The sequence below is a fragment of the Heloderma suspectum genome, chromosome 3 (assembly GCF_057233095.1).
Source record: "Heloderma suspectum isolate Gila_16-S chromosome 3, 16-S_ref, whole genome shotgun sequence".
NCBI lineage: Eukaryota > Metazoa > Chordata > Lepidosauria > Squamata > Helodermatidae > Heloderma > Heloderma suspectum.
Genome location: NC_139460.1, coordinates 229,232,665 through 229,809,380, shown reverse-complemented (window position 1 = coordinate 229,809,380; position 576,716 = coordinate 229,232,665). Strand labels below are relative to the sequence as shown.

Sequence of the window (576,716 nt, the reverse complement as noted above, 5' to 3'; positions counted from 1 at the left end):
CTTCACAGCCTTAATTTCTCCTCAAGCCACAAAACTGTCACTGCGAACAGCTGTGGCCATCAGTTCATTTAGGGGCTGTTGAGCACAACACTTGTGCCACACCATTAACTCAAAGAAAAATCACAGGCAACATAAACAGCCCCATTTGTCACTACTTCATTCCAGGCTGGCTCTCCTGGAGATGCCTGACAGCTTAATTATTATCAATCAATTCCAGGCGGCAAAGTAAAGCAGAGTAAATAAGAATGGATGGGATGTGAGTCCTTCTGGACACTATTGTAGCATTAACAATGCTCAAACAAGGAATAGGCACTTGCACGTGGGAGGCAGGTGGAAAAGTGAAGTTGCAGGCTGTTGTGATGGGCTGACAAACAGAAGGATCCAGAGAGAACACAACTTTTTGTGCAGATGTTTAAAAATGCTCAGCAGCAAAAGCAAATCTCAATCTATAAAATGGCAGAGATTTCACACCAGAGACCCTAGCACAGGAGTGGGCTACATGCGGCTCTTGGTCTATCTTCTTCTTCTTCTTCTTCTTCTTCTTCTTCTTCTTCTTCTTCTCCTTCATCATCGCATTTATATCCTGCCTTTTTTCCTCCTTAAGGAACCCAAGGCAGCTTACATTATCCTCCTCCTCTCCATTTTATCCTCACAACAACAACCCTGTGAGGTAGGTAGGGCTGAGAGTCTGTGACTGGCCCAAAGTCACCCAGTGAGCTGCCATGGCCGAGTGGGGACTAGGGGTGGACGAAAGTCACTTACCTTTCGTTGAAGCTTGTTCGCGGTGGGGAGGAGGCGCTTCGCTGCTCCCCCCGCGAAGTTCAGGCCGGGGGGGAGGCTTCCCGCCTCGCCCCGGCCGAAATTCAGGCCGGGGGGGAGGCTTCCCGCCTCGCCCGGCCGAAATTCAGGCCGGGGAGGAGGCTTCCCGCCTCGCCCGGCCGCGAACTCAAAAGTTTTTTTTTAAAAAAAAACACGCCCCCATGATAGGCTACGTGATGATTAACGTAGCCTATCACGGCTAGATCTGCAAAGTCAGCCATGATAGGCTACGTAAATCGTCACGTAGCCTATCACGGGTGACTTTAAAAAAAAAAAAAGCGCGTACGCTAATGGCAGCCCCCATAGGGAGCCGCCATTCGCGTTCCTTATTTGGTCGCTGTAGTCTACGTAAATCTTTACGTAGACTACAGCGACCAAATAAGGAACGGGAATGGCGGCTCCCTATGGGGGCTGCCATTATCCGTACGCGTTTTTTTTTTTTACGTCACCCGTGATAGGCTACGTGACGATTTACGTAGCCTATCACGGCTGACTTTGCAAATCTAGCCGTGATAGGCTACGTTAATCGTCACGTAGCCTATCACGGGGGCGTTTTTTTTTTTCTTTTATTGCAATGGCGGCAGCGACAGCCGGTCAAAAGACCGGCTGCCGCTCCCGCCCCGCACGAACACCCGCCGAACCGCCGGCCGGACCCGCCGCCGGGAGGGACATTCGGCGAAGGTAAGTCCCATCCCGGGGGGGGGGGGTGCGGGGTGCGGGGGGGTGCGGAGGATTTCTCCCCGAAACTTGTTCGGGGGGCCGAACACGTTGGCGCTCGGCCCCCTGAAGTTTTGGGGAGAAATTCTCCGCCATCCCTAGTGGGGACTAAAACCCAGATCTCCCAGCTCCCAGTCCAACACTCTCGCCACTACACCACAATGGCTCTCTCACACCACACTGGCTCTTGTCCTGAGATTCATGCAGCCCTCAGCCTACTTTCAAAAGCTCTCTGCATGTGTTCAGTTCAGACCTCTAGCAAGAGTGATCTGCCTCTTCCCTGGCAGCCTACTGGGTTACTTGCTTGACCTTCAGATGTTCATTACTCATGAAAGATTAATGATAAAAGAGTTAATGATAAAACAGAGATGAAACCAGGCTTGTACAGCACTTGGTACACGAAAACTTTCTATAGAAATGGTATATAACAGTGAAGGTGATGCTATGAGAGGAATCAAATCTGTGCTAGATTCTGAGTAAGCAGTTCTCACCTTTACCGTTCACATTAGAGGACATGCTGTCTAGATGTAAAACAATCCATTGATCTGGATAATAGTCTCTTTCATTCATCAGTTTTTGCATTATGTTCTCAAGAATGTGGGATTCATGTACTCCGAAAGTTTTGTCTTTGGAACTACTGTTGCAAAAGATGGGGATGGTGATTTAGAGACAGGGGCGCATGCCCACCTGAGGACATTTGGCCCTTAGGAAAAACAGATGGTGTGAGCAGTTGGATATGCCTACAACATGGTTTCCAAAATGGTATTTTGGTTTGGCCCCATCACTTGGCTATGGGAGATGTGTGGATGGACGGCTAGTCTTCAGCGTTGTACAGAAAGCAAAGCTCAAAGAGATACAGATTCTTGTTCAACAGATGGGATCAAAAGATGAGCCCTGAAACACAGGCAAAGTTCTATTAGTGGTTTCTTTGCAGGTCATATTATATATTACAGTGGCTGATCTGGCACACATACTAGTAAAGGGTTTGAAAATGCTACAGCCAGATGCTGCCAACTGGAAGGCCCACTCCCTGCTGTCATCTGGCCCCCAGGGGAGGCAATATTTCCCCCACTCCTGCTCTAGTGTTTGGCATACTAATAATCAGATCGAAATGGAAGGCACTTGGGGTGGTTCACGCAACACACTAACCCACACTCAGTAGTTGAGTGTGGGTTGTTTTGAACCATGGGTTGTTTGTTGAACCCTGGGGTTAGTGTGTTTCTGAACACAGCCAGGGTGGCTTGTTAACCATGCAGTGTGGCTTATTTTTCTCGAACAAGCCATCTTGAGAACCCATGGTTTGTTGTTCGGTTGTTCATGGTGGTTAACAAGTGACACTGCGTGGTTAATAAGCCACCATTGGTGCATTCAGACAAAGCGATAACCCACTCTGTGGAAAACATGCTGCGGTCAGACAACACGCTAACCCATGGTTCAACAAACAACTCACAGTTCCAAACAACCCACACTCAACCATTGAGTGTGGGTTAGTCTGTTGTATGAACATCTCCTAGGTGTCTAGGCTGGGGAGTTCAGAGGCAGATAGGGATGTGTGGATTGTGTAAAATACAGTCTGTCTGTGTTACGCGGATTGTCAGGTACCTTTCATTCCATCATCCACCCATTGCCAGAGTCGGATTTTTTTTGTTTTTCTGAATTTGTGCAAATGCACATCTGCGCAAATCCCCCCCCCCCTTTTTGGCTGGTTTTTTTTAATGTGTATTTTTCTATGATAGAATTTGCACAAAGTTCCCGAAGGTTAGAAAAACAGTCTGCGAGTCTGTGGACTCCACCTGACAGGGGGAAAGCCGGTCTGCTGCGGAATCTGAGGATCAGATTCATGAAAATCCACACTCATTGGTTCTGTTGCGGATTTCTCCAACAGGCAGAGTACCTGCTTTGCATGCAGTACATACAGAAGATCCCAAGTGCAATCCCTGCTGTCTCCAGTTAAAAGAATCAGGTTGCAGGTGAATGAAAGATTCCTCTCCCCAAATTTTTAAGTCATCCTACTAGCTAGACTTAACCCCGCTCCCCCCAAAAAACTTACTTGAAGCAGTCTCCTAAGCTGTTTCTGGCTCTGCAAAGAGGACTCTGTGGGGTCCATCTTCATACCAGTTATTGGCAATGGCGAGTAAACATCACATGACATCATCATGCAGGCAGGCCATGTGAAAACAACAAATCAGAAAGGGGGCATAACATGGTGATGCATGATGTCATGCTGCACTATGCAATTTCAAACTACAGCTCCCAAGATGCACCTTGATACTGGGCACATGCAAAATTCGTATGTGAATTCCTATTAAAGGACAACTCTTGTCTGAGCTCACATGGAAAAATTTGTTACTTAAATAATGAATTCACTCGGGGTAAGTTTACCCATCACTAGTTGAAACTGAAAGGTGGTCCAGGGGAATCTCTAACTATGAATTAGCCCATCTGAGCCATTTACCTATAATTCCCCTAGCAGCAGATGTAGCTGGCAATTGGCATGCTCGGCCACTGACCATTATGGAACTTTAAGCAGAGCTGGCCCTATCCTTAGGCAGAGCGAGGCAGCTGACTTTGGCTGTCATGAAAGGGCAGCAAATTGTTATTTAACACCTTTTTATTGTGGTTTTTATTCCCAGGGAGGGGCGTTTGTGGGATTTTCTGCCTCAGTTGCAAAAATAACTTTACTAGCCTAAGGTACTATGTACCTTGACTTGGGAAGGAGATCCATTTGCTGTTCTGCTTCAGGCAGCAACATGTCTTTGGCCAGCCCAGACTTTAAGCAGTCATTCTGACTCCTTACCTGTCACTTGTCCAAACTGATTCCTACACACTGATCAGATATCAATCCTATAAAATACAAAGAGCCCATAACTAGGCCACCGGTCATTATGGCAGTCTGAAACTGAATGTTTTTTTTTTTTTTAACAACCACAATTTGTTATGAAGGCATGGAGAAGAAAGCAGAAACATTAACTGAACATTGTTAAACAATAGCCTGTTAGCACAACAAAGACCCAGCATGCAAACTTTGGTGTATTTATGATAGCCACAACCTAGTTTTATTCAGGCTTTGTGTAAACATCTAGCAGAGTTATTTATAACTGGTTTATCACAAGTATAATAAGAGCTGAGCACTTGATTTCCTTAACAGCCTGGAGGATGAGGCTGTATTAATGACATTCATAAATCTGGAGCCCCAGCTCTGAAAATGACACTTTAATTTATTTGGAGGGGTCGCTGCTCTGAGGCATCTTTTACATCTATCTTCTGCATGGCTTTCATGTCTGTATGATCATCTCATATCACAGATGTAGTCAAGGCATGGCCTATGGGCCACTGTGCCCACCAATTATCCCTCAGTCTATGCAGTAGTCTGCTTAATGTCTTCCAGGAAGATTAGCGGAGATTGGGGGGTGGGGGCATGGAGCAAGACTAATACCAACCTTCCCCAACCTGGTGCCGTCTGGATGTTTTGGACTTCTGTTCCCATCAGCCTCAGTCAGCATAGCCAATGGTCAGGACTGCTGGGAGTTGTAGTCCAAAATATCTAGAGGACATCAGTTTTGGGTCTGATTTATACTGCTCAGCTGCGGCATATGGATAGGGTGGCCACTTACGCATGGCCCCAAAGAGGAAACGCATCACCGGAAAACAGTACAAAAGAAGGCACCAATTTGCAGAACATCTGCTTGTGCAAATTTACATGTATGGGTGCAAATTTAGAACTAATTACTATACAATGTATCTCACCATAATGGAGAAGACTAGTTAGGTGAGCTGCATGCCTGTTCATCTGCAGAGAGAACTACTCTGTAGAAGCATCAGGGCTGGTCCAAGACATGTTGCTGCCTGAGGCAAAGAACAACATGGCACTCACCCCCCCCCCATTCCATGTACAGAAGCCGACCAGACTGGCAATTGAATGTTACTTCAGTGTTGGCTGCCATTACTGCACCTCAGGGCAGCTGGGGAGTTTAGAGGGTGCAGGGCAGGCTGCATGATACTCATCCAGCTCTTGCCGCCCCTCCCCAACTCCTCTCCGAATCTGCTGCCTGAGGTAGCAGCCTCACTTTGCCTAATAGTAGGGCCAGCCCTGAGACACATTCACCTGAAATAATGATGTGCTGTTTTCCTTCGAATGTTACAGTAGTAAATTTAAGATGAGGGTTAAATGAAAACTAAAATCTGTCATTACATATACAGCCAGACTGCTCACTTGAGGGAATTATATCAAAACTGAAGTACTTTGGCCACATAATGAGAAGACAGGATACCCTGGGGAAGATGCTAATGCTAGGGAAAGTGGAAGGCAAAAGGAAGAGGGGCCGACCAAGGGCAAGGTGGATGGATGATATTCTGGAGGTGATGGACTCGACCTTGGGGGAGCTGGGGGTGGCGACGGCTGACAGGAAGCTCTGGCGTGGGCTGGTCCATGAAGTCACAAATAGTCGGAAGCGACTGACCGAATAAACAACAACAGTAGGCATACTTAGAGCACCATCCTATCCTTTTGTAGACAGAAAAAAGTCCTACGACTCCCAGCATTCCCCCAGCCAGCATGTCTAAACATGCATAAGATTGCGCCCTTATTTGCTTATTCTTAGCTGACACTCCCTGTGAAGCAGGATGACATACCTCAATACTTCAAGAAGCATAATATAAATACTTAGATTGATGGGCAACATTTCAAACCCAGGAAACTAAAAGCAAAGGAACAGCAGATCAGCATTTACTCCTCACAGACATCTGGAAGAAAAAAGATTCCTCCCCTCCACCCAGAACGTCCCCTGAAAAGGGAAGTTTATTTCAAGTCAGCAAGGTCATTCTGCTCCTTGACATTTTAGTTGTGATTAGAAAGAAGACCAAAAGACGCGTTACGCTGAGAAGGAAAATAGAAATCACAGATGAGACTCTGAACTAGGACACGCATTTGTTCTTATCTAGCCAGGAGGATATACGCTTGAAAAAGTTGCTTCTGCACAGTTCCCCTTGCTTGATCAAAACCATGAGCACAGACTGGGTGATGATTTGTAACTGCATCATCTGCACCATCTGCATCTGCAGATCTGCAGACCGCATCACATGCTACCTATCCACCACATGATATGTACGGAGTTCATGTTAACATCTGCATTGTAATGCAATGCACATTTCCAAACCACAATCCTGAGCTGCATGTCCAAGCTATATCTGGATTTAATATTTAGGTGGCATAACAGACTAACTAGAAATCCCAGGCTGCATCCTCCACCCTAGTTTGGTTTATAGCCCAATCCTATGCTCATTTACTCGGTAGTAAGTCTCCCTGTGTTCATTGGAGCTTACTCACAGGCAAATGTACATAGGATTGCAGCCCCCAATGGGAAACCAAATAAAAACTATCCCCTTGTATCCAGTGGAGGCTGGTGGCTCCAATTGTGGTGGGGCTGTGCTTCCATTCTGGGCTCTAGTCAGAACTAGCCAAAACTCTAAAGGATCTATCCAAGGTGCTGAACCCTGTCCCCAAAATAGGTATACCCAGGTGAAGCTTCACAACTTTGAATCTTTGAAGATCATGCCTGAATTATAAAAAAAGACATCGCAGAGAAGCCCCAATTCTGAGAGGATAACGCCTTAATTAAAAAAAAAACATCCGGAGTGGGGGATAGGAGGGGGTAAAACTTAGTCTCATTTGAAGGGATAGAACAACCCCCTGCTCAGTGCAGGAAGCCTGATTCCCAGGTGGTCGCCCATCCAACTACTGACCGGGGCCGACCCCACTTAGCTTCCGAGATCAGACAAGCGCGTGCAGGAAAACAGCAGGAAAACAGCACAGCGCTTGAGTGTGAACTGAGCTCACATATTCAATGAAGCACTGCAACGGGGAAAATGGGTGAGTGCGAATAATCACGTTTTAATGTGAGAGTGTTTAACCCGATGGGACACCGATTTCATTGCAATGGCAGGCGTGAATGTATATTGGCCCTAAGTGACCATGACCATTGAATTCAACCATGTGGGCTAGAGTGTTACCGGCACTTCTGGTCACTCTAAGCGGCCATCTCGCTGGCTGCTGCAATTTATTGATCATTTATTTCTTGAGGGATGGGGGCAAGGTTTTGCTCACCTAATACAGACCTGATGCCTAGGTAGCCCTCCAGTGAATCAAAGCAGTGGAAGAGAAATAATGAACAAAGTCCAGATAACAAAGGCAACTGAAGGTCCGTGATTCTACAATCCTGTAAGTGAAGGTGAAATTACATGTGGTCTGGATCTGAAAGAGGGTGGATCAAGAAACATCTAGGGAACTCTTGCTTAATGGTTTCTACAACTGTATCTCACATTGCCAGTAACATTCGGCAGGGCAGGCTTACCCCTCAGTCCCTTCCGTGAGAATTGGCCTACTTCACATTTTAATTCCTTGGGCTGTACTTTCCACATTACAGTTTCTTCTGCACATTCTATCTGACTCACCAAAAGCTTAATAGCTTTTCGAAGTCAAAGACATTTCCACCGTATTAAAATAATAACTAAGACAACAAAAAAGAACATCCTGTACAAGGCAAGTCCGTGTAATGACACACTATCCAACTGTCTGGGGCCACAATACAATGGAGATATTTACATTTTCCCCAAACACCTGTCAATCATTATTCCATCTCTTTTTCCTAAGTGCTTAGCAGGGTCAGCCCTACTATTAGGCAGAATGAGATGGTCACTTCAGGCAGTAGATGTTGGGAGATGGCAGCACGATGCTGCAGGAGAGAGCTGTGGGCCACGCAACCTGCTCTGCACCCCCTGAGCTAGCCTGCTGCCCTCAGGTGTGATGGAGGACTCTGTCCCATCGCCATTGTTGAAGTAAGATTCAACTGCCAGTCCAGTCGGCTTTTGTACATGGAAAGGAGGGGGTGCCATCATGTTCTTTGCCTCAGGCAGCAAAATGTCTTGGGCCAGCCCTGGTGCTAAGCTATTCAGTGGTGGTTAATGGAGTAATTTAGCAGGATATTAAAAAATGTATCTTGACATAGACGGGAAAGATAAAATTTATAGTGTCTTGTTCATTAAGTGTCTGCCTTTTGACGGGGTTTCTTTCAGTGTTTACATGCTTTCAGGGGTTCACTTGCTTTTCTTCTGACTTGTGCAGTAAGACAAAGTAAGGCAGGCCAGCAGAATTGTCACTGATACGGTGCGGAGTCTGGAAGAATTTGCAGTTGAGGTGAAACAGGGCTTTTATTCTGATTACATTTATATTCCCCTCTTTCCCTCAAGGTGTGCACAGTTCCCCAGCCCACCCTGTTTTACCCTCACAGCAGCCCTGTGAGGTAAGTTAGGCTGAGAGGTGGTGACTGGCCCAAGGACACCCTGTGAGCTTCATGGCCAAGTTTGAACCTAAATATCCCCAACCCTAATCTGACACTTTTATGGCACACTGTACTATACCAACACATAACATTCTTTGCAAAAAGCAAAGAAAAAAATGTGAACATCCAGTAACCAAAACCCCTTTTCAAATATACTGGTGGATCAAAACTGTAAAAATATAATATCTTCACAAATCCTATGTGCGAAAAGATCATTCATTCTTTTCTCACACAGTGCTGCTTAAGATACAAAATTGTTTCACAGTTGAATCACTGCTTAGAATAACAATATATTAAGGACTCATTGAGCAGGGTCTGGTACATGGCAGGCATGTACTTGACAGGAAAAAGCGCAGCCAAATCCCCTTCAAAAGTGCTGCCTAAGACCTTCATATTTGTGTGTATTTCGTGGTCCTCATTCCCTCAGCCACGGGCCCTCAGAATAACCTTTAAGAAGCCAGAACACTAGTGTGAGGAATTGCACATCGACGGTGGCACTACTAAGTGTGGACTCTGAGGCTCAGGTCTGGAGCCCAGCAGCCCCTGCTCTCAGGGGTGGCCCAAACAAAGCTCCATGGCTCTCAGCAGAACCACCACTTAGAGCCATACAATCAGCTGGATTTTAAAGTATGTCTTTCCCCTTTGCCCTGTAAAATCCAGCCACACAGTTCCAAGCAACATTTTTACTGAGATCTTGGTAAGTTGGGAGCAGCCGCCACTGCTCAGGCCACTATTTTCAAAATGGAGCTGAGAGGAAGTGGGAAGGAAACTATTATATGCGATTATGTAGCATAGTTCCCTCCCCTTTTCCTGTCAGCTCCATTTTGAAAATGGTAGTAGGCAGCCACAGGTGGTGGGCCTGCCCAGCAATCCAGGCCCTGCCAGAAGAAAGGGTATCTGAAATAAGTAGGCAGGGTGGCAGCAGGGGATGCAAAGAGAAACTATGGTGGCAAGAGGGGAAAGAAAGCAGCCAGGGTGATGTGGGAGACCCCCAGAGGGTACCTTGCTGAGGCTAAGGTGCCCATGTGTCCTCTTTTACAGAGGACAGGCCCCTCTTTGAAGGTCACCTGGTCACTCTTCCACACTGTGATGAGATTTACTGTGTTTCTATTTAAATTATAATAATTATTTCCAAATTTGCATCTGTACATATAAATTAGCATATGCAAATGTTATAAAGTGTCCTCTTTTTTGGTGATGTGTTTCCTCTTTTTTGCTGATTCATAAGTGGCCCCCTGGCAACAATCCTGTACATCAGTTATGTCCACCTTGGAATCTAAGCTAACCTGACGACATTTGAACTTCCTCCTTCCTTTAGCTCCAGCCTCTCAATGCTCCCTATAAAAGAAACAGGAAGAAGAAGTTGGAAAACTGGGTTATACCAAGTAACTTAGTGAAACATAGGAAGCTGCCGTAGCCATTGGTCCACCTATGTCAGTACTGTCCACACTGACTGACAGCAACTTCCCAGGCTTTCAGCCCAGTCCCCCCCCCCCAGCCTTACCCGAATATGCCAGGATTGAACCTGGAACCTTCTGCCCACAAATTAGGGGCTCTGCTGCTGAGCTTGTGGCACCATACTACTGCCACTTCTTGTACATATGCCTAGCATGTTCTTGGTATAATTTTGTGCAGAAAGTCAGGCTTATTTTGCTTTCCTTCACTTTTCCGAAAGACATCCTGGATCTACACCACCAGATTTATGCTGAGACTTGTTGGTTTAATCTATACTTCATTTTGGAAGCTACATTCCTGCAGCCAGACTGGATTTATTTTTTTACCTGATGTTTTCAGTCATTATAAGATCTGGATACAACACAGTTCTACAAGGACAGATCTCCTTTTACCAGTACAGTTTGTCCCTACAAATTTGTGTACGTTTAAGGTCACCTAGGAGACTTCAGAAAGGCTAAGAAACACAAAGCAGGCTCTTGATTCCTACTCATCTGTTTACAGAAACAGGCTTAACTCAAAGAAAGCAATTCATCTGGGCACAACTGTATCCATATGAGGAGTTTGCTACCATGGCTGTTACTCAATGGATCTACTCTAACAATGTCAGAAACAGAAAGGAAATTGTGCATAATGGGCATGAACTAGATTGTGTTTACATCCCTTCCAGTCTTAAGAGTTCTAGGACTCAATCTACCATTAAGTTTTTGTCTGCACAAGAATCCACCAGGAAGTTCTCCTGCACACAGCTCTTGTCATATGAGAGCATTACTGAGGTGTTTTTCTGTGAAAAAGGACCCCGAGGTTCTAATCCCATCCACACTTACCTGGGATGGAGTAAGCTCCATCAAACACAGTGGGACTTGCTTCTGGGTAGGATTGTACTGTGAACCAGGAAATACCAGCTCAGAGTCAGCAGCCATGACATTTGACTTCAAGCATAGGTCAATATGTCAATATAGACACATGTATATAGAGAAGAACAGCTAATGCCTCCTTGTTCCCATGTCCTTTGAGTAGACCATCAAGAAAACATGGCCAGGTCAACCCCCTATGTGCAGGGATGGCCCTACTGTTAGGCAGAGTGAGGCAGCCGCCTCAGGTGGCAGATGCCAAGAGGCAGGTGCCAGCAGTGTGCTTTGGTCCATGCAGGGCTCCACAGGTGAGTGCACTGCACCAGCATAAGTCGCTTCACAGAACGTACTTTGGGGAGGGGGGGTAGAGTGAACATCATTGGACTGGCAACCGCACCCTGGCTCTCCCCACCCTGGCTCTCCCTGCCCGCTTTCTCCTTCTATAAAATCCCAGGAGGTTTCTCCCTGTGACAAAAGCACTCTCCTTCTCTTCCCTCCCCATTAATTATTTTGTAAAGCAACAATCATTAAATGAACACAGTGTTGATATAATGCTTAAAGAAAGGATCACACCTTCACATTAACAACTTCCTTACAGCACAAAACATTACAGAAACACAGCTATAGATCCTTCTCCCTCTGTTAAAGCTCCCAGTGCTGTGATCCAGTGAAGCTCTGCATTAACTACTCCCTTGCTGCTGGTGAAACACGTCAGAGCCTTTAGGCGACTTAACCCTGTGAATATTTGAAGCACCCTGGCTCCAACCAGCCCTTTTTTTTTTCTTGAATATATTTTTATTTATTTTAGGGTATAAATGAAATTCTTTATAAATGAAATAAACAATACGAAAATTACCAACAACCTGATCAATACTTCAATTTCCCAACAATACAATATTCTGATGAGGACACCACAATAACAAAGAGAGAAGGAAAAAGAAAAAGGAAAAGGAAAAGGGAGGAGGAAAGGAAGTGAAGAAAAAAGAAAATTCTTTCCCCTTCCCTCCCCCTCTCCTTCTCCCTCCCACTTAAAGAACTGAGTTTAAACTCCAATACCCCCTGGCCTCCGATGCCATTCTATTTTAAAAACTATATCTATAACCTTAACAATCTTAGAGTTTAGTAAACAACCTTACATTTCTATATCATCTCATCAATCTTATATCAAAGAAACAGGTCTACAATTCATTCCCAAAAACCTATATTAATAATAATAATATAGTATTATATAATAATAAAACTTAATATAAACCTTCAACAGTCAGTAATATATTTTATACTAGATATATTATCTATTTTGAAAGAAAAAATATAAAGAAAAGCAAGAAAAAAAAAGATGAAAGTAAGTAAACAAATATATATATAATCATTTGTCTTCTGAGCTGGCCTGGATCATGTAGACTAAACACAAACAGTTAACAAAGCTTGTTTAAAGATTCCAGTTTATGGGGTTGTAACAGAATTCTCACGCATTTTTATGTTCAGCCATGCCTCTGCCATTTCATGATTTAGAAACTTCTTCATCTGACCTTCAGACACAATACAAAGTGTAGCAGGATATTTTAAGTAATATTATAAGTTCATTTGTTTTGCCATATTTTTTGCTTTGGTAAATTGTCTTCTTTTATTCGCCACCTCTTTGATGTAGTCTGGAAATAACATAACCTTATCTTGTTTCCAGGAAAGGCTTCCACCCTTTCTTGCCAAACCAGGATATAATTCTTTGTGGAGACTTTTGCATATTGAGCTATGATGATGTAATCAGTCCCTTTAGCATTTGGCACACGAAATGCCTGCTCAATATCAAGTAAATAATCAGATGAAATAGGGAGTATCTCATGCAGAAGTTTATCCACAAAAATAGCCAATTTTACATCATTAGACAAATTTTTAATCCCAATAATACATACATTGGATCTCCTTGTGAAGGCCTCCAGTTGAGAAATTCTATCAGAGTTATTTTTAAAACAAAGTTGTGTCGTAGTTTCATTTCCTGCCACTTGATCTTCAAGCTCATTAATTTTCGTCTCCATTTTTTGCCATGACGCATTAATTCAATCTACAGCTCCTTGCAAGGCAGTGATGGAATTTTGAATTAAATCCAACCTTTTGACTTGCTCTGTAAATTGCGAAGATAAAGTCTTTATCAGAGTAAATAATTCCCCTAAATCTTCTCTGTTCTCGAAACTTTTGACACAGGAGGTGCGGGGGGAGTTGATGCCAGCTCCTTTCTTCTCTTCGGCGCAGACATGTTTCTCTCAAACAGATCTTACAGGTCCTCAGATGTTCTCAAATATTGTTAACATTTATTAAATCACCCCTCAGAAGTTGTTGATATTTCTTAAAGCATATATTATTATGGAACACATCAGCCCTGTTTTCTCGTATGAAATAGGAGTCTCAGTACAGCTTTTTGAGTTGGTAAAGCTCTGGGGAGATAATCCTGGAATCCAGCCCCCCCACTATCTTGTGAGGGGTACTTTTCTGCAAGATGTTATTCAGAGCTGCTTGCTTTGTCCCCCCTTTAATTCTAGGGGGGAGATGAAAAGGTTTTTCAACCTTTTAAAAAGCTGTTTGAGAAAGCTCCCACGGAGAACTCGTGGGAAGCTACCAGAGTGACATTGGTCCCAACTGGAAGTCCCAACCAGCCCTTTTTCTAATCTCCTTGAGGGATGTCAGAGGATTCCGCCATGGATCTCAGTGAGGCTGAATGCCAGTGTATTCGGCCCCCCGAAATCCATGGCGGAAAGAAGCCCTCCCCCGCCCCACCACCCCGCGAAAGGCGCACGAAACATTTCTTTCACTTTGATAAACCAATCTGTGCAGGCTGTACAGTCAAGTGAGAGAAGAAACTCTGGAATCACTTGTTTATTTTCTTTAATGTGAACCACTCATAACAGACACATTCAAGAAAATGACAGCATTTGGCAGTCAAGCTGATACTGTACACATGCTGGGAACATTTATAGTTTACTCACAAGTGATAGCAGAGTCAAGCATAAATGCCTTGAACACAAGAGCTAGTTCCTTTCCTTAAGAGCAATTTGATGACTGTTTTCCAAAGACAAAAATAATATATGCATTACTTGTTTAACATATACACATATCCATCCCAGAATTCAAATGTTAGCATTTGGATGGGCAATAAATGGCATGCAAGCCAGATGGACATGGCGTGTAGACCATTATTTGACTGCAAGAAGAATCCCAACTTTCAGTTTTTAAGAAAGTAAATGTGTGACCCCCCCCTTGAAAATGTGATGACAAAGAATTGTAATGGCTCAACGGGGGCAAGTAAAAGAGTTCCAAATTGATATGAGCATAAGAATGTAAGACCATAAGAAGGCCTGTGCTGGATCAGACCAAGATCCATCAGGTCCCGCATTCTGTTCATACAGTGGCCCACCAGTTACCTGCAGGCAACCCACAAGGAGGACGTGAGGGCAACAGCGACCTCCTACCCATGGTGGTTGGTTGGTTGGTTGGTTGGTTATTTATTTATTTATTTATGGTATTACTGGTACTTCAGTTAAAGAAATGCAACTTTTTCAGGGTAATATTTTTTAGGAGAAAAATATACAGAGCTTCTCATCCTCTATATTCATGAAAACCATATGCAATTTGTGTTGATTATGTACTTGTGTATGTCCCAGAATTTCAATGGCATTTGCATAAGAGATAATAGTGGTGGGATGTACCCAAAGCCTATAGCAGCTTTCCTGGCTGGGAATGATGGGATATGTAGTCCAGCACAACTGGAGGGCACTAGTTTGGGGAAGCCTGCCCTATAGTAATTTAAGTCAACTCACTAATCAATTTTCACACATTTCTCATGTTAAATTGGGCCATACTTCCCCATGTGGATACTTTCATGTTTAACCCCACTCCCATAGATATGGAGATCTGATCTATTCCCAAATGGGAGAGTAGCTGATCCTGCAGCCTGCAGAATTGTACCTCACAAAACCACCTCTGCACATTAGTCAGTTGCGTCTACATTTCTTGGCTGTCCACAGCAGCCAACTCATATCTGAATCTGAATTCACATTTCTCCAAGCTCATCCATTCAGTAGCAGTATCATCCATTCACTAGCTCTTCAGTGCAATACGTCTATGTGCAAGCATTAATGTGCAAGTGTGACAATGATGATCATGAAACAGTACGCACAAGTCTAATCTGTGCAAAGTACTATAAGGAATTCTCACAGTAGGGGCCAATGATAACACTATGTGATCGAAAAATGACTCTCTCAGTCTCATGCTCATGGTTATCTCATGCTCATTGTAGACAATTATGTACCCATAGCAAACAACAGCACATGCCATGTAATGCAACAATGGATCTCCAAAGCATCTGTTTCAGGTTGATCATCACTTTCTTGCAGAGATCACATTTAAAAAGGCAGCAGTCTTTAGCCTGCAGCTTTCATAGTTTCAAACTAAGTAAATAAACAGCAACAGCAATGACAACAACAACAACCACCACCACCTTCCAACTGAACTCACAACCAGCCCTTTAGAGTAAATGTTTGAAATAATAAAAGCATCATCTATGTATGAATCTGTCTCTTTTGTTTCACTTCTGTAATGGCTCCAGTTTTGCCAAGCTTACTAAAGGAAAAAAAGAAAGCTCTCCAGAAAATTCAGTCAGATACCATTACTCAGAGCAACAGAACAAATATCCTCAGTCTCATTAGCTCCAAAGAGCCATATTAATTTATAGAACATTTGGCATCCATGCATTTTAAATGTCAGTTCCCAACCCAGAAGTCCCAGTCTTACAAATAATGCAAACAATTCTACTGTTTATTTATTTCTTGATCACCATAACATGATCAAAATCACACACAAACACAAAACTGTATTCCATTGGCATGAAGCTCATCATCTCTCAAAAAAGCAGAAGTTTGCTTGCACAGGGGAAAGTGTGACATTTTCATTCCCCCCGCCCATTTAAAAAAAAAAATCATCAAAAAGTAATGCTTGCTTTCTGTCATAAGTTATCATTGCAACTGCTCTTGCCTGAAGGGTTCCCATAGTTACAGATGCTGGTTTTGATTCCATAATCTAGCACAATTGACATTTACTGCACGCTGAGAACCTCTAATTGATTTTCTGCATCAAGAAAGAAAAAAACCCTGCTCTATCATATGCATTATACAAAATAGTAGAGCTTTTGTGGCACAGTATTTAACTTTAGTAGCTATTATCTACACTCTAAATTATTGCCCAGATAAATAATTGAGCAAATCACAAGTTAATCTTACCAGCTGATAGCAATGTTTCCAAAAAATAGTCTTTAATGTAACACAGACATAAACATGAAATTGTTAGCTAACACTATGTACAAGGCATGTTGCAATTGCCAACAGGCTCTTAATTGGTCCTTTGCTTAATGGAAAGAAACTTAGAAAGCAGTTGAGAGAAAAAAAGTAGTCTGTGGTTTGGTATTATAGAAAATGTCAGCGGGTGTAAGGCACAAATTCAGAAGTGTGTCTGTATAGATGTTCTCAGCACATATGCACTTAAGAAATGGAGTGGTATAGGGTATGTTTGTGGGGGTCTAGAGTAGGGATGTACGAAAGTCACTCACGAAAGTCACCTTTTTGAAGGGTGACATTCGCGGTGGGGAGGAGGTGCTCCGTCCCTCCCCCCGAAATTTTCTGCGGCCAGCTCTGCTCCACAGCAACTCTGCGGAGCCGCCAGCTGGGGCCGCCCGCAGCCAGACATCCGGCTGCTGGGCAGCCTGCACAGGGACACAAATGGCGGCCGCTGTAGCCGCCACCATTTGCGTCCCTGTATTTTGCCATGATAAGCTACGTAAATATTTACCTAGCCTATTACGGCTAAACAGGGGAGCAAATGGCGGCCACTACGCCATTTGCACCCCTGTCTTTTGCCATAATAGGCTACGTAAATATTTACGTAGCCTATCATGGCAAACAAAAGGGAACGCAAATGGTGGCCGCTGTAGCTGCCACCAATTGCGTTCCCTTCCCCCCCCCCCATGATTACGTAGCCTATCACGGCCTCCGCAGGGACGCATATGGTGTCCCTGTGTTAGCCGTGATAGGCTACATAAGTATTTATGTAGCCTATCACGGCTATAATGAAGAAGCGAATGGTGGCCGCAGACGCAGATGCCATTCGCAAAGCAGCGCGAACAGCAGCAGGTAGGTGCTCCATTTCGCGCGCCTTTTGTGGGGTAGGGGGGCGGGGGGCTTTGATCCGCCATGGATTTCGGGGGGCCAAATGCACTGGCATTCGGCCTCACCGAGAACCGTGGCGGAATTCTCTGACATACCTAGTCTAGGGTATGTTTCTAATTTATATTTCATCACTTGCTCAGTTATTATACTTCCGATTCGAAGGCAGAACAAAAAATATGGTTGCATCTGTCTAGCTAGAGGGATCGGTCCTCCAAACTGTTGTTATGCTCTCGCATCCCAATCTTCCACACAGTGAGAACTCCAGGGGTGCAAGTGTTACTCAGGATTTGCTCCTCTGGAATGAGGTACCGGAGGCATAGGGCAGTTTTGAGATATAGGGGTTATTTATGCATATATGCAAGTTGAACATAAATGGAGATTTACAGAATTAACATTCCAACAGCTACTGCTTTCCCACTAGATTTTGGGAGGGACCACCAGCACTGCAGGGTCCTTGCTTTCTTTCTGTCTTTTTCAGTCTTGCTCCAAAGCCACAGACTTGTTGTTTGGTTTCCTGCTCACACAGAGACCTGGCTTGCCCCTTCCCTCTTCCAGTGGTGGTTGGTGCTGGTGGTGGTGCTGGAATAATGACCCATCTCCACCCATCCACTGTGCATTCTTGGGCCATCTTATTCCTATGGCGACACATTATCTGAACATTATAAGCTTTCCACAATCTTTGGCAAGTCTTAAGAGGCATTGCTTCAGGACAGCCTACCCTGATGCAGACAGCTTAGGGCCAAAACTGACAATACTTTAAAGAGGTAACTAGCAGTGATGGTTTTCTTTCATTTTTATTCTAAGGAAGGCCTAGGAGACCCAACCAGATTGGGACCCAAACATGGGGGTAGCCCCCCCCCATCACCACACACACTATGGATCTGATCTGGATAGAGGGACCTGTGCCTGCAATTTCTATTGCAAAATAGTTATCCATTTGATTTATGGAACACCATTTTGCAATACTTGAGGCCAGGGGCCCTGATCCAGATCGGGCCCATTGTACAAGGAAAGGGGTAAAGCCCCTTACCCATCTGCTGGGGTCCTGATCCAACTCAGGGTCCCTGCCCCTACTCTAGAGTAAAAATGAAAGCAAGACACATCTTCTAGCTATGTTTTTAAAGTAATGTCTGTTTTGGCCCTTAAAGTCAAGAAACACAAAGTTGGATATAATCCCAAGGGGCCATACAGACCCACCCCGCTAATGTGCCATACTACATTCACCTTAAATGTGCTGTTTTACATGAAAACATGCGCTTGTGCTCATCTAAGCAGCAGACTGGACAATATGGCAGAACAAACTGTGTGTAATGTGTATTTAGACTGATTTCATGTCTTGTCCGCACATTACAATGAGGTTGATAAGACATGCTATGATACCCTGTCAGGAATGGATAGATAGTCAATATGATGTACATAGTAGGTTTTTTGTGTATTACATTTTGTGTAACGTATTAACTAATGGCTGGCTGCGGCATGCTGGGGGTTGTAGCATTTTTTTTTTTTTTTTGCTGTCTAAACATGCATAGGATTGTGCCCTTATTTAAGCTGTTATCTAGTGATGGATATTGAGGTGGTTCATATGGGGGGGGGCGCTGTCATATTATGCCAGGTGTCTGCAGGAGCCATTTTTGCATGGTGTCTACTGGCGCCTGGCTTGCTGTGGGTTGTCATGTCATGCGAACCCAAACAGCAGGCATTATTTGAGAGTTAAACAGCCTAAAGCAACCCATGGGTTATTTGAGGGTTATCAAACCCTCAAATGACCCCTTCCACCTGGATTCACATGCCACAACAGTCCAGGGCAAGCTGGGCGCCCACGGGTGTCTGGCATGATACAACAATCTCCATGGGTAAATTAAGCCAGTGGGCTGTCATGTTGTGCAAACCAGGTCATTAGTATTACGTGTTGAGTCAGTCTAAATAACCTCTCATGGAACCTGGGTAGCCCAGAGCTTCTATGTAACGTGAGAGTGACACTTCATGCAGCTGATGAAGTGGACAGTGTCCATGAAAGCTTATGCCAGAATAACTGTGCCACTAGAAGCTTTGTTGTCGTCGCAGCAGGCTGTAGCACAGCTACCCCTCTGGAAATATGTAATTCTTGATTCTAAGATTTCTATAAGGAGAACTATCACAGCAGATGCTTGAAGCAACATCTCTTACAGACCTGACAAAGATCAAATATTGGCAAGTAACGTTCAGTTGGTGTGTTTCAATGGAGACATAGGTAATGAGCAGAGATGACTCATCTTTTCTTCTCCCACTCCCCACCAGACTATTCCAGAAGGGGGCTTATCTTTTCCCCCCCACCCTTCCCTCAGGAATGTGCTACCCGAGTCTGGGGAGAGAACCACAGAAGCAAGTGAAGTCTGTATGTGTAACAGTCAGTCTGTGCTGTAATGGGATCTGAAAAGGAGGCAGATTGCTGACTTTGCAGGAAATCCGATGGCATTATAGGGCCAAGAATCTGTTGGAGTGCTATTGCTGTGATTCCTCATCCTATGCTCAGCCTGTGTACATGTGTAAATAAACTTTACATCACAGAAACACTATAGGTCTCCAGTGACCTCCTTTTAAAGAAACTGAACCCTGAGTAAGTGCTGGAACACCTGAAACTTCTAATTGCTCAGAAATGGGGTCCATGCATGTAACAAGATCCTTATATAACAATATCTGTCTACTGGAGGACACTTTAGCCACAAACCCCTAGATTACTATCTTGGGAGATTTAACCTCTCCACAGTGTTTACAGACTTCTGTACTCAAAAGAACAACCCTTATCAGTAGGATGAACAAAACAGTCTTGGTTTTTCTTTGGAGCTAATCTCATTTTGAAATTGCTACAGCCTCAGGATGACCCCTTGATTTGAATAAACAAGCTGGAGACTGAAATCAGGGGGCTGTTATTTTACAGTAAGGGCACAGTAGGTCTTATGTGTAATATGAGAACCAATTGCAACATTCGTGCATATTTATATTACCATGGTAGACCTCGGTGTTTAACTTTTAACTCTCTCTCTTAAAAGCAGAATCAGATCTGGATTAAAAAAGGGAAGATTAGGGGTACATTTTGAGTAGGAACATTACATTGAAGCAGGGATATCAAGGTCATCTAGGCTGGAAAAATCATAGAATCAATTTTTGGAGAGGGTCAAGACTGAGCCTATCGTCCCCAGCAGGGGTGTTGCTAGGTTCTTAAAAAATCCAAGGCACAGGCCCATAACGCAAATTTGCATATATATATATATATATATATATATACACACACACACACACACACACAGATATACACACATGAGTCTAAGCACACGTCTAATATGTGTGTGTGTGTGTGTGTTTACATGTGTGTATAGATGACACACATACATAAGAAGCATACACTGACCCCCGCACCCCACTTCAACTCAGACCCCAATTCAGCATTTTGGAAAGCATCCCGCTTCTGCTCTGGCCAATTTGTAGTCACCACTTCAGCTCAGCACCAAACCTGAGTCAATGTTTGGAAAAATGAATCTTTATGCTTCCTGTTGACTACCATAATAGGAAATTAGGAAAAAAAAACTGTAACATTTTTCTCTTGGTCAGAACTGGATAATTTCAGGCATAGTAGCCCCTTGGAAGGGGATTACACTCACCCAATATCAGAAAAATAGGTGCAGGGTTTATGTTTTGATTTTCTTTTAAAGGGAACTGCCAATAACATTTTAATTCCTTGGAAGAATTGAATAAAAAATTTAGGATTCATTGCCCCATCAGAGGAGATCATGTCTGCCAAATTTCAGAATGCTAGCCACAAGGGGTTTTGTGCAAGGGTGGCCTTAACATTTTGAGGTGTCCAAAAGAGGACACACTTATTTCCCTATGTTCCTTGTGGACCATTGTTCTGAAAATTACAGACAGCCCAGAGTTGTCCCTAAGTAAGAAACCAGCACAGTTTCAGAAGGATAGGTCCAGCAGTTCATGTGGAAGGGGAGTGCTACAAGTTGGAGGAGGGAGTGATTTGCTTCCCCTTCCCTTCACCCCTCCCCAATAGTTTTGGGTAAATTTGTATGAAAATACACAGGTCATTAGAGGCGTCCCCCAGGCAAGAAACCTGCAAAGTTTCTGAAGGATATACATGCATGTCAATTTAAAATTACTAGAATTTATTTACATTTCACCAATGTTAGCAGCAGGGGAACATGGATGGGAAGGTGCTATTGCACTCATGTCCTGCTTATGGGATTCCTATGGGCATCTGGTTGGCCACTGTGTGAACAGAATACTGGAGTAGATGGATTCTCTTTAAGAATTCCCCAAGATATGCTTTGGTTGGAATAAAGAAGAGGAAGAAAGAAAGAAAGAAAGAAAGAAAGAAAGAAAGAAAGAAAGAAAGAACGAACAGGATAGGGGACGGAAGAAGAAAAGAAGGATGGTGATTGGAAATGTGCGCAGGGGTGGGGGGGTAGAGAGAATTCCCTAAGCCAAATGGCTCCTTTCAGAGAAGTAGTACTTCAGAGGAATTTAGGAGGCTGTGCCGGAATTTAGGAGGCTGTGGAGGGTTTGTTAGGATTGTACATACTTAAATGAACTTTATGAGGTGAGGTGGCTGAGGGCTTTTTCTAGCTTTTTTAAAACTGTAGAACCTATTTCAAAGCCCCAGCAGGTTCTCGATCATGACGCCACATAGTCCTAACCCATAGTCCTTAGGAGAAATTAAAGTGGAGGGGGAGAAAGAAGTTTGTGGAGGCTGATTGGATCCTTTGCTGTACTGAAGCTACTGAACTTCTGCAGAATCCGAGGGTTCCACTTTGGGGCAGTAAAATCAGGTGCTGTGTGAAGTACCAGTATTGCACATGGAGCTCTTTCTTCCCTGCCTTCTCCTTCTTCAAAATTTCATTGCAGGCAAGCTTCCAACAGTGGGCATGTAAGAGCAGAAAAGTAGGGGGAGAGAGTTTTTTTGCACCTCAAAAAAACCCTACACCAGAGATTAGGGATAGTGACCTCCTAATGGTCACCTTAAACACCTTCTGATTAGGATCCCTAATCCCCTGGGTGTCTTAACAGTTTTTTACTTTTTGTTTTAGACTTTGAGAAAAGGAAACTTTATGCATGGCTAGTGCAAAAGCCACTGGACCTAACTGTCTGATATTTGGTAGTTTCAGTCAGCTCCATAGGGCCTGCCAGGTCCCCAAATTCCATGAATTTAGGTGGAAGCACAAAAAAATACAGCTCTTTACTTTGACAGATTTTCTTGGAATAAGCAAATTTTACCCGTGGCTAGCACAAAAGCCACTGGACCTAACTGCCTGAAATTTGGCAGGCTCAGTCATCTCTATGAGGGCTGACAGGTCCCCAAATTCCATGCAGCTATGTGGAAGCCCCCCAAAATTATAGCTCTTTGCTTTGACAGATTTTCTTGAAAATAGCAAATTTTATCTGTGGCTAGCACAAAAGCCATTAGACCTAACTGACTGACAATTGGCATATTCAATTAGCTCCATGGTGGCTACTAAGCCTCCACATTTCATGTATCTATCATACAAACTAAAAATGTTATGGCCGTTTTTGTTTTCCAATGCAAGTCTATGGGAAAATGTAAAAAAAAAAGGCAAATAGGACAGTTCAAAAAGTTCCAGGGCCTGTGCAGAGGTGGGTCCTATCCTAATGATGTCCCTGCTCCCTTTCCCAGCCACCCAATACACCTGCCATACCTCAGACATCTTTGCACAGCCACAAGGATGCTTAGATTCAATTGTAGTTTGTATGCTTGAAAATCTAATGGACATAGACCAAAACCATGCAGTCAGTTACTGGGAGTGGTATTATCTGATCTCGCCCCTACATTACACACACACACACATACCAGCAGTCAGCAGTGGAATGCATGTTAAGTTTGCAAGTGTTATCAGCCGCCCGCTCACTTCTGTATCTTATCTTGCCAGCTTGATCTCCTGTCTCCTTCTGATCATGGCTCAGAGCTACGAAGGACCAGCCAGGGGGCACACCCCACCACAAGACACCTACTACCACTATGAAGCCATACGGCAGTTTGGGATGCTGCAGACCAGATATCGCCTCTGTGCCTTATGAGATTTATGAATTAAAAGCAATCTTCGCTCCACAAAATAGTATGGTAGAATAGCTTCCTTCCCTCTTCTTCCAGCAAGCTGTTGATGAACAGCTTGCTGGATTTCAACACCTGACCTTTAGATGATGCTTTCAAATCCATGTTCCCATTAATCATATGTTCTCAAGGTCTTTGCAAAGCATGCATGGACAACTGGTACAGACAATTCCTTATGTTCCCCGTGCTCAGCTCCTTGGCACTGGTTTAAGACCACCTATGTAGCTTTTATCACCAACCGCTAAAGACACAGTGCAGGCTGAGATGCCTCTTCATCCTGGCATCTCATCTTGGAAAGCTTTTATTTTCATACCTATTAAGACGTGAGGACTGAAATCCTGTGCTTAATGGTTAATTAGCTCAAACATCTGCAACAATTATTTCCTAGATGGGAAGAGAAGCATCCCTGCCATAATACTGTTATAATAATAAGATCAGCTTATTTGTCTAGACTAGCTTTCCCCAACCTAGTGCCCTCCAGATGTGTTGAACTATAACTCCCATCATCCGCAGCCTGCAAGACTTCTCTTCTATGTGTTGTTTTGCATTTGGCAATAAACATGTATCATGATACCGTCCATGGCCATTGGCCGTGCTAGCTGTAGGACGATGGGAGTTGTAGTCCAACCCATCTAGAGGGCACCAGGTTGGGGAAGGTTGCTCTAGAGAGACTAACAACTTGCCTTCCGTCTCTTCTCTTCCCTGTGTTCCCTTTGCATTCGGCAAAAAACAGGAAGCAAGATCCCATCATTGGCTTGCTCTGTATGCGGCAATGCATCATATGCATCGATTGGTTCAAAATTGGGAAAGGAGTACGACAAGGCTGCATATTGTCACCCTACTTATTTAACTTATATGCAGAGTACATCATGAGAAATGCCGGGTTGGATGAATCAGAGGTCGGAATTAAGATTGCTGGGAGAATTATCAACAACCTCCGATATGCAGACGATACCACCCTAGTGGCAGAAAACGAAGAGGATCTCAAGAGCCTCTTGTTGAGGGTGAAAGAGGAGAGTGCAAAAGCTGGTTTGAAACTCAACATTAAAAAAACTAAGATCATGGCATCTGGCCCCATCACTTCCTGGCATATAGAAGGGGAAGAAATGGAAGCAGTGACAGATTTTACTTTCTTGGGCTCCAAGATCACCGCAGACGGTGACTGTAGCCATGAAATTAAAAGACGCTTGCTCCTTGGGAGGAAAGCTATGGCCAACCTAGACAGCATAGTAAGAAGCAGAGACATCACCTTGCCGACAAAGGTCCGTCTAATCAAAGCTATGGTTTTCCCAGTAGTAATGTATGGCTGTGAGAGCTGGACTATAAGGAAGGCTGAGCGCCGAAGAATTGATGCTTTCGAACTGTGGTGCTGGAGGAGACTCTTACGAGTCCCCTGGACTGCAAGGAGGTCAAATCAGTCCATCCTAAAGGAAATCAACCCTGAGTGCTCATTGGAAGGACAGATAATGAAGCTGAAGCTCCAATATTTTGGCCACCTAATGCGAAGAGAAAACTCCCTGGAAAAGACCCTGATGCTGGGAAAGACTGAAGGCAAAAGGAGAAGGGGACGGCAGAGGATGAGATGGCTAGATAGCATCATGGATGCAATGAATATGAACTTGAGCACACTCCGGGAGAGAGCGCAGGACAGGAAGGCCTGGCGTGCTATGGTCCATGGGGTCACGAAGAGTCGGACACGACTGAACGACTGAACAACAACAACAACATCATATGCACATCTTTCATGTGGGCAGCTTAGGGTCCTCCAGATATTTTGGCCTACACCTCCCTTCAGTCCAAGCTAGCATAGCCAATCGTGAGGGATGATGGGAGTTGTAGGCCAAAACATCTGAAGCGCCACAAGTTGCTCATCCCTGGTGTAAGTGCCACTCTTCACACATGGGAGGGAGCCAATGGAAGACAGAGGTTGGCAGTAGGAAAATACGTACACTGCAGCATGTAAGTGAAGAATGTAAAAAAAAAACCAAATTGCCCCTTGGTTTCATGAATTATTTTACATTGTTGAAATTGCAGGTGAAATTGTTTTTTGTTTTTGAAAATAATGTATTTTTTTCTGAACTCACTTCTTGCAACTTCTGTGTTTTCAGAATTTCTGTTTGGAACCTCTCGTTTGCTTCTTGAATCTTCTTGTAAAGAAATCAGTGGGAAATACATATGAATAGGAGAATGGGAGTAGAGAATTTGTTTAAACCATTAATATTGTTAACTCTGTATGAATTAAAACTAAAATTCACTCTAATCTTAATTTTCACCATAATTATGAAAATGGCAAAATGAAAAACATCCATTCAAGGCAATAATTTTTGCAGGAGTTAATTAAGTATAATTTTGAAAGACATTGCATAATAAGTCATATTTCTGTAAACTATAAATATTGTCCACAAAAGGCTCTGGAATCATTTAGCTCATACTTAATCAGTGACTATAGTTAAATATTAAAACATAAGTAATCTTTCCACTTTACTGTGTACTAGTCTGACCTCAGTTGGAATATTGTGTCCCGTTCTAGGCACTGTGCTTTAAGAAGCATGTTGATAAACTGGAACAAGTTCAGAAGAGGACAATGAACATGATCAGCAGCAAAAACAAGTCCTATAGGGAAAGGTTGAAGGAACTGGGCATGTTTACCCTGGAGAAGAGAAGATGAGGGGAGACATGATAGCACTCTTCAAATACCTGGAGGTCTGTCACATGGAAGAGCTCAAATATTTGTTCTATGTTGCTCATGGGACTGGACTAGATTTAATGGGGTTAATTTACAGGAGGTTAGATTTTGACTGAACATGAGGACAAATGTCTTAAGAGTAAGAGCAATTTGACAGTAGAACCAGTTATCAAAGGGAAGGCTCTTCTTTGCTGAGACCCTTGCTTAAGCAAAGGCTGGACAGCCATATTTGGGAAGCTCTAAGGGCATTTCTACACCAGCCTAAAATCCTGCATTTAAAATGGGGCTTTCTGCTTCCGTTTTAAATGCAGGATCACCACTGACTCCCTTTACACGCGCTTCCTTCCCCCTGCCCCTTCTCCCCGTATCTGAGTCTTTCGTTATCTTTCATTGATCTCGCTCCTCTTCTTGCCGCTTTTATTCTTTTCACGGAGGAAACAGAAGTGGAACACAACAGGGTAATTTGATAGCTCATTATCTGCAATCTATTTAAAAATGGAACAAAGGGCATTTAGTGCAGGAGGGTCATGGCAGGGTCATGGCATCATGTAAAGAGCCCACAGACTTCCTAAGCCCTAAGTCTGGATTTTTTGCATTGAGCAGAAGGGTGGACTAAATGGCCTACCGTGGGGAGAGCAGGGAGACAAGGTAGATCTATCTGGATCTACTGGTAGATTCCTGGGTGGTTTTCTGTAAATCAGCAAGGGCTTCCAATTTCCCAGTAGTTTAACAATGGCAAGCAAAACTGCAAGGAGAAAAAGCATTCTCTGCCAAGGCTAATTGCTTACCAACCTCAGGGTCTTTCGCCTGTAAAACAAGGTGTATTGATTGGTCGCCTTCGACTAGGACTTTGTCCAGTTCTGCTGGCCAGTTTTAAGTTTTGTGTTAGAATCCCTGATCAGTAGTAACTCAGATGCAGAACTGTACGTCTGCAGGTGAACCCACTGCATGGCTCATGGTGTGCAGGTTAACCGGCTCCTTCCCCCTGAGCATCTGGGAATTCTGCATCTGGCTCCAGCAGTATCCACAGCCATTATTTATTCTGTACCTTGTTTCAGTTGATGGACTCAGGATTCAACTAAAAGAACTAAAGCTTGAAGTCTGCCCAGTGCTGGCTTTCAAGGCTCCATCCCACAATTCTATTATTCTGTTATTTTGATTTCAGGTGGGATTTCAATTTTATTAATACTTTGTTGTCTATGTGATGTGAAAAAGCGTTTGGAATATTTAATGAACAATGGCAAGCTGAGAGTTATAAAACCTTTGGTGAAACTACAGAGCATCCTTTAATATTAAAATTTGTCCCAAATCTCTGAGTATTATATTCTATAGCTCTTCAGCACCTTCTTGTTGAAATTTGGATTTGCCAACCATCAGTGCCCTAGTAACTGTGAATGGATAACTGTCTTGGAACCCCCATTTCTCTACTGTTTTAAGGGAAGCCTCTCAGAGCTGATACAGAATCTCAGAATCCACCAAATTCTCATATTTAGACATTTGAGCATTAAGAGCAAATTTTAATCTTGAAATTTGACATTTAAATTCTGGGAACAAAAATGTTTGATGTCTGACACCAAACATTTTAGAGAGCAATCTTATGGCCGCTAGACAGCGGCTAGAAGGCCATAGCATATCTGGTTTTCCGGAAACCAACCTTGGAGCCTGCGCTCCAAGGTCAGTTCCTGGAGAACCGACCTCTCCCCACTTCCGCGCTGCCTCGGAGGCAGTGCAGAACAGCCCTAACCTCCACACTTCCAAGAGGAGTGTGGAGCAGCCGAAAAGGGGTGTTCCGGGGGGCATTCCAGGACGGGGAGGGCAGAAATGCCTGTACAATGCAGCCAATGTATCATATGGCAGCCTCCTCCCCCGCTCAGCCTTCCCGCGGCTAGACAGCCGCAATCGGCTATCTAGCCAAAAATGCAGGGCAGGAGAAGCACAGAGGGAATGACCCCCTCCATGCTTCTCCTGCCCTGCATTGGATAGGTGGTCGCCTCCGAGTTCAGAGGTGGCTGCCTATCTGAATAGACTTGCTCCGTTAATTACGTAAATGAAGTTAATATAAAATTTTCTAAATTCTGTTGCAAGTCAGCTGTTAGATATTGATTACTACTACATGTCTGCTGTCGGCTATTGTCAAATATTTATTGCTCAGTGTTTGATATTGTCAAACGATGACTGCTGTGTCAAATGGCTGCCAGTGCATATCATTTATCAGATATATATTGTCAGTTGCTAAAGCAACATCTTTGGATCTTAAACAATGCCGAAGGGCAAATGTTTGCCAAATGTTCCAAGACTATTTGCAAATTTACAGCATAATAGAATATTTGCAATCAAAATCCACAGAATTTGGAAGAGATGCTGGGGGCATGCATGATTCACTTTAGTTCCAACATAAACATCGACTTTGTTTGCATCTTCAGCACACCAGATTATTGCTACAGGCTCCGCAGTTCCCCTTTCAGTGATAAGTTCCAGGGGCAGCACTAAACCAATTTGGCTTTCTTTTGGAGGCTAGGTCTCTGGAATTGACCAGATCACTTTGGTAATATTTGATTTATTTATAAATACGCAAACAAAGGTTAGGCGGAGGCAAGCAGCGTGAGTGCTCCTAGCTCAGGGGTAGACAACCTTTGAGGGCCCATGGGTACATTTGGCAATTTGAGAAACTGTCCTGCATAACACCACAAAATGGCTGCCATGGGAGGCATGGCCAGTCACAAAGGACAAATCACCTGCCCAAAAGACCGAGTACAAGACACAGGTGGGGTCTGAGTCCCAATACACTAAACGAATGTTGCTCCTAGCTGGCTCCCCCAGTCCCTGCTAGTTTCCTGCTGGCTTCCCTGACCCCAACTGGCTTAATGCTGCTCTCACTAGTCCCACTTTAGCTCCCCTCTTCCAGATTACCAGACAGAAGTTACAGGTGTCTCTTTTTCTTTTTTCCCTTTGCCTTGCTGGCTGGTGCAATACAGAGGAAAGCATCGTCCTGCAACCACCTGCCATCTTCATTTCCTAAGAATGTCTCTGAGCCATGTGTAGTCCAGAGGCATTCATGGGGAATGAAGATGGCAGCAGCTGGAGGCCTTCACTTTGCTTTGAAGCAATCCCAACTGCTGGTAAGAAAAAAATGTTAATTAAAAAAGTGGGAGGGCTAGGGTGTCTTAGCAGATGCCAAGGAAGGTGACTGAGGGTGCACAGGTACCTACAGGCCCCACACTGTCTACCCTTGACCTAGCAGCTAGCAGTTCTGCTACCTCGCATCTGGGAGAGACACCCAGCCGCCCAAGACGTCTTATAGCCAGCACTCTGCCTCCATGTCTATTTCGTTTCTCACAAAAGATGCTGTTTCCCCACCCCCACCCCTTAAGACCCACCTTTAGCTGGGGCATGAGGAAGGGATGAGGCTCACTCCGTAGATTATCTCTGTACATCTCATCCTTCTTAGGAGATATCAACCACCCATCATGAGCCATTCACCTCGAATTTCCCTAATACAAGAATATGGCCAGAAGTGCTTGGCTAGCATTCTTAACAATGTATTTGGGTTTCTGGAGCCAGAATTGGTATGGTGGGAATCTTATCTTTCATTTTCACAGCCAATTTCCTTATGTATCCACTGTAGTCGCAATCGTCTTAGAAAGTGAAGTGGGGCATTCAGCAACATTTCCAGTGGTCCAGCTTCATAACTTACACCAGTGCTAGGCAACCTGGTGCCCTCCAGATGTTTTGGACTATAACTCCCATCAGGCCCCCAGCCAGCATGGCCAATAGTTGCAATATGAGAGTTGTAATCAAAAACATATGGAGAGCATTGGGTTGCCTACCCCTGACCTATAGTTTCAGTTTCTAATCCCTTTATTATGGGTATTCCTGAACTTCCCACAAATCTCAACAAAGTAGGCCTTTCCCTTTTGCTATTTCTTCAGCTGCAGTTCCCATTATGGCTGATTCACAAGACCAAATCAGGCATGGAAGTATTGCTACCGTGTGATTTATCCCTCCAGTATCTTCATTCATTCTTTTATTACATGTCTATCCTGCCCAATAGCCGAAGCCCTCTGGGTAGTTTACAAAGATTAAAAACTATTATACCTAGTATAAAAAAAAATTTACATACAAACATAGAAACAGACAGCATACATACAGACACACTTATATCTACACATTTTAAAACAATCAACAATAAGAAAAATCCAGGACCTGCTTAAAACCTCATATGCTGCCAAATGCCTGAGAGGACGGTCAACCTGGCACTGAAAAGATAACAATGTTGGTGCCAGGCGGGCCTCGTTGGTAGGGATGTACGAAAGGTACTTACCTTTCGCGAATTATGTTTATGGTTGGGGGGGAGGCGTTCCGTCCCTCCCCCCGGAATCCTCGCCGGGGGGGTAGGCGCTCCGTTCCTCCCCCCCCCCGGAATCCTGTCCGGCCGGCTGTGCTCCGCAGCGATTCTGCGGAGCCGCCGGCCAGCTCCGCCAGCAGCCGGACATCCGGCCGCTGGCTAGCAGGGACACAAATGGCGGCGGCCATAGCCGCCGCCGTTTGTGTCCCTGCAGTCAGCCGTGATAGGCTACGTAAATGTTTACATAGCCTATCACGGCTGACTTAAACAAAAAACAAAAATACGCACATACGCAAATGGCGGTGGCCACGGCTGCCTCCATTTGCATACGCGCGTTTGTTTTTTTAAAGTCATCCGTGATAGGCTACGTAAACATTTACGTAGCCTATCACATTTTTTTTAAAAACCCAGCCGTGATAGGCTACGTAAATCTTTACGTAGCCTATCACGTGTTTTTTTTAAAACTGGAAATGGCGGCGGCGGCAGCCGGTCGGAAGACCGGCTGCCACAGCTGCCACCGCCAAACCACCGCCGGAGCTGCCACCGCTGCCACGAAGATCCGCCCAAGGTAAGTCTCGTCCCGGAGGGGGCGGGCCGTTCCGCCACCAATTTCAGGGGGCCGAATGCGCTGGCATTCGGCCTCCCCAAGATCCATGGCAGAACTTTCGTACATCCCTACTCGTCGGATAGAATGCTCCATAATTGGAGGGCCACCATCAAGAAGGCCCTCTTCCTTCTTGCCACCTTTTGAGCCTCCCTCAGGAGGACCTTAGATGATGTAGTGTATGGGTAGGTTCATGCTGGGAGAGGTGCTCCATCAGGTATTGCGGTCCTGAGCCGTATAAGGCTTTATAGGTTAAAACCAGCATCTTCATGGCAAAAAGGTATCCTCAGATATTTTCAGAATTGTGAGGTTGCAAAATACCACATCCTGAAAAACAGAAAGGTCAGTGCAAAGGGTTTCCAATGCCACCATTATTCTGGGGTCCTCACCAGCTTTAACATGGCCCTTGCTGGCAATCTGGCTATAGAATGACACAGGAGCAAATCAGAGAGACTGTTTTATGTCACAGAAAGTAAGGTTTTAACATGGAGGGTTAGATGGAATGCCTGAACCACAGGGCCAGTGAATTTATAGCTCAGCGCTTTATACTCTAATTGATGTTTTATTTTGAAGGAAAAGGAAAAAAAACAACCCTGTTCCATTAAGAAATCCCAATAGGGACTGCAAGTTTCAGTGTTTAAAAGGTAATCTCTTTTCTGAAGGTAAAGCACTGCTTCAGTTTTTTAAAATGTTGGATTCTTAACAGCCCATTGCCATCCTATTCCAAGTATGAATGAGAAGTGTTATGCTCCCATATCATAGCGAAATATACAGATTGCCTATAGTGTGGAGGCAATCGGTGTAACACATGTCACTCCATTTCTTCCCATTCTCAAAATGATTGCCCTATAAAGAAATATTTTGCTAAGAAAGAGGCTACATTAATCTTCCATAGATGACTGAAACCCGAGTGTACTCCACTCTAAATGCAAAGCCTTTGTGGGCTGCTTCCGGATGGAGGGGTCCTAGTGCTACAAACTAGAAAGCACTGAGCAGCAATTTTGTCTTTTTTCTCGAAGGATTTTATGTGTTAAGAAAAAGACAGAAGTGGTGGGAAAACACGATGGGGTTACAAGTGGAAAATGATGTCGTCTGGTTGCCCTATAAAATTCTGTGAATGAGACAGGACAATAGTGCGATAAAACCCTTGTCTGGAAGCACCTCCAGTTAAAACAATATATTTGGGTTTTTAAAGGTGAATTTAGGCTGTAGACATGCACAGCATCGCGATGTTAAGATGCAGATCCACAAACAGAGCTGGCATCGTTAGGCACCTGTCAAGGGTCCACAGCCCAGCAGGGGCCCACTGACAAAAGGCCCCTGGACTTGCCTCTCTTCTTCACCATTGCAACCTGCATGTTCATCTGCCTCTTGCCCTGTCCCAGCCAATGGAACTGGTGAGAAAGAGGACCAGTAGAGACCATAGAATCATAGAATAGTAGGGTTGGAAGGGGCCTATAGGACCATTGAGTCCAACCACTGCCTACTCGCTCACTGGCTTTGGAGGGGGCCCACTGAGGGTGTCTTGGCCGGGGGAGGTGGGGTTGAGCATCAAAGCCTTGGGAAAGGTACTAGTATAGGCCACATGCAACCCACAACATCTCTGCATTAGATAGAAGTGGGTGGGTTCAGTCTTTTCTGACAGTGAGATTCCCATCCATATTTGCAGTAACAAAGAAAAGAAACAACAACAGAGGTCAAACTTAAATGTATGTTGAAATAAAAGAAATAATTCTCACTGATACATAGAACAGGTAAGTGATAGTAATACTCCTGATATTATTGACAGTCCGGTTGCTATTGCTTCACAGCAGCAAAGAAGCCAGTTTCCTTCAGCTATTAACAGGGTGCACACAGAAGAAAAAAATACAATGAGCTCACAGTCCTTTTATAGTTGTTATATTTTTCTTGTGCAGGAATCTAAATCTTCATTCTTAGTTGCTTGTATCCTGAAAACAAGTAAGGCCGGCCTGTGAATAACATTGGGTCTGTGGGCCTTCCCTCTGGAGCAGCTTTCTCTTCTTGAGCAAGGCTGGACTGCTGGAATCCTCTCTTTACATACATAATTCAAATATATTTATCTAACAGTTCTTAACTATGCCTTCCAATATAGGCAGATGCATATTTTACAATATTACAAAGTTATGACTCTGCTATTAAAGTCTATATTAAGCCCACCAAAACAATGTCTAACCATTCCCACATTAATTTGGTCCTAAAAACAAGTAAAGCAGGCCTGTGAATAACACAGGGTCTGCAGGCCTTCCTTCTGGAGCAGCTTTCTCTTCTTGAGCAAGGCTGGACTGCTGGAATCTTCTCAAAGACATGAGCCCATGCAGAAAAGTACTTACTGAGCATGCTGCAATAGCTGGTTCTAGAAATGGGGGAGGGTAATAACCCCACCCAGTGCTAGCAAATGCAGGCATGATAGATTTGTTGTTGTTGTTCAGTCGTTAAGTCGTGTCTGACTCTTCGTGTCCCCATGGACCATAGCACGCCAGGCCTTCCTGTCCTCCGCTCTCTCCCGGAGTGCTCAAGTTCATATTCATTGCATTGGTGATGCTATCTAGCCATCTCATCCTCTGCCATCCCCTTCTCCTTTTGCCTTCAGTCTTTCCCAGCATCGGGGTCTTTTCCAGGGAGTTTTCTCTTCGCATTTGGTGGCCAAAATATTTGAGCTTCAGCTTCAGTATCTGTCCTTCCAATGAGCATTCAGGGTTGATTTCCTTTAGGATTGACTGATTTGACCTCCTTGCACTCCAGGGAACTCGTAAGAGTCTTCTCCAGCACCACAGTTCGAACGCAGCGATTCTTCAGCGCTCAGCCTTCCTTATAGTCCAGCTCTCACAGCCATACGTTACTACTGGGAAAACCATAGCTTTAATGACATGAACCTTTGTCAGCAAGGTGATGTCTCTGCTTCTTACTATGCTGTCTAGGTTTGCCATAGCTTTCCTCCCAAGGAGCAAGCGTCTTTTAATTTCATGGCTACAGTCACCGTCTGCGGTGATCTTGGAGCCCAAGAAAGTAAAATCTGTCACTGCTTCCATTTCTTCCCCTTCTATATGCCAGGAAGTGATGGGGCCAGATGCCATGATTTTAGTTTTTTTAATGTTGAGTTTCAAACCAGCTTTTGCAGTCTCCTCTTTCACCCTCAACAAGAGGCTGTTTAGATCCTCTTCACTTTCTGCCATTATGGTGGTATCATCTGCGTATCTGAGGTTGTTGATAATTCTCCCGGCAATCTTAATTCCGACCTGTGATTCATCCAACCCAGCGTTTCTCATGATGTACTCTGCATATAAGTTAAATAAGCAGGACGACAATATACAGCCTTGTCGTACTCCTTTCCGAATTTTGAACCAATCGGTTGTTCCATATCTGGTTCTTACGGTTGCTTCTTGACCCTCGTACAGGTTTCTCAGGAGACAGGTAAGGTGGTCTGGTACTCCCATCTCTTTAAGAATTTGCTACAATTTGTTGTGATCCGTTCTTCTAAGAATGCTAGGAGCAACAACAGAAGCATGGGTTACACAGACTCTTGCTTTTGATTCTGAATTCTCTGTGGAGAAGAGCTTGGTAAGAGGGGTGGGGAAGACAAAATGTTCTTTTGGAGAACAGCTAATCTCTAGATCAAAGAAGAAAGCAAATGAAGTGTAATGTGGGTGCTTCTCCACATTTGTCATGTTCTCATCAATTTGCAAGCATTTACTGCAGAACAAAAATGTATGCATGAAGTTCCTGTGATCAAAACAACCTGGGTGTATGTGTGTATTTACACAAAGCAGGGCCATTAGCTTGTAAAAAGAAAAAGAGCATTTTTTAAAGTGGGGACTATATATAGGTAGATGTACGGCTGCAAAATTAGTCATAACCATCATCTCACCTTTTGCAAATAAATAAATAAATCTGTGTCAGCAAAAAAGACTAAGTACTACTGACAATTATATAACATTACCAGCAAAAGGAAATGACAAGAGAGTGCCAGAGGGCTGCTACCTGGATGCTTCTAATATGGGCGCTCAGATTAGAAGATATGGAAGAGAAATCCATTACAATGCAGCTTTTCATGTTCCACATCAAAGGGTAGGGGAGATTCACAGAGCCAGGGTACGCTATTAGGAATTTTCCTATACAAAAGAACACCAAAGGAGTACAGACCTATCTGTTGCTCCTTGCAGCCTTAAAACTCAGCCACAGCAGGACTTTAGTCATCAAAAGCTGCTAGCAATCACAGTTTGTTTGTTTGTTTGTTTGTTTGTTTGTTTAAAAAAATCCAAGGCCCATGCCTGCCAATGATACAAAAACGAGAAAGGAAGGCTAACTCCATTCCAAATTTAGATGTGGAGATCCAGAGTTGAAAATGCATCTGGCTTTCTGGCCTGCCTATGGGTGAGAAGACTTCAAAGAAGCAAGATGAGAGTAGCAAGGTTTAATTTAGTATCTCCGTTACCCATCATTCCTTCTATTGACCTACAGCTATAATCTATCAAACGTATCTGCGTATTAAGAATATAGAAATATGGAATCCCACTTCTCATTAGTGCTAGTAGCTCTGGTGGCAATGCATGCTGCATAATGCATTTGCAAGTTAATAATGCATTTTGCAAGCTGCTAGGTTTTATTCTGGTGTTTACTTTTATTTTACACTGTAGTTTTAAACTTTTAACATGTTATCATGTAATTTGTGAACTGCCCAGAGAACTTCAGCTATTGGGCGCTATAGTAATAAATAAGTAAAATAATAATAATAATGTACTCCAGAACTTTACAAATCACTTAATTTTAATAATTGTTTTTTCTACATGGTGACAGTTTTCACCCATTCACTTTCGCATTGAGACAAAGATGACCCATGGGGAATCCCAGCACATGGGCAGTCGCAGAAGCAAAGCCTGCCCCCTCACATCTTTTGTCTCTTGGTTGGCCTCCTCCCCTTCCCTCCACCCAGGATTTGGAACCTCTCCAAACTCTGATTCGGAACTCTCCTCCGAAGATATGTCTGTCAATGGCTTTTGGTGATGAATGCTCCATCTTCAGAAGCAGTGCACCTCCAATAACCAGATGTTGCAGACAATGAGGGAATGGTTCTCCCTATCATTACCTGATTCTGAGTTTTCCAGAAACATTTGGCTGGCACTTTGCTGGAGAAAGAATACTGGAGTAGATGGACCTTTAGACTAAGGTGATTCTTCGAAATGGTTCTTTCCATCCTATGTGATAGTGTTTTTGTGGGTGGTTTTGTGAACTTTCATTTTGCAACGATGGACCTTTGAAGTTTGTTTCATGAGTTGCATACTTCTTGACTTGATCACCTGCTTCCCCACCTTGAATGAAGGGCTTCTGAAGGGCTGTTAGAAGAACTGCAACAGAGTTGACGCGTCAGCAGCTCTCCCTGCTGCACCAGGGATTGCAGCCCATTTTCCTTGTGCTACAGGACACAATGGCAGTCCCTGGAAATCAAGCCTGCTCCTTTCTGTGTGCTGTATATAACTTTACCTTGGGCTCCATTTACTGATGTGATGCTAGGTTGTGGTAGAACCCAGAACCTGCTTTTTTATATACATAGACTAACAAAATGCTCACCATTATGGGTAGATATGTGCTGAGAGAGGGGTTATACGCTGCAAGAACCTTTTGGGGAGAAGTGTAACCTCATATGGGAGAAGGCTGCTATACCATCCACGAGGGGTAGAGGGCAGATTTTGCCCACCCTGCAATGTTGTCTCTTAAGAATAATGCTTTATTTTTCCTTACAGGAGTGAATGGAAATTATTTGCTTCAGTGGGAGAAAGTAAGGAGTGCACCTTACTTGGGTGGTGGCTAAGCCTGTTCCCTTGTGACTCCCGCCTTTGAAGGATCAAGCCAAGTCCTATCTGCACATTCCCATCCTGGGTTCTGCCCCTTGGTTATGCTAGAATGTGACAGAATGTTGGGAGAGTATAGTAGAATGTTGGGAACTAGCTTTTGTATATACAGAAGATAGTTCTGCATTTTGTTACTTGCAGATTAAATCAATGTGTTGACTTCATCTGCTACAGAGCACTCAGCATTCCAAAAGCAAAGGTAGGATTCTTTTAAGAATTGTTTGTTTTCATTTATTTTTGTTCCACTGATCACAGACATCTAACAAAAGCAACAACATAACATTTAAAACTCTGTTGTTTGTTTGCAAACATGTTGAGTGTCTGATAATAAATTAATGTTCTGTTCAGTGCCATTCACAAACAACTGAGCCTCCCAAAATGTTCTGCATCTCATTCTTTGAGGGTGCTTCGAAACAAAGTTTTTATTGTGCAATCGCCCTTCCTCATTCACAGCATTTTATAGGAGTCCAAACATCATTTGTAACTCTCCTCTGATTTCTTGCCACTGCTTCTGTCTTCTTTCTTACCACAAAAAAAGTTAAGGAGGGAAAGATGGAATAGCTGCACAAACCCTTTTCATTGGTAACGCCAGGAGCCATCCTTCTGGAAGCACCCATAGCCTTTTCAACTAGCCAGAGCCGGTGAGAGAGCAGAAAAGTATCTGGGTATATGAACTCCCAGTGTTTTTTCAACCAGTGGATCAACATTATGAATAAAGAGTGGGCTGGATAGCGGGATCAATTCCAGGAAGACAGATGGGCAGGATATGAGCCAGAGACATAGGAAGACAGGATCTGACCAGTGCAAGGGAGCCCAAATGCAGAAACTCTTTCAGACAGTAGTGAGACTGTGAGAACTCATTGATTGTAACTGAAGGGAAATTTGTATAGAAGCAACAGAAACTCATGAGCTTTTTTGTGTTCTGGATTGAAGGGTTTTCTCAAGCAACCTGCTTGCAACAGCTGCTGAAATATTTTCTGACAGTATTTACTTTCTCACTATCAGAAAGTGACATTGAAAAAAGGAAGCTCTGTGCAGTTTCAGATGTCATAGGCCTATTTTAAAAAGAAGAAAAGAAAAAGAACTGAAAGTTGAAGATATTTGTCACATATGGTTTGATGAAATAGTAAAACTAACAATAGTAAAAACTAACAATAGTAAAACTAACAGTACCAATGCTTATGTGTTACTGTGAGTATGCCCACTGCTTGCTCAATGAGCTCTCCCCCTGCCAGTAATATGAACCAGTAAAGGGAGGAGGGTGCTTCCTGGGCATAATAGATTTGATCTGGACTTAGCTGCATTTAGTTCCCATTGAAATGAATGGGACCCAAGTCATGACTAGCTAGACGTGCAGCTCCCTTTACTAGATAAAGAGTCCTACAAGCTGAAGCATGCCCCAGCCATAGTTATAGTTTTTTCCCAGTAGATGTCAACCATTTTCCCATGTCTGATCTGTAGTACCAAGTGTAAATGAAAAGGGCAACACTGAGCAACAACTTCATATTGAAAAGCCATTTGTAAAAGGATGAAGATGTTTAAGTTAGGATTTTGCTTGCAACAGGTCAGATCCATGCTAAGTTAGTTAGGGTGCAATCCTATGCATGTTTAAACATAAATACTACTAAAAAAAACTAATGTTGACTATTTCCAGCTCCTTATCTGTGGTAACATAGCTGGAAAAGGTAACACTGAACAATAGCTTCATGCTAAAAAGTAGTTGATAGGCTGAAAAATTCAGTGTTAAGTTTCAAGGCCCTAAAAAACCCCGGAACATGCCTTGTATATTGCATTTCCTATCACCTGCTTGCTGAACGCTTGAAGACTTCTGTTTGGATATACACACTGGCTTTCTTCACATGGAGCTTTTATCCTGTGGTTGAGATTGCTCCTTCACGGAAGTTTGCGGGCTCTTTACATGATGCTGTGAAACTCCAAGGCGTCTCCTGCACTAAATGCCCTTTGTTCTGTTTTTAAGTAGATCGCAGATAATGAGCTATCAAATTACCCTGTTGTGTTCCGCTTGAGTTCCCTCCGTGAAAAAAGAAAAAGCGTCAAGAAGAGGAGCGAGATCAATGAAAGATATTGGAAGACTCAGATACGGTGAGAAGGAGGGGGAAAGGGCGGGGGGAAGGAAGCATGTGAAAAAGGGAGTCGTCATGATCCTGTATTTAAAACGGAAGCAGAAAGCCCCGTTTTAAATGCAGGATTTCAGGCTGGTGTAGAGATGCCCACTGACTCCACTGAAAAGCAGAGGATGCTTCACATGATGTGAAGCAATCTAAAGTTCTCTCTAAGGCCTTTAATCTGTGATCACACATTCAAATCATCAAATTATTGACATGCATATGTGGCCCAGTCTGTAGACAGAAGTTTTACTGAGACTGCACCTACCAGTCTTGAAACTATGAATCCCACTGTCATGCCCCTGGGACATTTGGACGAATTCCATGAACAATGAGGGCCAATAAATTAAAACCTCACACACAGAACCCCAGCCAAACAAACTAGCTGTTTAAAATTAGTAAGGCATGTGGAATAGCTTTGCTTTGCCTTGCATTTATGAGATGGGAATGCAGCTCTATGGAGTATGCAACACCCTGCACCACCGAAGAGAGGCAACTACTTCCAAAAATGGACATAAGCAGCTCTGCAGGCAGTTTAGGGATTTCCCTTCACTCCCAAGGGCAACCAAACACAAATCCTTTTGACAGAGATGAGAAAGGTGTAATATTTCCCCATACCAACAAAAAGAAGAAGCAACATCGTAGCCTTCTAGTAAGTTATTGCATTTAAAAAAATAAAATTCTGTGCAAATTATAGTGAAGGTTGGAATTAGTGCCTCTTTGCCCTTCATGATTTAACCACATTTTTTTTCTTAAATCGTCTTGGTTTGACTGTATTGTCCTGAAGTCACAAAATAAGTGACATGATGCTGGAATTCTCTTTATAAGAATGTTTCAAGAATTTGTTGCAGCTCCCTGCAACTTACAAAAGACACCCCTGACCCTAAGTGTATTTCAGGGAAGCAGTTGTCTCAAAACCAATGGCTCTCGTGTTCAAGGAAATGCTCCTAGGCTTTTGGAGTGAAAAACATCGAAAAGCCTTAGAATCTGGAAATGCTTTGACTTTTAAGGTGCTGTGGAGGAACAACTTAAAACGGGGGCACAAGGCCATTGCTCAGTGTTAGGACTTTGCATTCATACAGTCCATTGGGATCAATTCATATGGGTCTCAATCTGAAATACAGTCCATTTAAAAGGACCTCAAGTAACACAGCTATGACAACCTCTGACAGGGCCGGCCCTACCATTACGCAGAGCGAGGCAGCTGCCTCAGGCAGCTGATTATGAGTGTTGTGAAAGGCAGCACATTGTAATTTATGATTATTGTATTTCCACTACCAAGGAGGGGGAGAGGTATTTGTGGGATTTTCTGTCTAAGGTACCAAAATATCTTGAGCCAGCTCTGCTGCTGAAGACACTGGAGAAAATAATTACTTCCAGTCAGAATAACTAGTAGTGGGCTAAATGGATCAATGACTAGACTCAGTAAGGTTTATATCCTTTGGAAGTCTTTTTGTGTAGGGGTGGGGAGTGTTGGCTGGGTGATTTGAATGATCTCCTCCTCTCTGCCGTTTGTAAACTCATACTCATATCTCGGCATAAAATACACTCCAACTCAATCAGCTGAATGCATCTGTAAGGCCGTTTGGAAAGGGACTGAATTTCCATACATCACAGGTGACGGTGGTACCTTGTGACTGGTACAGACCTCACTACAAATCCTTACAGAGAGCTGAGCTCTGTAAGGTCTCACTGCCAGAACCGAACCAAGATCTCCATGCCAGAACCGTTCTCCATGAACTAGGTGTTCTGAAAACCTGGGATTCATGCATCACTTGACTAGCTTCTTATAGGCCCAGCATTTACCCATATTCCTTCAGGATTTTATTCCAGCTGGTTAGCATTACCATGCTCATGGATGAGCATGTTAGTGGGGCAGTTATGCCATTTCACTTCAAGCCCCAGATGCAGGAACCCCAAAGAGAGGCAGCCCCAAATTTATGCATTCTCAACAGTAATGTACGCATTAAGGAGAATACATAAGTTGGGTGGCCACTTACACATCACCAAAAAAGAGAAGTGCATCACCAAAAAAAGAGGACAAAAGAGGACACAGATTTGCATGAAATGTACATGTGCTTGTGTACAGATGCAAATTTAGGACTAGTTACTATAATTTAAATAGAAATAAAATACATCTCACCTTAATGGTGAAGACTGACCAGCTGATCTGTGTGCCTGCTCAAGTCTGCTGTCGAAGAATTAAATGCTGATGGACAACTTCAAGGCCCCTATCTTATGTTTCTTTAACTTTAAATCAGACTTGGACCAGGCAACCCTTCAAACAGAATATGCCTTCAAACAGAGCATCCTCTGTAATGTAGGACATATAGCCACCCTGTGAGCACGTTAGGAGAGATTGTCTAGTCAGACTCTAGAAATATCTGATCTGGATGGGAACCAGGGTCATGCATTCCAATCCAGTTGCACCAATGGGAACAATATCTACATAAGAGTGTAACAGTATGAACCATCTAAAGCTTTCTGTTCTACAGGGCCTTATTGCAGTGCATGTATTTGTGGCTTGTAGAGCACTGTGGCCTGGATTTCACACAGAACAGCCTTTCTCAACCTGGCACCCTCCAGAAGTTTTGGATTTCAACTCCCAATAGCCCTAGCCAGCATAGCCAATAGTCAGGAATGCTAGGAGTTGTTGTCCAAAACATCTGGAGGGCACCAGGTTGGGGAAGGTTGATGAAGGTCTATCAGGAGGACCATGTGTTGTGATGGGTGTTTGACGTTACCTCTGTTTAATTAATACCCTATTATTCTCTTTTTAAAAAATAATATTTACAAATCTATTCTGCCCATTTCAGAGGCAGAGTGGTTTCTTCCTCTAATTTCATCGGGGTCTTTAACTCTCTTTTGATCTATTCGCATTATAACCCAGATGATTATTCATCATAATAGCAGCCACTCAAGTGAAATGCCAACGAACAAATATTTATGTATCTACGTACATTTTGGGCTACGGTCTGCATTTCTTCCACTGAGAGATTATAAACTGTGACATTGCTAATAGCCTCTTTCCCTTGGAGAAGGTGGTGAGTGATCATTATAGAACAACCCCGCTCCCCTCTTTGCCTTTGAACTCTTACCCATCTATTTTAAGACCAGGTATTATTGTTAATTTGACGAGGGTGGGGGTTGCTGACAGAAGCTGTTTGTTTAACCGACTGGAGGTTTATTTACCATGAAAAGGAATTTTTAAAAGCTGCAGTAGACAGGATCTAGCAAACAAAGCAAATGTTAATCTTGTCCCTGACAGGTTCCATTGTCTAAACGGAGTTTTGGAATTTGTTCAGATTTTTCTAGAATGCTATCAGGCTGGGTCTAAAATAACACCCAATCTGCACGTCCCCAGCTTCAGAAAATGGCACTGAGTACCCTTCTACTGAACCCATTGGGGAGAGCATATGAGCTCATTCAGACACACATACAGATCACTTGATTGTTCCTCATGCCATGACATATCACTCAAGGGTGAGTCACACACGCATCACCATCACTCAGTATTTCTTCAGTCAGTAACTCATCGCTTAGTCGAATGGGTGAACTACTTCCATGGAAAAAGATTGTTCTTGAGGTGACTGATGTGATGGCTCTTTCCCACATCCCAGTCATCACTGGACATTGTGGTCATGAGTGGCGAACATGCCCTAAAGGGCTCATAGCTGAACTTGTGAACTGTGTCCATTCAAAAGTATTGTCTTGGAAGCAGTATGTAAGTTCTGTCTACAACCATGTTTCATATGGGCAAGACATCACTCAATGCTAGGAATGTATGGATTTTGTTAAATCTATTCCATCTGTGTTTCATAGGCTGGTCAGGAGTCTTTTGTTCCATCGTCCACTCATTGGTAGAACTGGATTTTTTCTAGGAGAATTTTGTTCGTTTGCAAACACACATTTGCACTAATGTGCACGTGTGCCATTGCGCATTTGGGCCAATGTGCATTTGCTCTTGCACAAATACACACTTGCACTAATGTGCATTCAGACTAATGTGCAAGTGTGCATTTATAAACAAGCCAAATTGTGTAAATCCCTCACAAAAGTAAAAAACCAGTCTGCAAGTTTTCCGAATCCATGTGACTCAGAAAAAGCCAGTCTGCTGCAGGTTGGATTCATAGAAATCCGAACTCTTTTGAACCTGTTGTGGATTTCTCTGACATCCCTACTCAATGCTGCCATCATTTATGAACATCAATTGACTGATGAACATTAATGGATGAACATGCATGTATGAACTCACCCTAAGGGCAGTTTTCAGAGCCAGAATTATAAGGGAAGAGGATAAGGAGGTCTTGATAAAATCAGCACCCCGGATTTCCAAATCCCAGCCCTTGACACCTCCCAGTTTTAACCAAATTGTGCCTTCTAAATAAACAGAAAGGGTAACAGAAGAAGTAAGGGAAAGCAGATCTCATCTCCCTCCCCCTTCCTGTCATTTCATCACTAGTCATAACTTACACTACTTTTTATACTCGGGTAAACAAGCCCAAGTAGAAAAAACATGAGGAATGTTGCATTTATATACCATTTCTTGCTTTTCCCTTCTGAATGCATGCAAGCTCTGGTGCCATTGCTCTTGAGTATTTGGAAAGGAAATGTGGTGCATAGTAAATAGTTGTGGTTTTTTAATAGACTAAAATTGCACCCCTGATTAATCAGGCACCATCTAAAAACAAAAGCGGCTTCTGCTGCTGCTGCTGCTGCTTCTTCTTCTTTTTCGTGAGTATTGTTCAATCCGTAGGCAATGCATGCAGATTTAACTGGTCAATCGCATAAACTAATTTGATTAACTAAGATTTTCTTTCCGGGATTTGGAAATCCAGGGTGTTGATTTTATGAAGACGCCCTTACCCTCTTCCCTTATAATTAGAGGTTCCACCTCTAGTTCTTAATCCATCAGTACATGTACGTGACCCTGGAAGGGAGCTGCATCACTCAAAGCAGAAACATAGGAAGCTGTCTTATACTCAGACTAGCGCTCCATCTTGTTTAGTATTGTCTATACTATGCTGACCAGCAGGGGCTGTGTAGGGTTTCAGACAGGATCTTTCCCAGCGCTTCCTAGAGATGCCAGGGCACCCTTCCCCAACCTGGTTCCCTCCAGATGTGCTGAGTCTCATCTCCCAATGCTAGTTGGAGATGATGGGAGTTGTAGTCCAACACACTTGGAGGGCACCAGGTTGGGGAAGTCTGTGCTAGGGATTCAGCCTGGGACTTTTCAAATGCAAAGCATGCACTCTACCACTGTGTTATGGCCCTTCTCTTAATTTACTGTAATTCCTGATTGTTGTTTTAAAGGGTTTTTTTTAATCCACCCAGACTAGGGAAAGGTGTTAAGAACTCTTCCTCTTTCAATATACCTACAAGCACATTAATATCTGCACTTAAAGCATCTTAAATTATCTTGGTATGGGCACTTGTTTTTCTATAGCTTTCCCCTAGGCTTTTATGGGCTTCTGGTAGTCATTACATCAGGGTGCGTAACGCACAGCTCATGAGCCACATGCAGCCCTCCACTGCTCTCTGTGCAGACTGCCGAGCCTGCAGGTGCCCACCCCGTTTTCCCCACATCCCAGCTGATGATTACACTGTCCTTCTGTTTTACAGTGTCTTCTGTTACGGCACTCAGTCCTGCTTGTTTTCTGCTGTGTATTTCCAATTTACTTCTTGACTCAATCTGAGGCCTTCCATTCAGCTTTTGCTGGTTTTGAATTCAAATACAGCTGATAAGCTCAGGCAGCAGGAGAGAGTTGGACTGAAACTTGAATATAAGCAGATCTGGAATTTCATAACATCCAGTCAAAAGGATTTAAGAGATAATGGACATACAGCACTAAATCTCTCAGCTTGGAAACGTGTCAATACAGTGAAAGCCTAATCAGTGGAAGGCTTTTCCCACCATATTTGTTCATTTGTTTTTCGCCCATGGTACTTTGCAAAAACCCTGGTATACATATCCCTGACTGACTCTGGGAGTTGCTGAACTCAAACGTAAAGCATTTTGGAAAGTTGTTCCATTAATTCTGATGAGAAAATGTTTAGAGAACAAGTATGCAATCGATGTTATTATTATACATAAGGGAATGTTCCTGCAATTGTCTTGTAGATTCACTGAAATATGAATTTGTTGTCATTTGAATGGTATTCCAGGAAGAGAATGATTTCCAAGAGGAATTATCAGATATGCCAGACTTGGTCATTCATAAGACTTCTGCAGTTTCAGGAAAAATACAGAGTAGGAAAAAATATTTCTGTAGGAAGTTAGATAATGTTACACACACACACACACCGCTTTTTAATTGCAAATATTTTTCAGGCAATGGTGGGTGTGTTGTTTTGTCTGTACAAAGGAGTATTTATCTAGAAAGAGATGCACTAATTGAAGTGTGAGCACCCAAACCAAACCAGAATGTTGGACTGGAGTCAGGCCACCTGCTACTGAAATGAAGTCACACCTCCAAGCATGGAGGGAAGCAATGGTGCAATATACCTCAAGGTTAAGTCCCATTCACATTAACAGCAGCAGGCAGAGATCTAGGGTATTTCTTTAATGAGGTCTAGGATTTTATCAGTTGGGTTCTAACAAGGTTTCCAGCAGCGTAGATCAAAGCTGCTCTCTTTTTCAAACTGAATTCAAGCCATCCTGTGTGGAATTCCTCAAGAGGCAGAAGAATCAGTGGGAATAACCAAGATCACATTAACTAGAGAAGAAGAATGCAGCTAATTTGGATGAGCCAAACACAGAACATCATTTGAGGAACAAATATAACGCAGGCTACCACAACATGGTGCCCTCCAGATGTCTTGGACTACAACTCCCATCACCCCCAGCTGTGGGAATTTCAGTCCAACCCATCTGGAGGGCGCCAAGGTGGGGAGTAAGGACATGTTCACCTACCCACGAAGAAGACAGACAAGCTATCCTTCTGTGTCCCTACTTTCTCCAGAATTGCTGCAGTGCGCATCGAGATATGGAAGAGCAATGACCATGTGAAGTGACAGGCCTGGGTGTTTCTCTACTGGAAATGTCAGGCTGGAGTGTTCCTTAGCCAGTTGATCTAGGCCGGGGGTGTTGAACCTCTTTCAACCCAAGGGCCAAATTCCATTTCAGAGAAGCTCTGGAGGGCCACATTCCAGTGGTGGGTGGGGCCAAAGACAAAAGGGGAGGGGCCAAAAATACCCCCTAAACCCCACCCACCAGCATATTTTAACTGAAAGCTCTTAGCGCTATTAACTAAGCCTTAGGAGACTCATGTCAACCCTTTGGCATGGGGAAAAACTGCACAAAGGCTGGGAAACCACTAAGTGATTGGTGGTTGAGGTGAAGCCAGGGGAAGGGAGCTTCTGGGGAACACCAGAGGGCCAGATGGGGGCTCTAGGCAGGCTGGATTTGGTCCCTGGGTTTGAGGTTCTGCAACCCTGATCTAGGCCAATCTCTTGCTTCATTGTCTGTGTCCTGGAAACTGTGGCCTGGAGCTTTACCTTCAAGCAAGGTAAGAACTCCTTCATGCAGGAGGTTGGGGTAGATGCATGGGTGGGGAAGAGAAGGCTCCAGCCTTGTGCTTGAAATGGGGGAAAGACTGTTTCTGCTCCCCCAGCTGGACATGCTGAAATGAATCCCAGAAATACTTATTCTCATGAGTAAATCCACTGTCAAGGAACACTTCCCAACCAAGAGGTCTAAATGCTTCCATGATGTCTGTTCATACACCTTTAGCGAAGAATTCACTGTGCCCCAAACAAATCTAGAAGTGAAGTGCTCACTACTGGCTTCCCCCAGGATTTCGTGTGAACCACATCCGCCTTTGCCCTGGAACATAGCTGGTAGGGGCACACCCTTTCTGGCCGTGTCTTCAAAATATCCCTGCAAAGGGAGGGATTAGATTAGCACATGTTGTTGCTAAAGATAACTTTGCTACTTGCAGAGCAGAGACATTGACAGCAGGAAATAGATAAGAAACTAAAAGCTCCACTGCAGAAACATGGCTAAACAATAAGAGAGGAATATCGGTCAAAGTTTATCCTTTTTGGAGAGCAATAATTTAAGCGGAGCAGAGTGTGCAGCTTCTCTCAGCTAACTACAATTGGGGTTAATGCAGAGTTTCCCGAACTTCCCAAAACTGAAGTAAACATATTTACTAGCTCTCCCACCCCCACCTATAAAACTCACTAAACATTCTTGGAGAACTCTAATTTTCGTTTTGTTTTGTTTTACACTCCCCAGGAACTGTTGGAGATTTTCACACATACACACCAGCAAAATGGCCCTCTCCCTTTTCCACTTGTGAATGGGGTGATATGATTCTACCAGAGTGCCATTAACCCGACAGGGAGACTCTCTCTCCTTGCTTCTTTTTGCCCTTCGGTTGAGCCCCTTGCAGAAGCTATTAGGAATAGTGCAGGTATTAAATTGGTCCAAATAAACAATGCCTATCACAAAGCCAGACTTTTCACTAAAGGCTAAAACCTATATCTTTCTGCACCTGGACTCTCTTTACCTCCTGTGCAACAAATAATAAAACAACAGGTTGTACCCAATGGTGGCTTTATGCAAGCAGAAAGCACTTCTACTTGCACAAGGCAACGCACCCAGTTCTTGCTCTGCCTGCTGCAGCCCTCTGTACCAAATCCCATACTATTCCAGAGGTCTCCCCACAACCTCCAGGTAGGGATGTTGGAGAAATCCGCAACAGAATCAAATTAGTTCAGATTTTCATGAATCCAACCCATGGATTCTGCAGCGGACTGGCGTTTCCTGCATCCCATCGATTCTGTGGACTTGTGGACCATTTTTTTTAGTTTCCGGAATCTTACACAAATTTAGTCATAGAAAAATACATAGAATAAAAAAAAACACTGGCTAAAAATGTGCATTTCCGCCATAGACTAAAGCATGAAAATTCACATGTGGGTTTTGCACATTTTGGAGGGGATTTATGCATTTGTCTTGTAACACACACTTCCACACCAGTGGGACTCTGCTTTTAACCTCTACTGAGTAGAGGAGCAGGCACAGGCTAGTCTAGAACAATCACAAAGCTAGACACAAAAAGGGAAAAGATGCTATGGGAGCACAAGACTCTCCAGTGGTGGTGACCTGCAAGGTGTGTGCCATGTTTGTTTTCTTGCCTGAGATCAACATGGCCTACACCTGCAACAAGTGCAAGTTGATCACGCTGCTGGAAGAAAAAGTGGACTGGAGCGGCGACTGTCGACCCGCCAGGGAATAAGAGAACACGAAGAGTTCTTGGACAGAATGGAGGAACTACAGCAGCAAAGTGAAGACCAGAAGCTTGAAGAGCAACAGCAAGATGAGGCAGAAGTGGGAAATGCTGAGGTGAAGAAAAATGGAGTAGAGGATACTCCTTGGAAAAAGGTGCCAGGAGAAGAAGAACTAGACGCCACTCTGCACCACTGGAGCTGTGGAACCGATTCCAGGTACTTGAGAATGAGACTGGAGGACAGCCTGCAGAGGAAGAATCGCAGGGGAACCTACATGAGAGTAGGGATGTACGAAAATCACTTATCTTTCGGGGATTATGCTGATGGTGCGGAGGGAGGCGTTCCGTCCCTCCCACCGGAATCCTCGCCGGGGGGGAGGCGCTCCATTCCTCCCCCCCCCTGGAATCCTGGCCAGCCGGCTGTGCTCCGCAGCGATTCTGCAGAGCCGCTGGCCGGCTCCGCCAGCAGCTGGACATCCGGCCGCTGGCTAGCAGGGACGCAAATGGCGGCAGCTGTAGCCGCCGTTTGCGTCCCTGCAGTCAGCCATGATAGGCTATGTAAATCTTTACATAGCCTATCACAGCTGATTAAAAAAAACCCCAAAAAACGCGCGTATGCAAATGGCGGCGCCCATGGGCGCCACCATTTTCGTTCCTTATTTTGGCACGTCTTAGTCTACGTCAAGATTTATGTAGACTAAGACAGCGAAAATAAGGGGAAGGCAAATAGCGTAGCATCTACTCTATTTGCGTTCCCCTTATTTTCGCCATCTTAGTCTATGTAAATATTTACGTAGACTAAGATGTGCCAAAATAAGGAACACAAATGGCAGCGGCCATGGCCACCGCCATTTGCATACACGCGTTTTTGTTTTTGTTTTTTTAAAGTCAGCCGTGATAGGCTACGTAAAGATTTACGTAGCCTATCATGGTGTTTTTTTTTAAAATCTAGCCATGATAGGCTACGTAAATCTTTACGTAGCCTATCACGTTTTTTTTAAAAAAAAAACTGGAAATGGCGGTGGCGGCGGCCAGTCAGAAGACCGGCCGCTGCCGCCGCCGAACCACTGCCGGAGCCGCCGCCGCCAGGAAGATCCACCCCAGGTAAGTCCCGTCCCGGGGGGGTGGCAGGGGGGTGGCGGGCCATTCCGCCACCGATTTTGGGGGGCTGAATGCGCTGGCATTCGGCCTCCCCGAGAGCCGTGGTGGAACTTTCGTACATCCCTACGAGAGTGAGCAAGAGGCTGAAGATCAGTCAAACAGAGGCAATGAAACCCAGGCGTGCAACAAGAAGAAGAGAAGAGCGGTAGTAGTGGGAGACTCCTTGCTGCGTGGGATCGAAACCCAAGTATGTTGCGAAGACCCGTGGACTCGCCAGGTATGTTGTCTCCCAGAAGGATGCATTAGAGACATGACTGAAAGGTTGCCTGCACTCATAAAGCCCACTGACAGGTATCCCTTTCTTCTCATCCATGTGGGAACAAATGATACCGCCAAGCGGAGCTACGAAGAAATCAAGTCAGACTTTGAAGCTTTGGGAAGGAAACTCAAGAACTTTGGGGCCCAGATAGTTTTCTCATCCATCCTTCCAGTAGTTAGAAGAGGGATAGAAAGGGAACGAAAAATACTCCGGGTGAATGACTGGCTACGAATGTGGTGCCGATGAGAGAGATTTGGATTCTGGGACCACGGGCTATACTTCCTGGAAGATGGGCTGTTGGCAAGGGACGGGTTGCACCTCACAAAGGATGGGAAGAATGTGTTTGGCCACAGCATGAAGAACTTCATCAGGAGGGCTTTAAACTGAATCTTACGGGGAAAGGAGATGTAAAGTTGGGGGTAACAATGGACGTAGGCTCATGCACTGCAACGGAGAGAACAGCTCTAATAGAGCCCCATAATAGTCTTCAGACACATGTAGGAAGAAAGCCAGACTATGAAGCACATGGTCTTCCATGTCTATATACTAATGCCCAGAGTATGGGAAACAAAAAGAACGAATTTGAACTCTTAATACAAGAGGGAAATTATGACTTGATAGGTATAACTGAGACTTGGTGGTATGACTCTCATGACTGGAATACAGCAATTGAAGGATATAACTTGTTCAAAAAGAACAGGAGGAACAGAAAGAGAGGTGGGGTTGCACTGTATGTGAAAAATACATATCTCTGCACAGAAATACAGGAGGATGAGCTTGGTAGCCCCATCGAGAGCATCTGGATCAAAATAAATGGAGCAAAGAATAAAAGGAACCTGGTGGTCGGAGTCTACTACCAGCCACCCAATCAAGGAGAAGACGAGGATGAAACTTTTGAAAAGCAAATAGCCAATGTTTCAAGGAAGCATGATGTAGTAGTAATGGGGGACTTCAATTTCCCTGATATTTGTTGGGAGACAAATTCTGCAAAACATGGTCCCTCCAGGAAATTCCTGACTTGTGTGGCAGATAACTTTCTCCTACAGAAAGTATAGGAAGGAACTAGAGGATCGGCTATCCTTGACTTGATCCTGACCAACAGAAATGACTTAGTGGATAAAGTAGCAGTTACAGGAACTCTGGGGGAAAGCGACCATCTGGTACTTGAGTTCTTGGTTCTAAGGGAAGCAGAAGCCGAGTGCAGTCAAATGTGTACCCTGGATTTTAGGAAAGCTGATTTTCATAAACTCAGAACAATGATCAGTAAGGTCCCATGGCAAGTGACGCTAACGAGAAAAGGAGTGCAAGACGGATGGGAGTTTTTAAAAAAGGAAATTCTCAAGGCACAATTACAAACAATTCCAACAAGAAGAAAAGGTGGAAGACAACAGAAGAAGCCAATGTGGCTTCACAAAAAGCTTAGGGATGACCTGAAAACAAAATGGACACACATAGGAAGTGGAAAGAAGGCCAAGTAACAAAAGAAGAGTACAGGCAGGTAGCACAGAATTGCAGGGATGGCGTCAGGAAGGCTAAAGCTGAGAACGAGCTGAGGTTAGCGAGGGATGCTAAAAACAACAAAAAGGCTTTCTTCAGCTACGTGCATAGTAAAAGGTAGAGGAAAGAAATGGTTGTTCAGCTATTAAATAAGGAGGGCAAAACGATAACAGATGACAGAGAAAAGGCAGAGGTGCTCAATTCCTACTTTGGCTCAGTCTTCTCCCAAAAGAGGGTACATGACCCCCCTGGCAAAGGTGAAGTACAGGCTGCAGGGGAAGGATTGCAGCTTGACATCGATAGGCATATGGTCAAGGAACACCTAATTACTTTGAATGAGTTCAAATCTCCAGGGCCAGATGAACTGCATCCTAGGGTAATAAAGGAACTGGCAGAAGAACTCTCAGAACCGCTGTCTATTCTCTTTGAGAAATCATGGAGGATGGGTGAAGTGCCAGATGACTGGAGGAGGGCTAATGTTGTCCCTATCTTCAAAAAGGGTAAAAAGGAGGAACCTGGGAACTACAGACCTGTCAGGGTGGACACTGAGCTCATAGAATCCCAGAGGAGTTCTGATTCTTAGGAAGAGCAGTCGCTCCTGGGAGAGGAGCACACTCCTCTTTCCCAGGACCAACAACTGACGGAGATTCCTCCCACCAGCATTCCTAGTTTAGTTAGCAGTCCAGGGAGTGCCCAAACACAGATAGCAGACTTGGTGGATGCACGACGCAGACACAGAGAGCGGCGCCAGATGGAGGGCGCGGAAAGGAGGTGAAGTGCCAGGTTGGCGCGCAAACAACGGCTGCGCCCAGAGGCTCCAAGGGAAAAGGGGATGGACTCTCCCTAGTACTTAAGTTCAGGGGTCTGCCAGTAATTCCCTTTCAAACGGGGACCAACTGTTCCAACTTAGGGCACAGGTACTGTGCTGCTCAGATCTAGTTGCAATCAGTATAGTTGTTAAGTTGTAAAAGAAGAATAAAGCTTTGAAAGGAATTCCTTTGTCTGTGTCTGGACTTGGCTACTGGTTTAGACAGAGAGAGACCTCCAAGGAGCCCTTGACAAGACCAGTCAGTCTGACATCAATCCCTGGGAACATTCTGGAGCAGATGATAAAGCAATCCATCTGGAAGCACCTGGAAAATAATGCAGTGATTACTCAAAGCCAACATGGATTTGTCAAGAACAAATCCTTCTAGACAAATCTGATCTCATTTTTTGATCAAGTAACCTCTCTTGTGGACCGTGGGAATGCTGTGGACATCCTATACCTCGACTTCAGCAAAGCTTTCGACAAAGTGCCCCATGATATCCTGATGAGCTAACTAGCTCAAAGTGGGCTAGATGAAACAACGATCCAGTGGATCCACGGTTGGCTACAGAATCGGACTCAAAGAGTGCTTATCAATGGGACCTTGGAGGAGGAGGTGCAGGGAATGCTGATCAAATTTGCAGATGACACAAAATTGGGCGGGATAGCTAATACTTTGGAAGACAGAAACAAAATTCAGAGTGATCTGGATAGACTGGAGCGCTGGGCAGAAAACAACAGAATGACATTTAATAGGGATAAATGACATGTTCTGCACCTAGTAAAAAGAAACCAAATGCACAGTTACAAGATGGGGGATACGTGGCTCAACAACACTACAAGCGAGAAGGATCTTGGAGTTGTTGTTGATCACAAGCTGAAGATGAGCCAACAATGTGATGTGGCTGCAAAAAAGGCAAATGCTCTTTTGGGCTGCATTAATAAAGCATAGCTTCCAAATCCCGGGAAGTACTAGTTCCCCTCTACTCAGCACTGGTTAGGCCTCATCTGGAGTACTGTATCCAGTTCTGGGCACCACAGTTTCAGAAGGATGCAGACAAGCTGGAGAGGTTTCAGAGGAGGGCAACAAAGATGATCAGGGGACTGGAAACAAAGCCCTATGAGGAGAGACTGAAAGAACTGGGCATGTTTAGCCTTGAGAAGAGAAGACTGAGGGGTGATATGATAGCGCTCGTCAAGTACTTGAAAGGTTGTCACAGAGAGGAAGGCCAGGATCTCTTCTCGATCATCCCAGAGTGCAGGACGCAGAATAATGGGCTCAAGTTACAGGAAGCCAGATTCCGGCTGAATATCAGGAAAAACTTCCTGACTGTTAGAGCAATATGACAGTGGAACCAATTACGTAGGGAGGTGGTGGGCTCTCCCACACTGGAGGCATTCAAGTCGAGGCTGGACAGCCATCTGTCAGGGATGCTCTGACTTGGATTCCTGTATTCAGCAGGGGGTTGGACTCGATGGCCTTGTAGGCCCCTTCCAACCCTACTCTTCTATGATTCTATGATTTTCACAATGCAAATTTGGGAAATGGGGAAAATCCTGTTCCATCAATAAGCAGACAACAGAATGAAAGGCACCTGGCTATCCATGAACTGCAAATGGATTTGTACATCCCTATCTCCAGCTGCATCTTTCTGAGGGGTTACAACCGCTACAAAGGGGCAGGCAAAAATCAGACACCCCACCTTGTGCAAGTGCTTTCTCAAAAGTGCTTTCCACTAGCACAAGGCCATCCACTGCATAAAACCCAACATGAAAGACTATCAGGCTTTGGCCTATATTAGAATAATTCAAGAATGTTAGTAGCTAACATTCCCATAGGGTCAAGAAGCAACAGTAAGAACCAGACATGGAACAACCGATTGGTTCAAAATTGGGAAAGGAGTACGACAAGGCTGCATATTGTCGCCCTGCTTATTTAACATATATGCAGAGTACATCATGAGAAACGGCAGGTTGGATGAATCACAGGTCAGAATTAAGATTGCCGGGAGAATTAACAACAACCTCAGATACGCAGACGATACCACCATAATGGCAGAAAGCGAAGAGGATCTAAAGAGCCTCTTGTTGAGGGTGAAAGAGGAGAGTGCAAAAGCTGGTTTGAAACTTAACATTAAAAAAACTGAGATCATGGCATCTGGCCCCATCCATTCCTGGCATATAGAAGGGGAAGAAATGGAAGCACTGACAGATTTTATTGTCTTGGGCACCAAGATCACCACAGACGGTGACTGTAGCCATGAAATTAAAAGACGCTTGCTCCTTGGGAGGAAAGCTATGGCAAACCTAGACAGCATAGTAAGAAGCAGAGACATCACCTTGCCGACAAAGGTCCGTATAATCAAAGCTATGGTTTTCCCAGTAGTAACGTATGGCTGTGAGAGCTGGACTATAAGGAAGGCTGAGCGCCGAAGAATTGATGCTTTCGAACTGTGGTGCTGGAGAAGACTCTTACGAGTCCCCTGGACTGCAAGGAGGTCAAATCAGTCCATACTAAAGGAAATCAACCCTGAGTGCTCATTGGAAGGACAGATACTGAAGCTGAGCCTGAAGGTCAAATATTTTGGCCACCTAATGCGAAGAGAAAAGTCACTGGAAAAGTCCCTGATGCTGGGAAGGATTGAAGGCAAAAGGAGAAGGGGATGGCAGAGGATGAGATGGCTAGATAGCATCACCGATGCAATGAATATGGACTTGAGCATGCTCCGGGAGAGAGCGGAGGACAGGAAGGCCTGGCATGCTATGGTCCATGGGGTCACCAAGAGTCGGACACGACTGAGCGACTGAACAAACATTCCCATCCAGTGAAATGATTTATCTAAGCCAATTTTCAATACTATATTTGGAAATATTTTCATGGACAACTAACAGTTAAAATATTTTAATTGCAGACATTTTGTATTTAAAATTTTTATGTTGTAAAACTCTTCAGGATATCTTTTTAGATATAAAGTGGTTTAAAACAACCACCATTACCACCACCACCACCAAATAACATACCCATAGGTGTGTGCTGATGGATATGTGTGTGTGGGGGGGTGTCCCCACCCACTTCTCTTTGACCCTATCCATTTACTGCTTTGGCCACCACTTACTTTTTATATGTTCCCTGCCCACCTCTGGCATGTGGTGCCTGGAAGATTAGCCACAAGGAGTTGTAGCCCTCAGGACGAAAATGTTCCCCACCCCTGTTCTATCCAATCAAGGGGCTGATGATTGGATAGAGCAGCAACCATATGAGAAGACCCTCAAAAAACAAAAAGGACTCCAGATTGTGAACCTGAACTCAAATGATCAAAGACCTATGCAGAACACAAGGAAGCATAATTGTGTTTATTATTACATTTATATCCTACCTTTTTTTATCATGGGATTCCCAGGTAGTCAAATAACCTTTGGCTTGAAAAAAAACTTTTTATCGGCTTGTCACTGTCAGTCAGAACTTGATGCTTTCTCATTTCACCTTTATTTTCTTTGGTTTCACATTAGCCAGTTGTACGCACTTTGGTAGTCCTTGATAAATTGGAAGTTATTTCTTGTGTGGAGAAAATGATACAAGTTGGAAGAGCATTGTGCTAATTAGCTACTGTGTTTGCTATTATGGACTTCACCTGCACTTGTATCTGATATCCACTAGAGGGTATGAGGAAATTAATCATGACCATAACTCCTAGTCTTTCAGCTGCTTTTTAAGTGCAATAAATCCAGAAAGGAAGGGCTAATGTTTCTGTTTTATTCTTGATTAATCATAGTGCCACCTAGAAACACTGTGAAACCTTCTGTTAGATGTGTAGGACCACATTGGGGAATACTCTAAATGCCATACAGTGCTGGCCCTACCATTAGGCAGAGTGAGACAGCCGCCTCTGGCACCAGATGCTGGGGGATGAGGAGCAGCAGCAAGATGCTGGAAGACAGAGCTGCCATGTAGCCTGCCCTGAGCCACTGAAGCTAAGCGGCTGCCCTCAGTTGCAATGGAGGATGCTGTCCTGTTGGCCAGGGTTGGAGTAAGATTCAGATGGAAGGCCAGTCGGCTTCTACACATGGAATGGGGAAAGGAACTATCTTCCCCTTCAGCTTAACCAACAAAATGTCTTGGGCTGCCTCTGGCTATTAGCATCCTTTACATTTCAGACATGACTAACTTAAGTCCCACTGATTTCAATCGGTCTGCTTGGAGTATGACTAAACCTGGATCTGGACCAGTAAATTCATGTCGAGAGGCAATCTGATCATGTGCTTACAGACTCTCAGGGGCACGTATTTTCTCTTACAAGTGCATCTGTAAGTCAGCATCCTAGAATAGACTAGCAAGTGGATATCACTTCCAAGCAACCCAGCTCTCAGACGCACTTTCACCATTTGACATTTCTGTATTTCATAGAAAAAGCAGATGGGTGGAAGCCACACAGTAGATGATTAAAAGCACAGTGTATGGCAGCTAGAACTGGATTGGAACGGGGGCTATCTGTAGCCTTTAGGCACACAGTAAGTTCAGCGTTATGATGCTTCCCCAGTTTGGTCAAGTTCACACAACCTAAGATGGTAACGTTGCTCCTGACCTGTACTGCTTCAGACTGCAAAGGGAGTAAACACATGATGGAATCCTCTTCCGTATTAAAAAGAAAAGCAAACAAAAGCTTCCTGTACACAGAAGGGCAGATGCTAGGAAGCAGTGTTCTACTAAGCTAGCCTTAATAGGCCAGTTTTGTATTCATAAATGCAAACTCACTCTGTTATTCTGACATGGTACAGTCCAAGAACAGGGGTGTAGTGGAGTCAGGGCTCACAGGGACACAGTCTTGGCACCTTCTTATTAGCAGGGACATAGACATCATCTGCCACCTGGCTCAGCATTTCCTGTTCCCTCTGAGATTAGCTGCAATCCTCAACACAGCTGGGGGGAAATTAATTTTCCCAGCAACGGAATACTGTTCCCTGTCGTAATGCAAAGTATTTTGGGGTGGCTTGGTCTTGATGGGCAAATAAGATCCGTCAGCTTTACGAAAGACCTGCTCCTGGTGGAGATGAAAATTGTTATCAACTGCTGTGCTGATATGGATCGACACAGCTGCCCGCAATTTTGGAGCCTCTCACAGTGAGCCCCTGGCACTTCCAAATGTACCACTACACCTCTGAAGACCACTAACATCACCTCACCTGTTGCTTGCACAAACTATGCTATTCATGGGACCTGGTCAGCAGAGGGGGCAGTAACACTGAGCTCGCTTTGTCAGAGAGGCCACCACCCTTGTCTCTGTTGCAGCCTTGAGAACTTCACCAGTGTGAGAGAGTGGAGTATGGGACAGATCTGCTGCAGGCTCTAAGAAACCTGGCTGCTATTTTCTGAACTTTCTCCTCCTGGCGTAGCTGTTGCAGTTCGTAGTGTTTATTAAAGCCTTAACGCGTAGGAAGGATTTCATTTATTGGGCTCTGGCTTACATACTACTGAAAGATAATAACTGATATTGTGTTGCAATGTTTGATTTTGCCTCTTTTGTAAGTAATCTGAAATGTTATTATGTTCGTATCGGTGAAGTGAGTTGTTTATGATTGTAATGAGGTCCTATTATAATGAGGTATTGGTATGCTTTTTTGCTGTTGTATTGCTGTTTCGTTAGGCGCTTTGGGCACTTTTTGTGGAAAAGCGGCATATTAGATGAAGATGATGATGACAACCTCCCCATGAGTTAAGCTTTTAAGAAATTACTCTGTGGTTCACAGCAATATCCCCCCCACACACACAAATTATATTCTGGTTAAATCAAGAAGAGAAGGAAAAACAAGATGGCCTTCGCGAGAGGGAGAGAGAAAATGAAGAATGTTTGAAATGAACAGCTGCAGTTGGCCAACTGCCAGCGCTTCAAGGAGAAGAGAATACCATTCTAGCATATGTTCACAAGAACACGGAGTATCTCTGTGGAGCTTCTTTCAAGTACCATACTGAATGCCTGAGCTAGGAATAACAGGAAATTTGATAAAGAAATTACGTTGTTGAAAAGCAGAGATGTTCCTCATATTGTTGTGCTATACATGAGGGCCTCAGTGGAAGAGGATGCAAATAATAACTCCGATATTTTAACTCTGGGAGAGTTGAACTGTGAGTTCAGGAGGAGACCAGGAGGATAAAGGGAGAGTTTAGACCCACACAACCCATCTTCAGCTTCACATCAGCCAATTAAATATCTCATTTAACATTACCCCAGAGGTATAAAAGTGTAACAAGAAGAAATTAAAAGGTATGAAGGCAGAAAATCAGCAGGGGAGTAGGAGCTATCTGGGGGTTGCCTGGGCAGAAATTGTGTGTGTTTCCCCACTGCAATGAATGTCAGTTGTCTTGGGGCCTTGTTTTTGCTGAAAAATGACTCATACATTTATTTTTGTTAATTAAATTAAAAAAATTATGCAGGCATGAGTTTTAGGTGGCTGACTTTGAGAAGCTGAGAGAGGCAGAGAGGTAAATAGATAGACCTTCATTGATATTGTAGCAAGGTACTGCTATAACAATAGCTCCTCAGGTGTTGAGGAAAAGATTTTTTTGTTTGTTTATTTTATAAAATTATTTCTGAGTCGCCTTTTGCCCCCAAAAGGCCCTGAAGGTGATTTACAAGTTAAAATTTTAAAATGTAAAACCCTTAATGCAGGGGTGGACAACGTGTTGTCCCCCAGATGTTGCTGCACTACAACCCCCATCATGGCTCGCCACTGGCTATGTTGGTTAGGGCTGATGGGAGTTGCAGTCCAACAGCATCTGGTAGGCCACAGGTTGCCCGCCCCTACTTTAACACAACATAACGGCAGATTAAGTGCAGGACAAAAACAATCTTTTACAGACAGAGGGTAGAGTTAATAGATTTAAAATCACTCATGAGCAATGTGGAACAAAAACTAACCAAAGGAGGGGCAAGTCTAACCTCCTTAGGGAGAGGATTCCAAAACTGTGGTGCCATCACAGAAAATATGTGGCCCCCTGTTCTCACCAACATAGCTTCTCTTGGAAGTGGGACATAGAGAAGAGCCTCTAAGACAGATCTTAAACTAAGGGCAGGTCCTTATCGGAGAAGGCAGACTTTCAGGTATTGTTTCCCCAAATTGTTTAGGGCTTTATAGGTTAAAAACCAGCTTGAATTGTACCCTGAAACAAATTGGAAGCCAGTCCACTTAATTAAAAACTGGTGTGATAAGGTCAATGTCATATTTTGCATTAGCTACAGTTTCTGAATGCTCCTCAAGATCACATAGCAGTACTCTGAACAGGAGTGATTAAGGCCTGGATCACTGTGACTAGATTTGCAAAGCCATTCCTGACCTCAGCAGCCTCCCCCCACCCCCGAACAATGCCAGTTCCAGAAGCACCCCCAAGCTGTAAATATGATCCTTCAGAGGGCGTGCAACCTCATCCATAACGGACTGTACCCTGATCCCAGATTAGGTTGCCTACTGACCAACACTATCACCGTCTTGTCTCGATTGAATCTCTTGGGGCAGGAGAACATCATAGTATGGAAGTGGGAAATCTTCTAGTCAAGCTTCTAACCTCCTGCTACTGCTTTTCACTTTTATTTTTTTTTAAAAAAGTTGGGGGAATGTTGCAGTGGATTGTGTATGATGTGTAGTTTGGCCCTAATGGATAAGTTATTACAGACTTCTCCAACCTAGGGCCTCCGAGATGTGTTGGACTACAACTCCCATCACCCCAGCCTATGGGTGCACTGGTGGGGTGGTGGGAGTTGTAGTCTAACACATCTGGAGGGCTCCAACCAGGTTGGAGAAGGCTGACCTGAACCAGATATCATTGCTGACAATGTCAAGGAAGCTATAATTCAAGGCAGGAAGGCTTCCTTTCAAAAGTGAACGACAGACTCTAGCGAAATAAATGCAAATTGATTACAAGATAAAACAGAGAAGGCATTCAAGGATCAAAGTTCTAACACCATGAAAACAAATAAGAAACATTAAGAGCAGAAAACCAGGTGCTAGAACTTCAACATGACATCGGTGTGAAAGGAGTACTAAAGAAGAGAAGGAGAGTGAAGACCGAGATACTAAATTCTTTGCATGGGTCTTCACTTTGGAAAATGAGGAGCTCCCATCTGAGCCATCATTTCCAGGGGACATATGAACAGCTGTGAAAAAATAGACATAACTAGGGTTGATGTTTTACAGCTAATTCACAAATTAACAAGTCACCATGGCCTGAGGCACTGATCCGAAAACACTTTAAGAGCTCATAGGTGAAAATGCCAAACTTTTCACCAATATTATGCAACTTATCTTTAACATTAGGCTCCTTACCAGAGTAAATTGGACAGTTTCCAATTTGATGCCAGTTTTTAAAAAGAGATGCAGGAGATCCAGAAAATTACACAGATTATTCCTTGATAAATTGGTAGAAACAGGATTATTCAATTGAGAATTGTTAAACACATAGAAGAACAAACCTTGAATGAGGATGAATCAGCATGGTTTCTCCAAAGGGAAGTGCCAACCACTGACTGATGGCAAATATTATATACGTGGACTTCCAAAAATGTTTAACCAAGTTCTTCATCAACGCATCCTGAGTAAATGTAGCAATCATAGGGTAAGAGGACAGGACCTCTTATGGATTGTAAACTGGCTAAAGAACAGGAAGGAGAAGGTAGGGATAAATGGACAATTTTTACAGTAGAGGAAGGTAAGCAGTGGAGCTTCTCAGAAACAGCATTGGGATCCATCCTATTTAATAATCAGAAATTATGTAGAATCAGGTGTGTTCAGGGATGGCCACGTTTCTAGATGACACTAGATTATTCAGGATGGTGAAATTCAAAGCAGACCATGATGAACGCTGGAAGGATCTCTCCAAGCCATGTGAAATGTCAAATGCAGCCTTCTTGAACCTGGTACCCTCCAAATGTTTTGGACTACAAGCCCTAGCATTCCTGACCATTAGCCATGCTGGCTGGGTCTGATGGAAGTTGACGTCCCAAACATTTGGAGAGCACCAAGGTCAAATGAAAATCAAAGTAACTAGATGCACAGGAATTCACTTTGGAGGAGGGAAATTATATATACTCTGGTGCAATCTGAATTGGTTGTAATAATCCAGAAAAAAGACCTTGAGGCTAGGATGGACAGCTCACTGAAAATGTCAACTCATTGTGCTGTGACAGTGACAAAGAAAAACTCAGGGTTAGAAATGATTATGAAAGGGACTGAAAATAAAACTGCTGGGATTATAATGCCTTTATTCAGATCCCTGTTTACAGTTCTTTTTGCCCTATCTTTAAAAGAACATTATAGCACTGGAAACACTACAGGAAAGAGCAACCAAATTATTAAGGGGTTGGTGCACCTTCCTTATGAGGAAAGTCTAATACATTTCAGGGCTTTCACAATGCAATCTTATACATGTCTACTCAGATGTAAGGCATTTTGAGTTCAATGGGAATTATTTCCAGGAATGTATGTCTAGGATGCAGCCTTATTGTGGGGGGGGGGGGAACCAACCCAGGGGAGTCATTATAGAGGTTTGTAAAATGATTGTGTATATCACAGTGGAGGCTGGTGGCTCCAATGTCCGTGGGGCTATAAATCTGCCCTGGGTTTCATTCAGAACCAGTCAGAACTCTAAAGGTATTGAACACTATTCGCAAAATAGCTCCTTTAGAGTTCTGACTGGTTCTGGCTGAAACCCAGAGCGGATTCACAGCCCCACGGACATCAGAACCACCAGCCTCCACTGAGATATAAAGATAGTTTTCTCCCACAATCCTATTTCTCGAACTCAGGGTCACCCAGTGAATATGTTCAAGAATATGTTTTTGCCAGGAAAGAAACTGGAAGTGCTACTTGAAGCACCACGTTATAGAAATAACTACCACAAGATGCAGTCACGGTCACTGGCTTAGGTGCCTTTAGACCAGGGTGCAGAACCTCTCTCAGCCTGAGAGCTGAATTCCATTTTGGAGAAGCTCCTGGGGGCTTCATTCCAGTGGTGGGTGGAGCCAAAGATGAAAAGGGAGGAGCCAAAGGCAAAGGAGCCCAAATACCCCAAAGACTAGCATACTTTAGCTTAAAACACTGCCAGTAACTAAGCCTTGGGAGAGGCAATTCAACCTTTTAGAATGGGGGTAAACTGCCCCCCCTCCAAAAAGCCAGGAAACTACCAAACAATTGGTGGGAAGGGGGATAGAGTGAGGGGAAGGGGGTGTGGCCATCTGGGGAATGTAATTAGATTGCGGGAAACTGTTGTTAAACATTAGAACACTTTATTTGGAGAAAGCTCAGTCAGCTTCATACTGGGATCCATTTACACCTGTGGAAAGTGCATGTGGGTGGTCAGAAGCTCTTACCTCTCCTCCCTGTACTACTGACTGTCTGTTGTTGTTCAGTCGTTAAGTCATGTCCGACTCTTCATGACCCCATGGACCATAGCACGCCAGGCCTTCCTGTCCTCCACTCTCTCCCGGAGTGTGCTCAAGTTCATATTCATTGCATTGGTGATGCTATCTAGCCATCTCATCCTCTGCCGTCCCCTTCTCCTTTTGCCTTCAATCCTTCCCAGCATCAGGGACTTTTCCAGTGACTTTTCTCTTCGCATTTGGTGGCCAAAATATCTGAGCTTCAGCTTCAGTATCTGTCCTTCCAATGAGCACTCAGGGTTGATTTTCTTTAGGATGGACTGATTTGACCTCCTTGCAGTCCAGGGGACTCGTAAGAGTCTTCTCCAGCACCACAGTTCGAAAGCATCAATTCTTCAGCACTCAGCCTTCCTTATAGTCCAGCTCTCACAGCCATACGTTGCTACTGGGAAAACCATAGCTTTGATGATACGGACCTTTGTCGGCAAGGTGATGTCTCTGCTTCTTACTATGCTGTCTAGGTGTGCCATAGCTTTCCTCCCAAGGAGCAAGCGTCTTTTAATTTCATGGCTACAGTTACTGTCTGCGGTGATCTTGGAGCCCAAGAAAATAAAATCTGTCACTGCTTCCATTTCTTCCCCTTCTGTATGCCAGGAAGTGATGGGGCCAGATGCCATGATCTCAGTTTTTTTAATGTTAAGTTTCAAACCAGCTTGTGTACTCTCCACTTTCACCCTCAACAAGAGGCTCTTTAGATCCTCTTCACTTTCTGCCATTAGGGTGGTATCATCCGCGTATCTGAGGTTGTTGATAATTCTCCTGGCAATCTTAATTCCGACCTGTGATTCATCCAACCCGGCGTTTCTCATGATGTACTCTGCATATAAGCTAAATAAGCAGGGCGACAATATGCAGCCTTGTCGTACTACTTTCCCAATTTTGAACCAATCGGTTGTTCTATGTCTGGTTCTTACTGTTGCTTGCTTCTTGACCCTTGTACAGGTTTCTCAGGAGACAGGTAAGGTGGTCTGGTACTCCCATCTCTTTAAGAATTTGCCACAGTTTGATGTGATCCACACAATCAAAGGCTTTAGCACAGTCAATGAAGCAGAAATAGATGTTTTTCTGGAATTCTCTTGCTTTCTCCATGATCCAGCGAATGTTGGTGGTTTGATCTCTAGTTCCTCTGACTCTTTGGAACCCAGCTTGTACTTCCGGTAGTTCTCGGTTCACATACTGCTGAAGCCTAGCTTGTAGGATTTTGAGCATCACCTTGCTGGCATGTGAAATGAGTGCAATTGTACGGTAGTTTGAACACTCTTTGGCATTGCCCTTCTTTGGAATTGGAAAGTAAACTGACCTTTTCCAGTCTTGTGGCACTGTGGAGTGTTCCAAATTTGTTGGCATATTGAGTGCAGCACTTTAACAGCATCATCTTTTAGGATTTTAAATAGCTCAGCTGGAATACTGTCATCTCTGCTAGCTTTGTTGTTAGTAATGCTTCCTAAGGCCCACTTGACTTCACTCTCGAGGATGTCCGGCTCAAGTTCAGTGACCGCACTATCTTGGCTATCAGGGACATTCAGATCTTTCCTGTATAGTTCTTCTGTGTATTCTGTCCACCTCTTCTTAATCTCATCTGCTTCTGTTAGGTCCCTGCCTTCTTTGTCCTTTATCGTGCCCGTCTTGGCACAAAACGTTCCCTTGATATCTCCGATTTTCTTGAAAAGATCTCTAGTCTTTCCCATTCCATTGTTTTCCTCAATTTCTTTGCATTGTTCATTTAAGAAGGCCTTCTTGTCTCTCCTTGCTATTCTCTGGAACTCTGCATTCAGTTGGATATATCTTCCCCTTTCTCCTTTGCTTTTTGCTTCCCTTCTTTCCTCAGCTACTTGTAAGGCCTCATCAGACAGCCACTTGGCTTTCTTGCATTTCTTTTTCTTTGGGATGGATTTCGTTGCTGCCTCCTGAACATTGTTATGGACCTCCGTCCATAGTTCCTCAGGCACTCTGTCTATGCGGTCTAATCCCGTAAATCTATTCCTCACCTCCACTGTATATTCATAAGGGATATGATTGAGGTCATACCTGAATGGTTTAGTGGGTTTCCCTACGTTCTTCAATTTAAGCTGAAATTTTGCAACAAGCAGCTCATGATCTGAGCCACAGTCAGCTCCAGCTCTTGTTTTTACTGACTGTATAGAGCTTCTCCATCTTTGGCTGCAAAGGACATAATCAATCTGATTTCGATATTGACCATCTGGTGATGTCCATGTGTAGAGTCGCCTCTTGTGCTGTTGGAAAAGAGTGTTTGCTATGTGTCTGCTATGATCAGCGTGTTCTCTTGACAAAACTCTATTAGCCTTTGTCCTGCTTCACCAAGGCCATGCTTGCCTGTTATCCTGGTGATTTCTTGACTTCCTACTTTAGCCTTCCAATCCCCTATGATGAAAAGGACATCTTTTTTTGGTGTTAGTTCTAGAAGGTGTTGTAGGTCTTCATAGAATCGATCAACCTCAGCTTCTTTGGCCTCAGTGGTTGGGGCATAGACTTGAATTACTGTGATGTTGAATGGTTTGCCTTGGATTCGTACGGAGATCATTCTGTCGTTTTTGAGATTGTACCCCAGTACTGCTTTTCCCACTCTTTTGTTGAGTATGAGTGCTACTCCATTTCTTCTAAGGGATTCTTGCCCACAGTAGTAGATATGATGGTCACCTGAATTAAATTCGCCCATGCTTGTCCATTTTAGTTCACTGATTCCCAAGATGTCCATGTTCAATCTTGCCATCTCATGTTTGACCACCTCCAGCTTACCTTGATTCATTGATCTTACATTCCAGGTTCCTAAACAATATTGTTCTTTACAGCATCGGACTTCCTTTTCTCCACCAGACACATCCACAGCTGAGTGCCCTTTCGGCTTTGGCCCAGCCACTTCACTCTTTCTGGCGCTACTTGGAAATTCCCTCTGCTCTTCCCCAGTAGTATATTGGACACCTTCCGACTTGAGGGGCTCATCTTCCAGCGTCATATCTTTTAGCCTTGTGATACGTTCCATGGGGTTTTCTTGGCAAGAATACTGGTTGCCATTTCCTTCTCCAGTGGACCACATTTTGTCAGAACTCTCCGCCATGACCTGTCCATCTTGGGTGGCCCTGCACGGCATAGCTTATGGCTTCACTGAGTTACGCAAGCCCCTTTGCCACAACAAGGCAGTGATCCATGAAGGGGACTGACTGTCTGTACAGTACCACAATAAATAACATATCGGGTTGTTGGAATAGGGTAGATTTTAATGTTCACTGCAAGCACAAAGATGTAAGATAGTAGACAAGAAGGTGTGGTTGAAAACGCTTGGAATTCCTCAACTGTGTAAATAAACAGCAGGTGACATTTCTTTTTTTCCTTTCCTGTTTAGTTCACCTTTTAATCTAATATTTCTAGACTTTCCTTTATCTTCAAATCCCTCCATATCTCGCTTTTGATCATGCTTTCATGAGATCACACTTTCTGATTTAGGATATCTGTAGCCATGGTAATTTTTCACTCTATTTAGGTCAAGACAAGATGAAACAACTTCTAGAAGTTTTGCCTTGAAACTGATTAACTGATTAGCATATGTATTCCAATACTTCCAAGATCCAGGCTTTGTTGCGTTTAAGGCTGCACTCCTATGCACACTTACCTGAGGATATGCCCCACTGAACACAGTGGGACTTGCTTTCGCCTAGGATTATGCTGCACCAGTGCAGTGCACACTTACTTGTCAGTAGGCCCATTGAACTTGATGTGATTTACAGCACAATCCTATACAGATTATCCCATGCAGCTGACTGGTGGGAATTTCTGGACAGATAAGGGGAAGTACTTCTTGACACAGCACATAGTTAAACTGTAGAATTCACTACAATGAGATGTAGTGAAGGCCTCCAACTTGGATGGCTTTAAACGGGGGATTAGGCATTCATGGAGCATAACGCTACCAGTGGCTACTAGTCATGATGGCTCTATATTACTTCCAGTATTGGAGGCAGTGTGCCTCTCAATACCAGTCGCAGGGGACCACTAGCGGGAGGGTCAGATTGCACTTGTGTCCTGCTTGTGGGCCTCCCACAGACATCTGGGTGGCCAGTGTGCAAATAGAATACTGAACTAGATAGGCCTTTGGCCTGATCCAGCATGGCCTTTCTTATGTTATGTCTACTCAGAAGGAAGTCTCATTGAGTTAAGTGGAGCTTACTCCCAGGTAAGCGAGTATAGGATTGCTGCCTTAACTGCTTAGTAGACATGAACAGGATTGTGGTATAAGTATGGTTTGAGAATGTAATCTTAATTCTGTCACCGCGATCTCTTCCAGAGCATGGGCTCTCAAACTATATGTTTACAAAATGTTTAATTTGGTGTTGTTGTTGTTAACACTGACAGGTTTGGGTGGGGAGGTTAGGTCTGATTTGAAAATAGGGATGTATAAATTTTTGAAAATCCGTTCTGTCTGTGTTTTGCAGACAGACGTGGGCCCGCACCACCGCACAGCTTGCCCACGATGAGCTGCACTACCTCTTCCAGCTTTCATAAACCTCTTATTGATGGAATCATATTTTTTAAACCAGGATTTAGTTCTACTTGTGCTAATTTGCATTAGTGCTAATTCACATCAACTAATCCGAATTAGCGCATTTGCATGTTAGGGCTAATGTGAATTAGGGGAAATCCCCCCAAAAGTGAAAAAACAGTCCACACATCTTGGAAAAAGCTGGCCCACTGTGGAATGCATGGTCAAATTTATAGAAATCCAAACTCATTTGAATCCATGGTGGATTACTCCAACATGGCTATTTGACAACATAAAGCACCTCTCACCAAGAATATGCTTCATGCATTTCATTAGTAATTATTAACATGGCCAACATTTCAACATTTCCAGTGGCTATGCTGGCTGGGAATTATGGGAGTTACAGTCCCAACACATCTGCAGGGCACCAGATTGGGGAAGGGCACCCTACACTAGCCGGGGGCCAAAACAGACATTACTTTAAATGTGTGTCTAGCAGCTATATCTTTCCTCCCCCTTCATTTTTATCCTAAAGTAGGCACGAGGTTCCCAGTCCAGATTGGGAGCCTAATGTGGGAGTAGGGGGGCTTTTAAGACCTGGATCAGAGGCCCTGTGCCTACTCTAGAGTTAAAATGAAAAGAAGACATAGCTGCTGCTAGACACTCATTTAAAGTAATGTTTGGCCCTCCGTGTGCTGCTCATGCTTGTGCCAAGTGCGGGGACAGGAGAAACGGATATGGGAAGCCTTCCATTTGCTGGTGCAGCACCCATGCAGGAAAGGACAGTGTCTCCTAAAAACAATTTGGTCCCTCTGATTTTTTTGACCTTATATAGGCATCATGATGAAAAAAGGGGGTGCTGAGATAATTTTCAGCTCTGTGAGACTGCAACTCTGGGGTCATTTTCGTCTGCAATACGATGATGCAGGAAAGCCATTAAAGGATGCAGTCCTATTCATAGCTATTTTGAAATAAGTCCCACTGAACTCAGGTGAACTGATCCACTGGGGAAGGGGTACAGGACCAAATCTGGCCCTCTGGGAGTCCCCATCCAGCTCTATAGGGGTCCTCAGAACTAAGGCAACACCCTTTCCTCTGGGCCCACCCCATTTTCCCCAACCACTGACCTGTTTGGTGATTTCCTGGATTTTGTGCAGATTTGGCACCCTTCTAAAAGTCTGAAATGCCTCTGCTAAGGCTCAGTTACTGGCAGTAAGGGCTTTAAGCTAGCATATGCTGGCATTTTTGGCCCCGCCCCTTTTGCCTTTGGGCCTCCCCACCACCACCACTGGAATGCAGCCCCTGAGAGCTTTTCAGAAATGGAATGTGGCCCTCCAGCTGAAAGAGGTTCTGCACCCCTGAGCTAGCTAGGAGCTATGCACTTCCAGGCACATATTCCTATCTGGAGGAGGAATTGTGTATCCAAACTGGTATAACATATGCTATTCTCAGTCTGATCCACTAGCTGGGGCAACATTCACATATTCCAGTTAGCTGCGTGGGATGGAGCGCTGCAGGATGCATTTCATCCCTCTCCTCCTCCCCATCAAATAGCTGATCAACAACATTATCACAAGTATTTGATTGGTACTATGTAAACACACAGCTCACATGAGGAGTTGGAACAGGGATCACGGTGGGAGTGGGGGTGTATGGTTACTTCCAAGTAAACATACACAAGAATTGGCTGTTAATTGCTAGAACTAGGATGCTTCTTTAACCAACGTTTCTTTTCCCCAACCAACTATATATATAAAATATATATAGCATAAAATATATTTTCCCCATAGGGCTCAATGGCTAAAAATAATTTGGGCTGGAGATAGAGGGGAAAGCCAAGGGCACCTGAAAAGTTATTTTCAAAGAGGTGGATTTCCAGTTCACTTTCCCTGAATAGTGGTGGAGAATACCTGGATGCTGTTTGAAACTTTTTTTCTTTTTCTGTTTGCAACAGATTCTAGATGCTGCATTAGCAGATGGGAATTGTTGGAGTGTTAGTCAGACTTGGTCTCTTCCAATACCTCATTCCCAAAGCCCTTACTAGCTCCAGGTTTTTGAAGGCCCTTGGGCAAGATACCCACAATGGAGCCCCTCCCTCAGTGAACTGGTTGGTGCAAACGCCGCAGCCCACTGTGGTTTATTTAAGCCATGGTGGGTTGCAGTGCATGCCGGCAGCGTTATCAGTATTCAAGTCATGGTGGGCAGTTGCCACAGCTTATCAAGATGTCTACACATGGTGAGGGTCAGTTGTTGCTGTGGTTAACAAACCACCCCCAGCCCATGGCAACAACCCACCTTGAGGTGCTAGCTGGTTGGATGATGATTGGAGTTGTAGCCCAACACATCTGGAAGTCACCAGGTTGCGGAAGGCTAGATTAGAGCAGGGGTGGGCAGAAGGTAGACATCCAGATGTTTTGGATTTCATCTCCCCGAATCCAGCATGGCCAATGATCAGCAGTGTTGGGAGTTGTAGTCCAAAACACCTGGAGATCTATTTTCTGCCCACCCCTGGGTTAGAAGCACCTTGGCTGCAAAGTGGATGAGAACACTTTCCGGCACAATTTGGGTATCATGGGAGCTTTTAGGCTCAGCTGCTTAACAAAACATGAAATGTGCATTTAATTAACAACAAACAAACACCGGACAGAAGCAGAAATCCACAGTAACTTGCATGATTATAGCAGAAGAAAGCAGCAAGGAGCAACGGCCCACTTTGTCACAAGACGGCACACGGCTTGTTACAAATGTCATGGCTCATGTCTTGTCATGGGAGGCATCTGCTCACATGCCACTTTTACAATGTAGGTGAAGTGAATTGAACAAACGATGTCTGTCTCAAAAGATCTATCTGCTCTTCCAGTATATATTCAGAACCTCTGGCTGCAGCCTGCAAGCAAGGTCTGGACATGCCTGCAGAAGGAATGCAGACAGCCTGATGTTTCCTGCTCGCATCTTCCTGCAAGGGCATCATTAAGTTGTTCCCAGCCTGCCTTTGAGATATCCTTCTCCCAGCTTAAATGACATCATTGCAACCTCTGTTATCTCTCGATAATACCCTGTTCTCATAATAAGCGTCAAGCCACTTCACTTCTATGTAGTTTCTCCTAGCCTTCCTGTTATCACTCATCAGAAGGCAAATGCCAGGGTACCAAAACATGCAAGTTGACTAAAAAAAAGAAAAATCATTCTTCCTAGCCAAGACATACTTTTGGAAGGAGAAGAAGGCAAACAGGAAGAGATTTGAGAGGGTAACAGCTGAGCAAGTTGAAGATGACATTAACATGCTGTAGATACGGAATATGGATTAGATTCATTTCTCCCCCTCAACCATCTGGTGACGCTTTTGCGGGGAATGAGAGCATCCCTTTGACTGGGCCTTCATTGAAGGGGGCAGTTGAAATGTATGTGATTTCCTGCTTTAATTGTCACAACAATATAAATATACTGTATAATAATTTTGTAGTTGTCTTGACCGTGTGGCCGTGCACAGGGTCAGAGGTTGTGAGTTCCAGTCCTGCGGTCCTACATCATCTGGCATGAACATGTGCATACATCCAGTGGTGTAGTGGAGCCAGGGCTCACAGGGAGACAGCACTAGCACTTTTAAAAATTATTATTAGAAGGGACGCTGATGTCATCTGCTACCCCACTCAGACTTCCTGTTCCCTCCAAGTTTAGCTGCAAACCTCACAGTAGCTGGGCAAAAATGAATTTCCCCAGAACAATATATTGTTCCCTGTTGTGATACTAAGTATTTTGGGGGTGGCTTGGTCTTTAAAAGCCAATTAAAATTCATGAGCTTTACAAAGGACCTGCTCCTGGTGAAGATGAAATGCTAGATGCCTACTATCAAGCCTACTCTGTGGCGGTGAGGGTGGCAAAGAGACAGTTCTTTTCCACCAGCATTGCATCTTCCCAGTATCGTCCAGCAGAGATTTTCCAAGTGCTTCGTGGCCTGTTACATTCTGGGCCAGTGTCAGGGTGGAAACTGAGCCGATAGAACCCCAGAGCAGTTCTGATTCTGAGGAGGATCAGCAATCCGTGGGAGAGGAGCCAGTTCATCCCTCACAGGCACAGCAGATGGCAGAGATTCCTCCTGACGGCATTCCTGAGATAGATAGTGACCCGGGCAGTGAGAGAGTGCGGGAGGGGGGGCTTGCTAGATGCTCGACGCAGACTCAGGGAGCGACGAGCGATGGAGGGCATGGAAAGGAGGCGTAGTGCCCATTTGGCACGCAAGCAATGGCTGCCTCCCATGGACCCAAGGGAAAGAGGGAGGATCTCTCCCTAGCCCATAAGTTCAGGGTCTTCAAGTGATTCTCCTTCAAACGGGGATCAACTGCCTACTCGGAGCATAGGCTACTCTGCTGTTCATTGCTTAGTCACTGGTGATTAGCATCTGAAAGAGTCATTAAGTTGTAAAAGGATTAAAGCCTTGAAAAGAATCCTTTCGTTTGTGTCTTGAGGTGGCTATTCGAGTGTACTGAAAGAGGCCGCTAGGGCACTCCTGACAGCTTGACCCCCGTTCCTCTTTTTCTCTCTCTCTCTCTCTTCTCCTACTGCCGACTGGAGGGTGCCAGGGACCCGGCAGTGCAAGCTCTGGTGCAAGAGAACCAGATTCTCCTTGATCAAGTGGCTCAACTGACGACTGCCATACAGAATCTGCAAGCTGCAGTTCAACCCCCACCACCTCCGATTCCCCCCCCCCCCGCCACAAGTGCCCGGTGGCTTTGTCAGAGAAGTTTTAGGGGGAGAAAGGACTTTTTCAGATTTTCCGGGCCCAATCGGAGCTGTACATGCGCCTTCAACCTGAGGATTTCCTGACAGAACAGGTTCGTGTGAGCTTCATCATTAACCTACTTTCAGGCGTGACAGCTAAATGGGCTTCGGGACTTCTGCTCGCTAATGACCCCCTGCTTGGGGACTATCAAGGTTTCATGACAGTGATGGCCAGATTTTTTTGTGACCCCCTGTGCACGCAGACAGCTTCTTGGGAGATTTGCTGCCTCAGGCAGGGCAAAGACTCAGTTTCCAGCTATGCGACAACTTTTCGCTTGCTGATGCAGGATTTACAGTGGAATGATGACACGCTGGTGGCTCAGTTTTTGGATGGTTTGAACGATGAGATCTTGGACGAGTTGGTGCACATGCCTAGCCCGCCTACCTTGGAGGACCTCATCCAGACCTGCCTCCAGATAGATAGTTGGCTGGAGGGGTGCCAGCAGAACTGGCGGGACGCCGGGGGCCGAGATTTCCCTTCTCCCATTCCCCTTGTTTCCTGCCCCCTCCCCCACCCCCTGCCCCTGCGGTGGGGGAGAGGAGACCCCGATGCAGCTGGGAGCTACCCGAGCCCCACTGCCGCCGGAGGAACTAGAGCGGCAGAGCGCTGAGCGCTGATGCTTTCGGTGTGGAAAACTGGGACATTTCTCCAAAACCTGCTGTGCTAGACCTGCAGCTCCTCTGCCTCCCCCTCCTCAACTTCCTCCTCCTCCTCCTCCTCCTCCTCGCCCCCAGGCCTGACTAGGCTGCCCCTCAAGCCTGTTGGGGGTCTCCAGTGTGGGGGTTGGTTCCACACCCAGTGGGTGCCTTCTGCAACCCCCCCATCCTCCCATCTGCTACTGCATGTTCACCTCCGCTCCTCCCAGTGGGGTGGGGTGGAGGCCCTGGCTTTAGTGGACTCAGGGGCTATGACCAGTTTCATGGATGAAACCTTCGCCCTCTTCCACAAGATTCCTACCCTGCCTCATCCTGCCCCCTTGGCAGTGGACACCATCGATGGGTATCCTCTTTCTTCGGGCGCGGTGACCCGGATTACAGCTCCGCTCACTCTGCGCATCCAGTCCCACGTTGAGCAGATACAGTTTCACTTGGCCAAGGTTCCCCAGTCCTTGGCCAAGGTTCCCCAATCGTGCTGGGAGTTTCCTGGCTCTCTAAGCATCATCCTCAGATTTCTTGGGAGCTTCAGCAAGTGGAGTTTGCATCTCCCTACTGCTGGGAGCATTGCCTCCCAGTCAAGGCGCCAGTCCCAATCCAGGCCTTAACCCTTTCCTCCCCCTCCTTGTCTGCTTCTGGCAGTTCTTCAGTTACTGTGATCCTCCCAGAGAAGTATGCAGCTTTTCAGGATGTTTTCAACAAGAAGGAGGCCGACCAGCTCCCCCCCACTGCCCATTTGACTATGCCATTAACCTCGTTCCGGGGGCGACCATCCCCGCTGGCTGACTGTATTCGATGTCGGAGCCGGAACGTGGAGCTCTGTGGGAGTTTTTGGACACAAACCTCAGACGTGGCTTCATTTGCCCCTCCTCCTCCCCTGCCTGCGCCTCTACCATCTTTGTGACCAAAAAATCTGGAGAACTCTGCCTGGTGCATGACTACAGAGCCCTCAATTTGGTCTCGATCCCTGACACTTACCCCCTCCCCCTGATCCCTGAGATGCTGGAGGGCCTGGGGGTAGCCAAGATTTTCACAAAGTTGGACCTGCGTGGCACCTACAATCTGATTCGCATCCAGGAGGGGGATGAGTGGAAGACCTGTTTCGGCACCCAGTACGGAGCGTATGAATACCTAGTGATGCCGTTTGGGCTCGCCTGCGCCCCCCCTCCACATTTTTGCGTTTTATGAATGCCATCTTCCGGGACTATTTGGACACTTTCCTCATTGTGTATCTCGATGATTTACTTATATTTTCTGAGGACCCCCACGCCCATCAGCACCATGTCTCCGCCGTCCTCCAGCGCCTCCGCGAGCACCATCTTTATGCCAAGCTGGAGAAATGTGCGTTTGACCTAACCTCTTTGGACTATCTTGGCTACATTATCTCAGCTGACGGTATCAGGATGGATCCTGCAAAGGCCCAGGCTGTCCTCTCCTGGCAGGCTCCATCCACCAAGAAGGACTTGCAACGTTTTCTGGGCTTTGCTAATTTTTACAGAAAGTTCCTGCCCAGCTTTGCTTGGCTGACATCTCCTCTCACGGACCTCCTTAAGGGCAGGAAATCTCCTTTTCATTGGACGGCATCTGCCTAACAGGCTTTCGAGGAACTTAAGAAGCTTTTTCGTTCTGAGCCGATCCTGTTACATTCCGACCCCAGGAAGCCTTTTGTGGTGCAAACTGATGTCTCTGACTTTGCGGTGGGGGCGGTGCTTTTTCAGCCAGATCGTGTGAGCGGCAGGTTGCAACCCTGTGCCTACCACTCCAGGAAGCTGAACATGTCTGAGAGGAATTATACCATCTGGGAGAAGGAACTGTTGGCCACCAAGCCCGCTTTGGAGACCTGGCTTCATCTGCTGGAGGGGGCATAGCACCCAGTTGAAGTTAGAACCAACCATCGCAACCTGGAACATCTTCAGACAGCCCGTGCCTTAAACCTGAGGCAGATTAGGTGGTCGCTTTTTTTCCCCCAGTTCCACCTTAAGATTTGCCATGTGAAGGCCTCCGACAACCTACAAGCAGATGCTCTTTCTCGTAAGCTGGACCTCCAGCCAGGGGGTGAGGGAAATCCCCCCCTCTCTGATTCTTCCCCCACAGAGCCTGGTGGCAGCTGCGGTGCTTCGCTCTTGGGAGGAGCTCCTTCACTCTGCACAGGCTCAGGATGCTTTTGTTCGCACAAAAGTGGAGGAATTGGGGCTAGCCTCTGCCCCCCCACTCTACCCCCTTCTCTTTGCGAGGTGGCCTGCTTTACCATTCCGGTCGTGTCTATGTGCCTTCTAGACCCCTCCGCGAGAAGGTCCTTCATCAGTGCCATGACTCCCCCACCGCTGGGCACTTTGGCTTTGCCAAGACCCTGCACAGAGTGACGCGGGATTTTTGGTGGGCTCGTGTTTGTCGGGACGTCACGTCCTATGTCGCCTCCTGCCCAACCTGCCAGTGGGCGAAGACCCCCTCAGGCAAACCCACAGGCTTGCTTCACCCCCTGCCTACCCCCTCAGGACCTTGGAAACTGCTTTCCCTTGACTTCATCACTGACTTGCCTCCCTCACATGGTAAGGCCACCATTCTGGTGGTGGTGGATTTGTTTTCTAAGATGGCCCATTTCATCCCCTGCTCTGGGTTGCCCACAGCCAGGGAGACAGCGGAGCTGTTTTTGGCGCATGTTTTACAGCTCCAAGGATGGCCCGAGGGTCTCATTTCAGATAGGGGGGCCCAATTCACTGCCCATTTCTGGAGGGAGCTACTTGGACTTCTCCATGTGACACTCCGTCTTTCCTCCGCCCACCATCCACAGACGGATGGTCAGACTGAGCGCACCAATGCGACTCTGGAGCAATATTTGTGCTGTTATGTCAATTACCAGCAAGATGACTGGTTTTCCTTGCTGCCTCTCACAGAATTTGCTTATAACAATGTCTGCCATGCTTCCACCCGCCAAACTCCATTTTTTGCCAGTTTTGGTTACCACCCCATAGGGATGTACGAAAGTCACTTACCTTTTCGAAGGGTGACATTAGTGGTGGGGGGAGGCGCTTCATCCCTCCCCCCGAAATTCCGGCCGGGGGGGAGGCACTCCGTCCCTCCCCCCTGAATCCTGGCTGGCCGGCTCCGCTCCGCAGGCATTCTGCGGAGCCGCCGCCTGGCTAGCAGGGACGCAAATGGCAGCAGTAGGGATGGACAAAAGTCCCTTACCTGTTCTCGAAGCTTGCTTCGCGGTGGGGGGGAGGCGCTTCAGTTCTCCCCCCGAAGTTCAGGCGAGGAGGGGGAGGCGCCCTGCCTCGCCCAGCCAAAATTCAGGCCGGGTAGGAGCGCCCCATCTACCCGGCCCGAAAAAAAAAGTAAAACAAGAAAACAACACACACACACACCTGTGATAGGCTACGTAACGATTTACATAGCCTATCACAGCTAGATTTCCAAAGTCAGCCATGATAGGCTATGTAAATCGTCATGTAGCCTATCACGGGTGACTTTGGAAAAAAAAGTGCGTACGCAAATGGCGGCTCCCATGGGGACCGCCATTTGCGTTCCTTATTTTGACATGTCTAGTCTACGTAAAACTTTAACGCAAGTAGCCTTCCCTTATTTTCGCTGTAGTCTACGTAAATGTTTATGTTGACTAGACATGCCAAAATAAGGAATGCAAATGGCGGCGCCCATGGGCCGCCGCCATTTGCGTACGCGTTTTTTTTTTCAAAGTCACCCGTCATAGGCTATGTGACGATTTACATAGCCTATCACGGCTGACTTTGGAAATCTAGCTGTGATAGGCTACGTAAATTGTTACGTAGCCTCTCATGGGTGTGTGGGGTTTTTTTTATTTACTTTTTTTTTTTTGCAATGGTGGTGGCGGCGGCAGCCGGTCAGGAGACTGGCTGCCGCCCCCGCCGAAACGCCGCCGAAACGCCGCCGCCGAGAGGGACATTTGGCCACGGTAAGTCCCATCCCGGGGGGGTGGGGGGCCGCAGAGAATTTCCCCACCAATTTCGGGGGGCCTGATGCGTTGGCATTTGGCCTCCCGAAGATTCGTGGAGAAATTCTCCACCATCCCTAGGCGGCGGCTGTAGCTGACGCCATTTGCGTCCCTGCAGTCAGCCGTGATAGGCTAAGTAAATCTTTACATAGCCTATCACAGCTGATTTAAAAGAAAAAAAAAACTCGCGTACACAAATGGCGGCGCCCATGGGCACCGTCATTTGCATTCCTTATTTTGGCACGTCTTAGTCTACGTAAACGTTTACGTAGACTAAGACGGCAAAAATAAGGGGAACGCAAATAGCGTAGTCTACGCTATTTGCGTTCCCCTTATTTTCGCTGTCTTAGTCTACGTAAATGTTTACGTAGACTAAGACGTGCCAAAATAAGGAACGCAAATGACGGTGCCCATGGGCGCCGCCATTTGTGTACGCGAGTTTGTTTTTTCTTTTAAATCAGCTGTGATAGGCTATGTAAAGATTTACGTAGCCTGTCAGGGTGTTTTTTAAAAATCTAGCCGTGATAGGCTACGTAAATCTTTACGAAGCCTATCACTCTGTTTGTCTGTTTGTTTGTTTGTTTGTTTAACTGGAAATGGCGATGGCGGCAGCCGGTCAGAAGAACCGCCACCGAACCACCACCGAACCACCACCGGAGCCGCCAGCACCAGGAAGATCCACCCAAGGTAAGTCCCGTCCCGGGGCGGGGGCAGGGGGGGCACACCGTTCCGCCACCGATTTTGGAGGGCCGAATGCGCTGCCATTCGGCCTCCCCGAGATCCGTGGCCGAATTCTCTGACATCCCTACCACCCCAAGGCTTTCCCATCCACCTTAGCTCCCTCTTTGGTGCCAGCGGTCCATGACATTTTAGAGGAAGCGAGCGGTACACCACAACTTACAGGACTCCCTCGAGCAAACCAAGACAGCCTACAAGGCCTCTGCAGACCGGCGGCGCCATCCGGGTCTGTCTCTGCAACCGGGGGACTGGGTTTGGTTGTCCACCCAATACTTCCCCTCTCACTCGCCCGCAAGGAAGCTCGCGCCTTGCCGCACGGGGCCTTTCCAGATTACGGCCCAGATTAACCCTGTTGCTTTTCGCCTGGCTCTCCCCCCCTCCATGAAGATCCATCCTGTTTTTCATCAGTCCTTGCTGTCCCCCCTGGTTTCTGGCAACCCACATTCCTCGGTCGATTCCCCCCCGCCGCCAGTGCTGGTGGAGGGGGAGGAGGAGTTTGAGGTCATGGAGATTCTGGACTCCCGCCTTTCTCGCAGCCGCCTGCAATATCTAGTGGACTGGAAGGGGTACGGGCCAGATGAGTGAACCTGGGAACCCACAGAAAATGTGCATGCTCCGTTACTGCTGAGGCGCTTCCACCAGCTGTACCCCCACAAACCCAGGGCCCCAGGGGAAGAGCACGAGGGGGGGGCCTTATGGGAGTGGGCATGATGTCACGGTGGAAACTGAGCTGATAGAACCCCAGAGCAGTTCTGATTCTGAGGAGGATCAGCAATCCATGGGAGAGGAGCCAGCTTATCCCTCACAGGCACAGCAGCTGGCAGAGATTCCTCCTGCCAGCATTCCTGAGATAGATAGTGATCCTAGCAGTGAGAAAGTGCGGGAGGGGGGCTTGCTAGATGCTCGACGCAGATGCAGGGAGCGGCGATCAATGGAGGGCATGGAAAGGAGGCATAGTGCCCGTTTGGCGCGCAAGCAATGGCCACCTCCCGTGGACCCAAAGGAAAGAGGGAGGATCTCTCCCTAGCCCATAAGTTCAGGGTCTTCAAGTGGTTCTCCTTCAAATGGGGATCAACTGCCTACTCGGAGCATAGGCTACTCTGCTGTTCATTGCTTAGTCACTGGTGATTAGCATCTGAAAGAGTCATTAAGTTGTAAAAGGATTAAAGCCTTGAAAATAATCCTGTCATCTGTGTCTTGAGTTGGCTATTGGAATGTACTGAAAGAGGCTGCTAGGGCGCTCCTGACAGCCAGGGAGAGAGACGGTGGAACCCTTGGTGGCATGCTGTGATAAGTTTGCAAGGCACTTTGAAGATAAAGTCGCTCAGATTTGTCATGAATTGGACACCACGATTAATGCACCACGATTAATGCAGGTAGAGGCTTCAGAGCACCATCTGGTCCAGTTTTATTGGATGAGTTTCAATTACTGAGGCCTGAGGATGCAGACAAGGTGCTTGGTGAAGTCCAATCAACCACTTGTGTGCTTGACTCTTGCCCTTCATGGCTTATTAAATCAAACAAGGAGGGGATGTCCGGCTGGGTCCAGGAGGTTGCAAAGTCCTCCTTGAGAGAGGGAGTGGTGCCTGCCACTTTAAAAGAGGTGGTAATTAGACCACTCCTGAAAAAGCCTAACCTGGACCCAGAGGATGTTAATAATTATAGGCAGGTGGCCAACATCCCCTTCCTGGGCAAGGTGCTTGAGCGGGTGGTTGTAGGACAGCTCCAAGCACTGTTGAATGAAACGGATTATCTAGATCTTCAGGCCTGGTTTTGGAACGGAAACTGCCATGGTAGCCTTGTGGGATGACCTCTGCTGGGAGAGGGGCGGGGGAGTGCGACCCTGTTGATTCTTCTGGACCTCTCAGCAGCTTTCGATACCATTGACCATGGTATTCTTCTGGATAGGTTGTCTGGGTTGGGAGTTGGAGGCACTACACTGCAGTGGTTCCGCTCCTACTTGGATGGCCAATTCTAGAAGGTGGTGCTGGGGGATTATTACTCTGTGCCATGGCAATTGTGCTATGGAGTTCCATAGGGCTCTATTTTATCCCCTATGCTGTTTAACATCTACATGAAACCGCTGGGGGAGGTTATCCGGAGGTGTGGGCTAAGGTGCCATCAACATGCGGATGACACCCAGCTCTACCTCTCTTTCTCATCAAACCCAGGTGAGGCAGTTGCTGTTCTGAATCAGTGCCTGGGCACGGTAATGGACTGGATGAGGGCCAATAAACTGAAACTCAATCCAGACAAGACGGAGGTACTGTTAGTGGGTGGTTCGTCTGCCTGGCTAGGTGATATTCAACCTGTTCTGGAGGGGGTTGCACTCCCCCTAAAGGATCAGGTTCGTAGTTTGGGGGTGCTCTTGGATCCAGAACTGTCACTTGAGGCTAGGGATGTACGAAACACCTACCTGGCTCTGCGCCGGGCAATCCGCAGTGGGTGGGAGGTGCTCTATCCCTCCCCCCGGAATCCTCCCCAGCCAGCTCCGCTCCGCAGCAACTCCGCGGAGCCGCTGGCCAGGGCTGCTCGCAGCCGGACATCCAGCCGCTGGGTTGCACAGGGGCGCAAATGGCAGCCGCTGTAGCTGCCGCCATTTGCATCTGTGTCTTTAGCCATGATAGGCTACGTAAATATATACATAGCGTATTACGGCTAAAGACACGGATGCAAATGGCAGCGGCTACGGCGGCCGCCATTTGCATTCCTTCCTATTGCCGTGATAGGCTATGTATATATTTACGTAGCCTATCACGGCAAAAGACACGGATGCAAATGGCGGCGGCTACACCATTTGCGTCCCTGCCCTGAGCCATGATAGGCTACGTAGATACTTACGTAGCCTAACACGGCTTGCCAAGGACACAAATGGCAGCCGGCTTAGCAGCCACCATTTGCAGCCGCAGCCCGGCAGCAGCTGGAGCTGCCGCCGAGCCACTGGAGCCGCTGCTGCCGGAGCTGCCACCACTGCCGGAACCACAGCCAGGTAGGCTCCGTTTCGCGGGGCTTACACGGGGTGGTGGGGCGGGTTGCTCCATTCCGCCATGGATTCCGGGGGGCCAAATTCACTGGAATTCGGCCTCCCTGGGATCCGTGGCAGAATTCTCTAACATCCCTACTTGAGGCACAGGTGAACTCAGTGGCACGGAGCACTTTTTATCAGCTTAGTTTATACCAACTACACCCTTATTTGGACAGAGATAGCCTAGCTACAGTTACCCATGCTCTGAGAACTGCTCATCTGGATTACTGCAGTGCATTATATGTGGGGATGCCTTTGAAAACGGTCCGGAAATTTCAGCTGGTCCAAAATAGGGCAGCAAGATTGTTAACAGGGACTGGCCAGTGAGCTCATATTACACCAGTACTTTTTCAGCTGCACTGGCTGCTAGTCCATTTCCGGGCCCGATTCAAAATGCTGGTATTAACATTTAAAGCCCTTCACGGCTTGGGGCCAGGTTACCTGAAGGATCGCCTCCTCCCATATGTGCCTGCCTGGACCTTAAGATCATGGTCAGCAGCCCTTTGCCATGAGCCCCTGCCAAAGGAAGTGAGGCAGGTGGCTACTAGGAGGAGGGCTTTTTCTGCTGTGGCACCCCGGCTCTGGAACGAGCTCCCTAATGAGGTTCACCTGGCACCTACATTGTATTCCTTTCAGTGCCAGGTGAAGACCTTTTTATTTTCCCAGGCATTTTAGAATTTTAGCTTTCTAGACTTTTATCTTTGCTGTTTTAAATCTGTATTTTAAATTCCTGCACTGCTGCTAGGTTTTATTGTTATATTGTGGTTTTAATGTTCTATATATTTTAAATTGTTTTATTGTGTGCTGTTTGGTTTTAATTTTTGTGAACCACCCAGAGAGCTTCGGCTATTGGGTGGTATAGACATGAAATGAATGAATGAATGAATGAATGAATAAATAAATAAATAAACTGGTTGTATTGATATGGATCAACACAGCAGCCTGAAATTTTGGACTCACCTTGGGAGCATGGCTATGGGTACGGTACTTCAAAAGTGACCACTATACCACTGGATACATGGTGGGTGAGCAGAGACCCATTCGTTTCCATGGAGGAAGATGATCCCCCTGCCCCGCCGCCACCGCCGCCTTCCATGAAAATAAAATAATGTACACTATGTGCATGTCTCTTCCCTTCATTGAAATGAAGTCAAAGGCATTCTGGGTGATGGATCTCTTCCATCTGGGACTGATTGTCATGGGTTTGGAATGAAGTAAGAACAAGTCAGAGATACTGAGATGTGCCTAAATGCTGTTCAGGTCAATAGGACTTTTGTATATTACCATGTATTTAAATCCCATTAATGTGAATAGGATTTAAGCATATTTACAGCACAATCTCACACATGTCTACTTAGAAGTAAGCTCCAGCGTGTTCAATGGGGCTTACTCACACAGACACACACATTAGAAGTTCACTAGGATCTTAATACATTGAATCCATTTTCATCAGGTATGTGTAACATTCTAATTATAATCATATAATTCACACTTCTTCAATTTGCTGAAGTTATTAAAAGCATTCCTTGGAGAGACTGTAGGAATGACTTGGCCTTAAATGAACAACCCATATCTTCTGGAAGAAGCAAATGCTTTAGAGGGCATATTTTTTAAAAATGATTTAGTCTAAACTTACATCATAAGCTTCACTTTCTTCACTGCTATTATCAGGGAATATAAATGCTTCATTTTCGGTGAGAGTTCAGGCTAAACCCTGCCAGAAAAGTCCTGATACCTGATCAGAGGTAGGAGGGGTTGGTCTGTGGCTCCATAGCAATGGGGAAAGGGCCCATCTTGCAAAGCCCTGGCATTAAAAATAGGCTTCAGGCCCAATCTGTGACAAACGTGAGCTACAGGTCAAGTGGAGCCCTGGTTTTATATTTCAGGAATAGTCCTGACAAATCTTTTACAATGCTAATTTGTATCAGGAAGGAGCAAGAATACAGAATAGCTTTTCCCAACTTGGTGCTTTCCAGAATATGTTATGAAGGACTGATGTGATATGAATGTGGTTCCCGTACCATTCTGTCTAAGGAAGCTGATGAGGTCATCTTTCTTCATTGGCTGGAACATTTGTCATTACTTTATCTGTGACTCTGATATAGCCATGGCTATATATTTGTTAGTCTAACTCATCTTTATCCTTGGGAATTTAGAGAAGTGCTCCCAAGCCTAGACTACTTTTTCAAATAACTAAGGGAGCAATCCTATGGCCGCCAGTCAGTGGCTAGACGGCCATAGGATATCTGGTTTTCTGGGAACTGACCATGGAGCCCGCACTATGAGGGCGGTTCCCGGAGAGCCGACCTTCCCCCACTTCCATGCTCTCTCGCAGGCAGTGCAGAAAAGCCCTGTGCTCTGCGCTCTCAAGAGGAGTGCGGAGCAGCCAAAATGGGGTGTTCCTGGGGGGCATTCCAGGGCGGGGAGGGCGGAAATGCCTGTACGACACATCCAATGTGTCGTATGGCAGCCTCCTCTCCCGCTTTGCCCTCCTGCAGCTAGACAGCCATAATTGGCTGTCTAGCTGAAAGTTCAGGGCAGGAGAAGCGTGGAGAGAACAATCCCCTCCGTGCTTCTCCTGCCTTGCATTGAATAGGCAGTTGTCTCCGAGTTCAGAGGCGGCCACCTATCTGCATAGGATTGCACCCCAAGGGCACAATCCTATGTCTGTTTAGACAGAAAAAAGTCCTACAACTGCCAGCATTCCCCCAGTCAGCATGGTTGACTTGGGAATGCCGGGAGGAGGACTTTTTTCTGTCTAAACATGCATAGGATTGCACCCTAAAATGATTTGGTAACCAATATCACTTAAGTGGGCAGTTCTCCAACAGTCTTTCAGAAACCTCAACAAAAGGTATAACTGAAGGCCAAACAGGAAAATAAAACTATCAAAAGAATGCATTATTCACCTGCTGGGAACTATGCAAATACTCTTTCCAGTCTGTTAGTTTCTGATGGATTCTGAGTAAAGTCTTTGAGCAAAGAAAAGAATCCGTGAATGACTTATTTGAGTTAATGGCTGGAAATGATTTAAGGAAGGATTATATGCGTTTGGGTACAATCCTCTAAGCATTGCTGTGTGCAGGCTCTGTGCATTTCAGTGGAATTTGTGCAGAGTTCAAGAATAAGCTCTTTGACTTTGAGACATGGCATTTTTATCTGGCCGTTTGACTTTCATATTCTGATTGGATTTATAAAGTAAACTGTGTATACCGAAACATGGCTGGCATCCAAAACAAACTCTGCTGAATTTCATTCCTAGATAAGGAAGTGCTACAGTTATCTTTTTAATCAAGTATCTTTCCATTCATAATAATCAGATTCAGTGACCTGATTACTAGCTCAAAGAGTGGAGTTAACATGCAATGGAAAGACAGTACCTTTGACATAGTAAATAAAACAAGAAAAGTCTATAGTTTTCTAACTATCTGAATATACAACCAGTCAAGCTGCTTTCTCAAGCACTAACCCAATTACTGCCCACAAAACCTTAGAACACTTCTTTTGTTCAAAGATTTCAAATTGGAGAATTGCTTTTGTTTTGTTTATTGGTTTGTTTGCTCAGAATCAGCATGATTTGATGTACTGGAATTTTTCACTAATGCAAACAATAAGACAGCTGGTAAATATTTACTGACTACTATCAAAGCTAAACTCAGTGTTCTTCATTTTGGGATTGCAGTAGTGTTCTATCTTGTTCCTTTCATTTATCCTCACAACAACCCTGTGCGGTAGGTTAGGCTGAGAGATTGTGGCTGGCCCACAGTCATCCACTGAGCTTTATGGCTGAATGGGGAGTAGTCCTAGTCCAACAGACTAACCTAGCCTTTCCCAAGCTGGTACCCTCCAGATGTTTTGAACTACAACTAGCATTCCTGACCATTGGCTATACTGGCTGGGGCTGATTGGAGTGAAAGCCCAAAACATCTGGAGGGTACCAGATTGCTCTAACTCAAGAAGGTTGCTCTAATTACTGTACCACATTGCCTGATATTCATACAGTTATGCTTGGGAATGTGAGCTTTGAAAAATAATAATAATAATAATAATAATAATAATAGAAGAAGAAGAAGAAGAAGAAGAGCAATTGCACCCATACACCCATCGGTAACCAATACTTTTGATGTGATGTGTAAGAAGGGAGACATCTCTGAGGAAATATGAACTAGCTATAGTTGTACACAGCTAGAAACAACACCTGGATCGCACGATTGTGGCTGGAGAAATAGGTCATGGTGGCTTATTTCCCCCACTGTGCATTCTGGGGAAATTAGCATAATTATCCTCAGCAGTGCAGTTTGTCATGTTGTGCAAACCCAGCCAAGGTACCTTGTTGCCATGGGTAACAAGCCACCAAGAACCTATGGGCTGTTGTAGGGTTCTGGGTGGCTTGTTACATACGGCAACAAGCCACCCTGGCAGGGTTCACATGACATGACAAGCTGCGCTGCTCAGGGTAATTATGCTTATCCCCATAGCATGTGACCCGCACACGCACGGTGGTTAACAAGCCACCGTGGCTTATTAACCACTCTGCGATTGTGCGAACTGGGCCAACCTCTTATACTTCCTAAAAAGAAATTAGGAGAAGAATTAAAGATGGCTGGTAAATATTTACATACTAGTGACTAATCAAGAAACATCCTGCTGGCTCCAAATGTTCCTTTCCTTGGATGGAGAGAGCTTCCATTGGCAGGGGAAGGCTTCCTCAATTGGAAGAAAGCTTCTTCCATTGGAGGAAGGGAACTTTTGGATTCAACCCCCTGTATTTGCTTCCTGCCATATGTTCTCCTTGGGTATGTCTATTGCATACATGCTCTACATTCAAGGTGCCTAGGGAATGAGTGTTTTCAGCTTGAAAATGCTCTGATCATGAAGAGGGGAGGATGGGACAATGGATAGGATGAGGGACATGATGAGATAGTTTTCCAAAGTTAAGCAAAGGATTTCATGGATACCCCATAAAAAGTGAGTAAACCCACCTCTAATTTAGGATTCTGTCTCTCCTGCCCCCATAAAGATCCAATATAGAACTGGATCTACTCAGAGACTCCTCTTCCATCCTTTTACAGGAATTCCCCCATTCCTTTTCCTTTAGTAGAGCCCCCTGCATGCCTTCACTTCTGCAGATCTTTTGTTTCCTAGCCAAGGGACTGGAAAGGAGGTCCTAGATACCCTATACCTCCTTCTAAGAGGCCTTCCTCATCCAGGGAAGCCATTGACAGTTCCCTCTACACCAGGGGTGAGGAACCCCTTTCAACCTGAAGGCCCTATTCAATTTTGGAGAAGCTCTGGGGGGCCACATTTCAGTGGTTGGAGGGGCAAAGGCAAAAGGGCTGAAGCCAAGCTACCAGAAAAACCAGCATATGTTAGCTTAGAGCTCTTCCTGACAGCAACAAAGGCTTAGGAGAGGCATTTGAACCACCAAATGACCAGTGGCTGAGGGGAAAGGGAGTGGGGCCTGGAGAAGGCTGTCTGGTAACTCCAGAGGTCCAGACTGAGGCAATATACAAGCCAGATTTGGCCCCTAGGCCTGAGGTTCTCCACTCTTGCTCTGCATCCTCTTCCTTGATTGAATGAGTTGGGAAGAGGAGTTGGGATGTGCTCCTGTCCTCACCGCCAATATCCTAGAGCTGGAGCCACAGTGAAACATCATCTAGGCAGCTGTTGAGATTTACAAGAGCAGGGCAAAGGTGAGGCTCAGCCCTGTGCATGGCCTCCATGAAAAAAAAAGTGAGTTAACAAGGCACAGCAGTGCTAAATGCCTAATTTGGAAGTACCTCTGCAAGAAAATGTCATGACATGAAAGGCCCAATTTGCAGTAATTTATGCTGAACTGCCCAGTCAATGCATTACATTTAGGCTGCTTATTTTGAGGTGAAGCAGAGGAGAGGAAAGAGTAACTGGCACCTTAAAAAAAAGAAAAAAGAAACAGAGAACCTCAGAGTATGGAGTTCTGTAAATAGGGGCTGAGGCTTCCAGTTACGCTTGGTTCACTTCAATTACAGGGTGCATGAATCAGTTACAGCGTCCCTTAAAAGACATGTTTTCTAATGTAAAACGAGCTGACACAAGGATTTGCATTATTAAAAAGCCATGACATTTCAGCTATAAATTAACAGCAGCAACAAAAATGTGATGCAGCACAGAGGCCAGAAACTGTTGTTCCAGCTATGGCAGGAGATAATGTCAAGAGTTATTTTTAGTTCTGGAGAAGTTCAGTTTGCATAGGGCTTTTTTGGACATGTGTAAAATATATTGTGCAACAGCAAAAGTACTGGGCGGGAGGTGGTCAGAGACATTAAAACACTTCCTTTATTAAAAATGGAGGATGCAGGAATAAAGCCTCAAAAGCTTGGGTAACCACCGACAGGTTGCCCAGAGAAAAGGGCTATGACAAGGCAAGCAAGAAGCAGGACCAGGCAGGCAACAAACCATGATCTCTAAGAATCAGCATTAAGGCTATCTCATCTTGGCTCAAGCTCCACAAAGCCAGGAAACTGGAAGCTTAGGCTGATGCCTTAACAGACGTGCCCCATGATCAGTGATGATGTTGTGCAAGGTCACAAATTGTGCTTGCTTACAAGCAACAAGCAGGCATGGGTCGACTCTAGCAATACAGTACGGTTCAGAAGCTTCATAAAACAATACGGAGCCAGGACAATATGGGGTATCTTTGCTGGTCCCAGGCACTCTATCCTCCCCATTTGGATTTGGGCCTGAAAGACCCAGAAGAAGTGTGGAAGGTGAGCGGTAATCAAGCACTTAGCACTTATATAGCACTTTCTCTTTGTTACTCAGTGGAATCCCAGTGGGACTTGTAGGCTGAATATCAGATGCCTCCAGATGAGGCTTTTATCATGCCATCCCCCTGCCTCATTTAGCCAGCCATGCTGGGGGCTTTTTTTTCTGTCTAAACATGCATAGGATTGCACCCTTACTGGATTTTATGGGAGTCTAGATGTCATCGTCCTCTACTTGTAACTTTCCTGTGTTTCTCCACTGCTTCTTTCTTTTTTTCTCTTTCTGCAAAATATCGGATAAGGAGAAAAAGATGGAATAGCACAATGCCTGCTCTTTGGCAGCACTAGGAGCTTTCCATCTGGAAGCACCCGGGGTGAGGCTGTGGGCCACATCTGGCCCACATATCACATGTTTCCCACCCCAGATGTACAGTGTCACTATCTATTTGGAGGAGAGACCACTGGATGGAGGCTTATGATATATTAAATAATAAAGTTAGTTTACAGATGTATAGTTTGAGCATGTAGAAAGTGAACACTTGTGCTGGCAGTACTAGTCCTAAAGTAGCATCTGTTCAGCAACGGAAATCATTAAAAGCTGCTTTTGTCAGCCAGAAATCTCTTAGCAAACTTTGCCAATCATCTTCAGCTCTCAAAAAAATCACTTCTTTTGCTTGGGCCAAATTCAAGCAGTGCAAACTGTCCCTTCCTGTTTCCTTTGCCAGGTTGGCTTTAGCCTTTTCCATGGCAGAAGGGCGACAGATCTTCTAAGAACTTCAGGCTGCAATCCAATAAACTCAATGGTCTTACTTCAGAGTAGACATGTATAGGATTGCACTGCACCATAGTCATCATGGCCAATTAATCAGGCCCTAATTGCATCTTGTGCCAGGGTGCATCAAAATCTTCAGAAAGGGCATAGCAGAATAACATAACAACACTAACTGCTTTCTCAATCTTCTTCATGCATCTAGTGATGTATGACTGCTCATTCCACAATAAACCAGGTAGTATCTGAGGAGCAAAGTGTTGCTTAGTCTTGCTCTAGATATCCACATAAACAGAAGAAATGAAGGTCAGTCAGTGGCTGTAAGTTCACTGGTCAGGAGGATCCAACATCCACCCTCAGGGATCCACCCTCCCTCTCAGTGTAGGGAGAGGATCTTCCTGAGCAGACCAGGGCAGATTCATAAAGGCAATCCATGCATGAATTGAGGCATATGTCTTGTTACTACAAACTATCAGGGCTCATATTTAAAAACAGACTATGATGATGCTAACGATAGTTGGGATGTAACTTGGTTGCAGCTCCCTTGTTCCATTGATTTCAGTGGGACAGTCATGATTGACTTAGCTTGATTTGTGCATGTTTTTGTTAACTGACAATGCATTTAAATGGGGAAAGAAAAGGGAGCATTGTTCAAAAGTTAAATGTGTAAATATTTCCTTTTAAGATCCTCAGCACCTGCCTGCCTGCTCTAACAGATCCCTTAGAACAGATTATTCATTTCCTACAGTTTGTAATTAAGCTGTCACAGTGTGTAAGAAAGAACATTCCATGACACATTCTCATCTTCTGATGTGTATTTAGAGTGGCATCGATGTAGAATGCATCCACGATTACTTGAATGCCATGTAGTCAACAATAGTACACCTGCATCGCCAACTGATGGACATTTAATGAAATTTAGAGCTGTTGAATATATTTGATGGCCTTATTTACTCTTTTCTCCGTAGTTATTTTTGATGGGTGGATGATTAGTTACATTCTGTTGTCTTTGTGGGGTCCCCCTCACCCATTTCTCATAACCCAGTGTCTATAAAATGAAACAAACAACTCTGTGGAAGAAACCTGCATTTCAGTGATACGTCAATGAGAATATTTTCAGGAAAAAGCAGCTTTTAACCATTTTGCATTCATCCAGCTGCAGAAGATAATCTGATGTGATTGTTTTAGGCTGTCTGTAAACAGCAATTTCTCTAAGGAGAAAAGGGTCACATAAATTTTCATTGTGAGGAGCTATACTAGATTGGTATTTCTTACTACTGAGAGGATGTATAGAAATGTGACCTAGGAATGAGTGTATTTATAGAGTTTGATTGCAGCTGTTGCTCCAACTCCTATCAGCCACAGTCAGAATGGCCAATGGTAAGAGATGATGGTGGTTGAAGTCCAACAACATCTGCAGGGCCACAGGTTCCCCTCCCCTGGTTTAGAGGCTGTTTTTTGTCAGAAGGTTCAAAAGGACAGCCCAGGAAACTAAAGCTGGGGGGGAACCTAGGCTAGTTGGGGATGATTGGACTTATAGTCCTACACACCGGGAGGGCACCAGGTTGGGGAAACCTGATCTAACTGATAAGTTCAATCTTAAATTCTTGGGGGGGGGGGTTCAACTACTGGACATTGTACCACATTTGTACAAGGTGGATACAGAAAATAATAATACTTTATACCTTGGTCCTCTGAGCAAAAATAGATACCCTTGAAAGGGTGTAGATGAACCTTAATTTTTCCCCTCAGACATTTCCATTCTCTGTCTGTCTGCCTACCTATCTGTCTAAAGGTGAGACAAAACTTTCTAACCTCCCTATTACCTTTGGGAACAAGATGATAAAATAGGCCACGTCATGTTCAGTTTCCAAGGAGAGTTAAAAATATTTCACACTTTTAAGTTTTCAAAGTGAAGGTTTTTTAAAAAAAGTAAAATAAAAGGCAAGAATTTCTCCAGTGCAAATCGCATGTAGATAGGAACATACAAATGCCTTATGCTGACCATTGATCTATCTCGCCCTGTATTGGGATGAGAGTGATTCATGCCACAAACCTGCATCAAAACAAATATATTAAGGCTTCAGTTGTAAGTACAATGATCAAGGAATATGTTCCATTCAACACAGTAGAACTTTCTTCTGAGGGCCAACCTACATGTTTGCTTAATGAACAGCATGCAGCTATACATCTGTTTCCCCCTTAATTACAGGCATAGGATGGGGGGAGCCTCAGACAAGAAGTTCCCATTGGCATCAGATCTATAAACCCGTTTAGGATCAGACTATATGGTTCTTATTTTTATCCATTTCACATCACTATTTATTTATGCACATATAATTCTGTGGACATATCTAATGAGTGTTGCCAGTGAGTGAGGGGTGTTGTATAACTTTCAATAGATGTGCTACAGATAATCTAAGGGTGCAATCCTATCCATGTTTAGACATAAAACAGTCCTACAGCTGCCAGTATGCCCTCGCCAGCATGGGAGTCGGAGGACATTTTTCTATCTAGACAGGAATAGGATTATGCCCTAAGGCACTTATTAACAAACCATAGACTGTATTAACTGAAAAACAGTTTTCCTGTTACTTAATCTTGCATTTTTATTAACAGAGTAATTGATAAATCTGTGCAATTAGGAGTTAAAAAGTTTTACGTGTGAGCAGCAGCAGGGTTTGTGTGAACCGCCCAGAGAGCTTCGGCTATTGGGCGGTATAGAAATGAAATGAAATGAAAAATGAATGAAAAATGAAAAATGAAAGTGAATTCACAGAAATAACCCATTATACGTTTCTAGTGATTCTTTCGGAAAACTGTTTTAAGTTATGGAGTCATTTAATGGTAAGAATAAAACTGACATGGAATTCAGCTAGCCTACAACAACTACATCTATATTTTAATCAGTTCCCCAACTCTTAATGCATAAATATACTTCACTTGCATTATAGGTTTTTAAGCAATTTGGAGAAATGTTTCTTACAAATAACCAAGAAAATGACAGATTGTATCTTTGATACAATCTTTCTTATGTAATTCATTTGTTCTATAATAGTACTTTAAGTAAAAATATATATACTTCTGGAAATGTTTCTGCTGTCTTTAGGATCCCTGATTGGTTGGAATCACTTCAGAAAATTGCCCTTTAAAAAAATGACACAATCAAGGAAAGATGCAGTTGTGAACAGGTAGCAAACACCACAAAAAAATGATAGCCATGGAAGGGGGTGTCTTGTGAAACTTTCTGTCCCATGAAAATTCCTGAGGGGAACAATTTGATGCAGCCTTAGTATACCTTTCAGGGTTGGCCCACAGGCAGCAGTTTAAGGTGAGCCAGGAGCTGTAAGACCGGCCAGAAGGCAGGACCAAAGAAGAAGCAAGAATATAGGAACAGACAAGAGCACAGGAAGACCTTGTTATTTAAGCAGAACTCAACTGGAACAGGAAACTCTCTTACGGCCCATCTACAAGAGCCATTTACTCTAGGGCTGCTGCAGGGATTCAAGGTCCTTCAGGACGTATGATGCAGTCGCGGCTTCGCAGCCAAACTGTGGTTTTCACCTGGAAAATGCGGATTTCCAAAGAGGAATTTTGCTGTGATGTTTTTGGTTTGCTGTGGGTTTCCTGAGGTTGCGAGCTGTCTGTCCCTTCCCTGAACCAACTTGCATTTTGTGGTGGGCGTGTGGTAGGCGTGCCTAGTGCTTGTGTCACTCTGCGATGCCTCTTGACTCCTCCCCTTTCCTTCGTGGCTGCGCAGTTACAGAGGCACAGAGAAGCGTGCTCATTTCTTCAATCACACCTTCGCAGCTTCGTATCTTCACAATGGCTGCTTTGGAGTCAGTGGCCAAGGGCCGGGGGGGGGGGTTCGGGGGAGCAGAAGGTCCAGGACCAACTTCCCTCCAACCACCATTTTGGAATGATGGGTAGGCACGTACCTCTCATGGGCACATGCCTTGGTGTGTGCAAACCATCATGAGAGTCTCGGGCTGGAGAACTGCCAACAGTTGGCATGGTAATGAAGGAGCAGACCACCCACATTTTACCTAATGAGGAACGGACAGACACAAAAGAACCCCTAAAATACCAAACGGCCACTAAAATCCAAAGTGTCACACCCCCACCCTCATGTCCCTGGGTAGCTGTGCATTTAAATGTAATGGTAAAAAAAAATAGAGCGGTGCAACTGCCGCAGTTTACTTCACTTCAATGGCCATGTGTCAGGACACAGTGGATTTCCCCGTTGGAGAAGTCTGCAGTAAATCACCCGTATAATGCAGCAGAAGCTAAACTGCAGCTGCAATGCTGTGCAGTTACAACGGAGTGAAGGTTGAAAGCTGTGTAGATGGCCCCTTATGCCCCTTCCTATCCCAGATGATCCAATGGCCGCTGCCTAAAGAAGCTGCTGCCAGCAGTTCAGCAGTGCACCACATGGGGGAGCTGCTACAGTTCGCGCAGTTACGGACAGTACCATAGAAAGTGACACCTGTAGAAGAACAGAGGTGGTAGAATCCTGGTTGAGGGCACTATGCCAGTACAGACTGCAAGGGAGGATGCCATTTTTATTGCCCTCCAATGTACAAATCTAGTACATCAAAGAGAACAGTTCTGTCCAAGTCCACTCCTTGCTGTGATATTTTCTTATCCAGGATAAAGAAGCATCCACAAATGTGATTCATCCACCCACAGTCTGAAATTATATTGTCCATTCTACCACCTTAAGACTCATCACTCATCATAGAATCATCGAATAGTAGGGTTGGAAGGGGCCAACAAGGCCATCGAGTCCAACCCCCTGCTCAATGCAGGAATCCAAGTCAGAGCATCCCTGACAGATGGCTGCCCAGCCTCATCTTGAATGTCCAGCCTCGTCTTGAAGAGTGTTCAACACACCTCTGCATGTGTTGACAAGGCCACGATTCTTCAGTATTCTATGCAGTTGATTAAGGAATTAGCGCCAATAAATAGGTAACTGGCCTGGCTCCACTCTGCTAGGATAAATGTTGATGTAGGGCAGGCAGGCTTCCCCAGCCTCAGACCCTTCAGATGTGTCGGACTACAACTGCCATGTAGTCCAATACATCTAGAAGGCACCAGGTTGGGGAAAGCTGGTGCAGACCTAAAGCAGCTAGCAGCTTCCTCTTTTTTTAGTCTAGAGTAAGAGCAGAGGTCCAATACTGATTGGGACCCTAGCATGGGGGGGGGGTGTTCAGGGGCTTTTAACCATTCCCCCCCACACACACACACACACTGCAGTCCTGATTTGGAGGGTGGGGTTCCTGCAATACATATTGCAAAGCAGAGATCCATTTGTTTGAATGGGTCACTATTTGGCAATATAACTTGCAGACATGCCCCCACACCCCCCAATGTAGTTCTGAGCAACCCATCCCATTGGGTAGCAACACAGGCTCCCTCTTTCCCCTGCCTTCTCTCTACAGTTCCTGTTTTCCTGATCCTTTATCTGATTGATCACTACTGTGCCTCCTGCCTTTGCCCCATGTGCCAGTTGCCCCATGTCCAACATGGCCCCCCAGGCAGCCTACTGCAACCTAACCCCAGGCTTGACAGCCAACCCTGTTGGTTCATGTGTGCCAACCCAGTTACTGAACCTTTATTGGCCTGACCCAGAAGCAAAGCTGAACAACTTCAATTGTAGCTGATCCTCAGCTGGAACCAACACCCCCCCCCCCCAATAAAATAAAATCTGTGCCTTGACTCCCTGGCCCTAATACATACCTGGTTAAATGCTCTTTTTCAAAATATTCATTTCCTAATCACTATCCAATCCCCTGATATTAACAGGATTTAGCTAATTAGCTACTAGCAGTGCACTTATCCTTCAGCAATGTAAAGGTTTTGCTATTTTTGTCTGACTCTGAGGGAGGGTTTTTTCCCCCTCGTTCCTAAGGGATTAAGGTCATAGGGCACATATTTGTTCACTAGAATTCTTACATCATTTTTTCCATTGCTCAGTTCAAAAGGAGGAGCTGTAACTCTGCCGTTTCGTTCTGGGTAGATTTAAGTGAGAACAAATCAGCTAAGCCCCCTCTCGCTTTTAACACAAATGTTTAAAAGTACTTAGCTGTGGATAGTGAATCAACACAGTCAAGTTCCATTTTTGTAATTCATTTTGTCAAACATTACTTTTCGGTGTCCTTTGATTCTGATGTCATTTGTACAAATTCCATTTATTTGGCATTTGCCAAATCCATAAATGTGAAGTCACCCTTTTTCAATTTGATGAAGCACTGGACAGGCAAAACTTGAAGCCAAACCACAATATAATATAAACGGCAATAGCCTGCCTTGGTAATACACCACTTCCATGACTTAGTTCAAAAGAGGATGTTGTGACTTGGCCATTTTGTTCTTGGTAGCTTAGGGTGGTCACTTATTAAACACCAAAAAAGAGGACAAAAGAGGACACCAATTTGCGTAATATTTGTATATGGGGTATGCTAATGTATATGTATAGATGCTAATTTATAAATTATAATTTAAGTAGAAATACAATATATCACACTATAGTATGGAAGATTGTGACCAGGGGCCAATCTTCACGTGCAATTCAGTGTGAAGGGGAAGCAGTTTGAGGTCGTTTGCCACAGACGATGTTGTCACCAGTCTGCAGCAACGCCACTGCTTCCCTCTGTAAACTCCACATTTTCACAAACCAGTTTTACTGTGTGTGTGTGTGTGTGTGTGTGTGTGTGTGTGTGAATGCAGCTCCCAAGTGGCTCAGCTGTAGTGTGCCTCATTCCTACAGATTAAATCCAGTCTGACGGGCATGCCAGGAGTATGTCTTTCACCTGGCTGTGATCTTGGTCAAGGGGTGGTGCCCTCCCTTTATCCACTATTATTTTGATATGCCTCCATTGTGCAGTAGCATGTGGAGGAGACAGTCTGGTTCCTTGCCCTGCAGTAGTTGTTTGCCCTCCCGGTGTTTCTGCCTCTCAGTAGTGCTCTCTGCTTTGCCATTCACTGTACTTCACTGGTCTTCTTTCTTCGGAAAATCCCAGAAAATTGCTAAATCACTAAAGCATTGTTGCAATGTACTACAATGTCAAAATTGCTCTAGTACAGCTTCTCATTGCTGGAAACTTGCAGGCTGTATTCCCCCTTTCCTTTTGCTCCTTCTTGTGGTATGTCTTTTTGGGATCAAAGCCAGTGGAGATTTCTCCTCTAGCTCTTTTCTCTGGTGTTCACTTCTGTCTTGTAATCTTTCCCAGCTGAATCCCCCGAAATCTCCTGAAGGTGCTGAATTGGTAAATCGCCATAGCGCAAGTCAAAATCACACTACTTCAGAGTCTCATTACAGTGTGGTTTGGGGGTCCTTTTTCTTTCCCACCATCTTTTCATTCCAAGGGCTTAAGAAACGGAGACCCAAAGGCAGAGAAAAATGGGAAACATTGAAGCACAACTGTACAAAATACTAAAGAAATCCTAAAGACAATGAAATTCGCAGTTCTGAAGCCCCATGATAGCAATTTCACGCATAGGGAATAGCTCTAAATCGCTACATCACTATACCAGTATAGTGCTATAGCAATATAGTGATTTAGAGCTATTCCGTATGGGCAATATTGTGGTATGGCTCTACCTAGCTGTGGAAGTCTTGTTTCTGTGCAGAAAGAAGGTAGACAAGTAGACCTCTTGGTGACACACTTACACTGGGTGGGAATGTAGGAAATTTGGGGGTCAGGATTCCCTGCTGCTTTTTCTGGATGGGGAGCAAGGGGTGTGGCAACAGTTCTGATGATTCTTTATTTTTAAACCAAAATTGGATGGGGCAGCTCTTCAAATAGAGGATGCCTTCAAATAGAGGATGGTCTTCTGGCAGCCCTTCAAAGAGGACTTTGTAAAAGAAGACACATGGCCATCCTAGCATAGATTTAAGGGAGAACAAATCAACCAGGCTACCTCTTGCTTTGAACACAACTGTTTAAACATGGTCTTGGATACTGTACTCTTGGAGCAGCTGTACAATCATTGTAGGAGGACAGAGGACCAGAAAGCTGATTGGGAAGTGGCCTCAGGAAACAGGGTGCCTAAGAGCAGGGAGGCCAGAGACAGGGTTTTCGACGGATGGGGACAGAGTAGGCACTGAACTGACGAACAGGAATCTGAGATAGAAGAAACAGGAGAAAAGAAGGGGAGAGAAGATGGATAGCTTAGAACAGGAGGGGACAATTAAACAGCCATTTTGCAAAAACCATACACTAGCCTGTACAGCCTCAGAGAAGCCAGAGTGTAGATGCAGTCAAATCCAGAATCTGTCACTTGCCCTAACGCACAAACCTTGCTGGGTACAGATCCCATAACTATTGTGGTCTTAATTCAAGACAGGATAGCAACACTGTACATTTGACTACTGTTTCTCTCTAAAATTATGTATGTATGGTGTTTAACTGTGAAGAATTTTAAAAGACTCCAGCAGACAGAAGCTGTCAGAAAAAGACATGATTATGGTGCTCTTGACTGGGGCATCCAGATGTGAGCAGGATTAATATACTGGCTTTGGTACCTGGGCAAGAAAGTAATGCTCCCAGGCTGTAAGGGCAAACAATGTATTGCTGCGATAAAGGGGGAGATCATTCAAAGTGACTCTCTTGGTGTAATTCTATACCCACCTAATTTAGTTAGATCAAAATCAGGACAATGAAGACATCTTTAGAATCCCCCCCTTTTTTTTTATATCAAGGAAGGCAGAGTTCAGGGATTTCTATGGAAATCCAGAGTGGACTATACATCTTTAAGTCTAGATTGTAAGCTTTACTTCTTATCTTGCCAGCTATAAACCTCACTATAAACTATAAGTTTCCACTTCCTGCAATCCAGCACCACCAAGTGCACTCTGGGAAAATGTTAAAAGTTGGCAGCTAGAAAAATTAATAGCAACATGATATACATTCAACATAGAGATTTTTATTTCCAATTCCAGGGTGTATTCAATCTCTTTAATGGGTTTTTCAAATTAAGCTAAAGTCTAGGGATTTGACTATAGGGCCGCATTCCATAAAAATATATCTGGGCCAGATAATACACCCTGTGTTAATTTTCTAACGTTGCAGTTGAGTAACTCAAGTTTGCAACATTATGCTGAAACCTTTGTCCACTGGTACTAATTATATATCGGAGCCACCTGTAGAGAGGCTCAGCACTCTAGACCAGTTCAGCACTGGAGCAACTTGTCGCATCCATACAAGATAGAGAGCGTCTTCCAATAGCGTGACTGAGGAAACCTAGTTTGTGCTAGGGATGTCAGAGAATTCCACCACGGATCTCAGTGAGGCCGAATGCCAGTGCATTCAGCCCCCTGAACTCCATGTCAGAATGGCCTGCCACTCCCCCGCCCCCCCGTGGTTCCTCCATGGACGAGACTTACCTGAGGCGGATCTTCTGGGCGGTGGCGGCGGCGGCTGGTCTTCCGACCGGCTGCCACCACCGCCATTTCCAGGCTTGTGAAAAAAAAAACACGTGATAGGCTAAGTAAAGATTTACATAGCCTATCATGACTGGGTTTAAAAAAAAACCAAAAACAATGACGTGATAGGCTGCGTAAATCTTTATGTAGCCTATCATGGTTGGGTGGGTTTAAAAAAAAAGTGTAACACCACCGCCATTTGCGTTCCTTCTTTTTACTGTCTTAATCTACGTAAATATTTATGTAGACTGTGACAGCGAAAATAAAGGCGAATGGAAATAGCGTAGCGGGCGCTATTTGCGTCCCCTTTTGATTTGCCGTTTTAGCCTACGTAAATATTTACGTAGGCTAAAACGGTGAATGAAAAAGGGACGCAAATAGCGCCCGCTACGCTATTTGCGTTCCCCTTTATTTTCGCCGTCATAGTCTACATAAATATTTATGTAGATTAAGACGGCCAAAAAGAAGGAACGCAAATGGCGGCGGCTGTAGCCGCCGCCATTTGCGTACGCGTTTTTTTTTTTTTTTTACCCAGAGCCCTCCGCAGCTGGAAATCCGGCTGCATATGGCTCTGGCCTGGCTGGGCCTGGCCGGCTGCTCCGCGGAGCTGCCGCGGAGCACAGCCGGCCATTCGAGGATTCCAGGGGGAGGAACGGAGCGCCTCCCCCCCCCGGCGAGGATTCTGGGGGGAGGGACGGAATGCCTCCCCCCCCCCATAAACATAATCCACGAACAGGTAAGTCACTTTCGTACATCCCTAGTTTGTGCATATCCGCTGGCAGGAGGAAGGCATTTGTAGCAACAAATGGGACTGTTAGGGTCTAATTTACATTAGCTGCTTGTTTTGTGTCCAGAAGAGGGTGTACTTTGAATCTATGGTTGCAGATAACACTGCTGGAGGTAACAAGTTAAGGCTTGTGTAGATCTGAATGACATGTTCAGTATAGTGAAGTGTTGCATTTGAACGACTTGAAAGCATATGGGGAAAATATTTTTATAACCATTTGTCTGTCTGATAAATTAGATACGATCTATATATTCAAACCTAGGTCAGATAAATTAATCGTGCCAATTAGAAGGACCAAAGGTTACTTTATAATGTGGATCAAGTACTTGATAATCAGGGAAATGCCTATTAAGCAAGCAAGGGTAGGTATAGCAACAAGAATCTTGCACTAGTTGCAAAGATCAATAACAGCTGTTTACTCAGATCCAGTCATTTTTATGCATGTTTGCTTTTGATAGTGACCATATGGACAGTTTTTGTATGAGCTCTTTAAATCCTTTAAATTTGGTAGGCTGATCTTGACTATCCACAAGGGAGAGAGCAGTGGTGCAGATGTCCTAAATAAAAATGAAATACATACATAATGAACGATGCAGGGTTTTCATTTACATCTGTATGTTATATTTTAGAATCAGTGTTTCCACCAACTAAGGATGTCTCCAGCTAAGACTAGAGGAGCATGATTAACAGCAGCTGGAACAGTGCTGATAGTTAGCCTCTTAATTCTTTACCTTTTTTAGCATTGGGTTTTATCCAGTGTTAGTTCTGCTTAGACTAATCCATTGAAATGAATGGGACTTAAGTTGAACTAACATTAGATACAGCCCCTTGGAGACCACCCACAGTGCCCCCTACTTGTACAAAACTCAACCTTCAGCCTCATTCCTTTCTTTCTCAACCCAAATAGGGTAATCATCAGTCAACCGTCACTTTCAAGTGGCTGCTTCATTTGCATTGACAGGATAACTAGAAAGTCTTCTTGGTGGAAGTTTTACCCCCTCCTATCCCCCGCTCTGGATGTTGTTGTTTTTTTTTTAATTAAGGCGTTATCCTCGCAGAATCGGGGCTTTTCTGCGATTTTTTTTTCTCTAATTGAGGCATGATCTTCGAAGCTTCCAAGATCATGCCTCAATTAGAAAAAAAAACATCGCGGAGAAGCCCCGATTCTGCGAGGATAACGCCTGAATTTTAAAAAAAAAAAATCCGGAGCAGGGGATAGGAGGGGGTAAAACTTATTCTCATTTGAAGGAATACAAACCCCCCCTGCTCAGTGCAGGAAGCCTGATTCCCAGGCCGTCGCCCATCCAACTACTGACCGGGGCTGACCAGCAGTTACCAGTAGGATGCTTAGCATCCGAGATCAGACAAGCGTGTGCAGGAAAACAGCACAGCACTCGAGTGTGAACCGAGCTTGTGCATTCGATAAAGCACTGCAACGGGGAAAATGGGTGAGTGTGAATAATCATGTTTTAATGCGAGAGCGTTTAACCTGATGGGACACCAAATTCATTGCGATGGTGGGCGCAATGTAGATCGGCCCACAGTAATGCCTAATCTAAAAGTTATACTCTATTCAAGTTTTTTTTAAAAGTCTTGGATAATCTGAGCCCTATGCTCTTTTCTCTGTATTTTATTCTACTACAATTCAGTAAACAGCCTCCTTTCATGTAGTCTCCTCCATGTTGATGGGTTTGTATTGTCACAGCTTACACATTTGATTGAGATAAGATAATGAAGACTGTTCTATGGGAGAAAAATCATAGAGCAAAGTGTATCAGAGTGTTAAGATACCTGATCAGTCATGAAACAAACTGGTAAAAGCAGAAGAGACTTAAAGGAGGCTTGATTTCAGTTTGGTTGTATTTTTCAGGCCATTTTAAAGCATGGCCACTAGATCTGAGGGAGCAGGAAGGCAGACATACTCTCTAAAATAAAATTCACTCAGAGAATAAGGAACTTCAACTGACAGAGAAAGGCTCAGTACAGCTAAGTTTTCCCTTATCTTAGTTGTTGGCACTCCACAAACAATAAATACTATTATTTTAAAATTAAAATTCTTTATTTCACTATTTGGCTGCAACCTTTACTTGTGTACCTGGACGAAAGTCCCATTGACGCCAATAGGACTTGCTACTGAGTAATGTATTCTAGTATATTCAGCATGAAAGCTAAGAGTTGGTGGAATGGGAATGTAAAGTTAAGGCTGCACAGATACCTCGGAGTGAGCCACTCTGAACACAATGAGGCTTACTTCCAAGTAGGAGTAGACAAGTTTGTCAAGTTTGGTTTCTCTCAGTTTCTCATTTTTAAATTTGGTTCATCTCAAACTTTGAGAATTATTATTTTTAGTTCACATGAAAAGTAGTATTCATTTTTGTGCCTAATATAGACATCTTTGCAAGCAATTTTCCGAATATAATGCATTTTAACAATACTTTCACTAATATATACATTTTTGTATGCACTATTCCCTAATATATGCATTGTTGTACACTTTTTTTAAAATTGCAGAACACCATTGCAAAGGCGAATTTCAAAGGAGAACTAAAGTTCATGTATTGGTTCAATGGTTAAGTAAGTTCACACTAAAATGCAAACTAAGCAAATTTCTGCCCCACCCCTACTTCCAAGTAAATATGCATAAGACTGAGATGCGCATGACCCACCACCACTCAGTAGGCATGAGAGAAATAGCTTTTTCATTGTGAGACAGACTACGCAGCTACCCACACATACTGTATAGTGGATAAACAACCTGTTCTACCTCTGCCTTGGTGTACACTAAACCAAAGAAAATCCTAGGGATTGTAGTGCATTCTCAAGAAATTGTGAGGGAAAAATGTAAACAGCTTTATCAATATGCCAGAACATACAGCTTGATACTTAAAACTCCTCATTCTCAACAATGCACCAAGTTGAGAAGCAAGGCATTCCAGAACTGTTTTTAAAGCACCAAACTAAGCTATTCAAGTGTGCTTGATCAGTTTTCTCCTGCATTCCCAAAGAGTGGGAAACAAAGCATGGATAGAGTAATTGATTTAAACCCCATAATTATAGAAAGTTCAAGAGGGAATAAGTGTGCCTTAAACACTTATAGGGCATTACCTGTTAATATGTGAAACTCACATAGACACACACGCACACACTGGTTAGAGTTGCTAGGTCCCAAAGCTGCACTAAAAGAATCTACTACAGGCAGAATTCACATTAGGGTCTAGTCTCTAGCAACCCCTTGCTTTGTTATCTCCCTCTCTTGGTCACCCACTGCCTTTTAAAGCATAAATAGATCCATAAAGCAAATGGATCACTATTTTGCAATAGGCATTGCAGGTGCAGGGGCCCTCTTCAAGATCAGGCCCATAGTGGGAAGGAAGGTTAAAGCCTGCACTAGGGGCCTGACCCACATCAAGGCCCCTGCACTTACTCTAGAGTAAAAATGAAAGCCATTCCTGCTAGCATCAACACCTTTAAAGCAATGTCTGTTTTGGCCCTTAATGCCAACAGTACACAGCCCCCATTTGTATGTACCTTTGTGAGGTTTTCCCTCAGCCTTAGTTCCTTTGTAGCTCTTCCTTCCTTTATTTGAAAATGTTATCTCCTGCTTTTCTTCAAGGAATCCAAATCATCTTCCAATAAAAATCAAACAAATTAAACAATCAATAAAAGCAATGTACAAAATGAAAAACCCCGGCAAGAAATAACAACGGCAATCAAAGAGGAGAGGCCCTACCCATCCCAGCAGCAGAGGGAATCTACAATCAGCACTCTAGAAGGCTTCTTGGGAAAGCTGGCTTTTAACCTGAGACAATACACCCTTAAGGAAGAGAGCAGGTAGAGTATCCCACATTAGTCCTCTGGCTTTCTTCAGCCTCATGTCTTCACCGCTTATTGCTTCCTTCATTTCCCACGTTTCAAGCCACTGCCTACTTTCCTCACTTCCTTCTGCCACCTCATTTCTTAACTGAGATCCCTAGTACTCCTCTCCCGCTCTGTCATACAGCCCCTCCTGACCTTAAGCACTGTTAGTTTTTGTCAGACCTCTCATAATTAGCCTCTTCTTGTCTCAGTTGTCTGCCCTCTAACCTTTCCCTCAAACGTCATTCTCCATAGGGATGTGCAGGGACCCCCTGATCTGACTTGGAAGCTGCTTTGTGGCTTTGGAGGCGGGCCCAATTCAGCTCAGGCTGATTCAGGGGGGCCCTGACCCGACTCAGCCCCACACCTGAAGCAGGATTCGGCCATCCAAATCCGACTTGCCCCCCACGACACCCCTGTGCAAACCCCCAGCTCCTTACCTGGGCTGCCAATGCTGCCTCTTCCGCCACCGCCACTGCCACTATCGCCACTGTCATCACTGCCTGCTGCTGCCAGGTCCCGAGCCCTGGTCATATGTCAGTTCTTGTTGCAGGGAGCCGCCATTTTAAAAATGGCGACTCCCACCAAAAAGAGCCAATGCGCATCTAGGGCTCAGGAGCTGGCTGCGATGGTGGCAGCATCTTCTGTCAGTCATTTCAGGTAAGGAGCTGGATGTGCCAGTGCAGCTGGGCCAGGGTGCCAATGCTCCGAAGTGCACAGAACGCTTCAGGGAACCCCTGACCTGCTTTAGGTTGCTTCATGCCCTCTCCACTTCATCTTGGAAGCAGCCTGAAGTGTCCCAAAGTGGCCCGCTTCGACTCGGGGTTCAGACCTTGGGCCAAAGCGGTGCACAGCCCTAATTCTCCACCTCCCTAATTCTGCACCAGCTCAGGCAATCAGTCTTCACTGATTGACTTCACTGCCAATATTTAGACAGCTTTTAATATTGGGAAATAGATCTACAGATTCAAATCCTGAAAAGAGAAAGAACCTTTGGGAGAGAACACGCTCTGGCTTACATCCAAAGGAGAAAAGAAAAGGGAAGGTGCAGGTAGAAACAGCCCATTTATTGATGCTGGGGAGGGGTTCACACAGGCAGTGTCAAATGTCGGCGTGTATGTTAACTTGTGTGTTCAAGATCTCTGGATAAGCTAATATTTGAAAAATTAAGATGGGTTTATTGGATGATAAAGGGCTTCAATAAACTATCATGCAGAGGCATGTATGTGTGGCACAGATAATGGGAACTACAAATATAATTTGAAATGGGAGTGCTATGCAGACTAAAGGCTGAGAAATGAATTTAGATTTACCCTGATGTTGCCTTAAAAGAAGGGCAAATAGTTGGCTGTTGGGAAAACAAATAGCAAACTGTTGCACTCAATGAAAATATATTGCTATATTTTCTATTGTATAGAAAAGGATCAAGGAGCAGAAGCAATAAGTAATTGTAATATGTAAACTGGGCATCTATAAGCACAGAGATGCATCATGGGCAGGCTTGGCTCCATGTTTGAGGGGATCCTGGGTGAGTTGCTCTCCAAGGCCCCTGTACCACCTTGGTGCTTCCACCAGGCAGTGGTGAGAACAATAGGGGAACGGTATTCCCTTTCTTTCTCTTTTTAAGACCTTTTTTAAATAGGGCAGCAGGGTCAACAATGCTTAGAAGCAAAGGACCAAGTGAGGCTTCAGCTACCTGCCATCTTCATTTCCTCATAATTTCTCTGCCCACCCCCCACCCATGACACCCCCCACCTGGCTCGATCAGGATCCCCACTTGCGTGGAAGATCTCTGCATACTTTCTGTGTCTGCATGCACATGGGCCCCCTTTTCGTGGTCACCAAATATGCAGCTAACAGGTAGAAGAGCTAGTCTCTGCATCCCCACAACCCTTTCATGCATTAGAGCATGAGACGGTTCACCTGCACCACCTGTTGTCAGTGAGGGCAAGCAGGGCTGGCCTGGCCCTACCATTAGGCAAAGTGAAGCTGTTGCCTCAGACAACAAATGCTGTGAGGTAGCAGCAAGGGGTTGGAGGACAGAATTGTGTGCTATATGGCCTGCCTTGTACCCCCTAAGCTTGTCTGCTGCCTTCATGTGTGATGGAGGATGCTGTCCCATTGTCAGGGTTGAAGAAAGATTCATCTGCCAGCCCAGTCAGCTTTCGTATATGGAATGGGAGGGGCGCCATCTTGTCCTTTGCCTCAGGTCACAAAATGTCTTGGACTGGCCCTGAGGGCAAGTGAGAGTGAAGACAATGTAAATGAATAAGGGAGGAATTGTTAAAGAAGTGCAAAAAAAAAAAAGCTGAAACAGGGAGTTGCTTTCTTAATATTGCCAAAACTGATTATGAAGAACTGTGAATACTTTCGGCTCAGCTTGGTATAAATCCCACCCAGTGCTGCCACAGGCTCTGAGAGAAATTACAAGACTCTGTTGAAGCCACAAGCTTTGGTTTTACTAAAGCTAGTTTCAATTTTCTATATGGATCCATCCAGGGCTGAAACAAAATTACTCACACATTTTAGAAAATGCTCCCCCTCTTGGCTCTTTGTTGGTACTTGTCTCAAATGTTTATTGTGAACCATTATGCATTGTGAACCCTTTCCCTCCAACTCAACAATGTCATTCTGTTAAATGTCATTATATAATGAAATTCCCATTGGCTTCATTATCTGATAGACTCTGCTGACCTACGTTATTTTTATTTGCTGGAGTTCCTTATACCATATATCAGTGCTTAATAGTATCCCATTTGCTAGGTGAGATCTGATTGGTGCTCTAGAATAATGTGATCAAATTTATGGAAGACATCACCAGCTATTGAGGCAACAGCAGTAATAGTTCCACACAAAAATTCTGGGGCAGGGATGGGGGGAGAATTGCTGCAAGTATTTTCTGAATAAATGTTTGTTTGTTTGTTTGTTTATTACAAAGCAGCTTTGCTATTGATCCAACTGGAGACAAATATGCCCCTCAAAAGTGGACATTTCCAAATTGGTTTATCCCCCTGAAAACAGTAGAAACCGCTGGAAATCAGTAACAGTTTGGTTCTTTCCTCTGAAAAGCAACAACAACCACTAAAATAATTTCAGATCGGAGACAATGCATGGTTACTAGGGTGGCCAATGCCCCACTTTACAGAGGACAGTCCTCTATTTGAGCGTCTACCAGAAAGACAGACATCTATGTGAAGGGGCCTTCTGTTTGAAGGGCTATCAAGTCCATGTCTGGCTTAAAGATAAAGAACCATCAGAAGAGAAAGCACGTGGACCTTGAACATCCCCATAGGTATCTAGCAGCTGGACAGAAGACTGGCAAAAGCTACTTGACACAGCCTTCCCCCTTACGGTGAGATGTATTGTATTTCGATTTAAATTATAGTAATGATTTCTAAATTTGCATCTCTATGTATAAATTAGCACATGCAAACCTGACTCCTCTTTTTTGATGATGCACTTCTTTTTTGGTGATGTGCAAATGGCCACCCTATGCAAGACATGCTGTTGCTGTATTTACTGCTATTTAAAGCATTTAACAAGAAGACTGTCCAAATGTGGAATTAATTAACTTTTTCTCCAGCACCATTGTGCTTCCGGCATTCAAGCCAGCAATGCCCACTATTGCCTTGTCAAGCCTGATTGCTTGTATGTCACCCAAGGAGATGGGAATTCTTCTATCACATGAAAGGGTGACAGCTTGCTTCTACTTTTACAGGACACTGCTCCATTCAGAGAGCTAAGTCTGAAGGTATCTCCCATTTACAGCCTTTGCTAGTTCGAAAGAAATGTGTGAATATACAGTGTATAAGCAGCAGCAGAAGAAGAATGTGATGGCCAAGCCACTGTTTAGAAACGTATACATAATTAGAGGGAGAAAAGAAGAATAAACTGCAATTGTCACTCAGGTGAATTCTGCCACTGTTGCTGCTCTTGTTTTAAATACTGCTTGAGAAGTTTAGGAACTGGCTCCACTCTGGGACCAGCCATAGCTAGGGAAAAGCCTGGTTATGTCACAAGCAGAAAGGGTGAGAGGGCAAGTGGCAGCAAGCATGGTCAAAGCCAGGCATAGGTAGCCATTTACACATTGCCAAAAAAGAGGACACTGATTTGCATGAAATTTTCATATGTTGATACATATATGTGTACGTTTGGAAATAATTACTATAATTTAAACAGAAATATAGAACGTCTCGCCATAGCAGGTAAGTCTGTGACCAGTTCAGTCTGCTGTCCAGGTTCTGTTGATGGACAGCTTCAAGGCCCAGCTCTTCCTTCTGATGGTTTTTTAAATCTCTAAACTGGTTTTGGACTGGACACCCTTCCAAACAGAGAACATCTTCAAATAGAGGACTGTCCTGTGACAGCCCTTCAAATGGAGGACTGAAAGACACATAGCCACCTTAGCCAGGAGGCAAGGCGAGGCAGTCTTTGGGTGGCCACTTTTAGGCACTCTTGGTCTCCAGGGTTTTAGAAGGCCTGGTGTGTGGTGAGTGCCTTGTGGAGTCAACTGACAGCATAAAAGCTGAACGATGTGTGTGTGTGCGTGGGGGGGTGACAGTTGACATTTTGCACCGTGAATGCAGCACTTGATCGATACAGTCTAGTCTGCTTGGCCTTTTGAGGCACTTAAATGCTGGCAGTGCAGTAGTTAAAGCTGCTAGAGGCCCCGGTTCAAGATCCACCCCAGCACCTTACAGAGGCATAATCCCAGCCCAAAGTAAGCACTTCAAGTCCAACTGATTTCAGTGGAAGAGTTTAAAACGTGTGCCTAACTTTGCTATTTAAATCAATGAGGCTTTGGCTGGGCCTCTTTCCCTGTGTTACTGTAAAAGACAGGACGGAAGCCCTGTGCAAATATTATTCTGTGTACTGTACACTGAACATGCATTGAAGGAAGTAGGATTGTATTGGCAAGCCCAAGCCCAACCTACACATATTCAGTGAACTACCCGCCCCATGTGCATACAAACTGTGTATGCGTAGCGTCTGTGCAGGCAGTAATCTAAAGACGCTTGGTGCAGGACTTTTTCTCCAGAATTCTAGCCTCATCTCTATCCCGCCCCCATCCCCACACATATATTCAGTGTCCACACCAGCATTAAATGTTTCACAACTTTCCCACTGGCAGACAAGTGAAATGGCAAGAAAAGGTTCTCCTAAGCCAAAATGTGTGTATGGCTATTCTATGCAAGCATGAAATCCTGAAGCAGAATAATTTTGAAAACAGGAAGCTGAATAAGCAAATTGGCAAATGCAAAACTGCCTAATTTACACAATTTATTCTTACTATAACATCTGGATTTCCTTGGAAAACAATCCACACTTATACTTTTCAGTCTTCAATGGTCTTTTTCTGGGAGCCCCTGCCAAAAGAAGGGAGGCAGGTGCCTACCAAGAAGAGAGCCTTTTTTGCTGTGGCACCCCAGTTATGGAATGAGCTTCCCAGAGAGGCTCGCCTGGCACCTATGTTGTACTCTTTTTGGTGCTTGGTGAAGACTTTCTTATTTTCCCAGGCAGTTTAGTCTTTTAGTTCTGTCTTTTTAAATCTGTCATTGTATTTTAAATCTGTGCACTGCTAAGTTTTATTTTACTTTTACTTTTACACTGTAGTTTTAAAGTTTTAAATTTTATGCTGTATTTTGTGGTTTTAATTGTTGTGAACCACCCAGAAAGCTCCGGCTATTGCGCAGTATAAAAATGTAATAAATAAATACATAAATACATAAAGGGAAAAAATATGAATTTACCCATCTGTGTTCAATCAGCTGCATTAACAGGACTGAAACTGATGTTGCATTCCATTCTCTTAACTAACCCATTGACTTAACTAGCCCTGCTAATAACAGAGTCCACAGGATGCTCTGGCACTTGATGATTAACACATCCATCAGAGGCTTTAGGGGGCTCCATAGACTCTAATGATGGGTCTTGATAGATGCCCTTCAAGCAATGCACTGCAATACTGTCACAGCAAATTAATGCCAGTCAGTCATTATTCGGAATGAATAGTCTCAGATGGAAGAGGAGGAAAAGAGAAACCCTATAGCTAGGGATGTACGAAAGTCACTTACCTTTCCATGGATTATGTTGATGGTGGGGGGGGAGGCGTTCCGTCCCTCCCCCCAGAATCCTCGACGGGGGGGGGGGGAGGCGATCCATTCCTCCCCCCTGGAATCCTCCACGGCCGGCTGTGCTCCGCGGCAGCTCCGCAGAGCAGCCGGCCAGGCCAGGCCCAGCCCAGCCCAGAGCCGTCCGCAGCTGGATTTCTGGCCGCGGAGGGCTCTGGGGGAAAAAACAAAACCGTGTAAGCAAATGGCGGCGGCTACGGCCGCCGCCATTTGCGTTCCTTATTTTTGGCCGTCTTAGTCTACGTAAATATTTACGTAGACTATGATGGCGAAAATAAAGGGGAACGCAAATAGCGTAGCGGGTGCTATTTGCGTCCCTTTTTGATTCACCGTTTTAGCCTACGTAAATCTTACGTAAATTACGTAAATCTACGTAAAATAAGGAACGCAAATGGCGGCGGCCAAAGCCACCGCCATTTGCATATGTGGGTTTGTTTGTTTTTTAACCCAGCCATGATAGGCTACGTGAAGATTTACGTAGCCTATCACGTCGTTTTTTGTTTTGTTTTTTACAAGACAAATGGCAGCAGCGGCAGCCGGTCAGAAGACCAGCCACCGCCGCCGGAGCTGCCGCTGCCCGGAAGATCCGCCCCAGGTAAGTCTCGTCCCAGGGGGGATCCGCGGGGGGGCGGGGGGCAGGCCATTACGCCACAGATTTTGGGGGGCCGAATGCACTGGCATTCGGCCTCACTGAGATCCGTGGCGGAATTCTCTGACATCCCTACCTATAGCTGGTGTTGGAACTGATGTTGTTGGACTCCAATTTCATGCAGATTGTATTAACGTCCAGCTACCTTATTCACTACAGAAGAAGATTATCAGGTTCTCAGAACTGTTTGAAGGGGAACAGGAGGTTTGTCAATAACTAGCAAAAGGCCCATCAAGTTTGACCAGGGATGGTGGTGGTGGTGGAGGTGAGGGATGGAAAAGCAATTGCCAAAAGCGGTAAGACCAACACATTTTCAAAACCTGGTCTGGATCTGTTCCATTTCCTCAGAGTGAAGATGGCCTCCAGGCCCTGACATGCTTCCCTCCATCCTACCCCAAGAAGAGCTTCATTCCCTCCTCCTCCTCCTCCTTCATTTGCATCCCAACTCCAGATATTTGTGGAGGGAATGTTGGAAATATATTGCAGCACTCGACCTGTCATCAGAAGTGAATGGAGAGGCATTACTCCGCACAGTGTTCTTCTGTGTTTCTGTGTTCCATCCATTGTCAGGATGTCCATTGTCAGGATTGTCCATTGTTAGCCCCCATGTATCATCATCATCTCCAGATGCAGCACTTCACTTTTTCCCCAAGGGAATGAATGGCAACCATTCATTTATCTAGACATGGGGAATGACTGGATGTAGGTGAAGCCAGACAAGGCTGAGGTAAGGTTGGTCAGCAGATTCATCAAATTTGGGAAAGATGGAATGCCTATTATGCGTTGTGTTCAGCCCTTCCTAATATCCTAGGAAAGTTGCAGTGGTGTCCTGTTGTGTTTTTCAGAAGCTCCATCTTGTGAAAGAACTGCAGATCTCCCTGTTCAACCAAGATCTGGCAAGTGTCTGTAGCCCCAAGATTAAATTACTGTATTGTACTCTGCATTTCCCTATTTCCACTAGCTCTCTCAGAAACATCCTGCTGGGAATCAGGCAGCATTGCAGTGATGAGGGAGAGATGCAAGCATATTCCTGAAATGTAAAATTTAGATCCGTCTTCCATACTCTCAGATCTGAGGGGGAGAGACACAGAGAGCTGCTTCCCTCTGAATCCCAAGGGGAATGTCAGTGAAGATGGGGTTGTGGCTGGGCTGAGACTAAAGTAAGGGAAACATATCTGTGCCAGAGAACTCTCTCTCCACTGCCAGGGCCAGCCCTACCATGTGACAGAGTGTGGCGACCACTTTAGGCAGCAAATGCTGAGAGCAATGGTAGCAGCCTCCTGGCGGTTGCTCCTAAACTCTGCAGCGGTTACCCCCTGTTTGAGGAGATAGCTGCGTATGCCCCCTAAACCAGCCCACTCCTCAGATGTGGCAGAAGACACTATCCCATCAGCAGTGTTGAAGTAAGATTCAACTGTCAGTCCATGAGGCATCTGTACGTGGAATGGGGAGGGGGTGCCAACTGATCCTTCTTAGACAGAGAGGTCTCCACTATCAACAGGGAAAGTGGCCATCATTCACAGTGCACAAACATGGATGTTCTAACATAACTGTTGGTGTATGTGAGGCCTAATGCTTCATCTTCATAGTTCTGCCACAACAAAAGCAAGTATTGATGAAATTTCTGAGAGAACAGAGATCTGTCAACTTCTAGCTATAAGGAAAATGCTGAAGTGAAATTTATATTTGTCTACTCAGCTGTTGTGCCATTATGAATTAAAAGCAATTAGAATTCTTTATTTCACTTTAAATTTTAAACAGGAGGCGAGAGTACACAGAATTATGATGGGCACTCTTGGCACTTTACTTAAAATCTAAACAAACTAACTAAATGGCCTTTAAAGCTGTTTGTGCTTTTCTTCAGGCCCTTGCAAGCATTAGGTCATAAGCAACTGAAAGAGGTATTAATGCTGTGGTAAAATACATTCTTTGGTGTGGATAATTAACCTATTGAACGCTTACTTGCTATCACACCTAAAAGCATATGGTGTATTCCTTCAACTGTACTTTGTGAGAATTATAGGAAAACATTCAAACATACTCTTACAGTATACATGGCTGGCTTTACTGCTTGTCTGAGGATTAAGTTTATAGGGATGAGAGAAAAAGAATCTTTTCATCTAGGTCAAGGATTAAGAGATTAATGATGGCATGAAAGAGCCCATATAAACCCAAAGGAACCATTTTCAAAAGCATTGTGCAATATGGCACTGATGTTTGCAGTACCTGGAACCAGTTCGGCTTGTTCGTTGAGAGAAGGAAAATATCACAAGCAAGAAATGTAATGTGTTGTGGTGCAGACATAACACTGCCTGATTGCTTAACCATGGTTAGGCAGTTGGAAGCACCCTGCAGGCCTTCACATTCCTCCTGGCTCCTTTTATTCTTCTCCTCTCACACAGGAATTTATCTTTCAGTTTTGGAGCAAACCATGGTTAGTGTTATGGCTGCACTAGTTTTAATGCTAGCTATAATTAGCCCAAGCTACAATTTATTATTTATTTATAGCCTTTTTATCCTGCCCTTCAGCCCCAAAGGCTCCAAGAGCAGTTTACAAAGTTAAGAAATAAGCCAGTCCCTGCCTATAGGCTTATATTCTAAAAGACACAACACAAAAAGGAAAGGGGATCGGGAGGGAGGAGGAAAAAACCAAATTCAGGCAATTCGTAAATCCACTGCTAATCATGGTTGCAAACCATGGTTTGGCTCCAGCTGTCATTAATATTGGTGCAGATGTCATGCTAACCATAGTTAGCTCCAAAACTAAAAGTGGGGTGCCAGTACAAATGGAGAGAAGGTAGTGAAAGGAGCACAACCCGGTGGAATACTCCCAAGAGCCTAATTACATTTAGGCAAACCAGGAAATATTGCATTTTCACTTAGCCAACATTAGGCAGTATCCAGAGGGGTCACTCCACGTCCACTGCTTCTGTTGCACTCATGGGACCCACCACTTGAGTAATGGGGTTTTGGCACTTCTAAAAATAACCCTGGAAACAAGCAGAAACACTCATTTCCGGATCAGGACAGGTCAGCAGAGGTCCCTTCTGTGAGCTCCACTGACCTGCCCATTCCAGAAACTAATATTTCTGCTCATCTCAAGTTATTTTTAAAGCATCAAAGCCTCGTTGCGTGAGTGGTGGGCCCCGTGAGCACACAGGCACAATAGGATGCTGCCCTAAGCTGTCAGACATTTACAAGTAAACCAGAATAACCAAACTTCTTCTGAGAAATAACCTTTCTCAGAGAGGCAATTTTTTCAGCGTGGTCAAAGAAAAGGACCTGAAGGCTCTGTCATCTGTGTTAAAGCAGCATAAAGAGTAGCATTATACTCTAATTTAAATTGCAAGCAATATATGCCAGATCAACAGAGCAATGCCTATATGAAACAGCTGCTTAAGACTCCAAAATGATTTCCCTCTGAACTATTGTAACAGCCACATCTCCTTGGAACTGACATGTTTGTTTCTTCTAATTAAAAAGAAAGAGCAGGGGAGATCTGTATCTATTTAGTTAGAATGGATCTGAAGCAAAAGGGGCAGGACATTAACTATTCACTGATACATCCTTTCTCAGTATGGGGACAGCAATGTAAAGATGTTTCATTTCTATATGGGATTGCAGGAAGGAAAAATATTTAATTAATATTTCCCCCTATTGAAATTAGGGCAGGAAGGGGACTCAGTGGAGGTCTAGCAGGCCAAAGATAGTCCACTGGGTGGAAGTTCCCCATCCATGGCTTATACTATCCAGTTCCAGTCCCTGGCAAAATGGGCTTATACCAGTATGTCCCCCTTTACACTGGACATCTTCCAGTCTTCCGTTAGGAGATTGTATTTTACTGTATGCATTCAAAATGCAACCAAGCAAGCAGTCTGGTTTCTTGTTGCAACGAGCAGCTACTTTTCTGCAAATAGATTTATGCAACATTATTTTCAAATTGATTTTCATCTCTAAGGAACAGAAACAAACCAATATTTGGTGTAACAGAAAATTTGAAACTGACTGTTTAGGGAAAAGTTTCACCCCTTTAAATATCATATTTGCCTCACTGTAGAAGCACTCTGAAGAGTCCTTGCCTAGCATATAATTGACTCTCTGCCATCCATTGATAGGCCAGGGGCAAGAGAAGAAGTACCTTCCAATCCTCTGCCAGGGAGATGGAGAGCTGTTCTGTCAATTTTACAAATGCACAGAGCAGTCCTGAGACTGCTTTCAGTTATACAGACAGCCAACTTGCCTCTAGAGATCCAAGATGTGTGAAAAGACTGTAGGAAGCCAAGCACGGTCCTGCTTCCTCAGCCCTTGGCAACTGAAGGCAGGGCACTGTAGAGGCTTTAGCTTGTAATGGAAGGTGGGATCCAACTGTATATCTACATTTATTTGTTTGTAAATGAATGATGTATGACTCAGATCTAGCAATGGTCTCTTCGGCGACCAAATGAAATATAATCCAGAACAAGCCAAGGCATTCAGGAGAGAGAATACTGGAGATTTGGTTTTGCAATATCTCTTTATTTGCAGATACACAGGTTGAGCATGGGGGAGCATACATGCACCTAATATAATCATTGGGGGAATTGCTCCAGTTCCCTCTCCTTCTGCTATTCAGAGCAAGGTGGGGAACTTTTTTCTGTCAAGGGTAATCTATTGGGGGCTGCATGCCGGTGATAGGTGGGGGCTGAAGCCAGCAGTGGTCAGGGCTACAGCCAAAAGTGGGTGGCATCTTTCTTTCTTTCTTTCTTTCTTTCTTTCTTTCTTTCTTTTCTTTCTGCCATCCCCTTTCCTCTCTCTCTCTCTCTTTTTCTCCCCACCCAACGTCTGAAGGCTAAAAAGCACCAGGGCATTAATTCAACAGCATTCCCATTTATCCCCAGCATTTGGTAACCAGACAGAGACAGAAGGTATGTGTTATGGCTGGTAGTATGAGCCCTGTATGTGTATGACAAAGAGAGAAGGCTACATATATTGTCACTTCTCAGGCTTCAGTGTTATATACCTGATCTCTAAAACAGTGATATGTTTTCTCTAGGAAATATTCTACGTGTGCAGTTTCTTCACTATTTAAGGCAGGGGTGCAGAACCTCAAGTCTGGGGGATAAATGTGCCCCCCCAGGGGTCCCAATCTGGCCCTCTGGGATTCCCCAGAAGGCCATGCCCCCTCCCCTGGCCCTCCCTCTGATCACTAACCACTGACCATTTAGTGGTTTCCCAATTTTTAAAATTGATTTTTTTTTTCAAAATACAGCAATACTCTCCCCATTCTAAAAGGTTGAAATGCCTCTCCTAAGGCTTAATTACTGTCAGGAAGAGCTTTAAGATAAAATAGGCTGATATTTTTGGTAGTTTGGCCCCACCCCCTTTGCCTTTGGCCACACCCACCACTGGAATGCAGCCCCTGAAAGCTTCTCCAAAAAAAATGGAAATTGGCCCTCAGCCTGAAATAGGTCCTGCACCCTTGTTATACGGCATATCATGTATGATATGACCTGGAGTCTGTGGCTTGGTTCACTTGAGGTTTTTGCTCTGTATGTAGGTGATTGTCTGCTTCCTGCTTGTAGCACTATAGTTTGGTCTAAATTATGTTGATCGATGGGCCAGATTCCGTGTGTGGATATAGTACTGTTTAGTATTATATAGGATTTACTAATACATCCAATAACTGCACGCTGTAAAAGAAGATAGTGTACTGAAAGGTCCTATTCAGGTTCTCTAGCAAGTGGAACGTGTTGGTCACTGTTCCTGCAAATCTACACTTACTAAAAGATCTTATCCAGGCTTTGTGTAGCAGGGCTTTTAAAAGTGAACAACCAGACACAAAATATACAGTTTCAGGAAAAGAAATGTGCGGTTCCCTTCCCAAATATTTGTGAAGTTCAAAAGTCACAACATGCAAACGTTGTATTGATTTAACTGATATAAAAAGTGAATGATTACAATGTGAAAATTAAAGTGAGTAGTTGAGGCTCTCCTAGAACCCTAGATTCAAGACAAAGACATTCCCTGCAGACTCCGGTGCTACTATCTGTAGCAGGGGTCCCCAGCCTCTTTAAACCCACGGGCACATTTGGGAGTTTGAGAAACTGCTGTGGGCACCAACACAAAATGGCTCCCATGGAGGCTGTGACTAGTCACATAATGGCTGCCGTGGAGGCCTGGCTAGTCAAAAGTGAGCTAAAGAGGGGCAGGGGAGAGAAATAGCAAGGCTAGAGGCTGAGAAGGAGACAAAGGGGCAGAGGGGAGAGAAAGAGCAAGGCTAGAGGCTAGAAAGGGAGAGAAAGAAGACTGCCCGAACATTTTCCAAGGTTTTTCTTCAAACAATGTTTTTGAAGGGGGCAGGTAGGGGAGACCTTCATAGGTGCTGTTGGAGGTCCCTGCGGGCACCATTGCACCCATAGGTGCCACACTGGGGACCTCCTGTTCTACAGAGTATTCATCAACATTTCCAAGATGGAAATCTTTCTAGAACATGGGGACCCCATTCATGACAAGTCCCTTGAAGGAGTCAATGTTATGATAAGGATAGTGATGTCAGAAAATGTCCAATATAATGACATTCTTAACAGTGATTGCTGTATTCTGTGTATCTTTCCCCACCTGTCTTGTTCTTAGTATTTTGATACCCCTTGCTCCAAATAGGTTTTGCTGGAGTTCATTATGCATCTTGTGTGGAGCTTGGATACAACACTCTTTTGTATTAGTGCTGACAAATTCCCAGTTCTGAGGATTTTCTGCCACTCTGCATAGGCTTCTTAATGTCATGGAATGTGGCACTAAGCATCAAAGCATGTGCACACATACACACACACACAAGTAAAAACTACAGATGCGTTGTAGTGGCATGCACAGTGGCTCACACTGTGCATGCAAATTCCAATCACATACCACTGTGGGAGTGGTGGACACACAGGCATGCACATTTTGTTCAAAAACAGGCTGCCCCAGAAGAATTTCCACCAAGAGAAAATTTCTGCATTCTGGTTGGGGCATGCTAGGAGTTGTAGACCTTTTTTCTGTCTAAACATGCATAGCACTGTACCTTTAACAAAGTAATGTCAACAAAATATAGGCTCATCTTCAGTTTGTTTAGTCTCATTCCTAAGGTTCAAATAGGGGAGAGATTATTGGCTAGGAATTCAGTTGATTTTGGCAAATTCAATAGAAGCATATAAACCATATCCATTGGTTTTATTTATTTATTAAATTTATTAATTGCCCATCTGGCTGGTCACCCAGCCACTCTGGGCGATGTACAACAATAAAAACAGTTCATACAATAACATTCAACATTAAAAACATCACATTTCTAAAATTACCCTAGCCCACCTCAAATGCCTGCCTGAACAACCACATTTTTAATGCGTGGTGGAAGTTCATTAAAGAGGGGGCATGGCGGAGTTCCCTAGGGAGGGAGTTCCACAGAGTGGGGGCCACCACAGAGTAGGCCCTCTCCCTCGTCCTCACCAGCCTAGCTGTCCTGGCTGATGGGACAGAGAGAAGGCCATCCGAGGCTGATCTTGTTGAGTGACCTATCTGGTGTTGTTGGAGGTGCTCCTTGAGATAGGCTGGGCTGGAACTGTATAGGGTTTTAAAGGTCAAAACCAACACCTTGAATTTGGCCCAGAAAACAACTGGTAACCAGTGCAATTCTTTCAGCATCGGAGTGGTGTGATTACGCCGGCGGCTGCCTTTAATCAGGTGAGCCTCCGCGTTCTGCACCAGCTGCAGCTTCCAAACCATCTTCAAGGGTAACCCCATGTAGAGCGCATTACAGTAGTCTAGACAAGAGGAGACCAGGGCATGTACTACTGATGGGAGCAGATGGTCGGGAAGGTAGGGGCGCAGCTGCCTTATCAGATGGAGTTGGTACAGTGCTGTCCGGCTCACAGCTGACACCTGAGCCTCCATGGACAGCTGGGAGTCCAAAATGACTCCCAGGTTGTGGACCTGGTCTTTCAAGGGTAGCTGTACCCCATTCAACACCAGGTTGACATCTGCCAACCTCCTCTTGTCTACCACCAAAAGTACCTCAGTCTTGTCAGGGTTCAGCTTCAGCTTATTCCTCTCCATCCAGCCACTCACCATCTCCAGACATTTGGACAGGGATTCTATGACCAACCTTGGTGAAGATTTGAATGAGAGGCAGAGCTGCGTGTCATCCGCATATTGATGCCACCGCACCCCAAACCTCCTGATGGTAGCACCCAGCAGTTTCACATAGATGTTAAATAGCATTGGGGAGAGGATGGAACCCTGTGACACCCCACAAGTTAGCGGCAATGGGTCCTAAACCTCCTCTCCCCGTGCTACCCTCTACTACCTGCCAGAGAGGAAGGACCGGAAGCACCGTAATATGGTGTCTCCAATGCCCAACCCCTCCTGGTGGTCCAGGAGGATACCGTGGTCAATGGTATCAAAAGCCGCTGAGAGGTCGAGAACAAAGAAGGTGCATTCACCCCTATCCAAAGCCCTCCTCATATCATCCACCAATGCAATCAAGGCCGTTTCTGTCCAATGCCTAGGCCTATTCCATAAGGAGCATGTGACAGTGAAATTCAATAAAATACCCCACCAAGAAAAAGAACGAGGAAAGAAGGAACTTTCTGAAACTCTGACTTTTTTTTAAAGTGGCTTCCTGATGGTTTTACCACAGTGGGACATGCCCCCCCCAGCATTAAATCCTGGTAGGGGTGTACGAAACTCCACTTACCTCCGTCCACTGGGGTCCACGGGAGGGGGAAGCGATCTGGTCCAGTGCGCTGGGGTCCGTGGGGGAGGGGAGGCAATCTGTCCCTCCCCCCCCGGAATCCTCCCCGGCCGCAGTTGGATGCCATTTGCGTCCCTGCCTTTTGCCGTGATAGGCTACGTAGATACTTATGTAGCCTATCACAGCTTGGCAGGGACGCAAATGGCGGCCGCTACGACAGCCGCCATTTGTGGCCGCAGCAGCCCGGTTGTAGCCAGAAGACAACCTGGAGCCGCCGCTGGAGCCACCGCCGCTGGAGCCACCACCGCCTCCAGGTAGGTCCGTTCCGGGTGGATTTTGGGGGGTGGTAGTCTGTTCCGCCACAGACTCCAGGGGGCTGGATTCTAAAGAATCCAGCTTCACTGGAGTCCGTGGCGGAATTCTCCAACATCCCTAAATCCTGGGTGTGCGTCTGGGACCTGGCAGTGATGTGGTCAAGGGGGTGGGATGCCCCATTCCCTCTTGTTTCCCCAGTGGAAGTAGTTTTTCCCATTCCCATTAAGAAAATCCCCAGGAGTGCAGCAGCAACCCCTCACATTACCACAGTAGTAGGGACAATCACCTCAGGTATCTTGCTATTATTCTTTAACATATACCCCCTTTCTGTGCATGTTTACTCAGAAGTAAGAAATACATCTCGCTCCCTTGCAGTCAAAGGGTTGAAGGCTAACTTTAGTAACTCACCCTAAAGCACGCTTTCACTTCTCTGATGCTCTCTTAAATTGCTATTGCAATGTTGTGCTTCTTTGATGTTCTGTAGTTTCTCTGTTGTTATGTAAAGTCCCTTCTCTGCTTTATCACTTTACTGCAGTAACGATCTTCGGGTTTACAGGAGGTTCTTCTTGCGAGCAGGGAGAAGGAGAAAGGGGGGAGTTGGAAGGGGAGGTTGGAAGAAATAGGCAAAAGTGCACACATGGGGAAAAATGAGGTGGGAGCAATAACTTCACAGTAGATTGCTGGGATGCGGTGAAGTTGGGGTGGGAGGACTATCAGGAGACTTCAGATGCTGCACTGGGGGATTTTGGTTTCTTCAGGGAAATCTGCACACATGGGGGAAATTAGTTGCTCTTCATAATGTAGTAGCAGTAGGGAGCCTGGACAGGGGCGGGAAACAAGCCTCTCTCATTGATTGAGCAGCCCCTGACAGTTTGATGATATGCAGTTCCACTCCGCCCACCCACCCAGAAATATGTTCCTTTCAAGCACTGAAAACGAGATTTTAAGGTTTGCTATACTCAGCTTATCTTGCCTCATGTGTCCCTGATGGACCAAAGCTGATTCCATGAAAATCCGGGTAATCCTCCAACACACTTCTCATTCTGTTGTCGTGAAGATCCCCCACCCCCCGGGTTTATTTGAGGGTTAATTTGAGAATATATCCTCTCCCCGCTCCATTTACGTTTGTGCCTATGGATTTTGAGGGGCTATTTATTGAAGGTTGGGCTTTTGTATAAGATTTCCTTATGTTTGTTAGCTCAGTTTTCCAGCAACACAAAAGTGTACCAGAGTCTGGTGTGCGCCATGTGGTGCAATCCTATGCATATCTACTTAGAAGCAAGTTCAGTGAGGCTTATTCCCAGGTAAATGTGTATGGGATTGCTGCCTTAATATGGCATACGAATAGGGAAAGGCAATGTTTGGTATCAATATACAGGATTCTGCATGTGTGTTTTTCTATGCAATATGGGAGCGATACCACACTTGCATATTCCCTCTTATTTCAAACAGCTCCTCTTTAAGAGTCTGGTTTGGTAGAAGCAGTACAAAATGAAGCAGTATAAAAACAATTAAAAACAATCATTGTAGCTGTGAAATCCATATGACACTTCACTTCACACACTGCACACTGAGACTAGAGTGTTGATTAGTACATTTCTTTCAACAGCAGATTCATGAGCAAGAGGTCTAATTTAAAATTTGGCCCCCACTAAGGAGTGTAATATGTCTTGAGGGCTGTTAACAATGTTACTGTAACAACTCGACATTATGTGCAGAACTGAAAAATGTAAAATTACATCACATTTCCTGAAATAGGTAGGATCAAAGTATTATATAAATGTTGGTTTATAGTGACAGTAAGTAAAATCAATATAGCAAGATAGTACAAGCAGTTCAATCAACAGATAAGCTAAAGAAATGAAATGCCTCTTTCTATGTTGTCGAATTCAGGAAAATAATGGGAAATTATTCCAAAGAAGTGAAGAAAGTCAGTTCTTGGAACCTAGTAGTAAATCCACTTGATCTTTCTCCAAGTGAATGCAATCTGGTTCTTACAGCCAGATACTGATTTGTTTCACTAAGAAGTAAGTGCTTAGGATGAGGCATACTAAAGGTTATAACATTTGCAGCTTTTTAACTTAGAAAAAAGCAAGTAAGGGGGCATGATAGAGGTACATAACATTATGCATGGTGTGGAGAAAGTGGGCAGGGATATGTTTTTCTCTGTTTCATGCTTCTAGAACCCAGGGTCATCCAATGAAGTTGAATGGTGAGAGATTCAGGACAGAAAAAATGGAGTTCTTCATGTAGTTAAACAATGGTATTAACTACCACAGGATGTAGGGATAGCCACCAACTTGGGTGGCTTTAAAAAAGGATTAGACAAATTTTTGGAGCATAAGGCTATCAGTGGCTACTACTTAATATTGCTATACGATATCCCTAGTATCAGAGGCAATATGAGCATCTCTGCACCAGCCTAAAATCCTGCATTTAAAATGGGGCTTTCTGCTTCCCTTTTAAATGCAGGATCACAACAGACTCCCTTTACACATGCTTCCTCCCCCCCTTTCTCCCTCCTTTTCCCTTTTATCTGAGTCTTCCATACGTTTCATCATACAGCCACTAGATGGTGCAGTGGTCCAGCTCCTCTTATTGTGGCTTTTTGTTTCTCATGAAGAACTCAAGGGTGGTAATTTGATAGCTCATTATCTTCGCTCTTTAAAAAAATGGAATAAAGGTCATTTAGTGCGGGAGACACCTTGGAGGTTAATAATATCATCTGAAGGACCCACAAACTTCTGTGAGTAACCAATCTCAATAGCAGGATAAAAGCTCCCTGTGAAGAAGCCCTATGTCTTTCAACACCAGTTGCTGGGGAACACTAGGGGCAGGGTGTCATTGCACTTATGTCCTGTTTGTGGGCTTCCCATACGCATCTGGTTGGCCACTGTGTGGACAGAATGCTGGAAAAGATGGATCTTTGGTCTGATTCAGTGTGGCTCTTATGTTCATTTGTTCTTAAGATACTGATGAAATGATGGTCAAATGAAACATTATGTCAATTTTAAGCAACCCCCCTGCAAAACCCCACATCCTTTCCAGAGCTTCCTGCTTTCAGTTTCTTTGAGGTATTAGGAAGGGCTTCTTTACATGGCAGCCACGTGGTTTGAACTTAGGGAGTACGTTCTTCTCTCTCTGGCATGTGTGCAAAGCGGGGGGGGGGGGAGTCTTGTTTTCATACCTCAACTTCTGCTGTACTCTTTTCTTGCAGCCCCCAGGAAACCTCTGACTTACTTCTGAGTAGACATAAGATCACTGTGTAAGTCTGCAATCCTGGGCACACTTACTTGGGAGTAAGCTTCATTGAACTCAATAGGGTGCTCTGAAAAAACAGAGGACGTTGCTTCTGAGCTTGAGTGGGGTGGGGGATCAGATGTGTCTCCTTTGTTGCAGGGAGGCATTTTACCCTCTTCTCCCTCCGACTGAGGAATGCAGAGGCAGGAGATGCAATCAGCAGGCGATTCTTGCCCTCGTGCCTGTCAAATCTGCTCTAGTCTCCTTCCCTGCAACCCCACTCCCATCCTCAATGCCTTCGTCATCCTGACCGCACCCCCAGCAACCAAAAACAAATTCCCACAGCAGGCACACAGAGCGGTTTGTTCTGCAATGGGAGAATTTCACATGGACGTCGTGGTGCTCCTGTTCCGTGGGCTGGGAAAAATACTACATTTTTTGTGTTTGGGGAAAACACGGGACAGGCTGGGGAAAATGGTAGAAGACACCCTGGAGGGTAATGGCATCATCTAAAGAGCCTGCAAACTTCCATGACAGAGCCATCTGAATAGCAGGATACAAGCTCTGTGTGATGAACCCCATTATGTAGCTAAGCCTTATTATTCTTTTTTAGAGTAGGATGTGTGGCTCAAATTCAGATTGGGACCACTGTGCACCATGAGGGAAGGATCAAACCTTCCTCCCATAGCCATTTGCTTCTCTAACACTCCACACACACACACACACACGCACACACAGAGGGGTTAAAAAAAAAACAGCTCAATAGATGTCAGTGGAGGCTTCCCCCCCCCACACACGCACCTACGCTGGTGTGGGGTGATTTTGAGAATCAAATGCTGTGTGGGGAAGGTTTACACATCTCCTCATGGTGCACAGTAGTCCCAATCTGAACTGCGGCCACACACACCTACTCTAGAGTAAAAGGAAAGACCAGATTCACTACATGCTACGTAACTAATGTAACATGTAGTTTGAACTTCAGACTTCCCAAAGCTGAATAAGCTAGTATGGCATGGACATTAGAATGGTGTTGCATGCAAATACACTTGTAATATTTTTACAAGTGCATACCACAGAAAGCTGAGGGAGAAAACGGAGGCATGTAGAAGGGGAAAGGGACAGTTTCATGTCCATGATGATTTCCAGTGGTGGTTCAAAACAGATAGAATGGAAACAGTGCTTCAATTAGTGTAGGTGACCATATGATCTTGTATGCAAAAGGCAGTGAGCTCAAAAAGAAAGAGTGAAGTAGGTTCTTTGGTCCATTGATGAAGAGAGGGTGGAGACTTTTCTTTCTAGTGCAGTAGCAAATATGTTTTGAATCAGAGTGATGGACTGACCACTCAGTACTCTAGTCTACACTGATGGGACTAATTGGATTGTTAATTGGGTGATTGCATATTGCATGACTGCTGTGGAATCTTCAGTTCTAAGTAAGAATTAATCACAATGATCCTTGCAGATATGTAGTCCTCTACTACTCATACTACTGTCAATCTCTAAGCAAGCACTGGAAACTAAAGTGGGTGAAAAGGGGGCAGAGATGTGCTCCCCTCACCCATCCAACTATTTATTGTTCTAATAATAGTGGAATCAGCCGCAATTAACACAAGACTAGGCTATGGTGAGTGCTGTTCTAACTTCTGCAAGCTCTTTGTTCTTTTTTCCCATCCAACATGCTCTACCCAATCTCCTAGATACAGGATGGGCATGAGCCAGCCAGAATGATTGCCTCCTGAATGTAATTCCTGGTTATTAGAGAAGCTGCAAATTATCCTAAGGTACTATAATGGCAGTCTATACACCTAGCACTCTGGTCACAAAAGCAGTGTAGTTTTGGAACAAATAAAGAGAGTCGGGGGGGGGGGAGGTTGTTGTTTTTATAATTTCTTGTTTGAGGCCATGAAGTAATATTTGCCAAAATTGTCTAGCTGAATTTCTAAATTCTGGTTCTGGACATGTTGACCTTTTACAACAGGATCTCTTAAAATATCATGAGCAATCTTATGCTTGTTCTCTTTGGAGTTTAGAATAATCCATCCTTTGTTCCTTAGGTCAGCCTTGTTTATGTCTATTATTTGTATGCCTTCATGTGAAACAACGACACCACTATATTTCTTGAATCCTATAGACCACGTTTCCTCAAACAAATATGCACAAGCCTCAATGTGCAAAAATGACGTGGCCCATTTGCCTTGCATTAAGTGTTGTGATTTATGGATAATCTAATCCTCAGTGACAAACTCTGTAAGTATTTCTGTTTCTCTTTCGCCATACCTAAGAGCCAGTAAGAGTTGTCATTTCATGGAAGCCGTTAGATTTACGAGTGTGTCTTAAGAACTGTATTGGCAGTGAAGCTGACTTGAAAGTTGCCAGGTCAAACTTTCAAAAACAAGGAACACTTGTTCTAAACCAGATGTAGTCTCTGAGAACTCTTCAAAGGCAACTCCGTGTACAGTACATTACAGTAACCCAACCTGAATTTGACTAAGGCATGAATCACTCTAGCTAGATCAGATCTATTTAAGAAAGCGCACAGCAGAAACACCAGGTTAAGGGTCAAATTATACAGTAAGTTAAATACGGAGCATGCAGCTGACTGTCTCTTTCTTACTTTCTCTAAAGTAAGTGTGTGGGGACCCAATCTGGATTGGGATCACTGTGTGTGGGTAGGGCATGTTTAAAACTCTCCTCCCACCACTACCACTTGTTTTCCAAAATTTGCCCCCATGGAAACGTTTTTGTTTTTTTAGCCCCTGCACACACACGGGGGTGGAGGTAAGGAGGATTTTAGAAAACAAGTGGCTGTGAGGGAGGGGAAGCTTAAACCTCCTCTACTTGTGCATGGTGCAATTAGAGTAAATACGAAAAAGTCAGCTACTTGCTACTTTTTTGTTATTAATGGTTTATTGGCTTTGTCTATGAGCTTTTCTACATAAGACTTTTAACCTCCACCTTTACTGAGGCTTCTGCTTCCAGATACTTTGTGGGATTAAGATCAGCTGATCCTTTAAGATCAGCTGATCCTTTAAGATCAGCTCCTGGGGGGGGGGGTGTCTTTCTCTGCCTTTTTATATGTTTCATTACTCAACCACTAGGTGGTGCTGTGGTACAGTGGAATTGCGCAAATACATGAGAGTTCCATAATGACATTCAGAAAAACACCAGACTTTCCCCATTAACAAAAAAATGTGATAATGGTTGCAAAACACAGGAGACGCTCTGGAGGATGACAACATTGTATAAAGGATCTACTGTGAGTGAGGAATCATGAGCTCACAATAAAAGCCTCATGCAGAAAGGCTCTCTGTTTCAGTATAATACAATGAATATCTTCCCTATCCCTTCATCCCTAACCCTCTCGCCTCCAGGTTTTATTTATTTATTTATTTATTTATTTATTTCTACTCTCTCTTTTAAAAATATATTTAATAGTTTATTTGCCTTTCAGTATCAAGATACTGTAAACATAAATACAATTTTTTTACACTAGCAAGTTAATGGAATAAAATATCCATCACTGAAACAATGAACAAAAATAAAATAATTTCTCAGTTACCTCCAGTGCTTCCATTCCATCAGATTGTTAAATTATTTATTGCTGCTAAATCACCTGGTCTGTATTCATTCTGAATTGGATAAATAATGACTAATTTCTCTGAAATGTCTCCATTTAGTTATTTCTCTCTCCCACGCCTCTTCATATAGTCTGAATCTGAGGAAGTAGGGAGATCCTGGATGTGAACATGAGAACTGAACAAAATTTAAATATATAAAGAAATAACAATAAAGAAGGGAAAAGAAGGAAAAAAGCAAACAAGGAGAAATTAAGGGAAAAAGAGAGAAAAATTAGTGTCATAGATATTTATTTGCAAACCTACATGATCCTGCAAACTTCCAAGGGTTTATTTGTGCCACCCTCTTTTTGGATTTTGCTCCTTGTAGCCCCTGCTGTGATGTAATGAATGGGCGAAACACTGCCACTGCTTGAACAAGATTACTGCAGCGGGACAAGGGGCAGAGGGTAGGTCAGATTAGGCACAGTAGCCTAATAAAGTATGCACAGTTGTGTGGTGGGTCATCGTGGACTATTTCAAAAATAAGCTACTGTATGTAGGTTATTAAGCCACTGTGGATTAAAGTGATGTCAGAATGCAGCCATTACCTAAACACCAATGAACATTGAAGGAATGTGGGAAATATCCACACTTCCACTACTTAACAGTGTGCAGAATAAGATGCAAAAAATAAAAGGAAGTCCGCCCCATTTCTGTACGGACTATTTTGAGTTAAACAATCATTCTATGGATTCCTCAAAATTCATATTATATCTGTATAACGAACTGCTGCATTGAAAGCCTATTGAAATCAGACCCTGAAAACTTCGATGAGTCATTCTTCAGGCCAATAAAAAGGGGTTCGGTACAATAACAGTGGACTTCTATACATATCTACTCAGAAGTAAGTCCCATTGGGTTCAATGGGACTTACTCTCAGGTAAGTGGGTATAAGATTGTAGCCTAAATCAGCATAGGTGATTTAAGATTTCTCTTGATGCATCTGGACATTTTAGCCAAAATGAAATGGCCTCTGTAAAAGTCTAATAAAATCCTTCAAATCCAAATAAAGTGATGAAAGAAAAGTCAAATATGATTATACTGGAACTGCATAATCTGAAGATTGTTTACTTTATCAGCACCTTAAAATGGCCTGGCAAATCTTTTTCCAGTAGAAGAGAAATCACCCTTACCCAAACGTTTTACTAGTCTGAACTAGAGACCCACTCTAGTCTGCACTGCAGCAACAGTTCCACATTCAACAGCTGAACATGTTCCTGTGAAAATATGTGGAAAACATGTTTTGCTAAATTTTGAAGATAAAGACAAGTGTCACGGTTTGTTTCATAATTCTGATTTATCAGTGTTCTACTACTAACGCCTTACATACGGGAGGCTTAAGAAAATATCTAGGAGGAGTTTCTGGAATGGAACTGCAGTGACAAGCATCTTGCGCCAGATCTCTCTTTTTCTCTGTCTTTCTGTCTCCCATTCTTTCTTACGCTAAAATCACGTATATGAGAAGCATTTTAACTAATTTAAAACCTAAGTGTCCATGCCTGTAATTACTGACTGCAAGACAGGAGTACTGGAAGACCCTGAGAAGTGAAACAGAGTCATGGATATGATATGATGCAGGGCTGCTTGAGGAAGAACATAAATGCTCCCCCCCCCCCAGTCAAGGAGCATAATACTCAAGGTCAATGAAGTTATTTTGGCAGCTGAGGCAGAAAATCCCACAAGCATCTCTCCCCCTCTCTGGTATCATCATCATCATCAATCAAAATCAACTGCCTGAGCTGGTCACCTCACTCTGTCTATCGGTAGGGCTGGCCTTGATATGATGATGATGAAGAAGGAATTGCTTTAGAATGTGCTCCTTTTCAAACTCTTTAACACACTGGCTCTTGGATTGACTGAATGGCACTTATGCGCTGTGAGAGCATCTAATCAGATTTTCTACTGTTAGTTGGTTATAATAGTCATTTCCTTTCTTGTTCCTTGTTAAGAACAGTTTTCCATTTCTTCACTGGGGACACCAGAGAGCCCCACTCCTTCCCCAGAGATGTCACTTCAAGCACAACAATGGTGATTTTTTTTTAGGGACTGCTAAGTAACAGATCTCGTACTCATACCAGTCAGGCTGTGTGTGTGTGTGTGTGTGTGTGTGTGCGCGCGCGCGCGCGTGCATGTTTATATAAATTTTGAAAAATAAAATTAGGCATGTGTACCAGCCTTTAAATATTTACCCCCTCATTGTGAATAAAACACTTAATCCTCAACTACAGGAACAATGATTATATTTCTTTTTTTAAAAAATGTAGTCACTAAAGTAAGAGCTGATGTATGACTCTGTAATATATTACTGAGGCCTGAGGATGCGGACAAGGTGCTTGGCCAAGTCCGATCGACCACTTGTGTGCTTGACCCTTGCCCTTCATGGCTTATTAAATCAAACAAGGAGGGGTTGTCCGGCTGGGTCCAGGAGGTTGTAAATTCCTCCTTGAGAGAGGGAGTGGTGCCTGCCACTTTAAAAGAGGCAGTAATCAGACCACTCCTGAAAAAGCCTAACCTGGACCCAGAGGATGTTAACAATTATAGGCCAGTGGCCAACATCCCCTTCCTGGGCAAGGTGCTTGAGCGGGTGGTTGTAGGACAGCTCCAGGCACTCTTGAATGAAACGGATTATCTAGATCCATTTCAGTCGGGCTTCAGGCCTGGTTTTGGAACGGAAACTGCCTTGGTCGCCCTGTGGGATGACCTCTGCCAGGAGAGGGACAGGGGGAGTGCGACCCTGTTGATTCTCCTGGACCTCTTAGCGGCTTTCGATACCATCGACCATGGTATCCTTCTGGATAGGTTGTCTGGGTTGGGAGTAGGAGGCACTGCACTACAGTGGTTCCACTTCTACTTGGATGGCCGATTCCAGAAGGTGGTGCTGGGGGATTATTGCTCTGTGCCATGGCAATTGTGCTATGTGGTTCCACAGGGCCCTATTTTATCCCCCATGCTGTTTAACATCTACATGAAACCGCTGGGGGAGGTTATCCAGAGGTGTGGGCTGAGGTGCCATCAATATGCGGATGACACCCAGCTCTACCTCTCTTTCTCATCAAAACCAGGTGAGGCAGTGGCTGTTCTGAATCAGTGCCTGGGCACAGTAATGGACTGGACGAGGGCTAATAAACTGAAACTCAATCCAGACAAGACGGAGGTACTGTTAGTGGGTGGTTCGTCTGCCCGGCTAGGTGATATTCAACCTGTTCTGGAGGGGGTTGCACTCCCCCTAAAGGATCAGGTTCGTAGTTTGGGGGTGCTCTTGGATCCAGAACTGTCACTTGAGGCACAGGTGAACTCAGTGGCACGGAGCACTTTTTATCAGCTTAGGCTGGTATACCAACTATGTCCTTATCTGGACAGAGATAGCCTAGCTACAGTTATCCATGCTCTGATAACTTCTTGTATGGATTACTGCAATGCGTTATACGTGGGGCTGCCTTTGAAAACGGTCCGGAAACTTCAGCTGGTCCAAAATAGGGCAGCAAGATTGTTAACAGGGACTGGCCTGCGAGCTCATATTACGCCAGTACTTTTCCAGCTGCACTGGCTGCCAGTCCATTTTCGGGCCTGATTCAAAGTGCTGGTGTTAACATTCAAAGCCCTTAACGGCTTGGGGCCAGGTTACCTGAAGGATCGCCTCCTCCCATATGTGCCTGCCTGGACCTTAAGATCATCATCAGCAGCCCTTCTCCGTGAGCCCCTGCCAAAGGAAGTGAGGCGAGTGGCTACTAGGAGGAGGGCGTTTTCTGCTGTGGCACCCCGGCTCTGGAATGAGCTCCCTAGTGAGGTTCGCCTGGCGCCTACATTGTATTCCTTTCGGCGCCAGGTGAAGACCTTTTTATTTTCCCAGGCATTTTAGCATTTTAGCTTTCTAAATTTTTATCTTTGCTGTTTTAAATCTGTATTTTAAACTCCTGCACTGCTGCTAGGTTTTATTGTGGTTGTATTGTTATATTGTGGTTTTAATGTTCTGTATATTTTAAATTGTTTTATTGTGTGTTGCTTGGATTTAATTTTTGTGAACTGCCTAGAGAGCTTCGGCTATTGGGCGGTATAGAAATGAAATAAATAAATAAATAAATAAATAAATGTCTTCTTCTTCCTCCTCTTCTTCTTGACTGGATAATAGAATTAGCAGTGTAAAAGAAGAGCTAAGCCTCTAGGCTACTGTTCAACAGTCCTGGGTTCTATTCTTGACCATGGTTTTCTGAAAACTCATTTGGTTACAATTAAATATTGGCTGATGCTACATTTAGGGCACAATCCTATGCATGTTTAGTCAGAGAAAATGCCTACAACTCCCAGCATTCCCCAGCCAGCCATGGCTGGCTAGGGAATGCTGGGAGTTGTAGGCCTTTTCTTTGTCTAAACATGCATAGGATTGCACCCTTAATTGCTGAATATGGCAAGGTAACCAACAATAAAATGGAAGAAAAAAGGAATCAGTCAGTAAAAATTGGGGTTGACCTCCTCTACCTAGTCAAGAGATAGACCTCTAAGAGTCCAGGTATTTCTTTTACTCTTTTGATAGGTAATTTTCTACAAAGTTTGGACTGTTTCATTCTGTTGTTGTTGTTGTTCAGTCGTGTCCGACTCTTCGTGACCCCATGGACCATAGCACGACAGGCCTTCCTGTCCTGCACTCTCTCCCGGAGTGTGCTCAAGTTCATATTCATTGCATCGGTGATGCTATCTAGCCATCTCATCCTCTGCCGTCCCCTTCTCCTTTTGCCTTCAGTCTTTCCCAGCATCAGGGTCTTTTCCAGAGAGTTTTCTCTTCGCATTAGGTGGCCAAAATATTTCAGCTTCAGCTTCAGTATCTGTCCTTCCAATGAGCAGTCAGGGTTGATTTCCTTTAGTATGGACTGATTTGACCTCCTTGCAGTCCAGGGGACTCATAAGAGTCTTCTCCAGCACCACAGTTCGAAAGCATCAATTCTTCGGCGCTCAGCCGTCCTTATAGTCCAGCTCTCACAGCCATACATTACTACTGGGAAAACCAGAGCTTTGATTAGACGGACCTTTGTCGGCAAGGTAATGTCTCTGCTTCTTACTATGCTGTCTAGGTTGGCCATAGATTTCCTCCCAAGGAGCAAGCGTCTTTTAATTTCATGGCTACAGTCACCATCTGCGGTGATCTTGGAGCCCAAGAAAGTAAAATCTGTCACTGCTTCCATTTCTTCCCCTTCTATATGCCAGGAAGTGATGGGGCCAGATGCCATGATCTTAGTTTTTTTAATGTTGAGTTTCAAACCAGCTTTTGCACTCTCCTCTTTCACCCTCAACAAGAGGCTCTTGAGATCCTCTTCGCTTTCTGCCATTAGGGTGGTATCGTCTGCATATCGGAGGTTGTTGATAATTCTCCCAGCAATCTTAATTCCGACCTCTGATTCATCCAACCTGGCATTTCTCATGATGTACTCTGCTTATAAGTTAAATAAGCAGGGTGACAATATGCAGCCTTGTCGTACTCCTTTCCCAATTTTGAACCAATCAGTTGTTCCATGTCTGGTTCTTACTGTTGCTTCTTGACCCTCATACAGGTTTCTCAGGAGACAGGTAAGGTGGTCTGGTACTCCCATCACTTTAAGAATTTGCCACAGTTTGTTGTGATCCACACAATCAAAGGCTTTAGCATAGTCAATGAAGCAGAAATAGACGTTTTTCTGGAATTCTCTTGCTTTCTCCATGATCCAGCGAATGTTGGCGATTTGATCTCTAGTTCCTCTGCCTCTTCGAAACCCAGCTTGTACTTCTGGTAGTTCTCGGTTCGCATACTGCTGAAGCCTAGCTTGTAGGATTTTGAGCATCACCTTGCTGGCATGTGAAATGAGCGCAATTGTGTGGTAGTTTGAACACTCTTTGGCATTGCCCTTCTTTGGAATTGGAATGTAAACTGACCTTTTCCAGTCTTGCGGCCATTGTTGAGTGTTCCAAATTTGTTGGCATATTGAATGCAGCACTTTAACAGCATCATCTTTTAGGATTTTAAATAGCTCAGCTGGAATACCATCATCTCCGCTAGCTTTGTTGTTAGTAATGCTTCCTAAGGCCCACTTGACTTCACTCTCGAGGATGTCCGGCTCAAGTTCAGTGACCGCATTATCATAGCTACCAGGGACATTAAGATCTTTCCTGTATAGTTCTTCTGTGTATTCTTTCCACCTCTTCTGAATCTCATCTGCTTCTGTTAGGTCCCTGCCTTCTTTGTCCTTTATCATGCCCATCTTTGCACAAAACGTTCTTTTTGGGAAGGAGATTTGGGAAGGAAACTCAAGAACTTTGGGGCCCAGACAGTTTTCTCATCCATCCTTCCAGTAGTTAGAAGAGGGACAGAAACGGAACGAAAAATATTCTGGGTGAATGACTGGCTACGAAGGTGGTGCCGACGAGAGAGATTTGGATTCTGGGACCACGGGCTATACTTCCTGGAAGATGGGCTGTTGGCAAGGGACGGGTTGCACCTCACAAAGGATGGGAAGAATGTGTTTGGCCACAGCATGAAGAACTTCATCAGGAGGGCTTTAAGCTGAATCCTACGGGGAAGGGAGATGTAATGTTGGGGGTAACAATGGACGTAGGCACATGCACTGCAACGGAGAGAACAGCTCTGATAGCGCCCAATAATAGTCTTCAGACACATGTAGGAAGAAAGCCAGGCTATGAAGCACATGGTCTTCCATGTCTATATACTAATGCCCAGAGTATGGGAAACAAACAGAACGAACTTAATACAGGAGGGAAATTATGACTTGATAGGTATAACTGAGACTTGGTGGGATGACTCTCATGACTGGAACACAGCAATTGAAGGATATAACTTGTTCAAAAAGAACAGGAGGAACAGAAAGGGAGGTGGGGTTGCACTGTATGTGAAAAATACCTATCTCTGCACAGAAATACAGGAGGATGAGCTTGGTAGCCCCATCGAGAGCATCTGGATCAAAATAAATGGAGCAAAGAATAAAAGGAACCTGGTAGTCGGAGTCTACTACCGGCCACCCAACCAAGGAGAAGACGAGGATGAAACTTTTGAAAAGTGAAAAGCCAATGTTTTACGGAAACATGATGTAGTAGTAATGGGGGACTTCACTTTCCCCAATATTTGTTGTGAGACAAATTCTGCAAAACATGGCCCTTCCAGGAAATTCCTGACTTGTGTGGCGGATAACTTCCTCCTACAGAAAGTAGACGAAGGAACTGTCAGAAAGTAGAGGAAGGAAGTGTCAGGAAGGCTAAAGCTGAGAACAAGCTGAGGTTAGTGAGGGATGCTAAAAACAACAAAAAGGCTTTCTTCAGCTACGTGCATAGTAAAAGGCAGAGGAAAGAAATGGTGGTTCAGCTATTAAATAAGGAGGGCAAAACGATAACAGATGACAAAGAAAAGGCAGAGGTGCTCAATTCCTACTTTGGCTCAGTCTTCTCCCAAAAGAGGGTCTATGACCCCCCTGGCAAAGGCGAAGTACAGGCTGAAGGGGAAGGATTGCAGCTTGAGATCGATAGGCATATGGTCAAGGAACACCTCATTACTTTGAATGAGTTCAAATCTCCAGGGCCAGATGAACTGCATCTTAGGGTAATAAAGGAACTGGCAGAAGAACTCTCAGAACCGCTGTCTATTCTCTTTGAGAAATCATGGAGGACGGGGGAAGTGCCAGATGACTGGAGGAGGGCTAATGTTGTCCCTATCTTCAAAAAGGGTAAAAAGGAAGAACCTGGGAACTACAGACCAGTCAGTCTGACATCACTCCCAGGGAAAATTCTGGAGCAGATGATAAAGCAATCCATCTGGAAGCACCTTGAAAATAATGCCATGATTACTCGAAGCCAACATGGATTTGTCAAAAACAAGTCCTGCCAGACAAATCTGATCTCATTTTTTGATCAAGTAACCTCTCTTGTGGACCGTGGGAATGCTGTGGACATCCTATACCTCGACTTCAGCAAAGCTTTCGACAAAGTGCCCCATGATATCCTGATGAGCAAACTAGCTCAAAGTGGGCTAGATGAAACAACGATCCGGTGGATCCACAGTTGGCTACAGAATCGGACTCAAAGAGTGCTTATCAATGGGACCTTCTCAAACTGGGGAGAGGTAACGAGTGGGGTACCGCAGGGCTCAGTCCTGGGCCCAGTGCTCTTCAACATTTTTATTAATGACTTGGAGGAGGAGGTACAGGGAATGCTGATCAAATTTGCAGATGACACAAAATTGGGCGGGTTAGCTGATCTGGATAGACTGGAGTGCCGGGCAGAAAACAACAGAATGACATTTAATAGGGATAAATGCCGATTTCTGCACCTAGGAAAAAGAAACCAAATGCAGAGTTCCAAGATGGGGGATACGTGGCTCAACAACACTACAAGCGAGAAAGATCTTGGAATTGTTGTCGATCACAAGCTGAATATGAGCCAACAATGTGATGTGGCTGCAAAAAAGGCAAATGCTCTTTTGGGCAGCATTAATAGAAGCATAGCTTCCAAATCCTGGGAAGTACTAGTTCCCCTCTACTCAGCACTGGTTAGGCCTCATCTGGAGTAATGTGTCCAGTTCTGGGCACCACACTTTAAGAAGGATGCAGACAAACTGGAGAGGGGTCAGAGGAGGGCAACAAAGATGATCAGAGGACTGGAAACAAAGCCCTATGAGGAGAGACTGAAAGAACTGGGCATGTTTAGCCTTGAGAAGAGAAGACTGAGGGGAAATAGGATAGCACTCTTCAAGTACTTGAAAGGTTGTCACAGAGAAGAAGGCCATGATCTCTTCTTGATCATCCCAGAGTGCAGGACACAGAATAATGGGCTCAAATTACAGGAAGCCAGATTCCGGCTGAACATCAGGAAAAACTTCCTGACTGTTAGAGCAATCCGACAATGGAACCAATTACCTAGGGAGGTGGTGGGCTCTCCCACAATGGAGGCATTCAAGACGAGGCTGGACAGCTCTGAGGTCGGTTCCCAGAAAAAAGCTTACCCTACGGCCCTCCAGACAGTGTGTAGTGGCCATAGGATTGCTCCCTCCACCAATCTCCCTGGAAAGGGCTTTTCACAGATAGGGGAGGGCACTACAGAAAAGGCTCTTTCCCTGGTAGCCATCCGTTGCACTATTATGGGCAGTGGTATCCAGAGAAAAGCCTTTGGAGAACATCTTAGCAACCGGGCAGGAACATATGGGAGAAGGCCCTCCTTCTGGTAGATCGGTCCTATTTAGGGAGCAAACCTATGCATGTTTAGACAGAAAAAAGTCCAACAACTCCCAGCATTCCCTGGCTGGGGAATGCTGGGAGTTGTAGGACTTTTTCTGTCTAAACATCCATAGGATTGTGCCCTTAGGGCTTTAAAGGTCAGGACCAACACTTTGAATTGGGCCCAGAAAATGACTGGCAACCAGTGCAGTTGACATAGCACTGCACTAATGTTTGAAATGGCCAGTCCCGGTAAGCAGCCTTGCTTCTCTATTCTGCGCCTACTGATATTTCTAGACCTTTTTCAAAAGTAGCCCCACTTATAACGCATTGCAATAATCCAGGCGGGAGGCTACTAGTGCCAGGTTACGTCTGTGCATTGTTGGCACCTTCCCATTGAAAAAATGGTTGTCATTATATGGCCATTGGATTCATATTTATTTGTTACATTTATATATGGCTTTTTTTTGTTTCAGAAGGATTATAGTTTGATAAAGATTCACTTTCTAGTATCACTTTGAGGCTTTGCCTCTTCTCTTGCTTCCTGCATTTATATCCCATCATGATATAGGAAACATACATAGCATATTGGTGGTCTCCCATTCAAGCATTGACAATTCAGATCTGCTTAGCTCCCACAGAGTTGCTACACCATGTGACTTCAAGCCATGTTACAGCATATCAGGTGTAAGTAGATTGGGATCTACTGGTAGATCTCTAGGTGATTTACATTAGATCAATGAGAGTTTCTGACTCCCAGTGGCTTACATTGAAGTTTTAAAAATGATCCACCATGGTAGAGTTTTAGAATTTGTGCTTGAATCTTTGATCTGTACTACATCAGTTGTAGATTTGCAGTTGTATAAGCAGATTTATATTACAGTGTATGGTTTGGAGATGGTGACGGTCATTGGCTCTACTACCCCAGCTGCTATTTTGCACTCGGATCTAGTTGGTGGATCTCAAGGTTCTCGTAAAAACAACAAGACGCAAAATAGATCTAACAAACCTGAAATCTGCCCGCTTGCCCCCTTCTGCCATAGCATCTCTTTATACGTCAGTGTTCCCCACACTTGTGCAAGCCAAGGCACACTTTTTCTCTGAGTTAAAACTTCACTTTTATACTCTAATTGTTACTTGTAGAATATGTAAGAGTAAGAAGTACCAATTGCAGAGGACCCCACTGCCCATGGGTATGCCGCCTGATTGGAGGAAGACAAGGCAAGAGCAATAGATCCAGAGATGCAATGGGCAGGTGTCTCTACAGGAGAGAGTACTTCTTTGCTTAGAGGAGCACTTTATTGTTCTGTTTTAAATTTCTCACTGCTCATGCCATAGCAGTTCTCTGTCCCAGGCAGTACAAAGTTTGGAAATTATTCTTCTAGTGGTACACAGGAGGTAGATGAAAATGTACTTGTAGAGCTCTGGGTGATTTGCAGTAGATTAGCAAACATTTCTAACTCTTAACAGTTTAACACTACCAAGTTTTTTTTAAAAATCTGCCATGGATGGCCTGATGTTAATCATATCTCCTGGTGTTCCTCACCTGTAAAATATGAGTACCAATTGGCTACATGTTGACCAGGGTTTTTTTGTGCAGCTCTTCTTACCAGATTTGAAATTTTCTGTTAGAATCCCTGATCTGTAGTAACTCGGTGTCAGGGTGGACACTGAGCCCATAGAATCCCAGAGTAGTTCTGATTCTGAGGAAGAGCAGTCGCTCCTGGGAGAGGAGCGTGCTCCTCTTTCCCAGGACCAACAGCTGACGGAGATTCCTCCCACCAGCATTCCTAGCTTAGATAGCAGTCCAGGGAGTGACCGAGCACAGATAGCAGACTTGGTGGATGCACGACGCAGACGCAGAGAACGGCGCCAGATGGAGGGCGCAGAAAGGAGGCGAAGTGCCAGGTTGGCGCGCAAACAACGGCTGTGCCCAGAGGCTCCAAGGGAAAAGGGGAGAGACTCTCCCTAGTCTTAGTTCAGGGGTCTGCCAGTAATTCCCTTTCAAACGGGGACCAACTGTTCCAACTTAGGGCATAGGTACTGTGCTGCTCAGATCTAGTTGCAATCGGTATAGGTGTTAAGTTGTAAAAGAAGAATAAAGCTTTGAAAGGAATCCCTTTGTCTGTGTCTGGACTTAGCTACTGGATTAGACTGAGACAGCCCTCCAAGGAGCCCTTGACAGCTTGGTCCCCATTCCTCTTTTGTTTTGTTTTTCTTTCTCTCCTCTCTCTCTCTCTCTCCGATTGCCTTATGGAGGGCGCCGGGGACCCAACGGTGCAAGCTCTGGTGCAAGAGAACCAGTTGCTCTGTGATCAGATGGCTCAACTGACGGCTGCTGTGCAGAATCTACAGGCTGTGTTTCAACCCGCCCCACCTCCGCTTCCCCCACGCCGCAAATGCCTGGCGTTTCTCTGGAGGCGTTGCCAGAGAAGTTTTCTGGTGAGAAAGGACTTTTTCAGATTTTCAGGGCCCAATCAGAGCTGTACATGCGTCTTAGGCCTGAGGATTTCCAGACGGAACAGGTTTGTGTGGGTTTCATCATTAACCTACTGTCAGGCATGGCAGCTAAATGGGCTTCGGGACTTCTTCTCGCTAATGACCCCCTGCTCGGGGACTATCAAGGTTTCATGACAGCCATGGCACTTTTTTTCGGTGACCCCCTGCGCACGCAGACGGATTCTCGGGAGATTCGCCGCCTCCGGCAGGGTAAGGACTCAGTTTCCAGCTATGCGACAACCTTTCGCTTGCTGATGCAGGATTTACAGTGGAATGATGCCGCGCTAGTGACTCAGTTTTCGGATGGTTTAAACGACGAGATTTTAGATGAGTTAGCGCGCATGCCCAGCCCGCCTACTTTGGAGGAGCTCATCCAGACCTGCCTTCAGATAGATGGTCGGCTGGAGGGGTGCCGGCAGACCCAGCAGGGCGCTGGGGGCCGGTATTTCCCTCCTCCCATTCCCCCACGTTCCCTGCCTCCTCCCCCACCCCCTGCTCCGGTGCTGGGTGTAGAGGAAACCCCGATGCAGCTGGGAGCTACTCGAGCCTCGCTGCCGCCAGGGGAGTTTGAGCGCCGCCGTGCTGAGCGCCGATGTTTTCGATGTGGAAAGCTGGGGCATTTCGCCAAGATCTGCCGAGTGAAATCCACTGCTCCGCTGCCTCCCCTCCTCCTCTCCTTCCCCCTCCTCCTCGTCCCCAGGCCTGACTAGGCTGCCCCCCAGGCTTGTTGGGGGCCTCCGTTGTGGGGGTCAGTTCCCCACCGGGTGGGTGCCTTCCCCAACCCCCCCCACCCTCCCATCTGCTGTTGCATGTTCACCTCCGCTCCTCTCGGGGGGGGGGTGGAGGCCCTAGCGTTAGTGGACTCGGGGGCGACGACCAGTTTCATGGATGAGACCTTCGCCCTTTTCCACAAGATTCCTACCCTGCCCCTTCCTGCCCCCTTGGCAGTGGAGACCATTGATGGGCGTCCTCTCTCTTCGGGCACAGTGACCCGGATTACAGTTCTGCTCACTATGTGCACCCAGTTCCACGTTAAGCAGATTCAGTTTCACTTAGCCAAGGTTCCCTTATACCCAATCGTGCTGGGTGTTTCCTGGCTCTCTAAGCACAACCCTCAGATTTCTTGGGGACTTCAGCAAGTGGAGTTTGCGTCTCCCTACTGCTGGGAGCATTGCCTCCCGGAGGAGGCACCAGTCCTAGCCCAGGCCTTAACCCTTTCCTCCTCCTCCTTGTCTGCTTCTGGCAGTCCTTCAGCGACTGTCATCCTCCCAGAGAAATATGCAGCTTTTCGGGATGTGTTTGACAAGACAGAGGCTGACTGGCTTCTGCCTCACCGTCCTTTTGACTGTGCCATTAACCTCATTCCAGGGGCGACCATCCCCGCTGGCCGGCTGTATCCGATGTCGGAGCCGGAACTTCGAGCTCTGTGGGAGTTTTTGGACACAAATCTCAAACGCGGTTTCATTCGCCCCTCCTCCCCCCCCCCCTGCGCTCCTACCTTCTTTGTGGCCAAGAGATCTGGAGAACTCAGGCCGGTGCACGATTTCAGAAGTCTAAATTTCGTTTCCATCCCTGACAAGTACCCCCTACCCCTCATACCAGAGATGCTGGAGCACCTGGGGCGAGCCAAGATTTTCACAAAGTTGGACCTGCATAACGCATATAATCTCATTCGCATCCGGGAGGGGGATGAGTGGAAGACCTGTTTCGGGACCCGGTACGGAGCGTATGAATACTTAGTAATGCCGTTTGGGCTCGCCCGCACCCCTCCCACTTTTTCGCGTTTTATGTATGCCATCTTCAGGGACTATTTGGACACTTTCCTCATTGTTTATCTCGATGATTTACTTATATTTTCTGAGGACCCCAATGCCCATCAGCTCCATGTCTCTGCCATACTCCAGTGCCTCCGCGAGAACCATCTTTATGCCAAGCTGGAGAAATGTGCGTTTGACCTAACCTCTTTGGACTTTCTTGGCTACATTATCTCAGCTGATGGTATCAACATGGATCCTGCAAAGGTCCAGGCTGTCCTCTCCTGGCAGGCTCCGTCCACCAAGAAGGACTTGCAACGTTTTCTGGGTTTTGCTAATTTTTACAGAAAGTTCCTGCCCAGTTTTGCTCGGCTCACTTCTCCTCTCATGGACCTCCTTAAGGGCAAGAAATCTCCTTTTCATTGGACGGCATCTGCCCAACAAGCTTTCGAGGAACTTAAGAGGCTTTTCAGTTCTGAGCCGATCCTGTTACATCCCGACCCGAGGAAGCCTTTTGTAGTGCGGGCTGCAACCCTGCGCCTACCACTCCAGGAAACTGACCATGTCTGAGAGGAATTATACCATCTGAGAGAAGGAACTGTTGGCCATCAAGTCCACTTTGGAGACCTGGCGTTATCTCCTGGAGGGGGCACAGCACCCAGTCGAAGTTAGAACTGACCATCGCAACCTCGAACATCTTCAGACAGCCCGTGCCTTAAACCAGAGGCAGATTAGGTGGTCGCTTTTTTTTTCTCGGTTCCACCTTAAGATTTGCCATGTGAAGGCCTCCAACAACCTACAAGTGGATGCTCTTTCTCATAAGCCTGACCTCCAGCCAGGGGTTGAGGAAACTTCCCCCCCCTCTCTGATTCTTCCCGCTCAAGGCCTGGCGGCAGCTGCAGTGCCTCATTCTTGGGACAGGCCTGATGAGCGATCCTGGGAACCCGCGGAAAATGTGCATGCTCCGTTGCTGCTGAGGCGCTTCCACTAGCTGTACCCCCACAAACCTGGGGCCCCAGGGGAGGAGCATGAGGGGGGGCCTCATGGAAGCGGGGATGATGTCAGGGTGGACACTGAGCCCATAGAATCTCAGAGTAGTTCTGATTCTGAGGAAGAGCAGTCGCTCCTGGGAGAGGAGCTCGCTCCTCTTTCCCAGGACCAACAGCTGACGGAGATTCCTCCCACCAGCATTCCTAGTTTAGTTAGCAGTCCAGGGAGTGACCAAGCACAGATAGACTTGGTGGATGCGCGACGCAGACGCAGAGAGGGGCGCCAGATGGAGGGCGCGGAAAGGAGGCGAAGTGCCAGGTTGGCGCGCAAACAACGGCTGCGCCCAGAGGCTCCAAGGGAAAAGGGGAGGGACTCTCCCTAGTCTTTAAGTTCAGGGGTCTGCCAGTAATTCCCTTTCAAATGGGGACCAACTGTTCCAACTTAGGGCATAGGTACTGTGCTGCTCAGATCTAGTTGCAAACGGTATAGTTGTTAAGTTGTAAAAGAAGAATAAAGCTTTGAAAGGAATCCCTTTGTCTGTGTCTGGACTTAGCTACTGGATTAGACTGAGACAGCCCTCCAAGGAGCCCTTGACACTCGGATACAGACTTGTATGTGCATAGGCAGATTATCCTAATATATGATGGAGTAGATAACTGGCTCCACTCATGAGCCACCATTTTGCATCTGCCTCTGCTGATTTTGCATGGTTGGTGGACCATGGTTTTTTAATAAGATGATGATGATGTAGATCCCATAAGGCTGAAGTCAGCCTAACTCTGTTCTAAATATTAATACCCTCTTTGTAAATACATCTAAAACACACATATCTTTTGGGATAATCAATTGTCACTTGTTTTGTAGTCTGAAACCTGTGAATACACCAACTGGACTATACAGAGTGGCCCAAAAGTAGGTATACAGTATAGTTTATTTGCATTTTATTACATTGTTTATTACATTTACATTTGTTTAACACTGTTTAATCTCGTAAGTGCTCGAAATGTATTCCATCAATGTTGCAACATTCCTCGAACCTGTCCAGAACACTGTGACACACAGTACAACACAAATTCCGGTCCACATCAATGTCCATAAATGCTTCCGAGATGAACTCTTTTAATTCGTCCACTGTCCCGGGATTCCTCTCAAAAACCTTATTCTTTATTGTTGTTGTTCAGTCGTTAAGTCGTATCCGACTCTTCGTGACCCCATGGACCATAACACGCCACGTGTTCCTGTCCTCCGCTCTCTCCCGGAGTGTGCTCAAGTTCATATTCATTGCAACGTTCCCTTGATATCTCCGATTTTCTTGAAAAGATCTCTAGTCTTTCCCATTCTATTGTTTTCCTCGATTTCTTTGCATTATTCATTTATTGTTGCATTGTTGCATTGTTCATTGCCTTCTCGTCCCTCCTTGCTATTCTCTGGAACTCTGCATTCAGTTGGATATATCTTCCCCTTTCTCCCTTGCTTTTCGCTTCCCTTCTTTCCTCAGCTACTTGTAAAGCCTCATCAGAGAGCCACCTTGCTTTCTTGCTTTTCTTTTTCTTTGGGATGGATTTAGTTGCTGCCTCCTGAACAATGTTACGGACCTCCGTCCATAGTTCCTCAGGCACTCTATCAGGTCTAATCCCTGAAATCTATTCCTCACCTCCACTGTATATTCATAAGGGATATGATTTGGGTCATACCTGAATGGTTTAGTGGTTTTCCCTACGTTCTTCGATTTAAGCTGAAATTTTGCAAGAAGCAGCTCATGATCTGAGCCACAGTCAGCTCCAGGTCTTGTTTTTACTGACTGTATGGAGCTTCCCCATCTTTGGCTGCAAAGTACATAATCAATCTGATTTCAATATTGACCATCTGGTGATGTCCATGTGTAGAGTCGCCTCTTGTGCTGTTGGAAAAGCGTGTTTGCTAAGATCAGCGTGTTCTCTTGACACAAAACTCTATTAGCCTTTGTCCTGCTTCATTCTGTACACCAAGGCCATGCTTGCCTGTTATCCCAGTGATTTCTTGACTTCCTACTTTAGCTTTCCAATCCCTATGATGAAGAGGACATCTTTTTTTGGTGTTAGTTCTAGAAGGTGTTATAGGTCTTCATAGAACTGATCAACCTCAGCTTCTTCGGCCTCAGTGGTTGGGGCATAGACCTGAATTACTATGATGTTGAATGGTTTGCCTTGGATTAGTACTGAGATCATTCTATCGTTTTTGAGATTGTAACCCAGGACTGCTTTTCCCACCCTTTTGTTGACTATGAGTGCTACTCCATTTCTTCTAAGGGATTCTTGCCCACAGTAGTAGATATAATGTTCACCTGAATTAAATTCGCCCATGCTTATCCATTTTAGTTCGCTGATTCCCAAGATGTCAATGTTCAATCTTGCCATCTCATGTTTGACCACCTCCAGCTTACCTTGATTCATTGATCTGACATTCCAGGTTCCTAAACAATATTGTTCTTTACAGCATCGGACTTTCTTGTCACCACCAGACACATCCACAGCTGAGTGTCCTTTCGGCTTTGACCCAGCCACTTCACTCTTTCTGGAGCTACTTGGAAATTCCCTCTGCTCTTTCCCAGTAGTATATTGGACACCTTCCGACCTGAGGGGCTCATCTTCCAGCGTCATATCTCTTAGCCTTGTGATACGTTCCATGGGGTTTTCTTGGCAAGAATATTGGAGTGGGTTGCCATTTCTTTCTCCAGTGGACTAGGGGTGGACGAAAGTCCCTTACCTGTCCTCGAAGGACGTTCGCGGTGGGGGGGAGGCGCTTCGCTGCTCCCCCCGCGAAGTTCAGGCCGGGGGGGGAGGCTTCCCGCCTCGCCCCGGCCGAAATTCAGGCCGGGGGGGAGGCTTCCCGCCTCGCCCCGGCCGCGAACGCGAAAGTTTTTTTTTTTTTTTAACGCCCCCTGATAGGCTACGTGACGATTCACGTAGCCTATCACGGCTAGATCTGCAAAGTCAGCCATGATAGGCTACGTCAATCGTCACGTAGCCTATCACGGGTGACTTTAAAAAAAACAAAAAACGCGCGTACGCTAATGGCGGCCCCCATAGGGAGCCGCTATTCGCGTTCCTTATTTAGTCGCTGTAGTCTACGTAAATAAGGGCAACGCAAATAGCGTTGCCCTTATTTTCGCCGTAGTCTACGTAAATCTTTACGTAGACTACAGCGACCAAATAAGGAACGGGAATGGGGGCTCCCTATGGGGGCCGCCATTATCCGTACACACTTTTTTTTTTTTTTTTAAAGTCATCCATGATAGGCTACATGACGATTGATGTAGCCTATCACGGCTGACTTTGCAAATCTAGCCGTGATAGGCTACGTTAATCGTTACATAGCCTATCAGGGGGCGTTTTTTTTTCTTTTATTGCAATGGCGGCGGCGGCAGCCGGTCAAAAGACCGGCTGCCGCTCCCGCCCCGCTCGAACACCCGCCGAACCGCCAGCCGGACCCGCCGCCGGGAGGGACATTCGGCGAAGGTAAGTCCCGTCCCGGGGGGGTGCGGGGGGCGGGGGGGTGCGGGGGGCGGGGGGGTTCGGAGGATTTTCCCCCGAAACTTGTTCGGGGGGCCAAACACGTTGGCGCTCGGCCCCCCGAAGTTTCGGGGAGAAATTCTCCGCCAACCCTACAGTGGACCACATTTTGTCAGAACTCTCCACCATGACCTGTCTGTCTTGGGTGTCCCTGCACGGCATAGCTTATGGCTTCACTGAGTTACGCAAGCCCCTTTGCCACAACAAGGCAGTGATCCATGGAGGGGTTATTCTTTATTACACCCCTCAAAAAGAAGTCCATTGGTGTTAAGTTGGGTGAACGTGGCAGCCATTCAATGCTGCCATGTCATCTGATCCAATGCTGTGGGAAGGTGTTGTCAAGATAGTCCCTTGCTGCAAAAGCATAATGAGGTGCCCCATCTTGTTGGAAGGGCAGTTCAGCGAAGTTAGCCCTGGTTCTGAGTTGTGGCACTACCACATCATGTAACATGTTTAGGTAATTCTTACTATCCACAGATGTATCGAAGAAAACCAGTCCTACAACACCGTCGCTGGACAGTGCACCCCACACTGTGACGCCTCTGCCCAATACACTCAGTTATGCATGTTCACGTGGCCTGACAACTTGAAAGAAGCCTCATCTGACCAGATGATCTTATCAAGAAGGTCTGGTTCGTTAGAGATTTGGTTACGCATCATTTCACAGAATTGCAACCAACGGTCTGGGTCATCCTCCAGAAGACCATGTAACAGTCTTGGACAGTACGGCTTCAATTTCAATTTACGCATTAGCATTGCAAGGACGTTCTAGGTATGGATAGCTGCTTAGACGCACGTCATGTGGACTTTTTCGGACTGTTCACAAATGTCAGAGCGACTCTCATCTCATTTTCCTCTGTCATAGATGTCCTAGGATGTCTAGATTTCGGTGCATTAGCCACTGCACCTGTTGCTTCAAATTTATCTCTAAGATGATAAATTGTCAGATGTGTTGGTGGAGGAATGTCAGATGCTTCTTGCCACGCTGTGCGCACCCCCTCGGCATTTTCAGTCTTCCAGTACTGCTTTAGAATCCACTTTCTTTGTTCTTGACTCTCTTTTGCTGCCATCATTCACAATATCAGTAAAAAAAATAACTAAACAACTGTATACCTACTTAAGGGCCTACTCCCCTCACTCTCTACACTTTAACTGAATGATTTAACTGTCACTCCCTCTTCCCAACTGTCATTCTGACTCCATCCACACATCTTCTACTCACACATTCTCTCCCTCTCCCATCAACATTCTATACAACTGTATACCTACTTTTGGGTCACCTGGTATATCTGTACTTGTGTTTTCCTTCCAAGACAGTAATATTTCCTTCATATGAATCTATTGAATATTACCTTCGGCTTCAGCCCTAATCATAAGTACCTGGGAACCTTATTGAATCTGTAGCCCTGTTCATGCATCATATGCATGTAGGGCTCCACAGGAATGTTAGGAAGCAAGACATCAATGGCCCCACACCTCTCCATTCATTTAGCATGGATATCTGCAAAGGTGCACCTATGTTTGAGTAGGTGAATGTTCATAGGTGGTTTAGATGATCAGGCCCTGATTCCCATTGTTCACATACAGCACTAATCATGCATAATGTGTGAATAGTGTGTACATTCTGTTGAACCTTGGCTCCAACACAGAAACCAATAGGACTTATTTCTAGGGTTGCAACTGGGTGCTTGGTCTGATCCAGCATGGCTCTTCTTATGTTGTTCTTAAACATACTTATGACTGAATAAACTGCACTGGACACAGTGGGACTTGCTTCCGAGTAAAATTGCATAGGACGGAGCTATTACCTTTCTGTCTATATGTGCTTCTCCTTGGCACCTAGACCTCATATTTTTCCAGGGGCACACACAAAACTGAATTATACTATTACATCCCTGAATATTCAGAATTATATCCCTGAATATTCAGAAAATATCTGCAATGATGTCATCTGTTCATGCAGAGGCAATAGGAAACCAGTTGACCCTGGATAGTTTACTGGGTGCTTTAGTCGAACCTGCATTTTCACGTTGCTTCTCGACGCTAGTAGTTTAGCACACTGAAGCCTAAGGCTGCCACCCTATACACGCTTACCTGAAAGTAAGTCCCATTGAACTCAATGGCCCTTACTTCTGAGGAGACACGCCTAGGCTTGCACCACAAGGCAATCTCAGTGCATTCATACTGAGAAAGAATGTGCTGTATTTAGTACAGCCTCGTTTCTGAAAGTGCCACGCTCTAGTTAATCATTGTCGGCGTGTTGTTGTTGTTGTTTTTACACTCTGATGCTGCGGACGCCAGTTTCACATCCCAGCTCGTTGCGTAATTCGCAGGCAGGCAGCCCCTCCGGGCGAGACAAAGCCGAAGAACGCCCTCCTCGGCGGGGTGTTTCGGCGCGCGGCGCAGCGGCCCCCGCTCGCCAAGCCCCGGTTTCCATTCGAAGCACGTTAGCGCAGCTTCCCTCGGCCCCTTTTCAGGAAGTCTGGCCGGGGGCTGCTCCGCTTGTGCGCCTCTTGGAGCGGGCCGGCGTCGCCCTTTTAAGACAAGCCGTGTCAGGCCCGTGACGTCAGGAGAGTGCAGGGATCTAGTCGCCGCCGCCGCCGCTTGTCTCTCTCTCTCTCGCTGTTACTGCAGGCAAAGGCTGGGGAGAGGAGGGGCGGCGTTGTCTCCGGCGGCATCGATCGCTCTTTGCCCGGGCTGCCCCGGGAGCTCGTCAGGGCGCTGCAAGCCGTCTCGGGCGCCGAGCCCTTCCTCCTGGCCGCGGAGAGTTTTTTTTTTATTGCTGCTTGGCCATGAACCAGGATCGCACGGGCGCAACCGCCAGCGGCAGCGGCGTCAGGAGGAACTTCCCAAGCAGGAACCTAATGGCTGCTAAGGGGGAAATCTAAGAGCGAAGTCTCCCCCGCCCGCCCCATCCCGCCAGGGAGAAGGAGGGCTGCCGAGCGAGCGCGGGGACGCCGGCCACCATGAGACGGGGGGCTCGGCGCTGATGCCTGCGCGCCTGCCCCCGGCGGGAGGATTCCGAGGCTCTCCCTCCCCAGGGGCGCCGCAAGCCGGGAGTGTGTGGCGGCGGCGGCGGCCGCAGCAGCAGGAGAGGGAAGGCAGAAAACCCTCCACCCAGCAACTCCCCAAGCAGTGCTTGGAACTTCCCGTGGACCCCTGATCGCGCCCGTCTTCGCAGATCTTTTGTTTCCAGCGAGACTTGTTCTCCCTCTTTTCCAATATTGCAGTTTTGGGGAGGCGCGTTGCAGCTGTCTCTTTAAAACAGATTTACACACACTGCACGCAACTATTTTTGGCCATTATCATGGCGATGAAAGGGGCTGCCGCAAACACCGGGGTTTTGTTAGTGACCGCCAACGTTGGATCCTTGTTCGATGATGTGAGTAGCAGGGGGCTGGAGGGGGGCTCTTATTTTCGCACGGGGAAGGCGGCGACGGCGGCTTTTGGGGCAGCCCTCTCGAAAGTGACACAGGTGGGCCCGGCTACCTGCGGATGGAGGCTGGCGGCGGCCGGGAGTTCTCGGTTGCCTGCTGTGGCGCGCGTCGCTCCGCGCCGCATCCCCTGCCGGAGCGGCTGGCGATCGGGGCCGCGCGCACCAGCCTACTTCCTTGGTGGCTCGGCTCGGCACGGGCGGGGAGAGCGGGAGGAGAGGTCGGCCGGCGTCTGTCCGGGTGGGCTTCTCCTGGTCCTAGCGCCCTGCGTGTCTCGCTTGCGCGCAGCACGGAGGTCTTGCGAGGGGCTCTCCCCTCCCCTCCATGCCGGCTGTGCTGCTCAGCCTGGCTTTAGGGCGCTCGCCGCTGCCAAATGGAGCCCGTGCCTGCGTGCCAGGTTCGGGGATTGTCGCCAGCGGCGACGCCTTGCGCGTCAGACTGGGGATTCCCTTTGGGCCGCCCCGCACGGTGCGAGAGGCGGTCCGCTTCGCCTTCAGGCGCACCTCCCCTGGCTGGCTCGCTCGCTGCGGCCAAGCCTGCCTTGCCCCCCGGGTTGTCGAAACAGCGGCCTCGGGGCTGGGGAGACAGGGCAGGCGGCCCGCCCCGTGGGCCCACCCCCATTGGCTACATTCTCCCTTTCCGAGCGCCCGCAGGACCTCTTCCGTTCACCTTTCGACCTCATCTATTTAGGTTCAACATTGAGCCTCTCCCATCCGTGCTGGGTCCAACAGCTTCTTGTGGTTTTGCTAAAAAGCAGACAAACCCTTGACTAGGGTAGGGCCGCTTCACACAACTGTTTTGCATCACATGTGAGCAGTCTGGGTCGTCCCTAGATAGGTTATTTTGGCACGAAACTTGGATCTGAGAGCACAGTGAGTGCTGTGGTAAGCCCTGCCGCTGTTCCCATTGCTGTGGTGGGTGGAGAAAGTTCTGTCATGAGCATGGGAGTTATGGGCTGTGTTGGTGGTTGACCTGTACACGTGTATGATGTTTCTCTAAGACCTGAATCACATGTGACAATGGCCACTAGGCCTGGTGGCTATATGCTACCTCCAGTATCAGAGGCAGAATGCCCATGAACACTAGTTGCTGGGGAACATGGGCAAGAGAATGCTGTTTCCCGTGGGCAGCTGGTCGGCCACTGTGTGAACAGGATACTGGACTAGATGCGCCCTTGGTCTGACTCAGCATGGCTCTTCCTATGTTCTTATGCATGCACATCACTTGATTTATGTACATATGATGAATGTCCACTTGATGACTGGCAGGTAAGCTGGTTAGCTGACTGCTGAAAAGATTGGATTTTTAAGGTAATTTGAGGTACTACAGCTCTATCTGTGGAGTTAGATCTATGACAGCTCATTTGTGCATAGACTGTTTTGATGTGCTAAACACAATGAAAATAAATAAACTTAATTTTATTTTTTTCTTTATAGAAACACATACATATAAATGAACATATAGTGCACAATAAACATAAGTGAGTGTGCTTGGACTGCTTGTTTATACTTAAGAAGCACTGAGTGAACCACCTCTTAACTAGGAACTGAGTCTCACTGTCTTGTTGAGTGGACCAGATTTATGTTTGAGTACTTGGAGAGTTAGAGAGAGATTGTGACCACAACATGTTAAATGTGTATGCAGTGAAAAGGCCCAATTTGAGGTCTGATTTTAAGGAAAAATACGTTTTTACGCTCATTTGGTGTCCTAGTGTGCTTTTTGTCTCTAAAAGGTTTTGTAATTACAATGATAAAAATTAAAGATTACTTAAGCCTATGGCTATTTCTCAGTTAAAAGAAGATTGTACTTTAAAAGTATTAATTGGAAATGTAAAAAACCCCAAGCAGGTTCTTCAGCTTTAGGTATATCTGTCTCTTTTGGTCAGAACACTTGTATTTGAAAAGAGAGAGGGCAATAAAGAAGGGATAAATCTCTTTGGCTGGATAAGTTAATCAGATTCATGGCTTCATAGGGAAGGGCTTCATAAAAGGGTATGTGTATAAATGAGAGTACATACCAGCTGCACATCCCTTAGGATTCTGTAATCATGTTGGTTTCTCTTTTTCCTGTTCTACCTTTATCTCTGTTTTTGTTTTAGCAGGGAATAGCAGGTGGAAAAGTCATATACACTTGATGTTGTGGGGTGTGTCAGTTTCTCCAGTGTACCAGCCCTGTTTATAGTAAGCTTTTCACTGCACCATGGGAATCCACAAAAACAAGGAACTCTGTACTTCTGTTGGACAAAAACATTTTAATGAGCTTCCGTCGTGCATTAAAAACGTGGTTGTTCAGGCAGGCATTTGGGGTGGGTTAGGGTATTTTAAAAAAAAATGTTTATGGTAAAATTTTATTGTTTTAAATTGTTTTATGGTGGGTTGTACATCGCCCAGAGTGGCTGGGTGACAAGTCAGATGGGCAATTAATAAATTTAATAAATAAAAAAATAAAATAAATAAATTTCCTTCATATTATATCTATTTGTGTGTTTTGCTATAATTTGAAGTAATTTATAAACCAAGCGTAATTGGGTTTTCTAGCCCTTTCAGAATGGCTTGTGTTGAGGATTTGTGGTAAAAGAGGTTCCAATGCTCCTATTTAAAAAAATGTATTCTGGTTCCTGGGCATTGTGTTAGGCATATGATGTAGCAAGCAACTTTGCTTTAGCTCAGCAAGGCTTGTCTGGTTTCTGCCTGCGTAGAGCACCTGGAAAAGCCTATGTACGCTGCTTTGAATTTCCTGATGGTAGAAAGGTGGGATATAAATGTATTAAAAGCAAACATGCATAATAAACTTTTAAAGATTTCCTGTTACTGTGAAGGTTTGTTGAGGCTATAGTGCATGACCCATATATTCTGTAGTAGTCGTATAACACTGAGCTTTGTTTTCTTGGAATAAGTAGATTGGGATCAGGCTGCACAGCCACAATCCATAAACACATTTACTTAGAAGTAAGTCCTACTTGGTTGAATTGTGTCTTTGTTCCAAATATGTGTGCATAGGATGGTAGCTTTAGTTTTTAAAGGCACAATCCTGTGCATGTTTATATGGGGAAAAAATCCTACAATTCCCAGCATTCCCCAGCCAGCCGTCAAACACCTGGAGGCACTGCTGGCCAAGCTTCTTGGGGTCCTAAGCCTCCCAACAATAATGTCACCCCCTTCAAAATTCAGAATGTCATCCCCAGGCTCAAAACGCTTTCAAGTGCTAAAGGAAGCATCCCAGAGGAAGAGGTCTCTGTGGTTCCCCTTTTGCACTTTAAAGGGTTCTGTCTTCGCCTCAGTGAACATTCACTTAGAAAAACTGAATGGCCCTATGGGACCCCTATGACAGTGGTGGTCATTGCAGCAGGAAGCTGGGAATAGTATCCAGTTTGGCTACAAAAGAGCTGCAGGACCTCTAATAGCTCCATGGCTGGTAAGCTCCAACAAAAGTAAGAGGCAGACTGAGTTGTTATATATTGGATCTAGCTAAGTTGCAGCTCTTGGATATGGAATGTTTCCTTAAGGGTGTAATCCTATGCATGCTTAGACGGGAAAAAGTCTTACAATTCCCAGCATTCCCCAGCCAAGCATGTTGGCTGGGGAATGCTGGGAGTTATAGGACCTTTTTCTGTCTAAACATGCATAGGATTTCACCTTAAATGCCATTTCTCCAGATGTGTTTCAGGCAGGGGCAGGCAGTCTAGCAGTTGTCAATTCCTGGTTTAAGTTGTGAGACTAATACTTTTTAACCTGTTTGAAAATAGGCTTTTTGGTCTTGTTTAGGTAATTTAATTAAGGCTCTGGAATTGTCTGCTTTATTATTGATGTACTCAGAGACTTCGGGCACAGTCCTATGCATGTTTAGAGAGAAAAGACTCCCAACTCCCAGCATTCCCCAGCTAGTATGGCTAGCTGGAGAATGCTGGGAGTTATAGCACTTTTTTCTGTCTAAACATGTATAGGATTGTGTCTTTAAAATACTAGCTATGGGGAGAACAGCTGCAGGGCATGAAGGCTGCTCATTGACTTCTGTGTAGCTATATGAAAGTGATGGACCTGCTTTGCTCTAGCTTATGAGGTCATGGCCTGAGGCAAATCCTACGGAGCTGCAATACTATGCACACTATGTAGTTTCCACCGTTTCAAATCTTCCCTTTTCCTCAAACTGTTGTACCATTTAGTGTGGGTTTAAAGTCAGAAGTGTCAGGAAAAAGAGCTTCCACAGCCTTAATTCTAATAGGGGGAAAAAAACTTCCTGTAGAACATTCCATTAAGCTATCTTGGAAATAGTAAAAACAATGGAGAACTGTTCTGGATCAGACCAAGGGTCCAGAATTCTGTTTCCAACAGTGGCCAACCAGATGCCTACATGCAGCTTGGGAAGCCAAAACCCCTCCGACATCATATGTCCCCAGAATCTGGTATTAAGAGGTAGACTACCTCTCAACATGGAGGCTCTGTTTAGCTATCATGGCTTCGGCTACAATCCTATATTTGCTTATCTGGATGTAAGCCGAACTGAAATGAGTAGAACATACTTCTAAGTAAACACGTATAGATCTGCAATGTGGTTGGTCTTTTAATTGCTTGTTTTTCATGAGTTTGAGTAATACTTCTTGAAGCCAACTAAGGTAGTGACCATCCCTTCACATCCTGTGGCAGTGTGTTCCATAAATATGCATTGTGTGAAATAGTACTTCCTCTCATCGGCTGCGAACATATAGCAACTCAGCTGTACTTGCTTTCTTTTAATTTCTGGGGAAATTTCCATATCACTGTGAAAAATTTTAGTCAAGTCTATTTTACATAAAAGTTACTAATATTCTTGTCAAAAATAATAGCTTTATAGGAAATAGGAAATAAATAGTTTTGGTGGAAGAAAAGAAGGGACCCAACCTGGAGAAGGTTAGTTGTTTCCAAAGAAATTGAAATCAGTGAGAGTTGCGTCAGTCATGGCTAATTTGTTATGTTGATATTTAGATTGACTAATTTTCTCTGTACGGGGCCAAGTATTATGTTAAAACGTTTTTAAATTGCGTGACTGTGATGCCGTTGATCCACAGCTCTCGTGGTAATTGCATAAATATACCAGGAGTGGCCAAAGTTTCAGACCCTTTGAGTCACAGACCACAACTTTTGAAAAGTTCAAGAGTCTCTTGACGCACACGATCTTTATGCATGTGTTACCTTCATCCCTATCCTAGCTAAGGCCTGCAGAGCATGGGTGGAAGGAAAATGCCAAGCCTCTTCAATTTATTCCTGCATGCCAGGCACTTCTCCTTTGCCCTCAGTGGCACCTGCAATGATTGCAGAAGGCAGGGATTGCCCAGTCTGTTAGTATCTTGGGGAGGATGCTGGAAACTTTAAAAAACATGGATACCTTTGTTGGCTCAAGAGCCTCAAGTGAACTCTCAAAGAGGCTCCTGTGCTACAGCTTGGCTTTAACCTCTCAAATATATCATATATGTACCAGCCTTATGATCACAGTGGGTGAATTCAGTCTTGAATTGAAATCAGCAGTTAAAAAAAAGACCTCAGTTTAACATCTTCCCCATTTTGAGCTTGGCACAGAGACCACTCTGATGTTGGGTTTGACTCAAAATGAGATTCAGCTTCACCCCTTCAGTTAGCCAGCCAGGTTTCCTTCCTTCCCAAGCAAAAAATCCGTAGCTTTGAGAATGGGGAGGGGATTACCGGCAGTGAGAGAGGCTTTCTAGAGAGTGGATAGGCCATGTTGTCCTGTCCTTAACTCCAGAGAAAACTTAGGGGCATCTGGTTGGATCCAGGCTTAGTTGTACTTAGAACAGACCCACTGAAATCAGTGGGACATAGGTTGGTCATGACTAAATTAAGTATCATTATTTTAATGGGTCATGGTGTGGCTAATTCTATATCAAATCCACAATTTCTTGTTGGGGACCATGAGATTGTAATTTCCTTTGCCTCTTGATTCAGTTTGGTGGGCAGAAGAAACTACACATCCTGTACTCCCAGACAGAAAATGATGTGCAGGAGCACCATTTCCAGTTAAAGAAAGGCCAGCAAAGTTTCTCCTCTTTCTAGTGAGCCCTCCTCACTGCTCATTCCCCCCTCCCCCTTCTTAAAGACCAGCCATTTGAAGAAGAGGTGAGGGGGATTGGCATGGGGGAGTGCTTCACCCATCTTTTATTTTTTGAGCTTCTTGTACAGAGGAGCATTCAATCATGTGATTCCTCACCTTGGGTCTGAAGTGGTACAGTTCAGTCACAGGCTTGTTATCTCCATGACAGCTAGGCCTAGATCATGTGAACATCCTGATTAAAAACTAGTTTTGTTGAAGGGCCATTTCAGAAGGGTGACCTAGACAAGATCCTTGCCCTGCACAAAACACGCTGAAGCCAAACCCAGAGCAGAAAAGGAGTGTGGATCAGCACAGTGATTGAATTGGGGTGGCATGCCTGCTCACTTTCAGCAGATGTAATTGAGTCCAGCCTAATTTTGAAATGAAGCCATTCTAATTCCTTCCCCCCTCCTACTTTAAGCACTGGGTTGGCAGGGCTTGGCAACTGGGCCTAAATTAAGCCAGTTGTCATTCCCTATAGAAATGTCTCGAAATCAGTGCCACTATGAATTTAGACTCTGTAGCTTCCAAGAGTGCCATGAAAAAGATTCTAAATAAAAAGTGCATAATTGAGAATGCAATAGTCTTGACAACAAAGGGAAATATGACTGGTCTGAGGAGTGTTCAGCTGCTTTAGTGGTGCCTTTAAATTGACTAGAAAGTTTCATTGCCCAAGTACATACTGTTCCCACCGTTATCTGCAAGCTTGGTAATTCCTGGCTTGCTGAACCCAATCTGAATGCTTCAAACCAAACAGTCCCTGCTGGCTGTTCTTAAGAGTTGCTCCTCAGTCGGTCTCTAGTAATTTAGAATGCCATTCAGAGACTTAGAACCAAACTCTACTTTTCTCCGGTGTGTAAATTGCTAGCTGCGCTAGAATGAGAGAAAACATGCTGGTTTTTTCCTATACACGCTTGGGAGTAAGTTTCCAAGTTGTGTAGTATATGTGGTGATACATGTTTATTTGGTGAAACTTCTGTCTTCTTAAAATGGGAGATTGCATATGCATGTGCAAAATATGAAAAATATATTTCACCCATGGTAGTTATATTAAGTTCACGGTGAGGAAAAGACCAAGTGGTCTAAAGAATCCTCAGTAATTTTTTTCTAGCGTGTTGCTTTTGGAATCAAGGCTGGAAACTGAGTGGTCAAAAATCTGGAATTGTGACAATAATTAAGAAATACAGTTTTACGAAATGAAATATGACTGGTTTCTAAGTTGTAAGCTCTGAGGTCTGACATGTATAAACTAGCAAATGACTGCTTTACTTGTTTCTTATTACTTGGAGGGGGGTGGGGGAGGAATTATTGTATGTTTGACCCTGAGACAATGTTAAGTAGTTGCACTTACAAATAGGGAACTGCTGTTTATTTAATTATTAAATTTATTACTTGCCCATCTGGCTGGTCACCCAGCCACTCTGGTTGATGTACAAAGCATATAATAAAACAGTTTAAAACAATAAAATTCTACAATAAAAACATTTTCTAAAATACCCTAACCCACCCCAAATGCCTGCCTGAACAACCACGTTTTTAATGCACGGCGGAAGCTCATTAGACACCGTTGGTGTATGTGAGCAAAATAATTACATTTAAAAGACATGACTCACAAGATCTTTTTCTTCTTGCTTTTGTTTACAAGATTTAGAAATCTAATTTAGAAATCTAATGTCTCGTATTTATTATAATGCTTAACCAAGAATGTGGTCTTTGTTTTGTTTTGTTTATCTCCATTGTGGATACAAACAGGCATCAAAATGGTGACCTCAAGAATGGAATGTGTGTGCCCATCTACATATGTCCTGGCCTGTTCCTCTGTGCAAACTAAAGTAACACAACTGGGTTATGAACCAGAACATGTAGCTGCTCTTTCTCATGATAGCTGTATATGAGAGAGAATGGTAAATTTGTGCTAGGAGGACACTTGCATCTACTTGTTTTGTGTAATATTCTCCAAAGTATGCTTTAGCTCATTTTGGGATCTTAATTGGGTTGTACAAGGCCTTACACATAAATGAGATTGGGGAAGTTGCATAGAAGAGCATCTCTACCTAGGGTTCTTTTTAAACAGAGGTATTTCTAAATAGATGCTTGGTCAGGGTTTATATTGCTTTGGTATTTCAGCTCATGAACAGGCACGTGTGCCGCTATTTCTTTTCTCCTTGTGCACATCACTGAAGGAAAGAATGATTGCACAGCTTTCACACAGCCTAAATGAATTCCACTGTTGGTTAATAGTGCTCCCTCTCTCTCGGATTCGCAGCTGTATGATAGCACACATACTTTGGCTCTGCCGTGGCACCAATTGCTTGTGCGTTGGTACTTCCTTACTGATCTTGCCTTGGAAATACGTTGGAAATAAAAACATAAGTTTTATTTTGATGAAGTGGATTCTAGGCTATAATAAACTTGTTAGCCTTTAAGGTGCCACAAGACTCTTCATTTCTGTTGCAACAGGCTAACACCCTTCCCCCTCTGGAAATTCTTAGAGAGGACTATGATTTTTTAAAAAATGAATGCATTGGTTATCAAATGGGAAAGAGTTGTTCTTGCCTGTGCTTTATTCTATTTATGTTCTGCTTTCCTTTCATGCTGTAACTCAAGATGGTGTATATAGGGTTCTCCGGCAGGCTCCTATCCATACGTTAATTGGACTCATTCATAGTTAGCTTTAATAAGCTTGCTGCATCCTGTGCTTTGACCAGGTCCTGGGGCCAGTTTTGCTGCTTTGGAAATGAGAAAAAATAATTTTACAGGACAATCCTATACTGGAGTTGCGGGGGCCACATCAGCACAATGGCCACTGTATCCTATGCGTTCTTAGCTGGGGAGGGGAAAACGTACCATCAGAAAATACACACACAAGGCAGACATGCCCACAGCATCCCTAGAAGCACCATCAGTGCCCATCAGTCGGGGACTGTGCTTATGACACTGTTCACACACGGAGGGAGCCAGTGAACCCATGACAATGGGGAGATGCCTTCAGTACCCCTGCATCACAGCTAGGGATGTGCAAATCAGCAAAACTTGAGCTTGCCAAAGTTCTCTGAATTCCATCTCGAAGGTCGTTCCGACTTGAGTCCATATCAGACTGCAACCTTTGCTTTTTTCTTTTTGCACAAAAATCCGTGTGTATTTTTGTGTGTATGTTTCCAAATGTCTGCATCAGTTGTGCACATTTTTGAAATGTTCACATTCTTCTCCAATTGATTAAAGCGTTTTTGTGTGCTTTTTTCAAAAGTGTGCGTTTTTTCTTGCTCACTTTTCAAATGTACACATGGTGTCGAACACATTTTTTTTGGGAGGGGGGGTGTCTGCAACTCACACTGCAAGTTCAGAAATGTGCGGACTGTGGTCGCAGATTGCATCCGAGACCGGGTTTTGTCTGGAAGGTGCGAAGTGGGTAAAATCCTGATTTTAAAAAATGACTGAAATTAATTTCTCATTCCTAATCACAACACACTTGGCAAGCAAGACAGCACCACAGCCCCCCACTCCATCAGCACCAGTAGCATAGCTAGCAAAACCACTACTGCAAGACCTCCGGCATCCCTACAGTCAGGGCTTTGAGTCCCTGTATGCACCACACAACAACTGTTTTAAGAGCACAGTACACAAGTGGGCAGAAAGAGAAGACACAAACACAGCACTCGCATAGCCTGCAAAGAGCATGCACAGCCCTCCTTGGATAAGAGTTCAAGACCCATCCAGGGAGGGAAAGACTCCTTTGCCAAGCAATCGAGGGGAGGGGCTGGGACGTACAATAAGGGGAGCCATGGACATACACTGCTATAGCAGCCCTTGATGGCTTGCTGCATAGGTCATGGGGTTGAGAAGTAGAAGATGGGGGTTCAGGCCCCACCAGGAGGAAATGGCCAATGTAGTCCTGTTCTCCTTTTGCATACCTGGCAAAACCCCTCACACCCAGTCATGTCAGGGGCAAAAGAGTGAGAAAGAGCACTCCTGGGAATTGAACTCTAAGTGCTCAGCCACAGCAGCGGACAGGAATTGGGGCATTTGTTTCCCTGCGCCCCCCCCCAGGTCATAGATGTCAGGAGCAGAGAGGTTGCAGGACTATCCCTAGCTTGGTGGAGCAGCTTACATTTTACATGCAGAAGATCCCAGGTTCGAATTCAGAGTACAACCCCACACTCAAGCACAGCTGAGCCAATCAGGAGAAGCACTTACAACCAGCCCTTTTGGCTCACCCCTCCTCCTGGCAACCTACATTACCCCCCCCCCCCTTGCTGTATCCACCATTTGGAAAACCCTCCCCTGTGCAGTTTGGGAGGCAGAAAGTGTGGCATTTTCAAGTGCCTCCTAAAAACGCACCTTTTCTCCCAGGCCTTCCCTAGGTTGTAACTGGTGTTGGGTTTTACTTCAGGTTTTACATGCTACTTTTAAACATTTAAAGTCATATTATGCGTTATCATGTTGTGTTTTATGGTTGTTGTGAACTGCCCAGAGAGCCTCGGCTGTTGAGCAGTATATAAATGTAATAAATAAATAAAATAAAATATTGTGCCCAGTAGGGCAGCTCCTAGCAGGATTCATTACCCTTTCTCCTCTTCATCCCTCCCTTTCTCACCCCAAACCAGCTGCCTCATACCCCCTTGTCATCAGTAGCGCTCATTCGCTTGTGCATCCTAAGAGGCCTTCCCTCTCACTGACGATGGATTGCACCCTTATTCTTCTTTAGGTTTAAAATATTTAGGTTTAAAATGTGGTCTTCTTGCCCACTCCAATTCTTAGCTCCTGTTTTTCCATGCTACTGCAAATACACTTTGGTCAGGAATTTAGTAATACTGATATTCTTCAGTATATAAAAGGTGTGCTCCCTTTCACTGTAAGTTGAATTGTCAAACTATTTACTCCTATACTAAAAGAGTAGTTTCAGGATTTTTACAACTTGAAAGTATATTTCCTAATAGTTGTATTATGTTTTTATGGGCGAAACCATTCAGTGATAAGCCTTTCTGTAAATGTGCTTCTTGTTTTTTTTTTTTATCATTCTGTCTCATTGCTGACAGTGATAACATGAAGAGTTCAGGTTACCCATGTGCTATTGCTGGCTTTTCCCTTTGTGTATATTTTTCCCCTTCTAGTTCTGCTGTTTACATCTTATTGAAATAGCCTACAATTGCTGTAAGTACAGATACAGAACTTTTGAGTATTTTCACATTGCTGCTATGATGCTTTTTCTCATTTTTGAGTCCCCTCTCCTGGGTAGAATGTATAGTTTCATAAAAAGATTCTTTATTAATTTGGTACCATTTTATAAGGCCTCTTTACTTCATCACACACCAGTGAAGTCAGTGTAGAATCAAAGGACAGCTATTAAGAGCTCTAAGCAGTCGTAGCCAAAATAGAACACACACTGTTGTCTTGTAGCTATATTAAGACTTTGCTCCAAATTATAATTAGGGAGATGTTGTTCAGGCTTTTGAAATGGCCTAAATCGGGGGAGGTAGAGAGGCCATTTGTTTAGTATTGACACTAACTCTGGGGCACCTTCGTATCCTCTCAGCAGTATTTATTTCTTGTTTACACTTTTACCTTGTCGTTCCTCCAAGAGTATCCATATTTTCTTTCTCATTCGTCATCACAACAACCCTGTGAGGTAGGTAGGTTAGGTTGAGGGATGGTGATGGGCCTAAAGTCATCTAGTCATGATGGCGGATGCGTCAACCTAAGTCTTCCCTGGCCATTTTTGGCATGATGCCACACAGGCTCTCTATTTGATAGCGATGTGCCTTTTCCACACACACATTCATATTTAGCAAAAGTAAGCCCTTCTCTTTGGGCCTTCGGTCATTTATTTACTTTCCTTCTCCTATGATTGGTTAGGAATTTGTATGTGGAAGGTACTATCTTGTATACTGTTATTCTTCATTCTCACCTTGCTGTGCATTTTCTTCCCAATCCAAGATTCAAAATACATTTAAAACTGAAGGAACTCCCTAAAAGTTTTATATAGTTTTCCCATTTGGGGTGAGTGCTGAATAAAAAGGAATTCCCCCCACCCCGGCTTATTTTGCTGCTTGCCTGTAAAGGTGAAGTCCAAACTTGCCTAGGTCAGTAGATGATTGGGCTTCTGGACCGTTAGCGTTAGACCTAAGTGGAAAGGGGGTGGAAGGAGAGAGGGTCAAACTTTTGTTTTTCAATTTAGAGGATTCTTAAAGGGGAAAGGCTGTGATCCTTTCTTCTGCAGATCCTAGCACTTGATCTGTTATATAGATTACTGAATTCCTATACCTGCTCTCGGCTCCACAAACTAGCTATGTTTGTGTACCTGGTCATGGATCACAAACCTTGGCATTCATTCTTTGCATTGATCTTGCCAGCTACATGATTGAGCACGTCCGTGTGTGTGTGCATGTGTGTTGTCTTAGCTGATGTGCATGGACAGTGTGTGTGGTTAAGAATGTTTGGGAAGGGCATAACATGGGGAAAGATTGTCCCTGATGACATTTAGATGTAACATCTAACTTATTATTTTCTCCCTGACTCATGAATTGCTGTTGTGAATATCCTAAGAATATTATTGTTGCATGCTTCTCAGCTCCCTGAGTGGTGAGATGTTTTAGGGGCATCATTTAACCTGGACTTGGCTTCCTTTTCAAGGGAAAGATCACTGGAGGCTGTTAATATGGTTTTTACAATACTGGTACTTGAGTTTATTTACAAATGTACAGGTAGAGCAGCATCCCCCAACCTGGTGTCCTCCAGATGTTTTGGACTACAAATCCCAGAATTCCTTACCATTGGCTTTGCTGGCTGGGGCTGATGGGAGCTAAGTCTACAACATCTGGAGGAGACTGGGCTGGGAAGGCTGAGGTAAGGTGGAGAGCTTCGGCTGTTGGGCGGTATAGAAATGTAATAAATAAACAGCTTAACTACTTCTGTAGGCAGCAAATGCACTGCCTCACATCACAACCCAGGAGAGAAGTACCACCAGGTGCCTCCCAGCCTTCTGTTCACATGCTTACTCTCTCATTTGGTGTTATTTCAAAAAACCTCTTGTGTTGTTCCTTGCATGCATGGATCTGGCTTACATCATCTTCAGCTGGAGAGAAGCAGCAAGGGGGTCAGTGGAGGAGAAGAATGAGTCACCATCTACAAATGGCTCACACATTCCAGAAGAGGCTTCAGTTATTCCCTAGGTAGCCATTCCAGTCCATTTACCTGTAACATCCCTATCAAAGAGGTGGCTGGAACAGCTTGGTCACCATTAAGGAGCATCCTAGATCAGCCTTCCCCAACCTGGTGCCCTCCAGATGGGCCACAACTCCCATCTTCCCCAGCCATGCTGGCACAGCTTAGCCAACATTTGTAGCAACATGATAGGAACCAAGTGTCTAGGTGACAGTTACATAAGGGAAAAAGCACTTTATCTGGCCCAGGCATCAGCTTTCAGGTCTGAAATGTTTGCTCTTATTTTAAGGAGATTATGCCCATCCTCAGCCATACCAACTAAGTGGGGCAGTGTGATACTTACACATATGCATCTTCATCCTGCATTTTATGACAATGGGCTGGTTAGTTGTTTTCTGTAAGGAAATGTTCTTGCTTCTCTTAGCGGGTAGTTGGATATTAAAACAGTCCTGTAAATAGCCACTTTTCCTGGTTGCTTATGGGTAAGAATTGCATCTGTGTGACCAGACAGGGTACACTTTTGCACATTTAATATGGCTGCTTCAAAGAGAATCGGACCATTGAAATTTCTAACAGAATTATCTGTGGGCAGAAGGGCTAGTAACTTTAACTAAATTAATTGCAAAACAATGAACTTTGCCATCAATTCCTTGTTCAGCCTTTGGCAAGTCAGTATCTTGGAGTTTTCATCCCTCATCTATAAAATGGATCTAAAAGTGACTTTCCTCACATGGTTTCGGGGTTGACAAGCACAATAAAGAGTGTTTCAGATTGAAAGAACGATAAGTAATGGTACTCATGTTTTGAAGACATATCCACCTTATATAGTAAGGTGCATTCTTCAACTGAGATTCTCAGAAAAAGTTGTTTCATCTTTTTTCAGTATTTCATTCCAGTTCATTTTTAACCTTTTCAGAATCAAGGATATTCCTTTCAGGTGCTGCTAATTTTCTTTTAGGCTCCTTTTGTATGTGTGTTTTAAATAGTGTCTCCCTTTAAACACCTTTCTTTAAACCCTGATACATAGCAGTGACTCTTCCTGTTGGTTACTGTTTTGCTTCCACATCCTTTTAATATATCTAGGGTTGTTGTTGTTTTTTTTTTAAAAAAAAACACCTCTCCCCTTGACCTGTTCATGAAGAAATGGAGAGAAACCTTTTCAGCTCTTGAACAGCTATGCACAACTTGAAGCCAAACTGAACCAGGCAAGCCCATCTTAACAACATCCTTGGTAAAGAGGGTTCAGGATAGCTGCAAATTTTAGTGGAAAATTGTAAAGGAAACTAGCTAGGCACATTCAGGGCTGGTTCAGACATGAATAGAAACTCCACCACCTGAAGTGTTGTTTCTCAGACTGCCTTTGTGGATGTTTCTATGGAAAACATGAAGTGTGAAATGGCTATGTATGGATATGGTTGTGGCTTTCGAGGAACAATTTCTGTGCTTGTGGCAGTTTTTGGCACTTATTCATGGAACTTGCTTCTAGGTAGGTGCAGCTGTATCCATTGTATTCTCTGGGGTCATCCATTGCATTTGCAACTGGCTCTAAGGGCATTTGTGACTCACGATGTGGAGAGGTTTTGAGCTGGCCTTTGGCGTATGAAGGCAGATGGAAACAGGAAGTGAGAGTATGGTTTTCAGAAGCTGGCAAATGTATGAGTTCCTTATGTGTTACCTCTAGATATGCTAAACATACCGATACTGAAATTCTCTCTGTCAGAACTGAAAAAATGTAAAGAGCTACTCATTTGTATTGATTTCCCCACTTCCCTCTGAAATCTAGTTAAATCATAATGCAAAAAGATGCTGACTAGCTCCATTGTATCTTGGTTATCCTTGGTTATCCAACTTATTCCATGTAATGTTACACAAACAATGACTTATTCTTCTGATTATTGCATCTTCCTGGGTGTTCCTGGCTATCTGGATGCATGAAAGCCAGCTGGGTACGTGGAAATGTTGGCCATAAACGCTGGGATGTTTTGGAAGGAATAGTATATATTTTAGAAGTCAAAGCTTCTGTAATCATCAGTTTCTCTCAAAAGTTTGTTATGCTTCATAATGATTATGACATCTGTCCAATTCCCCGTCTGTTGTACGTTTGAGTAGATAATTTCTGTGGGTCATACTTATCTATAAAAGTTGTGGCCTTCCATTTTCTGTGTCTTGTGACTGGCCCTGAGAAAGTAGATATTTAGTGTCTTCAGTGTACAGGTAGCTAACACAATCTTGTAAATAAAGCCACAAAAATTGCTAGCCTGCAAAACCCCCCACCAAAAGTACTAGCCTTCGGGGAGCTGGCAGGGGAGGGGCTCTGTCCCTCCTCCAGAAACCTCCTGACTTTAGCTACTGGGTGAGGAGGAGGGGCAAAATGTCCCATCCTTCCTTCTCCACCAGCCCACTCAGTTGTGTGCATGGAATTTCATGTGCTCAAGTTGTATGCAGTTCCTTGTTTATGACTACCAAGCAAGTGCTTAAATACAAGGCTAAGCTAAGACATCTCACACTAGAGATATATAAGGTCTCTCATTAAATGACTGCTCAGATGTGTGCAGTGTGGTGGGTTTTTTTTTTCTTAAAGGAATTCCATGTCCAGCATAGAAAGTGACATGTAGGGGTATGTCTGACCACTGGCTCTGAATTTTGGTATCCTTTTGAAATCTGTGGGTGGGATTGTGTTTTTCAGGGTCTGAATAATATGTCTAAGCAGTTCTTGCACTATCTGAAGAAATTGCCTTTAATCTGCATGCAGATGGTATTCATGATGTGTTCTCCAACAGTAATGGGTGTTTTATTGGAGCGACTTTAGGGCTTTTTGAAGATGTGTACCACCAGAGCGCATGGTTGCTCCAGCACTTAGCTGACAGTGCTGTTTGTAATGTTTGAAGGGCAATTATACAGTCTTCAATGTAGTATTCCTCTGGGCAGTGATTATTTATTTTTCCATTTGTGCATGAGAGAAATAACTATGCAACAGTCTTCATGCGTATTTTATTCAGTATATTTATATCCAAGCTTTCCCCCAAGGAGCTCAAGGTGGTACACACTGTTTTTCCTCCCCCTGTTTTTATAATCTCTCAACAATCCTGTCAGGTAGGTTAGGCTCGGAGCTCAGTTCAGTCATTCTATAGAATGAAGCTGTATTCAGGCGTTCTGAACCTGTATAGGGCAACCCTTGGTGCCCGCTACTCATGACACAATGAGGGAGAGGGGCGGGGTTGGAACATTCCTCCTCCTCTTGCATTCACATTCGGCTCAGAATGCCTGAATAGGACTTGAGTGACGGTGAAATGTGGGGACAGGGATGGGACTGCACATGCTGGCCCTGACCCCAATGTCTCCATGTGTGCTGGTCCTTGCCCAACCTGTCTGTGTTGTGGTCTGGACAGAGCACACTCTAACTCCTGTTAGATTGAACAGGGTCACCTGTTGGGAGATCCTGTTTTATCACACTGGGGTGAGGCCAGTACGAGCGGCCCTGCCCCTGCCCCTACATTTAGCCCTCATGTGTTTTGTGGACACTATGGAACACCTACAGTGACTGGTTCAAGGTCACCCAGTGAGCTTATTGGTTGTGTAGAGGCTTGAACCTGGTTCTCCCCAGTCCTACTTGGAAGACAATAACCACTGCCATCACACTGGTGAAGAAAGCTATTTTATCAGCTTTAAATTGTGCCTTTAACAGGAGCTTGATATGTAGACATTAGCAGGTGATAATGGGATGGTTCTGATGATACTTCAAAGATACGATCTGGCTCTGTGTGTGTAAGCAGCATGCAGGCCTCTTTCTGCTGTCAGGTGACAGCAGAGATGACCTGTCTGAATGGACCCTATGTTTACAGGTCCAAATTCTGCAGCCAGATCCTGAATAAATTAACTAATTAACTATGTTTTTGGCCTATATGCGTAGAATTGCTTGTGTGTGTGGGGGGAGAGTAGGCCTCGTTAAAAGGGCCAGCCCTCTGCATATGACAGAGGTGGGGCTGGCATGCTGGACCTCCCAAGTATCATTGGATGCTTATCTTCAGGCTGTGAAAAGCTTCACCAGCTGGTTCCTGCATACCAAGTTGCAGTCAAAGGAATGGGAGAAGGCCAAGTCACGTTCTTATTTTTTGGCCAGTTGGCAACCCGGGTCTTGCATCTCCGCAAACACAATGAGTTGGTTCAGTTGTTATGGGATAAACCATGGTTTGGTGTGAGCAGAAGGAGCTGTGGTGAACCTCAGACTCATGCGCTCTCCCTCCCCTTGCCACTTCTGGTTTGGGTTGCAAGAGGAGATTGGAAGATTTCACTTCCATTTGGGATTTAACTGCAGATTGGTGTTTTGTCTGAACCTGACAAGCTGTTGTTTGTTTGAAGCAAGCCAACTACAAACCATCCGTTATGATTTGTTGAAACAAGTCAGCTTCATAGTTAAGATAAATCACATTTTAGGGTTCCGGTGTTAAACTACATTGAGGTTAATCAAAAACAGAAGTCAGAGTTTCTGATCTCCTCGCAGCCATGCCAGAGCAGAATAGGGGTGGAAAGCATGCGAGCCCTAGGCTAACTGCAATTCATTCCTATCACAATAAACTGTAATTGGCCTAATGCTTTTCAGCGGGGTCAGTTTACACATTCAAGCTGGCAGCAATCAAGTGTAGAGAAATGGAGTAACAAATATTCACATGTGAATCAGGCCTAGAAGTCGTTATAACTTTCTTGGAAGGGAATTGTTGTGGTGTGAATATTTGGTTAATGCCTCCATCTCAGATTATCTGTGCATGTACAAAACTCTAGCATATGGGTGAGAAAGCACTGTGTGTATGCGTGTCCATCTGTGTCTGTGATGTATTCTGAGGTGGTGCAGTCTCCATCCCTGGCAAAGATTTGAATTGTCTCATACAGCTACTCCAGGAATTTGTCTGTAATCAAGATCAAGAATCTTTGTGGATGTTAGTTGTTGTTTTTAATATGTGGTACAGCATTTCCAGCCATGTTTGGGAACTGTAAGTGATTTGGGATAGTGAAATCTATTTTCCCCTCCCATGACCCTTGCAAATCTGGTTCTTCTATTTCATTGCAGCACGCTGCCTAATTTTAGAGATCTAGCAATCCCCATGGGAACAGCAAAACTAATTTTCCCATAGGAACGTCTGGCAAAGTAAACTTCACTTTGTATTAGAAATGGGTTCTGGGAGTTGAAAAGTTATCTGTACTGCTTGTTTGGTTGCTTCTCTCTTGCCCTGCCCTATGACCATATTTTTTTTTTTAATATCTGAAATACTTGAGAATTAATCTCTGTGCTGATTGTACATAGGACTTTATTTGCTGAAGTATCTGTTTATCCCACCTTCATTTCATTTTTGCATTCTTGTTGTGGGCTGCTTGCTTCACTGTGAAATTCAATAGTGAATACATTTTTTATGCTGTCCCTAGTTGAGAAGTTGGTAAAACTGCAGGAGCTAAAAGGAAATTAGAAGCAAATAGGCTGTGGTTTAATTGCTAAAGAAGATATGACACTTTCAAAACAGACAAAAAGTAAGGACAAATAATTAAAACCACTTTATTCTTCATGTTAAACAGAATACTTTCCATTTCTTTGGTATAATACTTTTAGTACTGTTCCATATTAGATACACTTTATAATACAATTGTTATTATGCAGTATGATAAAACTACAGAAGAACTAGGAAATGGAGAGGTTATAAGAGAAGAACTGTGACAGTGAAAGGAAGAACAAGTTAAATACACCCAATTTTTGCTTATACAGCTATCTTACAGATTGAAGAATTTGGCTTTTTACGTATACTTCTGATTGCTTAGCTCAGGATCCAAAGAACTATGAGACTAGTTCCGGATATTCAGTTCCTACAGAGGCATGCTGTTAGAAATGTACATTACATGTAATGCAAATACTTCAAAGTTGGCAGTGATTGATCAAAATTTTAGAGTTTGTTCAGATCTACTGTTTATGAGCTTTGATGGATATGCATCCCTGGAATAAACCTCTACAGTTGCTAGACATCTAATGCCAGTTTCCCCAATAAATAGAATAACCTCTGTGAAGAATTACTTGGTTTCATGTCTAAAGACCTGTGTGATTTAATGAAGCGTCCACTTAATCTTGTCTCAGGAAAAGAAACAACTCCCTCTCTACAAAATACCTAAATTGGCTAGTTGGATGTAATGTAATGGATGTAAAGAGGCAGATCTTAATTTTTTCCCTTCTCTCTTCTTTCCTTGCTTCTCCTCACACTGCATTGGCACTGCGTACTCCTGGATGTATACACAGAAAACATTTGTCTGTCTGCTTTGAAGAAAGTGTTAAGGAAGCGCTAAAAGCTTCTTCCGTTGTTTGTTGGCAAATCCCCCAAAGCTGAGTTCTTAGGCCTTTTAGCATGTTTTTTCACTCACTATGATTATCCCACTGATCCTTTGGGAAATACTTGGTTTGAGCAGTAGGAAACACCATCTGTCGGTCTCTAGGAAGCTGAAGGAGAACAGGCAAGTAACTACAGCGTATCTTCCCTTCTAGGGTTGCCCTTACCATAGGTCGATAACTGATTAGATACAACAGCTGCATTAGTAGATGTTGTTGCCTGCCTGCCCATCTTTCTCTCTACCCCCGCAGCCCCCAAAGTGGATGTGTTTCTGAAGGAACATACTGTGGTTTTATAGAGACTGTGCAACTCTTCTTTGCCTTTCCCCCCCTAAAACACACTTTCTCTTATTGAAATCTGATCTCACTTCTTTTAATAGTAAACTCAGGTGGTGAGTGCTGACGGGAATGTAGCCAAGATAAGGCCACTAGAAATAAGAGGGAGGTACCAGCATGCTCAGGGGAACCCCAAGGGTTGCTGCAGTATAAAACTCCATATTTTTTGAAAGCATAGAAGGGACAACCCCCCCCCCCCCACACACACACACTCAGACACAACCCACTGAGGCTTAAGCATGCTCAGTAGCCATGCTTTGGACAGTTGGGGGGGAAAAAACAACAGAAAATGAGGGGAGTGGGGAAGGAGCTATGGCTTGTTGGAACCCTAAACAGGAACACTCCTGACAGGAGATGACAATACACTACAACACTTTGTTGCATATTGGGAGCTATAATGTGCAAATATTTATCTTGTCACCAAGAGAGACAAATATTTTTCCTACATATAAAAATAAACAAATGTGATTATATCTGCTCTGCAGATTTTGTGACCAAAACGGGTAAGTTATAACCCTGATGTGCATAATCTGTTTTGTTCTTATTCTTGCCACACTCATATTAATCTGCTAGCAAATAGAGAATATTTAACATAATCTAGAAAGTGTGTGGTGTGTGCTCCATCTTTTGCATACACACCCTCCTCCACCCCGTCTCTCTGTATTTATTTAGTTTGATCATTTCTCTTCTGAAATAATTTCCCTACCATTTCAAAAGTGTTGTATACCACTCTTGAATCATGGGGGGCAAGAACCATAGCCTCGTCACAATACTACAGTTCTCAGGGTTCCCTGGGTGAAGGGAATGGTTATTCAAGCTAGTTATTAAGTCTGTGGCATAGATGTGGCTCAAGATTATTTTACACCACATATAAAGTAGCATTATTATCGGACTACAATCAGAATTTGCTTACAACTCCTGCCAGTTGGCAAAGGAGGCTAATAATCAAGTCACTAGTAGGATTTTTCCCACCATGCTTCCAAAGCTAAGAGCTACACGTAAGTAATCACTATACTGAAGTTGAATACAAAGTGTACACCCTAAAGTATTAAATGAACATGGATATTTCCTCTTACTCATCTCCTTAAAAGACAAAATTGCACAGATCAGAAGCCTTTTGCCATTCAAGGAAGCAAGACATTCAGAAAGTTGCTTATCTACAGGACAGTTTGGCAGGTCAGCTTTGAGTAACATTGCCTGTTGCAGTTGGGGGTGGCAGGTGGGGATGTAAATGCTACTGTGGTGGCTTTAAAAGCCATATTGTATACAGTATCAGAGGATTAATAGTATGGCAGATTAATAGGATGAGTCTACATGCTGATAATAAAGCATGTTTAGTGGGCATCATGTTTTAAGGAGTTTAGAGCAAGAGGTACAGAGAGGAATGTCCTCCTATAATGGAACATTTTTCTTTGTGCGAGTAGTTTTTATCATGATCACCAAGGAGGAAAAATGCACAAGGAAAATGCTTAATCAGGATTGGTCATCTATGTGGATTTTTCAGCATATGGTTAAAACAATACAGGATGGGTGAATCATTGCAGGTGAATCATGGCAAAATGGGCAGCAGTCTTTGTATTTTATGTCTTGTTTTGCCCAAATCCTGGGACATAACGTCTCTGCTTTTCTGCACAGTAGCTGTGCTGGTTATTGCCCACTTCTTGAACATTCACTTCCAGGTTTGTTATGCATGGCGGTTTTTGCCCTGTGCCCAAGCTGCAGTAAATGTCACTTTCTTAACATCAATGGCTACTAGTCACGATGGCTATATATTGCCTCAGGTATCAGGGACTGTATGCCTCTGTATGCTTGCTGCTGGGGAACATGAACAGGAGGCTGCTGTTGTACTCCTGTTCTGCTTGTGGGCTTGGCATGGACATCTGATTGGCCACTGTGGGAATGGACTGCTGGACTAGATAGGCCTCTTGTCTGATCCAGCGGGACTCTTCTTATGTTCTTGATAATCCCCTTCATGCATTACTCACTTGAAACAGTAAACTGTGGCCGTGCCTGTAGCCTTGCTAACAGGTGGCTCTTCCTCCCCCCCACCCAAACCCACATGTTCACATGGACATTTGAGGCAGGGAAGCCTTTGAATGTAGACGTTACTGGATCCCTGCATGATCTGGGTTCCAGAACCTGGGGAAATCTCCATGCATGGAGGTCTATGCATGAAAACCTCCCTCCCTCTGACATCCATGTGAATGTGTTGACAGCAACCCCTGTAACAGGGTTACAGGCATGGCTCTGCTGTTCCTTTCTACACACTTTGAGTAACATGGAATGGGAGCTATTGTGAGGGCAATTTTGGTTGCTAGGAAACCACTTGATTTACTTGCATGGAATGCCCAGCACAAGCTTGCCAATCAGAGCTAGGGGTTTTGTATTGATAGGTGTGAACAGAGTGCTGGACTACATGGATCCTTGGTCTGCTCCAGCATGGCTCTTCTTATGTGCATATTAAGGGTGGGCAGAAAGTAGATCTGCAGATGTTTTGTACTTCAACTCCCAGAAGCCCCTGCCAGCATGACCAATGGCCAGGAATGTTGCTAGTTGAAGTGCAAAACATCTGGAGATCTACTTTCTGCCCAAGTAATCTACTAACTTCTGATGCCTCAAAGGTAATCAAGTCTGCACGCTTGAAAACAACAGCAAAGCTGTTCTCTGCTTTTGTTCTTGGGACGGAGAGGCATTTGGTGGATCACCCGAGGTGAAAAGCTTCACGTTTCCCAAACATGCCTTTCTACTTTCCAATAGTTTCTTATTTGCAAAGATGTGCAGACCCATCGAACATTGCTAGAGAGATTTGGCCTATTCAGGGGTGTTTTGGATTGAAGTTTTAATGTGTTTTGTGACTATCAGGACTTTGCGGCATAAGAATCGATACAATCTTTACATTTACAGTAGCATAGCCCCATTGGTGTGTGTGCGTGTGTGTGTGTTTTGGGTGAGATTGCTCTGACTTTGTGTAAGAGCCTTGTTTGAAATTCTTTTGCCCATACCAGGAATGGTGACTTATGGAAAAGATTGTCCGTGTGTGTATCTCCTCTCAAGCAAAGTGTATCTCCTCTCAAGCAAACTGAACACATTTGGGGGCTGTAAGGATATTTCCTGCTATGTGTAAGTATAGTCAGATAGGGCTTCAGATGGCTAGAATAATACTAAAAATTCCAAAGGTCCAGTATCCATTTTCTTGATGCTCAGGATTTTTCTTGCCCAGTTTAGAGGTGTTAAATGTTTTAGGTTTTGGATGCTGTTTGGTCTTGCATCCAGGTTTTAAACATATTGCATGACAGGAAGTCACAAAAATGGCCATGATTTTAAAGATTTGTGTTGCACATAGAACAGATTGCTGTTGAATTTAGCACAGCCTCCTTGCCTTGTGGCAGCTGTATTAAACCTAAGACTTGGCTTGGACTATAAGGAAGAAGAACTATGCATGTAGTTTCCATAGTGCTGCTGTGTTGGAGTGCGGTTCTGTGAAGGCTGCATATGTGGAAGTTAACCCTTTTAGCTTAAAGCAAGGCAATATAAGGCTAGAAGAGAGATGGTATGAATACACCATTCATTATTATGGACAAACAAAAAAAAAGTTTTGTTAAAGAGGGTGTGCGTGTAGCTCTGTTTCTACAGCCACTTCCAGTCCTGAAACACTGAAATAGCTTTGCAGAAGCTGAGGGAAGATAGGCTGGTCTCTGGCAGTGAAACCAGAACAGGAGATGCCACCTGTCTCTTGGAGGCAAATCTACACTCCTCCAGACATTTGGCAACATACTGGGAATAAACCTAGTAAAGTTAGGTTTGCCATATACCTTAAAAGAGATACCTTTGGCTATTGGGCCTTATAGAAATGTAACACATAAATAAAAATAAAATAAAACCATTTGACTACCTGATGAGTCTGTTTTTGGAAACAGGAATGAACACTGTTGTCGGACTTGCCTGTTAGCAATAAGAGCAGAATTGTCTTAGAACCAGCAAGGGTTAATGGTTAAGTAAAGACAAGTTAATATTTTGAAGGATTAATTGCATAAATACAGACTTTGTTCCAATGGTTAGCTTCCAAATATTTATAAAGTTTAATGTTAGGTGACAGTGTTTATATGGATAACACATGGAGGTTACTTACAGACAGGACAAAGAGATCACTAACAAAAAACATGTGTCAAGTCTAAATGAATTGCAATGGTGTGATAAGTGTGTGTGTGTGTGTGTGTGTGTGTGTGTAGAACTGGCACATTTCAACTCAGAAATATTCATTTGCCTGTGATGTTTTATAAAATGCATTTAGGCATCATGCCACATTGGAAAACTATGCTTGCAGTGTTGTCACCCTTTTCTTTTGCTTTGCTTTGCTTTTTGGAAGAGTAGTTTTTAAGAATGCTTATTAAGATAATAGTTGTGAAGCAATACCAATTATAAGCAGGAGCGTTATTTTAAAATAAGAATTAAATCTGTTCTTTTCACCTATTAATATACTGTATAATCATTTAGTTTTCTAAAAGATTACCAGAAATGGAGTTTTACCCACTAAGGATTAGTGTTCAAGAAACCTGATCTGTTTATCCTCCATTTCAAGATGTTTGATGACAAAAGATTATCAAGTGTACCTTAGTATTAATTATTCTTCTTAAAATATGGTATATAAAAAACAACACAATAACCTATACTTAGAATTTTATAAATGATCATGGTTGCTGAATAAGGCAAAATGTAATCAAATGAGGCCTGGAGAGACAACCTAAGTTGCAAAAGTGGATTATAACTTATTTATTTAAAGCATCTTCACCCCAGAACAATTAACAAAATGCTCTCAGAGTAGTTTACAAATATCAAGATAGGCCCTGCCCTCAGGCTTACAATGTAAAATGACACACATGAAAAAAGAGATGGGGATGGAGGAAAAAAAAAAGCAAGCTTGTATGCTGGCTTCTTGGGGGTTGCATAACTTAACTATTGATTAAATAATAATAAATATATTATATTCTTGGTTCATTGGCTACTGCTTTTACTAGGAAGGTTGGGATTTTTATCCAATTAAATAATTGGAGATGGCCAAATCTGGAGTTTGGATATTGGTGTCATATGTATATAGATCCTCTTCATGGATCACTGCCTTGTTGTGGCGAAGGGGGATGCGTATTCAGTGAAGCCATAAGCTATGCTATGCAGGGCCACCCAAGATGGACAGGTCATGGCGGAGAGTTCTGACAAAATGTGGTCCATTGGAGAAGGAAATGGCAACCCACTCCAGTATTCTTGCCAAGAAAACCCCATGGAACGTATCACAAGGTTAAAAGATACGACGTCGGAAGACGAGCCCCTCAGGTCGGAAGGTGTCCAATATACTACCGGGGAGGAACAGAGGGTATTTCCAAGTAGCGCCAGAAAGAGTGAAGCGGCTGGGCCAAAGCCAAAAGGACACTCACCTGTGGATGTGTCTGGTGGTGAAAAGAAAATCCAATGCTGTAAAGAACAATATTGTTTAGGAACCTGGAATGTCAGATCAATGAATCAAGGTAAGCTGGAGGTGGTCAAACATGAGATGGCAAGATTGAACATGGACATCTTGGGAATCAGCGAACTCAAATGGACAAGCATGGGCGAATTTAATTCAGGTGACCATCGTATCTACTACTGTGGGCAAGAATCCCTTAGAAGAAATGGAGTAGCACTCATAGTCAATAAAAGGGTGGGAAAAGCAGTACTGGGGTACAATCTCAAAAACGATAGAATGATCTCCGTACGAATCCAAGGCAAACCATTCAACATCACAGTAATTCAAGTCTATGCCCCAACCACTGAGGCCGAAGAAGCTGAGGTTGATTGGTTCTATGAAGACTTACAACACCTTCTAGAACTAACACCAAAAAAAGGTGCCCTTTTCATCATAGGGGATTGGAAGGCTAAAGTAGGAAGTCAAGAAATCACCGGGATAACAGGCAGGCATGGTCTTGGTGTACAAAATGAAGCAGGACAAAGGCTAATCGAGTTTTGCCAAGAGAACACGCTAATCATAGCAAACACTCTTTTCCAACAGCACAAGAGGCGACTCTACACATGGACATCACCAGATGGTCAATATCGAAATCAGATTGATTATGTCCTTTGCAGCTAAAGATGGAGAAGCTCTCTACAGTCAGTAAAAACAAGACCTGGAGCTGACTGTGGCTCAGATCATGAGTTTCTTGTTGCAGAATTTCAGCTTAAATTGAAGAACGTAGGGAAAACCACTAAACCATTCAGGTGTGACCTACATTATATCCCTTATGAATATACAGTGGAGGTGAGGAATAGATTTCAGGGATTAGACCTGATAGACAGAGTGCCTGAGGCACTATGGACGGAGGTCCGTAACATTGTTCAGGAGGCAGCAATGAAATCCATCCCAAAGAAAAAGAAATGCAAGAAAGCCAAGTGGCTGTCTGATGAGGCCTTACAAGTAGCTGAGGAAAGAAGGGAAGCGAAAAGCAAGGGAGAAAGGGGAAGATACATCCAACTGAATACAGGGTTCCAGAGAATAGCAAGGAGAGACAAGAAGGCCTTCTTAAATGAACAATGCAAAGAAATCGAGGAAAACAACAGAATGGGAAAGACTAGAGATCTCTTCAAGAAAATTGGAGCTCTCAAGGAAACGTTTTGTGCAAAGACGGGCATGATAAAGGACAAAGAAGGCAGGGACCTAAAAGAAGCAGATGAGGTTAAGAAGAGGTGGAAAGAATACAAAGAAGAACTATACAGGAAAGATCTGAATGTCCCTGATAGCCATGATAGTGCAGTCACTGAACTTGAGCCAGACATCCTAGAGAGTGAAGTCAAGTGGGCCTTAGGAAGCATTAGTAACAACAAAGCTAGCGGAGATGACAATATTCCAGCTGAGTTATTTAAAATCCTAAAAGATGATGCTGTTAAAGTGCTGCACTCAATATGCCAACAAATTTGGAACACTCCACAGTGCCACAAGACTGGAAAAGGTCAGTTTACATTCCAATTCCAAAGAAGGGCAACGCCAAAGAGTGTTCAAACTACCGTACAATTGCGCTCATTTCACACGCCAGCATGGTTATGCTCAAAATCCTACAAGCTAGGCTTCAGCAGTGTGTGAACCGAGAACTACCAGAAGTACAAGCTGGGTTCCGAAGAGGCAGAGGAACTAGAGATCAAATCGCCAACATTCGCTGGATCATGGGGAAAGCAAGAGAATTCCAGAAAAACGTCTATTTCTGCTTCATTGACTACGCTAAAGCCTTTGATTGTGTGGATCACAACAAACTGTGGCAAATTCTGAAAGAGATGGGAGTACCAGACCACCTTACCTGTCTCCTGAGAAACCTATACGAGGGTCAAGAAGCAAAGTAAGAACCAAACATGGAACAACCGATTGGTTCAAAATTGGGAAAGGAGTACGACAAGGCTGCATATTGTCGCCCTGCTTATTTAACTTATATGCAGAGTAAATCATGAGAAATGCCGGGTTGGATGAATCACAGGTCGGAATTTAGATTGCCGGGAGAATTATCAACAACCTCCGATATGCAGACGATACCACCCTAATGGTAGAAAGTGAAGAAGATGTAAAGAGCCTCTTGTTGAGGGTGAAAGTGGAGAGTGCAAAAGCTGGTTTGAAACTTAACATTAAAAAAACTAAGATCATGGCATCTGGCATATAGAAGGGGAAGAAATGGAAGCAGTGAGAGATTTTATTTTCTTGGGCTCCAAGATCACCGCAGACGGTGACTGTAGCCATGAAATTAAAAGACGCTTGCTCCTTGGGAGGAAAGCTATGGCCAACCTAGACAGCATAGTAAGAAGCAGAGACATCGCCTTGCCGACAAAGGTTCATATAATCAAAGCTATGGTTTTCCCAGTAGCAACGTATGGCTGTGAGAGCTGGACTATAAGGAAGGCTGAGCGCTGAAGAATTGATGCTTTAGAACTGTGGTGCTGGAGAAGACTCTTACGAGTCCCCTGGACTGCAAGGAGGTCAAATCAGTCAATCCTAAAGGAACTCAACCCTGAGTGCTCATTGGAAGGACAGATACTGAAGCTGAAGCTGAAATATTTTGGCCATCTAATGCTAAGAGAAAACTCCCTGAAAAAGACCCTGTTGCTGGGAAAGATTGAAGGCAAAAGGAGAAGGGAATGGCAGAGGATGCGATGGCTAGATAGCATCACGGATGCAATGAATATGAACTTGAGCACACTCCGGGAGAGAGCAGAGGACAGGAAGGCCTGTCGTGCTATGGTCCATGGGGTCACGAAGAGTCGGACACGACTGAACGACTGAACAACAACAACAAAAATGTATATAGATGCTAAATAATCCATGAGCATTATTTCTGACCACTTTGATTCCCCCCCCCCCCGCAAAAAAAACGGTAGGGAATCTACCCATTGCTTATAGAATGGCAGCTACAGCTACTTTCTCATGAAAAATGAGAATTTCAGTATCTTGGGGTTTGTTTCTTAAAATAAAAATCTAAGAGCACCCTTAAAAGATTAGTAGTTTTGTCAGAAGAGATGATGCAGTAGATGGTTAATTTCCAATATTTATCCCTTAATTCTTCTTACACTCACATTATTTTTGGATATTGGTCTTATTTCTTTTCTCAAATATACATCACTCTAGCTGAGCTTCATCCATACCAACCTGCCCAGCTCTAATGAGATCAGCATTAGAGGCCTTACTTATCCCCTGGAATGTGACCACCTGGAATAGCAGTTAGGCTGTTGGGCAAAAGGGTTAGATTCCCCACAGTGGTCGTCCCCGTCCCCCCCCCGTTCGTCGACCTCTGTTGCAATTGATGTCTGTCAGACCCCATTGTTACAGGCCTTCATGTGGGCCCTGAAGACGCACCTGTTTACTTTGCCCTATAATTGAGTTAGGACTATGCTGGGGCTGTTGTGTTACTATGGTGTTACTTGGTTTAACTATAATAAATAGTTAATAGTTTTAACTATTAATTTTGATCTTCTGGTTCTGTTATGTTTTGTGGTTTAAAGTCTGTGGTATGCTCACTTGGGAGAGCTTACCATAAAATATGCTTTATAAATCTTTTAAATAAATAAAATAATTGTTATGTAATATTTGGACTCTAGATACAGACTTGATAGCTTTTCCTCCTTCACCTGAAACCATTATCCCTGTGAGGCCAGGAATGTCTATTCTGAAGATCAACCGTAACTGCACATATTGTTTGCATAACACAGGGATTAATTATGGAAGGAATATCCATCGCTGGTGTATTTCTTTTGAGATCACAGAAATTCCCTGGGCACGTATTAATAATACACTGTCCTGGAAAGTTAATCTAATAAATAGGTGGCATCTTTTTGAATATCCAGCGTGCTCTTTTTGATTTCTTGGCTGAAAACTAAGGACAGAAGAATGTATTTGGTTTAGGGAGTTCAGCTATTGAGTTGATTAAAGTTATGCAAATAATTATTCAATTAATATAGTATAGAAAATGCTCATTATTTATATTTGTGGTGGCACTGCGCTAGGGAAGAATATGTCCTACGATCCACAGAAGAGCCTGGAACCATATAACTTTGTGTCACCTGTCTTTGTTACAGCTTAAGCTATGCGCCTAATGCAAGGGTAGGCAACTTGTGGCCCTCCATATGTTTTGGCATAAAACTCCAATCGGCCCTAGCCAGCATAGCCAGTGCTGAGGGATCACAGGAGTTCGAGGTCGACACATCTAGAGAACCACAAGTTTGCCACCGCTGTCCTAATCAATAAAATATGATAACTGAAGCTTCGAGTTCATTATTCATTTTGCAAACCAACTGTAAAGTAGTTTACACGTAAGTTAGCTAACTAAAGTAAGCAAATGTAAAGTTACTGCCTATATCAGAGATGTATAAATCCAGTTCTATGCATCCGACTACCTAGTTACTGCATCACGGCCTAAAATAATATTGTTTGGGGATTAGTAATGGGCAAAATCAGTGATGGTGTTTTGTAAGCAGTTGGTAAACTATGCAGCTAGCTGTGTGTGTGTGCGCGCGCAAGCGTGCATGCTTTCATGCGGACGTTAACTCGTTTCCAGTGGAAGACCCAACACAATTTTTAATTATTCCAAACTAATCCTGTCTGTGGGTGTTAAAGGGCTTCAAACAGTTTGTGTTCAAGGCAGCAGTTTTTTAATGACTGCTATTTTTATGCACCCCCTTCATGGATCACTGCCTTGTTGTGGCGAAGGGGCTTGCGTAACTCAGTGAAGCCATAAGCTATGCCATGCAGGGCCACCCAAGACGGACAGGTCATGGCAGAGAGTTCTGACAAAATGTGGTCCACTGGAGAAGGAAATGGCAACCCACTCCAGTAGTCTTGCCAAGAAAACTCCATGGAACGTATCACAAGGCTAAAAGATATGACGCCAGAAGATGAGCCCCTTAGGTCGGAAGGTGTCCAATACACTACTGGGGAAGAGCAGAGGGAATTTCCAAGTAGCGCCAGAAAGAGTGAAGTGGCTGGGCCAAAGCCAAAAGGACACTCACCTGTGGATGTGTCTGGTGGTGAAAAGAAAATCCAATGCTGTAAAGAACAATATTGTTTAGGAACCTGGAATGTCAGATCAATGAATCAAGGTAAGCTGGGGTGGTCAAACATGAGATGGCAAGATTGAACATGGACATCTTGGGAATCAGCGAACTAAAATGGACAGGCATGGGCGAATCTAATTCAGGTGACCATCATATCTATTACTGTGGGCAAGAATCCCTTAGAAGAAATGGAGTAGCACTCATAGTCAACAAAAGGGTGGGAAAAGCAGTACTGGGGTACAATCTTAAAAACGATAGAATGATCTCCGTACGAATCCAAGGCAAACCATTCAACATCACAGTAATTCAGATCTATGCCCCAACCACTGATGTCGAAGAAGCTGAGGTTGATTGGTTCTATGAAGACCTACAACACCTTCTAGAACTAACACCAAAAAAAGATGTCCTCTTCATCATAGGGGATTGGAATGCTAAATTAGGAAGTCAAGAAATCACCGGGATAACAGGCAGGCATGGCCTTGGTGTACAAAATGAAGCAGGACAAAGGCTAATCGAGTTTTGCCAAGAGAACACGCTGATCATAGCAAACACTCTTTTCCAACAGCACAAGAGACGACTGTACACATGGACATCACCAGATGGTCAATATCGAAATCATATTGATTATGTCCTTTGCAGCCAAAGATGGAGAAGCTCTATACAGTCAGTAAAAACAAGACCTGGAGCTGACTGTGGCCCAGATCATGAGCTTCTTGTTTCAAAATTTCAGCTTAAATTGAAGAACGTAAGGAAAACCACTAAACCATTCAGGTATGACCTAAATCATATCCCTTATGTATATAAAGTGGAGGTGAGGAATAGATTCAGGGATTAGACCTGATAGACAGAGTGCCTGAGGAACTATGGACGGAGGTCCGTAACATTGTTCAGGAGGCAGCAATGAAATCCATCCCAAAGAAAAAGAAATGCAAGAAAGCCAAGTGGCTGTCTGATGAGGCCTTACAAGTAGGTGAAGAAAGAAGGGAAGCGAAAAGCGAGGGAGAAAGGGGAAGATATATCCAACTGAATGAAGAGTTCCAGAGAATAGCAAGGAGAGACAAGAAGGCCTTCTTAAATGAACAATGCAAAGAAATCGAGGAAAACAACAGAATGGGAAAGACTAGAGATCTCTTCAAGAAAATTGGAGATCTCAAGGGAACGTTTTGTGCAAAGACGGGCATGATAAAGGACAAAGAAGGCAGGGACCTAACAGAAGCAGATGAGATTAAGAAGAGGTGGAAAGAATACACAGAAGAACTATACAGGAAATATCTGAATGTCCCTGATAGCCATGATAGTGCGGTCACTGAACTTGAGCCGGACATCCTCGAGAGTGAAGTCAAGTGGGCCTTAAGAAGCATTAGTAACAACAAAGCTAACGGAGATGACAGCATTCCAGCTGAGCTATTTAAAATCCTAAAAGATGATTCTGTTAAAGTGCTGCATTCTATATGCCAACAAATCTGGAACACTCCACAGTGCCACAAGACTGGAAAAGGTCAGTTTACATTCCAATTCCAAAGAAGGGCAACGCCAAAGAGTGTTCAAACTACCGTACAATTGCGCTCATTTCACATGCCAGCAAGGTTATGCTCAAAATCCTACAAGCTAGGCTTCAGCAGTATGCGAACCGAGAACTACCGGAAGTACAAGCTGGGTTTATAAGAGGCAGAGGAACTAGAGATCAAATCGCCAACGTTCGCTGGATCATGGAGAAAGCAAGAGAATTCCAGAAAAACATCTATTTCTGCTGCCTTGACTACGCTAAAGCCTTTGATTGTGTGGATCACAACAAACTGTGGCAAATTCTTAAAGTGATGGGAGTACCAGACCACTTACCTGTCTCCTGAGAAACCTGTACGAGGGTCAAGAAGCAACAGTAAGAACCAGACATGGAACAACCGAGTGGTTCAAAATTGGGAAAGGAGTACGACAAGGCTGCATATTGTCACCCTGCTTATTTAACTTATATGCAGAGTACATCATGAGAAACGCCGGGTTGGATGAATCAGAGGTCGGAATTAAGATTGCCGGGAGAATTATCAACAATCTCCGATATGCAGACGATACCACCCTAATGGCAGAAAGCGAAGAGGATCTCAAGAGCCTCTTGTTGAGGGTGAAAGAGGAGAGTGCAAAAGCTGGTTTGAAACTCAACATTAAAAAAACTAAAATCATGGCATCTGGCCCCATCACTTCCTGGCATATAGAAGGGGAAGAAATGGAAGCAGTGACAGATTTTACTTTCTTGGGCTCCAAGATCACCGCAGACGGTGACTGTAGCCATGAAATTAAAAGACGCTTGCTCCTTGGGAGGAAAGCTATGGCCAACCTAGACAGCATAGTAAGAAGCAGAGACATCACCTTGCCGACAAAGGTCCGTCTAATCAAAGCTATGGTTTTCCCAGTAGTAATGTATGGCTGTGAGAGCTGGACTATAAGGAAGGCTGAGCGCCGAAGAATTGATGCTTTCGAACTGTGGTGCTGGAGAAGACTCTTACGAGTCCCCTGGACTGCAAGGAGGTCAAATCAGTCCATCCTAAAGGAAATAAACCCTGAGTGCTCATTGGAAGGACAGATACTGAAGCTGAAGCTCAAATATTTTGGCCACCTAATGCGAAGAGAAAACTCTCTGGAAAAGACCCTGATGCTGGGAAAGACTGAAGGCAAAAGGAGAAGGGGATGACAGAGGATGAGGTGGCTAGATAGCATCACCGATGCAATGAATATGAACTTGAGCACACTCCGGGAGAGAGCGCAGGAGAGGAAGGCCTGGCGTGCTATGGTCCGTGGGGTCACAAAGAGTCGGACATGACTGAACAACAACAACAAATTTTTATGCACAGTGAAATAGATTATCTCAGTATTGTAGCTGAACTACTTTGTTGCAAAAGCATGCAGAGGAACGACAGGTCCAATGTGCTGCGTTCTTCTGCTCTGCAACCTCTTAATGTTAGTGCTATTTGTACAAGTCTTGGATAACCCAATTCAAACGAATGGCAAATGCACAGCAGACTTGTGGGTTTGAGCTCAGAGTAAGTCAACTAAATAGCCTTTTAGGTGAAGCTGCCTTCTATTAAGTCAAGCCATGGGTCCATCTAGCCTAGTAATGTCTATTCTAAGTGCTAGTGGCTCTCCAAAGCAACTGGGAGAGGTCTTCCCCAACCCTTCCCCAAGATCCTTTTAAAAGGATTCCACTAGTTTTATTTATAACATGTTCTATCAAAGGTGCCCGAGGTGGCTAACAGGCCTTAGAGGCACAAAATGCAAAAAACGTAATTGCCTATATACAGTTGAACAAATAACATACATTAGCAGAATGAACCACAGTGGTGTAACATTCTAAAGCTCCTCCTCCGCTGAAGTGCTCTGAAACTTGAATGTTTTCACTGTTCGCTGACAGGAAAAGAGGGAGGATATCAGCCAGACTTCCCTGGGGAGTAAATTCCATAATCTTGAGGATTATGAATAGGTCATAATTCGTAATCCTCATAAAGCCACAATTGAATAGGTCCGGTCCCTAGTGGCCATCAGTCTAGTCTCAGGAGGATGCAGATCAAACAGCAAAGCCTCAGTTTGTGTCCTGAGGCAGGACTGGGAAACCTGGTGCTCACCAGTTTTCTGCTGCTGCAGGATGCCATCATGCTGGGCTGATCTGCCATCTGCTAGTTCCTCATCCACTGCCACTGCATTTGCTAAGAGCTAATATCCAGTGCACCTCCCAGCCAATCAGACTCTACTTTGCCACCATCGCTGTTTGCCTCCTGCTGCTACCCTGAGAGAGGGCAAGAGTTCATCTCATGGCATGGTGGCTGCATCAGATGTTGCAACTGTACTATGCACAAACTCAAAAGGCCCCATGCTGGCCAGGACACAAGTGTGCATGATGCATGCATGTGCAAAATAAACTGGGGAAAATTATAGTGGTAGTGGTGGTGGGGGGAAATATTTCCCCTTTTTAAAGAAAGCCTCATCTGGCAGCAGGGCTATAACAGGACAACAGGTCATGTTTATAAAAACAAATGAACTAGCCATTTGGCACTGGCCACCAATCAGAGCTTCCTGGGCCATCTTTCTGCTTATTAACAGTTGTATTAACCAGTTCCCCTCCTTGTTTTGCAGTGAAATGCCTTTGCACCAGCTACAACAAATGATTACATGAAACAGAGTTTGAATGAAGTAGTTCAAAGTATAAGATAGGGAGCAGAAAAGAAAAACAGTCAAATGCAATTTTTGGAGTATCTGGGAGTTGAAAAATCTTATCGGTTAGTGGTCAATTGTGGAATGGGCTCCCTACTCCAAATACTTATATTTCAAAGACTGTAAGGACTGTGGCTCATTCTAGAGAAATACGCACTTTTGGAAGATCTTTGGTTTTATTGTGTGTTCTTAAATCAAGAGGTCCTGGCTGTCCTTTGACCCCTTTGCTGCCAAACGTGCTATCTTTGTGTATAGTGTAATCCATTTGTTGGCTAAGCACCTTGCTGGTTGTGAGGAGTGAGGAATCCTTAAGCACCTGCCAGTTAGAAATGGAGATTAGGAAATGGGACAGCCGGTGTTACTCAATAGCAACTCAGCATTATCCTGCTGCAATTGCATGGTGCACTGTGGGCAGCATTTAATAACAAGTGACAAGTGGAGCTGTATTGCTTGTAACCATGCTCATTTCTGTTGCATCTTGGGATTGGTTCACCCAGAGTTTAGGAGCAAAAGTGGATGAAGTTACATCTGCAGGGGGAGCCCATTTGCTTTGGACAGGAGACTGCCTGTTTTGAACAATGTACCTACCTGAACCCTGAGATATCATTTGAGGTCCTTCTCTGAGTGCCACTGCCTAGTGAGATACAGTGGGTGGCTACAAGAGAGTGGGTCTTTTCAGTAATGGCCCCTGAGTTGTGGAATAACTTTCCTGGAGAGGATTGCCTGGCATCTACTTTAATATCTTTCTGTTGCCAGGCAAAGACCATGAGGCCTTGTAAATTATGTTATTGGTTTTATACTGTGTTAGCTCTGTGGATTTTATTCCTCTCCCCTTAGTTTTACATTGATTTGTTGCTGCGCGGTTTTACTTTCTGTTTTAATGTGATTTGTGAGTTATTTATTTTATACTGGTGTTGTATTAGTTGTGTTTTCTTTTTATGTAATTTTGTTTGTTTAATCTTTGTAAACTACCCAGAGAACTTCGAGTTGGTTATAGGGCAGCCTGTAAATGGTACACACACACATACTCACTCACACACACTATGCTGCATTGGGCCAAGCAACTGATTTGGTTTCAGCTGTAGGGCCAATATACGTCTCTTCTGGAACCCTGCTCTGAGTGGATTTTCGTACTTAACTAGGGGGCAGAGGTAATTTTTTTTTACCCTTGTACTGGTCTGAAACAGGCCAAAGCTTAAGTAAGTTCAGCGATTTCAGTTATTTTGACGGACAATATTAGTTTCAGGGAGAAAACATAAAAACTTCAGTTGTAAGTTGTGTGTTTGTGTTTATTATTTCAGAGTGTATTGCCTGTAAAGCCATGTGGAAGGAATGTGGCCAGATGTTCTTTCCAAGTGTGTGTCCTTTGGGTTTACTTCAGTGTTCTGGCATCTCTCTCTCTCTCTCACACGCACACACACGCACACACACACACGCCCATTGGAGTCTTCAGCACTTAATTTAGTCATTAATGATTGCAATAATAAGGGGCTTGGTGTTATTGTGTTTGAGCGTAGTTTTGGTGTGTGTGTGTATAAATTATTCTATAAACTCTAATCTCTTTAACAACTCAATAGAAAGAAATTACATTTTGCAGAGAGGATTATAAGCAGCCAAATTTGGCTTCCTTTTTTATTTACCTCAACTGTTGTATAGGGTGACTCTTCACAGTCTCAACATTTTAAGAATATATGAAAGCGTTTTGTAGAATAGACCTCAAAACATTACCTGGTGCTGCCCACTCAAAAAAGGGAGTTGACCAATGAAAACACTTTTTCCAGGTTTTGCCAAAGGTGTGGATTGTATCTATAAGGCATTCTCAGTTTTCCCAGCTGTAAAAGTAGAGCAATCAAACCATATTGCACAACGTTGAATAATACGTGATTTGAGCTGCAGTCCAAAACACATACTAGGGAAATAGCCCAATAGAGTATAGTGGAACTTAACTTCTGAGTAAAATGCATAGGATTGCATGGTTAGTCTACTCATTATAAATACATTCCACCCAAAATGATGTTTTGAATAAAGAAAGATGCTGTGTTTATTAGAATCTTAGTTCTTACAGGCCAGTAATTTTATATTCCTGGCTTTACTCAGAGGCCCATTTCATATGTCACCATTGCAGTGTCTGGTAGATTTCCACATGGGGTCTGCTCATTTGAGAGTACCTCCCCCATTCCCAAAGCATATTTCAGGTTCTTTGTTTGAATTGGCTGCTAGACAGCCAACGCCAACGCTGATTGTTCAGTTTGGTCCTTTGTGCAGCCATCTGTGCTCTGGGGACCATTTCCAGTATTAAGAGTCTATAAATATCTTTCATGTCTGTCTTGGCTCTGTGATTTGGTGTAGCTACACTGGTACTTTGGCCTTGCTTTTGTACATGATGGCAGAAAGTCAGGCATTTTGCTGTCAGCGCCTGAACTACTTAAAACAGCAGAATAAAAGATAGTCTTTTCCAAAAAGAAAGAAAAGAAAAATGACCCATGTCTTGTTTGTTATGCATAGAATTATATGAGATGGGTTTGGATGACAGCTTCTCTACACCATAAGGTGATTTATTTATTTTTTTGCAGTCATCTTAAGGGAGAACAGCTCCATTCATATGGAGAACAGCTTTATGACTAGATCCAATATGATTATTCTCTCCTGGATACTTGCTAAGTATCAAATTTGATTGTAGGTGGAGATGCCAAAGAGCATGGGATACAAAGCTTGCCCTTGATGATCTCTGTTAATTGCCAAAAGTCACCCCATGGAAAGAAAGAAGTTTGTACAAGCTGACCTATAAAATCAAGTTGGGTGGGACTGTGGATTTAGCCCAACATTCTGCAGTGACATAGGGTTTTTCAAAGCGGGTTTGTAAATGTGCTGTTAAGTCTGGCAGAACTGGAAGAAAACTCTTTTAAAAATCAGCCTTGAGGTGTGGCTGATCAAATCTAGAAATGTCAGAGGTTGCTGCCCACACATGAACAGCCCTTCTGTCTGATGGTACGCTGCTGGCCTGTCTATGGCAGAGGGGGCAATAATGGGACCAGGAGCCACAGACTCTGCTTAATGTGCCATACAAGGTATTGCATTAGTTAATGGTTGCCACACACTGTGTTGTCTTTAGTGAAAAACAGAAAGCACAAGAAGCTCCTATGCAGACTAGCTGTAAAGGCACTGGTGGCCTGAATGACTAGCCATATGAAATTGGACGGAGGTCAGTGCCCCTTCCATTTCCAAGGAGGAACTGTATGTGTCTATGTCATGGTTCAATATGGAAATCATATAATGCAACATTTATTGAGTGTTGGCACCATGCAGTGCTTTTGGAACGGCTTGGTGGCTTAGTTGAACGAAGTATCATTATTCTTACATGTATAAAGAGACAGCTTTCTTAAATGTTGGAAATCTGAAAGGGCTGCTCACCATTTCACTAAGCACCTTGTCTTCCCTTGTGGGTTTTAGCTATCAGTTGATATTTAAATTTACTCACAGTGCAATGCTGTACATGTCTATTCAGAAGTAAGCCCTGTTAAATTCAATGGGACTTCCTCCCACACAAGTAGGTATAGGACTTTAGCCTTGGAGATATATAGTGTCTCTTAGTCAACAGGAGGACTGTTAAGGGCATCCAAAATGCCATGGTGGCTGAAGATCAGGATGTCAAATTTGCTTTCTAGCCTGTGTTGGCCCTTCCTTTTAAAATGTACAGCTGTTCTCATGTTGTGTCCTGGAACAATTGGCAGCCTAACAGTTCTTGCATTGAGCCTCTGTAAGTTATTTTTGCTGTGGGTGTATTTATAAAATGTCAAACGCTGGGCCTCTTTCAGAATTATTTGGTTTGGTCTGAGATCAAGTTTAATACTGAACTAGCTGTGAAAAGTGTACAGTGTACATGGTGGGAATTTTGTTCTTTGTGTAAGGTGGCCTTCCCCAACCTGGTGCCCTCCAGATCTTCTGTACATCAAGTCCTATCATCTCCAGACAACATGGTCAATGGCCAGAAATGTTGGGAGTTGTCGTTCAAAACATCTGGAGGGCACCAGGTCAGAAAAGTCTAGTGTAAGTTGAAGATAGAATTAAGGAATGTGTTGATTTTGATAACTTCCTTTTCAGTAACAGAAATGTTATTGAAACATTTCAATAAGCTTCCAACACCAACACACAAATATAATTACTCTTTTGGGGGATGGAGAGGGGGCTACAGCTACCTCTAATGGCAGATGGAGAGCTCAAATAGAATTAAGTAATTATGGGGAAATAGTGGGTTTAAGTTTAGTTTGGAATTTTTTGTTTTCCTTAGCAGGAAAAGAGTAATTCCAGAACAATTTTAATATGTTGTGAAATGCACTTCCTCATGGAAGAGAGAAATATAGACTACCTCATTAAAAACAGGATATCTCTTAATAGCCAGGTTTAAATATACAGATTTTTCCTCATTTCCTCTTCCTTGTGCAGATAAATGCGGAAGAATATGTTTAGGCACCATTGAAGACTTGGAGCATAATCCAGCCAAGTTGAATACTTATGTCCTATTGATTTCAGGGGGAGATAATAAGGCATGTGTTGTATGAATAGAGCATTGGTGTTAGTTGAAATGTGAGCACAATTATAATTGAAACACTGAAAGCTTTCCCTATAACCAGGAATTATCTGCTTTGTGGCGCTTGCACTATAAGTTGGGGTGAGCAGAAGGCAGATCTGGATCCACTGGTAGGTCTCTTGATGATTTGCAGTAGCTCAGAAAGGATTCTGACTATAAATTGTTTAACAACAGCAGCAACAAAATGGCTCCTTTCCCTTCCCTAAATTATGCTGCTGAAATGGAGAAAGCTTGGGATAACTGGCACTCAAAACAAATTCCTGGGTTCAGAATTCTTTAATTTTAAGTGTGTGTGTAGAAGAAAATAAAGCAGGTCCTGCAAGTCTGAAGTCTGCCCACCTTTGGTGTGCATGATGTATTGTCTATCCATCTGCATCGCAGTCACTGACAGGCACAGCTGTGTTCAGACATAACGATAAGCCAGGATTGCTGAACATTTTGGCTTATTGTTATTGGGCATGCTGCCCAAATCGCCCCCACTTGGCTCCTCCTGCCGAGTTAATTTCTTGTTACCTAGAAATTAACAGGGATACAAAAGCTTTCTGTTACATCCGAATCCTGGACCCTGGCTTGTTGCTCCCATAACAAACAAAGAATGGAAAACAAACTTCAAACACTTTCAGACTTCGGCTTGTTAGAGAAGCAACAAAACGGGAGTCTGGGTTCAGATGTAACACAACGTTTTTGCTTCCTCATTGGTTTAGCGGCTCCCACTAAACAAGGAGCTAAGCAGAGGCAATTGGGTGGCATGAACTGGCACACTGCCCATGAGCAGCTGAACGTATTAAGCCAGAATTCTCAGCAATTCTGGCTTAGTACATCCAAACGTGGCTGTGTCACATGAAAAGTCCTGAACATTGTGGGGTGGGGCAAACTTGCACTCCCATCTCCATACTGCTTTTAAACAGGAAATGTCTCTTGTGCTATTGTTCTTCGTCTTTAGCCAATGTGGAAGCATAGCAGCAAGAGAGGGGGGAAAGCGGCAGGGCCAAGGCTCAGTGGGCAGACACTGTAGCTCAGTGGCAGAGCACCTGCTTTGCATGCAGAGAGTCTTGGGTTCAATCTCCAGCATCTCCAGGTAGGGCTGGAAAAACTCCTGCCTGAAACCCAGTCAGCATTGACAGTACTGGGCTTGATGGCCCACTGGACTGACTCAGTCTTAGGCTGCTTCCTATGTTTACATGCTTTGTTTGTAGAAGGTCCCTTTTTCAATTCCTGACCATCTCCAGTTCAAGGATCTCTGAACTTCTGCCTGAGATCTTGGAGAGCTTCTGCCGGTCAGAATAGACAATACTAGGTTAGATGGGCCAGTGGCCTGACATGGCGCAAGACTTGGCACCATATGTTCCAGATACACCTTCTAGTTCCTTAGAATGCATGCAGGAGCTTACCCAAGGGAAGCCTGACCCAGTCTCAGTATGTTTGTCTTGGGGCGACTGCTGAAGGCATAACCCAGTAGATGTGAGCTCTAAGGAGAGAGGCAAGTGCTTCCTTTGCTGAGGTGATGAGCAGCAGCCTAGAATGGAACGACAGGTAGGTGCCGGTTGCTGCGATGTCTCAGGTTGATGCATGAAGTTCCTAGGAAAGGAAAGCATTTCTGCCGGTCCCCAAACTCAACAGCAATAGCAGCTTTGTTGCTCGAGCATGAACGTGAGCTCCCACAAGCTCTGCTTGACTGACGTGACTGTCCTGATGTCCAAACCAAGGAGTGCAGCTGCCCATAACAAAACAGCTGTACTGAGTCTATACTGTACGTATGAGAAAGTGTGTATGAGAAAAAGAAAGCAGTGTTGGGGGGTGGGTTGAGGGAGGAGAGAGAAAGAGAGAGAACAGGGCTCTAAGGCAACTCTGGAAAATGTGCGTGAAGGTTTTCTTCACAACTATATTGAGAATAGATTACTCCACCCCTTCCAACTTGATACTATTCCCTCTTCTTCTTTTAAAGTAACTGGTTTACCTGTAGCTCTGTCATCAAGGAAATATTTTTCTGAAATGGAACAATGCAAGTAAAAATTATCTTAATACCCCATGCATAGCAATTGGAGAAGTAAACTGAAAGGTTATGCCACATTATGAATGACTCTCATGAGGCTGAAACATATTGGCCACCCTCACCCCCACCCCAGCTTCTGTTGGCATAAATCTTCATACCCTACCTTTCCTTATAAAAGTTCAAGGCATCTTACAAACAAGAATTGTAACATACAACAAAACAAAATATAATAACCGAACAGAGCAGCAGACTAAGAGATTAAAAAAAGTTAAGGCAGCAGCAATAAAATACCATAAAACCCCTTAATCCCCTCTCCCACCCTTCAAGAGGGAAATGTAAGCCCGGTGATAAAGTCAGGTATGAGGACGTAGGTTACATGCCAATGTCATGCTGTTCTGTTTGCTTTTTTTTACTTGTTGTAAGCCATCTCGAGTGCCAGGAGAAATAGTATCTAAATGTTTTAAATAAACGAAGAGGATTTGGGGCAGAAAGGCCTGGTTCAGCTATGACGCTTTCTACATGGCCTTGAATAAGTTACTAGGGCTGCAGTCCTAAACGCACTCACTTGGAAGTAAGTCCCATTAAACATAGTGGGACTTAAGTAAGCATCCATAGGATTGCAGTGCATCAATCTCTCATTTCTCACAGGTTTAGTGTTATGATAAAAATGAGTCCGCCATCTAACTTACCATGGAGTTTTTTTAGAGGACAGGTTGGAAACAAATACAGTTAACAACACAAGCCTGTGGAAATTTATTAGGAAATAAGCCCTATCGAGTTCAGTGAGACTTACTCCCAGTTGTGTATGAGATTGCAGCCTTAATAAGGCTGGCCGTGCCCAGGGATTCAGCCTTTTGTGGCAGGAGAAAACTGTGAAACAAAAAGTAAAATGCAATACTGAAATAGAGTCAACCAGGGCATTGATTTTAAACCAGTAATACCAAGAACTAAGTTTCTCCACCAAAAAGATTTGTCCAGTAAATTTAAGTTTATTGTAAAAAATAAGGGGCATGATTTATGAGAAAGAGCAAGTGGTTTTGGTGTGTTTTTGTTATTGCTGAGAGAGAGAGAGAACACACAGGGCTTCAAGGCTTCGTTGGGGAATGCAGACAGCAACTGCTTCCAGTCTGTTTGAACTTTCTCCAAGGTGTGATGTGTTGAGTTCTGTCCAGGTTTCTCATGGATGGCAGGGTTAGAAAATAATTTCAAATTTCCAGGTGCCAGGAAATGTAGGGCGAGGAATAACTCCACTTATTTAGGGCTAGAAATAATTCAACATGCCTATGTCCCAGAATCACCCTTTTAGGCTCCCAGGTAACCAAATGCTTGGGATTGTATTGGTCCTGACATTAAAAAGATCACAGATTCTCTTCTCTGTTGTGATGGGGTATAGGAAAGAAAACTTAGTTTAAGATCCATTGCATTTGTTTCACTTTGACCTGTTCTTATCTTACTATGCCAGTTTGTAATTCCTCTTAATGTTAGCCTTGAGACTCTAGCAACACAGCAGCCTCAATTAGGAACATCAGCAGAGTGATGTATAGGAGCAGTTGGCAATGATGGATGTGTCATAGATTTGTTTTTATGTAGTGTGGGAGTTCAGAACTCAGAAATTAACAGGAACAAGTGGATCGCACACAGACTATTTAAGAGTTTGCATTAGGTGGCTATTCACTGTGCTCCAGCGGTTGGGCTGTTTAATTTTATGTTTGGTTGTGAGAAAGGTGTGCTTCTCGGGGTAAGTGAATAAATAGGCTCTGTTAATAATAAGCAGGAGTGCAGTAAAATAATTCTGTAATATGTAGTTTAAAATGTTTTGGAAGCTGATACAAGGAAATTGCCAGATCAAAACTTCTAAAACTAAGGAAGCATTGGAACGATTTTCTCTGCCTTGTGGGGTCACTATCTCTTAGAGCTGTGAGACTGTGACATGAAGGGTATGTACTGTGTCCTATGGCACATTCCAGAGCTGGCCCTACCATTAGGCAGAATGAAGCTGTCACCTCAGGTGGCAGATGCTGAGGGGCGCAGAACGGATCGAGCTGCATGAGTCATGTGGCCTACTCCACACCCCCTAAGCTGCACTGCTGCTTTCAAGTGCAGTGGAGGATGTCCTGTTGTCAGTGTTGAGATAAGATTCATCTGCCAGCCTGGTTGGGTTATGTACACGGAGTAGTCAGGGAGAGCGCCATTTTGTCCTTTGCCTCAGGCAGAGAAATGTTTTGGGCCTCTCACGTTCTAAGAGAAAGCCTTTTTAAATAAGGAAAGCTTCTTAAAATAAAGATATATATTATACCAGTTTGTGGTTATTGCAGTAGCTTTAGGGCCAGAGGGCATGAGGAGGGGTAATGGGCGAATTACACTAACTTTAGAAAATGGAGCCAACTCTAGAAAAAGCAACACACAATCAGAATAAATGCATATGTTCCCTGTGAAATGCTATGATACAAAAAAAATGCCGAGTCTCCCCTGGAATGTGCAAAACTTTTACTTTGGCATTATTCCAGCAAGAACCTTTGGGATTTCATATTCACTGCAGTTTTCCAGCAAAGCATGCACCATCTGACATAGTATGTAGTTTATTTATTCATTTTAGTTTTTGTTGACCATCTAATATTTCCTTCCTTTCCAATCTATATTTAGTGTTTAAATCTACTCACTGTAGCATGCAAGTAAACAGCGTTTGTCTTTTCTATTGGAAGGAAACATATTTCTATATGGATAAGAGTGAATGTGGAGTAGGATTTCCTGGGGAAACTGATACTCCCTGTAAGCAGACAATTGCTTTGAACTTAATAGCAATAGCAGAAGCAAAATATTCCTTCCTGTGAACAGACAAGTTGTATTGAGATGTCTGGCTGTAGATGCTTTATTCTCTAACCCTCTGTACTGCAATATATGGTGTGTTGGTGTGTTTGGAGGGTAATTTTAAGCCATAATATAGTTTTAGAAAAGATGTAACAAAGATGTCACTCTTGTATCATGCTCATATCTGCCAACATTTAAACATGTGACATAGGGCCATGTGTCCCTGGATCTGACTGCTTACCCACGGCTTGTCCTGCCATTGGCTACACAGTGACTGCTGCTACTTTTTATTTTATTTATTTAATTATTAAATTTATTAATCGCCCATCTGGCTGGTCACCCAGCCACTCTGGGCGATGTACAACATACAATAAAAACAGTTTAAAACAATAAAATTCTACAATAAAAACATTTTCTAAAATACCCTAACCCACCCCAAATGCCTGCCTGAACAACAACGTTTTTAATGCACGACGGAAGCTCATTAAAGAGGGGGCATGACGGAGTTCCCTAGGGAGGGAGTTCCACAGAGTGGGGGCCACCACAGAAAAGGCCCTCTCCCTCGTCCCCACCAGTCTTGCTGTCCTGGCTGATGGGACAGAGAGAAGGCCATCCGAGGCTGATCTTGGTAAGCGGTCTGTCTGGTGCTGCTGGAGGCGCTCCTTAAGATAGGCTGGGCCGGAACCATATAGGGTTTTAAAGGTCAAAACCAACACCTTGAATTTGGCCCGGAAAACAACTGGTAACCAGTGCAACTCCTTCAGCACTGGAGTGATGTGATCTCGCCGGTGGCTGCCTTTAATCAGGTGAGCCTCCGCGTTCTGTACCAGCTGCAGTTTCCGAACCGTCTTCAAGGGTAACCCCACGTAGAGCGCATTACAGTAGTCGAAATGATAGGAGACCAGGGCATGTACTACCGATGGGAGCAGATGGTTGGGAAGGAAGGGGCGCAGCCGCCGTATCAGATGGAGTTGATACAGCGCTGTCCGGCTCACAGCTGACACCTGAGCCTCCATGGACAGCTGGGAGTCCAAAATGACCCCCAGGCTGCAGACCTGGTCTTTCAAGGGTAGCCGTACCCCATTCAACACCAGGTCAACATCCCCCAGCCTCCTCTTGTCTCCCACCAAAAGTACCTGGGTCTTGTCAGCGTTCAGCTTCAGCCTATTCCTCCCCATCCAGCCACTCACCGTCTCCAGACATTTGGACAGGGATTCTATGGCCAACCTTGGTGAAGATTTAAACGAGAGGTAGAGCTGCGTGTCATCCGCATATTGATGACACTGCACCCCAAACCTCCTGATGATAGCCCCCAGCGGCTTCACATAGATGTTAAATAGCATCGGGGAGAGGATGGAACCCTGTGGCACCCCACAAGTAAGTGGCCATGGGTCCGAAACCTCCTCTCCCAGTGCTACCCTCTGGTACCTGCCGGAGAGGAAGGACCGGAACCACCGCAATACGGTGTCCCCAATGCCCAACCCCTCCAGGCGGTCCAGGAGGATACCGTGGTCAACGGTATCGAAAGCCGCTGAGAGGTCGAGGAGAACAAGGAAGGAGCATTCACCCCTATCCAGAGCCCTCCTCATATCATCTACCAAGGCAACCAAGGCCGTTTCTGTCCCATGCCCAGGCCTGAAGCCCGACTGAAATGGGTCTAGATAATCAGTTTCTTCCAAGTGTGCCTTCAACTGCACCGCCACCACCCGCTCAATCACCTTGCTCAAAAATGGCAGATTTGAGACTGGGCAAAAGTTGTTCAAAACTTGAGGATCCAAGGAGAGCTTCTTTAAGAGCGGTCTTATCACTGCCTCCTTGAGGGCTGATGGCATCACTCCCTCCTCAAGGGAGGCATTCACCACTGCCTTGATCCCCTCACCCAGTCTCTCTCTGCAGCTCATAATGAGCCAAGATGGGCAAGGATCAAGTAAACAGGTGGTCGGCCGTACCGATGAAAGCACCTTGTCCACTTCATCAGGAGGAAGAAGCTGGAACCGATCAGGAGGAAGAAGATGGAACTTTTTGACCCTGCCAGCTCTTTAATTCCAGATGTCATATTGTGTAAAATGACTGAGTGAGCAGAATCACATCATATAAGCAAAAGAATCATGGCAGTCCCTGCATGATTGTGCACTTGTGCATTCATCCCCTGTCTGGAAATTGTGTTTATATATGGTGTTGACAACCTTTGTTTGGGTGGTTCTTAGAAGATGACTGTTGCTTTTCTTTCTTTAAAAGAGGAGTCCAGCATACTGTAGACTGGTTTTTGATCTGTTTAACATATGAAAGGAACAATAATTATTTACCATTCTATTGGTCTTCACTGTTCTACTGTAAGCATACTACTGGACCATAGAAACACATTTTATAAACATTGACTATGGTTATCTTGCTTGATTGCTTTTGCAATCATTCCACCATACAAGTACTACTTTCAGTTCTGTTTTGACAAAAGGAGAGTGAGGAGGAGAGATAGGTTTAGCAAGAATTTTTAGCTTGTTATATTACATGAAGATAATAAAACCTTCATGCTGAGTGATCAAGGAGATCTAATTTAGTCATGGGTAACTTAAATCCCATTGATTTTCTAGAACAGCTGGTGTTGAAGGGAAAATCACTTACAAAAAAACCACATTGGGTTGGATCCAGACTTATTTATTCTTAAGAGTAGATCCAATGAAATCAAGGAAATTTAATTTAATTAAGTCCCATTGATTTTCAGTGTATCTGCTCTAAGCATGACTAAGTCTGGATACACCCCATTGTTTTATTTTATTTTATATTTATTCTATTGATTGATTGATTGATTGATTGCGTTTATATCCCGCCTTTTTTCCTCTTGCAAGGAACCCAAGGTGTCTTACATTATCCTCCTCCTCTTCTCCATTTTATCTTCACAACATTGTTAGGATACTAAGGGTGTAATCCTATGCAAGTTTAGACTGAAAAAAGCCCTACAACTCCCAGCATTCCCCAACCAGTCGTGCTGGGAGTTGTAGGACTTTTTCTGTCTAAACATGCATAGGATTGCAGCCTTAAAAGACTATATTGATGAGCAATCTGTTTTTTTTAATTTTTGAAGTGTGATTTCAGCTCTTAAGTTTAAATATTAAATGAACACTGTACACTTACAGCATATTACAGTGACCCAGTGCAGACTTAATTCTGCTGATTTATTTTTTTTAAGCAGGCTGCAGGCTTGTGTTCTCACTCCTCCACACCAGTTGCCCCCTTCCCATTTAATGATAGTTAAGGGTCACTGGGTGGCAAAAACGGGTGAGCCAGGCAGAGATTAAGGAATCAGATCCTGAGAGAAGTGTATGGCTTAAACGCAGTTCCTCACTCCCTACCCCATTTTTGGACCCTGTGCCCAGCCAGTCTATGGGGAATCCTTCCCAATCTTTTGCCTCTCTGATCTTAAATGCAGTTTTTCAGGCTGCACATGCTTCCTAGCCCCCCCCCCCCCCCGATGAGAGTCTCTCAGGAATCAAAGGCACACCCCTCTTACCACGGCAACCAGGTCATGGTTTCCTTTTCTTTCTGGCTTGGGGACAACATGAACTTGTAGCCCTGTTTCCATGTTAACAGCCCCTTGCTGCTCACGTCTTTCATTTGATGTGACTCTCTGCTTCTTATAGATCAAGGGTGGGCAATAGCACACCCTATGGGCTGCATATAGTCCACCAAGGCAATTGGTGTGGCCCACACCATACCCTCCAAATTGCTGCTGTGCCAGTGAAAATTGCCACCATGCTACAGCAATTCTACTGGGGGAAAAAGGCGCGTGGGGAGCACTCACCTTGTTTCTCAGCAAAATTCCAGAGCCGCAGCCACTTCTGGAGGTGGCATGTTCACTTCTGGTGATGTCAGGGTGTGGCTCACAGAGGGTTCTGGGAGCCAATGAAGCCCTCCAACCCTCTAAAGTTGCCCACCCCTGCCATAGTTGGTGGCCTTCTGGATTGGACTGTGGAACAGCACAGTTCCTCTTGTCTTGGGGTGAGCTCTGTACAGTTATGTTTGTGCCAATCTTAATTAGGCCTAATGCTTACTATGCTCCTTCTTAACCAAGGTTTTCCCATCTGGCCTCAAACCCTGGTTATGAGGGAAACCTGGTGTAGCATTAACCACGGTGAAGGTTGGTGGAGAGGTACGATGGGGTGGTAGGCTCCTAAGAACACCAGTGAAAGGTCATCTCATTTTCTTCCTGCAGTACTGAGAGTGGACACAGTCTTTCGAGCAAAGGTGGAAGCAACCACAGGCATGGCTTCAAAATAAATTCTACCTCAGGTGCTTTTGGGAGGCATGGCGGGAATAGGATAGGAGACAGAACCTCCCTCAGTCACTCTGATGTATCCTAAGAGCCATGAGAATGCTCCCATCTCCACAGCATGATACACATTTTCACCAACAGATGGTTATAGCAAGGGAGTTGTGACCATTTTAAAGTTAAGAGGAGCAAAGTTTCATGGCTCATTTGCTTTCCATAGGGTACCTCTTTAGGTCTTGTGGACTTGGGTTTTTCTTTTTTCTTTTCTTTTTTTTGTTTAGCAGCTAAGTTAGAAGATAGGTTTAGCCTGTAAGGCCTAAACATGTTATAGCCTAAACATATTGACTTGGACGTGAATTCCTTTTGAAATAAGTGTGGCTTTTGTCCAGCACCAGTGCAGACTCTCCCCCTGCCTGAGGCGGGAAAGTACATGCGCTACTACTGGCTGTCACTGCAACCACCCCTTCCTCCCTTCCCCTCAGCCACATTTCTCTCCCTCCTCCCCCCGCCTTCCACGTTTGTCTCCCTCACCTGCCCGCTGCATCTGTTCCCCCCACATCTGTCTCCTTCCCCTCCCGTGGTCTGTCTCCCTCGTTCCTCCCCCCACCAAACCAATCAGTCTGTCTCCCTCCTCCCCCCTGCTTACCTACTGTATTGCTGACTGCTGACTTGCTGACAGGATCCGCAGAGTTGGTGGTGCCAGCAACGGGGTGGAAGACATGGCAGTAGTGGCGGCAGCAAAGGGAAGGAGCATGCCAATGGCTGGTCCTCCCGGCATGGGGGCGGGGCGTGAGTGTGCAATTCACCACTCCACCGCCTGTGGTGGGGGCTTCACCCTGCATCATGGGAAGGCCAGCCCTGCTTTCGTCCAAGTAAATGTGTGTTTGGCTTGACTTCTCACCTGGCTTGAATTCAGATGCTCTGGCTTTTAATTGGCTTGTAAATCAAGGGACAAGTCTGTTACATGTCTTGTTAAATTAAGAAGTGACCTTATAAAAAATGAAACACATAATAAATTGATTTTGTTTTGGCCTGGTCCTCCATGTGAAACTTGCATGCATTCTGGCCCTTGCAGCACTGTTTTACAAAGATGGTTTACACATGTCCCATTTCCAGTTATATCAATTTAGTCAGTGGATTCCAAAGATTATGACCTTATGTTCTTTAGAGGTGTGCTCTAAATTATCCCCTCCGCTTATCTTCCTTATCTTTGCTCTTTAGCTTTCTGTGCTTTAGGTGTGGTTGTTTGTTTTCTATTTTTTAACTTGGCCCTTGGAATTTCTTGTTCTCATTAATTTTTTTTTCTGTGCTGACACTCCTTCTGGCTTACTCTCTCTGTGCAGGGCTACATTAAACAGCAAGCTGTGTTACTCTTCTCCCCTATCTTGCGATGTTCTCAACAGTTCTGCCTCCCATGCAATTCTAAAGCAGCCTTGTGGAAGGCATAGGAATGCTGATACTCATCTGGGCTTTCTAGTGCAGGAATCCTGTAATAAGGACAGAATTATGTTTTTCTGATCTAATATAAATGCCTGTTGCCTTATTCTAGTTATCTACCTGGCCTGGTTGGTTGCAGTCAGGCAGTAATGAGGGAGGCAGAGTATATGCTCATATTGTTCCAAGACTTAGCCCTGCTGGTTTATACTTCTAGGGTAGCATTCCTAATGTACTGTTTCCCGCTCTAATTAATGGGGTAATTAAGCCCTAGCACTTCAGTGAGCCATACCATGGTCACTGAGCATGCTCAGTCCTCATTGGCCTGGTTTGGGTCCCCCTATCCCGTTTTTTTTTCTGATCTCCCATTGCACGAAGCCACGCTAAGCCTGCCTATAAGAATCTGGGCTCTGACTTAAAATGATGATCAGCATATTCTAGGGCCTGGAGTCTTCTTATACTGTACTGGCTGTAGAATGCTCAATCAGGTTATCTCAACAAGCTGTTCCCTTACACAAGACTCTGCAGAGATCATCAGTGTTTTGCTAAGCACTCCACAGCAGGTGTGAAACCTTATAGGCCCTGGCACATATCAGTTATGTCATTGGCACATGCCAGAACCTCGAGGACTAAATGTACCAGGGGATAACCAAGTGGTCATCCTGAGGAAAAAAATCTGGCAGATTGTTCAACTGGTGCCAATTATATTTGCCCATCCCATCCCATCTCATCCCTATATCTATATCTGTGGGTTTGGGTATGCGCGATTGTCATGTCATTGGAACCTGGAGAAACTCTGATTAATCTTAACTATGGTTAGTGGAAACAAACCACATTCAAACCATAGTTTATGAAGCTGGCTTGTTTTTACCAACCATAGTTACGGTTAACCAACTAAGTTTAGGGTTCAGCCAACACGCTAAACTGTGATTAATCTAAAATGGAAGGAGAAGCTTCTGATCTCCTTCTTGCATCCATGCAGGGAGATGAGAGGGGTCTTATTCTCTTAATGCTGGAATATGGTGCATGTCATATCCAAATGCAGCCAGTAAACCTTTGGGCAAGGAAGTTACCTTCTTCATCTGTGAAATGCTTAGTTTATTTTAAGCGCTACATACATTTGAAATTATTGTAAAATCATATTTGGGTTTTATTGTTTATAAAGCATATTGGACCCATCTGGTGACTCCTTGCACTGATATAATATCCATTATAAATGCCAGGATTTGAATATTACTTCAGTTATGTACTATGACTATATACATTATATTATCCAGGCTTATTCCCATGCTGATGATTTTGGTATCCCACATTTTTCCCGTGTCAAGTAAAAGGGTTATTATCACTTGTCTATGTGTCTAATCATGCACATGTACCCAAATGGACATGTGTTAGGATCTTTAATCAAAAGATGGTATACTGTGGCAAGAATTGGGGCACTCATAGTCAAGAGACAACTAGCCAGAGCTCAGAATAATCAATTCATACAGTTTATTATAGAAGTGACAAGAATAATTAACTGAAAAACATTCAAATGGGACCAGCAACTATTTCGTTAATTATGTAGAGAAGGTTGGAGACAGAGAGAAGGCAAGAGAGCTCTGATCCAGGAGTTTGTCTTTGGGACTGGGGCACCGGGCTTGTTGGGTTGTTCCTTACAAATTATGGCAGCAGTCAGTTTTGCATAAACACATCCAGAAAAATAGCTGTGATTGGTACATTCTCTTGAGCACTGTATGGCACAGAACCTAAAAGCAAAGTAGAGGAGCTGTAGCTCAGTAGCTACGGGAGGAGACATAGTTTGGTGGTAGAGCACCTGCGTTTCATGCAGAAGTCCCAGGTTCGATCCCCACATCTCCAGGCAGGGCTGGAAAAACTCCTGCCTAAAACCCTGGAGAGCTGCTGCTAGTTAGAGGGACCCATGGTCTGACTCAGTATAAAGCACTTCCTAAATGTGGATTCTCCTTGAATCCTTCAAAGAGGTGAAAACAAATGGGGGGGGGCAGGGGGAGTGGATAAGAGACTGATTAGAAATGACAAACTCATCTCCTAACTGAAAAATATTCCTTTTTAAAACCTTGACTTTCAGGAGGGTTTGTTTTTTTTCATAAGATCAAAAGATGGGTAGGGGAAATTTTAATGACACCGATGGTTTAGGTTTTTGACCATAGATGTTTAATGCAAAAGCGAAGAGTGCAAGAAGAGGGTGGGGTGGATATTTTTGGTGTAGCTCCCTAGCCTTGAGGATGAAAGCGGTTGTTAATGGGTGGCTAAGAATATACAGTGGGTTTCCCAGTGCTTCTGGTATGATGCTTTCCTTGTCAGGGCTCTATATTGCCAGTTAAAGGGATGTATCTGGATGACTTGTATGCAGTAGGAACCTGGCAGGGATTAATGCATATGCATGTTCTGGAGGCCTCAGGCCTGCTGGCCAGAGGTTGGGAGCCATTCCCATTTACTATGATAATGGAAGACAGCCAGTGTACACTGTGACTTTGCCCTGGTTCTCTAAGCCTCTGCTTACTAATTTTCTCAGGCAAAATGGAGACGTGGAGTTAAAGTGCTAGGGAGATACTAAAAATGGCAGAGAGGCTAAGCCTCCTGGTATCATGATACACTGTCATTTCACTGTTGCAAGAAATACAATCTGACTATAGAATTTATTTATTTCATTTCATTTCTATACCGCCCAATAGCCGAAGGTCTCTGGGTGGTTCACAAAAATTAAAACCAAACAACACACAATAAAACAATTTAAAATATATAGAACATTAAAACCACAATATAACAATACAACCACAATAAAACCTAGCAGCAGTGCAGGAGTTTAAAATACAGATTTAAAACAGCAAAGATAAAAATTTAGAAAGCTAAAATGCTAAAATGCCTGGGAAAATAAAAAGGTCTTCACCTGACTCTGAAAGGAATACAATGTAGGCGCCAGGCGAACCTCACTAGGGAGCTCATTCCAGAGCTGGGGTGCCACAGCAGAAAAAGCCCTTCTCCTAGTAGCCACCCGCCTCACTTCCTTTGGCAGGGGCTCATGGAGAAGGGCCGCTGATGATGACCTTAAGGTCCAGGCAGGCACATATGGGAGGAGGCGATCCTTCAGGTAACCTGGCCCCAAGCCATTAGGGGCTTTGAATGTTAACACCAGCACTTTGAATCGGGCCCGGAAATGGACTGGCAGCCAGTGCAGCTGGAAAAGTACTGGCGTAATATGAGCTCGCAGGCCAGTCCCTGTTAACAATCTTGCTGCCCTATTTTGGACCAGCTGAAGTTTCCAGACCGTTTTCAAAGGCAGCCCCACGTATAACGCATTGCAGTAATCCAGACAAGAAGTTATCAGAGCATGGATAACTGTAGCTAGGCTATCTCTGTCCAGATAAGGGCGTAGTTGGTATACCAGCCTAAGCTGATAAAAAGTGCTCCGTGCCACTGAGTTCACCTGTGCCTCAAGTGACAGTTCTGGATCCAAGAGCACCCCCAAACTACGAACCTGATCCTTTAGGGGGAGTGCAACCCCCTCCAGAACAGGTTGAATATCACCTAGCCGGGCAGACGAACCACCCACTAACAGTACCTCCGTCTTGTCTGGATTGAGTTTCAGTTAATTAGCCCTCATCCAGTCCATTACTGTGCCCAGGCACTGATTCAGAACAGCCACTGCCTCACCTGGTTTTGATGAGAAAGAGAGGTAGAGCTGGGTGTCATCCGCATATTGATGGCACCTCAGCCCACACCTCTGGATAACCTCCCCCAGCGGTTTCATGTAGATGTTAAACAGCATGGGGGATAAAATAGAGCCCTGTGGAACCCCATGGCACAATTGCCATGGCACAGAGCAATAATCCCCCAGCACCACCTTCTGGAATCGGCCATCCAAGTAGGAGCGGAACCACTGTAGTGCAGTGCCTCCAACTCCTAACCCAGACAACCTATCCAGAAGGATACCATGGTCGATGGTATCGAAAGCCGCTGAGAGGTCCAGGAGAATCAACAGGGTCGCACTCCCCCTGTCCCTCTCCCGGCAGAGGTCATCCCACAAGGCGACCAAGGCAGTTTCCGTTCCAAAACCAGGCCTGAAGCCCGATTGAAATGGATCTAGATAATCCGTTTCATTCAAGAGTGCCTGGAGCTGTCCTACAACCACCCGCTCAAGCACCTTGCCCAGGAAGGGGATGTTGGCCACTGGCCTATAATTGTTAACATCCTCTGGGTCCAGGTTAGGCTTTTTCAGGAGTGGTCTAATTACTGCCTGTTTTAAAGCGGCAGGCACCACTCCTTCTGTCAAGGAGGAATTTACAACCTCCTGTACCCAGCCGGACAACCCCTCCTTGTTTGATTTAATAAGCCATGAAGGGCAAGGGTCAAGCACACAAGTGGTCGATCGGACTTGGCCAAGCACCTTGTCCGCATCCTCAGGCCTCAGTAACTGAAACTCATCCAATAAAATTGGACCAGACGGTGCTCTGAACGCCTCTACCAATGGAACTGCATTAATGGTGGTGTCCAATTCATGACGAATCTGAGCGACTTTATCCTCAAAGTGCTGTGCAAACTTGTCACAGCGTGCTACTGAGGGTTCCACCATCTCTCTCCCTGGCCCAGAATGTAACAGGCCGCGAACCACTCAGAAAAGCTCTGCTGGATGACACTGAGAAGATGCAGTGCTGGTGGAAAAGAACTGTCTCTTTGCCACCCTCACCGCCACAGAGTAGGCTCGATAGTGGGCTCTTACCTGTGTTCGGTCAGACTCAGCACGAGTTTTCCTCCACCTGCGTTCTAGCCATCTCCCCTCTTGCTTCATTGCCCTCAGCTCAGGTGTATACCAAGGAGCTGGCCGGGCTCTGCTCAGAGGGAGAGGGCGCTTGGGCACGATCGTGTCAACCGCCCGAGTCATCTCTGCATTCCACAGAGTGACCTGGGCTTCGACAGGAGCACCAGCCATACCAGCAGGAAAATCCCCCAGAGCCCTCTGGAATCCATCGGAATCCATTAATCTCCGGGGGTGGACCATTTTAATAGGTCCCCCACCCTTGCAGAGGGGAAAGGTCGCCAGGAGTCTAAACCTCAGCAGGAAGTGATCTGACCATGACAAAGGGACAGATGTTAATTCCTCCACTTTCAGATCACCATCCTCCTGCCCAGTCAAGAAAACCAGATCAGGCAGCCCCATGGTTGTCATGGCGGCCATGAAGTCCTGAGCCGCCCCGGATACAGCGGCCTCGGCATGGAAGTTGAGATCCCCCAGGACCATCATCCTAAGGGTCCTCAACACCAAGTCCAAGACCACCTCCGTCAGCTCAGGCAGGGAGTCTGATGGGCAGCGGGGTGGGCGGTACACCAACAGAATCCCTAATCTGTCCCCGGTACCCAATACAAGGTACAAACACTCAAGAAAGATCTGCACTCAAATGAGCACGAAGCCTGGAGAGGGAGATTGAATTCCTATAGACCACGGCAACCCCCCCTCCCCGACCCTCAAGTCGGTGTTGGTGCTGCACCGAATACCCAGGAGGGCACAGCTGGGAGAGAGTGACCCCTCCCTGTTCCCCCACCCAGGTCTCAGTAATACATGCCACGTCAGCCCCCTCATCCACAGTCAAATCATGGATGAGGGAGATTTTATTTTGGGCTGACCTGGCATTCAGCAGCAGCACCACCAGACCTGAGGGCAGACTGGTAAGGCTGCCAGGAACCATCAGGTTGGGGGAAGAACCAGAAGAGGGGACAGCTGTAAGGTGTCTAGCCCTCTTCTCCTCAGCTGGCCTGTTAATCCCCCAACGCCATACCGCCCCCTGCCCGTGACCACAGTTATGGTGGCACCTCCCCGACCCCCTGAGTTGCCCAATAATCCTCCCAGGCACATATTAAAATGTTAGGATATAAAATGCACAACCGTTTAAAAGAATATAAAAGATAAAAGAGATAAAAGAGAACAGCAGCTAAGAAGGAGCAGATAAAGTCCACGTTTGCCCCTTTCCCCTTGTCTTTAAAGCTGCTGCCCTCTGCTGCAGAATGAGAAGGGGACCTAGATAAACATCTGAAAATGTAACTTTCTGTGTTATAATCAACATGACCATGATGGTGCATAAATAAATAGACATTTAGAAGAAAATAGTTCCCCTACAGACATTCTGAAAAAGAGCAGACAAGCAACTTTATTCATAGGCCTAAGTTCGTCAATAGGTTCTGCTTCTATTCTGTATATCTAACATCAATAACGATATATATGCATATATGTTGAGGGATACAATTGAAGCATTTGATTGGATGCGCTGAGACTTTATTTAGCTCCTTGCAAATGTTGAAGTAAAATGGACATGCTGAACTCCCTGGCCTTTTGGCCTGTTCAGCACGCAACACTAAATCATAGTTTAGCGTTATGTGCATGATCTTCAAGCTCAGATGATCTTCCTCCCTCTTTTTCCAGTGCAGCTGCAAGGAGTTCAGAAGCGTTTGCTTTTTCAGCTCATCGCAGTTCGTTGTTGTGTCCGCACTGAGAAGTGTTGGCTAGTGTTAACTATAGTTTATTGAAGGTGGCGTGTTTCAATAAGTCACTAGGTTTGGACGTAATGAGAAACCGCAATTAGTTGAAAGTGGAAGTTAAAGCTTCTGGTCTTCTCCTCATGCCAGAGGAGAGGAGTAGCTGTGTCAGTCTGAAGCTTGTGCACATAATCATGTAATGGTGCAAATGCAGCCAGTGCCTTCAGCTTGGCAGTTCTGTGCTTGTGTGACATGGCTAAAGTCTGGATTTCCCTGTTCTGTGTCCTTCCCACATTCTGCTTTTTAAATACTTGGGGGTTTTGGAGGCTAATATATACTTCATTTTGCAGAGCCAGGCATGGTGACTCGTGAAACAAGAGATCAAAGATTTAGATTTAATTTTGCAGCATAGTGTTTCTTGCTAATATAGAAAATATCATATTGAATTTTTGAACCCATTTTCACAAACGTTTCCCCATTCCATATTTGATCCTTGCCTGCTGTGCTATTACTTTATGATATTAAACTGGATCCCTGCACTGAACCAGGTGGTTGGACTCAGTGGCCTAAATGGCTCTGTCCAACTCTATAATTCTATTATCTATTTTAATGTAGTTCTTAACTTTTCATAATGATGAAGTTCCATTGTCATATAATTTTGTCACTTTTTTGCATATATAATTAAATATATGTTTCCATTATGCTACTTGTATATGTGATGGATAGCTTTTTGAGTTTTTTAAGGTGGCTCTTTCTGTATCATCCCGCTTTTATAAGCTCATCTTTTTGCCAGTAACTTGGAGATGCATTGCAATTTTCCATTCCTAATTATGGGGTTGAGTTTGTTTGTTTTTTTATCTTCGACTTAATGTTCTTGGCCAGAAAACTTCTTTGCCAGTAGAAGTCAGGAGGCGCTTGTGAAAATACTAATTTAGAAGCTAGAATGCAGGTGCTGTTCATGGAAAGAAAGATGGTGAAAAAAGCTGAATTTACTGTATTCTTCCTTTTAAAAATTCTTAATTGCAGTTTTACCAGAATGCTGGACCTTTTGATTTTTCTGGGTGAAATTTACCAAGCGCACAATCTGAGCCTACTGCTGCTCCAGCAGGAATCTTTTAAGCGGTTGATGAGAAGACTTGGAAACACCTCATAGATTTGAATGTTTCTTTGCTTTCCCTTCATCTTCCCCTTCCACACACTAATTGCTCCCTTTAACTTTCAAAGAAACTATAGTTAGCATTACATCTGACCGGTGTTTTCATTAACCATAGTTAGCTCCAAACCACACTTCCCAGCCGTGGTGAAGTGGGTTTGCAAACGGTTTGAACTAACCAAGCTTAGTGAAAACTCTGGTGCTTTTAATACTGCACCATGGTTATGCTAACCAGGGAAGAGAGAGTAGAATTGACCCATGCAATGGGAGGAAAAAGAAAGGGAAAGAGCATGCAAGCCCTTGGGGTAGTATGAGATTGTACTGGGTCACAGTCTTATGGTGGATTCACGTAGCCACTTTGAGGTGGAAGGTGAAGCACTGAAGTGCGCTAGATGATTTTGTTCCTCTTTAGCACAGCCTCCCCGAGCCTGGTGCCCTCCAGATGTTTTGGACCACAACTCCAAGAATTCCATGCTGGCTGTGGCAGATGGGAGTTGAAGCCCACAACATCTGGAGGGGCACCAGGTTGGAGAAGGCTGTCATAAACATTGTAGTCCAAATGCCAGCATTAGTGTTCACTTGAATACCTGAACTGAACCAGTTCTTTCAGACATTAGCATTTGAAAAAAAATGTGTTGGATCCAAAAGTTCCCTTTCTGTAATGCAGAAAGAGAGAGGTGAGTAACACATGGGCCATATGTGGGTGCCTTGTCCCCCTCAATTTCACACACTCTGCCCCAGTTAGTGACTGTCCAACCTCCTAGTCAGGGTACATGGGGAGCGTGGAGGAACCATTTTCTGGTTTGCTTCAGGGAGGGCCCTGCGTGATGTTGATGGGAATTTTGCTAATTGAACTTCAGCAGAGCTGGCATTGCATTCCTTTATTTAAAGCAGAGCCACTTCTCTTTAAGGTGCTCCCAAGCTCACTCAGTTTGCTGTTGTGTGGTGAACCATGTGCTCCAAGGCACAGGTTGTGCTGCTGCCCCTTCTAGCTCATGTTGTATCTCTTTCTGATTTGTGTAAACTTAGTGTTTGTATTCTTTGCTTTATTCCTCCTGTGTAATGATTTCTCTGTCTGCGTCTAGTTTTGTTGTCATAAATTCTGTTTCAAAGAAGTCATTGATCTTATGTGATCCACTTGATGTTTGGCCTTTTTTTTCTTTTAAACTGGAATCACTGTGGTCCGATGTGCATTTAATTTGGTAAACTGTGAAGTGGTCTTGAGTGTGCATTCCTGTTTGAGAACAGAAGAAAACGAGATCAAAGTCGACTTAGCCAAGCTTTCTTTATAAGAATCCTAGCAGGTACTAGTCCAGCCTTCTCCAACTTGGCACCCTCGAGATGTGTTGGGGATGATAGGAATTGTAGTTCAACACATCTGGAAGGTGCTAGGTTGGGGCAGGCTGCATTAGATGGTCCAGCACTGGACCATGATCTATCCAGCTGGCTTAGACGTCCTACTCTTATTCACAAAACTGAAATCTAAGTCTGAGCATATATGTGCCCAGCCGAGGGCTAGCTCTAGTCTTGAGGGGCCCTGGGTACAATGCCCTGGGGGATCCATCCTACACTGGTGAACCCTGGTAGGTTTACTTCGCCTTGATGGTGGCAGGAAGTGGCAGCAATTTTCTAGAAAGCCCCAGAGTAATGCTATGTTGATGGGATTGTGGGAAGTTAAAATAATGGCTTCAAGCAGCACAGGGATGGGACAAGGCAGAGTGGCTGGCTCCAGCATTGAAGGGCCAGACATCAGTATAGCGGGTGCCCAAGGTTGCCATGGGCTGAAGCTATGTTTGGCTAAGCCTATCCAACAGGGCTGGCCCTACCGTTAGGCAGAGTGATGCAACCGCTTCAGGTAGCAGATGCTGAGGGACGGGAAACAGACATCTGTGTGTGTCCACTGCCTGCCCCGTGCCCCCTAAGCTAGCTTCAGGTGAAGTGGAGAATGCTGCCTCGTTGCCAGTTCGGCCAGCTTTTGTACAATGAATGGAGGAGGACACCATCTTGTCCTTCGCCTCAGCAAAATTTCTTGGGTGAGCTCTGCCATCCAAGCGTGCTTTGTATATTTATCAGACTGGGATAAGAAGGTGATTAATTAACATGAGGTCCAACATTTGGCAGAGAAATTGGCACACTTGTGTGCCATCCACCCAGTGTTGGGGGATAAATACACTCACTGAAACTACTGTATATAGTATGAAACCAGCTGTATAGTAGTCTCATATTGGCCTAATCTAGGGCTTGTGCTATCTGTGTGAAAGTACCCATATGTTCAAATATCTTCAGATTGCTCTTCCATCGGCCCAGTGAGAGTTCCTGTCTGTAAAATGGGAGTACCAAGGTTCCACTTATGATCTGGATTCCTTGAGCAATCCCTTAAGGATCTCTTGCCTCTTGAGGAGTCCCACCTTCCTTCTTTTAAACTTCCCCTTCCCAGTAACATGGGATTTATGCTGTAGACATGGGGTGACTGACACTCTAGACACAGAGTTTAACCACAACAGTTTACTAGTAGATTTAAAGCAAACAAATTAAACTAAAGGTATTCACACAATAGAGCTGAGTGATACAAAAGACATTAAAAGAAAATAAAAGTTGCAAAACGCAAGTTCCTTTACCCTAGCTGTCCTTAGACTTTTCTAGGCTGCTTCTCAGACTCTGCTCTCACTTCAGGCTCTGGCTGTCTCTTTCTGCTGCTGCTGATCTTACTGGCTCTCTTTATACCCTTCTCCGCCCAGACCAAAAGTACTGCTTCAAACCTGAAGAAATGAAATTTACCAGGGGAAATGAAACACAAAGGTAACTGGAAAAATCAAACTACTCTTCTCAGGGATACTACCTCCCAGTAAAAAAACTCCAGGCCTCTAAACCGGATTATTTTTCCTTTTGCCTCTGTAGGCTCCGAACTTTCACAGGGAGCAATAGTTGATTGGGCATAGGATTTTGTGAGTGTGAGATAAAGTTCATAAAATACCCATTAGTGACAGAAATAAATAATAAAAATGGCTAATGCTACCTAGGTTGTTTGGTCTCAAGTTAAGTTGTTCTTTAAAAAAAATATTTCTAGCTAGAAGTTAAATTTCCACCTGTTCACAAAGTACATTACCCAGTAATCAGAGTCATCCCTTGAAGGAACACATCACAGCTGTATGAACATTTTGAAGTTACGCTCATGAGATTATGCTTTTAATCCTGAATAGGAGAGTTTACACATACAGCTTCAAATGTGAGTAAATTGAATGTTATCTTACTCCGGCCCAGAATAATTCCTGTTAAAGGCTGTTTCACCTCATTAGGGCCTCAGTCTTCATTCAAAGAAGTGTCATCCATTCTGTTAATACTGTAAACATATCTCTATTTCCTTTCTTTATATAACAATTTTAGAACATTTCTGAGGAGTTGATTAGCACCTTTTCTTATCCTTTATTCTGGTAGTTGATACTATTGCAAATATATATATAAAAGAAGAAAATAAACACCACCTTAGTCTTGCACGTGGACTTTGGGAAGATAAGAAGTTAGCTGTGCACTGTAAAGCACTCCTTGTTTCAATAACTTAGCAGCTCATGTGGTATCCATGTGTTTGCAAGCGTACTGCTTTATGTTCCTGACCGATGCTGTAAGCAATGTGACTGAAATAGGCTCCAATTAAAAACAAAAAACCCAGCACAAAACTTTGCATAAAATGAGCTAGCTTTGGGATTCAGAATTCCAGGAAAAGGTCAAAATGGTGTTTAATTAAAGGGAGCTGTGATGAACTGTGCACGTATCCTGTTATTTTAAGAGATTCCACATGCTTTCAGAGTTTAAAAAAGAAGCTAGCAAGAGCAATTGGAATGGGACTGAGGGCCAAAGCATATGTTAAAGACGTAGCTGCTACTACTTTTTAACTCTAGAATAGGTGGAGGGATCGTGATCTGTAATGGGACCCTATTGTGAGGGGAGGGGACCTTTAATCCTTTCTCCCACTATAATCCAGATGGGGGGTGGGGCTGCACCTGTAGTATAAATGCAAATATCTATCATCATCATCATCATCTAGCTAGCTAGCTAACAATCCATTTGCTTCAATGGATCACTATTTGGCACTATAAATTGCAGGGGTGGGAGGCCCAAGCTGGATCAGGACCACAGTGGGGGAAGTGGGGGGAAGGACCCCACTGACCCCCAGGCTAGGGTTCTGATCTAGATTGGGACCCCTGCAGATACTCTAGAGTAAAAACGAACTTGAACAATTGCGTATTGCTGGTAGCTACATCATGTGATTTGGGTCTAAGTCAGGGGTGGGCAACTTTGGGAGGTTCGGGGGCCATTTCCAGGGGCCAACCTTGGGAGGTCTGGGAGTCTTTCCATTGATGGTGCAGGATAGCAGTTGTTCAGGTGTTCTGGGAGCCCAGAATATGGGAAGATCAATAATTGTGGGCAGATTGCCCTGGAAGTCAGTGTGCCCACCTCTGTTGATTTTCTCCTGCAGTGAGCAGCTGCAGGGGACTTCTGGGGGCATGTTCTAGGCTACACTTTCAGTTTATGGGGTACCATGATGAAGCCGAATAGGGTTAATCAGCTCACTGTAACACTGCACTGAGTTCTCTGCAACACATAGAGATTCCTTGGCAGAAACATCTACGTATATGAAAAGGGCTTCATGAAAGAAAGTTTGTATACTGTCAGAACACAGGGAGCTGCCTTCGACTATAGAGGCAGTCTAAAGCAGACTTCAGACTTGTGGGATCTACTGTGTTTCCTTATTAAAACCCCAAAATCCGCCAACCTGAGCCTGGCACAAAAGACACATGCTTAGAATTGGGGAATGGTGGCCACTGCAATTAGTTTTGCATACCAGAACTGAATGGGGCTCACAGTCCTTCCACACAAAAATCCACTCCAGGTTACATTTCAGCAATATAATTGCTGATCTACTACAAAGCACACCAAGACCTACTAGTAGATCCAGATCTGTTTTCTGCCCACCGTGATCTATAGGATTCAGACAACTAAGTAATAGGTGTCAGTGAATGAATGATCAGTGGAATTACAGCCTGGTTTCCCAGAAACAGTAACCAGGTTCTCTATGAACTCGCCAGTAATTTTTCCACCACAGTTTCATTTTTTTGCAGATAGAGAAGCGACCCTTGACTCAACTGCAGGATCGTTGGAAATCTATCAGGATCCACAGTTCAGTTTGTATTTAGATCTGACATTTCAGTCCTCATTTGTTCTTCCACTATATTGTCTTCCTGCTGCCATCTGGTGAACAAATTCAGTGAAGGCAGCTGGTGGTCTGTTTTTTTTTAGTTAGTTTGGATTCTTCTCTCCAATATTAGAAAGCATAGAAATTGATATAGGCTTATATAGAGGGCCAATAACCAATAGTTGGTGTGTGGAGAAGCTAGAGAGAGAACTTGAAGAAGTAATGGGACTTTAATATTCAAATATTTAAAATATATACTAAACTCTACTCTTTTCACCTATGGTATATACCTATGATATATATCTAATGTTTAATATATCTGTGTAAATTAAAACACCATCACCTGTCAGCATTTCCCAGTGGACAGAGATTTGGACATAAATTTGGGAGATATTTTGGATTTGCCTGCTCCAATCATCCTACCTCTGCCATGGACTCAGATTTTCAGCTAGGGCAATTCACTACTCCCCACCCTCAGTTTCTTACTATAAAACTGGATACTAATGTATTTTTAATATATTCAAATCAAATGTGCTGTATAAATGATAAAATGACTTTGAAAAGTAGCATGTATTATTAGAGCAGAGGATGGAGAAAAATATCTCTTTAAACATTAGAGCAGTATGTGTTGCATGATGGCCAAATGTTGATTCACTAATCTGTGTCCAAATATAGTGTCCCTTGGAGAGTATTTCCCAGCCTCTGTCACAATTAGTAATTGGTCTTGTATCCAATATTTGTGCGTAGTTTGAGTTTCACTTATCTCATCCTTTGTGTTTTGACAGTCTCCACTGCCCTCTAAGTACAAATTCGTTTACAGAAGACCACAGAGTGATGTCCGGTACTGTGCTTTTCAGTTCCATGTTTGTCCCTTACTTTAAAGGGCAAACCCTTGTTGCAGAACATGTGAGCTCTGTCAAACATGCTGTTTTTCACCACCACCTGACTGCATGGTTCTTTGAGATTTTGCTCAGGTGTTCTTCAGCCTAGTTCACATGAAAAATGCTAAACCCTATGTAAGTGCTCCATACCTGAGCCTTGGGTTCTTGTACTCCCTCTTCCCCTCTTCTCTTCTGGTGTATCCACAATGAGGTTGGAAACCTTTGCTTCTGTTTTCAACCATCCAGTTTCAACCATTATAAACCCTGGCAAGTCTAAACCCTGACAAACTGTAGTTAGTATTAACTATGATTTATTGAAACAAGCCAACTTTAGGCCATGGTTAATGATCCTGGCTTGTTTCAGTAAACCAATTAAGATTAACCACAGCTGTGTGCTGGGATGGGGCTGTCACGGAAAGAAAAATGACTGTAGGTACAGAGGTTGGAATTTTGAAGTTTTATGTGCAGCTTCATCTCCTCTTCTCCCCGCACATCAGGCCCACATTTGCCTTCCTATGACTATGCACATGCAAAGAGAAATACCTTGTGTCTAGGGTCCCCTGGCTGCATTGACTATCTGAACAACCAATCAGTTTCTGCCCAAACCTGCAGCTGGAGAACATGACTGGGGCAACTGAAACTTTGCTGCCACAGCTACTGCTGTACAACAGAGGTACCTGTGTCTTGGAAAAAGTATCATCCGTAGTTGGTCCCACACTGATATTGCTCACACCATCCCACTGGGAAATTGCCTGTGTGTCCAGTGGGTGGCTTTGGAGATGATTTTGTAGTTTGGTAGCTTTGTTAAGAGGGAAGGACCTTGGAGGCTTCCCTCTGGTGTCTTTTTGTTGCTTGCTTGCTTTGTTGCCTGAAAGGAACAGAAAAAAGTCTAATTCCTCGGTTTTAATTGCCTTTAGGAAAATTTGGTATACTGCCAGACTTACTTATGTAAAAACATTTCAAATGGCAGTTGGCATTTGTTCATTATGCATTTCTAGGATCTGAGAAACCTGTAGCCGTGATGCACTTCCATGAGTTTTCTGCGTAATTTTCCAGAACCACTGAGCAAGAATAAAAATAAACAGTCACCAGATCAGTGCCTGGAGATGTGTGAACTGGATAACTTCTCCTCCCCTTGTGTAATGCTGGAATTATTTGGTATCTATAAAACAACTGCCATAAAGTATTTTATAGAGCAGTTATCCCTTTTCATAACACTGCTGACTGATTGCCTTGTCCATAAATTCTCCAGGGTACTCTGCTGTTCTTCACCTTTCCATGTATGTGCAGTTTTGTGAGGATTGAGTCAGTTATGTGCGACTCCTCGTTTTAGAAATGGTTGTACATCATCAGAGGCTAGTTAATCTGGCTAGTTCCAGCCCCTAAAAGCCAACTTCCCGTTTGTGTAACAAGCTCAGCCTGCTATTTTAATTCTTTAAAAGGCTTTCAGTGCTTTGAACACGATGACGGGAAGACTTGTTGTTGTTGAAAGCATCCCAAACTGATGGGACTATCTTCTGCTTGTTTTCCAAACAGAGCGTGGTGCCAAAACAATAGTTTGTGCTGTTCTCCATTTTAGAAGGATGGCTTTGACAATATAAACTGATACTTAAGTCACACTGAAAATGTAAAGTTTGAAGTCATTGCCCCGTAACAATAAAATATTTTGCTTCTCATTTGGTGACAGTTGATAAATCACTGCTTTACATAAAGTATAGCCGTTAGTTAACAAGTGGGATCTGTAAGTAAATGTTGCATTGTGGAGTGCTCTTGTTCAGGGTTCCAGCCAGCCCAGTCTTTCCCTCTTCCAGGATATTCCATTTCCCCTCCTCCTGCTTTTCCATTTTCTCTCTTTTAATAGTCAACATCCTGTGGCCATGGAGCATGTTCAGTTCTCATATCCCCCTCCTGGATCCCCCCCAGATGTTTTTATATTTCCACAAAGCTGTTGATACCTCCCTCTTGTGTGTGGATGGTGCTGTTTTGGCTACATAACGACCAGCACTCGGTGAAGTGAGAACATCCTATCCTGTCTACAGGAGTGTGTTTGTGTGGAATTTGTCCTGAGGAATTCAACCTTTTTATAAGCAGCAAGCTTCCCTCCCTTTTCAATGAGAGACTCTGGGAACGCATAACGAGTCCACACCTGAAGGGTGCCCATTCAATAAAGCACACTTAATGTGGTGTGAATGTTACAAATTTAGTGCTTTACTTGGAAATTACTTTTATTGGAACACTTGTAAATACGTTTAAGATATGACGGCTCAATAGCATACATTTCCCTTTGGAGTGGAGAACTTGTGGCCCTCCAGATGTTGTGGGACTAAAGTTCCCATCACCCTTGACCATGGGCCATGCTGGCTGGGGCTGATGGGAGTTGGAGTCCAACAACATCTGAAAGGCTACAGATTCCCTACTCATGCCTTACATTGTTTAGAGCAGCCTTCTCCCTGAGGGATTATGGGAGTTGGAGTCTAACCCATCTGCAAGGCACCAGATTGGAGAAGGCTGGTTTAGAGATTATAACCCTCACCCACCTTTTTTTTTTTTTTACATTCTCAATCTGATGTTGTGATCCAATGGAGATCATGTTAATGACTGATTTCAAAATGACTCTAGTTTAACATTAAAAACAATTGGTACCATGTTCCAGATGTAGACCAACACAGAAACTATTGGAGTATATTGGCCCCCAAAACGTTAGTTTAAATTTTTAATAAAAGATAAAGCAAAGCAAAAAAAATGCCTAGATGAAATACTGGGCTCATAGTAAATAAGGGGATGGGTCCAATGTACCCCAATAACCTAATTGGGTGGTTTGTTTTCCCCAACACTGCATATCAGTGCTGCAAATTTGCACTATGAGTGTGTTAACATCCGTGTCAAGATAAGGCCAACTTGAAGCAGAATTAACTCCATAAGGTCAAATTTACTTCTGGGGTCAAAAGGACCCTTGCAGTTCTTTATGGGCTTGTTTTGTACACATAGAATTGTACAGATTTTTTTTTTTTTTTTTTTTTTAGAAAAACAGAAAAAAGTAATCCAGTACTCACAAAGTGGTATAACTACACAAAAAAATAGATTTCATGATACAGGAAAAATATTAGTTATTTTCCCTACCCTACTTTGAGAAATTGCTGGGGATAGAATGGAGCACAATTAGCTTAGGCATTTGATAGTTTCACATTCATTTTAATAGGGGTAAATCAGACCCCTGATAGCTATGTTGTTAGTAAGTTAAACACAATTTTTCTTTTAAAAAATTGGAAAGCAATTTAGGGGGAGATGAAACAGCAGAGGACAACTGATCCTATAATTAATTGTTGACTGCATAGAGTATGAAATGGTTCAGGTTTGAAAAAAGGAAGTTTTACAAATAATTCAAAGAGGTCCTGGGTTCCACAGCACCCCCACTGGATTGGAAGAATTAAGAAAAAAAGAAAGGCACTGATGACTTAACATAGTAATTTTAGCATGTTTGAAGATCTGTGCACATAATTATATGTACTCCCTGGGGATAATCATCTGAAAGTACTTAATTACAACTTTGAGTTTGGATTGTTAATTAATTTTGTGAAACAATGTATGTTTAAAAATGGAAGACTGTCCACAGAAAAGTATATGGCACTGGAAAAAATTTCCACCCCACATTATTGCATTCAGGTGCAAGGCATTGGGTAATGTGCCATTAAGAAATGTTCATTCCTGTGTGAACTCGCACTCGCCGGATTGGTTTCCTTGTATTTGATTTGTCTGATTGAAGGTGAATACCTGCCTTCTAGTGCATCTGTTGCTTCCTGTGGACATTTGGCCTCAGGCCCTTGATCTGAGAAGAATGGCGGAGCTTGACCCTTTTCCTTCCTCCCTAAAAGTTCAAAGCCAAACACTGGGTTTTGGGAAATATGTCTGAAACATAATTGACACTCTGAATAGGGATAGTCCATCTTAGGCTTCTAAGAAAAGGCAATGATTAGTATCAGTTCATGAATTAAAGAAGGGAAGTTGAGCAAAGTGAGGGAAAAGCATTTTCATGATACTCAATTATCTTGTTTCGCAAGTCACTTTCATCCTGGAAATCTTGGCTTGAGTATACTTCTCCTTGCCCTGTACACTGTGCTCCTGATGGATGTTGGTTCTCTGGTTCTGCTTTCCATCTTTATGATACTAGGCATATATGCTTGCATGAGTGTTACAACTGAACATGACAGGTTGGACTTGAGGAGCTGGTAGACAGGGATGAAAGCACGGAGAGGTGCAAGGAGCACGGTAGTGGATGGGGGAAAAGGCGGAAACTCGGCTGGTATGGTTGGTGGGGAGGACTCAATTTCTGTCAGTTTTGACGCAACTGTAGGGCTAGGCCAGGGATGGGAAACCTCTTTCAGCCCAGGAGATGAATTCAGTTTCGGGGAAGCTCTTGTGGGTCACATTCCAGTAATGGGCAGGACTAAAGGCAAGAGGGGTGGGGCCAACAGTACAAAAAAATGCCAGCATATTGTAACTTAAAGGTCTTAACTGCCAGTTACTAAGCCTTAGGAGAGGCATTTCAGCCTTTTTCATTTCAGGCATTTCAGGGGTGGGGTGGGGTGGGGTGGGGGGAGAAAACTGCACAGAAGCCAGGACGCCACCAAATGACTGGTGGTTGGAAGAAAGGGGATGGGTCCAGCAGAAGGAGGCATAGCTCTCTGGGAAACTTTGGAGGACCAGATTTGTGCCCTGTTCCTGAGGTTCCCTACTGCTGCGCTAGGGTCTCAGTGAGGCAGTTGAATTTACAGCACTCCCAGTTCACAACTGCTACTGCTGTCAAGTCAAAATCAGGGCTGTATTAGGTATTTCTTAATTACAAGTACCTGCATAGCTACAATAATATCTATCTGTGTTACTTTGCGACCATCAAATTATTTTGCAAGCCCAGTTAGCTTCAGTGACAGTTTTCATTCCATGTTGTGAAAACACATACTGGAATCTGACAGCATCTGGGCAAGAAAAACGGTCCGTTCTGTGTATTTTCTTCATCTGATTTGGGGACGTGCATTCTAGAACACAAACCATTTTAAGGTAGAATGGTTGGAATAAATCTGAAGAGGACAAAACTTTACATTTAACCTGTAGCACAAGAGAAGACATGGGGTGTTGGTTAAAAGGATGATTATTACAGTGGTGGGTTCAGTACACCTATTGCGAGCAAGCAAAAGAACAACAACAATCACAAATGCTTGCTTTCAAGGTGGGGGGAAATAACAAAATTATGTACACAAGAACAGAAGATCTGGAGGAGTAATGCTTAGGTCTCTCTATTGCAGGTCATTGCTGAAAATAAAATAATTTATGTATCACATTTGTTCTCTTTGGAAGGATTTCAGGGCAACTTACATGGGGTCATTTCTTTTCGTTCCTAACAACCTTGTTCCTAACAACCTAACAACCTTCCTGGCTAAGTGGGAATTTGAACTTGAGTCTCCTTGATCAAAATCCAAAGTTCTAAAGAAAACCAGTGTGGTGTAGTAAATAAAATAAAATGAAGTGCTTGAGGAGAAAAGTTTACAAGACACTGGTAGTGTACTATAGCTTGAAGGAAGCTATAGCAACTTCTAGTGTGTGTGTGTGTGTGTGTGTGTGTGTACACGTGTGTGTGACAATAGCATTACATAAAGCATTGTTCTCTGTGTGATGCACGTATATGCTGAAATAGTGTTTTATCGTTAGCTTATCAAGTAAATTATTTTGGTTGTTTTTATTTCATTGCAACCCACATTTATTTATTTTATTTATTTTTCAGCCAGAAAATCTACAGAAGAATTGGCTTCGGGAATTTTATCAGGTACTATAAAAACTATTTGATATTGTGTTTATAAATGTGTTCAGGCTATCACCACCTTAACAGAAATTCAGGCTTATCGCCATCTTAAAAACCTTACCAGAAATCATGACTATCTGCAATCCTATACATGCTTACTTGGGAATAAGGCCCACTGAACTCGGTAGGGCTTACTTCTGAGTAAACATGTATAGGACTGTGTTTTAGGCTGCTATGACTAAGTGACTGAGCACACATTACTTGAAAGATGATGATGATGTTTTATTACATTTCTATACCGCCTCATAGCCGAGGCTCTCTGGGCAGTTTACAAAGCTTAAAAACCATTAAAAACCCATTTACATAAAAACACACAAACAGACAGCAGATACATAAACAACATATATCTAAAACAAGTGTAAGCAATCAACCAACTTTAAGCAGCTATGTCTTTTCTTCTTTTTGACTCTAGATAAAGCGCAGGGGGTCTGATCTATATTGGGACCTTAGCGTGATGCGTAGGGGCTTTACCTCTCCTCCCCCACTTTGGTCCCAATCTGGATCAGGAACCCTGCACCTTCAACTTATACTGCCAAATGGTGATCTATTTGCTTTAATGGATCACAGTTTGGTGATATAAATAGTAGGGGAAAGGCCCTGACCTGGACCAGGGCTATAGTGGATGGCGGGCAGAAGGCTTAAAGCCCCCCTACCCACCATTCCAGGTTCCTGATCCAGATTGAGCCCTCTGTGCTTTCTCTAGAGTCAAAAAGAAGAAAATATGTAGCTGCTTGCTACATCCGTAAAGTATAATTTGCTTTGGTCATAAGACTCTATTATAAACATGTTTATCTGGAAAGTAAGATTCAGAAATCAATAGGAGTCACTTGGGAGTAAATACTTACGATCAGGAGAGCCAGTATTTAAAAGCAAAATGAACGCCTTGTTTCAGTGCTGTTTCAAGAAGCCATGTTGCTACTTAAGAGAGTCATTTTGTTTTTCTTATGGGTTATTCTGCAAGACTTCCAGCATACAAATGTTTAGGGTGAAATTTACTGAGGACCACTCTATAGAAGTACTTCAAATTATGATGCCATTCTGGTGATACATAAAATGGCTTGAATATTTTGGCTCAAGGTATAAATTGTTCTGGAATTACAGGATTCCTCTCAATTGAAGGGCCTGTGAAATTTAACTTTTTATTTATTTTATCTATTTCTGTGCATCAAGTAGAACTTAAAAACCAATCTATTATGTTTAGTATTCATATAGATCATAGGTGGGCAACTTGAGGAGGTCTGGCAAAAAAAAAAGGTGGTTTGATGCTAACGTTCAGTGGCAAACTGCAGCGGAGGCTGAAAAGGGTAAATTTTAAAATTGTCCCCTTTAAGCCTCCATCACACTACTGATTTTTTTTTTTGTCACTGGACCACACTGACAAATTTTGGGATAGAGGCAATGGGGGCTATACTAGAGGCCAGGGGGAGCATGCAGCTTGCAGGCTGCATGTTACCTACCCCTGATAAAGATAAATTATGTTTTCTTGAATGATTGAGCTCATTTAACAGTTTTCCTGAGATGCTCTGAAGGTGTGAGGCCTACAGAAGCAAGAAAAAAGGTCAGGCTTACAGGCCTGGGGTTTTTTGTTGGGAGGAGGTATCCCTGAGAGGAGTTTCATTTCCCCAGCTAATTTTCATTTTCATTTCTCCAATTAAGTTTCATTTTTTAGATTTGAAGCAGTACTTTCAGTTCGGGGGGAGGAGGGTATAAAAAGAGAGAGTTAGAAAGACCAGAGCAGTAAAAATAGAGTCCGAGAGACCAGAAGAGGGAGCAGGAAGAAGCAGCCTGGAAATGTCTAAGTACAGCTAGGCTAAAGGAACTTGCATTTTGTAATGTTTATTTTCTCTTAATGCCTTTGTATGACTCAGCTCTATGGTGTAAAATACCTTTAATTTTAGTTGTGATTCACTTGCTTTAATTTACCAGTAAACGGTTGTGGTTAAACCTGGTGTTTGGAGTATCAGTCATCCCACGTCTACAGCCTAAACCTCGCGTTACTTGAAAGGCGAAGGTAAAAGAAGGAAAGTGGGACTCTTAGAGAGGCAAGAGATCCTTAAGGAGTTGCTCAAGGGGTCCAGGTCATAAGGGGAACCCTGACAGATGCTAACAAAGAAAACTATTAAGTGAAGCAGAATTGGGGGTCAAAGCAGTATACATTTAAAATATTAAGTCTAATTGAAAAGTCAAGTGTGAAGTCATCTTATTGTATGTCTGTACCAGAGCAAAAGGTTTAGGATTTATCATCTCAGTGTGCCTAAAATCCTCAGAGTCCTGTATTTGTGCAGGCTGCACCCCATTTAAATGGATGGAACTCTCACTACAGAGCAGCTCAACCTTAGGTCCAGATCAGATAAGACAGCTGCCCAGGCCTGCTCCAGGTTGAGGGGGAGCTCTCAGCAAGTGCTGTCTGGTGAGCAGCCCTCGTATAATACTGGACACCCTAGGGTTTGTGGTGGAGGGATTATCTTGGTGGCAATAGTGGATTCAGACAGCAGCCATTCTGCCCCCACCTAATGATGCCCCAGAAATTAAGCTGACTTCTGGGGCATTGTGATGGGGAAAAAATGGCCACTGCCCCCAAACTAAAGCAGCTGCTGTGGTCATTGTGGAAAACACAGCTGATAGCTGCCTGGAAGAGGTAGAGTGTTGTTGTTGTTTTTAAAGAAGGCCCTGAACAGGCATCAGTGATCCACCCTGCTAGGGTGCTGGGGGATGACAGCTGACAGCTGCCTGAGGATGCCATCCATTCACAGCTGGTCTGATGGTGGTCCTCTCAGTCTTACCTACCCAAGTGCTTTTATCCTCAGCCAAACTACAATACTGAAAGTGAGCACAGCTAAGAGAAAAGTGCAGGGAGGCAGAGGGAGGGAGTTAAGCTGAGAGTTTGGGGGGGGGGTTCCACTTAACTTATCTGCACACTTCTTTTGCCCCTTCCTTTTATATGTGATGTAGATTTGGATTGTAACAAGTAATCCACCATTGTCATCTTCTGTTTAACCCAGTGTAGATATGCAGCCAGTGTAGATATGCAGAAGATGAACTGGATACCAAATGAATGTGGGTGGGATTGTTTGTTTTGCAAGAGCCCCCGCATCACAATTTCCCAACATTGAGGCATTGGGCATAAGTAAGCTGGGCATAAGTAAGCTGGGCATAAGAGATGCTAAGACGCTGTGTGTTTGCTTAGGGCAGGGTTGTTGACGCTCAAGTCTATAGCCTAATCCAGCCTACCTTGGCCTACCCCTTTCCCCCAACTGCCACTCGTGTGATGTTTTCCTGGCCTTTCACTGGTTTTTTTTTTTTTTTGCATTTGAAAGGTTGAAATGCCTCACAGTGCTTAGTTACTGGCAGTAAGAACTGTGATCCCAAATATCCTAGTCCTTTTGGCATTTTGGCCTCACCCTCTTTTGCTTTCAGCCCCGCCCACCACCGAATGTGGCCCGCAAGAGCTTCTCCGAAACTGAATTCAGCCCTTGGGCTGAAAGAGGTTTAATATGCCTGGTTTAGGGCCTTGCCTAGTTGAGGCCTGTGGGGCCTGAGAAACAAGGCACAGCTCAGTCTTTCTAGACCAGGTGATTTTTTTTTTCTGTGTGAAATGAACAAATGGAAATGAATAACTTCTTGCACACAAGCCAAATGACATTTTTGCAGTAAGTTCTTTTGTTGCAGCTTCCTTCCTTCCCTTGTCTTCTTCAACTTTAATCTCCCTTCCACCTGGCAGTTCTTGCTGGCAAAATAGGCAGCAGCAGTGGTTCTGTTTCCTTTTCTAGGAGATAGCTTTTTCAATCTGTGTCTGCCTTTGTGTGCCCACAGCAAGCAAGTTCAAGTCCTGCCTCTTCTCCGCCCCCCGCCCCTGTTGGTTTTTTAAACTTTCCTTGGTGGTTATGCAGTCTTCTTTAGCACCAGAGTGTGTATCTCTTTGCAGTGTTGCAATCTAGCAAACACAGCAATCGTACTGGCTTCATTTGCCATGGTTAACATGATGAGGATAAGCTGCAGTGAGCCTCAGGCTTGTGCGCTCCTTTCTCCTCCTCTGACACAGCTGCAACGAGGAGTTTGGAAGCTTTTGTTTCAGTTTTAAACTAACAACAGATTGCCCTTACGTCTGAACGCAGACAAAGTGCAGGGATTCTTAACTATGGTTGGTGGAGACAAGCCAATTTCAAATAATCTGTTGCAAAGCTGGCTTGTTTTCACTAACCATAATTAAGAGTAACCACAGTTTAAGGTTTGGACATAATGGTAAGCCAAGAGTGCAGAACCTCAGGTCCAGAAGCCAAATCTGGCCTGCCTGGGGTCCCGGGGTTCCCCAGGAGGCCTCGCCCTCTTCCCCATGACCCACTCTTTCCTCCCCAACCACAATTGTTTAGTGGTTTCCTGGCTTTTGTGCAGTTTTTTCCCCATTCTAAAAGGTTGAAATGCCTCTCCTAGTGCTTAGTTGCTTGCAGTAAGAGCGTTAAGTTACAAGATACTGGTATTTTTGGCCACACCCTTTTGCCTTCGGCTCCACCCACCACTGGAATGTGGCCCCTGAGAGCTTCTCTGAAATGGAATTCAGCCCTTGGGCTGAAAGAGGTTCAACACCCCTGTGCTAAACTGTGGTTAATCTGAAATGGAAGTGGAAGTTTCCAATCTCCTCCTTGTTGCCACGCCAGGAGAGGGGAGAGTGTGCGAGCCCAGGGCTCGCACATGGTTTAGCGTTACATGCAAACGCAGGCCCTGGTCCAACTCTTTCACCAGATGGACAGCATATAGCACGATACACACTGTAGAAAGTTATTGCAATTGAAGTATAACGCAGGAAAAAGCCGCTTTTAATTGTCTATAAAGGTCCCTAGGTTGACAAATGTGTTCTGTTCTTACGTTAGGTAAGATCAGTGCGTGTTACATTTTAAATGGCTGTTGTTACAGATATGTCATATATTTCAATAGAGAAGAGTTGGAAAATGATTATAGATAGTTTGTTTTGTGAAGTTAAAACCGAGATAAACCGCAAACCACATTTTTTCCGTCCCTTCTGAAGAATGTAATTTGCATGTATAGTTGTGTCAACATAATTTTCATAACCTCTGCTAACTGAAAGTTGAGCATATCTTCTTTAAGTGGTGCATACACCCTTTGAAAAAGAGGAAGAGTTATTAGTAGCATTCTCGTGTATTTCTAGAAAGTATAATCTCTCATGGTTTTGATGCACATTTCTTTCTTAAAAACTACGTTGGTCTTTTGTTGTAATATTGCTGTTCACTTTCACTGTATTCTGAGGCAAGCCTTGCATTAAAGCTGTTGTTCTCACTTCTATATTTTGCTGTTTTCAACAGATTGACAAATCTAAAATATTTTAAGGCAGCCTTCCCCAATCAGATGCCCTCCAGATGTTTGGACTACAACTCCCAGCATTCCTGAGTATTGGCCATGCTGGCTGGGACTGATGGAAGCTGAAGTTCAAAAAAAACATCTGGAGGGCACCAGGTTGGGGAAAGCTGTCCTAAGGAGTTGTAGTAGTTTTTTTAAACAAATGTGCAGACTGTATTTTAATTCAACTGTAAAATTGAGGAATGTGCAGCTTGATTCTGTGCATCAATTCTTGATTCTTACTCAAATGTAAGTCCTGTTGTGTGCAGTAGGGTTTGTTCCCTGGTAAGTATGCATAGGTTTACAGCCACTGCTACTAGATCCAGAAATGCAAAAAAGGGGAAACTGTATTGGATAAAGGATGTGTTTGTATGAAAGAACCGTTACAACACAATCCTGTACATGTCTACTCAGATGTAAGTTCCATTGAGTTCAGTGGGACCTGCTTCCAGGTAAGCGTGTAGAGGATTGCACTGTTACAGAGCAGTCCTACTTTATGGGGGATGGAATCTGCAGGCAGAGCTCTATTCTGTGCCTTGCCATTTCTCTGCAGCTAGGATAGAAGATGGAGGAGGTGGCCCTTTCCTTTTTTGTTCCTGTTGATTACAATATGACAGTTTCCTATGTTCCCCAATTCCATGGGCATGTCAGGGCAACAAGGGCACTTTGGATCTGGTGCCTGCCCCGTACACACCCAGCCCCCACCACTACCATCAATGTGACATCTTTGCCAGCACAGCTTTCCACTGGCATACTGGGGACCTCTGGCAACACACTTACACCACTTCTTATGGCCGCTCAGCCGGTCTCCTGACAAAGATAAGATTGCTTTTGTAGTTGATTAATTTTATCAGTTCTGGTTTATAAATTTTCCACATGGGTAAAAATGATAGTTCTGAAGCAATAAGTTTTTAGATGATGCAAATGTTTATTACAGCAGCCATTTTCATCTTAGCCTTCATCCCTCTGTGATGAAGAAGGAGGAATGTTCCTCTTAAGATGATATTTACCAGCTGCAATATTCATAACCACTTGTAGTAAAAATAATAATTCAAAATATGTGTTGCCCAGTTAATCAGGGTACCTTTTAGTGGATTAGAGTTTTTATTTATTTTATTTTATTTCATTTCATTTCTGTGCCGCCCAATAGCCAAAGTTCTCTGGGCAGTTCACAATTTTATTTTTTTAAAAACCCTTTAAATCTGAGTAATTAAATATTTCAGCCCTAGGGGTATATAGCTAATAACCTTTTTCTTTTCAAAGTTTCAGTCACTTGACAGTAATTGCAAGCCTGTTTATAGACTTCATTTGATATGGGTTGTGTCTAGTTAATGGCTAAGGGGCTATGTCCTCACTGCTCAGAAGCATCTGAACTCAGAGGCTTCCAAGATTCCTATGCTTTGCTGGGTTGAAGCTGGCAAGGTGGGAGAAGCGGCAGAGGTGACCTTTGCCTCCCTGTCCTCCAGTCTCCTTCATTTTTGCTAGACAGGCTTTTCAACCCGTCTAATGATGGTGCTTTGGAGTGGGGGGGAAGGAGGCTGGAGGAGGCTCAGGATAAATCATATCTTGGCCTCTCCAGTCTCCTCCCCGCCCCACCCACTAGAACACCCCCCCTTTCCCCCTCTCCGAGGTCGCTTTTCCCATTGTATGATTTTAGTGGTATAAGTTACTTTGGTGGTCCTTTTGAGGGGCCCGAGAGGGAGGGATACCAGTAATGTTATAAGTAAATAAGTGCCTGTAAGAGAAGACTTCACTGAAGGAACCTGGGTGTTTGGTTCCCTTGCTACCCCCAATTTGTTTTTCTTGGTAAGCGTCCTTGTAATTTGTGCCACTAAAAATAGAGTTCAATATTTTTTTTCATGGCTGTGGCTTTTTATGTCAAGGGAGAAAAATTACATTAAGTCAAGTGTCATAATAACAATTAGTATCAAGAACACATAGATGGTTTTAAAAGGGGATTGAATAAGCTATAGAGACGTTAGAAAACATAGAGCAGCTGATGTGACATGAACTTGTGGAGGGTGGTGGTACTTTTAAATAAAGGCAGCTCCTGCACGTAGTTCCTGACATATAAAATCTGTCAAGAAACTAATCTACATTGCATGCTTATTAATAAAAAGCTTGCTGTTCTTAGAACTTTCCAGAGATGCTCTTGTGAGATAATATACGTAATGCTTTCCATTGTACAGTATTGCCTTGAAAATTAATACCTTTTGAATACACAAACATGACCTTTTTATAATCGCACATTGGACACAATTTTCACAAAGAAAGACTACAGCTTGAACGTTACTTGATATTCTCTTCAGAATTGTTCTCCGTTTTCTTTCCTTTTCAATAATTGCTGTACAGCGTCCTGTAAATGTATTTTATTTGTTTGTTTATTTATTTCATTACATTTCTATACCGCCCAATAGCCAAAGCTCTCTAGGTAGTTCACAACAAGTAAAACCATAAAATGCAACACAATAAAATACAGTATTAAAGATTAAAACTACAGGATAAAATAAAAATGAAACCTAGGAGCAGTGCAAAGATTTAAAATATAGTAGCAAATTTAAAACAACAGAAACTGAAGGACTAAAACGCCTGGGAAAATAAGGTCTTCACCTGGTGCTGAAAACAGCACAACATAGGTGTCAGGTGAGCCTCTCTGGGAAAGTCAACTACTGAAGTCTCTTTACTTTCTATAACTTTCAAGTCATCGTCAGACAGTAGCCCTGTGAGGTGTTCTGCCTGCACATGTGAGGACTAAAAGTGGGAGGGGATGGCAGTCCCTGTTCCTGTCGCCCTTGATCCTTGACCTTCCCACATTGAGCAAGGAAGTTTGAAGGCATCTTCTTCTTGGGTTCACTTGATGCCCACACAAAATTGGGAACGCTGCTTTATCAGGATTCCTGGTTGCACGGAGGTAGGGTGGCCACTTATGTATTGCAATAAAGTAGAGTAATTCTATTAAAGATTATTGTACTAGACAAAGGCCATGACAAATACAGCAAAAGAAAGGAATATACAGAGGTGCAAAAATTTCAACGTTATGAAATAATACAGATGAATTTTGAGTTATCATGGGCAAACTCAGCTTTAACTTAACATTCGGAATCTCCAAGACAGCTTATGGCAATTTTGTCTAATTCTCTCTTTCTAATCTTTTTTGCTGCCAAGGCAAAGGGAGCTGTTTTATGCGTCACATAGCAATTAGTGTCCCTCAAAAGAAAATGAACTGTTTCTACAAGAGCATTCCTACATCCATAAGTTAGCAAGGATTTCAAGAATCTCTCTCCTGGGTCCTTATACAGAGGGCAGATTAGCATGTAGTGAGTGTCTTCCACTTGATGCTGGCCACAGATACATAACCTATATTCAAATAGCACCTTGTTATAGCATCCATCCAGAACTGCAGTTGGCATAACTTGAAATCGCAGCTCAATAAAAGCATTTCTTAGGGAAAGAGGCCCCAGTTTAGACAAATAGCTGGCTCTAAAATGTTCTGTTTTCAGAAGAGGAAACCACAGGGAAAATTTAGAGCTCTTAATTAATTGCAGATCCCTCCTAGCCAGTCCCTTAGTTGCCTCTTATCCATATCAAAGGCAGAGGTCAGCTCAGGAAAGTAATAGCTACATGGAAGCTTTTGATTCATTGACTTCCAATAATGATTTTTATTCATTTCTAGGTAACACATAGCTGGCAAGCATTTGTTTGGCAAAGTAGCAATTCATTTAGAATACCTCAACTGAGCACAATCTATTCTTGTCCGAATTAATGGCCATACATATTCTATATGCAGAAAAGCCACAGGAGTTCTGGATGGAAGGGAAAAACGTTTTTGGGAAAAAATTATTCTGCACAATTTCCAGAACATTAATAGTGATGCTGTCAACCCCCCAGATTTCAGCCCCATAAAGCATTCACAGAAGGGGTTGCAGATTTGCACAAAATGTGCATATGCTAATTTAGATGTACAGGTGCATATTTTAGACTAGAATTAAAATTACATAAAATTTTTATGTATTTTGTAATTTTAGTAGAAATTCAGTGCATCTCACCATAGTTGGGAATATTGTGGCTAGGTGACGTACTCTCCCTTCTGATGATTCTTTAACTTTCAGCCAGACCTGGGTTGGACAGCCCAGGAAATAGACGATACCTTCAAACAGAGGACTGTTCTCTATATAGCAGGACACACCGCCACCCTATCTGGTGACTTCTACTTGCATTCATGCAAATAGGAAGTAGAACGCCTCTTCAGACCTTTCTCTCAACAAGAGAAGGTTGAGGACTGGGTCGGAGGGATTGGCTATTTTGGAGGCAGGACTTTTTGCACATCCACAATCCCCATCACAATTTTAGCCCTCATCTGCATCGTGTTAGGTTTTTTCCCCCCCTTTCTGCCAGCATCGACTCCCCACTGTGCCCTCCTATCTGTCTTCATGTCTCACTTTTCTCTAATGTGCGCACAACTTTTTAAAATTCTTTTACCTCATGATATTTCAGGCGTTGGTAGATAATAAGTCAGAGGAAGTGAGAATGACAAAGTTCAAGATTGATCTGAAGTCCCAAATTACTTCATAATTTTTATTTTTAAAGGTAGGTGGTACCTTGTAAATCAATTGGTTTATTGTAGTATTAGTTGCCAGAGGTCACTGTAGCTTCCCAACATGCCTCAACGGCACTACTTACCCTTTTTGCACTGTCACAAGTTAACAGGGCTTTCATTTGTGCCATGTGATTTTTCTTACAGTTGGCCAGCCATTTTCCATCAATACGATGAATTATGTGTGTTTCCCATTAACGAATAATTTGGCAGGTAAATTGTCCTAATTGAATAGTTTTCCCAACAAATTCCCACTATGCACTGGCATTTCAGTGATCATACCGCATCATTTTCAAAATTCCTGATCTCATAAATGGCACGAGTAAATATGGTGTCAAATCCTACATTTTTAGATCAAGGAAACCAATATTATCATAACTGTCAAAATGCTTGCAATCAGCAGATATAGACGTGGTGTTTCATGCCTTTGTTTCCACGTTTCATACATATCTGTAGAACGCACATACAGATGAACAAAAATTACATTGGGCAGTATCCAACCCACCGCTAGTGGAAATTCCATGGACATGCTAGATTCCATGCTAGTGGAATCTAGCATGTCCTGAAACAAGTGGAAACGAGCCAAAATGCACATTTCTGGAATGAGACGGGTCAGCAGAGGTTGCAGAAAGGAACTCTGCTGACCTGTCATATTCTGGAAATTTTTCCACTTGTTTCCAGGGTTGCCTTAAGAAATGCTAGCTTCCTGTTGTGCTTGCAGTGGTTACTGCTGGTGCAACAGGAACAGCAGAAGCGCAGCAGAAGTATTGGATACTACCCATTGAAGGAAAATGTGTTTACTGAAAATTTACATATATAATTCAAGTCAGTTGTATTGTAGAAATGTATCCACATCTTCCTCCTTAGATGCCACAGCTGTTATCTGTCTAATTGCTATCACATGAGGAGGTGCTCATGCTACAAGTGTCATCTTCAGAGAATATTTCATCTTCTTTCAGGCTCAGTTTCACAGTCATCAAGTAACAAAATGAGTTATTCAACCAGAATTAGTAGGTAGTGTAACAGTTGGTGACACTGTGTATGCTTGTCTCAGTAGAGACGTTTGGTATGAACTGAAGCACATGGGGAAATAGAGCACTGGATATAGCAAAAACTAGTTTGTCACTGGTACCATCACTAGTTTTTGATGCTAGCATCTTAAGCATCAGCGTCCGTGTGTGTGTGTGTGTGTGTGTGTGACCATGTTTTGTCCATTCTTTTCACATTTACACAGTATTTGCTTTAAACCAGTTGTGGGCATCCCAGCAGCTCTAGCCAGCATAACCAATGGTGAGGGTTGCTGGGAGTTGTAGGCCAAAACACTTCGAGGACCACAAGTTGCCCTCCTGTTTTAGAGAAACAGAACTAAGCAGGATGGTTGATTGATTGATTTATTTTTTCAGTATGAAAAAACATTGACACTTAGCTGATAGTATTTGAAAAGCTACAGGAAGGAAGATTCTCCAAGAACCATATGGACCAATTTCAGCAATTTAGCTAGGACATACAAGTAGAGTAAGTGTTAAACAGCCAAGTGATTCATTGTGAGTGTTACAAAGGATGTCTTTGAGGGAGAGGCATTTCTCTGCTGTACTTCTCTGTCTGGAATGATCCTCAAGTATCATGTATGGGCCTACAGAAGTGGACTACATAAAACAAGCTGAGTGAGTCAGAAGTGGATAGTTCATGAGTCAGATGTTTGGAGACTTACTACTACATTTGCAAGAAAGTATGTTAATCCGCTTTCGATTTAGAAAAATGAGAACGTAATACACATCACAACACGATATCAAGGTTACTTAGATTTTTCATATGTGGTAGTCATAGATAATAAATGCTGGTGAAGTAACTGCACACAAAGGAACAACTTATTTCATATTCAGTTCAATCAGTGGAGACCAATGTGGGCTTAGCTCAGAGCCACAGCATTCACAAGGCAAAAAAAAAAAGTGGGGTGGCAGAGAGAGCACACATATGTGTTCTCATATACACAGAGACACAGACAAAGAGGGTGTGCTGAACAATCCCCCGCCCCAAATAACTAGCATCTACCTGGACCTGCCTACTGCCCAATCCCCCCCCCCCGACAGATTACCCTTGATGGCATTCTGCCCCTGTCAGAAAAAAGGTGCGTCACCCTACTTTACAAGATGGCATATCAGGTACTGAAAGAGCTATGAAATATTCTATCAGACAACATGATGAAGTGTATCTCATCTATTCAACAATTTGACAATTGAACTTGTCATATATTTGTTGAGAAACATTAAAATAACAGTTAACATTTATATAGTGCTTTGAAGTGTTCAGTGTGCTTCTCATGCTTTATATAGTTGTAATCTTTAAAACAACCCTGTAGGGTATGTCAGTATTTTTATCCTCCATATTGCAAATGTGTGTGTCGGGGGGGCCACAACTAAGTCTGAGGAAAAGAGAGTGGCTTGCCTAAGGCTACCTAGTAGGTTTATGGCAGAGTCAAACCGGGGACTTACTGATTTGTAGCTCAGTCTTTCTAACCACTACTCTAACCAGCTCTCATATGTTATGGCATTCATTCACTACTGGGATTCACAGGAGAAGAGGTACTTCCAACACAAAGTTTCATATTTCTATATATGCTCCACATAGGAAGTGGTTTTATACTAAGTTGAACTATTTGTCCAGCTAGCATCTACAACTCTCCAGAGTCTCGGGAAGAGGTGTTTTCTATCACCTTCTCAGGGGTAACCAACCTCATGTCCTCTAGGTCTTTTGGACTACAACTCCCATAAGCCCCAACCAGCATAGCCAACAGCCATGGCTCATAGGAGTTGTAGTCCAAAATATCTGGAGGCCACCAGATGGCCTGCCCCTTTAAACTGGATATAGAAGGAATTGAACCAGGAAAGTGTGACAAGGTTCAGGAACAACACCCGTAACCATTACAGATCCAGATCAATGCCTTCTACCTGTATAGATTCTCAGAGGAAGTAAAGAACAATTGAATGATGTTATAGTTTGTCTAAATATTAGATGGACACTAGTGCCTTGCATCCAAGTATGATCAAACACTAGTCATTTGGAACTGGCTTATTGGAAAGCTTATATATTGAAAAACAAAGCCACTGCCAGATGTCCATACCAGTAGGCAACCCTGGATGAGGCTGACACATAAGTTTTCTTACAAGTACATCATAGTCCCAAATGAAGTGGTCTAAATCTTGCTTTAATAGTTACTGCAGAGACTGATGTCAGTGTTAAAGCATTATCTACAGAGCTGACCCAAGATACTTTGCTGTCTGAAGTGAAGGACAAGATGGCGCCCCTTCCCAAGCCATGCAGTTGAATATTACTTAAACACTGGCAGCATTGTATCTTCCACTGTACCCACAGGGCAGGCCATGTGGTACACACAGCAATGTCCTCCAGCACCTTGCTGCTGCTCCCTGCCATGGCATCAGCTTCCTGAGGCAGCTGCTTCACTCTGCCTAATAGTAGAGCTGGCCCTAATTACGCACCTATGTGGCTTTTGGAACTTGTGAAGGCATACTGTGGAAATGTAAAATATGAAAAAAATCTTTCCATGCAATCAAGGATGCTGAAGCTTAAGATGTTGGCAATCGAGGCTAGTGATGGTAGCACTGATAAATTTCTTCCACCTATGTTCAGCACTTTGCTTCCCCTTGTAAAGAGATCTTCTTGCTAAATAGTTCCGTGGAGATGAGCTTAAACAGTTTCCAATGAAAGTGAGTCTGAAGACAGTGGAAGAAGATAAAGAATTTTCTGAAGACAATTGTAGCACTGACATTTGATAGTGTTGAGATGGATACAGCAGTCACTTCATCCATACAGAGGAAGAAGTATGTGGATATATTTCTAGAATATGACTAATGCTTACTTACAAATATAAATCTTCAGGAAATCATTCCTTCAGTACTTTTTTCTCCTGAATCTGGATTTGCAGTCTGTAGTTCTGCAGAAAAGGTGGTCATTGTGTGAAATTCCCTATCAATGTCCGTTGGTTAATTAAAATAAATGTGACATTCAAGATTGGTTTCCTTAACCTCAAAAACATGGGACTGGAAACCATATTTGCTCTTGTATGTGCCATATTTAATGAGATAAGGAATTTTGAAAACGATTTTCCTGAAACTCCAAAGAGCATGGCAAGGTCCAATATGGGCGGTTTGGCACCTCTGTGGCAGTTTGACCTACCAGGGCCACTGCTAAAGTTGCTGTCAGCCTTCCACTCCTCCATCCAGGCTAGTGTGTTTACTTAATAGTGGCACTGCTCATGGAACCTCAGTCTCAGTCTTCTCCTGCTGGCAGGAGTCTGCTGCAGAGATATAATTGGCTGGAAGAAGGGAGCTCAGTACCTGCCATTTTTTATGCCCCACAACCCAATGCTGAGCATTATATTGTGGGTCATAAAAATGGTGGGTGACTGGCTCCAACAGGAGCTGAACACTGGTTTGGTGCTCCTCCAGCTAATCCTGCTGCTGTAGCAGGGCATGACACTGCTGCTGGTAAGACCACCCACCTGCCCTGAGGAGGAGGGGCGGGGGGATACTGGAATCGAGGTCCAGTCAGCACTGGGGGGCAATAGCAGTACCAGCCTGAAGGTCCACCCAAGCCTGACACTAGCCCAGAACATGGGAGTTTGTTTTGAAATCTACACCGTCAGGACGACATACCTTCCAAAAATAACCCATAGTGGGAATTCTTACACAGATAAATTGTTGGCCAACAAAACAATAAATACAATGTGAACATTTTTTCTTCTGAGCTCTGCCTGCTGAATCCAAATATCATTTACAGCAAGAGTTTAGTCTATCTTGGCCTCTTGTATCTGCAAGAGGTGGCACAAGATGGAAGAATGTAGCATTTGCTCCAGCAGGAGAGAGAGAAGAATAGACAGTATGTCTGCATGTGAAGTAAAGCACTCATGACGTAGAAGCTAACTAAAATTACCTATCATGAGAAGAGAGCAACTCCCGGAATGAAACGTGGAGGGGTGGGGGAAGGAAGAGTGAGGTAAAAGGAAAAGATAAAATCCAAGTGGATGGAAGGCATAATCAAAGGACAGTTGCTGTGCATAACATCTTAGGGGAGTGTTCTTCACTGCAAGGCCTGAGGACCAGTGGCAGCTCCCCGTCACCTCTCCCTCCCTCCAGTAGCTGTTCACTCTCAACAGGGTTTCTCTAGCTTTGCTTTGTTGTTTGCTTTAGCGGTAGGTTGGCTGCTATGATCTGGGCTGCTGGAGTGGCTTTAGGGGTGGGCAGTCAGACCTGCTGCTCGTCAGCTGTAAGGTAGCGGGATGCGGCAGAGAGGAGAATGCAGGAGCAATCAGCCAATAGCTGTGGGGGCGGGCAGCCCAAGAGACAAAGAGCAATGTGATTGGCTATCTGCAGTGGTGCTCTGCGAGGCGGTGGAGGGGGAGGGGGAAACTGAATATGTGGGTGGGAGAGCGAGAGAGAGAGAGAGCAATGTGGACCTGCACTGAGAGATTTGCAGCGTTGAACAGAGCAGAGCATACTCTCAATGATAAGTGAAAAATTCATCCCAGTTGGACAACCAAATGAGTCTGTTGAAAATTGCCTGCCTGGTGGCTTCATGACTGACTGACTGACAGGCCTTGCTTGGACAACGTGGAGGTGGATGTTGAGGAGAGTCCCCAAAAGGCCTCCTGCTGAGTCTGGTGCATAGCGTCACTACTTGGCTGAGTGTAAGGAAAGAGGAGAGGGCCCCCCCCCCATCACCTGGGAAAGGCCCCCAAATGGCCTTGGTGGTGGTGCCAGGGGACAAATTGGCTCCTGCTTGAAAAATAGTAAAGATCACTTCTTGGGGTCAAAAGGCTCCTAAGACTCACTGGTATAAAGAGAGGATTAGGTTATAGACTTTCAGTGGGTAGTGAGCTGCTGTAGATGTAATGGAAATGGCTGACTTGGCAATTTTTCTCTCGAATGTTGGTTTGCTTGTAGTAACATATACCACTAGATATAAAATACACTCTGAAATAACACTCCTTGTGGCCTGTTAGTGTTATACGAGCCTTGGTTTGATTGCTGTAATTAAGCTGCTGACTGGAGTGAAGATTAATACCTTTTTTCCTGCAGGCTTTTTTCCCCAGCTGTTGTATACCTGTGTTACATATTCTTCCCTGCCCCGAGGCTTCAGGTTTGGGCATTCTAAAAAGCAATGCCTATAAGCCAAGTTTGCGATACAATATTCTGCTGGACTTGGGCTTATTTTAAGATACAGTGATAGTTGTACCATTGTATCTGATTTTTAAATAAGCATAAAGAGAGTTTTGTATTAAAAAATAATTTGCCTTTCCTTGATTTATTTGTATAGCTTTTCCCCAGTAGTACCAATTAGGGATTGGGAAGGAATTTGTTCAGTTTGCATTTTAATGCAAATTTACCTAATTCATACTTTTGAATCGCTATGTAAACTGAAATTCAGTTATCTTCACTTACCCTTCACACTTCTCCAAATTTTGCATTAGAGTCCTCCAATTAAAATGTGTATATTGGAGAAAATAACATTAAAAACGCATTAGTGCCCCATGATATACTGATTAGCAAACTAGCTAAAAGTGGGCTAGATGAAACAACTCTCAGGTGGATCCACAGTTGGCTACAGAATTGGACTCAAAGAGTGTTTATCAATGGGATCTTCTCAAACTGGGGAGAGGTAACAAGTGGGGTACCACAGCACTAAGTCCTGGGCTCGGTGCTCTTCAACATTTTTATTAATGACTTGGATGAGAAGGTGCAGGGAATGCATATCAAATATGCAGATGACACAAAATTGGGTGGGATAGCTAATACCTGGAGGACAGAAACAAAATTCAAATTAATCTATATAGGCTGGGCTGAAAACAACAGAATGAAATTTAACAGGGATAAATGCCAAGTTCTGCACCTAGGAAAAAGAAATCAAATGCACAGTTACAAGATGGGCGATACTTGGCTCAACAATACTACGAGTGAGAAGGATCTTGGAATTGCTGTACATCACAAACTGAATATGAGCCAACAATGTGATGTGGCTGCAAAAAAGGCAAATGCTATTTTGGGCTGCATTAATAGAAGCATAGCTTCCAAATCCTGTGAAGTACTAGTTCCCCTCTACTCAGCACTGATTAGGCCTCATCTGGAGTATTGTGTCCAGTTCTGGGCACCACACTTTCAGAAGGATGCAGACAAACTGGAGAGGGTTCAGAGGAGGGCAACAAAGATGATCAGGGGCCTGGAAACAAAGCCCTGTGAGAAGAGACTGAAAGAACTGGGCATGTTTAGCCTTGAGAAGAGAAGACTGAGGGGAGATATGATAGCACTCTTCAAGTACTTGAAAGGTTGTCACAGAAAGGAAGGCCAGGATCTCTTCTCGATCATCCCAGAATGCAGGACACGGAATAATGGGCTGAAGTGACAGGAAGCCAGATTCCGGCTGAACATCAGGAAAAACGTCCTGACTGTTAGAGCAATACGACAATGGAACCAATTACGTAGGGAGGTGGTGGGCTCTCCCACACTGGAGGCATTCAAGACGAGGCTGGACAGCCATCTGTCAGGGATGCTCTGACTTGGATTCCTGCATTGAGCAGGGGGTTGGACTCAGTGGTCTTATGGGCCCCTTCCAACCCTGCTGTTCAATGATTAGATTGGGAAAATTGCTTGCCAAAAACATGCATATGTGGCAAAAGTGCATAGGTGAAATGCGCACAGAAATATTTATGAATTTTCATGCAAATGTTAAAAATATTCTCAATGTTCAGGACAGACCGAAATTGAGACTGGAGAAATTCTCAAAAGTTCAAGACAAAGTGAACTTAAGATTGGAAAAGTGGGAAAGAGAAAAATCTAATTTGACAGTTTTGTCCATCCCCAGAACCAATAGCATTGTAGAATGTGGACCACATTCAGGGCCAAGCTTTGAAAGAGAGAAGTGACTCACAAAGTCACTTTGTGTGACTCACAAAGAGGAAGTGATGGTAATATGGTTTTGATTTCTGCTTTGTCATTCTAGGTCCTTTGTAGTTTTAGGGGTTGCCCACCCCTAATGTTTAAGGTAAAATTTGTGGTAAAGATATGTCCTTGTCATCATCCTAATCAGTTCATTTGTATGCTGCTTTTCCATGGTCAACCATGCTCCAAGAGTTTACATCGGGGTGGGCAACTTGTGGCCCTCCAGATGTTTTGGCCTACAACTCCCATGATCCCTCACCATTGGCAATGCTGGCTACGGCTGATGGAAGTTGAAGGCCAACACATTTGGAGGGCCACATGTTGCCTCCTCCTGGTTTACATAACATAACATACCACGATGATTCACAAGACAAACACTTAAATACTTCTTTAATAAATATCCTCTAAGATTAAACAACCCACTAATAATCCAAATAGCAGCACAAATAATGGATCTTATCCAAGGCTAAATGTTGCCTTCAGCGACAAGCCCCTAAACTCTGGTTTCTAGCCACCTTCAGCGGCAGGAGTAGCCGTTGGATCTGGGGTTGGTCAGGGCCCTGCTCTCCCAGGCCAGGTGGAAAAGAGTCAAATGGAGGAACAGGGACTAGTGCTTGCAGGACTCAGAGCTAGATAGTCCACATCTGTAGCATTGTCGTAGAAATATCAGCAGGTTCTTCACCTTCCCATTGTGAGTCCAATTCACAGTTTAAATAACAGACCTTCACACTAGTAAATAAAACACTGACACGGGTTCAGTGAAGTGTTGCTATTATTTCAGTTTCCTTATTGAATGTGATGACACTGACCACTTTTCATAATACTTCTGCCCTACATATGGCCACATTTAAATTAGGAACCAGGTGAGCTGCTGTCGGGTCATTGAGTCTCTGAGCTCTTGTATGGAACAAGGGATGGATGAAGGATTGTTTGTGAAGTGAAGGAGGCTTGATTATAATGTGGTGAAAGTGCTCCTCAAGTTACTAATCCATACAAATTATTACTATCACACAGGAAATATTACCGCATTCCTGTATGAGTAATTTGTGACTGAAAAGTATCACCTTTCCCAAAACTTCCCTACTTAGTTGCCTACAGGTGATTTATTTACCACAGGTGACCAAGCAAATGCCTTTTTACAAGCTTGTTTTAGGAAAGAAACATGCAACCCCTTACTGAGGGGTTTGCACTATTTTAAAAAAATCACTACACCGCCCCCCCCCCAGAATATATAGTAATAGTATATATAGTATATATATATTTTAATAGCATTTTAATTGTATTGTTGTTTAATTATATTTTAACTTTCTTATATTTTCATATGTTTTAATTGTATATGTTTTAATGTTTGTAAGCCGCCTTGTGTCCCAGTACTGGGACACAAAAAGACAGGGTATAAATAAATATAAATATAATAATAATAATATAACAGAGCCTGAGCTATTTCGTACTATAGAGCACAACGAGGGGATGTTTCAGAAAGGAGGGGAATAAAAAAGGTATATTTTTTCCTTCCTCCCTATCAGAACTTTCTTACCCTTCTGTGAGCCCCAACACATTGCAAGGTTTCTGTTCCAGACAGACTAGAGCTCTGAATTGGAGCACTTCTCTTAGGGGCTGAAGTTCAGGGTTAGGTGAGCAGGAAATGATGACTCTGTTCTCAGAACCCAGCTGTTTCATACTGTTGTGCAACAGGAGGTTTATTCCCCCCTCCGCCCTGAGATTCCTCATGGCACCCAATTTATCTGATCTACAAAACAGGCTCTAATGAAAAATGTTATGCAGTGTATGAAATTAGTGTCTTAAATCTTGCTGTATCCCAAACTGCGCAACCTGAGCTGTTTACAGTGTCTAATGCAATGCACGCAGCCTGTATATCCTTTGGGTGTACAAGCTTGTATTCTCTGGTGAGTTCGTGTTTTAAGTGTGAAAGATTCATATGCTAGAGTCACCTCAGTTCAAGTGGAAAGACTTGAGCACAGGCTGACTGTTCGATGGAGGGCGGGGTATGAAGGGGAAGGGCAGAAGAGCTCAGGCTTTATCATTCTTGGGACTGCAGCCAAGTCCTCTGTGTGACATCATGGAAACTTGTGGTATCCTGTGTGTGTATAGCAGCAAGAAAATATGTACGTTGCTCACAGAGCCCTATTTTCTTAGTAGATTTTCAGCTTCTACAGTATCAATCAGCGTGACATAGCAGGCTATATTTACGAGCCCACAATGTCATTGGTGTGTTAATGCATAGTTTCTAAGGAAATAGCTCTTGAATTACTTTTTAAAATATGCACTTATGAACAACCTTGCTACTGAAGGAGAGTCTTGGAGTACAGGGTACCTCTGCAAACGCATTTCCGCCCCCTTTCTTTCACTAGAACGACTCGCAAGGGGTTGTGGTGAAGTTAGCTGAATATGATCAGCCACTTGCCTCCAGGGGCAATCTGTGTAGTTTTCTTTATGTGGAACTGCTCCCCCCACAAATACACACGCAAGACATGGGGTGGGGGTGAAGGGGAAGGATTCCTGTATCTTGTGCCTATCATGAGCCTTCATCCCTTTCCTTTTATGTTTGTATATGTGTATCTGTGTGTGAGAGACAGACAGATTCAGTGGAGGCTGGTGGTTCTGCTGTCAGTGGGGCAGTGAATCCTCTCTGGTTTCAGTCAGAATTCTAAACGAGCTGTCCAAGGTGCGGAAGCACCAGCCTCCACTGAGATAGAACCTGGTGCAGCCTTTGCCAACCGGATGCCCAAAGCGTCTGGAGGACTACAACTCCCAGGATTCCTGACCATTGACCATGCTGGCTGGAGCTGGTAGGTGTTGAAGTCCACAACATCTGGAGGCAGCAGTGGGGAAAGGTTCTCATAGGGCAAACACATACAAACCCCAGATCCAAGTTTCAAACAATGTCTCTTAATCCTTTTCTCCTTGTCCCCCAGTCTTTGGAGCAGAAAAATATTGAGGCCAGCCCTCCCCCCACCCCGCTTCCTTCACAGAAAGTAGTCTTACAGTAAAGCAATTAGTTGCTTAGATATTAATTCTGGAATACAAACAGGAATGGTAAGTCTCTCCATATTTGTGTACACACATATATCCCCTTTCTTTCCGTAAGTATTACAGCAATGCAACTCAGACCTGGATTGCTGCCAAGGTTTGCCGCTTGGAATATGGGTCATTGTTAGTTTGTGAGCCCAATCATCTTGTCTCTTCATGACTTTGGGTCTTGCTGGAGAAGCATAAGACTCTTTTTAAAAATGTTGCTGTGCATTTTGTTTTCATATTGTCAGTGGACTGATCCAATTTTAATTGTAATAAATATTTCTGCTGCTGTACCTGCAAATCCTTGCTTGTGTTACCATGTTTTGTAGCCTTGTGTTGTCGCATAAGGAGCTGTTATATGCCTAATGCCATGAGTCTTTGGTTTGGACCTTAAGGGAGGCTGCATCCCAGTATTCATTTTACAAGGCATTAGGACACTTGGTTTATATTTGGGGAGAACCTTGGATTCTTCCAGTAGTGGTTGGTGCATCTGAAAAATAAATGTGTGTGTGTGTGGTACAAGTTCTACCGAACCCAGCAAGCTGCTCTCATCACTGGATCCTGGTGGCTTCTCAGGGGTTAGAAAGTGTGGCCCACAGAAAATGCTCTGTCTAAAGCTGGGGTGGGCAACTTCTGGCCTTCCTTATGTTTGGCCTACAACTCCCATCAGCCCTAGCCAGCATAGTCAGTGGTGAGAGATCATGGGAGTTGTAGGACAAAATATGTGGAGGGCCTCAAGTTGCCCGTCACTGGTCTAAAGGGTACAATTGTTTTATTTCCCTACAGTTCCTTTCCGTCAAGCAATTGTAACCACACATGATATCAACACAAGTCAGACTACAACTGTAACTCGGTCAGAAGGCAGGAAATAATTGGTATAGACATCTCAAGAAAATGAGCATATCCACACCATGGTACACATGTTATAATCAAGGAATAAAGCATATTTGTAACATCTTCAGAGGATAGCCATGTTAGTCTATTGCAGCAAAAACAGCAAAAAAATTCTTGTAGTACCTTAAAAATTAACAAATGTATTAATGCATAAGCATTAGTGCACTGGAGTTTGATGAAAGGGCTCTAATCCAAGAAAATTTATAATACATTTGTGAGTCTTTAAGGGAGCAATCCTATGGCGGCTAGACAGCAGCTAGATGGCCATAGGATATGTTGCTTTCTGGGAACTGACATTGGAGCCCGCACTCTGAGGTCGTTTCCCAGAGAACCAACCTCCCCCCACTTCCGCGCTGCCTCGGAGGCAGCGCAGAACAGCCCCATCCTCTGCACTTGCAAGAGGAGTGCGGAGCCGCTGAAAAGGGGCATGCCTGGGGGCGTTCCAGGGTGGGGAGGACGGAAATGCCTGTACAACACACCCTGTGTGTCGTACAGCAGCCTCCTTCCCCGCTCAGCCCTCCCATAGCTAGACAGCCGCAATTGGCGATTTAGCCGAAAATGCAAGGCAGGAGGAGTGCGGAGGGAACAATCTGCTCCATGCTTCTCCTGCCCTGCTTTGGATAGTCGGCTGCCTATCTGGGTAGGATCGCGCCCTAAGGTACTATAAGACATTTTGTTGAATAAAGCATATAGAAAGCTTTCTATAGAGGGAGGGAAATACCCATTTTAGAGATAAGGAACATGACAGCCTGAGAGAGTGCACACAACACAGCCTTCTCTCCCTCTGCATACCAGATGTTATTGCTGCCCCTCTGTGCTTTGCTTGTGATATTCCCAGAAGCTTATCAAGAAGCAGATGAAGACTTTTTAAAAATTCGTCTTGCCGTTTGATGATTTGTGATGCCTGTCATTCTGATTTTTAAGTTGGTGGCCATTGGTTGTTTTAGTTATTTTTGCATAATTATATTGTATTTCTCTCTGTTTATATTACATTTTTTATCTTTGCATACCACCTAGGTATGTTTTTACAAAAAGGAGGTATAAAGTAACTAGAGAAAAGTGACTTGCCCGAGGTCATAAATTTAAATACAAAGGAGAAATAGACCAGGTTTGCATGAGATGAAGGTGGTTAATAAGCTACGGTGGCTTGGTAACCATCCCCATGTGTGCCGGTCACGTGCCATACAATTTATCCTATTACCCTCCCTGGGCGCGGTTTGCCATGATGTCCTAACTCCGCAAGGGTTGGTGGTTGGGGTGGTTAACACATGTTCTCTTCTAGGTTGCTCAAACTACTTGTTTGCTTCTGCAGCACAAGATAAATTTTACAGGAAGTAAACCAGTTAATTTCCTATCCAGGTCCCATCCCAACCCCATACCCTTTTCAATGGATCTAATTCCCTCCCCACCTCCCATTAATTCCTCCAATTATTTTCCCACTCAAAGAAAGATGTAAAAAATCCAATTTCTCTTAGTGCAGAGGTGGGCAACTTGTGGCTTTCCAGTTGTTTTTGCCTACAACTCCCATCAGCCCTAGCCAGCAGAGCCAGTGCTGAGGGATGATGGGAGTTGTAGGCCAAAACATCTGTCTTACCAGTTGTGACCATATCAATAATGCAGCCCATGCTAGCTCTCTCTTCCCTTCAGTGTAGGAACTGAGTGGACAAGGGTGGGAGATTCTTCGAGATGGGTACTGCCGCCATTTCAAAAAGGGCAGCTGGTCTATAAGCAGCCAAGTATCCAGCAGTGCCAGCAGTGGGACTGTGCCAGCCTCCACCCCCGCTCTTTCTGCATGATCTGGACCTAGAGTGCAGGCACCTTTTTGGCACCTCAAAGTCTTCTTGTAGGGGCAGCAGAATGCAAGAGAACAAACTTTACAAACCTCATTTGCACATACATGCATCAGTGCCCACTGGTGTCGCTAGAGAAAAAAAATGAGTGGAGCACAGAAGGGGCAAAGTGCGTTTTGGGGGTTATGAGCTACATCCCACATGTTCAATTCCTGAAAGAGAAATGAAAGTATCTTTCACATTAAGAGCCCCATCCTAAACATATTTTCTCTGAAACAAGACCTATTGATTTCAACAAAGTACTTTTAAGTGATATAATTTATTTTTTATTTAGCAATGTTAACCAACCAAATTCAGATTACAATAAGGAAAAGGGCTTTCAAAGAAGCTCAAGTCCCTGCACAAACATTTTCTTGATGTATCAGTGATCTGTCTGCCTAATCTGTACATTTCTTTAGAAAGCACAATTACTTTTGAACTAGTATACGTGGAACCCAGGAAACCCAAGATACATTGTTGGGTATCCAAGCTAATAGGGGGTCTGGCTGATCAGATTGATAGTCAGTAAGCGGGAAGGCAGAGGAGTAAATTGAGGAAAAGCAGTTGATCTATAGAAGCTGAATCTGCTGATTCTTATGCAGTTCTTGCAAAACGATTAACAGCTTCAAGGTGGAGGGTTTTGGAGAGACTCTTTTCTTTCACTAGCATGGCAGTGTTACTTAGCAGTTCATCACCACAGTGCTCCTCAAATAGGCCTTAATTTGGTGGAGACCTGCAAATGTTTGTTCACATCCAGCACTTGATGGTGCAATGGCACATAATCTGCGGAGTTTACTGAAAGGCATTTTCAGTTCTTCACGAAGATTGAGCACTTGGTTCTTTGTGAAAAATTTTATTTGTGCCTCTTATTCATACCTCTCTAGAACATTTGGAAATAGTCTTTAATTCAGCTTCAAATCCACACATATCACTGCTTCAGTGCCTTGCAAATGATCTGAGGTTTTCTGGATCAAGAAAGTAATTGCATTTGGAATTTTTAAAAATGTATTAACCCCATTCAAAACATTGTAGTTGTCTGTTAACCTTCTCTTATGTTCACTGATAGTGCAGTCAACAACAGGACAAAATGTAAAACCATGGTCGGGTTTTGGACACATACTTTCTGATGTGTGTAGTTCACTAACAGCTTTGAAATTGATTTGGGATGCAACAAATTCTCTTTTCTTTAGCTGGCATTTTGATGGCATTTTCTTCTGCGATAACCTTTACATCAGCCATAATCTTGATGAAATTCTTCTCCTGATCCCAATTTATTGGAGAATTAGCAGGGAAGCACACTTAAGCCACACATTACGATCTGACTTCTGCAGGTAATCTGATACCATTTTAAGTTCAAGCAGCCCTTCGATTAAGAGATTCAGATAAAATATGAAGCCATAGTCTATGGTTTAGAATGCCACGAGCCTCTACATTTCTTTCAGAATTCGATTAATTACCGAGGATATGCAGTAGTAATACAATTACAGGAAGTGTTGCTTTACCAGTTGAACATAATGCAATCTTGACACCTAACGATTGCGGTTTTTCCCCCATTCGGTTATTCCACTGCCTGTTTATGTTGCAGACTCTTTGGCTGCAATCTTATGCACACTCGGTTGAACACAGAGGGATTTACCTCCTCTGTAAACATTCATAGGCTTCCGCTGTAATCACTGAAGGCTGAAGTCATATACAAGTTTACTTGGGAGTAAGCAGTCCCTTTAAACTGTGGAGGAGAGCTGAATGTTGGTGGCTTGGAAGGCAGTGTAGCAGCAGCTACCTCCCAGTTCCAAAGTTCTCTTCTCCCAGTTCTGTCACCAAGAGAAGGAAGTGAACACATGATGCTCTGCTTTTTTATCTAAATATGTTAATAAAGAAAAGCTCTTTGAGTAGGTGAAAAGTACCTTTCCTTCAAGTAACTGGGGTACAGCAATGGTGGACAGGGTGGTGGGCTGCTATTCTGGGGGTGCATTTGCTACCCCATGCCTGCCTTCTCTGTTTGGCCCCTGGCAGAAGCAGCAGAACCCTGAGCTTCTTACCCTTTAAATTGCAGCAATGGGGGGGGGGGGGTCAATAAACATCAATGTGGAGTTTTACCGATATCATTTTTTTGTCCACCAGAGGGCAATGCGGAGCTTTCTGTGGACTCTTCTTTCCTACAGTGTCACTCCCTCCCCTTCATCCTTGTTTGCTGCTGGTGGTCTGATTTGTAAATGGCACGCCCTGGAACTATCAGAGCTAATGATCTTTCTTCAAAGTTTTATGTTAATCATATTTCTGTTTTGGATATGTGTATGCATGCATGCATTTTACTTTTTTTTTTAATGTATCTGCAAAAGTACAGTTACAGAGGTGTATCACTTGTTCACTTATACTTACATTAGATAAATATTACTATTTTAAAAATGAATTTCAGGTTTTTCCTGTTTGTATTTCATTTAATTAGATTCAAAATGCATTGAAAAGGTAGATTGGTGTGGCTTTCTAAAGCTACAGCTAAGTGAAGATTATGTTTCCAAAGAGCAATTTGTTCCATGGGACCACATTCTTTCTAGTCTTAAGGCCAAATTAAACATTCTTCAAATCATCAATAGCTCTGATTTGGCTTATTTACCTTCAGTGTACTTGCACGTGGCCCTGATTCAGATCTGGATTGTGGTGCTTCGGGAGGGGAGATGTAAGCTCTCTTCCCGCCCCTGTTTTCATCAAAAATTCCCCCAAAAATCTTGCAGGGGATAAAAAAGAAAAGAAAAAAACACGCATCTCCATTGATCCCAATGGAGACCATTGTTTTTAATGGTTAGTTTGGCCCTTATTTACCCCAGCATCTTTTCTTTTCATTTTGGGGTGGGGGTGGGGGAGGGGTGTTACAGCACTTGTCTGTATGTATAAGGAAATTTGTATCCTGCCAAACCAATAGCTGGAGTAACAGTTGTGCTGTAAAAATACATTACCTCAGTTTTCCGCCTGCAAAATCCTGTTTTATCTGATTTTATTTTCCTCTGTGGAAAAACAGTTGTTTGTACTTTCTTGGGAGTACTACACTCCTTGTATTATGTATAAGGTTCATGGATAGAGATTATTTATTTTATGGTTTAAGGAGTCTGGTAACCAAGAACATGTTGATAAAGTAAACCAAGGTTATGTGAAGAGGCAGAGCAAACAGAAAATTGTCTGAACAAGTTGGTGGTATTTACTGTTGGCGGTGTGTCAGCAATAGATTGCTGAGAATCCTGTAATACTAATGGTGAGTAGCTCAGCTCTCTGGACTCATGTAGCCTTCTTTGTATTTCTTATGTCCTGAAAACCAATAAACCGTTCTGAGGAAATATGTCTGACTTTCACTGTACCTTTCGAGTCTCTTCTAAAGTTTGAAGAGCCGTGAATATGTAAATATTGTATTCTGCTTTTGAACTATGAAGCATGTTTTACTAATTTGCTCTGTTGTTCTAAAAGTTTGCCCTAGGTCTTTTTGCTGAGTCAAAAGCTCCTGCTGCAATAATGTCTTGGTGGTTTTTTTCAACTGTGCTCTCCCCTCCCCCAATACATCCTAGACTAATTTTTTTTACAGTCCAATGGACATTTTATTATTTCTTTAAATCACAGATCCCTCATTGTTGTAAGTTTCAGTGGCAGTTGTTTTTAGGGTTTGAAATGCATTACCTACGCCGTTGTTGCCCATGTGCCTTAGGCCTTTTAAGTATTACTCCTTCTGGTATAATGGATTTATTAGTGTCTACAATGTAATGGATTAATGCCTTTACCTGAAAGGCACAAACAGCTCAATGATTCTTTTCACACTGAATTACAAGTGGGGAGGAACATAGCTCAGTGGCAGAGCACCTGCTTTGCTTGCTGAAGGTCCCAGGTGGGGGCTGGGAAGGATGCCTGTCTATTTAATGCCCGTTCGATCCCTTTTCCAGTTAAAAGGATCAGGTAGCAGGTTGACAGGAAATACAACATTGCATAAATTAGGAGAAACTGTGTACAAAAATGCATCCATTAGTGGGAAAATGCACAAAAGAGCATTATGTTAAGGAAAAATGCATGAACAGAATACATGTATTAGGCAATTTTGCATACAGCTGTGTATTTTAGGAAAAATACAGACAAAAATGCATATGAATGTTTGTATAGACTTTTTGTTCAAGTCACAACCTGATGCAAAAGCGGGATGGAACAAACCTAATATGGGAAAAATGAGAAATTGACATTAACTGATTCATCCCTCCCTACATGACATGCAATTATCTGTGAACAGTTCCCAGAAGGCTGGATGAGCATTGAAATAACTGAATCGCATAAGAGCATAAGAAGAGCCGTGTTGGATCAGACCAAGGGTCCATCTAGTCCAGCATTCTGTTCATGCAGTGGCTGACCAGCTGTCGACGGGAAACCCACAAGCAGGACCCTCCCACCCATGTTCCCCAGCAACTGGTTTACACAGACATACTGCCTCTGATACTGGAGGTAGCATGTAACCATCAGGGCTAGTAGCTATTTTCCTCCAGGAATTTGTCTAACCCTCTTAAAGCCATTCAAATTGGTGGCCATCACTATGTCTTGTGGTGGCAAATTCCATAGTTTAACTATGCACTGTGTGAAGACATACTTCCATTTATCTGTCTGGAATTTCCCACCAATAAGCTTCATGGGATGACCTTGGGTTCTAGTATTATGAGAGAGGAAGAAAAATGTCTCCCTATCCATATTCTCCACACCATGCATAATTTTATACATCTCTGTCATGTCTGCCCTTCCCCTCCTTTTTTCCAAGCTAAGCAATCCCAGCTGTTGTAACCTTCTCTCATAAAGGAGATGCTCCAGCCCCTTGATCATTTTAGTTGCCCTTTTCTGCACTTTTTCCAGCTCTACAATATCTTTTTTAAGGTGTAGTGACCAGAACTGTACACAGTATTCTAAGTGTGATTGCACCATAGATTTGCATGGAGGCAGTGATATTCTCAATTCCTTTCCTAATTATGCCTAACATGGAGTTTACCTTTTTATAGCGTCCACACACTGGGTCAACAAATTTCATCAAGCTGTCCACCACAATCCCAAGATCTCTTTCTTGGTAGGTCACCTAGCTCAGATCCTATCAGATTATACTTGATGCTGGGATTTTTTTGCCCCAAACATGCATCACTTTACACTTGCTTACATTGAACCACATTTGCCATTTGAATGCCCATTCTCCCAGTTTGGAGAGATCCTTTTGGAGCTCTTCACAATCACTTTTTGTTTTAACCACCCTAAACAATTTGGTGTCATTGGCAAACTTGGCCACTTCACTGTTCACTCCTAATTCCAGAACATTTATGAACAATTTGAAAAGCATTGGTCCAATACAGATCACTGTGCTACCCCACTATTCACATTGGGAGAATTTACCATTTATTCCCAGTCTCTGCTTTCTGTTCTTTAACCAGTTACTGATCCGTAAGAGGACCTCTCCTCTTAGTCCGTGACTGTGAAATTTTCTCAGGAGTCTTTGGTAGGGGACTTTGTCGAAAGCCTTTTGGAAGTCCAACTAAACAATGTTGACCAGATCACCCCTGGCTACATGTGTATTGTGTATCAAACCAGCCTGTAATTTCCCGGATTCCCCCGGATCCCTTTTTAAAAATTGGTGTTACATCTTCCAGGTACAGAAGTTGATCTTAGGGTCATGTTGCTTATTTTTATTAGAAGATCAGCAATTTCATATTTGATTACTTTAAGAACTCTAGGATGGATACCACCTGGTCCCGGTGGTTTATTTACATTCAATTTGTCAATAAGGTTGAGAACTTCATCTTTCGTCACCACTATTCGCCTCAGTTCCTCAGACTCTCTTCCTGAAAACATCAGTTCAGGCACAGGTATCTATCCTACATCCTCTGCAGTGAAGACAGCTGTGAATAATTTATTCAGCTTCTCTGCAATCTCTTTATCCTCCTTTAGGACTCCTTTAACTCCACTGTCATCCAACGGTCCAAATGCTTCCATAGCTGGTTTCCTGCTTCTGCTATATTTAAAGAATTCCTTGACACTGTTTGTTAACCATGCTGGTGACCTCTTGGACTTGGTATTACCTTTCCTAATCTGTGGTATACATTTTAGTTGAGCTTCTATTACGGTGGTTTGAGTAACCTCCAAGCATCCTGAAGGGATTTAACCCTCTTGACTCCCCCTTTCAACTTCATTTTCACCAGTTCCCTCATTTTAGAGAAGTTTCCTCTTTTGAAGTCAAATGTGACTGTGTTGGACTTAGCAGTTTTCCACTTAAATATACATTAAATGTGATAGCACTGTGATCACTGTTTCCAATTGGTTCAACAACAATTACATCTTATACTAGGTCCTGGGTACCACTTAGGATCAAATCCAGGTCACCTCCCCTCTGGTCAGTTCCATGACCAACTGTTCTAGGGCACAGTCATTTAAGGCAACCTCGTTGTCATGACTGGAACATGAATTTATCCAGTCAATCTGGGGGTAATTGAAGTCACTCAGTATTATAGTACTTCCTCATTTGGAGGCCTCCCTGATTTCGTTTTCTGTCTCAAGCTCACCCTGAGCCTTCTGGTCTGGGGGACAATAGCGTGTTCCTAGTACTAAATGAGTTTTGGAGCCATATATTGTGACCCACAGCACTTCGGTGGAAGAGTCTGCCCCTTTTAGGTGTTGTTCTTGTCTGCCTGACACTATGCTCTCTTTGAAGTACAGAGCAATACGTTGTCCAGTACGCCCTTCCCTGCCCTTGCTGTAGAATTTATATCTAGAGATGACAGTATGCCACTGGTTCTTTCTATTCCACCAGGTTTCCGTAATGCCCACCATATCTAGGTTCTCCTTTAAAACCAGGCATTCCAACTCTCCCATTTTGGCTCGGAAGCTTCTAGCATTTGCATAGAAACACCTGTACACGGTATCCCGTCCCAGATGTCTCTGGCCTGTGCATCTTTTGCTCTGGCACTTAGGCCTCTTTGATTAGCTATTATGTTTCACCATATGCTCATGGTCTATTTCCTCCCCTTCTACATTTGGACAATCGAAAATTTTCATTTTCATCCGCTAGGGATGATTTAACCCAAACCAGGTGCTTCCCAGCTCCTGTTGGCTTTCCCTCAGGGTTTAGTTTAAAAGCTGTTCTGCCACCTTTTTTATGTTCTTATGTTCTTGTGCGACTCTCTATGTGAGCCAGAACGCTACATTTGCAACCACTTAAAACGACATCCTTTATTATACAAACCTATTTCAAACTTCTCACTCACTGTGTCTCTCTTGTATTGTCTTCATGCTATTTGCCGACTCACTTACTGGTAGGTTTTCCCTCAGTCTGTGCCTTTCCTTTGCGTCACTGGGTTACGCTTCCTGTCTTTGCCCCAACTTTCCTACCCAGTTCCACTTACAGGCAGAGCCTGGTCACATAGGTAATTTCCTGCGGAATTGGGAGAAGAGTGCCTATTCCATGGGGAAGAAGGCCCACACACTTGAGTGACATTCATGTGGTTGGGTCATTTCAGTGTCCTCCCAGTCTCAAATTTATTTATTAAATTTCTTAATCGCCCATCTGGCTGGTCACCTAGCCACTCTGGGCGATGTATAACAGTACAATTTAAAACAGTAAAATTATACATTAAAACATTATTTAAAAATACCCTAACCCACCCCAAAATGCCTGCCTGAATAACCAAGTTTTCAGTGCGTGGCAGAAGCTCATTGAAGAGGGGGCATGGCGGAGTTCCCTAGTGAGGGAGTTCCACAGAGTGGGGGCCACCACAGAGAAGGCCCTCTCCCTCGTCCTCACCAGCCTAGCTGTCCTGGCTGATGGGACAGAGAGAAGGCCATCCAAGGCTGATCTTGTTAAACAGCCTGTCTGGTGTTGCTGGAGGCACTCCTTGAGATAGGCTGGGCCAGAAAAGTATAGGGTTTTAAATGTCAAAACCAACACCTTGAATTTGGCCCAGAAAATAACTGGTAACCAATGCAACTCCTTCAGCACTGGAGTGATGTGATCATGCCGGTGGCTGCCTTTAATCAGGTGAGCCTCCGCGTTCTGCACCAGCTGCAGCTTCCAAACCATCTTCAAGGGTAACCCCATGTAGAGCATATTACAGTAGTCTAGATGAGAGGAGACCAGGGCATGTACTACCGATGGGAGCAGATGGTCGGGAAGGTAGGGGCGCAGCCACCTTATCAGATGGAGTTGGTACAACGCTGTCCAGCTCACAGCTGACACCTGAGCCTCCATGGACAGCTGGGAGTCTAAAATGACCCCCAGGCTGCGGACCTGGTCTTTCAAGGGTAGCCGTACCCCATTCAACACCAGGTCAACATCCCCCAACCTCCTCTTGTCTCCCACCAAAAGTACCTCGGTCTTGTCAGGGTTCAGCTTCAGCTTATTCCTCCCCATCCAGCCACTCACCGTCTCCAGACATTTAGACAGGGATTTCACAGCCAACCCTGGTGAAGATTTGAATGAGAGGTAGAGCTGCGTATCATCCGTATATTGATGACACCGCACCCCAAACCTCCTGATGATAGCCCCCAGCGGCTTCACATAGATCTTAAATAGCATTGGGGTGAGGATGGAACCCTGTGGCACCCCACACGTGAGTGGCCACGGGTCTGACACCTCCTCTCCTGTGCTACCCTCTGGTACCTGCCAGAGAGGAAGGACCGGAACCACCATAACACAATGTCTCCAATGCCCATCCTCTCCAGGCAGTCCAGGAGGATACCATGGTCAATGGTATCAAAAGCCGCTGAGGGGTCAAGGAGAACAAGGAAGGCGCATTCACCCCTATCCAAAGCCCTCCTCATATCATCCACTAATGCGACCAAGGCCGTTTTTGTCCCATGCCCAGGCCTGAAGCCCAATTGAAATGGATCTATGCAGGTTTATTATTTAAAAATGGTTTAAAATGGTTTTAGATATATCTATATATTGTGTGTGTGCTAACTGTTTATATGTTTTATGTAAATGGTTTTGTGCTATGTATAATGTATTTTTAATAGGTTTTAATTTTTGTGAACCGTCCAGAGAGCTTCAGCTTTGGGATGGTATAGAAATATAACAAGTGAAATGAAATGCAGGAGCAGCTCCAGTGGTTCTGGGAGAATATCTAAAGAACACCATAATAATGAGAGATAAGATGATCATGAGAAATAATCCCATATTAACTGTTTATAGAATTCCCTTCCCAGAGATGCCTTAATAGCACATTCTCTCTCCTTTTTATTTTTTATTTATTGCATTTATTACATTTCCATACAGTCCAATAGCTGAAGCTCTCTGGGTGGTTTGGTAAACAATTTTATTGTTTATCAAAACAATAAAATTAAGACAAATCAACACGACCTTTAACGAGAAGGGAGGGTTCTACCTGCTGCCGACTGATAGAATGATAAGAACACACACACACACACAGTTAAATTATTGCTGCCTTTCTTTCTTTTCTACTGAATTTTACTGAATGCAGAATTGCTGCTTTCGTCATCTATGTTTTTTTCCCTTCAGGCAAAAAAGCTGCACATAAATATTAAATAAAATAATTTAACCAGCCCCTTTAAAGCGAAATGTAAAGAACCTCAGTAAAAAAAAAAAAAAGAGGTTGATTTGGCTGCCATAGATGGTACAAAAAATTATTTACATTTCTGTGTTTGTCTCTGGCTTGTGTTCTGCTCTTACCATTGACCTGATGTGATTGATATTGCCTGCTGTTTTAATGTGCTGCCAACCCTCTCCACACAGGTAAACAGTAGATGACTCTTGACCTGCTGCTGACTGTTTGGGGTCAGAGTCAAATACTTCATTAATGATATTACTGCAAAGGGGCATGCTTCTTGTTGCTGATAAAAATCCCCTTATTGATTCACTCATTAGGGTCTGGCTGGCACTTTGCTTTAATGAGTTTATTTCAAAGTGATGGATAACACTACCTTTCTGCATTCTTAAAATGACCAAATGGCTAGGTTGCACAGTGCATTTTACCATATATTCTGTATTGGATTGCCATTCATATGACTTGGTTTTACAGGCATGGAAAGCATGTTGGCTCTCTAATCTGTGTAGCCCAGTAGTTGTTAACTTGGAAGTGGATTTATTTTTAGCCCTTTCACACTACACCACTTCCCCCCTTCTCAAACACGCATTATACTATGTATCACACACCTAAATTTTAGTTTGGAGCTTCTAATTTTATTTTAGTGTAAGCAGCTGGCGCCTAGTCACTTCATGGCTTTATTTATTTCATTTATTGTTATTATTTTTATCCCATCCCTCCTCCAAGGAGCACATGCTAATAACAACAACAACAACAACAACATAATTTTATTTCTCTACCACCCCATAGCCAAAGCTCTCTGGGTGGTTTACAACAATTCATTAAAATATACCAGCATTACAAAATACAGCGTAATAAAAACAGTCTAAAATTTTAATTCAGAAAAATTAAAACAATGTAAACAGCTAAAAGCAGTTTAAGTAAACAATTGTATACATGCTTCTTTCCTATTCTCTTATACTTGCAACATACCTAGGTATGTCTGGGAGAAAACTGAGTGCTCCAAGACCACCCAATGAGCTTCACGGTGTGGAAATAATCCTTTAACTACACCCCTAATGTCTTATGTGTACCCCAGATTGGCTTGCGTTTAGTATGAACTAGAGTTACTCCATGTTCTTGGCATCCTAGTCTATAAGAAGCAAATTACAGCCTGTAAGCAGTTTCCCTGAGAATTGGAAGGGAGGATGAATTCCTCCCCAGACTGCAGGCTGATAACATAGTATTTTGTGCAGTAACTGAGTGTCAGTAGCTGGCAAGCGTCCACCCCGGTCCAGGGAAAGAACATTCAGCCCCTTTTCAGATAACAGACTATGTGAGACTGCCTCCAAGTAATGCGGCCACTAGAGCATGGCTAGAGTTCTTCCCTATATGTGATGTATTTCGCTGTATAAAAGCCCACCCCACTGAATACTCGGGGCTCTCTGCCCCTTTGCTGACAGAGTGCCTTGCTGGCCATGCAATGAAGGGCTTTCAGATCCAGAGTCTTACCTGTGTCTAGTGTGATCCATTGTCCGGGCAGACAAGGATCGTGTGAGCGTGTTCCGCTCCTACAACAATGGTTTAAGAGAGAGATGAACCAGGGTCTAAGACCATTGCTCTAACCAGTACACCACACTGTGGTGACTGACTCTCATATATAACTAAGGTACTTGAACACTATTTTTATTTATTTATTTATTTATTTATTTCTAAACCGCCCAATAGCCGAAGCTCTCTGGGCGGTTCACAAAAATTAAAACCAAACAACACACAATAAAACAATTTAAAATATATAGAACATTAAAACCACAATATAACAATACAACCACAATAAAATCTAGCAGCAGTACAGGAGTTTAAAATACAGATTTAAAACAGCAAAGATAAAAATTTAGAAAGCTAAAATGCTAAAATGCCTGGGAAAATAAAAAGGTCTTCACCTGGCGCCGAAAGGAGTACAATGTAGGCGCCAGGTGAACCTCACTAGGGAGCTCATTCCAGAGCCGGGGTGCCACAACAGAAAAAGCCCTCCTCCTAGTAGCCACCCGCCTCACTTCCTTTGGCAGGGGCTCACGGAGAAGGGCCGCTGATGATGATCTTAAGGTCCGGGCAGGCACATATGGGAGGAGGCGATCCTTCAGGTAACCTGGCCTCAAGCCGTTAAGGCCTTTAAATGTTAACACCAGCACTTTGAATCGGGCCCGGAAATGTGAACACTAGATAGAAAGCAGTGGCCAGGAGCACTTTTTACCAGCTTAGGCTGGTTATCTATGTTGTGGTGACATCCAGGCTGAACTACTGTAATGCACTCTATGTGCATTACAGTACTGTCTTTAAAGTCGGTTTGGAAACTTTAGCTGGTGCACAATACAGCTGCCCAGATATTGGTGGGGGCTGGGCAGTCATCTCATGTGACACTTGATCCTGTGCCAGCTGCACTGCCTGCCAGTGTGTTTCTAAGCTCATTTTAAAGGTTTTAACCTTTAAAGCGTTAAAACAGTTTGTGGTCCTTGTGTACCAGCCTGCCTGCACTTTGAAGTCATCAATGGAGGCCCTTCTCACTTACCTGCTGCCAAATGTGAATACAAGGAAGAGGGCCTGTATGGTAGTGGCTCCATGCCTCTGGAATGAGCTTCTGTTGGAGGTTCATCAGGCCTCTTGTTTCCCTGAAAGCGTTTTTCATGAAAGCTTTGAAAACCTACCTGTTTTTGTTGGTTTCCCCTTGAATTGTTTGCTTGGGCCGATGGCTTTAATTGTAATTGTTCTTTGTGTAGTAGATTTCGTTTGTTTCCTCTCTGGGAATTACTGTATTTTATTGTTTTTTACTATTTTAGTATTGCATTGTTTCTTTTATCATGTACACTGCCTTGGGAGAGTTCCATCCTTAAAGACATCCTAAAAATAATTTTAAATAAAAATAAATAACTTGAAAAGTTTGTACTCACATAATCCAAGACAGTATGATTACAAAAAAAGTCTGTAACTGGGACATTATTATGCCTTTCCTTTAAAAATGCAGCATGAAACCAATTTGACACTAGTAGCTGTGTATTCTGGCTATGTATACAGTGGAATGGACATGGTGATCCCACTTCTCATACTTGAACGAGCCTTGGACTGGTGGAAGGACTTGTCCTTGCATCCAGGAACGGATCTGTGCTTGCAGAACAGTGGAAAATGCAAAATAGCTTGTAGGAACATTCTATATTTAAACAACTGTCTCTTAATATAACCACTGAGCTCATGTTATAAGTCTTTCTTTAAAGAACGAGCATGTTAGCTTTCTGTAAAATGTGAACTTAATTATAGTTTCTTTGTGATGTCATTTGACAGCAAAAGTCCTGTAGGGAAAATCCCACATAATTGTGATGTAGCCAGTGGGCATTTGTGCTCTGAGCCTGGGGGGTTCATCACACGGAGCTTTTATCCTGCTATTGAGACGGCTCTCTCTCAGAAGTTTGTGGGCTCTTTCGATAACGCCATTACCCTCCAGGGTGTCGCCCACCATTTCCTCCAGCCTATCTCGTGTTTTCCCCAAACACAAAAAATATGGTATTTTTTCCAGCCCAGGGAACAGGAGCGCCATGACCTCCCTGTGAAATTCTCCAGTAGTGGGAGAAACCGCTGTGTCTGCCTGCTGTGAGCGTTTGTTTTCAGTTGTTGGGGGCGCAGTCACTCACAAAAAGGAGAGAACAAGCAGTTCTTCTCCAGGGTTAAGGATGTATTTGTAGAAGAAAGGAACAGTAAGCATTATCTTTGTACTATTGCTGATTTTAGCACCTTCTATATTTTTCCAAGAACAAAGATTTCTTGGGAAAAGAAATTTCAAAAGATGAAATCGTGTTTTGGATCGTGTATGTTATAATGAACTTTTCACAAGTTGAATATTATTATTTGAAGTTTAAGGTCCTAGAGATATAGGTGTATGTGTGGTATGGATTGTTGCACATGTGTATAGACACCATTTAGAGCATCTATATATACACTAGGCACACATGCACAATTTAAAATATATACAAGTGTGTGTGTGGTTTAATGATTCTATATATGTGAAAAATAACCTTCTGCTTCTTTCTGCTAAAGACAGCTTTAAAATGTAGCTTAAAATCTGGAAACCACGGGGCTGGGGGAGGGGGAATGTAGCTTAAGGTCTTCAAATCAGAAAGGAGAAAATGTTCTAAAGCTTGTATTTATGCCTGTGTTGATATTTGGGATTTTAAGGGAGAGGAGTACCTCTCCTCTATGTGGGCTGTCATATTGGGAAGGGCCCAATCTGTTTCCTGCAGCCAGAGGATGCTTTGTTCATTTCTGCCGATAAGTTGCCTTACACTTCTTTGTTGGGGGTTTGTCATCAGTATCATTTCTCATTTTACCTTGTATATTTTTCCCCCATTTGTCTTTTAATCCATATTGCTAGTGAGTACACTCAACTTTCTTTCCACCTCCTAGTCTCTATCTATTGCTATCTTAATCTGAACATTTTACCTAAGGGTGCAATCCTGTTTATTTTTAGACAGAAAAAAGTCCTACAACTTCCAGCATTCCCCAGCCAGCATGGCTGGCTAGGGCATACTGGAAGTTGTAGGACTTTTTTTCTGTCTAAAAATGCATAGTGTTGCGCCCTAAATTGTGTCTATGGTGACTTGATCTGGCTGGTTTCATGATGTGTGATAGTTCCAAAGCTTTAGTGAGCCTTATTAAAAATCCAGTAGAAATTTTCAGTGGTGGCCAACCTTTTGGGCAGTTGTGCCATGTCAAACTTCAAGTGTATGACTGTGCTGCTTTAGGAGTGCTATAGTATATCTATAGGCCCCCATGGCCTTGGTGTGGTTTCGCCTCTAGCCCACTAAGTTGGGGACCAGGCAAGAATACAAGTTTGATTCTTTTATGCCAGTGCCAGGTCATTGAATCCTGCTTCTAGTTCTCAGGTATGCCATAGACTTCCACTGCCTGTGCTACATGGCACGTGTGCTTCAGGTTTGCCATACATTCTCCATCTTTTTACTACTACAATGTTGTTGCTAGTGCTCAGGTATGCCATAGACCTCACCTGCCTGTGCTACATGGCACCTGTGCTTCAGGTTCGCCATCATGCTCCATCTATTTACTATAGTCTTGTGGGGCTATTAGCAATCAGCTTTAACGACACTTTCCTAAGTCATCCCATAGGAAACAATTTTTTTATCCTTGCTCTCGTCCATCATAAAACAGCACTCTCTGAGGTCCTGTTATCAACATATTGTCAACTCTACAATCTGTATAGGAAAAAAAGCCATTTAATCTTACTTGCTTGTCTCACTGTCTCTCTCTTTAGACTGGCTTATGTGTATTGGCTGAATCTCTACTGTTTGTATCTTATGTATTATAGCTTTTACAATTCTCGATCCTGTGTTTTAAACATCATGATGCTGATGGAGGAGAAAGTTATAGTAGTAGTTTTGCAAATATAATTTGGCATTAGTTCTTCCCATCTGTTTTCTAGTTATGGGATCAGCTCTGTGCATGATTAACTATGGGAGTATCACACAAATGTATGCAATAGGTGTGCCTTGTTTACCCACAAATCTGTATACTTTTTTTTTAACTACACAGAGATTATATTTGTGTAGGAAAAATGTAACCTATGAAGCAGCCCACCCTCAGAATCCAGAAGCCTGCAACATATTGTTCAGGAAAGCTTGTTGTGGGGTTTGACAAATTCTCACATTAAATTTTTGAGGTAAAAATGCTGGTCAGAATAATGCCGTGACTGGAAAAGTTGTTGCTTGAGCCATTGTTTTGTAGAAAATCAATGTCTGGTAATTTCACTCCATTTGTATCATTTTTAGAATTGTGGCTATGCTCACAATTTTTAGAATTTTAGCTGTGCTCATGCTTTTTTTCCTGTTTTACAGGTTGTACATGCACATAAACCACACTTCATGGCATTACACTGTCAGGAGTTTGGTGGGAAAAACTATGAAGCATCCATGTCTCACGTCGACAAGTTTGTTAAGTAAGTAACAAGAAAAACACAATCCAAAGTTAGATTATGTCTTCTGCTTAGAACTCAAATTTTACTGTCTTTATTTACAAGACATTTGATACTTCAAAATACCATTACATTCACCTCACAGATTAAGCATGTTCCCCTATAAAACTTTGGTGGTGGTGTTCGTTGTTTTTGAAAAATATGGGACATAGGAACCTACCTAATACTAGGGGCATTTCTACACCAGCCTAAAATCCTGCATTTAAAATGTGGATTCTGCTCCATTTTAAATGCAGGATCACCACTGACTCCCTTTACATGCGCTCCCCCCACCAATCTGAGTCTTCCATTATCTTTCATTGATCTCGCTCCTCTTCTTGCCGCTTTAACTCTTTTTATGGAGGAAACTGAAGTGGAACACAAAACAGGGTAATTTGATACCTCATTATCCGCGATCAGAAAACAGAACAAAGGGCATTTAGTGCAGGAGGGTCACAGCAAGGTCATGGTGTCATGTAAAGAGCCCGCAAATGCCCGGGAAGGAGCAATCTCAATCGCAGGATAAAAGCTCTGTGTGATGAAGCCCTAGGTCAAACTATTTCTCCAGCTAGCCCTCAAGGAAATCTGTGACCGTCTAGATGCTGCTATACTCCAAGTCCCATCAGCCAACAGAGAAAGAAAGTGGGGAGGGAAGAGGATAGATGAAAAGTAGTTTAGTTTTTCATATTTGGCAAGAAAAAAACAAGCCAAAAAGATTAACCTTAAATGCAAACATTTCTTCTATTAGATGAATAGATAAGGATAAACCTGTTTCAGGTGTTAAACTGTATCAGTGGAGCAGGAGTGAGTCCACATGCACAGGCTCCACCCCCAACATCCAAGTGTGCTCTGGCTCCATCCATGATCTTCCCACATTGAGCTTGCATGTGCATAGAATCTCCCCTCAGACTGTCCAGCTCAGCACGGGAAGGCCAGGGGTGGAGCTAGCACATGTCCAGGGATGTTGGGAGTGAGGCCAGTGTACCACGGCCCTGCTCCATCTCCACAGGTACAATTTAATAACATCTGAATAAAGCTATTGTATTCCATTCATTTGCTTATTAATTGCTTTTTGATAGGGGCCCCAAGGCCACTTACAATTAAATATATCCTATGATATATGGCATTGGGGGAGATTCTGGCAGAAATTCCTAGAAAAACATTTACTGAACAAAAGTGGCAAGCTTTTAAAGTTCTGTAATGCTTATAAAGCTCTTCTGTATCTTGTAATGTTGCCTCCCAATTTATATACTATTCCTGTTGCGTACCTAATGCAAAGACAATAGTAGGCAAGGGTGGAGGTAGTGTCAAGCAAGGAGAATTGGTTTTTGTTTTGTTTTTTTAAAAATCACATGGTTGGTACTGCAGTGTGAAAAGAGTTTCAGTTAGAAGAACTACCCTACAGAAGGTGTCATTTTCTTCTGTTGCTGAATCTTCAGCTCAGCTAATGAGTAAGGAAGAAGGGTCAGATGCAGCAAGCACTATCATCTCCATTGTACGTGCTTAGAATGAGATAAAATGTCAAAATAAGAGGCTAGCAAAAAACCCGTAACATCCTACCATTCAGCTGCTGGTGGTTTTGTACCTCTTATAAGGATTTTAAAAGATGCGACAGTTTCATAGTAGATTAATGAAACTGATATTTCTAAATGTAGGTCGAATGAACATCAGTTCTTTAACATGTAACAGAATATATTAACATTTTCTTTGGAACATCTTGGTATATGTATAACTTTGGTTTTTTGCTTTTTATTTGATCTCTTGCCTGTTTTATGCTTACCAGTTCATCTTAATTCTTACTCAATAATAATAAATAATAATAATACCACCCTTTGGTTTTAACATGAGATTTAAGATGCCTAGAATTCTCACTCATGCTCCCAAGCCCGTTGCAATGGTAAGTTAAGGCAAACACTTTAATGCTGTGCCATGTAAGCATAAAAACCTTTGTCCAGTGTCACATAGTGGGCTCAATTAGAAATTAGGCTCCATGTACCACACTTGGTCTTTCAGCTCATCATTGGGCTGCCCAGGCAGAAATTCAGCATGTTCAGATTCTCTAAACTCAGGCTGCTGCCTGCTGAGTGCCTGAAAGCTGAGTAAACACTTCTTCTCCTTCTCCTTTTAACAACAACAACAGAACAAACCCCAAAATGCCTCACTCAGCTTTCAGGCACTCAGTGGGCAGCAGCACTGGAAGGCCCCAAGGGGGTCCAGTTTAAGTCCTCTAGGGGGCTTTTGAGAAAGCTGAAGCAGCTGGAGAGGCTGCAAGGACAGAGTGGGACAACATGTTGTAAAATAAAGAGCACCCCACCCCCCAGCCACCTCCTTACTGAAGCCCTGCACCCTGAGAAATCTCTCTGAAATTCTCAAAATCCCTGCGAAAGAGGCAGAAAAATGGCTGCCTCTTTCGCAGGGAAACAAAGAGGTTGCGAAAGGGCAGGTGTGGTTTCTGCACATCACTAGATTGTACCACTAATGAACAGTAATGAAATATATTTAATTTCAGAGAAAATTAGGGCCCACAGATCTTTGTCTGATGTTTCATTTGCTAACAAGATGTTGTTGAAGTATTGTAATTGTCCCACTTTTTGCAGTGTGATTTCTTCACAGTCAAGTGTTCACCACATAAGCTAATATGAAATTGGTAGCTCATACCATGCTGAAAGTAGTGGAACAGTGCCCTCTACTGACTTGGATCATCAAAAAGTTGCTTGATGACTTTTTTTTGTTGTTTATTACATTATGAAAACATAGATGTCTCCTGTATGGTTTTAAAGTCTAACATGGTTGTTTGGAATGTGTTTGCAAAGATTTGGATAATGAGGGGCCACTGCAGGATTCACTTTGTGAAGGAGTGCAGATTGCAGAACCAAAATGGATCAAAGTGAGGAAAGGAGAAGTAGAATAGCAATTCATTAAATGAGGTAATTTATTCCTGATGTTCAGTTGTGGCTAATTTCCATTTTAGCCTTCTGAAATCTAATGGGCTCATAACATGTTTTTGATTTTAAACAAAATGAATAGGTATTTAGATGTCTAGAAAAATATTTACTCTGTGTCTCTTTCATTTTGTATCTTTTAGAGAATTGTTATCAAGTGATGCAATGAAAGACTACAACAGAGCTCGGGTTTATCTCGATGAGAACTTCAAGTCACAGGAACATTTTACGGTAAATATCTTTGTGCAGTTTCATTCTCAGTCCATGTCGGCAGGACACTACTTGTTCATCATCACATGGGGCTTCTTTTGAGTTCCATGGCTGGTGGTGAAGATTACACATTTAGGCTGCAATTGTATATGGGGGGTAAACTCCTCTGGATATAGTGGGACTTACATTCTAAGTAAGCCTGAGGATTGCGCCACTCATCAGTGTACTGCAAACACTTACAGCCTACGTTGATACTTGAGATAAAATGACATGATCACTGCACAATGAAGAAAGCTTTTTGTATGATCAGGTATTATGGTGGTGCTTTATGTGTATGCTCTCTTTCTTGCCTTAAAGGGTATAGGCAAGTTCTGTTTTTAATGAGTCAGTCACCAGTGATAGTGTTGCAGTGTGATAGGGCCAGAGGCAGTCTGCTACATGCTTCAGGCGAGTTTACATGGCAAAATCATAAGAAGTGTTTATCTGTCTCATGTTGCTGTGGCAATGCAGTTTTGCTTTCACCCAACAAGGTTTTATTATATTACGCTGTATTACTAATAAATAAATAGATAAATAACCCATTAATAGGGCCAATGAAGAAACCACATAATTTATTTATTCAGATATTTTTAGGCTGCCTTTTAGGATAAAAACCCTCACGAGGTGGCTTGGATAAAAGAATAAAAGTACAGTATGCACACTCATAAACTACAAATATCACAGGTTCGATAAAACAGTCAATTTGAAACAGCAGTATAACTGTCAGGAGCCCCCTAGTTGCCTCTTTAAGTCCCCTCCAATAGCCAACTCACGACACAGATGAAAGGGATTCTTTCCAAGGCTTTATTCCTTTACAACTTAATGACTCTTTCAGATGCTAATCACCAGCGACTAAGCAAGGAAATGCACTGGAGTAGTTAGCAGAGTAGCCTAAGCTCCAGGTAAGGCAGTTGGTCCCCATTTGAAGGGGAAGAGCGGGAAAACTCTGAACTTATGGGCTGTGGAGAGGTCCTCCCTCTTACCCGGGGATTCTTGGGACGCAACTGTTGTTTTAGCACCAAGCGGGCAGAGCGCCGCCTCTCAACGCCCTCCATCAGGCGCCACTCCCTCCGTCTCCGCTGAGCATCCAGCAAGATCCCATCCCCCGCTCTCTCACCACTAGAGTCACTATCTCTCTCAGGAATGCAGGCAGGAGAAATCTCTCCCTGCCACTGTGCCTGTGAGAGATAAGTGAGCTCCTCTCCCACGGGTGGTTGGTCCTCCTCAGAATCAGAACTAGTCTGGGGCTCTGTGGGCTCAGTATCCACCCTGACAATAACCTAATAGCAGTATAATCTAACATCATGCCATTTAAAGAATAGCAAGAACATCCTAAACCAGCATCTAAGTAGCAGCACCATAAACCCTTTAAGAAAATGACCCTTGAAATGAATGGCTTCTTAAAGCCCATTTCAAAGCCTCAATTAACATCTGTTAAGTCTATGAGATGGGTAGAAGGTAAGTGTCCTCAATTACTGCATGTGCCATTTTCTATACATATCAACTTCTCTATTAATTAGTTTGATTGTCCAATTTAATAGGGTGTTTCACTAGGGCATTCAGATGCCACCCCAATGAGATTGCAAGAATGTATGAGGGGGGACCCTGTGGCTCACCCCCCCCAAATTGCCTACATGTTCTGGCCCAATCAGGACCTCATCGTCTCATGGAAGAGCTCTACCTGCATGCATCGGTAGAGGCATAGAGCCCCTTCTAACAAGCACTGAGCTCTTGGACAGCATAGAACATGGCTGCTGGGCAAGCCTGGCCTGTTTGGTCCAAAACCCACCTTCATGTGTCCTTTCTTGAACACATGGAGTGTAGCATCTTAATCTCCCTGCTGTCTGAGGTTAAGCCAGACTGAAAAGAGAATGTCGGTTATCAGATGTCTGTGTGATGAAAGTTTAATGGGACTAGTTGTGAGAGAGATTACCTTTGGAGAAGAGAGAGGCAAATTCCTTCTCAACCGTTCTGTCTGTATATCATGATTGGCCCAAAAAGAAAGTGGTACTGCCTCTCCTATCCCATCCCCTGGCATGTGAGACAGATCCAGTGGTGACAGATCCAACAAGGCAGGATCACCCCTCCCTTGCCCCCTCCCCAATAGCTTTGGATTTGCTTTTTTCATTTCCCCCTCCTAAATATAATGGTAAGACTCGGCTAGGAAGCTCACTGGGTGACTTTGGGCCAGTCGCTTGACTCTCGGCCTAACCTATCTCACAGTGTTGTTGTGATTATAAAATGGAAAGGCAGAGGATCTTGTATGCCGCCTTCTACTCCCTGGAGGAAAAGGTGGTATATAAATGTAACAAATAAATAAACTAATAGTAATTATTTATTTTGCGATTATAAAGGGAGGTTTAAAATATATTTATTTCTATTACATCTCTTGGCTGATTTTGCAATTTTTAAACTTTGCTTTTTTAAAATGTGTTGTCATAATTATTTATATGGTTGTCCACAGGGCCAGTAGCCCCAAATCTGTCTTTTGAGATTAATACACACTGTGAGAGTTTTTCAAATGGTCTATACTTGATACAGTATGTAATGTCACATTTGTATAGATGTGCACTAACCCCACAGTAGCTCTGTTGTAGTCTTTCATTGCCTCACTTGATATCAGTAAAGATATAGAGGACCATGTAAATGCCGCACAATGTTTGTCCATATAGATATCATCAGGATTCTTCTAAAGGTTCAGAAACCAGATGGATGCACACATGGCTTTCAGTGGGTGGATATTAGTGCCTGGTAAATATTCTACCCTGCTATTACATGGCTTCGTGCCATATTCCCCTCCTTCCTTGACTACCAATACCCTACTGCATTTTCTCTTAAGAAAAGTGGATCCTGGCAATATAATCCATGTAGAGTTGCTCCTGAGGAGTGTGTGTAAAAGTATGTTTCTCTGTGTGTATGCACCTCCCCTCATGATTCCTTAATCATGGTTAAGAGCACATCTGTAGCGGCAGATGGTGAAATAATCTCTTCAGAAGATTTTTGCTGTATCATCCCTTTGTTTACCTTTTCTGTTGCCCGTAACAGAATTCTTCTCATCTGCTTGCATTGTGGGGAAGGGCCATAGCTCAGTGGTAGAGCACCTGCTTTTTATGCAGAAGATCCCAGGTTCAATCCAGGTAGGACAAAGTAAAACTCTTGCCTGAAACCCTGGAGAGCCTCTGCCAGTCAGTGGCAAAATACTGGGCTAGATGGACCAGTGGCTTGACTCAGTATGAGGCAGCTTCCTGGCTTCCCCTATGCACCAAACACTGGGTGTTATGCAAAATATATGAACTCAGCTGCATCAGGGGAATGTTTGTACAACTAGGAAATTCTATGATGAACATTAGTGGTTGGAGGAAGAACCACTTGAAAACTAGATTTTTAAAAAAGAATTGGCACCATGTCCATTAGTGCATTGGTGTTTTATGTTCTCCACTTATCTATGGAGTATTCGGTTCTTTGGTTATCTATTTTCTAAATTCGATGTTCCATATGCTCTAGTTCAGGGCTGGGAAACCTCAGGCCCGGCTTCCAATCCGGCCCTCCAAGCTTCCCCTTAGGGCCACACCCCCTTCTCCCAACCACCGATTGTGCAAGTCTCTCAGCTTTTGTGCAATTTTCTCCCCATTCTAAAAGGCTGAAATGCCTCTCCTAAAGCTTAGCTACTGGCATTAAGAGCTTTAAACTAAACTATGCAGGGGAGGGGGGGATTGTATTTTTGCCCCACCCCTTTTGCCTTTGGCTCCACCCTCTTTGTCTTTGGCTCCACACTGCTTTAATGCAGCCCCCAACAGCTTCTTTGAAATTGAATTCGGCCCTGGGGCTGAAAGAAGTTCCCCAAGCCTGCTCTAGTTTATATTCAATGCTTTATCTTTCATTTTATCAACTGTGGTTCTTCTGCATCTCTTTCTTTCATGCCCCACATCTGTTTTCTATCAAGCATGAAACAGTCTGACCTCTCTGTTTAAGCCACCGCCTTCTCTTCTTTAATATCTCTCATCAAAACATGTTTCTTTATTACCTTTCCAGAAAAATCGAATCTTTTACTTTGTTTACCCTTCTACAACCATCTGACTCGCTAGTTATTTATTTGACATTCGGTCACTCTGTCTTTTGTTTGAGTTCTTGTCCACTGAAATTTCCTTTCATGGAGCAAAAGGTATCTGTCTGCATATTGGCTTCCACACAGAACTTTCTCTTCTAGCGACGCAGAAAGAATTTTGGTACACGTTCACCAGCTTAGCAAGAGTGCCACAGTGTTATAGCTGCCTTGCCTATGATCAGATGACTGGGAGAAGCACCTAAAATGGCAGTTCAGTGATATTTCTGGCCCAGGAAAAACATTGCTGCAGTCAGAAGGATGAAGGGATCTAGAGGCTGCTGGGAAACATTGGGTGTAATGGTAAGGAGAGATAAGCAGGTGATCAGGGCATTCAAGAGAATAGTTATAGTGGATAACCCAAGACACTGATTTTGTTTGTCCTGGCACCACTTGGGTTTGATGTGAAGTCACCGAACCATTATATTTGTAGTAAGTACAAAACCATTGGTAAATCCAAGGCAAAAGATGTTCTTCAGTAGATCAAAGCTGTCAGTGCTTTACTTCGAAATGTAGCCTTTCAATGTGGCTCCTTGTGCAAATTTTAATTGAAGACTGAAGTTATAGCTCTAGGATCCAACTTCTATACTTTATAGTTTTGTAATTATTGTCAAGCTGTAATTACTATTTTTTGAGATGTTGAGGTTCTTCTTAAATATGTTGTAAACTGCCTGACTTTTTTAAATGGAAAGGTGAGGTACAATTGCATTGTACAAATATTTTAAATAATTAATAGTAATTTGTTTTAAATTGCCACCAAAAATGAGAGCAAGGGGGTCAGAATATTGAGGGGATATAAATGAAAGCAACCCTGTTTTCTGCAGTTCCTTCCATTCTTCCAGTTTAGTTGGTCTCTCTCTCTCTCTCTCTCTCTCTCTCTGTGTGTGTGTGTGTGTGTGTGTGTGTTTGCTTTTGTTTTTTAAATAAATTGAGCATTTATTACACTGAATAACTAAGTCAGCAACTCATCCAAAACAGTTGTTGAGTCTGTCACTCAATTAGAGAAAAATATATCCATGTGGTGACATGATTGAAGTTTATTAAACTATGCGTGGTATGGAGAAAGTGGATAGAGATAAGTTTTTCTGAGTTGCATAGTGCTAGAATTCATGGTCATACAATGAAATTGATTGGCAGTAGATTTAGGGCAGGCAGAAGGAAGTACATTGTCAACCAACATATAGAGTTGGATCCAAAGGACTCTTCCATCAGTGGTTACATCCCCTGAGCAGAGAGTTCCACATAGAATGCTTCCACTGGTGGAAAGGGAGAACCACCTTGCCACTGTTCCAAAGGATCCTGCATCCCTCCATAGCAAGTTTTGGGGGGTATAGAGCCTGGAGCATGTGGGGGGAAATAGATGAAAATTGCCTCCTCCATTCCACCTTCAGAACACCTCAGTTGAATCAGAAGTCTTCTGTGGATGGAAGGAGCCCTTCCATTCATGACAGGCGTATTCCGGATCCAAACCATAAGTACTTGAAAGGTTGTCCCAGAGAGGAAGGCCAGGATCTCTTCTCGATCATCCCAGAATGCAGGACACGGAATAATGGGCTCAAGTTACAGGAAGCCAAATGCCGGCTGAACATCGGGAAAAACTTCCTGACTGTTAGAGCAATACGACCATGGAACCAATTACCTGGGGAGGTGGTGGGCTCTCTCCCACACTGGAGGCATTCAAGACGAGGCTGGACAGCCATCTGTCGGGGATGCTCTGACTTGGATTCCTGCATTGAGCAGGGGGTTGGACTTGATGGTCTTGTAGGCCCCTTCCAACCCTACTATTCTATGATTCTATGAATTTATGGAGTTTCCTGCCTCAAGGTGTGGTAATGCCTATTAGACAAATTCATGGAAAATAGGTCTATCAATGGGTATAAGTCATGATAGCTATATGGAACCTCCAGATTAAGAGGCAATATAGTATCAAATATCAGCTGCTGAGGTAGAATGATTTTGTCTCCAAAATGTCCTGTTTGTCAGTTTCCCGTAGACATCTATCAGACTGGCAACCGCTTTGGGATTATTTTATAATGAAAACTGGGTAAGAAATTTCTTAAATAATAAATAAATATGGGACGTAGCGTGCTAGACACAATGGACCTTTGGTCTGATCCACCTGGGCTCTTATTATGTTCTGTTTAAAGTTATTAGAATTAGGTGGAATTAGGTAACTAGTTCTATACTGTATATTCTCTAACTTCGATATTCACTTTGTAAATAGCACATTTCATTCAGCAGAACAAATTACCCCCAGCAATACCTCATTGAACATTTATTGTGTTTGTTGCTGTTCAACACCGTTTTGTTCTCTTGTCCCAACACCATTTTCCTCCTTCTCTGCTCTCATAGTCTGCTGCCATTTAATTTCATTGGTTGTGGGAACCCACATTTTGTTTACAAACATATGTCACATCATCATATAAGATATAAGTTTATGATGTCATCAACAAAATAGCACCAGTTGCTGCAACCAGTAGTATTAAACAGTGCCTAATTATGAAGCATAGAGGCCAGGGACTGAGAGTAAGAAAGGAGAATAGTGACCAAAGAAACAACCACTGAAACAACATGAACATGAACCTGTTCACAACAAATGCTGAAAATCTTTCATTTTAAATATAAATGTTCTCACAGTGATACATTTCCGTACCTTGACCTAATGAAACCTTTTAACGAAGGGATAGTAACTGTGCTATAATATAGGATAACATTATTAAATAAAGAGCATTATTTTACCTTAAAATTATGTTCTCATTATTACAAAAATGGGAAAGTTAATTTTTGTTAGATTAATGATATTTGAGCAATATTTTCAGTCAAGCTTGGCTTAAATAATTGGTCATTAATTGAAAAAGGAAATTGAATTGAATTTATCTTGTACATAAATCCTATGAGAATTATTAATGGGTCTCAGAAAATATCAGTGTGTTCCCAGAAATGAATGGAACATGCTGGATCTTGTGAGCATATTAACTGTGGCAGTTAGGGAGTTTTGCTAAATATAAGAAAATGATTTAGGAAGACTGACATAATTGAATTTCTTACAGAGAGGATTCAAATACTCGATTAGCTCTGAGAGACCGTTTTGTCTCTTTAAAACACTAAAGATTATTTCCTGCCCTCGCCCCCCCTCCCCTGGACAAAATTTCACACTCTGACCAGGAGATGGAGCTAAGGTATTAGTTTTACTCAAAATTATAACTTCTTAATATACTGAATACAGAAGTCAGTGAAGAGATTAGCTGTTCAGTGTTCCTTTCCCAAATTTGGGGAGATAGTTCTAAATGTCTGTTGCATAAGAGAAGGGACAGCTCCTAAGATCTGAGTGTCTGGGAACTAAGCTAGCTACAGGGCTAATATTAAAAATCCTTGTCATCGTTGTTTTCCAACAAGGTGCCCACCGGATGTTTTGGACTACAACTCCAATCAGCCCCAGCCAGAATGGACACCGTTGGTAGAACAGATTCCCCCTGCCCCTGGGAGCCCCTTATGTATCCAATCTGCTCCAGAGGGTTGGGGACACCTCTGGAGCAGATTTGGGGGCATCTGGGGGCAGGGAGTAGAAGAGGAAGTCCTGCTGTTTGAGTGGAAGTGAACCACAGAGTGATTCCACAGTGAACCCTCCGAGGTCCCCAGAACGATCTGGTCCTTTGCCCCTTGGTATGCCACAAATGGCTTATAATATCTGTGGACGTATAAACCTTTGAACCAATAAACTTAGTAACTTTTGTAGACTGAGTTGTAAAGCTGTGGTAGAGAGATAGAGTTAGTCTTTGTGATCTGAAAACATAGGTTAAAATTCTTCTGCTCACATAGGCTTTTTTCAGGGGGCAAAACAACTTGGACATTTAGTCTTCATTCCCAAGCAGTTACCTTATTTTAATTTCTGAGCCACAAACCTCCATGGGCCAGATCAGATGATAACTTTTTCCAATAAGAGTGAGAGCATGCCTTACTTCCCCACCTACCTGGAACGCCTGCCTCACTTTGGACAGTATGGCCACAAAGTCAGGGCTATAACTTTCAAATGGGGCCTCTGTGCATACAGTTGAATGACCATCATTCCATTTCACATAGTCAGTTTCTCAGATTAAATCCAGTAATTAATGGCTAAATCTGAACCTATGCATAGGGCCCACTAGACGCTTATGCTCCCATTTGAATGAACGCTAGCATCAGAAGAGGTATGTATACCCCTGCCCCTCCTCTGATGCTCACTCCAGCTCCCTGCCATGGACATGGGAGCAATCAGTAAAGTATTATCTGATCCATCTGAGTGACCGACTGAATGAGATTTAAATGGCTAAAAAACGAAAGGATGTGGATTACTTGTTGTGGCTTACAGCATTTGACTTCAGCATGAAATACTTCAAACATGTAATACTATGCATGTACCACTGTAGCCAACTTTTTAATCAGAATATTCCTAGCTCTCCCACAACTGGATAGTGGCACTGTTTGTTTATTGTTGCTATTGTGCCTCTGAGCCATTGCAGTATCTGAAGTACGTGTCTACTAAAATATGTTTTGGTCACATCTTGGTTCTTCCATTCCTTTCCTCTCTCTGTTGTTTGTTTCCCTTGCTTCAACTTCTCTTTATTGTATCCCTGCCTTCTTTGTGGTGTCAATTATAGATTGTAATGTTTGGTGCAGAGACTTGTCCTCTTTTGCTTTTTCTTATGTTGCTCAACAAAGCATGGTAGTTGAGACTCAAAGACTTACATTAGGTATCCCCAAGGACTTCAGTATGCCCAGTAGGATTATTGACTTGTCTTCGAATAGCAGATTCAAAGATCCCATATTATAAACTGCTATTGGAAGTGCTCCATTAAGAATGGGAAAAGAACCTCTTTTTTACATGTTTAAAATGTATTTATTTATTTGAAGATTTTTCAGTTTTACAAAGGAGCAATACATTAATCTTTCATTAATCAGCATTACATAAGCACTCATTTCAAACATAACCACCAGTTTTCACTGACATATTCTCTTTCCAGAGATCAAATTGGTTGAAAGTATAACACACAGTATATTTAAAAAGCATCTCTCTCTCTCTCCCCCTGGAATATATAGGATTGAAAGAGTTTAGCAGGCCTTTTACATATTGTCTTTTTAGTGTGAACAAATGGAGTGGGAACCATTTCCCCAAGAAATCCTTGAAATTAAGGCGAAAAGCAGCCGTAATTTGCATAGATACACTGTTCGTTAGAAGCAGTTCCCATACTTTGTCAAACCATCCCTGATGGTACCTGTGGGTAATTCCATCCTGAAGCCAGTTCACATTTCGCTGCTCTTAAGAGCAACCAAAAATTCATGATATGTATTAGTCGTAATGTATTTCTCTAAGTTATCTAACAAAATGAGTGCCCTCATTTTCAAAATGGGGTTATTATATGCAAATGATGTACCTCCATGTGACAGCCAGTGGCATCAGAGGTGGGACAGGCATGTCAGATCAGGAGCTGAGTCGGGAAACACTAACGTAAAGCTGAATGTGCAGAACTAGGTGTGTTGTTCTTTCGGTCTGCCCTCTGTCCGGTGATGGACCATTATCAATAATATAATAATTGTACCATCATTGTACATGGTGTTTTATAGGTTAGCATAAATAAAAAATAGATCCCTGTCTTCATGAGTTAAAACTCTTTTTTGATAGTGGGAGTGAGATGGGGAACATTTATTATTATTTGCCAATACCTTGGCAATGCAGTTAATAAAACTAAAAGGTTTTTTTAAAATCCATTTTTATAGAGAATCATGATCACTACTATACAAACTTTATTCATTCCTGCTGATCCTAGAGACAAATTACCTTTTGGGGAATCCCTTTCTGGATTCTTATTACTATGGGGATGGTTGTACCTTCTCACTTTGGGCTATTAGATATGGTAGAGGATGTAACACCCTATTTTTCCAGATTTGAAATGGCCAGTTTAAACAATCCAAATCTGTACATACATTATTAAAATTGTTTTTAGCAACTGACATAGTCAAGTTCCATCGACCCTTTGATGTCAGCACAACTGTTTTTTGAGGATTTGAATGTAGTTTGAATAAACGTAAACCTTTTCTATTTCTACAATGCCAGCTACTGCTTCAATGCCAAATACTTGGATAAGTGTCTTCGGCTCATTTAGAAAATGAAAATAAATCATTTCTGTGATTCTAAAAAGCAAAGAACAGGAGCTGCTTCATCTGGGGTTGCATTAGGTACGGAAATCAGATATATTGAATTAGTGTATTGAATTTATCCCTGAAACAACTTTTATAATGTATTAAATCTGATAAAGTATTAATAAAGGATAAATGGAAACACAGATTGAGATGACTCAATTAAAATGTATAAATTGATTTTAAAGCATCACTGTAGCACTTCACTTCAGTCACTGGTGTATTTTGATGGTTGATGAGCAAAGATGTCCCGTCCCCCCTATTTCCTAATCACCTTGTACAACGCTGTCTGATTATGTTGTAAAACTAGCTTTGTTGGACTAGAAGAAAGACATAAAATGTCATAATGCACTACTTTCCTACCTTATTCCTTCCCTGGTTTTCTTACTTCTTGCAAAAAAAGTTAAATAAGTACTTCACATATGGAAAATGTGACACAATTGTTCGTAATCCTTTTGTGTTCTGGTATAGATATAGAAGTAATCATGTCAGCTTCCATATTTTGTGTTACTAATGGAACAACTTGGAGAAAAAGCCCAAAGAATATGGGCAGAAATGAACTTTTAGCCTATTTCACAAAGAGATTTCAAAGGTACACTTCAAGACTGCAATCATATAAGGTACTTACTTCAAAGTAAATCCCATTGAATCAGTTGAACTAATTTCCAAGGAAATATGTTTACGTTTGGGCTGCAAATGAAAAACAATTTCCATCATTGTCATGTTGGCACTATTTAAAGGACCCAGCTGAGGTTGCTAAAATAAGATAGTATAAGATAGTGACCTTATGATCCTGAAACTGGAAAACGGAAATTTAACAGTGCAATCCTATGCTTAGTTTACTTAGAAGTAAGTCCCACTGTATTCAGTTTAGGATCGCAGCATTAAAAATACAGACGAATTTTGTAGATCAGAATGGTTTTTAAGTTTGGGATTTTTCCCATGTTAAACTGGATGCTGTAAATGCATAAGTGGGTCTTTTTATTTCTGTAGGATTGTGTTATATGCAGTTGCATGGAGTGTTGTAACAATTATTATTTATTGGATTTTCATGAGACAAGAAAAATCCCTTCCTTTATGCCAGTTTTTGGCTGTAGTGTTTATGGTAGGGGTGGACAACTTGTAGCCCTCCAGATGTTTTGGCCTACAACTCCTATTAACCCTAGACAACATAACCAATGGTGAAGGATGTTGAGAGCTGTAGGACTTCTGACTAAATAAGCATAGGATTGCGCCTTAAATATTTTATTTTGCTCCCAATCAGTCAGTTGGCTCTGTGTTCCTATGACCCCAGTGCTATCAGTGAGCAGCTTTATATAAATTGGGGACTTGAGATGGCGCCTGGCAGAGTACTGATTCCTTGCTTAGAAAGTGGTGGATATGTACACATATTCTGTTTTGACATTTCTCATGAATTCACGTTTTTAACAGTTAAACTAGGAAGCCTATGAATGAAAATCACAAATGGGTTGGATTCAGACTTAATCATACTTTTTGGAATCCATGGGACTTAAATTAGTCATGACCGACTTAAGTACCATTGCTTTCTGTGGGCCTGGCTCCAGGTATGACTAAATCTCTGTCTAGCCCAATAACTGGAGGCATTTTGCTTTGCATTCTGTGCAACCTGATCCTCCCCTTCTTCTCCCCAAGAACTGCTTTGATAAATCAGGATATCTCTGTGCTTAACCCGCACATGAGGCACCACTGCAATCTGCACAATCTTCAGATTGAAGGGAACTGCTGTGGATCTGAGACTTTCCCTTTTTGTGTCTTTATAAATCTATGTGCCATAACTAAAAGGGGTGAAGGGGGGAAGAGCTGAGAGAGTGAGAGAGTCCCAGCACTGCACAGGACCCTCTGAATGTGACTGAATTAACATCCAGCAGAAATGAAGTTAATTGCCATCCGTATGCATTGTTTCCCTCTCTACTCTCCTGAAGGTTAGCACAGAGAAATGCTATGGTCACCCATCTGGAGTGTAGGCAGAAAGCCTTGTGAAGGAATAGATAATCCCAAGGCTCTCCTAGAGGAAAATATAGTAACAGGTTAAAGCGCTACGGTTCAGCAAGGGTGCAGTTCACTATGGTCTGTGACTACACAATGTCCATTGATTTCAGTGAGACTTGCATACAACAACTAATGGCATTTTTAAAGTTTGTAGATGTCGCTTGGCAGTGATTAAAGTAGGAAAAGAGCCTTTTGAAAGGCATATATTATTCTAGATGAAGTACTCTGCTTGGAACGGAGCTGCCTCTCAAAACTCTGTCTGATGGTAAAATCTGAAAATAATTGCTTGCAGAATAATAAAATGCTGTGTGAAGAAACTTGATAATACATTTGCCAGTAGACATTCAGCTAATTCATAAATAAGAGCAGCGTGACTTCTGGAGAAATAGCATGAATATTATTTAATGATATGAACTAATGGGCATATTGGAGCTTTTGAATATTGCATTTGCTATAATGAAGTATTGATGGCAGAAAAGAAAGCAGTACTTCATTTTGAAAGCTCTTTTTTATATTAGTATCATGAGATGTTCTGAAGCTGCAATGTCTTCTCAGGCGTATTTTTGTAATAGAAACCTCCACACTCCTGCATGCATTCAAAATGCCTCATTTAAAAGTAACTTGATTGATAAGTAAATATTCTAAATACTGTGCGCACACTTCCTAATATAAGTTGCTTCATTAGAATTTGTCACTAAAACATTACATTTATGATGTTTGCTTATAGGTTTATTTGCAGAGATTTCAAACCTCCCATATTTATGAATCCTAAGAGTGAGTAATTATATTATCTTTTAAAAATACACTTATAAAACAGATTCCATAGGGAAAGCTGTGTTAATCTGCAAGAAAAACTAGGGCTGCAACCCTATAAGCACTTAACTGAGAGGAAGTCCTATTGAACTCAGTAGGGCTTACTTCTGAGTAGACATGTATAGGATTGCACCCACACTCTCTTCATCTGGTGTTTGTAAAACAGCATTCATAAAAATATAAAACCTACTAGATTGCCTAGCTATTATCGAAATAATCCTATAATACTTATTTTCAGACACTGAATGCTAGCCCCAATTAAAAGTTGACAAAACTACATGCTTGTACACCATGGTCACCATAGTTAAGAGATCAAGAAGAAACCATAGCCCTTAAGTTTCCCCCTTAAGTTCAGTTACACTGACCTTAATCATGGTTAACACTAACCAGGTTTTCTTCTTAACTAGGATTTGAAAACAAGGGTTGAAGTGTATCAAGAAACTCATGCTAATGATAACTAGCACCAACTTTAACTAGTTATTTCAGGTTCTCCCTTAGCCACATTGGTTAACTGTCTTCAAACTGTTTTCACATCCTTAGTGTCCTTTAGATTTACGGCAGTAGTTTGGGATCTGTGGGTTCATTGGACAGCGCTACTCTAAATGTTTAAAGTCCGTCAGCACCTCAAGCCGTTTTCAGTTGTGCCAACCTTGGTATTTATTTATAATGAAAATATAATAGTAAGACTGGTCCTATATATCGTATATTAAACCAGGATTCTTCTGGATTAAATTAAACATAGGGCAGTGCATACATATTTGCCACAGAGACCAGATTCAAGGGCAACAATTGGGTGGTAGGTTGTGTTTGCTGGTAGATCATAAGTTGTAGGCTTTACAGTAATTACTAGAGGCACAGTTGTGCCTCCAATAGATAAGGTGATCAGTCAAAAAAGGATTCTGCCATGTTAAATGAAAATCGGGCTGGGTTATTAAAACCTTAATAAAATCGAAAGGGTTTAACCAATCTTCCTGAAAATCGCACGTGCCAGACATAAATGTTTTACATAACCCGAACATTTCAGGAAGATTGGATAAAGATTGAGGGCGAAAGGGAAGTTAACAGAAAAAATAAAATAAGTACTTGGTCATGCAGTTTTGGCACTGAAAACATGTGTTGGCAACCTCACCTCCCTTTTAGGAGAAGTGTTTGGTTCTCGCCGCCCTTTGGGGAGAAGAAGAGTCCTCTTTTCTCTTTTTGAACATGTTTTCTCTTGGCTTTGAGACTATTTTGGGCTATCTTTCCCCAAACCAGTTTCTCTGAGCTAGGCACCTGGCGCCTGAACAGCTTGGTGTAGTTTTTGCCCACTATTTTATTTCACTCAGTGCTGAAACATGGGCTTCACAACACTTTTCAGTTTAAAATACTGTCTTCACACTCTGTCTGGATTAATTTTCCCTACCTGGACTTTGCTGAGTTCTACACTCTGGATTCTAGGAGAGGTCTCTTTCAACCTTCTTCTGGGTCCACAAAAGCCTGGCCTTCAGATCTCTCCTTGGGATCTGCAGAGGTAGCTATACATTCCTTTTAATCCCTCCATCCCATCACTCCCTTCCTTTACTCTAGAAGTTTGGACCATACTGCTATATAGCTGAAAGCTTCAAACACTGCATTTAACTAATTTGGATTGGTGGAAGTTTAAGTACCACTTAGTACAATTGAAAATGCTGCTGGGCTTACTTGAGCCTACCAACATTGTTTTGGGTCAAATAACATTGGGCTACTGGGCCTACTAACATTGTGTTTTGTTTTGTTTTGTTTTGTTTTAATAAGACTTAGAAAGTGTTAAACTGTAGTGTATTTTGCATAGTGTACACATGTATTTTCTTTGTAATCATTGCATGTTTCACATTTTACTTTTGTATATGATGTTCTTCTGCATTTAATTTTCTTTATAAACCATTTATATCTTAAGACTTCTTGTGTGACATGATTTCATTTGTTCAACGATTTAAAAGGGTATTCACTGTTTTCCTGCTTAAGTTTTAAAATATATTTTCAAACATATTAAACTTGTGGATAGCTTTTTAGATAGCAGGGATCTGTATTGGGACCAGTGCTTTTCAACGTGTTCATAAAGATAGTGTGGCGTAGTGGTTAGAGTGTTGGACTGGAACCTGGGAGATCTGGGTTCTAATCCCCACTTGGCCATGAAGCTCACTGGGTGGCTTTGGGCCACTCACTGACTCTGAGCCTAACCTACCTCACATGGTTGTTGTGAGCATGAAATGGAGGAGGAGGATGCCCATGGAAGCTGCCTTGGGTTATTTGCAAGCGGAAAAGGGGCAGGATGTAAATGTAATAATAATAAATGTAATAACAATAATAATAGTAGTAGGAATAATAAATGATCTGGAACTAGGACTAAGCAGCAAGGTGACCAAGTTTGCTGATTACACCAAATTATTTAGGGTAGTTAAAACAAAGAGGTATTGCGAAGAGTTCCAAAAGGATCATTCCATAGTGGAAAAATGCACATCAAAATGGCAAATGCAGTTCTATATAAGCAAATGCAAAGTGATGAACCCCTTCATGGATCACTGCCTTGTTGTGGCGAAGGGGCTTGCGTAACTCAGTGAAGCCATAAGCTGTGCCGTGCAGGGCCACCCAAGATGGACAGGTCATGGTGGAGAGTTCTGACAAAATGTGATCCACTGGAGAAGGAAATGGCAACCCACTCCAGTATTCTTGCCAAGAAAACCCCATGGAACGTCTTCTCAGGGCAATTTCTGCAGATCTGAACAAAAAGAAAAGTGCAAACTTCCCAGTTACACAGGGTGGTTTGTACAACAGAATCAAAAGTATGTTGTATCATGCACTCAGAAATTTTAATTAATGTTTATCATAGAAGCTTCCACACTGCCAGTCATTTTTTCAAAACCACTTTTGAATGAGAGATATAGATTGAAATTGTATGAAAGCCTATTTATTTATTTATTTATTGCATTTTTTCTGCCTTTTAGCTCAAAAGTCTCCCAAGGTGACTTACAGAGATAGGAAATAAGACAGCCCCTGTCCACAGGTGTACATCCTAAAAGACATAACATGAAAGGAAAGGGGATTGGGAGTGAAGAGGAAACACAGAGCCAAGATAGAGATGCCATGTGGCGTAGCTGTTCCTCATTACACACTGCATGGTGCATACAGTAACACAATGCAAAAGGAGGATCATCAAATCAAACATGCTATAAAGGCTTTGGACATGTCAAGTTTACAACCCAACAATTCACATGCACATTGAACTCAAACAGTAAGTGAAGACAGTTCCTGCCTGCAGGCTTACAGTCTAAAAAGACGTGACACACAAGGAAAAAAGAATAGGGAGGGATGAGGGGGGGAAATAGGATGCAATTCTAGGCACATTTAGGCAGAAATAATTTCTACAACTCCCAGCGTTCCCCAGCCAGCCTTTCAGTAAGAATGGTGCTGCTTCTGACTCTCATCTCCCTCAGCACAGCCTGCTGGAATGGAATTTTTAGGCTGCCTTTAAGGGTAGAATTTATAAGGGTAGAACTTAGAGGATAAAAAGAAATAAAACTCTACAGATGGGCAATCTTTTAAAAATAAACACTTTATTTTTGAAATAGATTATCTTTTTCTACAAGAAAATGGTGCCGATTCTGAAGTCAGTGTGTTCAGCATCAGGATAGCACAAGCTAGCTCCATTTTATTTCTGCAGTCATAGTTATGATATAATTTAAGTGAGTTTAAAGTATAAAACTACACATGCCCAAAGTACTATTATTTTTTAATCAGGGTTGGCAAACAATTGTACGCCATGGATTGGTGAGACAGGGGTGTGAACTTGTTCCTGTATTCCAAAGGCTGCTTTTCTGTGTGATTCTGAGAATATCACATGATATTTTAATTTTGATCATCATCATTGATTTTATGGTTTGGGGTGTTTTTGTGTATGTGTGAAGGGCGGGGGGTTGCAAAGGGTTCCTGCTGGCTTCCAAGGGATATAATCCCCATTATCTTCATTACATACAAAGGAATGCCTATACTTTCTCCTAAGCAGTCCAGTCCTTACTTCTTACAAATAAGATATGCGTAATCTGGAGAGCTTCGGCTATTAGGTGGTACATAAATAAATAATTTTTGTGCTGTGCTGCTTCTGAATAGGCCTGCTCTGGTGGATGCTTTGTGATGGATTTTTTGATGCTTTCAAGAACAGAAGCATGGATGTCGGGAGGCTTTCAGAACTTGTCCCTATGTTCCAAAGGCTGCTTTTCTTTGTGGCTCTGAGTGGAACACATCTTATTTTAATTATTATCATTGTTATTATAGCTGTGTGGACCCTCTGCTCCCTTTCATTATCTTAAAGTCACCCGACTCTCTGTGAAATGAGAGTTATTGCTAGAACAGGAGAATGTGGATGCAAAGGAGTACTTTTGTGTGGTTATGTGATTCCCCCCCTTCTTTGCATGTTTTGTGTCTCAGTTTTCTCCTTCTGTGGTATGGGTCAGGGATTCAAAGACTGCTCCTCATCCACTGACCCCCCCTTGGCTCCACGTCTCATGAGCTCTTTGCTCTGCCTCTCATGACCCCTTGGCTATGCCTCTGCTGACCTGCACTCTGTCCCACCATTCAGACTGGCTACCAGCTTCCACTATATGATAGTGGTGTTTAAAATTATGCATGGTTAGAGAAAGTGGATAGGGAGACATTTTTCTCCCTTTCTCATAATACTAGAACCCAGGGTCATCGCATGAAGCTGATTGGTGGGAGATTCAGGATAGTTAAAGGAAATACTTCTTCACCCAGCGCATAGTTTAACTATGGAATTCGCTGTCACAAGATGTAGTGATGGTCACTAATTTGGATGGTTTTAAAGGGGCATTGGACAAATTCATGGAGGATAAGGGTATCAAGGGCTACTAGTCATGATAGCTATAGCTATCTCCAGTATCAGAGTCAGTATGCCTATTTACACCAGTTGCTGGGGAACACAGGCAGGAACATGGGCAGAGACTCATGTCCTGCTTGTGAGTTCCTCGTGGGAAGCTGGTTGGCCACCATGTGAACAGAATGCTAGACCCTTGGTCTTATCCAGCATGACTGTTCTTATATTCATATTAGAGATAGGACCTCAATGTTCAGAAGCACTGTACCTCTGATTGCAAAGACAGACAGAGAGACAGAGTGGTGTGTGTTTGTGTGTGTGTGTGTGTATACACACACACACACACACACACCCTTGGGGAGACATTTGCTTTTCAAAAACCAAGGAAATTCAATCATCAAAAAACCTGCTGGTTTAAAAGACCAGACAATAAGTGCCTGGGACCACCAAAGATGCTCCACATTGTCCTGGTCCTGTATTGCCTTATGAAGCATCTGAGCCTTACTGTATTTCTAGAGGAATCCTACTGTGAGGTGATTCACGCCTTTATTTTGTGAGTTGACCAATTTCTTTACTGGGTGAGTTTATAGTGAGAAATGGGCGTCTCCTTTAACGTAACTGGGCTGAGAGGACTACTACTGCTAATAATGGTTCGTGGTACATGTAGCTCTATTTCTTAGCAACAGTATAACTGATGATGTTGCCAGTAAGGGTGAGAAATGTCAAAGCAGGTTGGGGTGGGCGGTAGGGGGAATTGTTTCAAAGGTTATTAGGAAGTGCCAAGAAAAAGTGGAAGTTGGTAGCGTGGGGGTGGGGAACATAATGATTTTGAGCAGAAATCAGTTGCTACATTTATTAAATTGAAGTATGTTTGTAAAGCAGTGCCTTTTCCCTACTAAAAGGTGCTCACAGAGACGTACATAGAATATGAAGTTAGATAACTGAACTCACAAACCTGAACCTATACATCTTTTCTGGCGTGAAATGATATTGGGAAGATGCTGTCTGAAACAAATAAGTACTGTGCTGGAAAGGGGTATTTAAGCCTTCCAGTAATCACTTGTTTTATTCTACAACACCATACCACCACGTTGTTTTATCTTCACTGAGTATCTCAAGATCCAAAGCAACCATGGATAGGTCCTGCAGTATGCGTGCTAGTGGAAATCTCAATATGACAGAGAATAAATATTTTCCTTTCAGACTCCAAATCTATTCTGTCACAACCGAATATCTCGTATTAGAAGGCAACCCCAAAAATCTTGCACCATGCCTGCTGCTGAAAATCTCGGTGTGGTGTTGAATAATTTTTTTTGTCCCATTCAAGAAGAGGGCTCTCTCCCACTGTTCAACCCACCCTGCAAGCTACTGCTGTAAGCACCAAACACGCATGGGTCACCTCACAGTCGGATTCCTCTAGCAATTCAGTAAGGCTCAGATGCTTCATAAGGCAATACAGGACCAGGACAGCGTGGAGCATCTTTGCTGGTCCCAGGCACTCCATCCTCCCAATCTGGATTTGGGACTGAAAGACCCAGGAAAAGTGTGGGTACATGGAGGATAAGTTGTAAGTAAGCACAATTTGTGACACTGCACAACATCCTGACTGATCACGGGGCATGTCAGATAAGGCATCAGCCTTGGCTTCCAATTTCCTGGCTTTGTGGAGTTTGAAGCAACGTGAGATAGCGTTATCGTCTGGTCTTTTAAACCGGCAGGTTTTTTGATGATTGATTTTGCTATGCATCAGAGTGTAAATTATCCAAGAAGTTAGGAAAGGATTTGGTAAACAGAATTCCACTGCTGTACATGAGAAACTCTGAATCAGATCTTGTTAGGTTGGTGGATACCCAAGACACGGCCTATTCCGTAGCAGCACCATTGCTATGGAACTCCCTCCCAAATGAGGTCAGCTTGGCTCCATCCCTATTGAGTTTTAAACAGGCAGTGAAAACTCTAGTATTTTGCCAGGCCTTTGACTTTTAAAATTGTTTTGGCCTATTATAAAGAGTGTTTTGGGGTGGGTTTTTGGTATATTCTGTTTTGGTTTTATTGGATTTTATGTAATTATACATTGCTTTGAAGAGCCTGATGGGCCAAAAAGCAATTAATAGATACTTGTAATAAATAAATAAATAAATACATAAATATCTGCATATGAGTATGCATGTGTGAGTATTTAAGTGTGTGTGTGTGTGTGTGTGTGTGTGTAACACCATTTAAATGTGATCTGTGGATGGGGAGATTATTGATAACTGTTTTAAAAGCTTTGTAAATCAATATCTTGTGCAGTTTACAAGACAGTAAAAAGTACAATTTTCCATTATCAGCTAAAGTGTGGCAAGAATTCCACACCAGGCCACAAAAAGGAGAAAAGGAAATTAATGTCTATCTAAGTTCTTAAAATAGAGAACGTAATTTCTTGCTCTTTGATGGTAGTATTAAAATGCCAGAAATACTTATTTGTTCCTTTGTTAAATTTAACAATGGTAGCAATGTACAAACTCGAACTAGGTCCCTTTGGACACTGAGGAAATGTTTCTACTTAGTTGAAGAGGGCTTTCCAAGTGTCTATTGATCAGTGTTCAGAACAGCACAGAAATAATGTGTCTAATTTAACTGGCCACATGGAGGAGTATAGGAAAAGCATTACTTATCCCCTGAAAGGTTTAGAACATCAATAGGAGGACATAACATTAATGACTTTCCTATACTCCAGCCTCAAAAATGGCTAAATGAGGAAGAAATTACACATTTGTTTTCCTATAATTTCACCAGGTGTCTTGTTTTACTGCAACACTAAGGCATTAAGAGTGAAATGTCACACCAGGACTTCTTTCCTGACAATTTGTCCGACATGCAAACTATACACAGCTCCCCCCACCCCGAAAAAACCCCAAAGGTGAAAAGTCTGTAAAGAGCAGTCTGAGCCAGGGCAGTAAAGTCCTCCTACCTTAGGACTGATAGTACTGATGGGTCTTGCCCAGCAGTAGTCTCAAACCCAGCTTTGCAGGTTTCCTAATGGAGATTTTTCCCCAGATCAGCTACTAGAGATCCTATAATGTAGATGCCAGATATGAACTATGCTCTACACAAACACAGCATGTGCTTTGCTGCGGGGGGTGGAATAGATGTGATGCAGATCATTGGATCACTGTTGAAAGCCTTGTCTCCTTATAATGATCAGTAAGGAAAACCCATGATGTGACACTAACACATTTTGCATTTTCTTCCCCTGTTCCACACTTGCTGCTGCAGAGAGCAAAGTGAGGAAGAGAAGTAGATAGGGATACACACTATGTGATGGTAGTGTGCCAGGTATTTCTCTTACTAAATGTTATGAGCAGGGCCAGCCCTACCGTCAGACAGCAGATGCTTGGAAGTGGCAGCAGGGGGTTGGAGGAAAGACCTGTGTATCATGAGGCCTTGCCCTGTGTCCCTAAGCGCACCAGCTGCCGTCAAGTGTGGTGAACATGCTGTGTCAAAGAAAGATTCAACTGCCAGTCCAGTCGGCTTTTGTACATGGAATGGGAAGGGGTGCCATCTTGTCCTTCATGTCAGCAAAATGTCATGGGCTGGCCCTAGTTATGAGAAAAGAATGGGGGAGCAAAATACAAGGTGTGTGTGTGTGCGCGCACGCGCTGGCCTTACTGACCCCAAAGAGGTGTGCTCCGGAGTATTTGACCAAGGCTTGGGTGCCTGTGCTTCCTCTCCTGCTCCTTGTCTGTGGCTCCTGATGGAAGGAGGTTGTACAGCACCCTATGCTGCTCCTCCTGCTGCCTTCCCAAGTTTCCCAGCATTACTTTCGGAGCAACCTCCAGGGAGCCCTTCTAAGGCTCCTAGCCTTTACATGTCTCCTGGCGGTAACATCTTTTCCTTCCCACCCCCCTTGTGAGACTTCCAGGCTCTGGCTGACAGGGAAATTCATTGCCATTGCCCTGGCAGTGGCACTGCTGCCTTCTGCTGGCAGCAGCTGCAGATAGCTTTCAGGCCTTTCCTGTGGCTTTGGTCACTGCACGACACGGTTCTTCTCCTGCAGCCTCTTCACCGCAGGTGAGAACTTATGGCTCAGAAGGGCTTCCAGGCACATGGTTGCTGCATTATTTATGTATTTGTTTATAACTAAAATGGCACTTAAGGCAGCTAACAATCATTAAAAACATTTCTTAAAAGGTAGTTAAAAACAATAATAAAACAAATATATTAAAAAGACACCTAAAGGTATACCAAAAATTACAGAATAAAAATGTGCCATCCAGTTCAGCACTGAGTTATAGGCCCTTCCTTTCCTCTTTGTTCATGCATTTTGTAGATCATCCTTCCCCAACCTGGTGCTCTCCAGACAGAATGGATAAAAGTTGATGAATAAATAAATGGATTTTTTAATTGGATTTTTAAATTGTGTGTGTGTATATATATATATATAGTCATAAATAAAATACTAAATTTCTTTAACATGATACAATTCCTACCAGCCAATCCTGGGAGTTCCTAACCATTCTTACTACAGATTTTGTCCCCAGCAAGGTGGTTCTTAAAGTGGCTTAGCAGATAGACCACTTTTAGGGTTGCTTCTAGTGTGACATGATTAAGTATTTGTCATTCTCTTACATGCTAGTTATTTTTAAAGACACGCCTTCTCAGTAGGTCAGAATTTAGCAAGATCAGAACAATATTGTTTATTCCTGAGCACATGAAGAAGCTACAGCAGAGTGTACTCATTGGTTACATATTGGGGCTTGCTTGCTTTATTGCATGGGAGAGGAATGTGTTGCCCTCCAGATAATGTTGGATTCCAAGTCCCATGCAGCCACTATGGCCAATGGTCAGGGATTATGGGAACTATAATCCAACAAAATCTGAAGGTTCCCCACAAGTGCTTTATTTGCTCCTGGTGAGGTTTCTGATCGCTCAGTAGTGTGGACATTTCTCTAACGTTGACATTTTACTGAATGCAATTGTGCATTTAGGAGAAAAGCAGATTGTAGGAAAGCTGAAAACTCATTTAGTGTTATCTAAAGGTTGTGCTTATATAGCAATGGCTGCAAGAACTGAACACACTCTAGCAAAAGTGTCTTCTCCAAAAGCCCAGAAGCATTGAAACTCCTATTCATTTCATACATTTTCAGACACACAATGTGTGTTTTTTAAAAATATTTGTGATAGACTAAGAATTCTGTTGGTGTATTGGCCACCTCATTGCACCATGCCTCTTAAAAGTTATAGGGGATTTATTTATACAAGCTGAGGCCATGGTCCTTTGCTTTTCTCAGCAACCATAGATCTGTCCTAAATACATGTAGTAGGTGACATATTAGATCTGATGATTTTGCATTGGCTTGGTGCACTGATGACAAGGGATTTTGAGAAAACCATATCTTTTCATTGCACGGATCTCTACCAGCTTATCAGAGTGGTATACTGTCTACAACAGTTTCCTCAGATTTGCAAACACTCTGCAGATATAACTACCAGACATGATGGCTTCTCACTCTGCCCAGATTGGCTAGGGGCTATTATACTATATTACACTGATAGGCTTCTGTCCATCCATCCATCCATCCATCCATTTATTTGTTTATTGTACTTTTAGTATTCTGGGCGGTATACAAGTTCTACGGGTGGTGTATTTAAATTATTTTAACCCCACTTTTCAAATTTTGCAAAACAGCTAACATTAAAAATAAGATAAAACAATATATAAAATCACAAAATAAACAAAATCACAAAATAAAAATAAATATAACGAAAAAAATAGAAGCACATGGCAGCATGAAGAAACTAGAAAGAATGATAAAAACACCAGAAAACAATAAAGCAGCAGCCTCAGTCATTAAAATGCCTTCATAGAATCATAGAATACTGGGTTGGAAGGGGCCTACGAGACCATCGAGTCCAACCCCTTGCTCAATACAGGAATCCAAGTCAGAGCATCCCTGAGAGATGGCTGTCCAGCCTCGTCTTGAATGCCTCCAGTGTGGGAGAGCCCACCACCTCCCTAGGTAATTGGTTACATTGTCCTCTTGCTCTAACAGTCAAGACGTTTCTCCTGATGTTCAGCCGGAATCTGGCTTCCTGTAACTTGAGCCTATGATTCCGTGTCCTGCATTCTGGGATGATCGAGAAGAAATCCTGGCCTTCCTCTCTGGGACAGCCGTTCAAGTACTTGAAGAGCGCAATCCTATCTCCCCTCAGTCTTCTATTCTCAAGGCTAAACATGCCCAGTTCTTTCAGTCTCACTTCATAGGGCTTTGTTTCCAATCCTCTGATCAACTTTGTTGCCCTCCTCTGAACCCTCTCCAGCTTGTCTGCATCCTTCTTAAAGTGCGGTGACCAGAACTGGATGAGGCCTAACCAGTGCTGAGTAGAGGGGAACTAGTACTTCATGGGATTTGGAAGCTATGCTTCTATTAATGCACCCCAAAAGAGCATTTGCCTTTTTTGCAACCACATCATGTTGTTGGCTCATGTTCAGGTTGTGATCTACAACAGTTCCAAGATCCTTCTTGCTTGTAGTGCTGTTGAGCCACGTATCCCCCATCTTGTCACTGTGCGTTTGGTTTCTTTTCTCTAGGTGCAGAACTTGGCATTTATCCCTATTAAACGTCATTCTGTTGTTTTCTGCCCAGCGCTCCAGTCTATCAAGATCATTTTGAATTTTGTTTCTGTCTTCCAAAGTATTAGCTATCCCGCCCAATGTTGTGTCATCTGCAAATGTGATCAGCATTCCCTGCTTTCTGGAATCAAAAAATCTCATCCAAAAACAAGAAGAGAGGGGGCCTGTTGGACTTCCCCAGGGAGAGAATTCCAGAACTCTAATCCTACCAGCAAGAAGGCCCTATCCCTCAAACCCATGAATCAGATCTTAGCTGTCGAGATACTGAATGGAAATGAAGCTAGCTGTAATTGTCATTGGATTGTGCTCAATGTTCTTATTTTGAGCTGTTCACTCTTACTAATTATTAATGGCATTTTGAAATTTTATGTCATTGATGTTTTATTGATTAGTGGAAGCCACCTTGAGAGGATTTTCACCCTTAAAAGCAGTTTGTAATTAAAAAATAAAATAATAATAGCTAATGCAGGTTCTCTGGTGTTTATCTTAAGGCTCAGGCAGGCTCATGTAGGTGAAGACTGTTCTTAAAATAACCTGGTCCCAACAGGTTGTCTCATCAGAATACTGTAAAGTTTTGGGGTTTTTTTAATTACTGGCCATCCTTTAATTTTCAGATAAATTTAGACTAGTTGACTTTACAAAGTAAAAGAAATTGGGGTTTCTTCCCAAATGCGACATTTTTTATGTCTAAGAGAGTAAACTTCATGTCTCCTTATTCCAGAGGGAGGAAAAAAAAACCTGGTTCATTCTAACCTTGTATTTCTCCATGATATCCCTTGATGTTTTGTTAATTTTTGTGCTGGCAGTTCTGCACACCTAAATCCCGCACTGAAATACACATGCACGGATGCTATGGCTGTAAGGTTATATGGATGTCTTCTTTTGACACTTCACTTTTCAAAGTGAGCTACAGTCTAATCCCTTAGTTAATATGGTGCATGAAAACCGATGATACACTGATAGGTTTTATATATGTGTGGGGATTTTTAAAGTGTGATAGAAACAAAGCCCAGAGATAATGGGAATTATAAAGTTTCATGATCCTAAGAACACAGTTTTATGTTGTGTGTCTTATAAAAGCAATATTTTAAATTCCTACTTTATATGAAAATAGGAAACATGAAATAAATTTGTATTACATTACTCTAAAGACCAACTGATGCTAGTAATTTTGAGCATCTCAATTTTTGGAATAAGCAGTTTAAATAACCCCCAAAGAGACTTGAGAGAGCTTTCTAAAAGCCAAGTTCTTTCAAAGGTGCCTTGAATCACACACTGAATAACTGAGATACCCATGGTTACCTTTGAAAACCTGAAGCAAAAGTAGCATATTATAAATGTATTATTATGCATGTGTGGAATTGTGTGTGGAATATGGCATACAACACATATTTGACAATATTAGCTTCCTTTTTTTTAAACATTTTCAGCTTTGTAACAGAGTTACATTTGAACATATCCAAGTAGATTTGTAAAACAACAGAGTATTTAACACATGGAACATCTTCCCTATCAAGGCCTATCCGTAGACATGTTTCCTCTGGATATTTCATTATATCTTGCAGCAAAGGTTCAAGATCTTTCATCTTTTTGAAGTATTAGGTTGAAAACAAAGCATGTAAAATAAAGAACATTCTGCAAACAAAACAGAGGACGAGTATATTAATCCAAATGGACAACATTGTACATCTGACTCTTTTAAACACAGGAGATGGTTTTCTTTACTACAGAACTGGAGGATGTATTTGTTTTTTCTAGGGGGAACATCAAAGATCTTGTTGTTCAGAGGTCAATGAAAAAGTGGTGTGGATAATAGAATGTAAACTGAAATGAAAGTTCATATCACTTTCATCAGAATGAGTGCTTCCCTTTATTCTGCTGTTTTTTTAATATTGGAGGGGAGAAATATTCCCGGTGGCATCTAATAGGCCTTCATATTGTAACTCCTGTCTGCCTTAAGTATTATTCTGGTTGAAGAAAAAAACATATTGAAGACAGAGGAACAACCTTAGGTCATTTGACATGAACAGGGCTTCAATCAGGGCAAACCAATCCATGTGCTTCATTTACAGTACTGAAATGAGGGCTCAAAGGATGAATTGTAAAGGTCTTATTCCGGTTATTTCATTGCAAACCTACCCTGGTGAAAATGTAATTCAGATGCAGTTACAGTGTTAAGTGTTGATTGTGTGAAACATGCTTTGCGACTTTAACAATAAGTTGGGTAAGTGTTAGACCTCATTACTTGAAAATAAGTCTGGGTTGAAATCAACCATCCTGTTTAACAAAGCCACAGCTAGGGGGCTGTCTGCAACTGTTTCAGGCAGGACAGGTGGAAATGAATGTTTTAAACCTGATGCAGTAGATTTTGATGCGTTAAGTGGCTTAACATTTTGTGTTTTCAAAGGTAGGCATTAACATTTTACTGTTCTGTATGAAGTTTATAAATTAAGTCGTAAGTGGTAAATTTTAATTAATTTTCTGTTATCTTGAGAGGGTCCTGAAATAACCGAATTTTCATTAGAAACAAGAAGGGGAAATATATGAAAATAGAAGTGTATGAGAGTGAGACACGGAGAGAATGAATTCTTTCTGAAGTACGACTGAGTGCAGTTTTGTGTTGCTGTATGTGTGTGTGTGTGTGTGTGTGTGTTTGCAGCCATAGATTCTGAGCTGCAAACCATTCACAGATATCAACATTAAAACTTTTCCTCATCATCCTTTTTTGTTGTATTACTACTTTTTTCTCCCCCCACCCCTTGTTTTGAGGTATGCATAATTGATCTCAGCAACTCAGAGACAAACTAGGTATGATGGGAAATGCATCTTTAAGGTGCACATTTTTTAAAAATGCAAAAATCGGACAGGGGGCAGTGGTGCTTATCGAAGTTGCTGTGGGGAGGGGCATAACCATTTCCTCCCATGCTGTGATCTTGGCAAAAATAGCTCATTTGAAGCTGCTATTTGCGTTGGGAAGAAATTCCCCACTGGCACCTTACGTTATCAGATTGTCATAATCCCCTCCTCTATGGCTGCTGTTTTCATTTTGTTTTAATGTGCACATTAAATGCAAAAGCTCTTAGTGTCATATTTAGTTTGGCCCTTGATGACAGTGATGAAAGTGAATGCCTTGTAGCGCAAATGGGCTATGTCAGATCAGAACATCCATGGCTGTTTGCCTTGGCTTTTTTAGGTTCGGGTTTGCCCTCAGTGTGAAAGACAACTGGGTACAGGGAGCAAATGATGTTGTTGGGTACATGCTCAAGAGTGGGACTGGGTTCTTAGCTGGTTTTGCATTTGTATAACTGTCATCAGCAGGAAGCAATCCAACAGTGAATCAGAAGTGGAGGTAGGGAAACCATAGCTGTCTTGTTTGCAAAACATGAGACTGTGGAGTTCTTAAGGCAAAGGCAGCCAGTTCTTAGTAGAATGTTCAGGAAGTCAGAGAGACAGGCTGCAGGAAGTTTTTTATATGAGATTCTAGGCCAAAATCCAGGAAGTACTTGAAATTATGTTGGTCACAGCTTATTTGACTTGCTGAGATGGCTTTGTATTCTATGGATCTACAGGATTCTGGGGTTTGCCCTTCAGGTGTCTGAACAGAAACTTCCAGTATTGTTTTGTATTTTGTGCAGTTCTCTAACATCTGATAAAATCCAGTGAACTAGGACAGTACAAGAATATATGGGCAGTTTAACCTAGTATTGCTGCTTCAGGGCCAGATTAATGGTAATGCTAAATATGCTGTTGAGTAGAGCCCTAGACGAATTTGGTTCATCTTGTCAGAGTACTTCTGGAAATTGCACCTGCCCTCTGTACTCACTCAGCTTAGTATATGGTAGCTGTTCTCATTGCATAGAAGAGGAGCAATTATGTATTTGAGTTGTGGGGAAAACTTAAAATACTGGGAGCTTATTCAGCATGAGAAACAGGATGGTTACATATATAGTGTGGAATTAGCAGCATGGGAAAAAGGTAAGAACATGAGAACAAGAGCCCTGCTGGATCAGACCAAAAGCCGTTCTAGTCCACTATCCTTCTTCCAACGGTGGCTAACCAGATGCCTCTGAATCACAAAAGCAGGACAGTAGCAAATTCCTGCTGCTGTTCTCCAGCAACTGCTGCCTCTGAATCTGGGAGCAGCATATAGCCAGCATGACTAGCAGGTGTTTATAGCCTTGTCCCCCATGAACAATTTGAACCTTTGTGCCCTAATGTAGAATCATATGCGTAGAACAGCAGTGGAGAACCTGTGGCCCCCCAGATGTTGTTGGACTACAACTCCCATCACTCCTGACCAGTGGCCATGCTGGTTGGGGTTGATAGGCGTTGCATCCCAACAACATCTGGAGGGCCGCAGGTTTCCCACACGTAGCCGAGGCCAACAGGTGAGGCCAACAAGGTGCCTGCACCTACTGTTAGCAAGTCAGCACTACAAACTTTGATAGGCTTAGTTTTAAAACTCTCTCCTGGGAAATGTGGCTAGACCTCCATAACAGAGAATTCTCACTGCTATGCCAAAACTCTTAATTCCATGGATTCCTTTAGGAAAACAAGCAGTTAACATGGAAGTGAAACTCGTTTAAAAGTATAGTGTAAATGTCATTTTAATACCGTCCCTGGCATTGTGAGGTAGTGTGGACTGCAAAGCTGGGTAAAGTGATGGAATCTTGTTATTAGCCTACTGCAGGTTTCTACAACTTGATAGACTTCATAGTCTATCATATCTGGAGTGCACCAGGTTGGGGAAGGTTGGTCTGTTGTATTTACATGCTTCTGTGTTTGCTGGCAGACATTTGAGCACCGCCTTGTTCACCATAATTTGCTTTTCTTTATACATTCATAGATGATGAGCTCTGCTATAGCTGAGCATTATTGCTATGGGCAGTCTAGTGTCTTTCAGCCTCTTTCTGTCAGCAGGCTGATGACCTATACTAAGACTTTCCGGTATTCTCCATTCAGGATTCACTACTGTGGACTGTATGAAATACCATACTCTCCACCAGGACTTCCAGTAACCATAGCCTTTGAATCCTTTATAGTTTGGTGTGGTGAGGAGAGCAATTATTGAGAGGGGCAATTATTTAAGGTTCAGATTTGGGGGGGGCGGGGTGAGGGGGGAGAAAAATTCCCCAACTGGGCCTCCATGCAGTCAGGTACTCACACACCAGCCTTCCCCAACTGGTTCCCTCCAGTTGCTTTGGACTTCAGCTTCCAACATTCCTGATCGTTGGCCGTGCTGGCTGGGGCTGGTGGGAAATCCAAAACATCTGGAAGTCACCAGGTTGGAAAAGGCCACATTCCGTCATATGCATGCCAGAGAGCAGTGGACATGTGTGTGAGGGTGTGTGAGTTTTTATATGGTGAGAGATCAAACATTTGATCTCCCAACTTCAGTATAAAATGGTAACACCCAGGAAACAGATACCTCTTTGAAGACCTCCATTCTTTTGTTCTGTCCTTTATTTATACTTTCACTGCATCATCAGTGGCCTGTGTGCCTGAATTCTGGGTAGGGCAAACTTAGCCACAGGAACACATCCCATTCTCTGGCTCAGAAAGGAAGCAGCGCATGTTGCAGTGAAGGAGATGTCAGGGCAAGTGATCCACTGGCTGAGTTCATAACTCTCCCACCTGCCTCCTCAACCCCAGCAGCTGCGATCGATAGAGCCACTGGAGCCCGTGAATGATGATGCTTCCTTACTGTCAAAGATCCCATCCTCCACTCCCACACCCTGGCCTCTATCACTTCCCGAATAATATTTTGAGAAATGTATGAAGAATTAATTGTGGCTTTTTCAGCTGATTTTTTAGTAAAAAGGGGAAGGGAGTGAAAAAGAAGAAGAAAAGAATGAATGCATTCACGATGAGGAGCAACATCTCCTTTTTGAAACAGATGGTCTCCTTTCCCAGTTCTTTTTCTTTTCTCTCCTCTCCTCCCCCCCCCCACTCTTACTCTGGGCAAAAGACAGGCCTGATAAAGTGAGAGGAAACAAGATTGGTTTTCTAAGGGCACTAGGCCCTTCATGATCAGCTAAATCATAGGCTGTCTCACTCCCTGGCTGGGTAATGACCTGCTCCCTGCGCCATGGCACCTTCACCCCCCTGTGGGACATTATGATGTGCACCTAGGCGACTGCAGGGGGCTGCACTGAAGGTGAAGCTGTCATATCGATCTTTTTAGCTCTAAAATATGAGCCACTTTACTCCGCTCCCTGATGCTGTGATGTGAAAAATAATAACTCGGATCCAAATTAAAAATATTGATCTCTGGAAGGTGTTGAAAGTAAATAAACACCTTCCGAAGTTTTCGGGTCAGCCGAGAAATGGTATTCAGCAATAAATGTGTCGGCATGTCAGAATCCAGGGTTCTTGATCTGTTTTTCCTTTTGAATTGATTTTTCATTATTTACTTCCTAAAAGTGTTGGAATTTGGTCCTCCACCGTTAAATCCCAGTGTTCAGGCAAATTATTTCTTTGGGGCTTCTGAGGTGCTCCCTAATCCACTCGCTCATTGATTGATTGATTTTTGACTCAATAAACTTGCATTACCTTTGCTTTATTTAAGACTTCCATCATAATTTTTTGTACATTTAGGCTTGACTTTTTTATTTCCCTCTAACAGATGAGCTGACATTGGTCTATCAAACATGTGGGAAAACAATTGCCACAAGGTTAATTTTATTGCTAGCTCCATGCATTTTAAGTAGGTGCCAGGTATTTTCCACTCCCAGCTGATAAATTGCCGATGAACCACTAAAGCTTAAGAATGAATGGGAGTGCAGTAACTACAACAACAAATATCCACTTATATAAATGCATTGCAGAGTGAAAAGGGGCGAAAAGGAACATTTTATTTCAATGGTGGATTTATTTTTTTAAACATCCAAGGAAAAACTGGCCTTTTGTAATAAACCACTTAACTATAATGTTATTGATGTTGTAAAAGTCTCTAAGTGATTGATATGGTTAGGTATTATTAATTGTTGCACAAGAATTCTGCAATTTGTTTTAATAGGTGTTCTCCTCTTGCTAACAAGTCAGCCCCCCCCCCCCCATTTGAGCATTTTTCTGGGAACCAAAGCATTGAGGTATATCCTGACAAATCCATGTGACGTTGTTTTGGTGAATTGAAAATTCCTTATGGATGGTTACTGTGTGACACTTAACCCAATAGAAGTGTCTTTGGCATGATTTTTGTGCAGGTATGGAACAAGAAGTACCTTGCATTAGGATTAATTATCCATGTTGGGTTTTGTTTTGTTTTGTTTTAGAAATGATGCTTGATGAGGATTCTAGATTCTTACTAGAATGCTGTTCGTAGGACATTCCTATAAAAAAAATAATGATGGTTAATCGATTGGTATCTGTTTTTCATATCAAATATTACTTGTTTTTATTTATCATAGATATTTTTATGCTGCCCTTCCATAAACATTTCTGTATAGAAGCAAAAGCTATACGGAAAGAGATCCCTGGTGTCTGGTCTCCTCTACTGAAAATTGTGGCTAATAGAAAAATAAGCAGATGTTCTCATCAGAAAATTGGGATCTATTATGAAGGGCAGTATATACATCTTTTAAAAGAATAAATAAATCAGTGTATGTCTGAAGCATGAGTCCAAATTGGGTGTGTTCATTTTTTGTTTATAAGTCACAAAGCCAACCTCTGAAGCCTAACTTTCAAAAGCCAGTGTAGAATTTTGTATGCAACCCCAATATGAAGTGCAGGGGAGGAGAAATGAGAACAGAAAATGGGAAGTGTGAATACGATCTGTGTGAACTTGCAACCATAGAAGTGTAATGTAGGAATTACTAATGGAGTACAACTTAGTGGAATTACTCCATGGGGTAGGGATGAGGTGTGTGCATGGAGATCATATTCTCTGCACTAGTAGCACCTGAAGCAACTTACAAATGTTGAAGATTTAAAAAATTCTAAAGAATAGATTGGCTCAATTTTGCAACTGTTCATTACAATGCAATCCTATATATGTCTACCTAGAAGTAAGCCCACTTGAGTTCAATGACTCTTACTCCCAGGTAAGTGAGAATGGGATTGCAGGCTGTCTCATCAGTGTATGTATGTGGGGTGGGTGTCCTATATTGATAGGGAAAAGGATATTCCACAAGGATAGAATATCTCTGAAAATTTGAAGTGCCTTGCAATCCTACTTCCATTTTATATTTGATAGAAAGACCAACCCTATGCTGTTTAACAACTAGACTAACATCTCAACTAGACTTTCTCAGTTTATAGCTTTCCAAAACCCTTCACAGTAGTTTCTAGCCAACAGTTGGTTCATTGTTCAAAGTCACCTAATTTGAGGGAAAGGAAGAACAACAAAATCTCAGTGTGCCACAAGATGTGTACTGTTCACGGAACTGTGGGGAAATGGCTCAGAAGTAAATACGTTGAGTCCCAGAATGGCACAATCTAAAGGATGCTGGGGGCTTTGGTGACATGTAAAATTCTGCTGGTCAAGATGGCAGAAGGGTGTTGGGTAGTTGGCTCCTGTTTCCAGGACAAATTTGCCATCCAATTTCCTGCCCCATGCTTTTTGCACTTCGTAAAATACACTCCACACTTCTGCTTGCTGGCGCTATGGGGCCAAGGTCATGATATGGGGAGGTGCAAAGAAGGTCTGCTGCTGCTACCCTTCTGTGTCCCTTAAAACAGTGTGAAAAGAAATACAATCAGCAAAATAATTTGTGGTCAAATAATATAAATGGCAAGGGAACGCATTAAAGTCATTTTTGTTGCTGTCATGCATAGTGTTTAAGGTTTGGTCTAGTGTACCATGTGACAAGGGTTCTTAGCTCATCAAGACAGAGTTGGTTTTGAGCAACTCTACAAAAACTCTTCCTAAAAAAAGAAAGAATCTGTAATGATGGCAGGTAAACAAAAGCGTTGCTGGAGCACCGGGGAAAGAAAACAGTGCCAATGGTACACAAGATAATTGTTTTTTCTCCTGGTACTGGATAGTTCATTGATGTAGACTGCAGTCTAGTGAGGTGACTTGTGCTTGCTCTGTTAAGAGGATTTTTCAAATCAGATTCCTGTTTGTGATAGACATACTTCATAGAGATGTTGTGAAGGCAAAACTCAGTGAAGATTATAAAGCACCTATCAAAAGAACCATTTAAATCAATGTTGTCAAACTCAAACGGGCTGCATGACCCTCTCTACCTAGGTATGCAAAAGCTCTCACACACATCCTCCATCAGTTTGCATGAGAACCATAATCAGTTTTAATAGGACCAGCAGTTATCTTCTGAAAATTACCTTCATCATCTAACCTTGTCATGCCACCCCTTCAACAACTTGCCTGCCCAAATCCTTTAACAGTATCCTCCCTCCCCGCTAACTTGAGCATCAGTGGGAGAATACTGAACAATACATTACAAAAGCATCAAGTTTATATGTATATGTGATGTATCTAGGTCAGGGGTAGGCAACTGATTTGGGCCGTGGGCACATTTGGCAATTTGAGAAACTGTCCTGGGCACCACCACAAAATGGCTACCGTGGGAGACATAGCAAGGGCAAGTAACCTGCCCAAAAGACTGAGTGCAAGGCAGAGGTGGGGTCTGAGCCCCAACACACTAAACAACTCCTTTGAACCCACACTTTTCAGCACCAACAGGAACCAATTTCACAGCAATCCCAGCTGCTAGTAAGAAAATGTATTAATTTAGCCCCCTCCAAAAAAGTGGAAGGGGTAGGTAGGTGACCTTGGTGGTTACCAAGAAAGGTGTCTATCGCTGATATACATATTGCAAGCAGGGTCTGCTTGTATTTTCAGGTGCATATTTTATAATTGAGAACTTGATAACAGATTGTGCTTTTCCTATGAACCCTCAACAATTGCCTACCTTAAGCTAACAGTGCCCTCTGTTATGGGGGTGGGGGTGGGGTACTTTTTCTGGCTCAAGTCTGTGTTACCTGTGATCAGAATCCAGAGAGGTATGTTCAAGTATACCCAAGGTACCCAGTGGGACTTTAACTACTCTATGCCAGAGCACAGTCTGCTTTTGAAAGGCCCCTCCGTTTTAAAAACTGCCTGCCATGCAGCTTTCAGGGAGGGTGTGTGTGTGTTGCTGTTTGAGAAACAAAAACCTAACCCACCTTTAGATAGTAGTTGTGTGGTTCTTTGGCTCCCATATACATCTGTTTTGATTTTTGCATTCTATTTTTGCATTCTAGTAATTGATCTGCCTTCTAATGGAAGTGTATTTAGCACTTCAAAAGGTGGCTTAATTATGTCTGTTCCAGAAAGACAACAAATACAAATTGCCAGTATTTTTAATCTTACAAAAACCTAGAGAACTATTAAATTTTTACTCTGGCAGATAAGTGGACAATGGCAGAGAAAATCATGTTCTTATACGACACGCACAGGAATAATTATTGGGCAATTCCCATTGCTTTCACGTGATTTTACGAGTATAAATACATAGTTTACAGGTGGTTCAGCAAATTAATGTACAACCCCCACCCCCCACACACACACCTTATTATACTGGACAGATTTTCAGGTTTCTGAATTACTGTGGGATGGTTTATGACTCTAGAGAGAAGAATGAAATAATGTGGTGTATAATATAATGAGGAAGCAGTTGACCATAAATAAGGGGTCACTGAGGGAGTGTGGGAGGTGGTATTTGAGCACAGCGAACATAGTCTGGTAAAGGAGACAAACCTGCACTGACATGATGAAGCAGAATTATGTTGTATGGCCCACGTAATGGGCAGATAATTAAAGACACAGGCATTAGTGTTATATTGCAGGCCAATGTTACAGCAGTTACACCATATAATTGCTTGGTCGCAAAATGGTATGACTCAGGAAGTCTCCTGAGCTCCCAGCTGCGACAGGGAAGAACTATGGTGCCACATAATTGAAGCAATACTGTCTTGTGTGGATGTGTGGGTGGGTGGTGGTGTTATTGTCAATAATAATAAACTGAAATTCAATCCAGACAAGACCAAGATGCTGTAAGTTGGTGGTTCTTCTACTAGATAAATGGTGTTCAGGCTGAGGTAGCACTCCCCCTGAAATAGAAACTTTGTAGCTTGGGGAGCCATCACTGGTCTCCTGGAGCCATCACTGTCACTTGAAGATCAGGTGGCCTTAGTGGCACAGAGTACCTACTATTAGCTTTGGCTGATGGCCCAGCTATGCCCTATCAGGACAGAGATAATGTGACTTCACTAGTCTAACTTAATAGACTTCTCCTGGATATTTAAAATCATTTATCTCTTTTTTTAGGTGCACGTATTGGCTTGTAGAATAATAAAAAGCTAGCACTCTGATGTATTATTAATACTTAAAACATTCTAGAAGTATTTTCAATTGGCTTTTATATATTGAGGTGCATACTAAACACTGAATGCAGTTTAGTTGCCCTTAGCAGCCTTTAACCACCCTGTTATATATACGAGCAGATTAGAGACAGACCTTCCCCATCTTTGTAGTGCGTGTTTGTGGATGAAAAGGGATTCTAATGGAAGCCTTGCCCTATTCAGGAGTTATATACCTGAATAGGACAAACATGTGACAAGAGGGAGCACTCCAGCCCCACCCCTCTCCTTCATCGTGTTTGGCGCCCTCAACTTGTGGAGGGAGACTGTCTGAAGAGGAGTAACTCCTGTACCCATGGAGGCTCTCCTCACAAGGCAGAACATGGATTTTCCAGCATTCTTGCTCATGTGGGGAGCCTCCACAGATACAGGAGGCTCTCGTGTTAGGCAATCAGTTTCCACGACTACAGGGCAACAAATGTGATGGAATTGTAGGGTGGGGCTGGAGTGCTCCCTGTTATTGCATGTTTGCCTAGGGCTCCTGTGATTGTGAGTATAGAACTAGTAAGTGGAAGTTATGGTGAATAAATTAAAGCTGAATTTATTTAAAAGTGATGGTGGACTACGTTAATGTTGTATATGTGGCCTTAATGATAAAAGTCTACATCACTTTAGACAGGGGTTGGGAACCTCAGGCCTGGGGACCAAATCCAGCCCTCTGGGGTTCCCTAGAAGGTCACACCTCCTCCTAGCCCCACCCACTTTCCCCCAACCACAGATTGTTTGAAGGTTTCTTGGCTTTTCTGCAAGTTTGTTCTATTCCAAAAGGTTGAAATGCCTGTCCTAAACCTTGTTGTTGTTGTTCAGTCGTTAAGTCGTGTCTGACTCTTCGTGACCCCATGGACCATAGCACGCCAGGCCTTCCTGTCCTGCGCTCTCTCCCGGAGTGTGCTCAAGTTCATATTCATTGCATCGGTGATGCTATCTAGCCATCTCATCCTCTGCCGTCCCCTTCTCCTTTTGCCTTCAATCTTTCCCAGCATCAGGGTCTTTTCCAGGGAGCTTTCTCTTAGCATTAGGTGGCCAAAATATTTCAGCTTCAGCTTCAGTATCTGTCCTTCCAATGAGCACTCAGGGTTGATTTCCTTTCCGATTGACTGATCTGACCTCCTTGCAGTCCAGGGGACTCGTAAGAGTCTTCTCCAGCACCACAGTCCGAACGCATCAATTCTTCGGCGCTCAGCCTTCTTTATAGTCCAGCTCTCACAGCCGTACGTTACTACTGGGAAAACCATAGCTTTGATGATACGAACCTTTGTCGGCAAGGTGATGTCTCTGCTTCTTACTATGCTGTCTAGGTTTGCCATAGCTTTCCTCCCAAGGAGCAAGCGTCTTTTAATTTCATGGCTACAGTCACCGTCTGCGGTGATCTTGGAGCCCAAGAAAGTAAAATCTGTCACTGCTTCCATTTCTTCCCCTTCTATATGCCAGGAAGTGATGGGGCCAGATGCCATGATCTTCATTTTTTTAATGTTGGGTTTCAAACCCGCTTTTGCACTCTCCACTTTCACCCTCAACAACAGGCTCTTTAGATCCTCTTCACTTTCTGCCATTAGGGTGGTATCGTCTGCGTATCTGAGGTTGTTGATAATTCTCCCGGCAATCTTAATTCCGACCTGTGATTCATCCAACCCGGCGTTTCTCATGATGTACTCTGCATATAAGTTAAATAAGCAGGGCGACAATATGCAGCCTTGTCGTACTCCTTTCCCGATTTGGAACCAATCGGTTGTTCCATGTCCGGTTCTTAATGTTGCTTCTTGACCCTTGTACAGGTTTCTCAGGAGACAGGTAAGGTGGTCTGATACTCCCATCTCTTGAAGAATTTGCCAGAGTTTGTTGTGATCCACACAATCAAAGGCTTTAGCATAGTCAATGAAGCAGAAATAGACGTTTTTCTGGAATTCTCTTGCTTTCTCCATGATCCAGCGAATGTTGGCGATTTGATCTCTAGTTCCTCTGCCTCTTTGAAACCCAGCTTGTACTTCCAGTAGTTCTCGGTTCACATACTGCTGAAGCCTAGCTTGTAGGATTTTGAGCATCACCTTGCTGGCATGTGAAATGAGCGCAATTGTACGGTAGTTTGAACACTCTTTGGCATTGCCCTTCTTTGGAATTGGAATGTAAACTGACCTTTTCCAGTCTTGTGGCCACTGTTGAGTGTTCCAAATTTGTTGGCATATTGAGTGCAGCACTTTAACAGCATCATCTTTTAGGATTTTAAATAACTCAGCTGGAATACTGTCATCTCCGCTAGCTTTGTTGTTAGTAATGCTTCCTAAGGCCCACTTGACTTCACTCTCTAGGATGTCCAGCTCAAGTTCAGTGACCGCACTATCATGGCTATCAGGGTCATTCAGATGTTTCCTGTATAGTTCTTCTGTGTATTCTGTCCACCTCTTCTTAATCTCATCTGCTTCTGTTAGGTCCCTGCCTTCTTTGTCCTTTATCATGCCCGTCTTGGCACAAAACGTTCCCTTGATATCTCAGATTTTCTTGAAAAGATCTCTAGTCTTTCCCATTCTATTGTCTTCCTCGATTTCTTTGCATTGTTCATTTAAGAAGGCGTTCTTGTCTCTCCTTGCTATTCTCTGGAACTCTGCATTCAGTTGGATATATCTTCCCCTTTCTCCCTTGCTTTTCGCTTCCCTTCTTTCCTCAGCTACTTGTAAAGCCTCATCAGACAGCCACTTGGCTTTCTTGCATTTCTTTTTCTTTGGGATGGATTGAGTTGCTGCCTCCTGAACAATGTTACGGACCTCCGTCCATAGTTCCTCAGGCACTCTGTCTATCAGGTCTAATCGCTTAAATCTATTCCTCACCTCCACTGTGTATTCATAAGGGATATGATTTAGGTCATACCTGAATGGGTCCTAAACCTTAGTTCCTGTCAATAACAGCTTTAAGCTTCAACATGCTGGTATTTTTTTAAATATATGTTGGGCCTCACCCACTTTGCCTTTGGCCCTGCTATCTTAAAACAACTACATGGGAAAAATAATATAGGAAATACGTTTTGCCTCTCAATGAAAGCTCTGGATGGAGAACCCCAGTCCATCTGGGAGCTAGTTATGCATAATCAGTGCTAGTAAATTTGAGAGAATATTCATTAATCAGAAAATTGTAATGTGGGAAGTTCATCATTATATGTTTTTATTCATATTCATATTATTACTATTATTACTATTCATATTATTATTGATGTCGTGTTAAAGATGTGAAAGTCCAAGGAAAAGTTGGGAGGGAAATTTGTTTTTATTCTTTCTATTTTCTCTCAGATCTTTTTCCCTCTTACATTTTGCCCCAATTCCTTGGGGAAAAATGAGGTGGGGGAATACAGTTTTCCCCCTTTTTCCCCTTTTTCACCCCTTCAGGCTGCATATCACAATTTCAGGGTCAAAGTATTAAATTCAAGCAACATTTTCCTTTTTAAGTAGAGAGTGACTGACTAGGAGTATTTTGGTGTGGTTTTGTCAATCACTTGTAACTAGCTGTTTCACAAATAGTAAAAAAAATATGTAACTGACACATTGGTAAAAGTCTGAGCAAGCTCTGTTGTGGACACATCATATATCAGAGAACAGACAAGAATGACTGAATGCTTGTCATTACACTGTACAGGCGAAGCAAATACTATGTGAGGAATGCATTGGTGAATACACTGGTAAAAAATGTAGTGTATTTGTTTAAACAGTGTCAGATTTGTTAACGCTTCTGACAGAAAATTACAGCAGCATTGGATCTAAATAGCGCTCCTTGTTTTTTAATCTAGCTTTGTGGGGGGGGGGGATGTTGCTCCATTTTATTCCTGCAAGATCCACCTTGAGCGTTAATGTCTGTTTAAGAATTGCTGTCTACTCTTGTCTCATTTGATAATTACAAGGAAGAATACCCTTTTCAGCTTTTGAAGCCTCTGCTTTATAGCGATCATAACAAAAAATGTCCCCGTTGCTTGCAATTATATACTCTATTTTTGTGTTTCTCTCTTGCACTCTCTTGTTCAGATGAAATGGTTTTAAGATTCTCAAGTGTAGCAAAGCAGTGGAGTCAAGAACACAGATATTTAGATTTGAACTTTGGAGAGCTGGATTCAAGCCTACATCAGCCTTGGATTCACTAGGACAGGAGACCATACCCAAGTCACCCTCTGCTATCCTCAGTTAATTGTGAGAAGAATTGTTTCCTGGCTCACAGTGCTTTTCTGAAGACAAATGATGTCAAGATTTCCGTCTCTTTTCTCACCCAAGGTGTGATCCATATGCTAATTTATAACCATATAATAAAAAGTCTTTCCATTTAAAATTTCCTTATCAGCTCACACTGACCTTGTGTCAGTATGTGGAGGTGAGGGGGAGTCAGGCAAGAAGGCAGCCAGCAGGGGGAAAAGTGAGGAAACATTCTGGAAGCACCAAGGGACTGTTTTGTGGGTTCCCTGAGAGAGTGTAGCAGAATACAAGACTATATAGCAGGCAGTGGCACACGGTAGGCATCACCTCATTCCCAGGATGTGGAAGGTTCTGGTCTGTGGTATTTGTATCCTGACTGCAGTTTCCTGCTCTGACCAATGGTGCAGGACTGGGGTCTGACTTGCAGGGCTTCTGATTCAAGCCCTGTGGCACGTGACACTTTGGGGAGAGTGCCCAGTTTGGGGAGAGTGCCCAGTGCCCAAACTCTGCCCAGTTTGTTACAGTCATCTTCTAAATCGGGTGGGCAAGTTGTGGCCCTCCAGATGTTGTTGGACTGCAACTCCTATCATCCCTCAATATTGGCTAAGCTGGCTAGGGCTGATGGGAGTTGTAGGCCAACAACATCTGGAGGGCCACAACTTGCCCACCTCTGGTCTAAATCTGTTTGTCAGTTATCATTTACATACTTGCAAATGGCTTTGTGTGGATCTGCCGGCATGATCTCTAGTTAACACCAGCTTTCTGGTAGTTGCTGTTCAGAATGAACAGAAAATTGTCACACACAGTTCCTGTCTAGAGGCCTCAAATGACACTGGGTGGACAAGACTGGGATAAGTGTTTCGGGTGTGGCTTTTGTTAAAGTGTATCTTGAAGAAGTAGTTCAGGGTTAGTCCAAACATTGGTATTAGATGGGGTGCATATCATCTCACATTTCACATCAGGGGTTGTTTAAAAAAGCTGCTGCTGGAAAAGTGCCACTTCATGCCTGTGATGGTACGGTCCTGTGAGCGGATTGCACCATATCATGTCTAAGTTTGACCTAGCTCTTACAGAAGGAGGAGTAACTTGGTTGATGAATAGACTAGGAAAATTATGCAAACATAGCTAAGAGTCCCATGAAAGAGTAATTGTGTATAAGGGTCTTTATTTAGGCTACCTATTCATCTCTGAAGAAAAATGCAAAATGAGAATCAATATCGCATGCACAAGAATGTTAAATAATCCATGTATTTGCAAGGAAGTTTGAAGTTGACATAGATTAATTTGACAATTCCTGTTTTCTGGAAAATGGTATCAAAATAAATAGTTGCCTAATGTTCATGTGGAACACTTTCTCTAAATTCCAGAAGCAAAGATTTGCATTTTAAAACCCCTAATGAATAATCTGTCAGGGTAAATTTTTGTAATGATCTGCTTCTTCTTGAAGTAGTGAAGCTTGCTGATAATTAATAAGCTTTGGTAAGCAAATGCACCCTAAACATGCACTTGATGAATAGTGCTATTGTATATTGAGAAACTATTAGCCTACTGGTCCATATGGTCTGATGTCCATTAGCGTGACCTATTAACAATGCAAAGCAGAAAAAACTATAATTAGTTTTAGAAAGCTTTTAGACACCGTGGGGCCTGCTACTTGTCCACCAAGTACTCTTCCAATCAGTTCCTGCATCATAGAAAGGAAATTGTATCTTTTGGTAAAAAAAAATTTAAATTAAATAATGGTGTAAAGAACATGTTTTAGCAGTCAATCAGAATTCGATTTTTCAAAAAGATATTAATTTGGAGGAGGTGATATGTATAGCTTGAATCAACAACTGCAAGTAAGCACGAGGACAAGCTTGTTAGTAGAATTATTCACTCTAATGGGGGGGGGGGTTAAAGCACCATGCACTTGTCAAAATACTTCAGAAATCAAATACCTCTACAGATTACTAAATTGAGACAAGGGAAGATTTCAAAGGCTTGCATAGCATAATAACTGCCTGATTTTGGTAGGCATTCAATTAGTGGCAGCGCATTTATCTGGTATTTGTTGTCCTTGAAAATCTCTGCCACATTGCCAGATCTTGCTAGACATTTTTAATGGATCCTTTCATAGATGCATCACTTAATTCATCTATAGCAATTGTGTTTGTTTCTTTTTCACAATTCTCATAGCATGTTTTTCTACTCCAGCTGGAATTGTATTGGAATAACACCTAGTTACTTAGCATTTTCTTAGCCACTACCCATTATTTGTGTAATATTTCGTCTCCTTTTAGTTGCAGAATGTCAGATGTGTATTAGTTGGCTTGAAATCTTTTTTCTTTCTTTCTGTAAAGTGTTTCTAACAAGGCAAGATATATGCTTAAGAAAAATAGGACACAATTTATCAAACACTTCTCCTACATAGGCCCCACTGAAACAAATGGCAGTTAAGCAAAAGCAGGGGTTTGTGCACATAAGTTCTGATGCATTTGAAGTGGAACAGACTCTTTAAAGCCTTTAGTACCTGCTTGCACAAGCATGTTTGTATTAATACTACAAACTGATGCAATTAGAGGAAAAGATTCTTTAAAGGAATTGAACACAAGTCTGCAGAAATCTCAAGAAACCATTGCAATCAGAAATACTGTAATATATGTTGTTTATTATTCAAATAATTGCACTGCCTGTCTTGATTTCTGGAAAACAGTGAAATCGATTATAAATGAGAGTATAATGGTACAATCCTATGCATGTATATCTACTCAGAAGCCACGAGTTCAGTGGGGCTTACTCCCATGTATAGGATTGCAACAACACTGTACAGCCTTACCTGGAAGTAAGTCCCACAGAATAGACATACACAAGACAAAGGGCCCTAGTGGAACTGAGGGCTCTACGGTGTAAAGTGGCAGGATACAACAGTATGCATAAATGAACAAATGTAGAACCGCCTAGCCTTTGATGTTTATTGCATTACATGACTTTTTATGCTGTACCTTTCTTTGTCCCTGCTCAATGCCATTGGCTGCCCCTGGCAGGTGTGGGAAAATGCTCAGTATAATGATAGTCAAGACATAATGTACAATTTACTACACATTATGGAGGGGATAACTCAACAAGGGGATGGTCCGTGGCCCTTCCCCAAAGGTGGAGTGTCACCATCTTCCATTTCTACTGCCACTTCCACTGCTTCGTTCCCCTTTTATGTATACTCTACAGTGGCTCATAAGGGCACAGGGCTATTGCAACAATAGATGAACAGTTCTCCATCCTCCCCTGAGGAATGCTCAGGGAACAGGAGGGAGAGAGGTTCAAACGTTGAAGCAAAGATGAACACAAAGGGGGTTCATCTCGTATTCTTTGCTCCAGTGTTGCTTGTTCACTCTCACTGTCCATCCCTCAGTGGTTTTCTTCTGTTTTATGAAATAGTCTGGGCAGTAGAGCATCTTTAAGCAGGTGAAGGAGGGAGCCATCCTTCCTCTTCTCAGCTGTGAAGGCTTTTCTGTCTATCTTTCCAGCAATTTGAAAGAATGTGGAAGAGAATGAGAGAAAGGCACCTATCTGTCCAGCCACTGGTGTATTTTTTTTTTAACTTCGGGACATAGGAAGATAAGAAACTGCCTTATATTGAGTCAGACCATTCGTCTGTCTAGTCCAGTATTGTCCACACTCACTGGTAGCACGGCTTTCCACAGCTTCAGGCAGGAACTTTCCCAGCCCTATCAGATGCTGGAGACTGAGCTTGGGATCTTCTGAATTCAAAGCATGTGCTCTACCACTGAGCTATGGCCCTTCCCTTTGGTCCCTTGGATATCCTTCAAGGGCCCAGGACTGGCTGGGCCGGGAAGCCATTGTCATTCCCAAACCTAAAAGATTTTGAACCAAACATGTCACACTGCTACTCTATTCTGTGTAAACATTTCAGTCAGAAATGGTTGCATTGTTGGTCTGTCAGCAAAGTAAGATGTGTTTGATTGGGAGGCTCTCCCATTCATGGCTCAGAGTTGTAGTGCCAAATCCGAAATATGAGTAACACTGTCCACCGTAAATAGATAGTAGATCAGTAGAGGTCATCTTAGGATGTGTATGTGACTTTCAGGGAGCTGGATTTCTCATACAGTGAATCTAGTTCCTAAGAACAGCTCCATGCAAATGAGATTGTATATATGTTTCTTCTATTTCTTGCTCATTTAAATTAGAGAATTGTGCCTCTTGCTTTATTTTTTGGTACTTAAAATATTAAGTGGTATTTGGTTCTTAAAATATCAGTGCAATACAGAAAATGTCTGTAGAAAGTATTGCTTTTGTGCTTTCGAAGTTCTTTCTTCTTCTACGTAGGTTCAGCTTTTCAGCTACAGTCAGACTTGAAATACACACTGACCATGAGCACATAAAGTTTAAGGCATTTTTATTATCGGACTCACCCCTTGAAATAAAAAATGTCTACCGTCTGCCTGTGGCTAGGTCTAGAAAGGCCAGCATGTAGAAGAGGCCGAGATTTCATCTGAACTTAGTTGAGTTTTATAGATCTATTTATGAGATCCAATAATGTAATGATGTAATTTTACTTGTCTAATAAATGTTGCTGTACAAGCAAAGGACAGCAAACATTTTCATTGTTACCGAAATCTTTTAAATGGTAGGCTATTTCAGCCCAGAGTGGATGCTATTTAATAAATGTTGGCTATTCAGCCAACAATCACAATTATTTAAAGAGTTTTCAAAAGGAAAAGAACAAATCAAATAAAACAATTACTGTTGTATCTCATTCTGAAGTTAAGTGTATTTTTATGTGGGTCTTGTTTAGTGTCTCCTCCCAGTTTTCATCCATTATCACAATAATTGAGTTTGTAGCTGGAATTAAATTTATCAAATTGTGTTATCCTCTTTTGAAATTGGATAGGTATCCTGGCAGTAGGAGCTAGAAGTTAATCTGCTTTGCTAAAGCCTCCAGTGGCACAGTGGCAACAGGATCGAGAAGCCTCAAACATTCTCCTGTCACCCTGGACACGATGTAATTTCTCCTCAATCCCTTGTGCAAATAATGACATTTGAATCGAGCATTAACAGGCTTAATTACTTTAAAATTGTCATTTTAATTTACACTGATATAGTATTGATCATACAAGCAGAGATTAAGCTGTTCACTGGAGCAGATGATGGGGAATTAAACATTAAAGGGTCCTCGTGGGGCTGAGAGGGCCATCCAGAGTGTGCCAGAAGAGGAATGATATTTTTTCGTAATGAACTGGCAGTATGCGGGGACATGAATCTTTGGCCTACTGGAAAAAGGGAAATAAAGGGGTTTGGGAAGCATTTGCAGGCTATTCATTCGCTGCCATGCACCAATTCTCCAGTGATTCATCCACCTCACCAACATTTATTTATATAGCAAATTCAAAAGTTATGACCTTTTGCTAAGTACATTTAATATAAAACCGAGTGAAACCTTTCTGGTGTAACTTGTTAAAATAAATATTATTGTTCTTAGTTCTGCATAATGTTAAACATTATTTAATCCTCTAAATATACTTATGGCCAACTTGCTATACTTGTGATGATCATTAAGACTTTATCAAAAACAGACCAAACATGGTGGGATTGTGGGTTTCCCAAACCCTGGCCTCATCCAGGTCCATTCTGCTTTTATATTTATTTAATAAACCATAATGTCTATAATTAAAGCACATCTGTATTTGTTTCCAATGAGTCAATGTGGTGTAGTGGCTAGAGTGTTGGACTGGGAGTTGGAAGATCCAGGTTCTAGTCCCCACTCTGCCATGGAAGCTCACTGGGTGACTTTGGGCCAGTCACAGACTCTCAGCCCAACCTACCTCACAGGGTTGTTGTGAGGATAAAATGGAGAGGAAGAGCAAGACTATGTGAGCTGCCTTGGGTTCCTTGCGAGAGGAAAAAAGGTGGGATATAAATGTAATTAATTCATTAATTAAATTCCCATAATCCCAGACCATTGGCCATGTGGCTGGGGCTGATGGGATTTATAGTCCCAAACATCTTGAGCACACCACATTGCCTGCTCCTGGGCTAAAGTATAGCTTAAGTGATTTGATTAAACTATATGTAGGTCTGTGTGTGCTTAAAAAAACCCACAACCCCTATTATTTTCTACAACTCGTATTATGCACATTATGGAAAACAGCATATATTAGCCCTAGAAATTTTTAACAGAAGGGGAGTACAGAAAAGTTTCAAAATAAATAAAGTAAGTGATCTCTTTTGCTCCCACTAGTCATCTTCCCAGTCTTCTCTCTGCCTTTGTAACACCACTCTGATGTACGACTTCCCACTCGCTGGTCCCATAATTGACATTTGTGCCGAGTGTATGTTGATGTGGAAGCACTCAAACTTTTAAAGCAATTGCCGCGTAAGAAGAATATCTGGACTCCATGAACAACAATAAGACTGCATTGTGGGGAGGGTAAAGTAGCCCTTCTATGAAAGCATCTGCTGTTTCTTGAACAGAAGAAAGATGTAAAACTGATTGGGGCAGCATTTCAAAGTCATATTTTCAGCCTCAGCCATCTGTCTAGGGTATCATAAAAATGTCATTGTGTGGGGAAAGAAACGAATATATATATGGAATATATTAATATATGAATCATATTTATAGTTTATGCTTTATAGAATTTACAGATAGGGACCCGATGTAATCAATATCCATTTTATACACTTTGTTGTACCGTTTTAATGTATTGAGTACACATAATAGTAGGCATGCATTATTTATGTTATTTCTGCTGTTTGTTTTTCCTGTGTGTGTCATTTTTGCACTTGGCTTGGATACTATTTGGGAACTTCTCCTAGTATTCTAGCACAATTCCAGTTCAATTTTGATTCGCCTTATGCTGGAGACGTTCCCTGTGGATTGGACCCTCTGTGAGCAAGTATTTCGGATTAACTTTCTAGTTTGCTTAAGCTGTTCTCCTACGTACAGTTTAGACTGCTTATATTGTATTTGCTGAGATTGAAAGAGCTACTTGAACTTGGGCATGGCCAGTGGAATTTTTAACTTTTGAACAGCAGACCTATGCAATATCACTAGCGTAGAACTCAAGCAATCAACAAACTCAGTCCCCAGACCCTTTGCTTGTGCATGCAACTAGTGCACAGCCTTTTCAATCTTTCGGATTGGCTTCAATGGGATTGAACTATGCATAGGATGGCGGCTATAGAAATGTTGTGCTTTCACTTTCCAGTTTCTGTTTTACTTTTCATTTTTGTTGCTGTGACTATATTATTTTGATAATCCCACATTGTTTTGGGAGAGTGCATTGTTTATAGTTAATTTTTTAGAATTCTAAGGTGATATAATTTTGCTTTGGCCGTTTGTGAACCATTATTCACTGTTCTGCAATTCTTGTGGACCAGATTTTTAGATAATCTTAAAATAATCAGCATATCCAAACCCCAACTCTGGCAAACACGGGACTTCTACCTTAGGGTGCAATCCTATGCCTGTTTAGACAGAAAAGTTTCCATGCTGGCTGGGAAATGCTAGGAGTTCTGGGACTTTTTTTTTTTGTCTAAACAGGCATAGGATTATGCTGTTATAGTACTTTATTTGCATTTAGAAAGAGCTTAATAAGCTCTTAATGTGTCCATACCGTTTCTTAATATAATTTATATAATTTGGGGTTATTCTTGTTGTAATAATGCAACAAGAAAAAATAAATGGCTTTAGATCCAAGGTTCAGTTCTTAATCCTTTTTGTTGTTACTAAAGTAAATAAGTCATATACTTTTTTTATATTTTTAATACTATGTCAGATATTACTCTTGGCAAGATAGCTTGTATGACAAAGAAGCAGTACATCTTTGGTGCTCTAGTATATCTACATGGTCAGAGAAATAGATACATAAAATATAATTAAATGACAATAGTGTTTTAGTTGTCACAGGAAGACAAAGCATCCAGCCAGGGCATTTGACTTAAAACATATAATTAGCAAAACCCTTGTGGATTGCTTGTTTTATCATTTGCAATATAGCAAAAGATTTATTATAGTTGTGTACCTTTTGAATTTGATTAATAGAATTGTTTTGTCCATTTGATTAATCTCTTATCTCAACCGCAGAAAAATCAAATTAAACTTGGTTGCCCTGCCTCCTTTTGATTTGTTACATCCTTATTTCCATGCAGTGACTTATCAAAGGCCTTGACTATTTTGTTGGGTCAATTTTGTCATGTATTTAACTTCTGATCTCTTTTAATGTTACAAAATGTACATTAGATAAGGTGCATGTGTTTTTTATAAACTAATTTTCAGTCGTCTATAATAGACCATTTCTTCTTCTTCAACATTTTATCCAGCAAATCCACGTAAATTAAATTTACATGCAAACAGAAGACCATAGTATCATGAACCCCTAATTTTCAAAATTAAATGCAACAGTAAGAGGCCAAACTAAGAGTTAGCTTTTGTGTGATTATTATGGTTTAATTCAGTTTGCTTCATCAGATAAATGGAGCATAAGTCATTTAATTAAGCTGCTCAAAGATTAAACTGAATAGCTTTCTGTAGTCATATGCTTACTGTCTGTCAGCTGCCATCAGTGATGTTCTCTAGCCTTCCCTTTCCTTCATTTTAATGTTTTGATTTCCTTAAAGAATCACAACTCAACGTACATGATGGATTATCGGTAGGTTTTTGCCTGTTTCATCTACGGGCAGTGAGACCCAACATAGGTATAGCAATATAATTCTGCTTTTTCATTGATCTCTGTCAGGTGCTAGATAATCAGACATTAGTACACACACAAATAGGACCCTACACATTTTGGCTGGCCCTGGTAACTAGCCAGAAGTTGTGGTCACCACGAGCCCAGCCCTGACTTGAGGAACAGGCTGAAGAAAGGATTATGGGTTTGTCTCTACCATGTGCCATCACACTGAGATCTGGACGTGTGCAAAAGCCCAGCACAGGGTCAAATACGACCCCCCCCCCCGCCTTTCACTTTATGCCTTGGTTGCCAGATTAAAAAATATGATATCTACTGGAGACCACTGGTAAGCATATTCGTGGATGCCTGCCTATAGTTGTGTCCAAGGCCAAACTCTTGGTCAGATTAGTCTGTTCAAGAAGTTTTGGTAATTATCATGACCAACTGGGCATATTCAAGGATCAGTTTCTAGGCATGTGAGTCTGTAGCACAGGATAGGATAAGCTGTGATAAACAGAAGCTACACAAGGTGAATTGGAAAATAAGCTATATCCTGGCCTTTTTAATTGTGCCAGCGAAAGAAAAATTTCATTTAATGTGTGGATTCATGACATTGATAAAATTATTACACATGGGCCTGGGTTGTCGGGAATGTGCCAGTATGCTAGTGTATGCTGCCCAATTGCTCTCACTGCAACAGGTTGTTTAGAGTGATATGTGAAACAGGACTTTGTCAGGCGAGAGAAGCCAGAGTTGGAACCCAGGATTTAAATCCTGGGTTGTTGTTCCATGTGAACTGGGCCATGTAGTAACTGCTTCATACAAACAGCTTCCCCCCCCCCATCCTGGTTATATGACTGACAGTTCAGTCATATGTATGTTTAATCAGAACTAAGTCCCACTAACTCCTGTGGGATTATATGTGCATAAATTCAGAGCCTTTAGCCACTTTTGGATGTAACGCTAAGCCGTAGTTTTGTTTTAACCATAGTTTGATGAAGTCAGGATTCAGATCGCAGACATTTAAATAAATTGAGGTTTGTTTCACCTAATCCTGGTCCCCATCCCCGCCCCCCGCCACTTCTATGCAATGTCTGACTACTGTAACTAAGTCAAGGACTGGGAAGGTGTCACCACATTGCCATTTCTCTTGCCATGTGGTTGGCTGCAGAAACAGGGCAGAAAACATGAGCATTTCGCTCCTCAAAGACATTTAGCTGCTCTTGCCATAACCCCGAAAAAAACAATAGTCTTAAAGCATCCCTCCTTCCCCCATTTCTATAGTCTCCCTATGAAGGCTTATTTGACCTCATCTTTCCACCCAATCCACCCAAATAAAAGTCCTTTCCTGGCCACTTTTTCAATAATAACACACGTCATCCCCTCCCCCCCGCCACCCAGTAGTAACATATTACCAGTGAACAAGCAAAAAATCAAGTGTTAGTAATAACTTTGGTCCTCAGGGTTTAAAAGCAGGTAGATGGATATTCTAGGAACAGAGTTTAGCAGAAAGTGAGTTGTGTGCTGGCTGGGGGAGGCTTTTCAGAAATTGTCCAATTCTGTTTGTTGAACTGATGCTGTTGCTTGTGAAGAGCAAATGTGTGTGTTTAACATATATCTCTTGTTAGATATTGGGGAAAGTGACCAAGGTCTCTGCCCCCCCCCCACCTAGATAAGAAGCCTTTTGCCAGGCAGAGTGAGGAAGCATAGAGAGGTGTGAAGCACCAGCAAGAGTCTGTTAGCCATGTGAGTGGTTTCATTTTTGAGCTGCTCTTTCTCTGCACCTCTGTAACCAGGTGGACAGTAAAGGCCGAGCAAAGAAACAAACTAGGATTAAACTAAGATAGCACATTTTGATGTTACAGCAACGTTAATGGAGGTCAGGATTCACAAGCCAACTTCAAATCATGAGCTCAGATTGTGCTTTGTTAGCCCCACACAAATCAGAGTTAGTAAGCCTTATCATGTTTGGACATATAAACAAGCCAAAGTTAAGCTAAACAAATGGTTTGCCATTATGTCTGAACCAGGCCTTAGTCTGAGAGTACCTGATTTAGCTAACTGTATTGACCAAGTGCACATGTCATTTTAAGGCAGGAATCCTGACATTAAACCACAATATGCATGAGTTGTGCTGGTACACACATCCTGTTCACTCCTGCTTTGCTTTTCATGTGAGCAGGTAACAGGCCAAGTTTGAATAGCCACACCCAAACTCATGATTATGGTTTATTGTGCCCAAACAAACCAGGACGGTAAACCAGCTTTAAAACTGAATTTGTTGATGACTTATGAATACTGGCTTGTTTGGGAGCAGTAAACCATCATCACATGTTTAGACTTAACACTAAGCTATCCATGTCTGGTTTGCTTTCCCACTTGCATGAGTGGGAGGAGTAAAGCGGGAGTGGATAGACTCAATGTGCTTTAATAAGCCAGGATTCCTGGCTTAAAATGCTGTGCAAATACAACCATAGGTGGTAAAGAAAAAATACAACATATTTTGTAAAACATTATGAAAGTAGGATTATTTTTTATTGTCAGCTTCAAAATATGAATGAGAAATCGGCTCAAAATTCTCAGCATAAAAAAAGAAAAGGAAGAAAACATTTGCTGCTCCCTGTTTTTTAAAAAAATGAGCACAGTTTGTTTTAGAATTTTTATGTTATATGTAACAGTGCAAGAGCAAATTGAGTCTGTACAAGGAGCACGGATATTCTGAAAGAAAGCCATGGTCATCAGTTCCTTGGTAAACAGCAGGAATGAATCGTGTAGCTAGAATTTAAACCTTGTGATTTAGCTCTCTGTCCACCTGGGTCAAAGTTTGAGGCTACTAAAGTATTTGAGTCATTGAACTTTAAGACTGCATTCATCACAGCTTCTATACCGATATAAATTTCTTCCCATTAAGTCAATAAGGATTGGTTACATCAGACAGCAGTCTGTTCAGAAAGGGAGATTAATGGCTATCATAAAAGTGATGTAAATAGACATCTTGCTTGATTTACACATAACTGTTTTGCCTTTAAAAAAAAAACATACTCCCTAAATAAAATTGTAGCTCAAGTTGTTGTTTTCTGCCATTATATGAATTTGATCTTGCATTTTCTCAAAATTGGGTTTTCTGTACTGAAACCTCTGAATTGTTTTCACTAAAGCCATATGCTAAAAGTGATGTGGGCTGGCTTGCATCATGCAGCATTATTGATGCAGAATATTTGCAGCCTGCTATGGAGAAGACAATGGTGCTTTGAACAGTGCAGATTAGGAACATAGTTTGGCTTGGTCTAAGGCAGCTTCCTGTCTGTCCATCTAGCCCAGTATTGCTTATTCTGGCTGGTGTTGGGTCTCCAAGATCTCAGGTAGAGGACGTTCCCATCACCTGCTACTTGATCCTCTTTTTAAACTGGAGATGCCAGGGATTGAACCTGGAATCTTCTGCATGCAAAGCATGTGCGCTACCCACTGACCTGTGGTCTCTCCTTTGTTTGGGGAGATAGCACTTTGGTAGCTCCTTTTTGATGCTTAGTAACAATAGTGTTTATAGCAGTGTGTGTTAGTGGGAACCCACCCTGGTCTGCATGGCAAGTTGCTGTATGCAGACAGCTTGCTGGGTGGACGTGGTTGCCACAAGGAGCAAATTTTAAAGAGTCCCTGTAAAAGCACTCTTTTTCAGACTTGAGGGGCAAAGGTGCACCTGTGGTGATGGTAGGAGAAAAGAGTGCAAACAGTGACTGGTTTCACACAACACAGGAACCCACATTCAAAGTTAAGAATGGGTCGAACCATGGGTTGTTGTTGAACATGGGTTGTTGTGTTGTGTGAACCCAGACATGCTAACAAACCATGGGTTGTTAACCATGAACAACCCACAGTTTACAACCCAATAACAAACCATGGGTTCTCTTTGTGGGAACCCCTTGAATTTGGGTTATCTTGATTTGTGATCCCACACAATGACTGGGTTTGCACAATCATGGAGGGAAAATAAGCATCATGGTGCTTATTGTCCCTCCCCGTGTGGGGCGGTTGTGAGCTGCCTAATTAGCGTAATTGCTGTCTCCAGGCGTGGGTTGTCATGACATCCGAACCCAGCGAGGGTGGGTGCCTGGAGTGGTGTACAAACCACCCTGAAACCCTAGAACAAGCCATGAGTTTCAGGATGGTTTGTAAACCACCCCAGCCACACCCACCCTCGACAGGTTCAGATGTCACAATGACCTGCACCCTGTGAGGGTAATTATGCTAATTAGGCAGCTCACAACCAGCATGCATGGGGAGGAAAAATAAACCAATGTGGCTTACTCTCCCTCCATGATTGTGTGAACCCACCCAATGTCTTCCTGGTAATAGGCCTATAAGCAATGAAGGCCCATTGTGCTACAGCAGAGGAGTGTTATCACAGATCTCCAATTGCTGTGGGCTCAGTAACTTCACGCTGGAAATGAAGTGGCCTGGGGAAAGGAAGTGTGAAGGCACTGGGCAAGAGGGGAAGAAGTGGGACAAAGAATATTGGAGCCAGGCAAATATACCCAAATATATTTGGGAGTTTGGGGTATCTGAAGTTTGGGGAGTTGGGGGGAGTGGACTCAGTGGTCTTACAGGCCCCTTCCAACCCTCCTATTCTGTGATTCTATGAGTGCACAGCTTTGTAAAGTTTGAAAAACACTGGCTTGCATCCATTGCCAATGTTCATTTTATGCTGAGAAATAAAGGATATGTATGCCACATTAATGCAAGTGCCAAAAAGTGAAAGCAAATGAAGTGAAATCTAGATGCAGGTCACTTTTAGTAGTCAGTACAGAATAATTTACAGCATAGCCATTAATAAGGGGAACTCAGTGTAATTCTGATTTCCGGTAAAGAGTCAGAAGATAAAGATCAAGTACAAGGTGTGTTTCACATTTATATCTGCAACAGATATTCAGAAATAGACCAAGACTACCTATAGCTGGGTGCAGAATTTTTTCAGCCCTAGGGCAGATTTCTATTTCAGATAAAGTTTCAGAGGCTGTATTACAGTGGTGGGCAGGGCTGAAGGCAAAAGGGGTGGGGATAAATTACCAAAAAATATCATCGTATTTCTACTTAAAGGTCTTATTGCCAGGAACTAAGCCTTAGGAGAGGTATTTCAACCTTTTAGGGCGCAATCCTATTGAAATAGTCGGTAGCCTCTGAAATTGGAGGCTACCAACTATCCAATGCATGGAGGACAGAGAAGATCCTCTACTCTGTGCCTTGCCCATCCTACATTTGTGGCTAGACACAAATTTTCAGGGAGGGGTAGGGAAGGGGCCTTAATAACTGATAGGAAGCTGTCTAAAACAGCTTCCACGGTCCCCTCCCCGCACCCCAGGAACATCCCGTTTTTTCCCTCTCCACGCTCCATTTATGAGCTCAGAGACAGAGGCAGTGTGGAAACAACCATGCTGGCTACGAGGGGAAGGAGGCTGGGAGCACGATTTCTGGGAACCGAGGTCAGACAACCTTGGTTCCCAGAAATCGAAAAATTTTAGTGGTCTGTCTAGCGATCATAGGATTGCTCTCTTAGAATGGAGAAAAAACCCACAAAAGCCAGGAAACCTCCAAATGATCAGTGGTTGGGGGAAAGGGGGCGGGGCCAGATTGGACCCTAGGAATGCAGAATTTGGCTTCTGGACCTGAGGTTTTATACACCTGGCCATTAGAGAAGTAGACAGACAAGAGTGGCATTCTTTGATTTGATTTTTGTTAATTTTAGTGTGAGTTTGTGTGTTTGAAGGGAGTGTTCCTCCATTTAACCAGCTTAGTCCTCATTTCTGTTTCCTTTCCCATGAGGGCAGGTGTCCCTTCTTCTGTTATTTTATTTATTTATTTGATATATTCCTACCTTGCCTTTTAGAGTCAGCCCTCACAAGGTGGCTTACAATAAAAATGTTAAAACAATTGAACAAACGTAATAAAAATATCCATTTAGAAACATATATAGGGAGCCAGCTATAAGATCAATAAAAAGCGTGGTAGGATTTTTTAAAAGTATTTTAGAGACTGCTTAAAGGCCACAAGATAGGGGCCCAAGCAGTGTTCTCTGGGGCAGGAATTCTTCAGGTGGAGGGCCACCAGTGTCCCTTGTACCTGTCAACCTGATCAACCTTAATGGAAGGGCAGAGAGCAGAGCTTTTGAGCTCAATATAAATTTGTAGTTTTTAATGGGTATAGGCAGGTCTCAATTTCAGCAAGTCCCTATCAGTGGGAATAATTTACAACATAGCACATCATAAGGAGACCTCAATGTAATTCGTATTTCCGGTAAGGAGTCAGAAGATCAAGACTTGTTATAAACATTTCTAGACGTCAGTAAGCTGTGAATGTTTTAAATTAAATTATTTTCTTTTATAATTAAAATGTTAAACATTTCTCTACTGGCTGGAAATTTGGTGAGAATTACAGACAGGGCTGCACAATTAGGGCATTGACTCAAACTCTGTCCACTTTGGCACCAAAACTGAATTCTATCATTTATTGCAATCAATGTAGTGCAGCCTTTGCTACAATGGACGATGATGTAGGACCAGTTACACATATACAGACAGCATGGAGACTTACTAATCAATCTGATTACAGTCACATGCAGCCTAACCAGCAGCAGTTTTGACTGAAGTTATGTTGTGGCCCTAACATTGGAATGACTTTCTTGTATGCTGCGTGCCAAAGCCACATACATGCATCATGTTCAGGGGGAGGCAAGCTCTTCTTTTCTTTCCTTCAGTCCAATGATTTTACCTACTTTCTCCCCCGTACAAATCGCAGGTCATGAAAATAGAGATACCTTCCCTTTCCCCCACTGTAAAGTGCAATGTATCTCAAAGGTGGCAGTGAAGGTGGAAGAGGATGGTTTGATGTCAGGAAAGGTGTACTTAGCTAAAGCTGCATTTAGAGTTGTGTTAATGGGTGGTGTTTTGGGGAGGAAATGGGTGGGGGCAAGGCTTAACTCCCCCTGCTGCAGCGCTATGGCCTGATCCAAATCAGGGCTGGGTGTGCTAACATGAGAGTAGAGGAAGCAATCACACATAGGTACACTATGCACAATTAGAAGAACATTTAGTTTGGCCGATACTCTTGACAGGCTCCTCTGTAGTCCCATTTTCCACCGATTTGATGGGAGGATGGATTAATTTGTCCTAGAATTGGGGTCAGCTATCAACATCTACATGAAACAACTGGGGGAGGTTAACTGGAGATATGGACGAAGGTGTCACCAATATGCGGATGACACCCAGTTCTATCTCTCCTTTTCATCAAATCCAGGTGAGGCAGTGGGAGTTCTGAACCAGTCTTTGGGTGTGGTAATGGACTGGATGAAGGCCAATAAACTGAGACTCAATCCAGACAAGACAGAAGTACTGTTAGTGGGTGACTCATCTGCCCAGCTAAGTGATGTTCAGCCTGTTATGACGGGGTTGCACTCCCCCTAAAGGATCAGGTTCATATTTTGGGGGTGCTCTTGGATCCAGAACTGTCACTCGATGCACAGGTGGATGTGGTGGCATGAAGCACCTTTTTTCAGATTAGGCTTATATACCAACTACGCCGTTATCTGGACAGAGATAGCCTAGCTACAGTTATCCATGCTCTGATAACCTCTCGTTTGGATTACTGCAATGTGTTATACATGGGGCTGCCTTTGAAAATGGTCTAGAAACTTCAGCTGGTCCAAAACAGGACAGCAAGACTGTTAATAGGGAATGGCCAACATTATCATATTATGCCAGTACTTTTCCATCTGCACTGGCTGCCAGTCCATTTCTGGGCCCGATTCAAAGTGTTGGTACTACCATTCAAAGCCCTAAACAGCCAGGCCACCTGGATTGTCTCCTCCCATATACAGCTGCCTAGGCCCTAAGATCAGCTTCAGCAGTCCTTCTCCGGGAGCCCCTGCCAAAGGAAGTGAGATGGGTGGCTACTAAGAAGAGGGCCTTTTCTGCTGTGATACTCTGGTTGTGGAATGAGCTTCCCAAAGAGGTTTGCCTGGGACCTACATTGTGCTCATTTCAGTATCAAGTGAAGACCTTTTTATTTTCCCAGGCATTTTAGTTCTTCGGTTTGTTTTATATCTGGTATTGTATTTTAAATTTTTGTGCTGCTGCTAGCTTCTGTTTGGTTATTATTTTTATTTTGTAGTTTTAAACTTTTACATTGTATTTTATTGTCTTGTATTTTATGGTTTTAATGAATTGTGAACGGCCCAGAAAGCTTTGGCTATTGGGCGGAATAATAATGTGATAAATAAATATCAAGAATCATCTTTGAGAAAATATTTTCCAGTGGAATGTAAAAATTTGGCCCATCTGACCCCAGTGGTTGGCCCTAGATCGGCTCATTAGCCAATGTAGCTGACTTACTGTACTGGATTACACTGATTTACTGGATCGGAAATTGCTGCTAACATTTTACAGTCAGGTTGTAAAGTATAACAATGAGACAAATTTACAAAAGTATATTTTAGTTAGTATTACATCAAGCTTATTTTGCTTCTGGTAGAAGAATCGCTGTTACGGCTTTTTAATGCCATTTGCTCTTCCAGCATTTAATCATTGCCCAGAAAGTGCTATGATGATGGAATAAAGGCTTTAGAGTTTTGATGGCTTAGTGGATTAATCTTCCACCTTTTGTTAGCTTGGTTTGAATCCAGAAATCCTGATCAGAAAGAAATTATTCTGATAAAATTGCTTGAAAGGATAACTTCAAAATATGAAAGAGCTATTATCTGAACCTATTACAATTTTGTGCCACACATGAAGTGAAAGAACTGTTCATAAATCTTTGAGTTTTGTTAAGAAATTCACAAATATAATCTGAGAATGCAATTTTCCTGTACTAAGAGAAATGTGTGTGCATATTTACATCAATAAGAACAATTGTTCTGGCTATATGTAAGTACAGAATGCTAATTTTGCCTCAGTGTTAAGAGAATTTTCCTCATGATTTCTTATTTGATAATCATTACACACAGAAAAAAGAGAAAACCCAAGTAAAAGTTCTCTGGTATGATTACATTTATGCAAAGATTTCCAGAAACAGAGGGGTTTCTGGGAGTTTCTCACTGATTTGTCCACTGTTCCCTGTTGTCCTTTGTGGTTGGCGCTGCTGGGTTTGGCATTATTTTTTTCCTGGTGTTTCTCTGGCCATGCTCCATCATAGCCTGAATTGCTGTTGACCCTCGCAAGAGAATTCGCTTTTCTTTTGGCCTTGTTGAAAACCTTGGGTTGTATCCAGTGGTGTCATGCTGTTTTCATCCTTGCAGTCGTGACAAATGCAGTGGTTTGATTCCCGTTGTGGAGACACTTGCACAAGTGCTTTCACAACACATTATAACTTCAGTACACTAGCTATTTGCTTGCACTAGTTGTTCACTAGCACAGGGAGCCTCCCACCCACAGGAGATACGGCCCGAGGGGGGTTCGCCATCTGGCCTACCAGTTTCTTTCCCAGGCCCCGCTCCCTTTACAGAGGCAAAAGGTCTCATCCCTGATCAGCAGCTGATCAGAGTTGAGACCTTTTCTCTGCCCAGTACTGAGAGAGGCATCATGTATTACCATGTTTAAGATACACATTCAATTTTTTTTCTCTTTCTGTTGCACTAAAATTATATGTATCAAATAGTTTAAATGCATCACAATTCCCACTCTCTCTGTTCGTAGACCTAGATATATTTTTGGATATGGTCACTGGTATATAAATCTATTAAATATATGTTTCATTTTGCCTATTAATGTAGATAGATTAAATGTACTGAATTCTTAAAACTGAAATTTATTTATTTATTTGCTTGCTTGCTTGCTTGCTTGCTGTATTAGCCGCCCATCTGGCCAGCTACCTGGCCACTCTAGGTGGCATACAATATTACTAAGAAATTTACATAATCAACTGGGGGGAAAAAAATAACAAAACAACACTGCTGTAAAAAAAAAACCCTAACCCACCCCAAATGCCCACTTGAACAGCCAGGTTTTTAAAGCCCAGCGGAAGCTCATCAGATTCTTTTATCCTAGCTTCAAATGTATTTTACAGTAATGTTATTGGCTAGAATGCATGAGATATCTGTTTCGAAGTAAAAGAGATAATAACAAGAATTGTGAGTTAAATGCTCAGAAAGATTAAAAGAAAATATTAATGCACTTTTAATTGCAATGCAAATTTACTACATGATCTAAAGAACATGAAATATTATTGATTGAATTTTTATGCACACTAGTATAGCATAGCAGCTTCATTTTTCATAATTAGAAATCAAATTGAGAGCACTTTACTAAATTATATTTTATTAGCAGCCTGTTTATCCAAATTATAGTTTGCAAAATTTATCCTTGAATGAAAATGTACTTTTAATTGTGTACATATTGCTTGTCCTTTTAGCCAGGATGTAAACAGAAATGAATCAGAACTTGTATGATATACTTCATCTTTTAGCTTCACGGTATGTTAGTTTTTATGATTTTAGGTTTAATTTTTTATCTAATAAGTAATATAATCTTTGCTTCATCTTCAGCACATTGATAATGCATCTTGTTCTAATAGATTATAATCTATAATGTTATTTTTACTACCCCCCCCTCAAAAAAGACCTCAACCCAAAATATCAAACCATGGACATGTTGGGTTATTTCTGTTTAATCAATCTCTGTTACCACTGTACCATTTCAGGTGGGGAGATGGCATCTTTTTGAATGCTCAGTCATGTAAAAACTAGGATTGGACAAATCTATCAATTTCACGTTAGCATGGCTGGCTGGCTGGCTGGGGAATGCTGAGAGTTGTAGGGAGTTTTTTCTGGCTAAACAAACATAGCATTGCGCTCTAAGTTTGTTTTGTGCTGTTTCTGCATCAGTTTGCAAATTTATTTCTAAAAGTCTGCATGAAAATATGTACATATTCTGATGCACATTACTCCTAATATATGCATTTTACATAGTTTTGCCTAATGTGCATATTCTTGCAAGCAACTTCCCCTAATATTTGTTTTTATATGTTTTTGTATGTTACACATTTTTATGCGTACTTTCCCCTAATATACACCTATTTTATATGTTTTTGTAATTGGAGAACTTTAATTCTCCAATTATTGTAATTGTAAGTTTGATTATGTAAATTTCTTACAAGTAATTCTTACAATTCTTAAAAGTAATTGGAGAAAGTGCATATAAGTTTTACCCTTAAAGGAAGCCTAAAATAATTTGAAGTAAATTAATAAATGGAAGCATAACTGCATTTTGGTTTGCATATTGGTGTGGGAAGTGCAAATTAGGTAATTTCACGTTACATATGAGCCGAACAAATTTCTACCCATCCCTAATAAAAACCTACCTGCATTAATAAACTAGCACATTAGGCAGAGGGTTACATTTCCCCCTGGTGTCCTAGTTTGCTACATGCAGAGAGGCTTTCACATAGGGGGAGCATTCAGAAGTATGCCCCTCACACACATACACACAACCGCTCTGTAGTTTGAAGATACAGTCCATAATTCTAAGTCCCACTGTAACCCTCTTCAGGTGCTCAATTTTTTGTAAGTGTGAAGGGCCCTTGGGGGGGGGGGACACATTCTGCCCTGACTCCCTCCATCTCCACCCTCCCCTTGTTAATAAGGAAGGTTTGCAGTGGTGCTGTAACCATGTTCAGCTGAATGCGGTTACAGAGCTTGATGCAATTGGGACACCCTGATAAGACAGCATTCCTGATCAGATGGAGCCCTGTAATCACATTCAGCCGAACACAGTTACAGCACCATTTCAGACCTTCTCTGTCAACACACGGGAGTTGGAGGGGGAGGGGGCAGGGCCAGAACACGCGTCTCCATCACCCTGCACGCTTCCAAAAATTGACCACCTGACAAGGACTTGTGTATCACCTCACCCTACACAATGGGAATAAGAGAGACTGAATTCTTTTGTTATTATGTTGTTGGCATGAGAACTGCTACAGCACAGATCCTTCCAACACCACTGGGTAATGCAGAGTTTATACTGAATTCCTCCCCACATCGTTGTCAACCCTGCAGTGATGTGGGGAAGAGTATTAACATGGGCTCCTCCTATGTGGTTTTTTCATGCTACCATAGTGGTGTAGAAAGGAGTGGTGCTGTAGCAGCTTTCACAACCACCTAGATAACAGAAGAACTGGGCTAGAGTCAGGAAAAGAGTAATGTTCAGGAGGCAATCTCATCAATAGGAGAAGGACAGTGTTCAAATATGGTGAGACAGCTGTGCGCTGAATAGCCTTGGACCAGTCACCCTTTCTTAGTATAATCTTGAATTGTGGCTGTTGTGAGGATAATATGGGTAGCATCCAATGTTAGGCTTACATAAATTAAACTCATTGAAATGAATGAGACATGGAAGTCATGACTAACTTCAGTCCCATTCATTTCAGTGCCTCTACTATGTAGGACATTGGATACTACCCTATGACTCCATCTTGTTCCTGATGATAGCAACAATGAGAATACTGTTGGTAGATGTAACATTTCTTGACTAAACTTACAAATGGTGTGGTAAAATGGTGCAGAGTCTATTCAATCCAACCATGAAACCAGTAAAAGAACATTTAGAATTTTTTTAATGGTACCTCTTTGTATGCTAACATTGGATAACTGTCAATAAATGAGGGATTACTTTTCCTGCCCATTGCCTAGATCCAAAAATACAGTATTAAGTCAAGCATAAGTCAGTTGGGATTCTCTTGTTGAAATACCTGGATTATTTGTTGATAGAGTTGGTCAATAAATAATTATAGAGATATTAAAAGTAAAAAGAGCTCAGTTGCTTCCATTTGTATTTTGTGATGTTTTTAAAAGAAGGTCTCCATAGCCCAAGCATTAAATCGAAACACTAATGAACATTTAAGCAGTATATTAGAATTACAGTATTTTTTTTAAAGAGTACAACCACAATAACACTTTTCAGATTTTTTATTGCTTATTCATAATTGGTAATGGTGTTGTATCTCAGATTATACAGTGTCTTTTGCCTTATTCCTGGAACATGTGCTCTGAGTTTTTTTTTAAGAGATGAACTCTTCACAGAGCTCCAAAATTTTTCTGTAGCCTTGTGAGAAAGTGAAATTAAAATACAGACCCCTTGCAAGATCCTTTGCAAAGGGCACTTCATTTCTCTGCAGTCATATGTATTGCACCCTAACTGGGGTCCAGAAAACTCTTTCATGTGCACTCAAGGGCTTGCTCATGTCCAGTGGATTTTTTACTTTTTCCTTGTGAATTGCAGGCCACCCCGCCAAATCACAAACCACTTTTGAACATTCCCTGTTTGGAAACTCATCTTTGCCATGTCATATTGGGGTGTGGCTGCTATTCAGGAATCACAAGTCCAAGGCCCCCTTTGGCCTGCACATGTAATTTTATGGCTCTTTAGTTCTTGGCCATCCTTTCTAAACTCGCTCAGTCTTCCATGCTTCTCCAACATAGAAACCTCCAGTTGTCTGGATCCTACATATATCCTTCTCCACCCACCCCTTGCTCTCGTCCCCAGCTGCTATACTTGTCATATTATTCCCTCCAGCTTCCATCCCAACAATATGCACTCTGGACCAAAATAGACATTTACTTTAAATCTGTATCTAAGAGCTATGGCTTTTCAAAATTTTCCTCTAGGCATAGGGCCCCCAATCCAGGTCAGAACTCTAGGGGGAGGGGGGGTAGATCTGGACTAGGGCCCCTCTTCCTACTCTAGAGTAAAAATTGCTGGGGAGATGTAGCTGCTAGATATGGTCCTCTGTGTTCCCAAAGCCCTTCATCTCCGGTCTGAGGTAACTCAGCCTGTGACCACCAGAGATTCATAATCTCACATTTATAGCCTTCCCTTTCTAAATCACTTTGATTAGACCCAAGTTTTGGTTGATAAACTATTATCAATTATTAATAAGATAAATCCCCCACAGGCCATTGGTGCTTGGGGGCCCTCTCCTCTGTTATGGGCGGTTCCATATCCCAGTTGAGCAATATTGCTCTAAATATTCTGTTGAAGATGGCAGTGAAACATTGGTTCAGGGATTTGAAAAAAATCTCACATTTCTGTTTTGCATTGTGTGATTAAGAGCATTATGATAATTTGTAAAATCCACAGAGCTGATGTCCTTGCAAGAAACCATTTCTTTCGCACAAATCTTTGTCCTTTCTTTAAAGGCTGTCTTGTTACACTATAGTTCATCTTTGTTATGGAGATTTTAAAAGTTTTAACAGGTTTATTAATCCTGAAGAATATATTATTGTCAAACATGAGATATTATTAAGTTGCTGTTGTACAAAACATTTTGCCTTACTGTTGGAATGACTTGTCCTCTGCAATGGCAGACACAGAAACATGCATTTTGTTTCCTAATTAGAAAAGCTGCAACCAGAAGCTATGACAGAGTTCAGCTCCTCCATGTACAGCATGCCAGGTTCCATAGTGCAGGCTTTATAAAATTCTCCTTAATTCAGGAACAGAATATCATTAACTTTGTAAGTGGATGAATACAATGGACAAGCAATTTAATTAACTTCTAACATTGAATGTTGGATGGGAGACAAAATGAAATTATGCACCTATTTCTCATGCAGGCAGTCAACCTTGAAAGGGGCTTGATTGTGCTGGGTCAGACAGAGGGACAGCTCTGTCCAATTATTTCATGTTTAGCCTTAGAATATGAAATTTGAAATTTGGTACTTCGTAAATCAATTGTCTCTTATTTTGAGGCAGCTTACGAAGATTCTTGGAGATACAGAATAGCATCCAGTGACTGTGACATGCTAAATACACCCTTTTACCACATGCTACCCTTCCCACTGAGAGCTGACCGGATAATACCACATGAAATGAGCAATAATGTCTTCTCAACAAATTGAATTTGCCATTACTGAGTCTATTATAGAAGAAGAGACCTATGAAATACTAAATTGATTTAAAGCGTAGTGGTGTTTTAATTACAATTGTTTAATGTCAAGTGATCATTGTAAATGTGGATCAACTTTAGAATTGTTTTCTACAGAATAAGAATAGTATCATATTTAAAATATGAAGCAGTACAATTATTTAGTGTTCATAGATTAGCAGAAGTGCAAGGTGCCATTTCACTTCTCTTAAAGCTCTATTCTGAGACAGAAAAGTGTGAAAATGTTATGGATGTTCTATCTAAACCTAGAAAGGTAATTTCATAAAAAGTTCTGAGCTTTCTAACAGAAGAGCATGCTCTAAGTACCATTAGTATGCTTTCGTAGGCATGTAAAAACTTTTTTGTTCCAGCAGGCCTTTGGGGATAACTAGTCTGGACCTGTGAAAATATGACAGATGGATACTATTTTTCTTGTTGTCTTTTAATGTGTTGATATTTTTACAATTTTAATACTGATGATTTACTTATATTTTTAACTTTTGTACACTTGTATTTATATTTCCATTTATAGGTTTTAATTGTATAAATTTTAATGTTGTGAAGCCGCCTTGAGTCCCAGTATTGAGGGAAAGGCAGGATATAAATATATAATAATAATAATCCCTTGCTGCAGTCCCCATCTGGATCAGGGGGGCCAAGCCTGCAATTTACATTGCCCCCAAATGATCCATTCATAAGTAATGTGCCATTTGATCCATAGTGGATATTTTTTGAACAAGTAGGCAGTCATTCCCAGTCTTGGTATTCCGTGATCCATAATGTGTACATTGTACCCAGACAATAACTCTTGTCTCTGTTTCAGAGATGGGAAACCTCTGGCCCATGGAGGATATCTATCTGGCCTGCGTAGCCCTCTTGGATTTCTCCAGTGGGGACTTGGCCTCTAAGTCCCACCCCATGGAGGAATCCACCCTGTGAGCAAGCAAGGCACAGCGGGATTCCCACTGATCGCAGGGTTAGCGTACAAGCAAGCTTGTTCACATAATACTAAACCAGGGGTGTCACCTCTTTCAACCCAAGGGGCAAATTCAACTTTGGACAAATTCTTGGGGGCCATATTCCAGTAGAAGGTGGAGCCGAAGGCAAAAGAGATGCCTTTATTTTAGCGTAAAGCTCTTAATTTTAGCTTACATTATTTATTTTAGCTTAAATCCAGCCTTAGGAGAGGAATTTCAACCTTTCAGAATGGGGAAAATGTTCAGAAGTCAGGAAATTACCCAAAGATTGGTGATCAAGGCAAAGGAGGCATGGCTATCAGGGGAACCACCCAGGCAAGCCAAATTTGAATTGGGACCCCAGGCAAGCCAAATTTGTCCTGCAGGTCTGAAGTTCAGTGCCCCTGTGCTAAATTATGGCAGAGTATTTATTTTATGCATTTTTATCCCACTCTTCAACCCCCAAGAGGATACCTAGAGCAGTTCACAAAATAAACAGTTAAAACAACAATAAAGCCACTAATAAATGAAATAATTACGAAACAGTAGCACTGTAAAACCATATCTTAAAACCAGAGCTAGGTATGTTTTAAAGATCATTTGTTAAAACAGCATCAAAAACATGTTTTAAAACCTGGATAAAAATATAAAAGTCTTCACCTAATACCAAAAGGATAACAAAGTTGGTACCAGGCAGGTGTCCCTGGGAAGGGCATTCCAAAGGCTGGGTTTCTTCATTGAAAAGACTCTATATCTCATGTTACCAGCTTTGTCACCTCAAAAACAAGGGGAACTGGAGAAAAGGCCTTTGCACTATCCTGCAGAGTGCATTATCCTGGCAGGTTCATGCAGCTTCAGTTCATAACCACTTGAATTGTATCCGAGAGGATATCAGAAGCTGGTGTAGTTGTTTTAAAACTGGCCAATTATGTGTGAAAAGGACATTAAGGCTGCAGTCCTGTATACGCTTACTTGAGTGTAAGCCCCATTGAACTCAGTGGGTCTTACTTCTGAGGAAGCGTGCATATGATGCAATGCGGGTCATGTAACATAATGCCTTTTAATCACAGCTGTCTATCAAAACAATTTTTCACACTTCTGGTACTGTAACATATCTTTATGGTGAAGCTAAGTTGTGTGAAACGCAATGTACCAGTCTTTTAGATGTCAGAATTTTAAAAATAATTATGCTCTTCAATCCTAGTTACTTTTCTATATAGAACTGCCACATTGCAGTCAGTGAGAAATTCTGCTATTCATATTATGTGCGAACAGGTTCAAGATACATATGCCTACTTATGGGATCTTTTTGTATATCATCTGAAACTGGATGTATTTCAGTGTTTCATTCTGAAACGAGGTGTTTCTACAAAAGTAACTGAGAATGCTTAATCTATAATCCTTTTGTGGATAATTTGTTCAAAGAGCAAAATAACAAGTAATATGCGTACGATGTGACATTTTTATTGCTCTGTCCAAAGCTTCATTGATAGTGATGGTGTAAAATTCTGACAGTGATCATTTTTAGCTGATTTTGAAGTCCCAAATTATGTGGAATCAGAGTGAGAGCAGGGAGGGGGAGGGAGACCAGTTATCTGGTTGCCTTGGGAACTTAAAATATGTTATATGTATAGAGCTTTCTCTCTCCCTCCCCCCCCCCCATACACACACACACACACACTGCTTGGAATTTGCAACCCTGTTTGGAATGTATGTGCCTGCTTTTGGATACTTGAAACATACTCTGCACCTTCTGAAAACATTCAGTTAGTGTTAACTTAGTAAAGACAAGAGAAACGGAGTTAGATGGACTTTGGCACCTTGATCCTAACCATCTGTGATGCCTTAACATTCCTGCCTTAAAAATTAAACTTTTATATCCTAATGCTACAGAATTTGTATGTTGACAATATATTTGCTGGTCTTCAGATCAGGCTGTTGCATTGTTAAAGAGTTAATACAAATATTAAGATCCACTTTAAAAAATCCACTTTTAAAGTTCCAGATGCCTGCATATTGGATAGACAAGGCCTGATGTGAAAACAAATCACAATAGCAGTTTAATGCTGTGTACTTTGGCTGATAAGGCTAATGCAGAGAATGATAAATTGCTGGACACCTAATTTGTTTGTAGATAAAAAGTAATAGATTGTTTTTTAATGAGTTGATTTGTGTACACAGTCAGTTTTTCCACTTAGAATTAGACGTTCACCCCAGTTCAGGGAACCAAAAGCACTTTAATTGAGAACATAAGATTAGTAAGAAACTCCATTCCTTCCCTGGCTTCCTTTTGTCTTTGTTCCTGATCTCCAGATGCTGGAGCTGCTTTAGCACCATATTGATTGACGGATAAGAGACAGTCTGAGTTATTCTGCCATTCAGAAGTTCCCACCACTGCTATAAGAGTATGATGTCGGTTGAACTGGTGCACCTGGAGGATATGAAGCTTCATCTTCATATATTTTTAATTATAAGTAAAAACTAAATGTATTCCATTAGCATCTGAATGAAACTGTTAAGGAACACAAGGAACCCAGCCTCTGAATTAGTTTTTAAAATGGTTACGTATAATAACGATGGTCCATTTCTATTACACTACAAAAGAGCCCAATGAAATATTCTTTAAAAAAAAAAAAACTAACCAAGAAAAGAGTGGTTTTATGTAAAAATGTTGTCATGCTGTCTAGAGTTACTCCTCATTTACTGCTGCTCCTGAGACTAAAATATGGCAGCTAATAGAGTACATTTTTCTAATGGAAAAATAAGTGCTCTTGACAGTCAGGTTTATAAATATGTAAAAAAAAAACAAAACCTTTTAATTGTTTTTGGCCAAACAGGCAGGTAATCAATAATATCAGACGTGACAAACATACTGGTGACATGCACTATAGTCAAAAGGACTGGCAAGATAAGGACTTCCTGTCAGCAGTGACCTACGCTAATTAATATTCAGATGCTGTCATTTTCAGTGACAAATGTATTTCTTGAGCTATATTGATATAGTAGGTTAAACATTGAAAAAGTTAGGTTGAACTTTGACTTTAAATATTCATTCGAGCTAATTATGGATTTTATGACTACATGAATTACACTTTCTGAGTCGTCATTGGCCATTTATTTTACATTTATTTAAAGCACTCTTCATAATTGCTATATTAGCTTTAGCACATTCAATGAAGTAATGCGGTGAATGTTTACTCTGGGCGGTAATTATTTAAACATTTTATTTTAAGTACTTCCCTGTAGTTGTTAAATTTGCACAAGAGAAACGACCCCTATCTCAGCATCTAATTAACAATTAAATAGGCATAGTGGTCTGTACCCTTTATAGATACTTTCAATTTTTTATTAGAGTAACAATTTCATATTGCAATAGTCATTGCTGGTATCACTCTTAGTAGCTGTGGGTTTCTTTGTTGCATAGAATCAAAAATGCTTTTCTCAAAATCTCTTTTGATGCTAATTGAACCTCAAAATGAACAACAGATTATTGATGTGAATGCTCGGTGAAAATTACTGTTTGCAGTAACAAAACATTTCATTGCCGCTTAGAAGCATGCATGGAAATATATATTCTCTTTAATGTAAAAAATATATGTTATTGGCATAGTCCGACTTGCTCTGTTTCATCTGTCTTTGTGCACTCTTCCATGTGCACACGAAGCTATTCTCAGTATGGGCTGCTCCCTTAATTTCATTGGGGGTAGATGACCAAATGCATCTACTTCCTCCACTGATATTCTTTTGCGGGTGGTGGGGCTCTGTGGTTGCATCCAAGCTGCTCTTCCACTGGCTAGAGTGTTGGACTGGGCAAGTCAGGAGATCTGGGTTCTAGTCCCCACTCGGCCATGGAAGCTCACTGGGTGACTTTGGGCCAGTCACAGACTCTCAGCCCAACCCACCTCACAGGGTTGTTGTTGTAAGGATAAAATGGAAGAGGAGGAAGATTATGTATGCTGCCTTGGGTTCCTTAAGGAGGAAAAAAAGGCAGGATATAAATGTAATAAATAAATACACAGTTGTGGCACCTATATATTTTGAGAAATGTGATTTAAAAGAGCTACAATTCGATATCTGTCAAAGATGCTTAGAGGTCCATGGTAGCTCCCTGTAAATAAATGTGTTTAGGTCTAATGTCAAAAAACCAAAAGAGAGGAGAGACATCAAACTCTCATGAAAGACAGAAATACAGTGTGTATGCGTGTACTACAGTGGTGTGTAAATATGCCCCACACATTGCAACAATTAATCTTGTACACGGCAAAGAAATCTTATGGTGTCTTCTTCCAGTGATAACAGCTACTTATTTATTTATGTATTTATTATTTAACACATTTATATCCCACCTTATATCATTGGGATCTCAGGGTGGCATACAAATAAAATCAATTTAGACAGTATAAAACAATAACTTATTTAAACAGCTAAAAACACATTAAACCATTAAGCAAGCTAATACCAATTTCAAATCTAAAACAATAAAACAGTTAAAGCAGTGTGCTACTTTAGGGAATGCATTTAGCCCTCAAAGGCTTTGATAAAAAGTCATGTTTTAACTTGACACAGAAATGAAACCAGTGTCTGTGCCAATCGGGCCTCCAAGGGGAGGGCATTCTACAACCAGGGTGCCACAGCAGAAAAAGCCCTCTCCCATGTCTCACCATAGTGAGTATGCCTCACACTGGTGGGATGCAGAGGAGGGCTCCTCCAACAGACCTCAATCCTCAGGCAGGCATATGTAGGGGGATGTGCTCCCTCAAACAGGCTGCAATCCTGAACACACTTACTAGGGAAGTTAGCTCCATTGAATACTGGGATTTAAGCATACTTAGGATTGCTTTGTAAAATCATGTTCTAAGAGAGAGAAAAATGGCAACCAGAAATTGTGATGTGATCTGGGAAAGAATCTTCCTTCCTCACTGAACTTGGGGCGGGGGGGAGGTCTCTTTTGTTCTTTACACATTGCTGAAATCTTAGCAAGTGGATAAAATGTATCAACAACATCCTAATTATCTTAACACATGCCCTAGTTAGTTAAATACAGAATTTCCCCTGACCCTGCATAAATCAGAGATTTCAGAAAATGACCCTGAACATGAGGGATAACAACATTTTAGCCCAGGCATGAGAATACAAAACTGATTTGGTGGATTCTAACTGACATGGACTTAGCTGACACAGTTGGGAGCACCCCTAGTGTCAAGAGGGCTCTCCAAATGCTACTGCCTACATATGGATGCTGCACACCTCCTTTGTTGTTGTTCAGTCGTTCAGTCGTGTCCGACTCTTCGTGACCCCATGGACCATAGTACGCCAGGCCTTCCTGTCCTGCGCTCTCTCCTGGAGCGTGCTCAAGTTCATACACCTCCTTAGAAATAACTTATTTTCACAACATTCCAAGATGGATGCTGACTAAACCCCTCCTGTCAGTTCTTGACACCCCTTCCACTTCATTATTTCTTCAAGAAACTCACAATAGCAAATGTGAACAGAACACCGAAAGCCTTAATGAGCTTTAAGGCAGATTTTTGAGCTGAACATCTAAATCTTGTTTGATTTTGAACATCTTGAACATCTAAATGAAACTTGAACATCTAAAATCTCAAAAAAGTTCAGTAGATCATAAACTCATATGAACCTGCTTTCAAATGAAAGCATATCAGCTTGCCTATGTTTTAAGGGACAGTATCAGCTGCTGCTGCTCCACTTTTACAGTTGACATAGCGCTAGCACAGGCGACCTCTACCACTGTGCCAATAGCACAAACTGTCATGACGGGTGTCCACAGAAAACCCGTTGCACCAGTTTACACTATTGGTGTAGCGCTAGAGGCCATTACTGCAGTGCTATGTCAATAGGGTAAGCAGAGCAGCAGTGTTGGATACTGCCCAAGTTCTGCTGAGGCCCTTTTCCAAGTGCCTTCCTTATTGGAAGTGCATTAGTAATCCCAAAGGAGAGGGCCTTTTCAGTGTTGAGGCCCTGGCTTTGAAATGCCCTCCCTAAAAAGTTATGCCTGGCTGGCAGCTACTTTACAATCTTTTTGGCACAACATGAAGCCATTTTCATTTACCCAGGCATTTTAATTTGCATAATCCTTCAGTCTGCCTTATCTGCTACCTTCTATTATGGTTGTTATTGTTAGCAGTGGTTGTATTGTATCGGGTTTAAATAATTTATTATCTATATTTTTGTACACTGCCCTGGAATCTGATTTGCAGAAGGAAGGTGGTATTAGGGATGTTTGAGAATTACGTTTCAGTTCGCAAATCACTCAAAAATGCCCTGTTTGCAATCCCAAATGAGAATGGGAACAGGAATGCATTGTCTCTGAAAATGTTCACAAATCCCTGAAATTGTGTTCACATTCACAAAATGTGTACTTGAAAAATGCACAACTTCCTCAAAATGTGCAACTTTTAAATCACCCATACTTTAGGACACAGTCCTATGAAGACTCAGAAGCTGGCAACTATCCAATGCAGGGCAGCCAGAGCATGGAGGTGATCCTCGCCTCCATGTTCCAGCTGCCCTACATTTATGGCTTGACAGGCAATTTCACCCGTCTAGCCAGGGAGCTTCGGAGAGGGAGGGAGGGAGAGGCCGCACAGCACATAGGAAGCTGCGTAACATGGCTTCTGCAGTCTCCTCCCCTCCCCGCCCCTGGAACTGCCCCCTTTTCACCATCTCCGTGCTCTGTTTCCAAGCACAGAGACGTAGCCGGTGCAGAGAGAACTGTGCTGGCTGGGAGGGGGAGGGGCAAAAAGCACAGTTGCTGGGGAAAATCCTACAGCCCTCTAGACGGTATCTAGTGGCCATAGGATTGCTTCCCTTCTATGGAGAAAATTTGCCCACATTTTGGAAGTTTTTTCACAACGTTCATGCTTGAGCCATTCATTTTGCACAGTATTCCCATTTGCATAAAACAAGCAACAATCATGAACTTGAGCGCAAATTAAGGACAGATGAGCAGCGAGTGGATGTTCAGGGAAGCTTAGCAAGGTCAGTCATGGCTCATTCACCCATCCCTAGTGGTATAGGAGTGTTTTAAACAAACAAATAAATACCGGTTCAGAGCACTGGGCCATAAAGCCCAGTATTCTGACTGGCAGAAGCAGGACTGGCCCCTCTATTCAGCAGCGGGAAAGGGGAATAGATGAATGCAAGGACTGGTATCTGAATTGTACAGCAAGACCTTTTAAAGTGTTGGTCCTGGTGTGGGGGGAGGAGAACATGCCATCTGGGCTCCGCTTCAGCCAAGACAATGTCTTGGCTTCGTACTGGGCAGAAGATCTCCAAGACCTCAGGCAGCTGAAAGAACCAGCAGGGTTTTGGCAAACAAAACTATGTGAACCAGGTGTCTTGCCCTGCGGCCCCTTAGCTAGCCTTTTGTCCTTAGCTGCAGTAGAAGATGCTTCCAGGGTTGAAGAAAGATTCAAATGCTGGTCTAGTGGATTTCTGCCCATAGACGGTGGGTGGTGGAGGGAGAGAGACGTCTTGTCTTTTGTCCCAGACAGCAGAATGTCTTGGGCCACCCCTACAGCCAGGGGCCTGTCCCACTCCCTGAGCTGCCAGAGATTGGATTTAAGACTTCCTGTTTGCAGAGCATGTGCTCCTCCTTTAATCTCTTTCATTGAGGAAAACAGTGTATTAGTTTAATTATTAGTGAAAGGGGAGGAGACCAATACTATTCCAAAGGGATCATTTTGTTTTATTTTTGACTCTTAAAAAACAAACACACACCTCAGTAGTGAGAAGACAGGAACACCCTTCTGGCAGAGCAGAGTTTTGGCTCACTGATTGCTGCATTATTTATGAGAAGCTGCACATCTAGAGACTGAAAATGTGCTGATTTGTCAAAAGCACAAACATGAGGTCCTGCCCGTCTCCTTGACATATTAGTTCATCCAACGGAAAACACTGTCACACACTTTTAATTGATGAGTACACTTTCTTGTGACCCAGGCAGCTTGCTCCAGGTTTTTTTTTTTTATTGTTATTTTTTATTATGCATTTATCCATGGAGGAAGCAAATCAGCAGCGGCAGCAGCAGCAGGCATTCTTGAAGAGGACTCCAAGGTTAACCATTCTGAAGAAGAAAGATTGACAGACTTTAGAAAAAGATTTTTTTAAAAAAAGAATATTGTATAAGATAAAAATGCTGCTGCCTAATATTTAATATCGTAATATAATATCATTAGCAATTAATAAAAAGCAGATGCTTCCTTCTGGTTATATTCTAGTGATACACTGGCCTTTATCTTCCTAGGAATCACAGAGATAATTCTTAAATACCAATGCTCTTGAAGGGCTTTTGGCCGCGGTGGCTTAATGGTTAAGACGCTGAACTGCAGCCCGGAAGGTCGGCAGGACAGCAGTTCGAGACCCGAGTGTTGCGTGACGGAGTGAGCTCCCGTCTTCAGTCCCAGCTTCTGCCAACCTAGCAGTTCGAAAGCAAGAAATTGCAAGTAGATAAATAGGTACCGCTTCGGCGGGAAAGGTAACAGCGTTCCATGCACCTCGGTGTTCAGTCATGCCGGCCACATGACCACGGAAGCGTCTTCGGACAGCGCTGGCTCTTCGGCTTAGAAATGGAGATGAGCACCACACCCTAGAGTCGGACACGACTGGTTGGGGACACCTTTACCTTTTATATAATCATGCTTTCATGTAAAAAAGAAAAGAAAGAAAGAAAGAAAGAAAGAAAGAAAGAAAGAAAGAAAGGCAGGCAGGCAGGCAGGCAGGCAGGCAGGCCTGTGCTCAAGCTTGTCTATCCTGCAACTACAGAATTTGGGTTTTGATTCAGAATTTAAGCTGATACTAAAGAGGGTAGTGAAGTAATAACCTGACTCAAAGTAGCTGTACTGCCCAGTGCTGCCAAATTCTACCCAAAACAGAATTGGCAGACCAGGTGGTGAGGAGGACAGGCTGTTGCCTTGGTGGAACCCACCATAGGATTTTAGGTGGACTTGCCACACTCGACTGTGAGTTCCAGCAGGTATAGCTTGTCATGTAGTCAACATTATTTCTCCAATTAAACAGAAAACTTTCCTTGTGACGTGGATAGCTTTTGTGGGTCTGTGGAGAGTAGTTACTGGCTGGTCAGACAGTGTTGCAAAAGGTTGGAACTGGAATTTCTATGAAATCCTCTTGAAGCGTTGAACGAGCTACTCCTTAAGGATAACATTGTATTTAAACACCAAAAGAAATTAAGACTTTGTGGTTTATTGAAAAAATGTCCCTACAGCACCCAGCGTTCCCCAGACAGCATAGCTGGCTGGGGAATGCTGGGAGCTGTAGGACTTTTTTCTATCTAAACTTGCATAGGATTTGCACCCTAATTCCGTTTTCTGATGATGGACAAATGGTTCATGTTTAAAGTTTTTAAAAGCAATCTCTGTATATTCTGCTGAACTTGTGTTTTTTTTATATAGGCACTGGGAAGTTTTTACTTTCTACATGAATCCTTGAAAAACATTTACCAATTTGACTTTAAAGGTAAGTGTAAGAAATAAGTCCAACTCCAGTCCTATACACGCCTTTCTCAGAGTAAGTTCCACTGAATTCAGTGGGCTTTACTTTTCAGTAGATATTATAGAGTTTCATTGTGAATGTCACACTGTTCAATTCTGCTCATGTTAGAAGGAGCAGCCTATGTTGCTTTTTGAGGAGTGTTTTCACATGTTAATCAGGGAAAGCCTCAGTTCGCCTCTGGGTGAATGTTTGACAAGGAGCTGCAGCCAGTCAAAAGTTCTGATCAGTGTACCTGTCTGAGACCTGTGTTTGCAAACCAGGGTTCACACTTTCCATTTTTAGCTGTATGGAGGCCTAAGAAGTTTTAAGCGTACACCTCAAAATGAAATGTATGGAAGGACACAAAGAGCCTGTTTGCATGTCACAACAGCCCACCGTAGTTTAATTTACCCATGGGAGTTGCTGTGTTATGCTGGGCACCCACAGGCACCACTTTTGCATGGCGCCCACAGGTGCCTGGCTTTCCATGGCTTGTCGTGTCATGCGAACCTAAGCTGCAGGAACCTAAAACAAGCCATGGGTTATTCTAGGGTGGTCTAACCCTCAAACAACCTCTGCCACCTGAGTTTGCAAGACACAGCAAGACAGGTGCCATGCAAAAATGCAGGCCCCCAGTATGACATGACAAGCCATCACAGGTAAATTAAGCCATAGTGGGTGCTAGGTCAAAGACTTTTTGCCTCTCTGGGAGCATTGGGTAGCATCCAGTTGTGTTCCAGTGCTAGCTTCCCCCTTCTTTCACAGCAACCCCGTAAGGTTAAGAAAAAGAAACTCAAAGGACAGCTTGTTTGAGAAAGAGTAGTTTAAAGGACAGCAAAGGAAAGGAGCTATGGCTCAGTGGGCATGCAGAAGATCCCAGATGTAATCCTGCACATCTGCAGTTAAAAGGATCAGAAAGTGGGTGATGGGAAAGACATCCCCTGAAACCCTGGAGAGGCACTGGCCAAACTCTCCCTGTGAGCTTCATGGCTGAATCAAGATTTGAACCTAGGTTTCCCCAGTCCTTGTCTCACTTCAGTTCTCTAACCACTACACCACACTGCCTTCAGATATCAGTGAAGCAAATTTTAAGAAACCGTGTGATTTAATTAAATTATTTATTTATTACATTTTTTATCCCACAAAAATGGCGTTCAAGGCAGCCAACAGTAGTAATGTTTTTAATACAACTAAATGTGTTTTTTATTTTTTTTATTTTATGTATAAATTGTATGTATTTGCTTTGCTGAAGTTTGTATGAAGATTTAAAGCATGCTCTTTCCAATGTGTGGAACAACTTTGATCATTTTAAAAGTACCCCATTTCAGGTTTTGAGAAATGTCTGCTCTAATTTCATTATAAAAATTTCATAAACTTCACTTAACTTATTGAGACAGGTCACATCCATTCTACATCTTTGCACCACATTTATTTGAAACATCATTGAAATTGTAAGTGAACTAATTGTCTCAATTGTTCAGTTTCATTATTCTTGTTCTTACCCAAGATAGATTGCCCCCTTTCTTGTAATTGAAGGTGTGTGGGGGGGGTCTGTCTTCAGTGAAGGATTTGAGCAGCAGTTCTATGAGTACTGCATTTCAAGGTTTAAGTACCATAAATCCTTCTAGTCATCATCTTTTTGATGTTCAAGTAAAATCTCAGACATAATGTCAAAGACTCATCACAGCATATTTTATTCCTGAAAAAGAACAATGTAAATTGCAGCAGTGATATGCGAACTTTTTAATGAGAGATTAACTTGTCTGTCCACTCATTTTCTCCACATGTAACAGTTTAATGGTTGCTGAACAATCATAGGGGTTATTCTTAATCAAGTGAATTGTGGAGATGTCCAATACATGCACTTAAGTTTTAGTGCTAAGTCTGTGATTTTGTACCTGATTGCTTCCACCACCAAATTCAACCTTCACCCTATTCCAATTTATTTAGGGTGAAATCCCGCATTGTGCTGTTTATTTATTTATTTAGTTTATTTAGCATGAAACCCACGTTGCTGTCTGTACCCCCTGAAAAGCCTCCTCAGAGGGTCTGGGTCCTACCAAACATGGTGGGCTGTCTCTTATTGGGCTGCAGTGGGAGGGGAAAATCACCAAAATCAGGAACCTTGCATGAGTGGTACAACATTTCTCCAGCCAGCTTTTGGCAATTCCCCCCTCCTACTAAAGCCCCGCAAAACACAGCTGACAATGTTCAGTGGGTTCCCCACCATCACCACCACCACTTTTGGAGAGGCATTTGGTGCAGGGGAAGAGAGAAAGGAAAGATCCATTACGTGAACTTGTCTTCTGTTCGTGCAGTGTTGGATTTCACCCTTATTGTTTAATTATATTTGTATCCAGCTTTTCTTCCATGGAACTCAAGGAATGTAAATAGGGTTCCTAGACAATCTCCAGACTACTCAGTGACCAAACATAGTCCTGCTTAGTTTGAGCAAGGCAGTAATCAAATCCATTCATTCATTAATGCATTCATTCCTCCATTGTGCATGTTAAAACCTGGTTATGTTAACAGAGGTATTAGAAATGTTCCTTATTTCTTCCTAGCTAAGAAGTATAAAAAAGTTACGGGGAAAGAAATCTACTCAGATACATTAGAAAGTACGCCTATGCTGGAAAAAGAAAAGTTTCCACAGGATTATTTCCCAGAGGTAAGTTTAGACAATTGAGCATTCCAGAGGATAGAGGGCTTGATTGTGATCTCATTTGCACTAGTGACCTGGTGCAGTCATTCTATAAGCCTACCAGTTATAAAGGTAGAAACTATAATCCTACCAGTGGCTTATTCACTGGTTCTGACACCTCAGCGTCCAATCACAGAACACCACACTAAGTTGTGGTGACATAAGCAGGGTAGTTCTTGCAGGAACTTCTTTTTTTTTCCCCCCATCTTCCATTGAAATCACGAAGAGGGAAGTTCTTTACACTGGGTATGGGGCTGTTGTAAAGTTGTGCTGTCAATGGAGACGCATCAGAGGTGTTCCACCAGTGTATCTGCCATGGTGGCAGTGTATCTGGCATTCTCCCAAGTCCTGTTGCCCCTCATGTATAACACATGTATAGCGATGCACCCTTAAATCTCTGTACTAAGCCAATAGGTTTTATTTGCCCTGTGAATCTCAGACATTTAATTATATGCATGTTTACTTAGAAGTAAGCCTCATTGAGTTCAGTGGCACTTACTCTCAAGTAAGTGTATAGGAGTATTGCCTTCATGAACTACCGTCAGTAGCTGTGCAAACAGTGGATATTTTGTATGCTTAGTTTGCAAAATTTACATCAACTTTACATTACTGTGTGTTTACACCATCTTCTAATGTAACATTTATGTTCTTTTGGTGGGGGTGCATTTTGCCCTTAGTTTAAGACTGATTCCTTTTCTTTTTATTACTGCCGCTTAAGGATGATCTAAAAGTAATTACAATGATTGAGGCATAATGCAATTCAAAATAATTACAGCCCACTGCATATAAAAGTAACAAAACTTTCTGAACTGATTTATGGCTTCTCTTGGCTGCGCATGAATCTCAAACGATGCCTTTGGGAGCAACACTCCAGATAATGTTAGGTCATTTTTAAAAAGCAGATTTGTGTAGTCTATCAGGGCTGAGTCATTTTTCCCCCCTCCATAGTGAGAAATTGGTTGTTATCATAGATCACCGATACTGCTCAAAGCTCTTGTGAAAGATGAATTAATTTCACTAATGCTTTAATGCAAACCTTTCATGGAGAAGGCTGTATGGTGATAACCTTACTGCAGTCTCTCCTTTCTCAATAATGATTTATGTTGTCTTTTAGTAGATGAAACTGCCTGTATTCACAATCTGTCTGCTGGCTAAAGGAATCTTATTAACAGGAAAACTGGGGAGAGACTTAATATTATATAAGGTGAAAGATGCTGAACTCATTTCTTGGGGCATGAAGTTGCCATATTCTAAAATCTAGATAACACATTATAGACTATAGATAATTCTGAACAGCTTTGATATTTTGTGCTGGCTCACAAGAAGGTGTCCCGTTTTCGGAACTGCTTTGGAAGTGTGTAGTCAGAATAGGTGATCACACTTGAGTACCTTAATGGGAGAATGGGTTGGAATGGCGAACTCGGGAGTTGCGCACCCCCTCCCCTCCACTATGGCCTGATCCCATTATGATCTGAGCCCAAGCATCAACCAGAATTCAGGCTTGGCTCGTAATAGGGTCGATTCAGCACCACACACACACCCCTTTTCAACCTTTTCCTTGCGATGGGGGAGAATAGCATTAGAGGAGAGTGCCAACAGTGGAGGCTCACTCTTTAATGCATTTGTTGCCACTAGGAAACTTGAGCACTATAGTTTTCCATTCCTTTTGGGTCAGGAGGAATTGAAAACCACAGTTCCCGAGCTTCACTGCAGCAGTATGTACTTCTGAACAATGAACTGATTCAGGGGAAATATTGCCAGACTTCCCAGCAACAGCATATATGGGAATTTCCACTGATGCCAGGAAGTCAGGAAATACAAGGATGACATTCTTGCCATCTCCAGCTGTCCTTGCCATTGGTTCTCCCCCACCTGCCTTGCAAGGTAAACTTTGACAGAGGAGGGGGGAACCTAGTGATGGTGGAGGGCCTGATGACAGTAGTGGGCTGATGCTGAGCTCCCCTGCTCTTCACAGTCTTTCTGAGCAATCTTCTGGAGTTCTTTGAAGAGAGCTCAAAAAGACTGAGGGCACAGTCCTATGCAGGTTTAGATGGAAAAAAAGTCCTACAACTCCCAACATTCCCCAGCCAGCTGACTGGGGAATGTTAGGAGTTGTAGGACTTTATTTTCCATTTAAACCTGCATAGGATTGCACTCCAAGTCAATTGTGAAGTGATCCAGGGAGAACTTGATCACCACAAACTAGGGGCAAAAAACCCTCCCTTCTTCCACATAAGATATCAGTTCCTTTTTTTTTTTCAGAAATTTTTTTATGTTTGTAGGTAAAGCAACATAAGAGTTCAAAGCTTCCTTTCACTCCTGGATCTAGCACAATCTCATTGTCCTTTCCTTCAAAGCCTTCCATGGCCATGCCCATCCTTATCTATCTACTGTTTGATCCTGATACATCCCTGCCCATACTCTTCACATCCAAGGCTGCCTTCTTCCTCAAAATGGCTCTGCCCCTTGCTGCCCCTTTAGCCCAGAACTTCTTGCCAGGACACTTCTGTGATGTCACCTCTTCCTTCAACAAACACCTTTTCTATGATACGTGTGGCATGACTCCCTAGTTCTCCTGTCCTACTATAACCACAAGCCTAAGTAGGTGTAACTGAAATAAATGCATATTCTTCCCCAACTTATACCCTGGTTCCATTTTCTTCCACTTTCCCTGTTGTTTCCCATGCTAAAATTTGGATTGTGAACTTCTTAGTACAGGTCTCAAATGTTCAAAAGTACCATGCCCATTGATAACACAATATAAATAAACTAGAATACTTTAAAAGTATTTCAACTACATACAATAAACAGTCCAAACATGTATACTTATATACAATGATGTAACAATTAAATGCATTGTTAATGTTCCTATTAAGACTGTTCTGGGGATGTGAACGAAGTTGTTTAATCATTCATGGTGCTCATTTAAAGCCAGACTGGCTTGCTATTGCTTATCTCATTCCCCATTCTAAGCCCACTCCAGTTTGCTCCTGCTTATGTGACACTGTAGGGGTGGGCAACTTGTGGCCCTCCAGATGTTTTGCCCTACCACTCCCATCAGTCCTAACCAGCATGGCCAATGGTGGGGGATTATGGGAGTTGTAGGCTAAAACATCTGGAGGGCCACAAGTTGCCCACTGCTATAATAGTGGAACGATGTCCTTCCTTTCCTCCTTTTGTATAGTCTCTTGTCATTGGGCGGGAAAACTGGTTTGCTTTTAGGGGTTCAGATTTCATTAAGAAGTAAATAGTTAGCCCATCTGTAGGTCAAGGACAAGATACTGATTGCTTCTCAGTATTTCACCATATTTAGCACCTTGGGCAATATTCTTTTCAGCACTAGTGTAACGTAAATTGAACTAGTGTAAGCAATCTCTAGCTCAATGCCAATAGTGTTTGCTGGTGTGCCAGCTTTACCTGGAAAATTATATTGGTCTTGCTCTAGAAGTCACTTATACTAGCACAACGTAATCTACGTTAACTAGGATACTGCCCACTGAAATAAATTTATTCTGTAGAGTTCCTATCCTAATTTGTATCAGTTAGACATGCAGGATTAATCTTAAGTTCAATCCAGTTCAACATAGAAGCATGGCATTAGTTGTCTTACTGTTTTGTTTAATTCCCAAATATGTTGTTTGTATTGTAGAGCAGTTTGAGTCCTTTGCAGAGAAAAGTTGTTAAGAAGTATAACATATAAATATGGTGACTTCTTAATCATAGTGACTGGGTTCACATGATCACAGAAGGGGAAATAAACCACTGTGGCTTTTTTTCCATGCAGCATGTGCCGGGTGGGGTGGGGCCAGATTTCCATAATTACCCTTGCTGGAGCAGCTTACCACATCGGGTAAGCCATCAGTGGTGGCTTATTGCCGTGGTTAACAAGCCACCCAGAACCCATGGGCTGGTCTAGTATTTCAATACCATGTTCCTCTTTGTATGATGGTAAAATATCACATCCCCTTCATGGGTCACTGCCTTGTTGTGGCGAAGGGGCTTGCGTAGCTCAGTGAAGCCATAAGCTATGCCGTGCAGGGCCACCCAAGACGGACAGGTCATGGCGGAGAGTTCTGACAAAATGTGGTCCACTGGAGAAGGAAATGGCAACCCACTCCAGTATTCTTGCCAAGAAAACGTATCACAAGGCTAAAAGATATGACGCCGGAAGATGAGCCCCTCAGGTCGGAAGGTGTCCCATATACTACTGGGGAAGAGCAGAGGGCATTTCCAAGTAGCGCCAGAAACAGCGAAGCGGCTGGGCCAAAGCTGAAAGGATACTCAGCTGTGGATGTGTCTGGTGGTGAAAAGAAAGTCCGATGCTGTAAAGGACAATATTGTTTAGAAACCTGGAATGTAAGATCAGTGAATCAAGGTAAGCTGGAGGTGGTCAAACATGAGATGGCAAGATTGAACATGGACATCTTGGGAATCAGCGAACTAAAATGGACAAGCGTGGGCGAATTTAATTCAGGTGACCATCATATCTACTACTGTGGGCAAGAATCCCTTAGAAGAAATGGAGTAGCACTCATAGTCAATAAAAGGGTGGGAAAAGCAGTACTGGGGTACAATCTCAGAAATGATAGAATGATCTCCGTACGAATCCAAGGCAAACCATTCAACATCACAGTAATTCAAGTCTATGCCCCAACCACTGAGGCCAAAGAAGCTGAGGTTGATCAGTTCTATAAAGACCTACAAAACCTTCTAGAACTAACACCAAAAAAAGATGTCCTTTTCATCATAGGGGATTGGAATGCTAAAGTAGGAAGTCAAGAAATCACTCTGATAACAGGAAAGCATGACCTTGGTGTACAAAATGAAGCAGGACAAAGGCTAATAGAGTTTTGCCAAGAGAACACACTGATCATAGCAAACACTCATAGCCAACAGCACAAGAGGTGACTTTACACATGGACATCACCAGATGGTCAATATCAAAATCATATTGATTATGTCCTTTGCAGCCAAAGATGGAGAAGCTCTATACAGTCAGTAAAAACAAGACCTGGAGCTAACTGTGGCTCAGATCATGAGCTTCTTGTTGCAAAATTTCAGCTTAAATTGAAGAATGTAGGGAAAACCACTAAACCATTCAGGTATGACCTCAATCATATCCCTTATGAATATACCGTGGAGGTGAGGAATAGATTTAAGGGATTAGACCTGATAAGACAGAGTGCCTAAGGAACTATGGATGGAGGTCCATAACATTGTTCAGGAGGCAGCAACTCAATCCATCCCAAAGAAAAAGAAGTGCAAGAAAGCCAAGTGGCTGTCTGATGAGGCTTTACAAGTAGCTGAGGAAAGAAGGGAAGCGAAAAGCAAGGGAGAAAGGGGAAGATATATCCAACTGAACGCAGAGTTCCAGAGAATAGCAAGGAGAGACAAGAAGGCCTTCTTAAATGAACAATGCAAAGAAATCGAGGAAAACAATAGAATGGGAAAGACTAGAGATCTCTTTAAGGAAATCGGAGATCTCAAGGGAACGTCTTGTGCCAAGACGGGCATGATAAAGGACAAAGAAGGCAGGGACCTAACAGAAGCAGATGAGATTAAGAAGAGGTGGACAGAATACACAGAAGAACCATACAGGAATGTCCCTCATAGACTTGATAGTGCGGTCACTGAGCCTGAGCTGGACATCCTAGAGAGTGAAGTCCAGTGGGCCTTAGGAAGCAATACTAACAACAAAGCTAGTGGAGATGACAGTATTCCAGCTGAGCTATTTAAAATCCTAAAAGATGATGCTGTTAAAATGCTGCACTCAATATGTCAACAAATTTGGAACACTCAACTGTGGCCACAAGACTGGAAAAGTCAGTTTACATTCCAATTCCAAAGAAGAGCAATGCCAAAGACTGTTCAAACTACCGTACAATTGTGCTCATTTCACATGCCAGCAAGGTTTTGCTCAAAATCCTACAAGCTAGGCTTCAGCAGTATGTGAACCGAGAACTACCGGAAGTACAAGCTGGGTTTCGAAGAGGCAGAGGAACTAGAGGTCAAATCGCCAACATTCGCTGGATCATGGAGAAAGCAAGAGAATTCCAGAAAAACGTCTATTTCTGCTTCATTGACTACGCTAAAGCCTTTGATTGTGTGGATCACAACAAACTGTGGCCAATTCTGAAAGAGATGAGTGTACCAGACCACCTTACGTGTCACCTGAGAAACCTGTACAAGGGTCAAGAAGCAACAGTAAGAACCGGACATGGAACAACTGATTGGTTCAAAATTGGGAAAGGAGTACGACAAGGCTGCATATTGTCACTCTGCTTATTTAACTTATATGCAGAGTACATCATGAGAAACGCCAGGTTGGATGAATCACAGGTCAGAATTAAGATTGCTGGGAGAATTATCAACAACCTCAGATACGCAGACGATACCACCCTAATGGCAGAAAGCGAAGAGGATCTAAAGAGCCTCTTGTTAAGGGTGAAAGTGGAGAGTGCAAAAGCTGGTTTGAAACCCAACATTAAAAAAACGAAGATCATGGCATTTGGCCCCATCACTTTCTGGCATACAGAAGGGGAAGAAATGGAAGGAGTGACAGATTTTATTTTCTTGGGCTCCAAGATCACCGCAGACGGTGACTGTAGCCATGAAATTAAAAGACACTTGCTCCTTGGGAGGAAAGCTATGGCAAACCTAGACAGCATAGTAAGAAGCAGAGACATCACCTTGCCGACAAAGGTTCGTATCATCAAAGCGATGGTTTTCCCAGTAGTAACGTATGGCTGTGAGAGTTGGACTATAAGGAAGGCTGAGCGCCGAAGAATCGATGCTTTTGAACTGTGGTGCTGGAGAGTCCCTTGGACTGCAAGGAGGTCCAATCAGTCCATCCTAAAGGAAATCAACCCTGAGTGCTCATTGGAAGGACAGATACTGAAGCTGAAGCTCAAATATTTCAGCCACCTAATGAGAAGAGAAAAGTCACTGGAAAAGACCCTGATGCTGGGAAAGATTGAAGGCAAAAGGAGAAGGGGATGGCAGAGGATGAGATGGTTAGATAGCATCACCGATGCAATGAATATGAACTTGAGCACACTCCGGGAGAGTGCAGAGGACAGGAAGGCCTGGCGTGCTATGGTCCATGGGGTCACAAAGAGTTGGACGAGACTTAACGACTGAACAACAACAACAAAATATCACATAGGTATGTCTACAGAATTAAAGGGCTTCTACATGGACAGCATATTAGCCAAATGTTGTGTAGACTTGATTCAATCTATGAATAAAACATGATGGAAAATAAAATATTGAGCAATTTTTTTTTCTTAACAACATAAAAAAAGAAACTTTATTTGTTTCTTCAATCCTATTAACAGCAATGTTATGAAAGTAGATTAGCAAAATTGCAATTAAATAGAGGTTTGAGATGAGTAAAGAAATCTACAGAAAGAAAACTATGTATATGAAAGTTCTTACTGGTACTTCTGGAAAAAAGAACTTGTTTGACTCTTACGATTCTCTGAATAATTTTAAAATCAATTGTCCTGCATTTAAATCAAATGAGTAATTGACAGTCTGTGTCTCCTCCTCACCCATGATAGCATGCAGTCCCAAAGATTTCAGAATATGCATAGCATTTTCTCTTTCTCTCTCTCTCTCTTTCTCTCTGTGTTGCCAGTCCTGAATTGCCTAGGGCTTGATCCACCCCTAACATTTGTGGGCTGGAAGTGCAGGTGTTCACTGTTCCGCTTCTCCATCCCAGAACACGGAAGAGAGGATATCCCTGGATGAGGGTGGGGGACAGCCCTTACCAGAGTTGAAGGTTCTATGACTTTATGCGGTCTTACCTTGAAGAGAGCTGGAATGTACTGCGTTGACAGACAAGACATGACCACCCCAAATACATTGTCAGTCAGGGCCAGTGTATGGTTGCAGAACCCCAAGCATGTTTGTTTACTAGACCAGATCCAGCTCTGATTTGATGGAGTCCATTGGGTCTTTTTTACTAGCCACTAAAAAAGTACATGTTAAAATGCTGGAGACACTTCTCACACTCATTCACCAACTGATCCCTTTTCGACACACAGTAGCTGCATCTCCAGTGCAATACAGGTGAGAGTAGTTAAAGCATAAAATGGCAATGACAAATAGTAAGATCAATTCAGACATTACATCCTCAAAATCCTTGCCACACATGCAGTAGTGCCTATATTGCTTCAAAATGTATGTTCAGTGTATCTTGCTGTTAATATTCAGAAGAAAAGAAAACCCTTTGAAGCCTTGCTTTTCTGCAGGCTTGTGGAAAAGGCTTATTGGGGTTGTCTGGCTATATGGCCTATTTATTTTTATTGGATGGGATCTAGAGAGCTCTGTGCATGAGTATTGCGCACTTCTTCTTGTGAATGGAGGAGACGGGAATCCTCGATTTCCACCAATTTCCCCTTCCAGTGGTAGTCCCCCCGCTTCATTGCCACATCCTATACTGTTAATAGGGTCTCCTGACTCAAGAGTGGCTTTTTGATGGGCACAAGATAGTTTAGTAGGAATGAAGAGGCAGGAAAGCCCCATTGTGCAAGCACAGTTCAGCTTGTACTCCTCTGAGTCCAAGCCTTAGTGATTACTGTTATATTTATGTTTTGATGGTTTGTTGTATATCTTAGTGGTTGGAAGCCACCAGTTTACCGCAGGAGTGAGCAGACCCCCTTTCGCCTCACCCCGATCATTTGTTGATTTCCTGGCTTTGGCAGTTTTTCCCCCAGCCTAAAAGGTTGAAATGCCTCTCCTAAGGCTTGGTTGCTGGCAGTAAGAGCTTTAAGCTAAAACAAATTGATATTTTGGGGGGGTTGGCCCTGCCCCTTTTGCCTTCAGCTCCACCTCCACCACTGGAATTAAGTCCCCAAGAGTTTCAGGCTGAAAGAAGTTCTGTACTTCTAAAGAGGTCTAAAGAGCTAGGCAAGATACCTTAAAAAAAAAACCTCTTCCTAAGTGGCATCCCAAATTTCAGTGTTGTCACCACTGGAATAACTTTGTGATCACCTTTCCCAAACATGGAGAAGAATCCTTTTTCTATGCCAACGCTACAATGGCTTGTCATGAGTTGATTTGTTAGTGGAACAGAACATTTCTTCCTTTGATGAATGGAATGTCACGCTGTAGATGTCTTGGCTAGTTGCGCCCAATGGAAAAAGAATGGCCTAGCTCACTTCTGTTTTCCCAGTATAGTTGCTGCTTCATAATTTAGGAAAATTTACAATGGAGGACATTTGTTCATGATTGACAGCAATTCAGTGTGACTGTGAGATGCAATGTCATGATATATGCAAACATTATCTCAGTTTCAGATTTTTCTGCCAACAAATATAAATATTTTCTAAAGAATTACAGAAGTTTAGGTGATTAAACAAAAGCATCAGGTTGCTGTAAGGCACTTGTCCACAAGGCATTGCTTCCAACTATTTCATTTGAATAGATCATCTACAGGAACACCGCTCAGTGATTTTTACAGGAAAAAATCTGTAGGAAGGGTTAAACACCTGATTTAGTCACTGTTACGTCCCATGTGAAAATGATCAAATGGATCCTATAGTCTAGGGGTAGGCCATTTGTGGCTCTCCAGATGTTTTGGCCTACAACTCCCAATAGCCCTAGCCATCATAGCCAGTGGTGTGGGATGATGGGAGGTTGTAGGCCAATCCATCTGGATGGCCATAAGTTGCCCACACCTGCTATAGTCTAATCCTATACATGGGTAATTGAAATTAAGTCCCACTGAACACTTTGCAACGTACTCCCCAGAAAGTGTTTCTAGGATTGCAGCTAATTTAGGTGCTAGTGATTTTCAAAAGAACTTAGGGCAGAAAAACATTTTTCAAGGTGGTAACTGAGTTTTCCTCATAATACTAATACAAAGCTTGAGGGAGGAGGAATCAGTGGGTACTTAACCCTTGCTGCAGTTTCTCCTGCAAATCCCACCTCCAGCTGCTTTCTTTCCTTGGCTGGGCTCTGAGACCAGAAATAAATATGACTGTGGTGGTGGGCATTTGCAAGAGAAAATTCGTGGCTGCTTAATTCTTCTGGCACACACTGTTTCTACCCTGTAAATACAGCCCCCTGATGGTCTTTAGTGCATTCATTCTTATCCCAGATGGACTCTGAGACCAGAAATAGGCCTGACCAGGAGGAGGAAATGGCCTGTGACCATTTGCTGAGGTTAATCATTGGCTAATTAAAACTTCCTGCATCTGCTGATTCTTCCTTGTAAATCGGGGGGGGGGGGCAACATGCATCCTATGGGCCGCATGCACCACCTTTGCCATGCTGCTGAACTTTTCAGTGGCAAAAAGAAGTGATTTTTTTTAACCAAAGTGGCACTTTTAGCACCATGGAGAGGTTTACCACCGAAATTCAGTGGCAAACCACCATTGTTTCCCCTAGCAACTTGAATAGGGTATGAGGGTTCTGGAGGCAAGGTGTTCCCCAGATGTTCATTATTTCCCCAGTTGGGCTCTGAGGTCATAAAGCCTGGAGATGGGCTGTGGAAATATCCAGCGGGATGTTGTTAAGCACTGTACTCCCACTTGGCAGTTCTACCCACGCATGCTATTTCTGGCCTCACATTGACATTATCTAGGAAAATACAGGCTTGGGGAACACATTCTTGCCCAGGTAAGATTACCTGGATTACCCATAGCTTTACCTGTAATCATAACTACATCACTGTATTGAACCTTGCTGGTGTGGTAGTTTTTTTGTTTTTGTTTTCTTGCTGTTCTCAATTAAAGTGTTAAAGTATAATTTTTTCTATAACATACCAGCAGGCTCATCTCCTTCTGTTTTCCGTATTTTAATGTGCTTATATTGGGCTTTGTTTTACTTTTCAGTGTAAATGGTCCAGAAAAGGATTCATACGAACAAGGTGGTGTATTACTGACTGGTATGTACTATAGAAGTGGTTTTTTTAAATATAGATAGATAGATAGATAGATACACACACACACATTATTATTATTATTATTATTATTATTATTATTAATATTCCGCCTTTTTCCCAATACTGGGACACAAGGCGGCTTTACAGCATTAAAATGTGTACAATTAAAACCTATAAATAGAAGTATAAATAGACGTATACAAAAGTTAAAATATAATTAAATCATCAATAATATTAAAATTGTGTAAAATATCAAAACGTTAAAAGACAGCAAGGAATATAGTATCCATTCGTCCTATATATCCTATATTGTACACATATACACTATTGTGTATTGAATTGCAAACCAGCAGCCTACCTAGTGCATAGTTATTGTAGAAGTAATAAGTTATCCAACAGCTTTTGCACAATTTCATGTCACTTGCAAAATAAAGTTTATATATTATGCATTTTATTCACAAAGAATTTGAATTTGCAGATGGCATGTTTTAAATATGTGATGTACCATTTCCAGTGAATCATGAAAGTTTTATTTGCCCGTAAGGGACAGTCATCTAAGCTGTTTTACGTACTTTTTAAAAAGCTACTTTTGCATAGGAAGTAAAAGTTCAATCAGTGGATCTCAATGTCTGCAATACTTTTAATTTTTTAATTTGTGTTGCATTCATATCCTGCCTTTCTCCATCTCGCAAGAATTCCAAGGTGGCTTAAGTGGTCCTCCTCCTCTCCATTTTATCCTCACAACAACCTTGGTTAGGCTGAGAGTCAGTGACTTGCCCAACATCATCCAGTGAGCTTCATGGCCGAGTGGAGACTAGAATCCGGATCTCTCAGGTTCCTGTCCAACGCTCTAATCAGTACATCACTTATAGATATACAGTTTCGTTTTGTGCCTTATAATAGCTCATTGAAACATCAATATTTAGTCTGCCCCTCAGTGTAATGGTAAACTACAGTTAGCACAAATGGAGTTTCACGAATGAGCTTCAAACCATGGTTTCAAATCCTGGTTGCCAGCTACAAACAAACCATGTTTAGTGAGCCAGATTGGGTTTGGATGTACAAACAAACCATAGTTTTGCTAACCTAGCCAAGATTTAGTACATCCAAACTGGGTCAGTCTAAAAAAATTACCCTTTATATGCAACTTTATTTATTATTTAAGCTACTTGTGTACTGCTTGATATCCTAAGATCTCTAAGCTATTTACATTTAAAAAATACAATATAAAAGCTAATATAAAAACAGCATAAAATAATGAACACATTAAAAGTTTACATGAACAGTAAAACAGAGCAGAGCCATTACAAGTCAGGAAATGCTTGTGTAACTAGATGGACCTTCAAGAGGCTCCTAAAGCTCTCCACAGTTTCCTCCTCTTGGACCACATGTGGGAGAGTGTTCCAGAGGGTGGGTGCCATTACCAAGAAGGCCTACTTATGTACCATTACCGGATGACATGCTTTTAGTCGTGGAATGACCAAAAAGGCCTCCACAGAAGATCTCAGGTTGGGTTGGTTTATATATAGAGGGAGACGGTCACCTTGTTATCCTGGTCCTGAGTGGTTTAGGGCTTTGAATGTCAGCAACAAAACCTTAAGCACAGCTCAGCAGCTAATAGGCCGTCAATGCAGTTCTTTTGATGTGGTTGTAATATATGTATTACTAGGTGCTCCCCTGAGCATCCTAGCTGCAGCTTCCGGGCTCAAGAGCAGTCCCACTGGGCTCAAGGGCAGTCCAACATAGAGTGCATTACAGTAGTCTAATCATGAGGTTACCAGTGCATGGATCACTGTGACTAGACTACCCCTAACTAGGAACAGGTGTAGTCGGCACACCAACAGAAGTTGTCAATGGGCGCTGTGGGTCACCGGGGTCACCTAGGCCTCCAGGGACAAGGATGGATCAGGACCACACCCAAACTACATAACTGCTCCTTCAAAGGGAGTGCGACCCCATCCAGAACAGGCAAACACCCCAATTCCTGGACCTCGGAACCACCTACCCATATAGTCTCTGCCTTACCAAAAATTGAATCAGAGATGGATATTATGTTTGCTCCTTCCCCCAAATCTTGGAAACATTTGTACTCTGAGAGAGTTTGAGACAAAGGCTCCAACCAGTGTTTCAAGTATATTACATTTGACTATGTCAGAGAAAAGATGTGTGGAGGCTAAAATTCTTGAAACCATTTGTGATGTTGCATGTACTTCCTGAAACATGTGATATGCTTCAGATACTTCTAGTATTTCTGGCTCCTAAAGATTCATCCGTGTCTTTCAAATGTAACTTGAGAAGCAGCCTTTTAGATAATGATGAAATCTGTCTTATTCCCAGGATAAGGAATAAGGAAACATTAACTTACACCTTTTCCATTCCCAATGATATTTTGTTACAGATGTATTTATTGTTTCCTTTAAAAAAGGGGGTCGGGGGAACTCCTTCCTTTATAGGCGCATAAATCATTTTAGGATTTATTTCCAAATGCAATGTAATATTTGATAATGTTTGATGTTATTAAGACTGTAATACTAAATGTACAGGATTTTAAACTGATATAAAAATGGAAACGCTCCTGGAGTTCTGTATATACAGCGTGCATGTAGTCACAGAGCTGGATCCATGCTTATTTCAAGTACATTCAACACTTTTTTAACATAAGTCTTAAAAATAGATTATCCTAATCTGGGATGACTCAGATTGTTGTGATGTAAGACTGAATGCTTTCTTCATTGCTATTTATCTTTATTTTATTCTGAGTTAGTCTTTTCTTCCTTTTGTCACAGTGTCTTTGACTTGGTAAACATTCATCTTTTCCATGATGCTTCCAATTTAGTTGCTTGGGAAACAAGCCCATCGGTTTACTCAGGAATAAGGCATAAGGCCCTTGGTTATGTACTTGACAGGTAGGTAGTAGACTCTCTTAGCTTCATTTATTGACCTGCATTTTGCATTGTGTTCTGGATATGAAAAGATTATTGTTGTGATTTTTTTTAATGCAGCCAGTCTCCAAGGACTACAAGTAGAGATAATGAATTAGCACAATTAAAAAAGAAAGAGAAGCTTAAAATTGCAAACTGTAGAAATTCTAGAGATCTGGTCATATGCATAAATGAATAATCAGATGGGCCTTTTACTGTTTCCTGAAAGCCAATGAACTGAGGGACTTGTTGCTAGAAAACCCGTCATAAACAGCATATTTGTATTGTTCCTGCAATCCACTAACCCAAGGGTAGGAAACCTTTTGGGGCCATGGCCACATTTGGCAATTTGAGCACCTGTCCTGGGCATCAGCACAAAATGGCTGCCATGGGAAGCATGGTAAAGGACAGGTAACCTGTCCAAAATGCTGAGTGCAAGGCAGAGGTGGGGTCTGAGCCCCAACACACTGAACAACTCATTTGAACCCACAGTTTTTGGCACCAACAGAAACCTCTTTTACAGCAGTCTCAGCTGCTAGTAAGAAAATGATTTTTTAAAAGAAGTGAGAAGGGTAGGGCACTTTGGCGGGTGCCAAGAAAGGTGCCTGGAGGTGCATTGTTGCCCACAGCTACCGTGTTGCCTACCTCTGCTCTAATGGCTTACTCATATAATTTCCCTGGAAACCCCATTAAACGTATAGAAAACTTTCAGAAGTTGATAGATGTGGAATTAAGTCAGTATCTTGTATTATCGTAAACAGTTTCAAAATATTTTAATCTGTCTTCTGTACAACACTTCTAATAAACTAAGCACTTTCTCCTCTTTACTGTTTTAACATCACTACCCTCTACTGTTCCCATTTCATCAGAAGATGGGACTTCTGATGTGCTGAAGGCCATCGAGAGCAGCCTTCCCCAACCTATTGCCCTCCAGATGTTTTTGATGTCAACTCCTGTCATCCCAAGCCAGCATGTCCAGTGGTCAAGGATGATGGGAATTGTAGTCCCAAACATCTGGGGGGCACCAGGTTGGGGAAGGCCTGTAGTTGAACTAGTACTAAACATGTCACTTTTGCATAACTCGAAGCACAGCATTAGTGCGAATTCGGTTGTATAGCTCATAGGTTCAAATTGTATCTGATAGCCAGCTTAGAACAAGAACATATAGAATAATTGTACATTGAAACTAATGGATAACAAAGTATCTTCAGTGGAAACCCTACTCCCCACCCCCCACCCCCCACCCCCCAATGAACTTTCCTTCTAGAAAGCATAGTATTCAACGCAGACTCCTTGTTTTATTACTGGCCAGCTCTTCTTGCTTTTTCACATCCACTTTTCTTTGCTCAAAATGGAGGAGGTTGCTACTAAGCCACTCAGAGAACAAATGTGGATTTTAGAATATTGGCATCTGGCTTGGCTTGTCTGCGTAAGTTATTTAGTAGAGGGCTCTGGTGTACTCTCTTGGTTGGTATGACCCAATCTCTTCCCTCCTTGCTGGTTAAGGAGTCTACTACTAATGGTCTCTTTCCCCGCTAATCTCAATGCCAGCTTTATTGAACCAGCAATTCAATAAGTTTTTTTTTTTTAATCTAATGTAAGGGTGGTCTGACTTCAGTCTTATGTGGTCTTTTTTCTTTCTTTCTGTTTTGAATCCCTGTGGGCCACCAGTCCCTGTGGCTTACCAATGTGTGCTAAATTTACAAAGCAAGAATACTCAGGATCTCTCAACAGTTCAGGCGTAACTAATCTGTGTTAAGTGATCATGAGGGTGCACTCTTGCTTAAGAACATAAGTGCTTTGCTGGATAAGATTAGAGTCCACCTGGGCCAGCATTCTTTGCAAAAATCCTAGCAACCAGCAGGCACTAGGTGGTCTACTAGAAATTGGCCAGTGGTCCACTGGTGGACCACGACTGACCCTCTGTCCAGTCCACTCTATGGAATGTCATGTCAATAATTTGCTGATCAGCTAAGACTACTTATGTGAATTTGTTAATATTCTTCAAGGGGAAAGAATTATTTTTTGATCTGGGATTTATTTCCACCACTTCGTTGTTGTGTTCTCAGGGACCACTGTGTATTTTTTTAATATTTGCTGTGTGTTTTCTTTAGATTTTTGGGACTTTTGGATCCCTACATAAATGCCTTAGCAAGAGTAAGGAGATTGTGTGGTTGCAGTAGTGTTACTTGTAGGTCAAAGATGTCATGGTGGTATATCATTGCAATGTGACAGTGCCAAAACCAGACCCAGCTCTCCTGCCTTTTAGAAAAGAAAACCCTCAATTTTAGGTGGTGCTACCGCTGTGGGGCTTGCATTCACATAGATTGCTCATTTTGAGAAAGCAGCCAGCCACAGATCCGGACCTCCGTAGTGAAATGATGGGCTGCCCAGCACAAAAGGGGAGTTCTGTAGGAGCAGTGAATAATGGGAAACCCCTTTCATCAGCACTGCTAACCTTTTGGCAGCCACCAGCAAACTCTATTCTGATCTGCTGATTGGGGAGGACAATACACTGAAGCTCACTTTGAATGAATGCTACCACCAACAGTGCCCCCATTCAGAAGGTTTTGGGAACCATCTTAGACCATTGTCTGCCATCACTCCTTCAGACAGTAGGAAAGGGGAAAGTGAGAGCATCTATAGGAAAGAAAGTACTTCTTTTCTTGGCTTTTAATCTCTCTTTAAAGCTTCATAGATCTACATTTCCAGCTGAGCTACAGGAGCGATGCAGTGCCAGATAAACATAGAAGAGAGAAGTTTCAAGCCAAGCCTTTAAATCCCCTTATCTGCATGCCCTAATAATGCAGATTTAGTGCTGTTAAAATCAGAGGCTGATAAGTCTTTTCCTCTAAAGCCTTTAAACTGCTAAAGAGCATTTAACAGCAATGCAGTTCAAGCTTCAGGAACAATACTGAGAAGGAAAAGAGTTTAATGAGCTAAACCCTTACTGAATGAAACTGAAACATCTTTTCACAGTTGATTTAAGTCGCTGTGGGAGTAAGTGAAACAGTCCTGCCTGCTGGATGCATCTTGGCCAGTGTGAACACCAGTTAATTACAGCTATTTATGCAAGATTGAAGTGACCATGGTAGACTGCATTCTATCTTAATTATTTACAAAAAGAAATGAATGCAAATTGACTTTTTTGAAAGGACGAATTTAAGTGTGATTAAAAGAGTTGCTCTTACAAAATAATTTGCAAATTGTATAGTGCCCGAAGTGTTGCAAGTAGTCTAATATTGGGGGGGGGGGGGGTAATGTTAAAATGTTGATGACTCAAAGACTAGGATGGTGCTGAACAGAATAAAAATCGTCAAAGGGAAAAATGGAGCAAGTGTATCTAGCATGCTCTAATTATTGTTAAAAGTTATTATGAAATTGTTTCATTAGCTATTCATTACTACTGTTAAGACACATGTAGCATTTTCTTTAAGGTGATTTTTTAAAAAGCTTTACAAGATTGAAAGCAGTTTCAAAATTTTATAAAAAGAATTGCACTGATATCCAGAAGTCCCTCACAGAAACCATTTGTGTTACATCCCATACGTATACTTCTAATATAACACATAGCAAACTATTTGTTAACAAAATTTGAGAGACACATGAATTTACAAATTTTGAAATATATGGCTCACTCTTCAGTGAATTGCATAATAATTGTTTACCATTTTAACATTTTCTCTGAATCCATTACTTTGAATCATGGAGGGGGGGCAGAAACTCAACCAAGACAATTTTTTTTACCGAGCAGGAATTGAAGGATTCAGTGCTTTTTTGAACATTTGATTAAAATTATAGCAACGACCAGGATAATAAGAAATTAGGCAGAGGTTATTCTTCTTTTGCCAATCTCCGAATCCTAAATATATCCAAACTGTGCTGGGGGTCGGGTGGCGGGGGTGGGTTTCCTTCTTCTGAACGTGACAGCGTCTTCTGTTTTTCTCTTTGAAACATAGCTTGGCCTAGTTGAACAGAAACATTTTTTACATTACAACTGTGAAATCTTGGCATAAAGCCCCCCTTTGTGACCTTCATTATTTTCTCACAAATATAGTCCATTGTCACATAGCTGAAGTTAATTTGATCAACATTGGGACATTTAACTTTTATGTCCAGTCAAAGGAGCTGTTTCATGCTCATTTTCAGTATTCAAAAGAAATGATTGCCAGAAAAATAATGTTACTATGAACAATTCAAAGCAATTAGTTTTCCCAGGGTGAGGCGATGTGATGCACAGGCTCCACACAGCAATTCTTTGTCGTTTTATGGATGCTCATCAGTCAACTGTCACATCTTCTCAAAGACCCCTCCAATCTAAATGTTTCTCTTTGGGCTTTTCCCAGAACTAGCAGCTGAATGAACTGAAGAAAAGCCACTTCGTTTCTAGGCAGAGGCAAACCTTGTGTTAAAGATCTGGGTCATTTCAGCAATTTGAGGACTTGGAGTGTTTGTAAACACTTCTTTATTCTTGTTATTTATATGATTATTTTAATGAAAATTTCTATTCTAAGCAGACTCTCTTGGCAAAAAATATAAAATGTAGGCAATTGTATTTTATCTTCTAACCAAGGAGACTGAATCTACAGATATCTCTTGAATGTTAAGAAATAGATCTATTTTTCATCACATTAAATAAGATGGTAAGTTTTAATCAAATTCATTGGTCCCATTAACATTTCTCCCCTTTGCCTTTCTCCTGGTCCCTTACTTTTACAGGGGAAATACATGATCTAAAATAGATATGTTTGTACCATATGCCTCAGAGTGTAAGTCTGCGGTCTCATTATCTCGTAACTTTTAATTTTGTCAATGCCTGGTTATTTTTTGTCTCTTCCCCTCTGTTTTCGCCTTTTCTTAATTCAGCTTTATAGGTGCCTGATGCTACTGGTCAGAAAGTAATGAATGTTTGTTATTCATATAACAGAGACACACAGAACAGAATCCAGCACATAGAGAAATACAATCTAGGCCACAATTTAAAGAGCCATGGGTGTTATCCAATGTCACACAAGTGGGAAAAAGTACAAGAGGTGTTGTTCTGTTAGTGGTTGTATGTTTGCTAGTGGTTGCCTAATGCAATGAAGTAATGAGTTCCGAAAGCGCTCGTGCAATGGCTTGGATCTGACACTTGTGCAAAGATGAAAATTGGGTTTCCACAAGCAGTAGAAGTTTTACACTGAAGTTGGATACAACTTCAGGTGATTAGCTCCATGCACAGCCAGGGAATCTTCACACCCAGTTTGTAAAGCAGTGCAAAAGACAGAGATTTACTTGCATAGGTTTTCATCCACTTAAAGGGCTTGGTTGGCTGTGACCTTAATTTGAAAGTTTATGCTAGACTTTCTTGTGATCAGAAAAGATGTCTAACATTTCTTTTTCCCTAGTTCTTCCATCGCTACAGGCATAATTAAGCCATTGCTCTGAATTTATTTAATGGATTATGCACTGGGGTTTTAGAACAAAAGGGGGCATTTTTTTCCTCATTCCTGGACTGTATAGATCATACATTTATGTTTCAAGAGGTCTAGTGCAGGGCTTAGAGCCCTCAAATTACAGTTTACCTCCAAACCAGAATTAGAAACATGGTATCTAAATGGCAACTTTCAATTCTAGTTTGGTTTCCAGTAACCATAGTTAACCCAATTCAGACATAATGACAAACCATAGTCATAACAAACCAGGAAATGAAAGAGGGAATTGAAGCACATGAGGGGAAGAAGGCGGAGGGAATGTGGGAGCCCAAGGCACAGTACCAACGGCCAAACCATGATTTAGCCATGACACCTGAAGCAGGCCATTGTTGCTCAGATCCAGCAAGGAAGGGCAGAAGCAGGCTTTCCTGCACAGATACTCTTGCTAGAACAGAGTTCTGCATTCAGAGATACCTCTGGCTAGATGCCGGCTAGATCTCAGCATTGATAAGATGTATGTGTGGATGCATATCTAAAATGTACAAATTCATCAACACTACACAATGTAGATCTGTCTCTGTGATGTAGATGCAAATGCGCCCCCTCATCTACTTGCTAGGACCACTATACGTGTGTGTGTGTGTGTGCGGGTGGAGTTGGAGCATTGTGCCACCTCTCTGGAACTTCCTCCCCAGGGAGATCTGCCTAGCTCCTTTGTTTTATTCTTTCTGCCCGTAGTGTTGAACCTCTTTCAGCCCAAGGGCTGAATTCAGTCTTGGAGATGCTCTCAGGGGCTGCATTCCAGTGGTGGGTGGGGCCAAAGGCTCAAAAGGGCAGGGCCAAAAATACCAACGTATTTTAGCTTAAAGCTGTTGCTGCCTTTCAACCTTTTCGGGGGCAGAGTGCAAAAGTCAGGAAACTACCAGATGATCAGTGGTCGGAGGGAAGAGGGGCAGTGATCTGGGGAACTCCGGGCAGCTGGATTAGGACCCCAGACAGGGTGGATTTGGCCTGCAGGCCTGAGGTTTGACACCTCTGCTTTCCACCATCCTATAGAAACGAGATATTTCAAGAGGGCTTTTTTTAGGACTTGTGGAGGTTAAGAAATATTGATGACTGCATTTTGGTTTCTGTTTGTTTGGAAAGCACAGTTGCTATTCTGATAAAATATTTTGTCGGTTGGTTTAATTATTTGCACAATATTTTCAGTACTTTTTATGAAAACACACTCTTTATAACCTTAATAATAAATAATCAAAAACCAAACCACCTACATATAAACCACCACCTATCTGGACAGAGACAACCTGGTTTCAGTTGTCTATGCTCTGGTAACCTCCAAGTTAGATTACGGCAATGCGCTTTATGTGGGGCTGCCTTTGAAGACAGTTTGGAAGCTGCAACGTTTGCAAAATGCAGCGGCCAGATTGTTAACTGGGACTAGAAGGTCCACACATATGGCCCGCTTGCACTGGTTGCCTATATGCCTGTGAGCTCAATTCAAGGTGCTGGTTTTAACCTATAAAGCTCTATACAGCTTGGGATCACAATACCTGATGGCACGCTTCTCCCAAAATAAACCTACCCATACACTACGTTCAGCATCTAAGGTCCTCCTCCGAGTGCCTTCTCCAAGGGAAGCTCAGAAGGCAGCAATGAGGGAGAGGGCCTTCTCAATGGTGGCCCCCCATCTGTGGAACAAGCTCTCTGATGCGGTCCACCTGCACCAACATTATTATCTTTTCAGTGCCATTATTCTCTTTTCCCAAGCATTTGACAGCACATAATGAATTTTAAGGGCTCCCGGATGTGTCTTTAGTTATGACAGACTGTTCAAAGTTGTTTTTAGTTATATGTTGTTTGTGCATATTGTCTGTGTGCTTTTATGTAAATGGCTTTTAAACTTTTTATATTGTATTTAACGTTTTAACTTCTGTAAAACGTCCAGAGAGCTTCAGCTATGGGATGGTATAGAGATGTAATTAATAACAACAACAACAACAAAACTAAGTGTGCACCAGTTTTTTTTGCAGGTGGGTGGGTGAGGTGACTATGTTTCTGGATGGGCATCTATTTATTTTATTTTATTTTATTTTCACACTTCAGAATCCAAATCTGAGCCAAAATAGTGATCCCAGCTTTTGTAGTTTAGGACTGAACTAGATAGTATGCCTCCCACAGGCACAGAATCTGTTCAGCTTGAAACCACTGGCAGATCAGTAGTAGCAAACCTTTGCAGACCTACATTGAATCTGACCTCATGAAGACAGAATTTCCACACATTTCCTTTTGTGATTTTTTCCCCCTGCCCACTAGTAGTGGGGAATGTATTATATTTCTTGAAAGTTCAGATTTACACCTTTCTGATGGTGGTCACAAATGTGGATTTTATCAGTCTGTATGCAACCATCTGAAGCTGCAAATGGCTCCCTGGCACATTTATGCCATGTGTATAGTTGGGAAAAGGTATAGTTGTTGCATATTAATATTAAAAGCATAGTTGTTGCATGTTAATTCCTGCACCAAAGACCACTAAAAAAGTGAAGCATCAGACAGTTAATCAAGGTGTAATTATCATTATATTGCTCATCTACTTTGATTTGTTAATCCTGAGCTGGAGACATAGCATTGAAATTAATATACCACAAGTGTGCGTCTTAAAGATAGGAATAGTAGTTAACTGGCCACTAAATCCAAAGTTTCCATACCTTGCTTATCCAGTTATTTCTACTGGAGCTCCTAGTGTGGGGCCACAGAATAGTCTTAGCACACAGGTTTGTACTTTGAAATCATGGAGTCAGTCTTGTAAGTGAACCACTTCCCTACAAACCTATGAACTGCACATTTGGTTTTGAAGCCTTTGTGTAGTATAAGCATTCTATTACAGGGAAACAATTCACATTTATAGCAGCCTTACCCGTTACAATGGGAGTACTGTTTTATTGAAGCAGAATTGACAAGTACTTATATCATTATACATATCTAACGTTGCATTAGGTGAATGTCAGTGTCAGATAAGATCATGGTTTTGTCAATAGAATGGAAATACCGTTCAGACTAGAGAGAGCTATTTTTCCAGCTCTAAAAATTGATTTTTATAGCTCTTCTTGTAATCCTTTCCCTGAATTACATATATATTATTGATGTGGTCTTTCTTGCCATCTTAATATCTGCTGACATGGTAATTAATTTAAAAAATATAGCCTTTTTTTTGTTCATGTGGCACTATATTGAAATTAAAAGTGAACTCACATATTAGTTAAACAGCCCTGGCGAATACCCTGAGTATTAAGATGATTACCTAAGCCTCTTGACAACACCTTTCATCTTGTTGTTTGCTGCTTGACCTTTTGAAATGTTTTTGTGTTATTAATAGGTTTCGGCTATTATATCAAAAAGCAAGAGGTTCAAGAATATGATAAAGTTAAGCTTTTTAACGTCAGTATTACAACGTTCAAACATGCCAGTGAAAGCACTTACATTAGGCCTTTTTTGGTTTCTCTTAGACTGTCGCTAATTAATTTTTTCGCTTTAAGAAATAATTGTTTCTAGACCGTCTCCCTAATACATTATGCAGGCCATGTTTAGCAACAAGTGGAATTGCTCAAAATGACAAACAGTGCCAGTTGTTACGGGATTTTTGTAAGAAATAAAGGACATAGGAAAAAGCTCTGCTAGATCAGTCCAAAGGCCTGTCTAGTCCAGTATCCTCTTTCCCACAGTAGCCAACCAGCTACCTCTGGGATGTCCACAAGCAGGACATGAAGGCAATATCCTTCTTTCACTGATGTTTCCCCACAACTAGCATTCAGCAACTAGCCTTTGCTATCCTTATCCTCATGAATTTCACTAATACACTTTCAAAGCCATCTAAGTTGGTGGCCATCCCCATATCTTGTGGCTGTGAATGCCATAGTTCAACTGTGTGCTGTGTGAAGGAGTACTTCCTTTTGGCCTTTATATCTCTCTCACCATTCAGCAGCATTGGATCATCCTGGGTTCTGGTATTATGAGAGAGGGAGGGAAAGTTTTTCTCTCCACTTTCTCCACAATATGTGGAGTTTTATATATCTCGATCATGTCCCCCCTCTCCTACTTACTTGCCTTTGTTTCTAAACTTTAAAAGGCTTGTCATATCATCTTCTTGTAGGTGAGCTGTTCTAGCTGCTTGATATGGTTTGGTTGCCCCTTTCTGCACCTTTGCCAGCTCTACAACATCAGATGCAGTAACCAGAACTGTGCACCGTATTCCAAGTTGGATCACAATGTAGATTTATATAAAGGTCTGATCCAACATGGCTCTTCTTATTTTCTCCCAAATTCATACAATCAGTACGTGTTTCCCCACAGTCTCTGAAAGTGAGAATCTCTGAACCTCAGAAGGGATAGCATGGAGGGCATTCAGCTGTGTGAATCCACTGTATGATGAGTGGAACAACAAACACCAGCGTAACACTTCATATATAACTGAACCACATTGGGTTGTATTATGCTTTAAAAAAAAAAAAAAATTTACTAGCCAGGATCCAAAGTGTTGCTTGGGTTCATACAAGAGGGTTTTTGGTTTGATTGTTTCTTCAAATAGCAGGCCTACATGCCATACCCCAATTGTTTTGGCAAGTCCTTCAGATTCAAGAGCAGTTTGCCATGGTGGGAATGGTGAGAAGTTGCTGTTTGGGGTGGGTGGGAACCTAAAGCCCACTCAGGCTCACAGGACTAACATACGAATCTGTCTTATACTAGGCCAGGCTGTTTATCGATCTAGCATTATTGTCTACTTGGAGTTAAAGCAGCTCTCTAAGAGGGTCTTAGGCAGAAGATCACCTGCTACCTGATCCTGGATATGCCAGGGACTGAACCTGGGTCCTTTTGCATGCAAAACATGTGCTCTACCACCAAGATATGGTCCCATCCCTGAAGAATGGATTTAATGGTTCTCTAGATCCAGGCTGCTATTTATTTAACGGGCAGGTTAAAGATCTGTAAAACAGAGCAAGGATCAGTAAAACTATCAAGACACAGAAGTGTTCTATAATGTTTTCCATTCCAAAAGCCTTCACGAAAGAAAAAGCCTTCTAGATGACTAAGGATTGGGCCAGGCCAGCCTGCCAGGGGGAAGGAGTAGCACAGCTGTCTCTCTACAACAGAGGAAGCCCTGCCCTTGTAGCAGCCAATCACTCTGAAAAGTGGCAAGGTCTTGCAACGGGCTTCCCCAGAAGATCTAAGAGTGTGAGTTCATGTGGAATGAGAAGTTCCTGCAAGCATTTAACAACCTTATTTCTGTCTATACTCCACGGTATAATTCCATTAGCTCTTAATCCCCCTTGTTATTCTAAGCATTCTCTTTCCTCTGCAGCTGAAACCTCTTACTAAACATACGTTAAATATAAAACAAATATAAAATGCAAAATCTTCTATCCACTAACCTTTCTGTGACCTTCATTCTGATACCGCACTGGGAGCCCCTTTCTTGTTTCCAAGAACAGTGGGGTTTCAGTGTCCTGCATGTATGCAAACACTCCTATTGTTTCTACTTATCTGAACTGCTTTCCAAACATTTCGATGAGAGTCTAGATGGTTCTTCTTGCATGATGAGACCTACTGCCGCATTAGTTTTACTAGATTTAAATTGAAAAAGACCCTTGGTTCAAAATTTAGATTAACTTTAAGTAGAGCAAGTAGTTTAAACAAAAAAAATCCCATACAAAAATGAATACTAAAGTGATAGTTAATTTATAATGTTGATTTGTCTCCCCTCAGTGCAACAATATTGTTTGATTTAAAAGTATTTCTTAGTTTTTTCAGTGAAAAAATGTTCTATAATCGCCACTTTAAAGGCAACTTTATAGATGTCAAGGTACCTTTTATGTCAGCTGCCTTGCTAAAGTCTTCAGATTTAATGTGCAGGACAGGATCTTCAAAATGGTAAAAAAGAAGAATATCCTTTTACATTTATGTTGAGGCGATTTGAAAACTCTGCTCTGAGCTTAGCACTGTATCTCAGCATTATATTATTTGTTTGAATTTCATGTTAAATATTTGCTCAAAATTATTTTTGTTGTGCCCAGTTTTTTTTTTATAACTTCTTTCATTGTTAACAAAGAATACTCTGCACTGCCGTATAACATCACTGCTTTCATTGATATACAAGGCACATACATATTGAGATATTTTGGTGCTCAGAAAAAATAGAAAAATAAATGTAATAGTGCATCTAATATTAATCTTTAACCTCCCAAGTTTTTAATATGATTAAAAAGGTGTTTGTGCAAATTAAATACTTTTGACCTCCAAACTGTTTCTTCCCTAGAAATGTGACAATGGCCCTCCTTTTCTCTCCTTCTATTCATCCTCTTTGGCCAGAGGTTGGGATTTTTTTTGTTTTGTTTTGTTATTCATTTAAAAAAAATGGGAGAAGAACCCTTTCAGTAGTCAAGCTAGGATGAATCGGCCAGGGGAAGCATGTTTATAGACTGTGTGAAGAACTTTGTCTTTGTGTGGGAATGTTGGTGACACTGTTACTGTTTGCCTGAATGAACTGCGATGACGTGTCTAATAAGGTATCCCGCTGAGCACCACAGCAGGCCTTTCTCAGACCTCCCACTTAATTCCATTCAGCTCCAGCCCAGTGTGGCTAATTTTTCCCATTCCCTCAATTCTTTTGGCCCCCTTACAAACAGAAAAGTCAACTTTTCACACCGAAGGCGAGATAAGTGCTTTAGGAAATAATCTTGTAAACAGAACGTTACCTTCTGACCTGCAGCTGATACCTTGACTTGGGACAAAACCCGCTAGCCTATTGCATTAGACATGGCTATTAAAGGAATAATGCAGCTGATCCTCCTTACAAAGTGCCCTGAGAAATGGTTTAGCCAGATCACTGTGCCTCTTGTCACACTGAATCATGTTCAGCAGCTCCCAACACACGCGCACACGCACACACATAGCTGATATGTAACTGCTTTCCTTCTCCCCCGCCGCCCTTTCCCAGCATCCTGTCCATCTTAGTGGCAGTATGTGAAGGAATAGATGGTGAAAGCAAATGAAAGTCAATTACATCTCTCTTTGTCTTATTATTCACTTGGAACACTGAGTGAATTTGAGGACATAAAATACATATTGCAGAAAAAAACTCGTACGGATCTTAACCATCTTGTTGCAAATTTTGAATGGCATTTACTGAATACACTTTAATTATATTAAAGAATACATCTCACTTTTGCATATAAAGAAATAGGGTTTGAAAATAGGGATGAAGCATCTGTGTGCGCACTTGCATGCATCTCTTGGAAGCATGACAATGGAACCATAGAACATTCCTCCACCCCCAGATTGCCATCATCACACCCAACACAGAAAACCATATCCAAAGTGTGCCCTGCCGAATGGGTGGGGCCAGGTACCTCTTGGGGCAGACCCATGGAGGCCATGAAGACCTGACCCACTCCCGACAAGGTGGCCTCAGCATATAGGATGAAGTCCTTCAGCCCAACAAGCTGGAAAGACTCCAGCATCACCCTTGGAATTACCCTGGCTAGCTCAGGAAGAGAGACTGCTGTGTGCCCTGCAGCATCCCCCAGTACAATTGCCAGGGGGCCATGTCCTAATCCACCAGTGCTGTTCTCTGAAAACAGCCCCCTAGGTAAGACTGAAACCACCATAATAATGCCTCCAGTCCCCAACCCACAGAGATGGCCCTGGAGGATACCAGGTCGATGGCACCGAAGGCTGCCAAATGACCAAGTAAGAGGGTCACACTCCTCCTATCTCCCTTTCAATAAAGGTCTTCGACCAGGGCGACCAAGTCCAATTCCCATAATGAGATCTGAACTCAGACTGGTGTAGGTCCAGATAATCTGTTTTCCTCCAGGAGAGTCTGCAGCTGAACAGCAGCCACCCTCTTGAGCACCATGCCCCAAAGCAGGTATTCACAATTGGTTGATAGTTGTCCAAACACCTCTGGGTCCAGGGTGGGTTTCCACAGGACCAGACGCACTACCTCCTCCTTGCACAATGATACACTTACCACACTCCAGACCCGCTCAGCTAGCTCAAATGTTATATTTTATCTGTCCTTCCTCTCGCTCCTGGGTTAACAGTTAAAGTGTTATTAGCCCTTATTACCTGGAGGAAGTTAGGTTACCCATGTCAGTTTTTGTATGATGTCACAAGTGACTCGCATAACTCTGATTTACCTATGGAATTGAGGGTGTGGAAGTCTGATCTAGTTACCCAAATCAAAGGGCTTAGGTTTTAAAGGGGGAAGAACAGACCAGTGTGAAATGTGTTATTTTGTGTTCACTAGATCTGGATAGGAATAGTATGGCTTACCAGCAGCTGACTGAAAGCTGGACTACTGAGGAAAGCCCCATTTGGCAACTCTAATGTTAGACTCTTTGCAACGTGATCTCAACAACAACAAACCCGAACTACCTTATTGCCTAGCCTTAGCCAGCGATATAATAAAACCATCTTGCGTACCAGCTTATTCCCCTATGAGCCAATGAGAACCCACAATGCAGGCTGGAATAGACAGAGATGTTGGAGGCCCTCGAAGCAGCTCTTTCCCACCACCTGTGTTTGGTTTGGGATCATCGGGGAGTGCTGGAGGGGGGGAATCTCAGTTCCCGAATGGCAGCAGATGTTAATAAATAGTCCTAGCAACCAGATTTTGACTCTGGATATCCTTGCACTGAGCCTGTCTTCCCCAACCTGATGCCCTCCAGATGCCTTCAACTCACATCATTCCCAACCAGTTGGAGTCCAACACATCTGGAAGGCACTAGGTTGGGGAAGCCTGACTGGAACTGTTCATTGGGAACAAAGGGTGGGGGTGAGGCTGAAGGGTAGTGGACTCCCTTCCCCACCCAAAAAAACCCCCACCCAAAAAAACCCCCACCCTAGGAACATTGAGTTTGCTAAGCCTTCACCTTCCTTATATAAATTTGGATAAATTGGAGCATCCCAGAATGTTCAAGGGCTTGATGGATGGATGCCTTAAGATTTTTCCGTAACAGCTTATGAATGTGAATCATGAGAAATTAATGATTCTGTCAAGAAGAAAATAGAAGCCCTGTTATATGATACTGCCAAAATGTCTTGTATATATCCAGGACAAATGGAAGATGAATACTTGCATGTTGTGCAAGGCAAGCATCTCTGGCTCTTTGAAATTAATCAATATCAGCTTGCATACTTAGGGCCAGCCAAACACAGAAATCTGTGAAAATCCACGCTTCAAAATTATCATGGAACAAATGATGGTGGTGACATTCCAAAAGAGGTGGAAAAGATTAGATCGAAGTGCGGCACATCAGGGGAATAACAGCAGCAGAGTGCAAAACCCCCTCTCAATTGCCTTAGAAGCGGCCTTTAAAAATTCCCTGGAATATATAAATAATTAGACCAGTTGTTGTTGTTCAGTCATTAAGTTGTGTCTGACTCTTCGTGACCCCATGGACCATAGCACGCCAGGCCTTCCTGTCCTCCTCTCTCTCCCGGAGCGTGCTGAAGTTCATATTCATTGCATCGGTGATGCTATCTAGCCGTCTCATCCTCTGCCATTCCCTTCTCCTTTTGCCTTCAATCTTTCTCAGCATCAGGGTCTTTTCCAGGGAGTTTTCTCTTTGCATTAGGTGGCCAAAATATTTGAGCTTCAGCTTCAGTATCTGTCCTTCCAATGAGCACTCAGGGTTGATTTCCTTTAGGATGGACTGATTTGACCTCCTTGCAGTCCAGGGGACTCGTAAGAGTCTTCTCCAGCACCACAGTTCGAAAGCATCAATTCTTTGGCGCTCAGCCTTCCTTATAGTCCAGCTCTCACAGCCATACGTTACTACTGGGAAAACCATAGCTTCGATTATGCGGACCTTTGTCGGCAAGGTGATGTCTCTGCTTCTTACTATGCTGTCTAGGTTGGCCATAGCTTTCCTCCCAAGGAGCAAGCACCTTTTAATTTCATGGCTACAGTCACCCTCTGCAGTGATCTTGGAGCCCAAGAAAATAAACTCTGTCACTGCTTCCGTAAGTAAATGTAAACCTTTCCTGTCTAAAAATACAAAAAGAAGATTTCACCATGCAGCTCTAGCATTTTCCGTTCTGTGCTGAAAGAATAGGTACACTGGCCCTATAAATCTTAATTTGCCATGCTATAATCAGTGGTTGTGTAGTAGCAGATGTAACGGGTAGGGCAGTACCACACAACATTGTTTTTCTTGCCAAAGCAATATTTTAATTATGGATGGAAGATCTGAGGCACTGATGTTCTGGCTCCTGCTCAACTCAAGCAGTCCTTTCAATGCAATTTATGGGAAATCACCAGTTACTGTTGTAAATGGCCACTGTGTTTGTCACAGACTATTTTTGTTTTTGTATTTCATTGCTACTTGACCTCACTGTTTATAATCTTTTCTCTACAGCCACGTGTATATATACCTGCCAGCTGATGGTAATATTTCATGTATCTCATAAAGTGGACTTTAGTCCACAAGAACTTATGCCCTAATAAGTTGTCTAGTCTTTAAATTGCTCTTTGTTGTTGGTTTTTGCTGCAACAGCATTGACCCAGTAGTACTGTCTACTCTGACTAGCTCTCTGGAAGAGGTATTTCCCAGCCCTACTCCATAAGAAACCTTTTGTAACTGGAGATCTCAAGTATTGAACCTCATACCTTATTTATTCAGAATATGTGCTCTACTCTAGAGCCATGATCACTTCCAGCTACAATGAACTTGTGTGTGTGTTGAGAGATATCAACTGTACCCTCATTCTAGTGGTGGATCCTGTAACTTGATCAACTACTTTGGCAGCATTATAGAATTGCGTTGTAAGTCTTGTAGATACGTTACAGTATTTTTGATAATGTGATACAGACTTCAGATAAGAATTGTGTGAAAGTAGCACTAGTTCTTCCCACTGATAAACATTAAATTAATGCTGGTGACATGGCTTGGCTGCTTTCTTTTCTACACCATTGAAATTTATCACTCGATTAGGTGATTAACTGCCACCTTTTATAGGAAATGTTGATTCATGGCATGTTCAAAAGGAAATTGTAATGTAGGATTACAATAAAGCAACTTCTAAAACTCTCCAGTCTTGTTAGGGTGTGGGTGGGCCCCCTACATATATTTGATATTTGATGAGGTATAGAGATTTATAGTTGTTAACTACAAAAACCTAAAGGATATTTCGTGTCCCATTCTGGGATTCCTTGAGGCTCACAGGGAAGCTGGTAGCATCTGATGATAATCAAATAAAGGCAGAAAGAAAATAGGACCTTGGATAGCTCCAAGTAGGTCCTGCTGGCTTGAACTCTCTCCTACTAAAACAATAGGAAGATGTTGTCTCAGTGCTGACGAGATCTGTAGTGTGGTCAGTTGCACATCCTGGAGGAGCTGAATGGACTGTTAGAGGGCCCTTGCCTGATTTTTTACCATGAGATTTCTGCAAGGCTGGGGAGATGGAGTTTCTCCTGAAACAGAGGATGAGGACAGGGCTGTGTCATCTGGACAGAGGGCCCTGCATAAAGCACTGACTGTCCTACCCTCAAGGGAGAAGCCTATGGCTCATTCTCATCAGAAGGCTCTGCCGCACATTGGAAGGTCTGACAGTTGGAGGTCATGACATGTTGCTCGTTCCAACCCATTCATCTATTTGAGATCAAAGCACCACTGTAGAATGAATCAGGCACCCTCTGATGCCCCACCCTCCTTTGGGAAACTGCTTAATGCTAATTCTTTCACTAAGTAGTAGACCAGTTTTATATTCCTTTCTAGCCTTCAGGATTGTCTACTTTTTGCAACAGATAATTTTCCCATGAGAAAAGCAATATATATAGGTGAGGTCTCACTTGTTGCTGAACTGGGTTTAGAAGTAGTAAAACTGCTTTGGAAAACTTTTTCGTTCCAAAGTTGAAGAATCATAATATTGCAAGAATGAAAAGAACCTTCAAAAATAAGGATATTGGAGGCTTCCGTTTTTGTGGGGGGGTGAAGTTCGACAGATTTCTTCCAGTTTGGCCCCACAGATTTCAAGCCAGTATGCAGATTTTTGATATTTTTTTTTTCATGGTGGCAATTTGTGCATTTCTTTTCCCCCGGGTTCCGCCATTTGTGCAAATTGTAATTTGCGCACTCTTAAAAAAAAACATGGGTCTTGAAATGTGTGCAAATGTTGTCATAATTTAAAAACTTTATCGCCACTCTTGAGCAACTGAGCAGCATCGCAGGTCCGCCTGTATCCGCAATGTAGCCCTGCAGGCATGTTCCCCTCTTGTCAATATCCTTGTCAGTTTCATCCTCTCCACATTTCTTGGTCTAACCAGCAGAGCCACATTCTGTTCTTGTCAAACAAACTGTCAACCCCCCCCCCCCACTCGGGAGGTGCTGCCACAGTTACTGCAAATGGAAGCTAGGAAAAGGGGTTGCAGGTGACATCTGTGTTAAAAGCACTTACTTGAGACTCAGGCAAGGGTGCAATGGGAGTGGGCACCCCCAAGTGTCAGTTCAACACTTCAAACCTGAGGATCAGGTTGCCAAGTGGACAGTCTGCTCCCTTTTTCCTGAGCTGTCTGTGGGTGATTTGATAGCTGTCAGTGTCAAGCGGGCACAAATTTCTCAGAATGGCTTTCCCAGCGACAGACATCCCTACTCATAAATCTCATTTGAAATTTATCCCTTTCACTTTGAGGTTCATTTCTAGTAGGAATAGTAGTACATACCTATTTTTAATTATTGTTACTGCTGTTAATAATAATAATTCCCTGTATTTTTGAAGTTCAGATACGAATGTGGATTTTTATATAGCCAAAACAGCACTATCCACTCTACACTGCAACAGTTTGTTACAGGTCCCACATGTACATTTTATTATTGCTTTAATATTTTTCCAAAATAATGAAGTTCATTACCCCCTCCAAGAAACTGGGGTTTGTCTTCAACTATTAGTTTATAGTGGTTTGTTGTTAATCACTTTCTGTAATTTTTGGAGATGAGCAGAAAAGTTAACAACTGTGGCAAACATTTTTTCCGTATCACATAGTGATCCCTGCACTCACAATACATTGAGATCTACACAGAACTGAGTTGTTTGAAACCACCATCATATGATGGACTCAGAGGTCTCTACAGTTTCAGAAACCAAGAGTAGTGCTATTGCAGTTCCATCATTCATTGGAACCCTTCTGACAGCACAATTACATTTGTATGCCCTTGCACATTGACTACTAATCAGTTCACAGTGGAGAAAAGGAAAGTTATCTGAAACCACTTGAAGCCTCACTTCACACATTTTACTGCCTGATAGGCTCTACATTTGAGGCACGCTGATGACTGAAGTTATCCACATTAACGACTAGCCTTAGCTTGTTTGTTGCTTGTGGCTAAAAAGATAAGCTTGCCCTCTACAAACACACATGCCAGATATGTGCATGCGGTCATCATCCTTTTTTGACAGTGGCAGAGAAGTGTCTCCAGGATGGTTTTGTGCATGTACGATGCACAGAAGCCTCTTAGAGCAGTTATTCTAAGATAGCCTCTCCCAACCTAGTGCCTTGCAGATGTTTTAGACTCCAGCTCTCATCATCCTTGACTATAGGTCATGCTGGCTGTGGCTGATGGGAGCTGTAGTCCAAAACATTTGCAGGGCACCAGGCTGGGGAAGGTTTTTCAAAGGAGCTTGTGAGCAGTATGCATGCCCATTGCCACCTTGGAGACATCTTCCCACCACCATCCTTGGCTCATTTTTAGTGACAGATTAATGAACAATTTGTATCACATATTGTAAAGGTTATGTTATTTCACATACAGCTGAGCATACTGTATTTAATTTTTCTTTTCTTGTATGCCTTTCCAGAATTATAGATCAGCGGTTTGAGAGAGTTTCATATTTTGTCTTTGGAGATTTCAACTTTCGACTGGATGCAAAGTCAGTGGTAGAGGTAGGACTTCTCCTTTCTTTACATCTGGACCCCATTCAGGTTTCTTCATTTTTAAAAAGAATGCTTAAGGGACTTAGGTTTGTATTAAATTTGCAGAAAAATACATCCTGTAATAGAGAGATTTTTCATGACCATCAGAAATGTTCAATCTGGGTGTCCTCTCTCCCTGCTGTAATGCTACATGTCCACTTAATATCTTGTAGCTGAAGAAGACTAGCTGATAAAATGTGAGTGATCAAAAGCAAATTGCAACATTGTGTTGCTGATCCATGCTGCAGTGACAGAGAAAGAAGTTTCTTTTCTGATGCCATACAAACTCCATGAGAGCCAAAATTGGCTAGTCTGGTCAGATAAAGATGTTTAAATAACTAAAATAGCATTCATGAAGTACTGTTCAGTGGAGATGTTCTGAGTAGTGAATGTCCTGGTAAATCTGGTTTGTGTGTGCATGAAGGAAAATATGTGTTTGCCACTTACTTTTCAGACAAATCTAGCATGACCTGGGAATAGACAGTTTGGCTACAGAGTCAGAACTTGGAGCAGTATCCAGTCAGACACTAGCACTAATGTAAATTACATTGCAGCAGCATAAGAAACCTCTAGCACAACCCTAATAGCATTAGCTGGTGCGCCGAGATTCCCCAGAAAACCGGTTGCACCAGTGGCATTGCACTATCCTTACACTAGCACAAGGTGATTTATCTTAGCTGCCCTTGGTTTCAGCCTTTCTCTTTTTGTGTGTGTCAGTTGTGTGCGGCCCACCACTGCAGAATTGTTGCTGCCACACAGCCAGGGGTCCAAGTAACATATCAATCTGGCACAGCCCTGGACATGACTTTAAAACAGATGAAAACTGGACTGGGTGCCATCTGATGGTGTTACCTCAGCAAACTAGAGAGTACATGGCTGAGATGGGATTTCAGCTAGAGGCTTCCAGGTTCACAGCTCACACTTGTCTTAGTCGCTGTGCTACACCAGCTCTTGGCATATCAAATATTTCAGTCTCCCATGCTGAGTCATTCCTTCAGTAGTGCAAGCTCAAGTAAGTTCAAAATCTCAGTTTTAAAAAAGGATTTTTTCTTATAGTGTTTTTTCTAATTACCTGGCACAGAAACTGCAGTTCAGATTGTAGGCTTAAAATTATTTGTGTTTAGAAAGAAAAAAAAAAGGAAGGAAGGAAGGGCCTCCTCATCTCTTCCTTCAACCTGCAATAAATTCCAGCCAGCATGTGAATTGCACAACAAAAACCTTGTAATGGGAAATACTCATAATAACCTTCCTCAACCCAGATGTGGCTCTTTTCATTTCTAGAGTGCTTTATGAACATTAATTAAAGTTTGCTACATCCATACATCTAAGTCTTAGAGACAAAGTGCAGTTTACACATGAATCAAGTTTTTATTCTTGTCAGTTGTAACAAGCCTATAAAGAAAGATTGCAAATCCTTTACACTACCTTAACAAGAAAACAGTACATATCACCCAGTTTTGGTTTTGTGATACGTAACACTTCTGTGATAGATCCTATTATTATAATGGATAAAGAAGGGAGATTTGTTAGGGTTTTTCTGGGAACATAGATGGACAGGGTTCCATGAACCCGCTCGCATGCTTGCCAGCAGCAAGCATCCCTCCTCCATCTGCCAAGTGCCCCTAAAAAGCCTTGCTTGTGGGAGAGGCATGGCCATTCCTTTCCTCCCCCTCCTTTGTGGAGGAAAGGAGAGGTAGTTTCCCTTCCTCATGCTGCTGTATCCTGCAAAATCTCAACAGGAAGGGAGAGACACCACTCCTCCTTTCCTCTACAAAGGAAGAAGAGGGGTGAATGCTTCCACTTACTATTGGCCTTTTGTAGGACACGTCAGCGGCAGCAGCCTGGCACAAGGGCAAATCCTTTCCCCAAGGTCTTTATACATACTACTGGCTTCAGGGAACTGAGGAGTCACAAATAATGAGATCACAAATAATGAGCTAGGCTAGTAAACCAAGCCTAACATTTGTGGATCCCTTTAGCCTAGAATTCCTCATAAAATCTATGGCATTGATATCTAGTTAAATGCTCAGCTATAACAACTGAAATGCTGAACTATAAGTATGATAAGAACATGGGAGTTGCCATGCTGAAAAACAGCACTGGTATGTCTAGTTCATCATTCTGGGTACGTATACATGGACATGGATGAGGGCGTTCTTATGATGAGTTCTACTTAATGGCCACATGAGTCAGTTATTTCTCAGATGCCCCTGTGGACACTTGTGGCTATGCCAGTATGGGAGCCAGTGTAGTATAGTGGCTAGAAGCATAGACCTATATTCCAATTCCTATTCAGCCATAAAGTTCAGCCTACCCTAATTCACAAGATAGCTGTAAACATAAAACAGGAGAGGGAACCATGCCTGCTTCCCTGAGCACCTTGGAGGAACAGTGGGATACATATGGAATAAGTTGCTATCCTATTCTTCCGTTCCTCCCATGCTCTCCTACCTTTCCTGGAGTGGACTCTTGCATTACCTTCTGTGGAGTGGAGTACCATGGCAAAGCTGCTTCCTTGTGGCTGGCACCCACACTGCACTGGTGTTTGTAATCAGGGCTGGCCCTACCATTAGGCGGAGTGAAACAGCTGCCTCAGGCAACAGACTTCGGGTGTCATGAAATAGCAGAAAATTGTTAGTTATTTACTTGGTTATAATTGTATTTTTACTGCCAAGGATAGGGAGATGTGCTTGTGGTTGTTTTGTTGTTGTTCTAGTTTTGCCTCATGTGCCAAAATATCTGCAGTATGGCTCGCTTTGGCTACACTTGGGTGGATAGGGGGCACCATTTCCTGCTCTGCATCAGGTAGCAAAATGCCTTGGGCTGACCCTGTTGTAACATGTGGCTAAACCGGATCATGTTGGGACCAAGGTAGTGTCAAAGTGAGGACAAAGTGATACTGGTATTGGAAGTACCACATGATTCAGCCTATCTATGTGTTATTCATTTAGTGCTGGAGCTGACTGGAGGGGATTGGCTTCACCATGGTAACCATCTTGCAAAGTATCATAAATTAGCTCTTAACTCATTGCACATATTATATGTAACTAAATATAACACATTTTCCTCTTTTAATCTATTTGCCCCATCCATTTAAACAGATTTCCTCAGGAGTGTCATCGCATATGTAGGTAATATAAGAAATTCCAACTGAGGCAGATTTGATGCATTGAACTATTAGATCTTCCTACCTAAACAGCAGCACAAGGCAGTATATTTCCAAAGACATTCTCAGCAGAGCTACTGAAAGTGAAGATATATGGGTTTCAAAAATAGATTTTCTACGCTCATATGGAGTGACATAAATCAGCTGGCACATTATTGGCCGTATTAAATTATAATTAAGACATAATAAATCATTATTCAAGGTTTTAGGGGTAGGGGAAGATTACTTGAAAGCATTAGTACGTCTTTACTATACAATTTTGTTTCACTATCCAGGAGAGACAGTCATGGATGATCCTGGGAGGATGATGGGAGCTATAGTCCAAAACATCTGGAGGGCACCCGGCTGGGGAAGGCTGATCTAGAACTTTGCACAAGCACTGGTTTGTGCACAGAGCCCACGCACGTGTGAAAGGCGGTTTTACTTTCAGTGGAGACAGCAAAGCAAAGCATATGCAGATCTGTTCTCCATTGAAATTAAGAGCGTAGCACTTGTGGATGAAAGGGTGTTTTGTATACATTGCCACTTCTGCACATGGGTCACATGTGGATTGAGCGTCTAAATTCATCCTACAAGAGCTTGTTTATTTGCATTCACCAGAGTACCACCAGAGGACTAGATGCATACTTCTGCTAGACCATTGGAAACTACACTGCTGCTGTTAAATTACATTTCTTTAAGTACAATTCTATGCATGTTTAGACAGAAAAAGTCCTACAACTCCCAGCATTCCGGCTGGGGAATGCTTAGAGTTGTAGAACTTTTTTTAAATCTAAAAACATACATAGAATTGCACCCTTAGATGCCTTCCTCAAAACAAAACAAAACAAAACAAACCCTAAAGGTGACTTACAACAAAAATGTAAAAATCCAAACTTTAATACAGCTAAACCCTCAGTAATCATAAGCAACACACTCTATTGATATGTCATCAAATGCTGCTGAATAGAGGAGAGTCTTAAGCTGGTGCCCCCCAAAATGACAGTGTTTGTGCCAAGTGGGCCTCGCTGGGGAGAGCATTTCATCCTTGGAGCCCCCCCCCCCCCCCCGCAAAAAAAGCACCTTAAGGTATTTTGCTGATAAGGTTACAGCTGTTGTTTTTCTTTGGGCTATCTGTGGATTTTAATTAATCTGGGAACTGCTGTAACTGAAAGACATGATGTTGAATTGGGTTGATCTGCACCTCAATAACATTTTTATTCCACAAATCCAAGCATCATTCATGATCATATCCAGCTTATGACCGCATTCAAGTATAAGACACCCCCCTCAAAGAAAGAAGTATTGCATTACAATACACTTTAATGATATTTGGGACTCTGCAGACTTGTAGCATCTGTACTTGGGCAAGAAGTGATTACTGAACCAGCTGCAGTTCAGGACATAGCCTTTACAACTTCTGCCTGGCCTTCTTCTTTCACTCTCATCCAACTCCTTGGGTTTCACCCATACTTCCTGTGAGGTATTTGGAACCACAGTTCAATGTTGCTGCATAGAGCAGACCTGCACCCCAATAAAACTTTATTTGGAAGGAGATTCCAATAATTGCAAAGATGTGTTTGCACAAAATTAAAAAAAGTGGAGCGTTTGTGAGCTGCAATTCTCTGTTGAGGGCAGCACCTGAAGCACCTTACAAAGCCTTTTAAATGGCTGGCAGTAATAACACAACCCACCTGTTGCTTTTTCAGTGAGGATTCCTGGCAAAGACTTGATGTTGCTCAAATTGATGTGGGAATAATTTCCTTGGGGTTGGAGGGGGGTGGGAATGCCCTTTGTAACGCAAACATCTGCCAGATTGTTAGCTCTAGTGGCCACTGTGTTGCTGTAGCAATAAGCCACCAAAGTTTGACTTTGAGCTAAAAGCTTTCTGGTAACTCCCCAGTCTACCCCGACTACATTAACAGACCAAAGAATAAACATCACTTCATTGCTTTGCTACCCTGCACACCTAATCAATTGCTGGATTCACTGGCCCACTGTTAATTGGTATCTACTCTGTCACAGTTCAGATAATGTAGATGGAGGTTTTTTAGCTCATTATTCTTTTAATCATAGCTGTTCCAGCTGTGTTTGTTCTAGTGGGGCATAGCAGCTTGCCTTGTTTGTGCCAGTTTATGGATTGAGGGCAGAATCCCATATGCACTGCCGTGGTGCAGTCTTCATTCATTTCAGCGAGGTTCAAACATGAGTTGTGTAACAGCAACAACAGTTGGTGGATATCTCCCCAAGTTGCAGCTGTTTTTTTAGACGGCAGATGCCATAGGTCTTCTGATCGTCGCGTTTGCTACAACAGACTAACACAGATACTCTGCCATAAAACCTAAGGTTAAACCTGTGAGGTATGTCACTTTTTACTTTCAGTGTTCCTTTGATTTAAACTTCAGTTATGAGTCACATGAAGGCCTGCATAGAACCATTATCATGTGGATCTCTTTCCTTAGAACTTTTACACATAGGAAAAATAACCTGAGAAATGCCGGGGAGGGGCTTCAGTCTCTGGTCACATTGAAGAGAAGCCCCAGCACAGTCTTCCCTAATCTGATGCACTCCACATTCCCAGGATTTCTGACCATTGGCCATTCTGGCTGGGGCTGATGGGAGTTGAAGGCCAAAACATCTGGAGGGCACCAAGTTGAGGAAGGCTGCCTTAGCACATCCACTATCTAAATAGCATGTACAAATTGGATAGATGGTGCTTGGGGGTGAGAACCCTATTTTTACCAGTAACTAAAAATTGCACTTTGCTTTAAAAATGCAGATCTCTCTACAATGGATCCTATTCTCACAGTATCATTTAGATGTGTATGGGGGGGGGGGGCGGGAATACCTGGAGAATCCTTTAGTGGTGTTAAATAGTTTAAATGGCTACTGGGAAGGAAGGGTCTCTAGCATAAGGGCATCCTTGAAAATAACTTTGCTGAAGTTAAGTGTTAGCTATACACCTTTTGTTAGAACTGAGCTGTAGATGCCAGATGGGAAAATCTGTATAATTAATGCTGCAACCAGAGATTTTGTAAAAAGTCAAATGAAAAAGTAGCCACTGAAATGAATCAAATGCAACACCTCAATTTCAGCAGGCAATGGGTTCTTCTGTCAGTCTCTCTCTCTCTCTCTCTCTCTCTCTCTCTCGCTCTCGCTCTCTCTCTCTCTCTCTCTCAAACACACACACACACACACACAGTGAGAGAGCACAGTTTATCTCCACCTCCTTTTCATACCTGCTCTAGACCACTCAGAGTTTTTAATATTTTGACAGGTCAGAGTTCTGCATTTGATCACTCCTTGCTGCATTTTGTTAATCAGAACAAGGAACCAGCCTGCAGTCCTTTGGAGCCGTTTTCAAGATCGTTCCCTACAGTAAATTTGGTAGTGGAATTAGTCCCATAAATCATTCCTTTCCCCCTTAATTCACATGGATGTATGGAAGTGTTAGTGGAAGGGTCGCAACCCCTGTCTGTAAATTTGTAAGGCTGCCTACACATTGGTGTCCAGTGCTGGCTGTCATTTTGTGCTTTTAACATGCAGAGGTGCCCTTTCCCCTGCATTTGTTCGAGCAGATGTCCTTGATTGATTTGCCTGGCATGAGGGAGGGTTTTGACCTATAGGGGGTTGGCCTTTCTTCCTATAGTCCTTCAAGCAATGAAGCAGGAAACAGGGAGTTTTCCATGGAGTGGGCAGGTCCCCTCTCTTAGGAATTGCTAATCAGACTTTTCTGCATGAACTTCCACTGTAGCCTATATGCTCAGGTTAATGCCTTGTTCTACAGATGGAGACAGGGCATGGTTTTGACTTGCTCTCTCAGTTTTAGCTTCCATTCTGTTCCTTGGAAAATGGGACATTGTTTCCTCTTTTCAAAATGGGCTCAGATCTATTCAGTCCTTAATTATTCAAACCAGTGCTAAACTGTTTTCTCTGAAACTTCATTTTGTTTCACCAAAACAGAGCAAAATAAGCATTTTTACACTGAAACTCATGGTACAAATATTAATCAGCATCTATTTTTTCCTCTGGCTAACTATGCAACAACATAACTGCATATATGAAATCCTAAGATTTACTTACATAGACTACTGAAATACCACTTTCTATCTTGTGAACGTAGTACAGTTCAGGAAGGACTGTACTGACACATGCTAATTCTACATGTGTAAATGACTTCTGAGGGTGTATTTGCAGTAATTTTGTGGTACTGGGTTCCATCAGAAAGCCTGTCTACATGACTAAATCCTTCATGACATTGGTAACATAGGACCAAAACAGGCATTACTTTAATTATGTGTCTATTTTTCCATTTTTATTGTAGAGTAGGCACAAGGCCCCCAGTCTGGATGGAAAAGCCCCTCCCCACTCTTACCATGCTAGGGTCCCGATCGGAATTGGGGATCCTGTGCCTACTCTAGAGTAAAAATGGGGGGAAAGATGCAGCTGCTAGACATACATTCAAAGTTATGTCTATTCTATAGGAACGATAGTTACATCAAGTAAATAGGCCGAAAGGGTACTGCGGACACTTCCCTTGCTATCTGGTTCCCTTGACAGCTGGTTGGCCACTGTGTGAACAGAATGCTGGACTGGATGGACCCTGGGTCTGATCCACCATGGCTCTTCTTATGTTCTTAGTGTCTCTCCCCCATCAAAGCCACCGAGACAAAAGTGGGGTGTGCCTTGTGATTTGGCCAACCAACGTGATGAAAAGAAGCCTGCGCTGCTAGTACAGTGTGAGAGCCAACCACAGGAGCACAGAAATGCATGACTTCACTCTGAGAGCACAAAAAGTGGGACAGTGATGGGTGAGCTGAAATGCTGCTTGGGGAAGTGTGGGATAATGAAGCCTTGGCTGGAAGGACTGGGAGAAGTACTGAAAAGGACCCCCTAAGAGAAGACTGTAAAAGTTGTCTTACTCCCAACATCTAGTGAAAAAGATGACAACCTCTCAGGGTCCATATTCCCTTCCCCACCCTCTTAATTTTCTACCTGATCTTGAGGGAAGTCCCCTTCCCTCTTCCTTTCTCCCCATCTTCCTTGGGTGCCATGAGCCCCCTACTCGAGATCTAATATATAATGAGATATAGATGACATTCCGTATGATCGTAATTAAACGTTTATATTGAATGCTCAATTTGCATCAGTGTGATTTTTTTAAAAAAACCCATCATCAGTTTAATTACATAGTATTCAAAAAGGGCAAATGTGACTCCCCAAAGTCCAAGAATCTAATTTATTTCTTGGCAAAGTATTTTTTTTCATGAAACGCCAATCAACTGATGATAGATGCACTTACCCAGCTACAAAGTAACTAAGACATTAATTAAAAATCTTCCACAATTTTAAAAGTGCCCGCAATTTAATTAGATGCCATTTTTAAAAGGGTGTTCTCTCCCCCTTCCCCTCTCCTTTATGTGCGCATGCACGCACGCACACACATGCACACACTTCCAAATTGGTGCCTGTTACTTCTCTCCTTACCACACACATGGGCTATAGGATGGTGAAAAGGAATTAGTCACTGGCATGTAGGCTCAGATTTCTTGTGTTCTGGCTTCATTGCTAGTCTTCACCATGCCTCTTGGAGGTGTCAGCTTGGCAAAGAAAAAGAACTGTCCCACCACCAAGGCAAGACCAGGTATGCATGAATAAGTGGCTATAATGGGGGAGTAAACCCCATTGAAATCAGCAGTACTTGTTCTTTTTCTTCAGAACTATTGCTCTCATGCATATGTATATTTATGCAAATATAATAGATTCATTACTCATTCAGCTAAAGCTCATACAGTTAATCGACTAAGATTTCTTTAATCAGATGACAGCTCAAATCATGTCCCTTTTTGTAGGCCTTCGTATATAAACAAAGGCATCCTTTTTACATACACACTTTTCTTCTTGGTTACCCTTTCATTTTACATAACTAACTGCTTTGGACCATAATGTTGCCGAGTCTCTGATCATAGGAAGGTACCATCTACGTTATGCATGAGCCAGCACAAATTATTTCTGAAAGAAAGATAGATAGGTAGATATGCTCTGTTTCCCACAGTTTTTGATTAAATCTGGTCGGTATCATGTTTCATACAGTCAACAATTCAATACTATGTATCCTTCAGCAATTTGATAGATTAATGTCACTGTGTTTTTTTCATATGCAAAACCATAATAAATTGTTATATAAATATGCTAATCTAGTTCTGTGGTAATTCAATAAAATAATTTGTTGTTAAGCTTCATAGTTGAAAATTTCATATTAATCTACAAATGGAAGTGTCATTCAGTCTTGCTGTGCCGCAAAGATTAAGTGATCTAATACCTTTCTGAGTATCATTAATGTCTTTGATCCAAGTGTGGCAAACTGAAGCAAGGCCAAGAATAAATGTTAAGAAAACCATGGTCTCCTGTACCATCCTGTTAACGCTGGATATCTGACCTGGGCCCTAACAGTGGGCTGCTAATTCTAGAGGGGAAGGGGTCTACATCAGGATGATTTGAGGCAAAGACATCCTCTTTTAGCAGTAACCCCTCTCCCACTCAGGATAACACTTATGTGCTGTGGAGTACCATATTGTGCAAGACATATTGCACAAACTGTTGTAGGAGTTAAGAGTTCTCTGTCAAAAATAAATGGAGCTCCTGGTGATTTAAAGGCAGATCACATTCAGGATTGACGGGTTTACATGTTGCAGACAAAGTCTGCAGTCCTATACTCACTCATTTGAGACTCTGGAAGTAAGACTAAGGGGAGACATGATAATTGGTTTATAAAATTATGTGCGGTATGGAGAAAGTGGATAGAGAGAATGTTTTCTCTGTCTATGGTAACACACTAGAACTTCAGGCTGCCCATTGAAATTGGTGGGCAGTAGATTCAGGAGGGGAAAAGGGAAAGACATCTTCACACAAAGCATAATTAATTTGTAGAATTCACTGCCAAAAGAAGATTTATAGGCTTTAAAGGAGGATTAGACAAATCCATGGAGGACAGATGTATCTTTATGACTATTAATATTGGTGTCTATTTGGAACCTTCATATTCAGAGGTAGTATATCTCTGAATACCAGCTGCTGGGGTACAAACAGTGAGGGAGAGCTGTCATCTTCATATCCTGCTCCTGGACTTCCCAGAAACATCCCAGAGAGCCAGTCTGGTATAGCAGATAGCGTGTTGGACTGGGACTTGGGAGATCCGGGTTCTTGTCCCCATTTGGCCATGCAGTTCACTGGGTGACTCTGGGCCAAGCACTGTCTCACTGCCTAACCTGCCTCACAGTGCTGTTGTTGTGAGGATAAAGTGGAGAGGAGGAGGACCATATAAGATGGCTTGGGTCCCTTGCAAGCGGAAGAAAGATGGGATATAAATGTAATAATAAATAATAAGTTTAAAAGTCTGGCTTGCTACTGTCTGAAGAAGTTTTCTGGACTGGATGGACCTTTGGTCTGGCCCAGCAATACTTACATTCTTATGATTCGCTGCCACATTATATGCCAGCCTTCCCCTCAACCTAGTGCCCTCCAAATGTGTTGGACTGCAACTCATCATCCCAGTGGCTGTGTGGGCTGGGAGATGATGGGACTTGTAGTCTAACATATCTGGAGGGCGCCAAGTTGGGGAAGGCTGTTATATGCAGACATATGAGGAGGCTCAGAAGCAGGGTGTGAAGGGAACCTTCTCTTCTCCCACTGTTTGCTCCCTACTTATACAGGAGTACGGACATTTGCATAGTTTCTTAGAAATAATTCCCACTCTGCTCAATGCTGCTTACTCCCAAGTAAGTGTGTTTAGGATTTCCACCTTAATCTGTAACCTGGCAACTGCTGTACATGTTTATATTACCATGGATGCTTGTTCTTTCTGTTGTAGTAAAGGCCACCTTTTTAAGCAACTGTCTCTTCACTTTTGTTTGTACGTTCTTCTACAGTGGGAATCGCAGCGGGAAATTGCACAGCACCACTTTACTCAAAATTTACTAAAAAAAACAAAAACCCAGCATTTTCATAAATGGTTAATCAATATGCATGTCTGTTTTGAAGAGAAGGCAGCAATGTGAATTTAAAATGGAAGTTTTATTGGCCCATTTTCGAAGTGTTTCACATAGGCACTCTATATTGTACAGGGTGAAATACTGCATTTCAGGCTCTCAATTGTATGGCATCTAGTGCAAGTGTCATAAATCTAAAAAAAAAAACACCTTTGTTGCATGTTTCTGGAGCAGAAGTATTTTCTGGGATTTGTTTAGCCTCCAGCATGGAACAATTAATTGTAGTAAACAGAGAGAATTGACTACAGTTGACCCCTATTCAAATAGCCTTTCACACTGAACAAAAGGCACAGCCGCATGGATACTAATGTTGTCACCCAGCTCTCCTGAGGTGGTCTCCCTTCCAGCAGAAACGGTAAATTAATGGAGGCCTGACTGGTACTTGTGGTCAGCCAGGCCAAATTTACTCATATCCTATTATCTATCTGTAAGCAGTTGAAAGAGAGCCCTTCTGTTAAAATGGCACACCCTATGGGAAAGTGCCCTTTTCATTTATTCTCAGCAGCTACTTCATGACACTTGTCATTGCCTTCCATTTTCATTTTCTTGTAATCTTCTTTTGTTCCTATGGAAATTCAGTGTTCCCTCTTCCATTTGTCCCTCTCCCTGGTATGGTCTTTGCACCTCAAATAATGACCAATATATAGAACAGAGTAGACCTTCCTTCCCATCTCACTGAAGTTAAGAGAAAACATCCTTGGGAAATTAACTGCATTGTTCTTATTTTAGAAAGATCCAGTATTTCACTGAAGAGGAACCACTTAATGCTTCTCAGAGTGCATCTGTGAAGGTTTGGGGCCAACAGAGGCAAGGGAAAGAAAAAGGTCAGGCCTAGAGGCCTGGAGTTTTTTGTTGGAAGGGGTTATCCCTGAGAGGAATCGTTTCATTTCCCCGGTTAAGTTTCATTTTCATTTCCCCAGTTAAGTTTCATTTCTTCAGGTTTGAAACAGTACTTCCAGTTTTGAGGGAGGAGGGTATAAAAAGAGAGAGTCAGAAAGACCAGAGCAGCAAGAGCAGAGAGAGTGAGAGCAGAGCTTGAAGAGGAGCAGCTAGAAGCAGCCTGGAAAAGTCTAAATACAGATAGGGTAAAGGAACTTGCATTTTGCAACTTTTATTTCCTTTTAAGGCCTTTTGTATCACTCAGCTCTATTGTGTAAGTATCTTTGGTTGTGATTTGCTTGCTTTAAATTACTAGTAAACAGTTGTGGTTAAACCCTGTGTCTAGAGTGTCAATCACCCTATGTCTTCAGCCTAAACCCTACATTACTAGAAAGGGGAAGGTAAAAGAAAGAAGAGGGGACTCTTAAGGAGACAAGAGAACCTTAAAGAGTGGCTCAGGGGGTCCAGGTCATAAGGGAAACCCTGACAGCATCCTACAAACGATGTAAACAGCATTGCTCCATAGCAGCTAAAACAGCACCTGAAGCATAATGAGAGGGTCTCTGCCCTTCTTAGCATTTAGACTTTCTGGATTCCCACTAGAACACCCTGCTCTTAGAGCAAAAGCTTTCTAAATTCACCTCCTGATTAAATCTTAGGTAAGCCTTCCCCAGCCTGGTACCCTCCAGATGTTTTGGGCTACAGCTCCCAACATTCCTGACCATTGGCCATGCTGGCTGGGGCTGATGGGAGGTGAAGTGCAAAACATCTGGAAGGCACCAGGCTGGGGGAGGCTGCCCTAAGTGAATCCTTGCACTGAAATCTGAGGATAAAAAACTGTAGATCTTTGGATCCTGTGCAAGAGGACAGCATAGACTTCCCTTGTGTGCCCATGCCCCATGATTCCTTTTTGTGTGGTACAGCTGAGCATCACAAGGAGTGGATACAGACATGACATTGGAAAGGGAATGAGGATCTGATGGTCCAACAGTAGCAGAAGTTGCCTTCTGGTGTCTACTACACTGGGAACCTTAGGCCAAGAAGAGCCCTGCTGCATTAGACCAAAGCCTCACTAATCCAGCATCCTGTTTCCCACAATGGCCAACTAGATGCCTCTGTGCTCCCTCCAGTACCAGAGGCAGTATGCTTACATACAGCCGTTGCTGGAGAACATGGGCAGGAGGGTGCTCTTTCACTTGTGTCCTGCTTCTAGGTTCCTGGTGGATAGCTGGTTGGCCACTTTTTGAACGGAATGCTGGACTAGACAGACCCTTGGTCTGATCCAGCATGGCTCTTATGTTCTTATGTTCTTATCATCTTATTGCTTCTCCATACCAAAATATAAATACATCTCTGCATTTAGTTAACTAGGTGTCAGGAAGAAAGGTTCTAACCTGGCCTGTCTGACATGCCAGTTTTCTGTATACAGGGTTTTATTTTATTTTATGTATTCCATCATGTCATCCTTAATTTGTACAGCCCAGAAACAGATTTAACCCTTCATCGTCTCTTGGTGAGAATGAGGCCGTAGTGTGGCTTAAAGCACAGTAACAGGCAGATACATATATGCCTTATTATTTATTTACTAAGTTTGTATCATGCCTTTCTTCTAAGGAACTTTTCCCCCTCCTTCCATTTAATCCTCACAACAACCCTGTGAGGTAGGTTCGGCTGAAGGATATTGAACAGCCCAAGGTCACTCCATGAGCTTCAGTGCCAACAGAGTGTTTTAACCTAGTCTGACACTCTAACCACAATATACTGGTGGTTGTGTTTGCACATTAGTATCTAAAGGGAAGCACTGCTTAGATAGGAGGTGATGTTCAAACTCCAAATAAATGCTTCTAATAGTCTCTAAAGCCATCCTTATGTAATTCCTTGTAGTTGTAGTAAACCTACCATTGACACAACCAACTATCTCAGCATGCCCAGCAGGACTTTAAACTTATTTTCAAGTAGCTTACCCTATGCAGCACGACATGCTAAATGAAAGGGACTTTCAAACGTTGAGAAGAGTAGTGTTATTGGGGGGGGGGGTCCAAAGTCCTGGTGGTGATGTGCAAACTTTTGGGTGTGCCTATCAGGCTATTAAAGCACATGGGGGGGAGGCTTATAGTATGTTGTGAGCAAATTGGGTTCTGATTAATTTTGAGGTCTTCAGTTTCTCAGCTTAAAGGATCTGGTCTCCAGCTGGATGGGACTGGACATGGTCATTAGTGAGAAATTTCAGTACACAATTGTAAAAAAGCAAAGGAATAAAGCGGGTTTAAATAAAGAATGTCTTTATACATAAAAGTTGGCACTTTATTCAAAAACCATATAGGGCAAATCTCTTTTGAAATAGCATTCCAAAAGTGTGGTTAATACCACCAAGAAGGCACTGATTTGTACCATAACAGGTCTTACTTCAAAAAAGGAAGAAACAGAGCAATTCCTTCAGTGTGCAACTACAAGTTGAAGATTATACATATGGGAGGTGGTGCTTCCTAAGAAACACCTTCCTGTGCAGGTGTTTAAAGATAAGCACCAGCAATTTAAATGTTACCAGTAATTAAAACTATTATAATGCATGAGAGTGCTGATAATGCTACTGGCAGAAAAAGAATATTACCAAACTCACCACTGATCATGCAATCCTGTGCATACATGTCTACTAAAAAATGAGCCCTATTGAGTTCAGTGGGATTTACTTCTGGGTTGGTATTTGTAAGAGTGCACTGTAATCCTCTGCATACTTACTTTGGGAGTAAGTTCCATTGAACTCAGTGGGACTAATGAATAAACATTCATAGGACTGCACTGTAAGTGTTACTAGTGTTACAGCATATCTAGTATTAACTTCTATAAGGGATAATGTTCTCAACCAGCATCTTTGATTATCATTGGTGCTATGCCACCAGTGGCATTTAATGAAGTTGGAAGTCCCCTGATTGACTCTTCTGGAAGCATCTGCTATGTCGATAAAGAACAAAAGCATCCTTGCTCCTATTTCTCTGTCTCTACTAGTGGTGAGCCTGGGACATTAGATACAGGAACGTTTTAAGTAGCTTGTACGTTGCCCCCATCTTTCGAATCGCAGTAAATTGTCGTCCTGTGGTTGCAACAACTTGGTGTGAACTAAACTAACTTGTTAACACAGATCCATGTCATAAATACGGCCACGGGTGTAATGAAAATGTAATAAAAGTTTATTAAATTAAAATGTATAAACTGCACCTCTGGTAAGGACAGTTTTATAAATGAAAGCAAATTATATCCATCCATCTGAGACACCTGCTAAATGTTGAATATAAATTACTGTTGTGGATGTTGTGATGAGTTTCATATTGTAGCCAAGCTTATAAAAGACATCCAGATTGCTTTCCCAAGGGACTATATATTTACTTAACAGCATTTTTATTGTAATTATTTTCTGCTGATGGCAAATTGCTTGTCTGCATGGGGATCACATGGGTGTTGGGAGCCTCTTTAATTTTTGAATTCCTTCCATTCTTTTTGTTGACTAAGGACATTAAACCAAGATCCATAGCAAGTGTATATTATCCATGTACAATCCAATCTTTCCTCTTTGTAGAGTCCAAGGTTGTTTTTGTTTTTATCATTATTATATGATAAAAAAAAAACCTTTGGTAGGTAGAGCTGGACTCAGCTATACTGATTACCCGTCTCTTCAGCTGTTTTTTTGACACATCCAGTTCCACGTGGATGCCCTCACACTTACTGGCAAGATTCATTGGAGGTTAATTAAATCCATCTTCAAAACAACGACGGGCCAATGAGCCATATCCTCTTTGCAATAGTAAATTAAATGATGCAATTGTTTCTATCTCTATCATGGAAGGGAGGGCGGACGTCAGTGGATTGTTCCTGAGCTGCCTGCAACAGAGCCCTAGAGGGGGCCTAGTAGCATGTGGTCATAAACCTGCTTTTAATTTGTGGCTACAGGAAAAGATGACACAGTTATCAGCAGGCATGTGGGTTTCAGTTGGGCATCACGATGTGAAAGATGACACCATTTAGGAAATAAAAAGGAGTGCTTTTCCCAGCAGGAAATGACTTACAGCTCCTCCTGTGCTTCAGATGCAAATGAATACAAACTTGGTTACAGAGCAGAACAGACTACAACGATATTCTTGATCAACTTTTGGCATCGTTTGTGGCCATAATTAAAAGTGTACACAAATTAAACACAATTACTGCTTGCTTTCTAATAGGGCTGAGCGTCATTAAACTAATTAATAATGCAAGCGATGTGCTCTGTGCCGCAGCGATTGTTCCAAGTGTATGTTTTACGCCTTGCGTGGCGGCAACTGGCAGCTGGGGGACTCAGCTGGCACTGGGTGACAAAGAGTGAGAGCAGTACCAGTAGCGCTCGTCTCCGCACAGTCCGGAGTAGAGCTGGCTGCTGCCACACCTGCCATTCATCACCTAGATGACAGTGATTGTGATAGATAGATTTTTGGAAGCTCCTTCTCCTGTGTTAACAGCTGTTGGATTTGTTTTATTATTATTATTGGTTGCCATTTACTGTCAAAGATGTATTCCTCACTGGGCATATTTGAAAGAGAATGTAAAGTTTGTGAAAACAGGCTTTAGAATGATCAACAGTGATACTATGGGGAGGGGGATCATTAAGGCAAAAATAAAATTAAATCTTTTCCTTAACAAAATACATGAAGCACATTCTTCAGTGTAGCATGTTTTTAGGTCAAGGTGTCAGAATATCTCTGAAGAACAATGCACTCATGGCTGTTTGTTACAGTATCAGGAATTCTTATACCTTGTTCCTAAACACATTCCCTTGTACATTTTGCTGAAATTAGTAGAACTGTCTTCAGAGTAAACGTGTTTTATGACTAGAGTTTTAAAGTAGTTAGAACTGACTTGCATGAGGTTTATGGGAGCAGCATGCTGGTTTTGTTGTGATAAACTGTAACAATTACTCAGTAGTTTGATTGTGTGGCACTGTTATCTCACGAAGTTTCTGTCTGACAAGAGGTGGCAGGCTTAACTTGAAAAATCTATGATAGACATGTGATAATGGCTTCATGCGTTTAAACGTATGCTCACTTGGCATATCATGTATTAGAGCCAATTTATATGTTACCTCTGCAATGTGGTTGCCGCTCACCTACGGCACAGATCCCACCTCACAGTGGTTATGTATGTCTCAAGTCAAGAAATCACCTCAGACAGTACTACTACTGTACAGCCAGCGTGGACTGGTAACATCTGAATCTGGTAATCAGTGCGATCACTAGATGTTACCACAGTAATATCATCTCACCTGACTGAGACATAACTACGGTAATGTGGGATCAGTTTGCCTCTGGACTCAGGAGAAGGACTGCTTACAGATAAACAACCTGTCTTCCATTTGGTGGGCTGAATGTGTTTTTATTTAATTTAATCTTTAGTCCTGTACCCAATCCTTCTGAAATAGTGAGACTTATTTCTGAGTACACATGTATGATTGCACTGTTAGGTGTTCATTATGACATATTTGAGAGTCGTTTCTTGGTCTAATTAAATCTGATAGTTCGTAGGTATGAATCTGAGAAAAAATTGCCGTCGTCATGCCAGGTGAGTAAGTGAAAAATTACTTACTGCGACCCAGCATGATGATTCAAATACAGCGAAGGAGCAATAAATACCTGCTTTTCTGTACAGTAAGAGATGCTACTTCATTATAGGCCTATCTAAAACATGCTGGTTCACATTAATTTTATTAAAAACTTGTCGTATCCCGTGTGGTGTCTTTATTAGGAAACCGCTTCATCCCATTGTTTTCAAATGTGTATAAATATTTAAGCCTGTTGCATGTTTTTCCACTCCCAGATCAGTTTTAGCTGAGTCCTGCTTGGTTCTATCTTCTATTACTCCTCATCTGCTATAAATTTTATATAATTCTTTTTTTTAATTGCCTGTTTCCACTATTGCATACCTATCCATCAGCAAGTTATTGAACTGTCCTTTCCAGTAAAGAAAAATTATGGATTTTGTCCACCTTCACCAGTAAAACAGCTTTTTGGAAGGAAACTGTAGAGACGAAAGATCATGCTGGCACATAAGATTGTAATTCAGGCTTACAGATAAAATTATCTTTCAGTCTTAGCCTTTTAATGGTGTTTTATTAAAAAAAATAAAAAAAATCTCATGCTCATTCAATATGTACTGTGCTAAGCTGCAGAATGGAACTGCCCTTTTAGCAAACAGGCCTTGTCTCAGGGTAGCTATTTCTCACTAACCCAGAAATTGGAATGTAAAACTTTACAGAGCTCAAAACAATTACATTGATACGTAGGTTGTTTCCCTGTTCCTTGAAGAGCAATTTCACTTCTATCGACATTCTACCTAGTGTAATGCCTAAAATTAATCTCCACCTTTGCTAAGGTTTGTCTTCGTTCTTGTTCTATGCCTCACAAGGAGCCCATGTGATCTGATTAGTGCTAGAGGCAGTTCCAAATAACCACTAGTTTTATATTTTCAAAGAGAGATCAACCATTTTCCTTCATCCCAGTATGCCTTGCTGAACCCAAAATCTTTTTGCACCGAGCATGGCTTAATCTGTCTGCATAACACCTCCATTCCATCTTAAATCACTACACCATGCACACTTGGGCCTTCCACCAGGCCTGGCAACAACTCTTCCTCTTCTTGGGGTATTTTTTTTGCTTAAAATTCAGCCTGCTGAAATGTTTTTATGACTTTTTAATAAGTCCTTATAAAAGTATGATGCTAACTTTGCTTTTGGAGTTATGCAATAATGGCTGGCATCCAGCCTGAATAGCTGTTTTGGACTACCAGAGTCCTATCACAGATGTTCTTTGGAGGCCTAGACAATTCTCTGTGTGCCTGTAAAGAGCTTTTCTTGGATAATAACAATGAAGATAGCTTGTTCAGTTCAATTTCAGTTCAAATTTTCAAAACAAGGACCTTGGCTTTTCTTTGCCACAAGATGTGCTTTATCACAACTGCTTTCACCTCACTGTTTCCAGATGAAAATTTTGCAAGTGTGCCATTCAAGGTTAAGAATTAACTGTACCAGTCAGTTTGAGGTCTTTTCAGTAACCCAGTTGGTAAGGAACAAACAACACTGCTAGTGAAGTTAATCCAATATTACAACAGGCAAAACAGAGATTTCCCTATGCTGCAATGCCAGGAGGAAAGAAAAGAAAAAAGGGAGGATCAACTATGGTGGCAAACACATGTAGTACATTCACAAGTGCACTGTGCAGTTTTTAGGAACTGAGGAGATAATATCCATGAACGGAAAGCACAAAGGTCACGGTCCATGCAAAATCCGAATGGTCCTTTTTCCCCATTGTAATTTTATTGATCCAAAAATGGAAGGCTAAGGGCAGTATCCAACGCTGCCTGTGTACTTGGAGGAGCCACCACTAGCGCCGTGGGAAGCTAGCGGATCCTTAAGCAAATGGAAATGAACCAAAATGCTAGTTTATAGAATGGGGCAGGTCAGTGGAGCATACAGAAGGGAGTTCCACTGACTTGTCTTGTCCTGGAAACGAGCATTTCTGCTCATTTCTGGGGATGCTTTAGGAAATGCTAGGTAGCTTCCTGTTTGTGGTTGATCCCACGGGCATAACAGAAACAGCAGGAGCACTGCAGCAGTATAGGGTACCACCCTTATATTGGTCTGTCCATTCATTGTTTGTGTTCTATCCAATGCATTTCCTTCAAGGTAGCGTTATCTGGTGCTTGGAGGGCATAATAGCTGCATCATAGGCAAAACCCTGTCATTAATCATAGGAGGTCATCTTGTTCTAGTCATAGAAGGCTAAATTATTTTTCAAAGTGGGCAAAAATTGTAGGCAGCTGTGTTTGTCCAACTTAAAATTAAATAAATCCAAAAGCAACAGTAGAATATGAATATTTCTTCATTAGGAAGAAGTATAAAGTCACAAAGAAATTCGCGAACTTCCATGTTCTCCAAAACTCTTAATCATGCTGGATGTTAAACCAAACAAATTGAAAAAGAGAGGGTGAGAGAAACAGATATTGTTGGGCATTTTGATCAAGTGGAAAGACTAATCGTCTTAAAGCCATTTCCCAACATGCAGTAGGGAGTTAACTTTCCAGAGATCCCCTTCCATGCTACTTGGGGAAATAAAGGCCCTCTGACATACCTACTCTGACACCATGGATTGTTCAGATGGCTTCAAAAAGGACTAAAGCATAATTTCTTACAACAGTAAAGTTATTTTGGCACAGCAATACAAATTTAAAATGTTGATTTAATTGGAAAGATGACCCAGATAACCTGGGAGAAGCGTGCCTACTTCTTCTAAACTGTGTAACTTCATTTTGTTGTCTATATTTGCTAGAAATAAATTACAGCAGTAGGATAAGAATATCACATATAACTAATATGCTGTTTCTTGTAGACTTCATAACATCTATGTGAGAATGCTTTGAGAAATGTAGTAGGAATTCATTAGCATAACAAACCAAAGCTGTTAATGAGTTAAAAAGAGTGGATCTTGCAAGCAGAGATTATAGGATCTTTATCACATGTTGTTTATCGGAGCAACACTTAACAATTTAGGACAGCATTATTCCAGGAAAAAGAAGATTTGTTTCAGATACTGACATAAACATCTCCTCATAATAGTGGCTTTTCATTTACTGCATTGCAATGTACCATAAGCTTAAAAGCACAACAGATTCTTTGTGTGTCTCAATACTGCTTGTACAGCATGATGTCAGTAAATTTTTGACCTAAACAGTCTGGCGTTATTCTCAACGATTAGTAATAGATTTTTCTTGTACTCTCCCAACAGTCCAGGGGGTATGCCAATACAGTTCTTGAAAACTATTGTTTTCTTTTATGGTGTCTTCCTTTAGGAAGTAGAAGGTAATGACCCTCATGGAAATCCCAGAAGAATCCATTAATTTTCTTTTCCTGGTCTCTTCTCGCTTGTGTTTTGTTATTTCCTATTAGTTTCTGCTGGCCTACTTTGGCACATGTAGCTTGAGAACATTCATTTGCCAGCATATTTAGTCCTTCTTTTTCCTTCTCAAAATCTAGTTGCATTCAAAACCTAGAGCTGTTATCCACTTTTCCCCAGCATGTTGACTCTGCAGAAATGAGTCCTGGATTCTTCTTTTGTTCTCCCTTACTACATGTGGAATGTGACAAATAATGCCCTACATACACCAATCCATACAGTCCATTCATACACTTTTGTCGTGGATGGATTGTAAATACAGGGGGTGCAGATATATGCAAATGGACCTCAGTACAGAGCTGCCTTGATTTTTCTGATCCATGCTTTAGGCCCTACGCAGCAGAGCCCTGATGCTTGTTCCCCCCCCCCCGTCCAGTCCCCAGACCTCACCCAACCTCCCCACAGAAAGTAGGACATTTACAAAAGGTCGATAGCATCACAAGAGATACTTTTCCTGGTTGCTCTTCTCTTATCTCCTTAACTGTGTTGTTGACAATCAAATGCACAGTAAATAAACCCATCTCTGCTGTGGAGAGATCGCTATCTATTACCCCTTAGGCTGCTTATATGTAAAACAAACAATATCAAACCACATTCTAATGTTTCTTATGTATAAATATGAAAGTTGACAGCTATCTTCATTAGCTTTGGTGTGGTGAGCTTATGTAATAACTATATTTGAAACGAAGTAAGCTATGCCATACCAGGTCACATTCTTTGTCCTTCTTGCTCAGTATTGTCTTCTCTGTCAGGCAATCGCTGTCCAGGGGCTCATGCATAGGTATTTCCCATCATCTATGAGCCCGATCCTTTTAACTGAAGATCTCAAGGATCAAACCTGGGACCTTCCGCAAGCAGAGCATGTGCTCTACCACTGAGCCATGGCCCCTTCCCAAACTGGTAACATGGAACTTACTAAAGCTAGATTGAGATTTGTTTCTCTATCAGTGCCTAGTTAATATAATGTCTTGAAAGGCACTTGTGTAAAGTAACTTCTAGATTATTATTTCTGTGCACACACAGCATGCGATGCTCTCTTTATAATTAGGGAACCAGAACATTAAAAAATCACACCTTTCTGTTTTCTTTACAATGTTGGTATAATTTGGAAGAAAAGATTTTCAGAAACCCTGATTCTGTTGCAGCAGACTTGGCCAGCCTCAGTAGCTTACTCCAGGTGTTGACGCTTTGCCATGCTGTGATTTACAAGTATCATGCAAGAGGATTTTCTCAGGACGGGTGAAACCACAAGAAACATGTACATTTTCAGACATGCACTCAATAGATCCAAAATCTTTTGCGAAAGCAAATTTACAAAATGACCTTAAGGTTGAGGGAAGAACACCAAGGTCTGACCAAACCAAATTAGTGTAAGCATGGGAAGTAACGGATAGAAAGTATTTTCTCAAGCAGACTTGATTAGAAGTGGGGTTTTTTTCCAGTTTCTACATTACAAGAACATAATTGGTTCCACCCCTTGAAAAAAAAAAAGCGCTACATATTGCTTTTGAGAGTTACTGCTTAAACAAAATAGGCTTTTATACTAATAGTTGACAAAATTCTTATTTTAGCCTTTTCTCTCTGTTTGTTGTGTATGTCTGCTGTATTAGTAAGAAAACCTATGTAAATGTGAAAGGGTTCAAGTGAGGGGTACCCCTACCAGGCTTTTAAGTTATGCACCCTCCTTTGTGCTAATTTTTCAAGGATTTTTCCCCCCTGTAATGAATACATGAATTTTGTGCACTGAAGCATACTGCTGGGCCTTTTGGATAGCGTGCCCTGCAAGAAAGAGGAAGAGAGGTTTAATCACAAAAGCAGAAACTTCACTTAGAAAAGTAATTCTGCACTTTGTTCCATTTATAAATGGTGCATATCGCCTTTTGTGAAACAGAACCTGTGGCTCGATTCATGATGACGGCGCTTCGTAGAGTCTTCACATGGTCCCTTTTTTTCCTTCAGCCCAAAATAATGGAAGTGAAAAGCAAAAGAAACTGAACATAATTCGGACCTACTATTAGGTCCTTTTTCCAATCAAGATTCTCTGAGCATAACCTTTTCTGTTGGTGCTCTAAGCCTCTTTTCAGAGCTAACAGCTTTGGTTCCTGTTTCAGGACTAAACAGAGCAGTTTCAATCAATCAAAGTGCATTTGAAACTAGAACTGTTTGACAGTGAAGTTAAATTGATTTCATGATGTGTATCAAAAAGGAAACATCAGAATTGTGAAACACATAGAGAAACATAAGAAATCCCTGTCTTGGAATTCAGGATGTGTGTATGGTGGAGCTTTGTTTTTGTTTTTAAATGAGAAAGTAAAATGTGTAATTGAAATTCATGGTGGCAATTTGCTTTTATTTGAGAGATTTAGCTGTTGAAAACCCATCTACCTTCACCTAGTCTTTTATTCCAGATTCTTCAACTCATTGTCTTTAAGGTCCATTTCTTTTACAAGCCTTTTCCTTTCAACTTGCTCAGGGATCAGGTCTTCTAAACATCTGTTTGTGGCTTAAAAATCAGGCAGGCCCAGCCTGTATGTGGCCTCTCCCAACTCTGCTTTTGTTTCCACAGGCCATTGTTTCCAATTTCATGCTATCAGAGGAGCTGCATGTTTTCTTGCGTGAAGTTGTCAAAGAGATAAAAGCCCAGGAGCAGGGTCACATTTAGAGGGATGGGCATGAAAAATTGGTAAAATGTATCTTGGAGCCCACCCACCAGACTGTTGCTTAAAGCAGTTCAGAAATAGGGAACAGTAGTAATATGTTAAAGTCACATACACACTTTGGGGTGGGAAATAGTGTTGAGGAAAGACTCTAGTGATGACAAATTCCATCATTTCTCAGCTCAAACTTTAGTACTGGTAAGCTACTTTGAAATCTCTTTGTAGCTGAACTGCTGGGATATAAGTCCAAATAAATAGTGTAGCATCCGTAAATGGAAGTACTCCAATAGTAAAACTCAAAAAGCATTCAATGTGAGTTGGGTATAGTGCAATCTGGTGAGTTAGGCCCTGTGGTGTACAACTCAAGCTACTGCTGTGTTAACAACATCATCATAAATTTTAAATGTTCAAGGAACATTTCATACATTATTTCGGTAATCCTTAGAACAGCCATGTGAGCTAGATCTGACTTACTGTCCTGACATTGCAGATCAAGGGTCTGAAGTCAAGGGTTTGTGTAATTGTTACATTATGGAACGAACTCTAAACCTGGTCTGAGTCTCAGGCTGTTGTTGCCCTTTCCCTGTACTTCAAGGAGAAAGCACTGAGTGAACTGGCTTGTACTGCATATATTTTAGTGTAGTATCTTTCTGACTGCCTAATCTACCCCTAAAACAATGGGGCTTGTTGATCAGCCCATCAGGGAGATGCCACATTCAACTAAACAGAGTATAGCCCAAGCACTTGTTTTCTCCTTACGGTGAAGGCAAGAGCTGTACAAGTCATAGTGGGTTGAGAGTCCTCCCCAACATGCAACAACTGAACAGGCAGCGTGAGGAAAAATGGCATGTCTAATTTCAAATAAGTTTGTAACTGCACATGAAGTTGCGGTTGTTTTACAAAACATGGTCATGCTAAATTTTGCTATCCAAGAGTGGTCCTGTTCTCAGGTTTTCGTTTTACGGGGGAAAGTGGTATAGGAGTATGATGTGGCTCTGGGGGTTTGATAGGGCTGTAACTTGTAAATGAATGTAAGTACTGCTGGTAGAAACTGCTGGCACATTAAAAACCCACCAATATTTAACAAGCCATTTAAAATAATGTTGTTTGAATGGTAGCTAACACCCTTTAAATTGGTGTCAAGGTTAATGGCAGTTCTCACAAAAACTGGCAGTCACAGTACATTCTTAATTTGAATATAACAATGTACCTACATATTAGAATACTGGCCAAACCACAGTATCAGTCAGCACAACCAAATACAAAACTCCGTAAGCTCACATTATTGTAAGGCCTGCTATCTTGTTTAGGGTTTCCAAGCCACCATCCAGATAAAATTCTTCTAATGGCAACATAGATTAAAACATAGAAGAATATTTTGTTTAATAGCAGTTCTGCAATAATGTGTGCTGCAGACATGATGATTTTAAAATAAAGGAGAGTTGGAATTCATATAATTTCCAGGGGAGGCTGGTCCATTAGGGCAAATGCCCCAACCAAGCTCAAGCTGTCTCTGGCCAGCACCCTTCCTGCCTGCCTCCTTCTTTATAACCAGTCAGACCCCTTAGTCACTTTCTAAGCCTTGTCTCTGTAGAATTCAAACACTTCCTACAAAGAGACATAGGCAGACAGTCCGCCTGCCCCCCCCCCCCCCCGTAAAGGTACAGGAGACTCATGGGCAGAGGTCATCTCCACCTCTGAAGAAATAATTGCCGGAGGAATAACATGGGGAGGGAAGGAAAGATTGACAGGCCTAAACAATAATACCTATGGAATCCATTGACCAATCAGGTACCCAGAAGGGTGGCAGGGCCCTCCACCCTCTGGCCAATGAGCTAGCATGCTGATACCTAGGCTAGGTGTAGTTTGGCTTAGACTAACTGGCCTCCGCTGATGCTTTTGCTTTTGATTCCTGGTACCTGCACAAGGACCACCTACTTTCTACTTGAAGAGTCCAGGGGCTATATTTAAACTCTGCTGAGGATGGGAGAAGTAACATGGGCAATATTTTGCTTTTCTGTAGAGTTCAGGGCCGCAGACAGAGGGAAATCTGCCTTGAGAAGAAACTCCTTAATTATTTTGGAGAAAGAGCTAAAACATATATTGGGGGGGGGGACATTTTTAATTCCTTGGGAGAGAGAAAACAGTTTTGGATGAGGTGAAAAGGCATAGGAAAATAATTTTTAATGCCTGCACTTCAGTGAAAAAACTGGCTGCTGCCATAGAGGATCTCCAGAGCATGCTGGTAAATGTAATTTTGCTTGGGCGCAAGGACTGAGTTCATGGGTGTCCACAGGAGGGGACAGGGTAGACATCCCGCCTGCCGAATTCTAAATTTACTGAAATTATTTTATTTGACGTAAGGAAACTAGGCAGATCTAGTATGCCCACTAGCCACCAGGTAACCTAGAAAGAGCTCTCCAAGACCACTCCTAGCAAGAGAACAGCAGTGGATTTCTAGGCTGAAATTCCAGCTCCCCGACCTAGGATTTAGGGCGTCTACTTACACAGTGCCAAAAAAGAGAAACTGCATCACCAAAACAGAGGGCACCAGTTTGTGTGATATTTTCATGTGCTAATTTATATGTATAAATGCAAATGTATAAATAAATACTATGATTTAAATAGAAATACTGTACATCTCATCTTATTGACGAAGACTGACCAAATGAGCTGTGTACCTGCTAAGTCTGATTTCCAGGTGCTAAGTGTTAATGGGCAACCTCAGGGCCCCTGCTCTCACTTCTTATGGTTCCTTGGCTTTAAACCAGACTTGGACTGGGCAGCCCATCAAATAGAGTACCCCTTTAAATAGAGGCCTGTCCTGTGTAGAGTAGGACACCTGGCCATGCTCATTCTTGAATAAGGCCTCAGCCAGCATCAGCTGTGTTAGAATGCTCCCTGTTCAATGTGCTCTTACACCGCTTCTGGTTGACTCCAGTAAATCTCACATGATCTGGGCACCTGTAGATAAAAGGAAAAGAAGGTTGGATAATTACCCTGAAGCATAATCTTCTAAAATTTAGTTTCAGTGTTACCCTCATGGTAATGCACTCTCCAGATTCCCCAAGCCCTGTACCCATTCCCCCCCCCCCAGCCCAGTTTGGACCCTGTCAAATGCTCTCCCCTTCAACCTGTTCTGGCTTTGGGCCTTCCTCCATCCCTAAGCAGGGATAAGAGGAAAATCACATCAGTCATCCAGCCACCCATTTTATCTCTACTTTAGAAGCCCAGAACTGGGGAGGTCGTCAGTCCACATCAGGGGCATTGTTGTAAGAGGCCCACCTGGGCACGGGCCCCAGATCTTTTCTGAGCTGTGCCCCGGACCTTTTGAGCTGTCCTAATCGCCATTTTTTTTACATTTCCCAATGACTTGCATTGGAAAACAAACAACTATAACTTTTTTATTTTGTATGATAAATACATGAAATTTGGATACCTGGTAGCCTCCATGGAGCTGATTGAACCTTCCCAATTTCAGGTGGCTTTTGTGCTAGTCACAGGTACAATTTGCTATTTTCAAGAAAATCTGTCAATGCAAAGAGCTATATTTTTTGTATGCTTCCACATAAGTGCATAGAGTTTGGGGACCTGGCAGCCCATATATAGATGACAGAATCTGCCAAATTTCAGACAGTTAGGCCTCATTGCTTTTGTGCTAGCCACAGGTAAAAATTGCTTTTTTCAAGAAAATCTGTGGAATTTGGAATGGAATTTGGTAACCTGGCAGCCTCTATGCAGCTGACTGAACCTGCCAAATTTCAGACAGTTAGGTCCAGGGGCTTTTGTGCTAGCCATGCGTAAAGCTTCCTTTTCTCAAAGACTAAAACAATAAGTAAAAACTGCCAAGCCACACAGGGGATTAGAGATCCTAATCAGAAGGTATTTCAGGTGACCCGTGATAGGTGGCAGTATTGCAACCGAAACTCTCCCCACGACCTGAGTTCGATCCCAGCGGAAGCTGGGTCTCGGATAGCCAGCTCAGGTCGACTCAGCCTTCCATCCTTCCGAGGTCGGTAAAATGAGTACCCAGCTTGCTGGGGGAAAGGTAGTCACGACTGGAGAAGGCAATGGCAAACCACCCTGCTATAGTCTGCCATGAAAACACCAGCGCAAGCGGCGTCCCTCTAGGGGTCAGTAATGACCCAACGTTTCCTTTTCCTTTCCATCCCTAATTTCTGGTGTAGGTTTTCTTTTTGAGGTGCAAAAAACCCCTCTCCTCCTACTTGTCTGCTCTTACATGCCCACTGTTGAGAGCTTGCTTGCAATGAAATTTTGAAGAGGGAGACAGAAGAGAAGAAAGAGCTTCATGTGAAATACTGGTATTTCACACAGCACCTGATTTTACTGCCCCAAAGTGGAATGTTTGGCTTCTGCAGAAGTTTAGTAGCTTCAGGACAGCAAAGGATCCAATCAGCCTCCACAAACTTCTTTCTCCCCCTCCACTTTAATTTCTCCAAAATAGCTGTGGGACTCAAATTATTTCAAAAGGAGGATTAGGACTATGTGGCATCATGATTGTGGAACTGCTAAGGCTTTTAAACAGGTTCTATAGTTTAAAAAAAGCTAGAAAAAGCCCTCCACCACCTCACTTCATAAAGTTAATTTAAGTACTTGCAATCCTTACAAACCCTCCACAGCCTCCTAAATTCCTCTGAAGTACTACCTCTCTGAAAGGATCCACTTGGCTTAGGGAATTCTCTCTACCCCACACCCCACCCTGCATTTCCAATCACCATTCTTCTTTTCTTCTTCCCTCCCCCATCCTGCTCTTTCTTTCTCTTCTTTATTCCACCCAGAGCATATTAAAAAGAATTCTCTTTGGTGGGCAAGAACTGTATTTGACTTTATACAAACAGACAAGAGGGTTGGGTTTTCTCCTCACTCAGGTTTTTGAGAAGAGTGGGTTCACCTGGTTGCAGAGAAACAAGTCTGGGGCTGTTTTGTTTGTCAGTTGCCATTATCCAGCAATAGGAAGGGCTGTAGCTCAGTGGCAGAGCACATGCTTGGCATGCAGAAGGTCCCGAGTTCAATCCCCAGCATCTCCAGGTAGGGCTAGGAAAAAGTTCTGCCTGAAACTCTGGAGAGCCGCTGCTGCCAGTCAGTGTCAACAATACTGCACTAGAGGGACCCAGGGTCTGACTCAGTGTAAGGCAGCTTCCTATGTTCCTATAGGAGTTTGGGGTTTGTTTTTTAAGTGGAGGGAAGATAAATACTGCTCATTTATACAATCCTATGTATACCTGCTCAGAAACCCCATTATGTTTAATGAGGCTTACCTTCAGGAAAGTGTGCATAGGATTCCAGCACAGGTTACTTTTGCAGGGAGGTTTGCACCTCGATGTTCTGCATGTTTACTCAGAAATAAGTCCTGAGTTGTGAGCATGGTATTGCAGGCTTAATACAGAGCCTACCCAATTCCATCTAATGAATTGACTACCCTTTCAGCTCAGTCCTATGCATGTTTTGTCATTTGTGGTTTTTTTCATATTGCATGAACTCTAGCTTCAGTGGTGAGGGAAAGACACTTAGTACATGCTCGGAGTTTCTCCATAAGTGAGCCCTAGTTTTGAAAATAGACTCATTGGCTGAAACCTGGTGAAGTCTTGGCACAAATGAAGTTATGGGGAGGAAGATATATTGAGAGCTTGTGCATAACAAAGAGGAGGTAGAGGAGAGTTGCACAAAACAAGAGATCTGTTCTTATGAAGAGTTGCTGGAGGATGGTAGGATGAGGAGGGATGGTTGCATGGAGGGGAATAGAATTGGTAGGGGGAGAATGTAAGTGCTCAGTGGTGAAAGAAAAGCCATTCTGCATATGCTCAGAGGCACTCTCTTTTTAAGAACATAAGAAGAGCCATGCTGCATCAGACCAAAGTCCATCTAGTCCAGCATTCTGTTCACACACTGGCCAACCAGATGCCCATGGGAAACCCACAAGTTGTACAGGAGTGTAATAACACCTTCCCATCCATGTTCCCCTGCTGCTTATATTGGTGAAATGTAAATAAATTCTAGTCATTCTAAATTTGCATGCATAAATTTCCTTCAGAAACTTTGCAGGTTTTTTGCCGGGGAGACCCTTCTAATGACCTGTGCATTTTCATACAAATTTACCCCAAAACTATTGGGGAATGGGTGAAGGGAAAGCAAATCCCTCCCTCCCCCAAATTGGAGAACTCCCCTTCCACATGAACTGCTGGACCTATCCTTCTGAAACTTTGCTGGTTTCTTACTTAGGGACAACTGTAGTCTGTAATTTTCAGAACAATGGTCCACAAGGAAAATAAGGAGAGAAGTATGTCCTCTTGGAGACCTCAAAATGTCAAGGCCACCCTTGCACAAAACCCCTTGTGGCTATCATTCTGAAATTTGGAGACATGATGGGGCAATGGATTGCTGTAATGGGGCAATGAATCCTGAAATGTTTATCCAATTCTTCCAAGTAATAAAAATGTTATAGGCAGTTCCATTGAAAAGAAAATGAAAATATAAACCCTGCACCCATTTTTCTGACATTGGACAGGTGTAATCCCCTTCTAGGGGGCTTGTTGTTGTTGTTCAGTCGTTCAGTGTGTCCGACTCTTCGTGACCCCATGGACGATAGCACGCCAGGCCTTCCTGTCCTCTGCTCTCTCCCGGAGTGTGCTCAAGTCCATATTCATTGCATCAGTGATGCTATTTAGCTGTCTCATCCTCTGCCATCCCCTTCTCCTTTTGCCTTCAATCTTTCCCAGCATCAGGATCTTTTCCAGAGAGTTTTCTCTTCGCATTAGGTGGCCAAAATATTTGAGCTTCAGTATATTTGAGCACTCAGGGTTGATTTCCTTTAGGACTGACTGATTTGACCTCCTTGCAGTCCAGGGGACTCGTAAGAGTCTTCTCCAGCACCACAGTTCGAAAGCATCGATTCTTCGGCGCTCAGCCTTCCTTATAGTCCAGCTCTCACAGCCATACGTTGCTACTGGGAAAACCATAGCTTTGATTATACGAACCTTTGTTGGCAAGGTGATGTCTCTGCTTCTTACTATGCTGTCTAGGTTTGCCATAGCTTTCCTCCCAAGGAGCAAGCGTCTTTTAATTTCATGGCTACAGTCATCGTCTGCGGTGATCTTGGAGCCCAAGAAAATAAAATCTGTCACTGCTTCCATTTCTTCCCCTTCTGTATGCAAGGAAGTGATGGGGACAGATGCCATGATCTTAGTTTTTTTAATGTTGAGTTTCAAACCAGCTTTTGCTATACAAAATACACAATAATGCTTCCTAAGGCCCACTTGACTTCACTCTCTAGGATGTCCAGCTCAAGTTAGGTGACCACACTATCATGGCTATCAGGGACATTAAGATCTTTCCTGTATAATTCTTCTGTGTATTCTTTCCACCTCTTCTTAATCTCATCTGCTTCTGTTAGGTCCCTGCCTTCTTTGTCCTTTATCATGCCTGTCTTTGCACAAAACGTTCCCTTGATATCTCCAATTTTCTTGAAGAGATCTCTAGTCTTTCCCATTCTATTGTTTTCTTCGATTTCTTTGCATTGTTCATTTAAGGCCTTCTTGTCTCTCCTTGCTATTCTCTGGAAATCTGCATTCAGTTGGGTATATCTTCCCCTTTCTCCCTTGCTTTTCGCTTCCCTTCTTTCCTCAGCTACTTGTAAAGCCTCATCAGACAGCCACTTTGCTTTCTTGCATTAGGTCATACCTGAATGGTTTAGTGGTTTTCGCTACGTTCTTCAATTTAAGCCGAAATTTTGCAATAAGAAGCTCATGATCTGAGCCACAGTCAGCTCCAGGTCTTGTTTTTACTGACTGTATGGAGCTTCTCCATCTTTGGCTGCAAAGGACATAATCAATCTGATTTCGATATTGACCATCCGGTGATGTTCATGTGTAGAGTCACCTCTTGTGCTATTGGAAAAGAGTGTTTGCTATGATCAGCGTGTTCTCTTCACAAAACTCTATTAGCCTTTGTCCTACTTCATTCTGTACATGAATACTGTACCCCAGTACTGCTTTTCCCACCCTTTTGTTGACTATGAGTGCTACTCCATTTCTTCTAAGGGATTCTTGCCCACAGTAGTAGATATAATGGTCACCTGAATTAAATTCGCCCATGCTTGTCCATTTTAGTTCGCTGATTCCCAAGATGTCCATGTTCAATCTTGCCATCTCATGTTTGACCACCTCCAGCTTACCTTGATTCATTGATCTTACATTCCAGGTTCCTAAACAATATTGTTCTTTACAGCATCGCACTTTCTTTTCTCCACCAGACACATCCACAGCTGAGTGCCCTTTCGGCTTTGGCCCAGCCGCTTCACTCTTTCTGGCTCTACTTGGAAATTCCCTCTGCTCTTCCCCAGTAGTATATGGGACACCTTCCGACCTGAGGGGCTCATCTTCCGGCGTCATATCTTTTAGCCTTGTGATACGTTCCATGGGGTTTTCTTGGCAGGAATACTGGAGTGGGTTGCCATTTCCTTCTCCAGTGGACCACATTTTGTCAGAACTCTCCACCATGACCTGTCTATCTTGGGTGGCCCTGCACGGCATAGCTTATGGCTTCACTGAGTTACGCAAGCCCCTTCGCCACAACAAGGCAGTGGTCCATGAAGGGGTCTAGGGGGCTACTGTGCCTGAAATGATCATCCAGTTCTGACCAAGAGAAAAAGTTACAGGTTTTTGTTTTTTTAAAAAAAAATCAATGGTAGTCAACAGGAAGCATAAAGACTCATTTTTCCAAACCTTGACTCAGGTTGGGGCTGAGCTGAAATGGTCCGACTACAAATTGGCCCAAGCGGAAGTGGGATGTTTTCCAAAATGCTGAATCAGGGTCTGAGTTGAAGTGGGGTGGGGGGTCAGTGCACACTTCTTATGTATGTATGTAATCTATACACACACGCAAGTACACCACATGCACACACCACACACATATATATAATTAGAGGTGCGCTTAGACTCAGAGATATGTGCAAATGTCTGTTATGGGCCTGTGCCCTGGATCTTTTCAGAACCTAGCAATGCCCCTGGTCCACATCACAGAAGACTGGGAAGAGAGCAGGCAGTCAACATGCCCAGTTATAGAAGATGACTCTAGAGGCATCTCTCTCTACTTGTGTGTAGGATAGGGCATGCAGCTGTGTGATTTGAGCACGTTCCCCTAGTGCCACTGTAATCCTTAAGCCTACATTTTCTAACACTGGAATGGTGACCTAACTTGGACAATAGGGTAGCTGGAAGGGTGGTGAAGGAAACACCTTTTTTCCCAGCAAAGAATCAACTGTCATAGCACAGAAGCCTACTGAGCCACGTTAAGAGACTGTTCTTATGTTTGGTTAGATGTTAAGTGTTAACATGTTGCTGCAGTGCTTAAGTATTCTTAGTGTCAGTGCAAGGAAGGAGGATGGAGACAAAACCAGAATTAGTTGGCTTTGCCTGCCATTAGCTATGGCCCTGCCTCCTATTGGTTGCCCTTCCTTGCACCCTACCAGTCCCAGTTGGCATCAGGCACCACTGATAATTTCAACAAGTCCCTGTGTGCCTGCAGAACTGCATGTTGCCCCTTTTAAATAGACATGTTAAAATAAGAGGGCTCTTTTGCATTTCTAAATGTTAAAGCGATTAGGATATTCTCACAACCTAGCAATGTGATTTGTTTAAACTAAACACGATTTTTTAGTATAGAGAATGAAAATGAAAAGATACAAAACTCCATTTCATTGATTTATAAAAAAATGACTTTAGTATTGTGTAATGTCCAAAAGTTTTGTTTTAATTACTTATAATATAAAATAGTTTGCTAGACCAAGAGACTATCTAATAAAACACTAACAGTATTTGTAACATAAATATTCGTAACATAAATCAGGTTTATATGAAACACTGCAAAGCATTCAGAGATTTATTTTCAAAAGCATAAGTATAATTGAATTCCCATGAATTGTCAATGGCAGTTCAAGGCCAAAGAGACACTGAAAATACAACCACATCATTACTTCTGTATGTCATATGACAGTAATATGAAGCTATAAATGGTGTTGTTGCTGTTTAGGACTATTATTTTATTTGTATGTTGAAGTTGTATGTACAGGGTAGCACTCCTACCTTATTTTATCTATAAAAAAACTAGTTCTGTGTTGTGTCTCTCACTAGCATGATCAAGAAATGAAACCAAGCAGGGCAGGGCTGTGCACATAAAGATAGGTTTGTTTTCTTCTTCTTCTTCATAGTTTTTATGGGTTTTTCCATTTATATTTAGCCAATGCAAACTGCATACAGTGAGGAAAAGAGCAGTGTGGGGAAAGAACGGGAAGGGGGCATGGCATTTGAAGGGAAACAGAATATTAATGACACCTCATATTGGCTATCAATCTATAAGGCACAAATGGGTAGAAAAGAGGAAAAAGTCAGGTATACAAACCTATCTTAAAAGCCCAAATAAGTATCCATCTGCCGTTGTCGATGATAGGCCGCACATTCAAATACAGAAAGGGAAACAAGGTCCTCAGTCCATTGGATGATTGGCGGCTGGGACTTGTCCTTCCAATGCTGTAATACATCTGTATTGGCCATCATGTAGATCCCAGAGCACAGGAATGTAATTTAACAATATATACACATTTGCAAACTTCCAACATGTCTCTAGAACAAGGTTGATGATACATATAATAGACTGAGTCCACAAAGGGGCCACCACAGGACAGGACCACATCATCCTTGGGGCAGGATGCAAGATCAGTGCCACATCACCATCACCTTGCTGCTGGGGGTGGGGTGGGGGGAATAGGAACACAATGCAGTGGCTTCAGTCTGGAACACAGTTAAGAGGGGGGCGAAATCTGCCCACCACCCCCAACCCCTGGAGGGTTTAGTCATTCCAGTGGGGATCCTGAATTGCATTCTGTTAATTTGCTGCCATATTAGTGAACAGCTGCCATTTGCTCCTGTGGGGGAAAAGAGGAAAGTGCTGCACTTGAGAACACTGTTCCAGAGAGGACAAAACCTGCCTGCAGCCCTAACACAGAAGGGTGTGTCTTTTTCTGTCAGGGATCCCATGTGGGAGGTTGGACTGCAAGGAGTCACCATGTCATGGTGCACAGAGATGCACTGCAGGCTCTAGGGGTCCTTACAGTGGATGGCCTCCCCCCCCATCCACAAACAGCCAGGTCGTAAACTAGACAGCAGTCCCATGCTGCCCTCACCACTTCACTGTGTTTCCATTGCTTCCTTTCCTCCGATCTTGCCACTGCTGCTTCTGGTTAGAAGCAGGGATTACAGTTGCTACAACAGAGGCAGCGAAATGGACACAGCTTCAAGGGAAGCGGGTGGGTGGGGGAGACAGTTGTCAATTTGTTGCTTGCCCAAAATAGCATCCCTTGCTTTCCTCTGGCAATTTCATGACTGATCTAAAGATTTCCTTAAGGAAAATGGCGTTTACAAAATGTGTTACTTTTAATTTGTGACATTTGAGACATTGGGGGGGGAGGGTGTTTCCAGCTCTCAAAATGTAACACTGTTAAAAGCTATACCAAGCAAAGCTCCTCCAAACACTTCTCTTCTGCTTCTTTTCATGAGGACTGTTGACTTAATGGTTAGTTTTAACATTCAGGATAGCATTCCCTGTTCATTTTGTTCATTGGTTTCCCCAGCCCTGAATAAAGATAACAAAGATGGGAGATGGGAAATGGCCCTTTCAAATTTTGTGTCATCCACAAAAGACTGCCAGAAGTCCCTGGTCATTTGAGAGGAGCAGCTGATGATGCAGCACCATCACCTCTCTTGAGAAGTTGGGCAGCACTGACTTCGGAAGGAGCTGTTCCTGAGATCCCTGCAACATTATTCTGGCATAGCGGTGTGTATGGAAAGAGACATGTTGCAGTAGCTCCTATGCCATGAGGAAGCTTCAGAAAGGACCTTTTGTGAATTCATGGCAGATAAAAAAATTGAACCAGGGTTTTTACAACTGGGTTACAGTGTGACATGCACAAATGCTAATATGATTATTTTTATAGCTATCCTTGTTCAGTGCTGGGGGAAAAACAGCCATCTTTTTGCCTGGGTCTAGCATAGGCCTGGTACTATACAGACTGGCTCGTAAAAATCTGTCATTGATGCCTAGGAATTTGATTTCCCCCACCCCCCTGTCCAGTGCCACAGGACAATGTAAGACTGTTTTAACAAATTAAAGTAGTCCCACTCTTTAAAACTTTCACCCGTGGATTAGTCTAGCCTGGAAGTCCACTGCACTGGATTTTGCACTGCCACAACTGTTGGAAGCCTTATCCAAAGTTTGTATGAGTTTCTGCTGCAAATCTTGTAATATTGTCATAAGAGAGTGGCCTGTTTAACACCAAATAAACTTTATTCCCATTTGCACACTTACAGTTAACACTGACAAACTGATTCAGGCTCAAAATGGCCCATGATGAGTTGGCTGCATGATTTCTCAAAGGGTTCTCCAATACTGTGGCGTTTATCATCATTCCTTCATTTGCTATATCTTTGCCCTTTTTTTCCTATAAGAAAGGGAAGTACAACTCACAACGAGTATAGAACTTAAGTATGTCTGTACATGTGTCTTTATACACTTGCATACACACATGCACCTGGGAAACCCGAAAGGCCTAGGGTTACTAGACACATGGGCATGGGTGTTTATCGAGTTGTGTTTACATTATCTGTGTATGTGCTGCAGGAAACACCAGTGTAACTCTCAAGTACACACAGCAAACACATTTACTGAAAATGGAGTTCTGACTTTGCCCCCAATTGGTGAGAGAGTGTAACCAGAGCTGACTTAAGGCTATTTAAAAGTACGATATATTTTAAAATATATTTTAAAACATAAGTCGGAAAAGAGTGAATGCCCTTTAATTTATTAAATGAAAATATGCCACACGGGAAACCTTAAGATACAAATAGTTTATAGAGAAAAGTAAGTGCAAAGGAACAACACGTGCAGAAGTAAAATGTGAAACATGCAATGATTACAGAGAAAATACATTTGTGCCTATGAACTACACAGGTTATATGAAAAACTTACATCATGCAAAGTAAACTACCATTTAACTTTTGCTGATGCCAATTAGAAAACAATATTAGGAAAACTGTATTAGAACAGTTATAGCTATGACATACAAAGTTTATAGTAGGCCCAACCAGCAGTAGTTCAGATTGTTATTTAGCTGTCCTTAAACTTCCACCAGTCTAAACTGGTTAAATGTAATTCTTAAAGCATCTAACTAAATAACAGCATAGTCCAAACCTTTAGGGAAAATGAACAGGAAAATTATAGCAGCCTATCCAAAGCAGATCTGAGGAACAGGCTTTTGTGGACCCAGATGTAAATTGGAAGAGACCTCTCCCAGGTCCAAGGTGTGGGATCCAGCAAAGTCCAGACAGGAATGTTAATCCAAGTGAAAAGAACATTTTAAAATGGAAAAGCTTCACCAGTGAGTTAAATAAAGGGCAGGGAGGGATGAATCAAGCTGCTCAAGACCTAGGCATCTAGCCTTAAAAAGCTAGTTCAGAAATGATGGCTACATGCAGCCTTAAAAACTGAAGAAGGGACAGGGTAAAAGTAAGAAAGCCCCTGTTCTGTCAAAAAGAAGGCAAACATGCAATCTATGGCCCAAAAGGCCCACAAACGAACAAAAATCTGTTAGCAAAAACTAGAGCTGTACAAAAAGGCAAAAGCAAAAGAAAGAAGTGAACCAAGTCCCTCTCCTAGTACTGAGTTGCTTTTTGATTCACTGACCCCCCTAAACTTTCCTGCCTTCTGATTGGCCCTTTTCCTTCTTTCCAGTTGCCAACTAGAAATTTGGTTCTGGATTGGTGAAAGACATACTGGGTGAGCAGAAATCTGCAAAAACAGTCTTTTCCCATAGTTTTAGGCAGCTGGTGTTACCTTAGGCTTTATCGGGGTACATAAGATATTCCAGACTCATGGGGCTGCTAGCTGTGAGGAGTAACAAACATTGTAACTTATTCTTATACTGGTCCGTGATTCCACAACGTCACCATAGCTCTGTCAGCATAACTGTCTGCATCTCAGACTCCAGGCAGGAGAAACTTTCTGCCCTCAAGGAAAGACAGGCACGCTCGTGAACCAAAGTTTTATTCCCATTCCATTCCATGGCTTCTTTATAGGCTCTTTGTTCCCAGTACTTGAACCCAAAAAGGGACCTGAGTAACATTTACCATGTACATATCTGTCCTTAATTGAGGGAGAGAAGGTTCGAGTCTGTTAAGCCCTAGTTTCTCCTAATTCTCTTTTGGCTTGGGGCTGCCTTAGTTTTGGCGATATACATTATTGATTAACTTAATTACATGCCTTAATTTGGACCATATACATTTCTTCTTTGTTTTTGAAGGCCCAGTGTTTATGGGTGGTGGTGGTGGAAGGAATTAAAGTACAACTTAAAACCCATTATGGCATCCTTTCGTCTTTGGTGAAAATAAGTGAAATAAGGTATTAGAGCCTTTGCTACTCACAGAGTGGGGGTGGTGGGAGCTTTCTGTATGTTAAACAGTCTTGTGGACATCTGGCACGATTGGTTTTAATCTGCTGGCTAAAAAGTCAGGATTAAATCTTGCTTTACACCTCTTTGTACTGCAGTCAGTAAAGTGACAGAGCTGCTCTGAAACAATGACACTACTTATTCCACCCAATACGCCATGTGGTAGATCACCCCTCTTTTTTTTCCAGCACCACTTCTCCACAAAGACAATGAAGCATCTGGTGGGCTTTTCCTGTGTCCAAGATATTTTTTGTCAGTAATTTCACTCAGCCGGTCTGCTTAGTTCTCCCCTGGTGCTACTTTTTGAGACTGGGTGTGCCAAACCCATGCTAAGAGGTCAGGAGGCCAAAGTGATGAATTTTTATGTGCCTGTTCCTTGTGTTTCTGCTCAGTCATGATTCTTTGCGCGCTGTGCTGCCTCTGAAAGGGAGCCACTGTGGGCAATTTGTCCTCCTGGCCTGGAGAGAATGGGGAAGCAGATGAGTTAAAACAGCATGTATGACTTTGAACAGAGGAGCACACAAATTGTTTCTACAGTGGAACAGAATGCTTCTGTCACTGTGGAACATTGGAGGTGCCCTGAGATTTGTGGCTTCTTGGCATCCGATCAACTGTCAAATGCATTTAACAGCTCTTGAAGATATAGAGGAAAGAATAGCACTTCACTAGTGGTTATTGCTAAAATGTGCTGCAGTTAACACTGCAATCTTCATGGGGTGATTTCCCTAAGCTGTTTAATCCTATCCCGTTTCCAGCTGGTAGTGTCAGTATTTTGTTTTTCTTCCCTGCTTTCATCAGTGACATGATTTTTTCCCCCCACTGTACATATCAAACTATGAAAAGTGACACATTTTAGTGGATTCTGTGCTCCTGTCTTGTACACCAGTGGCTTGGGGAATCTCTGAGTTTGCCAGTTTGTGCATATGCTACATTATCCTTTGCCTTTTATACACTTTTTGTACACTTTTCTAGAGTGTCACTGGTCAGTCGTACCTCTGAACTCTGACTATGGGATAATTCAGGAGATGAACAGGGATCTACTAAATTGTAACCCATTTTGGCATACCTTCAGGGATAGATGGAAATAATCCAGGGATAACGTGGGTGGGCGCGGGGGGGGGGGGGGGGCAACAAAGCGTAATCCTCGAAAAACATTGCATTTGAGAGCTTGGATAAAAGGTAGTCTTTTGCTAAAGATCCTTCAGCTAAGTGTGGCACAGTTCCTACATCTCACCTTACAGAAGGAGTGCTGTGGGTATATACAAACTTCCATAATGTAATTTCCATTGCTGAGCCCAACAAAGTAGTTAAAGAACCCTCCATCATGCCCAGATACAGTTCCAGCTGAAAGCGTCCCTCCATCTGCCATTACTGAGGCCACCAGAGGGAAAAGCAGCAGCAGTTGGGCACCCTCGATCATGCCTAGACACTTCTCCAGCTGAGAGCCTGTGTCCATCTGAGGCCATCAGAGGGAGAAAAACAGGGATGGCTCTCTCGTGAGGCAGGGTGAGACCACTGCCTCAGGTGGTGGAACAGTAGGGAGTGGCAGATCAGGGCCAGGGCAGCTGCTTGCCTGCCATTTGGCTCTCATTGCCACCAGGCAATCCACCGCCCCTTCACCAGATTTGTATCACTGCCTGCTACCACCGCAACTGCTTCCACATCTCTTTGGTGACTGCTGTTGTCTGCCTGCCTGCCCCAGAATGCTGTCACTTTTTCTCCTGTGGCATTTGCTGCTGCAAGAAAGCAGCTGCTGGCAAGACTCTCTGGAGCACCCACTCCATGCCACACTGCTTGCTCTGAGAAAGGGGTCCTTCTTCAGAACAAGGCATTGTGGGTGAGGTGACCCCCAACAGAGACTACTTGCACTGCTGTCATTTTGCTGTGATGATGGCAAATACTATTCAAAGTGCCTTTTTTTGCTGCTGTCATGGCAAAGCGGCAGCAAGGCAGGCTACCTCTCCCACAGTGCCTTGCCCTGAAGAAAGACCCCTTCCTCCGAACATGGCATGGAGGGACGATATTGCTGTGGAAAGCCTGGGATGCCTGCTCTGCTGCCACTGACGCAGCAGCAAAACAATAAAAAGCCAAGCTGGGGGGGGGGAGATGTTCTTAAGCACCTCTCCTCTCCAGAGTAGTTTTTAAAGAATTATTATTATTATTATTAGCACTGCTACTACTACTACTACGACGACTACTATTTTATTTTGCTTTTTAGAAAGGGGGGGGGGGAGATACAAAGCCACACTTTAAAAGCTAAAAAAAAAGATAGTCCTCTTGAAGCATGGGGAGACAGGCAAGAAAGACTTCTGAATCAGCATTCAGTTCACTGGCTGGTACATCCGTCAAATGTGTTGCGAAGCTGAGGGGAATCTAGGCTTAAGATGTGGGAGAAAAAACTGCAGAGACTGATGACTTGCGTTACCTTGCTTACCAATGTAATTATTACCATACCATTTTTATATAGCACTTTGAGTGTTCAAAGTAGAGCTGCACTGAACTATCTGCCTCCACCCCCAGTTTGCCACCCCCATCCACAGGTGAACTGGGGAAGGAAGTCTCATATTTCCCAGGTGATCGGAGGCCCAAATTGGTTTGCCAGTTGGAGTCGGGGAGGGGAAACCTACCTTCGTGATGGGCAGCAGCATGACTGGCTCCCTCTTTTCTCTTTTTTTAAAAAAAACCTTGTTAATGACATCGCCTTTAATGTCATCACCCCCCTGGCCATGTCCCTTCCAGCACTTTAAATTAAAGCAGCAGTGGCTAGAGCTTTAAAGTTCCAGAGGGGATAATGGGGGGGGGGGAGAGAGGAAGGCTGCTACTGCCCTCACAGGTGGAATTTTTTTAAAAAAAAGAAGGTGGGGGAGAGAATCCACTGCACTGTCTCCTACTGCTCAAGTAGCTCCCCTTCTCTCATCACAACTGGCAAACCGGTGAGCCCTTATCACCTGAAATGGGCTCAGGGGGCAAAGTAGTGCTAACTCCAAAATTTAGGAGAAATATACTACCCCTAGTTCAAAGCTATGCACATACATTGTCTCAGTCATTTTTACAATATTATTCTACGGTGAGTTAGTATTAGTATCCTCAAATTGCATCTAGTGTCATAGATCAACATTCCTTTTATGCTTGCATCAGGAGAGATCCTAGGGATGCAAATCATGGCTGTCCTTTTGCAGGGTTTGAAGAGAAATATCTTCTGAGGTGTACTTGAGAAATGTCAAACTATTATGATGATTTATATAGTACTTTTCACTGTACAACAGAGTTTACAGTTGTTAATTTATTCTCGCAATGTTCATGGAAGGAAAATTAAACTTGGAGCAATCCAGTAAACTTCAGGGCTGATCTGAAACTGGGTTTTCTGTTTCCATGCCCAACACTGTGTCCACTGCTCCATGCTGATCTACAAATGCGTTATAGGTGAAAATATACTAGGCCATTGTTACAAGTGTCCAGTCAGGATTTGCAGGTAGCATTGTTTCTGTGGATGGTACTATGATTGACTCTTGCTTTAAAATTATGGAATCTCTTGGTAGTGCTCATGCACGTAACGCTAAGCATTATGTCCAAACCAGCCATTGACTTGTTTGCCATCAATGTACCCTGCAGATTGTCCTGTGGTTATCTTGCAATTACAGCTCCGAGTACAGCATGCTATTGTACAAAACTGTGAAGGTTTTGTAAGATTCCTACTTAAAATATCTAAGTTCCAGCTAATTAGGCAGAGTGAGGCAAACAGACATGACCTAATTCTGAACTTCTCAGAAACCGTTGGTTAGAAAGGCAGAGACTCTTTCATTGGTTGTTAGGTTCACAATATATGAACTATCACATGGGCTAAATAAAACAGGAGAGCTAGGGATTGGGGGAATGTCATTTAAAAATGAATCTGGAGAGACGATGAACAAAGAGAGGAAAAGGAAGAGCAACATATGGGGGAAATACATACTTCATATATTCATTTTTGAAGAAGTTTACAAGCCTAGCTGTTTTAAGACCTGCAAACACCACAAAATACAGTTGAACACACACACACTCACACGTGTATTTTGTGGTGTTTGCTGGTCTTAAAACAGCTTGATTTGTAAATATACCCAGTTGATCCTAGTAGTAGATAAGTAGCAGCAGCAGCAGTGCAGTTAACACCCAGTAAACCTTCTAGTGTTGTAGAACGCATATTTAGTGCAGAGAATAAGAAATGACTTTCAATTTCCTTTCCTGCTTTATTCTTTGTAAATAAAACTAAATATCATAAATGCAAGTATGGAAAGCATGTGTAAGCTAGTGTCTCTGGTTCAACAGAGGGAAGCACAAGTCTGTAATGTACTGAATACCCAAGATGGTGGTGCTGGGAAAATGGCTAATTGAGGTGTCTGTAAATGGCAATTAAACTTAAATGTATAAATGTAATGCCATAAAGTGAAAATATTAATAAAATGTGTACATTTAAATATAACGAAAGCTTATTTAGTGGAACAAAATGAAATAGGTTGTTTGACAACTATTTCCACTTATTTAGTGCCAACAGAAAGTGTTGGTACAATATTTCTTTATTATACCCTCTGGCACAAACCCTTCTAGTCCCCGAAGCGTAAGTATATGTAGCTGAAATAATACACTTTCTTGCCCTGTTTGCCCCGACCTCCCCTCCCCTTCCACTGTTGTCTCCCTGCATTGAATTATAGATTGTGAGCCCTCTGAGTGGGGGCCAGTCTTCTTATACTCTGTAAACTCCCTACATGTTGATCAGAACAGCTTACATGCATTCCCAGGGCTCCCCCATCCAGGCACTGATCAAGTCCACGAATGCTCAGCTTTTTAGAAAATGTTGTAAATGTTGCCATGGTAGTTCACTTCGGTTGGTGAAACATTCACCTGAAAAGTATCTTAACCTGTGGTTTATATGGTGTTTTCTCTGTAGAAATTCTATGTGCACTGGCTTCCATCACCTCATACTGGAAAATTATTTCTACACCTCCCATACCAAATAGGCTAATTAGCTTTAGTGAAACGTAACTCTTAAGTTTTTTCTAGGGTTGTCACATCTTAAAAATATACAGTGCAAACTAACCTAAATAATTAATGATCTGTTAACTGTGATGTGACTTGGATATACTTATAATGTAATTGGCCTATCATATTTGTCAACATGCAAGATAAAACTGAGATCTGCAGCAAACTGCTGCAGTGTATTCTCACCTCCTAAGGGGACTACTCCTCTTAAGTGTTTTAGCCAGCCAGCCAGGCCCTCCTCCAGGATTACCATTCAATCCCCACCCCACCCCCCAGTTTTCCCTTTTTCTTTTCGAACTGACACTCCATATTGCATGGCTATTGGACATGCTCATTTCTCATTGTTTTGTTTTTGTTTCTTTATTTTTGCATTGGGGGGCTGTTTTTTGGGGGGGGGGCTCACCTTTAGGTTTTTATACTTCTGCAAACCTCAGGCTTTCTCGGAACATGCTGATACCTCCCTCAGTGGCCCAGTTTTGGTTACAGTCCTGAGTTTGCTATGAGAAGGAGTGGTTTTAAAAACAATAACAACAAAATCAAGCCCTTAATATTAAGAATATTCCTTTTACTAGCCCTCGTGTTACTTGTGAGGTAACACTTACAATACTGTTCTAATCACGTTATATGGAAACAAATCCCAGTGATTTAAATAGAATTTTCTAGCAAAGTAGTGGATACAGTACATAGGCCTATTCAAATGACCTCTGTGTTTGGTGAGATCAGGAGCAAATCTCAGGCTCATGCACCTCTTTCCCCAATAGCTCTCTGTCCACCTACTGCCCAAACTGTACGTTTAGATACCATGTTTATTTGAATGCAGGATATCCCATACCCAACAGTCTAGAGCTCCAGGATTGTTTGGACAGGCCCCGACACTAAAATTAATGGAAGATTTGTTATTGACTTCAAATAGGAACTGCATCCAGTATGTTTAGGATCAAAGTGCCATTCTAAACTTCTCAGCATCTGAACTTCCTAACAAAGGGAATGTGGGTTATTACATCCAAAAGTTTATAGCCAGATAAATTCTATAACAATGTAGGGTGGTTTTTTTTCAAGATTGTATATTCTGTGACACAGTTCCTTATCTTTCCCATGCTATGTAAAGCTATAGCGTCAACTTTTTTTCTTCTTTTTTTGCAAAGGCAGAAATGGCAACTTTTTATAGGAAACAGCAATTCTCTTCAATTAAACAAGAAAGCCCCAGCATTTTATTCTGATTTCTTTGTCTCACTTTTTTTTCCAAAAGGTACCTTTCAAGAGATTGTAGAAGACTGAAAAGGGCAGTGTGTTTTCGTAGCATTTTAATTTTTCCCCCTTTTTAAACACCAACAAAAAATCCCTTCATAAGCAAGCTGGCTTGCCTAAAAAAAAGCGCACATGTTTCTGAAAGTTTTCTGCTTGGGTGACTACGACTTTGTAGACACTGAAAGGAGGTGGAGTGGGGAAAAGGAATGCTCCAGATTGTATAAGAAATGAACCTTTGCCTAATCACTTTTTGTTTGTGAATAAGGTAACGTTTTGTCTCTCTGAAATTGGAAAGCAATAAGGTATTTGGTCTCCTTCTCTTTATTGGTCCTCAAGGGTCTATCTGATCTTTTAATATTCTTCTTCGTTTGTAGTAGGCCTGAAGTTGTGAGATATAAAGCAATTCGGGGGGGGGGGGTGTTCCCAAGCAGATGCCTTTAAGAGACAGAAATCATGAATTTCTTGAATTGCGACCACTCTGGGGGTGGCTAGAATGACTTTTCAACAGTGACAGTAACTCTGCCTTGTCTTTTCGAGCCCTTCTTCGGCCCATTCACTCCGGAAAGCTGCTTAAACGCACTTAAGCGCATTAGCATTTGGATGCTCGGGGACCATATTGACCCTCATTTGGAAGGTTTAAATGAGTGAAAGATGGAGCGATTTGTTAGGGCTTTAGAAAACCAGCTTTAGAGAGCGGCGGGTTTTCCGCTTTGGTTTGTTCGGGTGCTTGTTCTAATCTGGTGCACTGTTTAAAGGCGACCAGACTGATTTGTGACACATGAGTCCAAAGGGCTGTGGGGGGGGGGGGGGCTTGACCTGATTAGCTAATTTGTGCTTTGAATTTCAATGGTCAGTATCAGAAGGGAGGTGCACTTTGGGAATGGCTAGCTGGTGGATTACCTCTCTGGTAACAGCATACAGACACAGATGGCAAAATGTTAATTACTTGTCAAAAGAGACAAAATGGGATCCGAGGCAAATTGTGAGGATGTGTGGAAAAAGTGATTAGCTCTGGCTTAAATGGAAGAAAATAAAAAGTGGTGACTACCCCAAGGACTTGGAGCAACCACTCCTTTGCCTCTCTTCCCTGCCTAGCCAGGAATACTTCTAGTTATGGAAACTTCCTATGTTCTAAATAACACCATCCCAGTAACTATGAGGAGTCTGCAGAAAGAAATGCTCATTTTTAAATGGCTGGTCCATGTTAAAATAGACTGGACATTGTCCTTTCGAGAAATTACTATTTTAAAACAGTCTGTCCAAATTTCCATTTGTTATTCCAAGAGCACTGTCATTTCTAGGTAATAGAAATCCAAGCCTGAAAGGGAACTTTTCACTGTGTTGTTTTGTTGTTGCAACCAGTTCCTTTTTAAACTCATAAGCCCAAGAAAAAAGAAAATGTATTTTTTGTATGACACCAAATACTGGAAAGCTGACATCGCTTGTTTTTAAAATAATTTTATTTCCATTAGAGTAGCATATAAGATCCCCTAATTGAGTCCCCTCTATTAAAGGAGTATGGAAGGCAGGCCTGGAACCTGAAATTTCCCATTTCTGTTTATTTCTCTTCCGTGGTTTCTAAAGATGTCAGTAGGTCAAGTAATTCCAATGCTCTGTCACAATTCCCTTCCTGCAGGCAGCAATAACTCTCTAACATATATTTGGTAACTCTTTGAGGAGGAATTGTAACTCTCATGCTTTGCATGCAAGAGGTCCCCGGTTCAATCGTTGGCATCTCCAGTTAAAAGGATCAGGGGGCAGATGATGGCAAAGACCTTTACCTAAAACCCTAGAAATTCAGTGTCAGAGTTAACAATACTGAGTAGATAGTTTGACGTGGTATAAGGCAGCTTTCTGTGTAGGATTGTTAGAAAAAGTATATATAAGGCACTCGATAGCACAACAAAGATGATTAAACCTCATCACAACAAGTTTCCCAAAGTTAAATGAAACAATGCTCAAGTATGCTCAGTGTCACAATCCCCAGTCAAGAGCCAAATGAAATCTGAGGGCAGCGTCAGCAGAGGAAGCATGAGTGAGTCTCATTTCCTCTTTTTATCCTTTCAGTGTAGTATCGAAAGAAGGAATTCATGCATTTCCTTAGTGAGGAGATGCAGAAGTTGTACCCTCTTTTGAAACATGCATCCTACTGTAGGAAAGATTCTCACTTTCAATTTTCTGCTAAAAGTAAGAAAAGAGAGAGTTAGCCTATGTTATGGATCTGCCTGTCCTTCATGCCTACCTTTTCAGAATCAAAGCAAAGCACTGGAAAAAATGCCTTGTATCGTTAGGAAATAATAGTACTAATATAAAAGATTACAAAGTTCTCCTAATTTAATTTTTAAGGAAAAAAGAGTAGATTAATTGAGTTGTAGGAAAAAGCGATTTTCACTATCTATAAACATGTTTTTGGATTTTCCAAAATACTGTCTGATTTTGTATAGGAGTACAGTGGACTAAAGAAGATTACTCTTTATAACTGAGTTGAAATTAGGAATCTATAACTTTGTGTTTTAGTTTATTATGTTGATTAGCTAGTATTTTACAAAAGAGGTAGAATTCTTCTGTGACTGTTATTAAAAATATGTATTTCAGCAAGCTAATCTTTCCCTCCCTGTGTGCTTTCTTTTAACAGACACTTTGTGTAAAGGCTACAATGCAGACTATCCGGGCTGCCGACACTAATGAAGTAGTCAAGCTAATATTCCGTGAATCAGATAATGACCGAAAGGTAATGTAACCAAATGCAATCCTTGTCACTGAAGAGACTGTAGATGACACTGAACATGCCCCTGCCAGCCTTCTAGATTCCAAAGAACTAAACACTTGTTGATTTCAGTGGAATGATACTGAGGAAGCAATTTAATCCAAAATGTGCACTTACAAAAATGTTTACCTACTCATGAATCCAGTGAGATATATGAGATTCATGTTCACAATGAGCCTATGACTGAAATTCCCCCAATAGTCCTCGGTTCTCAGCCTAAGATACTGATATCTGTTGAATCCACAGCAGTAACCCCTCAAGGCCTGTGCAGTCATCCCTTTGAGCATGTGGAACAGCTTGCACTATAACAAGTGGCAAAGCCCTCACAATTTGAGGGAGGAAGTCACAGGTATGCAGTGGAGCTGCCCCAAACCCAAGGAACCAAGACACCACAGTGTAAAACCTCATGTGGCAATTTTCCATAAGAGACAACCCAGTAGCCTCTTTCTGCATTTCTCAGGTGAATCTGCTAAAAGCAAAAATCATATCCAAGTGTTAACAAATATGGAACAGTCCTCTCAGTTTTGTTTCCGTACTGCTTCCTTATTCCTCCAGCCCTTCCTGAATGGCTAGAAAACACTATGAATGTTGGTAGGGAGAAAGACATTATCAGAAGCAACCTACAAAGGCCAACACACCACTAAGTACAAGCATATCACAGGAGGGAGATAGCAGAGGAGATGCCTGTAGGTTCCCAGATGTGGCAGGTAGGGGGCTTCCTCTAATAAATAAAGGGGCATGACATATAAGCCCTGTTCAGTCGTTCTCAATCTGTGTAGAGCCAGCAAGTGAGGAGATGAAGCTGTGTCTCCCAGTCCCCTCTCCTCATGCATTTCCATCGCCCTATGCTCATGTAGGGCACCAGTCTGAAGAGGAGAGCCTCCTTTATCTGAGGATGCTCTCCCCATGATTAAGAATGCTGATTTTCCAGGATTCTTAGTTGGGTGAAGAGCCTCCACAGATATAGGAGGCTCTTCAGACCATCGCCCTCCACGTGTACAGGGCAATGGAAACATGTGAGGGGGGAGCTAGAGCGCTCCCTCTCCTCACGCATTGGCTCTACACAGATTTATTTATTTATTTATTTATTGCATTTATACCCCGCCTTTTTTCTTCTTGCAAGGAACCCAAGGCGGCTTACATTATCCTCCTCCTCTCCATTTTATCCTCACAACAACCCTGTGAGGTGGGTTGGGCTGAGAGTGTGTGACTGGCCCAAAGTCACCCAGTGAGCTTCCATGGCCGAGTGGGGACTAGAACCTGGAACTCCCAGCTCCTAGTCCAACACTCTTGCCACTACACCACACTGGCTCTCTTAATTGAGAACAACTGAACAGAGCTATATATTCCCCACGGATTTGGGATTTTGATGTGGGCCCTTCCCATTCTGCTTGTTCTTTGAAATGTGCAGGCAGGGGACTGGCCCTTGGCTTAGGCAGATAAATCAGGATTTTGTTTTTCTGAAGAACATGGCCCAGCTAACTTAAGTGTCTAACTGTAACAATGGACTTACTTCCTAAGAGGTATTTTTGTAGCTCGGCTGGCATAAGAGCTGTGTAAATTCCAAGACATTATATAGCCATAGTCAGATTTAATTAGCAGTCATGCTCATTGGCTAATTAGCAGTGACTGAGGATTGCTTCTCACTTTACTAGACCTTAAGCATGGAGAAGTCAGAGACCAAGGTAGTAGATGGAAGTTCGCAGTGCATTTTCTCTCTCCTCTCCCTGAAGATGATTGCACTGGGGGGTGGAGTGAGAAGGGAAGAGTATGGAAAAGAATCAAGTTTCATGGAGCCAGTCCAAAGTGCATGAGAAAGAACTCAGTGACCTAGAAAGTCAGCTGATGTGGGGTGGGCAGAGGGATGGGCAGAAGAATTGTTGACAAGGAACATATAATATGTGAGAATGAACTTGCACTGCAGAAAGTCAGCACAATAATTAATTTTTTTCCCAGTGGGCTCAGGATCCTCTAAGTAGGCCTTCTCAGAACACATTTAAGCAAGAGAGGGCTGCATACTACTTCTTTAAGTGAGAAGCCCTGATTAAATGAAGAGCAGAAACTTAGAAATGCAAGGGCTGACTTATAATGAATGCGTAGAACTGTGCCAGGGTTTTAAAAAACATTTTTCAAGCTCTGCTGCTTCTTTTTTTCCAGGTTATGCTACAATTAGAAAAGAAACTTTTTGACTATTTTAATCAAGACGTTTTTAGAGATAACAATGGCACTGCGGTGAGTTTTCAGCTGTAAAATTACACTTTATAGATGTAACACTCTGCTCTTGGAATCCTGGTACTCCCAAGATATGTGACTGGAAAATGCTAGTATTCTCTTTATTCTTAGCAAACTTTAATTAATGTGGATTTATTTTATTGATTTGTTTTTATGTTTACGTTTGTAACCTGCCTTCTGGCTACACATGTGACCCCACCGCTCCCAAGGTAGCTGACATCATAGCAATTCAAAATATAATTAAAAGCCAAATAAGCCAAGCAGTTTTAAACAAGTAAGATTATATGACCAATAATATAATTTATTATATTATTTGGCTCATATAATTTGTCTTGTTCCCAAAGTCACACTAGCTGTTTCCCCCCAGTTAACCAAGCTCTGAACAGGGGGCGGGGGGTTGATTACTTTATTTATGAATTTATTATTTATACTTTATAATAAAGTAATATTTTCCAGCATCTTGACATATGTTTTCCCTTCGTGGAGGTATAGGGGTGCACCATGGCAAAAGCCATGCCTAGGGATGCCAGGGGCTGTGCTTAGGGGTGCCAGGGGCTGTAGCTTCACTCGGACAGGGCAGGTATACTGTGTCCAAATCTGACAGCTACGTAACTTTGCTTGAAGGCTTTGCCTGGTCAAGACACATCATTTTTAAGTCCTACTGATTTTAATAAGTGAATAGAGCACACTCTTAACTTTCTCCTGTTGAAATGACTGGAACCTAAAGGTATTGTACTGAGGCAGCAATCCAGTACACACACTTACCTGGGAGTATGTCCAGTTGAACTTGGTGGGACTTACGTCTGAGCAGACATGTATAGGATTACTCAAAGGGATGTACTGCCATGTAAGAGGGCATAGCATTGCAGCCTTAGCTGCGCTGTGCCCATGGTTAGCCAAGCTTCAAATCCCACTGAAATTATTAAGACTTAAGCACACCATGATCTTTTTCTTCATTGCACCCACTTTTTTTTTAGAAAGAAAACTTAATAATACAAGTCAGTAATTTTTTTTAGTTATCTTCTATACACACACACACACAGGATAGCCAAGCCTCCCAAATGTTTAATATTGACATCCCTCGTCTGAACTTAAAGGTAGCATGAAAATAAAATTGTGTGTGTAATTGGCATAGCTAACTGTTGAACACAGTTATAGGAGCAAGTGTTGGATATGCTATTAATTGGGTGAAAGTCTGGATATAATATAATTTTTACTAGAGTTAGCTCCCATATTTTTGCCATCAACCAAAGATATTTTTATCTGCTCACAGTTTGAGAAGTTACTCGAAGAAGCATTTTTCATTAAACTTTAGTGTAATAGAATAATAGTCTGCTCCTGCATTTTATATATATACAGTATATAGTAAAAAAAAGTAAAAAAGTAGAAGGAAGTAACAATGATATCTTGACAAGGTTTTCCACATTTGTATATCTGTGTCATAGTGCCTCCCCCCCCCCCCCGCAAACTTCAGCTGGTGCAAATTAGCAAATCTCATTGTAAGCCACAAACCTCAATAGTATCGATGTTTGGAGCAGTAAATCTGACTAATAAAGAGATCTACTGCGCAAACTAATTTCTTAGAATATTAGGCATTGTTTGGTGATGTCCATTTATTGCAATTTTGTATCAATATGAAGACAAGGATACCTGTTATACAAGCAATTCTCCTTGTAGCTTCCATTTTCTTTATAAAGTGTGGGAATTATCATGCCATAGCATTTCTGTTTTACACTTACACATTTAATGTGTATGCCATTCTTGCTTTGTTCTTAGACTGATTGTATTGGGAATGCTCCATTAAGCATGAATAACTATTGTACCCAGAATCACATTTAGGAGTTACATGCAGGGCTTAATTGGTGCCAGCCCATCATTTGTGGTAAAAGTGCCCCTGAGCAAGTAAAAGTTCATTTCATTCATCATTGGATAGCTACACAGGAGCCCTAGACCTCAGCAATTAGAGGGAGAACTTCTAAATCAAAGGATGGTACAAAGGTGGGCAACTTTTGGCCCTGTAAATTTTGGGGGCCTACAACTCCCATCAGCCCTAGCCAGCATAGCCAAAGGTAAGAGATAATGGGATTTGTAGGTCAAAACATGTGGAGGGCCAAACGTGCCCACCCCTAAGGTGGTGCTTCCACACAGACTTGAGCCCTGTCATCTCTTCTTCTAGCTTACACACATTGTTCCTCCCACATGTACATATAGCAGGAAGCTGCAATTGGCCAGTCATATACAAGATACGCATATGTGGTGAAACAGATGTGCATACCCACTGCAAGTGATGATGTACACTGTGTGCACTATATGCCTGGGGAGAAATGAAGGGGAAACTACAAGGAGGAGGTTCCTCCCTCCTTGCCAGTCCAATGACCTCCATCTAGTCCATTTCAGAATAGTCTGGCTATAGGTCTAATGAGCTGTTTATTACCTTGGGATGTAATGATTCCCATTCCTCACCACCACACACTTCATGGTTTGTAGAACCAGTACAAGACAATGTACAGGATCTGCTGATAGGAACGCCAACAACCAGCCTCGAGAAAACTCCCATTTTTAAGTGCTCTTTGATGGGAAGTTAAGCTTTTCTTTTCAAAATTGCAGCACTTTTGCCTTTTATCCTTCCTGTTCAGATATATGTAGTGTTATGTTCTGCAACAGTCACTGAAGTATGATGGGCAGGCAGGGAGCTGAAGCACCACACTTGTTTCAAAATGCTCCTTGCCACAGAGCTCTTAACTGAAGGGGGCTGTTCTACCTAGCAGGAGTTGACAGCCATATTTGAAGATGAGGAACCCATTGTCACAACCTTGCCATTATATGTGAGGACATGCACAAGTTCACAGTCCTAGGACAGTGCAGTATGAGTACCTAGGGACTTATAGGCCTAGAGTTTATAGTCTCAGCTAAATATATGAGAAAATAAAAAAGGAATTAGGGTTGGCTATCTACTTATCTAGATAATTCCCACTGCATGGAGGGAATGGATGATTCATGGACATTATGTAAAAGCTATACTTCAGCACATAATTTTTAAAGTAGTGCTATCTCACTAGAAATACAATTATCCATAAATAAACAAGAAAAAGTCAACTTTCCCTTTCAATGTAGCGTATGTGTGTTTCGATGTAGCGTATGTGTGTTTCAAGCAACTTGAAAGATTATAATTCTATTTGTCCAGTATTTCAGTACATTTTTTAAATGCTGAAGACTATCGTTCCTGTTTATGGCAATTCTTGGCACGCTAGCCGCATTTCAAGCATCAGTTGGGTTAATTTCCCATTCATACCTCTTCACACGTTTTCTTGTAAAGACACATATTCAGACAGGCTGCTTTAGAACATTATATTTCAAAATCTGTTGCCATTTCATTCACGCACTGGGAAGCAGGAAATCTTCCAGATCAAGAATGGAAGAAAAAGATAAACGATATAATGAGCCATTGGAGATAATCTAATCTTCATGGTCTAGTTAAACACGCAGCACCATGATCACTAAAAACAAACTACCTATCTAAAAGGATAAATGTCCCTGGGCCAAATTCAACCCAAAAAATCCATCGCATCCTTCATCACCCACCAGCCTTGTACCAGCCTGACAGAAATTTAATTCAAGCTGGCTCCTGAAAATAATTATTGTATTTTAAGAGTAGTAATCATTGGTCGGGACATGATTGAATGTGTCCATGCCTATTGACTTTTTCTATGATTTATAGCTTTGTTTAGTCGATATTCCCATCGAAATTGTATAATTAATTATAAGTGGGGCTGTCAGGTCTGCAGGATGGAGTGCCCTGATGAGTATTTGGGAAGATTAAATTTTCCTTAGCTATACCGATGCAAGGCTTGGGAATTTTCACAGCAGTATGGCTGTTGGATAGAGATGTTTTCTTATGTGTATAGCAACTGCTTTAGCTCAAGATCCATTGATTTTCTTCAGAGCCACCTTTTTTATCAGTGTGGTGTCTCTTCAGCAACAGCGGAATTTGTGCAGATGTGACAACACCTGACAAATATTTATTATCAACAGGCTACTTTATCATTGTCCGTACACTGTTATCTCTTCTTTTTTACATCGTAATCTAGAAGAAAAATTCCGAAGAAAGAGGGAGAAATGCTTAGCAGGCTTGTAAAAAATCTAAAATACATGCAAATGATTCATTCAACAGAAGTACTGAGCAATTTTTATTCAGGGCTGCATTTTCCTAAGGGCTGATTCTTTGTACTTTTTTGGCTTCTTGGCAATATGTACTGCAGTCACTCCAAAACTAGTAGTTCTCCATCTTTTCCAAAGCTTCTTTCTTATGTAGCCGAGAGCCCCCACCCTAAACACATTTATTTGAAAGTACTTTCCAAGTAAATGCATTTGGGACTGCAGTGCTAGCAAAATGCTAAGGCAAAAAATGAAAACATTTAAGATAAGACACCAATACAAGTTTATCATGAAGACCAATACGTTTGAAGTTAAAGAGTGGTGTTAACTAGTTAAGCATGTACAACTCCACAGTAATAATACAATGTGTATAACAGGTGTCCCCAATCTTTTTGGTCCTGTGGACACATTTGGAATTTCCATGGTGGGTGTGGCCAGTCACAAAACACCCATTTCCCAGAAGGCACACTGGACAGGCTAAAAGAAAAGTAAGTTGCCCAAGAACCTGAATACAAGAGACAGGTGAGGTATGAGCTCCAAAACACAAAACCATTCTTTTGAACCCCCAGTTTTCTGCTTCAGCATTAGAAGGCAAACTGATGAGGCTCAGAGACAAGTAATGTAGCCAAGAGACTGAGTGCAAGGCAGAGGTGAGAACATACACTCACAAAACAACCCAGGCATGAACACACACCACACACAAACAAACCAGCTAACACACTCCCCCCTCCCCCCCCCAAAATAGGCAAAACACACACACCACCCTTCCCAGCTTATCTTTTTCTTTTTTCTGGGAGTCTGAGTGCACAACAAAATGAAGGGCTGGGCTGCAGCCACCCACTATTTTTATTTTCTAAGAATGCCTCGGGCCCATGTGGAGCCCAGAGGCATTCTAGGGGGGATCTTCATGACAATGGAATGAGAAGCACATTGGAGTATTACCCGGGTTTTCATGGAATCAGCTTTGGTCTGTCAGGGGTACATGACGCAAGATAAGCTGAGTGTAGCGTATCTTTAAAATCTGGTTTTCAGGGGCCACACAGTGCTTAAAAGGAACATACTTCCAGGTGGGGTAGGGGGAGTAGAACTGAACATCAAACTGGCAGGGGCTGCTCGACCAATGAGAGTAGCTTGTTTCCCGCCCCTGTCCAGCCCCCCCCACTACTAAATTATTATGAATGGATAGCAACTAATTTCCCCCATGTGTGCAGATTTCCCTGAAGAAGCCAAAATCCCCAATTCTCTGGTGCAGCATCTGAAGGCTCCCGCTGAGAGCTTTCCCCCTACCCCAGTTTTGCCCCATTCCAGCAATCTGCCACGGAGTTATTGCTCCCATCCCATTTTTCCCCATGTGTGCACTTTGCCTGTTGCTTCCAACCTCCCTTTCTCCTTCACCCTGCTCATAATGGGACGCTCCAAAAGATTGTTACTGTGATAAAGCGATAGCAGAGAAGGGACTTCACATAACAACAGAGAAACGACTTTACATCAGAGAAACTACAGAACGTAAGAGAAGCACAACATCGCAACAGCAATTTAAGAGAGCATCAGAGAAGTGAAAGAGTGCTTTAGAGCAAGTTACTAAAGTTGGCCTTTAACCCTTTCACTGCAGGACAGTGAGATTTATTTCTGACTTCTGAGTAAACATGCACAGAAGGGGGGATATGTTAAAGGTTAAAAGCAGGCTACTTTTAGTGGGGACTGAGTGTCCCCACTACTGCGGTAATGTGAGGGGTTGCTGCTGCACTCCTGGGGATTTTCTCAATGGAAAAAACTATTTCCATTGGGGAAACAAGAGGGAATGGGGCATCCCACCCCCTTGACCACGTCACTGCCAGGTCTCAGAGGCATGTCCAGGATTTAATGCAGCGGGAACATAACACACTGAGGTAAAACTGCCAGGGAGCTGCATTCAGTAAAGAAGTCGGAGTAAAATGAGTTTCAGAAAATGCAGCTTTTCAAGAGGGCAGCAGCTGATTGGCAGCAGATTGGTGACGACGTCATCTGTCACGAAGGAACTCAAACTGCTCAAACTTCGCACTATATCACTCGTGAAGACAGCCCCCTTGGAAATGAAGGTCATGTTGGAGGCCGGAGCATCACTTTGTAGCATACCAATCTCCCAGTCTTTTAAAAAATATTTTTTTACAAAATGGGGTGGAGTTCCCAATTCTGGTTGCGTATGCAGAATCCATCTCACTATTCCAAAATCTGGAAGTCCAACTAGAATTCACGCAGGGTGGATGAAACCAAAGGGGCACTGCAGTCTTGGCGCAACTGCAGCACAGAATTTAGGAGATCCGCTCATCCCTACTTTTTGCAACTGACATTCATCTAGAATACAGGGGCTGTGGATGCACAACATCAGTTCTCTGACATTTTGTTAACACTTGTTGTATCTTCCCTCTGTCTTCTGATTCATTTGGTACACTTCTCAGTTCAAATTCCTTTTGCTGTCTTAAATTGTGGCTCTTGGAATTTTTCTTCAAAAAATATCAAGTATGAACCCAAAAGAAGATGAGGAAGTCATAAAAAAGAGGTGCCCCACACTAGACATTTGGCTAGGTTGTTACGATGTCACAGAATTCTCTGGGTGAAATGTTCAGACAGGAGGGCTTGGTAAAGAACAATGGAAAGGGATTGTGGTAAAGCAAGAAGGGCTGGATACATCCTACTTTGCAGACATTCATAACTCCTGGTGACTAGTATCACTAGAGCAGGGGTGCAGAACCCCCTGCTCACGGTACTAATCTGGCCTGCTGGGCTCCCTAGTTCAGCCTCCAGAGCCTCCTTGGGTTCCTCCAGGGGAAGGGGCTTGGCCTCCAAGCCCGACCCCTGGAGGAATCTCCCCCGCCTGAGGTTTAAGAACATAAGAGCCACTCTGGATTAGGCCAAAGGTTCATCTAGTCCAGCATTCTGTTCACACAGTGGCCAATCAGCTGACCACAGGAAACCCACAAGGAGGACATGAGCGCAACAGCACCCTCCCACCCAAGTTCCCCAGTATCAGACTCACTGCCTCTGATACTGGAGGTAGCATACAGCTATCAGGACTGGTAGCCATTGATAGCCTTCTCCTCCATTAATTTGTCCAATTCCCTTTTAAAGCCATCCAAGGTGGTGTGGGAAGCAGTGGACTTGGCTGGTGCTGGGAAGAACAGACTTTCTTCCCAGCACCAGCCAAATCTCCCTCCGTGCACTTCTTTGCTGCCCTCAGAAGGGACAGTGAGAGGCACATGGAAGAGGTCCACAACTCAACTGGCCAAGTTCCTGGGTTCACACTCTGCTCATCATCGCAGTGAGGATGGCAAGTGGTGTGTGAATGGAACTGGTTGTATGGGGAAGAGCATTATTTTTTCCCAGCACCAGCCAAGTCCCTCACCATCTGCATCCCCACCCATTGAGATGACAAATGGCACACAAACTCAGGGACTCTGCCAGTGCTGGGAGGAGGAGCTGATCCTCCTACAGCCAGCTGACTCCCTTTCTCCATGCTGAGAGAGGCACAGAGCTCTGCCCCTCCTCAGCATGGAGACAGTGAACATGGGCAGGGGGCAGGACAATGACATCCACTAACATCATCTGGCCCATAGAGGGCCTGGTGGTGGTGTGTGTGTGGGGGGGGGGGGATTCAGTCCCCCAGTGAACATTGGTTTCGTACCCCTACACTAAGAAAAAACTGGGATCTGTTTTGGAGAATGGATCCATACACACATCTTCCTTGTCAACTGGGTGAGGTGCTGAGATGTGAGGAGAGCTGATTTCAGTAGAAACACCTTTGTATATCTTTGCAGGCTTCTTCTTGGGTTGCCTGAATCACAAACAAAAGATTGGAAATATATCACACAGTGATGATATTTTCTGGCAGATTAAAAATATTTAAACACATTTTATTAAGGGAGTGATATTTTCTGCAGCATATGAATGGGCTAAAAACTTGGTTCCATTCAAAGGGACTCTTCCCATTGCCCTTTGATTATGGCTTATCTTTTATGAAATTCATGTAGTGAAGAAAAGAGATCTATAATATGGTGCAAAGTACTTTAGTTTATAAAACTTGTGTTTGCCCTATGCCATTCCAGAATTTAAAATAATTTGGTCTTAACCTTTCTTTTTCTTTTTAAAGAATTCTAAGAAGGATTTTTTTTAAAAAAAAACACAATAACAGAAATCTTACTTTAAAATCATACTAATATCTTTCAAAGTAAAGCTCAAGAAGAATGGATGAGAAGAGATAAGATAGAGGTTTCTAATCAACAAAAGACCTTTTATGAAGCTTTGATAAGCATGTGTGTGAATGGGTGCACATGAAGGTTAAGGAACTGGCATCACTGAAAATGTATTAATCAACAGACAAGATATAGCACAATGCACTCTTCCCAATGGCCTTGGCTCTGACCCTTTTAAAGATAATGGGAATACTGTCCACTAAGAACGAGATTAGGACGATCAAATGCATTTCATCAGGGTTTGACTTGAACCCTGATCCCAGAGGTGAAAAGGCAGAGGTTTATCCACTAAGCCATCCAGCCCCCGTCCAGATAAAATCTTGAATATGATGTATAAGGGGTAAATTAAGATAAGGGGAAAGAACTGATAGCTCAGCATCACGGTTGCCTAGGATTTGGGAAGTGGTGGGGGGGAGAATGCAGGGAAATGTCAGAGCTATTGGTGTGCTAGTCTTAAATTACAGCTATTGTGTGAGGAAACTATGTGCTTAAAACCAGTATTTCTTTTACATGAATTCTCTTTTCTTTTTTTAGTGTATTGGCATGAAGTATTATAGTTGTAGAGTACAGCACTGTAGCAACTAAATCCTGGGAGAACATGTTGAGATGAGTCCCTAGTTCAGCCTTTCTCAACCAGGTGCCCTCCAGATGTTTTGGACTACAACTTCTAATATCCCTAATATACGAGGTTGGCTTGGGCTGAAGGGAGTTGTAATCCAAAACATCTGGAGGGCACCAGGTTGGGGAAAGCTGCCCTAGATTATTTGTGGACTCGGATAGCGCAAACAGTAGGAATTGAGAAATGGAATAGATAACTGAATTAAGCTTAATCAGCCAGGTAGCTCAACTGATCAGAGCACCATACAGGTAATGCCAAAGCCATGGGTTCTAGTTCCATGGGGGGCAATAGAAGAATGTAGGTTCTCTTTTATAGGGGAAGGGTTGTAGCTCAGTTTTAGAGAACATGCTATGTATGCAAAAGATCCCAGCTTCAATCCCCAGTATCTCCAGGTAGGTCTGGGGAAGATCCTTGTCTGAAATCCTGTAGAGCTGTTGCGAATCAGTGCTGACAATATGGAGCTAGGTGGACAAATTGTCTGACTTCGTATAAAGCAGTTTCCTTCATTCCTAGAGCTTCTCCTACTGCTAGTGGAATCTCTAGTGGCCATGTGTTAATGCTGGAATCAAAGTTGTTTTCTCCCAACTTCCGTTCATAGATTCTATCCACTAAATTATATTACCATCCCATTCACTCACACAAAGCCATGTGGAGGCACTTGTGAAGCTCTAACACATTTGGTTTTTGTGTTATTTGAAAGCCCAATATTCAGAGGTTTGCTAAATAACAACAGTGCCCAAGCTGACACCTACATTCAATAAACTGGCCACAACCCAAAGCATATCTCAATCAAGTGATTCAGCCTCCGCACAGTATGAGTTCCCTAGGTGTAAGAACTACACCTAATGATCCTTCCTTATTATAAAGGGGAAGGTTGATCTCAGATTTCTAAACTCCAGTTCCAGCAACTTCAGATTTGGTTAATTCCTTCTCTTCCTGTAGGTTTGTTTTAGTACACTCCAGTTAACTTCAGCTTGGGAAGTAAACATAAGCTGACCTGTAAGTCTCTGAGCTCTGCCATAGCTAGTTTGCAGTAATATCACAAAAGCCCAGAAGAGGGTTGAGAAGGCATAGACACGAGGAAGACTGGAATTTGATAAGAGAACAGATAAAAGGAGGCAGGGACTTACTATTATGTGAGGATAAATGGGGAGATCTCAAGGGATTGGGGTTAGAGGAAACAGTGGATTCTAGTTAAAGGACTTGTAGGAGATGCAGGGCGGACACAGCGCATATTCAAAATACAGAATTAGCTTCCTCAAGATGTGGCGATAGCCACCAACTTGGATGTCTTTAAAAGAGAATTGGACAAATTCCTGGAGGATAAGGCTATCAATGGTTACCAGACGGCTATATGTTACCTCCAGGATTAGAAGCAGCATACCTTGGAATACTGGGGCAGAACAGCAGGAAAAGGTTCTAGCCCTCATGTCCTGTTTGTGGGCTTCCCATAGGCATCTGGTTGGCCACTGTACTATATAGGCCTTTGGTCTGTTCCAGCAGGGCTCTTGTTATGATCTTAAGCAGAGAGCCAAGGGAAGGATAAGTGGAGGAGACACAGTAAGAAAAGGGGAAGCTGGAGCATAGAAGCTGAAGGGCAGACCCCTCCCCCCAGCATAGGCAGAACCACTATATTACATCACAGAATTATGTAGGGGATCTATAGTGTCTCAATACAGAAAGGACTGTGTAAGAAGAGGTATTGAGAGGCTTTGCATGTGCCCTCTGCAGCCCATCCCACCGCACAAGGGCACCCTCTGAAACACAGCTATGCTCAGGTTTTCCTTAATGATGTTAGCCATCATCCATTTGGGAGAGTGCCCCAATGTACCAATGAGGTGCTTTTTATGAGATGCAAGAATGGCTGGATTTAGAATAAACCTCAGGCTCCTGCACTTCCTCCCCATCCTGTCCCTCCTTCCTCTGTATAGAAGATACTGTCTGAATTGTGAAATGTTGTGGTTATTTGAATGCAGCATCTTTTTTCCTTTCTTCTCTTATTGAAACCACTAGAGAGAATGGGTCAGAGAGATCTTTGTGCAAATAACTGTGGGATTTTCTGATTTGGGCATTTACTAATATGCATTGGGAGAAGGGAAGGAACAGAGAGGAAGTATGTGAGCCCTGGAGCCCACTACCAATTTGACCATGCATAGAGGAGAAAGGGGGAAATAACGTCTGTACAGCCACCATTTTTTGTCACTTATATTGGAAACAGGAAAGCCATTTTCCCCCTACATCAGGGCTCTATATTCAGTCATGGTAACATTTTGAGCCCTGAAATGGAGAGCTGCATATTTTGTTTTACCTTTATTTGAGGACTAGTTATTAGGAAGTTTACAGCAATGATGCAACTCCAGTCACTGGATATTTCCCTTTTGTTTTGAATCAAAGCAATCGAAATACATACCTTCTAATATCTGTGGATTATATGAGTGACAAAGGAGGACTCTTTGGCCCATGTTCCATTATTTTAATTCTCTAAGGTTACTTTTTGTAAGATCCTCTCTTGTAGTTTTTGAGGTGTTTTTTTTCTCCTTCCTGAAACTTCATTTCCCTTCCACAGCTGTGAATTCTCTGGTGGCTGCTGCAGATAGATTTGATAAATGCTGCTAATATCACCTCCTGATCTAACAATGCTCTGACTTTGGTCTGTAGGTCTTGATGAGTAATTGCTGTTGTTCTGCTCCAATGACTGAATTAAGTTGCCCTGTTATAAAGGGTTCATACTTCTGTGATTTTAGCCAAGGCAGCTTATACTAGTGTCCCTGTGGACCCTGATTCTTTTTTAGGGTACCTATTTTGCTTTGAGGCTAAGTAAGCAATATTTACACATCTTATTTAATTATTCAGACTATGTTCATTCTTCAACCATTTGAAATGTCAGTCTCAATTTCAAATGCAAATGTAATCATTTTGTACATTTATATTCTAGGCAAATACTCTAGTGGACCCATAGCTTGTCCTTGGTTCATAATAGTAGAAAGACTTTTAAGCAACCTGCATTCCATCCCTAAGACAGTTTTAACTTGTTAGAGTGTCAAGTGATGGAGGAGAGAATGGCAAATGTACCTGCACATTACCAAGAATCACTGTGATCTAGGCCAGTGATTCTTAAAATTTATTATGCCACAAACTACTGTTCTGATATGCTTGTTCTTTATGTGCCACCATATTTTCTTACCATTACAGAGAGAATGGTTGAATCACTTACAGTTTAAAATTCATCTGCTGTGTCCATCTTTTCCAGCCATTATTCAATGAAGATATGTGTATGCATGAGGGAGAAACTTTCAAGCAGCCACTATATTTTTTTTAAGTTTTCCTTGTAGCTGCTAAAGAAACAAGCTGCTTTTCTGTTTAAATTTTAAATTTACACTGAAAAGATTATTGCCTCACCAACATGGAAACTTCCTAGCTTTCCTTATCTCTGTTGCTGTCATGAAGGCCACCTGTAAGTAGTGCACCAAGGACTACTGGTGATCCTGGAACATAGTTTGACCACCACTAGTCTATGAGCTGAAATGTTCTACTGGAGCCTTAGGCCCTTTTGCAAAACAGACTTTCTACCTTAGTAGCTTATCCTTTACGTTTTAAAGATGTCTGCCAGAAGTCATTTTGTGTTTGCAAATACATACAGAGTCTCACCTGAGCGAATAATAGACACAACTGACTACCAGGCAGAAGTGGGACAGCCATTGATGATCACCCTATGTGATGCACACATTACTGTGCTACATTGAGGGCACTACATTAATAGCTGTTATTGCCTAGGCAATAGTTGCACAGTTGTGTCTCGATCCTGGCAGAAGATGATCCACAATCCCATTCACTGGTGTGCCAGCCCAGCATATCATAGGAGTAGGCCACTAATTTTTAAACCACAGCTAGAGACTTAACGTGTTTTAGAACGTGTTAACCACTGTGTCTTGCTTCCTTTTTCTGACTTCCTGTTTCCTACACTTCCATCATTGAGTTATTTGGAACCTTTCCAGTCTGAATTCAGGACTAGTTTTGGGACTGAAACAGCCTTGGTCACCTTGGTGGATGACCTACTCCCGGAAGTGGAGAGGGGGAGTGCATCCCTGTTGGTTCTACTGGACCTTCAGCCCCATTAGATACCATTGACCATGGTATGATTATCGGACATTTGGCTAGTAGAGGAGTTGAAGGGACAGCTTTGCAATCGCTCTAGTCCTGTCTGGCTGAAGGTTCCCAGAAGATGGTGCTGATGAATTATTGCTCAGCCCCTTGGCCATTGGTCCCTGGGAACACTGTTTTATCCCCCTTGGTATTTAACAACTACATGAACCTGCTGGGAGAGGTCATTCCAGGATTTTGGGTGCTTATGTTACTGAGCTTATGCTACCCAAGTCTACGTTTCTTTTTCATCTAATGCCAAAGAGGCTGTAGAAATCCTGAACTGCCTGGACATAGTAATTGCCTCGATGGAGTAATGAATTGGATGTGGGCTGACAAGTTGAAGCTCAATCCAACAAAGCAGAGGTCTTGATGGTCAGTAGGTAGTCTGGGATTGGGAATAATAACCTGTTCTGAATGAGGCTGTACTCTTTCTGAATAATCAGATACATGGCTTAGGATTGCCCCTGGATCCAGGTTTGCTCCTGGATGCTCAAGTGGTGGTCATGGCTGGTGCACCAGTTGTGCCTCTTCCTAGAGAAGATGACACTGGCCACAGTGATGCATGTTTCAGTAATTCCCTATTTAGATGACTGCAACATGTTCTGCATGGGGCTGCCCTTGAAAAGTATATGGAAACTGTAGCTGGTGCAAAATACTGCAGCCAGATTGCTTTCCAGTATACATTTTAGAGACCATATTACATCAGTCCAACATCAGTTGCACTGGCTTCTAATTGGTTTCCAGGCTGAATTCAAGGTGCTGGTTCTTGCCTAAAAAGACCTAGACAGCTTGGAGCCAGGATATCTTCTGTACGAACCCGTCCATACTTTATGTTATTCATCTGAGGCCCTGTTGTATGTACCACTACCAAAAGAGTCTAGATTGGTGGGAATGTGGTACAGGGACTGTGGTTGGATCCTGATTCTGGAACTTCTTCCATAGTTAAGTGAGATTAGTCCATTCATTGCTCAGCTTCGAGCAGGCAGTAAAAACATTTCTGTTCCACTTAGCATTTGTTGTTTTTAAGGGCTGATAGATGGTTTTATTTCATTTATTTTTTAGGTTTTTATTGCTCTGCTCTTAATTCTTTGTTTATTGCTTAAATTTAATGAATATTTATCCTATAAATCTCCTTGAGGGCCTTACGACTGAATAAATAAATATATTCATACATACATTACTGAATTTAAAATGCATTTGCTCAGTTATCCCTGTGCCACCTCCTGATGATCACACTTGAAAAGACAGTTTCTCAAGTAGGGTGTTAAAATGAGTGAATTAAATAGAACAATATATTGATTTTCACTTGAAAGCCATTTACTATTACTGCAATGGAAATACTCCAGTGCCAAGTGGTGTGTGATATATGAACTCATATTGTTGAGCTCCAAAGTGCTGTTTGTGGCAAGGTAAAGCATCTGTTTTCCTTTTGCAAGGTAACCCATAGCGGGCTCTTAAAACATGGTTTTACAGTATCTTGCACACTAATAACAGATGCTGATGCTTTGGTTACCAGGATCCACATACAATTGCTCCAAGATCCAGATCTGAATATAAGAAGACTCCTGCTGGATCAGACCAAGGGTCCATCTAGACCAGAATCATGCTTTCAACAGTGGCTAGCCAGATGCTTCAAGGAGGCCCATGAGCAGAACATGATGGCAACAGCCCTCCCTTATTGTTTTTCCCCAAGCAACCATTTGTGTTTCAAAGGCATCCTGCCTGTGAATATGGAGGTACCTTGGAGCCGATAGATCTATCCTCCGTGTGTTTGTCTAATCCCTTTTTAAAGCCAGTGGCCATCACTACAAACTTGTGACAGTGAATTCCATAAAAGAAGCAGGCCTCGCATGACGTAGTACTTCCAGGTTTTTTCTGTCCTGAATCTAATGCTGTTCAGTTTCCTTGGATGACCCATTTCTAGTATCATGAGAGGGAGAATTCCTTCTCCACACTATGCATAACTGAATAAACCTCTATCATAGGTGATAGAGAAAAATACAACAAAAGGCTTCAAGGCGTTGGAGCACGTTTCCTATTAAAGCTTTTTAGCTTTGAATGAAAAGGGGGGACTAAAATGCCCCCAATAATTGGTCAACACCTCGATCATACTGGTTGTCTTTTTCTACCATGTTTTTCCATGTGATCCTTTTTTAAGATAGAGCAACCAGGAGTATACAGAGTATTCCAAATATGGCAGCACCACAGATTTATATACAGTAGGAGTGGGGAACCTCTTTCAGCCTGAGGCACAAATTCAAAAACTGCCCAAGGGCCACATTCTAGTGATGGGAAAGAGAGTGGGGCCAAAAATACCAGAATATTGTAACTTCAAGCTCTCGCTGTCAGTGACTAAGCCTTGGGTGAGGCATTTTAATCTTTTAGAATGGGGGGAAATGCACAAAAGCCAGGAAACCACAGAACAATTGGTGGCTGGGGGAATGGGGGGTGGGGCTAGGAGAGGGGGCGTGGCCATCTAGGAAACCCAGAGGGCCAGATTGGAACCCCAGGAGAGCCAGATTTGGCCCCAGGGCATGAGGTTCCCCACCCCTAATATATAGCATTATGGTACTGGTCATTTTATGTTCAGTCCCTTTCCTAATAATTCCTGAGATGGACATTTCCTTTTTCTTCACTGCACACTAAGCTGACATTTTCATTGAGCTATCCACTGTGACCCCAAGAACTCTCTCCTGGTTAGCCAGTTCCTCCGTGGGCATGTGAAACTGGGATTCTTTGCCCCAGTATGCATCATTTTACACGTAGCAAAGCTGGTTAGGGAATGCTGGGAGTTGTAGGCCTTTTCTCTGTCTAAACATGCATAGGATTGTGCCCTTAATCTCTTTTGCATTTTGTTGCCCATCCATCCAGTTTGGAGAGAGCCTTTTAAAGCTTTTCACAGGCTGCTTGGGTTTTTGACATGCTCAGTCATTCATTATCATTCACAGATTTGGCCTTATTACTGCTCATCCCTAACTCCAGATCATTAATGTATAAGTTAAATAGCACTTATCTCATGCAAATATTTGAGGAACCTTGCTACATATTTTCCTCAATCATGAGAACTCTTCTGTTTACCCCTACAATGTACATTCCTGTTTTTAAACCAGTTATCAGTTTAGAAAGGGAACCACCCTTTTATGCCATGTCTACTAAGTTTGTTCATGAGACTTTGGTGAGGGACTATGTCAAGTTTCTTTGAAAGTTTGTTCTTTTGTATATTAATTCTGTCTATAATCATGCTTTTCAACAATTGACCTAAAACAGCTACTAGTTTCCTGGCTCTTCCTTGGATTCCTCCCACCCCCGGCGCCCCTTTTTTTTTGAGTTGGCTATTTCCACTCCTCCAGTAAAGAGGCTGATTTTACTGACAACTGACAAATTGCATATTTCCGTTAGCGGATGAACAATTTCACACTGAACTTCCTTAGAGCACAATCCTATGCATGTTTAGACAGAAAAAGATTCCTACAACTCCCAGCATGCCCCAGCCAGCCATTCTAGCTGGGGCATTCTGGGAGTTGTAGGATGCGTTTTCTGTCTAAACATGCATAGGATTGCGCCCTTAAAAACCTTATGCCATCCGGACCAAGTAACTGATTAATTTTTAATTTGCCAATTAGCCCAAGCGCTTTCCCCCTCTATGTGACTTAGCTCTTCAAAATGGTATTCACGCATGGGTATCTGGCCTGTAGACCACCCATTGGCCATTCCTCCTCTATAGAGAAGGTGGCTTAGGATCCTAAGGGTGCAATCCTATACATGTTTAGACAGCAACATGCATAGGATTGCCTCCTAAATCAAGGAGACTGCACAAGAATTACATGGCCACAGGCGCCCCAGAAAAAGGGTTTTCAATCTGAACTACATTGGGCTCATTACAACACTGTTCCGTAGCGCCTATTGAAATCGCCTTCACAGATTGTTCTCCATGACTTAAAAATTCTTCTTTAGTAATCAGATCACTACCTGAGCAAGTACAGGAACTCCAAAATAATAATAATAATAACAGTAACAATGTATGTAGTGCTCCTCCAGCAGCTAATGCCAGAGTTTTGTGAATGTTTTTCCTTATAGCAGCTGTAAAGTGCTTCTCAAAAACTTGGGAGGATCCAACAGCTGCCAGCACAATTGTGTTCCTGTTATCTGTCATCTGTGCCACAACAATACCAATAGGTTATCTGCAGTACACAACACATAACTAAACAAGCAATCACCCACAGTACATAAAAATGTCAGATATGTCTGCATCTGTTACTGGGAAGTAGCTGGAAGCTAAATGACTTAACAGTTTTTAACCTTATAGGCCTTGGCCCTTCTGTCAAATCCTGAATATTGTCATAACAAAACAAAAAACACACACCCAGAAACTGGATGCACACATTGTAGATATTTTGAATTCATCCAGGAAGACAATGCATCTATTTAACTTCCCTCGGTCTCTGGAATTTTCAATGAGTATTTTTTACCATTGTGTTCTATGAAGCATTGTTTGTTTATTTGGTCTTTGCATTTTTATATTTTACAAGCAACCCTGCTTTCTCCAAATGTTCTTTTGTTTGGCTGCTTAGATGGGGGTTTTAAGGCATGTTCCAAAATTTGAAAAGGCACACTAAATTATGACTTTCTCCACTATCATTGTATTGAAAGAAGATTTAGTGCCATACCCAGTGCAATCAGGCTGAAATCCTATTCTTGGGAATAAGCTCCATTGAACGCAGTGGGGCTTGCCTCTGAGGAGGCATGCCTAGGATTGCACCATTAGGCTCCATTAACAAAAGGTATGCTGGAAGTTGCGAACGTTTGCCAAGGGTTGATGTTGATTAGCCCATGAGTATGACATACATGTATGAGTGTGAATGTGTGAACACATGTGGGCACTCCACCTGTGCTGTAGAGCAGGGGTGAGGAACTTATTGGGGGGGGCTGGACAAACCCCAGCCCTCCATTGGCTGTATGACCTCAATGGGTGCGGCCACGCTCCCTGACATCATTTGGTCCCCTATCAAAGTGCTGGGTAAATCTTCCACACTGCACTTTGGCTGGGGACCAAGCTTTGCTGCACATGGGCTTTTCAGGTCACGGAAACCCCGTGGTCAGCAAAGCTGTTGTGGCCAAGGCTCTGGGTGGATGCAGTAGCTTCATACACCCTGCGCCTTCTCCCTTTGTGGGGGATGCGGGGCAGGTGAAGATGAGGCAACCCAGTCCCCTTTGCTCATTCTGTTCTTCATGAATAAAAACAAGGCAGTCCCTGTGTGTGTGCAGAGCTCTGTGTGTATGCTGGAGTTTTCACATGCATCTTTCAACCACCAGGACATGGCATATGTATGTACTGAGTAATACCTGCTCATCTGCTGTGGTCAAACAGTGCATAACGCTACAGGAATCACAGCTTATACTTAGGTAACAAATATATACAGAGATAGGCTGTGATATCAGAGGACTAGATGCAGATCTAATGTGTCATGGAATGGCCCTCTGGCCACAATGGTTTCAACTATTGCTACAACTGCTCTTGACAGAATTGCATGCTCCCTCTCCCCAGGGCCTCCCTTCCCCCGAGAATCCCCTTGCTGGGCCAGACTTCACTACAGTTTTGTGTTACATCAGCACCTTAACCCTCTTAACAAGGGGGCACCCTTAATGAATTTCCCTCTTAAAAAAGGAAGCAACCTCAGATCCTGAAATCAAAATTTCGTTAAGAGGGAAGACTGCTTAAGGCTGGCAGAAGAAATTTGAGCCAGGGGGGAGAGGAAGTATCCTGTACCACATCCTGCTCTTTTATTGACTGATCTGTTGCTTTTAAAATTGCGGTTTGTTTTTAAACTGTGGTTATTTTGTTAGTTGGTTTTGTTTGTAGCTTTTATTTTTATCTGATTTTGTACTGTGTTAATTTTATGTAAGCAGCCTTAGGTACTTTTTGTAGAAAAGGGCCGGGGAGGGTATAAATTAAACAATACTCATACATGTCACAGAGGGGCTTGCAAGCTTAGCGTGAGACCCTGCTTAGGAGGAATGATGAAGCCCAGCCCCAGCTCTGGATCCCAAGGTCCCTGTGGCCCACAAGTGTTGCATTTATTCCGTCAGGTTTTAAGCGACACCTTGCTGGGGCAAATTAGGTGAGTCGCCTCAAATCTCTGGCTGGTAACAGACCACCCTTTCATTGCTTCTAGATATAGATACTTCGCTTTAAAATTCATCACCATGTCCAGTAAGAATTTACACAAGGCGTCATAGAATTTTTCACTTTGGAAAATAACCATTTTGTTCAAACGGGGCAAGAGTTATACACACAAAAAGGGAATGGTGCTTAATGCATGCATGTTCATACACAGACCAAAATGCACTGTGATAGGTGGTTGGTAGCACTGCGGTCAGAGACTGAAGGCAAAATGGGTGTGCCACAGGGAGGTAGCTAATCAGTTGTGCAGGTGGTTCAGGTATCTGCTTTTCACACAGATAATTAATGTGTACAAGTAGCTGCTAATTGCACATTTCAGGAATGATTTATGACAGAGCAGAGGGGAAAGAAGAACACAATCTAATTTCATTCGGAACCTCTGCCATTCATACAATGGTATCAGCACAGCTGTGAGTTGGGACATGATTAATGAATGGAGGTAAACACACAGGCATTATACAGAGTACTGTTTTTGATGCCATGCTTGTCAAAACCGAAAGTGGCATTTGCAACAATAAGCCAATGGCACTACAGGTTCATTTGCACGTCGGACTCAACACCATTGGTGCTTCTGAAATAAAGCTTTTTATGTCCATCAGGGTGGCTCCTGGTTTCAAATATAGATGACTGTTAACTTTTATTAAAAGGTTTAGGCTTATGAGCCCAAGATTACACTATCTACTTTTTTTCCCTTTGTGGCTGTCTATAGGGAAACAGATTTGTCAAGGGGGAGCGCATATGTTTATTCGGTGCATTAAAGGCTGTTTAATATTTGTCCTTGGTGTTGTATCTTGGCAGCTGCCTGGAAATATTGCTTTAATATCTAGGTATAGGTATAAAAGTCAGCTCTTCCTTCTTTTGTTCTCTAACCTAGACTGCCCCAAAATAGCTGAACTGGAATATTGCTTGCTTTTATAGACAAAGAGGTCTTTTTTTGCACATCCTTGTATTTTATTGGGGAGGGGGGTAGGTAAATATAAGATGGCAGCTTTGGATCTTGCTGTCCTGTATTTATTGTACCATCTTCGCCAGACTAAAGATAGCAACAACTAAAATGTCCACCTGAGTATACTTTATAGATTAATTATCATCTTAATTTGCTATATATAAATATTTTAAACACCACATCAGTTTTACCTCAGAAAAGATAGCTAGTGCCTTTTAAAAATGTAAACTAATCCTCGAAAAGAGCATTATTTAGAGTCCTTTATTTATTTATTTATTTATTTATTTATTTATTTATTGCATTTATATCCCGCCTTTTTTCCACTTGCAAGGAACCCAAGGCGGCTTACATTATCCTCCTCCTCTCCATTTTATCCTCACAACAACAACCCTGTGAGGTAGGTTGGGCTGAGAGTGTGTGGCTGGCCCAAAGTCACCCAGTGCGCTTCCATGGCCGAGTGGGGACTAGAACCCGGATCTCCCGGCTCCCAGTCCAACACTCTAGCCACTACACCACACTGGCTCTACACACTATGGTAACACTGGTATCACAGCCAAGTTGCGCATTTTCAGAATTGTCATAGGTTTACAGAATTGTCTTTTCCATTAAAAAAACCTGCCCAAAATGGTGTACTATAAAATAATAAAACCACAAAATAACTTTACAAGACATAACATTAACAAAATCTAGAAGCCTATCACAGCATAAGTATTGTAACTTGAAATGTTCTTCAACTAGTATCGTTTTTGAACAAAACAAAAGATGTATTTATTTTAATGTTTGTGTTTGTTTGTTTTCCCTGTTAGCTTTTGGAATTTGACAAAGAGCTGTCAATCTTTAAAGACAAATTGTATGAACTGGACATTTCATTTCCTCCCAGGTAAGTTATATATACAAGTGGCTTATTGAATTAACATCCTGTCTCTAAGCACACTTGAAAATCTAGTAAATGAGAACTACAGTGTCAGTCATTGTAATGTTACCATTACTAGGGATGCGAAAAGAAGTACCTCCAATCCAAGATTTTCTGTGGATTGGAGCCATAATGTATTATAATGTGTTTATATGGGTATTGTTAAGGCTGCAATCCTATACCCACTTAACTGGGAGCAAGCCCCATTGAACTCAGTGGGACTTAATTCTGATTGGACATATAGGATTACACTGTAAAAGTCTTATAGTGCTTCTTTCTGTAACTTTGCTTACTCGTATGGATTTTGCCATATTGTGTGTACAAATTCCTAGTATTTTATGTTCAGCTACTGCTTAGAAAATATTAGATACTAATACCAAATATGTTGTGTTTAGGAGCAATACAAGAAAATAAAGCAAAAACACTCTATATTTCACCAAATCTTGAAGGGTGAACTCTAGAAGGCTCATGATGAACAGACAGAGGGCCTTTCTGGTGGTGGCACCCCTTTTGTGGAATGCCCTCCCCAGAGAGGCTTGCCTGACCACATTATGCTTTTTACAGCCCCAAGTGAAGACCTTTTTATTTTCCCAGTGACGTTTTAGTGCTTTTAGCTCTGCTGTATTAATATTTTGCTGCTGGTGGTTTTAATTCAATCCACTTTGTGATTGTTTTATTCTGTTTTGATTCCTTATGGTTTTAAATTGTATTGTTAACCACCTTGCGTGCTATTTTTTGGTAGAAAGGTGGACTACAAATCAAATAAATAAACTGCCCTGAGAATGTCAGTTATTGGGTGGTATGCAAATAATGTATGTAAGTAAGTAAATCAATAAAAAAATTGAAATGGTTGGTATTATAATTATTGCCCAATCAAGTTCATGGGAGAAGATGTAATGCTACTACTATAATATTTCAGTTTTTGCATTAGTAGTAATAGCTTAGCAATAATCCATGGGTATCGAAATAACAATTTTACCATAAGCACTTTCTGTGACCACATTTCAACCTCCCCTCCTTCCTCAAAATTTTCCTAACAACTTTTGATAAGAGGAGATTTTACCTGCAACATTTTGCCAAGACTGGTTAATTCAGTTCCTCCATAATAGATAGTTTTTCAATAGAACTGGAGTTTGCAGGAGGAAATCCATTAAAGAAGACAATATGATTTGTATGAATGACAACTTTTTTTTTTTTTATTTACCATTCATTTTTTAAAAAATTCTTCATTACAGAGTAGGATTAGTTGGCGCACAGGTTTCATATGTGCCACTAGCCTGCTGAGCTATCAGTTCCAAGTGACCATACTTAACATTGCATGGAAAGGTTATGCATTGCTCTAAAATGACTGTGTGATAGAAGTAGACCAAGAGTGGGTCTCTTTCTGAGAGCAAGTGCACTCATAATGGTCCCATCTCTTAACCATGATTTGGCAAGGAGTCCTACACACAAACTTTTCCCCTGCCAACTTTAAAGAGTTATAGCTCACATAGGCACCAACTTTAGCCTTGATTAACACTAAACCAGGATTTTCTGTTGACCAGCATTTTGAAACCAGCTTCTAATCCTTATTAATGATAAAAAAGAGTTAAAACTGGTACATTGGTGAAAGCCTTAACTATGTTTAAGGGCAGCGGGTAGGATCTGCACCGCGGAGGGGCACAATCCTGTAGCCCTGTCCCTCAGTTATTAGCAATATATTTGCTTTGGGAAAGATGAGAAGAAATGGAAATTAGATGATAACTGAAGCTCTTGGAGTCCATCCATCAGGTTTTTATTTTGCTTATTCAGAAAAATTATATCCTGTGTATAAAGATTAGTGTCCATCTATATTATGGAAGTCTCAAAGACCACTCTATTTTCCAAATGGTGCTCCAGGGGCTGTAAATGATTGGATTCATAAAATTAGTCCCATCAAGAAATAAGAACTTCCAAGATAAGGAGAATGCATACTTGGGCAAAGCAATGCATATCAATACGTGCATTTACAAATTGTACGTAAAATCCAGAAGCAAGAATGTAATATTAAAGTGTGAAATCTCTAACTCTTCACCTTCAAATCATGTTTTGATGGGGCCAATGGAAGACCAGAAAAAGAATTGTTTTCAGGGCTGCATCTGGCTTTTGGGGCACCAGCTCACAGTCCCGGATTTCTGATACGTTAACATTGTGTCATGTAGTAATTCAGCTGAACTACTTTAGTGTTTCAGTAGTTCAGTACTAGAGGTTAGTATATGCACTTTTTTACACATACAATAACATAAGATCAGCACCAATTAGCATTAGCTTTCATTGTACCTTTAGGTATATCTACCGAAAGATGAGTTTAGTATTTCTAAAGCATACGTTTGATATATACTACTAATATTACTATGGTCTTATCTCTGTTAGTGAAAACATGCAAGTTAATACATTTCAGAAAGCCATTTTCCTTTCTTTAAGCACTGTATTTTACATACTCTCTCAGAAGTAGGTCCAATGCATCAGGGACCACTTTAGGGAAGAGTATACAGGGACCCTTCTACTTTTCACAGTCAGGATAGGAGATAGGCTGCTTAACAAAACTGGTGCATCTTCCCACCCTCATACATAGAACATATACTTCTAGACAGACACATTCTAGACTCGTTGCTTCCCATGTTACAGCTCTACGACCTCCTCCTTCCCAAACTGCTGATTCCAGTAATTTTCCTACCTTTACTTACCTAGTACTAGGATTCTTGCCTCTGTATGTGTCTCCATCCCTCCATTCCTAACCTATGATTCTTATCATGCTGATTCCCAAGACACCAGCCTTCTCCAACTTGGCATCCTCTAGATGTGATGAACTACAATTCCCAACACCCCCCACCCAGCTGTGCTGGCTGGGGGATGTTGGGAGTTGTAGTCCAACACATCTGGAAGGTACCAGGTTGGGGAAGGCTGCAATACACACACAGCCTTTTTTTCATCATCAGCCTTGCAGTGAAAGAGCACCCTTAAAAATAGGAGCAAGCTAAACTGGAGGAAAGCATGTACATACTCAAGAGACAGGGTTTTCACTGTTCAGACACACCTACTGACAAATATGTACATTATTTGCTTGCTTAGAGTATTCTGACAGGAGAGGAACACAATCAGATTTCTGAGCAATAATTAAATGCTTGCATACAGCTTGATTCTGAATACAGTTGCTTGAATTTGTATATGCTTATTGTTCATGAAAAAATGAAGGCATAAACCATTTAAAGATTATCTCTGCTAATCTTTACACATATTTGCTCTTTGCCTCCAGAAACACTTTTAAATTTGAGAGCAGGACTGCTTAAAATTTGTTTGGACAGCTACCAAAGGGTTTTTAGTACAGACAGAGCCCCCAAAATATGAACCATCTATAAAAAATCATGAACAGGGGCTAATGTGTATATCATCAGTAAAAAGGGGAATTATGTACTAAACTGTAGTGAGAGAATCTAGGCTGGTAGAGGTTGTAAAATACATTTTGGGATGCAGAGGAAAGTTATGTCAAGCCCCTTGAAAGCGCAAAAAATGCTGCCATTACTCTATGTTTTAAAGGATTTATTATACAGAGACAATATGGTGTGGCTACAGGTACCACAAACAAAGCCATTTGTTTACCGTAACAGAAGGAAGACGGGGGACCTAGAGACACTTATGAGCTATAAGTGATTAATAGTTTAACATTTTAATTTAAAAAGAGATCGCAGGAGCCAAACTAAGCATATGATCTGTTACATGTTTTGGCTTTGTGTGGCTGATTTCAAGACAAAACAGATAGCTGGCACTGGGCAGGGGACAAGCTGGATTGGGACTCTGACGTTCAAGAAAGGGGCTTTTAACCTTTGTCCTACTGCGCTCCCAATTAGAATCTCCCCACCCTGTGCCTGATATTGCACCAGAAGGAGTTTTCCTTCCATTGCAAATAGCAGGTTGGGGCGGGGGGGTTGTTAAAGCCCACCTCCTCCCACACCACGGTTCTGCACTGATTTCATTATAAGAATTAAAGGGAGAACTTGCAATTCCAAATTTATTTATTTTCTTTGTATATTCATCTTTTTAATGTTCTTTTTGATTTCCTGAAACCATGGGAATTCTCTTGTGAGAGCATATGCTGTGCAAACACCATTGAAATCTTATACTTCAAATGCCTAAATCACAATATTCAGTAAACACAGATAATAGTTGCCATTCAGAAATCAGAGATAATTGACACAACCCAATAGTCACTGTTCCGGACAGAACTTCCCAATACCTTTCAATGGGAATTCATCAAATTGTGTCCTGTCCTCTGCAGAAAATTCATGCTTTGGGTATTTTTTTCTGGAGTGCAGCAGCTCTCCACATATAGCACACTATAGTCTGGATTATGGATTATGTAGTCTAATTTATAAGGGACTGGTGGATGTATGATCCTGCCAACAGGCAGAGGGTTGGCCAGAGTGACTTTTGGTTACTTGTAAATCTATGTCCTGCTGCCAGCCAAGTAAATGAAATACTAAACAAAGCAAAACAAAAAAACAAAAACGGAAGGGCTCAAGGATGGAACCATTTAAATGGTTTAGAGTGCAATCCTATGCATGTTTAGACAGGAAAGAAGTCCTACAACTCCCAGCATTCCCCAGCCACCCATGCTTGCTAGTGAATTCCGGGAGTTATAGGTCTTTTTTCTGTCTAAACATGCATAGGATTGCATCCTTAGTTGCATCCTTAACACAGCCAGGGGAAGAGGAGGTTAAAGAATGATTAAATCTGGTTTTCAACAGCAAATGGGTTTGTCCTAGTAATTATTCAAATATTGTTTATCTGGAATATTTATAGGGCACTTTTCCATGTGCTCAGAGCAGTTTACCAAGGATGTAAATATATAAACTGACAAATTAAAATTCTGAAACAGAATAATTTAGAGCTCAAAAGAACAAAACAAAATAATTGATGCCATAACAGATTGTTAAGAAATTTTAAGGTGCATTTCTGTTTCTGTAACTGCAAGGTTACAGACTTATTCTAGACTTGTTGTGCTTCCTTAGAGCATGTTTTCTCTCATTGGCCTCATTTGGATGTAACGCTAAACCATGGCTTAGTCTTACAAGAAAGAGCCATAACAAGCTTCAGGCTTGTGCGCTCCTCCCTTCCCCACTCTTCCAATTCAGCTGCAAGGAGGTGTTTGGAAGTTTTAACTTCCATTTTAGATTAGCTGCAGCTTGTCATGTCTTCTAGACCTGGACAAATTGTGATTAATCTTAATGATGGTTTGTTGAAACAAGCCAACTTCAGAAGTCATGGAAGCTGTCTTGTTTCAAATAACCACGGTTAAGGTTAATCACGGTTTATGGTTTGGACAACATGCTAAACGACAGTTAAACTAAAACAGACGTGGAAGCTTCTGATCTCCTCCTTGCCAGAGGATGAATGGGGAGGAAGTTGCATGAGCTCGAATCTTGCTGTGACTCATTCTTGCATTCCATGCGAGTGCAGCCTTTGTGTAGCAGAATTATGTAGGAGATAAGTTCTAGGAAAGAGGTTGGTTTATATTCATGTCCTCTTCCCCCCCCCCCATGTTTTCACTTCTCAAAAGAGCAGAACATAACATGAAACTCTGTGAGCTGATTCATATGGCCCTATGATCAGTCCTAAGCTCAAGACCATTGCAAAATGCATTACAGCCAGCCACATGGCAAAGCATATTCTTTGACTACTCCATCACATGCCCAGGTCATTGTGTACTCTATATGAAATGTATATAAAAATAGTTAAGTTCCTTGCTGGTTCTGATCCCGGTAGTAGACTTAACAATCATTTCCCTGTTTCATCACTATATAACACACAGTGGATTTATCGGAAGTTGCTGCATGCTGTGGGCTATTTGTTGTTGTTGTTGATGTTATGTGAGTTGCTCTGTGTCTTCAGGGCTCTAAAACTTCCAAAGGACCGACAACAATTCAATGACTGTTTAATTTAGTTTGTTTTCACTAAGTTTCTTCTCCTAGGTTAAGTGACTATTAACTTCACAACATGTTTTTAAGTGACTGTTAACTTCACAACATGCTTTTAAAGAAATAAACAGACTTCTAAAAGGAAAGCCCCATTCTGCTATTTTTATATGATGTTTCCACAGTCGGTTCTCATTTCCCCTTCTTAAAAGTTTATGGTTGCACTTTTATGGTAGTTGGTGTACAGATCTGATGTGATCCAACACCCAAGAATCCAGAAACAATGACCAGAGTGCTAGAAGATGCTCAGTCTCCCCATTCAGAAAAAGTAGTGCTCACCATGCCCTTGCAGCTTAAAAATACTCTGAAGAAAGTTGCATTTTCCCTGCCTTATGTTTAGGTTTAAAGAATGCAATACAAGCTGTAAATTCATATCACTTACGCTCAAGAAGTCATCAGTCAGGTCAGGCATGACAACTTTGAACGCTGCACACCCTTGTGATGAATTTGGCTTTCCCGTGTTAGTGGTGGTCCTGGAGCCAGGAAGGCATGACACTGCTGTGATGAAGTACCAGTGGTCTGACAAGAAGAGTCAAGATGACTTGTTTAGGTACAGTAGGCAGTAAATATGCTGGGACCTGATTTTATTTTATTTTTTAAGATGATGGCACGCCTAGACTTTTGGCAAGAGGTGAGACAGGGAAGGAAATTTGTATTTTCTATAGTGATTCAAAAAAGCAAAATTCCAGTGTTTGAGATTATATTTTTATTTTCAGAAGGAGTTGGTTTGTGGGCTGCTGTTTAGGACTAATAAAAGTTTTGACACAGACAGACATGCACACACGCTAATTTATTATTTTATTATTTAATTTATTAATCGCCCATCTGGCTGGTCACCCAGCCACTCTGCTAAAGGAGAGAGTGTGTGTATTTTCGAGGAAATAGGAGAATCCTTTTAGTAATAACCCATCAGAATTTACTATGGTACTCATAAAACATGTATATATTATTATAAGCATGATGCAGCAAAAGTTAAATGCCTAGAAGACCTGCTGATTTTAAAATGAGAGTTAAGCTTAGTTCTCCCATTGAAGTCAATGGGACTTTAACATTTTCAGGTTTGCTTTGGATGCTGTATTTTAAATGTAAAAATATTCTGAACAATATATTGTTAAAACCACCTTCGGGCCTTTTGTTAGGACCAAAATATGTGTGTGTGTGTGTGTGTGAGAGAGAGAAAGAGAGAGAGAATGATGGACAACACAAGAGAGAGAGTGTGTCTGTATTTTTCAAGGACCAATGCAGGAGCTGTGCAGGGTCTGTGTATATGCATGTCTATGCAGAGCAACAGCGTTTCTCAAAATTGTGGTGCCTTTGACATGTTTTGCTTAACAGAAAAAATCTTGTGTTTTCTTGTCTCTGCCTAGAATCTTCACTATGCTTACGATAATAAATGTTATACTCATGAGCAACAACTGTGCTCTAGCATGACCTGGTTTCAAAAATGGCTGCTACCAGCAGTAAATCCCCTGAAACCAGTGCTCATTCTACAATATATATTTTATGCTTCCCAGCAATATTATTATTTATTATTACAGCATATTTGTATAGGTTTGTCTCCCCTATGAATCCTAAAGTGATGGTTCTTTTATAGCGTACTTTTCTTCTCTACAGTTAATACTAAAATTGACGTTGAAACCCTTACTGACATGTTTAACTCTTGTTAATAGACAAATGAGCAGACAAGAATCATTAAAAGGGATCAGGAATGGAGTATGTAGCTGGATGTCAGTTCTTACTGAATGTTGTATTTGAATATTAGGATTTGGCGGGTGGGGGGGTGCAGGACCATAGATTTGCATTTTAAGGTTCCATTTAAAATGTGTTGGTGGTTTGCAGGAGGAAAAACAGATAATTCTTTAACGTGGGGATAAACAGGAATGTTATATTGTTTTTCTTGAAGAGAACTTAAAAGTGTCTTTGCTGATGTCAGAAATTGTTTTTGTGGTTGTTTAAGTTAAAACTAAGCTGTTGGATTTTTAGTTGTGTCTGAGGGCCTCTAATTCCTATAAAATGCAGCTTCAGTGTCAGAAACACTGAAAGACTCTTGCCTTGCACTGCAATATTTCCCAAGTCTAGCTAGTCACAATCTTGATGTGCAGGATCTGTTCACTGTTTGGTAACAAACCAAAAGCTGATGTCCGTCTCAGCACGTTAACATACACCTAGTGTGCTCTACAAGTCAGTACGACTGTCTGAGAGGGTAACATTGCCATGACAAATTTCAATGTCCCATTGAACAAAATAGTGGTGTCCTCAAACTACATAGAACAGAATACTACTATTTCCGCTAAATAATAACAATAAATATGAGGGGTACAGGGTTGTACCAGACTGGCCAAAAAAAATTAAAAATTCGCTTTAAAAAGTTACTTTTCTTTCTGAATTGATAGTGATGTATTTTTTAAAAATCCCAAATATGACATAACAAATCACAGCAGAGAAATAAAAATTTTAAACTCCTTTTCAATTGTACTTGGGTTACTTTAATGGTGTACCAAGTATATGAAACTTGCAAGTTCCACTGAAATCAATGGGTCTTCTGTAGCAATAGTTTCTTCTTCATTTCCGGCTTTTAGGACATAATTTGAATGCAGTTGCTTCATTTTTAAAAAAATAGGGAGTTAGTTATGAATTAATTTTTGGCAATCAAGAACACCATGCTTTTTATGTTAATGACAATATTCATTCTTTTCTTTTCTTTAACTTTATGACATAGTCATTTGGAAGTTATGTAATTTGTAGCTTTCTCATCAACGGTTCTTATGGCATTATTCCATGATCGTTAATATGCGATCAAGTAATTAAATTAACACACGAAGTAACCCCTAAGTTAGTGGTCATTAGCGTCTACTTTTGTATCAGGAAAATGATCACAATAATTTCTGAGCTTTCCAGAAGCTCAGAGATAGAACTTGTTTGATTATTTCTTTTTTGGTGGGAACACATATTGTCAGTTGACAATACAAAGCTATAGTCTGGTTTTTAGACTCAGTAAGTGTTTGGTGCACCGATGCAATGAATATGGACTTGAGCACGCTCTGGGAGAGAGCGCAGGACAGGAAGGCCTGGCGTGCTATGGTCCATGGGGTCACAAAGAGTCGGACACGACTGAACGACTGAACAACAACAAGAAGTGTTTGGTGATATAGGAAGTGTTTGTATGGATCAAGATGAGCATCTAGTTAAGCACATCCAGCCTAACTGTTAGTCCACTCCCAACTAATTTGAATCTTGGATTTCAACCAAAGACTGAAGCACAACTATTGGAACATTTACACAAATGGCATTAAGACTGCATCTCAGTCTGAAATGCATCTTTTTACCAATGCGCTTGAAGTCTTAAATAATATGTAGAAGGCAGTAGAGAGCCATTGCTAAATAAAATGTATGTTCTAATCAATGTTGGTATTTAATTAGATTTACATATATAAGAAATTCCAGTTTAGAGTCACTTGTGAAAAATGCTATTATTTTAGGTGGCAGTGGGAGAAATGCCTACTGCTTGTTCACAGTGCGCTTGCCCCCAAAGCAGTAGCCCTTCATGTCCCCATTTACATCCACCCCACATGAGTTTGCAGCCTTCCAAGCAAGCTCTTCCACAGTTACCCATTATTGTAAAGCATGGTGTTCCTTGTTTGTCATCTCCAGATACCTTTTGTTGCTACTTAGAAGAGAGAATATTTTTACCCTGCTCTTCAGCTGAAAAGGGCTCCCAAAGAGCCTTACAAAGATTAATAATGAGACAGTCCCTGCTCTCAGACTTGCAGTCTAAAAGATACAACACAAAAGTAAATGGGATTGGGAGAGAGGAGGAAAAAGCCAAACTCAGGTACCAGTTCTTAGCGTGAAAGTTCTTATAGGTGTTCTTTCTGGCAGGGAAGGGCAAAACAAGATTCCTGCAGCTGTTCCTTATCTGGCCAATGTATAGGACTAGGTTGGTCTTCCCCTTGCTGTAATGTTTATCCAGGGAGGCAGTGGGTACAACCTCCCAGTGGCCCTTGGTTTGCAAGAAGGCAAACAAGACAGGCCTTCTAGTGCTTCATCTATTATGTAGGACAACGATCTTCATGCTTCAGGGAACCTTTTCTGAACAATTTGTCTGTTGAAGGACCTCTTTACAGAGGATTCGTGGTCATATTCTTGGACGCAGAATTTAAATAGGGCATAGGCAAGGTGTGTCTTATGGTCACCCAACGTGAATTGGGGATAAAGCTTAGCACACATCGATGACCACACATAACAGTGGAAATAAGCAATGTTTTTGTTTACTGGAGCATTTGTGCATTTGTGAACACCAGAGTTCAGTGCTAAACCAAAATGATCACATTCAGATGATCATATCTTGGCTTAATATGCTGACATAGGAACAAGCCTTTTGCCTGCACACACAGCCCGTTTGCATGAGCCAGCAAACAAACCAGGGAGTCTTCAACTATTTTACCAATTTGTGTGAACCAGTGAGCTAACAGCTTCAGAACAAGCCAGGATATTAAACCATCTTCAAACCATGGTTTAATATCCTGGTCTATTCCAAAGGTGTTAACCGTAGTTTCCCAATTAGTACAAAATAGAAACTGTTGTTAGTTGAAGACCTCCTGGTTTGTTTGCTGGCTCACACACAGCAGAGAAGTGAAAGGGCTAAAAAGCTCATTTATGTCTCAGTTTATTAAGCCGAGATCTGGTTGTCCAAACTCCCAGTATGTGTGAATTAAGATTTTTACTCTTCTACTAAGAATAGGCATTGACTGGCATAGAAGAATGATGATGTATTCACTAGCCATGTCCTGTCTCCACTTCATTTATATATCTGCCAGCACAAGGATTGGCACAGTCCCTTAATGGCTTGTTGGTGTCGGAAGAACTAACTCAGCTTGCCTGACACCTGAAAAGTCATACCTCTGGCAGGCCCCTGTTCTTGTTTTTCAGGAATCTTTTTTGTTGTGAATTTTGAGGCCTGCTCATCTTAAACATACTCGTGTTTTCTACTATGTTAGTTATGACAGACTGACTCTAATTCTTTTGAACGCTGTAAGTTCTGTCGGTCACCTGACACCCTGACATTAAGCAAACAGCAAGTTCAGTGTGAGCTGGAAATAGATATTTTGTAGACTGTAATCACTACAGAAAGGTGGTAGGTGTGAAAAACGAAATAAGGACATTGTGGTTAGCCATGATACAGGTGGGCAATTGTTAACTTTATCACCTCTCTCCATTAATTATTATAATTATTCTTGTAGCTGTTGTATGGCAGAGATAGGAGCTGACTTACCAGGGGTTCACACCCACCTACAAGGTTTGCTTTCAGATAAGTGTGCATGCACAGTAATCTCATGTATTAATCATTCTCTTAAAGTGACCTGTTCTTGTTTGTCATTGCATTAGGCTGTCATGTAATTTACTGGTTGGACATATGTTCATGTCTTAGATATCTTCTCTTCATGATTTTTTTTCCCTCTCTCCTTCAGCAGACCCCCTCTGTGCTGACAATTTCTTTGCTTTGACACCTCTAAGCAAGAATGACAGGTCAAATTTCAATCATAGCTGTGGGGTTTTTCATCTGGATTTTCACTAGCTTCTACTAACATATTCTTCCAGAATGTGCTTAATCTGCAGTTCTTGCTTATTTTACAGTCCTTGAGTTTTCTCCTATGATCTTTTTCCTCCAAATTGTTTTGGCCTTATTTGATCACACAATAGCACATTTCTTCTCTTTCTTATGCACCACATTGATCAGTATAAAGCAAGGTCATTCTGAACTGCAGCAATCTGCCCTTCCCTGCAGATAGACAAAAATACTTTGCCTACCAGGAGGATAAGGCTATTAATGACTACTAATCATGATGGCTATATGTTACCTCCAATATCAGAGGCAATATGCCTCTGGATACCAGTTGCTGGTGAACATGAACCTGAAGGTGCTACTGCACTCATGTCCTGCTTATGGGCTTCTTGTGGGCATCTGACTGGCCACAGTGAGAACAGAACGCTGAACTAGATAACCCTTTGATCTGATCCAGGATGACTCCTCTTATGTGCTTATGTTTCTTCAAAAAACATAGGAAGTCTGTTTTTGTTCTCCATTGCTACCACTTTAGCATATATCCAGAAACAATAGATTTTGATTTTCCTCCTTGATGGTAGCCAAACATTGTTCCTTTTTTTTTCTCACATATCAGATTTTTCTCAGTTTTCCAGACCTTTTGGACTCACCTGGCCTACATCTTAGCTTATCCATGCCACAGCCTTATCTATGTGCTATTTATCATGAGGCTTCTCCCTCCCATGTTGAGACTTCCCTTGCCAGTACTGTGTGTCTGCTCAGGGTTCATGATTTGCAAGAACTCCCCACACCATAGGGGGGAATCTTGTGGTAACCAGCTCTAGACATTACAGTGGAGAGGTGAAAAATTAAGCATGATAAATTGGCCAGGGCATGGATAAGTTAACATGTAGGCTGGCTCTATCCATTGTTACCGCAGTGTTAGATTGGTAAAGTGCTTATTTCTCACATAAGATTAAAGGCACAATCCAGGCATGTTTAGACAGAAAGAAGTCCTACAACTCCCAGCCATGCTGGCTTGGGAATGCTGGGAGTTTTAGGACTTGTTTGTATCTAAACATGCATAGGATTGCGCCCTAAGAAATCAGAGCCCTCCATCTATCCAAAGCCCTGCTGACAATGTTTCTCCAAAAGAAATAAAAGAAATTCAGCTAGATGGACCTCTGCGCTCATCTAGCTGACTTACTGGTGGTGGGTGGTGACAGCCATAAGATCCTGTGAATCCTGGTCTCTCCTCTCCACACCCTGCCCCCTTTCACCCTCCCCAAGCTTACTGTTGCAACCTTGGAGGAGCAGGTGCTGCAGTGCTTTCCATGGTGGCTATGAGCGGGCAGGCCAGAGGTGCGTAAGGGTGTCTGCAGCCTCGGGAGGGGGAATCTAACATATCCTATGATCCCTGTGATGCTCTCTCAGAGACCATAGGATTGCTCTGCAAGAATATTGAATTGACTGTGTTGGTGTGCCTAATAAATGTCTCAGTAACCTGCCTTCATTGAATCAACCATTTTGGCAACATGGTCACAGTTATAACTTCAGAATATTTTTTTCTGAAACAAGCCAGTGCTGATTGAACTAATTAGAGCATAGTGTATGAAGTCACATTGCATATTACTTGCATTTAGTTGAGCACAGCATTGTAACCCTTAAATACCATAGAGTCTATCTATTGTCTCCATTATGTAGTAATGAAATCACCATACCAATTTCTATTACTCCCATTTAAACAGGCTAAATATACTATAGTCCATAATTTTTATTCCAACCCTTATGATCACTACAACTAAATATACTAAAACAGGATCCAGGAAAGGCATAACTGATGTGAAAATTCATTGAGGTTGACATTATCACCCAAGCTATTCGTGAGTTAGTGGTGGATATGCTTTATAATCAATAAAAGCAAATTGTATGTGCTGAGAACAGTGTAGGAACATGTAGTCTGTTATTTTGCCATGGAATGTAAGTTCTTATTTGCCTTTTGCCTAAATGGGAACATTCCATTTCACTCAGGTTACTTAAGTGGCTAATGCAGTAAAAGGTAATTGTGCAGGGATTATTGCAACGTAATAAAAATTCATACAAATTGTGTTGATACAAAATGCAGTTCTGTAAAAAGTACTTGGAAAAATTACTCTGTATATCATTTTTTGCACTGAGTACTATGTGAAGTTATGACTCAGGACCTGTTTACCCTTCCTACCTTTTGCTACTGAATTGCCTGGTTGACATACATACACACACCTCTTTTATTGTGACCTTTGACTTTGATTGTTAGCTTAGTCACCATGGTGTTGTTATAGTATTTGCAAGCAGCAGCTGTTTAACACATTGTACTTTAACGTTCATGCTTGCAACCCTTGTTTACCCTCCTGATTTTGCTTAAATGAGATACATATCATGACCAGTTAGCTAACAGAGCATCAAAAAGGGTTATTAGTATTTCAGTAAATGCAAATTGGCAATTTCATTCCAATAACAGTGTATTGTACGGTTTGACCTCAACTACCTGATGCATAGGATGAGCACATAATGAAAGCTCATTGTGTGTGGTCATTGCCTAAAGGAGGTGTTTGAAATGAACTAAGTTGATTGCACCAACAGAATACGAATCTGGTTTGCATTTGGGGCACTGCAGAAATGGTTAATTAATATTTAATCGATGGGAAATATTTAATGGGCAGCTAGCTAAACATATTCTTAAAGGGCTCTTTCACATTTGCTGCTTGACCCTTCCAGATGAAGTATTAACAAGCACTCTGGCTACCCTAGAGCACAATTAGGGCCTGGCTAATGAAGAACCTACAAGATATATGCCCTGCACCTAAACATGGCCATCTAGGATCCTAGGAACATTAGAAGGTGACAGCCATTGGATTGTTAATAACAGAAGAAAGTCACCTTCCTGAAAGGCAATAGCAAAACTCCCATTGATTTAAATGGAGTTGGGCTCCAATCCAAACTCCAAAGTACTTTTACGTGCTTTTGGAAATTTCATATTAGCAATATCAGAGCTTTTCATCATTTCACTCATACAAATGCAGTACAACAAACATTTACTTCTAGACACAAACTCTCAAATGCTTCCTAGTTCAAAATATACATCCATTGTAACAGGCACTTCAATGAATTTCTGCCCATGCAAAAGTATTCCAAAATCAAATCAGATTGTGTTCATATTCAGATACGTGACCACCTTAAGGAATAAGGTTTCTTCCAGACAGAGCTCCTAGTGCTCTAACAATCCAAAGAGATTGTGCCGCTTTTGCATCTTTTTCTTCTTAACGGATTTTCCACAGTAAGAAAAAAAGATGGAAGATGCAGTGGGGAACATGACAGGGTTACGAGTGGAAAATGTCACTCTCTGGACCCTTCATAAAATTCTGTGAATGGGGGAAGGCTATGGTGCTATAAAAGTCTTGTCTGGAAGCAACCCAATAGACTTCAAGAGAATTCTAGGTCTAATGGTTTGATAATCTCCACATTCTTTTGAATCATTAAGTACTTATGCTAAAATATATAATCCCATTCCATATACACCACTACAGTGAACTACCTCCAGATTCTAAATCAACCCCCAGTGGCTTGTAATGACTTCACACTAGAATACTGAAGTTCACAATTGTGTTTTACAGCAAAATATGAACCTTCACAGCCCTGTGATTTCCGGTTGAGCCAACTTCTACACTTGCAGTGCAATAAAGCCAAGGAGTTTGACCTCTCTCAGAAGAATACTTATTTTTGTATTAGCTCCCTTCCTAATGATGGGCATATTTTATGGAAGGTTAAATTTGATTTTATTGCCAGTTTCTTTTGCATGTTAATGGGTGCCATATGGTTTATGATGTCAGTGGACTGCAAAGAGCTTAATTCACAATTTTGTCGACAGTATTTTAGAAAGGTGCTCAGGGGCTTTTCAGGCTGTAACTGTAATTGCATCATCAACAGTAAAACAATATTGATTGGCACTCTTAAAAACAAAATCTAAATAAAGCTCCTGTTGCCTGCAGTGAAACTTTGAAGAGATAAAGCACTGAAAAGCTAGACACTTGCCCCAGATTGACAAGAGTGTCTGTGATGGAATTTGTGACTTCAGAATTCCAAGCAAGCCCCTTGACCTTAAGCAATGCATCACCTTCCAGTCTTTAGTCAGTGCCCTGATGGAAGTTGCCAAGTTGGAAAATGTTCCTTTTGGCTAGGAATGAAGCAGATGCTGTTGTTATTGGTATGCCACTATCAACATCTGCTCTGCTTTGGAGGTGAATAGTAGTACCTGCCAGCTTGGGATACAACATAGTAGGCTCAGCCCTTCCAGAAATCTTGTTGCCTTGAGCTCCTTGCCAGTTTTTGGTCCATACTTGAAGACTTTTATGTGGGCACATCAATAGATACATATAGGAAGACTCTAGGGAGGACTTGTAGCTATGAGGGCAAGGGTGGTGATCTGGCTTCCTCCTTTAGCTGCCATGCCACTACCAACATTTACTCTGTTGCAAGAGACCATAATGATTGTTTCCTCTATGCTATATTCCCAGTAGGGCAGTTGTGGGAATACAGGAAGCTGCTTTATGCAAGGTCAAACTATTTGTACAATTAGCCCAGTTAGGGATATTGGAGAAATCTGCAACAGAGTCAGATGAGCTGGATTCTGTGAATCCAACTTGCGGATTCCTCAGCAGACTGGCTTTTTCTGAGTCACTCAGATTCCACAGACTTGCAGACCATCACTGGGGGGGGGGGGGCGGGATTGGCACTAATGCGCATTAGCGCGAATGCACATCTGTTCATCCATATTAGTTCATGCACATGAGTGCAAATAGAACAAAATACTGGTTTTAAAAAAATCCAATTCTGACAATGAGCAGATAGATGACAGAACAAAAGACACCTGATAACCCATGGAACCCAGACAGAACAGTTTTAATGAACTCCATACATCCCTGTGTTCTCTTTTCTGTCCAGCAACAACTCTCCAGGGTCTCAGGCAGAGCTCTTTCCCACCAGCTGCTATCTGATCCTTTTCATGGAAACCGCCTGGGACTGAACCTGGCACCTTTGCATGAACTGTTCTACCACAAAATAATGGTCTGTCCCCCTACCACTAGGGAATCACATATTGTTTCATTTTTTAAAAGACTTTTTTTTAATCTGCAAAATTAGGAATGGTTCAGGGCAGAAATTTATCCAGAATATCAAGGAGAAAATCATGGATAAACTGGTTTTATTGCAGAGTGCGTGATTTTGGCTACCAACAAGCCACAGAACCAGTCATAACGTGTGAGGATAGTCTGCCAAGCTCTAGAAATCCAGGATCTGTTTCAGGACAGTACCATCTTCGTAGGATGTTCCAGTCCCTGTGGCCAACCTGGGGTCTCAGCTGCTTTCGTTCAAGCACAGCTGTGTTTTGATTTGCTAAATTTACTGTCAATAATAGCAATAACTCCTTCTGTGCCTGGTCATTCTTGTTAAAAGAGGCAGTGAGCTCATTAAAAGAAACTTACAAATATCAATTTCCAGGATATATATGGAAAAACTTCTGATCTTATTGTTAGCCATGTGTGCTGGGCATGGAGCGTAACACGTGCAAACCCAGTTAATACTGTGAAAAGTGAACAATATCAAATATGATTGATTTGCACAACTTCTCTAATAAAAGAGTAGTCTTTGTTATGTCAGGTTCATGCACAACTTAAAAGAAGAGCTACATTAATAGGTTGCCTGCAAAAGTCAACCCTTAAATTGCAGACAAAGAGCTTCTGGTAGCAAGGATATTACATCATCAAAGCCTCCCATGGACACTCAGAAATAAGCTGTACTTCTGTATGGCAGTGAAGCAGCAAATTGAATTCTCATAATATGTTTTGAAAATGAGTCTTGTTAGGTTTGATGAGGTGGAAAAGGTACTGAGTTCACTGGTTTGTTCCAATACGTTCAGTACACTTTAGTTGGCTGTTTGCCACAGCTAATCTTTTTAATGGCAGTGTAGCTTGTAAACCCATTTGGTAGAGAGCTATGCATCTCAGTTTTATAATATCACACCAAGTAGGGTGGTAAATAAGTTTCTCTTCAAGCATGAAAGCATTTTCTGTTTCAATCCCACAAATCTTATTTTAAAACCTTCATCTTGAAAGCCCCAATAATTCCTTTCCGAATTCAGCAATAAGCAGAATAGATTTCAACACTTCTTTATATTTATATATTTATTGTTTTGTTTTTCCAGATGCCTCCCTCCAGGGTTCTTACTTTTCACACAAATTTACCACTAAACACTTACTAATAAATAATAAAATAGTATTTGTTATACCAAAGCCCACATTTTTTATTTATTTAGGGTGCAATCCTATGCATGTTTAGACAGAAGAAAGTCCTACAACTCCCAGCATTCCCCAGCCAGCTTGGCCTTTACAGTACTTATGCCACCTTCAGGACAAATCTCTCCCAAGGTGGCTTTCAAAAACATACTTAAAATTGTAAACCAATTTTAAAAATGCAGATAAAACAATTAAATTACAGAAACTAAAACCAGCAGCAGTTTAAACCCAGCTCACAGCACTTTCAATAGAACATAGTTTGAAACAAGCATGTTTTAAGAGGGGGGCATAGAGACCTCTTTTTCCCTCCGACTGCTCAAAGGTCTAGCTGGATTGCTCTGCAAACTCTCCAGCGGTTTGGTCATGTTAGTCGCTGTGAATGCATGGATTTGGCCTAAACTTGCTTGATCACCATAAGCCATTGCTCTTGTAGCTCCAAGAGAGAAAAAGAAAAGCACCTTTGGAATAGGGCAATTGGGAAGCAGAGGATTAAGAAGATGGGAGGAATTGAGTTTAACTGTTTCCCTTCCTGCACTTCCCCCAGTTCATATCACTGCTCAAGTGGCAACCCCACCACCACCACCATGAAGAGGTTTCAGATGAGCATGTGAAACTTTGGGGGAGATGGCAATTGGAGTAGGGAAACAGAGGGTAGGAAGAGGAAAAGTGTTAAGCACCTTTCTCCATCATCCTCCATGTGACGGTTCTCTGCTCCCCCAGTCATCCACTCCTGAAGCAGCATTTCAAGCAGAAAAGGAGTCACCGGCTATCTTCACGTGCATTTGTGTGTAGAATGTAATTTGGCCCTCAGGAAAAATGTGGAGTGGTTGCCTGAAGCCTATCAAGTTGCCAGTGAAATTTATCAAGAGAATATTGCTCTCATACATTCCAGCAGGGCTATATTAACCGTTATCCTATGAACTCTGTAGATTACAGCCCCAGTGAAACTGGAGCTTTGTCTGTCGTTTTCTTAGGTAGAATTTCTCTGTGTAAGCCTGTCTTGCCTCCTAAATGTGGAGTATGATATCAACTGAATCAGAGGTGATCAATGTAAACCCTGTAAGGGTACAATCCTGTGCATGTTTAGACAGAAAAAAAGTCCTACAACTCCCAGCATGCCCCAGCCAGCCATTTTCCATGCTGGCTGGGGCATGCTGGAAGTTGTAGGTCTTTTTTCTATCTAAACATGCACAGGATTGCACCCTTAACAAGTTTTTTTTTCCTTATTCTTTGTTATATCATCTGATATCACACCACTCAGAAACTCTATGCTTACCTAGCATAGACGGCAAAATGAACGTGATCTCTACGTAGCTCTGCCTCCTTCTCCTGATTATTACTTGTAGAGCAGTATCCTGTATGGATCACAGATAATTTAGGGTTATGGACTTTCATGAGCTTTAATTTGGCCCTGCATGAGGAAAATCAGAATTTTGGAAGAAATGCTAAAGATTTACTGCTGAGCTAGAATTGATAAAAAGAGTCAGTTTGTACAATGTAAGCTTCATTCTTTCACACAGTTAATCCTGCCAGGCAAACCAAGTGGAAAACAGGCAGGCTCCAGAATTGTTCTTACCTACATTGATGTGGAAGAAACTGGCATGAGCTGGAGATCTGGTGCGTGTCCATTACAAGAACTGGGTGTACTGAATTAAAGAATCTGATCTATACAAGAGATCTATGTTGATGAGACCTTTATTTTTAAAGGGATAGCAAGTGTGTGAGATGTTAGGATCAAATTTATGTGTACACCTAAAAATATAATGTGTAAATGCAACTAATATTGTACAATACGTTTGTCAGGAAGCCATTGAGTGTGCATTTAGTGGCAAAACTAGGTTGTGTAGCGTGTGAAGTGGCTGTAATGTAGAATGAAAAGATACTTTTACTAGATGAGCCAGTTGTTGCTTTTTTTATGTTTTGCAACCTTTCAAACCCTAATATGTTCTTTACAAGGCATAGATTTTCCAGTACCAAATAAAATACAGATGGAACAAAATCATGTCAGGATTAGGCTTTTCATAACCTATAATCTTCCAGGAACCAGCATAGATGTCTTTGTAGATTGCAACTACTTTTTATTTGGCCCTTCTCCAGCAAGATATCATTTTGCCTCAAATGTCAAGCTTTTCTTTCGTTTAAATAAATATCAAAACAAGCAGTTGGTTCCGTGCGAACAGAGTTTGCAGAGAAAAATAAAATCTAACGAAAGGTTTAACTTAACTCACTGCACTTATTGAAACATTCAAAGTGTTGCATCTTTGATCTTTACAAAACTTCCTTAAATACAATGTTCTTGGTGTTAACTAAACTTTGACTGTTATTTTTAACTGTAGGTGTCTCTTAATCCCTTCATGATTCGTTTACAGGCCATATGTTACTGGCATATCATTGCACTTTGGCCTGCACCTGTGTTTATAAAAGTGCACAGAGAATTTCTGTGTTCATTTTGCATCGTGCTCCAATTTGCAATTAATTTGTTTAATTATACTTGACATTTTTGATATTAAAAGTAACACTTTATATTACATTGTTATAGAAGATAGCCTTATTCTTTTTTAAAAAAGGCTTTATGGACTTAAATAAACTCCCAGCTTTGATTTATAATGAAAACTGTTGTTATTCATGGAATCTGTGTGTCAAGAGCTTTCCAATGAAGTGTGTTTCATGAGAATCAGTCGACCAGAAGGCAGTCAAAAAAGGATGACCAACCAACTCCGTACTTTGAATTATATATATAAGATTAATACAGCAACTTAAAGCATATCATGCCTTTATGTCTAGTTCCATTCGAGTTTACAGATACCTTGTAAGCAAAGAGCGGATAAAGAAAAAGATAAAATTATATTAGATAAGCTGGAAATTACTTTTGTAAAATACATTGCGTTGTTGAGGCCCCAACTTAACTTCTTTTTCAAAGGACTTTGAAACAGAATATAAATTGTATATCCTGGAGATAAAGAAGAGAGAAGAGAGAAGTTTAAAACAAAAATTATGTGATAGAGCAACGTTTGCTACTCTCTTTCATAAACAAACTGTTGAGGAATATTATATTGTATTATATTACATTATACTGGAGGGAGGGAGAGAGAGAGAGAGAGAGAGAGACATGTAGCCTGCCGATGTGTTCCAAACAATCAGTGGGCCAATTTGCACCATCGAACACAGCTACAGTGGGCTGTGGCACAAGTGGGGAGCCATTCTGAATATTCAGTGTCCAGCCACAGCCTATCATGTCATGCAAATCCGGGGACTGTGGCTTATGTGAGGGTTGCAACAACCCTCACATAATGCATGGTCTCTTGTTGGCTTGTGCAAGGCTTGCTTAACCCTCACATAACCCACAGTCCCTGGGTCCGCACAATATGACAAGCCATGGGCAGACACTGTATATTCAAAATGGCTGCCAGCACGCCACAGCTATAAGCCATATTGAGCTGTTTGAGCATGTGACCCAGGTCAGTATGTGAAGTCCAAAGCTCTTAAGCTCCTGCCCACCTCTTGGGGTTGTTTGGCCCGCTGCCTCCAAAATTTTGCTCGCCAATTCAATATATTGATCCACACAAAAGACCTCACAATAAAATATATGCATCACATAACATGCACAGGTAAAGTTCAAGATCATAGATCAACTATCTCTATTAACAAATACAGAAAACCAAGATTACATTTTGATGGATAAAATTTTAGCTCATATCCTCATTGCTTGTAGCAAAAATTTAGCTGCATTTTCTGTGCTATACTCATTAGAATCTGGAATAAACCAAGATCATCACATTCACAAGTTCTTCCAGGGTACAAAGTGATTCATAGATTGATTAACTCTTTATGGAGATCTCGATAAAAATTGCAAAAAAAAGTAAGACATGGATCACTGTTTCAGTAAATTTCCCGTGTGCATTCACCCTACTCCATTGATGCCAGTGGCACAGAACTCTTCCTGTCCCCAAGCTTTGTGCAAGGTTATCCTTCACTCCCACTGTCTTATTGGCTCTGTATTTACTGGCTGTGGTTCCCTTTTCTTAGAGGGTTGTGTTGGAGTTGGATCCCTGGTGTGCTATTATTGTATTGATGAGAGAGTGAAGGGGTATCTTGCAGTGAGCAAGGGACCCCTTAGAGGAGCAGGGGGCAGGGAGGTAATTGGGAGCTGCTAACTTGTCTGTTATGTCTGGGAAAACATGTACGGCTTTACCTCCTGGCAGCGTTCAGCAAGGGGAAAGGAATACAAGAGTTGCTGCTTTTGGCACATACTTGCACATGTGCACATTTCGCCTCGCCTTCCTCACTCTCTCTGTTGCCGCAGTAGCTCCCTGGCCCTCTTCTGAAAGATGGAAAGAAGGGACTGGGCAGCTTGCTTACGTCTCAGGAAGGTGATCAGCTCAGCTCAGCTTTGTCCTACGTGAGCACAGCCTAAGGGGTTGGGATCAGGGCCAGATCTTTGTGCAGCTGCCAAGACCTGAATGTCCAGGAGGGCCCTACTCACCAGTGCAGATACCGAACAGCAGCCACAGTGGCTTGCCCTGTCGGTCATAGAGGTGAGGACTGGGCCTCTTCTGGTGCCCTACCCCCAAGTGTTGCACTACAGCCTGCAGTAGCAGGTCCTCCTCCCCATCTACCACACAGAGGCAGCAGTGGCCAGTCACTGCCAGTCACTTGCCTCCAGCGTTGAGTGAGTTAGCAGTGATGGTGGTAGCAAGAAGCAGCTGCCCTGTGTTCTTTCATTCTGTGTGGTGGCAGTGGCGGCTGCTCCTAGCCACTATCGCCACTTGGACAAATAAGTACACAGTAGGCAGTGGCAGGGTTACCTCTCTGCCAGTGCAATGCATTGGGGGGAGGGGGGAACTTCCACCATTGTAGGTGATGTGCCTGGTGAGGTGGGCCATCAGAAGGTCTCTTGCCAAGTTCCCTCCAAAATGTGGAGGGAGGTCTTTCAAGAATGCAGTAACAGAACAGGAGGGGAGGTTCACATGGAACCTAAATTAGCACTCCTATCTTTAGTGGCTCTAATGAACATTTACCAGACAAAGAAATGCTGACTTTTATGATGGTAGCATCTCTCCAACTAATAGCAAAGAATTGGAAAGAATCTAGAGATTTATCAATAATTGTGTGGTATAATTATCTTTGGAATATTGTGTTGGCTGACAAACTAACTAACAGTTAAGGCCACAAAGGCAACAGGAAGAATCTCACACCTTCCATACAATCTGGTATAAATGTATTGACTTGATTAACAAACAAGGTTCCCAGAGAAAGCCACCAGTATGACATGGACAGATCTGGAAAGATATATTTAGATAATTACAACTAAATCTTAAACCCCTGATTAACTTCTATGGATAAAGATAAGGTTATTAATGTATTGAAACTCCTGTGATTCCTGTTAACTGTAATTTTATTTCCTATGTAATGTTTTTGTTTTGTTAGTTGAAAACATTGTAATATTTTTATATACTCATTAAAGAAAATTAACACTGCAATATTTTATATACTCATTTAATCACATTGAGAACATGTGATTAAAACCCAATAAAAAATAATAATATTTTTTTAAAGAAGGGTCCTCCGAAATGCAGACACCCCTAGCAAATTGCAGGGGTGTGGCAAAGGTGTCAGGCAATAGATTCTTCACTTGTTTCCTCTCCCAAGGACACCCTCTGTTCTAGGACTTTCTTCCCTCCCCAACTCCCTGGTCTGTCTCTCACACCCGCACACTAACTCCCACCTTCGTGTGTGTGTGTGTGTGTGTGTGTATGTATGTGTGCGTCTGTACAATGCTGCAAGAAGAAAAGGCAAATACAGCCTGCTATGCATGTACCCTGCCCCTTTCCCCTTATGAAATGTGCTATTCCCTTATGAAATGTATACACACACACACACACACACGTATAATGTGCATCTTGGTAGTCAAGTGACCTGTCATTCATTCAGATCCTTATCCTGAGAGGTGCTGAATCTAACTTCCTCTTGAAATTAGAGGGCGGGGGGCTTGAATATATTCAGGAGAGACCTCAATAAACCTGCAAAATCAAGACTTACATGTTTTTGTTTTGAAATGAGTTTAACAGAAGTGATGACTAATCAATTTGCCTTGCAAAAATGTGTATGTACTCTGGTTGCTAAGAGATGTTGCATTTGCTTTTTTCCCCTCCCCCAGCTATCCATATAGTGAAGACTGTAGCCAGGGAATGCAGTACATGAACACTAGATGTCCAGCTTGGTGCGACAGGATCCTTATGTCACATTCTGCCAAAGAGTTAATTTTAAAGGTAAGAATTGGCTTGCATCTGCAGGTCTTTGGACAACTGAGAATTGCCTTAAATCTGCTAGGAGGATCTAGAACCTGATGGCATATGGTTTCATATTTTAAAAGCAAATTTCTAGTGCTTATAGGTTGGAAGAGAGACCTGAAACTACTAAAAGCTAAGAAACTTAGTTTTGTGTTGTAAGGTTTCTGGTAGGTGTAAATGCGAATATTCTACTAAAGCTTCACCACCACAAGCACCATGCAGTGTAAGATATATCCAATATGCAGCTCAGTAGTCAAGAGACATGCAGTTTATTCAAGACCTTATCATGAGAGGTGCTGAGTATTACCTCCTGTTAAAATTGGAGCCCCCAACAAACATATTGCCTTTTCCCCATGTCCCAGACATCCATTACCAGTTCATGCTAAAACTCCAAATTTTGCAATATGAGTACATTGTGAAAAAAATGTTTTTATGCCAATGTATTTGTATGGTATGCATGTTTGCAGGGGGGGTGTCTCCAGATTTAGGGGTTTCCGGAATCTGGAATGTTTTATCGGTGAGATCTAGACCAGTTGTTAAAATAGCCTAAGTTTAGATTAAACCGGCTATAAATTGAACAAATAAATAAATGCCTACTCTATACCATTTATTTATTTTCAATTTCCTTTTGATACTCAGGCATTCTTAGTAAAATTCAATGATTATTGAATATAAAAGTACTAGTCATAGTTCGTACTCACCTAGTATGGATAATCCAGGACTTTTGAAGATAACTTACAAAAGACATTTCCACTGGGAAGTTAGGTGCTTATTAGGCGTTTCAGTCCTTATTTTAGGGTTATTTGGCAAAGTCCCTGTGGTAAATCATCAAGTTTGATTAAGAGCCATTCTCTGCCCAATTATGTGGTAGCACCATGGAATTCAAACGTTGTTATGTACTCTGATAATAAAATTACCGATAATTTTTTAAAATACAAGGTGCGGGAAGTTTCAATCTCTGAGAGATTTTAAGTGTCTCAGTTACTTAGGAAATTCTTAACTGATCTTGGGTTATCCAGTTATCCTTATCTAAATCTATGCACTGTGGTGCTCTATAGAACTCCACCTCAGCACAATCCTATATATGTAGCACTCCTGCATATTATCCAGTCAGGATGTCAGAGAAATCCACAACAGATTCAAATGAGTTCAGGTTTCTATGAATCCAACCTGCAGATTCCTCAGTGGACCAAATCTTTCCAAGTCATGTGTATTCCACAGACCGTTTTTTTGCTTTTGGGGGGAATTTGTGCTAATGCACATTTGCAAATGAACAAAATTCTCATACAAAAAATCCAAGTCTTGATGAGCGGACAACGGAACAAAAGACACCTGACAATCCACAAAACGCAAACAGAACAAATTCAACAAAATCCGTACATCCCTGATTATCCAGACACTTTGAATGTCCACCAGGCAATTCAAATAAATGAGGTTGAACTGCATTTTAATTAATTAACTTAGAGTTAATTTCCTTTATTTCAGTGTTCCATTCATGAGCCTGATTTGACAGGGCTATGGACACAGCACAGATGCTTTCCAATTATTCGTTTCTGGGTGTTCTTTCTCTCTGCTGTAAGCACATGAAGGTGCATCCTGGGACCTGGCCAAATTATATGCAACAAATGACTAACAGGATGGGGAACAATTATGCTTACCTGATCTTGCCATTGCCATATGGGCTACTTTCCAAGGACAAGCATTTCCATAAAGAGTACTGCACATCCCATTCCCACAGCAATCACCACCCATACACTTTGCCACTGTCTCATTATGCAGGAATTTGCTGCTACGTGCCTCTATTCTGTCTCCAGTGTTGCCGCTTACTACTGTTTAGATGGCAGATGTCTTGCAACAGCAGCAGCAGCAAAGCTGGCCCTTAAGAGTTTTATCAAACCTTTTGATGCAGCATGCATCTCTCGTTGTTTATCCCAATTCTCCATGCTCAATTAAGAACCCCTTTATGTAATGCTCCAACTTGACAATAGCAGGGTGTCTGTGTTATCAACACTGCATTGTTGTCACTGCTTATATTACATAGATTTAAGTGTTAATGTATTTGTCATAGTCTGCATTTTTTGTCTTTCATTTTTGTCTAACCTCCATTTTTACATTTTGTTGCTGCTGCTGCTGCTGTTTTGATTCTGAAATATCCTCCAAAAGTGGGTTATGAACTGGGACATGGTGTTCCCATTCACAAAACCATTCACACCAGAATGGCACTGAAAAGGTCTTTGCCATGTAAATAAGGGTTGTGGTTATGTTCCCATTTTGATGAGATAATAGGGCAAGTAAATGATTCAGGCTTATAATAAAAAAAGTAATTTGCTTGCCTGTTCCAGAGTACGAATTGAACAGTCCAGGACTATAGCCCATTAGCATTGTGGTAGGAGGGCTCAATGCATATGCCAAGTCAGGCATTTCACCCATCCAAAGTGTTCTTAGGGCTGACCCTAAGTAACCCTAACCACATTCATAGAATCATAGAATAGTAGGGTTGGAAGGGGCCTACAAGACCATCAAGTCCAACCCCCTGCTTATTGCAGGAATCCAAGTCAGAGCATCCCTGACAGATGGCTGTTCAGCCTCACCTTGAATGCCTCCACTGTGGGAGAGCCCACTACCTCCCTAGGGAATTGGTTCCATTGTCAAATTGCTCTAACAGTCAGGAAGTTTCCCCTGATGTTCAGCCGGAATCTGGCTTCCTGTAACTTGAGCCCATGATTCCGTGTCCTGCATTCTGGGATGATTGAGAAGAGATCCTGGCCTTCCTCTCTGTGACAACCTTTCAAGTACTTGAAGAGCGCTACCGTATCTCCCCTCAGTCTTCTCTTCTCAAGGCTAAACATGCCCAGTTCTTTCAGTCTCTCCTCACAGGGCTTTGTTTCCAGTCCCCTGATCATCTTTGTTGCCCTCCTCTGAACCCTCTCCAGCTTGTCTGCATCCTTCTTAAAGTGTGGTGCCCAGAACTGGACACAATACTCCAGATGAGGCCTAACCAGTGCTGAGTAGAGGGGAACTAGTACTTCCCGGGCTTTGGAAGCTATGCTTCTATTAATGCAGCCCAAAAGAGCATTTGCCTTTTTTGCAGCCACATCCCATTGTTGGCTCATATTCAGCTTGTGATCTACAACAATTCCAAGATCCTTCTTGCTGTTTTCTGCCCAGCGCTCCAGTCTATCAAGGCCACTTTGAATTTTGTTTCTGTCTTCCAAAGTATTAGCTACCGCGCCCAATTTTGTGTCATCTGCAGATTTGATCAGCATTCCCTGCAACTCCTCCTCCAAGACATTAATAAAAACGTTGAGGAGCACTTGGCCCAGGACTGAGCCCTGCGGTACCCCACTCGTTACCTCTCCCCAGGTTGAGAATATCCCATTGATAAGCACTCTTTGAGTCTGATTCTGTAGCCAGCTGTGGATCCACCTGATCATTGTTTCATCTGGCCCACTTTAAGCTAGTTTGTTCATCAGGATATCATGGGGCACTTTGTCGAAAGCTTTGCTTGTGCATTGCCAGGGCTGGGCAATGCTGGCCTAAGAAGCAATCCTGTTGTTAGCCCTGCTCACGTGATGATCTGCCTTCTTCATGCACTACCACAGCAGCTCCCTGCTGCTGTTGGTAATATGAATCAGGACTTGTTTCTTTATTGCTGCTATGCAGTGTTGGTTGCAAGCGTTGTAATCGCCACTATAATTTGGATCACTCTGCCATTATGTTTCCTGAAGTCAAGTAAATGCGCCTTTGAAGCAGTACAAGAGGCCTTATTTCCTTTCCTTCTTCCCATTGTTTTTTTTATTTTAAGTAATCAAAAAGCACTACTTTTAAGCCTTTTTCATAGGTCAGCAGCTGTGGTACAAGAGCTGCTCTGTCGTGGCTGCCCCTATGCCACCTTGGTAGCAAATGAAAGAAGGTAGTAGGCTGAAGACCCTGTAACTTCTTATGCCAGGGTTGGGCAATGCTGGCCTAAGAAGCAATTCTGTTGTTATCCCTGCTCATGTGATGATCTGCCGCCTTCATGCACTACCACAGCAGCTCCCTGCTGCTGTTGGTAATATGAATCAGGACTTGTTTCTTTATCATCACACTGTAGTTCTCATCAGCAGCATTTAGCATAAGATTAATATATGTTGCTTAGTTAGGGCACTTGTTTCACACCTGTGAGTTCTATTCTGAATGCTATAACAATTCCTCCCATCATTTCTGTACAACGCCAGAAGAAATCATGTATTATTCTATTCAGGACAAATCTACCAGGATGCTGAAAATGCCCAGATGCAGCAGAACAGCTAATTAAAATCAAGTAATTTTATGGACTAGTGCATAGAGTTTGAACTTAGACTTTTGAGCAAAATTCCACATGTGCCATGTACCTGCTGCATGGCTTTGGATGTTATTGGCAATCCTACACACACTTACCTGGGAATAAGTCCCATGACTGAACTCAATGGAGCTTACTTCTGCATAGGCACGTATAGGATTGCACTGATTGACTTGGTTTGCACATCACAATAAGCCACTGTGGGTTAATTAGCCTGCAGGCCTCTAAGACATGTGCCAGCTGCCATTTTGAATATGCAAGCCACAGCGCGGGCACACTGCAGCTTGTCTTGTCATGCAAACCCCGTCATGGGTTATTTGAGGGTTAAATAACCCTTGGATAACCCTAGAACAACCATGTTTTAGCCCTTAAATAACCCATGGCGCCCAGGTTCACACAACACCACAAGGAGCATCACACTCCTGCCACAGCTTGTATATTCAAAATAGCAGCCAGTGCACGTCTTGGAGCCCCACAGGTTAACTAACCCACGGTGGCTTATCGTGACATGTGACCTAGACCATTCTCTCCCAGCCTCAGTTCCCCATCTGTAAAGTGGGAATAATGGTGACCTACTATCTTGATGTAACAATGAGCAAAATGAAGGTTGTAAAGCCCTTCGCAAATTAAAAAGTGTGCTGTGAATAAACATGGCCTTAAATATTTAGCATTGTTCCGCCACCTGCCCACCCATCCACTGACCCAACATCTTGAAGATGCCCATACTCTAAAATCTGCATATGTTTTAGAATTCTGGGATTGTCTTTTGTGGTAGCCATGTGGAGCTAAGGTACTAAAGCTTTCCTGTGTGTAGCTACAGCTGCTGGTTTAGTCCACTACAGAAAAATCTGGCAAACCTGTAGCTTTCCAATGTTGGGAACTAATTATGTGATATTGGGTAAGTAGGGTAGATACCTTTTTCTGGCTGCACTCCAGTGACTTTAATTCCAGTAGGCCAGGCAGAGCTTTATCATAAAGCTTTTTCCCATTGCTGCATTTGGTAGGAGTTTCACCTGCTAGATTTCTGCAAAGTAGATGGAAAGTTGTTAAAAGCACACAGCAACCCAGCAGGCAAGTCACTGTCTCTTGGCCTCGGTTCCATATCTGTAAAATGGGAGTAACAGTGACCCTATGTCTCAGGTTAATTGATGGGGGCAAACAAAATCGAAAGCACTCTCCCAGTTTTTCAAAGTGCTGTTCAAAAGTGGTAGAAGCAATATTTCAAAAAAGAGATTTTAGCCCTGCAAAATAGGGAGAGAGCTTACCTATGCCCAAATTAGGAGACAGCCCAAGACGCCAGGCTCCACACAGTAGGCCTTACAGATTGTACAGACATGGGGCTGTAAACAGCTTCAGCACAACCTCATTTATCATGCCATGGTCGGTTACCTCCCCAGCATGTTATTTTATGCTTGCTGAGCCCTAACACACCAAAGGTTGCCCGCTGCTCGGGAGTCACAGAACTGCCTGAGAGCATGGTGTAATGAATGCTCAGCTGAGTGGAGCGTGTTTCTGTTCGTGCACTGCTGTAATTTGTTTATCTGTCTAAAGATTATGCACTTGAAAATCCACAATTTGATGCTGCCTTTGTAAATTATCAAGTCGCTTTTGATTAATGTATCTCCACTTCCGATGGCGGTGGCATTATGAGCTTGAAATATTGGAAAGTGTTCATGCATACAATGCAGAAGGTTAGGGTTTTTCGTGTGTGTGTGTGTGTGTGTGTAGATAGATAAAGATTCCTAGGCAGGCATTCTAGAAAACAAATATGACCTTACGCTTCCTTACTGCATTAAAGATAATTCAGTTTTAACTTTATAGTCCCAAATGCGGTCGTTTATATATAAAGTTCTTGCCCAGTCAAACTTGACTTGATTACAGATGAGGAGAAGCTTGACTGTTTTTCATCTGAAATAAATTAGGGTGGGAAACTATTTGCAAGCGCAGCTGCGGTTTTGTGCATGTATGTATGTATGAAAGATCTTGGGAGAAGGGTGTGGGTTCCAGATTTAATTATCTTGCAGTTTAACCAGCCTGAGAAATTGCAAGTCAGTCCCTCTCTTTCTCTTAAGTGATTGCTTTAGCAGGGTCATTATGCTAGGTAAACAAAGCAGACGGTCAGCAATGGTCGATGCAATAGCGAAAGCCATGTCGATTTCGTTATTTGTTTGAAGAGAAGAGGGGAAGAAAAAGGGAATAAAGTGCCAGCATATAATAGAGCAGAAATAGTTCACAGGGTTTGGTGGAAAAAATATTGTTCACTCAGTACTCATTTTGCGGGGTGTGTCTGTGTAAAAATTAAAAAATCCATTTAAATTGATGGCAACACTCCCATTGACTTTAATGTTTCCAGACTTCATTCTGAAGCTGAAATCCTAAGCACAGCTGGTTGAAAGCTAGCTTCAATGAAATCGAAGGGGCTTACTCCCAAATAAATAATTTTAGAAGGGGAATGTCTGGAGGAGGGGAAAAGAAAGTATTCTTCCATAAATGACAACATGTAGCATATTTTTTTCCTTGGTCATTATTTCTATTTCTGTGCAATGACCGGCTCTAATTAGATCTAAGCAGGGTTGACACCAACTCTGGTAATAGGATTAGAGCTGAAAGCATTAATCACTTCATCAGTGTACCTAATCGATAGGGGCATTTAATAGTGAATTTTAAAATACAAGTTTAAAAACTGTGAAGACTGACAAGTGTTTTCAGCATAGACAGCAGGACTGAAAATGGCCCAAGTACATCTGTCAATTTAAGCGTTGTGTAGGAACACTGCTGATTCAGGTTAGCCTGGAAGTAAGTTACACTGAATTCAGTAGGATTTCCTACCACATAAATGTAGTTAGTTTGAGGTGGGTGTTAAAGCATTAATCCTGGCCATGTCTGCTCAGAAGTCAATCCCACTAAGTTCCATGGAATGTACCCCCCAGGTAGGTAGGTACCTTTCAGCACAATCCTATACATGTTTACTCAAGAGTAAATCCCACTTCATTCAACAATGGGTAGTGCACATAAGATTACAGCCTTAGACTGCTTGCTAAAGAGAAACCCACCTTCATTAATGAGGGGGCAGAACCACCTGCATTAAGATCCTGGCATAGTTGTTATAATTGGTTAATTAATTGGCCAGTGAAAACCAAGCAAATTAATTGATTAGCAGCTTCAGTCAGTTGACACCCCCTTACAGAGCATGTGTTAATGACTCTACCCTCCCTGGTGTAAGCGCTTTGACTGTGGATACAATTCAGCCAAAGTTAAGTATTTTGAAGTCCTGTCATTTTTAATGGGAGTTGAACATTCAGCTCATTGAAATGAACAGCACCGAAATGTGCTTGACTTTGACTGAATAGTAGGGTGGCCAGATGCGTATCATATTATTTTCCCACTGAAAAAATTAGAACGATGGCGTCTGCTTTTGGAAACTTTTTCAACTGTAGCCAGTTTCCTCATTTTTAACATTAACAGTGCAATCCTATACATGTCTACTCAGGATATCTGAGACAGTGCCTTCTTCTTGACCAACCTGCCGAGCCACTGAGGTCATCAGAGGGCTTGCTCCTGGTGGTTCCACATGGACCTATGGCCCAGTTGGAGTCCACCAGGAAAAGAGCCTTCAGCATGGTGGCCCCCTTCCTGTGGAACTCCCTGCTTTTGGAGGTCAGGCAGGCGCCAGCGTTGTGTTGCTTTCAGCTCCTCCTGAAGACATTGTTATTTCAAGAGGCCATCCCTGAGTGACCAGCCGCAGTTTATTACATTCAGAATCTGTTCTTTTAAAATGTTTTAATTGTTTTAATTATGGGGTTTTATTCTTTTATCTTGTTGTTCACCATTCCAAAATCTTTGATGTGGAGTGGTATATAAATATTGTAATTAAATAAAAAAATAAAAGTAAGTCCCATTGAGATCAGTGGGGCATATTCTCAGCTAAGTGCGTATAGGATTGTACCCTAAGTATGGCAACACTTCTTACGTGCCTAGTTGGGCATGCACCAGGGGCAGATCTTGCAAACCTTTGCAAATATGTGAATTTGGCACTCACCCAGCTGATTTCTTCCCATTCTTTGGGCTAAAGTAATAATATTTAAGCCAAATAATGGTACCCCAACTCTGAAAGTCAGTGAGACATACTTGTTTTAATGGACCTTATTCCCAGTTATAAATGGGCTTCACCTCTAGCGTTGTGTCACTTACATCTCTGTGCCTTTGATCTTGGTGCAAATGCTTTCCAGAGAATATCAGAACTGGCTAGAGGCCTCTTTTATGGTTTTGTTTTGTTTTCTTCCTAGTCAGAAAATGATGAAAAGCAAGTGGTGTATGACCATATTGGACCAAATGTCTGCATGGGGGACCACAAGGTAACCTTGTTAAGTTCTTATAAGTGGCACACCTGTATGTCTATGGCAGGCCAGAAGATTGCTGGGAGGGTCTTCCTTTGGGATCTGGATGCGCAATGCCCTTACTTCACAAATAGGCTGATTTGGGCCTGTGGCTCTTATTCCACAGTGGGGTGGGGAAGGCTGAGGGTGCTTCCAGACAAGGCTTTGATTGTGCAATTGGCTTGCCTCATTCATGACATTTTACAGGGGAGACGGGGGTCCAGACAATGTCATCTTCCACTTACAGCTAGTGATGGGCATACTTACCCCATGTGCATTTGTTATTTACTCGGAAAATAACAAACTCACCCATGTAGGCTCAGACAAGAGTTCTCCCCCAAAGTGAACTCTAATTCTATGTAAATGAGTTTTGCACATGCACAATTTCACAGTGCATCTTTGGTGCTGTAATGTGAAATTACATAGTGCCTCCTTGGAACCAGAGCTGTGGTGTCAACAATGAGGGAAGCTGCTAAGGAGACTGTAGGACAACTAAAAATGTGGGGGTGGGGAGGCACTGCTGAGTCCTTGTTCTCGCAGAGCCAGAGTGGTGGCAAGGAGGGAAGCAACATTGGATTAGGCAAGGAAAAGGTTAATCCAACCAATGCAGCTCATGCACAGAAATAGCATTGTTTGATACCAAATTTGTAGCCGCCAGTCCCAGCTCATTAAAAAGGTGAGCATTATGAACAGGCGAAGTTCGACCAGCAAGCAGGCTAATTACGAAATTTGACAGCGACACTACTTAGAACACTCCTATGTTTTCCTATTGCTTCTATCTTTTTTTTAACCCCCAAAATGCATTAAGGAGAGAGAGATGGAATAGTGCTAGGAGCTGGCCATCTGGAAGCACACACGCACACCGACTCTTTTAGGAGACACACGGTTACTTAAAGTTCTGTAGAACAAAATGGAACGCCCTTTTCAGTAAACATACACCGGATCAAACTGGAAGAGAGTGGAAGGAAGGAATGATGAACTACCCAATGAGGAGTGATCATAGGGAAGCTGAAACATACATGTAGGAAGAAGGACATGGAAAGCGTTCACTTTTCAGAGTTTCCTGTGGAGTTGAAGGGTGCTTCCAGACAGAGGGCTGCTGGGGCTATCAATTAGAAGGCATTGTACAGCTATTTCTCCTTAATGGATTTTCTGAGGTAAGGAAACATTTGGAAGAAGCACTGGGAAAACATGGCAGGGTTATGAGTGGAAGACAATGTTGTCTCGACCCCCAGTAAAGTGTTCCAGATGATCCAGGGCAATAGTGCAATAATGGATTTTCGGTGGTTAAAAAAAAAAAAGACAGAAGAACCCACTGGAAAGCACAGGAGGGTTACAAATGGAAGACAGCAACATCTGAACCCCCTGTAAAATTCTGTGAATGAAGCAAGGCGATTGCACAATAAAAGCCTCCTCTGAAAGCATCCAAATGGGTGGTGAATTGAGGTGTAAAAGGGGGAGAGAAAGAAAATGAAGATCAGGATGTAAAAGCACATATTTGAAGTTCAGCGCACCCTGGTTGAGGGGGTTCTGGGTATGAAAGCCTTTGCATAGACCCCCTGGCTTTTCTGAAACGGGTATGAAAGCTATTAAAATATTGCTGCCTGCACCACTCAGTGCCTCCCAAGACAACTGCTGGTACTATCCTTTTAAAATCAGAAAGTCAGGACTTACCGTACCAGAAGGGAGACTCCAGAGCCCTTGACATGATGCTCCTTAGCACGAGAGGCCCCATTAATGTTGCTGGAGCATAGAATTTCCCAGTCAAAAGATGCACAAGGCAGCATGCTCTGAGGAAATGAGCAGGCTTTAACTGCCTCAGGAATCCCACTCACCCCAAAACCCAAGCACTTCAGTTTTGTTGGATTGGATGGTGTATTTGGAAGAAACCAGTGGGGAGGGAAACCAAGGTCAGGTGTTCTTTTGGGAGAAGATGCTTCATACACACACACACTCAAAACCATTAATGGATATTTAAGTGTGTGGCCCTAATGACATTAACCTGAAACCATAGGACCTCTAAATGTGTGTGTGTTTTTTAATCCCCCTCCCGTGTTGTGCAGGCTGCATTGAGGATGAAAGGCAGCATTGTATGTTTTGAAACATGTATTACAATAATAATTATTTGAATGGCCAGGACTACTTTTTCTAATTTTTAAACACCAACCAACAGGGAAGCACATGTTTAGGCTGCCATTGTCCTAGGGAAATTTGGGTCCTCCTCCCAGCCACCCCCACCCCCCATTGAGTCTCACATCTGAGTTTGGGGGCCCATCACACTCCTAAGCATACTCACCTGGAAGTAAATTCCATTGCCATCAATGGTACTTTGGCCTGAGTAAATGTTGTTAGGAGCAAGGCAGCTAGTCACCGGGTTAATGCACTTCCTAGGCAAATCTACCCAGAAATAAACCCCATTAAGTTCAATGGAGCTTACTCGCAGGTACTCGCAGCCCAAGCCACATTTACACCAAAAGAAGTCCCACCCCACTGAGTGGGATTTGCTGCCGAAGAGGAGTGGCAGCCGGAGGCTTCAATCCGATGCCCCCTGACTTGCGAGTAAGGCCTAAGGACTACAGTGGGGTTGTCCCCTGAGAAAACAAGCAAAGCTTGGGCAGGCACAAGGGAGAAGTGCCCAGCTTGGGGACAAGAAAGAGGTTGTGTCTGAGGACTTTTTCAGGTGTGTGTGGGGGGGTCCCTACGGGTTCCTACCTGCTACAGCCTGCCCAGAGCTGGCTTTGGTAAGTTGCCCTGTTGCTGCTTTTGATTCCTGGCTGTGTTTGTGATTGTGTGTGTGTGGGGGGGGTGATGCCTAGGGGCAGCTCCACTATCTAACCTTGGTTACTCTCCTCCTCCTTTCGCCCCCCCCTTCATTTTTTTCCTTCCTTCCTTCCTGCAGCCTGTGTTCCTGTCCTTTCGAATAGCCGCTGGGGCAGGTAAACCTATTGCCAATGTGCACAAGTGTTGTGTCGTGCAGTGATGTGGTGGTAAATATCACATTAGATTTTTCTTATCTCCTCTTCCCCCCACCCTTCTCCCCTTTGCTTTCATGTTTTTTCGATGCTCCCTTCCCCCCACCCCCATAGCCTTGTGGGGCTTCTTTCTTTCTTTCTTTCTTTCTTTCTTTCTTTCTTTATTTTTAATCGTTTTAAAACAAAAACAAAACCTGCCAATCAATTCTGCAACAGGAAAAAGATGCCTTCGACATGAGAAGATCTTGCGCGAAAGTTCCTTATAGCAAGGAGGAGGAGGAAGGCCTGAGGTCTATCGTTTAAATCGTGACAGCGCTATTCATCCTTCAAGTCCTGCGTGCCATGTTATTGTTTTTATTATTGTTGTGATTGTTGTTATTATTTTAGGCTGGTGATCACACACTATCTTCTTCAGCGTCTGGGCTTTAGTCCCGAAAAAAAGAATAAGAAAAACTCATACCTCACCGTCTGGTATATTCCTGTGACATCAAATACGGACTTTTTATTTTTATATGGAGATGCGTATATTATGCCACAGACAGTCTGGTTGCCAAAAAAGAAACCCCTTTAGTTTGCCACAGTGTTCTGTGTTTTAGACTTCACTGTGCTTTGTTTTTAATTTGTCAATGTGAAATTATATATAATATATATAATATTCAACATTTAGGACAATTTTCATCACCCTTCTCTAGCTTAAAGCTAGGTTGGGATTTTGTACATTGCTTTGTATAGAAGTCCCGCTGTGATATTGTATGTTGACCAAGATTTATGGTTCCTGTGATTGGGGCGGGGGGGGGGTAGGGTTATAGGGTTGAAGTTGTTGGTTTTGGGGGGGTCATTTTTATAGACTTTTCGTTTTCTCATGTTATTTACTATACTGCCATGTTCCATGGTTTTTGAATCACACAACAGCAGCTGCTTTCTATACATGTATATATTTATATATTTGTATGTGGGTGTGTATAGAAATATATATATACACAGATATAGAAATAATTTATGATTATAAACCGTTTGTCTTTCCTGCTACAAAATAGACTTTTCCAAACTAGGGGTAAAGTCCAGCATAAGTCCTACTTAAACACATTGGAATGAATGGGATTTCCCATTCATTTCAATGCTTCTACTCTAAGTAGGACTTAAGTTGGATTTTACCCTAGCACTGTCTGTACACCCCTTACGTGGCAGTAAATTCTAGTGTGTGTGTGTGTGTGTGTGTGTGTGTGTTTTCCTCCCGTGGGATTTAACTTCCAAAACAAACTAGTTAAGATCCACGTGGGGGAAAAGCTGCCGGCTACTAACACCCAATCGTGAAACACGTTTTCTTTGACTTGAAAGACATTGCGATCAGTGAGACTTGCAGCCCTATTCTGAGCACGTTTATTCTGACGCAAGTGCAAGGGGTTTCCTTGGAAATTGAAGGTTTACTCGGAAGTAGATGTGGTTAAGGTTGCTAGGGAATAAATGGCCCGGAACTCTTTAGAACTTGCCTCAGAGCAAAAAAAAAAAAAAAAAAGCCTAGGATCGGGTTGTGCTTCGGCATACAGCTGGGTGTTTAAGATGCGGGTGTGAGTACGCGAACGTGTGGAGCCAATTGAGACTCGCTTCTGAGGTTTCCTATTTAAGAGCGGGGTAGCCGCAGGGTTTCCTTCGCCACTGTATATAGAGCCAGGACACTTCTCCATCCGCCAACTGTAGTCACGTATTTAAGCAGCAAATTCTGATGCCAAGGACTGTAGCTGAAAACAGTAAGAACACGAGAAAAAACAAACCAGCCCCGCGTCAGGTAGCAATTTTTCACTGTAGCTAAAGGAGAGAGATGGCGCGGGGGGGGGGGGGTGTCTGTAGTTCTTAATGCTGATCGGGAACTCTCCCTCCCCAACCTTTCTGCGCCCACTACCCCACCCCTCGTATTTTTCACTCCCCCCTCCCCCCAGCATTAAAAGGTGATTAGCGAGTCTGTTGATGAAACACAAACGGGGGGCTTTATTGATTTAATTTAGAACACTACCGAGTTCAGGGACCGGGCGATGGCGGCTGCATTTGGATATAAATCACAGGGGGGTGTGGGGAAGTAAAATCCGAGGGAAAAGAGCTGCTGGGTGTATGGCACAGATCAACCCACCAACTGCCGCTGGGCTGGGGGGGTCACTGGAAGTAGATAGATGCCTCCAAGGATGGAGACACGCGGGGATTGGGAGAAAGTTTGTATTTTGCGTGTTCACCTCGAAATGAGCATTCTGGTTCTCAAGCAATAAAACTGATCATGGTGAAATCGGCCGTGTGTGGCTCTCTGTTCCTCCCCCCCCCCTTTTTCTGTCTCTGTGGAGGTGAAACAAATGTTAAAAAGTGGAGAAGCGCCAAGCTGAATTTCTAAGCGGAGAGGAGTTGGCCTGGGGCTTTAAGTGATCTTCGTCCCCCAGAGCCCCTTGCTATAGTACCAGACGCGTGCGTTGGCAGGTGGGCTGGCGAAGAGAAGCATTTTGCACACGCTCAGACGCATGTTCGTCGTGGACACCCTTTCGCAGGCCCCGCAGCTAACCACTTCATCGAGTTAAGTAAAGCCAGGGCTCAAGTAAAGCCTGGCTTAAACAAAGCGGGCAGGATTGCCCTGGTCTCGATTTTGAGCCGCAGGATGCAATTGCCTCCCTAAAGTCATCGCCCCGTTTTCAAGCTGTTACCCACCCCCAAATAAGGCGGTATCCTATTACATACTTACCACTGCTTTCACTGGCTGTACTTGTATAAATGAAATTACCTGTTTAAATTAGGTTTCAAGCCAGCTGCACCGGGGTGCACGTTTATTCGGAAATAACGTCCACTTGTTAATGGGATTCATTCCCAAATCGGCGTGCATTAGATTGCAGTCCAAGGTCCCAGAAGGAAGAAAAGCAAAATCCTAAACACTTTAGGGGGCTGGGGAAGCCCCATTAAAGCCATAAAAACCAAGAGTATTAGAGATTGGGATGGAAATTGCCTTAAATCACACTGTGGCGGCTTACCCGGGCCTGTAGTGGACCATTAAAGTAACTTCGAAAGACTACTTTTAAGGTTGCAACCCCACCCACACTTTGGAGCAAGTCCCCTTGTGCTTACTTCTGAGTATACATCCATACGAGCGGGCTCTAAAACGTTTGGAGCGCGAAGTGATTACGCGGAGATACCGCTTTTTTTTTTATCTTGATTCCTCTCTCTTCCCCCGTTTCTCATTATCAAAGGGTTATTTAATAAATTCTACTGCCTTAGGCTGCAGTCCGATACTCACTTATCTGGGCGTCACGCCTATTTAACTCAGTAGACCTTATCTCTGAGTAGACACGTTACAAGCTTGTAACGCCACGTTACAAAGTAACGTGTTCCACTGAAGGCTACACAGAGATCTTGAATCTAGACTTTAAACGAAAGCGTTGTAGAGACCAGCTGTCCTGTGCGGGGGGAGAGAGACTCCTGCGCAGACGGACCTGCAGAGTCTCCCATGCAGGAAGGGAATTCCAATACATTTGCAAAAGGAAGCAAAAGTTCTGCAAGGGGGGAAGCCAGATGCAAAAGAAGACAGAAGGCACTTCAGAAGCGGGACAAAGTGACGCCTGCTGAAATTCCCCTTTTCTACCCAACTTCATTAAAGGTGCGTCCGGCCACCTTCTCTGCAAGCGCCTCGCTGGCGGCTCCTCCTCAAATTAGGGTCAAGAGCGTATTAAGCGAACGACGCAATGTCAACGAACAGCTGACTCAATAGCGCAATCCTAGACGTGTCGACTGGGGGTAAGACGCAAGTCGCATTGAGTCCAAGGGACTTACTCCCAGGTAAGTCTGTATAGGATTGCAGCCTGAAGTAATTTGAAGCCAGTGGACAGGCTGCTTTGATCTTCAGCGGGGCCCGAACTGCAATTTAGGTTCGTTAGAAACTCCCTCTTTTGTTTGTGGAGCATCGCACACCTGAAAGCTTAAGCCAGGCCTGCAGAGTTTGCGACTAACGAGCCCGGCCCGCCAGCCCTGTGCGACGGCCCACAAGGCCGGGGCGTTGGATAAACGTCCCTCCGATTGTCCCGCCTGCCAAAACGGGGAGTGTCGCGTTCCTGGCAGGCCTCAGTGTACGGCTGCCTTACGGTCACCTGGAGCGGGACACGACCGTTTGGACTATGGTGCCCCCATTACGGACAATCTGTGCTCGGACAGACTGTTGAGCGGCCCATATCTTTAAATTGATGTCCTGGGATTTAAACATCCCCCACCTAAGCCGGCCGCAACATGTTGCGATAGCGAATCTCGCCATTTTTAAAAGCTGTTTGATGCGTGTGGATACGGCCCCTCTTCCACGGCCTCCCAAAGGGCTGCCACTTGCTTCGCTTCCGCGACGCAGCAGCAACCGGCGTTCGCAGACCGCGCCTTCGGCCCGCGCCGCAAACGAACATGTGGGGTGAAGAGAGATTCCGGTTTGGGCGTCCTGAGCCCCCCGCCATCCCGCTCCGGGTTCTAGAATTATGACGTTTGCCTCCCTACCCATTTTCTCCACGCCATGGGTTGTTTCATACCCCTGAATCGCACCCCTGCCCTTTATTCGCCTTTTTCTTCAAAGATCAAGAACCCCAAAACGTGTGCTTCACGTGTGGACCGGCTGTTACACGGAATAAGCTCCGTGGGGACACCAGGCGGGTGGATTTCCATGTCAATTGCTTTCGGATGGCGGAGAAATCCCGCCTCTAACCCCTATCCTCCGGAGTGGGGATGGAGAAGCGACTAATTGCAACCTTCTGCAAAGCTTCCAGAATTCTTTCTTAAAAGACGCTGCTTATGCAGTTCAGCCTAGGCTAGGCACAAACTTTGCAAATCCTTCCCATGGGAATTTGTACTGTAAGCAGCGGCATTCTTAGGATGAAGGGAGTTCAGCAGAATTTACACCCAGGTAAGCGTGCACAGGATTGCAGCCTTAAGCTCAGCATTGCCTGCAGTGAGAAAGGTTTCAGTCCAGTACGCGCTTTTTTGTTGTTGTTCAGTCGTTAAGTCGTGTCCGACTCTTCCTTGGGAATAAGTCCCGCTGGACTGAGTGGAGCCTATTTCTAAGTAAGCATGCATGGGATCAGACTACACGACTAGAGCGGATCTCAGCTAAGACACATGAGCCTTACTCACAAGTGAATTGCCGCTCGCAGCTAAAGATCCTAAGAGTCCGAACCTATAATATTTACACGGAGGGAAGTCCTAGTAAGTGTGCATGAGCGCAACAGGACTGCTACGCAGTTCGGATCTGCCACATACTCAAATAGTCGCAAGATCTCTGTTGCTCTGAAGGCTGGCAGCGGCAACCTTCCGTCTCAGTGAAACCAGTTCGAAGTGAATCTCGCTGGAAGGAGAGGCTTCGAAAGGAGTGCCATCCTAGGCATGTCTACTCAGAAGTCAGTTCCGCTGTATTCAATCGGGTTTCACTCCCTAGAAAGTGTATTTAGGATTGCAGCCTAAAGGCGCTAGGTCAGAAGAGGACGCCAGAGGCTGCCTTCGCGGTTTGTGGTTCGGGCTAAAACTCCGTATTTGCTGCTTTGATTGCCCTGCTGCTCAATCCGCAGCTTGCGTTGAGGTCACTGTCCTTTGGGAAACCTATCTTGCTTTCAAGACCCCTTTGACTTCTGAGAAGTTGTCATCGTCCTCAAGTCGTTCTAAAGCTCCTGAACTGGTTTAGGCCAAACCCCGCCCGGACGAGACCCCCGCCCCACACACACGCGCCCGCGTTTTGGTTTCCTTTCGTCCCTAGACCTGACTATAGTCCCTGCCCGGGAAGCAGCTGTTGTCTGGAGCTCAGGAGACAACAGATAAATTTGGTTTGAATCGCTCATTGCGGATGAAGAGAATGCACGAGTGTCGAAGAGTTCTGTGCGTCTCGGAAGCCGCAGCCTTCCGAACCTTCCGCAAGTAAGGTTTGCTTCGAACACCTAAACACTTTGGGGGAGGGGAGGGAGAAAGTAAGTGTCCCGATTCCTGGGAGCTCAAGCTTCTCTCCTGGAGTTCGCTCAGAGCTGAAACCGCCATCTAACAATCCCAGGCAGAGCTGGGATTGCATAGCTCACTTCCTGAGCCCTCTTTCCCTCCAAGAACGGAGCCTAGTAGGCTGAGGCTCTCCTTGGGGTCTAGCGGGAAGGGAGGCTGGTGGCGATTTCTGCATCTCATGAGGATTCTCGCGGAGGCTAAAACAGCTGAATGACAGCTATTCAACAGGTGCAGCCCTCCCCCAGTCGCTTAATTTCCACGCCAGGAAAAGTTGTACCTGCTGCTTTTTACGCAAGAGGCTGCCATATCCCAGGTCTAGCCCAGTGTTATCTTGTCTGACGGGCAGTAACACTCAATGGTCTCGGGCAAAGGTCCTTCCCATCCTGCTACCTGATCCTTTTAACGCGGGATGCCATGGCCAGAGACGGGCTAAAGCTGGGACCTTCCACGTGCAAAGCGTGTGGTCTGCCACCGAGCTTCCGCGTCCCATTAATGGCAGAAGAACCCTGCCAGAGGGGAAAGGTGGCAACCCTACTTCAGAGTGCGCAGCGTAATTGGCCCTCTTCCATTTTCGTTTTGTTTGCTTGTTTACCAGCGGCAGCGCCCGGCTAGATCGAGCGTCTTCAGCCAGCAATTGCGGCACTGGACGGACGGCTCTGCGTCTTGGGGAATTCTTTTGCAGCCGAGCGTGCCATTCGCTCCCCCCACCCCCTTTAAGTTGGAGCAAGCCATTTGAGGAGGGGGATACCTCGAGCGGCCTGTTCCAACTCTGCCTGAGAGATAGGGGAGAGAGATGGACTCCTGGCTAGGATTGCCAAAAGCAACGGACCATCCATCCTTGAGCGCGGGGAAATTTTTCGCTCTCCCAGAAGGCCTCCAACGCGCACAGCCAGGCTTTCCGGACGGGGCGGCTCCCCACAGTATGTTGTTAATGGTGACGCGTCATAGGGGGAGGCGGAAAATCCTTCGATCTGTTTTAGTAAATCCACATCTAAAGGGATGCCAGACATGCGGGATGTGGTGTGGCTCTTTAATGCAGGAGTTTCTGCTTGGGCCACGCGTTGATGTCCAGGAGCGGACCGCCCACCCAAAGCCGGAATTATCCCTTTGGGATGGATCAGGCCTAACCGACTAGGGGAAGGAGACTGGGTAATTGCAGAGGGTTACGCCTGCAAGCGACAGCGAAAGTTCCATTTAAGTGGAAAGGACTTATAAGAAAGTTTTCCCGCCCTAAACGCATTAATGTATACTCAAGTCAGTGGTTCCAAGTGGTTTTAGGCCTTAGCGTTATATTCTGCAGCTTGATTCGGTAGCAAGTTTCTATTGTTGAAATCGTTAAGATTACTTAAATATAAGTGATTTTAGGACTTGCACCTACCATTGGATTATGACTGACTATAAGAACAACGAGGGAGAGAGAGAGAGAGAATATCATTTTGTACTCCATCCAGTACTTCATTGGAGCTTAGGAACACTAGATTAGAATCTGTTGATAATGCCAGGTTTCAGCACTGGCCATAGGAAAATTCAGTTTCTTGTAATGGGCAGAGTGGCGTAAGTGGGTGCACACTTCCACCAGTACTGTGTAATAATGCTTTGCAAACATATGGGATGAAAGGGGCAGGACCATCTGGTCATGGATGTTATTTCTGGGTAGGGTTGAGCTGCCCTGCTTCTCATTGCAAGGGGACTCCCTGGGACAGGGAGCGCAGCAATAAAGCCTAGCATGGAAGAGGCTTTTGAATAGAAATTCATGGATAAAATAAAAATCGTCTTGGGCTGGATCCAGGCCTAGCCATACTTAGAGTAGACCCATTGAAATCAATGGGGCTTAAGTTAGTCATGAATGAATGACTTCTCATTGGTTTCAGTGAGTCATCCCGTAAGTATGACTAGGTCTGGATCCAAGCCCTTATGTCCCATCCTATGCATAGGAACACAGGGAGCAGAAGGCCACTGGTTCATCTCTAGCTGGGTACGACTAGCTTGGAGTGGCTCTCCAGAATTTTTTAGGAAGGGGTCTTTTCTCATCCTAATCCCAGGGATTGAACCTGGCATCTTTTGCACGCAAAGCATGTCCTCTACCACAGAGCAAAGATCCTTCCCATTGGGCTCAGTGGAATTTACCCCCAATTGAACACGGATAGGACTTCAGCCATAGTCTGGAATGCAGCACTTGTGAAAATGGTGAAAGTGGGAAAGAAAGTAGGAGAGGACCAGTTTTACATCAAAAGTACATTCTAGCCAGCATGGGTTTTAACACCTGAGTTACAAATGCGAAGGATGCAAACATGGGTATTCCATGACAAGGCCACAGTCTGGGTATTTACTTCTTGCAAAAACGTCTGCAACCTACTTAAGAGTCTAGAATAGCCCCCATGGAGCTGCAAGGGACTTCAGTGAAATGACCGGTGAAGGAGTCATGGGTGGGAAACAGGGCTGGACCAAAATATTTTGCTGCCTTGGGCAAAGCACAAGGTGGTGCCAATCCCCTAATTCCATACACAGAACCTGACCGGACTGGCAGTTCAATTGTACTTCAACACTAGCATTGGGGCTGCATCCTGCACCGCATCTGAGGGTAGCAGGCTACCTTAGGGGGTGCCCAGCTTTGTCCTATGCCGCAGGCACCTGTTGCCTCAGGCAGCTGCTTCATTATGCCTAATGGCCCGGCTGGGTCTGGCAGGGAACCTTTCCAGCCCAAGGGCAGAATTCCTTTATGGATTTCACTCTGGAGGCTGCATACCAGTGTGTGGGAGGGGGGGGGATGCAAAGCAAAAAGTAAAGGGTGGGGGCTTTCTCTTCCATACACTTGTATCCATACGCACAGATTGAAACATAGCATGCCCCCACAAACACACTCTCACTCACATCCCATCAAGCCTAATTGTCACACCAGGGGAGGGACACTTATTCTGGATTAACTGATAATGGTGTGATATATACATGCACACGCATGCATGCACGCACGCACATGTGTGTGTGTGTGTGTGTGTGTATGAGATCATCATAGAGATATTTTGTAGAATACGGCCTTGTTTATAAGATCATAAGGGGGAAACTTTAACCCAGAGCAACATACACCCTGGGGACCAAATGCAGCCCTCCATGAGTGTGACCGCACCGGCTGCCACTCCTGTACTGATGAAATTTGGGAAAGCGGCAGCCTCCTCCTCCCCCAGGTGTTTTTTTTTATGCCAAAATTCAGCAGCAAACCACTGTGGAGACTCAAAAGTGCCACATGTCACTTGTTTTCAAGCTAAATGTGGCCCATTTGGGTTTCTGTAGTGGTTTGCTGCGGAATTTGAGTGGCAAATCACACACACACACATACCCTGCTGCCGCTTTTTGCCGCTGCAGGCAGTGTGGCAGCAGGAATTCAGCCCCCAGGGGAGTCTGGGGGCTGGAAATTGGCCCCTGGACCACCAGAAGTTGCCCACCCCTGACCTGGAGGCTGTTCTTTTTGTCGGATGTATTAATCCAAAATAACTTTTCCTCAAGAGTACTTGAAGGCTACCCTCTCCACCTGTATATTAATATCTTCAATGGAGGGCCTCTTGCTGGTGCCCCCACCATCTGAAGTGAGGCTACTAGCGAGAGGGTCTCCTCAGTGGTGGCACTTCAACTGTGGAACACTCTCCTCACAGACATTAACCTTATAATCTTTTTGGCACCATGCAAAGGCCTTTTTAATTTTCTCAAGCTTTTGAGATCATTTTTTAAATCTTGTATCTTGCTCTATGCTGGTTTTGTGATCTTGTGTCCTTTTAATTTATTGTTTTTGTTGGTATTTATATTTGAATTGTTTTATTATTTCTTGTAAACTGCCCTGGGAATTACAATTGAACTGGTAGTATAAAAATACCTAAACAGAAAGAAACAACTGCAATTATTCCTCGGAACCTCCTATATTTCCTCCCATCTCACTGATGCTACATACGGAATGCCTAGTGATATAAATAACTTCCATCTGCAATTCTATACATGCTTACCTGGGAGTAGGTCCCATTGACTGCAGTGGGAGTTACTTCTGAGTAGACATTATAGGACTGCACCGTAAATAGTTATATGTACTAGCTACGCAAGCCAAAGGCACAGATCTCCTTGATTTAAAAAAAAGTAAGGGAAATAATCAAACTGTGTTGATAGTATTAGTATAGCAATCATGAGATATAAAAATGTAATTGCATCAAATTATCTTGAAAATATTTGCATTTGAATCTTGCTGAGTTTTCAAAGCAAGGCTTACCTCAGGTGACTGCAGCGTTTTGTGAACAGACTGATGTCTATGAACTTTTCCTCAAGTGAGACTGGCAGTGTAATCCTGCACATATTGACTCAGAAGTAAACCTCACTTACTCCCAGGTAAATGTGTACAGGACTGGCCAAAAATACCAAATGACATTTGATTGTTTCCATTTCAGTTTTATCTTTTTACTATCTGTTTATTTAGGATTGATTGTGATAATGATTATGTGCATGTTATTCGTCTTTTACTGATGATGACAATTATATGTGAAATCCATGTTTATAAAAATTGTTAACATAAAAAGTGCGTATAGCGCTGCAGCATCAAACCACCTTTTTGCTTCTCATGCTATTTGCATACCCATACAAAACACTGTAAAAAGCAGTTTGAAATGGACAGGCATCTATCTGACTTTAAACTGGCTGAAAACCATGCCAGAAGATAGGTTTATACATCCAGATTTGATTCACTTTTTATGTTGTGTTTATATTTTCTTCTCTACCTGAAGAGCATTATTGGTTCACTGTTATGACCGCAGAGCTCTGTACACTTTCTGAACAAGGCACAGGGGCAGTGAAAGAGCAGATGGAAGCAACCTTTAGAGCACCATCAGTTTCCCTGCTAAAGCAGCAACACGATCAAAGATTAATGGGTAATATAGCCATTTACAGGTCACACCAGGAAAAGGGCCTGTTTATTTCTTTCCTCCAGTTGCTATCTGCAGGACTCTTCAGTTTCAATTATTTCCAACTCACAGCGCATGCCAAACCAAAGATGGGATGGTGGTGTCCCAAATCACATTTAAGGCGCAATCCTACGCATGTTTAGACAGAAAAAAGTCCTAACATGCATAGGCCTGTGGCCTCAGCTATTCGTTTTGATTTAAATAACCAAACAGTTCCCTATCTTTTAATTTGTTTAGGATTCCTGCTCTTTTCATAGCTGTGAGACAATTAGATATTCAGCAGGCCAACTTTTTCCAGCAGCATCACCCGTGGAGGTCCAGTTGAAGCATTCTAAAAACTCCCCCTGTAGAGTGTCCTTGGGGACTCAAGCCACATGGCGGATGCAACGTCTGACTTGGTACACCACATTGACAACCAAGACTTCCTGACAGCAATTCACACAAGAACTGTGGCTAAAAAGGAAAGAAAAAGTTGCAAATGTCACCACCTGTTGCACCGTTCAGCGTTTCTTCCTCTGCATGGCTGTGATGATCACTTGGGCACTGGTGCATGGTTTTCAAGTGTCTGAAGAACACATTCTCAAGGGGGGAAGCTTTTTCCCAGTGTGGGGTTCTTATAGCATCTCATGGGAGTCTGTTCATCACACAGCTGTTAAGGGCATGGGAGGCCTGGCCCTGGCGCAGCAAGGTTGCCAGCTCTGAAATGACCCATCTCCCTTTGGCCTGGAAATATTTCCTTCTGGAGCAAAGCAACACCATTGCAAACTTGCTCCCAGAGATGCATTTTTAGCCCAGCTTTCCCCAACCTGCTGCCCTCCAGGTGTGTTATACTGCAATGCCCATCATCCCCAGCCAATGGCCCTGCTGGCTGGAGACAATGGGAGCTATAGTACAAACTATCTGGAAGGCACCAGGTTGGGGAAGGCTAGTTTAGACCAATGAAACCTGGATAAACGTACCAAACTCAAGCACACTTTGGATGCAGTCCAATTCTCTTTGAAGTCCATGCTAAGACTTGCATGAGTTATAATCAATCAAGATTGCAGAACAAGTGACTAGGACAACACACACACACACACACACACACACCCTAAAAGCCTCTAGGGAGAGCTGGCGTAGAAAACTCCAAAGAAGGAAGGAGGAGACAGCCTCATTCCACCTCATCCAAAAGCTGAAGGTTTCCAAAGAAGAAGCTTGTTAAATAATTTATTGATTTATACAAAGTCCTTCCAACCATAAGAGGTTGAAGTCAATTGAAAATCAAGTGATGCAATCCTCTCTCCCTTACATTCTCTTTAAAAACCAAACAAACAAAAAATAATTCAAAAGAGAAGGCAAGATAAGTGAAGCCATCCAAACGCAAAATAAAAAAAAAGAAGAGGAAAGAAAACTGCCCTTTTCTTTCTTTTTCTTTTTTTACAATAGAAATATACATCACAAAAATCTGTAATTCCCTATATACAAAGTGGCTGAGCTGGGATCAGTGACCCATATACAAAACAGTAAGAAAATCTTGATTGTTAGGAGCAGGAAAGCTACCAGAAGGGGTGGGGTGGGTGGCAGGGGTAATAATTTTAAAAGGCAACAGTTCAGAGTACAAATTCTACCCACTCTTATGCCCAATTTCTTTCCAGTAAGTTCCATGGACTTCAGTGGGCCTTCTTTCCAAACAAGTGTGCCTAGGATCCCAGTTCCACTAAAAACAAAGGCACCCATTCAGCACAATTACTGCAGGGTAAATCACACTGACGTCTATGGGACTTACTTCTAAGTAAACAGCCCTAGGCTCCTGCTGCTAGATAGATGCAGCCCAATCCTATCCATATTTTCTCAGACGTGTGCCTCAGTGGGGAAGACTATCAAGTAAGTATGCATAGGACTATAGCCTAACTTTTGGCAGAAATCAACCACTCAGCATTCCAACTCTAAACACATTCACCGGGCAATCCTGTGCCAGGAAGCGAGCCCTCTCGCGTTCAATGAGGCTTCCTCCCGAGCAGGTGGGCTTGGCGCTGCAGTAGGCTCCCAAACAGGTTTACTCAAAAGTAAGCCCTACTGGATTCTATCTCCTCGTCAGTATACTGAGGATGGCAGCCAAGCAACGAAGGCCTTTGGACTCCGATGGGATTACATTTCCCTGTGAATCCTGTTAAAGTCAGGTGGTTTGGCTGTAACCCTCCTAGCAGGTTCTTTTACGTCACCCAGACTAATAATAGGATGGCAGCTTTTATTCCCAAATTCAGCATGCGGGGTGGGTGGGGGTGCGGGAAAGACCGGATGGAAAATAAACCACGGGCGCAACGCTACGCCTGTTAGGCAGGGAAAAAAGCCCCACGATGCCCAGCATTCCCCAGCCAGCCATACCAGGTGGAGAATGCTGGGAGCTGTGGGGCTGTGCCCTGCCCAGACACGCGTGGCACTGCCCCCTGAGGAACGTTACCCACCCAACGGGGACGCTCACGCCGACCTCCTCCCTTCCTTCCCGGCCGGCGAGCGCGCGCGCGGCATGTACACCGGCGGGGAGAAAGGGCGATCCTTCATTTCCATAACTTATTCTGTAAAAATATATATACACACATCATTTCCGCCACGCGGCGGGCTGCACAGGACGTCCCCGCGGCCAGGCCCGAGGCGGGCGGGCGGGCGCTGGCCGGCGTCTGGCATCGGCTACCCTGCTTGGCCGGAGGAGAGGACGGGCGGGGAGGCGCGGGGCGATCGGGCGGGCCGCAGTCACGACGGCTCCGAGGCGCTGCTGCAGGGGCTGAGCAGGGCGAGCGGCGCGGCGGCGGCGGCCGCAGCCGCCGCGGCCGCCTTGTGCTTCTTGAGGAGCCGCGTGATCTTCTCGTCGTCGGAGTTGGGGTCCAGCGGCTTGTTGTACTCGTCGTCGTCCTCGTTCTCCGAGCTCTCCTTCAGCTTCTCCGTCTCCGAGTCGTGCTTCTTCTTGGCCGAGGCCATCTCGGCGGCGTGCCGCTTCCGCCACTTGGTCCTCCGGTTCTGGAACCACACCTGGGCCGCACAGACAACACACGGACAGAGTCACGCGCCTTGGGCCTCCCCAGGGCAGGCGCACCCCGGGCGCATCGCCCCGCTCCTGGGCCGCTCCCGGCCCCCGAGTCGGGCTCGAGCCCCTGCTTCCCCCGCCCCGCAGGAGCCCCGCAATCAGCCCTCGGGCCTCCGCAGGAGAACCAGGCCGGGGTACCTGCCACGACCTGGTCCTCTGTGCACAGACTCCTGTGCCGCGCTGACGCGCAGTGCCCGTCCTTGGCCTGCGCCTACCAACCCAGAGGGAATCCCGTGGAGTGGGGGTGTCTTTATATTCGCCAACCCGGATTAGAAACCTCACCTCGCCTGATGGCGGGTAGGGCAGGGCGGTGGAAGAGAACCGCCTCTTAAGGAAACGGCGTTAAGGCTGCAATCCTGTGCCCACATACTAGGGAGTAGGTCCTGTTGAAGTCGGTGAGACTTCTGAGTAGCCAGACAGGTGTACACTGAAAGCGGCCTTTAAAGGGGGCGAGGGGTAGAGATAGGAAGGATTAGCGGGGAGTCATTCCTTGCCTACGTATCCACTAGGACGAAGTCTGGGTTTCCTGGACTTAAGTGAGGCCAGCACCGACCCTAACTACGTGGAGGGAGTAGGCGCAATTGGAACCGTTGTAGTTACTCCCAAGTACTTGCAAACTAACCGTAGGCACGTCCACTGGGAAGTAAGTCCCGTCACCCCCACATTAGCTTGGAAAGGGGTTCAGCCTTATCGGCCGACCTTATGCACGTCAACTCGGAAGTAAACCCCACGACATTAAGCGGGCTTAACTTGCAAATTGCCCCCCGCTCCTGCGCTTGTTACTGGGAGCTCGGTGGGGCTGGCTCCCAGGTAAGTGCGCTTAAAAGCGTAGCCTTACAGCGCAATCCCAGGCATGTCTACTCGGGGAGAAAGAAGCCCCATTGTATTAAATGGGGTTTATTCGAATAAGTGCGTTTAGAACTGGAGCCTGCCTTAGCGGAATGTTATATTCCTAAATTGTTTTCCGTCAGGATTGTTAAGATCCAAACCTCAGTACTGGCTAAATTCGAGTAATTGCGTTTAACACTATCCTGGCTTAGCCAAAGATACGTGTCGGACACACTCACATGTACCTTCCGTTCAAATACCTTGCGCGTGCGTCCAGCCGCCCGCTCACACCCCACGGCTGCAAAAGCGGACACCTCCACCGACCGACCTCCCATCTATCCCTTACCGTGGACCTCCATCTCCTATCCCATCCCACATCCAGGGCATCCTGTCGCTAATGGAATTCCTACCCTATTACAACTCCATCTTTATGCACACGTAAACATTCCCCCCCCCCCGCGAACATGCACGTCTGCATAGTACACCTCTATAGGGCACTTCAGCACCCCCCCCCCCACGTGCCCTAAACTCAGGGGTTGCGGGGGAACAAATTTCCCACGGCACGTACTTTCAAGTAGGCGAACTTTAAATCTGGTTCTGAGCAGATTTACTCCCAAGTAAATCCCCTTGGTTTCAATCGTACTTCCAGTAAATAGATTTAGAACAATATATTCTAACCATACTTATTAGAAAGGAGACCTCGACGAACTCTATAGGGCTTACTTCCAAGTAAACAGCTTTAGGACCCAGCTCTTGCCAGAAGCGCGGCTTTTCAGCCCTCTTCTGGGGACAATCTTCCGTGTTTGAACAAGACAAACGTTTCTTTTCTTAACAATCTGGTTCGAATAACTTTATGTGGGAAGCCCACTGTCTTCAGCTGGTCTTACTACAAGGAACTTGTGAACCTTTCTGTTGGGCTCTAGAGGGGTTCTGCTGGGCAATTTTAGGTCTGTCAAATCTGCCCATTTTGCATGGGAAAAAAGGAGAGAAATTATGGGTTAGGTCCAGATTTAGTCATACTTAGAGCAGAGCCATTGAAATCTACAGGACTTAAGTTTAGTCATCACTAACTTAATTCCCATTGATTTCAATGGGTCTACTCTAAGTATGACTAAATCTGAATCCAATTCTATTAATTGTGGATCAGGTCCTACTGACTCTAATGGAGCCTACTCCCAAGTAAAAGTGCATAGGGTTGCAGCCTCAATTACACAGATTGCATAGAAAGCAAATTACTAGGCCTCAGAAAAGTACCGCATGTATCTTTCTACTTGCATCAATATCTTCTTCAAAAGGAGGAGGAAGAGGAAAAGCAAGAACATCTAAAGACTGTATTTCTCTGGTTTTCACATCGGGAACTGATTACTCACAGATCGATCCCACTCGTATAGGGTAGGAAGGCAAGACCCAGCCCAAATTCAGACCATGGGAAGCCCTATTGAAATCAGTGGAAACTAACAGTGTTTGACTTTGGCTGGATTGTGCCTAAATTACTGGGGGCGGGGGAGCTTGTTTGGAACTGTAAAATACCCCGTTACAGTAGCCCATGTTTAAATCTTAGTCAGATATATAATTATTATTTTTTAACTTCAACAAATCGTTGTTGCAACAAAACAAGAACAAACCCTATTTTTTTATTAACCAAAATTGCTGCTCATACCAAATTCAGAGTTCCTTGTAGTATGATCAGAAAACTTGAGTTTTGTGTAGACATATTTTATCTAACGCTGAAGAAAACCCCCAAGGGATTTAAAATACAAGAGATGCCTTGGCTATAGACAAATATTATTTGATTAACAACTCTAGATTTTATTTTAAAAGTTTCCTTCTCATTTTAAAATGTTCTGCCTTTTTATAAACAAGGGAAGGAATAAGGAGGACCAAAAAATAGACTGCATATTTCAGCATACTTTCTTGGAAGTAAGTCCTACTGAGCAGTGGACTTAAGCTAATCCCTTTGACCTCCCAGAGGTTTAGGTTTGAGGAGTAACAGGTTGAAGCTAGATGACTTTGGCTTAATTACATTTTCTTTTTTTATTATTATCACTACTAGTAAGTAGTAATCAACACATATATTTTGGATTATAACAGACACAATACAAATATGATACATACTAACTGCACAATCCTTTAAATATCTACTCAGAAATAAGTCCCGCTGACTTTAATGGACATTACTCCCTGGTCAGTGGGAGTAAGATTGCAGCCTAAAGTTTCCAAAATGTGTGACATTTTCTTAAGGTTAAAAAATTAAATTCATATTTAGTTCACCGGCAAGGTGAATAGCCAAGGAATTTCTTACACGTGGCTGGTAAGCACAGGCATTTTGGAAGCAAGCCTCGTTTATTTCTAAGAAAAGCTGCAACCATATACACCCACACTTATTTGGGAATACACTTCCATTGCAGTCAGCGGGACTTACTTCTAGGTAAACATACATGGGATCGGGCTGGTAGGGCCCCGGAGATGAGCTCAACTTGGATTAACCACGGTAGCAGCACAATCCTATATTTGTTTACTCAGAAGCAAGTTCCACCGAATTGAGTGGGACTTACTCCCGGGTAGGTAGGTATAGGATTGCAGCCTACATATTGCAACTCTATGCGTGTGCACTCGGAAGTCAGTTCCATTGAATTCAATGGGACTGACAAGAAGGTAAACGTCTAGGACTGCAGCCTTGTGTCTTACGATCGGAGCCCCGGGGGCTCCCGGTGTCGATCCGCATGCCGGGGAGCGGCATTCGCCTTTTCTGCCCGGCCTTCTCAATCTCTCTCGCCCACGTAGCGGAAGAGGGTTTACAAGGACACCTTACCTTGACTTGACTTTCGGTCATTCCCAGCGAGTAAGCGAGGCGGGCTCTCTCCGGTCCTGCCAAGTATTTCGTTTGCTCAAAGGTTTTCTCCAAAGCAAAAATCTGCTGCCCTGAGAAAGTTGGTCGGGAGTGTTTTTTCTTGCCATCTTTGTCCAAAACCATCCCAGCCTGGGCTGAAAACAGGGAGGAGGGGAGGGACAGAAAGAGCCCCATCAAGCGCCTAAAAAAGCTTCTGGATTCAAGGGGGGCGGGGGCGGGGAGAAGCGACCTTCTGTCTTCCTTCAACGGATTTCATCCGGACTAGCACCATGAAAGAGCGCCCGGTAATTGCACGAGACTGCAAATCGTGCCCACCCTTTCCCGACAGCAGCCAGACAGACAAGGCTGGCTTGGCCGAGCAGGAGAACTTTGTGACTTGCTCCTTTCCGAGCGGGATTAATCCTAGAAGAGGAAATCCATTCGCCGGCGGCTGGTGGGGCGGCGAAGACGGCGAAGAGAGTCCGGAGAGGGGCCTTCAGCCTCACCGGGCCGGCGCGGCGTGGTCTGGCCGTAGGCGAGGCGGCCGGCCCCCCCGTTTCCCGAAGGCAAGCTGGCCCATCGCAATTTGCCCTCGAGAAACCTCGCCGGGCCCTCGTCACTCGCAGACAACGCCGCGTCCCTCTGCGGCGTCGACACCTTTGGTTGTCCTCAGCCGGCGTGAGCGCGCCGGCCACCAGGAGGGGTCTTTCTGAGACGGGAAGGGTCCTCCTGGAGCTGGGGGGAAGGAAAAGCGAAGGCCGCCCCTTCCCGCGAGCGGGGCGCTCTTCCTCGCGCTCTGCGGGCGGGCCCCGGGTCGCTCGTGCATCATTACGAGGGCGACCACCCAGGGCTCGCCAAGCACCACGTGCCTCCAGCCGGCCGGGGACTGCGTGGAACTCCGGCTGCTTCTGGCGGGCATTCAGTGGCAATCAGCCCTAGGGGGACCTGTCGACGCCACCCGAGCCCCGCCGCGCAGCTTGAGGAGTAAGAAAGGGACGGGCGTCTCCGAGCATGTGCAAAGCGCTGTCCTACCCTGTCACCCTAAGTAACTACGGATCTGGGATTTAGGGGCCGAGTGTAGCCTTGACACCTCCCTCTCTTAGAAATGCCCCCCCAAATGATCGCTCCTCCTATGTGCACACTCACACGCCCTTCCGCGAGCCCTGCTCCTTCGCTGGATCCACCTGTGCCTTCTCCCCGCCTCCCACCCGCCCGCCGCCCGAGCAGCAGCGATCCAGCCTTACCGGGACAGGCGAGCCTGGGGTCCCTCCAGGGCGATCCCTGCATAACTCCGGGCCAGAAAATGGGAGGCCGTCCGGGCAGCTCGGCCAGGGGCTTGGGGTACCTGGAGACGGCCGCCGGGTTGAAATACATCCCCGCCGCGGCCGCGGTGGCCAGTCCGTTCAGGCGCGGCAGGCCGGTGAGGAGGTTGCCGGCGGCGGCGGCGCCCGCCACGGGCCTGCCCAGGATGTCGCTTATTCCGTGCGGGGTGCCCAGCGGGAGCTGCGCGCTGAGGCCGCCCAGCGCGGGCGCCTTGAAGCCGGCCGGGCCCTGCAGGGCGTAGGGGAAGAGCGACGTCTTCATCTCGGCCATGTTGTGCAGCGCGGCCAGCGGCGCGCTGCTCAGCACGAAGGCGCCCGGGCGGTTAGCCTCCATCTGCCCCACGGCCAACATCGGGGGGCATCAAGGGCGCGCGGCGGGGCGCGGGCCGGAGCAGCCGCCGCCGCCGCCCCGCCTGCTCCGGGCTCCGCGGGCGCGCCGGGGCAAAAGCAGCCGGGCCGCCCCGCTGCGCGGGCTCTGCTCCGCGGAAGGAGCCGGGAGGGGAGCGACGAGGGCGGCCGCCAAGTTCGACGCTCCTCCTCCGGCCGCGGCTCAGCGCAGATGGCGGCGGCGGCCACCGATCCCGGCTTGTCCGCCGAGGGCCGGCGGCGCCGCAGCGCGCGGGGCGGGAAGTCCCCAGCCCGGGGAAGGCGTGGCGATCGGCGGATGCTGGCGCGGGAGGGGAGGCGCGGGAGGCGCCGGGGCACCGAGCTCGGCCGGCTCAGGCTTCTTCGGGCAACGCCGCCTGACGACGGCTGGCTGGCTGGCTTGTTTGTTTATTTGTGCCCAGTTTGGAAATCCTCTTGGAAATCGGAAGGGTGGACAATGATGCCGGAGTGTCTTTTTCCTCCCCCTTTTATTCTCCCCCCTTCCTGCCCCTGCCCCTCCCCCTCCTCCCCCTGCCCCTCCCCCTCCTCCCCCTCCCCCTCCTCCCCCCGCGATGTATTTTTGCCGTTCTTCCCGAGCAGTTTCCCTCCCGGCGAAATTGACTCAGCGCCGGAGTCCCGGAGTCGGACAAGATGCACCGATAACCCCGCAGCCACCTGCCGGCAGCGCCCGCGGATTGGTCGGGTTCTCTTCCGAGGCCGCTGCTATTGGCCAATTGATGGGCATTCGGGACTCCCGCTTCGCATCCGCGTCACGAAAGTGTGTGTGTGCGTGTGCGTGTGTGTGTGTGTGGGGGGGGAGATGGGAGGGGAGATGGGAGGATGGCGATGGGGGGGGAAGCAACATTAAATGAAGGTTCTTTTATAAAGTCACGGTGGTTTAAATGGCTGTAAATTTACCCGCTGATTTATCTTGCAAACGACTAAATAAATCCCGTTGAATGGGAGTTTAAATGAGGCTTAAGCTTTTCTTTTTCCCTTTTCAAGGAATCGGCAATAAACAAACAAACAAACAAACAAACACAAGAGTCTGTATTATGCCATTGAAATCCTGCAGATCTTTATGATCGATCAGCCAAAGTCACTTTTACAAAGGAATCTCTTTCCTCTCTCTCTCTCTCTCTCTCTCTCCCCCCCCCCCCATTTCTTATTTTCTGAGATTCGGCAAAAACGACAGGACTTTACATAAAGTAACCGAGACTTCCGTAGAAGGAGAGAGAACATCTTCCTGCGGTACTGAATTTGCCGTTTACTTAACTTTTCTCCGCAAGAATGGTCCGCGCGGTTTTCTCACCCGAGCGCTGGATAATAGGCACCGCGCTAGAATGGCTACTTAGACGGGCGGCGTTCCAGTCTCTTAGCTCGATTTGGTCCGCGATGTAGCTGATTATCTCTGCGAGTCTTGCGTCTCTTTATTGCCTGAACTCACTTCTGATATGTGTCCATCTTATCTAGGAAAGGGCCTTTAAAAGCAGACCTTTTGTCCCTATTGATTAAATCGTGGGCTCTTGTCACCGAGCTGCCCTCCCCCCTTCAGACTTTACACAGCTTGGAACCCAGAAGCTCAAAAAGCGACCAAGAGAGGCTGCAAGGTGGTCGTTGGAATGGTATTTGACCAACACGCCGCTCGCCTTGCCCGATCCTGTTATTCGACGTCTCTCTGCACCTTTCTGTGAATCGCTCCACGGCCATTTGTTTTCAGTTCGAAAGATAATGTCAAAAACGCCTTCCGATCTCATGCAGCCACGAAGCATACTTGATACACTGATACACTGGCAAGATTGACAGAGAATTTATCTCCATCCTTTCTTTTCTTTTCTTTTTTAAAGTAGGGACATTTTCCTTTGGGCGAGGAATGGCTTCATAGATCACTTTTGAACCATATAACAGAACAATCCTATGCGTGTTTTTTCGAAAGTAAGCCACAGTGTATTCAATGGACTTACTCCCAGGTAAGTCTACATAGAATTACAGCCAAAGTGCGTTCTACATGGAGCCTGAAAATATCGGCGGATACTTATTATTATATATAAATTGACCATATCCGTTCCTGAATGCAAGTCTGACACAAATAACTGAAACGTATTTAGAAGGGATCTATTTAGGATTAGCACGTTATCCGTCTACTACTTCTCGCGCATTTAAAAAATATCGAACTGATGTAATAGCGTGAGAAAATATTTTCAACGAAGCTTTCTTTTCAAAGTCGTACCGTCATTTGTCCAGAAAGTGGCTTCTCCTGAACAATTTCTTATTATTATGAATTCTAATGAATGGCTACTAAGTGGGAACAGAGGACAATCCTTTAGCGAACGGATAGCCCAAGAAAGAAAAGGGCTGCATCGCAGTGAAGGAAGGATTGTGGAAACTCGCTTCCTTACGACCACGAAGTAAATCCAAACGTGTTTGCATCTTCTTGCTAAATACACGACGACCCGGTGTAAAATGGTACATGCAATACTATCTAAAGCATTGGAGTGTCTCAAAATTGCCCCAAACGACATCGTCCCGATCCTAAGCAGACCTACTCGCCACGGAAGTCCCCTTGAGTTCAACGGACCTGACTTCCAAAGCAAAGAACTTCAGCCTATGAAACAGGCGCGCAGGAGCGTTCTCTTTTTCCTGAAGGAGTCAGAGCCGGCCTGCTCCGAATTGCCTTGAGCTTCGCTCTGCTCAACTGCCCTGCAGACTAGAACGTTCACGTGCATTTGTGCGCGTGTGTTCTTTTCCTGCAGGGAAAACAGCAAATCTTAACACGTATCTTAACAGGTAAGGGGCAAAGCACGCTTTTCGTGTAACCCGTCGTTTACAGGTCCTGCTGTAAACATATACATATACACATACACACACACACACACACACACACACATCCGTCTCGTTTGTTTCAGTGCCACTTCAACCGTGTTCTTACAACTACAGCTCCAGAAACCTTAGCTGAAAGATACTTTTCGTCGCTCCAAAAATTGTACAGTTTTCTCACGTCCAGGAGGCAACCTGCGTGTACCTGCTGGGAATTAGCAGTGCGAATCCGACAGGCCTCGTATAAATTAGGTTACGAATTTACTTGAAGGAGTTCGACCTGGAAGCAACAATTTTGGATCTGCTGCTGATGGCACCTCCGCTAGAGACTGGCCGGCTGCCTCTGTGAGGATGTCCGGTCAACGAATCCACGGTTAAGGCTGAATTCCTGCACACGCCTACCTTGGGGATAAGCCCCTTTAAACAAAGTTGGGTTTACTTCCCGGTGAACTTGCCCAGGATTGCCCTGAAAGTTAATAATAACGGCAAGGAGTTGTCTTGGTCCTTACCCGACTCCTGTTACAGGTCCTGATGCTGTGTGAACGTGGCCAAAACAGAGCTCCATGAAGCCGAAGGGCTGCGATTTCACGGTTCCTTGCGGCTTTGATTCTGGACATGGTTGGAGGCTGGGGAGGATCCAGTCGATCTGAACGGAACTTCCGTGGAAATCGATTGATTCCAATGGAACTCCAGTCGATCAAATCAAATAGCAGTGTGAATTGGATGGAGGAGGTGGGTAAATTGTATCCCAATTCTGAAAACCCATTGCTGGGATTTGCTTTCGGATCGTGCCTTAGAAATTTCAGGTCGACCTTCAGCCATCTTTAAAGACAAGCAAGTAAATACCTTGGAAAAATTTCCGTGTTTACTTGGAAATAAGGTCCTCCACCCCCCACCCCCAGGGCTTCTAAGGAAAAGGATTTGCCTGTTTCTCCTCCCTCCCTCCCTATCCTAAATCTGCCTGCTTTTCCAATTTTGTACGACAACGTAGGTGCTTGGGTAAATAGTTGCGGTACTTATCATAGGAATGCTACTACTACTAACAATATATATTAAGCCATTGAGGACTTAAGAGAAATGTCTTAATACATTTCAAAATGTTGAATTTGTTGCTTCAGACTTCCTAATACTTAGCTTTGGCGGACTCTCCCGCCCGTCCTTGGGATGGTCTCTTTCCTTTAGGGCAGCCTTCCTCAGCTTGGTGGCCCCCAAGATGTGTTAGACTGCTGGGAGTCGAAGTCCAAAACATCTGGAGGGCACCAGGTTTGGGAAAGGCCGCTTTAGGCCGTGCCATGGAGAAAGGGCTCCATTCCGCCTTTGGGATCCACTCCTGCGGAGCTTAGCTGTACTATTTCGAATTGGAGCTGGTCCCTGGATAGAATCTGGGAGTTTTCGCTCACGTTGCTAGCAGAGAGACAGAGAGAAGGCTGGCGTCTCCGGTTTTGGTGAGGCTGTGAATATATTCTGGGTTTCAGTCAGAACCAGCCAGAACTCTAAAGGAGCTATCCGAGGTGCTGAACCCTATCCCCAAAATAGGCTCAGCGCCTTGGATAGCTCCTTTAGAGTACTGACTGAGTTTGATGGAAACCAAGAATGGATTCCCTGCCTCACCGAAATCGGAGTCACCAGCCTTCACTGGAGAGAGAGGGAGAGAGAGAGAGAGAGAGAGAGAACAATTGCATGTGCTCATTTCTCGCCTGCTGGCAGCTTCGAGGAGGCTGAGGAAGCTGGGGTGGAGAATGGCGTTCCCAAAGGAGCGACTGCCAGAGATATTATAGAAAGGGATACCCCTGTACTGAGGACGGGGAAATCTGGCAGCCGCAGGAGGTGCTGGTCTGGGCAAGAAAAACCACCCAAGGGAATGTCCAGATTTCAATCATTCGGTTCCAAGCATGGATCTAACTGTTCCAGCTGGCATAGAACTGAAATGGCTCCTGGACTGAGGGTACATTTTAATCGCTCTAATTAGGAATCTGGAAAGGTGGCAAAAGGATTTTGGATTTTCCAGCTCTTTTTGACTGCCAAGCCGTGGGTGGAATGGGGGCTCTCACAGCCTTTCACCATCTCCAGGTGTTGTTGGACTATGACTCCCACCACCCAATTGGCCATGCTGACTAGAGGTGATGGGAATTGTATTACGGCACACATGGAGGGCACCAGGTTGGATGAGGCTGCTGTGTAGAAGCTAAGGGCTCCTGGGAGTTGAAGTCCCAAATAGCTGGTGATCTCCTCTCTGCCCACCCCTGGTTTAGAGGAGGAAGGCAGAAGAGACCTTCTTTTGTTCCTTCTCATAGATGATTCCAGTGGGGGCTGGTGGCTCCGATGTCAGTGGGGTGGTGAATCAGCTCTGGGTTTCAGTCAGAACTCTAAAACTCAGAGCGGATTCACTGCTCCACTGACATCAGAGCCACCAGCCTCCACTGGATGACCCTTAGAACGTTGCATGCTCTAAACAACTTAACTTGAATTGGTTCGCCATTCTCCAGGCTTAGGGAGCAAAGGAGTTAATTCAGCCTTCCCCCAAGTTGGTGCCCTTCAGGTGCTTTGGACTTCAACTCCCATCATCCCCAACCAGCATGGCCAATGGTCAGGAACTCCAAGAGTTGTAGCTCAAAACATCTGGAGCATACCAGGTTGGGGAAGGCTGGGTTTGTTATTCTGGGCAGTGAATTCTGGAGCAGAGCCTATTCTGGATTATATTAACATGGAGTGAAAGGGTGGGTGGTTTTTGTTCTCGTTATTTGGTGTTCTGGGAGCAGGCAAGGTCACTTACCAAGGACTGATGACCACTAATGTTAACAAAGAGTATAGAGGGGCGATTAAAGAATGCGGGACAGGCAGGTTTCCCAGGAGTATGGATAGGATGGAAGTTCTAATCTGCAACAATGATTGGCATATGGAATGAGAACCAACCTGGAGAAAAAGGATCCAAAGAGTCCTGGAAGGCCAGTCCGGCCTACTGGCAATCCCATTTATCCGGGAATGTACTTGTAGGAGGGCAAACTCCAGGCACCTGGAAGCATCAGGAAGAAGGCAAAGCCAGGAAGAGGGCCCCCCATTCTACAATTCTCACTGCTTATTGTGTTCTCTTTTCACACAATCCAAGAGGAGGTCCGTGGGGGCTTTGTCCTGCTTTTCTAGAGCAAAAGTGGCACTTGGTGCATTTTGCCCATTCGTTTCACTTTCTCTCTCTGCCCTGATCTATCCCCAGGCAATGCTGTTCTTCCATTGGAATTCCTTCCCTGCCTACCCAGGTCCCCCAACCCTTTTCTCTCTCTCTCCCACTCCTGGCCTGCTCCCTCTTTCCAATGTGACCTGACTGCCTTCCCTTTCAGCAGAAATGTTGTCTTTGAGCAGCAAAACTCTTAAGCAGGGTCAGCCCTGGTTGGTACTTGGATGGGAGACCACCTGGGAATCAGGCTTCCTGCACTGAGCGGGGGGTTGGACTCGATGGTCTTGTAGGCCCCTTCCAACCCTATGATTCTATGATAAGTCCTTTCCCCAAAGAGTTTCACTCCCCACTATGTGAGGATGGGGTTATATTGCTGGATATGGTTAGAACTAGTTACTAAGAGAAAACAGCATTGCCCTAGGTGGAAATTAGGAGAGGCTAAGGTAATTAATTCCCATTCAAGACAACACAACAACAATGTATTTTTATTTTATTTAAAAAATATGTTCAGGTGCCTTTAAGGGTACAGCCCTCTCAAGGCAGCTTACATATTAGAAACCCAATACAATAAGAGAATAACAAAAATCAATAAAATTAATTAATGCCAGTAAATAATCAACCAAGTTCAAGCTCAGAGAATACTAAGATAATTGCAGCTAAGAACCTATAAAACACAACCCAAGAGGAAGCCAAAGCAAACAGGTGGGTCTCCAGAGCTTTCCTAACGGCCTGCAAAGCTGGGGTTGTCTGGGGCAACTCCTTCCAGAGGCATGGAAATGTAAACTTAATTCCAGGTGACTTCAGTTTCACCCGTTTGGACTGGATTTAGATATACAGAGTCCAAATTCTGTACGTGTTTTAATCACTGTTGTGCCGTCCTACTCTGACCACGCTCTCTAAGTCACGTCAATACGTTCCTTAAAAACAAGCACATGCGCCCACACACTTTCACAGAAGTTATAGTTTTAGTTGGTCTGTCAACTAATTTAAGACTTTCAACAGATTATTGTTTAGCTGATTAATCAATTAATGACTTTTATATAAATGTAGCCATTGCAGAATCCCATTGATGGTGCCTTTTGGAAGACCTAGAGAAGGTGACAGCTTTTTAAAAAATATATTTTAAGTGTGAAAGGACTTACAATATAGTAAATAGGAGTTACCCCACACTGCTAGAAGGAAAGGCAATCTCTACAAATCGTTCCACACCCTGTTTTGGAATATGGAATATTCCTGACACAGTAGCACCTGAGTTAGCCATGGCTTCAAAAATACAGAATCATAGAATCATTGAATAGTAGAGTTGGCAGGGGCCTATAAAACCATCGAGTCCAACCCCCTGCTCAATGCAGGAATCCAAGTCAGAGCATCCCTGACAGATGGCTGTCCAGCCTCATCTTGAAGGCCTCCAGTGTGGAAGAGCCCACTACCTCCTTAGGTAATTGGTTCCATTGAAGTTTTTCCTGATGTTCAGCTGGAATCTGGCTTCCTGTAACTTGAGCCCATGATTCTGTGTCCTGCATTCTGGGATGATTGAGAAGAGATCCTGGCCTTCTTCTCTGTGATAACCTTTCAAGTACTTGAAGAGCGCTATCACATCTCCCCTCAGTCTTCCCTTCTCAAGGCTAAATATGCCCAGTTCTTTCAGTCTCTCCTCATAGGGCTTTGTTTCCAGTCCTCTGATCATCTCCGTTGCCCTCCTCTGAACCCTCTCTAGTTTGTCTGCATCCTTCTGAAAGTGCGGTGCCCAGAACTGGACACAGTACTCCAGATGAGGCCTAACCAGTGCTGAGTAGAGGGGAACTAGTACTTCCCTGGATGTGGAAGCTATGTTTCTGTTAATGCAGCCCAGAAGGCCCTGTCATTATTGTGGACAACCTGTATTTAAAAGATGTACTGCTGTTGATCTGAGCAGTTAGTCATGAAGTTAGCCATGAAGCATGGCTGGCTGGGGCATGCTGGGAATTGTAGGACTTTTTTTCCATCTAAACATGCATAGGATCGCACCCTTAAAGACTAGTATAGAAACAGTGTGGTTTTAACATGGGACCAAAATGACTCAGGCAGAGTTTCTTACTCTCCCCATCAATCTTTCTTGGTTGAAATATCCTTTGGCCTGGCTGTTTAGCCACTGCCTTCCAAGCAGCAGGGTCTTCTGAGGGTCTCTGAAGCAAAGAGGTGGGGCTGAGCAGTTGGAACTTGCTTAGCCCATGGTTATAACTTTATATCAGGGGTGGTCAACTTGTCATCATGGAAATTCCAGAGATCATGGAAGTTGTAGGCCAAAACATCTTGAGGGCCACAAGTTTATTTATTTATTTAAAAGGTTTAAATACCACTCTGCATCCAATAAAATTCCCAAGTGGTGAACAATAAAAAGAAAGCAAAAGAAGAAGAATCAAAATAGACTTGCAATCTTAAAAATCAAATTATGCAAATAAAACCATGGCTGGTTAGTCAGGGAAAGCTTGCTTAAATAAAAATGTCTTCAGCACATATAAAATGTCGGTGCCTGCCAGACATCAACAGGCAGGAAGTTCCACAGAGAAGGAGCCAGTAGACTGAAGGCTGTACTCTGAGTGGACTCCAAATTGACCATAGGTCTATGAGGAACCACTAGGAATGCCTCATCTGATGACCTCAGTGACCACGCAGGATGGTAAGGGAGAAGATGTTCTCTCAGATGCCCACTGATGCTTTACATGATGTTCTAGAACTGGGCAATTACACTGTAAAAAGCTTCTATGACTAGGTGCTGATGAGCCCAGGCTCACATTAAACCCTTGGCACTTACATTCTTTTTCAGAAGCTTTATGTGTATCCAAAGATATGCATGTAATGCCAGCACAGCAATATATGTCTCTGTCTCTCTGGGAGCAGGTAATGAAGGTGCTGTGGTGTTCCTAAATGGTGGGGTTTGAAGTTGAGATTCACTTTCCATTTGATGTTTTTATTTTGAAGACTGTTAATGTGTTGTGGTTTGGTAATGTTGGGTTCTTGTATTTGTTTGGGATGAGATGGCTGGACTGGTGTATGGGTGTATATGTTTTTTTCTCCTCCTCCTCCTCCTTCTGGAGAGTTAATATACAGCAGTTTATGTTTTTGTTGCAAGTTATGCCGCATTTTATTCATTTTAGTAGTACTGAAAGTATGGGTTTCCACCTAATGCAGGTGACACCCAATTATTTCTCTCCTTTTCATCCACTCCTAGTGAGTCCATGGAACTTCTGAACAGGTGTCTGGATGGTGACTATTTATTTCTTTAAAATATTTATAAACCAACTTTTAGGGCAAAACCCTCCAAGGCAGCATACAACACTTAACATCTCAACAACACATAATAAAACAATGGTAAGATAATAATAAAATCAACATTAAAACCAAATGACATCATATACCCAATGACAACCAATGAAGTTCCATGTCAGTTATAGGTCAAGGTAAATAAATACATCTTTAGGGCCCAACTGAAGGCCTGTAATGATGGGGCCTGGCAGACAGTTGGAACAGAGTTCCACAAGGAGGAGGCCCTACCAAGAAGGCCCCTATTCCTTGTGTCCACCAGCCCAATTGCTATCCAGGTAAAACAGAGATGTTAACCGTAGGTGGAGCAGTTGATTTGGGAGTAAATGAATGGCTTACTTTGATTGGGATCATACCCTCCCTGCCGAAGGAGTAGGTTTGCTGCTTGGGAGTGCTCCTGGATCTGGTGTCACTGCTTGATACACAGGAGGTAGCCAAGTCCCAAAGCACCTTCTTGTTGCTACACAAACTGTGCCTTACCCTGTAAGATAAAGACCTTGCCTTCACCATGCACACCTTGCCAAGCTCTAGATGAGATGATGTAAGGCACTCTATGCAGAGTTGCCTTTGGAGACTGGAAACATCAGCTGGCCCAGAATGCAGCAGCCAGGTTGTTAACAAAAACTGATCAGAGGGACCGTGTTGCACAAGTCCAAAAAGGAGCTGTTGGCTTTTGTTCACAATTCAAACTTCTGGTTTTGATATTATTTGAAGCCCTAAATGGGCTGGTCCTGATCATTGGAAAGTGCTTATCCCTTTGAGTTATGATCACGAGGTGAAACTCTGTTGTGGCTTCTACCATCATCTGAGGTGTGATTGATAGTGACTTGGACCAGAGCATTTTTTTATGTTGGCTATACATCCAGAGCTGATGCAAGAGTCAGTGGTACTGCCTGCAGCAAAGCCCAAGTTGTGCCCTCCTAACTAGGGCCAAAACAAGTCTTTAAAAGACTTCTTGCATCATCCAGATACTAGTTCTTGCCTTCATCTATCCATTCCTTGTGGTGCCATCTGAAGCACATTGTTGTTGATGATAATGATTTACAGTTCAAATGTCATGTCCTTACCATTATGGCAGACCAGTTATTTAGTTAAGCAGTGGGACTGTTCTTTGACAAAGTTATAGAGGATCTCCTGAATGATGCCAAGATGTCTCATCCGGTTTAATCTAAGGAATTTATGGAGGATAAGGCTAGTAGTCATGATGCCTACATAGTATCTCCAGTAACGGAGTCAGTATTCTTCTGAATACCAGTTGCTATTGCATTCATCCTGGTTGTGGTTGGCCACTGTGTGAACAGAATGCTGGACTAGACAGGCTTTTGGTCTGGTCCAGCATGGCCCTTCTTATATTCTTAATTCATCTGCTGTGTATGATTCACCTCTTGGTTTGAAAGGCATTTCCAGTTGTTGGCTTTCCCAGGATTGTAGTGCCAAATCCAGAAGTAAAACAGGAAACACTTCATAGAAGAGATGCCTATGATCCCAAGCACTTCTTTGGGATAACAGAGTTATCCCAGTAACCTGAAAAAGTTTCCCAGTAACCTGAAAGTTGGCATCACTGCGACTGACAGTTTTCTCTCTGCTACCTCTTATTATGACCCCAATTGTAAGTTTGTACCAGGAGCAATCAACAAGGAGATGTGCATAGCTGACGCTGAACTGTAGGTGTCCATTGACTCAGTTTGCCAGTGACTCATAAGAGCACTCTAACGGACCCCAAAGAAACAATATTAGCCAGAAACACCCAAAGAGATTTCACCCCTCTACTGCACTGGGCACAAAGAATCCCTGTTATTTCTTGGGATGCCAGGCCTCCTTATAGGAAGCAGTGTGTCAGACCTTTCCATTAGTTTCTTTGTCCAACATGTTCTTGCAATCACACTAAGAATTTAGTATGATAACAAAGCTCCCACTCCAATATATTACTTTTTTTGTCTTGGGTGCCTGTGAGTTTCCATGCGACTTACCTTACAAAGTCCTATAGATAATTTATACCTGTCATCAGCAACCCTTGTTACTCATTAATGGGCATTTGTCCTGTTTATTGACTCGCTTGTAGTCTAACATCCCCAAGTATTCTGAGAAGAAATATATAGCGCTTCTCTTTGCAGCTTCCGTGGCCAGATCAAAACAATTTTACATGTTTGCTTGATACATTTGCCTCTTTCATTAGGTGGAGATTAATGAAAGAAGACGAGCATCCCTTCAAAGTTGGAAGATTTTCTTTGTGACAAACAAGAAATCTTTGCAAGTGTTATCACATCTAAGGATTCTAGCTTAAATAGCTTGTGAAACAGATGGCGAAGGCTGTTTTATTGCTTCATTCTAGAGCAATGAAACTTATTTTCAAATAAACATGAATAAGATCAAGCTGCAAGAATCTAAGCCTGCAGTTCTAAACATGCTTACTAGGGAGTAATCACCATTCAACACAATGAGACTTACATCTGAGTAAACAGGCACAGGATTACATGTCTGCTTAGACTAAATACAGCATCCAAGCTCCCATTCCATTTTGTAGACATAAGTGTAGAAGAGATCATTGTTCAGAATACTTTTCTAATTTCTGTCACTGACATCTGTTATATAGCTCTGCCTATTTCACTACGAAATTTCTGCTTGCTTCCGCATATATTTTGTGGGAACAAGTGAAAGAGATAAATGAGGGTTGAAATCCCTGCTTTGATTTTAGGTTAAAAACCAGGGCCACTTCACATGATCTCCAGTATAGTATTTCTATTCAGAATTTCACTTGTAAGGAAAAGAACAATATTTGCAAGTTAAATGACACAGATATTCCACAGTGCAATGTTATATTATTTATGTATTTATGTATTTATTATTCACATGCTATCCATGTAGATGGCACTTAATATTTTACAATCATTAATTTCAATGGGATGCTCTAAATAATTGGATCCAACCCAAAGTCTGTACAGTTTATATTATCTTTACATCAGAATTTGAAAGCTGAAGAGTTACCCTTACACAAATCTGAATCATGCAGTGTAATCCTATATATTTCTAATGAGAAGTAAGTCTCACTGAGTTCAATGGGGATTACTTTCAAGTAAGTAGCTAAGGCTGCAATCCTTTACCCACTTACCTGGGGATAAGCCCCATTTAGTTCAGTTGGATTTATGAGTACACATATATAAGATTGTGATGTTAAAAAGTTTATTTGAAGGCTATAAAAACTTTCTGACTGATGAGGACTAGCCATTTACAGCTACAATTGCAAGACTGCAGTGAGGGCAGAGGTTTCTCCACATAATGAGGAACAGTCATGATTATATGGTAAGGACTGTATAAACACACTGTTCTCGTTCTTCATCTGATTATAGGCTCATGACTATTATATTTAGAAATGAGCAAAGTGCCTGGCTCTCCATAGAGCTACTAAATGTTTTTGAATAATTTTTTTGCTCTGCAAATTTTTGTTTCTGTATCCCGTTCAGCTCTATTTTCCAAAAGTTGACAGTTAATGTTTCCAGAACTTTGTCAGCATGAGCTTCTGTGTATATTGGCTTTAGAGCTATGACTCCTTCTAAGTCTGATTTTGTAGAGTGTAGACCTCGATTCTCATTTGTATATTACAGTCCTTCAGAGTTATTCTGACAGCTTTGAAATTTTTGCTTATGAATTCCTGAAAATAGGTTCCCCTTAGTTTGGAGGCTGGAAAAAGCCTTTACAATATGTTTATATTTAAGATATCACCATTATCTGTATTATATAAAGCAAACACAATGTAGGGTGCTTCCACACTAGGCATTTACTGTGGAATTGCCATGTTTCATTCATTTACTTTTTATGGGGCATCCACATGATGCTATCATTCAATCATTGTTTTCCTGTATTTTCCTTCTGGATCTTCTGTCTTTTTTCAGACTGCAGAAAGTCTGGCTATATTTTTATTGCTATTTGCAGCACAGGGAGGGGTTGTTTTTTGTTTGGATTGCAGAAGGGGAGGAAAGGCTTAAACCTCCCAGCCCTGTGTCTGTAATCCCAATAAAAATTGTACCCCCCCCGCCCCACATTTAGTGTTTGTTTTTTTAGAACCCTTGAAGTAGCATGAAGTGACACATTTAAAGTAATGTGTAGTTAGGCCTTTACTCTGTCTTTTCATCAATGACATTCTTCCAGGCTACTGGATTTTGCAGCTCTATTGATTCTCTCTCTCTCCCTCCCTCCGCCCCCCCCCCCCGAATTCTAGCAATGATGCGATGTCCTTTGAGCAACAAAGAACCAGTGGAATCAATATAAGAGTGCAAGTGTTGCCACCTGCTGGATATCTTGGAACACTACAGCAGCATGTTGAAAACGGAACATTTAAAAAACTTTTTCTTTAGTGTGCGTTTCTACCAGATCGCTTGCTGTGAGTCTGTTGGGATGCTGGGGCGGGGATCTTCACGACAATGGAATGAGAAGCACATTGGAGTAGTACCCGGATTTGCATGGAATTGGCTTTGGTCCGTTAGGGTCACATGAAGCAAGATAAGCCAAGTGTACCGCACCTTTAAAATCTGGTTTTCAGGGGGTCACAAAGTGCTTGAAAGGAACATACTTCTGGGTGGGGTGTGGGAGTAGAACTGAACATCATCAAACTGGCAGGGGCTGCTCAATCAATAAGAGAAGCTTGTTCCCCCACCCTCCAGGCTCCCCCCTGCTACTATATTGTTATGAATGGAGAGCAAATAATTTTCCCCATGTGTGCAGATTTCCCTGAAGAAGCCTAAATCCCTGGTTCTTGAGTGCCGCATCTGAAGGGTCCCCGTGAGGGCTTTTCCCCACCCCAATTTCTCCCCATTTCAGTAATCTGCCATGGAGTTATTGTTCCCACCCCATTTCCCCCCATCTCCCCCCATTTTTGCCTTGAGAAGCCAGATCCCCAATTGTAGAGTGCAGCATCTCAATCCCCTCCCTCCAGCAGCTCAGCCCCTCAATTTTGCCCCATTCCAGCCCTCTGCCATGGAGTTATGGCTTCCACCCCTCACCCCACCCCGCCTCCCTTTCTCCTTCTGCCGGCTGGCATCCCGTAAACTGGAAAGACTGTTACTGTGATAAAGTGGACAAGGGACTTTATATGACAACGGAGAAACGACTTTACATCAGAGAAACTACAGAACATCAAAGAAGAGCAGCATAGCAAGCGCGATTTAAGAGAAGGAGAAGGAGAAGCAAAGGAATGGAGAAGCAAGGAGAAGCAAAGGAATGCTTTAGAGCGAGTTACTAAAGTTAGCCTTTAACCCTTTCACTGCAGGAGAGTGAGATTTATTTCTGACTTCTGAGTAAACATGCACAGAAGGGGGAGGGGATGTGTTAAAGATTAAAAGCAGGCTAGCTAAGGTGAATGAGTGTCCCCACTACTGCGGTAATGTGAGGGGTCGCTGCTGCGCTGCTGGGGATTTTCTCAATGGGAAAAACTACTTCCATTGGGGAAACAAGAGGGAATGGGGCATCCCACCCCTTTGCCCAGGTCACTGCCAGGTCTCAGAGGCACATCCAGGATTTAATGAGGTGTGTGTGTGTGTGTGTGTGTGTGTGTGAGACACGCATGGCACACTGTGGTAAAACCGCCAGGGAGCCACTTTCAGTAAAAAAAGTCAGAGTAAAAGGAGTTTCAGAAAATGCGGCTTCTCAAGAGGGAAGTGGAATTCAGAGTGCTCTAACTTGGCACTAAATCGCTCATGAGGGCAGCCCCCGCCCCCGTGTATTTCTACCAATGTTAGGCATGAAAATAGGATTCTAATGGCCTGGCCTGGGCTGGCCAGAGACTGCTCCTGAGGATAAGGGGAAAGGAGGGTTGCACTTTTTCTGACAAAGATTACTGTATTGTTCCCAGCCAATGCAGTGAAGATACTTAACAGAGTAGCTTTACCTGACTGGGGGATGTGTAATGGGGGAAAGTTTTGTAGGCTACACTTTCTGCCTTTTATGCAGCTGTTAAAGGCACATGAGCCTCACTCAGAAAGCAGCTTCAACCCTAGGGTCTTGTTTCTTGTGAGCCCAGGTGCTTGATGTGCATGGCTCCTGCCTGTCTTCTTTGCACTTTCAGGAAAAGGGACAGATCCCAGTTTTGCCATGCTCCTTGTTGCTCTTGGGGAGCGGCGGCGGCACTGTACCTCAGTGCGCACATGCATGTTTTCCATGTACAAGGCAACGGTTTACAGCAGTATCCTATGCACTGAGTTCAATGGGCTTTATTCCCAGGTAACTATGTATGGGACTGTCGCTCCAATCTCCACTCACGTAGTAGGCATGGTGGAAGGACAGTAAGACTGTTACATCACATAGATTATTCTGTTATTAATACATCCTTTTTATTCACAAAGGCAGAAACAGACATATTTTTTGTTCTCCTTTCCAGCCTGGATACACCAACTGGCTTGTCACTCTACCTATTCATTCCTAAGTACCGACACACCCTTATCCTAAAGGTCTTCAGGCTGAAAAGTGGCATGCCACTGTGATGAGGATTACAACTGAAAACTGCAACAAAATGTTGCAGTGTGGAGTGGCACTCTTCAGTGCACTAGCCATGCCCTTTTCCAAGATACTCCGTTCCATTTGCCTTCTCCCCCTGGTTTTGCTTTTCCACCCTCCAAACAGTTCTCATTCAGCTGTTTTTGGGGTTCCCCCCCTTGGTTCCCCCCTAAAGATGTTTTGTGCTTCTGCAAATCTTGGGGTCCCCCAAGTCTTCTAATATTTCGCTCTTGTGCATGAATGGTGCTATTTTGGCTGGAAAGGGGTCGATAGTGTGATCATCATCACCAACATCATGATGTTTACTCCACCGGTCCTGCTTAGCCTGTTCCCCAGTATATGTACATAGGAGTGTGTGGCGCCTTAAGCATTCTTTTGCATACTGGGCTCAGACCGTCTTCAGTCTCTCTGACCTTGTGCCTGTCTTGAGCTCGCCCACAGTCAGTGCACACCAAAGTAGGGCTAAACATCTTAAACCTGGGCCCACTGACAAGAGCCCCCTGGACTTACTCCTCCTCTTCACCATTGCAGCCTGCTTGCTCCCCTGCCTCTCACTCTGGCCCAGAAAATGGTGCGGGGGGGAGAAGGCCCTGCCTACTTGCTCACCAGCTCTCTGCCTGTCAGCAAGCAAATGGCAGCAATGACAATACAGAGGCTGAAAAGCTATAGCAGCCCAATAGCAGCCAGTGGCGAAAAGGCAGACTCACTGAGGGAGGGGGTCCACTGAGGGTGTCTTGCCCAGGGGCCCTCAAAAAACTGGAGCTGGCAGTGCCTGCAGGCCTGACACGTACAAGCCCATACCCTCAAACATTTCCAGTTGAAAGAATATGGCTGGCGAGCAGCGTTGAGTCACAAACTGTGCACACTTTGGTTAAGATAAGTACTTTCTTAGGTCAAACTGGGACAGATCTGTTTGCATTCCAAATCACTCTCCCTCTTCTAATGAGAGAGAGCTACATGGAACTCCATCCCCCCTTTAAAATGTATGTCAGTGTTCTTTTTGTAATCCAAATGAAGAAATAGTTTCTCCTCATTTTAATTAGACTGATGTGCTTTGCTGCAAGTCATTAGCACTCCAGATAGGTTTCTTTCTCACTGATAAACTATAGTGGAGCTTTGGGAACAAATTGCCAATAAATAGAGAACTGGCTTCTAGGATCTATTGATTCTCACTCACCGAATTGCAGAGCCGTGCTTTGTTAGTCTTCCCGAATGTGCAAGCAAGGTAAAAACGTAATTAATGAGTCTTTTTCTGAAAAGAAGGAGGTAGATTGGGGCTTCTGTTTGCCAAGAGCACACTCCCCTGGCAACCTCTCCTCAGGCAGCACCAATCCCGTAGGATTCACGGGGGAGAAATTCCCAGGGGACGCCCCCCCCCATGTCTTGCTTTTGTTGCCATGTTGACCACTGAGAAAATGTAGGTATGCCCACCAGCATGGCATGGTACATTTCTCAACATGATGCTTCTTCCTCCCTACCCCCCTTCACTGCTTCCCATATTCATTGTACATATTAATGTTAATTTATAAAGCACATACATTTTTCTAGGCACTTCTCAAAGAAGAATACGACAGCCCTTGCCTGCAGGCTTACACTCCGCCCCAAAAGGAAAGAATGGCTGGGGAGGGAAAAGGAAAACAAGCAAATTCAGGCACTGATCCCTGCATGTTCTTACAGTAGCAGCTGAAATGGAGACAGTTCAGGGAAGGGAGGAGCTGAATGGCAGCTGGTCTCTCAGCTGAATGAAGGGCCTGGCTGTGGGCCCCAAAGTCCCAGGCCTTCTGCTGCTGCAGCCAGCTGGAATGGCTGAGAGGCCAGCTGCAAAAGGGAACAGTCCTCCTGCACCTTTAATAGTTGTGTAGAAGAGGGATCACTGCCTTCATGGATCAATGCCTTGTTGTGGCGAAGGGGCTTGCGTAACTCAGTGAAGCCATAAGCTATGCCGTGCAGGGCCACCCAAGACGGACAGGTCATGGCGGAGAGTTCTGACAAAATGTGGTCCACTGGAGAAGGAAATGGCAACCCACTCCAGTATTCCTGCCAAGAAAACCCCATGGAACGTATCACAAGGCTAAAAGATATGACGCCGGAAGATGAGCCCTTCAGGTTGGATGGTGTCCCATATGCTACTGGGGAAGAGCAGAGGGCATTTCCAAGTAGCACCAGAAAGAGTGAAGCGGCTGGACCAAAGCCGAAAGGACACTCAGCTGTGCATGTGTCTGGTGGTGAAAAGAAAGTGCGATGCTGTAAAGAACAATATTGTTTAGGAACCTGGAATGTCAGATCAATGAATCAAGGTAAGCTGGAGGTGGTCAAACATGAGATGGCAAGATTGAACATCGACATCTTGGGAATCAGCGAACTAAAATGGACAAGCATGGGAGAATTTAATTCAGGTGACCATTATATCTGCTACTGTGGGCAAGAATCCCTTAGAAGAAATGGAGAAGCACTCATAGTCAACAAAAGGGTGGGAAAGGCAGTACTGGGGTACCATCTCAAAAATGATAGAATGATCTCAGTACGAATCCAAGGCAAACCATTCAACATCACAGTAATTCAAGCCTATGCCCCAACCACTGAGGCCGAAGAAGCTGAGGTTGATCGGTTCTATGAAGACCTACAACACCTTCTAGAACTAACACCAAAAAAAGATGTCCTCTTCATCATAGGGGATTGGAATGCTAAAGTAGGAAGTCAAGAAATCACTGGGATAACAGGCAAGCATGGCCTTGGTGTACAGAATGAAGTAGGACAAAGGCTAATAGAGTTTTGCCAAGAGAACACGCTGATCATAGCAAACACTCTTTTCCAACAGCACAAGAGGCGACTCTACACATGGACATCACCAGATGGTCAATATTGAAATCAGATTGATTATGTCCTTTGCAGCCAAAGATGGAGAAGCTCTATACAGTCAGTCAAAACAAGACCTGGAGCTGACTGTTGCTCAGATCATGAGCTGCTTGTTGCAAAATTCCGGCTTAAATTGAAGAACATAGGGAAAACCACTAAACCATTCAGGTATGACCTAAATCATATCCCTTATGGATAGATTTAAGGGGTTAGACCTGATAGACAGAGTACCTGAGGAACTATGGATGGAGATCCGTAACATTGTTCAGGAGGCAGCAACTCAATCCATCCCAAAGAAAAAGAAATGCAAGAAAGCCAAGTGGCTGTCTGAGGAGGCTTTGCAAGTAGTTGAGGAAAGAAGGGAAGCGAAAAGCAAGGGAGAAAGGGGAAGATATATCCAACTGAATGCAGAGTTCCAGAGAATAGCAAGGAGAGACAAGAAGGCCTTCTTAAATGAACAATGCAAAGAAATTGAGGAAAACAATAGAATGGGAAAGACTAGAGATCTTTTCAAGAAAATCGGAGATCTCAAGGGAACGTTTTGTGCCAAGATGGGCATGATCAAGGACAAAGAAGGCAGGGACCTAACAGAAGCAGATGAGATTAAGAAGAGGTGGAAAGAATACACAGAAGAACTATACAGGAAAGATCTTAATGTCCCTGATAGCCATGAGAGTGCAGTCACTGAACTTGAGCCGGACATCCTAGAGAGTGAAGTCCAGTGGGCTTTAGGAAGCATTACTAACCACAGAGCTAGCGGAGATGACAGTATTCCAGCTAAGCTATTTAAAATCCTAAAAGATGATGCTGTAAAAGTGCTGCACTCAATATGCCAACAAATTTGGAACACTCAACAATGGCCACAAGACTGGAAAAGTCAGTTTACATTCTAATTCCAAAGAAGGGCAATGCCAAAGACTGTTCAAACTACCATACAATTGCACTCATTTCACAATTCCTACAAGCTGGGTTTCAGCAGTATGTGAACCGAGAACTACTGGAAGTACAAGCTGGGTTTCGAAGAGGCAGAGGAACGAGAGATCAAATCGCCAACATTCGCTGCATCATGGAGAAAGCAAGAGAACTCCAGAAAAATGTCTATTTCTGCTTCATTGACTACGCTAAAGCCTTTGATTGTGTGGATCACAACAAACTGTGGCAAATTCTGAAAGAGATGGGAGTACCAGACCACCTTACCTGTCTCCTGAGAAACCTGTACGAGGGTCAAGAAGCAACAGTAAGAACCGGACATGGAACAACCGAGTGGTTCAAAATTGGGAAAGGAGTACGACAAGGCTACATATTGTCACTCTGCTTATTTATTTTATATGCAGAGTACATCATGAGAAACGCCGGGTTGGATGAATTACAGGTCGGAATTAAGATTGCCTGGAGAATTATCAACAACCTCAGATATGCAGATGATACCACCCTAATGGCAGAAAGCGAAGAAGATCTAAAGAGCCTCTTGTTGAGGGTGAAAGCGGAGAGTGCAAAAGCTGGTTTGAAACTCAACATTAAAAAAACTAAAATAATGGCATCTGGCCCCATCACTTCCTGGAATATAGAAGGGGAAGAAATGGAAGCAGTGACAGATTTTATTTTCTTGGGCTCCAAGATCACCACAGACGGTGACTGTAGCCATGAAATTAAAAGACGCTTGCTCCTTGGGAGGAAAGCTATGGCAAACCTAGACAGCATAGTAAGAAGCAGAGACATCACCTTGCCGACAAAGGTTCATATAATCAAAGCTATGGTTTTCCCAGTAGCAACGTATGGCTGTGAGAGCTGGACTATAAGGAAGGCTGAGTGCCGAAGAATTGATGCTTTCGAGCTGTGGTGCTGGAGAAGACTCTTATGAGTCCCCTGGACTGCAAGGAGGTCAAATCAGTCCATCCTAAAGGAAATCAACCCTGACTGCTCATTGGAAGGACAGATACTGAAGATGAAGCTCAAATATTTTGGCCACCTAATGCGAAGAGAAAACTCCCTGGAAAAGACCCTGATGCTGGGAAAGATTGAAGGCAAAAGGAGAAGGGGGCGGCAGAGGATGAGATGGCTAGATAGCATCACTGATGCAATGAATATGGACTTGAGCACACTCTGTGAGAGAGCGCAGTACAGGAAGGCCTGGTGTGCTATGGTCCATGGGGTCATGAAGAGTCGGACATGACTTAACGATTGAACAACAACAGAAGAGGGAATTTCAGCAGCTGTAGCTTGCATCAGGCTTGGGGAGGGTTGGGGAGAGGAACTCCCTTGTATCTCCCTTCTGTGACTGGTGATAACAAGAGGATTCCCCTTACTTAGTGTGGTGCTCCCTCTCCCAATTGGTAGGGTCCCCACTGGGCTCCATTCCCAGGAGCTCCTGCAAGCACTGGCCAAGCGCAGTTCACTCCCAAACAGGAGTGACAGCATCTGCACCCTTGGCCAACTGTTATCTCCCATCACAGATCAGAGATAACTAATCAATTCCTCACCTTCTCCCTTGCCCAAACCTCTGGTATCCTCCAAGCCAGGGAGTGTGGCATGGGGAGAGGGGGAGAGGCAGACCCATGCCCACTCCCACTCCCACTCCCACAGAGGAAGCCCAAGCCTCTACGGTCTCTATGGGGAACCTCAGCAGGCTGGATTGGGGCCAGACCAGATGTTCCACATCCCTGTTGTAAATGATTTTATCTGTTACTTTACTATTGTTATGTTATATTGTATTGATTTTACGCAGTACACCACCCTCAAATCCAATAGGATGTATATATACTTAGTATAGTAATTATATGCACACACATACATACATAGGTGTATAGACCACTGCAAGATTCTGCACATAATCCTAACATTGTACAAATCTGAAAACTAAATGGGACAAATGTGAGTTCCTTGTGGGATTACTCTAGCTTGTAGTTGCACAAATCTCTGGGCAGGAGGGAAGGAATGGACACATCGATGTTTGGCAATGACCAGTGAAAAGGACAAGCCTGATAAAGGTTGAAGAGCAGCAAAGCGGCCCACCAAATGTTCTGTTAGTGTCTACTCTCATGTTTACAATACAAAGCACCATCTATAATTTTATTTAATATTTCTGCAGATAGCTTGGCTTTTTGAAACTTTTAAAAAATAATAAAAAAACACAATTTCTGTAACAATTTTGTTATTGCCTTGAGAGGACAATGTAGCCAAACAAGAAATACTTTTCAGTTTTGTTTGCTTCTTCCTATATTTCCTCTACTAATATTGGGAAGTTGTAAACAACCACAATGGTTCATGAAAGGAACAGATGGCCTATATGAACATCCCCTATAGAACTTGCTTAGGACAGAATTTAATTTGGTCCACAAGAGGGCCCCATGGTACAATAACTATTCTAATCTAGAGAAAGATGTATTTGATGGCACCTTAAGACTAGCCCTTGAGAAGCTTTTTTATTATGAAATGGCATAAGCTTTCGTGGGCAACAGCCTGCTTCATCAGATGCTGTGTTGGACCTGGGGAATGTATGGTGGAAAAGTCAGTTAAAAGCTGACAGAGAGGAAGCATTCTAAAAATGCTTAAAGGGATGGTAATAATAATTTAAAAAGGAGTGGGGGGGGCAGGAGGACCAAGCAAAGGGAACATCAGGGCCTGCTCCAGTTGGACTGCCTGACCCCCAGAGCTGAGAGGAAAAGCAGTGCCATTCCACTAGCCCTACTGAAGGTCTACGTAAGGCACAGTCTTACACATGTTTAGACAGAAAAAAAAAGTCCTACAATTCCCAGCATTCTCCAGCCAGCATGGCTGGCTGGGGAATGCTGGAATTTGTAGGAATTTTTTTGTCTAAACATGCATAGTATTGTGCCTGAATTTATTCCTCTTCCCTTTGCATCCCTTTTTCCTTGTGTTTGGTCTTTTTAGATTGAAAACCTAAAGGCAAAGACTGTTTTTGCAGATTGATTGTAAGCTGCTCCAGGGGCCTTTTTTGGCTGAGGAGCCGGATCAAAATATTTTAAATAAATAATAAAATAAATAATAGTACAAGTTATGCCAATTCTTCATAGTCATAGAATCATAGAATCATAGAATAGTAGGGTTGGAAGGGGCCTACAAGACCATCAAGTCCAATCCCTTGCTCAGTGCAGGAATCCAATTCAGAGCATCCCTGACAAGTGGCTGTCCAGCCACGTCTTGAACGCCTCCAGTGTGGGAGAGCCCACTACCTCCCTAGGGAATTGCTTCCATTGTCGTATTGCTCTAACAGTCAGGAAGTTTTTCCTGACATTCAGCCGGAATCTGGCCTCCTGTAACTTGAGCCCATTATTCCGTGTCCTGCATTCTGGGATGATCGAGAAGAAATCCTGGCCTTCCTTTCTGTGACAACCTTTCAAGTACTTGAAGAGTGCTATCCTATCTCCCTTCAGTCTTCTCTTCTCAAGGCTAAACATGCCCAGTTCTTTCAATCTCTCCTCATAGGGCTTTGTTTCCAGTCCCCTGATCATCTTTGTTGCCCTCCTCTGAACCCTCTCCAGCTTGTCTGCATCCTTCTTAAAGTGCAGTGCCCAGAAATGGACACAGTACTCCAGATGAGGCCTAACCAGTACTGTGTAGAGGGGAAATAGTACTTCCCAGGATTTGGAAGCTATGCTTCCATTAATGCAGCCCAAAAGAGCATTTGCCTTTTTTGCAGCCACATCCCATTGTTGGCTCATATTCAGCTTGTGATCTACAACAATGCCAAGATCCTTCTCACTTGTAGTGTTGTTGAGCCACGTATCCCCATCTTGTAACTGTGCATTTGGTTTCTATTTCCTAGGTGCAGAACTTGGCATTTATCCCAATTAAATTTCATTCTGTTATTTTCTGCCCAGTGCTCCAGCCTATCAAGATCACATTGAATTTTGTTTCTGTCTTCCAAGGTATTGGCTATCCCGCCCAATTTTGTGTCATCTGCAAAGTGTGCAGAGAAACTATGAACTAATACCAGCAAATTTTTGAATGAACTCCTGTTCAATGTTCTGTGCATCAACACGATTTGAGCTTCCTAAGTTCAGTAACTCTAAGGTCTGCTGCGGCACAGTGTCCAGGGAGATTAAAATGATCTCCCACTGGTTTCTTAGTGTTCGTGCTCTTTATATTTAATGTGTGACCACTGAGGCTTTGCCATGATGAGAGACCCATTTGCCCAATATAAACTGTCGATGGACATTTGACTGATAAAACTGAGTACATTGGTAGATATGCAGGTCAAAGTGTCATGGATGCGATGGAAGTACCACTGAATCAGCTATTTATGTTCATTAGATGATTATTGTTTAAATTTAGTTCTGTTACAAAGTCTTGGGCATTGCCATGAATTAGGCGAGATGAACTTGTACTTGAAGATGTACTAAGCAGCAGTTTGGAGTCAGATTGCTATCAATATGGCAGGTATGGCTGTGAATCCATTCTGGAAGTCAGTCAGAACCATACAGAATGCTGAAGGAGCTATCCAAGGTCCTGAAACCATTTTGGGACTGGGGTCAGCACCTTGGATAGCTCCTTTAGAGTTCTTGCTGGTTCTGACTGCAACCCAGAGCAGATTCACAGCCCCACTGAAATCGGAGCCACCAGCCTGCCTCCTGGAGTGGGCCTTATGAGGTCTGGATCATGCCTGAGAATAGGCTGTAGTTCCCTTATGAGGCATCATAACATCCTCAACCATGTGCTGCAGGTTATAATAACAGGTATGGTGTTTTGTCCACACTGAAGTAGTATTCTGAGCAGGGCCAGCTCTACCATTATGTATGTATCATTATTACATTTATCTCCTGCCTTTTTTCCTCTTGGAAGGAACCCACTGGAAGGAACCCAATGGTCTTCCTCCTCTTGATTGTATCTCCACAACAACCCTGTGAAGTAGGTTAGGCTGAGAGTCAGTGACTGGCCCAAAGTCACCCAGGGCCCAGTGGGGATTAGAAACCAGATCTCCTGACTCTCAGTCCAACATGTTAGCCTCTACACCACACTTGGGGCTGGGGGAACAGTATGCGTAGGGGAAAGGTTTAACCCTCCCCTCCTGGATTGTCGAGGCCCTGATCCAAATCAGGGCTGCAAATGCTTACATGAAAGTAAAAAGTAAGACAGGCCTCAGCTACACACAGTGACTGGGTTTGCATGACATGCTAACCCATGATGGGTTGTTTTCTGGAACAAGCCACAGTGAGTTAGCGTGCCATGTGAATCTGGACCATTCTTATCAGGGTTGATTGTTTTTCCCGATAACCAATGATCTGCAGTAGGGGCTGTTTTACCCACAATGGGTTGGCATGTGATGTGAATCCAGACATGCCAACCCATCGTGGGTAAAGGGCATCGGGCAGCGAGCTACTCGTCAAGAGCAGCAGAAACCCCTGCTGCTTTTGCCGAGTGGGGCCATGACAGCCATTCACGAACACAGCCAAGCCTCTGCCCGTGCCCTTTCCCCCTTGCTAGTGACAGCCCCTGCAATGGTGCCCAAATGGCACCTTGGAGGGGCTGTCACCTACCCCCTTTGCCCCCACTGATCCCCCCATTCTCTGTCCCATATTTGCTCAAAAATGGGACTGGGAATATTTTTTTTAAAGGGGGGGCCTCTGTGATCTTGATCGCACTCAGAGCCCCCCTTTAAAAAAAATTCCCTGTCCCATTTTTGAGCAAAAACGGGACAGATAATTTTTCCCCACACTTCCCCATGCCTGAGGAATGTGTGCAAATGTCTCGTTCCTTCCCTACAATTCTTTTTTTTGTTGGTTCCACGCTGATGCACTTGGCAAACATTCGGGGGTGCAGGTGAGGATGGCTTGCATCCCTGTTCCCCACCCCTGTAAAGATCATTCAAGCTGTGCCAGTTTTGACAGCTCTCAAAAGCAAGGTGGTGAGAGCAATCTTCACGATCAGCCAGGGATGCATGCCTGCTTTCATGGGAAGGAGCAGGGAGGGTGCGGTGGGGAGTGGGGGGTGCCAAATGGGGAAGAGGGAAAGTGACCACTTTTGCGTGAAGAAGTGGGGAGCCTGGCACAGGGAGGGGTGCACAATTCCGGCATGAAGAAATGTTTTAAAATATGAAGAAATGGGGATCCCAGGACTAGGAGTGGTGGGCTATGGTGCAGACACCCCCAGCTGTCAAAAGCAAGCCGCTTCAGTGATCTTTCCCCAAAAGTGGGGATGTTCATCTACTTCTGTATGAAGGAGCAGGGAGGGGGGTGCCAAGTGGGGGACCCCTTTAAAGGGTTAGTCCAGCCAAAAAAGCATGGGAAACCCTCAGGTAAGTGGGTGATTTTAAACCTTCCCCCCTCCATGGGGTGGGGGGAAGGGTTAAAATCACCCATTTACCTGAGGGTTTCCCATGCTTTTATGGGTGGACTTGCTTCTTCAGGGTAATAACCCCACCCAGTGCCAGCAAACACAGGCATGCTAGATTTACCATTCTTTTAACGATGCTGGAAGCAACGACCGAAGCATGGGTTACACACGCACTGGGTTTTTTTGCAAAACAACCCCCAGTGCATGGCTAGTCACCCACAATGGTTTAGCATGTCGTGTGAATACACCCAATGTGATCAGTGGGGGCCTCAACGTTACTAGCCAGGAAACGCTGTTCTAAGTCTGCCATGAAAAGATCAGAGTATTGAAGCTGAGAGGGGCCCTGCATGTGCCCAGTGTGGTACCATGGACCCGGAGGTATAATTTATCCATGAATTTAAAGTAGTTGTGGGTGAGGAGGACAATGTTTGACAGCATAATGGCAGTGTTAGAAACTGCGTTGTAAGGAACAGTGTTTGATATTGCTTGTAATCCACCTTCATCCGTGTTGGTGTATAGCAGCGGTCCCCAACCTTTTTGGACCAGTGGGCAGATTTGGGAATTTGAGAAAGTGCTGTGGGCACCACCACAAAATGGCTCCCATGGAGGATGTGGCTAGTCACGTAATGGCTGCTGCAGGGGCCTGGCTAGTCAAGAGGTGTGTGTGGTGGGGGAGAGAAATAGCAAGGCTAGAGGCTGGGAACAATGGGGGAACGGGAAGAGTTGCTCCCTGGCCCAACCAATCTTCTTCTGTCCACATCTATCTTTCCCCTTTGCTTGCGCTCTCTCTCTCTCTCTCTCTCTCTCTCTCTCCCCGCCCATACCCAGCCTCTAGCCTCATTATTTCTCTCACTTCCCAATCCCTAGCTTTATTCTTTCTCTCCCTATCTCCCAGCCTTGCTTTTTCTCTCCCACTCACCCCTTTATCTTGCTGTTTCTCTGCAGTCCCAGCTGCTAGCCGCACTATGTTTCTCCCCCACCTCTTTACCTCACTGCTTCTCTCCCCTCCTGGCCTCTAGCGTCGCTCTTTCTCTCCCCTTTACCTTGATTTCTTTTTCTGCCCACTGAAGAGCTGATCAGTGGCAAGTTCAGGAACAGGAAGGAGAACCTGGCACCCTGACTTTTTTCAGTTTTTTATTACAATTTTTTTTTTTTGATGGGCACAAGGAGTGAAGAGCTGTGCATTGGAGGCATGCACAGGCACTGTGTTGGGGACCCCTGGTGTAAAGTGATTCAGCATGAAAGGTTGCCAGCGTGGTTCCTTTGGGGACATCCTTAATTTTTTGTAACTTAAGGGGCAAATCAGTAGTGTGAACATGACATATGGTTTTAGGATGGTGTCAGCATAATGGGAAATACCTGCCATTAAGGCCCAAGATAATAGGTCATCCAGGCATACCAAGTTTATGGATTTTACAACGTAGGTAAAACTTCCTAGTGCAAGAATCACTGGAGCTTGTATTAACAATAATATTTCTAGTCTTAGTAGGTAAAATCTTCAATATCTTCTGTAATTCCCTCAGATATTCCTCAGCAGGGTCTTCACATAGTAGTCTGTAGAATTTAGGGTTGTTGATTTGTCTTTCTACCTCTCTGAAGTACCAGCTTTATCCAACATGTAGACTTTCACTTGTTTGCTTGTCTGATAACAATCTTAATACTATTAATGAGAACTCAAGGGCACAATCTTACACATGTTTAGACAGAAAAAAGACCTACAACTTCCAGCATTGCCCATGGAGTTGCAGGACTTTTTTCCTGTCTAAACACGCATAGGATTGCACCCTTAATGGCCATGCCCTCTTTAATATTAAGATTCTGTATAAGTTTATATCTTTTAGGGCACAATCCTGTGCATGTTTAGATGGAGAAAAGGCCTACAATTCCCAGCATTCCCCAGCCAGCATGGCTGGCTGGGGAATGCTAGGAGTTGTAGGCCTTTTCTCCATCTAAACATGCACAGGATTGCTCCCTTAATGTAATATTTGGACATGTGCTTGGGATCAGAAACAATCAATCCACAACTTCTCTGGATGAGTCCAAAATGTTCTTTTAGAGTTATTTGCCCTACTGAATGTGTTGCTGGTACGCCTTTTGTGGTTCTTTGTTCTGGAAGAATTCCTGAAGCCACAGACTATAAGATTCCAGTATTGTTCAAAATGAACAAAGGAACAGGCCTCCATATAGCAACTCAGTTCATAAGATTAATATTCATAACAAAGAAAATGCTAACTCCTACTCATCCCTACTATAGCAAATAGACACTTTGTCTCGAATGGTCTGTCCAAGGTGAATCAAGTTGCTTTCAGAAGTGATGCTAAGAACTCACTTTTATTCTTTGGTTCTCATGAATGTGGTTAGTGCAGTAGAACTACCATTTCTAATACCTAGAAATATGGGTATTTAATTTTAATTATCCAGTGGACTGGCCTTTTCTTGTTACTGTGAATGGACCACAGCACAACATCTGATGAGATCTGGATCAAGACCCTGATGTGGGAGTAGGGGGGCTTTTGAGATCCAGATTGGGCCCCTTGCACCTCCTCTAGAGTTAAAAAGAAAAAAAAAGACCTAGCTGCTAGATACAGATTTAAAGTAATCTCTATTCTGGCCCTTACACAGCAGGATAAATACAGTAAGGACTAAGTAACATTGGTGCATTGTTTAAATAAACTTTCTTTTGAATCTGACGAAATCAGGCTTGATAATACATTCCCCAAAATCGAAATGTCACCTTTAATATGTTACTTTTATCATCATGCAGGAACACCACCATAGCCCTTTAAGAACTATTCCAACACAATGCCCATTCTGAATATCTTTAATTTAGCACAACTCTTTCAATTCACCATCTCCCTTGAAATCTCAAAAACGTCCCTCATCTAGCTCACCAAAGCTATACTCATGCAGAAAAGCATCTGTTGCAATGTCAACGGAAGCTAGAACCAGAATCCAGACATAAGAAGGATACTCTACCTCATTCCGATTACCTGGGCCTATTTAAAGGAACAGAAATTCCCACTGAAAAAATGAGGAATCTGTTGAGCAGAAGTGGTGTGAAGAATTTGCCTGCCATTGTAATTAACTGGATTCACAAATTGTATCGGAATTTGTAATAAAGGCCCACAAAACCATTTAATTAGTCTAATTAATCTCAACCAAAAGTTAATCACAGAGAACATAAAGCACAAGATTCCACCCCCCCACCCCAAGGTGATCTAAAACATGACAGCTGTATAATGGATAGTTGTGATGAAGAATCCAAGAAAAATTAAAGCCAGGCAGTGTTATTCTGACTTCCCTTTAGTCCTCTGAAAGTGCATTTTTTTCTGTCTGGTCTTATCAATGCATGCCATTAAAGACACATATATACAGGGCTAGATTCTTTCCCCCTCTTCTCCATATCAGGGATGCCATTTGCTGGGGGAAGAGATTTTGGGAGGGTATGTAGAGTGACCACCTGTCCTACTTTACAGAGGACAGTCTGTATTTTGGAGAGCTGGGAGAGGACAGTCCTCTGTTTGAAAATGTCCTGCATTTGAAGAGTTGTCCGGTCCAAGGGCCTGTCTTCACAGGTAATTTGCTGTGGCTTGGGACCATTTGGAGGTCCTTTGCAGCAGATGACGTCATGACCAGTCTGCAGCCACCCTGGAGTTTACCTGTGAGGAAGCCACATTTTTGCAGAGTACTTTTACTCTGTTTTTCTTTACTTTGGCTCTCCTGTGGTTCAGCTGTTGTGTGCCCACACCTCCACCTTACATTCCAGTTTGCTGGAATGGGGCTTATTTGCACTGGTGGTGGGCTCTTATGGGGAGTGAGTATCTAGCCTGCCCTTTTAGCGCTGTTTCTAGTCTTCAGAATTGTGAATTAGTTGCTCTCATAATAATGTAGTAGCAGGGGCAGCCTGGATAGGGGTGGGAAACAAGTCTCTTTCATTGGTTGAGCAGCCCCTGCCAGGTTGATAACATAGAGTTCTACTCCCCCCTCCCCCAGAAGTACAGTCAGGGCCAGAAATATTGGAACAAGGATAACTGTTTTGGCAGTTGGCCTCTGTACACCACCACATTGAAGTTGAAAGGAAGCACACCCAGATGGGAGCGAAGTCAGTGTAGCAGCCATATCGGGGGTCAGACTAAGTAGCCTCATGCAGTCTCATGCTTCATGTTCTTGCTGAGCTCTTTCTCCCTTGAATATATTGTTGTAAGCTGACGAGACACAGGAATTCCTTATCTTGTCAAAGGTCATACAATTGTATATCTTGTTCTCTGCTGTTCTCTTCTGTTCTCTCCTTATCATGGCTACCCTATAACCCAGTTCTTGTATTATAAACAATGGTGCTGGGAAAAGAAATGTTGAGGACTGCAACCCCACACGGGAGGGAGAGGAGGAGCCGTTTCATACGTGTCACAATGTCTATAAAAACAATGTGCTAATGTAAATCAGGGCTTCTGGCTCTTTGGAAATGATTCCAGCCTTAAGCCTGTGCGTTAAATAAAGAATCTCTTTTTCCTTCACTCTATGGTCTCTCTGACTCTGGGTTCTGCAACATCAGGACTTTCAGCTCTAATTCAAGGGGTTTGACAAAAGTGCGGCACTAACCATTCAGGAAGTACAGCCAGTGGCATACACACACACACACCCATCGTTGGGGGCTCATAAGTAATGGAACAAACCAACATCATTCCAAACTTAAGGATTGCCTTTAATACCTGAAGGAAAATCCTTTGCAGTCAATGACTGCCTGAAGTCTGGAACCCATGGACATGACCAAATGCTGAGTTTCATCCCTCGAGATGCTTTGCCAGGCCTTTACTGCAGCTGCCTTCAGCTGCTGCTTGTTTGTGGGTCTTTCTGCCTTCAGTCTTGTCTCCAGTACGTGAAAAGCATGCTCTATTGGGTTGAGATCAGGTGACTGACTTGGCCATTGCAGAACATCCCACTTCTTTGCCTTCAGAAACTCTTGGGTAGCTTTTGCTATATGTTTTGAGTCGTTATCCATCTGCAATATGAAGCGGTGTCCTATCAATTTGGCAGCATTCGGCTGAATCTGAGCAGAAAGTATAGCCCTGTACACTTCAGAATTCGTTCTGCTGCTTTTATCATCAATCAGTAAACACCAGTGACCCAGTTCCATTGGCAGCCATACATGCCCATGCCATAACACTGCCTCCACCATGTTTGTCAGATGATGTGGTATGCTTTGGATCATGGGCTGTTCCTTTCCTTCTCCATACTTTTCTCTTCCCATCATTCTGGTACAAGTTAATCTTGGTTGCATCAAATAATCCAAATAATCTTATTCCAGAACTGAGCAGGCTTTTTTTAGGTGTTTGCTGGAAAAGGCTAATCTGGCCTTTTGGTTCTTGAGAGTTACCAGTGGTTTGCACCTTGTTGTGAAGCCTCTGTATTTACATTCATAAAGCCGTCTCTTGACTGTAGATGTTGACAATGACAGGCCTACCTCCTCAAGAGCGTTTTTGACCTGGCTAGATGTTGGGAAAGGGTTCTTCTTCACCATGAGCAGAATTCTGTGGTCATCCACTTTAGTTGTCTTCCGTGGTCTTCCAGGCCTTTTGCTGTTGCTGAGCCTGCCACTTAATTCCTTCTTTTTCAGGATGTTCCAAACTGTTGTATTGGCCACTCGCACTGTTTTTGCTATCTCTCTGATGGGTTTATTTTGTTTCCTCAGCCTAATGATGGCCTCCTTCACTCGCATGGACACCTCTTTGGACCTCATGTTAGGAGTTCCAGTGAACAGCTACCAAATGCAAATGTAACACTCAGAACCACCTCCAGGCCTTTTGTCTGCTTGATTGGTCATGGGGTACCCAGGAAACAGGCCACACCTGGCCATGCAGCTGCTTGTCAGCCATTCGTTCCATTACTTATGAGCCACCAATGATGAGTGTGTGTGTATGCCACTGCCTGTCCTTCCTGAATGGTTAGTATCCCACTTTTGTCAAACCCCTTGAATTACAGCTGAAAGTCCTGACTTCGCTGCCATCTGGGTGTGTTTCCTTTCAATTTCAATGTGGTGGTGTACAGAGGTCAATTGCCAAAACAGTTATCCTTGTTCCAATATTTCTGGCCCTGACTGTACATTCCTTCCACATGTTGTGTGACCCGTGAAAACTGAATTTTAAAGGTACAGAACACTCGGCTTTTCTTGCTTCGTGTGTCCCTGATGGACCAAAGCCAATTCCATGAAAATCTGGATAATACTCTAATGTGCTTCTCATTCTGCAGTCACGAAGTCATTTCCCCCCCCCCCGCCCCACAAGTCTGCTTAAAGTCAAAGAACAGGGGCCTTGAAGTTGCCCATCAACAGTTATCACCTAGACCAGCGGTCCCCAACCTTTATGAAACCAGGGACCAGTCTTGTGGAAGACATTTTTTCCACGGACCAGAGGGGGATGGGACCGGGCCGCAGCAGGGGTGTGGGAAACCCCCTTACCTTGGGTCCGCGGGGGGGGGGGCAATCCGTCCCTCCCCCCCCTCTGGAATCCTCGCCGGCCCTGGCTGGCTCTGCTTCGTGGCGAGTCCGCGGAGCTGCCGGCTAGCTCCGGCCACTGGCAGACTTCCATTTGCGTCCCTGTTCTTTGCAGTAATAGGCTACGTATTTACTTTAAAAGATTTACATAGCCTATTACTTGAAGAACAGGGATGCAAATAGCGTCCGCTATGCGGACGCCATTTGCATCCGAGCAGCCAGAAGTCTGCCAGCGGCTGGAGCCAGCCGGCAGCTCTGTGGACTCACCGCGGAGTGGAACCGGCCAGGGCCAGCGAGGATTCTGGGGGGGAGGGACGGATCCTCCCCCCCCGCAGACCCAAGTTAAGGGGGGTTCCCACACTCCTGCCGCGGCCCGGTTCCTAACAGGCCACGGACCGGTACCGGTCTGCGGCCTGGGGGTTGGGGACCCCTGACCTAGACCACAGACTAAACAGCAAACAGGTCACTTGGCCAGTTTTCTAGACTATGGTGGGATATATTGTATTTCTATTTAAATTATGGTCATTATTTCTAAATTTCCACCCATACATAAAAATGTACATATGCAAACATTATGCAAATTGGTATCCTCTTTTTTGGTGATGCAATTCCTCTTTTTGGGCAATGCTTAAGTGGCCACCCTAGAGGGTAAATGGGGAGAGATCACAACTAGGTTTAAAATTGTGTTCAAGATTAAATGGAAATAAAGAAGGTACTCTGAGAAACATTGGTGAAATTACTTTTAAAATACTTCATAGGAACTATGGTAGGGCAAGGTCTGAGGGCACATGATGCTTTTGTTAAGCAGGTTCAGGCCCATCAGCTGTCAGTGCGGGAGCTCACTGGGCAAAACTGTTGCTGGCTGTAGCATGGGAATAAAAGGTGGTGCAGGGCGATTCTCACTCTTACCTTCCAATGGTAGGAAGCAGCGGTGGAGTGGGGCTGGGTGGGGGGGCGATACTACAGCCAGCACCATGAATGTGCACAGTTGCTGAGTAGATAGTTGTAGGGCCGGCCCTACCAGTAAGCAGAGTGAGGCAGCTGCCTCAGGCGGCAAATGCTAGGGGGCAGCAGCAGCCTCCCCTCCTACAGTTCCCCCTGAGTCCCCTAAGCTAACCTGCTCTGTGCCACTAAGCTAGCCAGCTGCCCTCAGATACAGTGAAGGATGCTGCTCCAGAGCCCGTGTTGAAGAAAGATTCAACTGCCATTCTGGTCGGATTCTGTATATGGAATGGGGGGGGGCAGGGAAGTGGGGAGAGACACCACCTTGTCCTTTGCCTCAGGCAGCAGAACAAGTTTTGCTGGCCCCAGAGAGTCGTTTCTGTGATGTCTCTGGCTTACACCCTGACCGGAATGAGTCTCCATGCAGCAAGCGTGGACTGCCCAGTGCTGGCTCGAGCATCTCCTGCCTCCACCACCATAGCCTGGTGCCTAAGGGTAAGAGCAAGAATTCTTCAGCTGCTACCATCATCACACAGCAGCTGCTGAAGTTCTTTCCCCATAGGAAACATTCACAGCAGGCAAAAGGCTAGGCTAGAATTTTCCTGCTGGTGTACTAGCTTTCTATTACCAGGGTTATTTTATTTTTTTTTACATTTGTACACGGGCAGCATTCACAAGTGGTATCCTACTCCTGCCATCTGAAATGTTACATTCCATTCTACCAGCTCATTCTGCTGCAGGTTTATGTAGCTCAGGGGTGTGAAACCACTTTGAGCCTGAAAGCGGGATTCAATTTTGGACAAATTATTGGGGGCTGCATTCCAGTGGTTAGCGGGGCCAAAGGCAAAAGGGGACAGGCCCCGAAACCCCCAAATACCAGCATATTTATGCTTAAAGCTCTTCATGCCAGTAACTGGGCCTTAGGAGAGTCATTTCAACTTTTTGGAAGGAGGGGAAAAACTACACAAGACCCACCAAATAATGAGTGGTCAGAGGAAAAAACAAGAACTGTCTGGTCATGTGGGGAAGAGGGCATGGCCCTATGGGGAATTCCAGAGGACCAGGTTGGGACCCCAGGCAGGCTAGATTTGGCCTGTGGGGCTCAGATTCAGCACCCAGTGTAGATCCAGCCATGGTGTGTAAAACCGGAAATGTCGTGCTCCTGCAGAAGAATCATATAGTGATCAAACTGCTGCATTTGCCATCTATAAATGGCAACCCTGCCCCATAATAGGAAGAAATGGGAATACGGCCAGAGCACAGATCATTATATGGCTGAATGGCCCTGAATATCAACGCTAATAGGAGACTGAGTGGAGTCTAAAATAATGTTCAGTAGTGCATCTTCAAAGAATGTGATGAGCAAGAAATGATCCCTACACATCGTCACCAGAATCCTGGAATAGTTTCTGACACTGAACTTTTCTTATGAATTACACTGTCAGGCAATTTGAAGCAGACACTTTGGGTAGACCTGCAAAGCTTGCTTGCTTTGCTTGCTTGCTTGCTTGCTTGCTTTCTGTTACTATAGTTATTACTACCTGTAGTAGTGATGAGAGCTCCAGAAAGTGCTAGTTGTGTTATCAGTTCTTCCTGGAATGTTCCACTTTTGATTAGAAATTACCTTTTTAGGTAGAAATGATATCTTTGCACATATACTCAGGTCACAAGCTCCCTTTTCAAGGAAGATCAGCAACCAAAAGAATAACATGATTGTAAAGTCCCCAGGCTTCTATCATATGGAAGGGCATTTGTTGTTCAGTCATTCAGTTGTGTCCGACTCTTTGTGACCCCATGGACCATAGCACGCCAGGCCTTCCTGTCCTGCGCTCTCTCGCAGAGTGTGCTCAAGTTCATATTCATTGCATTGGTGATGCTATCTAGCCATCTCGTCCTCTGCTGCCCCCTTCTCCTTTTGCCTTCAGTCTTTCCCAGCATCAGGGTCTTTTCCAGAGAGTGTTCTCTTCGCATTAGGTGGCCAAAATATTTGAGCTTCAGCTTCAGTATCTGTCCTTCCAATGAGCACTCAGGGTTGATTTCCTTTAGGATGGATTGATTTGACCTCCTTGCAGTCCAGGGGACTCGTAAGAGTCTTCTCCAGCACCACAGTTCTAAAGCATCAATTCTTCGGCGCTCAGCCTTCCTTATAGTCCAGCTCTCACAGCCATACATTACTACTGGGAAAACCATAGCTTTGATTATATGAACCTTTGTCAGCAAGGTGATGTCTCTGCTTCTTACTATGCTGTCTAGGTTTGCCATAGCTTTCCTCCCAAGGAGCAAGCGTCTTTTAATTTCGTGGCTACAGTCACCATCTGCGGTGATCTTGGAGCCCAAGAAAGTGAAATCTGTCACTGCTTCCATTTCTTCCCCTTCTATATGCCAGGAAGTGATGGGGCCAGATGCCATGATTTTAGTTTTTTTAATGTTGAGTTTCAAACCAGCTTTTGCACTCTCCTCTTTCACCCTCAACAAGAGGCTCTTGAGATCCTGTTCGCTTTCTGCCATTAGGGTGGTATCGACTGCATATCGGAGGTTGTTGATAATTCTCCCAGCAATCTTAATTCCGACCTGTGATTCATCCAACCCGGCGTTTCTCATGATGTACTCTGCATATAAAATAAATAAGCAGGGCGACAATATGCAGCCTTGTCGTACTCCTTTCCCAATTTTGAACCACTCAGTTGTTCCATGTCTGGTTCTTACTGTTGCTTCTTGACCCTCATACAGGTTTCTCAGGAGACAGGTAAGGTGGTCTGGGATTCCCATCACTTTAAGAATTTGCCACAGTTTGTTGTGATCCACACAATCAAAGGCTTTAGCGTAGTCAATGAAGCAGAAATAGACGTTTTTCTGGAATTCTCTTGCTTTCTCCATGATGCAGCGAATGTTGGCGATTTGATCTCTCGTTCCTCTGCCTCTTCGAAACCCAGCTTGTACTTCCAGTAGTTCTCGGTTCGCATACTGCTGAAGCCTAGCTTGTAGGATTTTGAGCATCACCTTGCTGGCATGTGAAATGAGCGCAATTGTGCGGTAGTTTGAACAGTCTTTGGCGTTGCCCTTCTTTGGAATTGGAATGTAAACTGACCTTTTCCAGTCTAGCGGCCATTGTTGAGTGTTCCAAATTTGTTGGCATATTGAGTGCAGCACTTTAACAGCATCATCTTTTAGGATTTTAAATAGCTCAGCTGGAATACTGTCATCTCCGCTAGCTTTGTTGTTAGTAATGCTTCCTAAGGCCCACTTGACTTCACTCTCTCGGATGTCCAGCTCAAGTTCAGTGACCGCACTATCATGGCTATCAGGGACATTCAGATCTTTCCTGTATAGTTCTTCTGTGTATTCTTCTTAATCTCATCTGCTTCTGTTAGGCCCCTGCCTTCTTTGTCCTTTATCATGCCCATCTTTGCACAAAACGTTCCCTTGAGATCTCCGATTTTCTTGAAGAGATCTCTAGTCTTTCCCATTCTGTTGTTTTCCTCGATTTCTTTGCATTGTTCATTTAAGAAGGCGTTCTTGTCTCTCCTTGCTATTCTCTGGAAATCTGCATTCAGTTGGATGTATCTTCCCCTTTCTCCCTTGCTTTTTGCTTCCCTTCTTTCGTGAGCTACTTGTAAAGCCTCCTCAGACAGCCACTTGGCTTTCTTGCATTTCTTTTTCTTTGGGATGGATTTCGTTGCTGCCTCCTGAACAATGTTACGGACCTCCGTCCATAGTTCCTCAGGCACTCTGTCGATCAGGTCTAATCCCTAAAATCTATTCCTCACCTCCACTGTATATTCATAAGGGATATGATTTAGGTCATACCTGAATGGTTTAGTGGTTTTCGCTACGTTCTTCAATTTAAGCTGGAATTTTGCAACAAGAAACTCATGATCTGAGCCACAGTCAGCTCCAGATCTTGTTTTTACTGACTGTATAGAGCTTCTCCATCTTTGACTGCAAAGGACATAATCAATCTGATTTCGATATTGACCATCTGGTGATGTCCATGTGTAGAGTCGTCTCTTGTGCTGTTGGAAAAGAGTGTTTGCTATGATCAGCATGTTCTCTTGGCAAAACTCTATTAGCTTTTGACTTGCTTCATTTTGTACACCAAGGCCATGCCTGCCTGTTATCCCAGTGATTTCTTGACTTCCTACTTTAGCATTCCAATCCCCTATGATGAAGAGGACATCTTTTTTTGGTGTTAGTTCTAGAAGGTGTTGTAGGTCTTCATAGAACCGATCAACCTCAGCTTCTTTGGCATCAGTGGTTAGGGCATAGACTTGAATTACTGTGATGTTGAATGGTTTGCCTTGGATTCATACTGAGATCATTCTATCATTTTTAAGATTGTACCCCAGGACTGCTTTTCCCACCCTTTTGTTGACTATGAGTGCTACTCCATTTCGTCTAAGGGATTCTTGCCCACAGTAGTAGATATGATGGTCACCTGAATTAAATTCGCCCATGCCTGTCCATTTTAGTTCGCTGATTCCCAAGATGTCCATGTTCAATCTTGCCATCTCATGTTTGACCACCTCCAGCTTACCTTGATTCATTGATCTGACATTCCAGGTTCCTAATCAATATTGTTCTTTACAGCATCGGACTTTCTTTTCACCACCAGACACATGCACAGCTGAGTGTCCTTTCGGCTTTGGCCCAGCCGCTTCACTCTTTCTGGCGCTACTTGGAAATACCCTCTGCTCTTCCCCAGTGATATATTGGACACCTTCCGACCGGAGGGGCGCATCTTCCGGCGTCATCTCTTTTAGCCTTGTGATACATTCCATGGGGTTTTCTTGGCAAGAATACTGGAGTGGCTTGCCATTTCCTTCTCCAGTGGACCACATTTTGTCAGAACTCTCTGCCATGACCTGTCCGTCTTGGGTGGCCCTGCACAGCATAGCTTATGGCTTCACTGGGTTACGCAAGCCCCTTCGCCACAACAAGGTAGTGATCCATGAAGGGGATGGAAGGGCATAGCTTAGAGTTATTGTCTTGAGCCATCTTTTTGAAACCCAGAGTCTGCTGGTAGTTCTTAGAATTACCTTGGTACGTTTGAAGACACTCAGTGTTTTCCTGATCATGTCAATCAGGTGTTTGATATGTGTATGTATTTGTGCCAGGTCTTCTCCCAAAATGATAATCTGATAAGATCAGGGAAGTGGAAATTGTACCTTTTGCATGATTACCCCAGCAAGTATAATCCTATAATAAGGATCTTAAGGAGCTACTAAGCACATGACATGTTTAAAACAAACAAAAACCCCGCAGTAAAAGATGGCTACCATACTGATACAAGAAAGCACTATCACAAGACATGGCATTGGACGACTGTCAGTTATTAAATATGTAATTATAACAATATATTCCTGTATGAGAGTGTTTGGATGAATGTTCTTTCAATGAATCTAGACATCTGCAGGTGTGGACTTCCAGTGACTCAGAATTTGAGGTCAGGTGTGCACATACAATGAAAAGCCTGCATGGTGTTTCACATCTCCCAAGTTCTCACTTGATATGACTACGCATGACAGTCCCCATAGCCACACTGCCCCCTCCCCCGCAAGGAGAGTCCAAAAATGCAAACAGCTGTGTTGACCCAGATCAACAAACCAGTTCTAGTAGTTTTCATCTCCACTAGGGGCAGGTATTTTGGAAAACTGGTAGGTCTTAACTGCCCATTCAAGACCAAGCCATCCCAAAATACTTTGCATTAAAACAGCAAACAATATATTGTTGCTGGGAAAATTTCCCCACAGCTTTGAGGACTGCAACTAAGCTCAGAGGGAGCAGGAAAGTCTGAGGGGAGGGTGGGGGTGGCTGATGATGGCAGCATCCATGCTAATAAAAAGGTGCTGGCACTGCGTCCCTGTGAGCCCTAATTCCACTGTGCCCCTGCACTTTCCCTTGAGTGTAGTTTTGAAGTCTACTGTGCATGGTTTGAGGGTAAGTGACTTCCTGCCCAGGTCTCTTCTGACTGCCACAAAACAGCATCTCAGATTATGTTCCCTGTGGGTCCTTTTCACTCTATGCTTATTGAACTGGTTTCTCTTTAGGGAATGTTGTTTGTTTTGCTTCTTGCTGTATTGTTAGCTTTTTCCTTTACCTGGGCATTGCCTGGTTTTTGTTTCCTTCAGATCATGATGCTACTAGTACCACAAAAATATGATATAATAGTTTCAGGAGGATAATTCTGGATTGATCTATATGGAATTCTGTTCTTTCTATAAGCAGAATGATCTGGGCATTCCTTAAGAGGAAGTAATATTTCTTTTTCTTGAGCATATTTTGTTCAGTCTAAAATGGGTTGGATCCAGAATAGGCCCATTGAAATCAATAGAACTTGTTAGTCATGACTAACTTAAAGTCCCACTCATTTCAATGGGTCTGCTCCAAAGATAACTAAGTCTCAATCCAACCAATGTTTTTAAGTCCACAAACTTTCTGCACCACCCAATACGTTACAAAGTTGATTATATATGAAAGGAATACAGCATCAATAATTGGGTTTGCATTTTATATATTACATTTTAGAGCTGTTCTTAGCTTGCAAAGTCTGTGTCTGATAACATGGTGTTAGCTGTGTGTGTCAATTTAGATAAGTAAAAAATGCATTAAAAATGGAAAAATAAAAGCTGTTTCACTCGCAGACAAACCGAGGAACAGATAATCCTGACCAACCAAATATGCCATCAAAGGAAGATAGCAAATTCTTAAGTCAGTGAAATGATGAAGACCCCCAAAGATATAAACACCACTTCAGAGAATAGGAGCCATGCATAATCAGAATACCAATCAGAAAATGAGGAGGCAATTAACAAATGGAGACGAGTTTAGTTCTATGACAAAGAACCAAAAATATTTGATGCACAGTAAATTTGTCATCTTCCATAAGTAATTAAATTACTCCTAGCTAATAAGACGGCCTACTTTGTACAACACAAAATTAAGGTATTTTGCTGTGGTCACTGAAAACATCCAAGTACAACCAATTTGCCAGGCATACTAGGGGCAATTTCAGGCTAACATTTTTGGAGCAATTAAATACACACTTGTTGCTCTTTTTTCAGTGGAGGTGATGTATGGTGAACGAAAACTATCCCCTTCCTCTTTCTGGAAAGATCTTTGAAGAAAGAACATGCCAGAAGGGATGGATGAACTCGCCCCTGTCCAGGTCTGTCAGTTGCTCGCCAAGCTGCCGCCCACACCCATAGGATTCCACCCCCGTATCAGGCGCCCGCAACATCCCTGCATCCCTTTGTCTTTCAGGTGGTTGGCAAAACTCTTGCAAGCTCTGGAGGCCCAGGGAGAACACATATACACGTACATACACACACACGTACACACACACATGTACACACACACACACACACACACGTAAGCTTTCATTAGTTACTTTTAGGATCTTGATAAGCATGAAAAGCTAGTTTAATGTTTCATTATTTTTTTAAAAGCAGCTATTTCTCATCTTATCTCTGCTTGTTTTGTGAAATAAATATATTGAATTGGAAACTATCTTGTTTGTGGATCTTGAGATTAAGGGCTGTATCCAATACTGCTGCTGTGCCTCAGCTAGTTCTGTTGCACCTGTGGGACCAATCGTTAACACAACAGGTTTCCTAAAGCGACTTCAGAAATAAGCAGAAATGCTCACTTCCGGAATGGGTCAGATCAGCAGAGCCCTGTTCTGGGGACTCTGCTGACCCAGCCCATTTTGGAAACAAGCGCTTGTGCTTGTTTCCAGTTGTTCCAGGAGCCACTAGCTTCCCATGGCACTAGCGGCAGGTTCCGCTAGCATGGGGCAGCATTGGATACTGCCCTTCTTCTATTGCTATTTTGAATGTTAGAAAAGCAGGCTAAAACTACCCGGAGGAGAACGTTTCCTGCATAGTATTCTGCTCTCCTTTCTGTTAATCGAAGCACACATCCAGTTTATGTAGTTTATAGTTTATAGTCAGTGAGACCAGTGGTCTATCTAGTTCAGTCTTGTCTACACTGATCGGCGTGGCTCTTCCTCTGGGGTTCAGATAGGAGTATTTAGAGATGACCAGGATTAGGGTGACCACTTCACTGGAAAAAGGGGACAAAAGAGGACACCAATTTGCATAACATATGCATGTGCACATTTAGAAATAAAGATTATAATTTAAATAGAAATACAATACATCTCACCATAGTGCAGAAGACTAACTAGGTGAGTTGTGTGCCTGCTCAGTCTGCTGAAGGTGTCCTAGCGAAGGTGTCCTAACGGTGGATGGGCAAGTTCAAGGGTTATGTTTTTTTCCTTTTGTGTTCATGATGGTGTGAGGGCTCCTTGGGAAAATTCTGTCACTGGAGGTAAATGGGATGAACAACACAGAGCTGTGATTTCACACTTTGGCTCTTTATAGATATTGCTCTTGACTTCATGTCAAGGTGTAGTACAAGTACCATAAACAGTAATCAGGGTGTAAATGAAAAAAGAAAGAGGAGATGTTTGACCTGCTTGTAAAGGTGTGGATATCTATCACATTAAGATGTGGGGTTGTAAATTTTTTATTTTGTTTTAACAATGGGAAAATGCTTGGTATGTATAATAGATATGCTGTGAGTTGTGGAGACAAGTGTAGTTGAATTTCTCCTATTAAATCAACATAGGGGTACCACCCTTTTTCTTAAAAGGAACAGCTGCAGGACAGACAGGCATTCAACAAGTTCAGCCATCCCTATCATTTTATCTCCAGGTTGAGAAAATGTTCAGCTCTTGAATTATTGTCTATTATGTGTAGCTGTAAATTGCACAGCAACCTTCTCAAGAAAAGGTAACTCTTAAGCAGACATCTTGAATTCAAGACTGGTCTTACCATGACAATATGTTCATTTACAATGAGTAAATCAATAAATCAGATACCTTGGCTACAAATTCAGTCACATTTTACTGACCTTTTCTCTATCTCTTCCATGTAGTTTAGCCTTTTCAGGCTGCTTCAGAGATACGGGTCTTATTGATAAACCAAGATCTTTGTGGAATCTGATAATATGTGGATTCTATTCAGAAGCTGCATCTAGGGAACTGAGAAAAAACAATCACAAGAAACATGTACAAGGATGTGATGGCAAAAGGAGACTGATTATTAGACCAAGATGTGTCTTTGTGGGAAGAATCAGTTTTCAATCAACTTTTGCCTGTTTCAAGGTTTTGCTGTAACCAGAATTCACTTGTCAATTAAGATGGCCTCATTCTGATTAATAACAGGGCCAGCCCTGTACCAGAGGGTGAAGCCCAACAAATTATGGTGAGTTCAGGGGACTGAGCAAAGGGATAATGCTAAGATGTAATGCTATTGCATATTCAAAAACCATATTGCAAGTCCACCCTGTTCAGGCACCCATATATTAAGCATGTAGAAGACCTTCTAGAAAACATTGTTAATTATTTGTTACTGGAATTTAAAACACCCCCCCCCCCCACAAAGCGTTTATCCTTATGGCTTCACAGAATGTTTTTATCAGCCTATGGTATGACAGATTTTATATGCCATCAGAAAGGTTAATAAATTTAAGTTTAATGTCATCACCCAAACATGCTGCTCAGGATTTAATTTTAGCCACTACAAGTGGAAATAATGGCTTCCTTACTTTATGGCTCCTATCATTTTCATGTCATGTGACACTTATTATCTCTTTGTGCCCACACCCAGAATAAATAAACTGCAGTGTTCATCCTCAGGCATGCTGGAAACATCCTGCCTCTGAGATAGACATAATGCTACCTCCACCCTACGCATCCTTTTGGGATACAGGGGAAGGGAGCAGGTGAACCAAGTACTCTGAACAGCAGTTTTTTATGCTGATAAGGGATGTTCATGGGTCTCAGTACAAAACAAGAACAGAAGAAGAGCCATGCTGAATCAGACCAAAGGTCCATCTAGTCCAACATTCTGTTCACACAGTGGCCAGCCAGCTGCCTGTGGGAAACCCACAAGTAGGACATGAATGCAACAGCTCCCTCCCACTTGTGTTCCCCAGGAAGTAGTACACAGAGGCATACTGCCTCCGATAAAGGAGATAATATATAGCCATCATGATGTGATAGCCTTATCCTCCGTGAAATGGTGGCCTGTGTTCCTGGCCTCTGCTCTAGCCTTGAAATACATCTGAAGGTCAATTCCTAGAGGAACAGATGAGATAAAGGAATGTTTGGTCTACCTTTCTTCTTCACTAACAGCATGTTTACTAAGAAGTAAGTCCCACTGTATTCAGGTAGGTAAGTGTGTATAGGATTGCAGTCTAACTGGCTTAGGAAAAGTATTATGGGGCCAGGGATACATTTCTCTGTTCTTGGTGGGAGAATGACCTATTGGGGAGAATTTTATCTCCCATTGCTCAGGATGCATCAATACATCTTGGTTAATCATATGAGTTTTAGCGCCATTGGTGCCAAAGAGAGCTGACCTCCCATTGTGATTAGCAACTGTGGGGAGAGGGCAATTATAATTGGAACCACAGAAGAGGCAAAGGGTTGAAGTCCACTCCCTTCGTGCCATGGTCCTGATCTGGCTCACCACCTCCTCCTGCACTGGTTATTAGCTAACACACACACACACACACACACCAGCTACGAAGAACCAAACATTACAAACATCACATCTATTAGTCCCCTGGGATCCTAAGCCATGGTGTGTTTTGTAATATTTGCTTTAGTTACAAGCATAAATGGATGCAATCAGTGGTCGCTCCTATGTAGCAGAAGATCTGCTACACCAAACTTGATCCTCAGGGCGTGATACCTTGCACACTCCAAGGTGCTTCCAGCCTTTAGTTCAGGGGTGGGCAGAAAGTAGATCTCCAGAAGTTTTGGATTTCAGCTCCCAGAAGCCCCTGGCAGCAAAGCCAATTGTCAGGAATGTTGGCAGTCGAAGTCCAAAACATCTGGAGATCTACTTTCTGCCCACCCCTGATTTAGCTAATGCACACAGCTCACTCTCTGTCCTAAATGGCCTAGCCTGTTGCACACACACATACCTATGCCCTCCCCTTAGCTGGGGTATGTGCATGTCAACTTGCCCAAGATCAGATGGTGTGCCATTTAACACTTGAGAGATCTTCAGATACCAAGGCACCGTCTCCTAACTCTTAACTCTCACTGAAGAAATGTCAGCCATTAGCTATTCCAGATGGTGCTTCCAGATGGAGGTTTCATAGTGCTATGAATTAGAAGGGGTCATGCAACAATTCCATCTTTTTTTGCTTAACAGATTTTAGAGAAAAGATGGAATAAGTGGTGGGAAAACAAAGGAGGGTTATGACTGGAAGATGGCAACATCTGACACCCCCCCCCCCATACAATTCCATGAATGAGGCAGCGCAATGGTGCGATTAAAACCTTGTCTGGAACCACCCTAAGAATCCTGGCAAATATTCTAGATTTAAAACCAGATTTTAAGTTAAACTCTTTGATAGGATTGTAAAATGAAACAAACAAAAATGTTAGAAACCTGGATGCTTTTTCATTCTCTGGGTGCTTCCAGATGGAGGCCTCCTAGGGCTAGGGCATTGTGCAGCAAATCCATCTTTTTTTTTCCTTACTGGATTTTCTGTGCTAAGGATAGCAAGAGGAAGAAATGGCAGGAAAATGTGGGATAGTTACAAGTGGAAGACAGTTATCATCTGGAACCCCCCCCCCCCGTAAAAGTCTGTGAATCAGCCAGGGCTCGCTCTCTCTCTCTCTCTCTCTCTCTCTCTCCCCACACTCACACACACACATGAAAAGTCATGATGCAACTTACTCTCTTCAGTAGGGCTGTGCAGGGACCCAAGCTTCTGACTAGGAAGCTGCCTTATGGCTGCTGAGGCGGACCTGATTCGGCTCAGGCTGATTCAGGGTCCCCCCCGACCCAATTCAGCCCTGAACCAGAAGTGGGATTCAGCCATCCAAATCCCGCTTTGGGGCCCCCTGATACCCCTGCGCAAAGCTGCTTACCTGGGCCGCCTCCTCCTCCGCCGCCATTCTAAAAATGGCAACTCCCACCAAAAAGACCTGACGGACATCCAGGGCTCAGGAGCTGGCGGTGGCGGCAAGCAGTGGCAATGACAGCAGCGGCAATAGTGGTGGAAGCGACAGCGGGGGCGGCAACTCCTGTGAGTCACCTCAGGTAAGGAGCTGGACACGCCGGTGTGGCTGGGCCAGGGTGCTGAAGCTCCGAAGCGCACCAAGCGCTTCGGAAAGCCCCCAACCTGCTTCGAGTTGCTTTGTGCCCCTTCTGCTTTGCCTTGGAAGGGGCCCAAAGTGGCCCGAAGCGGCCCACTTTGACTCAGGGTTCAGGCCTTGGGCTGAAGCATTGCACAGCCCTACTCTTCAGACTTCTGGAACATAGAGCAAAATTAATTTCCTCATGGGATGCACGTCAACTAAGATCAGCTTCCTGTAGTTATAAAGCTATTTCCCCCCCTCTTCTTGATCTAATTTCCTGTTGGAAAAAGAAGTTAACTCTACTGCTCTTCTATTTTTCATTCTTTTCCTCTACTTAATGAAACACTGGTTCATGCTCCTATCAACTTTTTCCCTCTCAGAAATACAGCTTAGGAAAGTGCGAACACACTTTTTGTTGACAGTTAGAGGTGTTCTAATATATAGGCAGAATTCTTAACTCAATTAATAAAGATTGGTTCTTACATGGTGAGTGCAATATCCAGAGATGACTTGCATCTGTGAATGGGCTGTTGCAGATGGACCACCATGGACTGAATGCTTGCAAGCTTTTCTACACAAGGCTGTTAATCCTGTATCTACTTTCAGATTTGTTGCAGAACTGAGATCCGAGCACCACATGAAGAGCGTTTCCTTTTCTGCTTTTCTGCTACATAACCTCTAGGTGGCACTGTGCTTTAGTGGAATAATGCAATTACACAAGTAGGAAAATAAGTTTTCTTTCGCTTTCAGAAATAATACTCTATTCCTCCCACTCTAAAAAGAAGTTGGGAAAGTGCTCTTAAAAAACAGAACTGAAACTAGAGGGTCATGACATCGTCTAAAGAATCCTTAAGCAACCATGAGTAGGGAATGATGAGTGCACAATAAATGCCTCATGTAGAAAAGCTCCATGTCCGTTCAGTGCTTTTCAATGAGTTCACTTAAAACAAGCCTCCACCAGTCAGCAAGAGCTGGCTCACACATGCATGTCCATCACTTGGGGACAATGCCAGGTTTGAGAGGGCCCTAGGTGAAGTGCTTTCTGGTGGCCCCCTTCTAAGTTGGGGGGGGCTCCCTCAGGCTTAACTGGTTGTGCCATGTGTTTGGGTCTGTGAGCTGCCATTTCAGCTTCCCACAATGCCACTGATGTAGCATCACTCTGGGGCACTGTGGGAAATTTAGATGGTGCCTCCCCTGGGACAGCCATTTTAGTTTCCCAAAGTGACCCAGAGCAATGCTATGTTGGGGGCATTGCGGAAACTTAAAAAGCTGGCTCCAAGCCACCCAGTGTGGGGGACCCAGCGGGTAGGCACCAGCGTGGTGGTGGTCCTAGTGGGGTGCTGGAGTCCCATCATCTACCTGAGGAAGTTGCTTCTGGCGTTGAGCCTGTCATCATTTTTTGACTGCAACATAAAGTGGCATCTTGCATGTGTGATGGGTTATCATAGTTAAACCACCTCAAATGCAGTGCTTTTCAGTAGGGTCAGTTTACACATGAAGGGAGCAATCCTATGGCTGCTAGACAGTAGCTAGACAGCCAAAGGATATGCTGTTTTCCAGGAACCGACCTCAGAGTCCACGCTCCAAGGTCGGTTCCCAGAAAACCGACCTCCCCCAACTTCCACGCGGCCTTGGAGGCAGTGTGGAACAGCCCCATCCTCTGTGCTTGCAAGAGAAGCGTGGAGGGGCTGGAAAGGGGCATGGCTGGGGGTGTTCTGGGCTGGGGAGATCATAACTGCCTGTACAACACATCCTATGTGTCATACAGCAACCTCCTTCCCCGCTCAGCCCTTCCGTGGCTAGACAACCTCAGTTGGCTGTCTAGCCAAAAAAGCAGGACAGGAGGAGTGCGGAGGGAATGATCCCTTCCGTGCTTCTCCTGCCCTGCTTTGGATAGGCGGTCACCTCCAAGTTCAGAGGCGGCCACCTATCTAGATAGGACTGCGCCCTAAGTTATCACTCATCAAGAATACGGTCAGTAGGTTGGATCCAGAATTAGTCATACTTAGAGTAGACCCACTGAAATTGAAGGGATTTAAATTAGTCATGAGTAACTTAAGTCCCATTGATTTGAATGTGTCTACTCTAAGTATAACTAAATCTGGATCCAATCCACTATGTGTAGACGTGTGAACTAATATGCATACATGTGTCATCGAGATCCAGCATCTCAGCCCCTTTATTTTTATTGTCCTCAGTCCTTGCATTTCAGCTCAGTTAGGCTATGCAGTCTATTTTTGTGGTTCTCATTCATTGTGGCCTTTCCAAAGCCTTAAGCATGGGGCAGATGAAAATCCAAATTAAATGAATAAAATAAGAGACAATGTTGGTCCCTGGAAAAACATACGTTTTTCCTTGTATGTTTGCTTTTTTGAGAAATGATTCCCTTCCTAATTGAACTGCTCATGTTAGATAAGACATTACCATCTAATATTAATAGGGCACAATCCTATGCATTTTTAGACAGAAAAATGCCCTACAACTCCCAACTCCCAGCATGGCTGGCTGGGGAATGCTGGGAGTTGAAGGATGTTTTTCTGTGTAAACATTCATAGACCTGTACCCTTAAATTCTTAGCAACCATTGTTAATTTGATTTATAGAGACCAGGAATCCAGGAAAGAAAAAGATTAGGGACTTGCAATGAAACTTTTTTGAGGGAAAACATATCAAAACTACATGATTTTCTCCCTATTTCTTTTGTTAGTATTTGCCTGGGTGATTGATCCCTGAAAGGTCAGGGGCAGTATGAGTTTATCTTGGTTGCATTAATGTTTCCAAGTATATTCCTTACCTCTTTCCTGCTCACAAACCTCTAATGTGTTTCTTGCTGCGAGGATGACAAAAACATTAAAGACAACTTGCTGCTCCCTTCAAAATAGCTTCTACACAATAAACCTAGAATCCTGATAACAAGCTGATGAAAGATAGGCTAGTTTCTTGCTTGCCTCCCCCACCCCCCAGATGCCGGTTTCTAATGGATAGTGCAAAAGCGCAGCCCCACACCAAACCAGTGGTGCTCCTTGGGAAACAGCCGGTCTCTGCACTGGTAGTAGGGTCTAAGGGTCAAACTACTTGTTACGTGGGAGGTAGGGCTGGCTTGAAATGACTGTGATAATTTTGAAGCCATTTCACTCACATTGAGAGGGCTGTTTTGCTTTGCTAATTTTTTGATGAAATGGCTGGATAAATAAGAATGTCTTGCAAAAACCCAAAGACACTTTTTTCTTTTTCTTTTCGAACGTTTAAAAACCATCCCATGCTATATTTTTTCTGGCGGAGGAGCGGGGGAGGAGGAATCATAGAAAAATGCAGAGATTAACAGTGTAATCCTATGCTTGTCAGAACTAATCCCCATTGAGTTCAGTGGGACTTAGGCCGAAATGTGTTGAAGAATTAGAGAAATGGACCAGTGAAGCAAAGTTTGTGGGGTGTGTGTGAGGGGATTTCATGAACTGCTTTTTTTCTCAAATCATCGAGTCAATTTCACAAATGTTTGGTCAAATCGTTGTTTCTTGCCAGCTCTAAAATGAGATGTTTTCATCTTTATACCAGTCACCATGGTGTGTGTGAAGATCTGATTGGAACAGCAGGTTTGGAGAAGGGTTGGGGGTTTTTTTAGCCCTGTTTCTCTGTGCCAGTTCTCACAGGGCTAGACATAATATCAAGGGGCAATTTGAATCAGGAAAGTGGCATGGGTAGAAAGGGTTATGCATCCCCTCACCTAGTGTGACTGTTCTGATCCTATTTGGACACACACATACCCTTGCAACTGCTTTAAACTAAAAATAAAAACAGATAGAGATTCAATTGCAGATCTCCTGAATAATGTGTAGTTTGGTTCTCAGACGACTGAACCAGATTAAAGCTCTGGTTGGGTTAAATAACTAGTGACCCTGGATGGGGATAGCAAGCATCCCTATCAGTATGAATAAATGTATTCAGCTATATCAGTGGAGCTCCAATGAATGAGCAGTATGCTATACATAGGAATGTGCATTTGTATGCATATTAACTGTGCACACCAAAGCCATCTTCCCTGTGCAGATTTCACTTGTTGGATTGGGGAGCTTTTCTACATGAGGCATTCACTGTGCACTCGTCATTCCTTACCCAGGCTTGTTTATGGATTCTTTAGACAGTGTCTAAGCTTTGTGTCTGTTTTTTAAGAGTGCTTACCTGTTGTTGTTTTTAGAGTGGGGAAAATGGGGTATTCTGAACATGAAAGAAAACGTATTTTCTTACTTGTGTGATTGTGATATTCCACTATAGCACAGTGCCACCTAGAGGTTATGTAGTGGAAAAAGCAGGAAAGGAAAAGCTCTGTGTAGAGCTTGGATCTCAATTCTGTGATGAAACTGAAATTAGATACAGTGATTAACTGACTTGTATAGAAAAGCTCACAGAGCCAGTCATTTTCAAAAATGGTGGCAGAAAATGGTTATGTTTGGATTTACCCAGGAAATCAACAGCCAAAAACATTTTGGAGAACTTATTTTTCCTAGCATTATGCCTACCAATAACTGCTTTATACAATTTCCAGAGGGTAGCTATTGCAGCAAAAACAATGGAGTCTTGTGGCACCTTAAAGACTAAAAAATATATTCTGGCATGAGCTTTCTTGGATGATAGCCCACTTCATCAGAAGCATGAAGTGTTATGGAGAGTTTCAGATTTATATACATAATATATGGTGTGTGGGTTGGGGCGAGGGGAGGAAAGAATTGAAAACACCGAGTTTAGAAGGAAATTAAATGCAAAAAGTGAAAATCACATTATTAACTGGAGTCATTCACAGTGCAGTTGTTGCTGAGTTGTTGCACTGTGGTGCCAGGTTGTTTGTGTGTTATCAGGCTGTTTGTGTTAACGGATAACTGTGTTGTCAGTTAGTCCTTAAGGCTTTTGCCTAAGTAGCTCAGAAATCTTACATGTTTGGTACTTGTATTTCAGCCTTCCCTACATCCTAGTCTTTTTTGAATACATTGTATTTACAGAGCTTTAGCAAAGTTCTCTGGTTCAATAGGGTTTGGGGGCCTGAAGTGGTGTCAAGAGACAGAGTATATCAGAAGATCTGCTTCCATTAAGATAGTGCTAGAAAATGGTGGGAGAATCTGCAATTGCCGAAGTTCTCCAGTTTTATATTAGCAGAGTCCTACAGGCTCATTTGTCTGGTGGGCTGTACAGCAGGAAATAGACAAAGCTGAACCATGAAACTGACCAGCACTGTGCCCATGACTTGAGGGGTCACAAGAATGTAGCTGGCCTACATTGGCTATGCTGCAAAAGACCCTCCATATCCCCACCTCCCTTCTCGATCATTTGAACAACAGCAACAACAAAATCAATGGTGAAGAAACTCACAATCATTGACAAGGTAGACAAATACTTTCCTCAATTCCCACCTCCGTCTACGACCTCTGCAAAGCTAAGGATTCCATAATAAACCATAGATTAGGCCAAGAGCTTTCAAAGGCCATGGGCAATACTTTGGAGCACTATCAGTAAATAAAGGTTGTATCCCTTTATTACAGCCATCACTCTCTAAGGCCAACTGACTCCCACCTATCACTACATGAAGTAAATCCAAGAATACGGGCAACTCGGATCATGCTGATTTAATATCCTGCTTACTTTAGTGCCTCTCTCCTGGGACTAGTAAATTCAGTTCCAGTTCTCAAGCTGCCACATACAATTCGAGCCATGAGACTGGGTCCCATTTAGCACAGTTCTCTTCATCTAGGTTTGTCTTGCAGCTGGAATGAACGAAGTCATGGTATGTAGAATGCTGTTATTTACACTTTGGTGGGTTATTGCTTTTGACCTTATGCTACCTGCTCAAGTCAGCTAACCTTGAGCCATAAGCCAAGACTCAATAGATGTATTGAGTTTATTTACAAAATACTTACAAAGGAGTAGTCTTAAAACGGGACAGGTTAATTTTGCAAAGAACCTGTGGACCAAAAAAACAGGCCATAGTAAATTCTAGAATTGAACCAAGAATTCACCATGAAATTCAAGGCCATTGAATTAAGTGAATAATGACTTAAATGAGGGTGTATTGTTAATGTCTTTTTTTAAAAAAAGACTAGATTTGTTCCAACCAAAGTAAAGCATTTTAAGGTGCAATCCTATGCATGTTTAGACAGAAAAAAGTCTTACAACTCGCAGCATTCCCCAAGTAGCCACTCTGGCTGGGGAATACTGGGAGTTGTAGGACTTTTCTCTGTCTAAACATGCATAGGATTCCACCCTTCAACTACAATCCTATACACACCTGGGAGTAAGCCCCTTGAGTAAACTCAGTGGGACTTATTTCTGAGTAGATGTGCATAGCATTACGCTGTTAAAAGTCCTACTGATTACAACAGGAGAAAGTTTCACAAATTTTAAGTTCTTATAGTTCGGTGGATTACACGCTATGTTTCTGAGAGTTGACTCGTTTAGCGTTAGGGCCCATGGTAGCCAGCAGAGGGCTAGTTCAACATCTTGTATAAAAGACTCAAGAGAGAAAGTGTAAGGGCCCTTTCTGACATTAACTTCAGGGCAGGGGTGGGCAACTTGTGGCCCTCCAGATGTTTTGGCCTACAACTCCCATGAGCCCTTGCCAGCGTAGCTCATGGTGAGGGATGATGGGAGTCATAGGCAAAAACATCTGGAGGGCCACAGGTTGCCCACCCCCGCTTTAGGGCATGAGAGTTGCTGAAGCAAATGCTCATGCCATACTATTCTGGTAACCTCAGAAGATCTGGGCCATGTAGGAGTTTGAGGAGCCTGCAGCCCAGCCGTTCCCCATGCCACCTTTTGCTACACTGTCCAGGAAGGATTACACTAACGTGGGAAGGAGCTACATCTTTGGCTCTTTCCACGTGGCTTTGATTCTTCTAGCATTACCGATGCAGCATGGGAGGCACCCAAGCGCTTGTAAAAGAAACTCGAAAATACAATAGCCGGAGTCTTCCAAAAGACAGCTGAAGTGAAGTGACATCACTGACAAAAATACCCTCACATCTGAAATTGATTGTAAGCATCCTGGCAAAAACCAGTGGGGGCAATGACTGCAGTTCAGATTGTGAGCCCCTATGCAAGAGGCAGTGCTACTCAACATTACTGCAGCCTAGTCACAAGTGGATAAGCATAGCGCAGGGAGAAATGGCGGATCATTATCCTTTTCATATGTGGCAATAGAAACCTCCCATCGTTTCTAGTTTCCTCAGATCCACCACTTGTGCAGGAGACGTCTTTGGCCTTCACACTTCAGAGAAGCTTGTGGCTTCTCTGCCCTCCCCAAAGTGGATCTAGACTTTGGAGGGTCTAGGGCCATATGCCCTCAGTGAGTCCCCTTCTTTGAGTAGGTCCTCCTCCTTCTCCCCACTGCCCATTTGCTTATATATTTTGTTTATTATTACATTTATATCCTGTTTCTTTTTCCTCCAAGGAACCCAAGGTGGCTTTCCTGAGCCTCCTCTCCGTTTTGCCCTCACAACCACCCTGTGAAGTATGATAGGCTGAGAGTCAGTGACAGGCCCAAAGTCACCCCTTGAGCTTCATGGCCAAGTCGGAGCTTGAACCCAGATCTCCTGAGTCCCAGTCCAATACTCTAACCACTACACCACACTGCTTGCCCCATTTCTCTGAGCCTAGCTTGTGTAGCCACCAAGAGGGAGAGAACTTGGTGTTTTTAGCTGTTTTAAATTGTTTTAAATGTTTGTATCTTTTAATCTCTGTTGCAAGACACTTCAAGTCTTTTTCTGAGAAATGTGTCTAAGAAGGTTAAATAACAACAACAACTCCTTGTACTCCCTCCTGGTGCTGCTGGATCAGTCAGTCAGGGTGCTTCCAGATGGAGGGGTCCTTGTGCTAACAGTCAGAAGGCACTGTTCCATTACTTCATCTCTCCCCCCCGCTTTCTTAAAGGGTTTTCCATGGTAAGAAAAAAAGATGGAGGATATGGTGGGAAAACATGGGAAGGTTACAAGTGGAGGACAACATTGTCTGGAAAATTCCATGAATGAGGGAAGGCGATGGCACAATAAAAGTTTTGTCTGGAAGCACCCTCAGGGAGAGCAGCAATGGGCAGCATCAGGCCCGGGGGGCTCCAAGGATTAGCAGTGTACACCCACCCCCACCCCCATGCAAGGCATAAGCCTTGGCAGGTGCCTATGATGCTGCCTCCCAATCCTAGCCCTGCCTCCCCACTGGTAGTAGGTAAAGCATGGTGCGAAGGTCCCATTTGTGGCATCAAGACCAGGGTCACACCATGGCATAGAGAACTACCCAGGACCCTCCACACAAATTTTGTGTGGGCCAAAACAAATATGCAGGGCAAGAAGAAGCTCTCCAGAGCCAAGTTATTCTGAGATTTGCTGGCACCCATAAATTATGGCCAATGTTTCAAATGTCTGGAGAAAGAGACGTTCTGTCTCAGGGGCAGATTCTTCTATGGCCTGTCCAAAAATCAGTACCTCATCTTGAGAGGCTGAATTCAGTGAGAATAAGATGGATCTTCTGAATAAATGGGAGAGGGTGTTCTTTTTATGATTATGGAGATGAGCATGTGTGTGTTTTAATTTTTTTTTTATTTTATTAAAATAAATTACAGCACAGGAAGAAAATACAGCAGACAATACACAGAATGTTGTGTCTGCCACTCTGCAGTATGTCTGAAAACTTTGACAGCCGTTGCTTTAACTCAGTTGTGGGCATTTGGTACTACTGTATTCATGGTGCCATCATTTTACAAAGAGGTCCTTGATTTGATACCTGGCCAGGTATCCTCCTTTGCCTTTGTGATGCTGTCCGGTCAGGTCAGCCCTCTTTCTAGCAGACCTGGCAGAAAGAAAGAAGCCTCCCCTCTGCTCCGTTTCCAGCACTGAGAGAGGAAAGGAAGGGATCCTTCCTTCCCTGATGTTTGTTCCAAATGAAGGGGTTGCTCCTTCTCCTGGATTCTGGTAAGCACTCAGGAGTGCCTGAGCCTCCTCTCTCCTCCTCCAGAACAGATGCAGCTGTGGCCATTCCGGCACTGCTGTTGGCTGTCACTGAAGAATCACAAGGAGAAACCCCACTGCTCCTTTCATCTTGCTGGTTTGGAGGCAGTGGCAGCTGCGAGGAGAGAGGGAGTGAAGGGGACCAGATTGCTTTTCAGAGCCTCACTGGCTTAGACTTGATCCTACTGCAAGCGCCAAACCCTTCTCTGTTCAGAACTTTCTTTTGCTAGAGTTTATTTTGAGTGCAAGAGTGTGAAGTCTTTGGTGTGTCGTACTCTAGAGAAGAAATTCCATTTTAGGAATAAGAACACTGCTGATTTGATGTGCTAATCCTCCCCAACCCACTTGGCTCTTCTACGGTGAAAGGCAGAAATGGATAAGCTGATGAGAGAACTTGACAATGAATCTTTGCTTCTAGCTCCCTCACCTTGGGACCCATTCTTGCATCCTCTGGACTTCATCGAGCCCTGGAACTTCCACCTGATCGCTGCCTTGATGTTTGTGGTGACTTCCTTGTCTCTGTCTGAAAACTTCATGGTCATCCTCGTGACTCTGAAATTCAAGCAGTTGAGGCAGCCTCTCAACTATGTCATCGTGAACCTCTCTGTGGCCGATTTCCTTGTCTCACTGACTGGGGGCACAATCAGCTTTTTAACAAACCTGAAGGGTTATTTTTATATGGGCCACTGGGCGTGCGTGTTGGAAGGATTTGCAGTCACGTTCTTTGGTAAGCGGAAAAGTTTCTATCTTCGCAACTCTTACAATAACCTTTCTCAAATGCGGCTGTGTTTTGTACCCGGAGGTCCCGATGGAAGGGTCTTGTCTATGCACGTGCTGTGCCTTGCTAAAATTGCTGAGTTTGTGTTGCACTTGCTGTCACTGAGGTTGCTTATTTAATGATACATACGTACATAGCAGCATTTGCTAGCAGTGATCTTCATTCATGATGCCAAATGAAAGCATACCCAGAAGGCCAGTGCCTTTTATAAAAACACACTTCTGAATAGAGATTGATCTCTTTGAAAATATCGGAAGGAAAATGGTGTGCTTGGGAGCGGGGGAATGATGTTGCGGGGGGGGGGAGAATGAGGCATACTTTCATAGTAAACCTTTTATGATTTGAAGCGATAATGTTGAAGTATGGCTCGGTGACAAATAACAGTGTTGAAACTCAGGGCTATGAACCAATTAAAGTGTTCTTAGTTGATTAACTGCGGTGCTTCATCTGGTTAATTGGTCAATTACTCTGCATAGAAGGTTACCCAAAGAGAACTCCTTCTGCTACCCACCAAATCCCAGTAAATGTCATATTATCTGAGCACTCTTTTCCAACAGTGTTAGTTTACCCCTAAATTACATTTAGCAGTAAATTGCACTACCTCTGTTCACGTAGCTATTTCAGTGCAATAGTGGGATGAAACATGGGGTTGCCCCATCTTACATGGAGCTATGAATAGAAATTCCATGTTCTTTTCATAGCAACCCTATAAGGTTTTGGGATAACAATTAAGCAGTGGAGGCTGGGGACTCCGATGTCAGTGGGGCAGTGAATCTGCTCTGGGTTTCACTCAGAAGCAGTCAGGACTCTAAAGGAGCTATCCAAGGTGCAAGCATTTCCAGAATTTCTGAAACTTGAGCATGCTGTCTGGGGCTGATGGAAGTTGAATTCCAAAATATCTGGAGGGTACCAGGTTGGTGAAGGTTGGTCTAGTGCAGGGTGGGCAGAAGGTAGATCTCCAGATGTTTGGGACTTCAGCTCCCAGAAGCCCCTTCCAGCATGGCTAATGGAGATCTACTTTCCACCCACCCCTGGTTTAGAGGACTCTTGTAGGAGCAAAGAGGATTAAGGGCAGGGAGAAAGCAGTAGAGGGTCCTTCTATGTTCTGTATCTGCTTTACACATGATATTTTCCTATACTGAGATAATAGCAGTGGTGTGTGATATCATCATGTGTGAAGTATAGAACCAGCATGTGTTTTGGCACGAACATATGTGGAGGGAAATGTATGTGAAAAAACCCGCAAATGAGGCCACAAAAGAGTCCAGGGGGGTATTTCCACCAGCGATTTACTCTGAGCCAGCTGCGTGTTGAGGTCGTTAGGGATCCATGACATCGTGGCCATCCGGCAGCCACCCCGGAGCTTATCAGGGAAAAACCGGATTTCCTGAGACTGCTTAAGGTCTGATTCTTTTCCTCAAGCTGGGGGAAAAAGCTTCTGTGTATAGTTTCTGTGTGCCCCAACTCCCACATTTACCTCGGGTATGCAAGCCCTGCCCAGGGGTGTGCCTTTCACTGTGACCCCGGTCAAGGGGTGTTTCCTGTGTGTTTCCCGTGTGTTTCCCGTCCCTGCACAAACCAATTAGTGTCTCCTCAGAAGTAACTCCCCTTGTGGTCAATGAGGCTTGCCCTCTGAATGCCCACATCAGAACTTACAGAGATCCCCCTCAATTGACATGGCACAGTTTATAAATCCCAGTTCTCTAAGTGCAGTAAAGTGCCATCTTAGGCTCCGATTTTCCTTTGTTTGGTTTATTACCTTAGGAAGTAGATACTTAGACCCTTTGTTATAGAGATCCTACAGGTTAAAAGGAGGACCGTTTTCCCATCTGTGTGTTCTCCCCTCCTCCCCTCTTTCCCAGCACAAGCATATGTGTCTACTCGGAAGTAACTCCCATTGTGCTCAATGAGGCTTGCTCCTGAAATGCAGATGCATCTGGACTTTCAGGGGAAAGGAGAAAGGCGGGGGCACCTCTCTTATTGGCTGAGCAGCCCCTACCAGTCAGATGACATTCACTCCACCCCGCCCCCACCAGGAAGTATGTTCTGTGAAGTGTTTTTTACTGGTGCGGAGAACCTGCTTGTGGAGCCCTGCATGGACCAAAGTGCAGCAAAGCTGATTCTTTAAAAAAAAATCTGGTACTCTTCCATTCACTTCTCCTTCTAATGTCATGGAAACATGGCCCAGGTGACTGTTTCTTCAGTAGTTGGAATTCACTTGAGATTAAGCCACTAACTGGGTAAGCACACATCATTGCCAGAAGAAGGAAAGAAGGAAGGAAAGAAGGAAGGAAGGAAAGAAACATGAAGAAGGAAGCACAAAGAAAGAAAGAAGTTGTTCGTGAGCTAAGTTCTAAAAGGAATGTATTTTTGATGTCTTTTATTAAATTAAGTGAATGAAACATTAGATGATAATAATACTAATAATGTTGCTAAGAATAATAATGGCTTGGATGCTAAGATAACTTAAGGTGCAATCCTATGCATGTTCAGACAGAAAAAAGTCCTACAACTCCCAGCATTTCCCAGCCAGGATACTGGGAGTTGTATAGGATTGTGCCCTTAAAGATGTAAATGGAAATAAAGTTTCCTCCCCCTCCCCCAGCAGCCCCCCCATGCCCCATCTCACTTTGTTCTGGAGGGTCCCTGATCCTCCAGAGAGGATGGGGGCTTAGGTGGTTGTAGTGGGAAAGATGCGGGAACTGGCAAGTTTCCTTCTGTAGACCTCCTTCCGTTAACTTAGCCTGGCATCCAAGAGAATGAGTACCAGTGTTTAAGATATTCCTCTATATTGGAATTGAGTTACTTTACCCAAAGTAAAAAAATCCCTGCCTTTCATGTTCCTAACAAAAGGCCAGTCTAGATATTGATCACATATGAGAGGGAGTAGTATGTATTTGCAAGACAGCTTTAATGTGATCCAGGATCTCAGGGCAAAACGATGCATGATAAGAATCATAAAGCTACTGCTGAAAATGGTATCCCTGTGTTACAGGTTCTTTCCCCCCATTCGTAATGTTTAGTAAAATTGGCCCCATGTCCTACATTGCCCTCTTATGCATTTCTCCACTCTTGCAAGTGGCAGCCAATGACGTGCAGTGTAATGTTCCCAACCTGATGATGTCAGCATAAAGGGTCAGTGTTACATATTACAGAGGAGGAGAAGGAAAACTTAACATGGAGATGCTGTTTTCAGTGGCAGCCCTGTGTTTTTATCATATGTACTTCTACCCTCTGCCTTTTGCAGTGATGGAAGTTGCTGTGGCTAAGTCCCATCCCAGGTTCCCTCACTGCACTGTGTGGGTAATGCAGTACTGAGAGTGTATATTGTGCTGTATACTTCTTCAAATGGATTGTATCCAATGTTAATCCCTTTTAGAGTAGACATACTGAAGTGAATGGGACTCAAGTTAGACTAACGTTGGATACAACCCCAAATCTCACATTCATCACAATCAAATCATTAGGCTGATGCAGTAAGGCTGTTTTACGTTTTGATATTTGCTTCCGGACAGTACATGTTGTGGAGCCATTATTTCATTGATTACATTTGGAATGTATCTTTCCTCCAAGGAGCTCAGGGTGGCAGATATATCCTCCCATTTATCCTCGCAACCATCCTGTGAGAAAGAATGACTGTCCCAAAGTCAGTCCAGGACCTTCATGGTTGAGGACTTGTAGCTCGGTGGCAGAGCACATGCTTTGCATGCAGAGGGTCCCAGGTTCAACCCTTGGCATGTCCAGGTGGAGCTGGAAACGACCCCTGCTTGAAGCCCTGGATTGCTGCTGGCAGTCAGTGGTTGACAATACTGGACCAGTGGTCTGGCTCTGTAAGAGAGCTTACATTGAGTCAGTAGCTTACATTTGAGTAGGAATTTGAACTCAGGTCTCACTGGTCAAAGCCTAGTGCTCTGTTCACTGCACCATACTGACTTCTTTTCTTTTTCTCTAATAGTGCATATTCTTACTCATGCTTACACTTATGTTTGTTCTCATTACAGGAATAGTTGCCCTCTGGTCACTTGCCCTGCTTGCCTTTGAGCGCTATATCGTGATTTGCCGCCCCTTGGGAAATATGCGCATCAAGGGCAAGCATGCAGCTCCGGGAATAGCCTTTGTGTGGGTTTTCTCCTTTATATGGACCATCCCTCCTACAATGGGGTGGAGCAGCTACACTACCAGCAAGATTGGAACGACCTGTGAACCCAACTGGTAAGACCATACAGGAATGCCACATTGATTTGAGCAGTCCTAATCAGATAGAACCTTAAAACCTTGCGTGGTTTTTCTAGGTATTCTGGAGACTACAATGATCATACTTTCATTATTACATTCTTCACAACCTGTTTCATACTGCCATTACTGGTGATTTTGGTATCCTATGGGAAACTGATGCAGAAACTTAGAAAGGTAGGTGCAAACATTTACAAGGAATATGAATTGCAGTGAAACTTCAGGCCACCATCTTTTGTGTTAAAGGATCTTATTTTAGATGCTGTTAATTAGTCATTGTGCACATCTTAGCCTGTGCCTAGATTAGAGCAGATCCCTAGGTCAGGATCGTACTGAATACGTCCAGATTAGGGAATTCGGAGAAATCCACAACAGAAGCAAATGAGTTCAGATATTTATGAATCTGACCATGGATTCCACCACGATGGATTCCTGTCGGTGGATTCCGCTAACTTGTGCACCATGTTTTAACCTTCAGGAATTTTGTGCAAATTTCTTTGTAGAAAAATGCACAAAAAAATAAAAAAAAAACTGGCCAAAATGCACATTTCTCCCACACGCTAAAGTGGGAAAATTGACATATTGGGGGAATTTGCATGTTTTTGTGGAAATTGGCATTTTTGCAAGTGCACATTTGTGCAAATGTGAATTTACACAAATTTGGAAACAAAGAAAAATCTGATTCCATCGATGGATGGACGATGGAACAAAAGGTGCCTGACAACCTGTGAAACACAGATTGAATGGATTTTACACAATCCATACATCCCTCATCCAGATGCTCAGCTGAACAGCAATTTGAACAACAAAGTGGTGCCACTCCTGACACAATGCAAATGCTAACACTGGATCTGCACTATTGAGAAGCGCCCATTTGAACCACAGAGTATGTGGATCAGTTGCACATCTAGTGCTAAAGAGATGTGCATAGGATTGCATTGTGAATGTGTTGTGCCTCTCAGATGTAAGCTGTGCTGAGTGAAATGAACACTGAGTGAAATGGGTGTGTGCGTAGCAGCCTTCCCCAACTCGGCACCCTCCAGTTTTTTGGACTTCAACTCCCATCAGCCCCAGCCCCAGCAAGCATGGCCAATGGTCAAGAATACCAAGACATCTGGAGGCCACCAGGTTGGGAAAGCCTGGTACATAGGATTTCAGCCTCACTCATCGGCCAAGCTGAAGGCCTGCTAGAACAACAACAACAACAACAACAACAAGCCTTCTGATGGCATTGGAATTCTATCAAGGAGGAGTCAGGCACATTTTGTTTCTTGCTTGCCATTTATATCCTGCCACTTCTCTAGTGAGCTCAAGGTAGCATACATTGTTCTCCTCCTACCCACTTTATCTTCACAACATTCCTGTGAGGTAGAGTAGACTGAGAGAAGGTGGCTGGCCTGAAGGTGTCCAATGAGCTTCATGCCTGAGTGGGGACTTGAACCTTTGTCTCCCCAGCCCTAGTCTGACATCCTAGCCACTCTGCCACACTGGCTCTCAGGCAGATCTCCTGGAATTCCACAGCATGACCACTGCAATGCCCTGTTACACGTTCCTGCTGACCGTAGCTCAGATGGTGGCAGGACAGTAATTTGGAACATAAATGTTTTAGTTTTAAGCCATCTAAAGTTAGATATTATGCAAAGTCCCATTAAATCCAATGAGACTTAGGTTAGTTGTGACTACTAATGTGTTCTATGGGTTTCAATGGGACGTCATCATGACCAACTTCAGCTGGACTTGGACAAAGGGGTTTCCTTATCTGTCGAAATAGCAGAAGAGAAGCTCAAAGGCAGATCCTTGAAATGTTCACTCATGCCTTTTCTTCACAACCAGATGCTACCTTCACAAAGGAGTGCCATGCAGCTCTGAACATGCGGCACATTCTCTGAGATGACAGAGGTCTTTCTCATCACGCTGACAGAAAGAAGGGGAGGCATGTCCCCTCTAGATAATAGGAATCTCCTCCTTTTTTCCTAAGGTCATCCCTCTTAAGAAGACTTGGCCTCACCATCTGAATATCTGTATTCCACTTCACTCTGGTTGAGCATGAGTTATAAGGGCAATTTTATTTAGTTCTCAAAGCTCTTCTCAAGATTGTAGTCACATAGTGGGAATCTGCCAGGGACTTAGAATCATAGAGTTGGAAGGGACCTTGGAGGTCATCCAGCCCAACTCAATGAGGATCTAACACATATTACCAATCTTTAGGTTGGATCCAGACTTATGCATACTGAGAATAAACCCATTGAAATCAGTGGGTCTTAAATCATAGTTATTTAAGTCCCACTGATTTCAGTAGCTCTACTCTGAAATATGCCTAAGTCTGGAGCCAACCCTTTGCTTATTCATTTGTTTATGGACAAAACAAGTCTCTAGCTCATAAGGAAAATAGTAGTCTACTAAATTGTAAAGACGTAAACCTGCCCCTTCCTCTCTGTGTTCTGGCTGATTAGTCAAAGTCACTACTTGGGGGCATTTGAGTCAGGTGTTCAATCTGTATTGTATTAAACTGAAAACTATTGAACTAAATGATAATCTAACCACATCAGACTATTTATTTATTTGGAATTCTTTCTGTTTGGCCTTAATGGATGATAACCATCCAGTGTACATTTAGTCCCACCTGCAATTGCCCTCCTTAAATGTCTTGCTGTGGGCTGGGCTCTGATTTATGTTTTGCAAGTAAAATAACAATTCATATTGCTTTTCACTACTGAATCAAAATGGTATCCTCACTTATTGATGAATTCTGGGTTGAAATCCTTACTTTGCTGGTTCTCTTGATTAGATTCCCCCCTCTTCCTCTTTCTTTCTTTCTTTCTTTCTTTCTTTCTTTCTTTCTTTCAGGTTTCAGATACTCAAGGCAGATTAGGTTCTACGCGAAAGCCTGAAAGACAAGTTACTAGAATGGTTGTTATTATGATCTTTGCATTTTTAATCTGCTGGTCTCCATACGCAGCCTTTTCAGTCTTGGTCACAGCCTATCCGTCTATTGAATTGGATCCGCGGCTTGCTGCAATCCCAGCTTTCTTTTCAAAAACAGCTACAGTTTATAATCCAATTATCTATGTCTTTATGAACAATCAGGTACTGTATGTCTCCGGTTGGGGTATATAAACTGAATTGATTCCAAGTCCCTGGGGAAGATTTCTGTTTGTTTTTGCTTTCACATTTTGTTTTTAATTAACTGTTCCCATCTATTTACATGTTAAATTATGTAGGATTTTAAAAGGAAGCATCAGCCACTTGAATTGGGTTTGGAAATGGGCTGGGAGCTAGCGGAGCTAGTTAAGCCTTGGTGAGATGTATTCTCAATGGACTAGTCCCCATTAGCAACCTCCATTTGCATTCTGCTCTAATGGTACTTCCCAGGCCATATTCAAAATCACCCATGTACAATGCACTGCAGTAGCATAAACTGGAGTTTACCATAGTATGGATAGCCATGTCAATGCTATCCACCCAGGAAGGGCCTCATCTGGAATATCAGCCTTAGCTGGTGGAAGATGCTGCATATCACAGATCTGAGCCTCTAGTGATGGAGCTGTATCAATAGTCTATGAATATGGACCTGATCCTTTAGGGGCAAGCTTTCCCACTGTCTGAGGCAGGAAGACATGCACTGTCACCCCCTTTGCTACCAGTGCTACTCTTCCACAGCACAGACAGCCACCAGGGCCATCTTGCCCACAGTGCCTCACTCTGAGGAATGACCCCTCAGAGCAAGGCATCTGGGCCTGGTGAACTCTCTGTTGTGACATTTGCAACAGCAAAAGAGTGGTCGGCGGGGCTGTCTGGATCGCCCACCTGCCCTGGTGCCTGTGCGTGTGTGTGTGTGTGTGTGTGCGTGTGTGGGCAGAGGCCCTCCTGGTGGTGTTGGTGGGGGATACACGATCTACTGCCTTCCTGATCCGCTGCCGGAGGCAGGGGATTCACCCTGTCTCATAGGCCAGTCCTGTTTAGGGGAATGCAACCCCATACAGAACAGGTTGAACCCTATCATCCTGAACAGGTGAATTACCCACCAATAGTGCCTTCGTTTTGTTGAAACTAATGATACAATATAAACCTTTTTTAGTACATACAAATATTGAAATATATCGATGAATTCCAATCATAGTCATTTGTGATCTCATTTCTAGTTCCGGAATTGTATAATCCAGCTGTTCCGATGCAGTGGCCAAGGTATTATAGACTCCAATGTGAATCCAGTGATTTCAGAGAGGGCAACACACACCAAAAATGGAGGAGAGGTGTCCACAGTAGCAGCACGTGTTACTGTCTTCAACCAGAGAAGTGAGGATGAACGCAGCAGCTGCCATTCCTTGGCCCAGCTGGCAATTTCAGAAAACAAAGTTTGTCCAGCATGAATACAACTTTTCCAGATGATGAAACAGAACTTTACATCACTCCATTGGTACCATTCATTTGTGCAAAATGCCAGCCAAGAAGAATGCCAAGGTCAAATATATGAAATGCTTTGCTAGCCGTTATTATTACACATTTTATCCAAAGCCATTCTGACTGCAATCCTATACATACTTATTTGGGAATAAATCCCATTGATCCCCATAGGACTTCCAAGTAGTTATGCATAGGATTGTGCTGTTACTCAAGTGATTCTGATGTGCATGTTAAAACATTAGTTGAGTGTGATCTGGCATTTGGAAGATGCCTGCCATGTTATGGAACTTGAGGGAATTCATAGAAGTGTCTGGGAACAGGACCTAATTCTTTATATTGTTATTTATTTGTCACTTTTATATTCCTTGTTGGACTGAGATAGAATGACGTGGAACACAAGGGATTGGATCCAGGATCTGCCTTCCATGGATGGAAGGGCTCTGCTTACGGAAGTTTCCTCTGCCCAATTTTCAGGGATCCCACCTTCCCCCTGAACCACAGTTCACCCTATTCACTATTCACCCTAGTCCCCTGGCCTTTTATGTATGTAGCATTTTCAGGGGGCTGGAGGGGCTGCCTTGGTGAGGAGGGGACAGAGAAATCAATTTCTGCCAGCGCAGTTGCACACACCTAAAAGCTGAATCCAATCCAAGGACTGATATTGTAAAGAAAATGAACACTGAAGAGCATTAACCCAGCCGGAGACTGTCCAAATATTTCAAAGTTAGAAGACTCCACCAGACTTTGTGGTATGAAAGTTAAAAATGATGTATGTCAGATGTACATGTTGGGTTGGAACCAGCATCTTTGTTCTGCCCATGGAAGAACAAGTACTACTGGTGGAACAGGCCCTCCATGTCCTCACATTCCCCCAGCAGCCCCTCCTCTGGAGGATCCCTCAACCATCCAGAACAGATTTGGGGGGCTGCATAGGGGAGGAGAAGATGCAGAAGTTCCATCCCGCCAGGGGTATCCTTCCTCTGGATCCAAGCAATTATATTTATGTTTGCTTATTTTTACCTCTTCTGTTGCCCAAGGAGCTCAGGGCCACAAAACAGCCTCCATTTCATCTTCATAGCAATCCTGTGAGGTAGCTTAGGCTGAGAGATAGTGATCGTCATAGCTGTGTGGGGATCAGAACCTTGTCCTCAGCAAGAAGCAAAACATCCCGCACTTGACTCTGTCACCATTCTGTTTCCTGTGTGCCTGTCCTGTCTTTTCTCATGGACAAAAACAGGTGAAATGAATCCAGCAGGATGGGCCTTCTCCTCCGCACCTTTTCGTGTGACAGGGAAAGAATGCCTGTGAGCTTTCATGCATCTGGGGGCGTGGCAGGATCAGGCTTTCTTCCCTGTTAATCCATTGTATCTTCTTGGGCTTCATTGCAGAATCGAGATCCAAGTGTTACACGAAGAGCATTTCCTTTCCTGCTTTTCCATTATATAACCTCTAGGCAGTACAGGGATATAGCAGCACAGTGCAAATACACAAGTGAAAGAAAACATTTTCTTTCACTTTTACAATTAAATGCCGCATTTTCCCTGCTCCAAAAAAACTTGCCAAAACTGCAGTTTAGACACAGAAATGAAATGGGAGGGTTACAACATCATCTAAAGAACCTGTAAACAACCATGAATGGGGAATGATGAGTGCATGAGAAATGCCTCATGTAGAAAAGCCTTCAGTCTTCTGCCAGTGGGGTGGGAGGGAAAAGAATGCCCAGGGAAGGCTGAGATCCGAGCATTCTGATTTGCCTGAGAAGTTACGAATAAGTATCTGCACCCAAGTTCCTAGTCATCTTTTAAAATCAGGGATGGTGAACATTTTTGGCCTCGAGGGCCATATGTAATACCGGGTGATGGAGCAGCGGGAGGGGGTGACACTTACTTACACAAGCATGCACATGCACACACACACACATCTCAGCATGTAGGGAAGGGGAGGTTTAAACCTCCCCATTCCTGCCCACTTAAGATCAGGAGATGGGATGGGGCAATGGGGAGAAGAAGTTAAAGCCTCCTCTTCCTGCCAATGATCCCAATGCAGAGAGCAGTTTCCAGAAGCTTCTGTTTGATGGACTTAATGAAAAAATTTAGCTCCAATTAAGAGCTAAAAAATGCTCCAATTAAGAGGTAGCTGACACATTCACTTTTAGGTCTTATTTTTAATCTGCCTAGACTGAAAGTCAAAGGGAGGTAGTGTAATGGGCATGTTCCACTGTATCCCCAAATGCAAATTTAGCCCACCAATACAGATGCTTCACAACATTTGCTTGGAGCAGCACTCAGAAATCAGGATCGGAGCATATGGCCAGGTTTCCACCTGCAAAATCACCACCGATAGAAAATAAGTTGCCAAAGTAGAGTAGCCAGTTCTTGACCTGCTCCAGAGGGACAATTACCTTATTTAGGATTTGCAGCTGCCATTGTCCTTTCTTTCCTTTGCCACCTCTGTTCCAGTTGTTCTGAAGCTAATGAAAGTGGAGCAAAAGATGGGCAAACAGGCCACTTTGGGGCTCCAGGGCAAGAACCTCTACAGAGTTTCACTGCCTTGGAGTGGGAAAAAAGGTTTGCTGTCTCTAAGGGATAGCAGCCCCTACAAAAGCTGATCAGGCAAGTTAGCAATCAGGAAAGTGATGAAGACATTGAGAAATATGTTTTGTAGCATGGCTGATTCCTGTTGTCCCCTAATCTCTTTGGTGTAAGGAAAACAATTCATAGGATTTCCTTCTTGTAATTGCACAGGCCTGGATTCAACTGATGTTTATGGCTATGTAGTTCTTAACTATACATTTTATTTAATAAAAATAAGGCCCAGTTCCTTTTAAAAAAAACATTCTTTGGAGCCCTTTAGGCAGTTGTTTTCATCTTCTTTCATTTCTCTAGCCTTTATCTGGTTCAAAGACAAAATTCCATCAAATTAGGTAGTACAGACAGCTGCTATCAGCGGTTGCTCAAATTATAACACCAACTGGCTACAAACTATTCTGATGTCTGTGTGGTGGTGTCATGAGCGAACAGTGTAATGTTAAATATGTGTACATGCATGCACACACATACACACTAGATGCCATAAACAATGTTCCAGCCTTTGACCATATGCACATCTTTTAAAAAATTGCATACCTGCAGTATTTTCTTGAACAATTCCACCATAAAAGTGAATAGTGCTCAAGATTATACCCAAAATCAAATGCAAATTAATAATACAGTTGGCAGCAATTTCAGTTGCACATAACCATTCAATTTCATCCTTTTAAAAACATTTTTCCCATTTGAAAGATATTCTTAGTTCTTCCTTTTGCTGAGTTCAGGTTAGATGGAACATACAGCGGGCATGAAAGGCATGTCAGGTGCTTCCAGACAGAGGTCTCCTAGCGCTCCCTATCAGAAGCCAATGTGAAGCAATTCCATCTTATTTTCCTTAATGAGTTTTCTTTGGTAAGAAAAGTGATGGAAGAAGTGGCAAAAAAACATGGGAAAGTTCCAAGTTGAAGATGGCATCATCTGGACCCCACATACAATTCTGTGAATGAGGCACACTGATGGTGCCTAAAAGCCTAATCTGGAATCGCCCATCATTTCCGAAGTCCACCAAGAATGTTAATTGTGTGTTAAGGCATAACTGGGCAAATTGGAATGGTACATCAGGCATTGACATCACTTACAGTTTCCTGTGATAAATAAAGTTGAGCAAAAGCAAACAGGCTTTTAAGAACTTTGACTTGATTCTAGGTCCTGGGTGGAAATTAAGAGATGCAACAGTTACAGTTAGGAAGGGATGAGAAAGAGCACAAAGAATGAGAGAGGCAGGGGATAGATTGCTTCAGTTCATAACATTACTTGAGTTTCTGCTGTGTAAGGCATCCTTCTTATCAGGTGTCCAGGAAATCGGGGAAGAAAGGTAAACAGGTCTCGCTCTGTGGGAAGTATATTTATATCATGCTTCTCAGCCAAGGTGGGCTCCTAGGGCTTTTCTACATGATGCTTTTAACCCGCACTTTTACCAAGGCTTCTGCTTCCGGATTCTCTGCAAGCTTAAGGTTGCAGTCCTATCAGAGATGGCCTGGGTACTCGCAAGCCTCCAAACTCGGAGGCTTACATGCATCCAATGCAGAGTGGGAGGTGCCTCGTGCCTCCTGCTCTGTGTTTTAGCTAGATGGGCATTTTTGCCTATCTAGCAGAGGCTTCGGGGAGGGGGAGGGAAGGGGGCTGGGGATCCCTGCATCCCCAGTCTCCTCCCCTCCCTGCCCACTGACACACCCCCTTCAACCCCTCTACAAGCTCACCTTTGTGAGCTCGTGGAAGCAGCTGGTGCGGTTCTCTCTGTGCCAGCTGCAAGGGGGCGGGGAGCTTGGTTTCCTGGCTCCAAGGTCAGAGCACTGTCTCCAGAATCCAAAATAATCTGTGTCCCCAAAACGCTGTCTAGGGGACACAGGATTGCTGCCTAAGATCAGCTCCTTTACATGCCTTTTTCCCCAGAGTTTTCCCTATGTTCCTATGTTCTTTCTCTGACTTTTTATATGTTCCATTATACAACCACTCGGTGGTGCTGTGGTATAGTGGAATTGCACAATTGTAGGAGCTGTCTATGGCATTTTAGAGGCCATTCAGAAAAAAATATGCACCTTCCCACTGAGAACACACACACACTTTGCACACACAATATTGCTCACAAAGCATGGGAGAGGCCCTGGAGGAGGAGGATATCACGTAAAGGAGCCGCAAACGGCCATGAGTGAACAATCACGAGCGCACAATAAAAGGCTCATGTAGAAAGGCTCCTAAAGCAGCTTACAATTACAGCCTTTCCCAAGCTGGTGCCCACCAGGACTGGTGGAGGGCACACATCTTGTGAATGTGGAGCGGTGGAAGTCTCTTTTGGCCTCCGGTAGTTGGTGATACAGTCCAGATGCGGGCTCTTCTCTCCAGAAAATGGGAGCAGAGGGAGCGGCTAATAGACAGGTAATGGCTGACGATAAGGAAAAAGCAGCCCTTCCACTGAATTCACATCAGTGGAACTGGTTTGCAAAACATTTGATGGCTTGTTTGTTTTTGGTCTAGCTGTCCATCTGCAGAAACACCCTTCCTGCTTTTTGCAATTTCTTCTTTAGCCATATTTTATGTGTAACAATAGAATTCCAGTGGTGCTTCCAGGTGGAGGGCGCCTAGCTCTACCCATGAGAAGGCATTGTGCAGCAATTCCCTCCTTTTCTACTTAATGGATTTTCTGCCATAAGAAAAAAGGTTGAAGCAGCGATGGGAAAACATGGGAGGGTTATGAGTGGAAGACAATGTCATCAGGACACCCCACCCCCGCACACCCCAGAAAACACACCCCACCCCCATGCCTCATAAAAGCCTCATCTGGAAACACCCTTCGTGCACTATTTGAACCGGAAACATTACAGCTCCCATAGAATTTAATGTGCAATTTTTGTTCAGAATAAATAAAAGTACAACTGCTAATTCACAAGGAACTATAAAGTCAACATGATTCCTGCTCATTTTCTTTCACTTTCTCCTTGTTTGATGTTTAAGATCATACAGGGATCATATAAGCAGTGGAGGCTGGTGACTACAATGTCAGTGGGGTGGAAAATCCGCTCCGGGTTTCAGTCAGAAGCACCTTGGATCGCTCCTTTAGAGTTCTGGCTGGTTCTGACTGAAACCCGGAGTGGATTCCCCACCCCACTGACATCGGAGCCACTGGCCTCCACGGCATATAAGGTACTATATAATCAGGTATAAGGAAAACTCCGAACAAACAAGAGGCTGAGGGCGCTCTCTTGTGGCCAATTTAGCACACAAGAAACTGTGAGCATCCTTTATGTAGCCAGTTTATTAGCCATGCAAATCTATGAGGGGGGTGTCTTGTGTTACACAGAGGCTTAACTTAAAATATTCACTTAGCTTTGGCAGTTTATTCAGTCAGCCATTAAACAAATCTAGCTACAAGGAAGCATTTCAGCCAGTGCAGGCAAGCTGTCAAATACCACAGCTTTATGACATTGTATGCTCTTTAAGAGAGACGAGTGAAATGGCCCTCTTCTGGCTCACATTCCTTTTGCCACTCATGGTTGAACTCAAATTCTGTTCACTGAGGAAACACTTCTTAAATGAAGTTAATTTGAATCTAACTGTCAAATAACCCGAGACCTGCTTGAATAACTTGACACGATGCAAACCCAAATTCAATTGCCTCTGGCTGGATCCAGGATCAGCCTTCCACAAGAGGAAAAGACCTTCTGGGAGAGGAAGGGTTCTGTTCACAGAAGGGCTCTTCACCTGCTTTGGGGGATCCCCCTCACCCCCATACCACAGCTCACCCTATTCAGCAGGGTCTCCTGACTCGTTGTGTAGCATTTTCAGGGAACTGGAGGGGCTGCTGTGGGAAGGAGGCAGGGAAGCCCAATTTCATCAGCGCAGTCAACTACAGAATTCACTACCACAAGATGTAGTGATGGCCACCAATTTGGGTGGCTTTAAAAGGGGTTAGACCATTTCATGGAGGAGAAGGCTAGCAATGGCCACAAGTCCTGATGGCTATATCCCATGGTACACCAGTTGCTGGGGAACATGGGTGGGAGGGTGCTGTTGTGCTCATGCCCTGCTTGTGGGTTCCAGGTCGACAGCTGGTTGGCCACCTTGTGATCAGGATGCTGGACTAGATGGACCTTGGTCTGATCCAGCATGGCTCTCCTTATGCTCTTGTTCTCCACCTAAGGTTTCTTTTCTGTACTCTTATATTGTGAAAAATATCTGCAGTGCTATCCCATCACAATAATAAACATAATAATCTTTCTGTTACCGAAGGCTGCTTTCTGTGTTGTTACGTTGACATAAACGGGCCTTGAATAGACATTAGGATGATATCTCTATCCTGTTTTAGGCATTTAGACTTGCAGGTAGCTTTTAAGAGCATTCATGTAACTTAAATATACTGTGGGAAGAAGCCCTGAAAATATTTCACCATCACTCCTGTTTTATGTTCATATGCTTTAAGGTCTATGCTCATTCTTTGTGTGTGTGTGTGTGTGTGTGTGTGTCTTGTTCCATAAGGGTATTCTTCAGTCAATGATTACAAGGAAATTGTGCCCAGGGGATAGAAATGTTCTGAAGTGTTCACTTCTAAGTTGGTGTGTAGCTGCAGGCAATGGCAGCTCCAGGTTTTGAAGGGCACTTGGGAAGACATCTTAAATGGGCCCCTCTCTCTTAGCGAGTCTACCTTCTCACCAGCATTGTCAACTGCTGCTGCTTGCTTGCCAGAGAATCAAAGAGCACACAGGTAGAGAATGCTCTGTTGTCTGGGCCAGAGTGAGAGGTGGGTGAAAAAGCAGGCTGAAATGGGAAGAGGAGTAGGTCCAGGGTGGTCTTGTCAGTGGGCCGCCTGTCAGGGTGTGGGCCTTCAGCAGGTGTACAACCATCCCAACCCCTGACACCCACTGTGGCTGCAGGTCCTGCCTGCAATTCTCACAAGCACGGCAGTTAGAGGAGAAAACTTAGTGAGGGCCAGCCCTGCCAAGAGGCAGAGTGAGGCAGCTTCCCCAGGAAGCCTCTGGTGGGTGTCATGAAAGGGAGCAAATTGTTAATTAGTTAATTGGTTGATATTGCATTTTTACTCTCAGGGATTTTCTTGTGGGATTTTCTGTCACAGGCACCAAAATAACTTTGTCCTTTGACTTGGAAGCAGGGGCGCCTTAAGCAGCAAAATATCTCGCTCCACCTCAGACAGCAAAATGTCTTGGGCTGGCTCTGACCAACCCTGTTGATTTCCAGACACATGCACTCATGGTAAGGCAATTGCAAAAATTGGTAGGAAGCACTGTATTCACCTGGACTGGGTTTCGGCATGCTACCAAAAAAGCTCAAAATGCAACATTTGCAGCCTCTGCCCTACAGGTTGGAAAATCCACACAGACTGGATTTATCTGAAGACTACTTATCTGAAGACCAGTTAGGATGATCATAAGACTCAGCTCAGTGTATTACCAACTTGCCATTTCTGAAAAAGGGATGGTAGTTAGTTACCATCTAGAGTATATAAATAAGTTAGCCTTTTTTTGAAAGCCTATGACCCTAGTAAAATTATTAGCCATGATGAACATCTGTGAGGAGTCACTTCCACTGAAAACACACCTGAATTTGGTAAAAAGAAGAAAAGAAGAAGCTGAGAATACACAGCACTTGTTTGGGACTATATGTTTGATACCTTTCACCCAATTAGGGCCCAAAAGGGCTCAAAGGGAACAGAAAAAAATCCATAATATATTGAAACAATTTTGGGAGCATAACTGAAGAGGTGCAGAACACATTGTATGAAATAATGATGACAACGAGTCTTATGATTTTGAGAAAACATGCTTCAACTTTGCTATTTTTGTGGATTTGTGAATGCAGGTATGGTATCGTCATATTGGCATAATACAAAGTATTGTCATGGAATCAAGTTCTCGTTCATGATCATCTCCCTGACTTTTATTACACCTAGAATATGTTGCATTTGTCAACTTGTTTTGTCACCTTGTGCTCAGGTTTAAGTATAATGCATTTCTGGCTTTTAAATAACACAATAAAGGTGCAAGCCTATCAGCATTCCCATCAACTCTAACTCGGAGGCTGACGGGAATCCTATGCAGAGTGGGAGGAGCGCGGAGGTGATCTTCGCCTCCAAGCTCCCCCCACTTGGTATTTCAGCTGAGGTGTTGGGGGGTGGGAGAAGGCAGCTGGCGAAGCTGGAGGATTCCTCATATGCCCTCCTCCCCAGTCCCCTTCCCTCCCCGCCCAACAGAACAGCTCCGCTCACTCCTCTCTGAGGTTGCTGTTGCAACGTTGGAGAGGCAGCCAGAGTGGTTTTGTCCGTGTTGGCTATGAGGGGGAGGGGGAGGAGGAGAGGAGCTCAGATTCCTGGGTCTGAGGTCGGAGTGGTGTCTCTGACCTCAGATCCAGGAATCCAAGCTATCGTATGGCCCCCCAGACACTGTCTAAGGGCCACAGGATTGCTCTCTAAATGTGTTTTTTCAGTAAAAGCTACTCATTACCAGTGGGCATCGTAGCTAATAATTTTACAAGGGTCGTAGACTTCTTTTTAAAAAAAATCTAGTTGAATCCCTATTTATGTAGTTGAATCCTTCAAGATGGTACCAACCACTCCATTTGAAGACCCATGTATTTGGAAGGAACTGTGCTGACAAATGTGTGGGTTGGGGAAGTATTGTTGTACACCTGGAATGTTATCTCAATAGAGTTATGACCAACGATTGCTCAGAGTCAGATAACAAGCTAAATGGGGCAAATTGTGGTGTATACTATGCTGAAGACAGACTGCACCTCAGCCTCTTCTAACAATTTTATCCATAAGTGAAATGTAAAAAACAAGATTTTCCTATGTTTGACTTACAGATTTTGCACTGTATGTTCTGCCATTCTGGCTCAGGGACTTACTCATCCATGCGAACCAGGGATCTATGCCTGAATCTGTAAAACTATATTGTAAATCAGCCCTGAGTTATACACAAATAAAAGAAAAAAGAAAAAGAGTTAGCTCAGGGGTCGAATTACTTTGCTGGAGCAAATCCCATTCAGATACAAGGAGTGTGTGCCATACTAAGGGCTTCTTCACCTGGAACTTTTTTCCTGCTATTGAGATTGCTCACTCCTGGAAGTTTGTGGGCCCTTTAGATGATGTCGTCAACCTCCAGGGCATCTTCTGCACTAAATGACCTTTATTCCACTTTTAAATAGATCGCAGATAATGAGCTATCGAATTACCCCACTTGTGTTACACTTGAGTTCCCTCTGTTCAAAAGGAAAAGCGGCAAGAATTGGAGCTGGACCAATGAAACAAATGGAAGACTCAGAGAAGGGGGAGAAAGCGGAGGGAGGAAAGGAAGCATGTGTAAAGGGAATCCGTTGTGATCCTGCATTTAAAATGGAAGTAGAAAGCCCCCTTTTAAATGTGGGATTTTAGGCTGGTGTAGAGATGCTCAGAAACTCTGATAAGCAAAACACTATGTGCAACAATACATATTTCTGCAGTGTGATCTTCCAATATTAAGTAAATGAAATATTCTATGATTTCCTGGCCCGGTTCAAATATAACAAGAAGACACCGTGGGTGAATTTCCTGGTGGGTTTTTTGTTGTTGTTGCGCTGGTGGCCACCATTTTGAATATTAGAGCTGCTGCAGGGGTGTGCTGTAGCTTGTTGTAATGTGCAAACCCAGCGAAGGTGGGTTGTCGGGGTGGTTGACAAGCCACCCAGAACCCATGGGCTTTTTTAGGCTCGAATATTCAAAATGGCAGATGCCACCACAATGAGAAGCCCCGTGAGGGAATTCACCCCCCTGCCTCCACCTTTTCTCTCATGCTGCTGACTTCCTACCTTCTTCCTGGCTCCATGGAGGTAGGGAGATGTGGGTGGGAGATGCAGTGGTAGCATGAAAGTGGGGTTGCTGTGCATGTGAGGGTGGGTGGGGAGCAAGGTAGAGGATCTTGGTGGGCACCAGTGCTAGGAAGGCAGTCTTGGTGGGTGCCAGTGCACCCGCAGTCACCTCATTGCCAACCTTTGGGCTAGATGGACCAATGATCTGACCTAGTATAATGCAGCTTCCTCAGTACCCATGATTGGTGTTTTGCTGCTCTTCCTATTTTTTAAACAAGCAATTTCCCTCCCATTTACTCAAGCAATGGGAGGGAATAAATTTAGACCAGATCTAGGGCTGGTCTAAATGTTCAACCCAGTTAGGAGTGTGGCTGAGTGCTGAAATGGCTTTGGATGGTGTGGAGCCAAAGTTGCCCACACCGCAGCCCAATCCTCCCCCTTTCCCCTCTCTCTGACGTCTGAGAGGTGAGGGGGGTGGATCTTTCTGCAAGGGCAGGGAGGGAAGATCCAGGATCAGATCTCCTCCTCTGAGAGTGGAGCTCTGTTTCTGATCTTCGCAAAGGGCAAGGGTGCGTGTGTGCATGCGTGCGCATGCAATCTATCCCATAGCCTCTGGGACTCTGTCCCAGGGCTCATAGAATTGTAGCCCTATTCCTTCAAAACCTGAATAACCATTAATTTGGCTTGCTAAAGTTTGAGTGCTACTTGTGCAACAGGACAGAAACTCATAGAAAGAGGATTCTACACATTGATGGTAGTGCTAATAGTCAGATATGATACGGGATTAATAAATAATAGTTTTCAGCTAAAGAGGATTATTACATGAGTGAAATGTTAGTCAGAAATTGCACTGAGTTAGCAAGAAACATTTTGTGACATTATATACAATTTGCTAAATTAGCATCCTAGAGTGACAACGTCTTTCTGTTTCTCAGTCGGTTATTTCATTTTAATGATGCAGCCTAGACAAACCAACTGACCTCCTTATAAATCTTCCATGACATTAGAGGATAATTACTTTGTGTTTGTCTTTAAATACCATGTCTCTGGTAATCCATCACACTGCTTGTTTACAAGGGAAATAGAACTCTTATTTGTAGGGAACCATCCGTGATTGTTATTAGCACTACTCTGCACTCAGGGATTTTGTGGGCAGCTGTTCTTTTGAATACCCTGCTTTAAAGAAGGAACAGAGAGTAAATGTTTGAGTCTGTATCCATAAATGATGATGATGATGAAAACTATTTTTAGGCAACCTGACTGCTCTCAGAGGTGGGCAAGTGATCTTAAAGTGTGAGCAGGCTGGTATAGGTGAAGGTGGTCCTTCAAGTAACTTGGCCCCCAATGGTTTAAGGCTTTAAAGCAGGGGTGAGCAACTTCTCAGGATCGGGGAGCCACAATCTCCCTCCTGGACCCCATTGGGGGTTGCACTAGTGTCCCCTGCCACATTGGCCACCAAAATTGGATGGTGAAACTGCGGAAGCAGCAAAAAAGCTGATTTTTCCCCATTGAAAATAAAAACGTTAAGGGGTCCACATGTGTGCCATGTGCTGCCCACCCCTGCTTTAAAGGTCAAAACCAGCACTTTAAACTGGGCTTGGAAACACCCGGCTGCCAGTGCAGCTGGTGCCATACTTGTGTCATATGAACCAATGCGCTGGGCCCCACCCATACTTGGGTGGCTGCATTCTACACCAGCTGAAGTTTCAGAATGCTTCCTGCCGAGGGAAAGGGTGGACTTTAACTAGAAAACTGAGCTTTACTGATTTTCACCACTGGCACAATGCAAATTGAAGAAAAATCCTTTTTTCATGGTAATGAGCATGGAAACTATTCGAACAAGCATCCTAGAGAGAGTTGACAAATCTGCCACTTGGCTTAATTGCTTAAATGCATAAACCTAATGCTGATCATCTTTATTTGCTATTGCCTGTTGGGGACACTTTACCACATTTGCTGTGGAAATGGAAAACAATTGATATACATTGCATGTCAGTATTCAATAATACCATAATTAGTGTGCCAGTTTTAAATATTGGGTGAATGCACAGAGGCACTCTCAGCTCCGGAGACGCACCAAAATCTTACTGCCTAAGCATATTTTAGAAGTCCCTCTTTGGGATGGTGTTAGTGGCACAGTTAAGCTGACAGAAGGGAGACTGTTTTAGCATTAAGCAGTGTAGTGAATTTTAAAAGTTATAATTATTTAATGTCCCCCAAACCTTTGGGATTATAGAAGCGAAAAATCTAAACTCACAGGAAAATTTGCCATGTGTTTAAAAACCAACATTTCTAAATAGTCAGAAAATATTATTCCCTTAAAAGAAATTGATGTTAGTATTGCTCATTCTAGTTCTCAGCAATGGTTGTGCTGTTCATTACGATATTAGCTCTGAAGTCTCACCCTCTCTGCTAGTCACAAAGAGTTAAAGCCTGCAAGAGAATGGTAATTTGGCACATCAGTTTCATACCAGTTATTACTAAACTGCATCGAGATATTAATGTAGTCATCTCTCTTTAGTCTCAATGAATTGCAATAAAAATGTCAAACCGTTAGATTATATATGCCATCGCAGCCTTATTTGATTGAGTAGAGCTGCAGGCCATGTCCTTTGAATCATACTGATGAAGAATCAGAAAGGCCTGTAGAACTCCCTTGCAAATTTATTTCAGTTGGTGAGGCCATTTACATTCTCACTGCCAGTAATACTGGTGTGTGTGTGTGTGTGCATGGGGAATCTTATGCAGGTGCATTCAACCGAGTATAAGAGATGATATCCTTCTACGCAAACGAAGAGCATTAGTATGCACTATATATATATATATATATATATATATATATATATATATATATATATATATGCAAAAAAACACACTTTTAAATTTCTACTTATTTAGGCTTTAGAGCTTTTAGGCCAATTAGAAGTGAGCAGTGAAGTAGTCAAGTTTGCTGATGACACGTTATTTATGGTGGTTTGGGGTTTAGGATTTAGAAGGGGTAGAATAGGCAGGTAGGTTAGGACCAAGCATAGATTGATTAATAATAATATACAACTCTTATTAAATACGTTTTTGTTTTAATTATAACTACAAAATCCCATGTGTTGTCTTATTGCACTACCATTAGAAAAACATATTTCCTTGTTACATCTCTTGTTTTGGGTAGAGGGAACCAATTAGGCATATTGGGTGTCTCTTCAACCCAGAGAGAAAGGGGCTGAAGTGTGTGTCAGGGGGACAACTGACCCAGTGGAGGCAGGTGTCCTGAGGGGGGTTTCTTCTCAGTTCCACCAGGTGGAAACTGGGGAAGGTAGAAACTCGGAGTCTGTGGTGGAATGGATTACCCTCACCACCACCCCCTGAAATCCCTCCCGGAATGGACCTACCTGGTGGCGGCGGCTCCAGGTCATCTCCAGGCCGCTGCCGGGCCACGGTCACCATTTGCATCCCTGCCAAGCTGTGATAGGCTAAGTAAGTATCTACGTAGCCTATCACAGCAAAAGGCAGGGATTCAAAGGGCATCCACTACGCCATTTGCACCCCTGCTTTTTGCCATTATAGGCTACATAAGTATCTACGTAGCCTATCACGGCAAAAGACGTGGAGCGTCTTGCCATGGAGCGGAGCCAGCCAGCGAGGATTCCGGGGGGGGGAGGGATGGATCACCTCCCCCCCTCCACGGACTGCCGGCTGGAACGGGGTGTTTCGCACACCCCTAGGTAGGGCTCCCCACTGGCAGGGCTTGTAGCACAGCTTCTTTCTTAAGGTTTTTGAGGGGTTTTCATGCTGCAACAGCATCATCTGTCTTGGCAGGCTGGCCCCCATTTTGCATCCACTGTAATGCAGGAGTGGGGGGGCAGTGTTGCGTCCAGGGGCGAGGTGGAATTAGTGCTCCGCCAAAATCTGTCCTCTGATCTCCTGAGAGTTTTCTCCCCCCATGAAAGAGGCTTCCATTGTTCTGCCTCATTCAGGATGTTCTGTAATTTATGTTTGTGGTCTTTTTGTGCTTACCAAATCACCGCTAGCTTTCCGGGTTGCCTGTATGTCCTGACCTGAAAAGGCCCTATGGGAGGAATTACCTCATGGTGCCTGAAACTGGGCTTTAATTGAAGTGTGGGAAGCTGAGGAGGCTACAGGCTGCCAGAGAGTTGATTGTACCATGAAAACCAGGACCCTTGTGCTCACTTCTCGGCCACCTCCTAAGTAAGGTAAGCCCAAGAACCCCAACCCAACCCATGAAAATTTCTCTGAAATTTCTTCAGTATTGAATTTCTTTTCAAAAGCAATTTCTTTTCTATCAAACTGACTGAGAATGGTCCAAAGAAAATGTGGGAGAAATTTTAGGCACAGTGCTAGTTTTTTCCCCATTCTAAAAGGTTGAAATGCCTCTCCCAAGGCTTAGTTACTGGCTGTAAGAGCATTATGATAAAATACGCTGGCACTTTTTTGTACTCTGGCCCCATCCCCATTGCCTTTGGTCCCATGCCTTTTGCTTTTAGCCCTGCTCGCCACTGGACTGCAGCCTCCAAAAGCTTCTCTGAAATGGAATATGGTCCTTGGGCTGAATGAAGTTCTGCACCCCCGAGATAAGCCTTTGGTCTAATCCAGCGTGGCTCTTCTTATGTCCGTTGGTACTGGCAGTGCAGGTTGGTGACTCCGATGTCAGTGGAGCTGTGAATCTGCTCTGAGTTTCAGTCAGAACTCTAATGGAACTATCCAAGGGACAGGACCCATTTTGGGGATAGGGTTCAGTACCTTGGACAGCTCCTATAGAGATCTGACTGAAAGAAATGGAATGCAGAAGTTGTTAAGCCCATGCATGTTTAGACAGATCAATGTTCTATGACTCCCAGCATGGCTGGCTGGGAAATGCTGGGAATTTTGGGACTTTTTTCTGTCTAAACATGCATGGGATTGTGCCCTTTGTCTTTATCATGACCATGATGATTTAATTACAGAAAGATTATCTCTTGTCCAGGTATGTATTAAAAGAGGAGATAAAACACAAAAGGGTAGATTAGGTTGATCCTCCTCACATGCAGTTTGATGTGCGCAGCTCTCATGTACACTCTCCACACGTGAGCAGTCTGCTGATGGTGGAGGATGTTTTGTGGCAGGGAAGTCTGAGAAACAGAACAGGGCATGAGAGGAGTGGTGAGGATGAGACTTGATTGGGGCCAAGGTCTGAATGCTTTCCCATAAAGCATTCCCATTCTTGTCGATTGGCTCCATGTGTTGGAGGCAGAATGCCTGCAGCAGGACGCCGGCTTCACTCATGTAGGTTCTCTGCACGATTTAGAATCCTGCACTTCTAAATCATGCAGAGAGCCCACCCAGCTAGAGCAGACTCTCCACTGCACACATCACTGATGCACTGTGTAGAAATGTATTCAACATTTGTTTCAGTTCATTTTAGACTAGAATTGACCCAGTTCACATCTCCTGAGCTTGAACGCAGACTCAGATGAGTCAAAGTCCACACATTTCCAAGTTTGCAATGCGGTTCATAGACCAAAGAAAAGTGAGTTTGAAAAACCACACATCTGAAAAGTAAACGTGAAAAAGTGCACTTCTAAAAAATGCGTACCTTTGAGAAAATGCACACTGAAATATGCACACATTTTTGTGCCATTGGGGAAAAACTGCTCGCAATCATATTTGGACATGGTTAGGATGAGCTTCAAGGTGGAAATTGGAGAATCTTCAAAAGTTTGAGTTTTACAGATCCCTAGTAATGTGTGGAGGGCAATGGAACTGAGCAATGGGAATGTAATGGAGGTGAAGAGGCCAACGAGCATCTTCCCACTCTCACCCTTACACAATTGGAATTCCATGGGGGTGAATGCTTGAACAGGGCTTCAGAGTTGAGAACTGGGTATCAAATATGCCCATTTACAAGACAGAACTCCTGCGCAATTAGCAAGCTGGATATATGAGAGAGGGATTTGTCAATTTAGAAAGGTAGTAACCCTATTCCTGGCTACTGGAAGATTAGCAAACAGTGCACTTTAACTTGTATTTAAGCATTTCATTAGTTAGCCTGTAAAGGACGTGTTCCTAGCTCCCACATCTGATCAGCAATGTGAAAAATTAGACGTGGAGGCATCACAGAATTCAGGCGAATAATCTGTGTGTATTCTCTGGGTCACATCTCACTTCCTGCAGATGTGAAGTCCTTCATCCCATGGCATGTAGTATTTCACCAGCATAACAAATGGCTGGACTGGCTCTGGAAAACTTGGTTCAAAGGTGCTTTTCATGACAAGAGGGCTTATACGAAGCAGGTTAGGGTACAAAGACATTTTCAACATTCTCTTCTTCACACCCAACTCATTACTCCAGTATGGCACATTTAGAGCTTTGCAATATTGTAATCTGTTCTTCGAAAACGACCCATCACACAAAGTGATACTCTTGTCCTCTAATATTATTAATAAAATTCAATCATGGGTCCCCTCATTCACTTTTTTTTAAAGGTTATATAGGTTTAAGCAGTACAATTTTTTCTTCTGCTGAAATATATTATGAAATGCCATTACTGTTGTAAAAGCTAATTGATAATGTGATTTGTTATGTTGCGGAGACATAATTCAGAAAGTTATTTTAAAGGCTTTGATACATGAACAGCACTAACTGTTTAATATTTCTTCCGTGAATAGACAAAGCATCAGGGTTTTTTTTTTAAAAAAGCAGAGCTGCGTGAATGAAATATTTCTGGAAGCTTTTATTCTTGTTGTTTGGGCTTTTGCCAATGGCTTTCTAGTGGAAAGCTCATATTTCTTAAGTCATATGTGCTAGAATGTATTCCTTAGTGGTTCTCCCCCACCCGCTTTTAGTGAAGAAAGAATCAGGAATGCATACATTTTGAAAAATTAAGATTCAATAGCCAATTCAAATACAATCATTTATATTTAACAACAGGTTTCGTTTCTTTAAAATTTAGTTGATTTCATTATAGTTTACCTACTTACAAGACATATTTCTGATTTTTCCCCTTAAGGCCCTTGTAAAATGCTTTATTATAAAATTTATTTTCATGGTATTTTTCAGAATGAGATTACCACCAAATAGCAATATTATTCATTTGAATTCAGGGTTAACTATTTCTGTATCTATACTTCAGAGCACATTAACCAAGTTTTTTTTTATTTTGTATATCTCTACAATATTCTTAGAGCTTTGATGAGAAGGATCATTTGAGAAGTTATGATGTTGCTAAGGCCCATCCGGTAAAAGCTGTGATTCTGAAAACATTTACTCACGATTCCCATGATTTCAGGGACATTTAATGAAGTCACCACACAGCCTCAGGTCTTAATATGTTAGTGGACTAATTAAAAGGAATACTTAACAGCCATTGAGTGCTCTTTTTACTGTAGACACATAGGCTTCATTTTGTGCAACCAACACCTCAACATAGCAAATACCACTACTTTCATCTCTGGCCAATGATCACCAGTGTAGCGTAGTGGTTAGAGTGCTGGACTGGGACTTGGGAAACCAGTGTTCTAGTTTGGGGTGGGCGGATTCCCTACCTGCTGGTCCAGGTGGGAATCTGCCCTTGGGGGAAGGCGATCCGTCCCTCCCCCCAGAATCTGTCTGGGCCAGCTCAGCTCCGCGGCAATCCTGTGGAGCCAGCCGCTGGGTCCACATCACTGGTGATACAGCTGGCCGCCACTGCCGTGCCGTATCGCTGGGCTAACTCCAGATGCAAATGGCAACCACTACGCCATTTGCAGCTGTAAAGCTTTTAGGTTAAACTAAATGCAGTCATTTACAGCTGCATTTAGGTTAATCTAACAGCTTTACAGCCGTAAATGGCATCCACTATACCATTTGCGTCCCTGTTTTTTCACATGATAGGCTATGCAAATATCTATGTAAATATAATTTGTGGAGCCTATCGCGTGAAAAAACAGGGACGCAAAGTGGATGCCATTTGCAGCCGTAAAGCTGTTAGATTAACCTAAATGCAGCCGTAAATAGCTGCATTTCGGTTAACCTAACAGCTTTACGGCTGCAAATGGCATAGTGGACACCATTTGCATCTGGAGTTAGCCCAGCGATACGGCACGGCAATGGCAGCCAGCCGTATCGCCAGCAATGCGGACCCGGTGGCTGGCTCCGCAGGATCGCTCCAGGGAGGAGCTGGCCTGGATGGATTCCGGAGGGAGGCGGAGGTGAGTGCTCTGTTCTGCCACGGACTCCGGAGGCTGGATTCTTTGGATTCTGGCCTCATTGGGGTCCGTGGCGGAATTCTCCGCCATCCCTAGTTGTAGTCCCCACTTGACCATGAAGTTCACTGGGTGACTTTGGGCCAGACATTGACTTTCAGCCTAACCTACTTCACACAGTTGTTGTGAGGATAAAATGGAGAGGAGTAGGATCATGTTAGCCACCTTGGATTCCTTGCAAGAGGAAAAAGGCAGGACACAAATGTAATAATAATAAATAAAATAAATCACCAACATGCATCCATTGTAAGCATCTTGCTGTAAGCATGTTAAGCTCTAATTGAGACACAATAAAAAGTCAAATAGGCATCCTCAACGGGTAATATGGAACATTTCTCTGTGTGCTCATCCATGGGTATTCATAAGACTGCCATCAAATCAACTAAACAAATAAGGTGGAAAAAAAGAAGTTGCCCATCAGTAGCATATGGCTACACATCAATTTTTGCAATGTCAGACATACTTTTTGAAAGCCTGGACACCACTGCTTTGTGTATGCCAGTTAATGTGGTACTTTCTCATTTATAAATAGGTGCTCCAAGGGCCCAAATCCATATTTGAGCCCTATGAATGACAGAGACAAAAGCATTGCTTTGGGAGAAGGCAAGGAAAAACGTGTGCCTTCCATGGATTTAGAAACTGCATCAGAACTGTGTCACAATGACAGCATTATTCCACTTCACTTTTTAAATCTCCTCAATGTTTTTGTCTAGCCATTACAAAGTTGAGCCAAAAATGGAGCACACTGAGGCACCTTAGCCAGCCTTTTTAGCTATTAGACAA

At 43.1% G+C, this 576,716-nt stretch overlaps 3 protein-coding genes across 9 annotated transcripts; 2 read left to right on the top strand and 1 right to left on the bottom strand.

Annotated features, from left to right (window-relative positions):
- The first annotated feature begins 144,775 nt into the window (after window positions 1–144,775).
- On the top strand, window positions 144,776–476,352 carry INPP5A (inositol polyphosphate-5-phosphatase A). 7 transcript variants are annotated; one of them, XR_014789433.1, is made up of 17 exons: window positions 144,776–145,775; window positions 215,098–215,139; window positions 254,263–254,363; window positions 257,464–257,551; window positions 331,621–331,684; window positions 334,264–334,367; window positions 345,242–345,294; window positions 348,078–348,197; window positions 367,481–367,565; window positions 414,708–414,803; window positions 416,997–417,071; window positions 438,151–438,224; window positions 462,276–462,387; window positions 471,016–471,084; window positions 474,005–474,092; window positions 474,294–475,131; window positions 475,238–475,575. XR_014789433.1 is itself a non-coding variant. In XM_084845927.1 (16 exons), exons 1-15 carry the CDS (start codon window positions 145,701–145,703, stop codon window positions 474,083–474,085), a joined length of 1,239 nt encoding a protein of 412 aa, XP_084702053.1. In that variant the 5' UTR covers window positions 144,776–145,700; the 3' UTR covers window positions 474,086–474,092; window positions 474,294–476,352. The 7 variants fall into 7 exon arrangements, 6 of the variants coding, with proteins under 6 accessions (XP_084702053.1, XP_084702051.1, XP_084702054.1 ...); XM_084845927.1 differs by having other exon boundaries at window positions 474,294–476,352; XM_084845925.1 differs by having other exon boundaries at window positions 474,005–474,041; window positions 474,294–475,569.
- A 9,827-nt stretch (window positions 476,353–486,179) lies between these two features.
- NKX6-2 (NK6 homeobox 2) lies at window positions 486,180–493,642 on the bottom strand. Its single transcript, XM_084841933.1, has 3 exons — window positions 492,954–493,642; window positions 491,692–491,864; window positions 486,180–487,996 (listed from the first exon to the last, which is right to left on the bottom strand). Exons 1-3 carry the CDS (start codon window positions 493,381–493,383, stop codon window positions 487,721–487,723), a joined length of 879 nt encoding a protein of 292 aa, XP_084698059.1. The 5' UTR covers window positions 493,384–493,642; the 3' UTR covers window positions 486,180–487,720.
- A 54,632-nt stretch (window positions 493,643–548,274) lies between these two features.
- Window positions 548,275–557,283, top strand: LOC146350869 (opsin-VA-like). The gene is made up of 5 exons (XM_084845655.1): window positions 548,275–548,629; window positions 552,682–552,892; window positions 552,973–553,090; window positions 555,761–556,000; window positions 557,056–557,283. Exons 1-5 carry the CDS (start codon window positions 548,275–548,277, stop codon window positions 557,281–557,283), a joined length of 1,152 nt encoding a protein of 383 aa, XP_084701781.1.
- The last annotated feature ends 19,433 nt before the right edge of the window (window positions 557,284–576,716 follow it).

Excerpts from the sequence above, each read along its gene's own strand:
- INPP5A (XM_084845923.1), top strand. The coding sequence starts at position 145,701 with ATGGCGATGAAAGGGGCTGCCGCAAACACCGGGGTTTTGTTAGTGACC. Across the intron at positions 331,685-334,263 it reads TTACCAATTTGACTTTAAAG|CTAAGAAGTATAAAAAAGTT; the intron begins GTAAGTGTAAGA and ends ATTTCTTCCTAG. Across the intron at positions 462,388-471,015 it reads CCAAAGAGTTAATTTTAAAG|TCAGAAAATGATGAAAAGCA; the intron begins GTAAGAATTGGC and ends TTTTCTTCCTAG.
- LOC146350869 (XM_084845655.1), top strand. The coding sequence starts at position 548,275 with ATGGATAAGCTGATGAGAGAACTTGACAATGAATCTTTGCTTCTAGCT. Across the intron at positions 552,893-552,972 it reads ACGACCTGTGAACCCAACTG|GTATTCTGGAGACTACAATG; the intron begins GTAAGACCATAC and ends TGGTTTTTCTAG. Across the intron at positions 553,091-555,760 it reads TGATGCAGAAACTTAGAAAG|GTTTCAGATACTCAAGGCAG; the intron begins GTAGGTGCAAAC and ends TCTTTCTTTCAG.
- NKX6-2 (XM_084841933.1), bottom strand. The coding sequence starts at position 493,383 with ATGTTGGCCGTGGGGCAGATGGAGGCTAACCGCCCGGGCGCCTTCGTG. Across the intron at positions 491,865-492,953 it reads CCCCAGGCTCGCCTGTCCCG|CCCAGGCTGGGATGGTTTTG; the intron begins GTAAGGCTGGAT and ends CCCTGTTTTCAG. Across the intron at positions 487,997-491,691 it reads TGACCGAAAGTCAAGTCAAG|GTGTGGTTCCAGAACCGGAG; the intron begins GTAAGGTGTCCT and ends TGTGCGGCCCAG.